The sequence below is a fragment of the Ischnura elegans genome, chromosome 3 (assembly GCF_921293095.1).
Source record: "Ischnura elegans chromosome 3, ioIscEleg1.1, whole genome shotgun sequence".
Classification (NCBI taxonomy): Eukaryota; Metazoa; Arthropoda; class Insecta; order Odonata; family Coenagrionidae; genus Ischnura; species Ischnura elegans.
In genome coordinates this window covers 1730153-2306868 of record NC_060248.1, presented here as the reverse complement: position 1 = coordinate 2306868, position 576716 = coordinate 1730153, and the positions used below count along the sequence as shown (strand labels likewise).

Below are 576716 nucleotides of genomic sequence, written 5' to 3'. Positions count from 1 at the left end.
ATGGAAATAATAATACTCCGAATTTGGATAAAGAAATGCGGAGGATTTTAGACCGTAAAGACATTGCAGACTCTCTGAAATGGCAATACTATAAGAGATTACTTAATTCGTATTTAGAAAACAATTCGAAATCTAAGGATAGCATTCCTCTCGCGGATCTTAAGACGGTTAGAACTCCAGAGGAAAGAATTAATACACCCAAGGCTGAAAAAATCAACGATTTAAAGAATAAAGGAAGAAACATATTGAAAAATTACACAGAAATTGAAGACCGATGGGAAAAGAGTCAAGAAAAAGGAAAGGAGAAGATGGAGGAGTTATTGAACGAGCTCGAGCAAAAACTCCGAGACGAAGACGTGGAAATAAAACAAGAATTAGACGAATCATTGCTAAAGGATCAAATGGACCTGGCGTACCTAGACTCATCACCGGCAAAACCGAGGCGAGGAAGTCGGAAACGAGTCAAAAAAGTACCATATTCACCGCCAACTCCGAGGAACAAAAAGAGGGCAGTATCACTAGACAACAAAGAAGGAAAGAAAATAACAATGTCCCCGAAAACTCCAAGGAAGACATCAGACGACGAAGGAGATCGTCGAAAACAGGAGAGAAAAAAAAAACACCTCCATCAAACCCCAAGAAAAAAAGGAAGAAAGGAATTACGGAGAGAGAGATTCCATGGTTGAGTCATCCTTAAGCAAAATCTTTTTCGACCCTTCCAATCCAGCTAGTTTTTCGACTAGAGATGCTCTATGGGCTGCATCGGGAAAAAAATTCTCAAAGGAAAACGTACAAAAATGGTTAGAGTCACAAGATAGCTATACACTTCACAAACCGATTAGAAAAAGATTTCGTAGAAATCATTACGAAGTGTCATACATCGATGAAACTTGGCAGTGTGATCTAAATGATATGAGATCTCTGAAAAAATATAATAATGGCTATCAATATCTTCTTACGGTGATAGACCTCTTTTCAAAATATGCATGGGCTAAACCCTTAAAAAATAAGAAACCTGAAAGTGTGATACATGCTTTTCGCTCGATTTTTAACAAACGAAAACCATTGAAAATTCAAAGTGATAAAGGTGGTGAATTTGTTAACATTAAATTCAAAAAATTTCTCGACGAGCGAGGAGTTAAATTCTTTTCCACAAATAATCCCGACATTAAGGCCTCCATTGTGGAAAGGTTTAACAGAACGTTGAAAAGTAAAATGTATAAATATTTTACAAAAAATAACACTTATAATTACGTGAGTGTGCTCCCGAAGCTACTCAAAGGATACAATGATCGAAAGCATTCCAGTATTGGAATTGCTCCTTCTCAAGTAAACGAATCGAGTGCATTTTCAACGGCTGTGTATCAGTCGAGAAGACGACTTAAGCAAGATGATGGCGGTAGGAAATTTGAGATTGGTGATCATGTTCGTATTAGCAAGGAAAAGTTACCATTCGCTAAAGGTTACACACCGAATTATTCTACAGAAATATTTAAAGTGAAATCCATTTCAAGGGATTTTCTCATACCCACATATAAATTGGAAGATTTAAATGGTGAAGAAATACGAGGTTCTTTTTACGGAAAAGAGTTAGTACGAAGTAGAATAACTGATAATACTGAATTCAAAATTGAAAGGGTTTTAAAACGGAGAGGAAAAGGTGCTAAGCTGGAATATTTCGTTAAATGGAAGGGTTACGACGACAGTTTCAACAGTTGGATATTAGCTTCCACTGTGAAAAGATTGCTTAACAATTAAGCTAATATGAATGATTTTTATATCACACTACTTAGCGACAGTTCGGCAAAATTTTACCCAGACAATTCGATCGCTCATTTTCGCACAAAACTTGCTCGGAGAATCACTCTCAGTGAAAGAGAAAAATGGGTTGTTGGGTTAGTGGAAATATCATTACCACGCGTTAGCGCACCAGTGAGCAATAAGGTGTCTATTCGAATGCTCAACAACGAGCATGAAATCACGTTAACGAAACCAAGATATACATTGTCTTCATTGTTCAGTGAACTTCGAGAATCCATACCTGAAGACAGGCTATTAGAATATGATATCGAAATAGCAAATTTGGATAAAGGTGATGGTATTTCTGAAGATGCGGTAATCCTTTCACCTAGTAAGGCATTGCCAACGTCTTTATCTGACTCGGTAGAGATCAAAAGGAAAGAACCACCAAAAATCAAGGAAGAGGAATACGTTGGAATCGTATTTGTTTATAACGATCTCGTGAAACCGCAATTTATAGGCGACACGATGAGTAGATGTTTAAGAGTCATTAACATTGGAAGGGGTAGACATCAAGTATTTCAACAACCGTATTATGTCCCTGTTGAACGGATGGAATTTGATAGTATTGAGATATTTCTGGGAGATAAAATGGGTCTATCATACCCTTTTGAATCGAGCATCGAACCTGCAAGATTGATTCTTCACTTTAAAAAAAAGGAATAATTTTCATAAAGTTCAGTTCCCATCAAGATGTCTACGGATGTAGATCGATACTTGAAATATTACATTTCAAGACAAAAAGGTGGTGAGATTGGTCCCATTTATCGAGCCAGTCAATATAGACAGAAAGGGAACGGATTAGGGAGTTTTTTTAGCGGGCTTTGGCGATACGTGAGACCTCTTTTCAGTAGCGGTTTGAAAGCAGTTGGGGAGGAGGCTGTGAAATCAGGAATTGGTGCCCTCACAGATATCGGTACAAAGCCTGGAAAGGAAATTTTAAAAACTCGTCTTAAAGAGGCGGGTAGTAATTTAAAAAGACGTGCCGAAGAAAAAGTCGAACGAATGGTGGGTGCTGGTCTACGCACGGCAAAGAGACCACGAAAAAAATCGGCTGTGAATGCAATTCCAATCGTTAAAAAGAAGAGAAAGGTTAAAAAGGTGAAGAGAATAAAACGAAATCCCATCTCAAAGAAGAAGAAAATTAGAAGACCAGTAAGGAGAAGGAAAGGACGTGGGAAAAAACAGCGAGGTGCTGGCATAAGGGATATATTTTCATTATAATACAAATCCAATGAAATATTATATTAGTCTTTCGGCTGGGACGGTGGAAGGTACATCAACGAAAATGACGCAGGTTATCCCCTCGTCTTTGGATATATTTTCTCGTCGTCCCATCCAAGCTAGTATTCTAGGCCACCGAATAGTTGCATACAAACCAGTGACTGCCCTAGATACCTACTCAGAATTAAAATTTTCCATCAAAGGAAACGGTGATAGATATATAGACTTGAACGATATATCCCTGAATATTAAGCTCAAAATCTTGAATGGAAACAAATCGTTCGTGAGTGGTCAAGAGCAACCAGGAATTGTAAATAACATACTCCATTCTCTTTTTGAAAATTGCAATGTGTATCTGAATGGGCGAAGAGTGACAACGTCGGAACATTACGCCTACCGTAGTTATTTGGAAAATCTGCTTAATTATGGTACGGACGCCGCACGTACGCACTTGCAGTGTATCGGTTGGGTACTTGATAATGGAGAAGATTTAGATAGTCTTGAAACAAATACAGGATTAAAAACTAGGAAAGAAATGTTTGAAAATAGCAACCTTATAGAACTGGAAGGGAAACTACATGCAGACGTACTCCATCAATCCAGGCTACTTCTAAACAACGTTGACGTAGACATTGAACTGTCTTTTGCAAAACCTACATTCTTTCTAATGGATAAACCAGACGGAGAAGGAGTTCTGAAAATTGAAGATGCCACACTTTACGCAACTCATTATGACCTTGATCATTCCGTTCTAGTTGCACATGCAAAAATACTCTCAGACGGAATGTCTAGTATTTTACCTTATAAACGTGTTGAAATGAAATCATTCACGATTCCTGCGAATAGCAGCATGTTTAACAATGATAACTTAATTTTAGGCCGGATCCCGAATTTACTTCTAGCCGTTATGATAGAGGATAATGCATTCCTCGGAAAAAGAAATAAAAATCCATTCAATTTTCGTCACTTTAGCCTGTATAACTGTTCTGTTTTTGTCGATGATCAAGAATATCCGTGTGGAGGAATTGAAACAGACTTCGATACAGTACAAAAAAAGTTTTGCACACGTGCTTATAGACAGCTTTTCTCCGCACTGGGATTACACCATGCCGATGGCGGGAACCAAATTACGTTACAAATGTTTCAACATGGATACTTTGTGCTAGCATGGAATCTCACTCGTGATGCTTCCGTGAGTGAAAATCACGTTTCACTATCTCGCATGGGGAATTTACGATTACATGGTAAATTTAAAAAACCCCTCGAGCACGCAGTGACAGTTCTTACTTATGCCGAGTACGATTCTGAAATTTTAATAAATAAAAACAGGGAAGTCACCTTAAATTGGACATAAGCAATTAGGCACTGCGGGCATTATGGATACAAATGGAATTATAAGAGCTCTCACGAGTAATCGAAATACGCGAGCATTTTTTCGAGGAGTTTTCGCATCCGATATTATTAAGAAAATCAACATCAAACCTGGATTATATATAATCAATTTTGATCCTTCTACACGTCCTGGAATTCATTGGGTTGCTATTCATGTGATAAATCTCAGACGCGCGGAATATTTCGACTCATACGCGCTGCCTCCTTTCGTACCCGATATACTAGTTTTTCTTCGTCGCTTTTCCTCGGTAAAGAAAAATAGTAAGCGGTTGCAAAATTTCAAATCTGATTTATGCGGGGAGTACTGCTGTTTGTATGCGTACTTCAAGTCAATAAATCGTACGCTGACCCAATTCACCCGGCTATTTCCCCACCCCGAGCTTAATGATTGTAAAGTGACCTCGATCTTTTCTCGCGTGTTTGGACGTGGACGGATAAATCGCAAATGTAATCCAAGGTCTCAATCTTGCTGCGCATTAGTAGAGACAAGTACTTGGAGAAATAGGTTGCGTAAATTGTGAAAACGATTAGTCATGATGCAGTCTTCCAGGAAAGAAGTCACGCTCTCCTCGAACGGAGTGAAACTCGTGGATGGTCTTACGCTACCTAAAGATATTACCAAGGAAAAGTCTTGCAAGCCATCTTCGAGAAAGCGGAAGATGAGTAGAGAAACGGAAAAGGGAAGTAAACAAAATAATATGAATAAGGGAGAGAAAAAGAAGATATCACCCGATGAATCAGTCTGTATCCAGGTACCTACCGGATTGGACGTGCCGTCAACGTCACTCGTGTTAACCCGAGAAAAGGGAAAGAATCCTAGAAAAAATTATTCGAGGAAGATAGAAAAAAAAACCAGTCGTTTACAACACATAAAATCCTCGATAAAATTACCCTCACCCTTGGAGGATTATAAAGTATTATACTGCCTTGGTGCTTCACTTGGTGGTAAAAAAAATCTTCGCATCGGTTGGGGGCTAAGCGGTGGACGAGCATTTGCGAGAATATCGGATGACTCTGATGTAATTGATCTATTTAACAACGACCTCTACCTTCTTAAACATAACAAACATCACATCACGGAATATTTAAATTCTGGTGCAGTCATTCCAGAATTCCCTAACGGAGTAGCCAATCCTATTTTCTCCGTCTCATTCCAGAAATATTTTGAAATTAATTACGCTGTGTTTTCCATTCAAGGAAAAGAAACAGTTGCATTAAATAAAGAGGAATGGCATGTTCTCGCAAATATGCTAGACAATGTGATACTCGCTGTGGATTTAGTGGATCAAAATCAGATGGATTTGGAACAATACTTCCTACCTTTCGAGCATGCAGCTCGGAGATTGGGTATAGAGGATATGAAGATTATATTCGGAGTGGAGCAAACAATCATTGCCACAACATATTTTCCCCTAGACCCGATGTATGTGGAAGGATGGGCAAAGCTATTATCGACTTCCAAGCATGTGTTCAAGGACAAGAAAAACTGTTTGTGATACGTGAATTGGCAATAAAAGATTTAGATTCCGGTCGAGGAAAGTCGTGGGTTTTTAAACTTCCACCAATTTTTGATAACAGTCGAGAAAATTATTGGCTTGTTAATCACTACCATGGAATTGACCATGGGTTGGGAAATGTACCATATTATTATTTAAATGATATTATCGAGAATGAAACAATGAAATATAATTTAATCTTTGCCAAAGGATTAGAAAAATCAGTTGCGATATCCACGCTCATTAATCGCCCCGTTATAGAGCTGGAAAGATTTATTAACGTGCCTAGCCTCAAAACGCTTCCAGAAGCAGAAGGGGTAATGTGTAGTCTCCGTGTTCATCAGACAAAAAAGTATGCGTGTGCAGTAAAAAATTGTGAAAAATTACAGAGATGGATTAACGAAAATATTGGTGTTAGAAAATTGGATAAACTGTTGCAGACCAATAAAACCTATGTATCGTCTGTATCACCCATGAATTGTAAAAGAAAATTAGTATTAGATGGTGATTGTTGTTAATTTATGTATAGTGTCACTGTTTGTAAACTTGCATGCATGAAATAAAAAACAAAAAAAATTATCTAACACCTCTATCTCTTTCATTTGACGAATTATTTCCTATCGGACCCAGAACCTCCATCGATTAAGGGGAGGGGGGACGATGATGGGGGGTGGAGGGGAAGCAACTTGGGGAAAGAAAATGACGGTCGAAAATCTTGTGATATTGGGAAAACAAACGAGAAGTGGAGGGGTAAATAATTGAATAGCGAAAATAGATAAAAGACAAAAGAGAAACAAGTTAAGATCAATAAAACAAGTGCCAGTCTATATATTAGGAAAATAAACGAAAGGAGAAATAGTAAATAACGTCAGAGAGAGCAAATGATAAGCGAAAATAGATGAATAACGATACGAATACGAAAGGGAAACAAATGACGATCAATAAAACAAGTGACGGTCGATTAAAAAGTCACGTGATAGCGTAATTAAAGATGGCGGAGCGTAATTAATTGTAGGGGGGAGGTAATTAAAAATGGCAGGTGCTGCAGGAATCTTTTTTTTACCCTACTTCCATCGACCTATGACGAGTTTAAGAGATCGCCTCGTCTGTGTAAAAGATCCAATTGGCCCTATGACTCCTGGAGTTTATAGAATCCCCTGTGAGTGTGGTAATGTCTACGTGGGTGAGACTTGACGAACAATTCTGCTGGTTTTTCCGGGTATTCTTCCGCGTTTATCCATTTGTAGGACGATATTTCGCCAACGTTCCAGTTGGCTTCCTCAGGTCCACTGAAGTGTTGATGCAGGACGCAGGACGCAGGACGATTGAGCTGCGTTTGTACGCATATGTCGCGATATTCAGCCGTAGCTGCTAATCGCGTGTAGGTCTTGATGTGAGTTCTTAACAGCTATTTTAAATAGGACGTATTGTGTTTAAGGTTTGGTTAGTTTTATAATTCGTGTTTGGGTGTTAAGTGTTCTTCATTGGTTGGGTACAGTGTTCTTCATTGTGTGTGAGTGGGGCCAGGCGGATGGGGTGTTTTGATCTGCGGTATTTGAAATGTGGGTTGGGTTCGTAGTTCCAGATGTCGTGTAGTAGTGTATTGTTGATGTTTGAGAGTGATTTATCAAATTTATCTTTAATGTTTGTGAGGTGTTGGTGTAGTGGGGGGATTTTTAGGTCCTTTTGAATTGCTTCGTTTCTCACGAACCATGGAGCGTCGATCATGTGGCGGATTATTTTATTTTGTTTTGTACACAGTTTCTTGAGGTTAGTGTAAGTTGTGTTAGCCCAGGCAGGGTATCCGTATGTCATTATTGGCCGAATCATTGACAGGTACAGCGTGCGTTTGGTGCTGAGATGAAGCTTGCTTCTGCGGTTTAGAAGGGGGTGGAGTGCCGCTGTCGCAGCTTGTGTCTTCTTTGCAGCGTAGTTGATGTGGGCATTCCAGGACAGTTTTTTGTCGAGTATTACTCCCAGGAACTTGACCTCTGTGGCATCTGGGATGATCTCATGTCCATAGTGCGAAGGCTTGGTGTTTCTATATTTTGATCTCCTGGCGAAAGTGATGGACGTGCATTTGCTGGCGTTGATAGAGCGTTTCCATGTATCCATCCAAGTTTTGACAGAATTGAGGTGTTCTTGGACGTTTCGTGTGGCTACATTAGGGTCGAAGGAGCGGGAGATTATTGCCGTATCGTCAGCGTAGAGGAAGGTTTCGGTTTTGGGATTACAGGGCAGGTCATTAATGAATAAATTGAATAGTATTGGTGAGATTACGGAGCCTTGCGGTACTCCGGAGGAAATCGGTTTGGAAGGTGAGGAGGCGGAGTTGACGGAAACATAGAAGGATCGGTTTGAAAGGAAGGAAATTAGGAGTTTTTGTATGTACGTGGAAATGGGAAGGTGTGAAATTTTGAGGAGTAGTCCAGCATGCCAGACTCTGTCAAAAGCTTTTTGTAGGTCCAAGAACACCCCATGAGATTGCTTGTTTATGTTGAAGCCGAAGTTTATGTATTCAGCTATTCTGGTGATTTGGTGTGTTGTTGCATGGTGTGCTCTGAAGCCGGCTTGCTCAGGTCGCAGAAGGTTTCCTTCGTCGATCTCCGCCGAAAGCCGGTTCAGGATACAGCGCTCCAGTATTTTCCCTAAGCAGTTAAGGAGACTGATAGGGCGGTAATTGTTGGGGTCGTTGAGAGGTTTTCCAGGTTTAGGCAGCAGAATAATTTTTGCAATGCGCCAAGGCTTGGGGAAGTGGGATAACAGGAAACAGGCGTTCAGCAAGTGGCGAAGATATGTTGATGAATTACTGTGGAGATTCTTGATGGCACGGTTGGAGATTGTGTCTGGACCTGCTGCGGAGCGTTGTTTGAGCTTGGAGAGTATGTCTAGTAGTTCTGCTGGGTTTATTATAGGGAATGGCGGTGTTGGGGTGTTCAGTAGGGATGTTACAGTTGCGGCTGCTTCTTCTTCCAGAGTTGAAGGAAGGTGGTTTTGAAACGTTGCAGATAAGTGGTCAGCGAAGAGGTTCGCTTTTGAGGCATCAGATACGGCGGTGACTCCTTGATGGATGAGGGGTTTGGACTGCGGGCGTTTCCCTTTTAGATTGCGTGCAAGTTGCCACACAGAGTTGTCCTTGTGTGACAAAGACTCTATCATGGAATCCCACTTTGTTGAGTTAAACTCACGGAGCAGGGAGGTGGCGCGGTTTTTGAGCGCTCTGTATAATTTGTGGTCTGCCGGGAGGTAGGTACGTTGCCAGAGTCTTCTGGCAGCGTTTCGTCTCTTGATGATATCCTGAATATGATATGGAAGGCATTCGCCTACCAGAGAGTCCAATTTAGGTGGTATGGAGGCTGCTTTGAGGGAGGTTTGGAGAAAGCAGGTGAAGTCGTCCACCAGCTTGTCTAGTTGCGAGGTTTTTTTCATGTTTCTCGGGTCCGGGAGAGAGATATTTGCCGTAATCTCCGTGAACTTGGACCAGTTAATCCGTGGGTTCGGCGGAGGTAGAGATTCATGGGTCAGAGGGATGGTGTACTGTAGCGGGCAGTGATCTGAAGCGGCGTTGTCGATGGTGCTCGGAGTGATGATGGTTGGGATGTTGGAAGAGATGACTATGTCCAGGATGTCCGGTAGCGTTGGGAATGGAGGAAAATGGGTGGGAGAATCAGGGACAGAGACTTGAATGGCTTGCGAGGTTGCCAATTTTTTTAATTGCTTCCCATGTGGATTTGTGGAACGGCAGCCCCAGTCTGTGTGCTTGCTGTTTAGGTCTCCACCGATGATGCAGGGTTTCTGAGCCAGTTTGAGGATTGTTTCGGTGTCAGCGGTTTCCCATTTGCAATGTGGCTTGCTGTAAGCCGACCACACCTCAAGAGGGCCCAACGAGGTGTGAATTGCTGCTCCCACCAGTTCAATGTTTGGTGAGGAGGGATCTCTAAGCTGTTCGAATTTGATCGATTTCTTGATCATCAAAAGGACTCCGCCGCCCGGAGTCTCACGGTCACGACGGATGCAGCGGTAGTTGGGAATGTAGAATGATTTATTAGGTTTGAGCCAGGTTTCTTGTAGTAATATTATTTCTGGATGATGTGCTTCGATAAGGTGTTGTAGTTCTAGCTTTTTATTACATATGGAGTCAGCATTCCATTGCATGATGGTTAGTTTGTGTCTCGCTTTAGAGGCCATTGATGATGAGGAGAGCGCCTGATATTAGCTCCTCCAGGAGTATATCCAATTTGGACTTACCCTCTGTGGGGGCTAGGACTTTTTTGATTAAACCCAGGAACCAAGGTTTGATGGCGGATTTCCAGTCAAAGGGCGCTGAGGTAGTTTGTGGGGGAATTGGTACGTTGCTGGCTGGGTTGGGAGGCATTGGTTGATTGGGCGGAATAACTAGTGGTTGGCTAGAGTTGGAGGGGGTTTGATGATTTGGTAAGTTTGTTGTAGGCTGAGGCGGGTTGGTGGTTGGTTGAGGTTTAAGAGGAGTTGCGGGTGTTCGGTTACGGTTCCATGGGTTGCTTGGTAGGGGGAATTCAGTAAGGTCGTTAACCTGTGGTGGAGCTGGTGTAGGGTTGAGAAGGCGCTGCCTTTTTTCCTTCATTGAGCGTTGTACTTCCTTGTAGGCAGGGCACCCTTTGTAGTTGGCCGGGTGGTTACCAGAGCAGTTTACGCACTTTGCCGGCGTGCCGTTCGGTTTGGAACATTTGGAATAGTGATGGTCTCCGGCGCATTTGTGGCATCGGGGTTTAAGTCCACATGTCCTGAATGTATGTCCGAAATTTTGGCAGGATGTGCACTGCGGCGGGCCAAGCGATGGTCTGTATTTTTCAACTTTCACGCCCAGATCGAAGAGGCGATTTAGATTTAAAAATTCTTCTCCAACTCCAGGATTCCGTAGCTTCACTTGGTAGATGGGGAGTGGCGTAGGTTTGACCGCTGGCAGTTCAATCGGTGGATTTGCTTCTTTCGCTAGCTGACGGATTGACTTTTCTTCATCATTCAGCTTGATGGTGCGCAGTTGAGATATGTGATCTGTGCTAAAGCCAGCGTCTTCCAGGGCCTCGGCAACTTCAGCAATTGTCGTGTCGTAAGGAATACCACGTACAACATAGTGGGTGTGCTTGTCGGTTTTCAGTTGGTATGTATAGTGGGCCCATGCTTTTTCTTTCAACAAGCGTGTGACCGCTCGAAAATCGGCAGTTTTTTGGCATTTGATTCTGATGTCTTTCTTGACGAGTGTACAGATCGGAGGAAAGTCGCACACAGCTTTGATCTGGCGCTGTTTCTGTGGCCAATTCGCCGTTTCCGTAAGGAAGATGGGCGGGATGCGGGTGTCAGGTTCTTGTTCGTTGTCTTCGGTCTCTTCCGTTTGCATTTCTGCTGTCGTGCTGTCTTCAGTCTCCGTTGGGGAGATCGCAGTAAACCGGTTGCGAACTACTGTCGTTGCGGTTTGTGGAGGGCTTGGCGGGCGGACTGCACGACGTTTGGTCGGGACGTTAATCCATTTTTGTGCCGGTGCAGGTTTGTCTGCCTCGGGGCTGGTGAGGCTGTACTCAAGAACGAACGCCGTGAGTTCGTCGCCTCTCTCTCGCATTAGCTCCTGCAATCTAGGATCGCAGGCAATTGGTGTGTGACGTTTCTGTTGGCTGTAATGCGTATTAGAAGTGCCTGGGCTTGGTTCCGTGTTAGGGGCAATAGCGGTATTAGTAGCAGTCATTTCGGACGAAATGCTATGCTCTGTGCAAGTTTTGGATTGGTCACGGGCCTGAAGAGGGCCGGTGGGAGTAACTGGTATCGTGTCATTTTTGATAGGAGCAGTGTTCGCAGCGTGTGCTGCCATTCGGGCTGTGTAGAGCGTTTGTGGCCGCAGTTCTACGTGGGTCAGGTCCTGAAGAGGGCCGATTTGGCCTTGAGGTAAGCCGGTTGGTGGCGTATTATTATCCATTTTGTCGACTAAGGGGGGGACATGGAGGACAGGGGGAGGCCTAAATCCCTGACGAGGGGACCCGGCCGTGTCCCCCAGGCGTGCAATGAGTTTTACCTCAATGCCTGGGGTAGCGGCCGAGACAACCTGGGATTTTGTCGCTTGGGCAAAGGCGCCACCCGGAGGTGATAACCACAGTGTCCGGGTTCGATCGGTAGGTACGAGCCCAGACAGCTGCGGCCCCCCGGGTGCCCTCTTGGCGACGGGTGGTCCCTATCTGTAGTGACAGCTCCTTGACGCAGCAGATGAGCGGCTTAGGTGGGTTGCCGTACGTAGCAATGGGCGGAGAGGACGGCCGGGCAACGCCGGTAGAAGTTCTCGGCGGCAGGAAATTTTTGGCAAAAAGGTCCTCTTAAGGGCCTCGGAGGCCAATTTCCTTGAGGGCGCTCGCCTTCCCTCGGTGTCCTGATGACTTTGCGTTGGTTTTTGGACTAAGACCAAAAGTCACCAAAAATGGTCCTTTTTAGGCGGCCTTTGCAGGCTGGTTTGGTGGCAGGAGGAGTACTCGACTCGACTCGACTGCTTTGGGGCTGGCCGGACAACACCAGGTGGCGTCCTCGACGGCCGGTATGTTGTCGCCGAAGTGTTGATGCAGAAATTTATTCATCTTATATACACCCCGTTTGCCGCCTTTTTTCTCGAGGTGTGCCCTGATTGGTCAGGATCTTTGAAGACCCTTTTCCACGCGCTGGCGAGATTGTAGCCGTCTTCACGGTTGAAGTTCTTTGTCGTTTTGGCGATTTCAATTGCCTCCCTGATTATTCTCGGGTAGTAGCGGCCTTCTTTGTTCAGAAGAGAGGCGTTGTCAAAATCAATATTGTGTGTCGGTCCACTCCATTGGTGTTCCGCCACCGCTGACTGGGTGAAATGTCTATTTTTTACTGCCCTTCTGTGCTCTTGGACTCGGCATTTCAGTGCTCGTGATGTTTGGCCGATGTAGGACTCACCGCAGCTGCATTTAATTTGATATACTCCTCCACAGATGTCATTAGGGTGGTGGTCTTTCGTGTTGACGAGGATATTCGACATCTTGGTGACGCATTTGAATCTGGTCATGATGTTGTGTTTCTGGAGAGCTCTCGCAATCTTTTCCGTGGTACCGGCGACGTAAGGTAGGATAGCGTGTGCCCTCGCCTTTTCTGTAGTAGGGCTCTCTTCATTGGTCCTTTTTGGGGCCATCCGCGACTGCTTACGTTCCATTTTGTGGAAAATCTTCAAGATGTTTTCTCGCCGGAAGCCGTTCATCTGGAAAGTTTCCATTAAATGCCGTTTTTCTTTTTCGATGGAGGCAGCGTCTGAGATGGAGCATGCTCGGTGGAATAATGTTTTAATTACTCCGAATTTCTGTTGTGGGTGGTGATGGGAGTCTGCATGGAGATATCGGTCCGTGTGGGTATTTTTACGAAAAACGGAGTGTCCCAAAGTCCCATCTCCTTTCTTCTCGACCAGTACGTCTAGAAAAGGTAGGCGATTGTCCGTTTCCATCTCCATAGTAAATGTTATGGCAGCATTTTGTACGTTCAGGTGGTGCAAGAACTTCTGGAGTTCATCTTTTCCGTGGGGCCATATCACAAATGTGTCATCCACATACCTCACAAAGAGTTTTGGCTTTTTGTTGAAGGACTGCAGGGCTTTCCGTTCAAAATCTTCCATGAAAAGATTGGCGATTACCGGGGAGAGTGGGGACCCCATTGCAGCACCATTTGTTTGCCTGTAGAATTTTCCGTTCCACGTGAAGTAGGAGTTTCTCAGGCAAAATTCCACCATCTTTGGGATGTCTTCTGGGAGGCCGTCACTTGTGAATGTCTTGATAATCTCTACGGCTTCACCAATTGGGATGTTTGTGAAGAGAGACACTACATCGAAACTCACTAAAATATCATCCTTGCTTATTTTGGCCTTTTTTATAATCTCAATGAAGTGAGCGGAGTTCTTTACATGCGTAGACGTCTGACCGGAGAACGGTACGAGTTGCTGGGCCAAGTATTTTGCAAGTTTATGAGAGGGAGAGTCTATTGCACTCACTATTGGTCGTAGAGGGACACCTTGCTTATGGATCTTGGGTAGACCGTATAATCTAGGTGGTTTGGGCGCCGACTCGATGATCCACTTTCTTTCTTCTGGAGGGATCGAAGACTGGTTGATAATGTGTTTGATTCCTTTTTGAGTCCTGGAGGTGGGATCCAATTTTTCTTCGGAGTAAGTATCATCGTTCAGGAGACCGTTGATTTTACTAATGTAGTCTTCTTTATTCATCACTACAGTTGCGTTCCCTTTATCCACCGGTGTGATAATAATGTCGTCGTTCGTCCGAAGTTCTCTCAAGGCTTTTTTCTCCTCTCGGTTGACGTTGTTTACAGGGGTTTTGGAATTGAGCAGTATACGGCTCACTTCACCTCGAAGTTCATCAGCCTCTTCCTTAGGTAGCTTCCGTACGGCGTATTCCACTTCTGTCACTAGTTCTTCCTTGGGTAAGCGGGCAGGAGCAACGGCGAAGTTAAGTCCCTTGGAAAGTACGCTGATAGCTGCGTCACTTAGATGAATATCAGTCAGGTTCACTACTGAACGGTCCTTTTTAGGGCCATGGGTTTCTAGCTCCGGGTGTTGACGGCTGTGAAGATGTTCAAACTTTTTTACCTGCTTCTCTTTTGTTGAGATGAAGGTTATGGAGGCAGAATTCCACGTAATTCTGTCTAATGTTTCCCAATCCGTGATGTTCAAGGATGCACTAAGAGCTAAGTGCAAATCATACAGCTCCTCCGTGCATTTTTGGATGGCCCATCTCGTGTGCTGCACCCTTTCCCTTAGCAGGGCTGTGCTGGCTCTCCGGAGAATCCTTTGAGCTTTCTTCGACTGAATGTGGTGTTTGACCTCGACAAAGGCAGGGGTGGTTTTGGAGTCTCTGCATCGCTCAAGAAAAGCCAAAGAAGATAAGAGCTTCCCCTTCTTCTTACGAAGTTTCTCGAACCTCCTGCTGTCCCTGGAAATTTCTTCCCCGTAGAAATTCCTAAAGTTTCCAAGTAGGCTTCCGCGGAGATTATGATGAATTCTGCTGGTTTTTCCGGGTATTCTTCCGCGTTTATCCATTTGTAGGAGGGTTTCTCCTATAAAACGGGTTTCACCGTGAGCAACAGCCATAGCAATTAGTTTTCACATAAAAAAACCAACAATATAATGAGAAACTCCACAAAATAAATTCGTCGATTTAATAACCCCAGCACTAGAAAGTTAGCTTACGAAATAGAACGCTCAATAGCCACGTCATGGAATACAGCACAACTTAGAATATAATCAACGGGACGAGTCAGGGGTGGGATGGGCATTATCATGTGCCATTTACAACAATTGAAGTGAGTCAACCGTGCGGAAACAGTTGCCTACGCAATTTAAGTATGGTTTCTAAGTGACTTAAGTGGAGGTGCCCTTAAAGGGACACCCACTCTACCACCTTAAATAGAGAGACAACTTAAGTGGTCACATAAGGTACTAGTGTAGACCCGGCACTAGTCCGTCAATGCATTGAGTGCCATTAAGCAGCATTCATTTGAACTTCATGCCCTTTTCCATCATATTATATGTTCTATAACGCACACCCTGGATATATATAACTACCAGCCGCCACTGCAATAGAGTGTCAGTAAAAGCGTGAAAGGGAAATCAACTTCATGGACCAAATAGTCTAGATTTTAATTTCTGTTCACATCCCTAATGAAGTTCGGATCACCCTTCCTTTGAAAAGTCGTTTAAATGCGCGGCGAGTGGCAGCTGAATAGAGAACACTCTATTTTGTGATATGCGTGCATCTTACATTAGAATTTGCCGAAGATTCCCCGTTAAAAGTAAATGGGCCGAGGTGCTTCCCATGAAAAGGCGCTCAAAAACCCCCGGCGAGACCCCCCGTCTCTCACCTCACCACAAGGAAGAGCTACCACCAACGCAGAGAAAGCTGAACTCTTCGCCTCCATGTTGGAAAAGCGCTTCACCAACGTCCTGCAATCACCCCACGAAGAACTTTGCGAGGAAACCTGGCTGAGCTTATACCACTGTCCAATCTCCGAACCAGAACTCATCACCACAGAAGAAATAGAAGCCACCATTCGAACTCTTAAGCCAAAATCTGCCCCCGGTCCCGACAATATCCCAAACAGGCTCCTAAAAAATCTACCTCACCCAACAATCCTTCTCCTGCACCGCCTCTTCAACTTCCTCCTGTCAATTTCTTACTTCCCCACATCCTGCAAAATGGCAAAGATCATCATGATCCCCAAACCCGGAAAACCTCCCACCCTTCCCTCCTCATACCGGCCCATCAGCCTCCTCAACACCATCTCCAAACTCTACGAGAAACTCGTCCACCATCGACTCTGCCAGATTCTCCTCGCCGAAAATATCATCCGTCCTGAGCAAACCGGTTTCCGCCGCAAAACCTCAACCGTCCACCAAATAGTCCGTCTAACTGAAGCCATCACCACCGGATTTAACCATCGCCTGATTTCCCACGCGGTGTTCCTGGATCTTGAAGCAGCATTCGACCGGGTCTGGACCCTGGGCCTCCTCCACAAACTTACATTACTGCACATCCCTTCCTATCTCCTGAAAACCATCCAATCCTTCATTTCCGACCGCTCCTTCTTTGTTACCGTAAACTCTGAAACCTCTTCCCTTTATCCGATCTCCTCTGGCGTCCCGCAAGGCGCCATCCTCTCCCCAGTGCTCTTCAACCTTTTTGTGAACGACTCCCCATCCTTACCCAATACCCAACTTTACCTCTACGCCGATGACACCACCATCCTCGCCCAGGGCTCCGACCCGGAAAGGACAGCCGACATAGCGCAAGAACATCTCGACCTGTACGAAGACTGGGCCTCTGAATGGAAACTCACCGTAAACGCCACCAAATGCTCCCACGTTGTCTTTTCCCGTCGCCCAAAAGCAGGAGAAGGCCATCGCCTCTACTACGGCAACAAACTCATCCCTAAAGAACAGTCAACTAAATACCTCGGCGTCCACATGGACCGAAGATTATCCTGGAATGACCATATCCGCACCTCCATCACCAAGGCCAAAGGAATCCACGCAGCTCTCCGACCACTCCTCAAATCCACATCACCGCTAAGCCTCAAGACCAAACTCCTCCTCTACAACTCATGCATCAAACCACTCCTATCCTACGCTTCCCCCGCCTGGCTGCATGCTGCAGCGACCCACCTCAAGCGTCTTCAATCAACAGAAAACACCATCATCAGAAGAATTGTTGGAGCGCCCTGGTTCGTCTCGAACAAGAATATCAGAAAAGACTTACAGATTACCCCTCTCCTTACCATCCTCAAGTCACACCTACCAAAATTCCAGAAATCCTTTCATGAAACCAACAACGAGCTACTGCAATCCCTCTGGGATTACACCCCCTCCGGGACAGAAAAACATAAAGTCCCAAAAACTGCCCTACTCCCCTCCCACATCCCTTCCCCCAATTAGCAAGTCGCAGATACGCCATTGAAGAAGAGAATTGAACGCCTGAAACAACCCTAATCAAGATGAAACCCTCAGTAGACAGCTAGAACAGCTGGGAACTGAAGAACGAAGAAAAGCCAAGAAAATACAGCGTAGCGTAGCGTAGCGGCTTCCCATGAATGGTGCCCAGTGCACTTGGTACGTCAATGGCAATGGGCGACTATGCTTCGGCTTGCGATCGTTTTCCTATTGAGCGTATTCATGAATATTTCTATCACCTCGTGCTTCTAATTGTGAGTCGACTTAACCGCATGCCGCGGTGAGGGCTGGTCTATTATCCCTCGCTTCACACTATATCTGTCAATGCTCTCGAAGGGAATAATTACTTTTGATTCCGCACGAAGCATTCATGAATAATCGCTAGCATTTAACACGTGCGGTTAACACGGCGCATCGCTCCCTCTTGACTGCTGGTCGTATTTGCTTTACTTCTTTCGGACAAAAGAGTTGTGAACTGCGGTCATATACCAACCCAACATGGATGAGGTCGAGTCTTTATGCCTTCGTCATGACGCAGTTCAGTGTTGAGGGAGGATAAAGTTTGGCATCGGTGCGAAGCCACTCAGAATATAGTTCAGTTGTTGGATAACTGTGTGATGAGTGCGTTGGATTTTAACTCTGAGTCGTGTCCCTTTTCCGTCTTGTGAAGTGATTATTGTAAATTTCAAATAACACGAAGGAAGCGATTGGAACCAAAACACGTAAATTGTTCGTCGCGCATTGTGAAGAAGTGCACTGGTCTATGTGGAGTAAATGAATCCTAATTGGGAATTTGCTGCATCAGCGCATGGCATAGTGTTAAGTGTATTCGATGATATGTGTGTGGAAGCATATTGTGGTGATTGTGTTACAGTGTGTGGCTTGTTGTGTTATCACGAGAGTTACAGAAGAGGAATACCCTTACAAAGGATAATGGATCTTAGGATTTGGCTTCATTCTCGAGGCAAGAGGTAAATTTCTTCAAATCCAAGGAAACAGGCAAGTAACGATAATTTTCTTCTTCTATTTATTACCTTTTAATTATTACTTTCATCTCCAATACCAAATTAATATTACGTATCCATTATAATCTTTTATACCTAAATCCAATCTCCAATGCCCAAGTATTATTGTGTATTCATTGTAATCTGTTATGCTCATTTACACAGCAATTATCCACCATTCCGCTTATTGTAATCAACTTACGTGACGTAATACCACATTAGTATTGACGCTAGAGATATGTTGGACCAAAGTGGTGACATCATCTGCCCTCTACCACTCCTTACTCTAAGCTTTCCGTCGGTCATATCTTCCGCAGTCTTTCTTTTATAAAACACACATTATACGCGGTCATCTCAACATGCATCCACACCAACACAATGTCTACAAGGCATTCAAAAAATAAAAAAGACTTTTCCTAGAATTATTATTAAGGAAGGTTTTCTACCTTTAAAAATGAGTTCGCATGGAATATTTTGTTCGTCACTCCGGCGTGGTCTGCTTCCCTATTTATCTAGCCATGAAATAAACATTCTAAAAGAGCGTATTTCGGTTCCCGTTGGCATAAAATTCTGTAATTATACTTATCATAGTCATTACTTTTAAAATTTCTCTTGAATTTAGCTGGTGGGAAGTGAGATTGATACACCTATCTACCTAATAAAAATATATTACTGAAATAGTAAGTCCTCTATAATCAATTTCTGAATTAATGCGAGGTTATTTCAGTGATTGTTCAGAATCATAATTAGTCTCGCGATTCAATTATTTTTGGAAAAGGCTTTAGCATCAAAGTACAGTGGAGCGTGGATTAATGCGAATTAATAGAATCCGAATCCATGAGTACAATTTACGTGCACAATCATAAATTGAAGTCTGATTCAAACACTACATGATGAATTCATATAAATTCATTCATTTTGATGAATATTATGAGCGTGAATTATAAGCAGTTCGAGTAAGGAGCATCGGTAGCCGTAACCATCCAAATAAGATTTTGTACTGTTGATTTCTAACACTCACATTAACGTTTCGTTTGTGTCGCCACCTTGGAAGTCTGCAATACATACATACTGCGTAACCACTTCATATTAAATGGCTGCAATAACCTTCTGTAATTTCATAAAGATAGAACTTCAATATTATATATTTTTTATGGTGAAGGTATATCTAACGACCTCTTTCGGTTCTATTCGTATATCCATAATAGTATTTGATAATGTGGTCTCGTCGCAATTAGGATAAGTGACGCTATTCCGCGCTTCGAACGAACATAATCAGCTGTAAAGAAACAGGGGTTTGGGGATTTGTAGTAGGAGGCAAGGTCATTATTTCCAAGTTTAGGTCATCAGTTAAGGTACCTGTTTTCAAGAAACGAGATCGGAGGTGGGGGCTCAAACGGTTCCTTATAAATGTGCTGAGAACTGAAGGTCGTGGAAGTAAGAAATCGGTCCGAATTTCGGTTGTCTATGCCGCATCGGTGGAGGACATGTGTATCAACTAATACAATTGAAATATCCATCTTTTTCTTCCGTAACAAACAAGAGCCGCGCAATTACCATAACAATAGGCCAACATTGAAACCCCAACCTAAATATTATTGTGGCAAATGGCGAGAGTTAGCGAGGGAAATAGTCACGAAGAGAATTTATTTAAACACAAATGCCCAAAAAGGAATCCTACACACACATGTTATTATAAAGTTAACCTCTTATCACGCCATCCTCACGTCCACTAACCAATTAAGCCGCCACGATTAATTTCACGATAATCATCAAACAATGTGAAATATTGCCAAAAATATCACTTTCGATCGATGCAGTGTGAATACGTGAGACATAATTGGCCTAAATAAAAACAAATTAAAAGTCATGGGGGTGGAAAGTGAGTCGCCCCTGTTTTTGAAGGATTTCGTCGTCAAGTTTGTGAGAATGAGCCGTCGTAGAAGTAGTTGGCACCCCTTTATAAATTACAATTTCATTTGATAGAACATGAAAATTAATTTTTTCGCTCACGTCATCTCGATCAGTCCCGTGACCTTCTGCTCCGCCGGCGTGCTCCCACGAGGTTTCCTCAAATTTTCTTCTCACTCCGTGACAGCACCCCGGCGAACAACAGGAACATCAATGCCCAGAAAACCGCTCAGTCCAACATCACTGTAAAATAACACCAAAGAAAACGACGCGAGTAAGATTTTTGGAAATTAATTTACCTGTTAAGGGGGCGCCCTAGCGTTTGAATTTCCCAATTTAACGGCTCACGAAGGCCTCTAGCCGCAGCGCCGGGATATGGAGACCGAAGCCGAAGCGCCTCGAGGGAGAGAAAGGGGGGGGGGAAAGGCAACTTCCCTCCCAACTTCACCCGGGACGACTCCGAGGAGAAATTTGATACTCAGGATAAACTTGATACGGGTCGTTGGAACAGGGTTCGCAGTCGGAGTTGATATGTGACACCTAAGTGGCTGCGAGCCAATTAAAAATATTAGAAGCCAATTTCTGGTTCCTCTCTCATGCGCTGAAAAAATAGGCCTGTGAATGCGAAGGTCCTTTTGAGGTAACACCTTTTCCGAAATTGTTGGCGATGATATCATCATTACGTAAACAGGCATGTCGTCAACATAACACCGCCGACCTCGGTGTCGGCTGGGTAATGTCCTCGCCTGCCAAACAAGAAATCGCGGGTTCGAGTCCCGCCTGGGTAGGATTCCCCGATCCAGGGCTTGGTTGTGTAAATAATTGTTAAACTTTTTGAATACTCAATACAAAATGGCTCGATTTGAGCTGTATTCGGTGGTTTTGGAATAAAACAAAATTGAAAAAATAAAATTTCAGCATTGAATTGTGGTTTATGATATTATTTTAACGGAATGTAGAGTCATTTTACGTAATGAAGACATCATCGCTCGCAGTTTTCGAAACGGAAGGGAAAAACGGGTAGCAAACGAAAAATGGAGAGGTTTCTCATTTGATATATACTTTCGCGAAATATGTTCAACTAACATAATTAATTATTAATAAAATGTAACAATATATGTCTGCTATCTTGCTTGAAAATCACACTTGGATGCGAAAAGCAATGTTTACATAAGTTAGAGCTAGAAATATTTTTTTATTAACACCGATGAAAAGAAGCAATAAAACAGAACATGGTGAAAAAAACTCCGTGGGAGAGCCGAAACCTGCATTTCAAGACAAAAGTAGTACCTACTTAATTAATAGTTGAACTTTGTGTCATCATTTTTTCTGATATAGCACTCATCAGAAATCACCTCGCAAACATTTTATATTTTGAAAATGCAATGGAAAACATGAAATTGTATATGAACCATTATAAATTAACAAAAGTATTTAAATCATAAGAAAACATCGAGAATAAGTTCACCAGCTCCACAACTAGTTTTTATTTGCATTCAAGGGAAAAGTTGACCCCGTAATCAGCACTGAATTTCGGCATTGATGCGCGAGGCTGTGTGGTTCAGAAGCCCTTGAAGGTCCACTTTAAATATTTTTTTCTTCCACTGATGTCCCGTCAGGGTATGAAGATTTTTTTCGTCTAGCCCTTTCATAACTAGGATAAAGCTGATACCCACGGATCTTGGCAGTCTTACGAATAATTTTGGATAGAAATTTTGTTAAATTGCCATCAATAATCAGCGAAATAGGCTTCTTCTGGCGTCAGTTCATTTTGAATTGTAGGTATTTTCCTCCATTTCTGTAATATCCGTTTCCCTCGGGTGGGGGTGGTCGTGATGGTCATTTCCGTGATTATCTTCGCTTCCGCATCATTCCCTTGCGAGCGCAATGTCACAGATGTGGCTAGCGATAGCTCAGCTGCTGTTGCTTTCTCAAACCAGTCACTTTTCTGCTCTTATTGTTAGACCTATCACTAGACCTCTTCAAGTCTTTCTTAGGTCTTTCTTTGCTGCTTTACCCAGAAAAACCAGGAATTAGATAGCAATAGTGACAAAATCGCCTAGGAGGAAAGTAAAGCCAATACGAATACGTTAAACAATAAAAGGTTACAAACTGTGCAAGGAGTTTCAAGGAGATTATTATGCATGTCAGGTGGGTATATCTTTCTCTAACCAACATCGACGCTTTATTTCAAACCTGTCGCTGGGTTCTCTTGCATTCGTCCCATTTCTGGAAATACGTATTGAAAAAGTATTTGTTCATGACATTCTGCATTACTTCCTTCGTCTTCACTTCCTGCTCCCAGTTAAACTTATTGAGAAGATATTGAACGGCAAATTTACGTTTTGAGGACAACGCATTTTCCACTTCCATTAACAATAACGTCATGTATTTCTTTTAGTGTTACTTTCATTCGCTCAATTTTTCTTATCCGAAATATCAACAATCTGAATCATCAAAGATGAAAATCGAAATTAGAATATAATACCCTGCATAATACATCACACGAAATCGGTGAGATATTTATCTTGGAAAACATAGGAACCTTTTTATCGTTGCGAGATATCCTCCAGTAGTGGTAGTTCGTCCTCAATGCTGAAATCTCACGGGAAAATATACCTTGGTTCCTCGCTCCCGTAGCACAAGCACTGAGATCCTTGGACACTTACTAGTAAAAGTTGACTAATTTACTCGGTAAAATCGTGAAAGGAATGTTTTTCAATCAATTGGGAAGAAGCATTTGTGGAAAACTCCGTGCGAGCCACCTCGTAGAAATCACCTGTATCGAAGATAAGCGATCCTCAAAATGGCAAAAACCCTTCATATAACGGGGCAATAAAGCAGTTAGCGGCATTTCTACAAACGGACAGCTACGCTTTTAGTAGAAAACTTTTTAAACGCTAGATAAAAATCGTTAGACTGAGGTTGGGTTTACGGTCACATTAGGGGTTACCGCGGTGGGCCCGCCGCCACTCTTGAGCCCTTTCCAATGTTTGAGCTGATGGGAGCTATGAAAGACCTAGGAGAATGAGGTTAGCAAAAGACGGGTGCATTGCGGTAAGATATGGATTCTCCAAGAATAAGAAACAATTTCCTTGCAGCCGCGCCCTTTCCGAGACAAGCTTCTGACTTGCCAACGCAATCGTCGAGTCCGTAACATATATCTCATGATAAAATCGTAATTTGTACATTAAAACATCAAAAAATAACACATATGGAATTTATAATGTATGCAAGAGTAGAAAACTGTAATGTCGTCTCATCTTTAGAGAAATATCCTCAACTATAACTAATGCTGAACAAATTTCCGCATCTAATCACAGGTTCCTCGCTGGCATCGGGTGGTTGGACACTCAGGCACATAACTTGATGGGAGAGGTGGGGTGGCTGGTTGATGCAAGATTTCTCTTTTGAGAATAAAAGTTGATAATTTTTTTGTTATGCGGTATAAAATCTTATGCGTAGCAATGTGAAAAAAAACATGTTTTTCTCTAACCATGTTATCAAGACGTGAAAAATAAAACATTTTTATCGTTTCACAAAAAATAATAGAAACTAGCAATAGAAAAGAAATTTACACTTCTACGGAATCTAAATGTTGAGGTTCCGTAATGAAAGATCGACTTATCTCAACATGAATTTATTTGTTGCTTCTTCGCAGCGCAGAACAAGACTAGACTCATACAGGGAATAATCACGATAAAAACCCAGTCAGCCAAAAAAACAAAAGAGCAATGAAAAACGAAAAACAAGTCAAATCAGTAATGGGGAACTTGCATGAATTTTTTTTATTTCACAGGCGGACAGAAAATTATTTTCTGAATACAATAAAGAAAACCGCATGTATATCTGAGTTTTCCTTCGCGAGATATTTAATGACAAATATAACGAATTTTAAAGCGCGGGAAAAACTCCCTCACCCCCCAAGCCACTGCCGACGAAGCCTCGATGACGTCAAAGGTGCCTAAACATCACGCGAAGCTATTGTTGTGATTGTAATATAGTGATGGGCAAAGTCGATCATTTTAGTGATTCAATCATTTTGACTCGAGTCACATAAATGATTCAATCAATTGATTCAATCATTATGATCGAAAAGACTCAAATGAATCAAGATCGAAAAGACTCAAAGGAATCAAGATCGAAAAGACTCAAAGGAGTCATGATTGAAAAGACTCAAAAGGAATCATGATCGAAAAGACTCAAAAGGAATCAAGATCGAAAAGACTCAATCAATGGATGTAATAAATCACTTTGAATAATCGAATAAATACTGCCTCATCTGCGAAGAGCATTGGTAACGCTGATTGCTATCCATATTATCATTTCATATACTATTTTAATTGTGAATTCCTAGATGAGTAAATTAGATTGAAAAAATGAAGGAAGCAGTGTCATGAAAATATTTGGGAAGGCGAAACTGCCACAGTTTCTTAACACTAATAAAATAATTTCTAACTATAGTTGATCAAAATATAACACAAAATACACCACACAATGCATGAATCTGATCTGCAGGATAATTTTATGAACGGCACAATAAAATATAACCAGCTTTAACTTCTACTTCTTGACGTTCTCCTACAGGAATCATCTTAATATTTTCCTTTTACGTGTATTGGTGTTATTAATACTGATAACTGCTGGAAAACATTTAAGAAAAAGATTACACAAGTATTCAGTTCTTCATAACATAGTATTTAAGTTTATCACAACTATTTCTGCCCTGACGAAAAGAGATTAAGCATCAGTCCATGAACTTACGTATGTTCATGCATCGGTCGTTCCAAATTTTGAATCAAACCGGAAACCGAGATGATTGATATGAAACCGGAAGTCGGAGTGATTGATGATTGATGATCGACTTGTTTAACGAAATGAATCATGAGACATTTGATTCACCTAGTGATTCAATCTTTTTGATCGAATCGTTCATGATCGACCCATCACTATTGTAATAGTTGCCAGCAGTTGTGAGAGCTTCGTTTGTTAGACGTGTTGATTATTTTATATTTAAAGATAAATATCCGACGATAGAGGCTTGGAAGCCCTCATATTTTGCATTATTTATAATATTAATAACTGAGTAAGGGCATAAAATATAAAACTGGAGCAGTTAAACCAAAAATTTTATAATACCTAAATAACATCGTTGTAGGAGTCTTAGCCACGGCCATTGGAAGGGGGATACGTTAATTGTAAGTTGATGTTATCGACGGCATATCATTCATTTAAGTATGTAATTAGAACGATTTTGATGTTTACTAATGTCCGCTTAGCTTTTATATACAATAACTTCATCCGTTTATTAGTAGGTACCGGAGAATTCGTCGTTTAGTACTGTCTGTGCTTGTATTATGGGGTGAATTCCAGTCAATGCAACTTTTGATCGCTGATTGGAGACATCTAGGAACAATTTTGGGCCAAAATAGTGTTATTTTCAACGTGACATCTCCCGTTAAGCAACTGCTAATAATCACAGTGCCAGTGGTTGTAATGCACAAAGTTTGACAAGGTTGAAAAATATCGGCCAAGAGTTATCAGTGTTCCATCGTGATTGGATAGGGTAGTTTCCTTCATCAAAGAAAACGAAAGGCATTGATTGCGATTCGTTACCCACCATTAGTGTATTCATAATACACAAATTATATGGTTTTTGAAATACCGGTTTAGACGAATGGCAAGGGTAAAATTTTATCCTCATTTGAAAAAGGCCAGATTGGCGCCCATGCGATTCCCCTCCACGTGACGTCACAGGGACCTAGTTTCTATACGAGAAGATAGGAGTTATACATCGTCTGAGGTTACCAATGCATGCATGAGGCACAGAGCTCAGGGAAACATGTCTTAATAATCACCTACTAAAACTGGCTAAGGTCGGAAAGTTTTCTTCGTTTGATAAGGTATTAATAAACCTTTTTTAAGCCAAGCGCTACCATTCAGCAAGGCACTCAGCTACCCGCTGGCAGCCTGCGACGTATCAGCGCTAAGCCTCGCCTCAAGGTCACCTCACCGGGCGGGAGGGGGAACCAGAAATACGACGTACGGAGATATTTCCCGGCATTCATACTTGAGCGTCGCGTTTTCGCGCGCTTGAAAATTTTCACTTTTCATTTAATCGCGAAAAATAGATATTGTCATTTAAAAATCTAAAAGCGTGAAATACGTACTCCAGGAGTAATAATCTTTCGATTAAGGCAATAAAAAAATAATAGGAAACCACCCTATTGTAAAAAGTGCTATTTAGCTATCGATAAATGTCTAACAGTAGTGTAAAAATTGTCAATGGCGTGCTAATCTCCGTTGTTCACTGTAGATATGACATTTCACGATCACGCTATTGAAATAAAAACTGTGAGTGAAGTTTGATATTCCATTATTTCAACGAATAGTAGTGAGAAAAGTCACCTATGTGATTGTGTGGGGTAATTTAAGGGTTTAAATCAGTGAATAAATAGTTGTTTTCATCATAACGAGTTCTGTTATTGTAAGTTGTACGTGATGAATAAAAGAATGTGACAGTGACATCTAGTTTTTGATAAGAGTATTTGCCTATTTCCTACTATATTTTTATGGTATATGCTAGTGTATATTGTTTATGGCTTTACCTATATTATTGAAATAGGTTATAGGTAGCCTGTGTGTGTTGGCAGCGGAACCGATTCGCGATCTCACATGTGGATTGTGTGCAGACTGTTTTGCTGTGAATTCGTACCGTAGGACGGATAGGACTACCTTCTCCGTTAATTCGGCGTTGCCAAATTCAACAGCACAGCTTACCCTAATGTCAACAGCATAGCTTACGATCGTTATCCTCCAGTATTACAAGTTTCCTTTACAACTCGATTTGCCGCCGACGTATAGCAATAATTTGTCTTAACAAATTCCATGAGGGTCGTAGCATCAATTTTTGTTGTCCTAAAAAAAGGCCGGTGTCCTAACACCCCATGCCACACGCCTTTTAGGCGGCTTGCGGGGTATTATGGAGATGTAGATGAATTTCAGGTGTACTATTCGAACGAGTGGCAACGTTATCATCCATTTTTCTGATAACTAAAACACACAAAGTGAAACGCTTGTACTTCGTCATTCCGATGCCGCATTATTAATATCCCAAGTAATAATCTAGGCACAATAGCAATAGGAAAACTTGCCCAAGAATAGCAGAACAAAATAAAGTGACGATGAGCAGCTAAATACTCCCTCAAAACAAATTTTACACCATGCGCTCAGCGTATTTCCCAACTCCCTACGGTTGTTTAGGCACCTATGACGTCACGCCTGGCCTCGGCAACGCTCGGGTGTCTTCGCGCAGTGGTCGGCTCAGAGAAATTTTTCTCGGTTTTAAATGCAATTTTTTTATTTCTTTTGATGTTGAATGGAGAAACTGAAGGTATTTTTGCGATCTAATGTATCCATTTGACTTATTCAAAATAGTTTTTAGAGCAATCTACGACCCATGCAAGTTCCTCATTGAAAACTTTTACATTTTCTACAACACTCCCCCAAAAAGTTTACATTGCTGTAATAACAAACAAAAGAAATACATCAAATATCAATAACATCTCTTTTGCTCAAAATGACTCTTACTTCATCAGTAAATTAAAAGAAAACCCTTACATTCCAAATAAATAATTCACATTCAACTTCAAATTAAAGTTCACACATGCCCAATAAAGAACGCAAATTTTCAAATGGTACTCTTGGAACAGGCTTAGTAAAAACATCTGCAACTTGATTTTTACTTGGAACATACTCAATTGATAATTGTCCTTTTTGGAGTTGTTCACGAACAAAATGATAACGTACATCAATGTGCTTAGACCTCTTGTGAATTTCAGGGTTTTTAGCAAGCTTAATAGAACTAATGTTATCACAGAACAACACCGGGGGACACTTTAATGGGGAAATTTCGTCAAAGAGTCTCTTCAACCAGACAGCATCTTTTGCGGCTTCACTAGCAGCAATGTACTCAGCCTCTGTGGTTGACAGCGACACACACTGTTGCCGCCTGCTGGCCCAGGTGATGGCACCACCACTATGCATAAACACAATGCCACTGACTGACCGCCGCGTAGTGGGGTCGCTGGCATAATCAGCATCACTGTAACCAACTAGTTCCCCACCATTCTCAGATGAACTGTAGAGAATCCCCTGTGACATTAAACCCTGCAAATACTTCAAAATCCATTTAACTAAACCCCAATGCCTTACCTCTGGGTTATCAAGGAATTGGGATGCATAGTTCACCGAGAATGCTATATCTGGCCTAGTAGCAACAGCCAGATACAACAGGCAGCCCACAGCCTCTCGATAAGGTGCACTTGTTTTCTCAGCATCCTTCCTTTCCTCTTCTTTCAAATACTGTTCAATTGGTGTAGAAACTGGATTTGCTTCAGCCATATTGAACCTCTGCAGCACCTCTTCCACATAAGAACTTTGGTTTATGAAGATTGAACCATCTGTTTTTTGAGTTATGTGTAAGTTCAAGAAGTATCCCACTGGTTCACTAGTGATTTTAAACTCCATTTCTAAACGTTGCATAAATTCAGTAATTTTATGTTTATTTGATGCTACCACAAGTCCATCATCAACGTAAATGACCACTATCAGTTTGTCATGGCAATTTGTCCCATAAAATAAGCAAGGATCTGCTTCACTCTCACACAGTCCAAAGTCCTTAAGAACTTCCTTAAAGCACTTATTCCAACACCGGGGGGATTGCTTTAGCCCATATAAACTTTTGTGAAGCTTGCAGACTCTGCCAGTGCCATCAGGGGCGGATCCAGGATTTTTTTCTGGGAGGGGCACAAGCAAGGCCGTATCCAGGATTTTGTTCTGGGTGGGGCACAAGGATACCTCGTAATACAAAACGAATGCAATGATAATGGGAGCGTATTAAAAATCTTGCATATTTTATAGGGTCTGGGGGGGGCACGTGCCCCCGTGCCCCCCCCCTGGATCCGCCTATGAGTGCCATCATCATACCCCTCTAGCTGCTTCATGAATATTTCTTCGTCAAGAACCCCATTGAGAAAAGCAGTTTTAACATCAAATTGTGCCAAATGCATGTGTTCCTTGGCAGCAATACTTAATACAGCTCGTATAGTATCGAGCCGGGCAACAGGGCTAAATGTTTCACTATAATCTACTCCTTCTCGCTGGCTAAACCCTCGCACTACAAGCCGAGCCCTGTATCTATTAATGTGACCATCACCTGCACGTTTTACTTTGTAAACCCATCGATTAGAGATGGATTTGCGATTACCTGGTAGCGTAGTGAGGGTCCAGGTCAAGTTTTCCTTTAAGGCAGCCATCTCTTCCTCCATAGCCTTCTCCCAGAGTAATCGCTGATCAGATTTCATTGCCTCCGAGTAGCTGCTTGGCTCATCAACCTCAGCTAACATTGACTCAATGAGGCGTTCAGGTGGTTTGATTTTCAAACGATCCCGTAGGTTTCTCTCACATTTATCAGTGGGTTCAGTAACGCAGTCCTCTTCTGGATCATTTGAAGGCTCCAGCTCATCATGCACGTCAGTTGGAAATAACGTCAGCAGCCCCCCACAAGTCTCAGGTTCAAATACGACGTCACAACTCCGAACTATCTTGTTTCCAGGTTTTATCCACACTCGAAATCCATCTATATTCTGAGAATACCCCACAAAAACCCCACGCTGGCTCTTTGGGTCCCATTTCTTCCGACGGACTGTTGGTATGTGAATGTAACAGTTGATACCAAAAACCCGAAGTTTGTCTAAATGAAACTCTTTCCTTGTAAAGATCTCATACGGTGTTTTTCCATCCACACTGCTTGGGCCTGTTCGGTTGAGAACATAAACAGCCGTATTAACTGCTTCTGCCCACAATGTTTTAGGCAAATTCTTTGCTAATTGCATAGTGCGAGCGAGTTCAACCACAGTCCTGTTACTACGCTCTGCACAACCATTTTGCTCTGGCGTATATGGATTGCAGACACAGAAATCCACACCCATTGACTTTAACAGTTTTTCTACCTCATGATTGACAAACTCTCGACCACCATCGCATTGAAATACACGCACAGGTCGTCTGCATTGATTCCTCACCATCTGCAACACTTCTGTAATCTTCTGTGCAGTTTCTGACTTCTCCTTCAGAAAGTAGACCATGCGAAACCTCGAGTAATCGCATGTAAAGCATAGAAAGTAACGTGCTCCACCCAGAGACTCACACTCCATCGGCCCACAGATGTCAGCGTGTATCAACTCCCCAGGTTCTTTGGCTCGCTGACTTCTTGAATGAAAGCTACTCCTGTGCTGCTTACCTTGAACGCAAGCGGCACAAAAACTTTCACCTTCAGTAGCTTCGATTCCCCGTTGTTTGAGAAACTTCAGGACATGTCTTTTATTTTGATGACCAAGACGCTCATGCCAAATTTGTAGTGTGTCTTTCGATGCTACATTCATCTCTTTGACACCCGTTACATCTAACTTCAGCACACGGATGTGGAGTCTGAATAATTGTCCATACCGGACGCCGCAAGCTTTCACTACACCGTCTTTAAGAAATTCACACTTAGTTTTCGACGACTTAAAAGACAAGCCTTTATCAAGGGCGGAAACAACAGAGAACAAATTTCTCCGGGCAGTGGGTACATATCGTACATTCTCCATGCGACATGGTAGCAATTTACCGTTAACACAGGATTCAAACTTGATTGTCCCTTTACCTAGTGCATCCATTGTGGATTTGTCGCCAATATGTATTTTCAATGGCGTTGAAAATTGTTCAAAAGAAGAGAAACATTCTTTCTGGTTAGATATATGATCGGTGGCACCGGTGTCTACAACCCACATATCACCAACAGTCTCTGCATTCAAAAATTCACTAATGAAAGCCTGATCAGCCTCATCATTACGGTCTGGCGCACTATATTTATTTTGTACCCTCTTCTGTTTCCAACTAGGACAATCCTTTTTCATGTGCCCTTGTCCACCACAACCATAGCACTTGATTTTCCTTCTATCTTTTACTTTCTCTCGTGAAGATTCCCCTTTCTTTCTACTTGAACCTGCGGCATAAGTGGAAAAATTGCTATTTCCCTGAATTTTAGATTTTACAGTCATCAGTGCTACTGCCTCTTCCTTTCTTTCAGCTCGTTTCAAACGACGTATTTCATCAGAAGTCAGCACTGCCACCAAATTTGCGAAGGTCTGATGATCTTCAGGTCTCGCCCACCATGCCTGTTTCAGACTCTCGTACTCGTCGGGCAATGTGTCCAGTAACTTAACCATCAACGATGACTCATCCGGCTTCACGTTTAACTGCTGCATTCGTAAGACTAACCCTTCAAACTTCGCGATATGAGTGACCATATCGTCGGCGAGGCTCATATTGAAGCCAAAAAATTCCGCTTGAACAGTGTGAGCAGCTTGTTTAGTCTGTTGTTCGAATACAGCATGCAATTTGCACCACATGTCTCTCGCCGAGTCACACGCGACGAGAAGAGCAGCCACTTTAGATTCAATAGACCTTACCAAGACTTGGCATGCCGCTCGATCCGCCTTGTCCCAAACTCTATACGCTGCATCATAGGAAGTGCGCTCATTAGAGGATGAATTGCTTCCCACAACCTCTGGTTTTGAGACCTCTCCAGTGCAGACCTCGTATGCATTTTCAATACCTCGTAGTACATTTTTCACCGAGAATTTCCAAATTGTCCAGTTCTCACTACCGCGTAACTTCTCGATTCCATGGAGCTCCATGCTTTACACTTAACAGCAAACAGTTCGTTCACAAGTGCAACCAAGCAAATGTCCAAACGAGAACGTGGCGCGAAAACGTTATTTAACTCGCGAAAAAACACGATTGAATGCAACGAAGACAATTTAATTAACCAAGGAACGCAAGGAACCACGTTCTGCTACCATGTTGAGGTTCCGTAATGAAAGATCGACTTATCTCAACATGAATTTATTTGTTGCTTCTTCGCAGCGCAGAACAAGACTAGACTCATACAGGGAATAATCACGATAAAAAACCCAGTCAGCCAAAAAAACAAAAGAGCAATGAAAAACGAAAAACAAGTCAAATCAGCAATTGAAAACTTTTACATTTTCTACAACACTAAACATATTCATTCTTCCTATGGCATCCTTAAAAATTACTCATTTTAAAACAAAACGCAACTGTAGACATATACTTCTGACAATTTTATCAAAAGATAAGAAAACATTATTGAGATCATTTTATGTTAATTTGACAGAAGTCTCTGTTTGTTGCACGTCTTCCTTTTCCAAGACTTCTATTCTTTTCGACGGCGTCGTTTCCCTTGCGGCTTGCTAGACACTTCCATCGCACCACAAAAAGAAATACGCAAAACGAAAGAACGACGATGCGACCTCAAAATCAAGCAGCTACGAAAACTTACGAACGACCGTCTGCCGGTGTTGCTGTTGAGGGGAGGGCCTGCGCGCCTCGGAAGGGAGGGCCAGGAGGGGAGGCAAAGAAGTGAAGGATGACTCGCGGAAGGAGGAAAGGTGTTTAGGATGACTCGAAACGACTGCGCGTTATCGAAAAACTGGCTGCAAGGTCTCACAATTTCCCAAATTGTAGCTTTGATTTACGACGTGTGGCATACGTCCAGCCTTTGCTTGTAGTTGAGGGATTGTATTATGCTTTAGCTGGTTGGATTTTCTTTACGTGATTTTGCGCCGTGGTGATAGTCATTGAAAAAAATCGAAATTCGTGAAATTAAGCGTCAAGTATCTCCTGTAGGAAACCTGGTAAAAGACCCGTCTTTGTCTCAAGGCACAGATTTAAGCTTTAAAATATTCTGAGTCGAGAAACCGCTATGTACCTATAATGAGCGAAGTACAAACTGGTTAATAGAAAGGGTCTGCATCGTCTTCCGCAACCGTGCTAGGGCGCCCCCTTAATCATCGTATGAGTCCGATGGTTTGAGTAAACGATAATTTTTATCGTCATCTACATCACATCCTGGGAATAGATTAATATATAATGATTCAATAAACAAATGACACCAAAACGTCAAAAACTGACCAATTTCAATTCAATTCTCCAGCGTATGCCCTATGTCCAGCAAAGAGTCGCGTCTTGTCATACATGTATCAATTGGGACGTCACGCCGATGCTGATGAAGTTCAGGACGTTGTCCGTTGGTGTATAACTGTTGCGCTAACAGCGCGGGAGTAATTTGAAATGACGCATGAGAACGACACTCATAGTCAGGTGACGGATAACATGACCGTTAAGCTGGGGTGGGGGTGGAAATGACATGGTACCGTTGAAACTTGGTTGAATTGAGCATTGAAAGAGTCGAAAAGTCAAAAGGGCCCATTCACTGAAACTGCAATGGAATAAAGTTATTTTGGAAAACTAAATTATTATAAATAAAGTTATATAAAATATAACATTTTAAAATTAATATAAATGAAATCACAATTGTACGTTTAACGCTGACACTCTATTTTTATTGTTTTTGCGAAAATACTTCGTAATTATTTATCGTGACGTCATAGACGTCCTTCAATCACGAGACTGTTCGGTGTCAGAGCTTCGATCCTCGTCATTTTGTTGGAGACCGGCGTCGAGATAAGAGGTAAGTGAACAAGCCAGTCCCGAATAGGTTATCGTTTTCCCATTTCACACCTTCGCAATTACCTTATATTTGAGTGTTTAAGATACCCATAAGTAAATTTGCTACGAGTAATGCCGATATTTATTCAATAGTCCTATACTTCAATAGGTTTTATTCCGCGAAGAATTATGTGTTGCCCTTTGCAAAGTGCCCCATGGTTTGAAGGTTGTGTTCTTGCGATATCTTCACCAGTGATATGTCTTCTTTTATTGTTGCTGCCAAAGATACGACGATAGTGAGGATATTTTGTTTTAGATTTCCAATCCGTCCCCGAATGTCACCGCTTATTCGCTTTCACTGGTCCGATTGCTTGTGTGATACGAGATGCGTCTAAATTCTTCCTAATCGATTGCGATGTCCTTTGCTCTAGTTTCGGTAATGCTGCATGCGTATCGGATGATCGTAAATTGTCCCGTGCAGCGAAACATTGGTTATGTTGTCATCCTATAGTCATATCGACGGATTCCCATTAATTTTACTTGAATTGAGTGCAAGTAAGCATAATAATTTCTATCCCAACGTTGGCTGAAAGCGTTTCTGATCGAGTGTTCACGTCTTTGCTGCTCTTGCCGCAAGAAAATTCTGAAAAAGAACTTGGAGGCCTCATCACCATTGTAATGTACTTTTTGTAAGACTGTGTCATTTGACCGCTGGTTGCGTTGTCTTGATGTTATCAGCCGGATGGTGTACACCTCCGGGATGCTTTCTTAATATTTCGCTTTGAGAGTTGAAATAGACGCCTCTCAATTGTGTAAACGCCAAGTGCTTGTAACTAATTGGACTTATCCCGATTATTCGGTAATTTCGTCTGAATTCAAACAACCGAGGCCTTCCACTTTTCCTCCTTATTTTTTCTCATCTCGGCCTTTGATTTACATGGCCTTAGAAATGAATAAGGAAAGATGGTTGATTAAATTAGAGGATTATATATCATTTTTCAGTACTGTCATTTCCTGTCAAAACTTTTCGCTCGCCGTAGCAGCCGAATGTTGCCTTGGTTACATTTTATAATTCAGCTCTGATCAATTTTCTACTCTTGCCTTCGTGCATGATGACAGCATTATGTTAATACGTGTCTTTTCTAATTATTTCCAGCCTATCGAGTCCGGTTGAAATAGTTGTGTGCCATTTTACGAGTGATATCTCTTGGAATTCTTCTGCATCGGAACGTGATCGTGCGGAATGAATGGTAAGCAAATTATGTCTTTCATTATTATACACCATTTGATTAAGTCATGTGCCAAAAATTTGCCATTGGTATGTTAATCTTTAACATTTACAGCAAATAGGACGTTTTTTAGAGAAGGGTTACATACTTAAGCGTACAAAGAAACAGTTTTATTTCCTCTGTGAATTATTAAAAAATCGAATTCTAGAGAAATGACAGATCATGGAACTTATGCATCAGGTTTTCCTTGATATATGTCGCGAGATGGAGGAAACAGATGTTTTCATTTTTATACCCCTAAACAGTTCACTTATTTTAAAATTTATCATTAGACCTCGAAGTGGCATCTAAAACCTTACACTGCATTTAAATATTCGTTAGGAATATTTGTGTTTCCTGAATAAGCTTGACGAGTGATCTTCAGTGTAAATGGCTTTGGCGAAAGTTTGAACTTACTCCTTCCACTGCTGTTATTTTTGGGTCAATAAATTGATTCCTTTGCAACATTAACCCTATATATCCCTCATTATTGATTCTCGTGCTGCTATTCGAAAGTATTTTAACGTTATAAAGTAATCTTCATAGCCTTGTCTCGTACAACTTTACTGGAAATCTATTCACTTTAAATAATCTATCCAGCTGTTTTTTTTTATTTTACCTGTGAAGACACCTATAAAAGTCATTTTATTTTTTTCCAACGTTATTCAAACGAAAATATTTGCTCAGGCAATTTATCAGCAGGTATTGTTTTTTCCACTCCAAGTTTCAAATAACTTTCGCAAGCATCTCAAAAACTCATGTTCTATTGTCTGCGCGCAAGAGCATTTGTTTGTTCCTCCGATTTCCCGAAACTTCACTTTTGATTATTGTATGGGTCTTGAACCCATGCCTTCAATGAAGCCATAGAATTCCAGATTTTGGTCGAAGTTTTAGCGTAGGTGTTTACATCTACAACTACATAATACCCTACGAGCCACCTCTAGGTGTTTTGGCAGGGGGGAATAATATAGTAAAAATATATTTAATAATTTAATAATAAAAACCAGTGCCCGTTCACATTTTTTAAAAAGAAAATTGTCCGTTAATAATCATCAGCGATTCGCAGATTGGTTTGACCCAGTTCTCCTTTCCGCTTACCTGTCTGAAAGCCTATTCATGTTAACGCATCTTTTTTCCTCTCTTGCACTGTTAATCACCTGTCTTATGTAACTCAGTCGAGGCCTTCCTTTGCCTTTCCTCCCACCTACTTGACCTTCGACGATTCTCTTCCTCAGGCCATAATTCCTGAGGTGTGGCAAATTAAGTTGTTCCGTCTTCTTCCTATGGTTTTTGAAAGAGTTCTATTTGTTTCCACTCTTCCTAAAATTTCCTCATTGCTTGTCGGAGAGAACCAATTTATTTTTGTCATCACCAATTTCCGAATCATTTATCTTTTGACTTCTCTGTCGCTTTCGTCGTCCACGCTTACATCTGATAAAGAAACATACTCCATATGTAGTACCTACGTGATATGTGATTTCCTTGCGATTAAGCTTGCAAAACAACTGCTTAGATTCTTCTCCATGCAGAATGTATCATTTCCTTGAGTTATCCCACTGACTATTTCTTGCTAGCTTCGTCCATTGCTGGTTACTCGGCTTCCGTGGTAGCACATGTGTTTCGCCTCGTGAAGCTTCTGTTTCACAATTTTATTGTTTTTCCGATCCGCCTCTCTTTTGAACTTTATCTTATATTCATTTTTGTCGATTTTCGGCCACGCGTTTCCTTCGTCATTTTTATCAGGGTCATTTTCTCTTCTATGACTGCTTTGTCGTCAACAATTAACAATATGCTAATTCTTCCCCTATAGATGTCTTCTCCTGAAGCCTTCTCTTTGAATTCTTTGGTGATTTTTCTCGATTTAACATTAAAAATTTCGAAAAATAAGTGCACAAATCGCCTTGTCCTTTCTCTATTCATGTTTATGCGCAGTTTGGTTCACATTTTATCTCGGCTACCTGGATTTTAAATGAAATGTGGGAAATTCTTCTATCTTTGTAAGAAATAAACACATCTTCGATAATTCTGATTGTAAGATTCACATCCACGATGTTAAAATCCCTCTCAAAATCAGCAAATGTAATAAACTTCGGTTTTTCTTTACATTCCCTTGTAAATGATCAGTCTATTTACCATTTTTGATCCTCGTGTACCCTTAGCGTCTCTGAATCCAAATTGAACTTCTTTGAAGGAATTATTATGCTCTTTGTTCTATTCTCCAGCAAATGATTTTCTCGGTATCTTTCACGCATGTTTCATCCATGTCATTCTTACAGTACTCACAACACTCTGCTTCCTTCCTCCTTGGAATAGGAATGATGATGTTCTACTCGATATCACGTGATATATATCTCCTATTTCGAACATTTCGCAGATGTTTTGTAGATCTGGATAAAAGTCTTAACTTTTTAAATTAGCTCCCCATGCACGTGGTCCATTCCTGAATTCTCATTCTCACTCAGGTCTTACAGCGTTGCATCCAATTCCGATCATAAGGTGTTTTCTCTGATTTCATTCTTTTCAACTGCACTTCCCTCTTCCATCACTTTTTCTTCCGTTGTAACATTCTTCCAGGTATTCTTTACATCTCTAAGATTTGTCTTCGTATGCAATCATCGTGCCAGTTACAGACTTGCATTTTGCCTGACAACTCTATAGGCAGCTTCCGCTCTTCCATTGGAGTGGTTATTTTTCATATGATTGCATTTGTTCTTAATCCATGTTTCTCTACTTATCCTCGGTTTTTGATGTGTCTCGCTCATTCTCCTTATGGAGTAGTACTTCTTTCCTTTCGCATTCACACTCTTGAATTTTCTTCTGTCTTCCGTGAGGTCTGAAGACCGTTTTACACGGTGCACGTTATTGCGCAGGTTAGCTCTGAAAACATGTTGAAATTGCGAGAATGCGAGCTTGGAATTAGAGCAGGGGCTATTTTGCCATCTCACGTCCACGCATTCTCGCATGTGTTCTAGCAATGCTTCGCTTTACAAGACGCAATTTTGATTGCGCCTTCGTGCATGCGTGAGATTGCGTAATGATGTGCCCGGTGTAAAACGGCCTTAAGACTTCATCTGAGATCCATTATTTTTTCTCGACAACTTTTCTTCTCCTCAGAACTTCGATATCCCTCTTCCTGTTGTTCACTTTTAAAGCATTCAAAAAGACGGGTTTTCCTCCTAGTTACACCATGTTCATTGTCGACTTGTGCCCTGGGGTCGCTTTTGCAAACCTTCGTCTATTTTTTAAACCTCTGATTCGTTTAAATTCTGAAATGAATGATGCATTGATTAATGAAATGGATGAAATATTGTTTGTCAACTAAATCTTGTTTTGGCATTTCCAACGAAAGTATTCTTCGAATTATATTCTTAATCAGTGCGTTGGCGACCATTTGAGTTCTCTGCAGAGTTCTAGGAGCATTTCGTCTTTCTTTTTCGATTTATTGATCCATATATTTTCTCGTTACTCTTCCTTCTTGGCCTTCTCCGACAATTTCAATCCCATGAAATAATTGGTCCTTCTTCCCTTCGTTCCTGTTTTATTTCTTCCGCGATATCCTCGTTTTACGTTTTCCACCACCTCATTTTCATTGTCTAGAGTTACGAAACTTTGTATCGATACGATATTTGCAAGTTTGGTCTTTTCCTTACAATTACGAGGGCCGTATTTTCTTCAATGCTTCCCTCCTAGCCACATCTTCATTTCAGCGTGAAGATGGAAGGAGATCTTAAAGCCTTAAAGAATTGAAGTGGTTCATGGCATTTAGAGTTAAATATTAACAAATCTTTAGCGATGAATTTTAGGAAAAAGAAAGACATTGCCAAAGTAACGTATGCCATTAATCGAGCAAAGTAATTGAATGGAGAATCGGTTGAGTATTTAGGAGTGACTCTTACCCAGGACTCTTCCTGAAGAAAGCGCATTAAGGACTTTTTCGGGCAGGCATATCGTAAATTAGGATTTATTTAACTAACTACTGGAAAATTAGATGAAAGAGTAAAAGAACGACGTTATTATTCTCTCGCGCGAGATGCCGTTTGGAGTAAGACGCTCGTGCATGGGACTGTTATGAAAAATGAATGATTTTGGGTTTAGATAGAAATCAGAGGCGAGCAGCGGAGTGTGTCAAAATATTATTGCAAATGAATTCATTTGGACTTGAGAATGGGAAAGTCTAACCGATTGAGAGGTAAAATTAAGATTATAACTTTTGCGGAAATTTCAAGTCGAATGTTTTTTACTCGACGTTCAAGATATTTCGAGAGAGCCTAATTATTATGGTAGAAACGATATCAATGATAAGATTAAGAAAATAGACTGCAGAACCGATAGATCTATGACGTCCCTTTTTCCCGGAACATTCGGGGACCACAATGCCTGCGATAATAGGGTTGTTCACCATATTTTTTTTATTTAAGAAATCGAAAGATCGTGCTTCAGAAGGAGCAATGACAATAATATTATTCTATTTTCTTCATTGTACATGTTTAGAGAAGGCTTTAAACAGTGACAAATTTTACTTTACGCCAAAAAGCCCTACTTCCATCTTGAATTGATGTGTGACGTCACAAGCCTGTAGATGCCCTACTGCAGTGTTGTTTAAGTGGCTCAGCAGGGTTATTCCACTTTTTTTTAAAGATCTCCAGCGTCTGCCGCCAGATCAGTGTTTAAAGAAAATCCAAATTTATCCTTTAATAAGAGTAATAATAAGCAAAATTACCCTTACTTGTACATATTTATTGCTCATCATATCACAAATAGCACTACAAGGCACACATTTCTCCTGCAGTCTTTTTGATACTTATAGATCATTATATTCCGAATCAACTGATTCAATGAAAAATTTGGCTCACAATAAATATAAAACACTATTATGTAACACTAATAAAACATGGCAATCGGTTTTCCATTCACTCTGCACATACTAAAAGAATTTGCACCCCTTGAAGTTCGAAAGGATTCTCCACACCTCACTCCCAATTCATCACTAACGACTCAGAATCAGTTTACGTTATTTCACATAGACATTGCGAAGACAATGAAATGAATAGGCTGAAAAAAATTATTAAACTAAGTAAACCAGTTATTGTAACATCAAAAAACTACGAATTTCACTTTCACTCTTACCGTAACCAAAACATGACCAAAAAAACAAACAACAGCGCAACGAAATTCGTGAAATGTAAACACTGGCGAATTCTCAAAATGAATAGGTCTCTGGACAAAATTTTAATATCCCTTCAAACACTAACTAAAAATCGTAAAATATAGTAAAATTGTCATAAAGGCCACTTTAACGCACTCATTTCACATATTTTCTTAAGAATTTAGAAAACAAATGACCGAAACAGTTCCAAAAACACACCCACTTCAAAACGTAATTCCATTGGCCAGCCGGAAAGTGACGTCAGCTCATGCAATCGTGTGGGAAATCCAGTGGCGTTGCGCATTGTCACCAAAGTTCTCGGTTTATTTAACGACTTTAACGTGAGGTTTTATTTCTTATATATCTTTCGGAGGTTTTATCGTAAAAAACAAACGCCACGGAACCTGGTTTCACCAAGGCTGACACCGGAAACTTGCATTAAATTACAACGGCAGCTATGTTTACTTACATAAGCAACAGAAATTACTACATGCATGCTCAAAGCCGGGGAGTGAATATGCATAGCTATGGAAATATAATATCACCGGCTCTTGTAAAATACATGTATCAGGTATACCTATACGTCATATGTATATTAAATGTGTTTATGAAATTTAACAATGAAATTCCATTTATTAGGGTCGGACGAGAAGATTACGCTGACGACGCCATTGGCACAATCTAAACATATGTTCAGATTGCCAATGGTTGCGTGCAAATTATGCACAATGAAAACGAATGTATCGTTCGAGCTCGTGTGTGCCCCGAGCACAACTTATTATGTGGAGGCACGAGTTTTTGAGGAGGACGGTGAGGTGGAAGTTTACAGCCTTTCTTGCAATGATTGCATAGCTATTTCTGAGATCAGTTCAAGTATTGTGTAAGTAGGGCTGGGAAAAATTGAAATGCACAATACCTTTGACTTGGGAGTTTGAAATCTAAAACAGTATTTGAAATACTTTTTGAAATTAAAAAAAAAAAAACATTTGTAAGCCGGCCGGTCGACGGCCGACAGAGGGCTTCGGTAATATTTTTACAACACCTTCCATAGGTATTTCGCTGGAATCCTCATTCCATGGATAGGTGAAACTTATTTCAGTTCCAAAAAATGTCCTCAAAAAGCAAACCACGGCATCACCTTAGTCATTAATCTCCAGAATTTTCCCTACATAGTGAGCAACTGACTTTTTGCTGCTGAATCTAGCCAGAATCCAATCTCCACTTTGAATGTTAGTCACCGAATTTGTTAAGCTTTTTCGACCCATGCTATCTTGTTTCAGGCATTAATACCATGTCGTCTACATCCTCCTCGTCAGAAGACATTATATCCAATGCCCTATCATAAGCAATCAACAAACTGAAGTAAGCTTTCTTTATCAGATAAACCTTCAAAATAAGACTTAATGAGAGGACTCTAATTCAAAGACCTAGTTTTTATAAACTTCGGTGTTTTGCAACATTTATTTAAGAAAGTTTAACGCAAGAACTGCCAGGCAGAAACTAAAAGTTGGGTAAGTGCGGCAGGGGGTCGAACTTACCCCAGGCAACGGGGTCGCACTTGCCCCGGAAGGTAGGAATGAATGATTACGACGGGGAAAGTGCGACCCCCCATCTAAACTAAATATAATGACCCGAGTTCCTAATTTAAAGTAAAGCAAGGAAAACCAATCCATGAAGAAGAGAAAACAAGATATAGTTCTTACCTAACACCTCCGATGCGTTGATTCAGAGGGAACTGCGGTATAGCCTCTCCTCACAACCAACTAAGACTACGAGATGAACGGACGGGTATATTTCCTAAGCATGTGGAACGAGAAATTAAGGGATAAGTATTACAAAGTCGTTGGCTCTGGTTTCATAACAATGTGTGGAATATGTTGCACGACCGCCACCTGCTTCGAGAACGGAAATACGATTTACCTGAAGGGGGGTCGCACTTACCCCGCAGTCGCACTTACCCCACCTCACCTTGTGGAAACTAAGAGATCTTAAAAAATATTTAACCTGTTTTTGCTCGTAAGGATAGTTACAAATAGTACACGAGAAAGGTATGTTTTAAAAATATATATTTTATTTTTTAAAGTAAAACTTCTCAAATGTTGCTCTATATGGTTGCATTAGTCTCCTTGAGGAATACAAATTTTTCAAAAAGTGTCGCACAGACATCCCCTCGAAGTGGATAAAGCCAGCAAGTGAATAAACTTTCCACTGGTGAAGATGAGGTTTAGGATTGTGTCAAATCTGATAAACAATGCGTTAATATTATAATTCATTTTTTTCATTCATTCACATTCGTCGGCACTTTCTCATTCGAACCAATCTTCGTTCTAAGTCTTGGGTGACCGTATGAAAATATTTATTTGGAGCATTTCTAGTCGTATTTCTGCACTTAGCCACAATGCAGTACTTGAAGCTATACGCTGCGACATATCGAGGAATAACTACGACACGAAAAATACGGCGCAATAACCACAATATCTCCACTGTAAACTTCAATAATGTGCACGGTCAAGGTGGTTAAGAACAACACTATTGCATGAGCTGACGTCATTCAAGATGGCGGCGGTGCGAATTACGTTTTTCCTTGATGGCTTGTGAGACGTATTTTAAATGCTCATAATAAAAAAATAGATGACTTTACAGCCATATTGTTATAACTTTTAGCTTAATAATTACACCTACTTTTCAGAAACGTCTTTACCTACATAGGTGTTCAGAGACCTATTGGCAATAGGTAATAAAATTAAATAGAACTTAGAAGCGAACAAACGAATGAAAATTAATATGCGTTCGATGTATCCCTAATGTACATCTAGCTCAAATATGAAACATATCACCTTCGCAATAGTTAGATACCTTAGATCGAAATGTATAGGGTTGTTTGAAACAGCATGGAAGAAATAAATAATTTCGTCGAAGATGTTACATTCACAACTCACTTCACTTGTAGCTTCACTCTTTCCTTCATCGTTTATATGCAATCATTCACTTAGGGGTATATTAAGGGCACAAATTATGTTCACTTGCACTAGAGGCACAATGAAAGTTCACTGCACGTAGTTTCCTAGCAAATACAGCTACACACAACTTTCAATTCCTGTCAACGCTACATACGTTGCCTGCCTAACTTGAAGATTGGATTTTATGTCGCCTTGATCCATCCGGAAGTTTCATGCACAACATAGGCCATTTCAAAATAAGGAATAACCTTGGTCAATGTCCAGTCGGCATGCAGAGTGCTCAGCTTGACACCGAGCGATCGAGGGTACAGGCCAGCCGTACAGGCTTGTTACGTCATCCCCTCTATTTCAAGATGGCGGACCGTTTTTGGCGGCGTTTAAAATTGTTCGAATTTTGATTGCTAATAATTCCATCATTACTTTTTCAACGCATCTGTCATTCATCCCAATCAAAATGAAATTACATCAGAAGTGATATCCATTCGTTTTTTGAGACCGTTCTGATATGCTTGAACAACCCTATTAAGCTCCTGGATAGCTTGACTCGGAACAGGTGAAAAAGGCATTGTTTACAACTCATTACAGCTGTAAATACTATCCGCACGAGTTATTTGGCATGTTATAACTTATTCATGAACTATTTACTGCGTAAACTTTTTTTTCATCTATTAATAGCTAGTAGATTATTTTCATGGTTGCATGTTAGCGTCCTTAGCACTCTAACATTGTAGTATCTGTTCTGGCCGTGTGTCGTTGTCTCGAGTGTTTGGATTGTGCCTGGCAACGAGCGCGTTTCTGATATAAGGATAGGATGAGTGCTGCATGGCTGGCGTGAAATCTGAAATACTTACTACTGTCTGTAAGAAATCTGTAATACAGAAGGTGTGGCATTGGTTTTAACATGCTGAATTTCGAAAACATTCAATGAGGGCAATTTTTCCGAAATTTGTTCAACTTTGAGGCCAAGTAATTTGTTTAAAAAATGTACCCATGAAAAACGGTTTGCGTAAAATAATTCACTAATGTATTGACAAATACTGCGCAAAGTTTCAAATCGATTTCGAGGTTTTGTCCAGCTTTGTTCGATTTCAGCCCACTGTGTGGCGTTGTAATTTGAGTGGATCGCCGTATCGCGCACACTTTCTTATGCGATGATTTCATACCCTACCATTCTTTCTTTTCTCAAACGCCGAGAGAACACGCAAATATTGCAAGGATTGTGCGGACATGATGGTTTATCCCGGTATCTGAGTTCACAAGTGGTGCCATCTTTTTGGCCATTCGAGTACTGCATACGTCCGTAATTTTCGTTTCTTTCTTTGTTGCGTTTAGTTTCTTTCTTGCACTAACAAAAAAAGGGTTGTTTCTTCTGTGTAGTGGATGAGAATGTCGACTTTGCGAAGGACGAGGACATTTTACCTCAGGGAAAATACTGATGCTAGATTTTCTTCTGTAAACACAGGTATTCATTGATAAGGGTGTATTCCACATGGCCTGATAATTTGAGAATGATACCTTAAGTCGGAAACAAATAATACGCCTAAAATTCGATAAAGAGAGTAGGCCGAGCGGGAGTGGTACATACGTAAAGTTTGTTTAATTGCATTTATTTACATTAGACAGCAAGATTTTTGCTACGAGGGGTGTTAAGGCCCCTTCAAATAAACTTTAACCTGAAGGAGAGATTCAAGGGCATGTTGCGAGTGTTTTGATGGTGGTCCATTTTTTTCCAGAAACTACTTAATTGCTCGCGAGAAATCGAATTCCTCTACCTATCCCAAGGGGACCGCATAGAGGAGGCCCAATGCCATCCAATAGAACAGAATGCTGATTTCTGCTTACGCCACTTCGGTCGCATTTCGATCGGCTTTCGAAAATGTCCGCGGCGCAGTGATAATTGCAATGCGGTCCACTTGTTTCCAATATTTTGCGACGTTATCTTTGAAATTGCAAGGAATTGCATTAAAGAGTAACGCATTTGACATATTCCATAATCATAAATACAAATTTTAGTGAACACCCCTAATAATACCTTATTTCCCCGTGAAACTCAGATCAATTTGTTCGTCAGCGATGCGAGTGGCGACTTTTGTAAACCCATTTAAATGCGCGGTGTGTGACGTCACATTTAAGAGGTCGACTGGAGGATCCTCTATTGTAATAAGTAAGTTTACGTGACCTATCCGTTCGGCGGAGTACCTCTCTTATTCCTTTCTACCCGACTTGACAATATAGAGCGGTTCTTGCATCATGTCCTCTATTTCACTCTTGATAGACTCCCATCCTCACGTTTTCAAGCTAGCTAAGGCTAGAACGTGGCCGCTGAATCAAAAGTGGCTTCCAACTAAATTCGTTCCAAAGCGAAGTTGCGCTGTTTGTTCCCGCGTGGTATTTCTTATCGGGTACCGCCCCTTTTCCTTTCAAATGCTTTGTTTCGTTTTATTTCGCACGATGCACTTACTTGCCCAGGGATATCCGTCCGACCGATTCCCTTCCTTCCACCACTTTCAGGCCTCGACATAATTATCAGCATTATCCCACGTGGCCTTCACCTGCTTACTATTTCCTAAAACAAAAGAAACCGATAATCTCACCTCCGAATGAATGGACTCTCAATTCGCTTGAGCACCTCGTTAGGACAACAACTTAACCTGAATATTTGTATTTAGCGGAACTGCGTTGTTGAGATCTTCAGAGGAGCATCTACAGGTTCATAATAACTTATAGCGGTGAATGTCGATTTTGAATATAAGCGATACATTCGGGTTTAATTTAGAGAAATTTTTCGATCATGATGGTAGAAAGACACTCAAAATTTGTGATTTTCTGCGCTTTGATAAAACTTACACGGTACAAAGGGCGAAGGTTATTTACGGGGGCTCCATCTAAAGTGACCACCTTTACAACTTCTTCCACCGTTGCTTCGTGTTAACCTTCTTTAAAGGAATGTCCCATGAGTGACACACCATTTGTTTGCCCTCTGCCTAATATCCACATTCGTGACCTTGTTGGCCTTCTATCATGCTTTGGTGATTGTACATATGTGAACTCATAGGCGGATCTAGGGGGGGGGGGCACGGGTTTACGTTCCCCTCCCCATCCCGCAGAGACCCTTGAAAAACATGCAAGATTTTTAATACGGTCCCATTATCATTGCGTTCGCTTTGTATTACGAGGTATCCCCCCCAGAGCAAAATCCCGGCCTTGCTTGTGCCCCCCCCCCTTAGAAAGAAACCCTGGATCCGATTGGAGTTCAAAATATGTTAAAGTGACGTAATTGAATTTGGAATGGCCATTACTTGAAAAAATCATAGATTTCTCCTATTAGTAGTCATATAGAAAGACAGGCGAAAATGCCTATCGAAAGTCCAGTAAATACATCCATGATTGGTACACGTTCTGGACTGCGATTGACAGAATATATCGCTTATCTTAATATGATCTTAAATCAAGTTAAGCCAAGGCTACTTGTTGCGAAAGGGACCTTATAAAATTTCCCACGCACCCGACCAGTTGCTTTTGTGATGAATTATTTCCCGGATACAATTCCACCCTTTCCTCCTCTTCATATGTCCCAAGTATTTCTGTCCCATCATGTGGCCCCAGATTTAGCAGTCATTCTCGACCTTATCCATTTGAAAGCTCTGTTTGTTATTTGTAGTATTTAGATCTCTTCCACCCCTTACATCTTGCTGTCTCATTTGTGTTCGTCCGACATACTTTTCGGGGACCTGAGTTTTACACATCTCCACAACGTCATATCCATCCCTCACCTCCTTCTCCTTCCTACGCTTTTAAATGTCTTTCATCAATTTTTTCCACTCACGCATCGCATCGCATCGCATATTTGGTGACTGTGTGAGCAGTCAATGTCACGATCTTCAGCTGAAGCTGGTAATCGGTGTTCGGCATGTTTTTTGTGTTCGGCGGTTATGTGTTTATGTGGTCATTTAGTGTTTATGTGGTCATTTAGTGTTTATTGTTTGGGTTGTGTAAGGGCTCTTCTAGGTCGATGGTACTTGAAGTGTGGGTTGTCTTGGTATGTCCAGATTGGTGTGAGTAGTTCATTTTGTGTTTGATGTAGGGAGTCTTCGAAGGCTGTGGCAATGTCGTGTAGGAAGTCAGGTATTGTTTTGATTTGTAAGTTGTTGTGAATGTAAGTGTTGCGGACGTACCATGGTGCGCCTGTGATTGTTCTCAGAGCCCGGTTCTGAAGGACTTCAAGCCTGTTTAGGTGGGTCTTGGCGATGGAGCCCCAGGCGGGGTATCCGTAGGTAATGATCGGCCTGATCATGGCTGTGTAGAGGATTTTCTTCGTTTCCAGAGCTATGTGGGGACTTTTGAGCAAAGGATATATGGCCGCAACCGCGCCTTTAGCCTTTGCAGTGGAGGCCGTGGTATTTGCTTGCCACGTCAGTTTTTCGTCCAGGGTTACCCCGAGGAATTTAACTGTGGAACTACGGTTGATTCGTGTTCTCCCGTAGTAAATTGGGGAAGAAAGCGATTTTTTCCTCTTCCTGGCGAACTGGATTACCTGGCTCTTCTTCGGGTTCAGTTGGAGCTTCCAAGATGTCATCCAGTCCTCGATGACGTCGAGGTGATCCTGGATGTGTTCTGCGGCCGTGTCTGGATCGAAGCACATCGAGAGGATTGCAAGGTCGTCGGCATAGAGGTATGTTTCGGTGTTGGGATGGGATGGCAGGTCATTTATATAGATGTTGAAGAGGGTGTGGGACAGTATGGATCCTTGCGGCACGCCGGAAGAGATAGGGTGCAGTACTGATTGGGAGTGGTTAACTATGGAGAAGAAGGTTCGGTCAGAGAGGTATGATTGAATTAATTTGGTCAGATAGGTAGAGATAGGTGAGGAGGAAAGTTTATGGATTAGTCCTTCGTGCCAGACACGGTCGAATGCCTTGGATTGATCGAGGTAGACGCCAACCACATACTTCTTTATGTTGAAGCTGTATAGAATGCTTTCCACCATTCTGGTGATCTGATGGGTTGTGGAGTGCGCCTTCTTGAAGCCCGTCTGTTCGTCCCGGATAACTTTGTTGTCCGTTAGCTCAGGAAGTAGCCGATTCAGGATAGTTTTTTCTAGTATTTTGCCAAAGGTTGATAGCAGACTGATCGGGCGGTAATTATCAGGATCATTCGGGGATTTTCCTGATTTCGGCAGATGAATGACTTTGGCTGATTTCCACGGCTGTGGGAAATATGATAATTTGTAGCAGGTGTTCAGCAAATGACGGAGGAACAGGCGAAAGTTGGGAGGAAGTTGCTTTGCCAGTTGGTTAGAGAACTTGTCGGGTCCGGGCGCTTTCTTCTTCGGTAACTTATGTATTATGAAGTCCAGTTCGGAGGGAGAGACCGGCGGGAATGGAGGAGTGGGGCAGAGTCTGAGAGAAGCTGATGAGGTATTGCATTCTTCCGCTGCATCGGAGTTGGTGGTGTCCTGGAAGGTTTCCGCCAGTTGTTGGGCAAACTGTTCGGCCTTCTGGGCGTCCGTGACTGCGAGCACGTTGCCAAATTGCACCGGTGGTGATGGTGTTTTCCGATTTTTCAGGGACCGTGCTAGCTGCCATACGGAGTTGTCTTTTACACTGAGATCTTTAATTCTGTCATCCCAGGTTTTCTGGCGGTGCGTCCGGATTGCAGAAGTCACACGATTTCTAAGTGCCTGGTAGAGATTTCGAGTGACTGGGTTATTTGTTCTGCGCCAACAGAGTAGAGCGTTATTTCTCCGTTTCATCAAATGGAGGATGGCAGGGGGGAGTGACAGATCAGCTGATGGTTTCGGCCTCGGGGTGAATGAGGCTTCATCTATACAAGCGTTGAGGCTTGAGGTCAGCAGCGATACGTGGTCTTCGATGTCGCTCGTACTCGTGCTGGATCGCGGATCGGGTAGGATGATTTTGGAAGCAGATACTACGAATTTATCCCAGTTTACCACGGGAGGAGTTATGATTGAGGGATGAGAGAGGGGTAGGGTGAGCAATATTGGGAGGTGATCTGAGGACATTTGAGGAAGAGTTGTGGGTAGTAGGAACGGAGATAAGTTGTGAGTAAGAAACAGATCGAGAATATCGGATGGGTGACTGGGGTTTGCGGTGATGTGGGTGGGGTTCGGTGGTGGTAGAACAGTAAAAGGGAAAGTGAGCTCCGCGTGGTGAAGGTCTCGGCCTCTGGGAGTTGTGGTTTTGCAACCCCATGCTACATGCTTGCAGTTGAAGTCACCTGCCACGACAGAGGTGGTTGAGAGTGAATGTTTTAAGGCGTCCAAGTCCTTCTTCTTAATCCTGTGGTCTTTTGGAGGCAGGTACGCACTCCAGACATGCAGTTCTCCAGTAGAAGTGGAGAATTTGGATCCAATTAGCTCCAGAGTTTCGGTAGCTGGGGTGTTGAGCGGGGTTTCTATGAGAGAGTTTTTGAATGCTATCAGTACTCCTCCGCCGTTTCCTTCCTTCCGTTCCTTGCGTCGTAAGGAGTAGTGTGGTATACTGAACGGGTCACTTGGTTTGAGCCAGGTTTCCTGTATTAGGATGATGTCCGGTTGGTTGGCCTGAATTAGGTGCAACAATTCGCCCTTTTTGGGCTTCAGGCTGCAGATATTCCATGATAGGATTTTGATATGGTTAAGGGCTCTAGTTTTATAGGCCATTAAGTAGAACCATGGCGCCGGCTATGACTTCCTCGATGAGGATGTCCATTCTGCTCTTCCCCTCTTGGGGATTGATTATTTTGCGGATTAGGCCGGAGAGCCAGGACTTTAGCTGACTTTTCCATGACTCGTTCGAGGTGGTCGGTGCCGGAGTTGGCTGGCTTTGTCGTGGTGGTTGCGTTGGGCCAGGTCGTGGCGGTCGTTGGTTACGGTGTGCATTACTTGCCGTCGGAGCGGGGTTCGGTGGAACTGATGGAGCTGGAGTGGGGGCCGGGGCTGCTGTAGGAGATGTGGCTGGATTGGAAGATGAAGTAGATGATTGAGCTGGCATAGACTGGGGTTCCGGAGACTGTTCTGCGGTGGCATTGGGGCGGGTGGTGGTGGAGCGTCTGGTCCAGGCGTTGGTCATGGGGGGCGGAGGAAAGTGAGTATCATCCAGTGGTGGAGCTTCGGTGGTTTCGCCTGGCGGTGAATTTTTGAGCCTTAACATAAGCGCAAGTTCTTTGTGCGTGGGGCAACCCCGGTACGTTGCAATGTGCGCTCCGGAGCAGTTAGCACATTTACCCGGCTCGTCCCTCGGTTTTGTACATTCAGTGCCGCGGTGGTTGCCGGCGCATTTGAAACACCGAACTTCGAGGTTGCAGGCTTTGTGGGAGTGGCCGAAAGCTTGGCAGCGTCGGCATTGGATTGGCCCCTGAGCTGGTCGATAGGGAATGACTTTGGCGCTTAGCCCTAACATATGGCTGATGTCGTTAAGTGCCTTTTTCTGATCAGGTCTGTCTAAGCGGATCTGGAACATAGGCAGCGGCCTGAGAGGAATTTGTGGGAGCTTGGCTAGCGGATCATTCTGTCGCATCTGGCTTCTTATTCTATTCTCGTCCGGAGATAGACGTGAAGAGTGCAGTTGGTGGATGTGATCCGTGTTCACTCCCTTTGACTGTAGCTCGTGTTTTATTAGCTCCGGTGGCGAGTCTACGGGAAGCCCTTTGATGATGAAATGCTGCTTCTTGTCCTCTTTCAGCTGATAGCTGTAGTGTGGTATATTATTCGCGGCTAGCGCCTTAGTCGTTGTGCGAAAATCGTCAATTTTTTGGCATTTTAACATTATATCTTTGCTACGGAGTGTAGCAACCGGCGGGAATTTGCATACGGCTTTGATCAAGCGCCATTTCGGGGGCCACTTTGTTGTGTCCGTTATGAAAATGGGCGGTATTTTCGACCGGCTCTCTGCGGCATCTTCTTCCTCGGGCAGCTCCTCCTCCATGTCGTCCGGCTCGTTGGTTGGCGCAATGGGAGCGAAGGGGTTGACGACAGTGGTAGTCAACGGTAATGGACATTGGTGGTTCGGAGGTGTCCTGGGACGATCGATCGGTGAGTTAGTCTTTCTCTTTTTATTTTGCACCGGAGTAAAGGCTCCAGGTATTGGGGGCAAGGCATTGGCGGCTGCCGCTTGTTTAAGGAAAAAGTCCCTAAGCTCTTCGGATCTTTCGCTGAGAAGGGCCAGAAAACGGGGGTCCTTATCAATGGGCTCGATTGGTCCTGATGCGTTTTCAGGTGACAAAGGAGAATCAGTGTCGAATGGCTCGAGAGAACTGTGGTCGTCGTCGTCCATGGTAGTCATGAATTAGTTGTCGTGTTAGCGTAAGTGTTGTGTGATCATGGAACCCTAGCGTGGGGACCCGGCGGGTCCCCCAAGACGTGCACTGAGGTTGCCCTCTGTCTTGGGGTTGCCGACCGAGAACGACCGGGTGTGTCACGGTCAGAGCGCCACCTGGGGATTGCACCCGCCTCCCCCCAGATGCCTCTGCCGAGTGAGTGTACCTAAGGTGTGTGTATATGTGAGTAAAAAGACCCCTGAGGGGGGTCAATGTTGTTTTCGAGCAAGTGGTGAAATTACGTGTAAATGTGGTGAAGGCCCTAAAGAGGGCCAATGAGGTTAAAGATTCTGTCTTTATACGGTACCTAAGCCACGGAGGGCTTGCTCCTTGAGGGCGCTGGACTTCCCTCGATGTCCGGCAGCCTTGCCGATGGTTTTTGCGAAGTCCAAGAAAACTTCGGAAAAGGTCCTCTTAGCGGCCTCTGAGGACTTAGTCCTTGAGGGCGCTCGACTTGTCTTGATGCCCGGATGCCCTGGCGTTGTTTTTGTAATTTCCAAAATTCTCTTGAAAAAGGTCCTTTTCAGGTCCTGTGAGGCCTTTGCAGGCCGATGGCTTCGCTCCTGTTGACGGCTGATGCCACGGGGGTTGGCCGGAGTACGCTGGCGTGCGTCCTCGACGGCCGATGGGTTGGCGCCGGGTGGCGTCGGAATCGCTCGCAGGCGACTACGTTGGTGACGCAGGGCGTCGAAGGCGTGACCGCTGGCTCAAGTGAACACCTGGTAGCTTCCCCAAGCTCTTAGAGTGGATAGCTGTGGAGTCATTCCAGAGCGAATCTTCCACTCACGGTTTATATTTTCACTAGATTGCGCGCCGAAGGCGCGTTTAAAGCCGTTCCGGTAAAGCGATGTTTACCCCTACCAGCCAGTTTACAATACAATAATTTTGGGCGCAGTTGTATATGTTGTCGGGGTAGTGTGTTGTTTGTGTTAGCAGAAACTTACATATTAAACATCAAAATACACTAAGCTACATACATCTTGCAATTTCTTTTACAGAAGAATGATGAGTACAAGGTAATTAAAACGGAGTTGGAAAGAACGTCCACATTTGTAATGGGCTCTTTTGATTTTTTTTTATTTTATTTTTTTTTTCCTCCTCTGTTGAATACGTTTTATTTTTACATTGTTTTTAATAGTTTTTATATATATATTTTTTTTATTGGCCCCTTTTTTTTTCTTTTTAGTTAATTTTTTTTTTTTTTCATATTGGTTTTGTTGCTTTGTTATTATTATTATTTATTTTATTTTTTTTTCTTTTTGTTCTTTTTTTATATATATATTTTTTTCTTTCTTTTTTACTGTGGACACACAAAACAATGCTAACCTAGCAATACTAATATCTAGAAGAAGGAAAGATATAGGATAGACTCATAGAAGAGTAGCTTGTTGAGGCAGTCTGTATGTTGTTGGGATTGTAGGATCGTAATTCCAGATGTCTGTAAGGAGAGTGTTGTTTGTTTCCCTGAGCCTGGACTTAAAGTTTTTTACTAGTTTGTTGATAAATTCTCCAATGGACGGAACACCGTGAGCGCAGCGAATATCTTTGGTCCTTGTGAGTCGGGAGAGGTTAAGTAGAAGGCGGAGGGATTTATTTTGGAAGGATTCCAGTTTATCTCTGATGGATTTATTGTTAGCGAAAATCTCGCAGCCGTAGAGTAATGAAGGACGGACTATTGCAGTATAAAGCCGGATTCTAGAAGAATGCGGTAGCGGGGAGGATGAGGAGCAAAGGGAATAAACCGCTTGCCGTGCCTTGATGGCTTTAGCAGTACTGTATTTTAAGTGGGGTAGGAAGGTGAGTTTGCTGTCCAGATAGACGCCGAGGAATTTGTGTGATCGGGCTCTTGGTATACGGATTTTGTTGATGTGTGGTTGTGTTTGTGGGCCGAATTTTTTTCTGCGTGAAAAGTGTATGTGTGTGCTTTTGGAGGCGTTGATGCGAATCTTCCAGAGATTCGTCCATTTATGGATTAGTCTAAGGTGAGTGTTGAGTTTGCCTATGTTTGTATCTCCCTTCCATGATGTAGCGGCAATTGCTGTATCATCGGCGTACATGTGGAGCGATGTTTTGCGTGTGGAGGGCATGTCGTTTACATAAATTGTAAAAAGGAACGGGCTGAGGATGGAGCCTTGAGGTACTCCAGCTTCCATGGGTCGCAGAGATGATAACGTTTTGGCTTCGGCGACTCGGAATTGACGGTTGTGCAGATAGGAATTGATGAAAAGAATATCTGAGGGAGGGAATTTCAGGAGGTGAAGTTTGTACAGGAGGCCTTTATGCCAAACTCTGTCAAGCGCTCTTGCAACGTCGAGGAAGACCGCGTCAGTTGTGTAGCGGCGGTTGAAACCGTGGCTGATTTTTTCCACTAGTCTGAGGATTTGGTGGGGCGCAGACATTTTGCGCCGAAAACCAAGCTGATCAGGTCGGATGAGGCTGTTTGCGGAAGAGAAAGATTCGAGGCGGGACAGAATAAGAATTTCGAGAATTTTTGAAAGATTAGAGAGTAAGGAAATGGGACGAGAGTTTCCGGGGATTTTTGGATCTTTGCCTGGCTTTGGGATGAGGATGACTTTGGCTTGTTTCCAAGCAGCGGGAATATATGGGGCAGAGTAACAGTGGTTAAAAAGATCAGTGATTGCAGAGAGAAAATTTGGGGAACGGCTGGCATATTTCAACTGGGAGTTGGAAATGTTATCCAGCCCGGGAGCTTTCTTGACAGGAAGAGTGTTAAGAATATTGCGGACTTGAGAGGGATTGGCGATGGTAGTGAAAGTGGAGGAGGGGGGAAGGTTATTGTAGAATGAGTTTATTTGGGGTTCTATTGGAGAAAGTGAGGAATCAAGGGATGTTGTTTGTTGAAGATGATCAGCTTGGATTTCGACCTTCTGGGCGGGATCGAATATCAAGGTTGAGTTGGAGGAGATTGGATGGAATAACTGTTTGTCCGTGCGTTTGAGAGCGCGGATGGTATTCCAGATTGGTTTCTTTTGGGGATCAGTCGGATTTTCTAGGGTAAGTGTTGAGATGTGGTTCTCCCAGAGTCTTATGCTATATTTTTTAATTTCTTTTTTCACAGAGTTTGCGAGGTTATTATAGATGGTTTTGTCGGAAGGGATCCTGAACTGCTGCCATACACGACGAGCGGTGTTACGGCGTTTGATGAGGTTGACTAAGTACTGTGGAAATCTGTCTGGCCTTTTGGCGCGGGGAACAAATGTACGGGAGGCGGAAGTTTTGGCCGAATGAAGTGCAGTGGTGATGGCTTCTGTTTGTTTTTCTATCAATTCCGGCGTGGGATTGGATATTGGGGGGAGAGTAGAGAGAGAGTTATTTAGAAACGTGACAAATTTGTCCCAGTCTGTGACAGTAAATTCGGAGGGCAGTAGCGTAGTATTCGTTAAGGGAATGGAAAATGAAAGAGGTAGATGATCGGAAGTGAAAGAATAGATTAGAGAGGGAGTGAATTGGATGGGAAGATTGGAGGAGAAGCCGAAATCGATTACATCGCTGGAACGGGGAGCATAGTGTGTGGGTTGGAGTGGAGAGAGAGGAAGGAGGTTTCTGTTTTTGACGTAAGAGTACAGGATTTTCCATTTTTGTCGATTCTATTGCTGTTCCAGTACGGATGTTTGGCATTCCAATCGCCGAAGTATATTCCGTTTGAAGCGGAGAACAGGTTATCAAGGTGGTCTTTGGTGATAAGTTTATTTGGCATGTGATATACTGTGTAAATGTTTAAGGGACCGGCTTGAGTGTGTACCGATACACCAAGAGCTTCGAACACTTCTGGAGTGGGGGAGTTCAGGAGGGAATGGGGAATGTTACTTCTGATTAGGATTGCAACTCCTCCGCCTCGGCGTGTGTTGCGGTCCAGTCTGTATATGTTAAAGTGTGGAGAGAAGAAAGAACGAGTCGGGTTTAGGTGTGTTTCCTGCAAGAGTATGATATCTATGTTGTTGTCTACGGCGTATTGAAGGAGTTCGTGTTTTCTAGTCAGTACGCCGTTGCAGTTCCAAGAGATGACCTGTAAAGAGTGTTTGGTGGTATGGTGTTGGTTCATGGCGAGGGCTGGAGGAGAAGCATTTGGGAGAGAATGTAGGTTTTTCTCTCCTCAATAGTTTGGAGAGAAGACAGGTGGGAATTGATGCTGTTGAACCATGAGAATAGGTCATTGGTTTCGGGTTGGTCGGTGGATGATAGTGAAGGGAATTCATTTGGATTGGTGACAGCAGCGAACGAGCGGGTTAGTGGAGCGGGTTGCGGAGCAGTTTCTAAGTTTTTGCGGCGGGCAGCCATGGCTGCTTTTGCCGCACGAAATTTTTCACAGCCGCGGTAGCTGGCGGTGTGATCACTGCCACAGAGAGCACAAGTAGCCGGAGTTTGTGTGTCTGTCTTTGGACATTCGTAGGAGAAGTGTCCTTGGGCGCATCGTACGCATTTGGGCGGCTGATTGCAGAAGTTTTTTGTATGGCCGAGGGCCTGGCATCGATGGCATTGCACAGGTTCAATTGCCTTTTTAAAATTATCAATGCTGATTTTCAGTCCGGCTACATATCTGGTTTGAATGAATTTGGCAGCGTCGATGGAGGAGTCTGTGATTACGTGGACTACTTGTGTAGGGTATTTCGGGACTGACGGCACTCCCCTGCCGCGCTGTGTGGCAGAGGGCCGGGTTGAATAGATGCGTTTGCAGGATATTATGGGGAAGCCTAGGTTCAAAAGATCTGATTTGATTTGCTCGTCCGCCACGGAGGTGAGGGTACCGCGCAGAGCGAATTCTCGGCGTCTGTTCTCTGGCAGGCAGTAGGTATTGTATGGAATGTTCATTTCTTTTAGAATCCTCTTGGCTTCATTAAAATCAGGGACAGAGCTGCATTTAATGACGGCAGCAGATTTTGAGGTAGCATGAGATATTGGTGGAGATTTACAGAATTTAAGCAATTTTGCGTGAAGGGCGGACCAATTAGTGGTATCAGAGATAATGATTGGAGGAATTTTGGCTTTGGTAGGAGGAGAGGGGATGTTTACAGATGGAGTAGAGGTTGACGGGATGGCAGCGGGAATGGAATTGGTTGAAGGTGCAGATGGAATAACAGTATTTTCATTAGGTTCGGTACTATTGAGTGCAGGCTGGATTATCTGATCAGTTTCCGTTTCGCAAGTCGTTGCCAGAATGGAATACTTATTGCTGACAGCAATGATAGGAGTAACTGAAGTGACTTTACGTCTGGTAGAGATATTTTCGTCCAGGCTCTTACATTGGGAGTGCGCATGACTGAACTGGCTGGCAGGAGTAGCACGGCTTTCTGTTTGCTCGAGAGCAGGAGACTGCTTGACGGCTTTTGATGGGCCTGAGGGGCCGGGTTGTGAGGCAGCAGGCTGAAGAGTAGATTTTACTTTTGTTTTATGCCGTGTAGTTCTGGGGCTAAACTTATTGGAGTTTTTCTCTGTTATAACCGGGCATGGCGCTGGCGTCTTGGAAGAGACGCGCTGTGGAGCGGCTTCTGGTCCCGCGGAGGATACTGCCAGGCGGAGTTCAGGAATGGTCCTCTTTAGGACCGCGGCCGCTTTCGATGACTTTTGCCCTAGTCTGGCTGTTAGGCGCGTGATTTCGGCGAGGATTGCCGCTGTATCATCGTCTTCCGGCGCCGCCGATTCCGTGGGGGAGTCGGCGACGTCGGTTTTGGCCGCCATTGCGGCCTCTTTGGCGGGGGAGGGCAGGGGAGGGGCCTAATTCCCTAACGAGGGGACCCGGCCGTTTCCCCCGGACTGTGCAATGAGCGATGCTAACGGCTCAGAAGGGTGTCCGGGGTAGCGGCCGAGAGCGACCGGGGATGGTTGCCGTGCAGAGGGGGCGACACCCGAGGGTGAGAACCGCAGTGGCCGAGCTCGAAATTAGGTACAAACTCGGCCAGCCGCGGCCCCCCGGTTGATCCCTTATGGCAACGGGAAGGGACTGAAGAGTTCTCCGATGATTTTGATTGAAGTGCGAAAATGGCCCTCTTTAGGTCCTACGGCCTTTCCTCTTGCCGCCTCCTACGGTGATGACGGACGCCGGCGATGGGAAGACGACGCGCAGATGGTGTCGGCCGATGACTGGAAGCCGCCGGGCGCGGTCTCGGCGGCCCGAGCGACTCGGCGCCGGTTGACGCGGCTCCCTCGACGTTGTCCCTCGCTGATGCTCCCTCGTTGGCGGCGTGCCGCGTCCAAGAGCCCAAGCCGTGACCAAGCAGAGGAGAATAATCAGTAAATAAGCAATGGAGCTACCCCAACAAGCTTTGAATAATCATTCAATGTCCACTCACGGTTTGTGTACTACCTTCATTTATCCCAAACCTTGGGGTAGCGAGCGAGTTCTTTCGATTGTAACATAACATTTTACTGTCATTCATTGTATTCTGACGAATATTTCTCGGGTTCCCAGCCAGGTTAATGCTTTTATATAAGTCGACGTTTCGGGAGACGACTTGTTTCCCATCCTCAAGGCTGCGTTACTTTATGGAAGTCCAATTTCACACTGAACTGGATCGACCGTTTACCGAGGACAACAATGCGGCTCAGGTGTCGTCCGATTGGCTGTAGGTCTTTTGAAATTCATCACGTTCAACCCTTGTGTTTGTCATACAGCTGATTACAGGTCTCCATGCATTGATAAGATGAAAGCCGGTGTCTCGATTGAAATTTTTGGGATTGAGGCGAATCTCTATTGCCGACTCTATTATTATTTGTAATTTTGAATGGTACACTGTAATACACTGTCCTTCCCTACCCAAAGCCAGATCCTGTAGTTGCCTGGTGTTCTTCACCCTCTTGTATTTCTGATATGCCGCTAGTATTTCTCACGTGGCCTTACTTGAATGACTTTTCTTTCATTTTCCCCCAATACATATCCAGTCTAAAAAAATAAGAGATATCTTCCTTTCTGTTCATTTCTGAAATGTATTAGAATGTTGTAAGTCTCCAGATCAACAGGGTCCGTCGAGGGGTCACCAGGGAACCAATTAATACGCCCACACAAGGTTCACAACTCTCGCTTTTATTCACCATCCAAGTACACTCTCCGCACCAGACTACTCCACCCGCTTCGAGCGCGCTACACCGCCGCTCGTCGTCACCACGTGACTCCTCCTGGCCATCCCCTATTCGTTCCTTCCCAGTCACCTCATGCATAGGCGACCAGGAGACAATGTTGCGTTCCACTGCTACTCTGTATGCGTTCGCAACTCCTCGGCGGCTAGGTAGAAAGGGGTGGAGCCGATACAGCGGCATGGACAATCAAGGAAAGGGGCAGGTGGTATGTGGGGTGGGAGGAAAGGTGCCGAGTCATTGGGCGTACTTACAATGTTATCATCACGATTCAACTATCCGAAGATAGTTTGACATTGCTCTTAATTCCGCTATCCTATCTGCTAACATGTCTGCGCATTTATTCTCTTATGCGTCCTTAATTAATTGTCCCTTGTAAACTCATTCGGGGCCGTCCTTTGCTTTTATCCTGTCCAATCGACCCTTAAAAATCTTCTCCATCAGGTCGTTATGATCTGCCATCTATAATTTGCCCCGTCTTCTGAGTGTTTTTGGCAGACTTTTCTCTTCTTCAAGTCTTCATAACACTTCATATTTACTCAACAGTTCAATATATTGTATCTTCGTCATTCTAACGGTGGACAACATTTCGAATGCTTCCACTTTTGACTTGAAATATGATTTATTCTACGTAAAATATGACAAGAGCCGTGCATCAAGAAAACATTAACCGGATGATTCTCCCGACATTAAGTTTTTTCCATTTACCAACATTTATTCTAGAAGGAGTATCGTAATGACAGCCAGTGGGCGATATTTTCGCGCTTTTTAAATTTTAATTTATTCTATTCTTTATCAAATTTCCCGAATTCTTTAGCCATGAACTTACTGCGTTAGATCTTCAGCAAGGAGGAACAAGGAATCATGATTGAACATCAAATCTGTCATTTTGTCATAATCTTACTCAACTTACTATTCATATTCAACATGTGATATCATTCTTGTGATACTATGTATCAGCGTTTTGTTTGAAAACTGTTAGTACAGTTTTCCCGTTCTCTAATTAATTATATTTTGCAATGGAATTATATATAATACGTGACATATGATAAATTACTTACGGTAGTACATTTCTTAAAAACCATAGAAATAACCTTATTTTCCCTGAAAAATAATTTACAAGTATTGTGAAAAACTTAAACTGTTCATGTTTTAGTACCACGCGTCAAAGGCTTAGAATATTGAAAAAGAGCGAGCCAAGAGATGAAAAAATATTGTATGGGAGGTTGAACACGGCCTTCATTTTCCTGACTTTTTCCATTATCTGATAAATTACAGAAATCGATTTTTTTAATAACAGTTAAGAAAACAAGTAAAAATTATTGATAACAAATTTATATTGAAGTTACTAGCAGGAAATGGCATTAAATTATTAAATTAAAATTTGGCATATGACTTTAATGTAGTGTTTAATTTTAATAGTCATTGAATTTTGAAATTAATGAATAAACTTTAAACTTGCAATATAATTTATATTTTTATATTTTTCAGGGTGAACGAAGAAAACTGTTTCTTGGGAGTGATAAGGTTGTGCAGTCGTATGAAACATCAGGAATTCTGAAACAATTAAAGAGATACAAGATATATCTAGCACTGAGGAAGGCCTTTTTGAGGCAGATGGATTTACTATCAAACAGGAGTTTGCAGTGATTTGCAGGGCGTTTCCCATCGAAGAAGGTTTTTTTTTTAAATTTAATCTAGTGTTTTTTGTAATTCAGCTAATATCTTGTGTTTTCCACCACAGATTTTATCCAAATAAAAGCTCTAGAGCATGGTATATACCGGTATGATGGTAACATAAGGTATCTCATTGATAAGTGTGTTGCGAGAGAGTTGACCTGGTAACATGACACTAGAGTTATGGTGATAATCGAAGTGGTATATACTCATGAATAATTGAGTATTGTCATGAGAGCTCTCGTGAACTAGTTCACAAAAAGACATTGGTAAATAGGGAATGAAAGCACATTCCTAAACAAACACATGGTAACAATACGGGAACAAAATATCCCAAAATACACAAAATATAATGCCGGCATAGGGAACACGAACATGCTGTAACGAAGGTATAATATTGAGGAAATTTTGATAAGGTGAAGGTATAATATTGAGGTGATTATGAACATTTGATTTTGCGATGCATTTTTTGGGGAACTTGATGAATTGTATTTATCGTCCATGTGCACTAACCAATTCCATTACAGGATGACATAAAGACAACGATGAGATCTCGAAGAAAGAAGCGATATGCGAATGCGAACCGTGCGTTTCATCCGATGCGAAGCATAACAGAGCGGAAATTGTCTTTTGATCGGACGAACGACAAAACGGTGCGTGTGATTCCTGTGTGCTCCAATTTTTGGAGGAGAAGAGAGAAAACTCCAGGACAAGAGGAAAAATGGAAGAAGAATGCGTGCGATTTAGCTTAGCTTTGGGCCCTTAGGGCCGTGATTATTTCGACGAGTAAGGCTAGGATTATTAGGGTTTCGTTAATTTTAGTTTTATTTTGTGTCGAACCGAGGTTTAGCATGCGCTATAAACCATTGCAGTGTACGGGGATGAAGCTGTGTCACTTGGATGGAAAAAAGGTAATTTCCTCCTTGTGTCACGGTGACTTCCCGTGCATTGCTTTGGGGCGTACGCGATTCCTCGGGGGAAGGGTGATTTATTTTCCTTGTATGTATTCTCTCCCTCTCTCCCCAGGATCTAGGTCATCAGAACTTCACGTGAAGAGGACCCCAGCTTCAAAACTAGGTTAGCTTTTGGGCCTTTAGGGCCGTGATCATTGCGTCGAGTAAGGCTAGGTTTTTTAGCTTGCGTTAATTTTAGTATAATTTTGTGTCGGACCGAGGTTTAGCATTCGCTGTAAACCATTTCAGTGTACGGGGATGAAACTGTGTCACTTGGATGGAAAAGTGGTTATTTCCTCCTTGTGTCACGGTGCATTGTGGTGGGGCGTACGCGATTCCTCGGGGGAAGGGTGATTTATTTTCCTTGTATGTATTAACCCGTTCTCTCACTAGACGCAAGTCATTCCCGTGGCCGAAGAAATGAAGGCGACTCACGGGAGAGAATTTCAACACCCGAAGAAGGAAATATCTACCCAGAAACTCTTTCCACTTAAAACGGTAAAATCGAAGTTTTAAAATTTATATCTTAAGTTATCCTTTTTGTTTTTAAATCCATCGATAATGCATCAATTTAATCGCATTGTTAGAGTGATTTAACTGTTTATCAATAAGTTACTTTAAATTTCCTCAACGTACTAACCTCACCCTTTGTATCCTAGCCAATCTAAATTAAATCTTTCTCTGTCTTCTTAACATAATTCCACTAAACTTATTCACCATCAAAATCACTGTTTATATTATGATTGTACATATATATTCTCATATCACGGCAACAAATTTAGATTTTATACTATGAGTTCAATGAGTTCGTTAATTTTTAATTCAATTTTTACTATGCATACGGTAGTGAGTTTAATTTCATATTCTGGCAATTAATATTTATTACTTATATTGTACGTCATTTTCACCACTTTAAGACATACTTATATTCTTTCATTCCGTTTTTACAAATCAGGTCATTTTCGTTTATTTAATCTTAAGATACCATTGCCTTATCTTACTCGTAGACGTCATAGTCACTGCATATAATCAGTAACTTTTCATTTCTTCATGTTTATGAATTTTTAAGCATGCTTTATTTTGTCGTGTCCATAAATTATATTTGTGATTTTTGAAAATATTTTCATAAAATAAATTCTTTCGCTGACATGTTCTTAAAGTCCTATTACAGAATAGAACTTCTTTTATTAGTACATTTTATGCATTTAGTTTAGTTTCAAGTTATTGCTGTAATTTAATTATTACTTCCGCACGGCAGAAGTACATTTTGTCTATCAGTTTTCTTAATATTTCTTGATAAACTGTGAGTTGAATAACATTTATTTTGAAGTATCAGTTCTTAGGAAAACATTATTGTATTGGTAAAATAGAGTTTTTGCAATAACATTTCAAGGGTACAGGTTTCCTCTATTGTTTTCAATTTAATTGATATGAAGACTACTTTGTCTATTGCGATCACACTAACTCTCTTGCCCCCAAAGCGATTCAAATGAGTATTCGTAAATCGGCGAGGAAAATCCCAATCCTGTACCACTTATTTCTCTTCTTTTAGTCGCAAGTCATCTCTGAGGATGTCGGCAGGAAGCTGATGGAGAAATGGCGCTAATCAAGACTTTTTCGGTGCACTGACCACGCCAAACGGTAAGAATATCATTTCATTACGTATTTTCTTGTTGGGTCGTTAATTATTTTAAATGTGTGTGCTAATTTTTAATAATGGAAGGATACTATTGTAATTACGAGAAATCCAGTTCTTATTTATTATTCGTTCTGTTAAATTGCGATTGTGCTGCCACCATGTGAACGAGAAGGGTTTTGGCAGTAGTGGATTATTATTTGGAGACCCTTGTCGCCATCGCTTGTTTATTCGGTTTCTAAGGATGCACGGCAGCGCTTGAGAATCGATGACATAAAAGTATTCGAAAAAAATACAAATTATTCTTTTAATCGCTACAAATCTTCTATAGTATCCGTTTAAACTTATCGTATTCTTTACTATTTTTAATTCAGTCGGTGTCGTTATTCAAAATACAGTTTGCCATAAGGTTCGTGGTAATATTCTCAGCTGAATATTTTTCCGGAAATCACGAGCTGTGAGATATAGTTAGATGAATATTACAAAATTCACTACATCGCCAAATCACTGCTCAATTTTTTCCTAAGTTTAAGGATCTCTAGCCATTAATATTGCTTGTCAATGTCGATCACTTTTTCCTGGATTTTTCAGTTCGTTGGCTCCGAAACTTTTGAAATATTTTCACATAAGCAGTGTCGCACGTGATTTTGTGGCTATTCTTACTTCGTATCGATTGAAAAATACATTGGATTTTATTCTAGAGAGAAGTACTTTTTCAGCTTTACGAAAGCGAATGGAATATAGCAGTTTAAGCTACTGAATCATTTGAATGTCATTTTATTTACTTTATTGACGTGAGATCCGTCTGTCGAAAATCACACTTTTTCTGATTGTTTCATCACAAATATCATTGTACCACATCAATCCGAAGATATGTTTGAGGCAGCTATACACTTCGCTCTCTCGTCTGTTAAACTTTTCTATTTGAAGTATAACATCTCCTTCCCGTCCACCTGTCCCTCATAATCATCAGTGCGCCTTGATGTGCCCATTATATACATCCGTCTTCTCCTTAAGGTTTTCAAAGGACTTCTCTCTTTTTTCCAACTTCTCTTGGTACTTCCTCATCATACTCGGTCAATCAATTTCATCTGCAATAGCACCACGTTTCGAATGCTTCCACTCTCGAATTATCAGTTGTCGCGTCGTGTATGCCGTGCTACTTTAAAGAAACTCCATATTATGTAGAACCTAATGAGGTGTTTCCTTACTCCTGTGTTTGTGTTCCCGGCTGCTTTCCTGCTTCTGCTCCTGCCCACGTCCATGCCTCGCTCCCATTGGCAAAATTGATCCAAAATCCGTTATCTTAAGCCGTAGCCTTCCGTTTTCACACTTGAATTTTCTTTAGTCGTACGTAATGTCTAAGATTTCATCCGAGATCGATAGCGCCTTCTTGTAAAATTCTCTTCTCCTCATATCATCGATCATGGCCTTTCCTTAATCCACTTTTATTAGTTGTACAGCTCTCCTCTATGGGATGGATTTTTAACGCTATCATCCATGTATCTGACTTTTAAATCTATACTTCCCTAAAATTTTCAAAAGTCGAAATCTAGTTTGTGAAATATCCACGCATATCTTCGCATGTTATCTTTAAAGAGTGCGTTGGTAACCCTTTTCTTGAGTTCTGTGCAGAATTTTTGGAGCATTTATTCTCTCTGATTTCGATTTATAGATCCATATTATCCCGTTACTCTTCCTTCAGTATCCGACAGTTCCAACCGCAAAAAGGAATAAGACTTAACCTTCGCACCAGTTTTATTTCTTCCCCGATATCCTCGTTTACAAATTCGACAACTTCAATTTCATAGTCGACGTTGGAATGCAAATCTGTACCGCTATGATATTTACCAGTTTAGTTCTTATTCTCACCTCTAGATATCCTCTCATAGTACTTCGGGAAGCTTTGCTCACGTATTCCGACACTCTTTTTCAGCATCATATGTAAGGTCAGCCATCGCCTCTGCGTGAAAAATGCTTTGCTTTGCATAGCAATAGTCTACTCCTTTAGGCTACCTTATCCTAGTCTTTCCTTTTTGTGTTATAATCGAAGTGGAACCAATAAATGAATAGTTTACAGCTTGTAACAAAACGAACGTAGTCAATTAACATGAATCAAAGTCCTTACATCGTCGAGGATGTATTCTGGCTGATAATTTGAAAGAGATCGCTAGTTTGGCGTGTACATACAATGAAAAAAGAAATACAATATTACAATAAATAATAAATAACACCATTCACTATCTTTTCCAATTCGCAATCGTCTTTGCGGCCTTTCGCGTTAAATTCCTAGAACTTCGGGGTTTTTTACGTTCTTGTTCACCTCTCGGTTTTCCCGTGAAAATGTAATATATTCCAGGTTTTTTACGACCATCGCCATTTTCCCGCCTAGAGCTCCATTGTTGCATTGCTATCTGTTTCTCTGTCTCTTTCAGTTCACTATTAGCCATCCAATTTTCAGTTTTGCTGGAGTTCTCCGTCCCGATGTCTTAGGTGCATATGATGTATCCATGTTATTCACATGGCAGGACCACATCAGTGGCTATCCTTCTACCTAACCCTTTCCGGCCTTTCTCGTATTATTGAATCAAAGTTGCGCTACTTTTCCTAACTCACCGGCGAATTTATTAGCATTACGGTTGCTTAGAATCGTAAGTTTACTATATAGTATATATGTATTCATATTCATGCATACTACTTTACAGAGGTATAGCGATTAGTTGGGTGGTATTTCCATCGTTAAGATGATTTTAAGCGTTTCATCCGTCCACGGTAACTTCTAACATCTTTCACCGATGAGGAAGTGCTTCATAGCACGATTTGCTGGCGATGAACTCAAGTTTTTCCATCGGCAAGACGCGTTATAGATTCGTAGTCAAATTAATCAAATGGAAATTATATATTTCCTCGAGTTCTTATAATTATGTGAATCGACATTTGCGCACGTCAATATTTTCAACTTTAATTAATAGACGCATTCCTTTTGGCATTTTAAATGTTATCTCAGAATGCACCATGCTTTGGTATTGGCAGAGGGCTTTGGTTCTAAAGCTCAGTCTCATGGTAAAATGCTCATTTAACGCTGAGTGTGTGTATTTCACCTCATTTGACCCTTATCATGCAAGTCCCATTACATAAAATTCGATATTTTGAAAGTAATTTCATCAATATATCTTGCCCTTTCGTTTGCTTTTTTTTCCTTCAGCAGAAGTAAAAGTAATTGTTTTTTTTTAATAAAAATACTTAAATAGGCCATACGTTTAGCAAGTTACGAAGCTAAGTAAGTTTTCTTCAATTTTGTATTCGTGCCCAATATCGTTCTCAATAGAATGTTACCATGTAAACAGGATCCCTATTTTTTATTATTATCAATTAATTTCCACTTGGTTATTTCGATAATTAGGCATTTTTACGTATAATACATAGACCTATGTATCTTATTGTTGAGTACATTGGATTTCGTTCTTACGATAGGGGGAGTACGGCAGCTTGCAATCATGGACCTTGAAGCAGCGGATGTAGGAAAAAAACGAACGTTGACAGCCTCTACATCGACTTAGTGCAGTGACAAAGAAGCTCAACAAAGTGAAAAAAGGAACTGAATGTTTAGCGTGAGTACTGAAGAGCTGAAGCTTGAAGAGTTGAAGACACAAGAGGAACTATTTGAAGACTCAAGAGATGAAGAATGGCGATCAACATTCTGAAGAGCTTGATTTTTTTGTGTTTGTAATTTTGTGTTTATTCCATTGTATGCACGCCATTTTGTATTAATTCCATGACTATGATTTTGTGTGAATGACAAAATGTGTTTGGTGTGAATGAGAGGGTGTAGTTTAGCGTGAATGAGTGGTATTATGCGAGTGAGTGTGAATGAGGTTATGATTAATTGTATGAATGAGGGTATTACTTTAGTATGAATGAGATGACGTCATTTAGTGCGAATGGGAGTATTGTATTTAGTGTGAATGAGGTTCTGATAATTTGTGTGAATGAGGGTATTACTTTAGTATGAATGACTGAATGTCATCTGGAGTGAATGGTGATATTTATTAGTTATTAATGATGATGGTTATGTTATAAAGTATGAATGAGAGTAATTATCTAGTGTGAATGAGGTTATGATATTTTGTGTGAATGAGATAATGTCATTTAGTGCGAATGTGGGCATTGTATTTAGTGTTAATGAGGTTATGATAAATTGTGTGAATGAGGGTAACTATTTATTGTGAATGAGGTTATGATAATTTGTATGAGTAAGGGTAATTATATACTTAGTGTGAATAAGGTCATGATATTTTGTGTGAATGAGGTTATTACTTTAGTGTGAATGAGATGACGTCATTTAGTGCGAATGTGAGTATTGTATTCAGTGTGAATGAGGTTCTGATAATTTGTGTGAATGAGGGTATTACTTTAGTATGAATGACTGAATGTCATCTAGAGTGAATGGTGATATTTATTTAGTGTTAATGAGGATGGTTATGTTATTCATTATGAATGAGGGTAATTATTTAATGAGAATGAGATTATGATATTTAGTGAGAATGTGAGTGTTTTATGTGTTGTTGTTGTGTGAATGTGGGCAATTATGAAGTGTGAGTGAGGTTATGATAAATTCTGTGATGAGCGTATTTTATCTTATGTTAGTGTTAGTGTGAATGATAGTGATTACGTTACAGTAAAATGGGGCACAATATTTGGTGTGAATGATATACTATGTTGTGTGAATGAGGGTACATTAACTTAGTATGAATGGGAGGATGTCAATTAGTGTGAATGATGTTAGCATATTTTATCTGAATGAGGGTTTTGTATTAAGTGTGAATGATGTTATGATATTTTTTGTGAATGAGAGAATGTTGTTTAGTGTGATTTGGATTATGACATTTTGTGTGATTGAGAGTATAGAATATAGTGTGAATGAGTAATTAATATTGTGTGAATGGGAGTTTGTATGCTTGTTTTTTATGGTATTTAGTGTAAAATATGAAATGTTACTTAACGTGAATGAGTGGACATAACATAAGGTAGATAATGGTGTATTATTTATTGAGAATGTGAATATTAATTCATTATGAATGAGAGTGATCACGTTACTTAGTATGAATGAAAATGTCATTTACTTCGACTGAAAGTATTTTGTCTGAATGAGGGTACGTTAAGTTTTATGAATGAGTGTGCTATTTTTGAGCGATTATTATTTGTTATTTAGCGTGAGTGAGGGCATGAAAAAATGTGGAATTTAGTGTGAATGAAAACTTTCGTACTCTGGTAGTGTAGTGTTGCGTAGATAGTAGTGTAGTGCATGTCCCCCTCAAATCCAACTGCGTCCTCAACGTGGAGAGTAACAGCGCACAGTCATGTGTCCACAAATTTTTGAAGGAAACTTATACCAAACTATTGACATTTTGTTCGGCTGTTTTCTTGCCTATTTTTTTGCACGGCATTAGCAAAGTTATTTGAGTTAATGCAAACCTCGTATAAATAACTTTTTCAAATACATAACTAGTTTCCATGCATGACTTTCCGCTGGCTAATGCAGTTGGTGACTTATGTGTGTGTACTATGTGTCATAATGTCAGCGAATTTGTTCGCATTTGTAATATTTGAATTGCCTCAGTTTGTTCAATCTCACAAAGGTTCCAATTTTAATCACGGAATTTGTAATTCTGGATGTAAAATCCGCATATGATAACTATTATAAAGATATCTGCAATAAATAGTACTTTTATTTCAGTATACACATTGTTTTTTCAATAAATTTGCATGATGAATCAATATTTAACTTAATGCTAACATGAGAAATTAAAGTTTAAAATTAGGTACCTAATTTCATTATGCACCCCGTGAGAAACATTGCATATTCATTTTTCTATTAAGTGTACAACTTGTCATTTTCAATAAAATTTAACCCTAGGCCTATAATTAACTGGAATAATTATGTGCTTCAGGTGCTACTGTGAGAAATGCATATATGCATATAAGTTAAAATTGTCACTGTATAAAATATGTATTATTATGTATCTACCGCTGCCAAAAGCTATGTACTACGTATTGTTTTCAAAATTCAGAGTTTGCCCTATATTAATCAGTAACAATGTAATGATATCCCCATTTTTATTTCAAATATCTTCTTTGTGCATATTTAGTGTGGTAGAAAAAAGTTTTAAATAACTTAAAGGTTTGTATTTTCGCTTTGTGAATGAATTTAATTTCACTATTAATAAATATTACGTAATTATTATATTTATTAATATACATCATTATACTATTGTAGTTATCTATTTCCAATTCAATTACTGATGCACCCCTATACAATTTTGATTAGCTGCTTGGACCATTTGCTACTGAGGGAAATAAAAATTAAAAATTACTTATTTTCGTAATAATACATCTTCTGGAAACAATGTCTTTTTCATTTTTTGAAGTGTAGATCGCGTTACATTCAATTTATTTCACTTTTACTGCATACTTAGTTTACATGCAACTATGGGAAATAGAAACGTGAAAATTTTTATTTTTCTGCTGCTGCAATAACCAATATTGATTCCATTTCAATTAAACACTGGTATTTTTTATTACCTTGGTATTTTCACTGAATAAAAGTATACATCCTTGCATAACTTCACAAAACCTACGTAAATAATATATTGCTCTAAAAATATTAATTTTTGACAGCCAATTGTTTTTTCATTTTTGCCTTTTGGACAAATTTCTTTTAACATAAGAATAGGTTTTTCAAATCCAGTAAAATTATATGGTACGCCCGTTTACAACTTTTATTAACTGCTACGTTCATGTACTACTGAGAGAAATGCGAATTGAAAATTATATGCTTAATTTTCTTATTTACACCATCTGGAAATATTTTCTTTTTATTTGTTGAAGAGTAGATCTTTTTATAGTAAATGTATTTAACTATTATTGTCTACATACTTTACAAGTAAATGAGAGAAATTAACTCTTGAACTTGCTTAATTTTATTTTTCAGCGTTTTCTGAAATCAATGTTGGTTTCGCTTCAATGTAACTTTGCCTTTGTATTTTCTATAGAATAAAATTATACCTCCATGTTTATTTTAAAACATCTATTGCACTTTAATCGTGAATTGCTGTGGAACATAAATTTTAATACGCCTATTTTTATTATGTGTACTAAGCAATGCATTGGCATTTTCTACTTGTATTTTAATATTTTGATTGGTAACATTTATTTTTTTATTAACATTGAATGGCATACCCTTGTTAAACTCTTAGTACTATCAGAGATGGAACTTGGTAAACTTACTCAAAATGAAAAGTAAGCCTTAATCATCCTGTCGATATACCCAATACTCATGCTCCGAAAACATTGTCTTCGGTCGGCATCACTCCCCAAACGAGTGCAAAGAAAATTTAAGTGCCGTTCAAATCATTAAATATAGTTTAATTATTTCAAATTAAAAAGAATATCCAATTTTGCGGAAAAACGACATTTTTATTCATTCCATATCCCGAATGTTATTTCCGAATTACCCACTTAAGAGAATTGAAGTTTGTGAATTTACGTTCTCTCAAAGTGCATTTCAATTATTTATGCTATCTCGTGGGTTCCTATGCTTCCAAAGTTTTATATAAAATATTAAAATTCCCAGGTGGATGCCAATGGCAAGATGGAAGCCGTGCGCTCATATCATTCATGGAAATCATTCAAGCGAATTAGAACATGCTTGAAATTTCATTCGAATGCAGGGAAATTCCGTTTTACACGGTTAATGATGGTCATTCGCAACATCATTCGAATGAAAATACATCTTGGAAAACGGAAAGGATAGTGCAAATGTAGGGTGTTTTATTATATTTACCATTTTCCAAACACAATAAGTGGTTAATCCAGTTAATCCTCTAAAAAAATTGGAATGTTCTAGCGAACTTAGGCACAGGACTTTGTAATACTTCTTTATGTAAAGCATGTGAATGTGAATTAGCAATTCAACTCCTGTTTAAGATTTAATGATACTCTTCCATTATGCGATACTATCTATTTTCGAGGAAATGACTCCAAATATTGCCATGATGTTTTCTTCTGAATTTGGACCATGTGTGGGTAAATTCTTATTTATCATTCCAAAATTGAAAAAAGTTATATCCTGCCTTTATCTCTCAACATGTAAATAAGTAATGAGATGAATTAACTATTTTTAGCATTTATTATCTGAGCATCAATTTAGCACATACATTTAGCACTTAATTTCCCTGCCAACTTATGAGCAATGAAGAAGAATGACTTGAGAGGAAGATTTAATTGGCAAAGGAATTTTTCAGTTTTAGACCTCATAAATAAAAGTTATTCAGGGTCATTATTACAGTAGAGGATCATTTAAGCCTTTTTCCGCAAGTAAGTGTCATTACATAAATAGTAGGTGTGGAATTAGCTTTTTCTGCACATGATAAGATGAGTCGTTCGTGACATGACCCAGATCATAGGCGGATCTAGGGGGGGGCACGGGCCACCTCCCCCCCCCCAGAACCTTACAAAATATGTAAGATTTTAATTAATTCCCACTATCATTGCGTTCGTTATATATTACGAGGTATCCTTGTAATAAGAAACCCAGAACAAAATCCTGGACACGGCCTTGCTTGTCCCCCCCCCCAGAAAGAAATCCTGGATCCGCCCCTGAGCCAGATGGTATGTCCCTACAAGTATGCAGCAAGTGCGACACTACAATTATGCAGACGGTAAGACACAAGAAGTTTGCAGTAGCTTTGACTCGACAACTTTGCAGCAAACTAGAAAAACCGTTACTAGGTTTCACTGAAGCTTGCGGGCTTGTCATGACAAACTTGCTGCAAACTTGCAACTTTGCCCTGACAAACGTGTGGTAAGTTTAGCATGCTATCTGGGTAAGTGATTAAAAATCCATTTCCCGAGAAATCATGAAGTTCAAAAACGCCTATTTACACCTCTCATTTCAGCATGAGAGCAATGGTTTAGTGACCAAAGCTGGTCCATTGCTTCGGATATCTACATGAAAGAAATTATTGTGGCTAAAATCGTCCGTATCCAAAATTAATTCGGACTCGTATTTCTTTTCAATTGCTGTATATTAAGTTATTTCAACGCAATCCTCGGGAACATATTACCTATTATACATAGAATATTGAGAATAGCATTGAAATACTAAATTGAAAAGAGACAGCTGATTTCTCGGAGGTTTTAAGGTGGCTAAAAAAACTTTATTTCAGCTTTGAGGAACTGTAAGAAGTTTTCCCTTGAACGGGGAAGAAGTGTGAGCCGTGACACATCGCACATGCAGCTTAAGTTGGGGGTCTTTAAGCGCGGCTGAACGACGCGAATAAGGTATAGAGCGTTCCACATTTAGTTGACAGAATGGGCTCTTATGGAGAATCGTTTCCCATGTTAATCTCCATAAGGCCGGGAGCGCGGTGTTGTCAATAACAGCACGAATATTAATGTTGCGCTATGCACTGATTAAAAATTGCATTCTTGTGTAGAAAGAGATGCTGCATTCATTGGTGCCAACAGTTTTTGGATAAAAATTATAACAAAAGCTATAAAAAATATTTTCTTAAATTTCCTTTAGAAACGTGTATTTATTTACTTAATCTTCTTCTCGCAATTGTTGCCTGACCGTTGTCTGTACTGAATTGAATCTTCTGCATAAAATTCTTCATACTCTTTTCTCTTTGATGGTCTTCACCTATTTTACAATAATTGAGTTAAAATGTTGTTATGCCGACGTAACACCCTTTAGGACAAAAAAACTTGATTTTTGCAAGGTAAAAAGTAGTCGCTTACTAACTTACGGAGCGTTTCTTCGTATCTGTCATACTAGGGTTCAAACATTCAAATTGAGGTAAATGGACCGTTCAAAGTCCTGATATGGTGTAAATATTCCAAATTTTAATAATCCGTATCTATTTCTCCCCATACTCCAACCATTTTTTACGAAAACGCCGCGGAATTGAGCTCTCGTATCATATGAGCAAATGATTCCGTTTACAGAGCCATTCTATTACTGAAGATTTCGCAACTAAGATAAGATTTTTCTCTGAAAATTTCCAGTTAACCATTCTCCCCAATCATGACTGTGTCTTACCAATCCATTTCATCAATACTTGAAAGTCACATGTTCACGCAGAGGAATGTAACGCAACAGTGCGTCGTTTTGGTGTCAGTCAGTGACGATTGACATACATTTTTTTCCGCTGACCAAAGTCGAGGGATGCGGGAGATAAATCGTTTCGTATCCAAATCAAGTCCATCCCAAGGATGAAAGTTCAGAATAAAAAAATTCCCCAGCTTTCACCGTTTTAGTTCCTGAGCGCCGTCACTGACTGACATTTTAACCTTTGGTATTGCTCAAGTTTCAAATTTTGGTGCGTGCGCTCGCTCCATTGGCCCCGACTGGTACACTAAATTCGTGGCATAATATGTTCTTCGAGTAATAATGTTATACACATTTTATTTTTCTCAGTAAATTATTTGTTTATACAGCGGAGTATTTTAATTTTTTGCCAATTGTTGACTTCGGCATGCCGCGTATCACCTTCATTGTCGTCGCATCACTTCGGTACGTTTGTTGTGAAAGCGGGACATAGGAGCAGAATGATTGTTGAGATCTGAAATCCTTAATTGTAACATGTGTCAGGATTTATTAAGCTGGCAAAGACGGGAGCAGAGAGACAGCGCGAGCATCGTGAGAGGAAAAAGCAAAGAGGTGAATGCGAGGAATTAAACAGGAAGAATAGAGAGCGGCAATGAAGTCGTGACAGATCATGGCAAGGGTGGTGTTGATATAGTTGGGGGCAAAGGCAGGAACATGACCTGGGAAGCTTTTAAGTCGGGTTCTCCTGTAATAAATGCAGTGTGAGTGTGTAATTAAAACAGCATGAAAATAAAATTTGCAGAGATCCCTGTACACGGAATTTCTGCCTCCAATGAAATGCTGGGCTAACAGTGGCACGGCATTTCACCCATACGGAACAAACTCTTTGTTCACCATGTGGAGTTAGTTGCAATAAATATACAATTGCCGTCAATTCCGGAGCAGTGACAATTTCCGTTAGTCAGTGACGCTCCTTTTTATGGCCAAAGAGAGGAAACCATTACTTACACAAAGTCACGATTTTGCATACGTTTGGGAAACACGTAGAACTATTTTACGTATTTCGTGGATTTTCTTTATCTTGCATAATTTCAGAGCAATGCGAAGAAATGTGACAACGTCACAAAACGATATAGGATATTAAAAGAATATATGAGGAAATTCAGGCATTATTTTTATAAAATTGTCACAACTAATTAGACAAAATAAACTTGCATTGGCTCTCGGAATTTTAAAGGATTTTTGAGTACTTAATCGTTAATTTTTATTACATTCACTAACAAAAAGGGTAAAATAGTGTTTTATCGAAATACAATTCCTCTGATTCTTTCGCTGGAAAAGTTAATGACGATGCACTTGAAATCAAAGCAAAGAATTCCTTTAAAACAATTCCCAAGTTGATGATTGAAAAATACAAATACATTTCAAAGTACCTATTTCCCGCATCACTTTCAATGCTTTTGGGAATCGTAAGAGCTATTTAGCACAATATATTAAACTAACTGACCCGGCGAACTTCGTACTACCTAACAATCAATGAACTTACAGTTCAGTTACACCATTTATAAACCAAGAGCGGCTAAGCTATTTTAATCATATTTGATTTATTACAATAAAAGAAGAATACAATTTCAACAAAACTACCTAAATGAGTATCAAAATTGCTTGTCAAAAAGACATTTTCTTTATTGAATCTACATAGGGTGAATCTGAGCACGTTTACGCGGATTATTTTCAATGAATTTCTAATGTTTTAATTGAAGAAATTTTGGGAATTGTGGTTTTATAAAGCAGTTAATGAAATAAAAATTACACGCATTTAGTTGTTAGCTATTTGTGTTATTAACCGTAAAAAATGTTTTTAGGCCTAAGTATGTTGCGTAAACTTGGCCCGTTCCCGAGGCAGGTTAACTCAACGATAGACCGACGCTTAACTTATGCACAAAATCGTGTAAGAAAAGCCCCTAGGAAGCAGCATTCGTATCAAATGACTATGTGCACCAGTTATTGTATCTCAGTTTGGAAAAAATGCACTGCGTAAACACACTGCATGCGTAAACGCACCATGGTGTGCCCTACACATTCGGGTTTAATATCTTGCGTCAAGCGCCTTCTGATAAACAACAGTTTTTGTTTTGTTATCAGGCGTAAGATAAAACGGATAAAGCTAAAGAAATATAGCGAAGAAAAGCTGTGACGCAGCGAGGTGGGTTTTTGGGGATAAAACTTCCCGAAGAGCTCAGAGAATTTTTTATAAAAAATTTTGTTACCAATATTAGGGGGACGATGAGTCACAAACAAAACAAATTTAACTATTCACACGGGCTCAAAACGCACAATTTGATCCATTTATCCTAAAAAATGCCTGAGGGAGGGCCCTCACACTTCTCTCTTACCTCGGCGGGTTTTCTGTACCCTACAGCCTAAAACTTAATTCCTAACTGCGCCCTTGAGGCGAAGGAAGAAATACAGCGGATGGTTTACCGACTCGTAAACATACCACATATACTTGACCAGGAAAAAATCATGGGTTTTCATTAACACATGAGTACAAACGTCATAAAAACTGAAAGACTGGCCTTGCGATTTGTAAATCGTTATCACGAATGCAACACGAATTGGAAATTGAATGCGCTTAAGCTCAAAAGGGCATATAATTGATGAGTTTTCCTTTGAGAAAAGTCGCGTGAATCATATTCATTTTCAATTTTTCTAATCACCAAACGCGTTCCACTGGATAGTTTTTGTTGGTTTAGGTTTCGAAAGATCATGAACAAAGAACCTACATTTAGCTGTAAACCGTGCCTTGTTAAGCCAGGTACATCCAAGGCCTTTAAATAATTATGAGCTCTCCTTCCGATGAGACGAATTTGAAAAAATTACGAGGAAGTTATATGAAACTGCTTGATTCCACGTCAGGAACACGGACATTACCGATTGTCAACAATTGCTCGGATATTTGTTTACAAACACTTGCGAAGTTCAGCTATTAAAATGGTAGAAACAAAACAAATAATTTAATTTGTACTTTTGACCGACTTATCAATTATTGCTGTGTTACTATCTCCTAAAAGCATATCCCTAAGAAAAAGATGAAATTCTTTAGCAAACGTTTCCTATTTTTAATGTTCTATATGTTATCCGGGACTGAGACGAGACCAAAGAACCTAATAGCATTAAAATCGGAGCAGCCGTTTTCGAGTTATAAGTGTTTTAACTAACACGATTTTTGACTTTCTATTGCATATATAGAGATACTGAATGTAACGTTATAAGTAGTAGTGGTGTAATTAAAACTTAGATTTAAAAAATCATTTTGTAATGTCCACTCGGAAATGAGATTTGCTCAGAAATAAGCCTAGTAATAGGGAAGTGCACTAGTGTTTCAAATGCACCAAACACATTTTTTAAATTAGAGTTCAGAATAACATAATGTCGTAAAACCACAGTTTAAATCCTAATAGTGAATACTTGATTCGAGATGACCGTCTGAAATATGGAAAATTTCAAAGGCCACTAAAACGGGTGTCCATGTTGAATATTGGCCGTGACGTCACAAGGCAGTAGCAGAAGGCAGCTTCTACACCGTTTAGTTCTACCACTATTAATGCATAGAAAAATTACAGAATTTGAGGGTATCCGTTTTTTGCTGTCATAAAATATCTTCAGAATATATATGTGGCTGCTTCTCTTTTGAGTAAACGACTTCATCATTGCGTAATATATTAATATTCATTTACGTGTCAACTTCAAGTTTGGAAAGAGTAGTACTAATAGCACATTGAATCTTTAATAAATGCGTGATGGCATTTATTTTTCGCTGGGTATATTTTGGCACAATGCCGTTTATCATGCCAAAACTTTTTTGTAAGAACCGAGTCAAACTAATAAACCTATTTCAGACGTTTGCTGCAAGACTTATTCGTTGCGTATGTATTCTCGCCGGCCGGAACGTTCGCCCTTCGCAACTAGAATCATGGGATGTTAGCCTTATTTCCGAGCTGGCTGGTTGTTGCAATGGTTCGCTGTCCAGGATGGGTTCAAGAAAAGATAATCTTGGTTGGGAGAAGGAAAATTCCAACGATTTATAAATGGTATACCAAACTTTGATGTATTTATGGTTACTGAATTTTTGAATAAGGAGGACAGCTTCAACGCTCCATAGAAATGCGAGACGTTAAGGCTAACAAGGGGAGACCGCGTACCTTGCTGCATCTTTTTCAATTAGGGCGTTAGTTAGGCTGTAATTAATTAATTTTCATGCGTTACTTTTTACAAGTTATATATATAAATCCTAAATATCCACAATTTCTATTTGGCTGGTTAGGGTAGTGGTAGCGTGCACGATTCGTAGGAAAGATCACACCCGAAGGACCGTGGTTCAAGACTACATCATGGCATTATTTTTTGTTGCCTTCATTGTGATCATACGGCATCAAGTTTATCAATAATTATAATTACAGCAATCATTGACATGAGACAATTTTTTTATCATCATTATGGCGTTTAGGTATTTTAGCATTGTCATTACAAACGCAGAGATACGATGACTACAAGGGTTGGTGTGCGCTAAAATGTTAATTTTTTCTTTGCTTATACTGACCAACTTCCACATTAAAAATGAAAACCACTCTTGCAAGAGCACATACCATTAAAGGCTCGCGGCAAGCAACAATATGCGTACAGGCATAATTAATAATAACACAAAGCGAATATAAAATGCCATATATCTCGAACACTTGTAATTCACATTACTCCAAAGGGAGTTTACTTACTCAGTACATACCTCAGTACCTTGTACTCAGTACCTACCAGTTTACCTCAGTAGCAGTGCTAAAAGAACCATTCTGAAATATAATTTCAACTAACAAATAGGATGAAATAAAAGTTGATAACCCTGGACCGGGCGCGCTGGCGTATAAAATACGTCAATCTTTGAAAACCAAGGATTTCGACATTGTACGTACATTCTGGGCTATAATGGTCTCGTGTATTCTTACAATGTACTTTGACTGCCTATATTGCGAGTTTTCAAAGTTCGAGGTATTGTAGCTAATTTTTTAGATCAGCAAGATGAACCCGTCACCAGTGGAGTACAAATTACGCCGCGCGACCTGCCGTGTACCTTTATATCTGTATCACCTATAAATGTACTAATTTCAACAAATAAAGATTAACTTTAACAAAAATCGTTTGTTATCATATATGCACATATCATGGGCAAAGTACGCATTTTTCCCGGTCATGTAAAAAAACAGTCGCGCCATAATTCTTTAACCAAACTACTTTCAGTTTATAAATTACGTAGGTCTACGCGGAAGATGCTATATTTTGACTCAACACACTTTCTGATGTGACTGAGGTACCTATTAAGTAAATTATTATAATATAAATATCAATTTGATCTTACAATACCTTCAAATGATCTTCAAAACAGAATATCATCGATAGGTAAGAGTCAGGAGCAGCCTTGAACCATTTATTCCGTATAGCTTGTGCTTAAGGCACGGGAATGAATATCTTCTCCAGGCTTTTGTTTCGACGTCGAGATGAAATTTGGCACAAAAAATCATTTATAATTATATTTTGAATTCATGTTTTCGGTACTAGACGACATTTTTAGGAAGCAAACTCCACCGATTCCCGGTAACTCTCGCCGCGCTAAAGAAGGCGACGGAATACAGCGATACTCCACTGGTGACTACTGCCTTGTGACGTCACATCTCAATCAAGATGGAGGCACTGTGTTTCAGCGCAACATGAAATTTTCCGACTTTCAAAACGTTTTAAAGTGCATACCCCAGATGCAGAAAATAAAAGTGACTATACTAATGTTTCTTTTTTAGGCTAAACTTTCAAATTCAGCAATAAAAAAAAATTAGTGCACTTCCCTATTATATTAATTACGGCAATTGAAGGTAAATAGAGCAATACCGTCACAAAAATGATACACATTAGGAATAACTTGTTGATGAGTCCATCCGTAGCCTTTCAGTGGAAAATATCATTCATAATTACGTTCGGGGAAACTAGGAATAAATAATACATACCTTATTACTTTTTGGTAGGTGTGAAATCCTTTCTTCTTATTGCATGCAGCCACTTTCTGTGTAGCTCAGGGTCTTTCGGAAAGCTGAACACTTGCACTTTTGGTCCACTCCGATAATTGCCCTTGCATCCAGGCACGACACAAGTATTAGGCATTTTATCGTAGAATATTGGTTTATAAGATGAATAAAATAATCCACAAACCAATATCGTCACTATAATTATGCAAAAACTCCACCAACACAACCAAACACACACGTTTTCTGCCTGTGGGCGTCTCAACAAACCAAACAAACTCGCAATGGCGTGGTAGCAACGATAGCACTTCCGTACGTGACGTCATCACAATTTGAGAGGCTAGTGAACAGGCCTTGTATTCTAGGTGGCTATGGCCCTACTCACTAGTTTTCAGCCACTTGGCCCAATCAGTTATGTGGGACTCTAAGGTGTCTACATACTTTTGAAAACGATAGTAAATACAGTCCCCATAATATCCACGCCTTGGCCATTTTGCATGCAGTACTATATCTGAGCAAGGCCATACATTTCTTACGCAGGTCGTCTGTCTCTACATCTACATAATACACTGCGAGCCACCACAGGAGTGGCAGGGGGTGATCGATCACCAGCATCCTATAGGATCCCCACATAAAACACCGTCATAAGAACATCATGCAATTTTAATAGCAATATATCTGTCCACATACATGCAAAGGAAAAACTAGCCTTTGCATGAATATGGACGTATGTTGTTTACTTTCCTTGTCGGTAAATCCTGTAGTAAATCCATGAGAGGTTAGAACAATGGAAAAATAAAAACATGCCAAGAGTCGACTTGGCGAGTGACGCCATTTAATTTATGCATCGGGAGACCGTTTATTATTACATTTATTATAGTGCAAGAAAAGATTTAAAGAATTACATTTTACATTTGTTTCGTTTCTACGTCTATTTCCTTAATTTTCTTCTTGAAATTACGTCCACCTCAGTACTACTGCAAAAAAAATATTTCTCACATTTTCCGAGTAAAAATTTTTCTCGTATACAATTTATTAAATTTAGCGTACATTTTTCTCTTCGCTCCATTACATATTGCCATCCTAACTAGCCCAACATGTTGGGAACGCTACACTTTTCATCGTTACAACTCATCACGAATCCGACCGCTATGCACTACATTGATATTTCCAATCACTCCAACTTCATAACGGTCCCAGCACAAGCGGCATTCCCCAACTGAGGCCTTGTATACTACCTAGTCAGGTAGTTTGTCTCTTTCGCCTTTCTATTACACTTATCGAGAATTCTCATTACAAATCCCAGTTTATAGTTGGCATTCCCGCATTCCTTGCGTACGAGTTAAGATCCCCACGAAAGATCCCAGTGAATGGTGTCCCTTATCTAACTAAAACATCCCCAAGGTGATGCTGTGGAGGGCATCAACACACAGGAGAAAGATGAAGTGAAATACCTGGGAGTAGCGTTAGCTTCGAATCTAAATACGGGGTAGCGCATTTAAGAAAGTTGAAGGAGCCAGGATTCGTCAAAAGAACTGTGGGAAGGAAGGTTTTCGGAATGAAAAGAGAGAGTCGGTATTTCGCACTCGCCCGGCCACTCCTTCGATTCAATGTAGCCGCGCTTGCGAGGACGTGGGATCCGACGCAGAAAAAGACAATCCGTGATTCACTTACTGTTATGCATTGCCTCCCGGCGATAATGCTTCTGATATGCGTGTACGAGAGTCATTTGTCTATTCAACAATTGTTTCTGAACATAAGTTGTTAATCTGGTGAAATACAAAACTTACATTGAAGCAAGGGCGTACCCAGGATAAAAACTGGGGGGGGGGCAAGCAGAGGCCATTCAAGTCGTAACACACAAAAGGTTATAAAAACCAAAATTACAAGAAAATCATAACAGCGATTTATTTGCTCGGAAAAAATATTTTTATTTTGATTATATCTATGTATAATACTAGTATCACTTTTCTTGGATTTCAAGAAAATTTGTCCAAAAATTTCGTTTTAAAATAATTTTGCTTTTGTTTCTAGGGGGATTTCAGGGGGGTTTCAGCTTCCCCCTGCAGCCCCCCGCTGGGAACGCCCATGCATTCAAGGGCCGGAATTTCAGGGAATGTAAGGAACACCATCAACTTATTTCTTAGGTGTAGCATCCTCGTCATCATATTTCAGGAATATTCCGACATCTTTCGCTCTGCCTCTTCCTTTTATCTCAATCCTGTCGCTATGGTACGCTTTTAAATGAACAATGAAACGTAATTTTTACATAAAATGTTTATCCCTACATTGGTTCCTGCCATCTTAGACTCCATTCAATACGTTTGTAGTCGATAGTAAGATTTACAATGGATTTACAAATCTTTTGCTGTTTGACGGAATAAATTTCGGGTCGTCTTGTGCGACCGTCGAAGAATATTCCTACCGTCGTCGCTGCTTCGTTTGGTGTACACGTTAACCAGGTGGAATTCTCTCCGCCACAGGACTGAAATATTGTCCGAATCACATTCCCATCCTGCAGCCAATTCGTTCAAGAACATCACGCCAAAGAGAAAGTATTTCACATGAACATGAGCAGAGATTCCATGTGCTCACAATTCCCTGATGAGAAAACGTAGTTCTCAGGTATATATTTGAAATGAAAAAAAAAACATTCTCCATCATTACATAGGGTATTCGACCACCGATACAAACTGTTTATAAATAATGCGTCGAAAACAAACGGAGCGAATGAAATGCTATAATTTGCGAAGTGACACCAAAATCGGATGTTTCATTTACACTCATTATCACTATGTGCTTACGCCGTGATTATCTGTCTGCCTAAATCGGTTCACGTGTGGTAAATGGAGCAACTAGGAATCAACAACGGACTGCTCTCTGTTTTGAGAGAACACCAAAAAGGGCTCAATGTAGTCGGCTCCTGAGCGGGCGACCCGGGATCGAAACTCTCTCATGACACTCTTTTTTCCACAATTTCTATCTTCCACAGATGCAATCGATACCTACACCATTCTCTTTACGATTTCCCAAAAAACATTTCAATTTTCAGCGTCATGACTTCTAATTGAAATAACAAATACTGGATAAATACAGAAGTATATGTACTGTACAGAAAAATGCTGGATGAGTACCAATGTGCGCGGAAGGAAAGCTGCCGAGTGGGCAGTAGTAATCAATCCTGAGTCGCAGTGGCAATAGTAGTACTCTTGAAATGCGAGTGATATACGGAATGGAGTTTCCGTTGACCTCGGGCAGTCTTGGCGGATTATAGGAATGAGGCATAGAGTTTACATTACTAAGGAGGCCCCACTAGGTGGCGGTAGCAGTCATAATTTGAACACGGGTCCCGCGCATTAATTCAAACTCCAACTTTTGCCACTTGTGGCGCGACCGACACTACCATCCCCTTCATTTGGCTTGTTGTCAGTGGCGGCTTATGAGTGATCGGCTGTTATCATCCTCTGTGAGCCGAGAATTTCACCGATTTTGGTGATTTTTTTTAGTATTTCTCCACCAGTAAGATATTTACGAAATATCATGGGTAAATCTCGGTGTTTTGTGCCCGGATGCAGCTCCGGCTACGATTGGGAGCTGAGGGAAAATAAGCGGTTGGGGATACAGGACCATAGCAAGAATTTTTATCATACAGACTGTCCCAAGGGTCGTGTGTCATTTTTGACCTGTAATTTTAGTAGCTTTGCATGGAGCAATATTCATGAAAATTGTCACACTTATGAGGAAAGGTCCTAAGTTTTGTTGAGTGTAAGCAAAATTTTACAATTTTGACCTTTTGACTTCACAAAGTGGGTCCAAACAAAAAATTTGAATTTGCCTTATGGGGTTTCAATGTTAAAAAAATCGATATATACTAAAGTGTGAATTTCATTGACCAATATGTCAATTCTTAGGTTTTCGGACACGAGAAACCCGAATATAACACTTTTATTTACGAATATTCAACCGTTGACCCAGTAAGGTCACCGTCAAGGTCATAAGGGTGGCAAAAGGAATAGCATACCAACAAAGGTGTCGATCCATGGGTTTTGTAGGTTGCCCAAGTCATTGGTATTGTCCAAATACCCGTATTATTCACTAATTGACCTCCGAGGGTCACCACGGGGGTCAAAGGTCATAGAGTTAAAAGTCGGGCAATCATAAAAACCAAGGGGTCAAACCATAGGTTTTGAAGGGTGTCAAAGTCGGTTAGGCTGTTCGTAGATCCATATTGTTGATTTTTTGACCTCCGAAGGTCACAATTGGGGTCAAAGGTCATAGAGTCAAACGTCGAGCCATCATGACAACTAAGGTGTCAAACCATAGGTTTTGAAGGGTGCCAAAGTCGGTTAGGCTGTTCGTACATCCGTATTGTTGATATTTTGACCTTCGAAGGTCATAATGGGGGTCAAGGGTCATAGAGTTAAATCGGCCCACCATGACAGCAAAAGAGTGTAACAATGTGTTTTAAAGGGTGCCCAAGTCAGTTTTGCTGTTTTTAAATCCATATTGTCGACTTTTTATTACCAGCGAGGGTCACAATGGGGTCAGAGGTCATAGAGGTATGTTTCGAAATAATAGGAAACAAACAACAAAACAACCTTCCGTTGGGGACATTAGTTTTCCATTATGACCTTCGGAGGTCAAAATATCAACGATACGGATCTACGAACAGCCTAACCGACTTTGGCACCCTTCAAAACCTATGGTTTGACCCCTTGGTTTTTATGATTGCCCGAATTTTAACTCTATGACCTTTGGCCCCCGTGGTGACCCTCGGAGGTCAATTAGTGAATAATACGGGTATTTGGACAATACCAATGACTTGGGCAACCTACAAAACCCATGGATCGACACCTTTGTTGGTATGCTATTCCTTTTGCCACCCTTATGACCTTGACAGTGACCTAACTGGGTCAACGGTTGAATATTCGTAAATAAAAGTGTTATATTCGGGTTTCTCGTGTCCGAAAACCTAAGAATTGACATATTGGTCAATGAAATTCACACTTTAGTATATCTCGATTTTTTTAACATTGAAACCCCATAAGGCAAATTCAAATTTTTTGTTTGGACCCACTTTGTGAAGTCAAAAGGTCAAAATTGTAAAATTTTGCTTACACTCAACAAAACTTAGGACCTTTCCTCATAAGTGTGACAATTTTCATGAATATTGCTCCATGCAAAGCTACTAAAATTACAGGTCAAAAATGACACACGACCCTTGGGACAGTCTGTATGATAAAAATTCTTGCTATGGTCCTAATACCGGATCTGACCCGTCCCCAAGTGTGCTTAGGTGGTCTGGTAATGATGTCAACGAGTGCTCTTCTTTATGAGCTGCGCAGGAATCATTCTTAATTCTCTAAAACATAGGTGCCGGAAGTTTAAAGACATGGTTGATATCTATGGGCCCTCAAACTTAAGTTCAGGCTAGGGAAAGTTAACAGCGTTTCCTTACCCACTTATTCTTCCCTTCTCTCAACGTGAATTAGCGTACCGATTTTGTGATTACGTACATTTTCACCACCAGGAAACTACATAAACTCACGGTGATAGTTATATTTTCGTGGGCAGTTGACACGAACTTTATTTTTTAGCAATGAACGATTGAGACATGGATTCAAATTCGCCGCAAAGCGTGCCTCTCGCGGCCATATTAGGGTGCCTTCACAGCTCCGCGTTGCGTCGACGCCACGAGAGCTCCCGCTCCGCCAGCAAATTTTGCCCTTCACAGCTCTGCGTTGCGAAACGTGGATTCAAATTTGCCGCGTAGAGTGCCTCTTGTGGGCGTGTATTGCTTGGGAACAACCGGGGCTCGCTACATCAGCGCCGCTATTTGATGCGATCGGTGGGAATCACAGGAACCAAGGGAGTGGAGAATCCTGTGTAGAGTATTTATGGAATGAGGCATAACAAGGTGATCTCCATCCCCAAATAAATGACAGTCGAAATTACACTCGAACAAATGAAGACGCACTGCTTCAAACGAGAGTAATTGAGGGGAGCTGTGGCACAATAATGACGACCGGCGAACGGAGGGAGAGGAGTCCAGATTGGAGCATTTGACCTTCAGGGGAGAGCGGCATTTGACCCTATCAATCCGAATCGCTCATTCAGAGTGAACGCGGCGGGGGCGGGGGGTGCAGGCGAGACAAGAAGATTTCGGGGGGGGGGGGGGGGTGCACGCACGGATTTATAATTCATGCCATGGAACACCACCTCCTTTCATTCCGATGATACTTGTGTGCACGGTGTGCGGAAAATTTAACACTTCTGTCCATTATATACATTAATGATCTCTGCTCCCCCATTAGCAATAAAATACGTTTATTTGATAACGACGGTGTCATCTATCTCGAAATTAGTGACCACTCTGACTATGAAATTCTATCATCGGACTTCAACAACGTACATTTGTGGAGCCAAGAGTGGGGACTCGAACTTAATCTGAGGAAATGCATGGCGTTACATTTCTTGCGGAATTCGTCCAACTCTAACCATGTTTATGCAGTGGATAGTATTAACATAAAGGCAACAGACGAAGTGAAGTACCTGGGAGTTACGATAACCTAGAACCTCTCGTGGGGAACACACATAGGAGGAATATTTGCGGCATGGCCCTGAAGAAATTAGGATTCGCCAAGCGTATTGTGGGAAGATTTTCGCGGGAAGAAGCGAATGAGAAAGTAAAAGAAAGTTGCTATTTCGCCCTCGTCCGACCGCACCTTGAATATGCAGCGAGCGTATGGGATCCGACGCAGAAAGACTTAATCCGCGAACCGAATAAAATACAAAGGAAGGCTGTGCATTTCGTCAAAAACCGCTACGGGCGTACAGACAGCGTTACCCAGATTAGGTTAAGCGAATTTGGCTGGGAGACTCGGAGGCTGCGCGCTAGTCTTAGATTGAGAATGGATATCTTCAAGAGCGACACGGAGAACATAATATTAGATCCGCACTACATTTCCAGGTCCGACAGAAGCGATAAATTACGAGAGATTTTTGCAGAACGGATAGATGATAGTCGTAATTTCCTTGGAGCACTTCCTTTTTATTTGTAAACGTCTGGTGTTCTAACACCTCCTGCTACACGCCTCTTAGGCGGCTGGTTTCATGAAGGTGGTTCTTTTCTACTGACACGAAAGACACGTGGTCAAATGGAGGCCTGGCTAAGTCTATTCTTTTAAAGGCATGAATGAAATAGCGTCAAAGGCAAAGAGGATGATTTTCTGGGTTTCAGGAGGTTTTCGCGGGCGGATGTACTTTCAAAATTTTTAGGACAAAGTTTGTGTCGCCACTTGTGCTTTTAGAGTAACTTTAGCTTCCCTCTACTTTAGCTGACATTGGCTACGCACCGCAAATATTTCGCTAGTGCGCGAAAATACATGCACTCAGAGGGAGAAATTACTCATTGCAATTGCTCACCGTCAATCCGCCGTCTCTCCACGTTGAACTTCGCTTTGTTTTATCTCCCTCATTTCACAGGTGAGTTTGAAATATATCCCCAAGCAAGACTACGCGATAGCTTCGAACATCGATGGCGACTGCCTGGCCCCGAAGCCTTCACATGTTGCTGTGGCATACTTATCCACCATCATTAATGTGCGATGCGTTACGTTTCGCCACGCAGTATTTGTGAAAAAATTGGCACATGATGGCACACAATAAATGATAACATGTCCACAAAAGACGTTAATCACTTTGTTTTCGGGAAAAGAGCCTTTGACCTCCGTATTAACCTTGGAGGTCAATTAGTGAGTAATACGGGTATTTGGACAATACAAATGACTTGGGAACCCTATAATACACATGGATCGACAAATTTGTTGGTATGCTATTCTTTTTGCCACCCTTATGACCTTGACGGTGACCTTATTGGGTCAACGGTTGAATTTTCGGAAATAAAAGTGTTATTTTATGGCATGAATTATAAATCCGTGCGTGCACCCCCCCCCCCCCCCCGAAATCTTCTTGTCTCGCCTGAAATCCCCCCCCCCCCGAAATCTTCTTGTCTCGCCTGAAATCCCCCCGCCCCCCGAAATCTTCGCCTCACTCTGAATGAGCGATTCGGATTGATAGGGTCAAATGCCGCTCTCCCCTGAAGGAACCCCCGGGCGGCCAGAAAAACATTTCGCACAACATATGTTAGATCACTTACAAAAAAAATTCAAACTTTAGAACTACTACTACTACCCATAAAGCTTCAATAACCTCACCGCGTCGCGGCTAATCCAACTCCCGACGCGCGGAGACGAACCCAGCCGCGCGATCGAAATATCGATGTAATTTCCGTCGACGCAAACTTGTTTCAAAGACAACTGCATAAGCACCTCAAGAAATCTTCAAAGAATGCTCTCATATAAGTTAGTTCGCGTGACTTTGCCGAAAACCCATTTGAAACTCTACCTAAATGTAAAACTTTGTCGAAAAACAGTGTCCGCCATTTTGTAACTGCACGGTAAGAATTTATCGATGGTATTATTTAAGATTACGGAAAATTAAAGAAAAAACCCTATGCCAACAAATTATGGGGTTTTTTATTCCGCAAGAATCCACCCATAACTTCACCATCTACTCACTTTGGAAGATTTTCAGAGAAAATTGAAGACGGGATATTTTATGGAAATTTGTTCACGTTTGAGTCTCTGTATCTCAGTGACGGGTGGGATCTATGTCAAATAAAGTACATATCCATAAATTTCAATCATGTTTGAGAATAAGTTCAACAGATTCAGGCTTCAATTGGTGGAAGTTAGACATATTTAAGTAAATGAAAGTCGTAGCACTTTTCCACAAGAATTTTTAATGCGTACAACGCGTTTCGGCTCACTGAGCCATCATCTGGTCCAGATGATGGCTCAGTGAGCCGAAACGCGTTGTACGCATTAAAAATTCTTGTGGAAAAGTGCTACGACTTTCATTTACTTAAACATGTTTGAGAATAACCGCAAAGCTTCATGCTTAGAACTTAAAAAAAGTCATTTTGTAATTTTGTCCGGCTTTTTCCGATTTCCGCCCACTGTGCGTCGGGGCACTTTATATGGTATTATGGGATACACGATTTATATGGTTTTCACACGTTTTTCTATTGAAGGTCCATGCTGCAATATACTTACTGCATTAAGCAAATGATGTAGGTGTGCAACGTAGATCACAATCTGCAATCAACTTATTTTAATTTAATCTTTCCAAAGCCCCCCAAACAATCGCCTTTATTTATTTCAACAACGCCTTGGCAACCCAATATATTCATAATCCGAAGTTTGACGTTAAAGCAGCAATTATATTCGCCAAATTTGTGTTTGAGTCCCTACATAGACAGTTTTTCTATCCACTTCCTCAGTCTGTCATCAGTGGATTCCAGGCCGTGATGTAACGCGCGCACGCTCCGTCACGTGTTTTCAAAAAGTCGATGAAGATTATTTTAATGACTCATATCTCAGATATAAAACATTAATCATCCGTGAAATGTTCGGCAAGTACATTTGAGGTAAGGATCTTATTATTCTAGTACTTTTAAAAAAGTTTGCATGTTCCCCATTGGTGTATATTAGAAGTTGAAATAATTTCTTGCGCATTTAAAAATGTACGAAAAATGTCCGAAAAAATGTACCGTGTAACCACCTACTCGTGGATCTTGTCCATGAGAATGTACAAGAATCTGTTCAGAAAACTATTCAGAAAAATGTACGGATTCTTGTACATTCTAATGTACCGTGTAACCAGGCCTTAACAAAAGTTTATTTTCAAGTGCACGTGCGTCGTCGACAATCTGAGCGGAAGCCGAAAAAATACATCAATACTAAAGGGGATGTACTAAAAAAACATATATAAGGATATAATCCTTACCATAGTGGTCACATTTGGCAATGATGTACATTCCGCTTGACCCATTATCCTGCAAGAAAAATTGAAACGAAAATCCTATAATTCAATATTTCCCTTATATATTTTTATTAAATTAGGTGAGGGACAGAAATCTTACTGGTAGATAAAGATAAGGCACAAAACAAGATAATACTTACAGAAAACCAATACCGTTGTTACAGTTGAAGTTATGATCGATAATATTGTGCATTTTATAGATCCCTTTTGCAGACCTGTTTCTATAGTTCCTGGAATAAGATTTTTAACGGTATGGTAAAAGGCAACGTACTATTCATACATATACAAATGTATAATATACAGCCTTGGATAGAAGAACAGGTTTTAGAATTGCTAATTTTAAGGATGTTAGAGAACATAAACTTTACAGGTCCGGTCCGGTACATGACGTCATCAATTTTAAAAGAAGGAATGCGTAAAGTGTGTAAACTAGTCGTTTCCCTTCTATTGGTATTCAATTTCTTATAGCCAATTGAAATGTAATAAATACAGTATAAACGTATATTTTCATGGACCAGCAAAGTGGCTGCAGTAAAATGTGTTTGTAACGAAATCCTAAATGGACCGCCAAAACACGTTCGTTAAACTGAAATTTCGTTATACGGGAAATACTTTATACGGGAAATTTCGTTAAACGGAACGGAAAATAATTTTGTTATACTGAATATGTATTTAAACTGTCGTTAGTTATATAGCAATTTCACTGTATAAGGAAATAAAAATGGGATGGCAATGGGAATCTGATAATTACAGTACAAAGCAATAGTTACAATCATGTACCCAATGGTAAAGTAGCTATCAGGACACATAATCCAACACGTACCGATTTTTTATTGGACGACGCAACGAGCTGGAGACATGACGTTACCAAATCTAAAAGACGGAATCTGATTGGCTCGCGGCCAGCGGCGTCAATGCATGGCCTAAGTGCGAAGGCCCCCCTACTAGAAAAAAAATATTGGCTATTCCACAAGGGTCAAGGCTTACTATGTGGTGAAATATTTTTCTGTTACTCGTTAAAACATTTAATATTACTATGAAATGCACAATGTAGACCTCTTCTTTCTTACTTCATTGGTAGACTTATACACTAATAAGGGTATTTTATCTCATTAGAACAATCGGTAATCTAATAATTAAACACAAATGAATAGTTTATATAATATGCCCACAAGTAAAGTGGCTATTTGGACACACAGGGGACCAAATCCAACACGCACATATTTTTCTCCCTAACTGGCAAAGACATGGGCAATCCCATAAGTGTCAAGGCTTACTAGGATTTGGTTAATTTCTTTTGCTAGAACTCGTTAAACACATTAAAATAAACTATAGAACGCGCAATGTAAGCCTTTTTCTTACTTCGCCAGTAGACTTCGCGAAGTTGTTTGAAACAAATTTTCCCAGCGAAAAATTATCTTCAATTACCACGCTTGCGTTCTTCGGCAAACTCGGCAGGAAATAAAATTTTACTAGTGTAAACTAGACGTTTCCCTGAATTTTTATTAGTAAAAAATTTTTAATAGCCAACGGAAATCTAATCAACACAATATGAAAATATAATTTCAAGGATATCCCCACCGGCAAAGGTAATAAAGTGAAATGTCTTTTTAACGAAATCCCACAGACCGCCGAAATACGTTCATGTAACTTATATTTCGTTGTACGAGAAATTTCGTTTTATGGTAAATTTCGTTATACGGAACGAGTAATAATTTCGTTATACAGAATATGTGCTATTTATTATAGCCAATGGAAATCTATTAAATAATGTACAAAAGTATATTTTCAAGGATTCCCCAAGATCAAAGTTACTAACAGGAAAAATAGTTTGTAGATTAAATGAGTTAAATAAAATTTTCATGAGAAGTGGAAATACGGGGTTATTATAATACAACCGTCCTTCCTTCACCTTACGAAGATCACGTATTACTTTACCAAGGACTAATCTTACGCTGTATAAACGTTGCTTCTTGTTTTTAGGCCCAAAAGTGTACAATTTATTATCTGATTCATGTTTGAAAGCAAAAAATAATAACGCAATTATGAAAACAATATAGTCTTGGTTGTTTAGAATGCAAAGTGTGGTGGATATTCTTCTATGATATAATACCATGTAATACATGTACGTACTTGCTTCAATTCAAATGTTGTGCTTAAAATGTTTATATGTCAGCATGACCTTATGTAAATGACGGTAGCAAAAAAACAGGTTGTCCTTAATGGCTACCTAAAGTTACTCCGTTTTCTGTAATTAATTCTATTCTGTACTTTGTATTTTCTGGAGTAATAAACAAGTTATTACTATTATTATTATATTAATATTATATTTAAAATAAGTCTCGCGAATGATCGGTCAACTCCGATGATAAATGGTAGTGGTTGCGGTAGAATTTTTCTCTCAACTTCGCACATTTGCAGAGCAAAAATGAGCCACTTCAAAATGTAATTCAGGAGAGAGGAGTTAACATGAGTCAAGAGAGTTGCTAACGTGAAATTGCGGCACTCTGACCTAACTAAAAGCTCTGAAACAGCGCCTCTCGATACTGCAAACATCCTTGGGGTTACGTGATGAGCCGGCTTTGTTTGCACCTAACTTGGTCGCCAGGAAGTTCGCCTCTGTCGCTAAGCGGTCAACAATGAGGAAGGGCAGGGAGATAGACGCGACAAGTCGGCCATTGACAGAAGCCACAGGGCCTAGAGCATATATCTTCAAATTCTTGGATATCTTATGTATATACTAGAAGTGAAGAAAATATCTTCAATGCCTTGGATATTTTAAAAGTCTACGGGATTTCTAGCATATTTCGTGTTAATGTTTATATGTCGAACTTGGTTATGACGTCATCAAAGGGACCAGAAGATTTTTAACGTTATATCCGAGTGACGTTAAAAAAAGCAGCCTTAAGTCTGAGTGAAAGGACAAAGTAAAAACGCAAATGTTCTGCTATATACAACACTGTTTATTGAAATCTACTCGTACATTGGAATACGTCCAGACACCAATTAAACAAAAGAGTTGCTTCCCGTCACCAGCTCAACGTCCAGCTTGTGACCTGTTTTTGCTTTTGATGTTTCTACACATGGTTTACACATGCGTACAACTTTGGCACATAATACAACCACACTACCACTTTTGCAACCTAAGAATCACAAAATTTTTGACGCTAAGTATACCCGAGCGTCGCAATATTTGTTGACGTTATAAACGGGTTTTCGTACAGCATAAAATGTTCAATTTTGGCTGGTCTGTATAAAATGTGACGTTAAACCCGAGTTGACATTACAGCCGATGCCGTTATAACAAAGTTCCACACAATCATCTGCGTTTCGTTTCGTCCCAGAGTTTTAGATAAGTTTCGACCCGAAGAATTTTTGACTATGATTTCGTTTCGAACCTAAGTTTAGCTCCCAACTTAGGTTTAAATACATTTCGCTCCGTTTCTACATTTAGCACCCTGGGACGAAACAAAAGAAATTCAAATGACTTCACTTTCATTTAGTTTCATTCGCCATCCCTGGTTTTAGTACGGGAACCTTTGTGTGGTTGATGGGATACCACCAGCCTCCTATGACACCCTATTCATGACTTAAGTGTTCATTTTTTGAAACCAGTTCCTACGTTCTCCGCTTACGTTTAGGAGTACAAGAGCCCAAGCTTAAAAGCCCTGAACCTATGATTCAGCCTTAATTTATATTGAGAGCATGTGCGTTGAAAACTTTCTTTGAAGATTAAGCGAGCTACTGAGGTTATTTGCAGCTGCGGTATCGTTCTTATGGTCTACTGAACTCAGAAATGGTTTTAATGTAGTAAAGATTGTTTATCTCCTTGGGAGGGATGCCGTGGTCGAGCTTTGTGCCGAATTAATCCGCATGCTATGGTTCGAAGGCGGAATGTTCTTTATTCCAACTGCCGTCGAACCCAGAGATACGGAATTATGGCAAAAACCAGTTCCTCCGATGAAATTACAAATGCGCAGAAGACAGATGGGCTTTTCGATGAAAATCTGTCCAATTAAAATGTAGGCTAGAAATATTTTGTCTTGATTAATCAACAGATTAAAGAATGTTTTACGAAATCAGTATTTAAAATATTATTCAGAGCCTTGTTAAAAGCATTCAAATTATACTTAAGATTCACAAGGTTTTGGATGTGAATTCTTTACACGTAGGATGTTGACCTGGCCATAATTCCGTCTCATTTATAATTTTGGAATAATATTCACAAAGTATTTCGACACTTAATTTTGTTTCGTCATATGTCCATCGCAATTTCATCACTTTTGGTGATCATGAACAGTTTGAAGGGTCGCATTTTTTTATTTTACAATTTATCGAATTACCCTATTTCATATTTTTCTACTTAATTATGTCACGAATGGATTTTCCCAGAGAATTGGCAGTCACACCCAAAACTAAATTTTTAAAAATTTCCTTTCTTTAACCATTACGGAAGTAAAAACGAAAATATATGGCAGAGCATATGGCATAGCACGGGAGACAAAAGCCGTAAATTGTCGTCAAAAATTTTTAAACGCGGGAGAATGACTTACTCTCCACCTTTTTTGACGGTCGCGGGTTCACCAAGTCTTACTTTTGGGACGCAAAAAGGCACTTACCCTTTGTATACCCTCGAAATCCGTGAGCAGGACCCTCGTCTTTTATTAGCCGTCGTTTGCGGTAGGGGACCGCGGTCATTTCATAGTTCATTCAGTCAGTTTTCGAAATTTATCTTTGTTCGTTTCTCAAAAAAATAAATTATGAAGTTATTTATTTGTCTTTTGATCAGCGTTTACAGTTGTTGAATGAATTTCTACGATCAATATTAACTTATTTCTTGATTTCGGTGTAAACATCAAAATGGACGTTGTTGCTGCATAAAATGCGTTAAAATGACGGTAGAGCTTCTTTAAAATTTGATTATTCTGACCGTAAAACGAAGAATTCAATTCAGAATCTGCAATTTACGTCCCAGCGACAATTATCCATAAGGCTAATTTATGTAAACAAAGCATGATTGACCTAGAATCAATGCCGTTGGTAAGGTTATAAACCCGGAAAGGAGGGAGACTAACTACCCTCGGAGTCGGAGATAATGCGGAGTCGCATTGCACCAATCAGACGACGCTCGGAAGGGTCGAAAAAAGCTGGTGCCGAGAGCGCGTGATTACCAGATTACCAGAGGACGGAAGAGTCTAATGAGGCTCATTACAGCAATCATGGAGTAAGGAGATAACGCCACCGCCTTGAAAGGTATAAATAACTTTGTGCGTGATAGTTCATTATCCGTTTTATGTGGATCTGTACACATGATTTGTGTTGAATTACAACATTTTCTGTACTTTTCATCATGACAATAACATTTTGGCTTCCAAAATTTGAGATTAACGTAATTTTATCAGCCAAAAACAAGCAGGCAATATATCACGGTCATAACGTCGTTTAAAGGGCCGCGAAATTATTGACGCCTGATCAGAATTGCAGTTTAAAGGGGTTATATATGTGATCTCTCCATTCTATTATGGTTTTCACTGCGTCCATTGTGTTTCAGTGACAACAGTTTCGCTGACATTGCAGTCAGCGTCTTAAGGTCGAAGGTGAAACTAGGAAATTTTTTTCCTCCTTTTATAGGCATAAAATTTTCCGCCTCATATAGGCGACGGCGACTGCTGCTCCGCTGCTGCTCTCTCATTGGTCGGTTGTCCATCTCTCATTGTTGGTGGTCGGTGAATCCTCTTCCATGCGATTTGGACTGTAGCTTTGATCCCTGTTGAAATTCTTACTGGCTATCAGAGTTGCAGTTTAAAAGGGTTATATATGTATTTAACTAATTGATCAAAGCAATTGAGTAGTGAATAGTTAAAATTTTTGGTGAAATGAATTTTTTTATGAGACTACTGGTATAAATAAAACTAAATTCAAGGGAAATAGTTTTTTTTGGGTAGCAGTCCCTTGTTGCTTGGAGCCGGCTTTTGTAGAAGTTATTTGTAATATAATAGTATTATTAATACTTAACAATAATAATAATATATCTAAATATAAATAATTCTTTAATTTACTTCAGTTTTCACTGAGTTGTTTTAGTGTTAAGAGCGCGGGTTCTCACCGAGGTAGCTCTTTACAGTTGAATTGCGTTGATGGAGTTGAATCGTGATATGACAGGTTGAAGTTATTACAGCCTTTTGCAAGTTTGTATTTAAATGAAGGTTGAGTATTTCGAAACTGTTTTGTATATGTTTTGGGATAATACCGGTTGCTGAGATGACAATTGGAGATGTATCCATATTCCATATTCTTTTTATTTCTATTGCCAATTCTTGTTATTTATTTATTTTTACGGCTATTGTCTCTTTGATGTTATGCGACAGTGGCATAGAAATATCAACTACGTTCTATATTTCTTGTCCATCAACATTATAACTAGTGATGGGTCGATTCCAGAATTTTATCGATTCCGATCCCGATTCCGATTCTGACATTTCGATTCCGATTCTACCGATACCGATTCCATCGATTCTGATGCCATAGGCTCCAAGAAAAATATCACTTAATTCCAGGCAGCAAGAAAACCACGTAAAAAAATATTACTCTGTGAAAGATTCAGTTGACAAAAGCATCTTTCATATCATCACTATGTAATTAAAATATAATAGCTAAATTTCAAAACGGAACATGCCTGAAAAGTGTTGTTACATGATAGGAATTGCTTCAGAATATTAGCATTCATGTTTAAATTTAGAGTAAAAGTATCTCCTTTAATATCTTTCTTTTATTGATAATATCTTATCATTATCAATAATGCCTCACAAATTTAGTCTCCTTTTACAGACTAAATTTTTGCTCAGAAAGCAAAGCATCTTCCCTCTGTCAGCATAAAGCCTGTTGCATTTTACTTCACATATTTTTCCTGCAGAACTAAATGTCTTTCACTGAACACAGGGGATGGCGGTATGGCAAGAAACCTCTTCGCTAATACTTTCAGCTTTGGATAGGAGATACAAGTCTTCCAGTATTTCCCAGGGAAGGAATTTGGTGGTGCATTCATCTCCGATAAATAAGCTTCCACTTCAGCTTCAACAGTGTTTGCTATGGTGACTTAGGGTACTTTTCCTAATGCATCACTGTATCTTGACCATATACCTGCCACACGTCAAAGGCTCCTTTTTATCTTGCTTTTTTTAAGTTCAAGAAAGAAACTAAACGCAACAAATGAATATCACATCGGACGGACGCAGTAATAAAAAAGGCTAAAAGAACCTTGTGGTGTCAAAACTCCCCCTTCCGCGCGACTCACCTCGGCGAAGGTGGAAAGGGAAAAAGGACGGTCGGTGCCTTTCACGAAAGGGAAAAAAGATCGGTCGTTGCCTTTCACGAAAACAGTTCATTTTTCTCTCTCTTAAGGCCTGGTAACACGGTGCATTAACCCGTACGGGTTAATGTCTAAATGTATGAACGCGAGAATGAACGGAAAAATTCACCCTGTAACCACCCCAAAATGTACAAATGCATGAACGCGTGAACGGAAAATAGAACCTGTTCTAATTCCGTTCATGCATTCGCACAAGTTGATAACAGAGCCACCTGGTGGGAAACGACACATTTAGTTGTCATCTGCAGGGCTATTCCACGGCCGTCTTGGCTATTCAGTAACTCTTTACGCGTATTTGTTCATTTGTACTGTATCGTAAGTGCTTGAATCCTACCACAAACACACCATTAGCATCTACACTAATATTCGCATAGATTATCCCTGTATGTATGCCGGACATACCAAGTTTATGTCTATGGTATCTAATTGGTCGTATTATGCCAGAACAAAACAATCGATGAGGTTGTCACAGAGTTTTCAATACGACATTTGTGAAATACAACGGCTATCATACGACTTATAGAACACATTTAAACATAATTAATATCATACGAATTAACGATAATTCTACCTTTTATACGTCCGAGGTGGGAATGCGCTGGCCCACCACAAAAATACGACTCACATTACGCAAGTTCATAAATCGACAAGACCTCTGAACCAACATCTTTTCCATCAACAGCAAATATCTTCTTAACTTTATAACCGTCCCGGACAAAGGTAGAACAAAGTATTAAAAATATCTACTCTCATATATCATCTACACTCAGTGAAACAGATGACAAAAAAATGTCTAGTAAACACGGCTTAAAAACAAGATGCGTCTACAAATTTTCAGCCTAAGTATTAAATTTTATAACGGTTTGAAGTAAATAGAGTACTATTGAGATATAACATTAAGCGAGCGTTAACGATAAATATTAAATATTAATAAATATTACTGGCACGAAATGAAACAACTTCGGCAACTACAATGAAAACCACTGTTTACACGGCAGCGCAAATATATTACCAGTATGTGAAATTTCCTGGTCCTACAGGAAACAACGAAAAGGGAATTATTTTCTGGTAGGTATCGTCTGCTTCCTACCTAATGAGACTGTTTTCACATTTAAATTTTGCGCACTGTAAAGGGAATAAACAGAAACTAAACGCCTCGCGTTACGAGAAAATGTGTGAAAACTTGTGCGAACGCATGTACCGTGTAACCGCTCATTCATGCTCCTCGTTCACGCAAACGTCCATGAATTCAGACATGCAAACAGACACGCATTCATACATTAACCCGTACGGGTTAATGCACCGTGTAACCAGGCCTTTAAGCATGCTGACTTAATCTCTTCACTTTACTTCAATACCCGAGCCATATTTCTTATGCGTGGGATGGTACCGAAAAATATCCAATCCTCAATATTTTCACTCTAGTAATGCGCTAAATGGTCCAGTCGATCTATACATAATCCTTTTTAACATTCTCAGTTTAGTGTTTCAAGTCAATGAAGACGATTATTCATGCTTTAAATGACGATTTTCAAGGCTAATGTTTTAAAAAACTTGAAAAATCGGCCTCAGTTACCGAGCCTCAGAGTTCCGCGGCGTGTAGCTCAGCCTTGACGCGCGATTGAAAAATCGCTCTCATTTCCTTCGTCGCAAACTTTTTTTCCAAGATTTCTAATTAGTACTCTTTACAAATCTCTACTTTATATTGTGATTCAAATTTTCCGAGTTATATTTTTCGTAAACGAAGGATAATGTCTACTTTATGTCAAATTTCACATGAAAAACGGGTCGGCCATTTTGTGTTGTAAAAGCAGACAGATGAGAGCCAAAATCCTCAAAAGTCATTGAAAGTATAGGCAAAGCACCAGGTCAAAGAAATATTGCGTTTTTTTATTCCATAAAACTCATATCAACGCAAAACCACCTGGATAAATTCAAAGATTTTTTTAGGAAAAACAATATCTCGCGTGGCATTGAAAAATTGGTCATGTTTGGGCCACTGTATCTCACTAAAGGGTCGTATTTATGTAAAATGGCATATAAATCTATATCTGGTAATGATTTATGAGTATTTACGCTAATTTTCATGTCTCTATTCTCAAAAAGGTCATTTTGGACTTTATTCCAGCTTTTTCCGATTTCGGACCAGTGTGCGCCGGGTAGGAAGACGATCGGCCGCCGCGGCTGGCGTAAAGGTATTCGGCACCCACATCGACAAATATAGTGTATTCGGCAAGCTGAAACTACCAGGCCAAGGCATTAGAATGACTTATCGGCTTTAATAACTGCATTATTACATGAGTTTCATGATAGCGCTTCCTGTCGGCAGATTGCTGGACCTACTAGCCTCGACAGCTCTGTAACCGTAACTACTCGACTCGACATTCGTAATGCTACTCGAAACGCTCGAGTCGAGTACCAACTACTCGAAACGCTCGAGTACCAACTACTCGACTCGATTCGGATTTTCGAGTACTCGCACATCCCAAGATATGTGTTTTGTTATTACGATTACGTGGCGCGAAAATTCGAATGACTGTTCGAAACGCGGTCGTATATAAATTTGTGGTTTGAAGTACTACTGGAATCGGAATCGATTTTTCACTTTGGCAAGTACTCGTTTTCGTTTCCGGTTCTTGGTCAAGAATCGAGGAATCGAAGAATCGAGGAATCGAACCGACCCATCACTAATTATAACCCTTAACCAGTGACGTGCAATTCTTGACTACACGTGCACTTGACGTGCGGTCTGGGAGACCGCCACAAAACAAAAATCCATAAAATGTTGCAAAGGCATTTTCATTGATAATTTTACTGTTTCTTTGACTTCTCAACTATTATTTAACTTATATATTAACCTCCTCAACTATTATTTTTATGCATTTCCAATACAAACCAACTTTTTCAGTAAAAATTGTTATTTTTAACAGGATCAGAAATTGATATAAAAAACACTTGAGTTGTTATTAATATCGTAATTTTTTAATTAATTACAAATTATCCACTTAATGAAGCTAAAAATTTTTCCTTAAAAACTAGTAATAGGGAACTTGCATATATTTCAGATATAATCAATAGCCGCAAAATTATATAAAAATATATGCTTGCATACCTCGGTGAAAGTTTTTTAAAATTATTTTATGACGTCGTTTGCGATATTTAATGCATCAAAGTTCACGAGAATTTTCAAATGCAAGTGAAAATCGAAAACGCCCGATGATTGGCTGGTAGAAAAATGACGTCATAGTTCAGTACGAAGAGGCACGGCCATAGTAGAGGTTGCATACTTGAATACATGCGACGGCGTGGTTATGATTCATTTATTGAAGTGCAGACGTATCGGAGTTGTTCATTGTGACTTCAGGGCTATTAATTGATCTATTTCTCCTCCATTGAAAGCGATAGATTGCGTAAAGATGAAGGAATATGATTATTCATAGGCTGATCCTAGCAAGCTTCCTGTCACTGATTCCATCATGATAACAGGGTATTTTAGTGAAACTGTAGACTTCGTCGGCGCCGAAAGTCGATGCCGAGAAATGGAAAGGTAGCTGATGTGCATCTGAAATGTTTTTTTAGTTCATAACAAAGTGAGACTTGCGTATAATATTGGCGAAAGCGTATACTCATGTGAAACGTGTATTCTTTTGGCAGTCCGGTAGAGAGTCTTATGGTGAACTTATTTCCACCTCGAAGCTGTCGATGATACTTTCAACTTAAAAATACCTTGCTTGGAGGGCGACAGGAAGCTCTGGGTAAGCCAGACTATCAATGTTTCAATTTAGTAGCGATAATATAAACGAACTTCCAACACAATCTTCCATCTTGTGACTCAAAAACCTCGAAGCCACTTCCTATTCTGCAGAAAGACGTCAATCGCACTTCGATCAGTATAATAAAGACAACGTCTTCAGGTGTTAATAAGTTACTTTTGTAATGAAAGCCTTCCTAAAGTAGCATTAAAATGTGAATATTTTCCAAACAGAGTCTTTAATACATTTTGGGAGCTTTGCTCACGATATATCTGAAACTAAGGCTAGCTCATCGTCATTGCGATCGGTTGTCACTTAAAAATTCCGTATCGGAAATCCTAGAGGGATGACCGACGATGACCGTGATCACCTGCACTCTCACTATCACTGGAACCAGTGGTGAAAATATCATCCCAATCCAATTTCTATTTGGCTTTAACTGGGGAAAGAGCAACATAGAACTGCACATTCTTTGGGCAACTTTGGGTTTGACTTTCCCTCAAACACCCCATTTCCCCTGTGGTGCACATCAGTCCTATCTTTATACGATGGCCTGACAACCTTTAAATGGATCCTTGTTTTATCCTGACAACCAACTAAATGGAAATTGCTGATCCACACGTCTTCCTCTATCTCCACAGTTTCCAAATCAAGGGCCGCGGAACATTCCTCTTGTGACTCAACTTTTTCTGGAAAGCAAGCAACGGCGTAGAATAAAATCAAAGAATGCTGCGATTCATTTTTTGTGTCCATTCTTTTTCCATCTTGGTAAACTATGGGAAAAGATAATGTTTAAATATTTTAATTAATTTATATCAAAATATAAGTTCTAGAAATACCCGAAAGCCATTTTATTAATCCGCACTAATGATTGTAAATTAATGTGGAAGATGAATGCTGTAGACGTAGTAGTTTTCCTTAGGTTGAGTTGCAAAGTTCATGAAGTTGACAAAACGGCTAATTTTTCGATGCGCGCGGAGTCATTTACTGCACTGGCCGTGTCTACATTTTTGAATTTTTTTGTAAAAAAATAAATCAGAATTTAAGATGAAATTTCCTTTAAAATGACGTTCATTATTATAGCCATGAGTGAAGCCAGGATATAAATTTGCAAAGTACAGCGGCACATCATTTTGACGCCGACAGTAGAAGAAAACGCTGTCTTCTTGGCTGGCACTCGAATGCATGAGGATCAACGTTGCTCTGTATTTTCATATCGAATTATTGAAAAATCTCAGTTTCAAGTTATTCAGTCGATGGAATATGGAAATATTATTTAAATTAAAGTTATCTTCGCTCACATAGCACACGGGTCTATCATTCCGTTTATTATACTCTTATTTTTCCGTAACGCTTATCCCGACAGACGGCATGCATCGAGTTTTTTCTTCTAATTTCCTCCGTGGGAATGCAGACGAAATTTTTTTCTGGGGTGTTATTGCACGGAGGAACAATGCAGCACTTGTAATTTTTCCTTATTTCACCCATGTTCTCCTTTAAACGCAACGTGGCTCTTCCAAACCTGCAGTTACTGGGCTGGGATCTTGGACTTCTACTGAACTATGACGTCACGGCCTAAGATTAGTGGGGGCGGTATTTTTTTAGCCCGCGAAACTCGGGAGACTTTTGGGAGTCATTTTCTAGTGTATAAACTGAATTTTAAGCGGAAAAAAGTGTATTGCGGTACTAAGTGTTTACTGTAGTATATCAGCATACTGTTTATAAAAAGTATGCAATTACCCTATTGCTATTAATCTTGAAAAGGCTTTTTTATTAATTAGTTTCCTGTTTCTTTGACTTCTCTACTATTATAAAACTTACAATTAATATTATGCATTCCTAATAGGAACCAACTTTTTCAAAAAAATTATCATTTGAAACAGGACGAAAAAACTGATATAAAAACACTAGAGTTGTTATTTTAATTATGATACTTTTTTAATTAAGCACTTAATTATCCACGTTATGCATTTAAAATGCTTCCTTAAATATTATTAATTATTAGTAATATTCTTGAAAAATCACCAAAATTGCTTCTAGCATTATTTTGAATCATTTCCACCAGCATCACGTTTATTGTTTAATCCAATTTAGAGGGGTTAGGTCTCACAGACCGCTGAGACTCAAATTCGGTTGCAAATTTCCGGAAATAAATAATAAGAACGTTAATATTTTAAGAGTGCCATGTCCTTATTGTACAAAATTATGATGCCCACTAGGATTATGGATATTTTGTTACATCAATTTTGAAAATATTCATAATTTTAGAAACGCAGCGGTCTGTCAGACCACACGTCACCGGTTACGGGTTAACTAAAGTTTTATCTGTTTGGCAAATCGTACTAAATTTTAAATGCGCTGTATTAAATCACTGTTTCGGGTTTGTATTCATAGTATGGGGTCTTGGTACCTATTAATTATTATGCAACGTTAACTCTTCGCCGAAATAAGCTCAGATCACATAGACGTAATTTTCTGAGCAGCATGTGGACTTTAGAAGAACTCTATCTCGGTGGAAACGAGATGGAAAGCATTGACTGACGATGATATTTTTCTCATTATAACATTCATTTTTCTGGAAATTATATAACATTCATGGAAACCAGCCTCTCATTTACCAATTTTCTCCGAATATTTTTCTCTCTCTTTCTGTTGCACCTAACTCGTCTGTATAGTATCACATTCACCGATTAACATCAAGCATCAGAGAATGCCTATTGCTGGCATTAATAGAATGATTAAGTGTCATCGCTTCGTCGAAAACTGTTCCCCGAAAATTCAGTCATATTCTCGCATTATTAGGGAATTGGCTCAAATGCTGTGGATAACTTCATGGTTAATTAGAATCAGGAGGTATGAAAAAAATCATTTTAGGCAGACTTGGTATTTCTCGAAGCTTGAAGACTAACTTAATATTACGTCAGGCACAATATTGGAATTGCTGAGTTAAGGCGCAATTTGCCTAAAAGAAACAAATGTAAAATAACATAATTAACTCTTATCACGGCTCTGTAGTACACCTTTGAGTTTATCACCATTATTAGTGTAGGCTAACGCATAAATGATATCTTATACCCCTATACACACCGTCATCCTGCCCCAGACCGATCCAGAAAGGTGCGATTAATCTACTTTTTCGGCTTTTAAGTATTATTATATGTAATGTACTTTAGCATGTGAATTCTATATGATTAGGGTTTTTTATTTTCTATATTATATATCCCTTTCCCTTGGGCTACAACCTTGTCGCGGTGGAAAGGCTTGCGCGTTCCTATGACCACTAGAGCTGCACTGGCGGGATTAATTACAAATTATTCCCGGTAGGGCCACCCATGCCAGATAGGTCGAAGGGTAGGAGCCAGAAGAAAGGTAGTCCACGTGATGGTGTCACGTGAAAAACACTGTTGGAATGGAAGTGGGAAACCCTACCAACTATCTCTTCCCTGAACACATGGAGTACAACCAAATGAGCCTCGGAATCTCATCGCCCGGGACCCGTCCGCAAAGGGCGGGTGTCGGGCACGGCAGCGAGGTCGGCAAGGTCCTCGGGGTCGTCAACATGCGAAATCCTTGCAGAGACTTATCATCATCAGCAGCTGCAGCAATGAAGAAAGAAGAAAAGAAGACCAAGAAGATGGAGAAGAAGAAGTCAGCTGTAAATGTAGGGACGTGGAATGTGAGGACAATGATGAGGGCGGGGAAATTAGAAAATATCAAAAGGGAAATGGATAGAGGGAGGATAGATATCTTAGGATTATGCGAGCTGAGGTGGAGGGATGGGGGGGACTATTGGAGTGATGGGTATAGGGTTATATATAGTGGAGGGGAAGAAAGCCAGCGAGGGGTAGCTTTAGTATTAAACGGGAAGATGGGTAAGCGTGTGGTAGGTATAGACCAGGTAAGCGATAGGATTCTGGTGGTAGAAATTGAGGCGCGGCCCACCAACCTTGTGGTGGTCCAAGTTTACATGCCCACTAGCAATCATAGGGAGGAAGAAGTAGACGAGGTGTATGAACAGCTCGAGGAAATAATTAGAGACACACCGGGTAAGAAAAATCTGGTAGTGATGGGGGACTGGAACGCCTCAGTCGGGGAAGGGAGGGATGGAAACGAAATAGGAGATTTTGGTCTAGGAATACGGAACGACAGGGGAGAGAAAGCAGCAGAATTTTGTAGGAGAAACAAATTATTCATCACAAACACGTGGTTCAATCATCATAAAGGGCGAAGGTACACGTGGAAAAGTCCAGGGGATGCGGGGAGATATCAAATAGACTACATTATGGTAAGACAGAGGTTTAGGAACAGTGTGAAAAACTCGCGCAGCTTCCCTGCAGCGGATGCGGATTCGGACCACAATCTAGTGCTCATGAAATGCAACGTAAGATTCAAAAGACTTATGAAAGTTAGGAAGGCGAAGAAATGGAACGTAGAAGCCCTGAAGGGCAGTATGAGGAGAGAATATCAGGAGCTAGTGGACATTAGTATACGGGAGATGGAAAGTACCAAGACGGTAGAGGAAAGATGGGATAATATAAAAACGGGAATAGTCAAAGCGGCGGAGAAGTCAATTGGTTACGTTGACAGTAGAAGGATAAAGAAGCCGTGGATAACGGAGGCAATGGTAAATGAGATGGAGGAGAGGAGGAAGTGGAAGAACGTGGACACAGAACAGGGCAAAAGAATGTATAGGGAATTGAATAATCGATTACGACGTGAAACTAAGAGGGCAAGGGAGGCTTGGTGGAAAAGACAGTGCGAGGAAATGGAAAAGTTCCAGAAGGATGGAGAAGTAGGCGCGTTGTACGCCAAAGTTAAGTCGCTATCGGGCGGCAAAAGAGGATAAGCCATGTCTAAAATTAAGGCTAAAGATGGGAGGATGCTAACCGAGCGAGAAGAGGTACTGGGTAGGTGGAAGGAATACGTGGAGGACCTGTATGACGGAACGAACAGACCAGAGAGATTGACTCTAGAGTGCAGTGGAGGAGGATAATCTTGGGCCGGAGATATTAGATTCAGAAATAGAGAGAGCACTCCGTGATATGAAGGCTAGGAAAGCAGTAGGCGTGGACAACATCCCGTGTGAGCTTCTGAAGAATCTAGGGAAGGAAGGTAAGAGAAGGTTTTTCGAACTAGTGCGCAAGATCTATGAGGAGGGATGTTGGCCGGAGGATTTCGTGAAGACGGTTTTAATTCCGCTTCCGAAAAAGAAGAAAGCTGTGGAATGCGGAGATTATAGGACTATCAGCCTAATATCCCATGCGGCGAAAGTAGTGCTGAGGATATTGAACAGACGAATGGAGGCGAGGGCAAACGAGTATTTGGGACAAGATCAGTTTGGTTTCAGAAAAGGGAAGTCAACTCGTGATGCAATAGCAATAATGAGGGCCCTCGTGGAGAGGAACCTAGAATATGAGCAGGACGTGTATGTGTGTTTCGTGGATTTTGAAAAAGCGTTTGATAGGGTGAACTGGGTAAAGTTAATGGATATTCTCAAGAGAATAGGTGTAGACTGGAGGGATAGACGACTGATTCGTAATCTGTATATGGCCCAGACTGCGCGAGTGAGGATAGCGGACGGAGAATCTGGGTGGGCAAGCATTGGCCGAGGTGTGAGGCAAGGCTGTCCTCTATCGCCACTGCTCTTTAACGTGTATGCTGAAGAGATGGTAAGGGAAGCGTGGAATGAGTTAGAAGCTGGGATAAAAGTGGGAGGAATGATGTTCAAATCAGTGCGATTCGCGGATGACCAGGCGTTGATCAGTCAGTCAGCAAGGGGGCTTCAGGCCCTAGTGGATGCGTTATACGAACGTTGCGAGGAGTTTGGGATGAGGATTAATCACAAGAAAACTAAGGTAATGCGGTTTTGTAAAGCATCACGAGCGAGGAATGTGAGACTCAACATAAAGGTGGGTGGTGAAAAACTTGAGCAGGTTGAGCAATTCAACTATTTAGGCAGTACGTTAGAGGAAAACGGATAGAGTAGTAAGGACATCAGGAAGAGAATAGCATTAGCGAAGGAGGCGTTCATGAGCAGGAAGGAGCTTCTGAGAGGATCGTTGTGTAAGAGTTTAAAGAAAAGGTTAGTGAAGAGTTTGATTTGGAGTGTAGCTCTCTACGGTGCGGAAACGTGGACTCTGAGGAAAGAAGACGAGAGAAGATTGGAGGCGTTCGAGATGTGGGTATGGAGAAGAATGGAGAGGGTGAAATGGACGGAGAGGAAAAGGAACGACGAAGTGCTGGATATGGTTGGCGAGGAGAGGCAGCTTTTAGATGAGATACGCAGGAGACAGAAGGTTTGGATGGAGTTAGTGCTTAGCGGTGAGGGGATGTTGAAAATGGTGTTGGAGGGTAGAATGTTGGGGAAACGAGGGAGGGGAAGGAAAAGAATAGGATTTTTAGATAGATTGAAAGAGAGTAGGCCTTACAGTGAATTAAAGAAGGGAGTGCTGGAAGGAAAGCGAGGCTCCCAGATCACCTCTTTAGTACTCCATGGAAACCTACCTTAATCGGTAGAATACTATAATAATAATAATATTATATATCAGCTAGTCCTTTTATTTCACTTTATTTTACCATTATTTAGCTTAATTATGCTCAATAATCCGCCACTGATATGTTGGCATAAATGCGAAAAGCTAGATATAGCGTGCCAAAACAACCAGCTACTATGAGCATAAAGAGTTCTTGGCATGAAGAAGTGAAAAAAACACTTCTGCTGAGCCTGTCAGATCCATTGCGCCCGACGGAAAGTTAAAGCTTAACAGTATGGTTATAAACAATAATTACGATTAACCTAAGTGTGATAGGCATTGTTTATGTAAATGTTTATTCTTATTCAATAGTATTATAAACTGATGAACAATCGTTGCTCTCAACAATTAAATCAAATATCCTCGTGGAATGCATAAATGCAAATGGCGCAAAAGATTTATTCGTGTTTTTGACCCTGTTTCACCAATTTTAAAAATCTGAAAAAAATTAGGAATATACTTTAAGATAGAGATAGGTAACAACATATATTTTTTCTGACATATATAACATAATTTTGGATGCACTTTAAGTGTATAATTTTTATTTCTCAAAATATCTGGGGGCACTTTTCACCATCTTAACTTGCTAGACCCTTTATACACTTGCAAGAACCTCTTCCGAAACTCCATAGGTTCGCGTAATACATATAGTTTTACTCATTGTTTATTTGATTACAACAATGAATCCTTTCACATTGTTTAAACGTTGCCCCACGGCAATGTATGCTTCAAACATGGAGATAATCGTATCAGTGGTTTATATTGAGTAAGAGGGACAGTTTGAATTAGTACAACAGTTTCGGCCGTTATTTGGTGAAACTTCTTTGATACTTTTTCACTAATAAAATTTTGACTATGTTTTTCCATAGAATTTCTTCGTAAATTTCAGAACTTTTTCTTCTATCATCTATTATATAGGTAGTAAGGCTTTTTTAAACTAGCCTTTATAGTCGCAAAGTTGTTAGAAAGCTAAAATTCAAAGATTTGTACGAATTTCTACCAAAAATATATATAGTTTCACACATTCTTTATTCGACTATAACAATGAACCATTTAAAATTATTTAAACGTCGCGTCGTCTTGAGGGAATGAACACGGATATCCCCATTAGCAAAGTGACTACAGTGAAATGTCTTTGTAACGAAATGCCACGGACCACCAAAGTACGATTATTTAACTTATATTTCGCTATACGGGAAATTCGTTTTATGGCAAATTTCGTTATACAGAACGAAAAATAATTTTGTTATACCAGGTATGTCGCTATTTATTATAGCCAATGGGAATCTAAAAAATAAAGTACAAAAGTATATTTTCAAGGATTCCCCAAGAGCAAAGTTACTTACAGGAAATAGATTTTGTAGATTAAAAGTATTCTCGCGAATGGTGGGTAAACTCAGACGATAATCACCGGATGCATGCTAGTCGTTGTGGTAGAATATTCCTCTGAACTTAGCGCATTTGCAGAGCAAAAAATAGCCACCTGTAAATATCATTCAGGGACATAAGTCAAAAAGTTGTCAACCTATAATAGCGCCACTCTGACCCCGCTAAAAGCTCTGAATCGGCGCCTCTTGATATTGCGAACTTCCTTGGGGTTACGTGACGAGTGGACCTAACCGGGCCGACAGGAAGTTTGCATCTGTCGCGGACACGAGGATTGCGCTGAGCAGTCTTCAAATAGGACGGTAGTTCCGGGAAGGGACGCCAGAGTTAGACCATCGACAGAAGCCACTACTGTGCACTCAGAGTTACCACATCCAATTTGCTGTTTTGAAGGTAAGTCCAACGTGAAGTTGTTCCCTATTATCCCGTTTAACGCCTAGCGGTATTAACCAAATGCTACCAGCTGCTAGGGCAGTGTTAAACATAATTTTTTTATTATTTATCATAATGTATTAGGGTTTTTGAGAGTTTTAAATTTTGGTATGTTAAAACTGTATTTAACGCATTTAGAGCCTTTTGAAATTTGAGAAAAAATGGAATTTTTTAGAGCAAGCATTTCATTTTCTTTACTTGAGCCCTATGTATTGCTAATGCAAAGGTTTTATTACGTAATTATGTTTTGTATCCTGTACATCTCGTATAAAGTATGATTATTGTTTGATATGAGCCTAATATTTGGGATGTTATGATGTAAAATATGTTGGTGGTACCATATGGTACCGTTAGGCGTAACTCTTAGTGGCATAAGGATTAATTTGGCACCTAATGACTCATTCCGAGTTTCATTGACATTTAGAGAAATGATCGCAGAAACACAAAAATCGCAGAAACTTTTTTAATTCAGGCGTTGACGGTTTACCATCCGATCTCTGATTTAGTGCATTTTATGAGCTGGAACAGTTCATTTCCACTGGCTATAATAAAAGTAAATACCATGTTCATTAGCTTTGTAGTTCCTCTGGCTATCGTACATTTTTGGATACGTGCCTTTGACCCATTATTCCCCAGACTTTATTCATTTGCCTTTTTACTTCGGTTGCTTCGAATTTTCCGATTTTTTTTGGCCTAATTAAGATGAAATTTTGGAAAAAAAATTTTTCATCGTACATTATATGATTGTTCAAATGCTGCGTATACGCAACGCTGGGAAAACTCAGGTAAATAAATACAAAAAAAGTAATTTATAAAAATAAGGTTATATCCTTTATTTTTTATCTTTAATTGTACACTCGACATCTTCGCCGGGAGTTAATCAGTATTCCTTTGGAGAAAATGCCCCATTCTGCCTTGACGGACATGCTGGGGTGTGCCATTTTTCATAGGATATCTCGTATGTGTGCATCGATTTTTATGCCTAACGCCATCAGTAATAAAAATACAGTTATATTAATGAAAATGTTGGTGAAAATGACAAAATTAGAACTATAAAAAAAGTCAGTAAATCGAAGAAAAAATTATTCTGAAGTGGAAACTTGTTCTGAGAATTAAAATGTAATAATGTTGCGTTAACACAACGCTGGGGATTAATGGGTAAGACATAATACATAACATGTAATACATGGATAAGGGTAAATGATATGTAGTATGAATCTATTGTTGTCAAAGTACATAACATTAATTCGATACCCGCATAAACAATGAAAACGCAGCCGTGGGCGTCTATCGAATGAATTACTGTATCGATTATAACTTCAATCATTTTAACTGAAAATGTTAGCTCAAATATTTATATGATTGGGTATCTTATTATTTATTTTTAATAAGAGGTTTAAAACCTTATCGCATTTGAATGAAACAATCAATAGCGAAAAGTCAAATCCAAGGAAAGGCGAATTGATTTTACCATTAGAAAAATCAATGTAGTGGACTATCGGTATACTTCCATTGTGACCTTAGTAGGGATCATTTCCTGGTTATTTATTTCATTTCCTTTAAACTAAATCGAATGAAAAGGAAATATATTCATCTTTTCCTTTGATTTACAGTGAAAATAGACATTGAAAAAGATATAAAGAAAATTAGGCATGGATACTTTTAAGGTAACCAAATTCTTATATTACCAGCCAAGATATACTCTGAAAATATCGAACTGCTAACTTCATACTGTTATTAGAAAGCGTTGCAAGTAAAGGTTTAGCATATATCCATTAGATATATTGCTGTCATAAAAGGTCAAATAGTTCATTTCACGCCTTACGTAAAACTTTCGATTCAAAATGCGTATGTACAACGAATTCACAGTTGTATCGATCATAACACCTAGTAAAACAAAGGAATTCGTTTTTTTTTACTTTTACCAAACAAAATACCTGAATTTTAACGGAGTAATATGTTCAAGGTCAAGCCTCATTTTTAAAAAATATTGGCGAATAATCGAATTCAAGGAAAGTCAATTTAATATTGCTCGCATTTAATAAATCAAGTCCAAAGAAACCAGACGTCACAGGCGTCACCAGACGTCACAGGCCTCTCATTTTCAAATGCGACCTTCATAATAAGAATTATATCCTCAAATACACGTTTTTCTGCCTCAAAAGGAGGGTATTTAGAAGCATTTGAGTTTTTTCCCTTGACTTTACATTGATATTAGATATTAATAAAAATAGAAACAATGGTTGGAATGGAGACTGAAAGATAAATAAACTCTTATATTACCAATTTGGTATCACGCTTTAAGTTTCAGATAGATACGGGTAATATTATGGGAGAAAAGGAAACTTATCGATTTATCGATATGTACTCATAAGGAAATGTTGCTCATCAAAATAATTTTTATGCATGTATAGTTCATTGATGTCTTAGCATACAATAACAATTTTTATTCCAGTGCCTAAAATAATAAGTCTGCAAAACGATCTATCATAAGCACTCGTTTATCAACTACAACTTTGGTTATAATCGTTAGATCAAACTTTTATCTTATTTCAAACAAATACTCTTATTTTCTCTTATTTCAGTATCATACTTTTTTCAAAAAAATATTTATTCTCAAATATGGCTTATCAAACGATATATGTATCGATATATCATGAATCGATGGAGAGGAATGGCCTTCATTGCAAAAGACATCTATCATTCCTATGGCTCGAAGTGTACTAACAACTAAGATCGTATTCTACACAAAAAATGGCGGCAATTAATTTTCAGTCGCTTAATTTATTTTGGTCAAAAATCTAAGAAATACGAAGAAGGCATGGGCAATTTTCAAAAAATATAATTTTTTGTAAAATAATCGCAAAGCCCACTACATCAAAAAATTGATTGAAAAATCTTTTTTCAAATCAAGGGCATTTCATGCTCAAACAACAAACTAAAATATTTTTAAACACCTGATGAATGCGAAAATGCTTTCGCCCCAAAAGGCAACCACGTTAATTTAAGTATATATATTTGGTGAATATCTAATCGACTTTTTCGAGTTTTCAGATTTTTCTTCCGATGAATGTTTTTATTTTCACGTACTCAAAGCCATTTACCCACACCTGCCCCCGTTTTGGCTGGAAATTTGTATCGATCTTTCTATCAATCAATTAGTCATTATGTGTAGCAACGCGGAAAATAGCCGAGTTTTTATTCAAAATTGTGTTATAACCTTAATATTGGCTGAAAAGGATTGAGATCCTTAACATTAGTAAGTGTAGGAAAGCTTATTGAACTTTTTAATGACAATTGCAAAGGATTTATATTGTCGGTTAACTTAGAAAGATATGACAAACTTCATAAGCAATCCTGAAGGTTGTCAAGGTTAATAGCAAGCCGAATATGAATAGTAAATACGCTGAATACGCACAAATGTGAGCATGATTAAGAAGGATTTCAAATTGTACGTAAACCACGTGGACAACATAAATAAAATGCAAAAATAATAACGTGTACTTAGGAGCATGTTAGTATGTACGCAACACACTTCGCTCAAACTTGATTTACCCGTCATAAGGTATCATATATAATTTTTTTACAGTCATACTTGAAATAGAATCCGAAAAAAATTCATTTGGCGGTAATGGGTTAAACTTAGCCCCTAAATGCAAGCCCATAATCCAATTTAGATTTCACCGAAGCATGGTCAACCGTTTTTCGGGCAGAAAAAGGATTTTTATTACGGATTGAATAAAATTTAGTCACAATTTACTTTTTTAAAGAGATCTTTCGCCTGCAAAGTGCTTGTTGAGTTACAGATGATAATCTAATACGTTTTTCCAAAATAGTTCACTTCTCCTGTTTTTTTTTATATGAGAGGGCAAATTTAACTTCAACGTTAATTGTTTCAGGTAATCATAATCGCAATCTCTTCTTTACGCAGTTTTTACGTCGTTTGAAGCCCCAAACTTCCCACCATCAACACTCCCTTTTCTTCCTTGTGATAAGAATTGAACTTCCTCTTTCCTGGATGGAATTACAACGTGATACTCGCACTTATAACGGGAGAAGGAGTAATAATACTGCGTATTCCGACCCTGTTGCTAAACGCTATTCTTAACGGGAGTAATCCATGCTTAAACTCCATCGGCAGACGTAATTCTCAAAATTTCTGTACGACCGGTGCAATTCAGTATTCTGAACAGCGAATCGCGCCCGGTAGGGTCGGAATAATATTAGACTGTTAGTCGCTCTGAATCCTAAAACTGTTCACTATCAGTCTCCAACAGTTTCATATTTGCATTATTCTCTTTTATAGAAAAAGCTTCTAAAATCGTTGCCATAAAAGTTGTAGTTTGTCTGGTAGCTGTCACCCTGGTAGCTTTCGTAGCGGCGAGGGTATTACCCTATCCAACCCTATCCCTACCCCGTCGGCATCGTCAGGCTTCTATCGTGGCGGTGGCGTCTCCATCCTTTTTCCGTCCTATTTCACTCACTTACTCAGCTGCGCGGGCGTTTCAGTTGAATTACTGTGTCCCGACTCCAGTCCCCCCTTGGATCATGACTCTCTGTCCACTATCAGTCCCCTAGCTTCCTTTTGATAAGAGTAGAACAACCTGTCATCCCTTATCGATCAACTCTGCATGTCCCAATGTGCTTGTTAAGCATGAATTTTTATTTACATGCTACATTTTGCCTTCACGTAAGCATAATGCAACATGCGATGCGTAAAAATTTCATTTTGCTGACAATGTTAAATGGTATTTTTTAATTGCGCAACACCGATATTTATATATTTAGTTGTATTTTTATAAATAACCTCATACAATAATGCAATATTTCTTGGAATATCCTGATCTTTATCAGAGCTAATGAGACCCTGCTAAAGATGTCTTGTATTCACACAGTCGCACTCACAAGCAGTAGGACGAACTTCACAACCGGGAGAAACTTTACAAGTGGCTCTGCCTTCTGTGTACACGTACAAGACGATATCGTACCACGTCTAAACGTAGCTCAAACATTAGGCATGGATTAGGCAAGGATTTATGTGGAATTACATTTTTTACAGATTTTATTGTACCTCCATAATTTTGAGAGCTTCGTAATTTTTCGAGTGAAAAATAATTATGCAATATAACATGGTTATGACGTCGTTTAAAGGCCCCATAAAGAAATGAAGCCATATCAGAATCACACGTTAAAAGTGTTATTTACGTATTTGACTAATCATAACACTCGAGTAGTAAACAGTTAAGTTGTTTCATGAAATATATTTTTAAAAGATTATTTGAATAATTGCATCTGAATTCAAGAGTAATAGTTTTGTTTGAGAGTAACAGTACCTTTTTGCTTGGAGCCATATTTTGTTGAAGTTATTTGCATCCAATTAAGAATTTTAATTTTTCCTGGTGAATTATATTGACGAATTCTTTTAGGGTCTGAACCAGGTTACCTCCGTCGTATAGACCGACGTCTTGGAAGACGACTTGCCTCCCAACTTCAAGGCTCTGTTACTCGGTGAAAGTCCAATTTCACACTTAGCAGCGGATGCAACCTTTTGGCGAGGACAGCAATACGGATCAGATGTCCGTATTAATGTATCCGCCCCATAGGCTACAGATTTTTTGAAATTCATCATGTTCTTCCCTTTTGTTTTTATACAGATGAGTACAGGTCTCTATGAATTGATAAATGAAGGCCGGTGCCGGTGAATTGCTTCGCTAATTTCTGTATCTCCCCATATAATGGCATGGTCTTTTTTGATAACAATAATAATGATGATGATAATAATAATAATTCATGTTATTATTATTTTTTCCTACTTTTTCGTCAGTTTTAACTGAGATGCTTTATTGTAAAGGGTCACCAAGGTAACTCTCTTTACAGTCCTTTTTCGTAGAGAAATTTTCTCGTAATATGGGAGGTTGAAATTATCACAGCCTTCTGCATTTTGATGAATGTATTTGGATAAATTTTCATTATTTTGAAACTATTTTGTATATATTTTGTAATGATACCGGTGGCCAAGATGGTTTTGGAGCAACATAAACCTGTTCCATATTCTATATTCTTTTTATTTTTATTTCCATTCTTGGTACTTATTTCCTCTTGAAAATATTGTCTTTCCGATATTATACGAAAGCGGTACAGAAATATCAGCTATGTAACATGATTCATTGCATTTCTCGTATATTCATTATAATTATTATTTATTTTTTTATCAGTATTCATTATATTTCAGGTCTCGAGAATGCCTGGAGCTCCCAAGCGCAGTGGCTTCCATGTAAGCATGGAACAGAGGTACTTTTGCATCGTTATAATCGTGATATCCATCACTGGTTGCTCTTCCGGAAAATCATCGCCTGATAGCGAAGATGGAGGAATGAACGGCTTTCATTGTAAAGAAGATCCCAGATGTCTCTGTTTCGAAGTGAGCGATTTGGGATTTTATGAAATTTTCTGCGAAGACAAAGTTTTATTAAGCCGATGGATAGTCACGAATACAACGGTACACTATATTATAAAATGCATGGCACAAACAGAGGTGGACCCTTATCATTACCTCTCCATGCTCATATTCTCCAACTTCTCATCGTATAAGTATGCGGTCGCAAATAACGCCCAATTGACAGTGTTTAATTGCTCAGCTCCGTCTAGTAATCAAACAGTCCTACTTGGAGATGAGAGTTATGGTTGCATCGGTGGCTGGAGGGACCTTCCACTGGAAAACTTAGCAATATACTGCGTGGATTCAAAAACTCTCCACTTTTCCATGCGTCGTTGGAGTGCCTTGGAAAAGCTGAAGGAACTCACTATAAACTGTCCAAAATTGCCGATGCTTGACGAAGATATTTTATCGAGGATACCAAAACGGCTCGAACGCCTTATAATCACAGACACGGGAATACAATATTTACAAGAAAGCTTTTTCTCGGACATGGAAAGGATGAAGACGTTAAATCTACGCCAAAATAAGCTCAGATCACTTACACGTAGTTTTCTGAGCAGCATGAGGAATTTAAAAGACCTCTATCTCTGCGAAAACGGGATAGAAAGCATTGACGATGATTTTTTTCTCGAAACGGAGAATTTGACCCGTCTCGATTTAGAAAGAAACTCACTCAAAACATTACCGACGAGTATATGCAGGCTAAAGAAACTTGAAATTCTGCATGCAGAGTATAATAGGATTAGTTTCATTCCGGAAGAATGTTTATACAGTCTCCAATCCCTGATCATTTTTACCCTATACGGTAATAAACTTGTAACCTTGGGACTCCCATCGGTTAGCATGACACCCACCCACTACAAAGAAAGGAGTTCTGCTAGAATGTCATCCTCCATCCTCGAACACTCTGGATACTTAACTAATGCATGGATCAGGTGGTCTTCCATTCAGCATCTTTATCTGGACAATAACTCCTTGTCGTCGCTGCCGGATGAAGCCTTCAACGGCATGGTTAACCTTGAATACTTGAACATTTCCAGCAACAGTATTGCGCACTTGCCTGATAACATATTTTCCCGGAACATGAATCTAACCACACTCCTGGCTTCGAACAATCTCCTCACCAAAATTCCGGCGACACTGTTGAGAAACAAAACCAGGCTAATCACACTGGACCTCTCCTACAATCTCATTGAGACCCTAGACTTGGATTTCTTCAGCGATTCATCTTCATTATGCTACGTACATATCAACAACAACAGGTACGTTATCTTGCAGTTTTTCGGGTTGCGTCGAGTAAAGTTATATCAGTTACTCGGAGCTGTCGAGGTCAGTATGTTAAAAAAAACGGGACAGTCGTGGGACTGGCCGACAGAAGTGAAAACTGAAATAATTATTATCCATTTATTTTTTATATAGGTTTAATATCATTAAAGAACTAATTTTTCCAGTAATACTCATTTTTCAACTAAAATTGAAATTATTTTTTTCAGCAAACTGTTTATTATTAATATATATTAAAAATACGATGTGTATGAATAGAAAGTAACATCATATAACAGCATATTATACTATAATATGCTTTCATTTCTTTTATTTAATATGCTTTAAACATATAATTGTTCACTATGCACAAAAAAGAAACTGCCTTAAATTGTACTGACCTGTATTTTTATAGCGTGTACAGTTGTACACTCTTCTGCACGTTCATGAACGAGCTCTTTATATTTAATGAACTTATACAATACACACTATCGATTTTTATTTTCAATTTTAATATTTTTTAAACAAAAAGACTTCAACAGTCTATATGTTAACAAGTTTATATATATTAATCTCTATTAACAGTCTACAAAATAATACGCACTGTATAGAAAAAGTACATATGTACAGTATAGAACTAGAAGCAGACAGATGCCAGTATTCCGTTTATAAAAGTATAGCGGTGACGCAAGCTAAACGTACATGCCCTGGACCGGGGAAACCTACCCCGGCGGGACTCGAACCCACGACCTCTTGTTTGGCACTTTACCCCCGAGAACTTTACCCCGCCGCCACCAAGACCAACGATACATTTTACTGGCCGCCGTTATGTATCTCTCGCTGTAGCGATCGCGGTGTCGGGTCGGTGATGCTCACGCAAATTCTATGCTTTTTCCCCACCCCGCAAAAGTGCTTAACGCCGCTAAAGAAGTTTTCACTTCAAAAATTTGCAAAAAAGGAAAAAAAATCATAAATTCAGGTAAAAATATAGCTTTTAAAGTCGAATCGTCATACTCATGTCTTGTTCCGGGGTTTACATCTCGCTGTCTTTGCAGCGGTCAGCCACAACAGGTATCCACGTGGTTGCCAATTACTTTTTCGTGTTCCGCGGTGGTCTTCAGGCCCGGCAGCGCATTCGGAGTAGTCCTAGAGGACCACTGAATGGCTCACACTTTTTATGCGATACTATTGTACCCCACACTACTTTCTATTTATTCAAACGCCGAGTGAATTGGTAAAATGTTTAAGATTTCTTACAGAAAGAATTAAATCTTATTTTAAGGTTTTCAGGGACAATGCCGATTTTTCCCGATTTTGACATAATTACCACCACCTCGTTCCTCATTACCATTTTACAAAGCAGGCTAAGGATTCAAAAAGGAAAATTAACCAGGGGATTCGTGAATGCATCGAGTAATTTTGAGAATACATTGTAGTATTGTAAATTGTAGAAATTAGCATACCTACTCGACTCGACACTCGCGAGTAGATATGAACTCGACTCTATACTCAATCCTAGATCAAAATCACTTCCCGAACTTTTAGAATAACCTAATACAGTGAAACGTTTTTATAACGAACGCCAGTGTAACGAAATATTCTGTATAACATAGTTATTTTCCGTCCCGTATAACGAAACTTCCCGTATAACGGAATTTCAGTTTAACGAAAGCATTTCGGCGGTTCGTAGGATTTCGTTACAAAGACATTTCACTGTAAGTGAAAATATATATTAATAAATAATTTTTACATTTCTTTACAGGTTCCGCCATTTGCCATACAAGATATTTCAACCATTCAAAACACAGAACAAGTCATGTGAAGAGTTTTTTCTCGACATGAGCGGAAATAGTCTGGAGGATGTACCAGAATTGTCGATTCCGGGGTTAACACACCTAAACCTATCCAATAATCGCCTGACTTTGATTAAACCGGATGTGTTTACGCAAGCACCACGTCTGCTGGAGGTCAATCTGTCCCACAACCTTATTCGTATCATAGAAAATCCATTAGAGCTTGGCAAATATAAAGTTCTCTTTAGCAAGTATTTGGACTATTTGCAAGTCCTCGACCTCTCATCAAACCGACTAAAGGTTTATCCAAGCATAACTCCCGTCCTGACAACCTTAAAACACCTCAACCTCAGCGGTAACTATATCACAGAGTTTGCGTTTGAACCTGAAATGCGAAAAACACTTTCATCTGATCTCGCATTGGAGACATTCGACGTGTCACGAAACCGTTTAAAGTCGGTCGAATTCTTCGGACATTGGCTCTGGGAGTCTGGGAAGACGAAACGCGTGGACCTCTCCCACAATCTCATCGACCTGCGGGAATGCATCGCGCAAACGCATAAAGAAAGGTTTGTGTGGGGCTGCTTGTCGCCCCTACATAAACTGACAGCATTGGAGGTGAGACATTTTGGAGTGCTTATTTTCAGCTGTTATTCACCCATTACCCTACATGTCTTGACCCATTATTCCCCAGACTGTATATAGGGCTTTTTACATCGGTTGTTTCGAATATTCAGATTTATTTTGACCTAATTAAGATAAGTGAAAAAAAAGTTCATCATATTATATGATTTTCAAAATGCTGCGTATACGCAACGCTGGGAAAACTTCGGTAAATAAATACAAAAAAAATAATTTTTAAAAATTAGCTTACATCTTTTATTTTTTTATCTTGATTTGTACACTCGACATCTTCGCCCGGAGTTAATCAGTATTCCTTTTGAGGAAATGCCCCATTCTGCCTTTTAACGGACATGCTAAGGGGTATGTCATTTTTCATAGGGTGTCTCGTATGTGAGCATCGATTTTTTTGTGCCAAACGCCATCAGTCAAAAAATACAATTATATGAATAAAAATGTTGATGGAAATGACAAAATCAGAACTAGAGATACTTAAAAAAGTCAGCAATTCGAAGAAAAAATTATTCTGAGGTAGACACTTTTTCTGAGAATTAGAATTCATTTTCATTCAACAATTCAATTATTTAATTATTAGTTGTGTGAGGACAAGATAAGAGGAATCAGAAAATAAAAATATATATTACATTGTAAAACTTAGTTTCTTTGTCAAGCGTGCATTTATTTTCATGACATAACGAAATTTTTTGCCTTGTGCCCATTTCGAAATATGCTTGAAAACGTATTCGGAATTTTTTTTCTGCTTTGCATTCATAATATCTCTCAATAAATTGTAGAAAAAATATATGTGCAAAAAAATAAAAATCTATGGGTAGGACACTTTGGTCTTAGAAGTCTGAAAGTGAGAAGGACCATGAATAGGTTAGATGGGGTTTGAAAAATCTTTGCAAAAGAGCAGGGTACGTAGGAAATAGGTTTAAACCTATGCTCACCTTGCTACGTAGGAAAGAACGATCATGAATTCAAAATTCTGTTAAAAAAAAAGGAAACAGACATTTTGAAAAATTCTTCCTACGTAGAGGAATAAAGGAGTGGAATGGCCTACACGAACATATTTTTAACATATTCCTTGTATACGCCAAAACGTTAACCCGTAACCGGTGACGTGTGGTCTGACAGACCGCTGCGTTTCTAAAATCATGAATATTTTCAAAATTGATGTTACAAAATATCCATAATCCTAGTGGGCATCATAATTTTGTACAATAAGGACATGGCACTCTTAAAATATTAACGTTCTTATTATTATTTCCGAAAATTTGCAACCGAATTTGAGTCTCAACGCTCTGTGAGACCTCACGTCAGTAAAACCAATAATCGTAATAACAGTGGAAACGATTCAAAATTTGTTTAAAAAAACTTCTAATGATTTTATAATAATTAATAATTTTTAAGGGAGCATTTTCAATATCATATAGAGATAATTAAGTACTCAATTAAAAAGTGCGATAATAATAACAACTCAAGTGTTTTTTGATAACTTTTTAGCATAAATTTTATAATAAAATTTCACTGAAAAATTTGGTTCGTATTGGGAATGCATAAAAGTAAATATAAGTTTCATAATAGTTGAGAACGTCAAACTAAGTGACGAAAATGACTTTGCTACGTTTTATTTGTTTTATTGCGGTCGCTCCTGGACCCCACCAACTGGATGCTTAATACTCAGACCCACGTCACTGATATAAAAAGAATTGCACGTCACTGGTTAAGTGTTAATCAAAGTGTCCAAAATCAGAGTGTCCATTACTTCTTGGTTGATAACTTGGAGAAGGTGTCATTGAGGGTTTGAAATTGGGTTCTTTGGGTAAATTTTCAATTGTTAGTTATACGATATTAGAATCAATGTGTTATTTTTAGCATGGGGCTCCTTTTGTTTCTTATATTCATGTAAGATAGGATGACTTGTTATTCATAATGTAAATTTATTTGGGTTTATAAATCCCAGTTTAGACAAATGTTAAGGGTCAATTTTGCTCCTCATTTGAAAAAGGCCAGATTGGCGCCCATGCGATGCAACTCCACGTGACGTCACAGGGACCTAGTACCTATACAAGTAGATAGGGGTTTTACATCGTCTGAGATTACCAATGCATGCATGAGGCACAGAGCTCAGGGAAACATCTCTTAATAATCACCTATTAAAATTGCCTTAAGTCGGAAAGTTTCCTTCGTTTGATAGGGCATTAATAATCCTTATTTAAGCCAAGCGCTACACTCTAGTAGGGTACTCTACGCCACCGCCATGCTCGACAGCAAATAGCCTGCATCGTAGCGGCGTTCATAGCTTCGCACCCAGCTGGCCTCACACAGTAGCTGTCAGACGTCACACGGGCTTCTCCCAGCGTTCATACTTAGCCGTTGCGTGTACTGAACATGTCTTCCGTCATCACCATCCGGTCATCATCATCATCACTGGTCAACAATTCCAAGATTGGTTCAACGCAATTCTCCACTTAATTCTAATATCAGCAAAAATATCCCAACCAACGAATTTCTTCTCTTTTACACTTTCTCTTTTTCACTTGTTCCATACATTTAATTGGAAGTCTTCCTTTTCCATTCTTGCCATCCACTTTTCCAAACGTCTTCATCAGACTATCATAACTCAAGATGTGGCCAATAAGGTTTTTCTGTCTTCTTTTTAAGGTTTTCGTGTGCCTTCTCTACTCTCCATCTCATCTTAGGACTTCCTTATCTCTAACTCGGTCGATCCATTTGATCCTCATCATTCTTTTGTTGCACCGCATTTCGAAAGCCTATATCCTTGCTTTCTTCGCTGCTGTCACTATCTATGCATCACTCTGCTACAATAGCGTACTCCAAATGTTGGTTTTTATAAAATTGTTTCTTTACTTTCACATTTAAGTTTCTCGTTGTTAGCAGATCTCTCTTTTGATGTCCCACTTTCTTTGCTTTGGATTTTCTGCTGATAATTTCTTTCTTACATCTCCAGTCGCTATAAGTGATCTTGCTTCCCAAATTTAACTATTCATACGCCACTCCACTACTGCATCCACTGATTGTTTAACTTAATAATATATATATCACATCATCATGTTAATAAAATACGCTTAGCTCTTTCTAACCCAGAGCTGTATCTGGGAGAAATCAAATTTCAAGATTTTTCATTTTGAAAACTTGAAAATTTTACACACAACGATAATTATCCTGGCAGCTATATATTTCTTCATTAAAATATACACTACAAAATAATATTTAGTTTAGATATCTCCTAAATAGATCGGAAATTTTAAACATTTTTGATGTTGCTTAGAAACAACATTGGGTTAGTAAGGGTTAATACCCCTAATCAAACCTTATTTCACCCGTGAAACTCATATCAAATTGTACGTCAGCGACGCGAGTGGCGACTTTTGTAAACACGATTCAATGGGCAGTGGGTGATAACACATTTAGAGGCCGACTTGAAGAAACTCATTTCTAATATTCCTGATGATATCTTTTAAATTTAATTTCAGGTCATCATACTATCCCACAATCAAATTGCCTACATACCCATGGAGTTCCAGCACTTCCTGCCAAACCTGCGCTACGTCGACCTAAGCCACAACAAAATAAAACGAGTGTGGCTCGGAGACCTCCTTTTCACCAGAGCCCGGGAAAACATGGACCTCGAATCGTTCATGTTAACGTACCTTGCAAACTATCATCTTTTGGCCTTCAATCATTTTCCAGGTTCGAAGAATCTGACCATAGACCTCAGACACAACTCCATCTCCTCCCTGCAACTCCCAAACGATAAGGTAACGTAACACGTTGCATTAACATTATAATTGTATTCTGCCATTTAAGGTAGTTTTCCAATGAGTACTTAAAAATCATTGTTAGAGCCTCCCTTTCCTTTGAGCACTTCTGAATTCCATTCTGAATATACAGTTTCATTTTATCTAAATATCCTAATGTTGGCCATTCTCTCTATCGTTTACCCAAACATTCTACTCTCTGAAACACTGTTTTCAACATCCCTTCCCTGCTAAGTACTCACTCCATACATACCTTCTGTCTCCTCCGTATCTCGTCTACACGCTGCCTCTCCTAACCCACCATGTGCAGTACTTGGTACTTCTTTGTTACGTTTTAGTGTCCATATCACTGTTATCAACATCCCCTCCTGGCTCAGTACTCGCTCCATCCTTACCTTCGGTATCCTCCGTATCTCATCTAGGAGCTGCTTCTCCTCACCCACCATATCCAGCACTTCGTCGTTCCTCCCAACATTCTACCCTCTACAACACTGTTTTCAACATCCCCTCCCAGCTCAGTACTCGCTCCATACACACCTTCTGTCTCCTCCGTATCTCATCTAAAAGCTGTCACTCCTTTTATTATTTTTTCATAAAATCCTTTTCTTATAATTGTTGCTTTATTTTTACGTATCACTGGTGATAACTGGGTTTACTATCACTACGACTGCAATACTACAAGCGGATTAATTTTTTTGTTCTATTTCCTCATGACAATGATGCACACAAATTTTTATGTAGGAAATGGACTTTCAGAGATGAAGAGGTAATTTTATCATCTTCTCTTTCTCAGATTGAAGTTGTAATCCCGGGGTGCGACACGGACAGCGAGTTTTCCCGCGTCAAATTACTTCTGGGACACAACCCTTTCGTGTGCGACTGCGAGGTCTTCAAGCTCCTGCGGTACGCCTCCTTGGAAATGAGGCCGTCGTCTGCGTTGGAGAGGCTCAATGGACACATGCTTGTGGTGCCAGCGGTCATCGACATACAGGACCTCCGTTGCTCGTAAGCATTTACATAGAAGCACTAAATTTATATAGAAGCAAGGGCAGAAGAATAAACGATGAAAATTGAGTCTGAGTTGGTGAAAATCGCCCATAAATTGAAGAAAATCGCTATTAACACGAAATTCGCGTATAGGGTGGTTTCCTATTATTTTTTAATGCCTAACTCGAAAGATAATTACTCCTGGAGTACGCATTTCATGCATTCAGATTTTTAAATGGATATCTATTTTTCGCGATTAAATGAAAATTGAAAATCTTCAAGCGCGCGAAAACGCGACGGCTAAATATGAATGCCGGGAAAACTCCGTGTGACGTCGTTCTGGTTCCCGCTGCCGCAAGTGTGGTGACCTTGGGGCGAGGCTCTGAGCACTGTTAATCTGGCTTTTTTTCAAATGAGGATAAAAATTGACCAATGCCATTCGTCTAAACCGGTATTTCTAAAACGAAATAATTTTTATATTATGAATACACTAATGGTGTGTAACGAATCGCATTAATGCCTATCGTTTTCTTTGATGAAGGAAACTACACTTTTCTCGTATGAGTTGGTGAAAATCACCGATGAATTGGATAAAATCGCTATGAACACGAAATTCGCGTATTCTCGGGAAAACCCAGGAATTCGCGGTAAAATCCGCGTAAACACATTTTCGACTTTTGCATGTCCCCATTTATAAGTACTAGGATATGATATAGTGAAATATAAGGCAAGTAAGCTACAACAATCACGTAAAACATGAAAAGGAAAAACGGATTATTTTGAGATAAGAATACCTGCTGCAATGATCAGTAACTTTGAATCGATTGGGTTACATTGCCTTAAATACCTGTGCATCAGCCTAGCTATGAGAACAGGAAACCTGAAGAAGGGTCCCTGTTATTTAAAAAAAAATACCACTGGGCATCCATGCCCCGACATTGAAGGAGTACAGCTCTTTTTTACTCATTGCAGGGGAAAGAGTTGAACTTGGTCACTTGTAAAGCTAGAGTGTCAGGACGCAGTAGAGGCATGAAAGTAGGATAATAACTCCCGGCGAAGATGTCGAGTGTGCAAATCAAGATAAAAAATGAAAGATGTAACCTAAGTTTTTAAAATTCCTTTTTTTGTATTTATTTACCGGAGTTTCGGCAGCGGTGCGTATACGCAGCATTTTGAAAATCATATAATATGATTAATATATTTTTTCCCAGAAACTTATCTTAATTAGGTCAAAATAAAGCGGAAAATGCGAAACAATCGAAGTTAAAAGCCCTGAATGGGGAATTATGGGTTAATTATGGAGAGAGGAAATAGATATTGGGTGTCCCATTTTAAGTTCCCACCCCGAATATCTCGAAATCTGAGCAAAATGAGAAAAAAAAAATGTTTCAGATAAAAGTTGTAGGGTTTACAGGGGGACATACGATGGTGATATTGAAAATGACCTTGAAGTCGATTTTCAAGGTCAAAGAAGGGGTAACTTCCATTTCTTAAATGGAAAGCCATATTTTTTTACTGCAGGATCGTTTTCTACGGAAAAAATACAAACTTCTTGTTGGAAACTTTTTATTGAAAAATGCGTTTGGTTAGGTCTTATTCTCACATCAAATGCTCAATTGCGTGTCCATGCACCTTTGCGTTAGAGGTCTTCAGCAGCTTTATAATTGTTGTCACACGCCCCGACGACTTTGATTATTTCAACGATCTCTTGAGGTGTGTAATCCCCCATTTCACAAGAAAATTGTTAAAAAGCTCACTGCGTGTGGATCTACTATCAGAACGCTGAACTTTAAGCATTAGTATAAAATCCTATCGAACCTCGATAGGGGCTCGTCATATTTCTGTACTAATTGTTTATTCAACCACAACAATGAATCATGGAACATTGTTTAAACGTAAACATTTAACTTCTACGGTCGAAAGAGTGAAAAAAACCACACGAAAAACAATAAAAACAGCGACTCGGTCGTCTCTTTCATCTCGTCACAGGCATAATATTTGATTGGTTATTTTCATTGTAATTTTTATAGACAGAGCAACATCTTCACATTACGAATAGATTTTTAAAATTAAATGTTCCCCATTCCTTTATTTTAAAAATGGCCGAAAGGTAGATTTCAATATCCGAGGTGTGGAGATGAAAATGAACATCGCAGTTACACATGAAATATGTGAAAAAAGTTCTAAACCTGTCATGTAAGGAATTGTTTATTCGGCCGCTGAAAAATGTTAACACTTTTTCCTGAAAATAATTACATAAAATAACTTGTAAATTACTTTAAGTAGGCCAAATACAGGTCTGAGATTGGTCTCTTAAGTTGGCCGGATGGGGTTTTTACGGTCACCACTCTCACTAAACAGTGTGGGCCTGGGTGAATTTCTTTAATTATTGCAACCTTACAAATCATTGGTGGGAAATTGTCTTCCTTCAATACACAAATATTGTTCTTCTTACTTTAGGTAAAAAGAACATTAAGCCAAACAAACCTAAAAGGCGAAAATCGTCATTTATACTGCATAGTCGCGAGGTGATTTCCGTCATTTTGGTTTATTTTAAAAAAGAGGAATTATAAAAATTTCCTTACATAAAAAGTTTAGAACTTTTTTCACATATTTCATATGTAACTGCGATATTCATTTTCATCTCCACACTTCGGATATTGAAATCTACCTTTCGGCCATTTTTAAAATAAAGGAATGGGGAACATTTAATTTTGAAAAAGCTATTCGTAAAGTGAAGATGTTGCTCTGTCTATAAAAATTACAATGAAAATAACCAATCAAATATTTTGCCCGTGATGGGATGAAAGAGACGACAGTGTCACTGTTTTCATTGTGGTTCGCGTGGTCTTTTTCTCTCTTTCGACCGTAGAAGCTAAATGTTTACGTTTAAACAATGTTCCACGATTCATTGTTGTAGTTGAATAAAAAATTAGTAAACAGAAATATGACGAGCCCCTATCGAGCTTCGATAGGATTTTATATTAATGCTTAGAGTTCAGCGTTCTACTTTTTTTGCGGCGATAGTAGTTCGAAACGACGAAGGTAACACCTGAACAAATATTTCACCAAAGAAAATTACGACCACGAGAACAACTAGACTATTATTTTACTACAAAAACTAATACCCGATACTAGGTTGTTGTGAAACTACTGTGTTTTTCTCTGTTCCGGGAGCGGCGCGATCCGTGAGGGTTCCTCCCGTAGCCCCCTGCTCATGAAATTGAACCCATTGAACCAGTGCGTTGGGGGCCAGATTTGCGCGAGGACCTCTCTCGGTCACCTCGCTCTCCCTTAAAAAATTCAAGAATTTACGAAGCATGAGGCCGTCAAATGTCGGGCACAACACATGATAATTCAGTTCGCTGCTCTGAAGAGGGTACATCTACATCTATACAATACCCTGCGAGCCACCACTAGGGTGTTTGGCAGGGGGTGATCAATCACCAGCATGCAGCATGCATTTGGACTCCCACATGCACACCACACCGTCCAAAATACGTCCTGTATAATAACAAACTATACTACTATATGCTGTTAGAAATAGAATATAGAATAGAATTTCAGAAACATGCATTAAGTTTTACATAGGTTAGTAGGCTACACTACAAGTCATGCAATCTATTTACGAGTTCTATTGCTGCCGTTATAATCTCTTATTGATCGTGGAAAAAATGACATTCGGAATCTGTCTGTTCTGCAATCTATCTCTCTTATTTTATTTATATGATCTGATCTTCCGTAGTACGTTGGCGTCCGCAAGATATGGTTAACTTCGTCAGAAAAGACACTGCTCTTGAATTTATCTAAAAGGTTTAGTCTATTTTTCAATCTACGGTCCGACAGAGATTCCCATCCGAGTTTAACTGAGAGGTCAGTTACACTAACAAGACTATCGTAACGACCTTTCACATACCTGGCAGCTCTTCTTTGCACGCGTTCTAACTCTGTTATTAAGCCTTTTTCATGAGGGTCCCAAACACTGGCAGCGTATTCCAAATGTGGTCTAACGAGGGAAAAGTAGCTAATTTCTCTCACTTTGTCGTCGCACTTTCCTAATATTCTTTTAACAAAACCCATTTTACGATTAGCTTGACCGGTTATTTCTCGAATATGTTTATTCCACGATAGATCATTATTGAGTCTAACCCCTAGATATTTCACGGATTCAACTGCCTTTAACTGGGTGCCCCGAATTATATAGTTACGCTGTAGGGAGTTATTCTTCTTCCAGAAATTCATTACGACGCATTTTTCCAAATTTAATTCTAACTGCCAAGCATCGCACCAAGCTTGGATAGCAGCAAGGTCATTCGTTAGTTCATATATATCTTTGCTGGAACGGATTTCTCTGTAAACTACAGCGTCGTCTGCAAATAATCGTAACTTACTCTGCACTACTTCGCCAATGTCGTTTATATAAAGAAGGAATAGGAGTGGGCCAATGACACTACCTTGAGGAACGCCAGAAGTGACTCTAACCTCATTGGAGACTGCACCGTCTAATACTACTCTTTGGACGCGGTCGCTCAAAAACGCTCTAATCCAGGAAATGACATCTTCGTCTAGACCATAAGATTTCAGTTTTATTATTAACTTTCCGTGGGGTACTTTATCAAATGCCTTTTTGAAATCAAGAAAAATCGCGTCTACTGGAATTTTGTCTTCCCCGGAGACTAAAATATCGTGGGCGAAAAGCGCTAACTGAGTTTCGCACGATCTGCTTTTCCTGAATCCATGTTGAGTTCCCATTAATAAGTTTTGCGCGTCTAGGTGTTTCATTACCGAGCTGACTACGATGTGTTCAAGGACTTTGCAAGAGATGGACGTTAAAGATATCGGCCTGTAATTAGATGGCTGTTCCTTGTCTCCACTTTTAAATATTGGCGTTACATTAGCGATTTTCCAGTCATTAGGTACTTCGTGTTGCTTGATGGATTTACTGAATATTAACTGCAAGTAATGGGCAATTTCTGAGGCTAGTTCTTTATATACGCGAGAAGGGATTTCGTCTGGACCGGGTGATTTATTTGGACTAAGCGATTTCAATATATTTTCTATTCCGAGCGTACTAATGTCAATAGCTGGCATCTTATGTATACAGTGATTGTCATCGGTCTCGGGTGAGTTTTCGGAAGGCTCCGTGAACACGCTCTTAAAGTAGGAATTTAATAAATTGGCTTTATCGTAACTGCTTGTCAACACATCTCCATTGTCGTTTCTCAGCGAACATACAGTAGATCGTTTACCTTGAACTTCCCTGACATATGACCAAAACGCTTTTGGGTTATCCTGTAACTGCTCTACTAGTGTTTTTCTTTTAAAATTCGTGAACGCATTCCTGAAGGCTTCCTTCGTGGCGGCTTTAGTCATCCTATATTTTTTAATTATTAGCTCGCGTTCATTAGCGGATAAATCCGTGCTGACTTTTTTCATTTTAGCATGACACGCTCTCTGTCGCCTCAATGATTTTCTCACTTCCGCGTCGTACCATCTCGGTTCGCTGCCTTCTTTTACTATTTTACTAGGGATGTAGCTATTTATTCCCGAAGTTACGAGCGAAAGAAAAGCTTTCCAAGTATTCTCTACATTTAACTTTAATACTGATTCTTGAAACTCGGGGAAAGCATTTTTCAGATGACTCTTAAACCCATCAAAATCAGCTCTTTTAAAAATGAAAACTTTACGCTCTTTTTTAAAGTTTACAGCGGTATTTAGAGAAAACTTTGCAGTTACTACCCTATGGTCACTTATTCCTTCGACAGTGCCAACGTTTATTACCTGATGTGGTATATTTGTCGCTAATAAATCAAGAATATTTTCTCCTCTGTTTGGTGCGGATGCTATTTGAAACAATGAATTAGATGTAAAAGTGTGTAATAAAGCCTCGCAGATCACTTTATCCCTCCCACCAGGAATGAAGCTATAAGTCTCCCAATCTATAGAAGGTACGTTGAAATCTCCACCCACAATCAAAATAATGCCTAAATCACAACCAGGATCCATGTGACACTACAAATAACAACATGAGCGAAGTTTATGAGAAAACTCTGGAGGAATGCATTTTTCAATAAAAAGTTTCCAACAAGAAGTTTGTATATATATCGTTGGTCTTTTTAGTTTTTATGATGTGTTTGTGCATTGAAATAAAGATCTAGTTTTTGTGCGTTGGTGATCGAAAATTTTTGAACGGTACTTAGGATTTTCATTACCTGAATGAATTTCTAATTAATGTTTTCGTGTTTACAGGAAGCCAGATTCGGTCAACGGGAAAGCGGTTGCGGAAGTGGACTCTTGGGCCTATCATTGGTTGCCAATGATTGGATTTTGTTGGAGTGAGACCAGAGTTAATTTAGTGTCGGGACACAAGGCAACCAGATCCACTGAAGCAGAAGCAATGGTTGAACCACCGGCATAGTTGAACCACCGGCGATTTCCGGCGACAAATTGTGCAATTCTATGAACATTTTTCACCAATAAAAGTTTGACTCTTTTTCCACAAAATTTCTTCGTAACTTTCCGAACTTTTTCCTCATTCACTATATATATTATAAGTTTTTAAGCTAGTCTTTATATGCGCAAATATGGTAGAATGCTGAAATTTAGTCATTGATATGAAATTCTGCCGAAACACCATAGGTTCGTGTAAAACATATAGTATTGTTCATTCGACTATACAATGAATCATTTCACATTGTTTAAACGTCGCCGCGTGGCAAGGAATATTGCCAACATGGAGTTATTCGTATTTTGTGGTTAATTTTAAGAAAGGGGAACAGTTTCGATTTTTATAACAGATGTTTACCTACTAATAACATAACATAAGGTTTTTGCTACATTTAAATTGATTGCTTTCCGTAGGTTCTAAAGCTCCGCAAAACTCTTTTGTCTGACAGGCGTTAGAGATAACTCCTACCACCTCTAATTAACTAGTTAGAAATCTGTTTTACGACAAGACAAAATGTCCAAAATACTAGTGACTAGGTTGATAAAATGATTGGACTTTAATTTCTTAATATTGGTGAGCCAAAGAAGGTCATTAAATGTTATAGAAAATATTTATCTAGGCATAATAACATAATAAAGCTATCGTGAGCAGTGAGAAAATTGAGTGAGAAAAATTGTAATGAAATGCAAGGCCGGAAAAGTAACCTTATTTTCTAAGCATTAACAGCGAGAGTGGTGTATTTAGGAACTGACTACATCATTCATTGCTGTTGTGTTCCCAGCGAAAACTACATTTAGCACTAGAACCACTGAACTTTCCAACCTAAACCAAAACCGCGGCATGGGACTTTTTTGTCCCATTGAGAAAATACGTTGATCCTGTCATGTTTAAGTATAATTGGAGTTTTTTTTGTGGTTTGTGTGAACAAAACACGTGTTTAGGTCATGTTTAATGTTTAAATGTGCTGCAAAGCGAAGCGTGTTGGTTGCAAGCTCAGACCTGCATACGTGCCGGGCAGAGGTGACGCGGCCGGCGCACAGTGGGGCCAAATGCTTAAAAGTTGGTCATAATTATTAAATATCATGCAATTTGCTTGATATTTGGAATATAACAGTTTTCGAGGTCGCTAATTCCGAATATGATATTGAAATATAAAGAAAATTTATATTTTGCCAAAAAATTGGAATTTTTGCTAAAATAAGACAGTAATTGTTCCTTATGTCCAGTAAAAAGGGGGAAATATTTTTAATTATATTTTATTACGAATATGAAACTGATGTTGAAAATTATATGAAATACATTTCAAAGCTTTAAGGCAATCGATTAATAATTTTATGAATTATTTTAAATAAATATCATTTTATGGCTATCTTTAATTTTCAAACATTCTAAACGAATTAATTTCGGGTATTGTAACATGTATCTTAATGTTTGTACACGTTATAAGCAAGTATGCAAACTTATGGCTTAAAAAGACATTCTGGAACATAATAAGGTAGTAAAGAAATTATAAAACATTATTGTATAACAGTCAATCTGCGTAAAATATGAACAGGCCCGCGACCACTCACTTAAAAAAATGCAAAAACTAAATATAATCTGTCTCTAATTCGTCCCATGAATAATTATCTAAACACAAACTGCATTATTGAATAAACCCACTTATTATTTTAAATAGTAAATGAAAACTAATAACTTAAATGTCTTTTTAAGAATATATAAAAAGTTAACAAACACATTTACACCACACATTATTATGTAGTAGGTTTTCTACGTTGAATATGATAAGAGCTGCGCACATAGGCTTGTAAACGTAAACACAAATTTCAATCAGACTTCGTTCCATCCAAAGAATCGTTTACCGATTCCGATGAAGATCCTGATTCTATCAGGTAGGATTCATAAAAATATTCATGGCTCCGGAACATAAAACTGTCGATGACTTGGACCGCATCAAAATCTGACTTTCATTAATCGAGTCGGGATGTAACATCAGTCTCACTACAGTTTTTTTCCTCGAGCACTTTCGGGTAAAATCTTCCCTGAATTTCCTCAACAATTTGTTGTACGCTTTCTGCGCTTCCTCTGACATTTTTCCGATTGGTAATAATGAATTTTGTATGGCATTCCTTTCGTGCAATAGTATTTAGGGTAAACATTGTTGACATGCAAAACCAGTGATATAATTCAACAATAGCCGTGCTTTTTAGATAGAATGCGCTTCGCAGATATCTATATTTTTATTCTATAGCCAGAAGACAGCTTCTAAAACAGTATTAAATCTCTGAAGAAGCTCCAAATTGGGGCCTGTTTTATTGGCGGAAATTTCAGAGTTCTCGAGCTGTGTTGTCGTCATTACTACTATCATACACCTGCTTTGGCCGGTTTAAACTAAGCTCTTTTTTAAGTCCTTCTCCTTCTTCGGCTCCTCCACTCATTTTTTAGCGTTTTTATTGCAGATCTGCCAGATTTTAACTTACATTCTGAAAGCCACTTGCAAAGCAACATTTGAAATTACGAATCCATGCATGCAACGTGGTTAAACTACATTTGGGATATCATTCTTTACTGGACGAGATATTATAGCATCAACATTGTATATACTTTGCCTTGAGTCTTTTTTCCGTCAATTTATTGCAAAAGAACTCATTTTGTTACGCTGATTATAAAGTAAGTGCTCCCTCTTCCATGCAGCGTGTCAACGAGCTGCGCGCTTCGGCGTCCATACGGTTGGAGGTTACTTACGTATTTCTTCATTAACTCACGAAGGGGCGGGTTGGGGCGGTTAATTTTTTTTGTTTTGATAGCCGAGAGTTGTGGCTACAACAATATAACTATATAAGAGCGCTGCAGAGCACTGCAATATAACTTAATGATGTTCGTATTTTTATTTTTGAATAAAATTTGTGCAATTTATTGGTTAATATTTATGTTAATAATAATTTCAATATTGTTTCAATGTTATGGTAAAGCAACATTTGTTATCTATGCACATTGCTGCGTTGATTCTATTTTTTAAATTTTAAATTTAGCCAATTGGGTAGCTGAGGAGGAGTCTAGAAGATGAGGGTATTTCGAAGCGAGAGGGAGGCTATGTATCCCAGCAGCGCACATGTCACTTTGAAAGTGATTTTTACGAAGAGGTGCACACTTACCTGCTTCACGAACTTATTTCTCAGCAGCTCAAATAAGTATCTTTCCAACCATGTATAAAGAAATCATAACCCCGAACTTTTATTTTTCTAATTATGGCCACCTTCTATGGATTTGGCCCCACTGTGCGGCGCTGCGTGAGTAGGCGGCAGTGCACAGATTATTCCCTTCTGCGCTTCTAACTGGCAGAATAACGGTATCTGTGCATCGATCCCCTTCGTAATAAACTGTTTTTATGATAAATACAAAATAAGTGTACAAAAAAACTGAAATTGTATGTTTTCACCATATGGGACAAAAAAGTCCCATCCCGCGATTCTAGGTAAATCGTCATTTTTCTCGTGAACCAAACATCGTACAATATTTTCGATAAAACCATTTGAAATATCATAAAAAATGGGCAAAATTCAGTAAATTTCAAAGGCATCAAACCACTAGTACGTGAATGGTAAACATTTGCAAAGGGCGAAGGGACAAAAAAAGTCCCGTCCGCGGTTCTAGTGTTAATTGAACGGCGAATCTGAAGAGGATGCCTAAGGCGGCTGAAAGAAACATTGTCAACGGTGTGTCGTGAACCATGGGATGTACTATGACCGATTAAGCTGTATACGTCGAAATAAATATGTTATAAAATCGGTTCGGTTTTTTTATTATAATCAGTCAGTCTAGTGCTACACAAATTCTGGTGGCTTGCTTGTTTTAGAAGCAGGAGAGTCCTACCACTATTAATTTGCTTGTAAGAAATCATTTTTCACGTCAAGAAAAATGCACAAAATAATAGTAATTAGATTTTAAAATTATTCCTGGAGTTTGGGTCAACGTAATGTGCATTCGAATCACGAGCCGCCACTGCGTCTGATTCAGAAAAAATGATCACTAGAGAGATCATTTTTCCAGTCGCGATTAAGGGATCGCTCAAGTGATCACTAAGACGAATGATCTTGTGATTCAGGCTTTAAGTTACCTAGAGAAGGCAGGGATGAATTTTAAAACGGACGCAGAGAAAAGGAGAAAATGATATGGGAATGTCTTGAATTTTGCAGGCCCGACACCAAAATGAATGTTTAGGTCAACATAATTACGTTGGGGTTTCCAAGTAGGCTTCCGCGGAGATTATAGATGATATCTGGTGATTTTTCCGGGTATTCTTCGGCGTTTATCCATTTTGTAGGACAATATTTCGCCAACGTCCCAGTTGGCTTCCTGAGGTCCACTAAAATGTCCTGAGGAAGCCAACTGGAACGGTTGCGAAATATTGTCCTACAAAATGGATAAACGACGAAGAATACCCGGAAAAATCACCAGATATCATAATTGCGTTGGCCTAAACTCCAGGAAATATTTTAACATGTATTAAAGGAGGTCAAGAAAAGAAGGAAAAAATAATGGTTACTAGGTTGATAACATGATTGGAATTTAATGTCTTAATTTTTATCAGCCAAAGAAGGTCATCAAATGTTCTGAAAAAATATTTATCTAGACATGATAACAGGATAGAATAGAGCGTAAAGATATCTTGAGTAGGTACCTAGTTATAAAATTGGATGAGATAAATTGTACTGAAATGGAATGCCGGAAAAGTAACGTTATATTCACTATTATCAGCGAGAGTGGTATATTAAGTAACTGGCTATATCATTCATAGATACTGGGTTCCCAGTGGAAAGTTCATTTTAGTGTTAGGACTGCAAAATTCGATGTATTCCCCCGTAATTTTCTCTCCGTCCGTTTTAAAATTCGTCTCTGTCTTCTTTAAAGCCTGAATCACACAATCCTTTATTCCGTCTCTCAATTGAGCGAAATGCTTTTCGCGACGATAAAGTGTTATATGTATCTCTATTGATCATATTTCCGAATCAGACGCAGTGGCGGCTCGTGAGTCAAATGCTAGGAGGGACACACTCCACCGGGAGACATAATTTTCGAATGTTTCGTGTATTTTAGTGAGTTTTTAAGGCAGTACGGAGACCATTATGACTCACTAATACACAAAGTAATCACTAACACTAAAACACTAACAATCACTATCCCCATTAACTCAACTACAACTAGGACTAGTTGCATTAAAACAATTTACACATAATAAGTCGACTGGTCACCAAAACAAGGTATTCTGCAACGCTGCAACCCCAAGTAGGGGCCAGTTTATAGGGCCGCCGGGCGGCGCGGCGGTGGCATCTCACTGGATACGTCGTTCTGCGCATGCCCGGGCGGCGTCCCAAGACTTTCACAAGGCACAAGCCAAAGATTATATACTCTAGGCACAAGCTTAGACGCGTCATGGCACCAGCAGCCCCCACCACTACCACTCTTCATATAAACTGCATGGTGATGGATCGGGACGTTCTGGCCAGCGCCCCGCTGCTACAAATGCGAACTTCTTGCGTAAATTTTGCGTGTTTTCCTACATTTTCGATGTACGCGATAGAAAAAACACTATGGTTAATTAGATGTATAATTATAATTGAATAGGTACTTATTTTTTTCCTTTTTCAAATCTTTGGGAGGGGCGGCGTCCGAGAGTCCTTATGGGCAAGCCACCACTGCTACGCACATGGTCCCTCCCACCGTCGCCTTTCGTATCACTTCCGATATCATAGCTCGTTGCCCGCATCACGAAAATATATAGCGTGTTCATGTGTACTTATAGCCCGGTCAAATTTTCCCCCAAAAATAGGGGTACCCTTAACATAAATTTCATACAAGCCATTCCATAAAAATGACATTTTGACTTTCTATAACGTGAGTTTTTGAAGCACAAAGTATTGAAACAAATTTGTTTTCAGATCGGCAAGAGGAACCCGACACCCATGGCGTGTAAATTACGCCGCGTGACAGCATGACCGCGTGGTGAAAAGGGCGCCCAGATATTTTGGAAAATAAAAAATACACACTATAAGTAAATCAAAAATTATGTGTTCCAGCAAAGTTTCAGGCCTAAACCATGCAAATTAACCCCCCAAAAAATTTGAAACACGATTTTTAGTTTTTCAAATCATATCTCCAGTTTTCATTTTTGTAAAATTTTCTCCTTGATTGTAAAATGTAAGTACATTTTACCATCCTGATTTTTTTCAAAATCTTTTGACCGAAAACTAAACTTCTACATAAATTTGAAAATTTCAAAATTAAATTAAACATTTTAGGAAACAAGAGACACTCCGAAAAAATATATGTTGTTACCCCTATATCCATCCCATACATTCTACATACATCCTAACCATACAATCTGCATTATTCAAGTCATTTGTCGAGCACGATATTCCCCGTGGCCAACAACGAGCTGCGAACTGTGCCGCACGTGTTAATTTCATGTATAATATGATGGTTTCCTATTATTTTTTTATTGCCTAAATCGAAAGATTATTGCTCATGGAGTACGTATTTCACGGTTTTTGATTTTCATATGACGATATCTATTTTTCGCGATCCAATGAAAAGTGAAAATTTTCAAGCGCGCCAAAACGCGACGGCTAAGTATGAATGCTGGGAACACTCCGTGTGACGTCGTTCTGGTTCCCGCTGTCGCCTTGTGAGGTGACATTGGAGCGAGGCTGTTATAATTGACCTTCTCATTGATTTGTTTTAAAATGTTAAATTTCAACTTTAAAACAGCATTTGCAGTGAAATTGTGTCACTTAGCAATGTGTAAAGGATATGACATAAATAATTTAAAACTAGAGGGCAAATGCCTATTATTCTACGGAACAAATTCATATAATCACATACATACTCATTTTATTTTGAGATAATTTCTATAATTTTGAACATATATGTCCCTTGCATATTAAAGGGTAAATAATGAGATATTATTACAAATATTTTAATAAGTACTCTAACTTCAATATATTTCGGATAAAAATTAGTTCCCAGTAAAGTATTCCTTGAAATTTTTACTATATTTATTGTTGGAACTAATTAAAAAGGGAAATACATCATTTGATTACGAACTAATCTTCAAATAATTTTTGTATTTCAACCAAAATCATATATTATATCAGACCTAAGCTGAAATTAAGTTATTATATAAAGATTTGTATTTAAATTATTTGATAAAAATATCAATACCCATTTGAAATAATGTTTTGCATTTGAAAATCATTTCCCGCGGAACCGCTCCATGGGTCTCACGCGAAGTAATGAGGCTTGACAATTGCCTCAAGCATGATTCACCCACCATAAGGGATGATTTATAAGAAGTAATGAGGCTTGACAATTGCCTCAAGCATGATTCACCCACCTCCCCTAAGGGATGATTTATAAGCTTTTCCGATCACATTTGAAAGAAAAATTTTTAAAAAATTGGCTGGGTGATTATGTGTTAAGCTTCGCCCCAATATGTAAGCCCGTAATCCAATTTGGAGTACACCGAAGCATGGTAAATCATTTATCGGACATAAAAAGGACATTTATTACGGATGAAATACAATTTAGTGACGATTTAATTTTTTTGACAGAAATTATGTCAGCAAATTGCTTATCGAATTACAAGTGATAATCTAACATGTTATTCCAAGATATTTCACTTCTTTTGCTATTTTGATGAGAGGCCAAATGTAAGCTAAACGTATTATTTTTTCAGGCAATTATAATCGCAATCTTTTGTTTTCGCAGATTTGAAGTCATCCGAAACCACGAACTGCCCACTATCACTCCCCGTTCTTCCTTTAGATAATAAATATAACTTCCTCTTTCCTCAAAAATTGTTCTTTTCTCTTTGACTTTACGGCCGCTATTCTGGATGGGATTACACCGTGTAATTCGCATACATATCGGGAGAAGGCGCAACAGTATTGCGTATTCCGAGCCTGTTGCAAAACGGTATTTTGTACGGGCGTAATCCATGCTTCAACTCCACCGGTAGACGTAATTCTCAAAATTTCTGTAGAGCCCATGCAATTCAGTATTCTAATCGGTGAATCGTGCCCGTACGGCCGGCATAATATTAGATCGTAAGTCGCTCTTAACCACAAACTGTTCACTATCACTCGCCTTTCCTCCTTTAGATAAGAATTTAACATCCTTTTTCCTCAAAACTCGCTTTTTCTCCTTGCATCAACTCGACATGTCCTAATGTACTTGTAAAATATGAATTTTTATTAACATGCAGCATTGTGTCTTTACTTGTCTACATGGTAGCATTTTCTTTAAAAAAATTACAGCATACGTTGAATAAAAACACATAATTTCATGATTTTTTTCATTGAATTTAAATATCACAACACTATTACTGAAAAATTATGTAACGCCAGGGGCGGCGACCAACGGATTCGGCTGAAGGAAGGAAGGGAACCAGGGGCAATGACAGTCAGACAAACGGTGGATAGCGTTTATTACGTTCACTCTTAATTACATCTCGCGCGCGACTGCCGCGTGCCAACAGTACCTCGCCACTCGGCGTCCCCCTCGTGACGTGGTCCGAAGCCCTCATTGGCTCCCGATGTCGTCAGTGGCTCGCGCGTCTAGGTACAAAGTACGCTGCTGACTCTAGGTAAGAAGGAGGTGCAAGAGGAAAGGGGGAAAGTGGGTGGGAGTGGGTGGAAAAAGGAATGCCTACGCAGGCAGAGGCAATGTCTCGTAGACGGGAATGGAAAGGTACAGGAGGAAAGAGAGGAACTCAAGTCAGCAGTATTACACCATCCCCCCCAAAATCTTAAAATTTACATACATGGAAATTTTAAACACAATGAAACCAACTTCTTAGGCACGACCAAGAAAGAAATAAAAAATAAAAATAACACCAAGCACAGAAATAAACGAGAATATCAGCACATGAAATTTCGCCCCCACCAGTTATCACTGTCCAAATATACCCACATAATAGGTAAAATCGAGCACTTATCTGCACATCGTGCATTATCCCAACCCATAATACACTCCAAAAGTCCATATTGACGGGCGTTTTCCCATTAATCAAAATAATTAGACGCCCACATCACACAAACATAATTGACAACAATTCTTATGCTCTGAAAAACTATGAAAGAAAAAAAAAAACAAAATACTCCATTGAAAAAAAAAGAAACACCAAAATATAATTTTGAATAAACAAACTGTTGTCATTGAACAGTGTAAAATGAACACAACGAAAATACAATTTAAAAAGAAGTTAGAGGAAGAGCGGCGCGCGCAGGTGCCGTTTCCCTTCTCGTGACCACACCCTTTTTAAACATAAACCACAAAATAAATGCCAACATTGCTAGTAACGAAATGGAGCCACAAAGAAGGCTCGAGAAATTGGTCCAACTCCACTTGTATTCTCGCGACGTTTCTACTTTTCTAACCAAACGGGACCAGTCCAACCGACTTTCCGAAATCTCAAGCGTTCTCTCTATTTCATCCTTCAACGACTCTAAATTGGGTTGCTCTTGCAAAGGAGGCGACTCATATCCGGTGCCGTGACGAACATCTATACTAAACGAAGGTCTAATCGTACGTGGCAAAGACTCGTTTAGGGTAATATTGCCATGCATTGTCGACAGCATTTTGAATTCCCTACTTAGAATATCACAATGACTCGCGTATTCCACTATTCCACTCCCATTAATTTCGAAGGTTACGGGCGGCACGGCGCCCGTGATATTTCTACAAAGGAGAGTCACTTGATACGGGCGAGGAAGGGAAAAGAGCCACCCATGACCTACCCTTTTCAGCAGTGGCCGCCGAAGTTTAAACGCGTCTTTGGGGCAGTTACTCGCATTCTGATACATAAACATGCTATACTCACAGCTTTCTGTCGTTCCGCGATACAAAACTAAGTCCGTAGAACATAAAATAATAGGCCCCAGCTTGCACTTTCGCAGCTCGTTCTCCCGCCACTCAATAAAATAACTTCTATCGGGCGAAATTAATAAGGAGTTTGCCACTCTCCACTCTAAATGCACTCCAAACTGTTCGTGATACACGGGGAATGTATGTAATGCGTAACTTTCAAATACGCTGTCCTTGTGTCCCAAAGGGATATCAATTATCACCCTCATTTTCCCATTGGTCACTACAGCGGCTGTCTTAGCCATTTCATAATACAAATACAACTTATCCTTTTAAACCGGAATGAGCATGTAGAGCGGCAAACGTAAATGATCGTGAACTCTTTTCAACATGTCGACTAGCATCGTCGGTGGAACTAAGACGCTACTTAGTTTACTATGAACACTGTTTTCTATGGCCAGTCGAAAGTTCACCAAGTCAATGCGGCCATTTACCAAAACATGCCCCACTTGTCTCAAATGCTCCTCCTCCCACCAGAACTCGTATGAGGACTTGCTGCGGGCTGATAGATCTTTCAAGTCTCTTTCTAACACCCTGCTGAAATTACTTAATTCCGACAATAACCCTCTTATGAATCTAGTATTATTAACCACCATGCCGCTTAAATTCTCAATTACTATAACTCTATTTTCAGCTTCAGCCTTTCCTTTTTCGGCTGATGCCTCCACATTCGAGATTCTCCGATTAATCGCTTCCAAATCCCCGGCATCCAAGGTCCCGAAAACCGTTTTTAAAATAGTTCCTCCCACATTTAAGAACCCTCGCTTCAATCTCTTGCTACCCATCATGCCCAGGAGGACCTCTAACTCTTCTTTAACACCCCGATATTCGCCTGACATTCTACTCATGGCGGTCACATAATTTTCACCCAATTTCCATACGGTCTCTCCCTTCACGCTTGCATTAAATTTCTCGAATTCCGCGGACAACCTATTATACTCATCTCTTATTTCCGAGAGCTCGTAGTTAAGAACAATTGACCAAGTGTGCTCGGAAATAACAACGTCTTGCAACCTCTCAAAAATCACATCATTCTTTAGTTCTGTTACTTTCACGGCCGATGCGCATAAAATAACACCCAACACCCACACGGAACACATTCTCGCTTCGGCGTATCCCCCCATCGGCACCACTCGCACTTATCACTTTTGGGGCGGAGGGGAGGGGTCACTGCACACTTCACTGGGGGATGACGGGGGAGGGCCAAGGGATCGGAGTGCGTAGGGGTGGTGGGGGGCGAGGGAGGGCTCTTCTCTCTCCTGGGTAGCTGCACTCGGGGGCGGGGGCAGCGGGAAAAGGGGAGGGGATTCTTCCTTCTCGTCCTCGCTGGATGGCGACAGGCCGTCTGCTCTCTCCGGCGATAATAGGTTACGCTGCGGGGGAATGTCTCGCGCCGCTTCTTCTTCCTCCGGGGGCTCCGCTGCTCTAGATCGCAAGCTGTAAGGCGATTGCGACGGTGCTTCGGCGATTGGTTCTGCGTCAGGCACCCACTCTTCATCGCATTGGCTGGGAGCTCCTCTTTTATTCCGCCGCTGCGGAAGGCGTATGTCTCGCACTGCTGCTTCATCATTTCCCCACTCATCCCCACCCTCGCAATTTGATGGCGTGTGGAATTCGGAAAATGCTTTGGTCGGGGAAACAACTTCTTTCGCGTCTTTAGCACACGGAATTTTCCTAGGTCTCCCACGGGGTCTATCCCTGCCTTCACGAGGGGAGGGGACTGATGCACTGGGGTGGGGTTTAAGACGATTTTTGTGGACAAGAATAACTCTGTTGGGGAGTCGGAGCTTTACACTTGTTGGGGGAATAACTTCAATTACCTCATAGGGACCCTTCCATAACTTTTTCAGTTTCTTAACTTGTCCCACCTTTGCCCCAAAATCTCTCAGATACGCCCACTGACCAACAGTATATTGTGTCTCTTTCACACCCTTATTATACTGCTTCTCCTGCCTATTACGTGCTCGTTTACTGTTTTTGCGACATATATTCCAGATTTCACTAAGTTTTTCTCCCAACTCGCGCACGTAGCCTTCACTTAAGCCCTCGACTTTCCCACCCACCTGCTCGAACGGTGACCTCATGGGATAGCCAAAAATCACCTGGTGCGGAGAAAAGCCTAAACTAGAGTGATTGCTTGAATTGTACGATGAGACAGCATAGCCCAGCCAAACATTCCAATCCGAGTGACGGCAATTCACATAATGACTCAAGATTTTGGCTATCGTTCTGTGCACACGCTCAAGGCGGCCATTCGCCTCTGGGTGCCACGACGATGTTCTCAGACGCTTTACTTTCAGCAAGGCGCACATCTCCGCAAATAGCCCTGACATAAAATTAGTCCCTTGATCGGACAACACTACGGCTGGAACGCCGAATTTAAGAATCCACCGCCGTACAAGAGCAGCGGCCACAGTTTCAGCAGTCTGATCGGGGATCGCCACCATCTCCAAATATCGGGAGAAGTGATCCATTATAGACAAAATATATTTATCCCCGTTTTCCGCCCTAGGAAAGGGTCCCACAATATCCACTGCTATGAAGTCAAATGGTCTATCCGTGGCCGGCAACTCTTGTAAGGTAGCCTTAGTCCTTCCGTACGGGCTCCTCTGCTGACATGAAACACAATTTTTTACAAAATTTTCACAGTCTTTCCGAAGCGTGGGCCACCAATAAATTTCTTTAACACGACTGATAGTAGGCTCAACCCCCATATGCCCCGCGAGAGGATGGTCGTGGCATTGACGCAGCGCCTCGGATCGCCAAGAATTAGGGACTACCACCCTCGCGCCCCCTTCCGTCACTTTTTTCAAAATTCCTCCTTCCTCTTTAAAACCCTTTTCCGAGCGCCATCTTACGCAATTCTCATCCTCCTCTTGCCATTTGGCGACCTCGATGTCGCAAGAGGCGTCAGCCCGTCTAACCTTTCTACTGAGGGCATCAGCATTCAAATGTTTTTTGCCTGGCTTATGCGTAACCTCGTATTCATACTCCCCAAGTTTCAACGCCCACCTTAAGAGACGACTACTAGGGTCCTTTAGACTAAAAAGCCACTTAAGTGCGGCATGATCAGTCACAATTTTAAATTTCTGCCCAATCAGTGCCCAACGGAACTGATTGACTCCCCAAACTACGGCCAAAAGCTCTTTCTCCGTGGTGGCGTATGAAACTTCTGGAGAACTCAACTGTCGCGACGCATAGGCACAAGGGTGTTCCTCTCCGTCCCTCTCCTGCGATAAAACAGCTCCGATCGCAAAATTGCTCGCGTCCGTAGATAAAATGAAGGGTTTTGAAAAATCAGGATAAACCAAAACAGGACTTTGAGTCAATGCGCACTTCAAATTTTGCATCGCCTCTTGGCAATCCGGGGACCACGTGAAGGCCGTCCCTTTCTTTAAGAGCCGTGTCAGGGGTCTCGCAATCTCAGCATAGCCATCCACAAATCGTCTGTAATAATTTGAAAGGCCCAGAAACGACTGCAATTCCTTTACATTTGCGGGAGCGGGGAAATTTTGCACAGCCTCAATTTTCTCCGGATCAGGATGCACACCTTCTCTAGAAATTATATGACCCAAATATTTCACTTCCGCGAGAGCAAAATTGCATTTTTCAAATTTTAGGGATAACTTGGCCTCTCTCAGTTTTTCAAAAACCCGCCGCAACCTCTCCGCATGTTCCTCGATCCCATTAGAAAAAACAATCACGTCATCTAAATACACCATACATTGTGTTGGTTTTAACCCACGCAACACGCCGTCCATCATTTTTTGAAAGGTTGCGGGGGCGTTTCGTAATCCAAAAGGCATACGCGTATATTCATAATGCCCGCTCTCCACTATGAAACCCGTTTTCGCTTGCGATTCCGGATGCATCGCTATTTGGTAGTACCCACTGGTGAGATCTAGCGTCGTAAAATAAGTGCATCCCCCAAGGTGATCAAGAGTGTCAGAAATGTTAGGGATGGGGTACACATCAGGAACAGTTACGGCATTTAATTTCCGGAAATCAACACAGAACCTGTATTTTGGCTTTCCATCACTTGATTTTTTTGGGACAATAACTATAGGGGAGGACCAAGGGCTTTCGCTTGGCTTAATTATACCCGCTCCCAATTGTTCTTTCACAAAATTCTCTATTAGCGGTTTTTGGTGGTGAGGGGTTCGATAAGGCCTTTGATAAATGGGTTTCGCGTCGCCCGTGGGAATGTGATGCTGAGTAATGTCTGTGGCGGGGGGAGTCTCGTTAGGGCAAAACAACCCCACATATTCCTCAAGCACCGGTTTCAGAGCTTTTATTTCCACGTCGCTCAGGTGACGTAACTTTTCCGCGATATTCGTCTTACTAAGAATGCCCTCCGCTCTCATACTCCTCACCGCCTTATTTTCATTTTTCATGCTCGCTCGCTCATTTTTGAAAAACTCACTTAACGTGGCCAACACTGTCCCCTTTTGAAGTGTCAATTCTTCCCCCCCGAAATTGGCTATCTGCAAGACTACTCCATTGTTTTCGTCTACTCTACATACCCCTCGGGCCACAGCACATCCCTCTACACCGTCACAGCATGGTTCCGTCAATACCTCTAATCCCTCTAAACGATTCTCACTCGAGAGGGGCACCCGCATTACCTTTTCACTGTGTGGGGGGATCTTTTCGTTACGAGTAAGTCTAACCACCACTCCCTCCACCCGAGCGTCGCCTTTTTCCTCTACTCGTTTCACTTCCCGCTCGAAACCCCTCGCACCATTAACTAACGGCCATTTTTGTCTTCCCACCTGCAGGACTCCCCTAGAAACATCAATAACTCCCCCATATCTTCTCAAAAAATCTAATCCTACAATGGCATCAAATCCCCCTAAACTGTCCACTATTTGCATTTTCACTTCGTAATCTATAGTATTAACTCTAAGAATAACAAATTTTTCCCCGTAATTCCACATTCTGTGTCCTGTCACCCCCAAAATTCTGATTGAAGAAGGTCTCACCCCCTTCCCCCCCGACAGGCTGCGTGTGATTAGGGAAATTTGGGAGCCTGTATCCACCAATACACGGCACTTCTTACCGTCTATGTACACTGTTGCCACCAAGTCCTCCTCCCCTCCGACGAAATTCACCTTCGGCAGAGTCATCCTCACCAGGGGTCGGATTCGGCGGCCTCGCCGACCCCCGCGCCGTTTAAATTCGGGTTTCCTCCCGGTCCTCGGCGGCTCCTGCAATCCCTCTGGAGATGGCCCTCCTGACCGCAGCTGTGGCAACGACGCCCTCGCCTGCACTCCCTCATGAAGTGCCCGGTCTGGCCGCAGTTGAAGCAGGCGCTCCCATTCGGCGTCCGGAACACCCTCCGCGCCGCAGGAGCTTCCCCTGGTCTCCTCTCAGCCTCTCTCACCCGGATGGCTGCTCGGATGGCCTCTTCGAAGGACCCGGGCGCCGCCAACCGACATTGACGCCCCAATTCGCCCGGGAGGCCGTTGAGGAAGGCGTCGAGGGCGCGCTGATCGGCTTCAAACCGAATAGCCGCCACGTACTCAGCGCTTCCGGATGCGTCGTAGGTGCGGTCGTTAACCTTCCGCACCCTGTCCGCGAAAGTCTCAACGTCCTCCCGCGAGTCTATCCGAATGAGCGACAACTGTTCTCGGAAAAAACGCGCGCTCCTTTTGCAGGTGTACCGCTCCTGCAGAACCCTTTTGAGCTCCGCGTACGTTCGTGCGCCGCGACACTCTTCCCTGCTCCTGAAGTATTCGGCGGCGTCGCCATCGAGGCGAAGCGCCAATATGTTGAGCCGCTCCGCGTCCGACCATTTGCTCAATTCAGCGGCCCTCTCGATTTTGTCCAGGAACGCGTTGACATCCTCTCTTGCCCGTCCCGTAAACGATCCAATGTTCGAAAGCAGGGAAAAACTTGGCCGCGCGGACTCACTAGTGCCTGCCTCGAATTTTTCAACTAGAAATTCCACCGCTTCGGCCACGTCTACTTCGCGCCCACCCAAACTCACGCGACCGGCCATTATGCCCGACTGTCAATCACCCGAAGATATTCGACTTCCTTAGCCAAAATCCCACTTCGTGACACCAGTTGTAACGCCAGGGGCGGCGACCAACGGATTCGGCTGAAGGAAGGAAGGGAACCAGGGGCAATGACAGTCAGACAAACGGTGGATAGCGTTTATTACGTTCACTCTTAATTACATCTCGCGCGCGACTGCCGCGTGCCAACAGTACCTCGCCACTCGGCGTCCCCCTCGTGACGTGGTCCGAAGCCCTCATTGGCTCCCGATGTCGTCAGTGGCTCGCGCGTCTAGGTACAAAGTACGCTGCTGACTCTAGGTAAGAAGGAGGTGCAAGAGGAAAGGGGGAAAGTGGGTGGGAGTGGGTGGAAAAAGGAATGCCTACGCAGGCAGAGGCAATGTCTCGTAGACGGGAATGGAAAGGTACAGGAGGAAAGAGAGGAACTCAAGTCAGCAGTATTACAATTATTTAATTTTTTTAAATAATTTATTTCCCTCTTTCCCGTAAACAGCTAACAAAGGCCTGCACAACGGGTGTTACAACATTAACAATAGAACATCACAAATATCGATGCCCAAGATAGAGACCACCTACCCAGGCGGGTTTCGAATCCGCGATCTGCAGATTGGCAGGTGAAGACATCACCCCACAGCCACCGAGGACGACAATTTCGTGATATTTCTTCATTTATGTGTTTCATGGAAAATCGAAACGTTTTATTTCTCCCGTGCAACTGTTAAATTACATAAATAAAACTTTTGTGGTGTCACGTTGATATTCGGTCAATAATTATGGCGTCATAAAAATTGATTCCAAATTCTTGTTTATAACGTCAACAAAATACGGCTCTAAGGAGCAAAATAATCTTCATAAGCATGCACTGCAGGAACAAGTGCCTTTGTACGCAGTCACGCGCACGGATGCAAAGTTAAATACACCAAAGGATGAAGTTCGCCATGAAAAAATATTTGACTTAGGATTCGAACCCGGATCTCCCGATTGCCGGTCAGGCGCGTTAACCAGATAACCAGGCGTGTTCGAAAATCTGTGTGAAACTGTCAACGGACTTGACGAATCATAGCATGTAGACATTAAATTGGGGAATATATTTTTTTCTTTGCTAATTTGTTTCTAAAATTAGTAAAAGGGCGTATAAAATCCACTTCCGCAACGGCCTTCCCGTTGACCGAGTCTGGCTTCCTGGATACACGAAAACATTAATTAGAAATTCATTCGGAAAATTAGAATGTAAATTGAACCTTTAAGATTGTACGTGATGGAAGGAATCTATATCCTACTCAGACCCACGTTTTTTTTATTTTTATCCTTTAAGTATCATTTACACAATGCGCGACCTCACACGGCAAATGTCACACACAATCTCCTTCAGACCTTCAAGTGGGAGATGTTTCCTCATCCGCCGTACAGCCCAGATCTTGCACCAAGTGACTTCCACTTGTTTCCGAAGATGAAGACCTGGCTTGCAACGCAGCGTTTTGATGACGACGATGATTTCCGCGCGGGCGTGACTGAGTGGCTCAACAATCAGGCGGCGGATTTCTATGAGGAAGGAATTTCGAAGCTCGTTCATCGCTACGATAAATGTCTCAACTTGTTTGGTGATTATGTTGAAAAATAGTATTTTAGTTGCTCTTTCAAATGTATATAATAAAAACATTTTCCTGTGCATAGTTTTTTCTTAATTCCAAAACGTAATCTACTTTCTGAACAACCCTCGTAGTTTGTGAAATATCCACGCATATCTTCGCATGTTATCTTTAAAGAGTGCGTTGGTAACCCTTTTCTTGAGTTCTGTGCAGAATTTTTGGAGCATTTATTCTCTCTGATTTCGATTTATAGATCCATATTATCCCGTTACTCTTCCTTCAGTATCCGACAGTTCCAACCGCAAAAAGGAATAAGACTTAACCTTCGCACCAGTTTTATTTCTTCCCCGATATCCTCGTTTACAAATTCGACAACTTCAATTTCATAGTCGACGTTGGAATGCAAATCTGTACCGCTATGATATTTACCAGTTTAGTTCTTATTCTCACCTCTAGATATCCTCTCATAGTACTTCGGGAAGCTTTGCTCACGTATTCCGACACTCTTTTTCAGCATCATATGTAAGGTCAGCCATCGCCTCTGCGTGAAAAATGCTTTGCTTTGCATAGCAATAGTCTACTCCTTTAGGCTACCTTATCCTAGTCTTTCCTTTTTGTGTTATAATCGAAGTGGAACCAATAAATGAATAGTTTACAGCTTGTAACAAAACGAACGTAGTCACCCAGACGGCACAGAACCCTCCGTATCTAATTCGTATGTACATAGTACCCATTGACTAAGGGGATACTATGCCGCTCCGTCGCTTTTCGTCAATGGATACATTCCATTCGCGGCCTGTCGACGAAGCGCGTACGCAGCATGTGAATGTCCGCTACTAAGCACGTACGATTGGATACAAAGCGCGCAGGAACACGGCACTCAGGCTAATCTCAATCGAATAGGTCGAAATTAGTTATATCGTAACTCGCACAATCGATAACTACCGACCGTAGCGAGAACCTTGATACGAATCATTATGAATTGTAAGTTCTCAATAGGTAAATAACACCATATCATGAATTCTAATTACCATGAAAGACTCACGACCGACAAAGTTTTGTCGGTTGTGAGTTTTTCATGGTAATTAGAATTCATGATATAGTATTATTTACCCATTGAGAACTTACAAAACTTACTCGGCCACTTAAATAACTCTACGAAAAATGAGATTCTCACGGCTAATTCACGCATCCCCAGCATCCAGAATTCTTAAGTGGCTCGTACTTACATGGAAACCTTGAGATGTTAATGAGAGTAAATTCTTATTAATTTTGACACTAAATAAGACATCACATAGCCCACGAGCATTAAAAAGCTTACCCTAAAGCCTGACGAAATAAAAGTTTTAAATAAAAATTGCCGATGAAACAGGATTTCTGACACATCTGCTATTAGTATGATCGAATTCATCAAAATGCAAGCAAAAATTAACGTATAGTTCAGTCTCAGCTACTAAAACTTACCCATATCAGGCGCTAAAGTATTTGAAAAATCATTTGGGATGAGTAAAAGTCTCTAGGTCACTGCAGTAAATGTATCAACCTATTAAAAATATGAAAGTCCTGCCAAATCACCAGCATAAACACTTGTAAAATAAAACATGTTATCTCTTAGATCACACCTCCGATTTTATACTTACTTTGCATGTAGTCACCACCGCAAGAAATTTTAAAGAGGCAGGAAAGAAAAAACCCACAGAAATACAATACATATATTATGTATTTTCTATTGTCAACCACAATAATATTTCCAATTTTCTCTTCTATCCCACATCTAATTTAGCGAAATAATTACTCTTATTCTCTTTCGAATAGAAAATTATTTAAAAGAGGACTGGTCGATACATACAAACTATCGTCAATACTTTCTCCGATGAACGTCCACTATCACTGCACCAACTTGCACAAATCAAATCCACATCCACAAATATGTCACTTCTGCCACAATGTCTGTCTTCTTGGCGACAGGTAACAGTGAAGCAATGGTACCTTCCTCCAATCTGGGTAACTTCAATTCAGCAAGAATTTTCTCCTCGTCTTCTCGTCCAAGGCCACAGATTATTTTCTGATATCACAAGGTGCGATGTGAATCTCACACACCTAAAATTAATAAATAATAAAATACCATGTAACTTATTAGGTCAAATCATTTCCAATTTTTGGTATTTCTGCATGAGAAATCAAATTACTATAGGCTCGTAAATATAGTAAATATTTGTATGCCTGATATTTTTATTGTTTTAAACTATAGCATAAGATAATTTGAAATGATGAAAGCCGACGTGTAATACACCATAGGGCAAGCTAAGAAGCAATATTCGATCCTATAAACTTGGCAGCTTATTCCTAGTTTCTCCTTTAACCACACGTTTACCGAATGAATTAATACAAAAAAGACAACTAAAATGCAAGAATTTTCAAAAGAATTGCTGCTACAATATTTTGAATCACCATTTTTAGTACTGAATAGTACTATAGTACTTCAGTACTGAATAGTTCGGGATGTTGATGCATCAACATCCCGAAGCCACTTCTAACTTAAAATTACATCCAAATAATTACAGCGAGAAAGAGTACATACCTCACAGTTTTTCGTGGGGGTGAAATGTTTTCTTCTTATCGCCCAAATGCACTTCTTCTTCAACTCAGGATCTTTTGGAAAGCTAAATAAACTTGAGCAATGTCCCGGAGATTCCATTACATCCCGACATTACACACACGGAAGGCATTTTTAACAAAAATATCTCACAAACACGTTTCTGAAGCCCAGAGAATGAAATTAAAGAATAAGGGAAACTTCACCATTACCAGACACTATTTTTCACAAACTTAACCACAAAAATCCCTGAAATGTGGTGAGACGTGACGTAAACCATGCCATCCGATGCCATCTCCAACGGCTTGTGAAGGCATGTGATCTTTCTAGGAGGATATGGCACGATGGCACCAGATGGCACCACCCGCGAAAGAAAATAGTCCCAGACCGAATACAGTTTTATCGATGAGATACAATTTTATCGATGCATATGAATTTGCCAGTCCTCTTGCATCTTTTTTCGTCATTAAAGGAAATAAAGAAACAAAACCTTCTAAGTAACTTCCTAAGCGCGATTTTTGTATCTTGATTGTCCACCCTCGTATTTGGGTACGAAAACTTCCTGTGCCGTCTGGGCAATTAACATGAATCAAAGTCCTTACATCGTCGAGGATGTATTCTGGCTGATAATTTGAAAGAGATCGCTAGTTTGGCGTGTACATACAATGAAAAAAGAAATACAATATTACAATAAATAATAAATAACACCATTCACTATCTTTTCCAATTCGCAATCGTCTTTGCGGCCTTTCGCGTTATATTCCTAGAACTTCGGGGTTTTTTACGTTCTTGTTCACCTCTCGGTTTTCCCGTGAAAATGTAATATATTCCAGGTTTTTTACGACCATCGCCATTTTCCCGCCTAGAGCTCCATTGTTGCATTGCTATCTGTTTCTCTGTCTCTTTCAGTTCACTATTAGCCATCCAATTTTCAGTTTTGCTGGAGTTCTCCGTCCCGATGTCTTAGGTGCATATGATGTATCCATGTTATTCACATGGCAGGACCACATCAGTGGCTATCCTTCTACCTAACCCTTTCCGGCCTTTCTCGTATTATTGAATCAAAGTTGCGCTACTTTTCCTAACTCACCGGCGAATTTATTAGCATTACGGTTGCTTAGAATCGTAAGTTTACTATACAGTATATATGTATTCATATTCAATTGTTACGCCGCCAGGCGGCGTGTCCCCCCCGGGAGATGCTGCCCCCTGAGGGAGTGACGGGGAACTAAGAGAGGTGGCTCAAGGGGCCAGAGGAAGAGTCGAGTCGAGAGAGTCTAGAGAGAAACTCTGGGAGTGTTGGAGCAGTCGGGGACTGCTCAAGTCTTATTTGTACAAGTGTGTGACAAATAAAGTGACATCGAAGTGAAGGAGAGAGTCTCATTCCAGAGAATACCCAAGGTCCTTTAACAGAGCAGCGGTGGGATATTTCTCCGAAAAGGCGAGTGATTTCAGTGCGGCGAGACCCCCAAGATCCCAGTGCGTGGGGCGGGCGTGTTTCCCGGTGAGAAATCCAGTGATGGGATTGTGACGGCGGGTTACACGCGTATTGTAACAAAAAGGGACGTGTGTGGAAGGCTGTGCTGTAAGCTAAGAAATGGCAAGTGGCGAGGCGGGAACTGTGAAGAGAGAGGTGGCGAGTGGCGGGCCCCTTTTTCATGTGACGCCACCATCAGCCATGTGCCCGTGGCGGGAAAGCGAGGGTAGTAGTGATGGGTCGATCATGAACGATTCGATCAAAAAGATTGAATCACCAGGTGAATCAAATGACTCATGATTCATTTCGTTAAACAAGTCGATCATCAATCATCAATCACTCCGACTTCCGGTTTCATATCAATCATCTCGGTTTCCGGTTTGATTCAAAATTTGGAACGACCGATGCTTAATCTCTTTTCGTCAGGGCAGAAATAGTTGTGATAAAATTAAATACTATGTTATAAAGAACTGAATACTTGTGTAATCTTTTTTTTTAATGTTTTCCAGCAGTTATCAGTATTAATAACACCAATACACGTAAAAGGAAAATATTAAGATGACTCCTGTAGGAGAACGTTAAGAAGTAGAAGTTAAAGCTGGTTATATTTTATTGTGCCGTTCATAAAATTATCCTGCAGATCAGATTCATGCATAGTGTGTGGTGTATTTTGTGTTATATTTTGATCAACTACAGTTAGAAATTATTTTATTAGTGTTAAGAAACTGTGGCAGTTTCGCCTTCCCAAATATTTTCATGACACTGCTTCCTTCATTTTTGCAATCTAATTTACTCATCTAGGAATTCACAATTAAAATAGTATATGAAATGATAATATGGATAGCAATCAGCGTTACCAATGCTCTTCGCAGATGAGGCAGTATTTATTAGATTATTCAAAGTGATTTATTACATCCATTGATTGAGTCTTTTCGATCTTGATTCCTTTTGAGTCTTTTCGATCATGATTCCTTTTGAGTCTTTTCAATCATGACTCCTTTGAGTCTTTTCGATCATAGTGATTGAATCTTGATTTGAGTCTTTTCGATCATAGTGATTGAATCTTGATTTGAGTCTTTTCGATCATAGTGATTGAATCAATTGATTGAATCACTTATGTGACTCGAGTCAAAATGATTGAATCACTAAAATGATCGACTTTGCCCATCACTAGAGGGTAGCGGCGTGGGTCACACGGACGGGGGTTGGGGTGAGGCTAGGACGCTAGGAGAGATGGATGAGGGTCGGCGCGAGACTAGAGCGCTAAGAGATATGACCGGGGGTCGGAGTGAGGCTATGCTAGGCGGAACGAGTGGGGTCTGGAACGAAGCGGCGATTGAAGTTGCGCGCGAACGTGAGCTATTGAGAAGGGAACGGGACATTTTGGACCGGGAAAGGAGGCTGTTGGAACGGGAAAGGGAAATGTTGGCGGGAAGAGCTGCGTTAGCGGGGAACGCTTCCATTGGGCAGCATGAGATGGCAGAGAGGCTACTACCAGAGTTCGATCCTTCCCTATCGATAGGATTTACGGCTGAGCAATGGATTAGGCGAGTTGAAAGTGTCGCACTCGCATACGCGTGGGAGGACTCGATGGTGTTAACGCAAGCTGTGCACAAGTTACGAGGCGCCGCAGCGACGTGGTTGAATAGCGTTGCGGAAGAAGTGTATTCGTGGGAAGAGTTCAAGAGGAAGCTGCGGTATAGTTTCCCCTCATCGGACGATCAAGCGGAGGTGCATATGAGACTCAGTCGAAAGAAGAAACAACGAAATGAAACCTACGAAACGTATGTTTACTCGATGAAGGCCTTAGCTAGTCGTGGAGATATTGAAAATGCATCCCTGATAAGATATATTTTGAATGGGATTGGAGATCGGGAGTTGGTGAAGTTGTTGGCCCTAAGTGATTTCCAGGATGTAGAGGGACTGTTGAGTAAAATCAAACGGTACGAATGTGTGGTAGAACGTACGCGAGTCGAAGAAAAGCCATTCATTCGGAGTTTAGATTCGACGTCGAGTGAGAAATCAGTAGATCGACCGTGGGAATCGAAAGGAGAGAGGAAGTCAGGGCAGATGAAATTTTTTAACTGTGCCGAGTTTGGTCATATGGCGAAAGATTGCCAAAAACCAGCTCACGTTAGACTTTGCTTCACCTGCAAGAAAAGTGGGCACGTATCAAGGGAGTGCCCTCAGGCAAATAAAAGAAATGGGCAGGCAGTTGAGAGGAGAGGAAACGTTAAGATTATTAGCTGGGCAAATGAGAAGGTGAAAGATGAATATCATAAATGGGTGGAGATTAATAATGACCGCATCCTTGGATTTGTCGACCTAGGAAGCGAGGTAGTGACAATGAGGAAAGATGTGGCAGAGAAAATTGGATTGAAGTACGAGAAAAGCTTGAAACGTTTGTCCGGATTCGGATGTGGGGGTTGTAGGGTCATTGGTTCAAATCAAATGGCATTAAAAGTGGACGGCGTGGACTTTAACGTTGAGGTGTTGATTGTCCCGGACTATTCGCAGGATGATGCCATAATTATCGGACGAAGTGCACTCGACCAGAGGGACATCCGAGTTGAGAAGGAATACGGAGAGCTGCGAATTATTAAACTTGATCTGGAAAATGGTGAAGAGCCGGAACCAAAGGTTCGGACAGTGAAAGAAAAGGGACTGATCAGGAAGGATGATATTAAAATCAGCGACAATTTAACAGAAAGAGAAAAAGACGCAGTATGTGATCTAGTGAACGAATTCAGAGAATGCTTTGCTATGACTAAGAGTGAACTGGGTACAGCAAAGGTGGAGAGTTTCGATATAGCGGTAAACGATGAGCAACCGGTAAATCTGCGTCCGTATCGTCTACCTTATGCACAACGAGCGGAGATGCAGAGGGAAGTCGACGAGTTGCTAAAGTTGGGCATTATAGAGGAATCAACGTCTGATTACGCGAGCCCAGCACTACTCGTTAAGAAAGCCAGCGGTGAGAACCGGCTCTGCATTGACTATAGGGAATTGAACCGGAAGACGAAGAAGGTCAAGTTTCCGAGTCGAGACCGCTGACCGCTTTCGTGACGACCCAGGGATTGTATCAGTTTAGAAAGGTCCCCTTCGGTCTCGTCAATGCGCCGGCCGCTTTTAATCAGATGATGAACAAAGTGACTAGGATGACAAAACCTGGAGACGTTCTCGTGTACATGGACGACGTCTTGATCCCGAGTAAGACCGTTGAGGAAGGGCTGGAGAAGCTAACCAGGTTCCTCAAGGTGCTGAAGGAAGTGGGTCTGACTTTGAAGCCCTCAAAGTGTGAGTTCTTCAAGGACAAAGTAGACTATTTAGGCTTCGAGATAAGTAACGAAGGAATAAAGCCGGGCGAGAGAAAAATCAAGGCAGTCCACGATTTTCGTAGGCCCGTGAATGTCCACGAAGTTAGGCAATTTGTGGGATTGACCAGCTTCTTTAGAAGATTTATACCAGGTTTCGCGATTCTTAGCAGACCCCTGACGCGACTGACAAAGAAAGATGTAGCCTTTGAGTGGGGCCAAGAGCAGCAGAGTGCATTCCAAGAATTAAAGAGGAAATTGGTGGAACGACCAACGTTGGCCTTATTCGACGCGCAGGCGGTGCACGAAGTACACACCGACGCCAGCAAGAGTGGCCTGGCTGGGATCCTGTTACAGAGTCGAGAAGGTGAAACTCTAAGGCCCATTGCGTATTATAGTAGACAGACAACAGAGGCAGAAAAGATGTACCATAGCTATGAACTTGAGGCATTGGCAGTAGTAGAAGCGATAGATAAGTTCCGGATGTATCTACTTAACCGAGAATTCAAAGTGGTAACTGATTGTAACGCCTTGAAAGCCACAATGATGAAGAAGGAAATGCTTTCTCGAATCGCAAGATGGTGGTTGCGACTACAAGAGTATGATTTCACCGTGGAGTACAGGCCAGGGAGAAGCATGAGCCATGTTGATGCCCTGAGCCGGAATCCCGTCGAAGAAGCCGAGATACCCGAGACTGCTGATCTAAAGATATTCACTTTGAGGATTGATGAAGCAGATTGGCTTCTGACGATGCAGCTCCAAGACCCAGAGATTAAGAGGATATATGGAATATTGAAGAAACCTGCATGTAGCAATGACGAACGTCAAGTACACACTGACTACATCATAAGGGACAACCGGGTTTGCCGAAAATCAGACGGAGGAGCCAAGTGGGTAGTTCCTAAAGATGCTATTTGGCGGATCATAAAAGGCAGCCATGACGATTTAGGGCACTACGCAGAGGAGAAAACTCTTGAACAGATCAAGAGGCATTTCTGGTTTCCGAAAATGAGGCGAAGAGTGAAGAAGTACATCGCGGCCTGCATTGAGTGTGCATACCACAAGAGAACTGGAGAAATGAAGGAGGGGACATTACACACAATTGAGAGGGTAGCCACCCCATTTCATACAGTTCATGTGGACCATCTGGGACCATTTCCACGAAGTAAGAGAGGCCATGAGTACGTACTAGCTTATCAGGATAACTTCACCAAGTTCATAGTGCTGAGAGCAGTAAGGAACACAAAAACGAAGCCAGTTTGTGAAGCGCTGAAGGATATCGTTAGCCTATTTGGGTGCCCCGAGCGTCTGATATCAGACAGAGGAACCGCCTTCACTGCAAAGGAGTTCGAAGAGTTTTGTGGCAAGAATCAGATCAAACACATAAAGAACGCGACAGCCACCCCAAGAGAAACGGGCAGGTTGAAAGGTCAAACAGTGTAATTACTAGGGCCATTTCCACGAAATACACATCAGAGGATGGAAGTGACTGGGACGTTGGATTGCGTGAGATTCAGTTTGCGATGAACTCAATGGTGAACAAGACGACGGGGAAGAGCGCCCACGAACTCTTGTTTGCGTACAGTCCGCGAAATACCTTAGGTAATCGGTTAGTATTGTCGTTGCAGGATAGTGACAGTAAGGAGGAAAAGGGATCCGTAGGACAAGTTAGGGCAGAAGCTTTAGCTAGAATAGCAGTGGTCCAAGGGAGGCAAAAGCAAAGGTATGACGCGTGCCATAAAATACCCCGAAAATATCGGCAAGGAGAAGAAGATGACGACCCCCCCTTGAATGCAGAAGAAGAAGATGACGACCCCCCCTTGAATGCAGAAGAAGAAGATGACGACCCCCCCTTAAATGCAGAAGAAGAAGATGACTCCCCCCCCTTTGACGCAGAAGAAGAAGATGACGGCAAGGTGGTCAACCCGAGCACCCTGACAGTCTGGCAGAGGACCGAGGGCGGTCCTGGGGTCAGGAAAGGCCGACTGTTACGCCGCCAGGCGGCGTGTCCCCCCCCCGGGAGATGCTGCCCCCTGAGGGAGTGACGGGGAACTAAGAGAGGTGGCTCAAGGGGCCAGAGGAAGAGTCGAGTCGAGAGAGTCTAGAGAGAAACTCTGGGAGTGTTGGAGCAGTCGGGGACTGCTCAAGTCTTATTTGTACAAGTGTGTGACAAATAAAGTGACATCGAAGTGAAGGAGAGAGTCTCATTCCAGAGAATACTCAAGGTCCTTTAACACATGCATACTACTTTACAGAGGTATAGCGATTAGTTGGGTGGTATTTCCATCGTTAAGATGATTTTAAGCGTTTCATCCGTCCACGGTAACTTCTAACATCTTTCATCGATGAGGAAGTGCTTCATAGCACGATTTGCTGGCGATGAACTCAAGTTTTTCCATCGGCAAGACGCGTTATAGATTCGTAGTCAAATTAATCAAATGGAAATTATATATTTCCTCGAGTTCTTATAATTATGTGAATCGACATTTGCGCACGTCAATATTTTCAACTTTAATTAATAGACGCATTCCTTTTGGCATTTTAAATGTTATCTCAGAATGCACCATGCTTTGGTATTGGCAGAGGGCTTTGGTTCTAAAGCTCAGTCTCATGGTAAAATGCTCATTTAACGCTGAGTGTGTGTATTTCACCTCATTTGACCCTTATCATGCAAGTCCCATTACATAAAATTCGATATTTTGAAAGTAATTTCATCAATATATCTTGCCCTTTCGTTTGCTTTTTTTTTCCTTCAGCAGAAGTAAAAGTAATTGTTTTTTTTTAATAAAAATACTTAAATAGGCCATACGTTTAGCAAGTTACGAAGCTAAGTAAGTTTTCTTCAATTTTGTATTCGTGCCCAATATCGTTCTCAATAGAATGTTACCATGTAAACAGGATCCCTATTTTTTATTATTATCAATTAATTTCCACTTGGTTATTTCGATAATTAGGCATTTTTACGTATAATACATAGACCTATGTATCTTATTGTTGAGTACATTGGATTTCGTTCTTACGATAGGGGGAGTACGGCAGCTTGCAATCATGGACCTTGAAGCAGCGGATGTAGGAAAAAAACGAACGTTGACAGCCTCTACATCGACTTAGTGCAGTGACAAAGAAGCTCAACAAAGTGAAAAAAGGAACTGAATGTTTAGCGTGAGTACTGAAGAGCTGAAGCTTGAAGAGTTGAAGACACAAGAGGAACTATTTGAAGACTCAAGAGATGAAGAATGGCGATCAACATTCTGAAGAGCTTGATTTTTTTGTGTTTGTAATTTTGTGTTTATTCCATTGTATGCACGCCATTTTGTATTAATTCCATGACTATGATTTTGTGTGAATGACAAAATGTGTTTGGTGTGAATGAGAGGGTGTAGTTTAGCGTGAATGAGTGGTATTATGCGAGTGAGTGTGAATGAGGTTATGATTAATTGTATGAATGAGGGTATTACTTTAGTATGAATGAGATGACGTCATTTAGTGCGAATGGGAGTATTGTATTTAGTGTGAATGAGGTTCTGATAATTTGTGTGAATGAGGGTATTACTTTAGTATGAATGACTGAATGTCATCTGGAGTGAATGGTGATATTTATTAGTTATTAATGATGATGGTTATGTTATAAAGTATGAATGAGAGTAATTATCTAGTGTGAATGAGGTTATGATATTTTGTGTGAATGAGATAATGTCATTTAGTGCGAATGTGGGCATTGTATTTAGTGTTAATGAGGTTATGATAAATTGTGTGAATGAGGGTAACTATTTATTGTGAATGAGGTTATGATAATTTGTATGAGTAAGGGTAATTATATACTTAGTGTGAATAAGGTCATGATATTTTGTGTGAATGAGGTTATTACTTTAGTGTGAATGAGATGACGTCATTTAGTGCGAATGTGAGTATTGTATTCAGTGTGAATGAGGTTCTGATAATTTGTGTGAATGAGGGTATTACTTTAGTATGAATGACTGAATGTCATCTAGAGTGAATGGTGATATTTATTTAGTGTTAATGAGGATGGTTATGTTATTCATTATGAATGAGGGTAATTATTTAATGAGAATGAGATTATGATATTTAGTGAGAATGTGAGTGTTTTATGTGTTGTTGTTGTGTGAATGTGGGCAATTATGAAGTGTGAGTGAGGTTATGATAAATTCTGTGATGAGCGTATTTTATCTTATGTTAGTGTTAGTGTGAATGATAGTGATTACGTTACAGTAAAATGGGGCACAATATTTGGTGTGAATGATATACTATGTTGTGTGAATGAGGGTACATTAACTTAGTATGAATGGGAGGATGTCAATTAGTGTGAATGATGTTAGCATATTTTATCTGAATGAGGGTTTTGTATTAAGTGTGAATGATGTTATGATATTTTTTGTGAATGAGAGAATGTTGTTTAGTGTGATTTGGATTATGACATTTTGTGTGATTGAGAGTATAGAATATAGTGTGAATGAGTAATTAATATTGTGTGAATGGGAGTTTGTATGCTTGTTTTTTATGGTATTTAGTGTAAAATATGAAATGTTACTTAACGTGAATGAGTGGACATAACATAAGGTAGATAATGGTGTATTATTTATTGAGAATGTGAATATTAATTCATTATGAATGAGAGTGATCACGTTACTTAGTATGAATGAAAATGTCATTTACTTCGACTGAAAGTATTTTGTCTGAATGAGGGTACGTTAAGTTTTATGAATGAGTGTGCTATTTTTGAGCGATTATTATTTGTTATTTAGCGTGAGTGAGGGCATGAAAAAATGTGGAATTTAGTGTGAATGAAAACTTTCGTACTCTGGTAGTGTAGTGTTGCGTAGATAGTAGTGTAGTGCATGTCCCCCTCAAATCCAACTGCGTCCTCAACGTGGAGAGTAACAGCGCACAGTCATGTGTCCACAAATTTTTGAAGGAAACTTATACCAAACTATTGACATTTTGTTCGGCTGTTTTCTTGCCTATTTTTTTGCACGGCATTAGCAAAGTTATTTGAGTTAATGCAAACCTCGTATAAATAACTTTTTCAAATACATAACTAGTTTCCATGCATGACTTTCCGCTGGCTAATGCAGTTGGTGACTTATGTGTGTGTACTATGTGTCATAATGTCAGCGAATTTGTTCGCATTTGTAATATTTGAATTGCCTCAGTTTGTTCAATCTCACAAAGGTTCCAATTTTAATCACGGAATTTGTAATTCTGGATGTAAAATCCGCATATGATAACTATTATAAAGATATCTGCAATAAATAGTACTTTTATTTCAGTATACACATTGTTTTTTCAATAAATTTGCATGATGAATCAATATTTAACTTAATGCTAACATGAGAAATTAAAGTTTAAAATTAGGTACCTAATTTCATTATGCACCCCGTAGAGAAACATTGCATATTCATTTTTCTATTAAGTGTACAACTTGTCATTTTCAATAAAATTTAACCCTAGGCCTATAATTAACTGGAATAATTATGTGCTTCAGGTGCTACTGTGAGAAATGCATATATGCATATAAGTTAAAATTGTCACTGTATAAAATATGTATTATTATGTATCTACCGCTGCCAAAAGCTATGTACTACGTATTGTTTTCAAAATTCAGAGTTTGCCCTATATTAATCAGTAACAATGTAATGATATCCCCATTTTTATTTCAAATATCTTCTTTGTGCATATTTAGTGTGGTAGAAAAAAGTTTTAAATAACTTAAAGGTTTGTATTTTCGCTTTGTGAATGAATTTAATTTCACTATTAATAAATATTACGTAATTATTATATTTATTAATATACATCATTATACTATTGTAGTTATCTATTTCCAATTCAATTACTGATGCACCCCTATACAATTTTGATTAGCTGCTTGGACCATTTGCTACTGAGGGAAATAAAAATTAAAAATTACTTATTTTCGTAATAATACATCTTCTGGAAACAATGTCTTTTTCATTTTTTGAAGTGTAGATCGCGTTACATTCAATTTATTTCACTTTTACTGCATACTTAGTTTACATGCAACTATGGGAAATAGAAACGTGAAAATTTTTATTTTTCTGCTGCTGCAATAACCAATATTGATTCCATTTCAATTAAACACTGGTATTTTTTATTACCTTGGTATTTTCACTGAATAAAAGTATACATCCTTGCATAACTTCACAAAACCTACGTAAATAATATATTGCTCTAAAAATATTAATTTTTGACAGCCAATTGTTTTTTCATTTTTGCCTTTTGGACAAATTTCTTTTAACATAAGAATAGGTTTTTCAAATCCAGTAAAATTATATGGTACGCCCGTTTACAACTTTTATTAACTGCTACGTTCATGTACTACTGAGAGAAATGCGAATTGAAAATTATATGCTTAATTTTCTTATTTACACCATCTGGAAATATTTTCTTTTTATTTGTTGAAGAGTAGATCTTTTTATAGTAAATGTATTTAACTATTATTGTCTACATACTTTACAAGTAAATGAGAGAAATTAACTCTTGAACTTGCTTAATTTTATTTTTCAGCGTTTTCTGAAATCAATGTTGGTTTCGCTTCAATGTAACTTTGCCTTTGTATTTTCTATAGAATAAAATTATACCTCCATGTTTATTTTAAAACATCTATTGCACTTTAATCGTGAATTGCTGTGGAACATAAATTTTAATACGCCTATTTTTATTATGTGTACTAAGCAATGCATTGGCATTTTCTACTTGTATTTTAATATTTTGATTGGTAACATTTATTTTTTTATTAACATTGAATGGCATACCCTTGTTAAACTCTTAGTACTATCAGAGATGGAACTTGGTAAACTTACTCAAAATGAAAAGTAAGCCTTAATCATCCTGTCGATATACCCAATACTCATGCTCCGAAAACATTGTCTTCGGTCGGCATCACTCCCCAAACGAGTGCAAAGAAAATTTAAGTGCCGTTCAAATCATTAAATATAGTTTAATTATTTCAAATTAAAAAGAATATCCAATTTTGGGGAAAAACGACATTTTTATTCATTCCATATCCCGAATGTTATTTCCGAATTACCCACTTAAGAGAATTGAAGTTTGTGAATTTACGTTCTCTCAAAGTGCATTTCAATTATTTATGCTATCTCGTGGGTTCCTATGCTTCCAAAGTTTTATATAAAATATTAAAATTCCCAGGTGGATGCCAATGGCAAGATGGAAGCCGTGCGCTCATATCATTCATGGAAATCATTCAAGCGAATTAGAACATGCTTGAAATTTCATTCGAATGCAGGGAAATTCCGTTTTACACGGTTAATGATGGTCATTCGCAACATCATTCGAATGAAAATACATCTTGGAAAACGGAAAGGATAGTGCAAATGTAGGGTGTTTTATTATATTTACCATTTTCCAAACACAATAAGTGGTTAATCCAGTTAATCCTCTAAAAAAATTGGAATGTTCTAGCGAACTTAGGCACAGGACTTTGTAATACTTCTTTATGTAAAGCATGTGAATGTGAATTAGCAATTCAACTCCTGTTTAAGATTTAATGATACTCTTCCATTATGCGATACTATCTATTTTCGGGGAAATGACTCCAAATATTGCCATGATGTTTTCTTCTGAATTTGGACCATGTGTGGGTAAATTCTTATTTATCATTCCAAAATTGAAAAAAGTTATATCCTGCCTTTATCTCTCAACATGTAAATAAGTAATGAGATGAATTAACTATTTTTAGCATTTATTATCTGAGCATCAATTTAGCACATACATTTAGCACTTAATTTCCCTGCCAACTTATGAGCAATGAAGAAGAATGACTTGAGAGGAAGATTTAATTGGCAAAGGAATTTTTCAGTTTTAGACCTCATAAATAAAAGTTATTCAGGGTCATTATTACAGTAGAGGATCATTTAAGCCTTTTTCCGCAAGTAAGTGTCATTACATAAATAGTAGGTGTGGAATTAGCTTTTTCTGCACATGATAAGATGAGTCGTTCGTGACATGACCCAGATCATAGGCGGATCTAGGGGGGGGCACGGGCCACCTCCCCCCCCCCAGAACCTTACAAAATATGTAAGATTTTAATTAATTCCCACTATCATTGCGTTCGTTATATATTACGAGGTATCCTTGTAATAAGAAACCCAGAACAAAATCCTGGACACGGCCTTGCTTGTCCCCCCCCCCAGAAAGAAATCCTGGATCCGCCCCTGAGCCAGATGGTATGTCCCTACAAGTATGCAGCAAGTGCGACACTACAATTATGCAGACGGTAAGACACAAGAAGTTTGCAGTAGCTTTGACTCGACAACTTTGCAGCAAACTAGAAAAACCGTTACTAGGTTTCACTGAAGCTTGCGGGCTTGTCATGACAAACTTGCTGCAAACTTTCAACTTTGCCCTGACAAACGTGTGGTAAGTTTAGCATGCTATCTGGGTAAGTGATTAAAAATCCATTTCCCGAGAAATCATGAAGTTCAAAAACGCCTATTTACACCTCTCATTTCAGCATGAGAGCAATGGTTTAGTGACCAAAGCTGGTCCATTGCTTCGGATATCTACATGAAAGAAATTATTGTGGCTAAAATCGTCCGTATCCAAAATTAATTCGGACTCGTATTTCTTTTCAATTGCTGTATATTAAGTTATTTCAACGCAATCCTCGGGAACATATTACCTATTATACATAGAATATTGAGAATAGCATTGAAATACTAAATTGAAAAGAGACAGCTGATTTCTCGGAGGTTTTAAGGTGGCTAAAAAAACTTTATTTCAGCTTTGAGGAACTGTAAGAAGTTTTCCCTTGAACGGGGAAGAAGTGTGAGCCGTGACACATCGCACATGCAGCTTAAGTTGGGGGTCTTTAAGCGCGGCTGAACGACGCGAATAAGGTATAGAGCGTTCCACATTTAGTTGACAGAATGGGCTCTTATGGAGAATCGTTTCCCATGTTAATCTCCATAAGGCCGGGAGCGCGGTGTTGTCAATAACAGCACGAATATTAATGTTGCGCTATGCACTGATTAAAAATTGCATTCTTGTGTAGAAAGAGATGCTGCATTCATTGGTGCCAACAGTTTTTGGATAAAAATTATAACAAAAGCTATAAAAAATATTTTCTTAAATTTCCTTTAGAAACGTGTATTTATTTACTTAATCTTCTTCTCGCAATTGTTGCCTGACCGTTGTCTGTACTGAATTGAATCTTCTGCATAAAATTCTTCATACTCTTTTCTCTTTGATGGTCTTCACCTATTTTACAATAATTGAGTTAAAATGTTGTTATGCCGACGTAACACCCTTTAGGACAAAAAAACTTGATTTTTGCAAGGTAAAAAGTAGTCGCTTACTAACTTACGGAGCGTTTCTTCGTATCTGTCATACTAGGGTTCAAACATTCAAATTGAGGTAAATGGACCGTTCAAAGTCCTGATATGGTGTAAATATTCCAAATTTTAATAATCCGTATCTATTTCTCCCCATACTCCAACCATTTTTTACGAAAACGCCGCGGAATTGAGCTCTCGTATCATATGAGCAAATGATTCCGTTTACAGAGCCATTCTATTACTGAAGATTTCGCAACTAAGATAAGATTTTTCTCTGAAAATTTCCAGTTAACCATTCTCCCCAATCATGACTGTGTCTTACCAATCCATTTCATCAATACTTGAAAGTCACATGTTCACGCAGAGGAATGTAACGCAACAGTGCGTCGTTTTGGTGTCAGTCAGTGACGATTGACATACATTTTTTTCCGCTGACCAAAGTCGAGGGATGCGGGAGATAAATCGTTTCGTATCCAAATCAAGTCCATCCCAAGGATGAAAGTTCAGAATAAAAAAATTCCCCAGCTTTCACCGTTTTAGTTCCTGAGCGCCGTCACTGACTGACATTTTAACCTTTGGTATTGCTCAAGTTTCAAATTTTGGTGCGTGCGCTCGCTCCATTGGCCCCGACTGGTACACTAAATTCGTGGCATAATATGTTCTTCGAGTAATAATGTTATACACATTTTATTTTTCTCAGTAAATTATTTGTTTATACAGCGGAGTATTTTAATTTTTTGCCAATTGTTGACTTCGGCATGCCGCGTATCACCTTCATTGTCGTCGCATCACTTCGGTACGTTTGTTGTGAAAGCGGGACATAGGAGCAGAATGATTGTTGAGATCTGAAATCCTTAATTGTAACATGTGTCAGGATTTATTAAGCTGGCAAAGACGGGAGCAGAGAGACAGCGCGAGCATCGTGAGAGGAAAAAGCAAAGAGGTGAATGCGAGGAATTAAACAGGAAGAATAGAGAGCGGCAATGAAGTCGTGACAGATCATGGCAAGGGTGGTGTTGATATAGTTGGGGGCAAAGGCAGGAACATGACCTGGGAAGCTTTTAAGTCGGGTTCTCCTGTAATAAATGCAGTGTGAGTGTGTAATTAAAACAGAATGAAAATAAAATTTGCAGAGATCCCTGTACACGGAATTTCTGCCTCCAATGAAATGCTGGGCTAACAGTGGCACGGCATTTCACCCATACGGAACAAACTCTTTGTTCACCATGTGGAGTTAGTTGCAATAAATATACAATTGCCGTCAATTCCGGAGCAGTGACAATTTCCGTTAGTCAGTGACGCTCCTTTTTATGGCCAAAGAGAGGAAACCATTACTTACACAAAGTCACGATTTTGCATACGTTTGGGAAACACGTAGAACTATTTTACGTATTTCGTGGATTTTCTTTATCTTGCATAATTTCAGAGCAATGCGAAGAAATGTGACAACGTCACAAAACGGAGTTTCATTTTTGTCAGTCAGTGACGACGACTTTGAAGTTAGAAATCTCCGGTTCTACTGGGGTCACAGGGTGGTACCAAAGCCAGTGTATGCTTTCACTAACTTGTTTTTGGTGGAATCCTCCAGAAAGTTCCTAAATTGATTTGTATTAAGTCAGAGGGGAAATAAATGAACAAAAAATGGGTGTAACGGTCAGTCAGTGACGCGTAGAAACGCTCTACGTTCTTTACGCCGTAGGACGCCAAATGCTGCGTATCAAATTGAAAGAAAACTACAAAGTTATTTTTAGTGAAAAAATCATTAACTTACATCAATTCTGAAGGAAGCTACAAGGTTTTGATCTTAAGAAAAAATATTACGGCGCCGCTGGGCCGGGCTTATTGCTTTTTCTTGCGCGCAGAGGGAAAATTCTCGGGCGGAAAAGGAGCTTTTTGTCAATGCGTACTATGAAATATATATCCATTCGTTTGATATCCTGAACAGAGAATGCTCATACGTCGTAACAGCAGTGTTTTTATTTCACCACATTAATACACGAAAGCAAGCATATTTTAACGGCTTGGAAATAAGACGCATATTTCGCCTTGAGTGTTTCGGCCCCGCCGCAGAAACCAAGAAATAGAGTATATCATAATCTGTGCGAAACACTACCCCAGGGGTGTCAAACACGCAGCCCGCGGCATCTGCACCAGAAGCGACGCTAGCCGAAGGGGCCGGGGGAAGAATTTACGGAGGCGTTCAGTTAGTCGTAGCATTTTTTGGAGTGAACAAGTGTTGTGTGGTCTGCTGAAATTGAGAGCTGTGAAGTGTGTTTTACACTTATCTCTGCTGTTACGCGCCCAATCGCCATGTCCGATACAAAGAAGAAAAGAAAAGGTGAGAAGCTCAGAAGCCGCGAAAGCCAGTTGGTGCTCGAAGTTAAGGAAATCTCTCGCCATTAGTGAGGCCCACCGAGAAGCCTCTAAGGCTACTGGGTACTCGGAGTCCACTGTTGACAGAGTGAGAAAGGAAAGCTCCCGTGGTCCAGTGGTAACTCCTTCAAAAACTAAAGAAATTAGACAGCCTTACAAAAATTCGAGAGCTGTGATTTTCGACGATTTGTGAGATCGGGAATTGGAAGGAAGGAGTTGCATTTCAACAAATAAATAAGCGCCTGAGAATTCAATAGCCAAGCGATATCCTCTGGACCTCGTGCCAAGTTTTAAGACCAGAAAAATACCCACAGTGCGGCTGCAGCATCAAATCATCCAATCCGTCCAACCTCTGATTCATTACACTATACTTTGCCCGCTACACCACTGGAACGATTGTGCCCTAAGGCAGTCTAATTGGCCAATATGTCGGCCGCGTCCACTGAAATCCTGACGAGAGTAAATCCCATTCGACTGTAGGCGTCAAAATGATGTGCCGCTGTACTTGGAAAATTTACATCTGGACTTCAGTGCATGCCATAATAATGATTCATGATGTATAAAAATATTGATATTTGTGAATGTTAATAACTTCTATTAATGCCACGTTGCCAAACGGAGTTGCGCCGGGCCAGTGCCGTTTACCAAGAAGCAAAATTTCGCTCGCAAAACGTGGCAAGGCAGCATTCGTTCGCTACGTCGTATTTTTTAAAGCCCATACATAATCTATACTACATAAAAATCATGTATTTTCGGATCATGGAAAAATTGCAAATAAAGTAAGAAGTGTTTCTATCAATTTTATTTCTTCTTACGAGGTAAACTGTAGGACTAGATAGTGCGGAAACATTTTCGTTTGTTTACAACAATATGCGTTTTAAAAATACTTTAAAACCATTTCATTAATCTCAATTAATGTTCGCAACTTATTGTGGAAGATGAATGTGGTAAACCTAGTAGTTTTCAATGGGTTGAGTTCCAAAGTTCATGAAGTTGACAAAACGGCTAATTTTATGGTGCGCGGAGTCACATAATGCACTCGCGTGTCTACAGTTTTAAATTTTTCATTAAACAAAAAATAAGTAAGAATAATAATTATGAATATATAGTAAATATTCCTTTAAAATGACGTATTATTCATTATTATGGCATGCAGTGAAGTCCAGATATAAATTTGCAAAGTACAGCGGAACATCGTTTTGACGCCGACAGTAGACAGCGGCGCCGACTCCATGGGGCCTGCGTGGCCCCGGGCCAAGGAGCTTAGAAGAACAAGCTCCTTGCCCCGGGCCCCTTCAAAAATTCCTTACACAGGGGCGAGGAAAAAAATGTGTCAGGCTTGTCGATTTTCCCAGAGTGTCCACTTATCGAGAGTTGAGTTTTCAGGGTTCTATGGTCGATCATATGACTCTTCAAAAACACTTTTCAAAACTTTAAAACTCACTGGAGGAAGAGTTCTCGGGTTTCCAGCCGGGTGCAAGGGTTTTTCTGCACCGACGTTTCGAAGGCTAAGTCTGCCATCGTCTTCAGGGTGAATCTTCATTACTATTCATTCACCCTGAATCTTCATTTCAGTTCATATCCAAAGTTCGCACACCTTTATAGCCACTCCAGTGGCCTCTTCATAGACCGTAGGCTACTTTCCTGCGTTCTCGGACCTAAAAATATTTCATCACTTCTCTAAAAGCTGATAACATCGATTTGTTTAACGCCGACGAGGCGCCAAATAAGAGACAAGTCGTCTCACTACGCATCCTTTATTACCTTTTACCATCTTCCGATTTATATTATCAAGCCCTCCTAGCAGCACACGCGGAATGGATTTTGCTGTATTGGAGGCGTGGGAGGGGGAGAAGTGAGCGGGGAGGGAACGGGATCGGCCTGCCGTTCTTGTATCCGCGACGCTGCGTGGGCGTTGGAATATTTTCTTCGCGGATGCGAACTCAAATTAGGCAGTTTTTGGCCAAACGGTGGCAGATATGTCAAAATGCACGAAATTTTCGTTCTAGAAGGACAGTAACTCGGCAAAACCTATGCGGAATGACCATAAAATATTACATTTTTAGAATTTTGACCCTCCCCCCTAAATCGCATTTGAGCGAGGGTCAGGGGTTCACCTAGAGGTCTCAAATTTTTCAGGCCTTATTTTTTATAGGTCCCACAACTTTTTTTCACTGGGCAAGATGGATTTGAAATAAATCGATTTTTCCGATCCGCCCTACTCACTAGTTTTCAGCCACTGGGCCCAATCAGGTAAGTGGGACTCTAAGGTGTCTACATACTTTTGAAAATGATAGTAAATACAGTCCCCATAATATCCACGCCTTGGCCATTTTGCATGCAGTACTATATCTGAGCAAGGCCATACATTTCTTACGCAGGTCGTCTGTCTCTACATCTACATAATACACTGCGAGCCACCACAGGAGTGGCAGGGGGTGATCGATCACCAGCATCCTATAGGATCCCCACATAAAACACCGTCATAAGAACATCATGCAATTTTAATAGCAATATATCTGTCCACATACATGCAAAGGAAAAACTAGCCTTTGCATGAATATGGACGTATGTTGTTTACTTGCCTTGTCGGTAAATCCTGTAGTAAATCCATGAGAGGTTAGAACAATGGAAAAATAAAAACATGCCAAGAGTCGACTTGGCGAGTGACGCCATTTAATTTATGCAAAAGACAATCCGTGAATCACTTACTGTTATGCATTGCCTCCCGGCGATAATGCTTCTGATATGCGTGTACGAGAGTCATTTGTCTATTCAACAATTGTTTCTGAACATAAGTTGTTAATCTGGTGAAATACAAAACTTACATTGAAGCAAGGGCGTACCCAGGATAAAAACTGGGGGGGGGGGCAAGCAGAGGCCATTCAAGTCGTAACACACAAAAGGTTATAAAAACCAAAATTACAAGAAAATCATAACAGCGATTTATTTGCTCGGAAAAAATATTTTTATTTTGATTATATCTATGTATAATATGTACTAGTATCACTTTTCTTGGATTTCAAGAAAATTTGTCCAAAAATTTCGTTTTAAAATAATTTTACTTTTGTTTCTAGGGGGATTTCAGGGGGGTTTCAGCTTCCCCCTGCAGCCCCCCGCTGGGAACGCCCATGCATTCAAGGGCCGGAATTGCAGGGAATGTAAGGAACACCATCAACTTATTTCTTAGGTGTAGCATCCTCGTCATCATATTCAGTGGCGCCGACTCCATGGGGCTTGAGGGGGCCCGAGCCCCCTCAAAGATTCGTTTGGGGGGGCGGAGCCCCCTCAATATTTCAAGAAAATAATTAAGTTACTTATATTTAGGGGATGAAATCGCATAGAATCATCGTTTTGTAACGCCCTCTATCCGTTGTCAATGAAAAAACATTCATTTGTTGATATTTTGGAGAAAGCCACATTTTTCACTGTTTCATCTTAATCGTCTTTTTCAATGCTGAATGCCATTTATTTGACCACTCTTAAAACACCTTAATTCGTAAGTATATTATACTTTGTGACATCATAAAAATATATTGGTAATTTTTATTTCCCATGTTGACGATAGTTACCTCTTAAAATAAATTCAACAATGTGTTTAAAAAAATAATTATAAGGTTAAGCAGGTTAACTGAATTAGGTGGTGTGAATCATGATAGTGTTTTGGTGCTGCGACACACTTTGAATTTATCCTCTTCCCGGGGAAAGACCTCCGATATGGGCCCCCCCAATATTTTTTTTTTGAAGTCGGCGCCTCTGATCATATTTCAGGAATATTCCGACGTATTTCGCTCTGCCTCTTCCTTTTATCTCAATCCTGTCGCTATGGTACGCTTTTAAATGAACAATGAAACGTAATTTTTACATAAAATGTTTATCCCTACATTGGTTCCTGCCATCTTAGACTCCATTCAATACGTTTGTAGTCGATAGTAAGATTTACAATGGATTTACAAATCTTTTGCTGTTTGACGGAATAAATTTCGGGTCGTCTTGTGCGACCGTCGAAGAATATTCCTACCGTCGTCGCTGCTTCGTTTGGTGTACACGTTAACCAGGTGGAATTCTCTCCGCCACAGGACTGAAATATTGTCCGAATCACATTCCCATCCTGCAGCCAATTCGTTCAAGAACATCACGCCAAAGAGAAAGTATTTCACATGAACATGAGCAGAGATTCCATGTGCTCACAATTCCCTGATGAGAAAACGTAGTTCTCAGGTATATATTTGAAATGAAAAAAAAAAACATTCTCCATCATTACATAGGGTATTCGACCACCGATACAAACTGTTTATAAATAATGCGTCGAAAACAAACGGAGCGAATGAAATGCTATAATTTGCGAAGTGACACCAAAATCGGATGTTTCATTTACACTCATTATCACTATGTGCTTACGCCGTGATTATCTGTCTGCCTAAATCGGTTCACGTGTGGTAAATGGAGCAACTAGGAATCAACAACGGACTGCTCTCTGTTTTGAGAGAACACCAAAAAGGGCTCAATGTAGTCGGCTCCTGAGCGGGCGACCCGGGATCGAAACTCTCTCATGACACTCTTTTTTCCACAATTTCTATCTTCCACAGATGCAATCGATACCTACACCATTCTCTTTACGATTTCCCAAAAAACATTTCAATTTTCAGCGTCATGACTTCTAATTGAAATAACAAATACTGGATAAATACAGAAGTATATGTACTGTACAGAAAAATGCTGGATGAGTACCAATGTGCGCGGAAGGAAAGCTGCCGAGTGGGCAGTAGTAATCAATCCTGAGTCGCAGTGGCAATAGTAGTACTCTTGAAATGCGAGTGATATACGGAATGGAGTTTCCGTTGACCTCGGGCAGTCTAGGCGGAATATACGAATGAGGCATAACAAGGTGATCTCCTCCATTCCATCCTTAGACCATATAAGCAAGCATACTTATGTGGTCTAAGGAATATAATGAGGACAAAAGAAGAGCGGCGTGCGCAGTGGCGTTGGGACGGGCAGTCGTCACACATTGGTCTCAATGAATGTCGTCAAACGAGTCGAATGGCGCAGTTGACGGCACGGAGTTGTTGGCGGTCAGTAAGGCAAGGTTCATTCCGACCCGGCGCGGCGGTGCGCCGTTTATGGCGTGAAATACACACCGTGCTACCTTGAGGCTACTTTCAGACGCAACGACTTTTCGCCGGCAGCCGTTCACGGAACGGTGCCGTGAAATTCAGGCCACTTTCAAACGAGACATCTCACGGCGATGTGCCGTGAACTGCGGTCCATGGAAATTTGTCGTGTCGGAAAGCGGCCAATGCAGTGAAAAAAATTACGGCTTAAATGTACGCCTCGAAAAACAATTTCGTGGGAGAAGCGTGAGCAGAAGAAAAATGGTCAAAATCGCGTCTGAGTAGGTGAAAATAGCCCATGAATTGGAGAAAATCGTAAATTCACCTGGTCGCGGGAAAACCCCGGAATTCGCGTTAAAATTCGAGTTATCGCATGTGCGACTTTTGCATGTCCCTACTTATTAGGGATTGGGAACAACAGCAATGTCGGTAACGTAACTTATGCTGATGATACCAGCTTTTTAATCACATTCCCCAACATTAACTTATTACTTCCTGAAGCCCAAGTTTTACTTGACTCAGTATTTGAGTGGAGCAGTAGGAACTCTCTCAAGCAAGTGCAGTGCAAATAGCAAAAAACTGAATTGTTTTTATTTAAACATAATTGCATGACGAAAATTCCAGATATAAGGCTGGATGGCAGCATAATAAAAACAACAGCATGCATTAAACTTTTAGGTGTACTGTCCAGTACAATGGAAAATGGGATGTCCGTGTCTCCAAACTTATTTCACCACTGCACCCCTCAATATTTTGTTTACGATATCTAAAATCCTCTTTGACCAGAAATATTTTACTTCTCAAGTAAAAATTTCTCCCTTGAAACAGAGCTGATTCTGGGTTGAAACTCCACAGAATGCGCTCAAACTGCCTTGAAACAACCTTGTCACTGCACTACACTGCCTTGTCCTCAACAAGAAAAAGAGCACTCAACTGAAACTCTGATGCCATTCTCCCTTGCAAGTCCATTGCATTTGAACTGCTTCTCCCTTGCTGCATGTGTGCTCCACTGATACTGAACTGGACAATAGCCTCAGACCAGGTCGAATTTATGGCTCCACTGCATCTCTCTTGCCGAAGTCTTTACTGCCCTGCCACAGAGCTGCTGCAGAATTTGGGTATCCCCTCTCCCTCATGAATTTGAACTGCTTCTCCCTTGCTGCGCGTATGCTACCCACCGTAAGTTTTGCCAACATACGGAATCCTTCTACCGGACATATACGCGACCCCTGTTTTCAGCGGCAATGTATTTTTTTAATTTAGCTTTTGGCAACACGTATATCTTTTCCCGCGCGTCAAGCTGTCGGTTGCCGTTATTTCTCTCAAGAATTGCTAGGAGCGAAAGACGAGTGGTGAGCGTGGGTTTTGGCATGCAAAGATTGATGGCATAAATATTTTCCCGGTACTTTTTTGCGTTTGTTAACGGCAAGAATTAGTCGAAATTAAGGTGAAGGGGAGAACGAGGTCGGTGGTGGTGACTGCAGTCATAATTGGAGGTAAGCGTTTTAACTTCTCTGATGGCATATGTTTATTCCTTCCATGTTTAGCCATGAGAACGTTGACATTGAATTCGTGTTTTAATCCAGGCACGTTTAAGGATTTCAAGCTCCTTTTTCGGGGGTCATGCAGCCAATAACGAATTCTTCTTTCAACGCGTTGGCGACTGCCGAGTGCAGTTCACTTTTCCTGCCTCTACCCCTGACGAGGAGGTAATACACCGACCGGTCATCAATGCCGCGGACCGCGGATGCCGCGCCGTCCGTTAGTCATCCTGTGGAGGACCGGACTCGGTGAGCTCGAGCGGGCTTTCGAAGAAATAAGGAATGCGGGTATGTTTCGTTATAGTGCAACGTATATTTACTGCTTATACTTATTAGTCACTGCTGAATGTTTTGGAATCTTACGTGGTTTTCGTTTGGAGTTCACACATAGCCTAAGTAACGAGTCATCGCTTCGTTTTTCATTTAACTATGATGCAAAGCGCATGCTTCCTCAGTGATAATTTAAGTTTTGCTTTCTATAATTTGAATGGTTCACATTAATGCACCATATAACTAATAAGCCAAGTAAAGGAGAGTTTTTCATGTGCAATTTTGCTAATTTGATTTTGAGTTAAGTCGTTTGTGACTCTCATTAGTCATGTTTCTTCTCTTTTTCAGGAGCATCTAACTTCCATGACTTCTTTCATTTGGAATATTTTTGTATGTGCTTTTGACAGTTATTAATTTATTGATGTATTTTCATGTTCTAATAAATAGGGAAATTGCATACTTTTTATAAACAGTATGCTGATATACTACAGTAAACACTTACTACCGCAATATACTTTTTTCCGCTTAAAATTCAGTTTATACGCTTGAAAATGACTCCCAAAAGTGTCCCGAGTTTCGCGCGCTAAAAAATACCGCCCCCACTAATCTTTGGCCGTGACGTCATAGTTCAGTAGGAGTCCAATATCCAAGCCCAGTAACTGCAGGTTTGGAAGAGCCACGTTGCGTTTAAAGGAGAACATGGGTGAAATAAGGAAAAATTACGAGTGGTGCATTGTTCCTCTGTGCAATAACACCCCAGAAAAATTTTCGTCTGCGTTCCCACGGAGGAAATTGGAAGAAAAGCCTCGATGCATGCCTGTCGGGATGAGCGTTACGGAAAAATATGAGTATAATAAACGGAATGATAAACCCGTGTGCAATGTGAGCGAAGATAACTTTAATATAAATAATATTTCCATATTTCATTGACTGCATAACTTGAAACTGAGATTTTTCGATCATTCGGCCGTCTTAGAATAAAAACTCAACTTCACAACAAAAATCGAGATAGGTGTTTCTCGATGGTTACGATGGACTCAAATTATTTACGGCACTTGTTCAATTTCAGTTACGGAAGGACATAGAAAATTCCATGATGTTTAAAATCAAGGGAGGAAATATGAAAATATAGAGCAACGTTTCTCTATATTTTAATATTTTGTACGTACGTTGATCCTCATGCATTCGAGTGCCAGCCAAGAAGACGGCGTTTTCTTCTACTGTCGGCGTCAAAATAATGTGCCGCTGTACTTAGCAAATTTATATCCTGGCTTCACTGTATGCTATAATGAACTATACGTCATTTTAAAGGAAATTTTATCCTAAATTCTGCTTTATTTTATTACAAAAAAATTGAAAACTGTAGACACGGCCAGTGCAATAAATGACTCCGCGCACCGAAAAATTAGCCGTTTTGTGAACTTCATGAACTTTGCAACTCAACCTAAGGAAAACTACTACGTCTACAGCATTCATCTTCCACATTAATTTACATAGTGCGGAATAATATAATGGCTTTTGGGTATATTTAGAACTTATATTTTGTTATAAATTAACGATATTATTTAAACTCTTGTCCCATAGTTTACCCCGAAAGATAAAGGAAGTTGTAGTTGGAAAAAGAATGGAATCCAGAGGTGGTCACAAAAAATGAATCGCAGCATTCTTTGATTTTATTTTACGCTGGCTTGCTTTTCAGAAAAAGTTGAGTCACAAGAGAAATGTTCCGCGGCCCTTGATTTGGAAACTGTGAAGACAGAGGAAGACGTGTGGATCAGCAATTTCCATTTAGTTGGTTGTCAGGATAAACCAAGGATCAATTTAAAGGTTGTCAGGCCATCGTAAAAAGATAGGACTGATGCACCACAGGGGAAATGGGGTGTTTGAGGGAAAGTCAAACCCAAAGTTGCCCAAAGAATGCGCAGTTCTATCATAGAGTAACTTACTTACCTATGTTGCTCTTTCCCTAGTTAAAACCAAATAAAAATTGGATTGGGATGATATTTTCACCACGGGTTCCAGTGATAGTGAGAGTGCAGGTGATCATGGTCATCGTCGAAGATCATCCCTCTAGGATTTCCGATTCGGAATTTTTAAGTGACAACCGATCGCAATGACGATGAGCTCGCCTTTAGAGTTTCAGATATATCGTGAGAAAAGCTCCCAAAATGTATTAGACTCTGTTTGGAAAACATTCACATTTTAATGCTAAATTAGGAAGGATTTACATTTTACAAAAGTAACTTATATAATATATTAACACCTAAAGACGTTGTGTTTATTACATTGATCGAAGAGCGATTGACCGATTCTTTCTGCAGAATAGGAAGTGGCTTCGGGGTTTTGAGTCACAAGATGGTAGATTGTGTTGGAAGTTCGTCTATATTATCGCTACTAAATTGAAACATTAATAGTCTGGCTTCTTCAGAGCTTCCTGTCGCCCTCCAGGCAAGGTATTTTTAAGTTGAAAGTATCATCGACTGCCAAAAGAATACACATTTCACATGAGTGTACGCTTTCGCCAATATTATACGCAAGTCTCACTTTGTTATGAACTATAAAACATTTCAGATGCACATCAGCTACCTTTCCATTTCTCGGCATCGACTTTCCGCGCAGACGAAGTCTACAGTTTCACTAAAAAATACCCTGTTATCATGGTGGAATCAGTAACAGGAAGCTTGCTAGGATCAGCCGAAGAATAACCATATTCCTTCATCTTTACGCAATCTATCGCTTTCAATGAAGAAAAAATAGATCACATAATATCCCTGAAGTCACAATGAACAACTGCGATACGTCTGCACTTCAATAAATGAATCATAACCACGCCGTCGCATGTATAAGTATGCAACCTCTACTATGGCCGTGCCGTAGTCTCTCCTCGTACTGAACTATGACGTCACTTTTCTACCAGCCAATCATCGGGCGTTTTCGCTTCTCACTTGCATTTGAAAATTCTCGTGAACTTTGATGCATTAAATATCGTAAACCACGTCATAAAATAATAAAAAAACTTTCACCGAGGTATGCAAACATATATTTTTATATAATTTTGGGGCTATTGATTATATCTGAAATATATGCAAGTTCCCTATTGTGTCTTGAAAAATGTTGTGGTCATTGCAGTTATGATAACTATTGTTGATCGCAATCACCTATCCACCCTTTATCTCTTATCATGCATGCAAAATTGTGGGAGAAATCTGTTATGTGATCATCCACTGTTGGCTGGGTTGCGCAAGTTGTTAATTTACTGTGTTTCATATTATTTGACAAGGAAATTTTAATGGATTGGGTAGGGGAAATGTATTCAGCCAAACAAGGGAGTTTCAGCCCGGCATACAAGGGAGTTTCAGCCTAGCTATCCAATGGAGTTTCAGTCTAGCTGGCCAAGGGAGTTTCAGTCTAGCTGGTAGCCAAGGGATTTTCAGTCTAGTTAGTGGCCAAGGGAGTTTCAGTGTAGCTAGCCAAGGGAGGTTCAGTTTAGTCGGCCAAGGGAGTTTCATTGGAGTAGCTGGAGTTCTTAATTGCACTGCTACTGCACTGCCATCCCTCTCCCAAACTCCACTGGTTTGTTTCAATTTCAATGCTGTTTCAGCATAGAAGCAAGGTACCTAGTGAGTTTCAAGGTAGTTTCAGCCCAGTTTCAAGGGAGAAATTTTTGCTTGAGTTACTATTTATTTTGGCCATTTCTATAGCAGAGATACCTGTTGCATCCTACTCAGGAGTAGCTCACCCACCCTATTGAATAAAGTCTTTCTCCTTCAGAAACGTGCCTTACATATCATTCTAAACCTGCCATATAGAGAATTATGTAGACCCCACTTCCTAGCTCATTAATTACATTACCCTGTGCCTATATCTTAAATCTGTTACTCTTCATCAAACAAAACCTCCGCCTAATTGAATCAAATGCAAATATCCATACTCATTTCACCCGCACTAGTAAACATATTCATCAGACCCATCATCTCTCATCACTAATATTATACAGTCCCTAAGCTATTGGAATTAAATTGTATAATAATTTACCAGTCTCCCTCAAGTTAGTAAAAGAACTAAATGTATTCAAGCATAATCTCAAGAACTATCCCCTATTGGAAAATTCTTACATAAAATTTCTTATAAGAAATTGGACGAATTTCTTATAAGAATTTTTCTACAAGAAAATTTCTTATCAGAAATTGAGCGTTTTTCTCATAAGAATTTTTGTTATAAGAAAATTTCTAATGAATATCAACTAGAAAATTTATTCATAATAAATTTTCTGATGGAATATCATATCATCATGCTTAAAACACTTGTGCAAACTTCTATAAAAAGCTACATAAGATTTACATCCCTACTGAGAGTACAAAGTTAGCATTATACCTAATTTAATCCAACTGTAGACGCCTAGATCTGGCATACAGCAAACCTAATGATTTTTCATGTACCAAGTGTAGATGTCTATCATTAGTGTGCATCAAGCAAGGACATTCAAGCTCTGTAAAGTTCACCTGACTAGCCAGAGAAGGCGAGATACCATAGAGGTCCTTCAAGTCATGGGTTCTGCATAGGGTTAACGCCCCCAAATGCTAGAGGAAACTAAAATCAATGAAACCAATGATAGCCTAGAATGACGGACTGATAACAGAATACAACTTTGGCAATCACTACCCAATGAAAGATAAAGGAATTGCAATATGGAATATGATTTAACCTGGAAAATTGAAGAAGCAAATGAAATAAAATTCAAGTTCGACTTGAAATCCTTCAAGAAATAATACGGGAAGGAAAAGGAAAAATTGATAAATCACATGCATATGAGCAATGTTTATTTAAGATACCAGAGAGAATGACCTCTACATGCAGCTTTGGATAGATAATGAAAGAAATAGACAAAGTAAAATGGAATTTGATGCCATTAGGAGAATAGGATACGTAGAATATCCATATTACCCGATATTATATCGATATTACCCGAAATTATCCGATTGATTAATTTTTCAGGCATGTCGTTTGAAGGAAATTAGTTTTCAATCATAGTTTTCTTATATAGTTTCTTTTATAGGAAATGAACCCTTGAAATTACTCAAACTTAGCCATTTAAACTAGTGTAGCTGATATGTACTGAAATTGGGTTGAAAAATGCAATTTCATTGTACAATCTGTGAAGGCACTGTAAAATTAAGACTTTTGCATGTGCCTTTAGGTCACCATTTTTAGGTGGCTTTTTTAAGGGTTCCTGAAAGGCACATTTAAGCTAGAGGATCAAGGCGACTTTCGTATGCCTTGTGGGTGCCTTTCAAAGGCAGTGCCTTGCCTTAAAAAAGCACCTTAAAGGTGCCATTTGGAGGCAGTGTCCTGCATGGGATGTACATGAATGTAGGCCGGCCCTTATTTTTCAGAATTGCGAAAAGTTATGTTTTCCTTGTCTCGAAATGATCCAAATGAGGCTTATATTCACATGTTAAAATTTGGTTACTTTAAAATAACGGCAACCCGTGCCCCAAGGGCCCTAAGTACTAAGGACCCTCAATTGAGTGTTTTGGGGTCGAGAAAGGGCTACTCCTACGTAAAACGTTTCCAGGCAGGTAAGCCAGACCTAAAAACATTTTTTTACGGTTAATAACACAAATAGCCAACAACTGAATGTGTATAATTTTTATTTCATCAATATTTTCTCATTTAATTTATAATAAATCAAATATGATTACAACGATACAGCCGCTCTTTATTTATAAATGGTGCAACCAAACTATACCTAAGTTCATTGAATGTTAGGCGGTACGAAGTTCGCCGGGTCAGCTAGTATCTATATAAATTAATGATGAAAAGTTTAAAATTCCACGAGACTGTCTATTTAAGGAAACATGATTTTAGGAATGCCAGTTTTGTAAGACTTATACCAAATGAGATCAATGCCTTATTTTGGTTATAAGCACGCGACTTATTTCATTAAACTGCTATCACAAAAACATAGTGAATGATTGACACATAAAAGCAATCCCTAGCAACCTAACAACCAAACAAGGTTTCCATGTGAACTGGATCCTGGAAAGTATGCATCCGCAGTATACATCGTGGTTATTCATGGCTCATATCGAATTTCCATCGGCAAAGTAGTCTCAGATCTACATGTAGACTCGAAATAGACATATTTTATAAGGCTACAATTTTTTGTTAGTTCTCAGGGATATATATACTAGCAAGTCGCATGAAAAGAAGCCTCCGCTTCTTGGAACAATTTATGTCAAATACCATATGCTGAAAATGCCAGAAAATTAGCTGAACATTACTTAACAAAGAGTTATAAATAATTTCCAAAAAAAATCTCACAAGAATTCCATAAATAATCATCAATTGCCAACATAAGTTATGACGTGACTTAAACGCCTGCCGCATAAAAACCTGAAAGGTGTGCGACCCAAGGCATCCTTCTTTTGTCTATCTGCTACTAATCTTGTTTAAATCTCCATGTTTTTTGTTTTTTTAATTTTTGTTTGTATCGTCTGATTTCCTAATGTTTGAAAAAATTATGTGTTTCATTTTGATGTATCTATCATCTCTGTGTTAATATCCTTTTGCTCTTTTTTCTGATTTATCCCATGTGCTTTATATCTGATAAAATTATACGTATCATTTTGATGTGCCCTTTATTTGCTTTTTACAAATTGTTGGACAAATAAAGGTATTATTATTATTATAATCATTATCCGAGGTTCTACTGTCCCAGAATTTTAGATACTGAACGTAATTTAACAAAATGATTATTTAAATTATTTCTACAAATAAAAAAATATTTGGGATAAATGAGCAGATATTGAAAATTTAAGCAACATTTATTATTATTTAATTAATCAAAATTATGGGTAACAATGAACTGTATCAGCTTAGTTTAAAATCAATAAACAAATCCAATTCAGCAGAATTAAAGCTATGTCAAAATATTCTATTCTCTTCTTTTTAATTAATCTACAGCTAAAGTCTTTTTTTACTTTCGTGAAAAAACATTGCCATAACCTTTTCTGTATCACGGTTATGCTCTCATATTCATTCTTAGCCCTGATGAAGGTGTTTCAATGCGTTGGCAAAAACTTGATAATGTTGCAGACTCCTCTGAGAAAGCTAAAAGGAAATTGTAAACTTCTTTGGAAACTCAAAAAATTTGGATAAGGAGGAGGAAGCCCTCACATCAGAAAGCCAGAGGGAAAGCCAGAAGAGAGGTTCCAATATTACAATCGAGTCATTTTTCCTGAGTTTTCCCACTTGGCCCAATTTGAATATGAATGTCTAGAAAATATCTGCTCAATTTAGTTTGTAGATATCGGAAAAGCAGACATTCAGATACCTACAAAAATGACCAGTGATATTAGCTGAAGACGTACAAGATATTTTTTAGATGTGTATTTTGTGCTACCTGGGGAGTGTCAACAGTGGCTGTTCAGAAGTTTCTGCCTGCTCATAGTTGCAATTTTCCATTGCCTTTGTCGTTGCCCTGGAAATTTTTTAAACGATACGAGCAAGCTGCAGAAGATATCCCATGGTTGAGAAGTGTGGCATTTGTCTTAGTGTGCATCAATGATGCTCTTAATGTGCATATGCTGCATACAGCTGCTTACAAATTGGAGGCACACTAGGGGAGAAAAGACAAAAAAGTATAGCCTCTAAAAAAAGGTGATATTTCAGCTGAATTTTACAAGCAAGTAGTTTTTGATCACTCTAGAATAAAGAGGTGGAGGAAACGGCAATGATGGTAACACAATGTAAACCTTCTCTTGAACCCCAGAGTAAATAAGAAATAGATAGAATGATATTCAAATATATTATCTGTCATTTCACATGGACATTACATCAAAGAAAACATGTATCAAAGGTACTGTTAGGGAACAGCACAAATGGCTATTTCTCAGAATGGTTGGAACAGATGTGGCGCTTTAAAACATGGACGTGTAATAATAAAATGAAAAATTTCCTTTCCTAGAGGACAACTTTCAAACCATGCAATTGAGATAGGTGACAAAAAGTATAGGCACTTAAGACTTTAACCACTCCTGAAGGACCGTCAGCAGTGAAATATTTCATGGGATGCTTTCTCAGACTGGATTGTGATAAGTAAGCAGAATAAAGTCAAGCAAAATAAGTAAACAAAATACTAAGGAGCCATTTTAAGTATGCTCATTTCTTATTGTGATGATGAAGAATATTACATGAACTAAAATGGAACTATTCACTAGAAGATTGCATAAGATTTTTCCATTAAATTAATAACAAATCATGCTGACACTGCCAATTCAGTATCATTATATGCCAAATTTTTACAAGCTTTTTGTTGTTATTCAGTCATTTGTCCTTCTGTGCTCCACACCACAATTGTTGTTTTTTGTGGGCATTCTCACTGGGCACCATTCGCCCCAGTTCCCTCCTCTTCCGTGACGGCTGCAGCTGAGTATCCCACAGGGACTGCAAGAGACAAAAGGAAGGAGGAATTATGGCATCGGCATGAGCAGCATTGCCCATCCACTTGAGAAAGCACTGCAGACGACACTACGCACTGTGGTGGGAATGAGAAGCACAGTTCTTCAAGGGCATCCACACCTGTAGAGTTGATTTGCACGATTTAGAGCCAAACGTCTGTGCTTACGCTTATATGCGAGGCTTCAATAGCCACATTTTTGTTGAAAAGCTTACAACAGTTGAGGAGCACTCCCAAGAGAGGAGCCAATATTGCTGATTAACTACAGTGACAAATCTACCGTAATCATAAATCATATCGTAGACGGCATAGTATCTAATTCCTATGCATATAGTATCCATTGACCATGGGGCATACTATGCCACTCTCCACTTATCGTCGATGGACACTATCCATGTACGGCCTGTCGATGAAGCGTTTACGGAGCAGGTCAATGTGCGTTACGAAGTGCATACGAAAGGATACTGAGCGTGCAGGAATACAGTAGCACCAGTAGCTATGCCATTATGCCAGCAAAGAACGTTGGGAATTAGAAGTTCTCTGAAAGAAACAAGGTCCAAAGTACTTTTATTTATTAAAAGTAAATTCTTATTTATTTTCACACTAAATTAGACATTACATAGCCCATGAGCATTGTGAAGCTTACCTGGAGCCTGAGGAAATAAGATTTTTTTCAATAAAATTTCCCAATTCAACAAGATTATTGACACATCTGCTATTATTATGATCAAATTCATCAAAATGCAAGCAAAAATGTACCTATAGTTCAGCCTCAGCTACAACCTCAGTATAGCCTCAACTTAAAACCTACCCGTACCAGGTGCTAAATTATTATAAAAATTATTTGGGATGAGTAAAAATATCTATGTCACTTCAGTAGATGTATCAACCTAATAAAAAATCTGTAGGTCCTGCCAAATCCCCAGCATAAACATTTGTACAAAAAACATGCTATCTCTTAAATCACAACTCAGATCTTACTTACTATGCATGATATCATCATCAATAGGAATTTTAGAGGTAGGAAAGAAAAAACACAGACATACAATAAATATATAATATACTTTAAAGAGTCAAAATAATACCAGCAATTTTCTCTTCTAACCCAAATCTAACTTGGCGAAACAAATATTCTTATTCTCTTTCTAACAAAAATTATTTTAAAGAGCTCTGATAGAAGACAAAATAACTATGATCAATAGTTTCCCCGATGAATATCCACTGTCACAACATCCACATCCACCATAGATCTAAAAGTCACTTCTACTGCTATGTCTTCTGGACGATAGTTTGGTAACTGAAGTCATGGTAGCCTCCACCAATCTGGGCACCTTAAATTCTACATGAATTGTCTTCCCTATCTTCTCGTCCAATGCCACTGATTATTTTCTGATATCACAAGGTGTGAAGTGAAGCTGACATCCCTAAAATTAATAAATAAGAAAGTAGTACCATGTAAATTACTTGGTCATTTCATTTCCAATTTTTGGCATTTCTGCATGAGAAATCAAATTACTAGGCTAAGAAATATAGGAGACAATTGTATACCTCAATTTATTTTTATTTAAACCATAGCATAAAATAATTTGAAATAATGGAAGCCAAGGTATAACACACCAAAGGGCAAACTAAGAAAGAATATTCCATTCTATAAACTTAGCTGCTTATTCCTAGTAACTTCTTTAACCACACGTTAACCGAACGAAAGAATACAAAAAAGACAACTAAAATGCTAGAATTTTCAAATGAATAGCTGCCAAAATTTTTTAAATCACCACTTTCAGTACCAGAGTCATTCATCAACATCTCGAAGCCACTTCTAACTAGAAATTACATCCAAATAATTACAGCAAGAAAGGTTACATACCTTACTTTTTATCGTAGGGGTGAAATTTTCTTTTTTTATCACCCAGATGCACTTCTTCTTCAACTCAGGATCTTTTGGAAAGCTAAAAACTTGAACTTTGGGTCCAGTCCCACAGTTTCCTTCACAACCCGGGCAATAGACAAACAAAGGCATTTAAAAAAAAAGTACTTCACAAAAACGTTTCTGAAGCCGAGTGAATGAAATTAAAGAATAAAGGAAACTTCACTATTCCCATAAACTCTAATTTTCACCAACTTATCCACAAAAATCCCTGAAATGTGGTGAGACGTAACGTAAACAATGCTATCTCGAACGGCAGTCACTTGCAATCGGGCCTTCTTTCTAGGTGGCTATGGCATCACCCATGAAAGAAGATAGTCCTAGACCGGATAAGAATCATGTGCAAAGGGTATATTAGTATCCAGATATGAACTGTATACCAGGGTGTCATATATTAATTCACGAGTTTTTAGCAAAGGCGTATGTGATAAAATCTTATCAATGCATATGAATTTGCCAGTCCCCTTATGTCATTTTAATATATTTCTTTTGTCATTAAAGGAAATAAAGAAACAAAACCTTTTCAGTAACTTCCTAAGCACAATTTGTTGTATGTTGATGGTCCGCCCTTGTATCCAGATACGTAAAATTCCTGTGCCGTCAGGGATATACCATCTCAATAGAGTGATCAATGCCAAGCATATACATGAAGGACTAAGTGACTGGATAGAGTAGTGAATGATCCATCCTGCTAGGACCACAATGAAATACACGCAAAGAGAGGAAAAATCTGTTTTCATTGCACTTGGGCATCATCCCCTGGAATCCCTTGTCAACTATCAAAAAGAAAATGAACACAGAGATTCAGAGGCGACTCAGAAAAGATTTCCATCATACATATTTGGGATTGAAAAAAATTTTCCTCTGAAGTATGTAGGTGTAAAAGGGTGTGCACAGAGTCGAGATGTCACACATAATGCAAAGGTGAGGAAAATCCTCCGGCAGACGTGAGTCTGTCATGCTAAAATGTAGAGAAATAGATTCAGGGGTCGAAAAGTACAGGGCGTTTAAAGCAGCTTCAACAGATGGAACTAGAGATGGGTTGGTTCCACAGCCCGGTTCTCGATACTGCCGGTTCTTGGCCTGTGGAACCGGTATCGAGAACCAATCGCAAAAAGTCAGTATTTTGGAACCAGCTCGGAACGGTGGCGAGGATTTGAATTAGGCGCCCAAAGCCGAAATGGTCTGCAGCGTATTCAAGGCCAAAAAGTGAAAAAAAAAGATAAAAAAACGCAAGTATTATTTACCGATCACATGGCGTCCACGTTTTTTTCCCCCTTTGAGAGTTGCTGTGCATTTGAGGGTTCGTCAGTTTGTCGCTCTCGCCAACATTGTAGCATTTCGGTAGCCACGGCCGCTTTTAAACGAGCTGACTTTTCGCCAACCACCGTCCACGGCACGGCACTGTTCTTTCAACTTACCATTGGTCTCTACTAATGTCTTCAAACGAGCCGAACCGCAACATTGACAGCACGGCACCCATTTCAATCCGGCCCGGCGATCCGCCGTCTACGGCGTGAAATACAGACGCTACATCGAGGCCGCTTACAGACGAAATAACTTTCCAGTGGCCGCCGTTCACGTTAAATTCAGGCGTTTTTCAGACAATAAGACTCTCTGCAATGCCATGTGCCATGCCGTGAACAACGGCCGGCAGAAAATCATTACATCTGATAGCGGTCTCACAATTAAATCATGTAATTATACAGTAATTCTTTGAAATGCAGGTAAGATGCGTTCCTTGAGACCTTGCTCGTAAGTTGATAAACCTACGCTAGGTATCAAAAAGTGCGGTTATCCTGCAGAATGCAATACTGCATTGCAATCTTGCGTTAACTCACGGCCGCTCCATTTATCCATGGTGTCACTGTACCAATGTGTTGACCAGTTTATTGTTGAGTCAGTGACGGCTGGTGGTAATTTATCTAGGGTGTGCATTAGAGCAGATATAGGTTGATTTAATTATATTACGTTAATACTAATCCACGAGCATCATATTTCGTTGTAATAGAATACATAGCAAGCAAAACATATCACTGGTACACTCTACCTTTAAAATTGCCTGAACAGAAATAATATTAGCATGTATGAAAATAATTATTCTCAACACACCTTTACAAGTGATGGTAGTTGAAATTCATTCTCTTTTCCTTACACCCTATGAGGAAGTAGTGTAGAAAACGGCCATACAGATGGCTCTGTAGACGGACTAGGATCCTGGGCGCAGGTAGTGTAGGTGGCGGCTACACCACTACACTACCTGCTAGTCAGTCACCAAAAATATGCGCGTGTGCACTCGCATGGTTTTGAGTCTGCTCCCATCGCCCCTTTGAACAGCAAATACCCCCCCCCCCCCCCCGCTTACCTCGTCCCACCAGAGCTCCCTCAAGCGATCGCACAGACCGAAAATGCGCCCGGCATGATGCCACGGGATCGCACACTTGTAGAGCGGTGAATTCGAAAAGGAGATAGCTGTAGCTTTCGGAGGCTCATGTTTCTTGCATATGCAGACAGTACTTTTATCCTTCTTGTTGCAAAGGAATAGTTTTCTTTTATAATTTATTCATCTTTGGGTGTGCACTTGCTAACATGCGTATACGCACGCGCCACCACTGTGTTGAGGTTATAAGAACTGTGACAGTGACGTATGCGAATATGTTGTCAATTTAAGTAACACCTTACGCTACATCGCAGAATACAGAATACATTTTGAACTGAATCACAAGTTACAACAAGTTAACGGATGTCCTAAGAAGCTGGGGGAGTTTCGCTATTGATCCTGATACTATGCTAACTTCATATGCATTATGTACACTGTGCTTCAAGCTTAATTTGCGCAGCCCTTCAAAATCAAAATTGACCACTATTGCTTTCAGTGAACGCCTGTTCAGTACTGCCTCTTCAGGACTTTATGAGAGAAGCCCACTTCGTAGGTGGAGCAAAATGTACAACTTCAGAAATCATGGGAAGTAGGAGACAAGAACCAGCACAAAACAAATGCCCATAAAAGAAAATTGGAAGGAATTTCATTTTGACGTTACTTCTTTGGAAATAAAACATCTGATATCTTAAAATAAACAGTAAACAAATGCAAACAAATAAAATATGGTTAAATGAAGTGGATTTTTCTCATTAAAAATAGCAAAAGTGCATATTGAATTGAAAAATACCTCAGTTTTAACAAGGTAACCGATGAATAAACAATTTTCTGAAGAGCATTGTTTGCATCGTCGACAATATCAATTTTTAAAATCATTCCATGGATTCATTTCTAGTGCATGAAACAGTATTGTTTGTGTGTATTGTAAGTAGATCTATATAGTTTTAGTAATATGAAAGCTATACCAGTTATACAAAAGCATAATGAATTACTCATCGATAAGAATGGAATGATATCATTATAACTTACGGAAGGTAATGTTGTGATTCTTAAAAATGATTTTTGCTACAACTGGCACTTCCAGTTATGAATTCCAATAGCATGAAAACTTCCATATCAGACCTTATTCTCAACTAATTGCATTGATATGCAGGGGTGCCGACTTAGAAAAAACATTGGGGGCCCAAACCAGGGATCTTACCCTGGGAAATTTTATGAGTATTGAGTTTTAAGTTTTTTAAGTATTTTAGAAGATTTTTAGATTTATATGATCAACATTAGAACCCTGGTAACTTTAATCTCGATATCTGGACACTCCGGGGAAAATTGGCAAGCCTGACTCATTTTTTCTCACAACCATAACAAATTTTTGAGGGGGCCCGGGCCCCCTCAGGCCCCATGGAGTCGGCACCACTGCTGATATACCATTAAATTGATTCATTAATGTTAAATAATGTTTCCCCAATATGGAATGAGTTTTTCATTATTTTCTGCTTTGTACTTCTACGAAATAGATGGTTCTAGGATGATAAAAATACCATCCCAGTCTATAGACAGGAGCAAAGAGTTCCTCTTATGTACTCTATGCAATGAAGAGACCAAACTTAGACTGAATAACAAACCCTGAGGCCATTGAGCCAACAGACCACCAATTTGGGTGCTATATATTAGGCAGCCACGAAACTTTTTCTATTCCTATTTTTTAAATAAGCAAAAAGGTGGAAAATGCTTAATTCAAAGAAGAATAGAAGTTACAGGCATCGAATAGCATCAGATATGAATGAATGGCCATGGATGGATGCAGTCACTTCTTTACAAGTGACAAATAAATGTAAGTCTGTTGAATGAAAGGGCATTTAAAACCAATGTGGCCAGCAACAAAAGTGGGATGAGAGGACGAAGAGAGCACGGCCGTCCTTATTCAATTAATTATGATGCATCGTAAGTTTATGTCAGTTTTTCAGTGATCCTTTCGTTATCCTCATTAATAATGCATAAAACTAAACAATACTTCTTGCCACAGAGAAATCACGGAAATATTAGGGAAAAAACACAAGGTCGTGTTTTTCCTCATGGTTGTGTTGGGTCGGCACCAACTAATCACCATGGCCAATCCGCCACAGTAAGTATTTGGAACAAATTTAAATATTTTACCAGCCACTCAGAATCAAGGGAATTGTTAGCATTGATAATCCTCGTAGGGGCGGAAATAATAACATCCGAGAAAATTATTCCCTGAGCAGTGCCGTAATTCCCAGGAGTGGGAGTGTAGACCCAGGTGCGTCCACTTCAAAAGCAATGCAAGTCTCGGAGCCCAACGCAGAGGGACCCAATGGAGCAGATGGGGGAATGCCATCTAGTGAACTTCCAATTTAAATAGAAAAAAGGCGATGGAAAGATGGCTATGGCCCTGAGAGACGAGATGGCCAGCCAGGCAGAGGCACAGAGAGACAATTTTAGACTACTAGTTAAGAGATTTAAAAAAATAAGGCCCTCAAGGCAGGAGCTCACGCTCAAAGAGCTGAACCATCAGAACCATCCAAATGCATGTTCCTCAGTAATGTGGCAATTAATGTGCACAAAGTTAAACTTTCTTTGGATCATGGTTAGAAGCCCATCGCTCCTCTCATCAAGCGAAAATGCATTACAAAATGCCTATCAATGTGTAAAGGAATGATTTCCTGAGCGAAATCTATGTCCACGTCCCAGGGGCAGAAAGGCGCAGCGGTACTTGCTCCCTTCTGCTCCATCTTCGGAAAGGCGCAAGAGGAGCACTGCGGTGGGAGCAGAAGTAACTCGTCCACTTTTTGTCTGCCAAGGTAAATGCAAAAGCCGATGAAATTGACTTGACCAAAATATCTCTGCTTTAAAATATTGGAGACAGGCAATTAACAAATGAATGAAGGAATGGCTGTACATATTTGATTCCCTCGTCCCATTGCCAGTTGTCGTCCCTCAGAAATTTCCCCCCTCACCACCAATTGGGTCTCCCACATAACCTACAACTTCATCCACATCTCGCCTGTCCTGAAGGGCTTCTGCATCCCTATCTGGATGATCGTCAAGCAGTGGCTCGTCAAAACCATCCAAATCATTAACATGTGCAATATCGTGCAAGATGCAGCATGAATGGATGGTCTATTACCAGCTCTACCGTGTCCCTTCCTTTGAGATGGTAGAGTTGCTGGAACCTCTGCTTCAACCATCCGAATGAATGTTATTTAGTTATTTGGCAACTACTGTGAATGAAATTAGAGTTTCCTTGGGCTCTTGTTGGGTGCCAATTATCCCTATATCGTGTAATCAAATATTGGGAGCACTGTCTCCCAGTAAATAACCCTGAACTGAAAGATACAAGGAACATCTTATTGGATTTTGAAATCATATTTCCAAGCAATCATCATGCAAAGAAAAAGTTTTGCAATATGATATCGGGAAAAGCCCATGCAGCAGGTAAGATTAGTATTGAAGCAAAGTTTCCACAAAAACAAACCTTGGCAAAAATAAGGAAACTCAGGATGGATGGAGCTATTCTTAAAAACTCTAGCGTCATGTACAGACCCAGGATAACTAAGAACAACATCAATGAATTTGCCCTTTTCATTAACTATGGCCTGGGACTGTACAGAAAAGTACTTCCTCCTGTTTACAGTCGATTCAGGATCTTCCACTGGCTTATCGATTCGGAAATTCACTCCATCTATTAAAGCTGTGTATTGAATGAAAATTTTAATACTGTTCTCATTGATGGAGCACATAAATGCATAAGGTACTTAATATTAAAACTCATTACCAATCATGTCAGAGAAGCCTTTTCTCTCTAAGAAATGACACTTGGAGGCATTTTTTCATCATTTGTTGTCACCTTAATTACATCAGGAGCCATACCCAAAATAAAACTATTAACTTGTTTTAATATCGAATTTAGGCTACTGAGGCTAACATTAAATCTGTCCGTAAAATCCCGGTAGCCAGCAGCCTCTTGACCAACATGGATGCCACAGTCTTCGGAAGTAATATAAATTATTGTTTCAAATATGTTATAAAATGAATCATAACTGCCAACATTACTTCGTAAGGATAGACAAGGAAGATGAGATATTCACAAAAAATAGAAAGGCTATATTCGTTCTACTACCAAGAATATGAATATCAGTAAATAAATAAACATGGATCAATCCGGCTAATTACAGCTGAGTATCGCAATATCTCATTACCTCTAACACGCACCCTCAATAGGGTAGTTTCCTTCATCAAAGGAAACAAAAGGCATTGATTGTGATTCGTTACCCACCATTAGTGTATTCATGATATAAAAATTATTTGGTTTAAGAAATCCCAGTGTAAACGAATGGCAATAGTCAATTTTAACCACGTTTGAAAAAGGTCAGATTGGCGCCCATGCGATGCCACTCCACTTGACGTCACAGGGGCCTAGTTTCTACACGAGTAGATAGGAGTTTTACATCATCTGAGAAAACCAATGCATGCATGAGGCACAGAGCTCAGGGAAACATCTCTTCATAATCACCTATTAAAACTGCCTATGGTTGGAAAGTTTCCTTCTTTTGATGAGGCATTAATAATCCTTATTAAAGCCAAGCACTAACTGCTAGCAAGGTACTCTGCTACCTGCTAGCAGCCTGCATCATATCAGTGCTCAAAGCCTCACTCCAAGGTCACCTCACACGGCGACAGTGGGAACCAGAATGACGTCACACGGGGTTTTCCTAGCATTCATACTTGGCCGTCGCATTTTTGCGCGCTAGAAAATTTTCAGTTTTCATTTAATTGCGAAAAATAGATATCGTCATTTAAAAATCTAAAAGCGTGAAATGCATACTCCAGGAGTATGCATTGCGCATCTTTCAATTTAGGCAATAAAAAAAATGATAGGAAACCACCATATTCAGGGAAGACATTGTTATCTTCATCATCTCTTGCTCCCTCCAGGATGTTTCTCAAAATCAATTCACATGCCATATTTGAAAGTCGAGCATTCGCTTCGCATGATATGAGCTTCTCTGCCCCCTCTGATGATGTCCTCTTGCTCCTTCAATCCGGTTCAAGAAAGTACAGTAGGGGCAGCGATTCGAACAAAGATCCTATATCACAGACAAAAACGCTTGACTCCTTCGTAATGACAAAAAATCTGATGGTCTGCATTCCTTTCATTTAAGTAATGGGATTAGGAAAACTAATGCCAATTCATAGATAGAGCAAAAGATAGGCACTTTTTAAAATAATGAAAAATAACTTTTATGTAGTTACCTATGAAAAGCGATTGACAGTTTGAAAAAAAAACATGATATGCACTTATTGTACAAGATACTTTTATTTTGTGGCATTTTTTTTAGTGTTCCCCCCCCCAAAAAATTTCTGGTACCCCAGAAATTCCTCGAACTTCCTCAGAACTTATCCGCAGAACTTCTCCTGCCAAGGACTTTTCGCGCTAAGGTTTTTTCGTGCAAAGGATTTTTCGCGCAAAACGGCCCTGTAGCAAAATGCCCTGTCTCGCAAAATCCTGTCTCTGCAAAATCCTGTCTCTGGAAAATCCTGCCTCTGGAAACCCTGCCTCTGGAAACTCAGGCTCTGGAATCAGCCTCTGAAACAGCCCCAAAACAACCCCGAACCAACCTACCTGCAATCCAAGACTTATATAGGACTACTGCGGAGGAATACTTAGTCCTTGGCAAGCAAGGGGAAATCGGTGCTAAGGCCTTAGTATTGCACTTTGGAGTGAGAAGTTTTACCATTGTCCTATCACAACTCTCTCTCCCTCCAACACCTCACCCCAGTATCTCCTTCCCCTCCATGTGTTCCAATGAACTATCCCTCTGATTCGACTGATGTCTCCAACCCAGAAGTTGAGGGGAAAATTCTGGCTAATATGCTGTTGTCTCAAAACCAGGGAATGCTGTTTTGCGGAGTGGCCGTTCTACAGGGGCAGTGACGCACCAGTGGCGCAGTAGTTGAATTCGCCTGGAGTACCCCCTCCGCCGCTTGGAAAAACCCCTCCCCTCAAATCCTGTCTCGCCTTGCATAGGCAACCTCTCTTCTGCTCGTGGCCTGGTCGTGGACGCATGTCTAGTGAGACATGGCAAATTTAGAGCAATTATTCTGCTGGTATTTAGCTGGTAATGTTTCCTTTGGGATCATGAATTACTATCATTGTTTTCTGTAACACTTCTGATTTTGAATACTCTACTTTGAATAGATATCGAACGATAATAACTCGTAAATTATTTTTTGAAATTATTTTCTTGTGAGCTGATTTTCTTGTTTGTGGAGTCTTTCCCTGATCCAGCATGTGACCGACGGTTGGAGTTTTTCCCTATGTCTGGGCTTACGTGAACAATCAACTAGATTTAACGACGTAACGCCACAATTTCATGATAATGTGACTGAGTTTCACCATTTCCTTGGTTTCACAAATATGTACACAATCACATCAAAACAGTCTGCCCACAATGCAAATGTGTGATTGCAAATCGGTTCTGCTACCAACACACACACATGCTACATCACATTTCAATAATTCAAGAAAAATCCACTAATGATATAGTGGCTCACACCAATAAAAATAAGGGAAAATAGGCTAATACTATCATTAAAAACTGGAAATTGCTATCATTCTAATATTCATCACATATAACTTATAATCATACTGATTTTAAGCCTTACATTAGCCAACGTAAGTGGGACAGGTGAATTCTCTCACTAATATTTGTTGAAATGGTTCATATACTTGAATTAACAAACTCCACATAAAACTTCTTGATACCTTGATCATGAAATAACGTCTTTACGGTGAATAACGGAGGCAAAAACGCAACTGACAATCTTTACATCACAGTCAGACATTTCTCGATAGCTTAATAGCACTGCTTGCAAACCAATTATAATGGGACACTCATAATTACAACTCTTTGCCAATATTTTTCAACCTTGCCAAACTTTGAGCATTACAACCACTGGCACTGTGATTATCAGCAGGAGATTATTGGGAGTTGTCACGTTGAAAATAACAATATTTTGGCACAAAAGATGTTCATAGAAATCTCCAAGCAGCAAGCAATAGTTGTCTTCACCTTACAATACAAGCAAACATAGTCCTGTACGACAAATTTTCCTGTACCGATGAAGAAATGGATGAAGTTATAGTACATGAAAGCATGGTGGACGTTAGAAAACATCAACATTTTTCTAATAAAATAAATGAATGAGGCATCGTCCATAACATCAACTTGACGATTTTTCAGCAAAAACCAAAAGCCAATATATCGGCACCTTGAGCGTCTAAAGGTTAAGCTTTGATGTGTGGGGAGAGTTGGCTTTGATTTGAGTGAGATTTCGAGGACTATCAATGCAGCAGAGGGACAAGGGCAGCAACAGCGGCCTTCAGTTGATGCACCCTCTCCACATGAATTTTTTTTCACATGAGTTTGCTCCTCAAAGTATGCCTTTTTCTGCTGTGGGTACACTTGTGCAGCCACAGGAGACTGTCTTCTCGAGAAATTAACATGGCTTCACTCCTAGGCATTTGCCATCCACCTTCATGCATCTGCCCAGTCTATATGTGCATCCACCTGCCACTGCAGATATTCAGCCGTGGTTCAAGCCCTGGTGCCAAGTCAATAGCATTGTTGGTACATGAGAAATTTTCCACAATGGGAATGTAAGGAAGATCGTTTAATTAGGTATAGGATAACTAAGGTCAGGGAGAGTAAAGCACCCTGTGGCACACAGGAGGAGATTGGAAAAGTTCCAAAGGCTGCGGAATTGAAGTGGACTTTAAAGTTTCCATCCAAAGTACAAGACTGTATAATCAGAGGTAGAGATGGACAACAGGAAATTTCAAGGGAATGCACAAACCCAGTTAAAAGCAGTTTCCAAGTCAAGGAAACCTGTAATGGGAAAATAAAACCCACTAAAGAGCATCGCAAGTCCTCACTTGGAGGTATATACCTCGAAATTCCATAAAATACGATGAAAATAGAAACAGTACTAATTTAACTGACTTGTTAGATGAATTAAGTTGGGATGTAACTGTGATTCTCCTAATTACAGTGGAACTTGGTTAATATGATCCTAATTAGCACAACGATTTCTCTCAGTCCTGGTACCATCCGAACAAAATACAGGTAAAACTATTTGGTTCGCATATTTTCAATAGTGGCGCTTTCCTGGGTCGTACGCTCAATTATTTGCCATGACACAACCTGCAAGTTGTTTCCTAGTATCTTCTGAAGGTGTTTAAACCTTCGAATTCATTAGCTATTTTATTACCATCAGCCATAGACCTTCTTACTTTCATCCCACACCTCTCCTTCTACGACAGAGTATGAGCCTTCTACTAAGAGTATGTGCGTCAGTATTGCGGGAGCAGACAATGCCTTGGATCGCCATGCGAAACTTAACGCAAAAATACTCGATCGTGATACAAGAAATAGAAAGCAGACTACATTGAACAAATTTTTAAAGAGAATTTAAACTGTAAAATACAAAAATGTGCTTGTAATAATCTTTAATTGCGTTATTAATCGTATTAATAACGATATATCAATCAATATGGTTTTATTCCAAGGATGAATGCATCACTGCAGTTGCTGTGATTTATGGTAAATAAAGTTTTGCCAATTTTTATGATGTTTTAAAACAACCAAATGATATACTCAGAGTCATCATCATATTCTCCAAGTAGGCAGTGAGAAGGAAGAAATTACTTAGCGTAACTTGTCCTCTAAATGCATATGTGACAAATCACGGGAGAATGACAACGTTTTTAAGTAATTGTCACAGGGAAATCTATTAAAACATAGGGATTTTCAATCACATGGTATTGTTTTGGCAGTTCAGTGCTAATTTTCTTGATTTTAAATGTGAAAAGAGTTCAGAAAGGCGTTACTACAAGAACTTCAGAAAGTAATTGTAATTATGATGAATTTTCCACGGATTGCAATTACCCCAATTTCTATAATTTACTTCCCTGGTTAGCATGTTCATTTTTTGTGGTCCCTTCACAAATGTACTATAGAAGTTCTTCTTTACAAGAAAGAAAAAAAATTGTTTCCACCTTTTGACTCAAACTCAAGTGAAAGAAGTCAACATAACCATACAATTCTTCATCTATCCACACAACTCCATAAGTGAACAAATGAAAATGCATATACTGAAAAGTGGCTGATAAAATTAATATCTTTTTTTAATCAAATACATAAGTGAGCGCTGCTTGACCTATGTAGCATACTATCAAAGAACACTGAGATGATGGCATATGCAGAAAAGTAAGGTAGGGAGATAATGCAATCGGCACTTTCCTAGAGAGCATACAAAGCATTGAAAATATAATGTCGGATATTTTTTGTGAATGTTTGGGCAAAATTGTGAGGTAAAATACAGCAAGATACACATGAGTGTTCTTCTTTTCGCATAGAAGTCCACTAGTAGCCACGTGGTGCTTTGTGATTCGCTTCACCTGTTCTGCACATGGGCCCAGGGCAATTGAGCGCTTGGCATTAATTCTGCTTGCATGCCAGGGAGTGTGTTTGGCCTTCAGGTCGCCATGGCAACTATGAATGGCTGGATTGTTAGACTAAAGGAGCCACTACATCTTTTTGAGTCATTGACTTTTTGGAAGATGTATAGAAAGATAAGATCAGCCCTCCCTATGACTGTGGGGAAGGAAAATTCTTCAGCCTACACCTCATCAGGACATAAGTCACAATCTTTACTTTGACTCCTGTCTGATTAGAATACTCTCCTGGATTCGCTCAACCTCATTGGACAACAATGTAAGTAAACCAGGACCAGCCACGGTGAACATGATGGAGTCTCCTGCAATGTGGGGGCGAAGGATAAGTGATCCTATGGCAGGCTAGTGGGCCTTCGGACTTGCTGCCTGCCAAGATCGTCATGCGTGGTGTAGAGCCACATCCTCCACGAGGTGCACCTGGTTTTTGCAGAACATGACGGATCTAGACCTGGCTGGTCCATAAACTGCTCCCTTCACTACGGTGGACCCCTGCACCACGGTGACCACGGCTGTGGGGCGCAGGGTTAGACGTCTCTAGCAGGGGTGACTCCGGAAACCAGGCGACCTCCGGTTTTATTTAGCCTTACTCATACAAGCGGGGCTCTTATGGGTGGACCTCTAATACCCTAGCTACTCGTGGGATTTAAATGGATACAAAATCAAAATCTAAAACTTCATCGGAGGCTGTCGCAAGGCAGTCTCTGCCTTTATCTGGGCAGGAGGAGGAGGTCCTGTTGATGAGCCCCTGTGGGGATCGAGATGGGAGTAACTCAACCGCCCTGACAACAGGGGGCCCTTCGGGGATCCCCATCAAAGCTGGCCCTACTTCCGACCCCTTGGGGGAGGAGGAGAGCTTATTATCAGACTCCTCGGAGTCGACACTTAAAGAGGCACCCCATACTCCCATGGCAGTGGAGTCCAACTCTGGTGCTTCCACTTTAGGGAGTGTGGCCTCTGATATGAGGAGGCTCTTCACCGAGAGCAAGAACACCGCTAAGAGGGATAAGAGGTTGCGGAAGAGGGAGAGGCAAAGGGCTGCTAAGGATGCCAGGGGATCTGCGTGCCACCCCTGCGAAAGGGTGTACTGCTGGGGACAATGTACCCAGCAGGGGCCCCGAGCGGGGTGCGGTTGGTGCGGAGACCCCAAAGGCTGCGGCAAAATGGAGCCGAACCCCTGGAGACACTCCATCCAGCGAGGTGCGGGAAAACAAGAGGGTCAAACCCTCATATGCCGAGGTCACCAAGGACCTCAAGAGGATGGCCATCGTTCCTCACAACTACCCGGTAGGGGTGGCGACGGAGGAATGGATTACAGTGATTGAGGGGCGGCTGGAAAAATTCTGTGACGCTGTCTCAGAGATCAGGAGCTCCCAATCTTTATGGGCACCAGGCTTATCAACGGAGCCATAGAGGTTGCTTGCTGCAACGACCATCGGCGTCGTGGCTGGTGACCGACACCAAACAGATGGGACCTGTACAAGGGACCATCTGTAAATGTGTTGAGGCGGACACCCTCATAAAGAGGAGGAGACTGATGGTCTGGGTCCCAGGACACAGCAAGCCAGAGGTCAAGCCTCTACAAGAGAGACTTAAACGTGTCAATCCTGGGCTTAACATCAGCCTTTGGAGGACGTACGACAGTTAGGTGTTAGCAAAGGGCACCCGATTCATTTTGGGTGTTGATGAGCCATCTGCTGACATTATATCTGGGCCCAACTTTCAAAAGCATATCGGCCTCAGCAAAGTTGAGGTTGCTTTCTTGGGAACTGCAGGGGGGGCGGATAAACCGAAACCCCCTGCTGAAGAAGCTGCCTCAACCAGCAAGGAGGGAGTGGAGACGTAGCCATGGCAGGCATCCCTATGCTCCAGGCCAATCTCCAGCACTCCAAGGCTGCCTCAGGGGTCCTGCAAAGGATCCTTTATGAAGGTAAGGTCAAGGCTGCTCTGATCCAAGAACCATGGGCTTCCCAAGGGAGTATCAGAGGCCTGAGTACAACATCTGGTAAAATGTTTCATTGTACCAATGTTGATAGACCAAGGACATGTGTCTTTGTTAATGGGTTGAGAGCCATGCTCTTACCTCAATTTACCTCCAGGGACCAGACGGCAGTCCTGCTGACTCTGGGGACTGGTGTCAGCATGAGGAGGATTGTGACCTGTTCCTCCTACCTACCGTATGACTCTCCGGAGCTGCCACCGACTGTGGAGTTGGAGAGGTTGGTAAGTTACTGCAGATCTAATGGTCTAGAATTACTAGTGGGGTGTGATGCTAACTCACATCATTTTGTGTGGGGGAGCAGTGACTCCAACGATAAAGGCAGAGCCCTAGTGGAGTACCTCATGTCAACAAACCTGCAGGTGCTCAACAGGGGCTCCTTACCCACATTCTCCAATAGTCTGAGGGAGGAGGTGTTAGATATTACCTTTTGCACCAATACACTGGTGAGCTCAGTGGGTGAATGGAGAGTGTCCAACAAGGTCTCATTGTCAGACCACAGACATATTCTCTTCACTCTTATGTTCGCCGCTGAAAAGCGAACCACATACCGGAATCCCAGGAGCACGAACTGGGTAATGTACCGAGACTATTTAAGGGATAGCTTGTAACAGACCATTCCCAATAAATTTAACAAAGTGGAGGAGATTGATGCTGCTGCGGAACATCTGCAGAAGTGCATCATCACCTCTTATGAAGTCAGCTGCCCGTTAAAAACCAGGAAAGAGAGTGGTAATCCACCCTGGTGGGGAGCAGAGTTAGAAAGTCTACGAAAGGAGACAAGAAAACCCTTTAATAAAGGAAAGAGAACCAGGTTACCGCAAGATTGGAAACCTTTAAGGACACCCAAAGAAGGTACAAATCAGCGATTAAAAGCTCTAAAAAGAAATCTTGGAGGCGCTTTTGCGAGAATGTGGAATCAGTTCCACAACTCTCAAGATTTCATAAAATCATTGCAAAAGACCCAGAAGCCGGAGTAGGGTCTCTTTTGCTTCCCTCGGGAGAATGTACGTCTTCTGACAAGGAAGCATTAAAACTTCTGTTGGAGACTCACTTTCCTGGCTCCAGAGAGTCGGAGGAGATGCAACAACGGAAGCCTCCCACCCGTCCGGCTTGGACGGACTGGAGCTTGGCCTCCACCATCGTAAAATATGACATAACAAGATGGGCTATAATGAGTTTTAGCCCTTACAAATCGGCCGGCGAAGATGGAATTTTCTCGGCACTTCTACAAGAGGGACAGGGGCTGGTATTACTCCCCATGGTAAGGATATTCCGCTCTTGCCTTGCATAGCGGAGAGCCACCAAAATTGTCTTTATCCCAAAACCAGGGAAGACGGACTACACTTTGGCCAGCTCATTTAGGGGCATTAGCTTAATGTCTTTCCTGCTGAAAACGCTGGAGAAGATAGTTGATAGATATATCAGAGATGGCCCCCTTAGGGACTATCCTCTGCATCCACATCAGCACTCCTACCAGAAGGGCAGGTCTGTGGAAACCGCACTCCACAACCTAGTCTGCAGGTTAGAGAACGTACTGGAACATGGTTTGTATGGGTTTGGAGCCTTTCTAGATATAGAAGGAGCCTTCAACAATACATCCTTAGAACAAATCTGCCTGGCAGCAGACAGGCATGGAATCCATAGACACATTGTGAGATGGATTAGATACATGCTTGAGCAGAGAACTGTTACCGCCAGCCTCGGAGGGAGCTTGCTGACGGTGACTGTGACAAGAGGGTGTCCACAGGGTGGGGTGTTGTCCCCATTACTATGGAATATGGTAGTTGATAGTTTACTGTCAAACCTCTACAACACCGGTGTATTCACACAAGGATATGCTGATGATATTGTGATCTTGGTTTCAGGCAGATTCCTAGACACAGTATGTTAGCTTTTGCAGAAAGCCCTGGTCAGAACAGCCCAGTGGTGTTCCGAAACAGGACTCTCTGTTAATCCAGAGAAGACCAATCTTGTTCTCTTCACTAAAAAGAGGAAGAGAGAGGGATTTACTTCCCCTTACCTCTTGGGAAAGAGACTAACACCGTCCTCATCGGTCAAATATCTTGGGAGTCACTCTAGATTCCAAGCTCAACTGGAGAGAGCACATGGATAGCAAACTCAAAAAAGCATGTGCCTCACTATGGACATGTAGAAGAGCCCTTGGCAAATCATGGGGCCTTCAACCCAGAGCCATTAGCTGGTTATATAATGTAGTGGTGAAACCCAGTTTCCTCCACTGCTCAATTGTATGGTGGAAGAAGACCAAACAAATTACTGTTAGGAACAAGCTTAACCACCTACAAAGAATGCCCTGTATGGGCATCACAGGAGCAATGAGGATGACTCCAACCTTGGTGATGGAAACTCTGCTGAACCTGGCCCCACTCTATGTGGAAGTGGAGGTCCATGCAAGAGCCACGTTATACAGATTGAGAAATTTAGGTATGTAGTATGACAGAGGAAGTTTCTCTGGACACAGACAACTGTGGACGGGACTGAGGGAGTCTGGCACCATTTTTGGGATGGGGTCGGATTCCATGATGGCTACGTTCAATTCTTCGCCGCCTCTTTTTAAAACCCACTTTCCAAACAGGGAATGTTGGGCAAAAGAAGAGGGAAAAACCCTTCACAGTGGAGCCCAGGTGTGGTTCACGGATGGCTCCATGAAAGAAGGGAAAGCAGGGGCAGGTGTTTACAGCCAATCCCCCCTAGGAGCATACATGTTCCCCTAGGAAGATATGCCAGTGTTTCAGGCAGAAATTTTTGCTATTCTAACCTGTGTGCACGCCATTGAGGAGAGAGGTCTCTACAAGAGACCAATCCATGTATGCACCGATAGTCAGGCTGCTCTAAAAGCACTGAACTCACCTTGGTGCAGGTCTAAACTATTGGCTGAATGCTACAATGCACTCAATATTTTGGGCAGCTGTTGCAAAATAGAACTTTTCTGGGTACCGGGACATTCAGGTATCACCGGAAACGAGAAGGTAGATGAACTGGCCAAGGCCGGCGCTGAACAGAACCCAATTGGCCCAGAACCAATTGTGCCAGTTGCCCCCTCAATGGGGATGGCTGCAATTAAAGTTTGGGGATCAACCCAACACTCAAAGATCAGGCGAGAAACACCGGGACTACGTCAGGCAAAAACTCTTATAGGAGATCTCTCTCCTAGACTCGAGAGAAGACTTCTTCTTATGAACAGAAGTCAAGTGCGGACGGTAGTAGGCCTCCTTATGGGACACTATCATGTAATGAGACATATGCACCTGCTGGGGGTAACAGACTCAGATAGGTGTAGATGGTGTGAGATGGGAGAGGAAACAACCACCCATCTAATATGCGAGTGCCCCGCAATCATGAGGACTCGATACAGACATTTGGGCTCACCTTTTATAGAGCCCAAGGAAGTAAGAGATCTTCCCATTGGGGACCTTTTGTCCTTCGTCAAGGATATTGGACTCTTTGGGTGATCCAATAACGATGGTTAGCACAATGGACCTACAGGTCCAAGTGCCCTGGGAGCTGATCCCCCACCGCATAAACTAGTCTATCTATCTATCTCCTGCAATGCGCAAATGAGTGGTTCACAAACTGCTTAACTGCACCGCAAGGGTGCATCACAATTCAGAGGCCACCATTTGACCCCAACACAATGAATCCAGCACAGCAGAGGGCAGCAACGCCACCATCCCCCAATGAAGAAGCCACTGCATGGCTGTATAAGCTGCACCACTTGCACGTGGCCATGGCATGCGGAGTCAGAATCAGCCTTCCCTCACCTGCTCGCTCACCCACCCGCTTCAATAGCGAGGCCTTATTCTGTGACCATGAGCACCACTGGCAGCCATTCAAGGCGTTACGATTCAGACATCCACATCCTCAGGACCCCCTCACATGCCTCCAACTGGAGAAGAAGCAGCCGCAAGCATGAAGGCGAACGGATAGCCACCAAAATTACCAGCCAAGGAGCTGGTGGCAAATACCTAAGTGACAGCTTCATCTTTATCCAAAGAGAGGAAGTGAACTAAGACACATGTCACCGCAAATTCTGATGGTGGAATTGAATAATCTGGAAGAGAAGCAGCGCCCTCCGGTCAACCTAATGCCCATCTACAATAAATCAGACTGAAAGTAGTTGACTGCTTTCATCAAGTCAGTCGTGAAGGGAGAATTCATTCTTGACACATACAGCTCCACTTCAAGTCAATACGTCCAAAGAAGACGCAGCAGTGGACACTCCACTCATAAAGGAGAAACTAGCAGCTGACCACTCTTTTCTCATCAGAGAATGACTTTGCCTCCACCTACAGCCATGAACTCTTTAAAGAAATTACCTCATGGACTCTTCCCACGAGAAATCACTAGATCACAAATCTCCAGCAGCTCGCAATTACAGCATTAGGATGGACTGCTGGGAAGTTGACGGACCAAAAGAAGTTTGGACCCATACATCCGTGACTTTCCCCATTCGACCATGACATCTGCTTCGACTGCAACTGCTTCAACCACTCCATCATGCACTACACCGTGAACCACGCTGTCGGAAGTGCACCACGGAGCCCAACAAGAAACAGAGCTGCATTTTCATCCGTGGAGGCCACCCGGCTATGAAGGATTTGAAGCGGCCACTCTCACACGAGAAACGCCAGGAGCAGCACCAGTCAGAAGGCAAGGGAGCGGGCTGACAGGAGCGCAGCCAACAGAAGCCATGGGTCAATAGTCTGTCCCAAAGGGAGGGTGGTCCACTTCAACACTTCCATTTACACTTGAAAAGCTAAAAGTTACCGCATAAGCACAAACGTGTAAGAGGCACACCCCTATTTTAGGCATCGGAGCTAAAGAAAAAAAAAAACTTTTTGGCATTTTTTTTATCCTATCGTGTGGGTGTCTGCCTGGACTTTCGACAGTCATCAAATTTTCCACTTTCAATACTAATAATTCACACGGCATTTTTCAGCTAAATTTACACAATATGTATGGTGCTCGGAGATGAGTAGGTAGATATTCACTTGTTGTCTTAACCTTATGATGCTTACTAGGGACGGTCGGATCGGATACCTCGGATCCAAATATCCACTGATAATGCCCTTCACCTTATACTTGGGATCCAAATTCGTTGAAGAAATAGAATCTGGATCTGAAATTTTAAATAAATGCTTTCGTGAATGCAACGTCCCATAATTCCCAACGTCCCACAATCAATTTAAAAATAACATCTCCCTCTGAGTCAATATATCTTCAAGTGCAAACAAAATCAAAATGAGCAAGGGAAACTACAATTTCACGAGAAGCAGGAGTGGTGCCACAAACTTTGTCATAAAACTTTTGAAAGTGACCGTACATCCTGTCTCGTATGCATATCCATTTTGGAACATTGGCAGCAAAGAAGGCAATATGTAATTTTGAGTTCATTATTTCTGGCTTTCTCAAAGAAGATTTTTAATTGGTCCTGCAGCCTCTTCTCCAGTATTGATTCTTCTGTGAACTAACTGCATTCCGCACACATTTGTAGTCATCATTATGGTCCATGAGAGAAGACCCAATGTGAGACACAATCTTCATAAATTAACTGCACTTCTTATAATGTTCTTTGCTACATTGATGTAAGTTGATGGTGGCACTCTCATTGAATTGCAGGAATTCACCGTATAAACATTAGAGTGGATCGCTTTGTATAAAATTCATTTCATCATGGCTCATGAAATACATTTACATTTCAACTACATACTAGCAACATTTCAAAAGCCCAAAGATCAGATTATGAGCACATACTATCTTTAAGACCACAATTCTTGCCAGAAGCATACAAAGACAAAGCTATAGTCCATCTGCATGGTTAACTTATATGTAGGTAGAGGTCCGTGAAAGTGGTTTTATTTTTTGCTGAAATTCATTTTAAAACCATGTGATTTCGGTGTTATAGAAAATCTTGGTGGTGTTATTATAATGCTACAATTTTACAATGCTACAATCCCACGTTTATAGGTGTTTTATTATTTTATGGTACACATTTCATGAATACTAACACTTTCATTAAGCATTTTACAAAACATTTAACACGTTCCATGCGGGTGGCATCATAAGATGTCACGAATGTCTTCCATGGGTGGCGGGTGACATCATAAGATGTCATCAGCTGTACATCGTTTCATTATTTTTTTTCGCGCCCGGTTTTGATCCAGAATTTCTTTTTTCAACGCAAGTTAGTAAATTAAAATTTCTTCTTTTCAATGGTATTATCCGTTTCTGAATTCTTTTACATCCTCCACCTCTTATCTTTGTTTTTTTTCACAATTTTTTCAATATTTTGGGTCATGCTCTTCGTCATCTCATGTTATTTTTTTCTTATTTCTTTGTTATCATTGCCTGAAATTTGTGTATTGATATAACGACGGGCAGGGAGGAACTCATAGGTGTTTCACCTGGTCAATATAAGCTTTATGGTGAGTTTTTTTCCTCGCTCCTCCGCTCCAATGCAGCACACAATTACCGATCCGGTGTTTATAAAACATTAGCAGCACATGATAATTTCAGCTTCCTCCGCAGGAGGTTTTACATTGTTTCTTATACCTCCCTCACCTTACCCCTTCCGTCCATTCGAATGAAGAGTCCATTTTACAAATTGTCTGGAAAATTCTCTGTTCTGGGGCTTACAGCCGGAGGTTGAAACATTTTTTCATTGCTACCCTCACTCCACACATGCTTCCTTCAAATGTTAGTCACAAATGGTGCTCTGTCCTACCACACGTCATTCTGATTCTGCACCTCAGCTCAAGAGTTCAGCTAACATACGTGCTGCCGTGAGATATTGTGTTTTCGACTGTAGGCGTTCGAAATGCACAGGAAGAAATATATCTCCCATTCAGAAGATACCACCACAACCGTGCTCAATTCTGGTAAGTGTTCAACACTCATTCTATCATGTTCAGTAGGATAGATATCTTAATAATGTATTTATATTCGTATAATAAGGAGCAGGAAATAGGAGAAAGAGAAAGTTGAAAGAAGATGAAAATGGCAAGAAAACTGAAGCAGAAACAGGACCATCTGTCTCCGGTGAGTTTCAATATCTGCGAGTGCAGTTTGGAAAATGTGGAAAAATGAGCAGCCTGCTATCACACGGATGCCATTTACTGGTTGTCCCGGATTGAAGGAATCCCCTGCTGGCAATCAACCACGCGATTATTTTGACCTCATAGCCAATGAGGCATTTTACGACCTCTTAGTTTCAGAAACCAACAGGCAGGCTGAGACCCTTCAATCGTCAAATGTATCGCCACATGCCAGAATAGCCGACTGGAAACATATGTCGAGAGACGAATTTCAAAAGTTCCTTGGTTTATTGTTCCACATGGGAACAATTCGGCTTTATAGAATCCAGGATTATTGGAAAAAGGATGATTTATTCAATTTAACATGCTTTTCACGGTACATGCCTCAGGATAGGTTTCTTGGTATTTTGCAAACGCTTCATTTCGCTGCAAATCCTACGGAAAATGAGCCTCTTCCAGAGAACAAATTGTTCAAAATCAGGCCATTGATTAGGTAATCATTTTCAAGATAGAATGCATGCCATTTATTCACCCGCTAAAGATTTATTGTTGGATGAATCAATGGTTTTATGGAGATGCCGTCTGATTTTTCGACAGAACATGAAAGGAAAACGTCATAAATATGGGATTAAAATTTATTTGTTTACGGAAAAATCCGGAATAGTAATTCGAATGCTGGTATACACTGGGTCTGCAGATAAGGAAGTAGGAGGGTAGGGGCACGTAAGAAATGTAGTACATAAACTACTTCAGGGCCGAGAGGGTTTTGGCCATTCTGTTTATTTAGATAATTACTACAGCAGTGTGCAATTTTCTAGAGAACTTCTGGGAAAGGAAATATATTGCACAGGCACATTGCGGGTAAACAGAGCAGGGAATCCCAAGGAAATTGTGTCCCAAAAAATTAAGAAGGGTGAAATAGTAAAGCAGTGGAGTCATGATGGCATCTGCGTCTTGAAATGGAGGGACAAACGGGACGTTTTGGTCATCACCTCCGAGTATGGGAGCCAGTTGCTTTAGGTCCCGAACGGAAAAGGAATAGTGAAATTAAAACCGGAGGCGATAGTTATGTATAACAAATTTATGAGAGGCATTGATCACGGCGACCAAATGCTATCATATTACCCCTGTGAGCATAAATCGGTCAAGTGGTATAAGAAATTAGGAATACACATCTTTCAGTTGATCATTATAAATAGTTACTCATTATATCAAAAATAAAGTGGACACAAAAAAACACTGTACGAGTTCCGCATAGAGCTAATACGATCCCTGGTAGGAGCACAAACAGGCCCTACCTCACGTCCATCCACACCGAAGCCCCCCGAATCTCATCTTCCCGCTTTCTTTCCTGGCGACGGGGGGAATAGACAGAAACAAAAGCGATGCCACGTTTGTCACACCTAAGGAGTCAGGAAGACCGTCACCACTCTCTGCCCAGATTGTCCGGATGAGCCCGGATTATGTCTTCGTCCCTGCTTCATTGAATATCTTGGGAAGATGCCAGAGAAATAATGAAACTGTATTTTTAAGTGTAATGAAAAACTTACTCTTTATTTTGTATGCTATTTTTTGATAAGTGCTATATTTATTTTTACAACAATGTATTTTACTTTAAACTAAAATAAAACATTAAAAATGTATAATAGTAATGGTTTACTTTCAAAAAGCATAGTATTGGTCATGCAGAGAAAGCTTACAGCAAATTGTTGGAATCAAAAAAATTGAAGAAAACTGTGTATTCTTCTTCATCGACTTATATTGCTTCCTAGCTTAGGCTTCATCGGAGTATTACTTTCAAAGGACCTAGCCAATCGGGTTCTCTACTGTGAATTGCCAAATGTGCGGGAAAAAAATGTAAGTTTGCTGTAGAGAACCCAATAGACCATTGCCCGACCCATTGCAGTGTTTCTAGTCATTTGTTTTGTTCTCGATATGCAGGAAGCTAAAAATACTTCACAAAATATTGCAGTTTAACTGTCAAAATTATATCAAGTACTTATTATTATTTAATGGTAGCAACTAAAATTGAAATGAACTTTAGAATAAGAAGGGGTTTGATGCAATTTGAAAAATAGAATTTGCGGTCATTGGTGTGTTGCCGGTTGCATACGTAAAGTGTTTCGCCATGGCGGATGACATCTTAAGATGTCACGAAAAAAAAGTTTAAAAATAAATATTTCCCATATGTTATCGGCAACTTTAGATATCAAGGTAATCATTATAAACCGAAATCTATTACAAATTTAAAAAAAAATTCCGTCACCCGGAACACCCAAGATTTTGTCGGGCGCATGGAATGTGTTAACAAAATTTGGATTATACAAAATTTCTGATAAAACTAAACGAAAGAAATGGTTTAACTTATATTGGTTCAAGGTATATGAATGGTTCAAGTATATAGTCTTGGTGAATACGATCGGCAAACTGCAAATTCCCACCACCTCATATGTGTATACTTCGAGAGCCATTCCAGAATTTTTGGATTGTCAAGTTTCACTACACTAAATAAAGCCTTTAAAAATGCTTCTGTAGTAGCAACAACAAGCTCTTTCTTTGACTGAGTGACTGTGTGTTCAAATGATAGCTGTCGTTTTGCGAGTCCCCTTTCTTTCGCACGTAGTTGTGTATCGTTACTGATGTGCTTTAACAAAGGGTCACATCTTTCAAATTAAAATCTTTTATCAAAACTTTGCACAGTAATACTCAGTCTTTCACATAAAATCCTTCTCAGCTGAATTCACTTGCCCTGGTATGAACAGTATCTCTTGCTTTTGGCATTTTAAAATTCCTATTCTTTGTTCGATATTTAAAGCTGGAACTACAATAAATAAACAGTCCAACCACAGAACACAACCTGTCACGATGGTGTTTTCAAACTGAGTGCTGGGTAGCTATGATATAACCATAGTACTGTATAACTTACAAATTAGCCAAAATGTTTCATGTCATGTGTCCCTTTCGATACCCCTCACCCAGGTGTTGAGGGAAGATGGGACAGCAGCTAGATACAGCAAAATCGCTTAGTTTTGATTACAGCTGTTGCCAATCGGACAGGAAAGACAGTGAAAGAAGCACACATAACTAAACATAATCTGATTCAAAGAAACTTGAAAAATTATTTCCCATTAATAGATCCTGAAACATCTAGAATGAGACGCTTTCTCACCTGAAGAATTAGATATCAGATTTGACCAATGTTGAAATGATTTTTTTTACATTGTAGCTCAGTGGAAGCCCAATATCTGAATGATCCGTCCGCTAATAAGGAGAACCCCTATCCCTTCTGTTCCTTCCTTCCCTTCCACCAACTGCTAGAGCTTCTTGCTTTCAAATAATCATATGTGTCTATGGATGTCTTTAAAAGAATCGAATCGTGCAGTTGACGGCACGGTGCCGTTGACGGCCGCTGTCGTCACCACGGCGCCCATTTCAATCCGGCCCAAAGGTGCACCATCTACGACATGAAATGTAGGCAGTGCAACATTGAGGCAGCTTTCTGACGAAACGACTTTTTGCCTGCCACCAATAAACGTCACGACGCCGTGAAATTCAGGCCGCTTTGAGACGAGACGACCCTCTGCCACACCGTGTGCCGTGCAATGAACGGCGGCCCAGTCCCAGCCAGTGGCCCTGTTTAAGTCAACAATATTGTTACATTAGACCCACACTCAAGGTTTTCCTGCAACAAGTTATCCAATAACGCTGTCTAATGCGTCGTGCTGAGTCACCGGAATTGCTGCTCGGCATTGACGCGTATCGTGCACGTGAGCTTGTATTTCCACTCTTCTGCGCCGCGTTAAATTTCTTTCCGCACATTTTTAATGCATAATATCTAATTCTTCAGGTGAGATAGCGCCTCATTCTAAATATTTCAGGATTGATGCATGGGAATCGAAGAGAGAGGCTGTGATAAATTTAACGGCAAATTCTGGTGGAGAAATCACTACATTGCGTGATATTATGCGGATGCGTTATGCGCAAGACTAAACGAGCCAATTGACCTTGGAATCGTAATGAGGAAGAGCAAATGAACGTCGACAGCGTTAAACAATGAAGGCTTTGGCTTTAATAGATTATGACTCATTAGATGTGATTTTTTCGATAATCCACCTAAAATCGCAAAAAACACAAAATTTCATTTTTATTTACTGATTTTGCGTTATTTTGTGTTATTTCAAGCTATTTTGCATTATTTCGTGACATCGCGTCTCGCTAAATTCACGGACATCTACTTGTAGGTTTAAAACAATCAACGAATTTTGGCATTATTTTTAGCAGCCCCTCAGAAATTTTCGATTGGAAATCTACCCCCTTGGACAATCTTACCTCTGCGGAAATCTGGCCCTGCGGACTTAGATGCAGGACTTAGCACAAATGTCTCTGACCTCTGTCTCCAAACCCTGTCTCTGACCCTGGCATGCCAGCAGTTCAATTATTAAATAGCAGTCCTGCAGATGAATGGAAGGGTTTTTGAGAGTGTTGTACGGACCGCAGCTTGGAATGAGAATTTGTCCACCATTCTCCAATCAAATCTCTCTCTCTCTCCCTCCAACAACCTATCCTTTGTATTTCCTTGTCATTATTCCTTGTCTAGTGTAAGGTTTGTCTTTCTGAATATTAGTTTGAGATAAAAAGGAATGAGTGCTCTACGGCCATATAACAGTTGAAGAATTAGTTAGTGATGCTTCTTTGAAATGCTCATAGCTACATTAGCCTTTGAAATGAATTGATGCATTTATTGTTCTATTGTTCCTTACTTTTGTTTGTCTTTTTTTTCCATCATTTTGTTCAACGACTGATGGAAAGACTTCTTCAGAGCACATACGTTAGAAAGCGGGATTTTGACATCATGACGCCAAAGCATTGCGCTATCAAAAGCAAATATTCCCTAATGACAATTTACAATAGCTCTCATGACCAAAAAAGTAACTGCACGTTTGTGAGTAGAGAACAGAGCCCAGAAAGACTTACGACTACAGCAGACTCCCGATTATGCGGCTGCAATTTATCCGTGTTGCGGCTTATCCGCGCACGAGTTTTACACTTCTTCGATATTTTCCGCAATCTTTATAAAAAAATTAATCACATGCAAAAGCACCCACAAAATGGATATTTGCATTTTAACGCTTTGAGTGCCACGCAACGATATATCGTCGTTCGCAGAATGCACCAGAAGTGCCAGCGACGATAAATCGTCGTCTACTATGAATCCCATTAAAACAACGTTTTTTCATTCAATTAATATTTTTAATTGTACATTATACCAGAATGGTTTCTTTTTTATAATGTTGGATTATAATTTGAATTGTTAATTGCAATGATCAACATATTTTTAAATTTGTATGACCATATGATGCGTGGAAATTTCCAAGCATCAATTTAGGTTCTTACAAAGCAGCTTCTTGGCATTGTACTTCATAAGATACTGCCACATTGTTTGGTCACCTAAAATCAATTAACTATCATCTAATACACCCTACTTTGTAGTTTCATCAGTTGTGTTATTTTTTGTGAGTTCGTATTTATTTTTAACTAATTCAAAAAATGTTCTCCCCTATAAAGCGGGTCGCATTCTTTTTCAGAGTGCAAACAATATACATATGTATATGATTCTTACAGGAAGACACGAGGTTTATATCTCTGCTCTGCTACTTCGAAAGAGATCATTTGTAGCTGTATGAGCCATTTCAATCATGTCTTTGATATTTAGCTCTGAAAGTTAGAAGAGAAGATACTATAAAGTAATTCATACCGTGCTATCACTCGCAGCATGTGTATTGGTCAGCTGGAGCGTTGAATTGACAATGTGACTCCGATTTCCAACCTCGTTTTCATAGCATCTAAGGCAGTAGTAATTGAAATATGATCACCGTGAGCATAAAAGAATACACTGTGTGCCGTATTTTGCTGTCTTCTACACAATGAAATTTCCCCACCTACATAAAGCTCACAGTTTTGTTCGCATAGCATCATTATGTGACGAGCGGGTTTGTAATCCCATTTTGCCTCTTCGAAATTGAAGTAGCCCATTGATTCAGTAAATGGCATCAATGTCGAGAAATGAATTTGCGCTTGATGTTGATGATCACAGATTAGTTGTAAACATAAATTCACTAATTTACAGTGACAACAATTCTGTGCTAAGTGGGGACAGTGCCCATTCTCGTCGAAAAAAGAGTGAAGAGGAACCGTTGTCAGACCCAGATGAAAGTGTGATCTTATTTGCTAAGAAGAGACCAGCAATAATTGATTATAGTGATGATAGTGACAGTTCTGATGAACTTGAAAGTGGAAGTGGAAGCAGTGATCATTCCCCTGAATGTGTAGAAGTTCAGGACAATTGTGATGTACCCCAGTCTCCAAATTTTGAATTCTTGGAAACTCCTGGGCCCAAACGTCTACCGCCTCCAAACTCTCCTCCAATTGGGTACTTCAACCTATTCTTTACTGTAACATTCTGAAAATTGGTTGTGAACGAGACTAACAGGTAAGCTGAACAGTTTTTGGCTTCGCATGATGGACTGTCACTAAATTCGAGAATGAAGAAATGGCGTCCAGTCACAGTGGAGGGAGGGAATGAGGGCTTCTATTGCGGTGTTTATAAAAATGGGATGGTATCACGAGAAGAACACCCATTTTTCCTACTGCTCCACTTATTCTTGCTCCATCCCTTGGTTAGGGAAGATGTTTTCCAGAAAAAGGTTTCAACTGATTTTGAAATTTTCCATTTGACAGACAATACAAAACTTTTTTCACCAACAGTAGTAAACAATTTACTGAATGCTGGAAACTATTTTATGAAAGGGAATCATGTTGTAATGGACAATTTTTTCACCAGCATAGATTTAGCTCGAGATTTGTTCAAAAAAAGTACATTTTTAACTGGTACGGTGAGACGTACATACATAATAGGAAAGGAATTACTCAACCACTCAAAGAAAAATTCAGCGTGGGGGGAGAAAAAGTGTGTCAGATGCAAAGAAGAGATGTCTTCTCCTCTTCGGATGCATCACTAAGGATTCCAGTTTTACTACTGTCAACTCACTCCATAGCCAAAAGCAATTACAGTGGAACCCCGTTAAAGCGAGTACGGGCTATAGCGACACTCCCGCTATAACGAGAGATAGCCGATGCACCGTCAATTGACCCTATAATAAGCGTGTTAAAAAATTCGTTTTTACGAGACCCTTTGGGTGTTGGCTCTCGTCATAGCGAGGGTTTCACCGCCGGAAGACTTTCATCAAGACTCCTTAACCTCTGTAAATGCTAGAGATCTGTTAGAAATGAAGTTAAAGGAGTGCTCAGTCTCAAATTTATTTGGTAAACTGTCGTTCGATAAATAAGTAGTTAATTTTGGTGAAAATATTGTGGCATTAGCATTCGCGAATGCTTAATCTTCTTTTGTTCCTCGGGCGGCAGAAAGCAGTCGGCAGCATACCCGCACGTCCGTGAGTTGCGTGAATAGAAAGCATTTGATGGCAGTCACCATGGCCAAAAAACACCAAACACGTCTAAGCGAGAAAATAAAAATAAAGGAGTAATATGAGAGTGTCGAAATTAATTTATCTTCCTATTCGCTCTGCAAAATTAAAAAAAAACAAAAGCGCCCAAGGAATGCAGACGATGAAGAGTTATAAGGAGCTTTGTTCGGGTGGTTTTGCCCATTCAAATCTGCGGGAACTTCTGAGAAAGGGGCTACGCCCAAGCCTGAAGCGGAGTATTTTAGGGATAGATTGCGAATCGAGAATTTTAAGATTGCGGAAGGTTGATTATACTAATGCGAAGCACCAAAGCGTTATCTCCCCTCACAATTGCTGGTGATGCCTGCGGTGTAAACCTGAAGTCGTGGAAGAAAGGACTCTGATCATAAGTATCTTTAGAAGTATTCCCCGCGTCATATAACATAGACGAAACGGAACTTTTTTTTTACATACAACTCCCCGACAAAACCCTTGCAGTATGAGGTATTTCTTGCAATGATGCCTCTAAAGGCCGTTTTACATGGTAGACGGAATTGTGCAGTCTGACGTACGTGTGAAGGCGCAACCAAAATTGCGTCGTGTAAAGCGGTGAATTTCCATGAACACATGCGAGAATGCGTGGATGCGAGACGGCAAAATAGCCCCTGTTCTAATTTCGTTCATGCATTCGCGCAATTCCACGCCATTTTAGAAATTAATGCAGCTCTAACCTGCGCAATTCCGTGTACCGTGTAAAACGGCCTTAAAGGTAGGTAGTGCGCCTTAGCGATGATATACGATGTACGAAGCAATGATACTCAGCGTGAATTGTCCGGATGGACGTATTTATTCTCCGTTGCGGATTTACAAGTGTGAACTATTCGCGTCACTGGTCGGAGTCGTACTGGCGCTCTCTTTTGTCACGTGGGTAGCCGAGAATCCCCTGGTGGCCGCTGGAAGAACTCACAGAACAACTAACTCTCGTTTGCAGTGCCGTGGTAAACTCGGTGTATCATTTCAAATACGTCGCGTGCGTAACACTCAAAAAGAAACTTTTTTTCAACAACGGCAATTTTAATCACGTCATTTTTCAAGCTTAGCAAATTTTTTACCGTAGATGATGAAGATATTACATTATCTGATAGAAAAAGTCTTCCAAGGTGGGAACGTTATACTACCTTCCACCGTTTTCGCCTGTAGAAACAAATGTAATGCGTTATTTCACTTCACTGCCGCTTAACGTACAGACACGATAAACATACACCAATGGAAACCTTTGAGGCATTAAATAACCGCGATACTGTTTTATCAGTTAATTTTTGAATTTTCAGTGGAATATACCAAAATAATAGAATGATCACATAAATGAACTAATTAAGTGCATAGAAAAATGACTTCGTCGGATGTGCATTGGCATAATGATTGACGAAAAAATGCTTTCCATGATTTTTATTCAGTGCGGCGCTTATAAATTGTTTGAATAGTTAGTCGTTGTTTGAGTAAGGAAATTTAGTGATGCAAAAAAACATCGCCTTTCGTCTGGATTTATGCTTACGTTTATCGAATAGATGTTTATCTGTCGCCGCACCACTCCTGTTCCTGTATATCTGTTCGCAACAGGTATATTGACTATTATTTGCTCCACCTCCGGTAAAGCGACAATTCGCTATAGCGAGTGTTTATTAGTGCACCGTGGGGTGTCGTTATATCGAGGTTGCACTGTACATTGTTCAAAAGGGTAAAAAATTACCAAAGGAAAGGCCACAAATCATTGAAGAGTACAATCGGTACATATATGGGTGGGATTGATACTTCGGATATGATGTTTATTTAGATGAGAGAGAAGATCATTGAAATACTGGAAGAGATTAGTTTTTAATGTAGTTTCTATAATGGTACTGAATGCCTATATTATCTATAATCAAACAATCCTGGTAAGAAAATTTCAAGATTGCAACAAGATTTTCTTGATCTCTCCTGAATTTTATGCAACTGACATTGCAAAAATAAAATAAAAAATGACTGAACATTTGTAATAATAATAATAATTTTATTGGTCCCAGGACTTTACATTGTAAAATATAGGACAAGTCATACACAAAAATAAATACATGCACAATCAAAATCAGAATCAGACACTTCTGTGGTAGGCAAATTCCTCTAGAAACTGAGTTGTGCTATAATAGCCTTTGTTGACTGGAAAGAGTTTAAGATTAGATTTGAAATTTGCCCTTGTAGAAGCTTTTTTTAAGGTTGGCGGCAGAGCATTATAAACCTTGATAGCCATGTGGAAGGGGCTCTTATTGTACATTGCAGTGGAGTGGCAGTACATACATCCCCACTATGGCGAGTGGAGTGTCCGTGCACTTGAGCATTGGTAGTGAGATCTTTTATATTATCTTTGACATACATACACAAGTGGTATATATACATAGAAGGTAACGTTAGGAGTTTTAATTCCTTAAAATAGGGTTTACAAGATCTTTGCTATATACCTTATACTTTTTCTTTGTATTGCGAAAACTCTACGAAATCCAGGCGACGATCCCCAGAAAATAATTCCATAGGACAAATGGGATTCAAAATAACCATAATAGACCATTTTTAGAACATTTAAATCAACAATATCTACAAGATTTCTCAGAACATATCCACTTTTAGCCAGGGTTGAGCATAGGGCATTGGTATGGGTCTCCCAATTTAGGGAATCATCAATAGCTAGACCTAGAAATTTGGTGCTATTTACCCTCTCTATGGGCTGACCATTTAACCCCTCAACGCCGTCATGCGTACCCAGTACGCGCCCTTTAAATTTCGTATGCCGCCGTCATGCGTACCCAGTACGCTTCCTGACCTACTGTATATAATATTTTTTCTCCACCAGATATTGCATGTTAAATTAAAACTAATTGCTCTATCATTTGAAGAAATGTTTTTCCTCTCCAATAAAATATTCATAACGGCTCTATGCCTTCAAGATGTTTTTAAAATGCTTCGATAAAATTCCGTTTTAAATCAGCGCGTTGACGACTGCGGTCCAAAACTCAACGCCTTCCTTCAGCTGTTCTATCATGAAAAAATCCGCCTATTCTGCTTGAGAAACGTCAAGAAGGGTCAGCTACTTTAGCTTGAGATATGGTATCTTCTAAGCTGAATGCCTTCTCTCCGTCTCCTCCTTGTTTGTCGTCACCTCGAGCCCCAAGTGTGTTTGGCCCGCCTCGTTAGTCCTTAGCGTCCTAGGCGAAGGGGCCATATGCTTCGCTCTGCATTTATTTTATTTTTTTTCTGGACAGTAATCAACAAAGATAAGATTCCATCCAAACAGTCAGCATATACCAGGGCCCCTTCAAGATATTTTCTCGTCTCTTGAGGGAGCTTCTAAACCACGAGCTTCAGTCCACTAGAGTCATTCATGCTGTGTGGTGTTCTTTCAGGCAGTGTGTTGAAATTCTCATCGGGTGTACTTCCTGTGAGTGGTATTTTTTTATAATTGGGCATCCTACGAAATGGGAATAGTATTGAAAGGCAAAATAGAGACTCGGGAGTCTGTTTGTGTGTTAGGTTATAGTAAATTCATTGCTGGGGTGAATTTCAAAGACCTGTTATTGCATTCGTAACTAATGAAAAGAAAACGCCATTACAAGTGGTGTATGAAGTTATTTAGGAGACTATTGAATGCGGCAGTCCTAAATTCATATGTTGATAATAGGAAAAATACGTATAAAAATTTGACTTATCATTTCGCGTGCCATTGGTCGATGTAATATTTTTGAAATATCCAACGTCATACGAACTGTTTGGACATGGCCGTCACTCATTACACAATTAAGTACCAAGACTCACAGAAATACATTTCCTAAAGACAATTCCTGCAGCTGGGAAGTAATCAAAGTCTCAAAGGAGGTGTGCAGTTTGTGCCTAATACGGGAAATGAAGAGACTGCGTGTACTGGTGTGAAAAATGTGCAGTGGGATAATGTTTGGATTGCTTCAAATCACGTGACACAAAGCGGATTTTCTAAGGTAAATCATTTACTTATTCACATATTGACGTTTGAAACATTAGCACGTGATTACCTAAATGAAATGATACGGTAATAATGGAACAAAGAGAAGTGGGCGGAGTGGTAAATTTTCAAGTAGGCGAAACGGGTAATCCTATCGAAAGTATCGAATCTGTTATGACATTTTCAACCGCAAATAACTAAATTACATCATGTAAGTGCATTTCTTTTAATGCATGGAATGTTAGAGATCTCATAGCTTATTCGAAACCAAATTAAAATCTTTCGAAATTGAAAATTTATTCATTAGTTCATAAAAGGAGATACATAAAACAATAAATATTTTTTCAAATCGCTCGAAAAATTATTATATAGAAGCGCATTATATTACGCAAGTTTACTAAAATTTTCAATGATACTGATCGTATATTATGAAAGATATAAATTATTGAATGATACTATGCCAAAAAGGCGAAGTCATTTAAATCTCATCCGGCCACTGAGATGGGATTTAATTAAATGCCCGCCGCGCTTGAGGGGTTAAGAATACCTCTAACTGAGGCACTTCCCTCTTTTTTTTAAATTGAATGTAATTAGTTTTCTTAACATTTACAGAAAGTTTATTAAGGTTGAACCACTTTTCTAGGAGTAGTAGTGAACTCTCCAGCTTCGTTTGCAGCAACTTAGGATCCCTGTGGCTCATTGCTAGAGATGTATCATCAGCATATAATACAATATCATTGTTTTTAATAAACCTCGGCAAATCATTGACGTATAGTAAGAATAAGAGGGGCCCCAAAATACTGCCCTGTGGTACCCCTACATTTATTATTTCTATGGGTGATAAGTAGTTTGTAACAATGTTGTTGATGCCTGTACCCTCAACCTCTACCATCTGTTGCCTATCCTCTAGATATGATTGCAACCATTTATGAGCGATTCCCCTGATCCCATAGTGCTCACATTTAATGAGAAGGATTTTGTGATCTACTGTGTCAAATGCACGAGAAAGGTCATTGAATATACCCACCGAGAATTCATTCCTGTCCCATGAGGTCATGATTTTTTTCAGAAAGCATGCAATGGCATCATTGGTGCTTCTCCCCTTTTGGAATCCAAACTGTTCCATGTTTAATAATTTGGATTGGACGACATAGTTCATAATCCTGTCTCTCATCAATAGCTCAAAAATTTTAGATATATTAGTCAGCAAGGATACTGGCCGGTAATTTCCTATGTTGTCCACATCACCTTTTTTGTGGATCAGTTTTATTTTAGCTATTTTTAAATAGTTTGGAAACTCACCCTTATTAAAGGACTCATTTATTATGAAAGCTAAGGGCTTAATTATAGCTTTAGAGCATTTTTTTAGGATGAAGGAAGGAATATCGTCTATCCCAACTGATGGTTTGTCTTTCAGGCTATTTATGCACTTCAATACCTCATTTTCTGTTACCGGAAAGAGGACCATAGAGGAGCACATGTGTTGACAGTGCCCCGTACTGAATCTGTCACTACTTATTATCGAGCTATGTAATTGTAGAGGTACAGTTGCGAGGTACTTATTGGCAAACACTGCCACTTGCATAGGATCGGCCAAGTTTATCCCTTCCCCATTTTTTATCGTTAAATTTCCACTCCTGTTTACCTTAGAGTTTGTTGCCTTTCTTACTATTTGCCATGATGTTTTGGCCAAATTTTCAGCTTGACTGATAAGTCTGCTGTAGTAAGCTTTCTTGGTTTGAACTATAAGGTCCTTGTATGCTTTTTTGTAACTCTGAAAGTAGTTACTATTGAGGTCGTAGCCCTTCTGCCCTTTTCTTAATTGACATAATTCCCTAAAATTAACGCTAGCAGCCCTTATTTCCTCTGGTACTCTCATGACACTTCATTGGCACTAATTTTCTGGGAAAGAATTCCTCAAAGATGAGTTTTACATTACTAATGAAATACATGTACATGTCCTGTATACACTTCAAGTTGAGTCATTTGTCCCAGGAAGTCTCACATAATTTATCACAGAATGAATTTACTCTATCTTTTGGGTAGAACCTTTTGTACCTCTTGCAGATTACTTCCTTTGCCTTAGGGATACATACCATTTGAGCATAATGGTCAGAAATTCCTAGATTTATAACCTTTGAGTGTTCATTTTCTGTCAGTTGCAAATTGGTAATAACAAGATCAATATTTTTTGATGAAGTGGCTGTTTCTCTGGTCAGTGAGTTTATCAGAGAATTTAACCCATAAAGACCCATAACTTCTCTGAGTTTGGTGGAATTGGCATTGTGGGAGGACATTTCAATATTAAAATCACCACAAATTAACACTTTCTTCTTCTTACCAACACTTAAGTGTAATAATTGCTCAAATCTTTCAAATAATTCGTCAATATCACCACCAGGAGGTCTGTATAAACTAGAGATGGGTCGAATTGCAGATTTCTCGAATTCGAATATCGAATTCGAATATTAAATCATTGCTCGAATATTCAAATACCTCGAATTTCGAATACCTCGAATACTAAATGATGAATGCTGGTATGTTTGACTCGGTTGCCTATGCAGCAGGCAACACAAGATTTTGGGGAGTAATTTTGATTTCCTTTAAATGATTTGAACAGGAATTTAGCTGATTAATGAATATTTTAATTTTATGGAAACAATTGGGCACATAATTAATTCAAATAACATCGCTTTACCCCCCACTCCTGCTGCCAAGTGTTAGCTGACAATCTGAGGCAAATTGCAAAATACAAGCTCTTTTCCACCGGATTTTCTTCCATTATTTTCAGTCCATCTTTGGGAGTTCTCACAAGATAAGAAGATGAATTGGAATTGCTATCAGGGAGAAACCAAATATTCTGAGAAAATATCCCTTTGTCTGGGACTGTAACAATAAAGATTTATAGCACCACTCATAAATTGTAACTTGATATATGTTTTCGGAAAAAAAATACCACATCAACTTCCGAGAAGCTCTGCTGCTCATATCGCCGTATTTTGACATTTATTTCTTTGCGTAAAATGCTTAAATAAACTCAGAAATACGTCGTGTTTGGTCTTATTCTTTTTGAAATTACGCGCACATTACTAATATTTCAATTCAATAAAGGTGTAACATCAATTGACGAAAGTTATTCTTAGACACCGTTTGTGCTAATAGATGACTCATGCAGCGGTTGACCTCCGCAGAAATGGGGAACTTCGAAGCTGGTAGAAAAAAAAGGTCAGTGGGGGAGAAAAGGGAGGGCCCGAAACACGTTTCTATTGTTCTCGTGTAACTTGGTATTTTTTCGAAGCTAAGGTCTTCGTAATATGATCCCTGCGCGAGCTGTGACCTTTTTTTTCGAAGAAGAGGAAAGCCTCAGAGGGGGGGCTAGTGCTGAATGGAGAGGGATACCGGATCTTGGGAAATGTGCTAATGTAAGTATCCCACGGTACTCACACAGTTGTTGACCTCCATAAATGGGGAACTTCGAAGCAGTTAGCCAGAAAAAGGTCAGTGGGTGAGAAACGGGGGGAGGGCGTGAAACACGTTTTTATTGTTCTCGTAACTCGATATTTTTTCGAAGCAGGGGTCTTCGTAATGCGATCCCTGCGCGAGCTGGGACCTTTTGTTTGATTTCGGAAAAGAGGAAAGCGTTAAGGCCTGTTTACACGATACATTAACCCGTAAGAGTTAATGTAAGTTTGTGTGAATGATTTTTGTGGACCGGAACGGAACATGTACGAATGCATGAACCAAATTAGAACAGGTTCTATTTTCTGTGCATGCATTCGCACAAGTTGGGTGGTTACACGGTGCATTTTGGGCGTTCATACATTTAGACATTAACCCGTACGTGTTAATGTACCGTGTAAACAGGGCTTAAGAGTGGGTGAGGCAAGTGCTGAATGGAGCGGGATAGCGGATCGTGGGAAATGCCCTAAGGTTGCTATCCCACGGCACTGAGGTTCTCCTGGTGGGGGGAATCGGGGATTTACGGATTTTTTCACCCGACCATTTTCGGTTCCCCTCGTCGAACTCTTTTCACCGCTAAAATCCACGAATTTGATGTAATTCGTCAACTTGCGTAAAACGGCGCTGCGAGCACTAAATGGCTACAGTTCTCTACATTTTTCCGAGTCAACTACCAACGACGTGCGTGCGACAGTGTATGACGCATAATTCAAAGTATTCGAGGTATTCGAGGCGGTACTTTTCGCATAACTATTCGAAACCTCGAATATCGAATACTTTCTAATATTCGAGGTATTCGAGTATTCGCGGATACTATTCGCACATCTCTAGTATAAACACATAATCAACACATTTCCTATACTTGGGTCGATAGTTATTTCGACTGCTGCAATTTCTATGCAGCTCTCTTTAAAGATTACTTTTTTAAAAGCCGAGGCCTTATAACTATATTTACTTTTCACAAAAATGCACACCCCCCCATTTTTGTATTCTGTTCGGCAGAAAAAGTCAGCCAGAGAGTACCCATCAAACACAAAAGATTGCATTTCGTCGTTGTTACACCAGTGTTCACTTACACAAAGAACCGCGATGTCTTGACCACACAAAAGCGCGTTCAGAATCGGCACTTTGTTGCGGATGCACTGCGTGTTTTGGTGTAATATGGTGCAGATAGCCGCACCGTTACCTTTTGTATGATGTCCTAGTCATGCTTGACTTACTGCGTCGCACGTAGATTGCTTAACCGTGCTCTCCTTCGGTAACGTAGCACTCCGACCTTGGGCGACGCCAGCGATGTCTTGTCCGTTACTGATGCTTTTATTGGCCCTTTTCAGCAGCGATGGGTTAAACCTGGACACTGATACTTCGCTCGGCGAGGTTTCCTTTTTCTTCAACGCGTCGAGGATCGAGAAATCTGCTCCTACCTTGAAGGACGCGGAATTTACAGACGCGAATAATTGTTCGCAAGTAAACTCCTTTCCTTGGAACTTTTTCGCTAAATGATTCTTTATTTCTTCCGGCTTAGTATGGGGTTCAGCCCTACTCACAAATAACCACACACGCCTCGGAACACCAGAGAAGTCACTTGAGTCCGTGTCGCTCCCAACGACCCAAGGTTTTTGTCGAGCATTTTTACTTGCCACTCTGTTCACTTTTTGCCTTCTTTTTTCTTTTCTTCTGTTGATTACCTCCGTGAAGGGGCTCTCGTCGTTACAGGTTTCGCTAGTGTCTTGATTTAGTTCCACTGCCTCGTTGCTAACTAAAGACACCGAGTTAATATCCCTCGGAGCTGAAAGTAAACTATCCTTCGTCACATTTTTGGGGACGGAGTTTGATCGAACGAAGTCCGGCTTGTCGCTTTCCTTCTCGTCCGGTTTCTCAATGGAAGGCCCTACTTCGATCGGAGAAACTTCCGAGCGGCTAACGGCGTCCGCGAATGTTACTCTTTTCACCTCTTCAACGATTTCCTTTCCGTTGGTCAACTTCTTGAGTTCCTTTTTTAGTAACTCGATGTCGGCAGCCATGTTGCTAATGGAGTGTTTCGATATGCGGCACATAATACATTTCCAGTACACGTCACGATTCTCAAGTAAGGCCTTTATCGATATGTCATTGAGCCCTGTGCACTTAATGTGAAAAATTCGAGTGCAAACGTCGCAAAATACGAGTTTTTCGTTTACTTTCAATGATATTTCGCAGGAGCTACAATGACATGAGTCTTTAACGTCCGCCATATTGTTTTCTTTCCAATTCTATGCATAATTTTCTTTGCGATTATGAGACAATTTTCCATAAAAACAATGAAATTTCATATTTATTCTTGTTTTGTTCATGTAGAAAGGATTTTACATCTCGATTTTTGGGTCTAAAGTGAAAAATTAAATTATTCAATCTTGTAAAATTAGGATTATACTTCAACAATAGGTCTCTGAACACCTATTTAGGTAAAGACGTTTCTGAAAAGTAGGTGTAATTATTAAGCTAAAAGTTATAACAATATGGCTGTAAAGTCATCTATTTTTTTATTATGAGCATTTTAAATACGTCTTACAAGCCATCAAGGAAAAACGTAATTCGCACCGCCGCCATCTTGAATGACGTCTGCTCATGCAATAGTGTTGTTCTTAACCACCTTGACGGTGCACATTATTGAAGTTTACAGCGGAGATATTGTGGTTATTACGCCGTATTTTTCGTGCCGTAGTTATTCCTCGATATGTCGCAGCGTATAGCTTCAAGTACTGCATTGTGCCTAATTGTAAGTGCAGAAATACGACTAGATATGCTCCAAATAAATATTTTCATACGGTCGCCCAAGACTTAGAACGAGGATTGGTTCGGATGAGTAAGTGCCGACGAATGTGAATGAATGAAAAAAATTAATTCTAATATTAACGCATTGTTTATCAGATTTGACACAATCCTATACCTACTCATCTTCACCAGTGGAAAGTTTTTTCACTTGCTGGCTTAATCCACTTCGAGGGGATCTCTGTCCGACACTTTTTGAAAAAATTCTATTCCTCAAGGAGACTAATGCAACCATATAGAGCAACATTTGAGAAGTTTTACTTTAAGAATTAAAATATATATTTTTAAAACATACCTTTCTCGTGTACTATTTGTAACTATCCTTACGAGCAAAAACAGGTTAAATATTTTTTAAGATACCTATCTTAGTTTCCATAAGGTGAGGTGGGGTCAGTGCGACTGCGGGGTAAGTGCGACTCCCCTACAGGAAAATCGTATTTCCGTTCTCGAAGCAGGTGGCGGTCGTGCAACATATTCCACACATTGTTATGAAACCAGAGCCAACGACTTTGTAATACTTATCCCTTAATTTCTCGTTCCACATGCTTAGGAAATATACCTGTCCGTTCATCTTGTAGTCTTAGTTGGTTGTGAGGAGAGTCTATACTGCAGTTCCCTCTGAATCAACGCATCGTAGGTGTTAGGTAAGAAATATATTTTGTTTTCTCTTCTTCATGGATTGGTTTTCCTTGCTTCACTTTAAATTTAGGAACTCGGGTCATTATATTTAGTTTAGATCGCACTCGGTCTCTCGATCAGACTCGGTCGCACTTTCCCCGTCGTAACCATCCGTTCCTTCCTTCCGGGGCAAGTGCGACCCTGTTGTGCCTGGGGTAAGTGCGACCCCCTGTCTACGAGGCTACGAGCTGTGCTACGAGGTTGAAGTATGGATTGAATTTTTAGTTTCTGACTAACAGTTCTTGCGTTAAACTTTTAGTTTCTGTCTGGAAGTTTTTGCATTAAACTTTCTTAAATGTTGCAAAACACCGAAGTTTATATAAAAATAGGTCTTTTTTAATTAGAGTCCTCTCATCAACTTTTATTTTGAAGGTTTATCTGATAAAGATAGCTTACTTCAGTTTGTTGATTGATTATGATAGGACATTGGATATCATGTCTTCTGACGAGTAGGATGTAGACGACATGGCATTAATGCCTGAAACAAGATAGCATGAGTCGAAAAAGCTTAACAAATTCGGTGACTAACATTCAAAGTGGAGATTGGATTCTGGCTAGATTCAGCAGCAAAAAGTCAGTTGCTCACTATGTAGGGAAAATTCTGGAGATTAATGAATAAGGTGATGCCAAGGTTTGCTTTTTGAGGACATTTTTTGGAACTGAAATAAGTTTCACCTGTCCATGGAATGAGGATTCCAGCGAAATACCTATGGAAGGTGTTGTAAAAATATTACCGAAGCCCTCTGTCGGCCGCCGACCAGCCGGCTTACAAATTTTATTTTTTATTTCAAAAAGTATTTCAAATACTGTCTTAGATTTCAAACTCCCAAGTCACAGGTTTTGTGCATTTCAATTTTGCCCGGCCCTACCTACACAATACTTGAACTGCTCTCAGAACTAGCTATATGCAATCATTACAAGAAAGGCTGTTAACTTCCACCTCACCGTCCTCAAAAACTCGTTCCTCCACGTAATGGGTTGTGCTCCGGGCACACACGAGCTCGAACTATACATTCGTTTTCATTGTGCATAATTTGCACGCAACCGATGGCAATCTGAAAATATGTTTAGATTGTGCCAATGGCGTCGTCAGCGTAATCTTCCCGTCCGACCCTAATGAATGGAATTTCATTGTTAAATTTGATAATCACATTTAATATGTATTTTACAAGAGCCAGTGATATTATATTTTCATAGGTATGCATATTCACTCCCCGGCTTTCAGCCTGCATGTAGCAATTTCTGTTGCTTATGTAAGTAAACATTGCTGCCATTGTAATTTTCGGCAAGTTTCCGGTGTCAGCCTTGGTGAAACCAGGTTCCGGGGCGTTTGTTTTTTACGATAAAACCTCCGAAAGATATATAAGAAATAAAATCTCACGTTAAAGTCGTTAAATAAACCGAGAAATTTGGTGACAATGCGCAACGCCACTGGATTTCCCACACGATTGCATGAGCTGACGTCACTTTCCGGCTGGCCAATGGAATTACGTTTTGAAGTGGGTGTGTTTTTGGAGCTGTTTCGGTCATTTGTTTTCTAAATTCTTAAGAAAATATGTGAAATGAGTGCGTTAAAGTGGCCTTTATGACAATTTTACTATATTTTACGATTTTTAGTTAGTATTTGAAGGGATATTAAAATTTTGTCCAGAGACCTATTGCATTTCACAAATAAAAAACGGGCAATATTTTTTTATTTTAATTTTTAAAAAAGAATTCACTACCAAATACTAAAAGAATTATGCACAAATAGCCATAAATAAGCAAATTATTAAGTTTTGAATAAAGGCCAAAGACAAAATTAGCAACATACCCATGTCACTTCTAGGAGTAGCACTCACCAAAAAGGCGGTGGCACTCACTCAAAGGGCTAATGCAAGGCTAGGCTGGCCTTATTAGTTCCATTAGAATCCTCTTCGTAAAAGGAAACTATTTCATTTACTTTTAGATGAGGAATGTTTCAAGTTTACTTGGACCACTCTAGAATGCAGACGACGATTAGCAGTGGGAAAAAAAACTTTTGATTAATTTTAGAAGAGGCTGATGAAAATTAAGAGAAGTGTTGTCTACAATCTATAATTGTAATTTCATATCGCAAATGCATAATTATTTCCATGTCCTTGCATTTGGTAGAATAAGGCCCAAAGGAACCAGAGATTTCGTTGCACTCGGAAACATTTACGCAATGACTAGTCAAGGTCAGACTAGAGAGGAAGGGAATAGTAGAAGTGAAGAAGGCAGCGAGGGAAGTGGAAGTAGAGATAGCATGAGTCATAGTCAGGCACTTGCCAGCGTAGACAATAAGTCCTGGTTTCCCAAAACCACTGCTGCTGCACCCATTACCTTCACGGAAGCTCCGTGTTCATTTTACTATCTAAATATAACGGTGTGTGATCGCATTCAGTGATCACAGAATCCCTTCCAGCAGCAGTTGCATGCTGGGCAACTTGCGCGATACAGGACATGCCGCTGGTACCTGACAGTGTAGTTTCCAATGCCACGCAGCGGTTTTGAAGCATTCGTGCAAACCAATTTTTTAAATCTAAGATCTCGCAGACACGGGTGTGCAGTTTTCGGCATTAGGAATACGAGTACATATAATCACATCATAACCCCTTAAAAAGATCCAGATGTGAATGATTCCAGAAAGTTACAGCTAAAATAACAGACTATGTGCACAGTTAATAATTAATTGTTTGATTTACATGAGTTATGAAAATTACATGAAATTGAAGAGAAAATTTATATTACTTTTGTTTTTCGAATATTAGTGCCGCCCCTCCCCATCATTAGCCCAGATACACAATCGTAAAGGAGCATGTTGTAGGTACATATTTGAAAAATGGGGAGATGTCAATGTCTCGGATAAATTCCAGAAATTTGCACTTGTAGCAGCATTTTGCATAACATTTATGCAACATCCCTCACTTAGACCTCTCTGGATCCAAAAATTGCGGATGGCCAGCAAAAAAAACTGACCAGAAGTGAGACATATATACACAAGATGACGAGGGCGGCTAAGTTAAAAAAGGCCATAGGAGTAAATGGAAAAAAAATTGGGAGTAAACCCTCGGTTTAAACATCTACTGTAGTAGATTTGGAAACCAGGATTCAGAATAAAGAACAAAAATGGCATTTGGACCTTTTTTCTTAAGGTATTTGGAAATTTTATGGAATACTACTACAACCAAAAAGTAATTTTTTCCAGAAAACAAATGTAAAAACTAAAATAATGAATTGAGTTAAATTTTAAGTGATGTATTTCAGCTTTCATGTGAAACTATAACCAGCTTTCTCGAATGAATAAAAATGAAATTACGTAAGGAGAAAAGCAAGAGTAGTGAGCTATTGTTGCCCAGAGTACAACTAGCAGTGCCGACAACATGACAATTCCATTCAATAGCCACGGTTTGCTTTGACAACATGAAAGAAAACTGGGTAGAAAATGAAAATTGAATTTTATCAGTGCATAGTTACGTGATGCATGATTCATCACAGGGGTGCAATTAATCACCGTGAGCCACATGATGATGACAATTATACCTTGATCACCGTGGTCTTTCTTGAGTTTGAGCTCATAGACGGCGAGGTGTGAGACAGCAGACACTGCAGCTACGGCAGCAAACACACGAAACGCAACCGCACCACCAGCATACTTGTAGAGCACACCACCAAGCAAACTGCCCACCGCGTAACCTAAAAAGAAAAAAAGATAGCTATTCATGATATGCTAAACAATATAACCGGGATAAGAGCTTGTCACACATACTACAGCTAGTGGTTTTCATTCAAGTCAGTTAAGCAAATCGTAATTACTAGTTTATAATACAGTGGAACTTGGTTTGTATGTTCCTCCTTAGCACTTTAATTCCTCCTTGATACAACGATTTCTCTCAGTCCTGGTGCCATCCGAACAAAATACAGGTAAAACTATTTGGTTCGCATATTTTCAATAGTGGCGCTTTCCTGGGTCGTACGCTCAATTATTTGCCATGACACAACCTGCAAGTTGTTTCCTAGTATCTTCTGAAGGTGTTTAAACCTTCGAATTCATTAGCTATTTTATTACCATCAGCCATAGACCTTCTTACTTTCATCCCACACCTCTCCTTCTACGACAGAGTATGAGCCTTCTACTAAGAGTATGTGCGTCAGTATTGCGGGAGCAGACAATGCCTTGGATCGCCATGCGAAACTTAACGCAAAAATACTCGATCGTGATACAAGAAATAGAAAGCAGACTACATTGAACAAATTTTTAAAGAGAATTTAAACTGTAAAATACAAAAATGTGCTTGTAATAATCTTTAATTGCGTTATTAATCGTATTAATAACGATATATCAATCAATATGGTTTCATTCCAAGGATGAATGCATCACTGCAGTTGCTGTGATTTATGGTAAATAAAGTTTTGCCAATTTTTATGATGTTTTAAAACAACCAAATGATATACTCAGAGTCATCATCATATTCTCCAAGTAGGCAGTGAGAAGGAAGAAATTACTTAGCGTAACTTGTCCTAACTTGTTGTAACTGTCCTGTTGATTTTCTATGTGGAAAGAGTTCAGGAAGGCGGTACTACGAGAACTTCCAAAAGTATGTACATAGTAATTGTAAATACGACGACTTTTCCACAGAGTGCAATGACCCCGATTGCTACACCATCTACTTGTCTGGCTAGCACGTTCATTTTCTGTGGTCCCGTCAGAAACGTACTAAACAAGCTCTACTGTATGATCATGTCTGCAAATTTGCATGATTTTTACGGGATTGATTCAGCGTCATTCCATGTCAGTTCACCCAGGCATGGCACCCACCGACTCAGATTTTGATGAAATTTTTGTCACTAGCTACTATCACCTATCTAATGACCAATGTAAAATATTTCCTCTCTCACTCTCATAGTTTGCAAGATATGAGGAGTCGAAGTTTGAAATGTTTGCTCAGAAGTGGTGCTCGTGGGAGTCAAATTCCAGAGTGCAGGGCACAGGGTAAAAATTCATAACTCAGAAACCTCATAATATGTTTGAATGAAATTTTGACCCCTTGTCTATCCAAGTACATAGCTTCCATAGTAATGTCTTTTATTCCCCTTGCATTGTTATGTTAGCCAAAATGATGTCAACAGTTGTTAATTAACCAATTTTTTTAGCTCAAAAACATTACTTCATATTTTCAGAATTATCACCAAAAGGCAGAGTAGTTAAATCATTCAATTTTTTTAAATTGAAGGTTAATATGTGCTCCAATATACTGTGAAATGAAAATGGTGGTGTTTAGACTGCCACTATGAGTATTTCAGGTTTTACTTTTTTTTCTCTCTCCGTGAGAGGGATTTTGGACACGTACTGTAATGTAATAAGTACAAGTGTATCCATACCTTCATGAGGATATATTTGAAATAATGATCAGTTAACCTAAGACCAAACTTGTAGTCTAGTGAATGTGGCTCTTGTTCATATAATTTTTTTAAGAACAATACTTGGCTTGTGGCAGCTGAGGGGAAAAGAGTCCAGAAATTTGAGTGTGCATCCAAGAAGAGAATATATAATGCCTTTCACACAGCGCAATGGTGGGAGAGCAGAAGGCCGGTTAGAAAATATGTACATTGTGAGAAATAAGCACCCGTGAGAGACGCACACATATTTTGAGCTTTGGAGGTAAAGAAAAAAAATTTCAGCATATTTTTTTGTCCTATCATGCGGCATTGCAGACATACACCTGGACTTTCGACAGTTATCAAAATTTCCACTTTCAATAATAATAAGTCACGCAGCACTTTTCAGCTAAATTTACACATTGTGTATGGTGGTTGGAGATGAGTAGGTATGTCTTATTCATTTGAAGTCATAACCTTATGATGCTCACTAAGGATGGTCGGATCAGATACCTCAGACCTAAATATCCACGGATAACGCTCTTCACCTTATACTTTGGATCCAAATTTGTTGAAGAAATTGAATTTGAATCCGAAATTTTAAACCAATGCTTTTGAGAATGCAACATCCCATTAGAGGGAGTAGAAAGAGTTCCGATCCTCTCTTCGCATAAGCCGTTGCTATACGATGCTTGTCCTACTCAGAAACAATTTTGTTTAATAGCTCTCATAGGATTAATGCAACAGACTTTCAGCCATGGAAAATTTGATCTTCAGTCCACCATCAGCTCATGCCACTAAGATTTTTTTTTTGCCTTTCCAAGACCACACAGACCATATATCATAATCTTCTACACTGTCTGTGTGCACTGTCCTCCATAATTTTTAAAGTTTATACCAAAAAAGCCATCAATAAAATCAAGGAGAAGGCTTTGGGTGTGGATATCCATTGAGAATGAATTAGTATGTCGCGATATACTGACGACGTAACAGTATCAGCCAAGATAGGATTGAAATCACTTCATGCATCTGCAAATTGTGTAAAATTATCAAGAGTAAACTTACCAAAAAGATGTATAATTTAAGCATTGTAGCATTTTATGCAGGACATGGACAATAAAGAAACATTGAATCCATTGCATACTGATTTGAAATCACTGAAGAGTTAAATTGCACCTAAGCATGTGAGTAAGCGCCTATCAGTGCCACCCACCACACCCAAACCATCAAGATACAAATATGTTTGAGAAACTGTGAAACTATGATGAGTAATTGAAGTGGGTGAATAATCATTTTTGACTTACTTTAAACTAGAGATGCGCGAATAGTATCCATGAATACTCGAATACCACAAATGCTAGAAAGTATTCGATATTCGACATATCAAATAATTATGCTAAATCTTGAATACCTCGAATACTTTAACTTTCGTGCCATACACTGCCACATGCATGTCGTTGGCACTGGACTCAGAAGCAACGTAGAGGACTCTACTCATTTAGTGCATGCAGCGCCGTTTTAGTCAAGTTGATGAACTATATCAAATTCGTGGATAAGAAAGGTGAATAGATATCGTTCGACATGGGGAACCGAAAATGATCGGGGGCAAAAATCCCCGTTCTCCCCCTGGAAATCCCTCAAAAACATTAAAATGGCGGGAAAAAAATCGACTTTTGGGGAACCCTCCGTCAGGCATTCAGCTACTGCTCCCAAAGCGTTCCACACATCGGAAAGATCATCACGAATTCGATGACTGTAAGGATGCGGGCTTCCCCTGACGTCAGTCTTGTTTCTTTCTGCCGAACGACGGCTCTGCAATGACGCGTCAAAGTTGAAAAAGAATCAAAACTTTCATTAAAATAATAGTAAAAAACGGCATAAGGCGGCCCCTGGCTGAATGCATACCATCAATACACCAACATTCCATAAATTATTTTCACCACTTCTCATTCTATGTTATCCAGCATGAACCCATAAGATGGAACTCCCTTTTTCAAATGATGAGGTGTCTTCCGGAACAGAAGCAAGCCATAACATTAGCTGCCTCTAACCTGAGTTTTAATGTAGACATAACTCCACCACAGTGCGATGCTATCAAGCAATCGATTGATGTTCTGGATGTTTTTGAAGGAGCAACATTTCTTGCTAGTGGAAGTATAGTCACAGTTTATTAAGTTATGCCCCTTGTGAATAGCATTCTTAATTTCCTAGAAACTAAGAAGCTTTTGCACAGTCATTTAAAAGGTTTCGTTAATGATTTCCTGTTTTCTTGTAAAAGTTGTTATGAAGTTATGGAAAAAGAACAATTTTCACTTTTGCCACAATTATTGATGCAAGATTCAAATAAAGTTGAATTGATAAAAAATTAATTGGCTTTGGAGATAACAAGTCTGTCTACACAAAGTTACCCAACAAAAACAGATAGATACCTTAGGAAAAGTGAAATCGAAAATAGCTGATGTAAAGCAACAACAATCAATGTGGGGAATTTATTCAAATTGAAAAAGTTGATTTTTAACCTGTATTTGATATATACCTTTTTGTTTATACATTCATCAAGTGAAATAGAAGAAAAAATGTATGTTTAATATGCTTTGTGCAATTCGAGTATTCGAGGCATTAAAAATTTGAGGTATTCGAATGTGCGAGCAATGATTTAATATTTGAATTCGATATTCAAGTTTGAGAAATCTGCTATTTGACCCATGTCTACTATTAACCCTTTCGTGCCGAATGCCACACCCGTGCGGCGAGGATTTTCTTCCATAAACAACGAATGTCACACCTGTGCGGCGTGAATTTTCCCAACCTAAGCAACGAATGCCACGCCTGTGCGGCACAGGTCGAAAAAAGTGACCGTGGTGGACACAATAGACCCATGGACGCGGTCGCCCCTCGTGATCCACCTTAGCGCGAGCCCAGTCCCTCCTTCGGCCGCTCAGGTCGACCCTTTCTTATCCTCTCCACGCGGTCCACTACTGTTATTTGCAGTGTGTTTTCCAAAACTATATTTGTTGCTTACTTTTGATCTCCATTGCTATAAATGAATTCATCTTTTTTTGCTGACTACATGGAAATTTCAAACAAAATTCTAACGTTAATATCAATGGAGTTATAGAACAACTAGTAATTATACTAAATCCGTCTATATCAACGTTAAAACTTTGTTTAAAATTTCTGCACGCTCAGAAAAAAAAACAAAATTCATTTTGAATGTAAAAAATCGATGCGAACAACAAATATTTGCATATATTTTACATTAATATTTTAGCCAGTTGACCGCGGACTCGTGCTAGGAAGGGGCTTTTAATCCTTCTAGGGTCTGGGACAGAGGCCGAGGAAAGGGATTGGCGCCCCACTGAGTTGGGTCCAAAAGTGGTTAGGGAGGGAACCACTGCCTTCAGTCGACGCGAAAAACCTTCATGCAGGGGAGTAAAGAAAATTTTCAATATACATACTCGTATTGAGGAAGAATTTCCCTCAACGAAGGTCCGGCGCGAAAGGGTTAACATACTTGACACTTCATCAATATGAACTCTAAAAACAAAATGAATTGCAAAAATAAATTATAAACTCATAACAATTGTTAAAAATTTAATGTATGGCGACCTTCCATTCCTGCAACTGAAATACAACTGTAGGATTTGATGTAATCTGTTGCTCCAGAAAAGAAATTTGACATCCTCTGATGGGCAACATACTATTTTGTAGTATTTTCAGATACTAATGATGCAAAGTTATAGTAAAAGATCGAACACAGAGCAAAAAATTCAAAGTATTGCATTTGGGTGCTTTTTGGAACAGTCATGCACTAATGGGTTAAATTTTCTATGATTTTGTCAAAAAAGTGAGTGAGAAATTAGTTTTAAAGCTCCCTTCTTGGAAGTGGGTTCACGAACTTAATTTGAACTTCTTACAGTTTCGAGCAATTAATTGCTGTTCACATTTTCCCCTCTTCACAATAATTTACCAAGCTAAAAATGCAATGTCTTTAAGTCAGTTGCACTCCATTCATAGGAGACATACCCAGACCATCATCGACGCCAGCAACCAAGCCTTGGACAGTGGCTGATGCTCCTGGCGGAGACACGCTGGCCGCATAGCCCACGATCGCAGAGTAGGAGAGTGCGTAAGAGGGGCCCTGCAAAACACAATGCATCAAACACACACACCGGCCAACAACACAAAACACACTGGTGCTGTGGACAAAAATACATAAGTGCCAAGTGCCTTTGCTGGGAACCCTTCTTCGCCCAGCCCCTGCACATTTCCCCATTGGTGATTGCCATAGACAATCAAATACCTGTTTCATAGATTGCTTTCCTTCGTGCGTCAATTGGGATTTGGATTTGCTATCTTCAGACTTACTGACTTGAGCCCATTAGTAGCTGAAATAAATTATACAAGGAATCAAAGCAGGGAACTCACTGTGACTAACTTGCTTTATCACCGTCTGTTTGTCTGCCCCCTCGATTTGCAATTTGCCTTGGATATGTCATAGTCAAGTGCCCTTCGGCCTGTTCTGCCATGCGCATTCTCCAATGTCACCATGATGATGATTGATGAATGCGCTGCCATGAGGTATGCTCTTGCACCAACGCCCTACCATGGGACAGTCATGTCAGACAGCCACGGTTAGAGCCACATTCTGCTGACTTTTTACATTCACAAAACTGTTGTATCAATCATACCTCTTTTCAGTTAATAAAATGTCCATTTGTTTCATGGTGGCTCCATCCGGAGACCTCCATGTTTCTTTTATGAATGCCTTTACGTGGGAACTTGGTAATTGCAATGTAAAGATTCCTTGAAGAAGCAAAATTTTGTAATCTCCCTCCATTGTCATTTGAATCCTCCTGCTACTCCACTCTTCCGAGCATTTTCTTTCCCTACATGAGCATTTGTATCTCCTAGAAGAACTTAGGACTCACAAGTAGTTAACTTCAAAAATAATTGGTTGGGGAAAAAGAAATCCATTATTTTGTCAGTTGATGGCTGTAATGATCGATATCTTTTAAAGTATCGATGAAACGATTTCAAATTTACGCTCATTGTCATGGTGGCATGACCACAAGCATAAATCTAATACTTTGGTACTAATTTTTGGTACTAATGTGAACTAACGGTATATTGACTTATTGGGTTATAGGAATTATTATTCGACATTGATATTTAGGAATAACTTTATTGAAAGACAAAAAGTCACTAATTATACAAATATGAAATCTATGTGGCATTTTTTAGTGTTCCCCCCCAAAATTTCTGGTACCCCCCCAGAAATTCCTCCGAATTCCTCCGAACTTCTCCGCAGAACTTCTCCCGCTAAGGACTTTTCGCGATAAGGTTTTTCACGCAAAGGATTTTCGCGCAAAGGCCCTTCGACAAAAGGCTTGGAGACTCTGTCTCGGAAACTCCTGTCTCCGGAAACTCCTGTCTCCGGAAAATCCTGCCTCCAGAAAACCCTGCATCCAGAAACCCAGCACCCAGAAACCCAGCCCCGAACCCAGCTTACCTGCAGTGCAAGACTTATATAGGACTACTGCGGAGGAATACTTACTCATTGGCAAGCAAGGGGAAATGGGTGATGAGTCCCTAGTATGCAGTTTGGAGTGAGAAGTATTACCATAGTCCTATCACAACTCTCTCTCCCTCCAACACCTCACCCCAGTATCTCCCTCCCCTCCATGTGTTCCAATGAATATCCCTCTGATTCGACTGATGTCTCCAACCCAGAAGATTGAGGGGAAATTTCTGGCCTGAACGCTGTTCCCCCCCTCCTACCCTGGATGGGATTACCTGACGCTTGGTGGAGCTGAGAGTCAACAGGGGCGATTTTTGGAGCACATTCCCAGCTGATTGATCATCTCCACTCCTTGGAATAATCCCTCCCCTACACACTTCCTCGTCGTGGAATACCCAGGTCTCTTCTGCTCAGGTTCTCGTGGTGGATGGACGGCGTGACTGACATGGCCGATTTTAGAAAAATTATATTGCTGGTATTTAGTTTGGTAATGTTTCCTATGGATCATTAGTTATCATCGTTGTTTTCTGTAATAATTCTGATTTTGAATACTCTACTTCAAATAGATATTGAACGAAAATAACTCGTAAATATTTTTGGCAATTTTTTTCTTGTGTGCTGATTTCTTGCTTGTCGAGTTTCTCCCTGAACCAGCTTGTGACCAACGGTTTAGTCCAGGAAATGAAGCTCATAAAAGTGAAAAACCTTGCAATTTTTTCAAACTGAATCGATTTGCACCAAAATTTGGGATTAGACTAATTATACCCCCTACTTCAAAATCTATATTATGCCGAAGGGCGCTTTTCATTTTTTAGGGGAGAAAACTACCCCTAAAAGCTGAAACTTAAAAAATTATTTTTTAAAGCTAAATACGAGTAAAATTTAGTTTAAATTATTTGTATAATTATATTTTATGTTTGGAAAATAATTTTAAGGTATTTCAACCCATAATAATCAACCCTTATTGGGGGTTAATGTAAAAAAAATTATTTACCCTAAAAATGAAAATTATTTATCACTTTGTATCTTCTTATACACTTTCTTACTCCTTTTATTATGTATTCACTTTTTTTCTCTGATGATTTTAATCACAGCACAGAAAATATATAACAATAGGATAAACAGAACAAACTTCGTCATGGTAACATAAACAAATAAATGTACATTTATGTAGACATTACATGAAACACATACAAACGGAGATTGTATGGCTTCCAGTCTTCCCACCATATGCATGCTCACAGGTCACTGTGAGCGAGACCACACATACATATGTGTATGTATATATACATCTTATGGGTATGTGTGTTTATTTTGTAGCAAATTTGACTGTATCGTTAGCATCTATCGTAAAGTACACAAAGTATATGCTGATTATGAGGAATATTTATGCTCTGAATTGTGGATTTCGAATTTTTCGAAAATAAATTTGATTGGTATTTCAAACATAGCTCCTTTATTTTTTATGATAGAAAGTTCATTTAAATTGTATTTTGTAGGGTTTTTACTGACTACAAGGTCATGTGAATTAAATTTTTTTCGAGTCATTAATTTTGAAAGGGGAGGGATTTAAGGGTTTAAATAAGGTGGAGCTCCCTTGGAAATAGAGGTTTTAATTATCAATATCTCACCAAATATTTATTGTATAGAAAATTAGAACACACCAAAATATTTAAAAATAAAGAAGCTACAATTTATTATTCCTGCATTTTTTTCATATCTCCAGTTTCTTTAGAGTTATTTTGAAAAAAAGAGCATTTTCCACGAAATTGTAGAAAATGACTTTTTACTTTTTCCTCCAATTTTTTCAAAATTTAGAGTTGTAAATTAAAAAAACTTCTAGGACAAATTAAAAATACTTAAATAAAGAGAATTACTGAAGGGCATTGATCAATATTGTCTAGTGTGGTAATAAGGAGTTGTTTTCACTGATTTTTTCGTACAAAAAAGTAGGGACTGATCTTATTTTTAATCATAACTCGCTCAAATTTCATGAAAAAAAATATTTTTTCTCATTATAAGAATGTTTTTTAAAAACACTTTTAAACAGATGACATAATTTATCCTCGAAAAACACATTTTTCCCGCTATTTGGTATTGAATCTTTCAAATTTAGCGTATGACAAAATATAGATAACCATCAACAAGTTGTAGCTCGGTCCGAATCGGTCATAAAGGAAATATAAAATAAGATTTTTATTTAATTTTTTACAAGCTACAGTTTTTTAATTCACAATTTCCTAATAAAATTAATACTTTTCAAGTACGTTATTTGCCTATAAGCGATTTATATCGTTGATTTTTTCGTCAAAAAACTGTTACTTTCAATCGCAAATAACTCGAAAAATATTAATTTTACGCAAAAAATGGAAAGAACATTTTATTCTTAGAATTTATTTTTGTATCGATTCCTGTGGTCAAAATATAATTAAAATTTTCCACCCCCTAGATGGGGTGGAAACCACCCCCATGGTAAATGCGCCCGTCGGCATGATATAGATTTTGATTCTTGATATATTCCCTACTTATTGTGAAAATTTCAAGAAAATCGATTCAGTTTGAAAAAATTGCAAGCCAAAATGCTTCATTTCCTGGACTAGTTGGAGTTTTCCCTATGTCTGGGCTTACGTGAACAATCTCCCAGATTTAACGACATAACGCCACATCTATATAAGGAAATAACCACTTGGTGACAAAGATAAATAATTACAAAACTAAATCCTACATTCATGAGAATGACATATGTACTCTTTGAAAGAGAAATGACCAAAATAAATAAAAGCTTTCTATTAAGAGGAATCACCAAATTGATTTCTTTTAACACAGAAACAATATTAGACTTGGAACTAATTTTCTTCTGTTGAGCACTTTGGCCCGTCGAGTTTCCTTCTTGCTCCAGTAATACATATGTAGTTACAAATTATCATTGCCAGGCACATTACTTTGGCACAAGCAGTCGCACACATGTTCCTCCTTCATTATTTACTTGCTTATTTGTCCACTCATAGCCAACGTTATGGTCCACTTTTTGTAAATCGCAGCTGAGGATATAATACAGCCAACTGTCAAGATGAGAATTATCTTTCGTATAATTATTTTAGAGAAAATAATTATCCGATGAAAATTAGTATTCTTCTACATGTATTTAAGATCAGGTAATTTTTAATTACTATATTTCTGTTAATGACCTCAGCCTTTCATCAATAGCATGTATATATTGTGAAACAATTTGCGAAAAGAAATCAAAATTAATTTGAAAAATATCACTACAGTTTTGCTGTGGATTTGTTGAACTTTATTTTTCTACTTTAACCTATTACATGCCCAGAAGATTTTTTTCAAAATATTTTACTTTTTTTGCTTAAATTATGATTAGACATCATATCTGATGCGGGAAAAAATGTTTTAAAAAATCTCTAACATTTGCATAGTATTTAGTCCTATACATATCTTAAAATACATCTGGGCACTTTTTTGCTTTATAGGTAATTCATTACTCATGCCTTCATCAGTAGTTTTTAATCCTTGAATTTGAATTTTTATGCATCAAATAATATAATGTTGAGTATTATTATAGTACTATTACGTGAAGAATTTACATTTCCATTTTGAAATTTTACAGCAGTCTGACCCAGTATCCCAGTTTTCTATACCGTAGTCATCCCAGTACAACTGATACATCCAAGTCTCATCTAAAAACCACCATTTTTATTCCTGATTGTAGTCCGGTAATTTGCCAGGAATTGATCGCACAGGTCCACTCTGTCCATGTGAGGATTGTATTCTGTGATCGCCACTGGCATTGGAACATATTTTTTCTTTTCGAAAACAGAATAACAAACAGGAGTTTTCATCAATTTTTATGTATGCTCTTAGTAATCATGGTATCTATGTATTTTTCATTGTTAGAAACTATTCGATTTAACTAGAGCAGTCCCCCTTTTGATTTTTCAAAAGCAGCTTTTTTCTGTAAGGCTATACACACTATAATTGATTCTATTTCCATGAAATGTTCCAGCTCCACACAAGCTCCTTCCAGTCAACATTCTAAGCAGCTTTTCTGATGTGAATAAGTTGTCAACAAATATGTTTGTACCTGGTGGTAATTTACACTCATCCACGAGTCCTAAAACTTCATCTCCTCCATGACCAATATCTGTTCTCTCAAGATTGGGTACAGCATGATAAAGGTTGACTTGATTTGGAAACACCATAATTTTAACCCAAATCTTACTCGTTTCCCTCTAATACATTGCTTGCAGCCATATCTACCATAGTAGGGGTTGATTGATTCATCCACCAAACAGTATTCTCCAGCGCTTACAATTTTGAAAGTCTTGTTCAAAATCTAAAACATAGGTTGAACTTTACATAGCCTATCCTTGCCATCATTCTTCCCATTATAATAATTATCTGCCAGACGTAGAAACCTTAAAATTTCTTCAAACCTGTCCCTTTGCATTGCCTGAGAAACTATTTCGATTATGCAGTCTGGAGATGACCTCCGATAAAGCCATCGACTAGGCAGACGGTGCAGATAATCTGAGAGTAGCAATATTCCAAAAACTTAATAAATCTCTAAGATTCGTATGTACAAAGAATGTACTAACATTTTTAAAAATTGTTCAGAAAACTTGTCTTGAATTTTTGTGCTGACGGCGTTGATGGTAGAGCTATTTCAGATATGTCCCACATAGCACAAAATATCTTCTAGATATCTAGAAAATATCTTCAATGTCTTGGTTAATTTAAATAATATATCCTACTTTATCATGCCTATAAAATATTCTTGTGTTGCACAGTGAGGACCTGGGAGTTCGGACCTCCCCAACTTCCCTCGAAATATTATGACACATTTGCTTTGCTTCATAATAAAAACATTAATTATTAAATTTGGGGGGGGGTCCACGATTCCGGACCCCCCCTGAAAAATAAAAATACATTAACTTTGCTTCATAAAAGAAAAAAAATTAAAAATCATTAATTTTTATATTTCGTTGAGGGGGAGGGGTCCGGACCCCCTTCCACCCCCTCTCCCCCCGAAATCCGAAATGTAAAAACACATTCACTTTGCCTCTTAAAAGGGAAAGTTGAAAAAAATCATCAACTTTTATATTTTTGGGGGGTCCAGTGGGTCCGGACCCCCCCCCCAAATATGAAAACACATTTCTTGCCTTATAAAAGAAAATAAATTTGAAAAATCATCAATTTTTATATTTCGCAGTGAGGGGGTCCGGATTAATTATTCATCAGGTTGGTTTTAACCTCAGCATTTTATAACAATAAAAATCTTAGATCTATATAATATATGTATAGTAGCAATAAGATCCCAAAATACTGATTGCCAAAAAGTTGAATAGTTTGAACAAAATAATGGATCAGAGAAAAAAGTTAATTATTTTGGCACCTGTAATAAATCACTTGTATACCTGCTCTTCACACCCCCTCCTTTCATATAGGTACAGGTTTTCAGATTTACAATATATAATAGGCACATGTACTTCAACATAATTAAGGGAATAATTAATTAAGCTCCACTATGTCACGTATTCAGACATTATACTATCGTGCATTCCATCGCATACATAAGTGTATTCCATGAATATGAGTATTCAGATTCCCAATTTGTAATGTGCAGGTACACATACACCGTGAGGGACTTTTGAAGCAGTTATACATCACATATACAGGAATAAAAATTGTGGGAATATGCCGCTATCAGCATGCAAAACATATGAAAATGTTCCCGCGCTCAAGGGTTAAACTAATTTTAACACTTTTATAATTGAAAATATGTATTTCACTTTTCAAAGGAATCTTTTGCAAGTTCATGATTTTTCAATAATTTGTTTTCTTTTATGAAGCGAAGTAATTGGGTTTTTAATTCTGGGGGGGGGGGGAACCGGACCCCCCAGACCCACCCACTCACTATTCCACTGATTGAGGCTCTGTAATACCCAAAGTAAAACGATCATAATTATAAACTGTGTTGAAATTCTTGCCTACTTGGGGGGGGGGGGGGGCCACGTGCCCCCTTGCCCCCCATAAATCCTCCTATGCTGGCTGGGATCATTAGCGAATCATTTACCCCGAATTTTCCCAATGGATCCAATTTGAATATGAATGTCTAGAAAATATCTCCTCAAAGATATCTTGTAGATACCTTGAAAGAGGACATTTAGATATCTACAAAATATCTAGAAGATATTACAAGATATTTTCTAGACATTAGCTGAAGACATTCCAGATATTTTCTGGCCATCTAGAAGATAATTTTGTGCTATGTGGGGTTTCACCTCTGCTCACACAGTACACATATCCACTGTCCATTGGTTTATTAGTTCTTCGTTTGTTTGAATCTCAATGACTACCTCCCTGTTGCTTAGTTGCAGTGGCGTGTAGTGTGTGTCTGCCTTACATATTATTTCAAAAAGTTTGTTTTTGACTCCTTTGCTGTAGAAGGCCGACAATTTGCTCATTGTGAAGCTGCAGTGGCGTCTAGTGTGTGGTGCCTTTCCATCGGATTGCAGCCAATTGGATTTTCCTTAGGGCTGCTTTCCATGCATTGCTTAAGGAATATCCGGCGTTATTAGATATTCACTCCAAATTTAGGATATCGGTTGCGAGGAAAAAGAAATAAACCACGCCATTCTCCAATCGTTTCCGGTTGCATATCCAAGAAACAAAAACGAAACTTTATTCGTCACAAAAGGAAACAAAACATAATCATAACCCGTACACAAAAATGACACTGCATTAGCATGAATCCAAAAGCAATTGAGATCGCATATCCAACAGGCATCACGGTTGAGGGTGTTACTTGCAAGCCAGATACCAATGTATTCCTTTGTCAGTCTTTCCCACCTTGCAGCATAGAATCTTCACTTGGTCCCACTTCACTGTACGGTCGGATGCGATGGCGTGTTCTGTCACTGTGAATTTGTCCAGTTGGCAGAGCCTGAGGTGCCTCCCATGTCCCTTGATTCTGGTAGTGTTGGTTCTCCCAACGTACATTTCGCAAGGAATTTGGTGGACTCCTGGAACCACAGGGATCCTTGGCTTTTACAAGTTGCTCTCTGAGTTTGGAGCATTACCAGAACACCCTCAGCCTTGACGCCGGGTATTCCCTATGCAATGCATGGAAATAAGGATAATCCGACTGGCTGCCTCCCCGCCAATCACGTGAGACCTTCCTCCTGGTACAAATCTGGCCTAAGCCCGAGTAGCCTTCTTTGACTATATTCGCCGGGAAGGCATCAGATCTTACTTTTGATGACTATTTTGTCATCATTGGTTCAAAGAAGGCTATTATTCTTGCGGTGATTTTACATTGTCCTCAAGTACCCCTAGTAAGTATGAGTGAGATATCAAGTTAAAAGCGTTTCTATGATGTATATAACTCATACTTAAGTTTCGTTGTATTTTAAGGGCCTGTTGAGTAATTATAGAATCCATTACAAGTTGGTCTTTACATCCCTTTGAAAGTTTATACGCTGCAGGCTCTTCTGTCATTACCCTCCAATTTTCCATTTGTGAGATTGAATTTTATTGGCGATTATTGAAGTAAGTAGGCGGTGAATTCTTCTTGGGTTTCCATCTGGGTGAGCTCCATCTCCATCACTGCCGACGTTTCGATAGAATCCTTTTCTATCGTCATCAGGGCCGATGATGCCAGTAGGAAAATGCCAGGTTTATATATCCTCGGTCATGCATGCGCTCAACTCGGCTCCCCTCCGGCCAAAATACTTTTATCGCTACGTGGACGATACCTTTGTCATCTGGCCACATGGGGTTGACACCCTGAAGCCGTTTTTGGACCACATGAACAGCCGACATCCAAGCATCCAATTCACCATGGAATCGGAGAAAGAAGGAAGATTGCCATTCCTTGACATATTGGTGCAAAGGAAAGAAGATGGGAGTCTGAGCCATAAGGTTTATAGAAAGTCGACTCACACCGACTTATACTTAAACGCAAGAAGTCACCACCATCCAGCACAACGATCAGCGGTTCTTTCATCTTTATTACATAGAGCCAAAGTCATTTCCGACCAACAAAGCCTTCCTGCAGAACTCGGACATCTGAAGAAGACATTCCGTGGAAATGGTTATAGCTCGAGAGAAATCTCCATGGCCCTGAAAAGGGCCGTTGAAGGAAAAAGGAAGACACATGAAGAAGAGCCGAAACCGGTGGCCAACGCATACCTGCCGTACGTCTCTACGGTATCCGGCAAGATTTCGCGCATTCTTCATAAACACAACATACGGACAGTGCATCTGCCTCACAAAAAACTAAGACAAGTCTTAGTCCGTGCCAAAGACCCTGCAGGACTGAAATTGCCTGGTGTTTACAGCATACCATGCGAGTGTGGTGAGGAGTATATCGGTGAAACGGGAAGAACGATCGAGACCCGAATCAAAGAGCATAAGCGTCATCTCCGGCTGTGCCAACCATCGAAATCGGCGGTTGCGGAGCACGCCATCAATCTTGACCACGCGATTCGCTGGGAAAACACCAAAATGCTCTGCCACTCCAGCGGCTACTGGGATCGCCTCACCAAGGAGGCAATTGAAATACGACTCTCCAAGAAAAACTTCAACAGAGACGAGGGTTTCAACTTAAGTAAGGCATGGAACCCGATTTTGAAAGTGGCGGGAAAAGCTCCGCCAATCAGAACGGCCCAACATAACGACCGAGGATATATAAACCTGGCATTTTCCTACTGGCATCATCGGCCCTGATGACGATAGAAAAGGATTCTATCGAAACGTCGGCAGCGATGGAGATGGAGCTCACCCGGATGGAAACCCGAGAAGAATTCACCGCCATCATACGCCGGGAAAAAGTGAAATCTTACATATTGAAGTAAGTAGCTTGTAAATAGTTGGCAGGCAGGTTATTGATTGGTAATTTGCAGGACCAGCAGAGCAATTGCTTTTGGGGAGAAGAAAAGTGCATCCTGCAACCAAAAAATCCGGAGTACCAATCAGTAGCTGAAATATAGGGCAGAATATTCTTGCTATGGTGGTATGCAAGGCAGTGAATTTTTTAATCCAGAAGTTGTGAAGTTTGTGCGGGCCAGGTGATTTCCAGTTGGGTGTTTTACTAGTAGCCTCCTAAACGTTGTCTTTTGTTATTGTGACTCGTGGAATAGCTTTTACATCCGTGAGTCTATTTTGCCCTTCACAGAGTGTCTTGTTGTTGTTGTTGTCATGTGATTTAGGTTTTTTCCCATAAATTAGACCAGCAAGCTGTGCAATGGAGGGATATTCGATTTGTGATTTACTCTTTGGCTTCATTAAATTTCTGAAGAATTGCTTTTCATTCTTATGGAAGAGGTTGTTTTGGTGCTTCCATGCTGTTCCTTTTTTGTATCTTCTGAGCCTTTTTGAGAAAACGACCAATTGCTGCGAGTACTTACCAAGTACCTCGGCAATTTTCTGAGCTGAGAGATCTTCTTCACAGGCAGGACACATTATCTGCTGGACTTTCTTTTACAGTTTCTTGGTATTTCTTCCTCTTCTATATTCCAAGTCAGCACAAAGGTAATTCAGATGGAAAATATTTGGGTTGGGTTGGGGCAAATGTACCCATGTCACCATTACGCTTTCTTTACCCATTGCGTGCAGAATTGCAAACAGTAAAGTATAAAAAATAGTGTACATATTTCTCCTAATATAGTCCCCTCTGAATATAGTCCCCCCCCCTAATTTTTAGGCTTCAGTTTCAGGAAAAGTAAAAAAAATGCATTTTAATATTGTCCCCCCACTTTACTTTAACCTTAGGCATTTTTTGAAAAAAGGGGGGACTATATTCAGACATACATGATATATAGTGAGGCATTTACTTAATTTTATGTGCTTAAGGAAACTTTAACCCATTAAAGCCCAGACGTATCTTTAGATACATCATACTTTAAAAATTCCTAAATACTCTTTAGTTTTGTTGTTTTTGCAATTTATTTACGTAATATGACAGAAAAAAGTCTTCCAATGATATGCCAGTGATTTAGATTATTTAAGCCTATATTTGCAGTTGTTATGCTTAATTTCACATGGCTGGTCATGAACTACTCAGAAATCGCTACGCTATGGTCATGTGAAAATTCATTTTTCACATGACCATAATTCAACCATTGAGTTATCTGAATCCAGTTTTTACTAGTTTTATTTTAAATGTATAAGAAATATTATCTGTTAAAGAAATTTATTTTTCTTTTAAGCTCATGACAAAACTAATCAGCAAAGTTTTCACATATCTAAAGATACGTCTGGGCACTTGTGGCACTAAAAATTCAAGTTTTGACTTATAGGTATGTTTCATTCTATTTATTGATTAAATAAATAAATAAATAATTATTTTATAAACCTTATTATGTGATAGCTTGAAGACAATTTTATATTTCTGCCATTTCATGAAGTACATGAATAAAACAGCAAAAACAGGTATTTTCTCAGAATTGTGGTGTATCCTCAGTTGAATTGTGATAAAGTACCTTCATTGGAAGCATAAAATGAATCAGTATTGAATTTCTGGAAGCGCAAATGCTCGCATTTTATATAATTGCCTATCCTGGCACAGTAGCGGATACAGAAAAAATTCAAGGAGGGTGCAAGAGATATCTTGAGCTACCTTTACCTGTACCGAAACGAAAAATAATCAAGTCTCATGCAAAGTTAAGGAAAGTTTTATTTAAAATGATTATACACATATATACAAGGCAATGCCATCTCATGATATGAAGGAGTTACAATTGTAGTTCTGCAATGTTAGGCAATGCGGGCGGCTACGAAAGAGGGGGCACACACCCCCTTTGCCCCCCTGTCATGTGTATCTGCAGCCACTGCCCTGGCATCACTTGTATTCTGTATCGCCGACGGTGGAATGGATTGATTACTTTGTTTCTCGTTAAACTTTCCGCTGACAATGAAATCCAGTTTGCAAGCCGGAAATCAGCGTAGGAAATATGTAACTCTAGTAAACATTGGTAAAGAAACTATATATGTACCATGCTATGTCACCCAAAACTTTGTATGTACTTTGTATTCGTGTTCGAGTCTCCGAAGGATATACCTGACATAAGGAGGAATCGGCGGTTTAAAAACTTCTCAACCGTCTCTTTAGTAAATGATGTTTTGTTATTCATTTACCTATTCAAGATGGCGTCCGATAGACAGGACTATTTTTCCTGCTCCGAAATAATATCCAAACGTCAAGTATATATTAAGTGTGACTTTGGTTGTAACGCTGTACTTCATGCTACTTGCGTTGGAATTACAAAAACAACCGTTAATTCAGTTCTTAACAACGCAAATCTTCTTTACCGATGTAAAAAATGTGTAGCGCCGCCCACTCCGCCATGTGACTCGATGGAAAAAATTCAATCGTGACAAGAAGAGATTTATGGCTTAATTCAATTATGACTTGCAATCTAAGTTGCTTAATTGTACAAAACTGATCGAATCCCAAAATAGTGAGATAAATTCATTAAAGCAGGAACTGAGCACCATGTGTATCAGTGATGCTCGTGATAGCGTTAGTGATGCTCGTGTTATTGCTGCAACGCCAGCCCAAGTTCGTGGCGATTGTACCTCAGGAACATGCAACGTACGTGAAAGTGTCCCTACTGTTTCCAGTGCTACCAAGCCTCCTTTCCCAATGATTCGGGTGGATTATAATTCCGCTCCCGCTGAATTAAGTGATAAAAATAGTTTGACAACGTTGAAATCATCGAAAAAAGTGTCTTTTGCTAATATTGCTGCTCGGCCTGATAAGAGCACCAAGGAGGTTGTTCATCGAGTGAAAGTCCCCGATAACGTAGTGAATTACTCCCTGCAAGATGATGCTGATGGCTTCATCTTTCAAAAATCATCGAAACGCAGGAGAAAATTCCGCACGATCATCGGAACAAACTCGAACTGTGCCATTGCAGGGGTTCCCCGGAAAACACATTGGCATGTCTGGAGATTCAGCCCTGACTTCACGGTAATTTCATTAAAGAAGTTTAACACAGACAGGATATTCATGCCCGATTGTGATTTAGAAACTGAGAAACTTGATGTAAAGAATGGCGAATACGCCTCTTTCCGGGTATCTGTGAGTGCTGACGTTGGTAAATCTTTTCTGAGTCCAGATTTTTGGCCTAATTATGTGTCGATCAAGAGTTTTTTTTCTTTTCGGAAAGATCGTGTGAACCTCCCTCACCGATAGTTCAATCAGATCTGATCGTTCTACACCTTAACGTGCAATGTTTGCGAAATAAACTTATAGAACTTGAAGTACTGACCAATGAACTTAAACCGGATGTTATTTGCTTGAATGAACACTGGCTGAAGTCTGATGAATTAAAATCAATGCGTCTCTCAGGGTATCGATTTGTTACTGCCTACTGTAGGTCTAAGTTAAAAAATGGTGGAGTTATGATTTATGCTCATGAATCCATTGATATTTATCCTGTAAATGCCCCCATTTTGAACGAAGACCAAATCTTTGAGAGTTGTGTGACCGGCGTCACTAAGAATAACAAATGTTATGTACATATGTAATTGCTTCTATTTATAGATCTCCTCAAAGTGTCTTTAACGATTTTATTGTCAAATTTAATGTTTTCCTTGAGATGCTGCATAAAGCACCGGAGCCTTCCAATATCATTATGGCCTGTGATTTCAACTGTGACTTGCTTCAAGATTCAAGGGATCGAACTGACTTTCTCTACTGCTTCAGTATTCAAATAACTAACTTCAAACCAACAAGAATAACTCAATCATCACAAACACTTATAGATAATATCCTCACAAATATTGATCTCAATGCCATAAAAACTGTTGTGGTAGAAACTGACACCTCTGATCATTTTCCCATTATCATTACAGTATCAATCAAAACTCATTCTACACACAAGTTGATCAATAAAAGAAATTTCAGTGATCACAATGTCACATATTTTCAATACATTTTTCAAGCTCAGGATTGGTCTGATGTATATCGTGCTAGTTCCTTTGAAAAGAGCTTTCATGCCTTTTACACTACTTTCCAGTATCACTTTGATGTGGCTTTTCCGCTAGAAACCAAGAAAATCCAGAATTACTGTAAACGCAAATCCTGGGTCACCAATGATATTCAATTTTACTCCAAAGTCCTTAAAAACCTTGCAATTGAATCAAAAGCATCTGGTAATGAGGATTGTAAGGCACATTACAGGGAAATGAAAATATGGTATAGGAAATTAATTGTAACTGCAAAAAGGACGTTTAATGACAATACATTATTTAATGCAAGCAACAAAACAAAAACTGCCTGGAAAATTACAAATGCTGCCAAAGGAAATCTTAAAAATCAATCTTTACCGAAAATGAAGGACACTACAACAGGCTCTCAAATAAATTACACTGCCCTTGCTGATCTTTTCAATCAACATTTTTCCAAAACTCCTAGCTTAACCTCATCCAATAACCCTTTCAGACCGTCATTCACCACTACTATGTCATTCTTTACCAGTCCCTGCACAGAATCTGATCTCAAGTCAATCATTATCAGACTAAGCCGCAAAGAAAGTACTGGGCCAGATGAAATAACTGGGAAAGTGATATTATCCTGTTTTGATATCATAAAGTTACCTCTAATACACTTAGTGAATGAATCACTGAAACTGGGCATTTTCCCAACACCACTAAAAAGGTCAAGAATAATTCCTCTCTACAAAAATAATGGCAGCACTGATGACCTCAATAACTACAGGCCGATTTCACTACAGAATACATTTTCCAAAATTTTTGAGAGAGTCATGTACACTCAATTAATATCCTACATGGACAAATTTAACCTCTTCTCTAAAGACCAATATGATTTCTTCAAGGGAAGTCCACCACTTCTGAAATTTATCGAGCAATCGACAATGTACTACTCTCCATTGATAACAAACGTGAAACTTTGGGGCTTTTCTTTGACTTCTCCAAGGCATTTGACCTAGTGAATCATACGCTTCTCTTGTGCAAACTAGATTGTATGGGCATCAGAGGCACACCTCTCAACTGGATTGCATCGTACCTTCACAATCAATCTCAGACAGTGAATCTTTTGATCGATGGCACTAAACATACCTCTAGTATTTGTTCATCCTCAATGGGTGTCCCACAAGGGTCTATTCTTAGACCTTTTCTATTCTTGAAATACATTAACGATTTACCTACAACTTTATCATGCACAGATAATATTACACCAATCCTATACGTGGATGACACAAATGTGATCATCTCCTCCTCTTCACGTAGCTACCTGATTGATAAAGCTAGGCAAGTTACAGAAATACTTGGTAAGTGGGCCAATGAAAACCATTTAATTGTAAACGCTGAAAAAAGCAAATTGATTGATTTCTCCACAACGAAACATCTCTCATCAAGCCTACTCATAAAGAGTAATCACAAATCAATTGAGCAAGTGTCTTCTCTCCAGTTTCTGGGTGTATGTTTGAGTTCAAATCTTTCTTGGACCCAACATACTGATCTCTTGAGTCATAAACTAAGTTCCACATGTTACTTACAGAGACAACTCAGTAGTTCAGTAAGAAGGGATACACTCCTTACTCTGTACTATGGGGAGTTTTATTCCCATATCTTACACAGTATAATTTTTTGGGGCTCCTCTCATATCAACTCATTACGCATTTTCAGACTTCAAAAAAAGGCTGTTAGAATCATAGCCCAGAAACCAGCCAGATACTCATGCAGACCCTCATTCAAGGAGCTAGGCCTTCTGCCACTGCCTTGCATTTATATAATGATTACTGTGTTGTACATCAAATCTAATATCATAAGCTTTCCCCTTAATAGTGACCATCACTCCCATCACACGAGATGCAAGCATGACATACATCACACTACTACAAGGACAAACTTAAACAAACTTGGCCCGAGGGAAATGGGGGTACGACTATACAATAAACTCCCTGCTGATGTAAAAAATATTTAAAAATTTAATGCTTTTAAAATACAATTAAAAAGGTTCCTTCTTTCAGGTTCATATTACTCTTTGGAGGAATACTTGCATGAGTAAAGGGCTCGATGGAATGTAATACAATGTGATTTTTTTTTTCCTTCTTTGTTATGAGTGATTATTATATGTGATATATATGTACACTGATTTTATGCTTTGTGAAGTAACTTATGTTTTTGATGGACGTGCCTTATACCTTGACAAATGTACCTTGGTCTTTTGGGCAAATAAAACATATTATTATTAATATGTTACTTTTGTTGCACACCCCTTGCGATATAAGTCAAGAAAACAGCATAGGGGCTCCCATTTACCAGTGAGAAGAGAAGACATACCTTAGTGATCCTCCCTCAAAACAAATTTTACAGCATGTGCTCAGCGTATTTCCCAACTCCCTACTGTTGTTTAGGCACCTATGACGTCACGCCTGGCCTCGGCAACGCTCGGGTGTCTTCGTGCAGCGGTTGGCTCAGAGAAATTTTTCTCGATTTCAAAGTCAATTTTTTTATTTCTTTGGATGATGAATGGAGAAACTACAGGAAAATTTGCGAGCTAATGTATCCATTTTTACCTGTTCAAAATACTTTTTATAGCAATTGACGACCCATGCAATTTACCCATTGCAGTAATAAAGAATTAGCCATGCCAGGGTTTAACAACATGCTATGTGGGTCGTATAAGTCTTAAGAAAAAGCTATAAAAACATGTTTTCATTATAGTTTCCTTTTAGCTCTATAAATGTTTGTTAACATTTTTCCATACAATGCAACCTTTCCAAAATGTAGAATTTTACTTTTGAGATTAGAAAAAGTCACTGAAGGCCAAAACTGGTGAATATAGTGGCTTTTGTAACAATTGAAACTTTAATTCTGTAATATTACAACTGAAATGGTGTGAAACCATGCATTGTCTTGTTGAAGGAAAAACATTTACTGTTTCAAATAAGGACACTCTTCTTGTTTTCTCCTGTGCATTCTCCTGTCCAATAACCATGCATAACACTCTCCTGTTATCGTTTTCACCTCACGCAAGAAATCACTGTAGATAATTTGGCATACACCCCAAAATATTGTAGCCATGACCAGACCAATCCATTTCACCATCTTTGACTGCTTTGTAGCCCATTCATCCTCAAAATTGCATTTCTAACCTGTTCTTTTGTCACTGTAGCATAGTGTTGAATCCATATCCATATACGTATATCATAAAATTTGCATCCGCGTCTATTGCAAAAGTGAACCACAAGGGCTGACATCAAGGGTTTTAATTAGAGATGTGCGAATAGTATCCGTGAATACTCAAATACCTCGAATACTAGAAAGTATTCGATATTCGAGGTCTCGAATAGTTGTACGAAAAGTACCGCCTCGAATACCTCGAATACCTTGAATTTCGCATCGTACACTGTCGCATGCACGTCGTTGGTAGCTGACTCGGGAAAATGTACAGAACTCTAGTCTTTTAGTGCATGCAGCCGTTATAGGCAAGTTGACGAACTACATCAAATTCGCGGGTCAGAGCGGTGAAAAGAGTTCAACGTGGGGAACCTAAATTGATACGGGTGAAAAAATCCGAAAATCCCCGGATTCCCCCCACCAGGAGAACCTCAGTGCCGTGGGATAGTAACATCGGCGCATTTCCCACGATCTGCTATCCCCCTCCATTCAGCATTCGCCACTCTGACGCTTTCATCTTCTCCAAAATGAAAAAAAAAGGTGCTAGAAATCAAACAAAAGGTCCTAGAAATCAAACTAAAGGTCCTAGAAATCAAACAAAAGGTCCTAGAAATCAAACAAAAGGTCCTAGAAATTAAACAAAAGGTCCTAGAAATCAAACAAAAGGTCCTCACTCGGGCAGGGGTCGTAGTACGAAGACCTTAGCTTCGAAAAAAATATCAAGTTACACGAGAACAATAAAGACGTGTCTCACGCCCCCCTTTTCTATCCCTCTGACCTTTTTCTGCCTACCTGCTTCGAAGTTCCACATTTCTGGAGCTCAACTGCTGCATGAGTACCGTGGGATAGTGACATTAGCGCATTTCCCAAGATCCACTATCCCCCTCTTCTCCGAAATAAAAAAGGTCCCAGCTCGTGCAGGGATCATATTACGAAGACCTTAGCTTCGAAAAAATTATCAAGTTACACGAGAACAAAAGAAATGTGATCCGCCCCCCCCCCTTTTCTCACCCACTGACCTTTTTCAGCCTACCTGCTTCTAAGTTTCCAGTTTCTGGAGGTCAACTGCTGCATGAATCACCTATTAGCCCAAAAGGTGTCTAACTATGACTTTCGGCAATTGATATTACACCTTTGTTGGATTGAAATATTAGTAATGTGCGCATAATTTAAAAAAGAACAAGACCAAACGCGACGCATTTCTGACTTTATCTAAGCATTTTACGCGAGGAAATAAATGTCAAAATACGACGGAGACTTAGCATTCTGGCGAAACTCGATATGAGCAGCAGAGCTTCTCGGACGTTGATGTGGTATTTTTTTCTGAAAACATATATCAAGTTACAATTTATGAGTGGTGCTATAAATCTTTATTGTTACAGTCCCAGTATTTTCTCAGGATATTTGGTTTCTCCCTGATAGCAATTCCAATTCATCTTCTTATCTCGTGAGAACTCCCAAAGATGGACTGAAAATAATTGAAGAAAATTTGGTGGAGATGAGCTTGTATTTTACAAAATGCCTCAGATTGTCAGCTAGCACTTGGCAGCAGAAGTGGGGGTAAAGCGATGTTAGTTGAATTAATTATATGCCCAATTGTTTCCATAAAATTAAAATATTCCATTAATCAGCTAAATTCCTGTTCGAATCCTTTAAAGGAAATCAAAATTACTCCCCAAAATCTTGTGTTGCCTGCTGCATAGGCAACCGAGTCAAACATTCCAGCATTCATCATTTAGTATTCGAGGTATTTGAATATTTGAGCAATGATTTAATATTCGAATTCGATATTCGAGTTCGAGAAATCTGCTATTCGACCCATATCTAGTTTTAATACATCATCTCCCAGTTTTGGTTCACATGACGTTTAGGGGCTATGATGGTGCCAACTGAGGTTGTCATGATCTTGGTGTGAATCAGGTATAAGCAGCACCAGACAGATCCCATCCCCAGCCAGTTGGTATTCGTGATTGAGAGAGAAGTACTGTACCTGCATGAGTGCCTCAATGGGCAGCAGGTGCCACGGCGATGAGGCAGCCGAGACAAGAGCGCAGCGCAGGGCATAGGCGGCAAGGGCAAGGGAGAGTCCACGCGCATGTGTGTGGCGCCCTTGGCTGCCCAGCCGAGCCAAAATGGCGCCCGAAAGGTAGAAGAAGGCCGTCTCACCGAGGAGTGTCTCTGCAGCCAACACCAACCCCTCAATCAGCTTGACTGAGTGCGACGACGACACCTCGGCCCTCTCCTCCAGAAACCTGCCAACACCACGAGAATGCACATCAGACAGACATCATTAGTCTCTCCTTTGGAATGCAATCAAAGCATGACAAAAAAATGAATGTTTCCCCAAAATCAATCAGCAAATACTTGATATCACTAAGCAACTGGCGGTTCGTAGAACATTGCCACCAGTAACGTGCCTGAATCCAGTTGTGCTGCAAGCAAATCAATCAATCTGGCATCGTCAATACAGCTCTTGAAATAATTTGAGCAATGAACGGAGGTTTGATAAAGTTTTTGGATAAAATGAGCAGCACCAGTTCTGCTTCTCAACAAAATTGAGTTTCCCTAGTTGCTACAGCTGTCATTGGTTTTGTGCCAAAAAGCCGTTTGTTTGTAAAATTGATGCTCTTAATGGGGGCTTCAGCTGTCGCATTGCAAAGGGGGAGACAAAAGAATGGAGAGGCAGCTGTTGCAGTTCCGATGACAATGATGAGAGGCATGATGTGGTGGAAGTTCTTGATACCTATGTAAATTTAGACATTGCAACATTTCCACTGAGATGTGAAGTCCAGATGAATGCTCGTATTGGGGCTACATATATGGTTTGCTGAGTGGTCACTCTTTGCCTTTCTTGTTCGGATTCCGAATGCAAGAGTGCCAAGACAGTAGTCCAAATCTGTGGGACTGATCAAAAATAAGGCCAACAAAATTTGAGACCTGTAGGTGAACCCTTGCTCAAATGACATTTAGGGTGGTGAGGGTCAAAAATTGAAAAAATTAGTATTCTAAGGCCATTCCCTTGAGATTTTGCTGAGTTAAAGACAAAAATTTCATGCATTTTGACGTGTCTGCCACCTTTAAGCTGCAAAATGCCAAATTTGATTGTGTGTCCACAACGAAAATATTCCAACGCCCACGCAGCGCAGCAGATAGGAGAGCGCCAGGCTGCTCGCATCCCGTCCCCACCGCAATCTTCCCCTCCCATGCATCACGCGCCATCATTCATTCATCCTGCATGTGCTGCTCTGCTAGAAAAGCACTCATCTTTGATAGGATAAATTGGCAGATGGTAGAAGGTAAAAAAGTATGCGTAGTGAGGAGACTTTTCCCCTTTTTGGAACCTCATCAGCGTCAAACAAATCGATGTTGCCAACTTTTACCGAAGTGATGAAATGTTTTTGTGTTATTCACGATGTTATCAGATCCAAGAACGCAGGCAAGGAGCCTGCGGTCTACAAAGTGGCCATTCGAGTGGCTAGAAAGGTGTGCGAACTTTGGAGATGTGCTTCTCTTTCGATAACGTCTGAGAGAGCAGTCACTGAATAGATTTTGGAAGGAGGCCCCTCACATCCCCTCCCCTCTCAACCCTACCCCCTCCCACGCCCCAAATGCACCAAAATAATAATAATATTTATTTGCCTGGAGATCTTGGTACATACATGCTCCATGATATACGGCATGTCAATGTTTAGTTACAAAAAAAGACATTTAAGGAAATAATAATAACCATTACCCATACAGAACATATTTACATAGTTGAATATTCGTTAATAGAATAAAATAAATGTATCAAAAAGAACTCCTTCACCTTAAATTTAACACTAGACATTTTTTCCAAGCTCTTAATGTTTCTAGGAAGCTTGTTGTATAGTAGTAGTCCCATGTTAAGGGGAGAAAGGCTGGTTTTACTGATTCTGATGAACTTTACATGTAAATTGTTAGAGTTCCAGGTGTAGTGGTCGTGAATACTATCGTTGGTAGCATACAAACCAAGATTTTTTTTTCTTTTTTTTTTCAAGATGGCGCCCGAGTTGGCTAATTGTGAAGTTTGCTCCGAAAAAATTGTTGATATTCAACCAAAAATCAAGTGTGACTTCGGTTGCGAGTTGTTTTTTCACGCCAGCTGTGTTGGCCTAACAAAAAGCTTGATAACTGCTATTGCTAACAACACGCAGTTACATTTTCAGTGCAACAAGTGTTTGTTCGCAACATGTGACTCGATGAAAAACATGGAAAAAAAGCAAGAAAAAATAATGCAGATTGTTACAGATCTCCAAGCGAAATTATCAAACTGCATAGACATAATGTTGAAGCAGTATGAAGAAATCGTTGCCTTAAAGTCGGCGAGTAAGAATTCGCACGTGAGTGATAATATACAAAATCAAGCGTACTCTAAAGTGTGCGTAATACCTCAATCAGGTGGTTCAGAAGTTATAAAAAAGGAAACAAAGATGGTTCGTTTCGATTACGGGTCTTCTTCAACACTTCTTAAGGACACCTACCGTCAAAATCCCTCGACGAAGAAATCACTTGCGCCCGACGTACAAGGTGAAGAGTTAAAACAAGCGTCAGGCAATGAAGTGGAGTTGGCGAATGCTAGCCCTAGTAATAAAAATGGAATCAGGTTGGGAACCAAGAATGAAGATTTCACGCTCGTCACATACAAGAGAAAGCCGAGACCGAAACCAATCATTGGAACTGCAAGCACCGACAACACCATATCCGGCATCCCAAGGAAAACACATCTCCATGTGTGGCGTTTTAAAGTAGGTAACACAGTGGAAGCTGTAAGGAAATTTATTATCGATAAACTTCCAGATAAAGAGGTGGAGGTAGAAAAGCTGCAGGTAAGAGGGGACTCTTATGCCTCATTTCGCGTGTCTGCCGATTACAGGCTCAAAAATGAACTTGAAAATCCTGAATTTTGGCCAGAAAACGTACTAGTAAACAGGTTTTTTTTTCGGAAAGTTCGGAAAAATCCCCCATCTACCTAAATGACGAATGGTACAATACTCCAGTTTTGAATGATAATATTTCCAATCAAAAAACAGTGAAAATAGCCAATGGTATAAGTGTTGCCCACATTAATATTCAGTGCATGAGGAACAAAACTACCCAATTAGAAGTGTACCTCCATAATACCGAACCAGACTTCTTGTGTGTATCTGAACACTGGATGAGTGCTGAAGAACTAAGTGTATTTTGTATTTGTAACTATAACTTGGTTTAGCCGCTCAACATACAAAAATGGGGGTGTAGCCATATTTGCACACAACAGGCTACGAAATGAAATTAGTGCTTTTAATGTCTCCAAATTCGTGGAAGAAAAAAACTTTGAGTGTGCAGTGTGTTTTCTCACAACAGCCATTGGGACTTTGGTACTAATATCACTATATCGTTCGCCTGTGGGTGATTTCCATGTTTTTATAAACAGCCTTGACAAACTTTTGGAACTACTTTATGTTAACCAAAGAATTCTAGTGATAACTGGTGATTTAAATTGTGACTATTTAGTGGATTCACCACAGCGGACAGAATTACTGAACATTGTGAAATCATATGGCTTATTATGTTTAATTGAGGAACCAACTCACGTGACAAAGACTTCTAAGTCATTAATTGATTATATGATAACAAACTATAATCATAGTAAGAGTGTATCCACTGTTGTTGACCTTGGTTTATCCGACCATCACATGATCATGTCGACGTTTGATTTGAAACTTCAGAGTGTCAGACCTAGTAAAATTACCACCAAGGTGTTCTCAAAGGAGAACATAAATTTTCTAAAAAGCGTTCTAATGTTGGAAACTTGGGAAAATGTTTATATATCTCACTCATTTGAGAATAGTTTTGAGATCTTTTACGACAAATTGCTCCATCATATAGAGTGTTGCATTCCAACCGTCACCATCAACATTAAAAATAGGAAAAACAAATGTAAAAAACCATGGCTCACTGAGGAAATAATTAATTTGTCACGCATTGTAAAAGAAAAAGCACATAGATACAAAAATTCCCAGAATAATGAATTGTTCTTAGATTTTCAAAAGACAAAGAAGAAGTATACTGCTTTACTAAAATATTCAAAAAAATCTTTTAATGACAAACGCATAACTGAAGCACAAAATAAGACAAAGGAAACATGGAAAATTATCAATGCACAGCTCGGTAAAAAACGTAACCCATGCATACCAAAATTTTTCAATGACGATGGTTCTTTAATAACTGATCCAAATATAGTATGCAATCGAATCAATGAAGCCTTTTGTAATTTAACTAAATCCCAGCTCATAAACAATAATAACAACCATTGTTTAGTAGATTACACCAGTGAAGTGCATTCCCTTTACCTTTATCCATGTGATGAAAAAGAAAAGGTTAATGTGCTTAGATAAATTATCTAACTCTTCAGTTCCTGGAGTTGATAATATACCTGGTCGACTAGTAGCGGATTTAAAAAACTTATTGTGCAACCATTACTATTTTTAGTCAATGAATCGCTGAGGCTAGGGATCTTTCCAGAACCCCTAAAACTGAGCAAAGTAATACCCGTGTACAAAAACAAAGGTAATAAGGATGATATAACCAACTATAGGCCTATCTCACTTTTAACACAGCTTTCTAAAGTTTTTGAACGTATATATTACAACAGATTACTTTCTTTTGTGGAAAAATACAAAATTCTTTCTAACTCTCAGTGGGGATACCGGATAGGACGTTCTACAGAGGATGCCCTCATCACTGCCTGGAATTTTATTTCAAATTCTTTGGATAATGGCAAACAGGTCTTGGCATTATTTTTTGATTTCTCTTGTGCCTTTGATATGGTTAATCACTCCATACTCATAAACAAGTGTCACCAAAATGGAATCAGAGGAGTCGCACTGGAGTGGCTAAAATCATACCTTAGCAATAGAATGCAATGTGTTGAAATGAGACTTAGTGACACACTATGTAAATCAAACCAAAACAAGATAACGACAGGTGTCCCTCAAGGTAGCATCTTGGGTCCTCTACTCTTCCTGATATTCATTAACGACTTGCCCTTGATTGTTAATAGCATCCATGTCAAACCAGTCCTCTTTGCAGATGACACAAACTTCCTAATTTCAGCTAATGACATCAATGAAGTACATCACTATGGTCAGCATATATTAGATTTAGTCTGGAATTGGTGTCTTTCCAACAAATTAAAATTAAACAGTGCAAAAACTCAGTCTATGCTGTTTAACCCGAATCATTCCAAAGATCTTGGAACATTGACACTGAACAACCATACACTGAGTCTAACTAAAACTTGTAAATTCTTAGGGTTACAAATTGAAAATACTGGGAACTGGTCCTTCCATGTAAAAGACTTGTATTCGAAATTGTCCCGAGTACTGTATAGTGTGAGGTTCCTAAAAGCATCCTTACCTCACAAGGCGATGATGTCAGTTTACCATTGCAACTTTATAAGTAGAGTGACTTATGGTATTGTATTCTGGGGATCAACTGTAACGCTATTAGATACAATTTTCAAGATGCAAAAAAAGATTATAAGATGTATAATGAGTAAGCCTTATACTTATTCTTGTAAAGCCTTATTCAAAGAACTGAATTTGTTAACAGTGCCTTGTATATATATATATATATATACTACTTCATTCATTCACACGACGCCTTAAGCGCAAATATGCATATAAATTCACAGGTAAGGAAAGAAAGGGAAAGGAACATGGAATAGAAAAAGGACAAGGACAACGGTGCTGTGGTAGATGGAAAAAGCCAGAAATCAGAGGGTAAAAATGCGGCCTGACTGGGACTCGAACCCAGAACCTCCTGGTTGCCGGCCAGGTGCTCTACCAGTTGCGCTACCAGGACGCTTAGATTTACCATGATTTCGGCGGGGGTTTATATACAGTAAACTCCCTTTGCTATGGCCCACAAGAGTAACCAATAGATGGCACTGGGGCAGCTCACCACTCACCAGCAGAAGGAATGGACGAGGACACAAGGATGAAAGGAAAGATACACACTCACACGATAGCAGGAAAGAGACAGGAACATGCGTTTCGGGGCACGCTGAGCCCAAGTGAAATAAGCCAATATGGCCGATACACTACTTCATTCATTCACACGACGCCTTAAGCGCAAATATGCATATAAATTCACAGGTAAGGAAAGAAAGGGAAAGGAACATGGAATAGAAAAAGGACAAGGACAACGGTGCTGTGGTAGATGGAAAAAGCCAGAAATCAGAGGGTAAAAATGCGGCCTGACTGGGACTCGAACCCAGAACCTCCTGGTTGCCGGCCAGGTGCTCTACCAGTTGCGCTACCAGGACGCTTAGATTTACCATGATTTCGGCGGGGGTTTATATACAGTAAACTCCCTTTGCTATGGCCCACAAGAGTATCCTTGTCCTTTTTCTATTCCATGTTCCTTTCCCTTTCTTTCCTTACCTGTGAATTTATATGTATATATATATATATATATATATATATATATATAAATAACGGACAAAATAAACACTAATAAAAAACATAGGAACACATAGAAAAGGACAATGAACAACCACAGACACTCCTGCAAAACCCCACCCTTTCATGAACCCGTCCCCATTCACACCGCCTCACACAATAGTTCCTTCGACAAATGTTTTTCCCTAACCATCATTGAAATTCTGCCAGAAAACGCAACCATCATCGAGGTGAGAACGAGGGAAATGGCACATATTTGGGTTGAAAAGGCGTTTGAAACGCCCGGGCTAAACATTGCCCACTAATAGTCAAAGCAAACCCTACCCCCCCTTCCCCCCCTCTCCCCTTCCCCTTCTTCCACCCCCACTACTCCACCAAGGAGAGCTTCTGGAGGATCCGCCGGCAGCAGTTCACCTTCAGCACTGACGATAGCGGGTCAACCCGCTGAAACGTTTGCAAGCTTCTTTGTGAGTGTCCTTTTCCAAGGTTGTTTTTACAAATTTTCGATGGGACGCAGCCCATCTTTCTCAAGTGAGAAGAGGAGGGAAAGTGAGGAAAGGGCATAAGGAAGGGTGCAAGGCAGAGGGCAAAGATGGAGGGAGGAAAAACGGTGGACGGGGATTGGTTGTTCTTTCTAATGGGCGCGGTTGATTCCTGGACCAGAAAACGCACGGAAAGCCCATATGCATGCCTGTTCCAAGTCCTTCAGCTCTAGGGGGGTGGTAGACGGGGGGAGGGAGGCTAATATTCCCACTTTTTAGCATTGGTCAAACAGAGCTTTGTGGGAGGAAGCATGAACGGCGACTGGAAGGGAAGCAGAAACAGAAGAAACGCTATTGCATGAAGAGCGATGCCCGTTCATTCGGATGCAAAGGGGAGTGGTGGATAAGCCGATATAAAAAGCGGGGCATTTCTGGCACAACAGTATATACACAATGTTTTTTGTTGTGCAAGAAATGTCTGACACAGAGGGGAGAGGGAAGGCAAGGAATTGATCGGGAAGGGGTTCGGTGATGAGGATGTGACAAGTTTTGCATCTTGCACGGTTGCAGGGCGAGGGCTGTGGTTTAATATAGATACTTTGTTTGGGCAGTGGTTTGGTTGTTTTTAAGATGCTGGCCAGATTTGGTGGTCTTTTAAAAACGAGTGAAGGGCATCGCGGGAAAAATCTGGAAGTGGTCGTGTTATCTGAGAGGATGGGGAAAAGGTCTTTTAGGGTCCTACGCAGTACGTCCACGCCCGGAAAAAAGGTCGTACAGAGAGAAAGAAACTGCGACGAATTGTCCCCGCCTAGTTTTTTCGGGACATATGATTTTTTTCGGATTTTATTCCGGAGAAGGGATTCCGGGTAACCCCTTCTCCTGAGAGCATGGTGTAAATTTGAAAGGAATCTATTAAGGGAGTCTGGATTATTACATATTCTGTGACCACGGATGGAAAGAGAAAAAGGGAGGGAGCGTTTTGTATGTGTCGGATGACAGCTATTGTAGTGTAGATATTGCTGTTTGTTTGTGTTTTTAATGTGTACAGACGTGTGAAATTTATTTTTTGTGAGAAAGATGTCCACATCAAGGAATGTGACATGAGTGGAGGAGGAATATGAAGTAAAATTTACAGATGAAAATGAATTGAGGCAGGAGATGAAAGTGATTAGGGATTCCATGCCATGTGGCCACAAAAGAAAGATATCATCTATATATCGGACCCAAAGGGTGGGTGTGAGTGGGTATTGGGAGAGAAAAGACTGTTCTAGACGGCCAAGAAAAAGGTTGGCATAGGACGGACTGAACCGGCTCCCCATAGCGCACCCCTTAGACTGTGTGTAGTGATTGTTATTGAACGAGAATGAATTGTGTTTCAGTATTATCTCGGAGAGGTCGACGAGAAACTTTGTGCTCGGAATCTGTGGAGTGGAGCGCTACTCAAGGAAGTGTTCGAGAGCGGATAGGCCTTCTGTGTGCGGTATGGAGGTGTAAAGAGATGTGACGTCGATGGTCGCCATTATGACGTCTTTGTCCCCAGGAAGGGTGGTTGAGTGAAGGCGTTGGAGGAAGTGATACGTGTCTTTAATGTATGAGGGAAGAGAGTGCACTATGGGTTGGAGGTAATGGTCAACAAAAGCGGAAATTCGTTCTGTGGGAGATTGAATGGAAGAAACTATCGGACGGCCGGGATTATTAGCTTTGTGTATTTTAGGTAGTATGTAAAAATGAGGGCTTCGGGGGTTGGAAGGTGATAGTAGTGCGATGTCTTGGGTTGTTAGTCCTTCATGTGGTCCGTTTTCCTCGAGGAAAGAAAGAATCTTTTCTCGGTATTGGGGATTGGGATCAGCAGGGATGGGTTGGTACGCTGAAGCGTCGGACAATTGCCTAAGCGCCTCGTTGTTGTAGTCAGCTGCATTCATCACGACCACCGTAGACCCTTTGTCTGACGGAGTGATGACGATGTCCGGGTTACGGATGAGGGAATTTAATGCCAACTTTTCTGTTCGCGAAAGATTGTCCCTAGGTTTAATTGATTTAATGAAAGATTTGTCCGAAAATTTAGAGAGGAGGAGATTACTGAAAATTTCAATAGGATGATTGGAGGGAAGAGGTTTGGGTTCGTGCGAAGAAGGAGGCTTAAATCTCGTCAGTGCACTATGGACGGTAGAAGAATGTTGGGTGGGGTTAGGATGGGTCTCCCAGAAGAACTTCCACTTAAGTTTACGGCAGAACTGGAGTGTATCTTTCAGAATGTGAATGGGGTTTACTTTCGGCGTGGGGCAGAAAGAAAGCCCTTTGTGGAGGAGAGAGAGCTGGTCAGGGGAAAGGGGGGTGGAAGAAAGGTTGACTACACTCTCTTCCTGGGGTTCCTCCGTGGTGGCAGAGGCTGGCTCATCGGTAGGCCCTGGGCGTGAATCGCACATATGGACTCGCTTGTGGACCTTGGCGTGGGGTGGCGGTGGGGGAGGAATGTTGTAAATCACTGATAGGTCGGGTTTGAAGCTGTGAAGAGGAGGAGGCGGGGGCGGAGGGTTCACCAGATGTACGGGTAAAGAGATGCCTAGGCGGAAGAAGGATAGGATAAGCGAGGAAAGCTTCTTATGAGACCTTTGGCGTCGGATAGAAAGAGAACGTTGTGAGGCAATCAAAACTCGATTAACCGAAGCCAGAAGGTTCGGCATGTATTGACTAATAACTTTGATAAGGGATGCAATATGTGAATAATATTTGGTGACCAGGTCGTTGTACTTAGTGAGAACTGACTGGCAGAACTGAAAAGAAATTTGGTAAGTGAAAGAGTGAAAAGATGGACGTAGGTCAGGTGGCAGGCCAGTCAGAGGAAGTTTTATAATGAGACCATTTGGTATGATTCCCAAGGATAAACACATCGAGAGGAACTCTGCGTGGCACGTGAATTGTGCTAGCTTGCTTGAAGATTTCTTTATAGACTTCAGGATGGAATCAATCGCGTCCACCGTAGGCATTTTGGTAAGTGAGTGTGTTACGGAGGAGTACTTAAGGTAGGGAGTAGGTGAATAATAAAAAAGGAAAAAATGATAGGAAGGAAAGGAACGATAGGAAGATGAGAAAGATGGGAGCGGCTCACCGTTCTGGAACTGATGTAGTAAGTGGATCCGGCACAGGAGAGCAGCTCGAAGAAAAGATCACACGAATGGGTTGCAGATTGCAACAATATACACACGTTTGAAAAAAACTCACACGAGCAATTTAAATAATGTAAAACTTCTTCTTGCCCTGGGGTGGGCACACAAAAAAACTTAGAAATTGACAGAAAAACGAAAAATAAAATAAAAGAGAGGAACTTACGGGGAAAGGTTGTTTTTACAAATTTTCGATGGGACGCAGCCCATCTTTCTCAAGTGAGAAGAGGAGGGAAAGTGAGGAAAGGGCATAAGGAAGGGTGCAAGGCAGAGGGCAAAGATGGAGGGAGGAAAAACGGTGGACGGGGATTGGTTGTTCTTTCTAATGGGCGCGGTTGATTCCTGGACCAGAAAACGCACGGAAAGCCCATCACCGTTTTTCCTCCCTCCATCTTTGCCCTCTGCCCTGCACCCTTCCTTATGCCCTTTCCTCACTTTCCCTCCTCTTCTCACTTGAGAAAGATGGGCTGCGTCCCATCGAAAATTTGTAAAAACAACCTTTCCCCGTAAGTTCCTCACTTTTATTTTATTTTTCGTTTTTCTGTCAATTTCTAAGTTTTTTTGTGTGCCCACCCTAGGGCAAGAAGAAGTTCCTTTACATTATTTATAATGCTCGTGTGAGTTTATTTCAAACGTGTGTATATATATATATATATATATGAATGTTTAAAAACACAGTCACTAAAAATAGACACAAAATAAAAAAAGGAAACACTCACACGAAAAATAAAACTGAGAGACTTTCGCGGTTGTAGCCGCTTCATCAGTCAAGGAGAGAATGAGGGGGGAAGGAGTGTTTTGGAAAAAGGAGTGTGTTGGCAAAAGGGGAAAAGGTGATGGGAAGAGGGGAGGGGTGTATTGGGGCGGGGCTAACTTAACAAGATACATTCAGACCAGGGTGTATATTGGCTTGTAGACGCCAGATGCATGCCAATTCGAGGGTGTGGAGATTGAGGGGCGAGTCAGTGGGTGGCAGGGAGGCAATGATAGAAACTTTGAAACATAGATTAAACATGGAATCATGCGATAAACAATGTGTGGGGACCGGGAGAGATGCATGTGGGGATGACGGACAGCAGGAGGCGCGGTGATTATTTATTCTAAGGTTGAGGGGGGTGGTGCATTGGCCTATATAAAAAGCGGGGCAGAAGTTGCATTGAAGGAGGTATATGATGTTGGTGGAGGTACAGGTGGTGGAAGGAGATATCGGGAGGAATTTAAGTTTGGAGAGGAAAGAGGCTGGGGGTGGAGAGAGAATTTTGCAGGTTTTACATCTAGGACGGTTGCACGGCGAGGGTGGGGTAGTGGGGACTGAATTCAATTTTTGAAGGGGGCGGGTGGCTTTGAAGATGGTGCTGAGGTTAGGTGGTCTCTTATACGTGATCCGTGGAAGAGAGGGGAAAATTTGTGAGGTGGATTTGTGGTTGGAGAGAATGGGGTACAAGTCCTTCAGGATGTCCTGTAAGGCATGAGCACCGGGGAAGTAAGTGGTGAGAAGAGATGGAAAGCAATTCTATTCGGCACGGGGTTTATTGGACCTGAAGGGTTTTTTTCTAATTTTGTTGATTAACAGTTTATCGGGATACCCGCGGCGTAGAAGAGAAGTGTGTAGATTGGAAAGGAACTTCTCGAGGTCTTCGGGGTTGTTGCAGATTTTGTGACCACGGACGGAGAGAGAAAAAGGGATTGAACGTTTGGTATGTGGTGGGTGGCAACTGTCATAGTGGAGGTATTGCTGTCTGTTGGTGGCTTTGATGTGGACAGATGTCTTGAATTTGTTATTTTCGGAAAGAAGAATGTCCACATCTAGGAAAGTGATGTTGGTGTTAGAGATGGAAGAAGTGAAAGAAACTGAGGCAGAAGAGTTAAGTGAAGAGACAAAGGTGTTCAGGGAATTGATGTCATGCGGCCAGAGAATAAATATGTCGTCAATGTATCTGAGCCAAAGGAGAGGTTTTAGAGGGTAATTTGATAGGAAATTTTCTTCAAACAGGCCGAGGAAGAGATTTGCATAGGAAGGGCTAAACCTACTTCCCATAGCACAGCCGGAGATTTGGAGATAGTGGTTGTTATTAAAAGAAAAGGCATTGTGGGTGAGAATGAAATGGGAAAGATCAAGAAGAAATTCAGTGCTAGGGTTTTGAGGAGGTTTGAGTTGGTATATATTATATATATACCAACTATGTTTACTGATAAAAGAGAATATTAATGATTTACCAATTAATAATGATATACATGAGCACCTAACTAGGTCTCATCGCCACATCCATGTTACCCTCCATAAAAAACGTATAACAGCAAAAAGTCCCATTGCAATGGGATCAAAAATATTTAATTTCCTTCCCAAAAGTATTACTTTGAATAATTCTAATAGGGAATTTAAATCTTCTTTAAAGAAATTTTTAATTAATAAGTGCTAATACAGTGTAAATGAATTTTTAAATGACAAATGAACTCTGACCATTTTTACATTTTTAAGTGTTATGTTGATTACTTTGACGTGTCTTATATCTATGTTGTATTCATAAGATCCTTGGACAAATAAAAAATTTATTATTATTATTTAATATTGCATTTAGCACAGATGATTGCATTCAACATGTAAACACACGGAATTGGGAGAATGGAGAGTTTCTTGAAAAGAGGGCGACATGGAGCTCTAAGGGGTGCACTACACATCAGTCTCACTGTCTTCTTTTGCATTTTAAAAACAACATGAGCACAGGGAAAAGGGCCCCAAAAAAGGATGCTATAAATAACGTGGGAATAGAATTCACCATAATAGATTGAGATTAGCACTTCATTGTTAACTGTTGACCTAATCAAGCGAACCAAAAAGCACACTGCACAGAGTTTTTTTTACGTAGACTGGAAACATGGCTGTCCCAACATAGACTGCTATCGAGGGTAACCCCCAGGAAGGAGGCTTTGTTGCTCCGGGGAATCATTGCACCGTCAAGAGACACTGAAATGTCTGGTGAAGGCTTATTTTTGTTTGCAAAATGGATTAGATTTGTTATTAAGAAGAAGAAAATTGTATTTGCTCCATTCTTGTAAGAGGCTGACAATACTACTGGCCCGTGACACCAGGCTATCAATTGAAGAGGCTGACACCAAGACATTTGTGTCATCAGCATACAATATGGGAAGTGTATTTGGCACGGAATGCAGCAGCTTTGGGAGGTCATTTATGTATATTAGGAAGAGCACTGGACCCAGAACTGATCCCTGAGGAACCCCACAGGAAATTATTCTTTATTATTTTTCTTATATTATTATATTTTATTATCCTTCTGTATTTACATAAACACTCTGTTGTCTAAGCAAAAACGAACAAACTTTGTATTAATCCACCAATTTATTTACACGGTACGACTAGTTTCGACACAGCAGCGTCATCCTCAGTTACCTGCGCCTATACCAATCGTAAGCTCCTTGGGTTTCACCTAGACCCAAAACTTGATTGGAGTTCACACATGCTACAGGTTTCAATGAAACTCTCAAGAGCCACTCTCTTGATCAGGAAATTAAAAATGTGCATCTCTGACACTTGCCTCCTACCAGTTTATTATGCTTTTTTTCATTCCCACCTACTTTATGGTATCAGACCATGGGGACATGCCTGTGAAGCTAACAAAATACTCATTATACAGAAAAAAATTGTGAGAGTAATGTATAATGAAAATCAGTTGCCTTATGTACATTATAAACCCTTATTCGTGAAGCTGAAAATAATGACTGTCTTCCAATTTGTATATTTTCTATTGCTTACTGCATGTAAAAAAGAATTTAAAAGTGTATGAAACTAGGGCTGATGTCCACAATTATAATACTAGAAATAAAAATAACATAGAGGTAACTAGATGCAGACTGGCCAAAACTCAAAGGGCAACTCTTGACCTTTTTTAATATGCTGCCCAAATCTGCTCACCATACAACCTTTAACAAGTTTCATGGGGTGATGGAAAAGTGGCTACTGGACAGGCCATTGGATGATATGTACATATTAAGGGAATACTTTGAACTTGATTTTTCCACCTTGTGTTTTTGACTTCATCAATTTTTTTAAATATTATTTTTAATGTTACTTAAATGTTACTATCAGAATGTAAACTATATATGTTTCAACTTTAATTTTCTGATTGTACAATGTAAAAATGACGACATCATCACATGTAAATGTGCTCAGGATGAATAAAGACTTTATTATTATTATTACCGGGTTTTCGTCAGAGACCCATGACTTTCTGCCCACAGATAGAGACGAATTTTTGATTCTAACAGGCAGTACAGGAAAACAATAATCAAGATAGGTCACAAAGGTTAAATAAAAACAATTAAAACCATCTTCAAAGGGGCTCATGGAGTAAATGTTGGACCGGTCATGTGACATGAGTAAATTACAGAAAGTATTCATATCTCATCAGAAAAATTTCTTTTTTACTGCAATATCATCTTGTGCAAATTCAGATGTTTTTCGCTGTTAGTCTAATTAAAATGTGATGCTTCAGCATTGACTGTGGAGCAACAGTCGCAAAAGAATTACTAATTTGAGATGAATGCTGAGATGAATGAGCTGCCCCACCCACCCACCATTGGCAAGGCATTGCCCCTATCACGTTAAAGTACTTTCAAAAAAGTAATCAAATGCTGATGTTGTAATAGTAATTTGTTGGAAATAAAATTGAACTCCTCTTAATGAACGATTTCTAGTAGCATACGAGTGTTTCCGACTTTAAAAAGAAAAAAACTTCCTATTTATTCTTCTTCCCTACCTTCACGAAAACTTTACCATATCATGGTTGTGCCATTCTTGAAGCAATAAGCAAATAGGTCCCCTCATTTCAGCCCCTATTATGCCATCCCAATTTTTATGTCGCAATGCTACGGCAACAATTAGTGCATTTGGCAAATAGGCCAGTGCCAGCGACGTTGGAATTGTGCTTGGAGCAAACTGATTATGTCTCATTTCTGGGCGGTATCAAATTCCTTTGAATTTGGTGTATTTACAATTTCTTGGCAAAGAAATCTATAATCGCAGCTTTCATAACTCTTGCTGATCCTGCTGTCAAGGTAAACCCCAAAGGGTCGGACCCTGGTTCTTCAACTAACACCACACGTTCCTCTCAAACCTTTGATTGATAAGTCCTCCAGCCCGTTTTCATCAGTGTAAGTGTACACTAGGATGGATCGGAAAAATCGATTTTTTTTCTAATCAATTATCTGGCCCAGTGAAAAAAAGTTGTGGGACTGATCAAAAATGAGGCCTGAAAAATTTGAGACCTCGAAAAATTTTAATAACATTGATTTTTCTGATCTGCCCTAGGTACTGTACATCATTACCCACAAAAATTTGTTACCACTCAAATATCCATCATTTTCTACTGAAATTTATGCATAAATGACTACGTACCTATTTATGCATTTGTAAGACACTATTATTTTTGGCAAATGTGAGCTTTCAATGTATACTCGCCAAAAGACATCCCTCATCGTTTTTAAGGATAATCATCAGGGATGAGTGGGCCACACATTGTCTCTCCAAATTCCCCGACTGCTTAGGATTCCCAGAAATTCAATGCCTCCTTGAATTGAGCTCCTCCTTACGGGTAGGCTACCCCCAAAAAAATTGGGAGCCAAGATATGCAATATGGTCATTAGGGTGGTCCTCATTTTTAAAGTTTTCAAATTTCTTTTCTCCCCCCAGTTTTGTTCCAGTTGGTGAGAAAGTAAACCATGAAAATTATTTTTGCACTCATATACCGGGAAAATGTGCAGAATCACACTTCAACTTTTGAAATTTTGGTATTTTTAGGGTTATTTGGACATAACTGAAGATGATGTTACTCTCGGACTATTCTATCACTTTTTTGCCTTCTACAATGATTTGCTAGACATTTGCAGAATATGTCCTAAAATTTCTTTCTTTCCGCCCTTTGGTTTCCGAGATGTCGCACCGAGAGTGAGTGAGCGCTGTGCACCACCCCAGTCAGGCACTTTGGTTGGTGGCACTCTGCGGGTTGCATATGGACTCCCAATTTTTGTTGCTCATTCTCACTCGTCGTAAAAGCATAAAATTCTTTAGATAAACTTTAAACTTCGTCAATATAATCTTGAATGCTAAGTGGATTATAGAAGGAGCCCGTGATGGTGAGAAAGAAGTGGCGACACCTGTAATGAGGGTATACGAGTGAGAAAAGGCCAACTTCTAGGAATTACAGGCTGATGTCGAGCAGAGGAGACTATACCATTTTTCTGAACTGATGGCGGCTGACCTTGAGCGTGCTCGCAACCCACCCACTCTTCTAGCCAATCACAGAAGAGCGACAGGAGAAAGTGTGCGAGAGCCCGCAGTCTCTCTCCGACCTCCGTTCAGTGCACATGGCTCTCCAGCTGGCAGTGTTGCCAAGCCGAATCTTTGGAGATCGCCGAGCGCTCTTTCTGCTGCCCCCGAAAGTACCGTTACTCCCAAGGCTGGCCACGCAGGTCGGCAGGATGGAGGGGAGCGTAGGGGAAAAGGGAAGGGGAACGGAGAGGTGGAAGGGGCAGCGCTTCTCATTGGCTAGTTTCTATTTTCCACCTGGCCGCCTTCAGTTCGGAAAAATGGTATAGTCGAGATGAACAGTTTTGCTTACCAACCGCAAGAAAAATTCACAGATAAGTACCTAATTCGATGTAAGTGATGTAACGATCACTTTGTCACATTCTTGGAGTCGATCTTATATAGTGTAGAATTCAGAGGATGAGGGCAGGTAAACAAGTAATGGCACAAAACACCAATGCTGTGCAGAAAATATGGTGCAGTTGCCGCCTTCAGTGGTGGCAGGGTCGCCTGCCTAACAGGAGGCCGCGGGTTCGAGCCCCACCTGGGTAAGTTACCCCTGGCAAGGGCATGATTGTTTGTTTGTGTATGTTAAACTGTTAACATCTTAATAACCCCGATAGAAAAGACTGTAAAGAGCTGTTTTCAGTGGTATGGAAGTAAATAAATAAATCAGCAGAAGTAATTCTTTTGACCATAGTTTACCAAAATAATAAGCAAGCTGGAGTAATGCATTGCCACAGTAATGTCAACATACAATTTTTTTAATTTTATGCATTCATTTTCTCATGGAAATGATTTTTGATCGTATTATGAAATAATTTAGTAAATATTTTCTCCCGTCAATGACTAGTGAAAGTGACCATCCAGCCCTGTAACAGTGCACTTTGAGCCATAGTACACTTCCAGTCAGTTAAATCTTTAGAGGCAAAATGTTGTAAAATGTATTTCCAGGCCTGCCATTTTTCAAAATTTTGCAGTCAACCCCCTCCCCCTTCTTCCCCCCCCCTACCCCCATAAATAAAATGTGCAAAAGTAGTTGAGTTACTGCAAATTTGGCTTTCAAAAGGCAAAATGTGAGGTAATGCATCGCACAGCCAGACATTTCATGCAGCTTACAGGTGGCATAAACTCAAAATTTATTGATCATTCTCACCCATCATTATGCCATAATATTTTTTAAATACGCTGCATGTTTTTTAAGCTGTGTCAATATAATCTAGAATGCATTCTTAATTGGTTACTACCTAAATGGGCGTAGATGCAGTGATTTATTCTCCATAGTTGTCTCGAAATTCTGGCTGAATTTGTTCAAATTCTTCAACTTTGGGATTTGAGAGGCCGTGTGTGGTTATCCGATTTCAAAAAGATTTTGAATCTGAGACCCTGATACATACGTATACGCTGGCAACGTTCCCACACAGGGAAAATTTGATCCTAAAAAAAGTCAATACTCGGCCCACCTTAGTGTTTATAAAGCAGAGCTAAGGTTGTGCAACCCATTGGGTCCAAACACACACTAGATAAAATCAATGTCTTTGAGGGTTGTACAAAAGTATTTGCTCATATTTTCCTACTTCAACGATTTGAAAAACAAATTAGCTCTTAACTTAAGGCCTATTTTACACCCTTTTGGAATGTTACAATCCAGAGAGGGGCTAGGGGGTACTTTAGCCCCCCCACTTTGGTATCCAATTCACACTAGTTAGAATTGTAATCTTCTCGCCCCCCTCCTTGTCCTTGCCCTGAATCGGCCACGGGATTCAGGTTGATTGGGACGTATCTGGACAGGCACTCACTCACTGCCCCAATTTGGCAATCTCTCTCGTACGTAGGCAAAAAAAATGTTGAAATGATAGAAAGAAGACTAAAGAATGTTTATAATGACGAGGCACCAAGGTTTCCTTAGAGGCAGGCCATTGGAGCTCTGATGTATTCGATGCTTGGCACTAGACCAGACTTGGCTTACAGTGTCGGATTCCTTTCGAGGACACTTGAAAATCCAACTCAAGCAGATGTGGCAAGAGTCAAGAGGGTGTTCAGATCCATAGCAGGGACATTGGATCTGGGGATAGTCTATCCAAGCAATGTAGAGGATGAGGGTTTTCTGGATGTCTACAGTGATGCAGATTTCGGAGGATGCATTTCAACGGGTCGTTCAACCTCTGGAGTCATCGTTAGGTAGGCAGGAGGGGCCATTTCATGGCTGATCCAATGACAAGCTGTTGCAGCAACTTCAACAATGGATGCAGAGATCATCGCAGCAAATGAAGGAGCCAAAGAGGCAATTTGGCTTAGCAGACTGTTTAGAGGAATAATACAACTTAAAAAAGTACCAGTCATTCAAGTTGACAACTCAGCAGCGGTGAGACTGGCTAAAAACCCAGAGTTTCATCGCAGGACAAAACATATTTTGATTAAGCACTTTTTCATCAGAGAGAAAGTGACAAAAGGCAAGCTTGAAGTTCAACAGATCTCCACAGAACATCAAGTGGCTGATATCATGATGAAGCCGTTGCCAAAGAAGATCTTGTCTGTGAAAACAGGACTAATGTGAAGTAGAAAGGAGAATGAGCAATTACTTTGTACTTTTGTTCAGTGAGACAGTAATTGTATGCTTTTCAGTACTTCTTCATGTCGTTAAATCCAACTTTAATTAGCAAGGGAAAGTGTTAAAGTTATAATGTTAAAATCAAGTTGAATTCCCAAGTTTATAGTTTGATTCAGAGATGGCACTGCGACGCCACCTCCGTAGTTACAAACGTTACTAAGAGTACCAACAAAAAGAGAGAACCTATAAAAAAGGAAAAGACTAGCATCTGCAGCTAAAACAGAGTTATTGCAATGTTTCTTTAATAAATAAATGTGCTCGTGGGTATTAATTTCTATACATATTTGATATTAAACAAACCTTTATAAAATTCACCTTTAACAACAAAGTATTTTATTTCAATATGCCGACTTGATTTAATTCTTCCTGCTTTCATTAATTTTATTGTACTTTGATTGTCAATGTATGCTGTACTTTTGACTATTTTCCCTGTAAGTTCCCTTAAAAGCTCTACTAATTACTTCAATTCTTTAGCGCATTCACGCGCAGTGATAAGTTTGGCCTCGGTTGTGGATTGAGCAACTACAGCTTGTTGCCCTGAACACCAAGAGATTGGACTATTATCACACATATTATGAAACCTGATGTACTCCTTTGTAGTATATCTTTTCTTGTATCTGTTTCCCTGATTATTGTGTCTCCACCATAGTCAGAATCACAATACACAACTGACTTAAAATTTTCATCATAGTTCTTTTCCCTACCATAAAATATACTAGCACCAGCTGTTCCTTTCAAATACCTAAGACTTCTCTTAATACATATTAACATAGTCCTACTTCTGCAGGTTTTCCATTGATCTGCTATCAAAGTTTACTGCAAAGCTGACATCTGGTCGTGTCTTACAGGATAAGTGTGAAAGACTTCCAACAGCTTCTCGGTAGTGGAATTTCATTTCTTTTTCAGGATATTCAGCATATTCATCGTTTGTTATCAGGTATAATAGGTGTCTTTGTTGGTTTTGAGTTTTCCATGCCATATCTCTTCAATACCAGGTGTGCATAGTTTTTCTGGGATTAACTGATTCCTTCTTCTGTTTTTTATGTTCATGACAATGCATGATTTTGGTTCTGACTCTATGGTTATTTCAAACTTTTCTTAGTTTATCTCTTAGACCATATATATAAGCTACTAGACCCACCATTGGGCCGGAAGGCTGTGGCCAACATTGCGAGGAGGGGAAGGTGGAAGTGAGGGAGCGTGACGTCTCCATTGGGAACTTGCAGACAATACACCGTAAACGCCCTCAAGATATATAGATAGATTGGGCATCTATCAGTTAGATCTGGAAGACCCTGAGCCAAGGCTTGAGGCTGCCCATTTGTCAGTGGTTGGTGACAGCCATGAGCTATGGCACCGGCGACTTGGGCACCTAAATAGACACAGTATGAACCTTCTTGCAGGGGGATTGGCTACCGGTGTAAATTTTAGGAGTGACTGTGGAAAACCTCGTACGTCTTGCTTGGAGGGTAAGCAGTCAAGGCTTCCTTTCTCCAAGAGGGGTGCAAAGAGAGCCTCTGAAAGACTAGGCCTCATCCTTTCGGACGTATGTGGCCATTTCAAGTGACTTCTCATGTTGGAGCGAAATACTTCCTGACTTTTATTGATGACAATACGAGAAAGATCTTTGGGTACTTCATAAAGTCTAAGGATGAAGTGTTTGTGTGCTTTAAGAGATTTAAATCTCTGGTAGAGAACGAGACAGGATTAAAAATTTAGGCCATCAAGACTGACAACGGTACGGAGTATATGAGCAATAAATTCCAGAATTTTTTGTTGGATTGTGGAATCCGGCACCAGAGGACGGTGCCATACACTCCTGAGCAAAATGGTGGGTCGGAAAGGGCCAACAGGACTCTGGTGGAGATGGCACGCTCCATGCTCAGTGATGCCGGACTGAGCAGGCGTTGCTGGGCTAAAGCGATTAACACCGCCAGCCATTTACCCGAGGAATAGGTCTCCATTGAAAGCCGTGTTTGTGATTACACCTGAGGAAAAGTGGAGTGGGAGCAAAGTGGACTTGTCCCATTTAAAAATATTAGGATGCACAGCCTATGCCCATGTTCCAAAAGAGTGCCATAGGAACCCCATAAGCTCATATTTGTAGGATAGTGTGAGGATACCAAGGGATAGGGGTTGATTGATCCCGTGGAATGTGGTGAGATCAAGAGATGTGGTTTTCCTTGAGGATGAGTTCCTGTCCACCCAAATGAAAATTCGTGAGGCTGATCTACTTGAGGAGTCTCAATCCCATGAGACCCTACCGAGTATGTAGCATGCTTGGTCCATCATCTGAGCCTTCAGCTGAGCAGCCCATGGAAGTGAATGCTGTTGGAGTCACAACCAAGGGAGGTACCTGTGCCGACCAGTGAGGAGCAGTATGTGGAGCTAGAATGTGAGCAGCCCATGCAGCCAACCGACGTTCAACCTGAGGAGCCGAGGATAGAGTCATCTTTGGTGGAAGAGGAGGAGGAACTGCTGGACCCTGAGGCATCCTTGTCCCCTGATCCTGCTGATGATGAACCAAGGTATCCTAGGAGGGAACCTCATCCTAAAGAATATCCTGATTGCATCATGTATCAGGCTATTGTGGAGGAAGGTAAGGAATTGACGGTTGATGAGGCACTGAATGGAGCAGATTCTGTTCAGTGGAAGGCAGCTATGGACTCTGAATACGAGTCTCTTCAGCGAAATGGTGCTTGTGGATTTGCCAAAAGGCAAGAAGGCAGTCGTATGTAAATGGGTGTTCAAGGTAAAAAGAGATGCTGATGGGCTTGATGACCGCTATAAAGCACGTCTTGTTGCTAAGGGCTTCACCCAGAGACGTGGCATTGACTACGAGGAAACTTTTTCCCCTGTAGTGAGATATTCCACATTAAGATTCTTAATTGCCCTTGCAGTGGAAATGAACTTGGACACTAATCACTTGGATGTGTCCACAGCCTTCCTTAACGGTGATCTTGTGGAGAAAGTGTACATGAACCAGCCTGAGGGCTTTGTTGTTAAAGGGAAGGAAAACAAAGTGTGCTTGCTGAAACGAGCAATTTATGGTTTAAAACAATCATCAAGAGCATGGTACGAAAGGATAAATCTTGTCTTGTCTGAAATGGGGTTTGAAAGATTGGAAAGTGAACCTTGTGTGTATTGTAAAAAGGGCAAATCTATTCTTGTGATCGCTTTGTATGTAGATGACATTTTCATTTTCAGCAATAACTTAAAAGAGAGAGATATGCTAAAATTGAAGCTCATGTCCAAATTTGAGATGAAAGATCTAGGCAAGGCAAAGAGTGTGTTGGGCATAAGAGTACATAGGCAAGAAGGTAAAATTATGTTGGACCAGAAGAGATACATAGAAGATGTCTTGAGAAAATTCAATATGTCTGAGTGTAAATCTGTCTGTACACCTATGGAAGTAAGTCATGAGTTGTTCAAAGGTTCTGAGCAACAGTCTGATGAAGTGACCAAATTGCCATATCAACAATTGATTGGGTGTTTGATGCATTAAGCTGTGTGTACTAGGCCAGATATTTTGCATGCTGTTGGAATCCTAAGTAGATACAATACTTGTTTTGGGTTGGAGCACTGGAAAAGTGCCAAGCGTGTGCTATGATATTTAAAGGGTACATTGAACCATGCCTTAGTGTTCAAGAAAACAGGTGAAAGTGTTGTTGGTTTTGTGGATGCGGATTCAGCTGGTGATAAGAGCGACCGAAAATCCTGCACAGGGTTTGCCTTTAAATTGGCAGGTGTTGCTGTTTCATGGGAGAGCCGAAAACAAAGGACTGTTGCCCTGTCAAGCACAGAGGTAGAATACATGGCTCTCTCCGAAGCAGCAAAAGAGTGTATGCTCCTTCACAGCCCGTATAAAATTATTTTGGGGGAAGAGAAAACAGTTGTGCTGTTCAATGACAACCAGTCGGTCCAAAACTTGTGTATGAATCAGATGCTTCATAGTAGAACAAAACACATTGACATTCGTCATCACTTTGTGAGAGAAGCTGTCAAATCAAATGTTGTTAGACTGAATGATGTACTTAAATACCCAGGATATGACAGCGGACATCTTAACAAAGCCATTGACCAAACCGAAACAAGAAAAATTAGTTCAGAAACTGGGGCTTATGGAAATATAAGGGGTGCTGTTAAATTGTATAGTTAATCTATATTTCTGTTGTTTTCTGCTGGTTAATTAAATGTATATTTTGTTTCTTTTTGTCTTATGCATGTGGCGCACTCTGCTATGTATTCATGCGCACTAACTGTACTGTGTATGTCTTCTGTGATGCGATGGTGCAATTAAAGTCATGTGCGCAAGTATCTGCAAATATCTTATTTCTACGATGAAAGCCTTGCCCGAATCATCCATATTTCAACAATGACAAAAATCTAAAAAATTAAATTGTCATAAATTGTTTTAAAAAATTAATTGAAAACTTTGTAAGTACATACTTACATACATAACTACACGAAAGTATTTAGTAAGTTAGTTAATAAATAAAATAAAATTTATTATTATAAGGCAAATTTATTTTTTAAATTATTATAAACCAATCCTCTATTTATTTTTAAATTATAAATGTATTACTAAGTATAATTTATTCCCAGAATTTTCCGTAGCGTACGTAAGTCATAGGTGTCACTTGCAAGGCCGGCGCTAGACCTTTTTCCATCACCACATAATATAAATAACATGAGTGCTGTCTGCTAAATTAAAAAAATATGCATTTATAAAAGAACCAAATTACTTTCCCAAATCATCTGAATATCCGATTTGTTGACATCACTTGTTTAAAAAGCCCTAGTACGCAGATCAATTTGCATAGCATAAGAGACCATTAAAAAACTTAACATACGAAGGCCACGTTACTTCGTGGACCACTGACAAACTCTTTACATCCTGACCCTTCTCCTCTCTAAAACCCCACTCTGTTTCCAATTTTTGTGCAAGATTACTTGACAATATTCCTAATGATGCTAGATCATTAACGAGATAAGAAAAAAATCTGTGGAAGTGTGCAAAGGGTTCTCTCTTCATTTTACAGCCACAAAATTTTTCGTCGCTGCCGCCACTACCACACAATTCCGCGGTTCATTAAGTAAAAACCAATCCAAACATGGTTATTGAATGCTTCTTGTAATTTACACAATAAATATAAGTACTTCGACTGAAAAATCTCGAAGAAAATGGTCAAAATATCGCAGTGATTCAGTGAATTCCCATTCGTAGCCATGCACTACAACAATGTGGTTCCCAAGCATGACGTCAAGCCACCTTGAAACGGAGGGAGCAGAGGGGAGATGTTGGCCACACGGCGAGGCATGGGTAAGGGTGGAGCAAGGCGTGTCTACTTGCTTATATGGTCTAAGGTTTATCTAACAATTTCTTAATCTTTTCTTTCTCTTGTCCAATAATTATTCCATCATCGACATGTATCACGAGAAACATATCGCCAGCTAGTCACTTGAACATTCACTGCTCTGTCTCAAGCTGAACCACATTCTTTGAGGGTTGCTGCGAACTTCTTGTTCCATTGAAAAGGTGCTTGTGGCAGTCCATAAAGAGACTTGCGTACGAGACAGATTTTTCCTGGCTGACCAAAATCTTCTGGTACTCTCATATAGATTGGTTCTTCTAATTCACCATTGAGGAATGCTGTTTTCACATCTTATAGTGTTCGAACTTCCAGTTTCTCTTGGCTGCTTTGGCAAACGACAATCTCAAAGAGGTTGTATCAACCACTAGACTAAAAATATGATTGTAATCTATATTTTTCTTTTCTTGAGAACATCCTCTTGCAACTAATCTGGCTTCAAATTTTCCATTATCTTTTATTACTTTAAAAACCCATCGGCTGGTGAGAACTTCTCTTTTCCTTCATATTCATTTACATATGTATGTCCAAGTTTTATTCTTCACCAACTTACTTACTTAATCTTTTATGGCTTTCATCCATTCCTGTTTCTCTTCACAACTCACAGCCTCATTATAGGTCAGTAATGCTTCATCTTCACTAGTATCAAAATCCAACATCAAATCTTTATATTTTGCAGGTAGTGTTTTCTCACTAATTGGTCTCCCGTTCCCCTCAATTTCTTCTTCTCTTCTGTTGTCTTGGTTTAAATGAATTTCTTTATCTTGATTTTCTTGTTCTTTATTTATTTCATCATTTTCTTCATATAACTCTATATTCATTTCTTCTTATAATTTGTTTGCAGAGATAGGAAAGTTGTTAGTAAAAATTACATCTCTATTAACAAAAACTTTTCTTTCATGTTCATTCCTCAATAGGTATCCATTTGAAGCATAACCTACAAAAATAGCTTCTTCACTCCTACTTTTCAATTTCTTCAGTGGTTTCACTATTTGTGAAAAAACTTTCCGGCCAAAAATTTGTAAATTTCTCAAGTCAGGTTTCTTTTAATGGCAGTTTTCAGCATTTGAGGGTTTGAGGCATTCCTCTGGTTGGACTTCTGTTCGTCAGATAGGCTGCTGTTTGTACTGCTACACCCCACAGGTATTTTTTGCATTTAGCATCAAAAATGAGTGCTCTGGCTTTATTCATCAACATAAGATTTAATCATTCACTTTTTCCATTCAATTGAGGAGTATGCGGAATGGTGAAGTCTAAAATGATTCCTTTTTCTTGACACCATGTTGTGAGAAGCTCATTTTGAAATTCACCACCATCGTCGCACCTAATCTTACTGGCTTTTCTTTAGATTGAAATGGCTCTCTCCCTCACTTATAAATCTTTTAATGCATTGAAAAACTCCTGAAGCTGATTTTGTTTCCAGGAGATATACCTTGCAAAAGTGTGTATAATTATCCAGCAGTGTGACGAAGTAGTTCTGGTTGCCATGGGTTGGAGGATCAATTGCCCCACACAGGTCGGAGTGTATAATTTCCAGGGGACGACTATAGCTCTCTCTCTCTCTCTCTCTCTCTCGCTGTTCCAAAAAGGCAGTCTCACTTGTTTGGCCCTAATACTGCAATCAACTGTATTAATTAAATTCATCAGCCTTGTAAGATATGTTCTCCATTGCACAGCTCGGGAATCTTCATCGGCTGGCTGTGACCAAGGTGGTCTCATTTCCTTTGCCATTTTACTATTCCTGTTGCCTTCCTTTCAGCAATTAAAGCATTCTTACCAAATTTCTCCATGTTTACAACATAAAGTCCACTTTCTGTTGTATTTCCTTCCATGATAACCATGTCCTATGGTACTTCTAATTTGGTGTTCAGGATGTACACTTTTTCATCATCAAAATACACTGTCCTGTTACTTTTTGTCACAGTGTCCACTGACATGAGGTTTCATGTCAAATCATGCCCAAAGTATACTTCATTTAAAGTACAGTTGTCCAGTTTGACTGACCCCAAGCCTTGTGTTGACATAAAATGTCCTTCCTTTGCTATATTTACAGTGTCTGCGTATTTTTTCATGTCTCATATAACATCTCTTTCTTTGATCATCATTTTATTACAATCACTATCTACGACCATCTCTAAGTTTTTGCTAGGCTCCGGTTTATTTCATAATTGACTGTTAAGAGCAAAGAAAGAAATCTTACTCGATCTGTTCTGTTTTTTGTTCCTTTCTTCATGTTTATCTTTAAAGAAGCAGTCTGTCAGTCAGCAGAATTCTTCTGATTTATGATTTAATTTCTTGCAATACGCACAATCTTTAGCTTTGAGGAAACAATCTTTTTCCGCATGGTTTGCTTTCTTGCAAATTACACACAGTTTCCTTTCACATGCATCTTAATATGCCCTCTTTCCCCACAAGCGAAACATTTCACATCGCTATCATCTTGCGTTCTAGTTTCTGCTTTAAATGATACAGGTATTTCCTCTTTTAACTCTTTAAACTTACATTTGTCCTCTTCCAGCGACAAACGCGATATGAGATTTTCAATAGAAGGGAACACTCAAAATTAAAAATTGGTTTTTGTTACTTAAAACAAAAAAGATATGAATGAAAAACACACACGCCAAATTTTAGAGCTCAAATTTGATTTTTAACCGAGATAAGTAGCTTTGAAAGTCCGCTAGGAGCTTCGGCCACGCCCATGGTGCGAAACGTATTTCTATTGGCTGACGCAGCGTGACGTGTGAACCTCATGAATGTCACGAGAGTAATGCTTGAAGAAGCCGTAAACGCAAAAACGTTCGTAGACATAATGGCCAAGAGTTTATCGTCATGGCGAAACACAATGTTAATTTTGTTCCAGCAGATACCAGAAGCGTATTGACATTGTTATCAGGGATTCTGGACAATTTTTTGTCACAAAAAGAATCATTTCATTGAAATGAAACTTCTTAAGATGAAATGTTAACTATCGTTACTAATACTGTTATCGTTACTTGTAATTATCGTGGATGTTTTAATTTGTGGACTTACCATCATAAAATCCTTTACTTTTTACTGGTTTTTAGTTTCCGGATGTAAATAGTGAAATAAATGAACAAATGTGGGATAGCTGTAGCTGTTTCCTTGCCCAGAAGGAAGGAAATTCGGGTTTCTCTCCGTTTCTTTTAGGATTAGCATTCAAATTTCGTTGGAACAGCATTTTTTTAAAGCAGAGGTCTCGCTTTGGTCCACCTATGTTCGTGATAAATGTTCAAATCAGTTTCGTACTATGAAAAATAGTAAATTGCCATAAAAATGAAAGGGTAACTCAGAGATGTGGATTTTTACATGAAAATATCCGGTAAACTAACTTATATTTACATGAGAGTTACACGTTTAGTCACTTTCAAAAGTTTTAGGACAAAGTTTGTAGCACCACTTCTGCTTCTCAAGGAAATTTATATTAAGTATATAGAAAGTATCCTATACTCCTCTCGTAGCTATCTGCTGCACTCCGCTGACATTCCGCTTGTGATTATATACATGCACCCAAAGGGAAAAATTATTTTGTACTGCAAATTTATCATTCCGCTTCTATTTATGTGGGGTGTAATGATTATTTCGTGAGCATTTACTGCATACTTGCACCGGTTTTTACCTTTAGTGGTTAAAGTAATTATTATATAATTTTTTACATGGAACGGGTTGCCGCTGCGGTGGCCTAGTGAGCAACGTTTTGAGCTCGGGTAGTGAAGAATAAGGGGTCGGGACTGTCTCTCATATTTTTTTCAGCTTCTTTTCCTACTTATTAACAGGTATTTTATAATCGTAATTTTGCTGTATTTGATATTATGCTTTTATAATTGCCGATGCGAATTTTTAAAATTAAGAGAAAAAAGGTGGATAAAATCCTGGCGTTAGCATTAACGTACAGTTTGAAGTCTGGCGAAAGGAGTCACACATTATAATTTATAATTTGTCAATTATTCTTTTTCGATTAATGATAGTTCAAACTATTTGCTAGTATTCATTCAGTAAGTATTTGCCTCCAGTTTGACCGTTTTGTTGTAAGATTTGCAAAGTTATCCGTGTTTATTATTTACCATTTGTTCTTCTATTTATAGACCTGGTGGGACCAGAAGTCAAATGTGCTTATTTCTGCTTATAGTGAGTAATTCGATATTGTAGTGTTCCTGGAGTACAAATTTGAGATTATCAGGTATTAGTTTGTACTATTTGACATATCACCAGGTTAGCATCGAAGACCCTTTCCGTTGCAGTGGTTGGCTTTTAATGCCCAAGATAGAAACAAAGAGTGAACACCAGGGCTAATATGCAGTAAATTGCACACGAAATAATCATTATATCCAATATAAATTGAAGCAGAATGACATATTTGCTATTAAAAAGTAAAATTTCCTGTTGAGTGCGTATATACGAAATTTTTGCGATGTGTGGACAAAGACAACAAAAGAAGTAATGGAAACTAAATCTCTTGAGAAGCAGAAGAGATTTACATTAAAATAGCCGTCACACATGCAATAACAGCCTATTTCTGAAGGAATATGCAGTCTCCGTGCAGCGTCGCACCACCGCCTTCCCCGGTCTGGGTCGTTTGGCACCACAAAAAATACTTTTCTGGCATTTAGTAAGAGGTAATTTCACATCTCAGCACACAACAATATACATTAGGTTCCTCCCACTCATTTTAAATTCTCCGTTCTATCTAGTACAGTGCAACCTCGATATAACGACACCCTACGGAGCACTAATAAACACTCGCTATAGCGAATTGTCGCTTTACCGGAGGTGGAGCGAATAATAGTCAATATACCTGTTGCGAACAGATATACAGGAACAGGAGTGGTGCGGCGACAGATAAACATCTATCCGATAAACGTAAGCATAAATCCAGACGAAAGGTGATGTTTTTTTGCATCACTAAATTTCCTTACTCAAACAACGACTAACTATTCAAACAATTTATAAGCGCCGCACTGAATAAAAATCATGGAAAGCATTGTTTCGTCAATCATTATGCCAATGCACATCCGACGAAGTCATTTTTCTATGCACTTAATTAGTTCATTTACGTGATCATTCTATTATTTTGGTATATTCCACTGAAAATTCAAAAATTAACTGATAAAACAGTATCGCGGTTATTTAATGCCTCAAAGGTTTCCATTGGTGTATGTTTATCGTTTCTGTACGTTAAGCGGCAGTGAAGTGAAATAACGCATTACATTTGTTTCTACAGGCGAAAACGGTGGAAGGTAGTATAACGTTCCCACCTTGGAAGACTTTTTCTATCAGATAATGTAATATCTTCATCATCTACGGTAAAGAATTTGCTAAGCTTGAAAAATGACGTGATTAAAATTGCCGTTGTTGAAAAAAAGTTTCTTTTTGAGTGTTACGCACGCGACGTATTTGAAATGATACACCGAGTTTACCACGGCACTGCAAACGGGAGTTAGTTGTTCTGTGAGTTCTTCCAGCGGCCACCAGGGGATTCTCGGCTACCCACGTGACAAAAGAGAGCGCCAGTACGACTCCGACCAGTGACGCGAATAGTTCACCCTTGTAAATCCGCAACGGAGAATAAATACGTCCATCCGGACAATTCACGCTGAGTATCATTGCTTCGTACATCCTACATCATCGCTAAGGCGCACTACCTACCTTTAGAGGCATCATTGCAAGAAATACCTCATACTGCAAGGGTTTTGTCGGGGAGTTGTATGTAAAAAAAAGTTCCGTTTCGTCTATGTTATATGATATATACTTCTAAAGATACTTATGATCGGAGTCCTTTCTTCCACGACTTCAGGTTTACACCGCAGGCATCACCAGCAATTGTGAGGGGAGATAACGCTTTGGTGCTTCGCATTAGTATAATCAACCTTCCGCACTCTTAAATTCTCGATTCGCAATCTATCCCTAAAATACTCCGCTTCAGGCTTGGGCGTAGCCTCTTTCTCAGAAGTTCCCGCAGATTTGAATGGGCAAAACCACCCGAACAAAGCTCCTTATAACTCTTCATCGTCTGCATTCCTTGGGCGCTTTTGTTTTTTTTTTTTAATTTTGCGGAGCGAATAGGAAGTTAAATTAATTTCGACACTCTCATATTACTCCTTTATTTTTATTTTCTCGCTTAGACGTGTTTGGTGTTTTTTTGCCATGGTGACTGCCATCAAATGCTTTCTATTCACGCAACTCACGGACGTGCGGGTATGCTGCCGACTGCTTTCTGCCGCCCGAGGAACAAAAGAAGATTAAGCATTCGCGAATGCTAATGCCACAATATTTTCACCAAAATTAACTACTTATTTATCGAACGACAGTTTACCAAATAAATTTGAGACTGAGCACTCCATTAACTTCATTTCTAACAGATCTCTAGCATTTACAGAGGTTAAGGAGTCTTGATGAAAGTCTTCCGGCGGTGAAACCCTCGCTATGACGAGAGCCAACACCCAAAGGCTCTCGTAAAAACGAATTTTTTAACACGCTTATCATAGGGTCAATTGACGGTGCATCGGCTATCTCTCGTTATAGCGGGAGTGTTGCTATAGCCCGTACTCGCTTTAACGAGGTTCCACTGTATTTAATTATACTCAAAATAACGCCTACGATAATGCACTCCTTATGCAAGCAATGCAGGTATCATGAGGTTCACACGTCATCAACATGGCGTCGCCCGAGAAATACGTTTTTGGTTCGGAATTCAAGTTGAAACTTCAAACTGCTCTAGGGGCGAAATTATTCTGCGCTGAATGGTAAAATTTGGTGAGAGCCTTTATTACACCCATTGCTTTATAAATCGGACAAAATATTTGATAGTGTAATCCCTTCTATTGTTTTGTCTGCTTTTGTCGACGAATCCCACACGCTAATAAAATGTTTGAACTTATTGGGCAAAATAGTCATAATTTTGGAAATTAGCATTGGTTCAGTAATTTCTTAATTTAAAACTTTAAGCACAAAAACAAAATTTTGAAGTTGACTAATATTAGCATGAATGTCTTAACTACAGTTCAACCTTGATAAAACGAGACCCCACGGTGATCAAACAAATACTCGCTATAGCGAATTGTCGCTTTACCGGAGGTGGAACAAATAATAGCCAATATACCTACTGCGAACAGTTTAACAGGAGCAGGAGTGGTGCGGCGACAAAGAAATTTCCATCCGATAAACATAAGCATAAATCCAGACGAAAGGTGATGTTTTTTTGCATCACTAAATTTCCTTACTCAAACAACAACTTACTATTGAAACAATTTATAAGCGCCGTACTGAATAAAAATCATGTAAGGCGCTGCTTTCTCAATCATTATGCCAATGCACAACTGACGAAGCCATTTTTCTTTGTACTTAATAAGTGCATTTACGTGTTCATTATATTATTTTGGTATTTTCTACTGAAAATTCAAAAAGTAGGTGTCTGATAAAACTGCATCACTGTTATGTAATGCCTCAAATGCTTCCCAAATGTTTATTGTTCCTGTACGTTACGCGGCAGTTAAGTGAAATAACATATGGCATTTGTTTCTGCAGACAAAAACGGTGGAAGGTTGTATAACGATCCTTCCTCGGAAGACTTTTTCTATGTATGTAATGTCTTCATTATATACGGTAAAAAGTTTACAAAGCATGCAAAATGATGTGATTAAAATTGTCTTTGTTAGAAAACAATTTCTTTTTGAGTGTTACGCTCGCAACGTACAGTAAAGCCTCTTTACATCGTAATGGAGGGGACCAAAATTTGGGCAATTTGATGCATGGAGGTTCACTATAGAGAGGTTTTAGTTATACACACCATTTTTTCATATCCTTTGGAAATGAAAGGCACTACTATCTTTTAAACCATTATATTTATGTGTTTAAATAAATATGCATGCATTAGTTAACATATACATATTTATTATTTAATGATAACACAAAGCAAGCGCTATCGCATGATTTATACCATGATTCAAGAGAAAACGATGTGATTTCTCTTAATTCAACAGTCACTTAAAATGATTAGGATAGTTGGATATCTTTTTTCTTATTTACTGCAAGGTATGCTCTCATCTGGAACATAATGGCCATAACTTATGGTTAACGTGAAAATTACAGCAGTTTAAAGGTGTAAAAGAAGAAAATAAGCGTGACACATTTATTGCAGAAAATGTCATTCCATGTGCATAATCGTGGCTGCATTAATGGTCATTTGTTGTCTCGGTACAATTTGCGGAGGTAGTTCGGCAGTCTTGGGGGGTGTCTCCTGTTGGAGATATAGTAACAGCTGATGTTTATAAACAGTTTGCTGTCACCATTGTTGTTATAGTTTACGTGCCTTTCTTAAGTAAAGAGAAATACTGAAAAGAATAAGCTGCATTCTTTCTCATTCTTTCTGCGCAAAATCCAACTGGTTATGGGCCCAGAGGTTACGCAAGGATAAGAAGAACGCAGTAATAGAAAGTAAAATCGTGAAAGAAGAAAAAGAAACGGAATCCGGACAATTTAATTTTTCACGATATCATCGGATGCTCATAGCGAAAGAATAACCGTCCAGAAGCTGAATGATAATAATTATCAAGCATGGAAATTCAAGATGAGAATGGTGCTAATAAGAGAAGGTACGTGGAAAGTAGTTGATGAAGATAAACCAGAAAAATCCGAGGCGGGATGGAAAGTAAAGGATGAGAAAGCACAAAGTACCATATCCCTTAGTGTCGAGGATGGTCAGATAATACACATTTGCAAGTGTAAAAGTGCCAGAGAAATGTGGTTAGAATTGCAAAAAGTGCATGAAAGGGCCAATTTAAGCAATAAATTGTATCTACTTCGAAAACTTTATCAATCAAAACTTAAAAAGGGTCAATCAATGCAAGAATATATAAAGTCAACATTAGAACTAATCGAACGTTTGCGGAGCATCGGAGAAGAAATTAAAGATTTTAATATAGCTGCTCTGTTGCTTAGTGGTTTGACAGATGAATATAGCACCCTTGTAACAGCCTTTGATACGCGTCCAGATGACGAACTCACATTAGAATACGTAAAAGGAAAACTGATTGATGAATTCACACGTAAGAATGAGTCCATAATATGCGATGAATCACGCAACCTGCAATCGGAGTCAGCTTTGAAAACACGAAAACCACATGAATCCAGATCAGAAAGAAGTAATTATAAAGAGACTCGCGAGTGTTTCGTTTGCAAGAAACGGGGACATTTAAAGAAGGATTGCAGAATATGGAAAGCAAAAATGAAAGAGTTCAAAAAGGAAAAAGACAGTCACGAGGCGCGAGGTGCTACAGATGCCAGCCTGAATGCATCGTTTGCTACTGCGTTTTGTTCATGGTACGTAGATTCGGGTGCTACGAGCCACATGACAAATGATATTGACTTCTTCACAAGAATTCGTCGAAATAAAGAAGGAAAGGTAATCGTGGCCAATGGGGAATTCATTGCTATTGAAGGGACAGGTGAAGGATACCTCAATTGCAAGATATCTCCGACAGAAATAAATAGGATACTATTGAAGGATGTTCTGTATGTACCTGATTTGCGAGGCAGCCTACTTTCGGTAAAGAAATTAGCTAAAGAAGGTTATGTGGTGACTTTCAAGGAGAATGACTGCATAATTGATAAGAAAAGCACAATGCAAGCTGTGGGAAAGATTGATGGTGATCTTTATAAATTATCATGTCAAGAAATAATAATAATAATAATGAAACAATCGGATTTATGAGGGCCATTCAAGATCGCATAATATTGACGAGGAACTACAGAAAGTTCATATTAAAAGAAAACATAAACAGCGATGAGTGCAGAAGATGCAAGAACCAATCTGAGACAATAGAGCATATTATGGGAAGTTGCACGGCTCTAGCAGCAAATGAATATACCAGTAGACATGACAATGTAGCTAAAATCATGCACCAAGAACTGGCAAGAAAAAATAGAATCCTGGACACCGATGAACCATACTACAAATACCATCCACCTGATGTTATGGAAAACAATGAGTGCAAACTATACTGGAATGCAGAAATAAAAACTGACCGAGCAATTAAAAACAATAGACCGGACATAGTTACATATAATAGACAAAATAAAACGGCACACTACCCTCATAGACGTGACAATTCCCTTAAACCATAATGTACAGAAAGCACAATCCACCAAAATTAACAAATATGCAGAACTTGCAGCAGAGATCAAAGCCTTGTGGAAGATGCAGTCAGTAGATATATGCCCAATAGTGATTACAACAACAGGAATCACACCATGCGAAGTTCTACACCAGCTAAAAAAGCTAAACTTGGAGAAAACTCTACCAAAAATACAAAAGTCAGTCATCCTGGACACCTGTCATATTGTCCGACGGTTCCTTTCAATAGAATAATTACGGAAGTAATAACAAAACACAGCTGAACTTGACTTGGTCCGTTCACTGTGAAAAATCCTTGTAAGATAGCAAGAGGGAAAAATGAAAATAATAATAATAATAATAATAATAATAATAATCTGAACTTGACTTGGTCCGTTCACTGTGAAAAATCCTTGTAAGATAGCAAGAGGGAAAAATGAAAATAATAATAATAATAATAACAGCGATCAGTGCAGAAGATGCAAGAACCAATCTGAGACAATAGAGCATATTATGGGAAGTTGCACAGCTCTAGCAGCAAATGAATATACCAGTAGACATGACAATGTAGCTAAAATCATGCACCAAGAACTGGCAAGAGAAAATAGAATCCTGGACACCAATGAACCATACTACAAATACCATCCACCTGATGTTTTGGAAAACAATGAGTGCAAACTATACTGGAATGCAGAAATAAAAACTGACCGAGCAATTAAAAGCAATAGACCGGACATAGTTATAATAGACAAAATAAAACGGCACACTACCCTCATAGACGTGACAATTCCCTTAAACCATAATGTACAGAAAGCACAATCCACCAAAATTAACAAATATGCAGAACTTGCAGCAGAGATCAAAGCCTTGTGGAAGATGCAGTCAGTAGATATATGCCCAATAGTGATAACAACAACAGGAATCACACCGTGCGAAGTTCTACACCAGCTAAAAAAGCTAAAATTGGAGAAAACTCTACCAAAAATACAAAAGTCAGTCATCCTGGACACCTGTCATATTGTCCGACGGTTCCTTTCAATAGAATAATTACGGAAGTTATAACAAAACACAGCTGAACTTGACTTGGTCCGTTCACTGTGAAAAATCCTTGTAAGATAGCAAGAGGGAAAAATGAAAATAATAATAATAATAATAATAATAAGGAGGAGTTAAATTATATGTTGAAATTAACGGAGAGCTTTAGTAATGACATATGTATGAAGTTTGGAATAGATAAATGCAGAAAATTAGAAATTAATAAAGGGAGATACGTTAAAGGGCAAGATATTCTTTTAGATAGCGGAAAAATCGAAAACATGGAAGAACATGAAAAATATAAATATCCTGTAAAGAGCAATTGATAATCGACAGTGTAATTATGAACACTGCGAAAAAGGCCAAGAGAAATCTATTGATAGCATACATAGACTACCAAAAGGCATACGATTCGGTTCCACATTATTGGCTAAAAGAAATCTTAAAAATTTACAAAATAGATATTTCAATTGTGGAGTTTCTAAACGCAGTAATGAGCAAGTGGCAAACTCAGTTGGTATTGAATACCTCTCAAGGTCAAATTCAAAGTAGTATTATCCGAATAAAAAAAGGAATATTTCAAGGGGATTCACTGAGCCCATTATGGTTCTGCCTAGCTGTCAACCCATTATCAAATATATTAAATTCAACAAAATATGGATTCAAATTAAAAATTGATAGAAATCAGACACATATGATTAATCATCTGTTCTACATGGATGATCTAAAGCTATATGCCCACAATCAGAAGGAGTTAAATTATATGTTGAAATTAACGGAGAGCTTTAGTAATGACATATGTATGAAGTTTGGAATAGATAAATGCAGAAAATTAGAAATTAATAAAGGGAGATACGTTAAAGGGCAAGATATTCTTTTAGATAGCGGAAAAATCGAAAACATGGAAGAACATGAAAAATATAAATATCTTGGCATACTGCAGAACACTCAAATCCCACAGAAAGAAATTAAGGAAAAAGTCACAAGAGAATATAAAAATAGGCTTCAACTTATACTTAAAACGCAGTTAAATAGCAGGAATACAACAAAAGCCATAAATACATTTGCTGTTCCAACTTTAACGTATACATTTGGTGTAATTCATTGGACTAATACGGATTTAGAAGACCTAGATAGATTGACAAGGAAAGCATTAACAAATTACAAATCACATCATCCAAATGCTGCTGTCGAAAGGTTATACATTAAAAGAAAAAATGGTGGTAGAGGTTTAATACGCATTAAGAGCCTACATTACAGAATTATAGATAAATTTCGAAATTACTTTTTCCAGAAAGGCGAGACGACTAACCTCTATAAGTCAGTCGTAAAAAATGATGATAAAGCAACACCACTCCAGCTTAATGTCAGAGACAATTCAATAGATGAAGAAAAAATAGAGGAGCTAGAAGACACATGGAGAAGCAAGCAAGTACATGGCATACATCACAAATTTCTTCATCAGGAATGCGTAGACACCTCACTATCAAATGCCTGGTTACAAAGAGGTGAGCTATATAAGGAAACGGAGGGGACAATGGTAGCCATTCAGGACAGAGTAATTGGTACGAAGAATTATAGGAAATATATAATCAAAGACGGAAGCGTATTAAATGACTTATGTCGCAAATGTAATGCAAAGAGTGAGACGATAGAACACATAATTAGCGAATGTACGAATCTAGTAGGTAATGAATACACCAAAAGACACAATAATGTATGCAAAATTATTTATTTAGAAATAGCGTATGTTACCGGATTAAAAGTGGATCATGAACCATATTACCTTTTCACCCCTGTTACAGTGCTAGAAAATGAAAATTACAAATTATACTGGGACAACACAATTTACACAGACAAACCTGTCCAGCATAACAGACCGGACATAATCTGGATTAAAAAAAAAGAAAAGCAGACCTTTATAATTGAAATAGCAGTTCCGGCTGACCACAACCTTAAGAAGAAATACGAGGAAAAGAAACAAAAATATCAAGACCTCGCAAGGCAAATAAAAACTATCTGGAAACAGGACGTGGTCACCATCATCCCCATAGTAATATCATCAACAGGAATAATACATTCATCACTCAATTTTGGAATTGAAAAATTAAAAATTAAAAGAAACACAATATATAACATTCAAAAATCTGTAGTACTGGATACATGTAGAACAGTTAGATTGTTTTTAAATGAATTGTAACTTGAGGCAGCGTCTTGGCAAGGCCCGACGCTGGCAGACCTCCAAGTAAATCTTGTGGAATAAAGAATAATAATAATAATATTTATTATACGGACAAATGTCCTTTTACAAAAAATTACCATAGAAATTGTTACATTGAAATAAAATACAAATGAAAGTAAAGTTACACATTTTGGCGAACAAATTTTTTGAATGCATTTTGGGATAAATGAAAAATATCTGATGAGTTACAATGTTTGTTAAAATCCCTCATTATCTGATAAACTGGTAGGTGAAACATGTAATTGGTTCTCAAATGCGGAATATGAAAAAGGAAGTGACATCTGGAGTGAACTGATGGAACCCTTAGGTTAATTAATGATAAAAGATAAGAACACTTAATGTGATTATTAAGCAATGAGTGTAAAAATATTAGTCCTATTTGTTTTCTACGTGCAGAAAGGGTGTGGATATTGAGTACTTTCAAAATATTGTCATATTCACCACTTTCCCTTACCATTCCGGCCTTAAAGGCCACAAATCTAAGAAATTTCTTTTGAACCTTCTCTAGGCCTAACTCATATTTATGATAGAATGGAAACCAAATCATAGAGCAATATTCCAGAATCGGTCTAACTAGGGTGATGTATAGGAGTCTAATACAAGCCATATTATTAAAGTCTCTGGAATTGCGAAAAATGAAGCCGAGAGTTTTGTAAGCTTTTGTAATTGTAACTTCAATGTGGCTGTTAAAAGTTAAATCAGAGTCAAATATTACTCCCAGGTCAAGTTTCTAGTTCACTCTAACAAGGTCTTGTCCAGACATAGAGTAATCGACAAGAACCGGAATCTTAGATTTACAAAAGGTTAGTACATTACATTTACTAATATTTAAATGCAAGGCATTCATTTTACACCATTCGGAAATATTTGTCAGACATCTTTGAAGTACAAGAGCATCTGCATAAGAGTCTATAGTGTGAAACAACTTTATGTCATCAGCATACATAAGATAATTAACAGGTTTAATTACAGTTCCAATATCATTAATAAAAATTAGAAATAGAATTGGTCCTAAATGTGACCCCTGGGGGACACCAGATACAGCTTTGAAGGAAAAAGAAGTGACGCCATTGATTTTTACCGTTAGTTTTCTGTTTGCCAAGTAACTGCTAAACCAGGATAGTAAGTTTCCACTTATGCCATAAGCATTTAGCTTTGCTAGGAGTATTGTGTGGCATACCTTGTCAAAAGCTTTGGTAAAATCACAATAAATAGTGTCTACTTGATGGTGTTCATACGCTGAGGCAGTGACAAAGTGCTGAAAAGTTAGTAGGTTGGTGACGGTAGATAAACCACTCCTAAAACCATGTTGCTCTTCGACAAGAATATTTTCGGTAAGTGGGGTGAGTCTATTTGTCACTAAACTTTCAAGTACCTTTGCAAAAACAGATTGGATAACAATAGGTCTGTAGTTATTCACTTCATTTTTATTGCCACTCTTGTGCACAGGAATTATGTAAGAGGTTTTCAGGAAATCAGGAAAAATGCCATTCTGTAAGGATTTGTTGAAAATTATGTAAAGGGGGAACACTAAGGCTTCACAACAGTTTTTGATAAGCAGTGGAGGTAAGTTGTCAGGACCAGAACTCTTTTATACATCTAGTTTTCTCAATATGTATAGAATTTCATCGACAGTGACATTCACAGTTGAAATATTAATATTATGACTAAAATTAAACTCGGGAGGGGAATTACTCTCGATAGGTGAGTAGACCTCAGAAAAGTACTTTGCGAATAGATTTGCGATATCACCATGATTATCACACTTAATGCTATTGTAGGACATTGTTGATGGGATGTTTTTTGTATTTCGGCGATTATTTACATGCGACCAGAAATGTTTAGTATTCACTAATATATTATCCTGCACAGTGTTTAAATAGGAAACATAACTGGATTTTGAAAGAATTTTACATTTTTTACGAATATCTGAGAACTTTTGGTAATCTACAAGGTTCCCAGAGGCTTTATAAATTCTGTGAAGGATTTTCTTTTGATAGATTAATTGCTTTAGGGTCGGTGTAAACCATTTGGGATAACTACTGTTACAACATAATATGACAGGAGTAAATAATTCTATAGCTTGATACATTATTGAATAAAAGGAGTTCACTGCCTCATTACAATCTGATTTACATAATACCATAGGCCAGTTTACTTCATTGAGGTAGTTATTTAAGCCAAGGAAGTCACAGTTTTTATAGTCAAGAATAAGCTCATTTTTTTTTTTTTTTACTATGTCTACTTTCTTTGGTACAATCATCACAAGTTCAATGGGCGGATGATGAGAGTCACATCTTGTTAAAGGGTCATCAACCATAACACATGAAACATTAGCCAAATTAGAAAATACAAGGTCAAGTAATCTGTCGTATTTATTTTTTATAGTATTAATTTGTGTTAGACCCAGGAAAGAATAGTTGTCAACAATAATTTTTAATTTTGGTGGAAATTCACAATTAATGGGAACTACCTCGTTTTCAAATGGAATATTACAATCTATAAAAGGTAAATTGTAGTCTCCCAATATTTAAATTTCATCAAATTCTTTAGTTAGAATGTTTTCCACAACAATGCAATGACTATCATAAAATTCAGCTGGAGAATTAGGTGGAAAATATACAGATCCAAATAAAAATTTTAAACCAGCAGAAGAAATACTGACAAACACATGTTCTACATTATAATCTGACAAAATTAGTTCATGACAATTAAGCGAAGATTTTACTGCAATTAAAATGCCGCCACCACGTCTTTTACTTGAATGTGTGGAGTCGCGATCTCTTCTAAATACGTTATAGTTTGGCCAATTGAGTTCAGATGTTAACACGTCACTCGTTAACCAGGTTTCGGTTAGCACTAAAACATCATAATTGGAAATACTTACGGCTAAGCTGAGTTCCGTAAGTTTTGTTTTGATACCCCTGACATTTTGGTAATAAATTGAGAGATGAGAGTTAAGCCGGGAATTATTTTGAACATTAATCTCACCTCTCACAGAACCCTGTTTTTTGGCACGATCTTAGGCATACCCTTGATATATTTAATCGTGAGATCTTGTTCGCCAGCTTCCGATCTAGTTCTCAGCTCACTTCTCAGGGTTTGGAGGTAGTTTCTTTCCAATAGAGTCCGATCTCGGGAGCAGGATAATGGACGGATGAAATCATTTCCAGCGGATTTGAGGGAGTTGAAATTCTTGAAGAATTCAAGGACTTCCTCCTCATACGATAGCGTGATCTTAAGTGGTCTCATTTTGTTTGACACATTTCTTCCGAGACGAGTGCTACGGAAATCAAGGTTTGACGAGATATTCGGCAGCACAGTATTTATCAGTCGTTTTGTGATTTCCGAATCATGGGTCGCATTATCTCCAACCATTTTCTCCGGGACACCATAAACAATTATGTTTTTGCACCTTCGGTTTCGTTCATTTACCTCATGAATTACGGAATTCATTGCGTCACAGTCCAATGTATTGGATGATGCAGCCGAGCCATTCTTCATTGATTCGATTTCTTTTTTTAGTTCCAGTATAATTTGTTTCAACTCACTGATTACTTGTCCATAGGAGCTGCAGTCACAGTTACCATGAAACACTTCATTGTTTACTTGTTTCGGATTGCACTGACTACAGAACCACTCGATATCGGGCTCAGCAACAATCATTTTGAAAATATTGTCCTTTAGATTGGAACACTTTTTGTGATAGGCATTATCACATTTGCTACACACTATGTGCGAATTTTTTAAATCAATGTGCTTCACACAAGCCGGACATTTCACCTTGTCGGCCATCTTGAATGGCTAATTCTGCGAAGTTTGGGAATCACCGGAATTGTATTCATCTATGGCATAGGCGGCTTGGACATAGAGACCCAGTTGCAGTGAAACGATTAATTGATGATAAACTTGCTATAGGAATAGAAATTGATAACTGCAATAAATTCTTGAGGTGTTGGGACTGTGTAAAAGGAAAATTATCGAAGAAATCATTTCCCAAAACAAGCAGTTATAAAGCTCAAAGACCCCTAGAACTCATTCACTCAGATATTTGTGGTCCAATGAGTACAGAAACTCCAGGGAAGAAACTTTATTTTCTCACATTCATTGATGATTACTCTCGTTACACAACTGTATATCTGCTACGCTCAAAGGAAGAAGTGTCAATCAAAGTGGAAGAATATGTTGCAGCAGTTTCTACTAAATTCGGAAGAAAACCGAAAATTCTGCGAACGGACAATGGCGGTGAATATATAGGGAAGAAAACTCAGGATATTTTAAAGAAAGAAGGAATTGAGTTTCAGACCACAGTGCCATACAGCCCTGAGCAGAATGGAATAGCAGAAAGAAAGAATCGTTCTCTTGTTGAATCAGCTAGATGCATGCTGCTAGATGCGAATTTGCCAAAACAGTATTGGGGAGAAGCTATCATGACTGCATGCTATTTGCAAAATCGCTTGCCCAGTAAAGCCATTGATAAAACCCCATATGAGCTGTGGACTGCTGAAAAACCTGATCTTCAGCATATACGAGTATTTGGAAGCAAAGCTTATGCTTATCTTCCCAAAGAAAAACGGAGCAAGTGGGATTCACGTGCTCAAAAAGGAATTATGGTAGGATATAATGAAACGTCCAAAGGTTACAGGATCCTACAACCCAATACGAATAGAATTATCATCAGCAGAACTGTAGTATTTGATGAAAATGTTACAGATAAAGAGGAATTAATCAAGGATATCGACCTAGAATCATCTGAGCGTTATACATACCAGGATGATAGGTTGATGAGAGAAAGAGAAATACCAATCACCAAGATAGATGATAACACCAAACTGGAAATGGACAGAACAGATCAGCCAGTTCGAAAATCATCAAGAGAATGCAAGGGGGTGCCACCAAAATGGTTATCATACACTGTTAAAATTAACCCGAAGCCTGATCCAGAGTCTTTAGAAGAGGTAATGGAATTGCCTGCAAATGAAAGAGAGGAGTGGATGAAAGCCGCTGATGAAGAAATAAAATCTCTCGAAGAAAATAAAACATGGATTTTAACTAAACTGCCTGAAGGAAAACATGCCATTGGATGCAAATGGGTGTTCAAAACAAAATATGATTCAAATGGAGATATTTGTCGACGAAAAGGAAGGCTTGTTGCAAAAGGTTACTCTCAAAAATATGGAGAAGACTACGATTCAACCTTTGCACCAGTTGTAAGACAAAGCACCTTTAGAGTCCTTATGAGCATAGCAGCAGTACGAAGGCTGTTTGTCCGACATTTTGATGTGAAAACAGCATTTCTTAATGGTGACATCGAAGAAGAATTATACATGAAACAACCACCGGGCTACACAAAAACCACTGAAGATAAGCTAGTTTGCAAGCTTCAAAAATCAATATATGGACTGAAGCAGTCAGCAAGAGCTTGGAATGTCAAAATAAATGATGTTTTGCTTGAAAAAGGATTTCAGCGCAGCCAAGCAGATCCATGTCTTTATACGAAGAATGAAAATGAGAAAAGGATGTATATTCTGATTTATGTAGATGACCTGATTATAATTCATGATAATGAAGATAAAATTAAGGAACTAAGACAAATGTTGAATCATCACTTTGAAGTAAAAGATTTGGGAGATGCAACTGACTATTTAGGAATACAAATCAAGAGAAAAGAGGATGGAAGTTTTCAGTTAAATCAGAAATCCAAAATATGTAGATGGAATATTGAAAAAGTTCGGGATGGAAGATGCAAAAGGTGTATCTATACCGATGGATCCTGAATACCCCAAATTGAAAGGAGAGAATGATGCCTTGCCAAATAATGGCAAATATAGGGAAGCAGTGGGGGCACTTCTGTATATTTCAACAACTACTAGACCAGATATTTCTGGAGCAATGAGTATTCTCTGCAGACGGGTTAGTAATCCCAGACAGCGAGATTGGGAAGCTTTAAAGAAACTAATGCGTTATCTCAAGCAAACCAGTGATATGGCATTGAATATTTATGCCTGTGAAGATCTTAAATTGACTGGATATGTAGATGCCGACTGGGGTGGAGATATACAAGATAGGAAATCTACAAGTGCATATATTTTTAAGTTGGGAAACAGTGCAATTTCCTGGTCCAGCAGGAAGCAGTCTTCTGTCGCTCTGTCTACAACAGAGGCTGAGTATGTTTCTGCAGCATCTGCCAGTCAGGAAGGTGTTTGTTTGGCTACGACAATTACTGCATGATCTGGGGGAGGTGCAGAATGAACCAATAATAATCTATGAAGACAACCAGGAATGCATAAAAATAGCTTCAAATGAAAAATTTAGTGCCAGAACGAAGCACATCGATGTACGGCACCATTTTATAAGAGATTTAATGAAAATTAATGTTATTCAGCTTGTTTATTGCAGGAGTGAGGACATGATTGCTGATGCACTGACGAAGCCACTTCCAAAAATAAAATTTGAAGAATTAAGGAATGGAATGGGCCTGACAACATAAGCTGTTAAGTGGGGGTGTTGGAGATATAGTAACAGCTGATGTTTATAAACAGTTTGTTGTCACCATTGTTGTTATAGTTTACGTGCCTTTCTTAAGTAAAGAGAAATACTGAAAAGAATAAGCTGCATTCTTTCTCATTCTTTCTGCGCAAAATCCAACTTCTCCTTGGTATGATAAGTGGAGGTTTTATGAGATAAAGAGGTTCACTACGTAGAGGTTTGCCTATAAATTTACATGTAGGGGTGGTATGAAGTATGGAGGTTTATGATCTAAAGAGGTTCACAATATAGAGGTTTTACTGTATTTGAAATAATACACTGAGTTTACCACGGCACTGCAAAAAAAAAACGATTTGAATTAAAATTGTTAATATAAAAAGATATTAACGTGGTATTATTTCACGAAAAAATATAATGCAGATATTATGCTGATGTCACTCAAGTAAAACAAAAGCAAGAAACTGCGACAAATATAACTCACATAAATAGGTAATATTTGAGGCAAAGAAACGGAAAGGCATAGGCATCTCATAGATACTAATGCCAAAAAAACTTACGAGTATGAATTTATTGCCTTAACATTCTCAATAATGACTGATAAACACAAAAAAGGAATGCAGATTTTTTTTTAAATTAAATAAACTAAAAACACAACATCAGCTCTTCACATATGTGGCCCTGTGGCGGCGCCGAATGCATACAGCATGGTGCCAAACGAGAGTCAGTTGTTCCGTGAGTTATTCCAGCAGCCACCAGGGGATGCTAGGCCACCCGGGTGACGGAAGAGAGCACCGGTACGACGCCGACCACTGACGCAAATAGTTCACCCTTGAGAATAGTACATTGTGATTGTGACTATTACTTGTAACCTAAGGCACACTACCTACCTCTAGAAGCATCATTGCAAGAAATATCTCGTACAGTAAGGGTTTTGTTGGGGATTAGGTTGTAAAAGAGTTCCGTTTTGTCTATGTTATAACACGCGGGGAATACCTCTTAAGATACTTAGGATCGGAGTTCTTTCTTCCATGACTTCAGGTTTACACCACAGGCATCACCAGCAATTATGACCGGAGGTAACGCTTCGGTGCTTTGAATCAGTATAACCAACCTTCCAAACTCTTGAAGTTCTCGATTCGCAATCTATCCCTGAAATACTCTGCTTTAGGCTTAGGCATATCCCCTTTCCCAGGAGTTCCCACAGTTTGAAGTGGGAAAAACCACCCAAACAAAGCTCCTTTCTACTCTTCATGGTTTGCATTCCTTGGGTGCTTTTGTTTTTTTTTATTGTGAAGAGCGAATAGGGAGATAAATTAACTACACAACTCTCATATTACTCTATTAATTTCTTGCTTTGGCGTTTTTTGGCCACGGTGTCTACCATCAAATGCTTTCTAATCACGCAACTCACGGACGCACGGGTATGCTGATGATTGCTTTCTGCCGTCTGAAGAACAAAAGAAGATCAAGCATTCGGGAATGTTAATGCCACAATATTTTCACCAAAATGAACTACTTATTTATTGAACGACAGTTTACTACATGAATTTGAGACTGAGCACTCCATGTTAATTTCATTTCTAACAGATCGCAAGAAATTAGAGAGATTAGGAACTCTTGGTGAAGGTTTTCCGGAGATGGAAACTCTCGCTATGACAAGTGCCAACACCAAAAAGGCCTCGTAAAAACGAGTTTTTTTACATGCTTATTATAGGGTCAATTAACCCGCGATGGCACGCGTGGGCGGGGATTCCCCGCCCGTTGGAAAAAAAATTTCCTATTCGGCACACTGCGGCCCCCTCTGTTCGACACTTAGTCTAATCTACTATTTCTGAGCCCTTTTCAAGTTACAGTCCGTAAATATGAAAAAGAATCTTTGTATTACATTTTACTCCATTACGGTCGAATCCCCACCCGCGCGTGCCTTCGCGTTACAATGTCTGCTTGCGGAGTTTTTTAGACTCGCCTCGATCAATCTCTCAGTTTACATTGCTGTTTCGCTACATTTGTTTGCCCATTACAATGTCGCAAGAAAGGATGACTTAGGTATGGGTGAGTATACCTCTCTTGGTTAGACCTTTGGGTATATATTTCTCTCCGATTCAGCCTGAAAAGAACTCGAGAGGGAAGCCTACGCTAGTTCCATTTGGTGATCACTACCTTGTGTCCAACGCCCTGTACCAGTGAAGCTCGCCAAGGTAATTACAACTGTAAGTAATTGTAAATTTACATTCGCAGAGCTGGTGAATGTCACAATTGTAGTGTCATATCTATTGCTATGTGTTCATAAATATGCCATAAATACCTCTCTTTTTCAATAAGGAATCAAAATGCCGGGCATACGACTCCCGACCATGAGTGAGCGTGATAGACATTATATACTGGAAATTCTTGACAGTGCGAGTGAAGAGGAATTTGCAGATTTGAGTGAGAGTGACGAAGAGGAATGCGACAGCCCCATTTACCAGTCGGACCACGAGTCATTTTCTGGAAAAGTGAGGATGAGCAACCGTCCGCGACAAGGGATTCTTCCTTCATGGGAAAAAACGGTGTACCGGAGTGGTCTGCTGTGAAGTCATCAAAAAGATGCAGAGTTGAGCGATGCAATTTGCTGGAACGTCTACCTGGACCTGTGGGTAACGCAGGAAATGTATCGGATATTTTGAGTTCTTGGCAAATTTTTTTCCAGATAAAATAATATCAGATATTGTATCCTTCACAAAGATAAAAATTCGAAGTGTGCAGGGTAGATTTCTGCGTCCAAGGGATGCCAAGGAAACGGACCTAATGGAACTGAAGGCCCTTTTGGGATTGTTGTATTTAGCTGGGGTGCAAAAGTCCAACCATAAAAATATTTTTGATCAGTGGAGAGCTGATGGAACAGGAACGGAATATTTTAGACTTGTAATAAGTGTAAATAGATTCAAATTTTTGCTGAGAATGTTGAGATTTGATAACATTGACGAAAGAAATGAATTGAAGAAAAAAGACAAGTTTTCCCCAATTAGGGACATATTCGAAACTTTTGTCAGTAATTGCCGGAATAATTACAGTATGAGTGAAGCAGTTACAGTAGATGAGATGCTTCCACAATTCCGGGGTAGATGCAGTTTCCGTGTTTACATGCCGAACAAGCCGTCTAAGTATGGGATAAAAATATTTGCCTGTTGTGATGTGAAAACATTTTACACTGGTAATATGGAAGTGTACGTTGGAAAACAAAACCACGGGCCAGATAAAATTGATTACAAGCCAGACTCAGATGTAAAAAGACTGGTTCAGTATATTTATAACACTGGAAGAAATATCATCCTTGATAACTGGTTCATGCCCTACCCGTTAGCATTTCATCTTCTAAAAAATGGTCTAACAACAGTAGGAACAATAAGAAAAAATAAGGCAGAGATTCCACCCATGTTTATCATTAAATCGAAAGATGTTGAAAAGAAATCGAAAGAAATGAATAGTTGGAAAGAGTATTTTTGGTTTTCAAAAAGAAATGACGCTAGTGTCATACAAACCTAAACCTAACAAAGTTGTATTGCTCTCGTCAATAATGCATCGAATTGACATTGTGGATCCTCAAACAAATAAACCTGAAATTGTAATGTATTACAAATCCACAAAAGGTGGTGTAGACGTATCAGACTGTTTACAGTCGAATTACAGTGTCTCTCGCATATCATGCCGATGGCCGCTAACAATATTTTTTACCTTGTTGAACACTGGCGCGATCAATGGCATTGTTATTTACAAAGCAAACTCAGGGAAATCGGTCAGTATGAGGGAGTATTTGAATACTCTTGTTCAACATTTGACTAGAGATTACATGCTGAAAAGGAAGAAACAGCAAAATATCAAATTATCTGTGCGACTCCGGTTATGGGAAATATTGGGTTTACCTGAGAGAGGCGATAACATGAGATGCCATGCTGATGGCCGATGTGCTTACTGCCCATCTAAAAAAAATAGAAAAACAAAGACAGCATGCAATACGTGTAAAAACCTCATTTGCCGGGAGCACTGTGTTTTCAACTGCATATCATGTTCCCAAAATGCTGACGGAGTTGATGACTGATTGCGAGTTTTAACTAGCAATGTTTTTCTTGTAATCAGAAAATTTTCTTTTATGTTCTCTATGTTGCTATCTTAAAATGCATATGATTCTTATGTTAAATAGTTTTTCAACAGAACCTGTCAAATAAATGGTTTATATAGTGTTTATTAGTGTTTATTTAGCCGTATACAACCAGTCGGTCTTTTCCCCGCCCCGCGTGCTACCGCGTCACAATAAAAGCGTGTGCTACCGCGGGTTAACAGTGCCTTGGCTGCCTCTCGTACTGGCGGGGGTCTTGCAATAGCCCGTACTCACTTTAACGAGGTTCCACAGTATTATCATATTTATTATTATGAAATTGTTGTAACAATAAGCACATCTCCTGGTCGGTATTCTTTTTATAGAAATAAGAAGTGTATCATTAATATCTTTTGCGGTTTCACACATCAAATGGTGCATCTTCACCGTCTGGTCCACCATTCTTAATATCGCAAGTTGAGCTACAGAGTCTGTCATGCTCCACTTCACTACCTTCTCCTCGTTGTCTCCGTAAGACGCACGTACCCAGGTTCCATCCACAACATCCATCAGCTGTTTTGCTCGAAATAATATTTTTATTTCAAAGTGCCACATTGGAAAAGTATTGTTGTCTTTTAACTTGTGGACACAGGCAATATCTTCACTCTCGATCTTCGTTTGCCATAATGTATAGATGCACAGGTGAACTTTTTTTTACGAGTACTTCACTCTTATTTATATCTTCATTCAGTTTTCAGTTTTTTTTTTACTTCTCTAGTGCCTCTGGGCTTGTAACAATATGTTCAATTCTTGGTTATTTAATTAACACTTTCAATGCTGACCATGTAAAAGTCAAAATCATACCCTCGTGAGGCTTCCGTTTTTTAATAAAAAAGCGCTTGCAATGATGCCAAAAGAGCTGGGAAAATAATGAAAAAAATTTCTTGGCTCTAATTTGTTAGCTATACAATTTTTAATTCATGATGTGATATCACGTCATCTGCACAGCGGGATAGACACGAGATGATAAGGCCGGCTTTTGCCCTGTGCCACCATTGAATAATGTCTATATTTTCTTCTCAAGTGTCATTGATGGGTTTCTTTATCTTTTTCTTGTTTTCAGCTCCAATACCTTTCCTCCCATGCAACCAACCGTAAACATCAGATGTTTAACAACAATGGGTTTCACATACCATTACACCCATGCCTCATATAGTGCAAGGGATGCATTCCTTGTGGTCTTTGCACTATATGAATTTGCGTTATACGAGAGCATTTTAACATTGGGAAGATAGGGATGCATTCCTGGTAGCATAGGTTTTAGGTATCGAATATCCTCTAAACCATATATATTCCCATAATTAGTCTTAGAAAAACTTTTTATATAAATTTTTACAGTTTAAAATATCGTTAAAGATAGTAGGCACGCATTTGAAGACTTTTACTCACGTAAAAAAAAACTTTGTCCGTGCTTTTGAAATTCCCTCCTGTCGTGCAGGTGGGCTAACATCTGCTATATCAGGGGTTCATAATGCTTTGCCGGCAGTTGACGATTTTTAAAACCAATCTAAAAACAACTATTGTGTCACCCAGGACCTTTTGTCGCTAATCAAAATGACAGGCAAATGCTCCTTGAATGCCATTTCGTAGCTAGCTGAGTTTATGAATGATAAATCATTTTAATTTGAAGTCCTCCGAGGCATTAGCAGCTACGTGAAAGTCTTTAAAAGCCTTGAAACCTGACCCAGGTTTTCCTTCCCTGAAAAGAATGAACGAGAATGCATTCTTTTCCAAAAGAATACCGTCTCGTCAACACTAAAAACTAGTTGAGGGGGAAAGGAGCCACTTTCAATCACAGCTTGGAGTTCATCAGAAAATGTTGTGGTGACTGCACTATCAACACTTGCAGATTCACCTGATATCGCCGCACTGAAAATACCTGCTAGCCGTTTAAATTCTGGAACCATCCAGAGCTTTCACTAAATGTCTCGGAGCGATTACCACGATTTTGTATTTTTGTATAGATTCACAATGAACTTTCCGTATGTGTTGACCGCTTGGTTGAAGATGGTGCGGCTGAGGTCACTGATGTTTTAACTTCGTCTTTATTCAGAATGAGGCATTGTGAGTTTTAACTTCAGCGCAATATCGCTTTGACACTCTCCATTTTCAAATCAATTGACGACCTCTTTCAATTTCTCTCCTAGGTTTATGGTTTTTCTTGATAACTTCTTGACTTTTCTACCCGCATTCCTATTTTTTGCCATTTTCTCTTGGTTTTTACTCTGTATGGCTCTCTCTATATCACCTTCCACTGCTGAACTGAATTCCTGAGATGCAGAGGGCCTACGACTGCTGGGAGGGAATGAAGCCATTGTGTTTGAGACTCTATAGCGGACCCTTTTATGTGTTGATGCTATTCATACACAACTCAGCCACCGCTCCATTTCTCCCCCGTGAATACCGATGACCTTGACGGCTTTAGCGTAGACCCTCTACCTGGAAGTCAATCACCCGATAACCTATGATGGCAAAACTTATGTCTCAAACTGTATTGTTTAAAAAAAAACTCATTTCCACTAGCTCCACACTTAATTGATGATCTAAATTAACTATTGTCATGCTGTTAAAGAGACAAGATAAATTACTTTGGTAGGCCGGCTATATGGACCCAATGAAAAGTGATGCTTTAGGCCATTGCACAGCAATGGATTCCAATTAATATATGAGCAAAAAATAAGCTTTGAGGCAAGCAATACCATTAATATGCGTAAAATGATAGCAATTTCATGTGTACTTAGCGCAAGTTCACGTTTTATCATGAGAACGTTCAAGTTTTTTGATTAGGCTACACTGCGTTCCGATATTTCCCCGAGGAACGAATTTGTGCTATATAGAAATTGCGCTATACGAGGCATGGGTGTAGGTATTCCCTTTGCTGCAGCTGCCTGAGATGGGCGGCACTCTGCTTTCAAGATTATTTTATGATTAGGGTGTCCCCTGGGGTGCACCACTGCAGCCGGATGTGCTGGTGTGGTTGGAGGGGGGACGGAGAAGAAGCGAGGGGTGGGAGTAGCATTTAGTCGGTCCGCTAGCAAGAACTTGGAGGATAGCTTTCTTTGGATTGCCAGCGGCACGTCAAAAAGTTCGGGGTGGAATGAGGAAAGACTTCGCTGATACGTGTCCTTTTCGGGTCATTGGGGTAGAGCTGAAGTAAAAATGGATGTGGAAGCAGAGAAGAATCAACCCACAACTTACTCATAACTCTCTTCTGAATTCAAGCCAATAACATATTTTTGCAATATGATGTGCTCAAGTTAAAAATGAATATATTAAAACTGTAAATATTAATATTTGCAAGTAAACATCTTACAAGAAAAAGAGAAAAGGATCTTTCAAAGAATATTCTGCGAAAATCTGAAAATTATGCAAATTTTCATCGCAATAATAATATTTTTCATTTGGTGCTAAATTGTAACATTTCCAGTAAATTATTAAATAATATTTATTGGAAATATGTCTTTTACCAATGCTATAACAATAGATTTAATCTATATTACAATTTACAATGCATAAAATAAAAATCTATAGTACAAAAAATATATACATAATAACATTTATGTCTGCTTGTGAAACGGAGAGAGGCACTTCGGGACAGAGGGGAGGAGAACCCTCAGGGCAAATGAATGAATGAGGTCTCTTTCCTACACCCGAGAGTGTAACAATGCTTGCAACGTCGATATTTCTTTCTGCCACCTTTCACTTGGATCAGTTCAAGGAAATGGGATTAAGATTTGGAGGGTAAAAGTGGCCTGGGGTAGGGAATGTGGTACGGAAGAATAAGGGATCACTGATAGACGGAATTTATAATGGGAAATTTTTGTCGGAGGGTCAACGGTAAAGAAAAAAGCTGTTCACCAGAATATGGTGAAAGATATGGATGCCTGACTTTTTATACCATTTTAGGGGTTTCCTTTCAATCAGATAATATGACATCATTTGATCAAAATGGTCTATTCCGCCCATTGACTCGTTGTACTTCACAACGGCCTCAGGTTTAGGAACAACCATATCTCCTCCTTGGATCGGCACGTCGACCATGTCCACACCCTCCAAGTTCGGAGTTGCCGGCCCCCGTGTACACTAGAAATCTTAGAACAAACCCAGAAGGCTCCGTCAGCATGTACATCTTGATTCCGTACTTATTCTTCTTGGATTTCATATAAATACAAATGGCAACCTACCCCTCCAAAGAAGCAAAGACTCGTCAATGCAAAGCTATTGGGAAGGAATAATTAGGGAATCAATGGTGGAGTGAAATGAATCTAAAAGGGGATGGATTTTGCAAAGGATACCATCAGGCACTGGATCATCTGGGCCGGAGTTTGGTAAAAAATGAAGGGCATGAAGGCAAGAAACTCTTCATAGGTCAATTGTTTCCAATTACTAATCCTTGCTTTCAGAGATTCATTTGTCTGCATATGATGATTAGCAAATCCGTTTGTCTGATCAATGATGCTATCAAGCAATTGATTGATTGTTCTGGATGTTTTTGAAGGAGCAACATTTCTTGCAAGTAGAAGTGCAGTCACAGTTTATTAAGTTATCCCCCTTGTGAATAGCATTATGAATTTCCTAGAAACTTAGAAGCTTTTGCACAGTCATTTACAAGGTTTCCTCAATGATTTGCTGGTTTCCATCAAAAGTTGGTATAAATTTCTGGAAAAAGAACAATTACATATTCACTTTTGCCAAAATTCTTGATGTACGTTTCAAAATAAGTGATTTCCAAGATTCAAATAAAGTTGAGATGATAAAAAATCAGTTGGCTTTAGAGATGACTAGTCTGTCTAAACAAAATCACCCAACAAAAACAGATACCTTAGGAAAGGCCCATCTGAAAATAGCCAATGTAGAGCAACAACAATCAATGTGGGGAATATGTTCTGAATACAAAAGCTGATTTTGTAAATGTATTTGATACGTTCCTTTTCACTTATACAATCAAGTGAAATAGAAGAATAGCATTTACTACGCTTCGTGCAATTCTAGTATTTGAGGTACTCCAAATTTGAGATATTCGAATATTCAATCCAGTCTAATATATTCATTTGGAGATATAAGTCTGTATAAACCAAGTCACCCAATGAAAACATATATCTTAGGAAAAGGTATCTTAAGAATGCCCATCTCGATACGAGACGAGCACGTGGGTGGAGAAGAGAATGATTTTGAAGCAGATTTGGACGGAGGAGGAGAAGGCAGCCTGTTGGGAATAGGAGACGGGAGGGGAGATTTTCCAGCACCAGGAAAAGGTGGTCAACCTCACGCACTTCACCAGCAGCTCTTTCCACTACATCAGCAACAGAAGGCGAATTAACCAAATAGCATGAGCCACCAGGAGAATCTGTTTCTCAACGACAACGGACCAAAGGCCTGATAAGTGCTGTCCCAAATCCCGATTCAAATCCCTAACAGAAGAGACACTTTAATGAGAGGTCCCCATCAGTGCTACTTACGTATTTCAAATATACCCCCAGTGTTCAAGAAGCCACCCCAAGGAGCGAAAAGCCGTCACTCCCCTTGCATCGAGCTTATATTTCCTTGTTTCCTTCCCATTCTCTTTGTCCCTCATTTGTGGGCTTGCGAGTGTGTGTATGATTTTTTTGCATAGTATTGTAAGGATAGGGAGAGTATTTCATTTTTCTTGTAATTTATTATAATTCATATCGTCAAAATTCATGCACTGTTTTACTAACAAATATTCATTCAATGAAGATTTAAGAGTGCATTTAAACCATGTATAAAATTCAATTGTGACTATACAACTATATGAAAGTAAATCTTTCTCTATTTTTGTGCTTGAAATTTTTTGTTTTATAATGCCATTATGATAAGCTTTGTTTAATTATTTATGCTGACATGAGAAGTGTAAATCATATGTTTTTTCAGTGTCTTTTATACAACTTGAGGTCAAATTAAATCTGTGTCAAACGAAAATTTCATGTCAGAATTTCTCTTTTTTTCAAACGCACCAGTCATCGGAAGGTCCCAAAATTCCCCTTTCACCCATTTTCCTTCTGTTCTCCCTTTTTACATCCTTCCATCCAGGTGCTTTGGGATATATCCCGTGCGTCCCACGCCTCACCCAAATTGCCCTCAAACCCACCCACTTCTCCCCTTGAACGTGCGACCTCACCCCACCCCACCTCTCAGCGCCATTATACCTTATTTCTCCGAATATAGTGCCCCCCCTTATTTTGAGACTTCAGTTTCAAGAAATAATTTTAAAAATGCGTTTGAATATAGCCCCCCCCCCTTTACTTTAACCACGGACATTTTTGGAAAAAAAGGGGGAACTATATTCAGACATATACGGCAATTATCGGCCAAGAAGGAAAAGGGGGCGAGAGAGAGGAGGTTATATTCCCATTTATTTATACATTCATCAAGTGAAATAGAAGAAAAAACATTAGTTTTAAAAGCTTGGTGAGCAATTCTATTATGTATTTGAGGTAATATTCAAATATTTGAGCAATGATTTAATATTCGCATTCGATATTTGAGTTCGAGAAATCTGCCATTCGACCCATCCCTCATCATACCACATTTCCCTGCTATGGCAGCACAGCAACAAATAGCTCAATCTTCTGCAAGTCATTCAGGGGAAGCTGTTTTAAAGTTCTCACTTGTTTCCTCGGAAGGGCCATGGTCCAAAGACGAATAAAAATAAAACTAATAAAAATGAAACTGGACTTCATTGAACCTACACGGAAAACACTCACTGGTTTGAAGTCAACCCACCCTGGGGAGTACGGAACCATTCGTACGAGGTGAAGTTCAGCACTGATGCTATCGCATACGGCTTATGAAGAGCCAACTGGAGAAGGTGAAGCATGATCATATGACTGTGAATTTTTTTGTCCTAAAGAGAAAGCAATTGCCTTTCCCACTCATTACACTTGTACGCAGTTAGCTTACCCACTCATTTCCAAGTAGAGTAGCACCAGATAGGCAGATAAATTCAAATTGCTAGCAGGGAGAAACAAAATATCCTGAGAAGATATCCCTTTGTCAGTAACTCTGACAAGTGAGACTTATAGCATAACTCATAAATTGTAACTTGATACCCTATTTTCGTAAAAAAAATTCCACATCAACTGCAGAGAGCCTCACCTGCCAGGATATAAAGTGTCGCCAGAAAGTGAAGTCTCCATCATATTTTTCTATTTCCTCACTGAAAATGAGTAAATAATGACAGAAATGTGCCATGTTTGGTCTTATTCTTTTTTGAGTTATGTGCCCATTACTGATATTTCAGTATAATAAGGGTATAATACCAATTGCTGATAGTCATTGTTAGACACCTTTTGGGCTAATAGGTCTTGGACTCATGCTGCAGTTGACCTCCAGAAATGGGGAACTTTGAAGGCGGTAAGATGAAAAAGGTCAGCGGGCAAGAAAGGGGGAGGCGTGAAAAAAGGTTTCTTTTGTTCTCGTGTACCTAGATGTTTTCTTTTGAAGCTAAGGTCTTCCTAATCAATCCATGCACGAGCTGGAATCTTTTGTTTGATTTTGGAGAAAAGAAAGCTTAGAGAGGGGAGGCTAGCGCTGACTGGAGGGGGATAGCAGATCTTGGGAAATGTGCTTATGTTACTATCCCACGGCATAGAGCTTCTCCCTAAGGTAGTTTCATCTCGTGGGGAAGATTCAAACTATGTGCCTGATGTTATTAGCCATAAACGACACATTGCACGTATTTAGTCTCATTTTCGTCAAATGATGGATGTGGGAAAATCATACGTCGGGCTCAGGACCGCTACTATTCGACAATAGTATTCGAGCTATGATTAACTATTCGAATTCGATATTCGAGTTCGAGAAATCTGGTATTCAACCCATCGCTAGGTTCTAATGCTTCTTCATTTTGATGATGTTATTTTTAATTACGGTTCTTAATGATGTTATTGATGCAAATTATTTCATTAAATTTGAAGTAAAAACTTGATTTTAAAATGTATTTGGTATACATATAACTATTTATTTATATATTCAACAAGTGAAATAGATGAATGACATTTAATATGCTTTGTGAAATTCTAGTATTTGAGGTATTCAAAAATTGAGATATTCGAGTATTCGAGCTATGATTTCCTACTTACTATTCGAATCCTACTTACTTACTATTCGAATTTGATATTCGAGCTTTGCTATTCGACCCATCTCCAATAAAGACGAATCCAAATCAGCTGGTGAACGAAAGAAATGAATGAGAAGCATGACAGACACACTCACCAGAAGAGGTAGTAGACGACGAACCCATCAAGGGCGCCACACACGGCTGCAAAGACGAGGAAGACAGCCACGTTGGGCCGGCTGACCAGCGAGCCTACGTCACGCAGGATGCGCTCCGATCGTGGCAGTGGTGGCATCTATGAGTGAGAATCAAACAACTCTTTGCTCAAAAAGGAAATGATTCTGCTGTCAACATTTTTGTTTTTGTTGTCCAATTGTTGCTAAAGACATTTCGCCAAGTTGCTCCCACCACTTACAAACAGTTCAAAAGTGCTGTTGCCACAGTATTTGAGCACCATTATAACTTTAATAAATAAACTTATGAAAAATCATTACTGATTTCCATTGATGTCCTTGGCATAGGGGTACCATGAGACTGGTAGGTGGGGGGGACAAATCACAGGCAGCCCAATCATACCTTTTCACTCCCAATGTAGGAATCTATCTTTAAAAAATTACCAAGCGTAATGATTCCTTCAAGTTTTAAATAGAACTTTATTCAGCTGTACCTGCATATGTAGCTAGCAGTGCTTACAATTCCATGTCTACAGAGAGCATTGAGAGCAGCTATTTCCTCAGCCATGATTTTTGGCACAAATGAATTTACAAAACGGTTCTATTTAAGGACATACATGAGTAATTGTTGATTCATTTATAGTAAAGGGTCCCATTATTTGAGGTGCTGTTTTTGCAAAATCAGGGACTTAAGCAGTGCCTTTTCCATGTATAGCAAAATTGTTAATGAGACAATAAATTTTGCTGATATTCAGGGAACATTTCCTCTCATTTCATGTTAATTTCATCACAATTGACTGATTAATTACCATGAAAGAGCACTTGAAACATCTCATTTCTTTTGGTCATGGCACCCTCTGATCATACAATGACAGTGTCCCACGTACTGTGGCTCCACCACTCCATGATAGATTTCTCTCATTAGATTACATAAACCCTTTCTCTGTCATGAGCGCTGTCACCCATCAGCGTGTTCGCACGGCATACGCAATTGCAGCTGCTGCTTTTCTTCCTCCCCGCCATGCTCTTCCTTCTTAACACTTTCACCGCATGTGACAGGTACGTTTCCAAAGAGTGAGCAGCAGCTAAAGGGTTAAAGTTTCCAGGAATTTGTCACAACCCTCTCTAACCCAAGCTGATAAGAATCCAAATTCAATTGGGAAGAATTGAAATTCTGAGTTTTTAAAGAAGGAGCGAGCTTCTTCTGTTACAAGGGGAAATAAAGCTTTGTGTACTCACCAAGATTAAAGTGTAGAATTAGGAGGAGGGGGATTGTGGAACATCAGACCACATGACAAATTGGAAAGATTTACATATTCATAAACCTTCGTCCCATAACTGGTCAATTTGTTTTGGGTGATGGCTATGCTCTAGAAGTCAGAGATATATGCACATTAAAATTAGAGATCTCCAGCGAATGTGGTGGTATTGATACTGATTTCTCAGATGTACTGTACATATCTGACTTGAAGGATAATTTACTCTCACAAGGAATGTAAGACAAGAAAAGAATGAAGTTCTCATGCTACCAAGGTGTAAATGAGATACCTGATAACAGAAAAATATTTCCTGAAAGCATTTCTTATCAGCAATTTACATAACTACAGTGGGAGGAGTCAATATTGAAGATGTCAAGGTTATTTAAGAGGCTAAGAAAGTATCTTAAGTATCCACTATCACGTGGCATGATAGACAATGGCATCTGAAGGAAGATGAAATGAAGAAAATTCCTTTGGATAAAAAATGTGGAATTGATCGCTTTGATTGTGATACTTTTAATGCACGAAAAATGAAGAGGCAAAAATTTCCATACATAGGTGGAGAAGACACAAGCAAGGTCCTGGATGGAATTCATTCGGATCGTACCACCCTTTCCATCAAATGCTAAAGGGAAGGATTTTCAGATCAACCGTCGATTTTAATAAATCCTTTGTCCTATGTCCTTGAGATCACAACGGCCATGCAGTGATGGCCGGAAGCACATGAGAACAACTGATGATAAAGTAAGGGATGGTTAAGTATCAAAGACAGCTGTGATTTCTTCATATAAAAGGAAATAATTCCCCAAGGGACCAAAGAATAGTTGGTAACAGCAGGGATTTTGTATCGTCCAAACACTTACAAGTGGGGAAATTTACAATGGCAATCGTAGGAATATACAAAGGACCAGCAACTCCCCTCACAACTGGCACCTTTTCATTACATATGTAACTGTCATATGCAAGTTTGACTGAATTTTTAAATTTGACAGTGCATCATTGCATTGTTATAAAATGAGAAGAAAACAAAATTTGGAATGAAAGATCAGCATCATCAAAAGGCAGCGATCCTACGATTGGTTTTGAAACAGCGCTCACTCTCTTCCACTGGCCATTTCATTGTGACACATTTCTTCTCCTTGACATCCATCATCCATATCCTGCCCTATACTAGTACATATAAGTTATTCAGGGCCATCCCTTGCCCTTCTTCCCCTCCACCTGTCCTTCGACAATTGTTTTCATCAGGTCATCATCCCTCTTAATGTAGCCAACTAAGATGATTCATCTTCCGCTTAAGGTTTTTAGAAGAATTCTCTTTTCTCCGACACCTCTCATCATCATTCTTCTGTTTCGCCACATTTCGATTGCTTCCACTCTCGACTCCTTTGCTGCTGTCAACGTCCAAGCAGAATGAGCAATGCATCAGAGAAAAATAGATTTCAAAGTTTCAAAAATATTTACAATGTTAGCAGATAGGCAATAATGAGATGAGCCATCACGGAAACTGTACATATGGTTTACGTATCTTCTGCTGCATATCAAGTTTTTCCTTCAACTCATAGGGTATCCTAAGTGGCAAAATATGTAGCACAAATCAGAGAAATAATTCATTACTTTATTACTAATATTACATTCATCTTCCATTTCAACCCTAATTATTTTTTGAATGTTCTCCTTTGAAATTGGAGGGTACAATCTTTCACAGGAATGACAAGAAATCATCCAGACTAAGGTGGAAAACCTTGCTCTTCCGTGAGAATACGTTTCGCTCACCTTCAACAGCCACACCTGCCTTCAAAATAAAGTGTCCACTGCACCTGCACTAGGTATTTCCCAGAGACCATTCAAAACCCAATCAATTTTTCCTTTGAAAACACAGAGAGCAGTCCCACAAGGGTGGTGGATGGGAAGGGAAGAGTGCCATGATGATCGCTCCCTGGTGATGAGGTATTTGATCCTGCACATGTCCACCACGGAGCAACATGGAGTCCTGCGCAATTGTAAACACAAAAAAATCTCCTCTGCTCCTCACCCACTCCGTGAGAGCTCCTTGGGCGCCACAATCTCCGACCCCCCTCCTCGAAGCCATCCAACGCAGCAAAGTCAAACCAAACAAGCATCCCTTGTTGACTCTTGCCGAGAGAGGATGTGTCGTGTCTCTCTGTGCCCCCTTCTAACCAACTAAATACAACAGCATAAATGTTATTATGTACTACCTGACAGTGATGACAATCTTGAATCCCTTGAGGAGTTCACTGTTGATAGACATGGCATTTGTTTAAGGGAATGGACAGGAGTTGATTGCACCCAAATTCAATCATTTGTGATGGAAGGTGGGCATATTGGGGCAATTTCAAGGCTGACCTGGGGGGGTGTGCTTGAATCATACATAACCAAGGACTCACCCGGAAAATTTCGATACGGAATGTGATTTGGTGTGCTTGAAATGCTTGAGATGAGATTTTGCTCAGGATCTGCTGATTCCGTGCCGGAATGAAAGTCGAGTGGTCGTAGTTAGGTGAGATTATAGTTCCGTGTTGAAATCTTGAACAATATGGCGGATGTTATGGTTTATTTGCGGTTTATGAGAGAATTAGAATAGGAAGAAGGTTTTGGAAGAAGGAGATACTTCAGGGAAACAGAGGATTCGTTCAATGTGAGCGGCGGCGAATTCAAGAGCCTTTTTTGTCTCTCAAAGGTATTGACAAGAGATTTGATTGAATATCTCACAGATGTCATTCCGGAGGAATATCCTCATCGCTTCCCGTAGAAACCAAGGCGAGTAACATTTTTTGCTGCAATTCTATCAGGGTAATGTGCCTATGAGTAAATTTTATTAACAAATTAAGTCCCTTCATCTTGAATTCTTTGAGTTTCCTAAATTTTAAAAGCATATTCGTTGCCATAACTTCAGGTTATGATATAATTTCAGATTTTTGCCCTACATACGCAGCTGCGCGTATGATGTACATCCAGAAACATTATGTTAATTTTCGAAGACCATATAAATTAACATATAAATGCTCGAATGTACCACTGTACGCGTTGAAGAACCCGGCACGAATATTGAATGTCTGTGTGCTGTATATGTTGTGGTCAACTGTGTTTCCTGTTGCTGCTGAACAAAATCAAAGGATTCACTTGAAGGTACATTTAGTAATTTTTGGTCGCTGAAAGTTACTTGGAAGAGTTCTTGTTATTTATGTTTACCTTCAAAGTTAACAAATGTGGACTGAATCAAAATAACGTATCTACAATGGACAGAAGCCTAATATTCACTGAAAGTTGTGACAAAAAATGCCTTTTTTGGGTTCAAGGAGTCTAGATTAATTAATAAAATGCTATTGCATACTGTATTTCAAGTGGTTCAAATAAAAAAAATCTTATATAATCTAGAGATTTCATTTAATTTAACCTTCCCCAGTAGAAATCCTAATTTATTTTTACTCTTTTTAACCCTGCTAGTATGACTATACTAATTTTAAAGAATATGAATAGGGGATAATTACACAGGTTAATATTTATGATTATTAAGAGAATGCAATTTGAATGGAGGTACACAAATTAGTTATTAAACGATTTTAATTTCTCCGGGTGAATACCATTGATGAACTCTTTCATGTAGACGATTCTTTGATGAATTGATCTTGGGTTCTCAGCCAGGTGAAATTGAACTTTCAAAGAGTAACACGATCTGGAAGATGGGAGACAAGTCGTCTCTCGAAACGTCGGCTTATACGACAGCATTAACCTGGCTGAGAACCCAACAAGAATTCATCAATTTAGTTATTGGTTATAGGAGAGGTATTCATATGAAATATTTCAATGATAGAACTCAATTATTATAGTAACCCCTCAAGCGTGACTTTAAATGCCCGTGGTCGTTCTCTCAGCGTGTGCAACACAGCGTTTGTGTCGTCCGATTGCCATGCCTCAAGCGTGCGCGACACACCCTATGCGTCTGAATGTTTCATTAGGTATTCCAATCTCTGAAGCTTCCATGTATGTACTTTTAGTGAGTATATATGTGAGACACATCTGCCTGATATCGTTCTGTGCCCCTGTGTGGTCTGTGTTTGCGTTCTTGTATTTTTTAGAATATTTTTTTCTAGCTGATGTCAGGAAAGAAACGCTTCCTCTAGGGTCAGCGCCTGGTGGATGCTAATGAAAGATATCCTTCCACTCAAGCTCTGGTTATGTGCTTTCTTAGCGATTGTGTGTGACACGTGGGGATGCTGAATGCTTTCGTCTCTAGTTCATTATCATCTGCTTCTCTGCCTCAACGTTTCCTTTCTCTTTCATTGAGGCAATGATAGTGAAGGCATGGTCCTTCCAGGCATTGTCACTCAACGCCTCACGGAGCCTCAAAGACCGGCCAGCATCCCCGCATCTTGGTATCTTATTTACGACGTTTGAGGCTAAGGGTTGGGGTGTTTTCATCCCTACGCTTGCTTTGGTGATTTTTTTTTTTAATTTTTTTCGGCCTTGAATCCACTCCATATCTGTACCCCTCTTTAATTGACCATGGCTTCTAGCTCGCGTGAGTTGTGCGATGAGCAAGTGCTTGACGCTTTGGAAGAAGAGAGCGCAGGATGCTCAGATACTACTTCGGAAATTTCAATTGGATACTCTCTGGATTCCAGTTCCGAAGAGAGCGAAGGACCTTCTCATTTTTCTGTGAATCGTCAAGAAAATAATTGGCAAGAGATCGACAGTGCTGACCCTCCTCAACCTTTTGCGTGTGAATTAGTGGGAAAACAAATATTTCCCGTTCCGCATATAGATGATCCCTTGGCATATTTTGAGTTATTTTTTGATGATGAAATAATTTCAATTATAGTGACTGAGAAAAACCGCTATGCAGCACAGTTTCTTGCTCATGAGAAAGAGAAAATTACGAAGCAAAAAAAAATCACACTTCCAAAAGTGGGTCCCCACAACTCTGGGGGAAATAAGGGTGTATTTAGGTATACTGATGTTGATGGGAATTATTCAGAAACCAAGCCTCAGAATGTATTTTAGCAGAAAGCATTTATTAGAGACTCCATTTTTTCCCAATGTAATGAGTGAGCAAAGATTTTCATTGCTCACCAAATTTCTCCATTTTGTAGATAAGACGATAAGAAGATAGACCGATGAGGAATTTGTAAAAAAGGATCCAAAACTGTATAAAATTTTACCAATTAGTGAATATTTGAAAAATAAGTTCCAAAAAGAGTATATACCCGGTAAGGAAATCAGTGTAGATGAGTCTTTGTTGTTGTGGAAAGGTAGACTGTCGTGGAAACAGTATATTCCCATGAAAGCTTCCCGGTTTGGGATAAAATTGTTTGAACTTTGTGACTCCGCAGTGTATTTATGGAATTTTATTATTTACTGTGGCTCAGGGACGAAATTGGGCTGTGAAATCACAAAGGACACAGATCTTTTTTCAACTAAAGTTGTTCTAAGTTTGTGTGAGAAACTATTAGACTCTGGTAGATGTGTTTGTATGGACAATTTTTACAGTAGTCCTGATCTTTTCCATAGGTTAGTTCAGAGGACAACAGATGCTGTTGGAACCGTGAAAATCACGCGTAAAGGTATGCCAGTAAACCTCAAAAAGAAACTAAAGAAAGGAGAAGTTGTTAGTGCAAAGTGTGGGAAATTGGTTGCTTTGAAGTGGAAGGATAAACGCGATGTTGCATTGCTGCCTACAAAGCATTCAGACCAAATGCAACCCGTAAGTCGAAAGGGCAGGCTAGAATGTGTGAACAAACCTATATGTGTAACAGAATATAATAAATATATGGGCGGTGTAGATTTAAAAGATCAACTTTTAGAATCGTTCCTGCTGGAAAGAAAAAGGACAAAAGTGTGGTACAAGAAATTATTCAATCACTTAGTTAATACGGCTGTGTTGAACGCGTACATTTTATACCGTAAGGCTGGTAATAACAAAGATCACCTATCATTCAGAATGAGCTTAGTGAACAAAATAATTGCTAAGTATCATGGACAGAATTTAGAATAGCGCAAAGGACGGCCCTCGGATATCGATACGGAATGTACGCGATTGACCGGGCAGCATTTTGTTCAACAAAACCCGAAAACTGAGACATTAAAGGTTGGAAGAAGAAAGTGTGTTGTGTGCACAAAAAACGGAAAGAGAAAAGAGACAAGATATAGATGCAAAAACTGCCCAGGAACACCCTCACTCTGCTTAGAACCCTGTTTTGAGCAGTATCACACACAGGTCAACTATTAACCATTGGATAAGAGGAGCAGGAAAAAGTTAATGGGTCTGAAAATTGTAAGTACGTATTAATAATTATAAAATTTAAACAATTGTTTATGTAATATATTTTTTGGATTTTTTTTGCATAGTGATAAGATTCAAAAAAATATTTTACTTCATGTCTGCACAAAATCTGAAGTGCCTCTAAATTAAAGCACCCTGGGTGGTTTAAATGCCTACGATTAAAGCACCGTATAGGGACGGAATAGCGAGGATGCATATGCTGTGTCGCACACGCTTGAGGGGTTAAACACAAATAATCAAATACAAAGTTTGACAACTAAAAATTAATTTTGTCGATCTTGGCCTCAATATTTACTAGTTTTAAATCCTCCCTTTCCAAGCTAAGTAATTTTGCATTAAATTTTTTTGTTTCCTCTAATTGCTTCGCTTCGGGTAGAATACTTTTTTTCCTCTAGTAACAGTGGCTTCTCTGAAATTCTTTTAATTACTCTACACTGGTGTTGGTATCTGAAATAAAATATTTTGTAAACAATATAATATTTATTAAAAGGGCAATGAGGGTTTTTAAGTTCATAATGTTAATCTTTAGAGTATTTAAATAATTAAATTATATAGTATAATATGATTTTACACTATTAATAGCAATGTCAGAATAGTATTAAAGTAATAACATTGTGTATAGCGAATTATTATACAAAGGACAACTTTAAAAAAACCTCACCTCATCAAAAACAATCACCGACTCATTAACATTGAAATAGCCGTGTATTGCATTTGCACTTATTATATCAGTCACCTGCCTCTGGAAATATTGAGCTACTAGAATCCCACTCGCAGTGTAGATTATGTATATCTTTTGACAGGGCGGCTGCTTTACCCTTGGAAGCATATTTATATATATCTTGCCAAAACTGTAAAGAGATATATCAATCATGATACCGATACATTGTTCCATTCACAACTATTAAAATTATGGCCAAACAAAAATATGCGTAACGCTTCATTAACCGAATCTATTTTATTATTTATGCAGCGAACAAGTTATAGCACTTACAAAATTGTGAGAAACCGTGTCGATGATTCGTGGCTGAAAATGATAAGTATATACGTTGCGATACATACATTCATTCAATTTTCATTCTTTCCTTTCTCCACTCCTTCCATAACCTCATACATTTTTTAAGTTTCAGCTGGTTTCAGCGTCACCTCCTGCCAATGCATTGCTCCATCTTTGGCAGTAAAATTATTTTTTAGTTTTCCATTGTTTATGCTTTCATTTTCTGAAAAGTAAACACTGACTCCTTGCAACCTAAACCTAACTCCTTGCAACGCTTGTATGACGCATCCACTAGAGCCTGTAGTCCCCTCGCTCACTGGCTAATCAGCGCCTGATCATCAGCGAACCTTACCGATTTGAACATCATTCCACCCACTTCCACTCCAGCTTCCAACTCTTCCCACGCTTCCCTTACCATCTCTTCAGTGTACACGTTAAAGAGCAGCGGCGATAAAGGACAGCCTAGCCTCAAACCTCGGCTAATGCTTGCCCACCCAGATTCTCCGTCCGCTACCCTCACTTGCGCAGTTTGGGGCATATACAGATTACAAATCAGCCACCTATCCCACCAACCTACAACCATTCTCTTGAGAAGATCCATTAAGTCTGAGGTTTCAGGCGAGATGGAGTGGAAACGTGACATAATGAAAATGAAAAAGCAGGAGCAATTTCCACGATTTTACATTTATTAATACTACCGGTTTCGCTTTTCAGCATCATCAGGTACAAAAATATCAAGTGCGCTACGCTTAAATAGGAAGGTAGGATTGCCCGCTGCCCCCCCCCCCCCTCATCCTCCTCGACGGCCGACACCATGAGGCATCCAGGCATAGGTGACCGGACTGAGTGACTGGAGCGTTGGAACCCAGCGGAGAGGGTACCAGGGGCCTTCCCACCATCCCCTTGGAGGAAGACATTAAGGACAATTAGTGTATTTGTTATACTCCTCTCTAACCCCATCCTCAGTTTTCCCAAGCCCCGTGACTGTACACCCTCCCTCCATCCCCTTCCCCCGCCTTACCGCCCACCACACCCTCCTACCTTTCCTATTTAAGCACAGCGCACTTGATATTTTTGTACCTGATGATGCTGAAAAGCGAAACCGGTAGTATGTATTAATAAATGTAAAATTGTGGAAATTGCTCCTGCTTTTTCATTTTCAAGATCCATTAACTTTAACCAATTCACTCTATCAAATTCTTTGCCAACCAAATAGAATTGGTAAACCTATTGATTCATTAAAATTGGTAATCTAGCCTCCCTAGTTCACCAGCACCTAAAATGGCAAAGGTTGGAGTCCTAATCACAGCCATCTCGACAGATGAAGATCGAAAGTAAACCAAATAACTGCCCTCGTGCTGGGTTCTTGTTTTGAGACTGAGTGGATATGTACCAACAAATGAGAGGGCATTTGTAGTGTCAATAGGGTCTGTGAACATAGACCGTCTATTGGGAGAATATCATGCCTCTACGCATGAATAGAATAAGCAGCCCCATAGTTGCCATACCCACTTTTAGATGGTACTGGCAGACTAACAAGTCAACTACACCGAAGACAACGGCAAGGGCAAGGGCAGGCTCGTAGTCCGTGTGCCACCACTGCATGGCAGATCCAGAGAGCAAACCAGACAGTCCAAAGCCGACAGTTCCCCACACCCGCTGCTCACCGTATGACATCTCACAGCCATCGCCTGAAACATGGAGGGATGACAATCAACCAACCCACTTCCCTCCAAAGGGTACGCAGCAAGGACTCTCCAGAGGCAAGAGCACCAGGGGCTCCCACTCCGATGGGAGGCAGACAAGAGGTGTGGGGGCATGAATAATAGTTCGCTTGATAATTCTGTAAAGAGGAGAGTTCCAACGCTATCGTCAGAAGTCTTCACCACGTAAACAGATAGAATATTACGGCACAGCCATGTTTTCCATTTTAACAGGTGTTTTTTTATGATTTCGTGATTTCGACATAAAAAAGAAAAACTGTGAACACTTTTCCTAACCACCCATGCACATAATGTTGCAATAGATATGATCCCTCGCAGACTATATCCAAACTTCAACTTGATGAGATTTCCGACATGATTTATCTGTCTGGAGAACACCACCGACAGATAATCCTGCAGACAAGCTACCACATATACCACCTGAAATTAAATAGATGCACAATCAGGATTTACCAATTTTGCACCCTCCGTCAAAGGTTGTCGTCCAACATTAACGTAGTTTACAAGCTCAAATGGTGAGTACTCAGTGAACTAAAACATGGCTAAATCTTAATACATACATAAACACCAATTATCAATACCTAATTCATACAAACGATCGCACCATTCACCTCACCGCCAATGATGGTGTTGCAACCATGGGCCTTTTAATTCACGAATCACAGACACGATCCTCTGCATGATCATGATACCCCATTTCAAAAGTATAAATCCCCAATTTTGAAGGGCTGTAACGAAGTAACAGCTGTTATGATTACATATAACATAATTTGCATCAAAATATTCTGGATTATTGGCAATAAAAATGTGGAATTCATTTTTTGAAGGTATGTTTATATTCTGAGAAAAGATTAACAGTGGAACTTGGTAAATTCCTCCTTAGGACGGTAATTTCTTCTTGGTAAGCAGGTTATAAATGGTGGCACTTTCCTGGGTAGCAAATCCAATTACTTACGATAAAGCAACCTGCAAGTTATTTTCCAGTATTTTCTTAAGGTATGTAAACCACCAAATTCACAAGCTAGTTCATTATTATCAGCAATTAACCTTCCAACATTAATCTAAATGCATTTCTCAATTTTCGTGACATGGTGAATAGGTAATAATATGCGGCCATTTACAAGGAGTGTCTGACTATGCCTCACTGCAGCCAATGAGAAGCCCAAATTATTCACCAAACCGAGCTCCTCACCGAGGGCATATGGTTTGTGAATGTTGTTGGTATTGCCTGTGCTATGATTGCAAGGGTAATTTAATAACGGAGAAAGATTTGAGGTTTTCCCAGCATATGATGATGTTGCAGTTGTTTCGGGTTTCCCAACAGGTGAAGTTCTCCATCTCTGCCGACATTTCAATGGCCCAAACAGCGTCAAGCCCTAATGACGACGGACGATGACACGGCCATCGAAGCGTCGGCAGAGATGGAGAACTTCACCCGGTGGGAAACCCAAAACAACTTCCATGTAATTTAATAACATTTGAAATGGAAGGAAAACATGTGGTGAAGCAGATTACAATAGCAGAAAAGAAAAATTCTTGAAGAAGTCGATTAAAATCCACTCGTTAAGTGAGCGGAATTAACACAAAGTTTAAAATTCCTCCATTAATTTTAAGTAGGATTGTACATAACCATGAAAAAGTTCAAAGTCAATTTAACAAAAACAAAAGTGTATTCATGATGAGAGATTCCAAAACTGGAAGATGTTCTCCATGAGCAAACAAGCAGGAGGTTCACACTTGCCATTCAATGTATCATCAAAGAAAAGGCATTGCACTTAGCTATGAGAATGGGCATTGAAAATTTCCATGCTTCAAATGGTTGGATCAATGGTTTCAGGGAGAGACGTGCACTAGTTTACCAGGGTGAGGCAGCCAGTATTAAGCTTGATATAATTGAGATTTGCTAAAAAAGAAGCTTGCCAAAGTTGCTTGAAATTTATGAGCCCTGGTGACATTTACAGAGCAGATGAGAGTGGTTTATTTTCCAACTTATTGCCAGAACGAACATATCCTTTTAAAGGCTACAAATGCCATTGTGGAAAATTAAAAAAAGAGAAGCTGACAGCTCTGTAGTGCTGCAGCAAGCAAGCTGATGGAACTGACAAGCTGATGCCACTTGTGACAAGAAAATCCAAACACCAGAAGTGTTTCAAGAATGCTTGACCTTTCCAAGTCAATATGTAGCTAACCCTTCAGTGTGGAAGACCTCATTTATTTTTGAAAACTTTTTGCGCGGGTTTGATGCCAAACTGGGGAAAAAAACTTAAAAATTACTTTCTGTCAAATAATGTGCTCCTCATTCCATTGATACAAGTTACCTAAGGAACATTGTGGTCAATTTCTTTCCAGCAAATGCAATGAATCACCTTGATCATCCAGTCTTTCAAGCAAAAATATAGAAGATTCTTGAAGCAGCTAGGTGGAAGATGAATGTTAAGCATGCCAGGTGAAATATGGATGAGATTCCAAAACCTAATAAAACATCACCAGTAGCTTTAAAGCTGCTGGATTTAGCCAATCATACAATAGAAGAAGCAGAACTGGCTCCTTTTCCCCTCCAAGAGTGGCATCAGATTGCTGGAGAGTTGAATTTCTGGGTACTGCTCGTGCGATGATAATATTAATCAGACCATGTGGATTGATGAAATTCACAAGCTGGCATTGGAGGAAAATGAAGATGGAAATGATGATGATGAGCACTGAACTGAGTCTATTCCATTTCTCACTTTAGCTAAAGCAGTCGAGGCAATGGAGTATGCACACCATTACTTGAAAAGTATTTGTGCAAGTAGTTTTGGTTTCAGAGCTGTCGATGTCAGTCAGTGCAGAATTATAGAGACAGGAAGGGCTATCATCAAACTTGTGCACCATAAACTATTTTATTGCCTCGGCCTGGGAGTTTTGTCTGGCTTTAAACATAGCACTCGACTACTGCAACACTTGGCTTGGGCACCAAATCTGTTCTTGTCAGTCATGGTGGAGGCCAACCCTCTTCCAAACTGGCAAGGTGATCAGAGTGGATCGCTAAATCACTTATACTTTCTCAGGCAATTATTTTATACCCCACCTTACTTTCTTTACTCAAATGCTGAGAGAATACATAAAAAATGATGTACAAAGTCAGTAGAGTAGCACGGCTCTGTAGCTGCTGTCAGTGTCAAAATGATGTGATGCTGTACTTAGCAAATTTATACCTGGACTTCAGTGCAAACCATAATAATGAATAATATGTCATTTTAAAGTAAATTTTATTTTCAATTCTGATTTATTTTTTGTTTCATAAAAATTTCAAAATGTCGACACGACAGGGCAATAAATGACTCCGAGCACCGTAAAATTAGCAGTTTTGTCAACTTCCTGAACTTTGCAACTCAACCTAGGGAAAACTACTACGTCTATAACATTCATCTTCCACAATAAGCTGGAAACATCAACAACTCGGCATATTATTAGATGGCATATTTCGTTGTTGAATGAAGAAAATATTTAAACACTATCTAGTCCTCTAGTTTACCCCAAAAGAAAAAAGAAAATTGATATTAACACATTTTAATTTATTTGCAATTTTTCTGTGATCCATAATCTATAAAAATATTGATATTTTTGAATGTTAATTCTACTTCTATTGATGCCATGTTGCCAAATGTGGCAGTGGCGTGGTGGGCCAGTGCCAGTTACCAGGAAGCAAAGTTTCGAGTGCAAGACGTGGCAACGCAGCACTTGTTTGCTCCGGTGTATTTTTTTAATACCCAATTATATAATAATCTACATGACTGTAAGCGCGGCTTCATTAAGTTTATTCACACTTCAACCGCGAGTGTCCCTTTTTTGGGACCCAGCACCATAAACAGTTGTCTCACTGCTTACGATTTTTCCATAGGGTCCTAAAACTTTCTGACTTTTATTTATTTTTCATAACCATAATACTGAGTAAAATATATAACCCCTGCTCCATCCTTCATTGAAAAAAAACGTGACTATACTTAAACCTCGGAGGTCCCTTTTTGGGTCCCGGCATTTCTGAGCGCACTTCGGGCAGTGATTCTCCGTCTACTTCCCCTCCGCGCACTTGCAAGTGTCCCCCTCTCCTCCGCCCGCATTGCGTTCCCCTTCTTTGTCCCTGCGCAAACAATCTGACACATTGTGAGCAACAGGTCAAATGCATTTAAGGTTGCTCGTGCGTGACGTGTGAATGCTGTCATAATCGCAACGCCTGCCCTCATTAGCTGCTAGAAAGTGAATGATGGCACGTCGGAAAAGTGTACATCCCGATGAAATTTTGGCGCTCCATGTCGATATTGAAGATGGAGATTCTGAGGGTGAAGATATTTCTGAGGTGATTTCACCAGATAGCGATAATGAAAAGGAAATCGACTCAAGCAATCTGGCAAGTCGTCCAGCGACGACGATCCAAGCCCTGCACCAGCAGTTCAGCAAGGTAACAGAAGTTCATAATAAATAAATTGATAGCTTTCTATTAGTTTCAATGGGGAGAAAAATCCGTAGAATCATAAATGCAATTGCTCACAAATTTTAAAATTATACATATGTATGTGTACTGGTATTTTGTGCGTACTGAACAGTCATTTTTGTTTCAGGAAAAACTTACGAAGGCCGCAGAATGTGCGCCAGAGAAAGGATACTGAGCCATATAGTCAAGCTGCGACGTCGTCCACCTTATACAAAACTGTCTCAACACCTCGCTATTCCTCAGGAAAGTCAGGTCATTCTGCAAAAAGGCCAAGTCTATCGCGTTCTGTGAGTACCAATGATACGTTAACTGATGAAGACGATGTCGGTGTGACTCCTGGGTCAGGAGATGGTTATGCACCTCACCAACGTACAACAAAAGACAGAAATGGAAAAAGTTATCTGAAAACATTCGCTGTTGATTCCTATTCGTTATTGAGGCACCAGATGATACTAAATGGAAAGTAGCCTCCCCTAAGTCTGGTAACAGGTGCTTTGGCACGGTCACCAAAACATACTCAAAGAAAAACCAGAGCACAAATGCAAACCTACCACAAATGCAAAATGTTACATTGTAGATGGGCTGTTTTCAAGTGCTTGGCGCTTGATTATTGACGATTGTATGCTAAAGAGGATTCAAAAATGCACGGTCGCAGAAGCACATCGAGTTCATGGCAACAATGACTGGACATTGTCACTACAAGAGTTAGATGCTTTTCTCGGAATTTTGTAGGTGCGCGGTGCCACCGAGTCAAAAGAGGCATGGAGGTCGACTTACTTTGGTCCGATTGCTTTAGGGAAATCATGAGGTTTTTGAGGTGTCATGAAAAATCAACTCCCTCTCAAAGATTGAAGGATAATAATTTTGCCCTAATGTCTGAGATTTGGGATAGATTCATATCAAACTGTCAGAGCAACTACATACCAGATTCTAACATAGTGGTCAATGAACAGTTGTTTCCATCAAAATCTAGAAGTCGGTTTACACAGTTCATGGCATCAAAACTGGACAAATATGGCCAAAAATTTTGGATGGCTGTTGATAACGACACCAAGTATTTGATAAACTCATTTCCTTATCTTGGAAAAGATGATGAGTGACTTGAGGGTGACCGACTCGGCGACTATGTGGTGAAAAAGCTTGTGGCACCTTACATAAAGAAGGGTAGAAATGTTACCAGTGATAACTTTTTATTTCTTTACATTTAGCAGGATACCTTAAGTCGAAAGGTACTAGCTTGGTCGGGACAGTAAACAAAAATCGAAGAAAAGTGCCTGTATGTGTGAAAAAGGCCCGCGAAAAACATTTCTATAGTAAGATCTTCCTAACAGTGGTATAACACTCACTGTTTATCAAGGAAAGCCAAATAAGAATGTTGTTATAATGAGTAGTATGCACTTGGACGTGCAAATAGGTAACAACATCAAAGCAAAGCCTGAGACTGTGACATTTTACAATAAAACGAAGTCAGGAGTTGATATTGTCGATAAAATGGCCTGAAAATATTATATCAAAAGTGCTTCCCACAAGTGGACTTTCCACACTTTCTGTAATATTTAAGACTTAGCAGGAATCAACAGTTGTATTCTGAACAGAAAGGTTACTAATGCTAAAATTTTCGGCCGCAACTTTCTTCTAGCCTTGGATAGAACATCTTGTCCAGTAATGTCTGAAAATATCCACAGAGAAGAATGACGCCTCGGTAGCTTAACTGGCTAAAGCACTCGACCGGAAATCGGGGCATCCGGGTTCGAATCCCGGTCAAGGCGAATGATTTTTTTCTCTGTGGATCTTTCGCACGATTGGGAGAAGAACTTAAAAAACCTCTCACATAAGTGATTTGTGTCCACGATGCCAAGTCAAAATGTCTTGTTGTGGTAAAGGAAACAAAAAAGGAGGTAAACTTCTTATGATTGCGTATCTTGCAGAAAACTTGAGTGTAAAAAGTGTGCAGGCGAAGAATGATCGTAGGCTTTCCCGGCGTATAGAATTGTGGAAGGAAGGTTACACGGGATTTCCACCGGGTCAGGTTCTCCAACTCCATCTCGGCTGAAGTTTCGATGGGCGAATTGTCCATCGTCTTATCTACCGATTTGATCGATACATTTTTCTTCCTCATAGGAAAATCTACTAGGATTGGTAGCATATTAATTGCGTAAGCTTGGTTTCGCTGCTAGTAGGGCCCGCCTGCCTTGTGACGGTGCGGGACTCCTCGTCCCTTCCCTTCCTTCCCTATCCCTTCCCAGGAGGCGTCGTCGGGCTCCTAACCGCGGCGGCGCCTCCTTCCCTTCTCCTTCCTGTCCTCCCCCTTCTGGGTGCAGGAGTGAAAAGCTCGCGCTTATAGACCCTGCCCCAGGAGTGTAACCCCGCGAGCCTGCCCAAGGGTTTCGTTCCCACTGTCCATCGTCTTCAGTGCATGTCGAGTCTTGAAGATCATCTTCCTTATATATGGATGACAGCGGTATCAACCGGGGCAGGTGTTGTGTGATTGGTCGAGAGCTTCCTGCCTTTTTCCTCGTTCCTCACGAATGCTCCTCAGCACTGGTTTCCATGAGGCGCTCAGAGTGTAGCCAGTGTCACAGTTCATGGTGGTGTTGAGACGAATTTCAATGGCCTCCCTTGCCAGTCTTTCCCAGAATTTTTCTATGAGACAAAGGACCTTGGTTTTCTCCCAACAGTTGGCGTGGTCGGATGAAATGCTGTGTTCAGCCACGGCTGATTTTTCAGGCTGCCAGAGTCTGAAATGTCTTTGGTGTTTTTCAATCTTGTTTCCATGGTCCTCCCTCTCTCTCCCACGTACACCAGGCCGCATGTGCATGGTATCTGGTAGATACCCAGAGTCTGAAGTCCACACGGGTCCTTGGCCGTGATGAGTTCGCCTCGAAGTTTAGGCGGCGGGCGAAAATAGGCTTCAATTCCATGCCTCTTGAGAATTCTGGCGATTTTTCCTGAGATGGTGGATATGAATGGAAATTGTTTTTCGTGTATTTCCTTGATAAATGTCAAAGTTTACCAAATGGCTATTATGAAGTATTTAGGCACCACACTTTGTAGCCAAATCTTATTGGCTTACCCCGGATGAACTGCTTGCAGCCATGTCTTCCAATATAGGAGATCATTGACTCGTCAAAACTCAAGCACTGTTTTTCTCTGAAGAATCTGCCAAATCTTTCTTTTGCCAAGTCCATAAAAGGGCGCATTTTCCACATCTTGTCTAATTTATCGATTGCGGTGTTATCACAGCAATGAATAAATCTATTTATTTGTAGAAATCTGTCACGTCTCATTGGGTTATACACGAGTTCATTTCTCGTGTCTTGTGTTGCCTTCCAATAGTGCCTTTTACTGGGAACTGTATTATAACCACTTAGAAAAAGAATTGCCACAAACACTTTCAGTTCCTCAGGTGTTATATTTGGGTTATTGCAGTTGCAGAATTCCACATACTTATTCGATTCTTGCACAAAGTGAGCAATTACTTCTTCATCAAAGAACAGTTCAAAAATTGTGGTAGGAGACGCTTCGCAAAACATGGAGCAATCAGGATTAGTGAAAATTCTATCATGCACTGTCATGTCTCCATCACCCCACACGGCTTCTTGCTTCCCATTTTCAGGTGCCCAGCCACACTGCACTCTTGAACATCCTCACATATTTCTTGAGACATACCACTTTCCTGTCCACCTTTACGAACGACAACTTTGGCATTCACGCGCAACTGGCGTCCACTCAAGTTATCCACCTTTCCACCACTATCTTCATCGGCTGAATCTTCATCCAATAGCTCGGTTACTACTGATGGCTCCATGCATATTTTGTCGAAGTCGATGTTATCGTCCTCCAGAATTTGCATTGTCTCTTGAAGAGCCAGATCAAATAGAAATAGACGTTGCATTTATTTTACCTTTACGTAAAAACTTATCACTTTGATAAATATACTAAATCAGTTATTTCATTTCTCACAACTGGAAAAAAATACTTACACCAGACGAAGGTCCATCCTTGTGGCCGTCGCACAAGACACTGAGTGTAAGCACAGCTGGTCGGGGATGCTCAACGCATCCATCTAGGAGAGAAGCGTCAAAGAAACATTTTGCTTCTAAGAATTGAAAGAGAGAGACATGATAAAAATCTTCACCAAATAACCAAAAACCTCGGGAGTGCAATAATGCTGTGGGCTGTGTAATTGTTCACGAAAATTCTTGATGCTGGCAGATCATTACCTATCTCCCAGGATGAGCCACTACTGATTCTCTCGTTGCAGTAGAATGTGTTACTTAGTATGCAGTACATATTTCGGTTTTGAAAGGGGTGCTGGTCACGTGGTCGTCTATTGCTGTCTTTGAATGTTACCCTTGGGCATGCACCCACTCCGACCCCCCTCCTAATGGAGTAAGCAGACACTTTTCCTTTATAAACATTTTTTTGGTTTACAACCATACCTCCAACCTCCTGAACATTGTGAGGTAGTGTGTCGGTAGTCCACAAAGGGCACAAAATTCTGATAGAATGGGGACAACTAAGAGCTTTAGGCATTTGCGTGATGTCGTTGCATGAAAATATTAACCTATGGACACATTTTATATGCAAGAAAACATTAAAGTAAGGGTAATGTTATAATATAAATCATAAAAAATAAAGCATTGCAAAATAAAATACCAGGAGAAAACAATAACTCCAGAAATATTCATATTTACGCTTTCCACCAAAACACGGTAGTGCGAGCGCCTAATGGTACCATATGGTGCCACCAAAATTCTTTGCATCATAACTTCCTAGTTATTATGCCCACATCAAAAAACCATGCTATTGTAAGGATGTCGCTTGCCGTCTTGTGTCAGCTCGGTTTTGCTCTCGGGATAACAGAAGAATTAGACGCAGAGTCACGTTCAAGTGGTGGGTCGAGTATCTGAAACTCCTAACACGTTGCAACCTCTCGCGTGGGATCCATCCTCGCGCATGTCTCTAAAACCCTATGCCGATTAACACCTTGCAACCTCTTGCGTGAGAATTGGTCTCCGCATATTTCTCTAACACTCTATGCTGTTTAACCCGTAGCAGTACCTTGGCGTGTGAGGGTGCAGGAAACGCATAATCATGCGGCCATTTCCGGCCAATAGGAAGATGCTAAGAGGGTCACAAGACAGTTGCGACACGGGAAGCATCCTCTAGGAGGGAAAAAGAAAGGAGAGTCTTGTGCTATATGTCGGAGGGGGAGAATGTACCTGTGTGCTCAGTGAATTAAAGGTGTGGAACCAGACGGCTGACTTGTCATCTCACTCTGCCTTCTACGAACCTGGCCCTTCCTATATACTTTTAATGTTTTTTAATTGTTGTTCACCATGATTCATTGTTTTTAGGGTTTAAATTATAATTCTGAGGATATACAAAATTATTAAAATAATTCAAAAACCTATTATTAAATTTCATTTGAGGCTTGGAAAATTAAGTGGTCGAATAAGTGACCAGCGACCTATAAAGACTAGTATAGAACTATGGGTAAAGGTTTGGCACTAAGTGGTCACTGGTCGAAATATCGACCACCTCATTTTCTTGCTAAAAAAATTTTTTTTGAGTAAACAAAGTAGCAAACCTCATAACATTCGGCATTATTATTGTGAATAACCCAAAAAAAAGATTTTTTTAAACAAAAAATAGTTCTGCCCTATAAAGGGTTAATTTATGTCTTCGGCTTATAAATGAACTTGGCCAATTTTGGAAGACATTTGCATGGAGCTACATCAAACAGCCTTTTAACATCTTCCTTACATTTTTTCAAGTTTCCATGGACAACAGATGAAGTTTTCTTCTTAGTGCTCTTCATAATTTTTTTACATTTCGTGTGGTATCTCAAAACTGCCATGAGGATGCCTCGATTAAACATTACAGGTCCAGATGCGTCGTTCCACACTAACATGGGCTATCTCCTGAACTGATGGATCAAATTCTCTTCTTTCTTGCGTCTTTTTCATCTGTACCCACTTGTAATACACCGTAATATATCTTCATTTGTGGGAAGATATCTCCCAAACAACTGTTGAGGAGCGCCAAAGAGATGACTCTCAACTGAAGAGCATGTCAATACATTCATTGTTTTTTTTAGTTGCTTCTCCATTTAAAAAATCACTTTGGCACGCAATCCTTGCCTCACCAAACCTTGCGAAAGGCCATCTGCATGTACAAGACAATTCACCAATAGCGTAGAGGGAATATATATATATATATATATATCATAAAAACCCTAGGATGGGCAGTATCAGAACACACAATAAAGAATAGAAACTCACTAGATAACTAAATTTTCGGTGGTATTACCACCTTCCTCGGAGTCTTTTACCGAGGAAGGTGGTAATACCACAGAAAATTTAGTTATCTAGTGAGTTTCTATTCTTTATTGTGTGTTCCAGATACTGCCCATCCTAGGGTTTTTATGATATTTACCTCGCCGAGGAACATTTCGAAGTGTGTATATATATATATATATATATATATATATATATATATATATATATATATATATATATATATATATAATATATATATATATATATATATATATATACTACTTCATTCATTCACACGACGCCTTAAGCGCAAATATGCACATAAATTCACAGGTAAGGAAAGAAAGGGATAGGAACATGGAATAGAAAAAGGACAAGGACAACGGTGCTGTGGTAGATGGAAAAAGCCAGAAATCAGAGGGTAAAAATGCGGCCTGACTGGGACTCGAACCCAGAACCTCCTGGTTGCCGGCCAGGTGCTCTACCAGTTGCGCTACCAGGACGCTTAGATTTACCATGATTTCGGCGGGGGTTTATATACAGTAAACTCCCTTTGCTTTGGCCCACAAGAGTAACCAATAGATGGCACTGGGGCAGCTCACCACTCACCAGCAGAAGGAATGGACGAGGACACAAGGATGAAAGGAAAGATTCACACTCACACGATAGCAGGAAAGAGACAGGAACATGCGTTTCGGGGCACGCAGAGCCCAAGTGAAATAAGCCAATATGGCCGATACACTACTTCATTCATTCACACGACGCCTTAAGCGCAAATATGCACATAAATTCACAGGTAAGGAAAGAAAGGGATAGGAACATGGAATAGAAAAAGGACAAGGACAACGGTGCTGTGGTAGATGGAAAAAGCCAGAAATCAGAGGGTAAAAATGCGGCCTGACTGGGACTCGAACCCAGAACCTCCTGGTTGCCGGCCAGGTGCTCTACCAGTTGCGCTACCAGGACGCTTAGATTTACCATGATTTCGGCGGGGGTTTATATACAGTAAACTCCCTTTGCTTTGGCATTCCTTCTATTGGTTACTCTTGTGGGCCAAAGCAAAGGGAGTTTACTGTATATAAACCCCCGCCGAAATCATGGTAAATCTAAGCGTCCTGGTAGCGCAACTGGTAGAGCACCTGGCCGGCAACCAGGAGGTTCTGGGTTCGAGTCCCAGTCAGGCCGCATTTTTACCCTCTGATTTCTGGCTTTTTCCATCTACCACAGCACCGTTGTCCTTGTCCTTTTTCTATTCCATGTTCCTATCCCTTTCTTTCCTTACCTGTGAATTTATGTGCATATTTGCGCTTAAGGCGTCGTGTGAATGAATGAAGTAGTGTATCGGCCATATTGGCTTATTTCACTTGGGCTCTGCGTGCCCCGAAACGCATGTTCCTGTCTCTTTCCTGCTATCGTGTGAGTGTGAATCTTTCCTTTCATCCTTGTGTCCTCGTCCATTCCTTCTGCTGGTGAGTGGTGAGCTGCCCCAGTGCCATCTATTGGTTACTCTTGTGGGCCAAAGCAAAGGGAGTTTACTGTATATAAACCCCCGCCGAAATCATGGTAAATCTAAGCGTCCTGGTAGCGCAACTGGTAGAGCACCTGGCCGGCAACCAGGAGGTTCTGGGTTCGAGTCCCAGTCAGGCCGCATTTTTACCCTCTGATTTCTGGCTTTTTCCATCTACCACAGCACCGTTGTCCTTGTCCTTTTTCTATTCCATGTTCCTATCCCTTTCTTTCCTTACCTGTGAATTTATGTGTATATATATATATATATATATATATAAAAGGGTGAAGATCTGCAAAATTTGGAACACAGAGTCATTTTCGTAGGCGATGTAGTCTGAGCAGTGCATTGACGTTAGTTCATAGGCGGGCCATAGTGAGGTGAGGAGATCCTTACTTTAGGATGGGAGAGGGGATAGTGTTGTTCTATATAAACGGAGGGTCATATTAATGCCCATGCTAGTACACCTAATTAAAATATATGCCATTAATTAAGAAATTTTCAAAGTTTTTTTCATTTCTTTGCATTTTAATACCGGTGATTGAGTAAAAAAAGTGAGTATTTTATCTATGGTGCTTACCTCGACAATTTCAGACATGACTGGTGCAGAATTGGCTGAAAAACTATTTAAATCACAACATATATTGCCACAATAGCGTAAAAAGAGGGTGCATGTTGCGGGTTGCCTACACTCAACATAAATAGTCCTGGCGCCACCGTACGATGTCAACCTACAGGAACAAATTTTTTCCTCTGTTCATTTGGTACCTCGGGCCACATTTTGACACATGTCGAACTTTGAATTTCGAAAAAAGTTTTTTGATGACCCCCTAATGCAGCAGTTTACCTCCAGCAGATAGGCTGAAAAAGTTCAGTGGGCAAGAATGGGATAGGCATGAAACATGTTTCTATTGCTCTTGTGTAACTTGATATTTTCTTTCAAAGCTAAGGTCTTCGTAATACGATCCCTGCACGAGCTGGGACCTTTAGTTTGATTTTGGAGAAAAGCAAAGCATCAGATGGGGGAGGCAATTGCTGAATGGAGGGGAATAGCTGATCTTGGGAAATGTGCTTACGCTACTGTCCCATGGCACTCAGCTTCTCCCAATGGTGGTTCAATCTCCTGAGGAAGACTCAAACTATGTGTCTGTCATTATTTGCCACAAATAACATATTTTAAACACTTCATCTCATTTTCGTCAAACGATGGATGCAGGAAAATTATACAATGGGACTGTGATCTTCAAACGATCAATGCAGGAAAACTATACTTCGGGGAACGATAGACGCGGGAAAAATTACACCGTCTTTATGGAACTTTATTTGGGACCAGGAAAGGCGAACGTTGAATGCGGAAAATGATCAATGCGGGAACGATAGATCGGGGCTCCACTGTAGACTCTTGTTAGTACAAACAACGTTATTACGAAGTTCTCATTATTACGAAGCAATTAGTTGGTCCCGATGAAAAGGCCTATTCAATCTATAGTAAAAGAAACGTTATTATGAAATTATGAACCTTAGTCCTGGTCCCGGCGGTTACAAAATGAACTTTATAACAAAGTTCTGCGAAAAAGCAATGGCATTTAGGTGGATATACTTTTCGCTACGTTATCATCATTGATCTATGTTTAAGTTCTCTCCTTTTACTGTGTCTGAGAGTGTTGATTTTGATTCTTTCTTCATTAGGAGATACTTTAATATGCACTCAACATCATATAATAAGCTGCATTGCTTTGGAATTGAGGTGACCCACTCATTAATGCTCGCTCATTGGATGTACAGTTAGTCCTCTTCCCACCCTCACTGGATTTACGAACTTTCAGAGATACGAACATTCGAAAAATTCAAGTGCACCCAAAATTTTAAAATTTGGCGCCTTTGGAGTTTGCTGATGCAACACAACGTGGCGTGTAGGAACTCACACTTTGGGCAGTATCTGAACAAAGTATCATTTAATCCGGTGTGAAGTCACGAACTGTTCAGTGCTTCGCCCATTCTTTCTTCCCGTGGACAGCGATCTTTTCGGCTTCTGCTACGTTGCAAGCTAGATCAGTTCCTCACAATCATGAATGAAGTATTTTTTTTCGATGATTCCTGAAAGAAATATTCATACGAACTTCGTAATTACAAACCTCCGGTTTTTCGGTCCTGTGAAATTCTCAATAACGAGAGTCTACTTTGATGATGATGATGATGTATGATATTTCAAATTCAATAAATTCTTATTCATATTCTTTTTAAGAACATGTTGGGTGAGCATTAAAGTTTTGAGGTCATTTGGAACACCTGCAATATGTCTTTGGTTAATAGCTGAGAAGCCCCATCTGATGGCATTAGCTTTTTCTGTCATGTCCACTTCGCATAAATTCAGGGGATCTGGGTTCAGATCCCAACTAAGGAAAATCATTTTTCCTCTTCGGAATTTTCACACTTCACGTCCACTTGCAGTGGCTGTTTAAAGGTACAATGCATTCTGTAAGAATAATGAGAATTTCCTTGATATGTGAAAAGCATGTTACAGGAGATGATCGGCAATATGGCGTCCGGTTCACTTACACCTTGGTGTGGCTCTTGCAAATTGAACGTAGAATTGAAGGGAGAAATCATTGTGCAGACCTGCGATGTTTGCTCCCACCATTTTCACGCTAAATGCTCTCATTTGAATGATCCTTCAGTAAAAGCTATAAGTGAGTGCCGTGGTTTTTCCTGCCGATACCCATCTTTCAAGCTAACCAATATGGCTAATATTACTATAGTACTTAAATTAAAATGTGTTTATGAGTATATATTTCATTTTTTGTATTGAGTTAATATTTTCTGTATTTGTAAATGACAAATCCTATACCTACACATGTTTGTACGGTCTTTGGAGAATAAATTCTACTCTATTCTATTCATAGATCTTCAGTGATTGCACAAAAATTTCTTACTTGACAATAGCATTTCTTGGCAGTACTTAATACTAATAGGATTTTAAATTATTGAATTTTATTCCTTCGAAAAGAATATAATCCTTCATATAATCAAAAAAGGGAAATTTGATTATATTACTTGATGGACATGATGATGTCTCATTGGGATGTTGTTAACTGTTGAAATACCAAAAAAATTCCCCATATAGTAAAACCTCAACTTAACAAACCCCCATACTGCAAAATTTTAAGGAAACCTTCGAATTTTGAAATCATCCACCTGGTCCCAGACCCTGCCAACAGAAAATGAATAATAAAAAAAAAATACAAAAAAACCTCCCGTAACAAACCTCCCCAAATACAAAAACTCCCGAAAACGAAGTCTTCACTTGGGCCCAAAACAGGAGTGTGTCCCTCTATACCATATTATTGAGAAAAACATTGTACATACTTTGCATTTACAGTAATTGTTTCCATCAAAATTTATGTAATAAGCAGGAAGTAGTACCGCATCTTAACCGTTCTCTTTGAAGGGGTTCATGTGAGGAACGTAGAGAGAGGAGGACAAGGAGGGAACTTTGGCTTGGTGAAGGCCGTCATCTGATGGCTCCCACCACAAGAAAGAAAGTGTCAAACGGGAAGACCCTCTCCTCTCTTTTGATCTCCTCAGAGAAGGAGCTCCTCTCGGCAATTTCGCTCTCCTCTCTGAACCATCGAGTCGGTTTACAAGTCAAACGGGTTTGAGAGAAAATCTGCAAAGCAGCTCTTTTTGAATTAAATTTTGATACAGAGTAATGTTCCATCGAGCATCCCTTATGCAAAACCAGCTTTCCTTTCTTCAGTCCTTACACCACTATGTACAATAGTATGAATTAAATTACATTATTTAAATTTATTCACCATTGCCAGTTGAATGAAAGCTTCTGTGTGAGAGTGAGAAAAAGTGAGAGTCTGCACATAAAATCATAGTCATCCATCATCCCCATTCCACTTAAATTTTCATTGACCCCACTGACTAAATTTTCATTCATGGTACTTACCCGATGGCATAGCTCAGCAATGACAAGTAATGTATTATAATTTATCATTCCTTTTATGTCCAACACCAAATAGTATTTAAGGTATAGAGGAATCAATGATGATATGCATTAGAAAATGTGACTAGAGTCTTCCACTTTTTTATGCCCTTGCAATCGATGAAGTGGGGACGACTCTTCTGCCTAGGGTGTCTTCTCTCTGTGCAAGGACAATGCAAGTCATACCCTGTTCTCGTCATTTTTCATTAGGAGCAGAGAAAACTAGGAATGCCCGTATTCCTAGTCAGTCGAGTTCTCGAGCTGATATCTGGGGTAACGGCAACACATGCTGATTCTGACAACAGGATTCAGTACAAGCTGAAACCCTTGGAGATATTGATTAAGATGTAAAGTTACAGTATTTACTTTACACACATAAGTTATAGTTGTCACACCCCTTTATGCAACTGCGGTGAACCAAAAGTAGTGGGAAATAAGGAAAAAGAAAGTGGTCACTATTAGGAAACTTGGAAATCATTTTTGAACCTCCTTTCACTTCTAGAATGGTCCCCATCCTTCTTGTTTTCGTAGATTCAACCTTAAATGCACATTACTGATCTTTGCTGAGCAGGCTCCAGCTCATTTGTGAAACCGCTCATTCCACGAAAAAACTGGTTGGGCTACAACAAAGTACATAGTGGAATAGCCTAATGACAAATTGAGTGGCCGAGAAAGGTAGCACAGTGGCGGTACATGTCAAAAGCACAACTCACCCAGAATGTCAAAAGTGATGGCATCGCTCACACTGTTGGCCACATTGTAGAAGATAGTACCTAGAGCCAAGAGACCCACAAAGCACCACCATGATGCGCTGCTGTACAGGGACTCAGAGGGGTTGGAAGTGGTGGTGCCGTTGTTAGCCAATGAGGTGCTGTTGCTGGCCAATGAGATACTGTTGTTGGCCAATGAGGTGATGTTGTCGGCCGAGGAGGTCATATTGTTTGCCGTGGTGCAGTTGGTGCAGGGCACCCAGTAGAGGCACCCAAAGGCCACGTTCTGCCCCGCGAGCACCATGAGGAATAGGCGGCTGCGGTGCGCTGTGAAGTGGTCGGCAAGCAGTCCGAAGAGCGGCTTGGCAAGCAGGAAGAGTGGGGGGAGTAGGGCTGTTACGGAGCCCATGGCCACCTCAGAGGCACCCAATGCCCGGCCCATCACCTGCAGATACGGCAACACAGCGCCTGATGCTTGAATGAGGAGAAAGGAAAAGTTGATGGCACCAAACAAAGGTCAAAGGTGATGCGATGCAAGAGAGTGACTACAATGCATACAAGAGGTAAACAAAGGCTTGCAATATTTAGAGAAACATTTTTTATAGGACATTACTCTGACTTTTGGGCTTCCTGGTCAGCGAAGATGACTTTCAGGATGCGGACATATGGTGCATGTAGTTCATGAGGCCTAATAAGATTCAAATGCCAGTCATAGATCAAGATTTTGTCCAAACTACAAACAATAAAATGGGTGTAAAGGGGAGTTCTACAAATCCTAAAAGCAGCTTTTGCAGACTATGTACTTTGATGTAACCTATTCTGAGTTTACCACCAACTAAATGGTGCAAAGTATTCACAGGTTGCTGGAGAAAAAATGCATGAGTAAGGTAGATCAAACCATTCTCTCCATAAAATCTTACTTAATCACAATTGTTAAAAATAATAATTTCTGAGGTGATTTAAAAAAGAAGTCAATTTTCTACTCATATTTGTGTAATGTAGACTGCAAAACTTAAAAAATTATTTTGCTATTCTAAAATGGACAACCTTCTTCATTACAATAAAACAAACCTTTAAGCGGTAAGTTGCATAAAAACCTTTCTAAGGCTTTCAGCTCACTGTCAGAGCACGTTTTTTTTTTGTCAAATTTCAATGTGAATATTCTTGTTGATTTGCACTGCCCCTCGCTCACACTGCAGTGGGATGCCTTCCCTCTTATGTTAAAGCCTTCCTGTACGACCAGCAGCTGGCTGAGGCAACACCATCACCGTTAAAAGGCCTAAGTGCTTGATAGTAATATCGCGCACTAGAAGGCCATTGAAAGCTTGCTCACACTATGGACCACTTGTCGCACTCGAGCTCTTAAATGTGTTATTGAAGCAAATTGTTGTGCCCCAACGTAACATGGGCAAAACCCACTTTTGAAACTCGCGCCCCCAGTGACGTAGTTTCCCCCACCCCAGTGCAGAACTTTCCCCATCCCAGCACCAAACCTTCCCCTCACCCCACGCGCCTAGCGGAGCACCCTCATTGGCCAGAGGGCAGCCAAGGCATGCGGAGGAGGGAAGCTTAGGGTAATGAAGCCGAGAGTGAGATTCTCTTTTGGTCATTCTGTTGGCTTTGACGTTGCGTCCTCTGTCCCGGAGATCGCTAGTGGAACGGCACCACTCTCGCACCCGCCGTTACCGTGATGAGTGCGCACGCTGTCCCCAGGGGTCCCCTCCCCAGACACCGCTGCATCCGGAAGCCCTGCCTGCTGGAGTTCATCGCCTGCGGAAGCAGACTATCAGAGCTGGGGCGGAGCACGTGGCCACTGACGCCGCCATACCACCTGCGGCTGGCTCTTGGACATCCCCGCTCAGTTGTTTTAAAACTTCCCCTCTATGTGTTTCCCTTAATACCACCATGATTACCCGATCTCGCGTGCCAGGATGCTCGCTCGCTCCCAACTTCGGATGTGGCTGGAGCCGTGACAAATTGAAAGAATAAGTCCTTAAGAGTAAAAATATGTAGTGTATTAATAACGTCTACGATCATTAGAAGGAATTTTGGTCTGAAAAACATGGGCCTACAACATTTTCTAAAGCTCGAGAAGATGGTATTTCGATGCAGTGAGTCTGCACCTAAAAAAAAAAAAATAGCAACATAACCAGTGATATGTAAGGGTTGCACATTTTGAGGGCCTTGTATTATGATAGAAATGAGTGTGTATTTCATCAAATTCACCATTGACTGACTTCATTATGTCTCGTATTTCTTTGAAATGAAAGTACTAGAGACATTTCACTATAACTAACATATTCCCATGTTCAACACACTTGTAAAAAAATACAGGGTGTTTAGGCTCATTGCTTTCAATAGGTTGAGTATTAATAATCTTGCAATGCCATTACAACAAAAAATTGTTAAAATTTATTTTAAATGATCTTATTTTTAGAGCTCCGTTGGCGACTCTTCCAGCCACCAGCTGTCACAAAGGGAGCAGGTAGGGAGCCCAGGAAATGGTCAGATGAGAATGGTGCGTATGTGATGCTCCGAGAGAAGCTAGTCCCGATTGTGATCATTAGGCTAACCTAATATACATGCTGGTGGCCAGTCCAACTTTCTGGCTCTCCAGAGACCTGAAATATATATATTTCCCCTCCGACCTCTCTTATGCTTCTGACTCAATGCCAACAGCAGTTCAACTACATCACAAAAACCGTTAGAAACTGAAATCGCAGAGAACACCATTACATGTATGGCCTACCCAATCCAATTTTTAATTAACGAATTTTATGTCTACATCTGCTTATTCAGAGAACAAGAAATTTTTGATGAGACACATTGTTGAAAGGCAACAACGTCAATTAGAGATTTGAAAACACACATGATCCGCACAACATGATGTGATTTTATTATATATTTAACCTGATTTTCAGTAATATGTACAAAGGTTATTATATAAAAACTTAAAGAGGATCCATTTGATGCACAAAAAATTTGAATCTTATAGTGCAATGCCTGTTTGGAGTCTATTACAGACTAAGGTTGAATGACATGCATAAAAGCTATTTGAAAATAAATAGACTTTAATTTTCCGGGCCTTTTGTCTCTACATGTCAGAATTTCTTTATAAAACACATTTTGATGGTGATTTGCTAGGTACAAAATAACACTAACTTCTTCCCTAATGTGCATATAATTGAAAGCATATAACTATATTGTCCTCAAAAAATCCTCTCATTAATATCACTCGCAGTTCAAGTCTACCACATTTATCATACAAGGGTAAGCAAAAAATGAACCCAACAAAAAAAATCATAAAAATTGGTGTTGAGCACATTGAAAATTATGCATGAAATTGTAAGGTGCCTGATTATTAAAAACTGTTTATTACAATCATCTTATAAGGAATCGTTCATCCATACTAAATAAAAAACCATGTCTAAACTCTAGCGTATCTTATGAGAACTATATGAAGTTACAACACCTCCCCAGACTTACCATGCAAGATCAAAATTTACAATAAGAGAAAGCACAGTAATGCCAAAAAATAACCTTGAATTGGAAAGAGAATGAACTTTGAATGAAGTCTTCCAGGAAATTCTACCAGTGAGTTGATCAGGCATTGCTGGCATGTCACTGACAAACGTACATCACCATTGTCCTAAGCATGTTGAGCCATTCAAGTTCCTGGTGGAATTACCCAGACAAACTGCATGCCAGGAAAGAGTGTGTAAAATGAACTAAGTACATAAATATCAAGGCATGTGAATGGCTTCTTCAGTGGTATCAAGGAGACACCAATGAATGCTCTTTCCAGTGTGACTTTTTCCAGGGAGAATTTTTGACCTGCTCACATATACATACTCATTCTGGAGGTTCAGTGATGCCTAATTGGCCGTTTTCAATGGTGCTCCGATTGGCTCGACCATTGGTGATGGTTTTGCAACACTCCCCTACCACACAACACAACACGACCAATCAATTTTCAATTGACCCACTGGTTTCGAAGTTAGCAGAGGTTTGTGTTTTTTACAACAACTCCATACATTTTAGTGGTATAAACAATTTGTTTTCAGCAAACTGCCAATAATAGATGTGGCTTCTTTATACCAAAATTTCAAGTTAAAGGAACGAAAACTACAGGAATGTCAAGTGCTCAAAGTTCAGCAACTTGATTTTACATGCAAAAAAACGGGTACTTTTTTGAGAAAAAATGAAGTACAGGAAAAAGTATTGAGCCGAAGATTTTTTAAAGAACATGATACAACGTAGAAATAAATTCTCTTTCATATGACTCTTGTTGCATTGAAATTAATTGCTTTGTGTAGACGCTAGAGCTCCTCAAACTCAGGTATATTGCTTTTTTTTGCAGACAGTAAATTCTTTTATTTAATTATTGTAAAAAACAGTCCTAGCCTTTCATGCCTTTTATTTATCAAAATTATGCCCTCATATCTGGTCTCCATAGCCCTGATGATGGTGTATAATACGCAGGCAAAAATTTGCATTTATAATTCTTCAAGATTTAAACTGCAAGACACTGAATCAACGTTCATTGATAATGTTGCAGACTCCTTTGAGAGAGCTAAAAGGAAATTGTCCGCTGCTTTGGAAACTTTGAATTTGGAATTGGAGGAGGATGTCCCTTTTAGAAGGGAGCGGAAGCCAGAGAGGTTGCAATTAGTCAGGGAGAATCCCCAGAAGACACATCCTACCCTCACCTCCTGCACTGCTGGCTAACTGCCAGTTGCAAGATAGGCTCTTGTTATACCAAAACGAGTCATTTATCCAAATTTTCCCAGGGGGTCCGATTTGAATATGAACGTTTAGAAAATATCTGCTCCAGAATTCTTCCAGATATAGGAAAATCAAATATACAGATATCTACATGTCTAGGGATGTCTACAAGGTATTACAAGATGTTTTATAGATAATAGAAAAAGACATGTTAACATATTTCATAGACATTTTGTAGATATTTTGTGCTATGTGGGACCTAGTGGTCCAAAATATTTCAGTGTGTGGTATGGATCATACCTGCTGAAACTTTCGAGATGTTTTTGTGTCTCCCTTGTACCTGTTACAATGTCTATTCCATCCCCTTAATGTTAAGATAATTATTGTGAGCTGTTAGTGAGAGCTTGCAGTGCAGTATTTGAAACAAAGAAAAGAAAAAATAGAGTAGGAAGGGGTAGAGTAGAGGGTGTTTTTATACTGTGTTTTGTGGCAAAAAGAATATGGAACACACAATGACCATAAAATAGAAGACAATGTTCAAACAGTGTTTCGTTGATGAGTTTTGAGATAAAAAGAACATGAACACTAGGCCGGCCCTTATTTTTCATAATTGCGAAAAGTTATGTTTTCCTGGTCTCAAAATGATCCAAATGGTGTTCATATTCACGTGTTAAAATTTGGTTACTTTAAAATAACGGCAACCCGTGCCCCAAGGGCCCTAAGTACTAAGGACCCTCAATTGAGTTTTTTGGGGCCAAAAAAGCACTAATTCTATGTAAAACGCAAAAGTAAAGCCCTTTAGGGCCGATTTTATGTTTGTTTTGACCTATCTCTAAGCGTTTAGGAGATATCGTCCGTCGTAATGCAATCCCCCCCTTAGGGCGCCACCCCGCACCGCGGCACCGCTGAAGTATGTCCCGCACCACTTACTATAGACTTCCCCTCAACCCCCTCCCCTCCCTCGGCAAATACTTTGCTCCTGATATCAAGACCTAACCTCTGAAGAAATGTGCTTACCTTAGAAAGAATTTAATTGCCATAACAATACTTCCAATCCAAGAGATCAATTTATTTTCATTCTGTCCATGAATTTCACATTAACCAAAATAAAATAGATTTTTATTGTATTTCTAATTTTTCACTGACATCCTATATTTGCCAATGAAAGTGCCTTTCCGCACGTAAGGGTTGTATTGCGATGAAAAGTCACACTTACTGTTAGTAATAAATTTTGAAAGCTCTCCTCCTTCAACGTGACTGCCTAAAAATCTTGAATTAGTTTCACTCCTCTCGCTGCACAATCATTTCCCACGTGATGACCCCGAATAATTTGCAAATCGTTCTTGTATGTTCATCCCCTTCTCGCATGTTCACATCAAAGAATGCAATGCATATTTACAATATATTAAATAGCTTTCTCGAATTAGTGGTGACAAAATTTGGTATAGATACCTTAGTCATGTCTTTACCTTTATATAATGCCTTCTTCGGTGGATCATATTTTCCTACACAAGACCACATACGGCGTCTCACGTTTTTTTTCACACCTAGAAATGGATCCGTCAAAGTATGACAGGCCTACCAACTCCTCACTCATATACCGCAAGTGGTTTGAAAACCTCTTTTGCGCTGCTTTCGCTATGTCTAGGTTAACAATTTCGTAATTAACTAGTGTTTGTAGGAACTGTGGGTCACTGATGGGAGCTAATGCAACAAAAGGAGCGGAGAACCACATCTTTTCATTTCTTCTTGAATATATTGAAATCTATTCAACCATTAACTGCATTTCGTTCTCCTCTTTATTTGCGCAAGAGCTTTATTTCTTCAGCCCAAGCACATTTATCCGAGAGATTAACTGCACGTTCCTCCTCGCGCGTCAAAAATGCAATGGTACCGCTCCTTGCAATGCCAAGCAAATCATCAAGTTTTGTTACGAAAGATTCTCTTCTCTTCATCTCAACTGTAGTTCGCGCTCTCTTTATGTCGTTGCGCGTTCATCCATTCTTTGCGTCATTTTTCTAACTTTTCAATCGCCTTATTTTCCGTAACATAAGGAATTCTAGTTTTATACTATGGATGAAACGCATTTCTCACGGTTTTTCTCGCACTAAGTCTTGCAAATTTCGAACCCATTAGGTGATAGAGAAAACACATAGTACTTCTCTCACTGTCGGTAAATTTGAGCCGAGTATTTCTTCACTTTCTTTTCCAACCAGTTCAATGCCTGGATTTAGTCTTGATTACATGCCTTTCCTTGTTGGTCTATTCTTAAAATGAACGTCACGTTCATGATAAAGTATTTATTTCACCACTTTTCTCCTTACATCCTAAAAAACTTAGCACTTCCTATCCTTTGCACACTGTACACAAGAACTATCTCTATCTGTCCACAGTGATCTACATCCGTGAACTGACTGCCTCGTTTCTTCTTCCTTGAATATTTCTATCTACTGTTGGAGCCCTGGAAGCCCTGCTCATTCCCTTCATTCCTTTATTATTCATAGACACATTTCTTTCACATGCTTTTAATATTTTGTACATAAAAAGCACTTTGGAACAAAGCCTGCTGGAATGGTTCGCGGCCGTTTGGCGGCAAAAAATCAAGGTTTAAGGGGTCGGTACCCAGTACATAGGACGGCATTGAAGGGTTAAAATTGACATTATAGGCTTTAGCAACATTAATCATGACACAAGAGGAACAACCTATTCAATACTGTACCACTGGCATGTAAATCTTGTCATTAGGAGCAAAGCCTTTGCCGAGGGAGGGGAGGGGGTTGAGGGGAAGTCTATAGTAAGTGGTGCGGGACATACTTCAGCGGTGCCGCGGTGCGGGGTGGCGCCCTAAGGGGGGGATTGCATTACGACGGACGATATCTCCTAAACGCGTAGAGATAGGTCAAAACAAACATAAAGCGGCCCTAAAGGCCTTTACTTTTACGTTTTACATAGAATTAGTGCTTTTTTGGCTCCAAAAACTCAATTGAGGGTCCTTAGTACTTGGGGCCCTTGGGGCACGGGTTGCCGTTATTTTAAAGTAACCAAATTTTAACACGTGAACATGAACACCATTTGGATCATTTTGAGACCAGGAAAACATAACTTTTCGCAATTCTGAAAAATAAGGGCCGGCCTAATGAACACTATAGAAAAATAAAACTTTTAAAAGCATAGTGTTCATTTGGAGTTCCGATATTGAGTTAAATTTAGTGACAAAAATAACATAAAAATGTAACGTACATAGAGCAAATGACGGGAAATATTAAGAAAAATTTGAAGGTATAAAGAAAACATGCTTTTCTGTTATCTTCTTTATTTATATAAATTAATACTATGATTAGTTGGGATCAAATTTACATATCCCCAGTACTGCATGTATAGTTCCAAAAACACTGTCTCCAAATTGACTAAAAAGCAAACCATTTATACCACGCACTCCATGATGCACTCAGGCCACTCAACCAATTTTTGGGGGGGTCCCATGCCCACCTTCTTAGATTTTGATCATTTTTTCCCTATTGTTAGTCTCTACCTTAGTCGAGAAAAATCCAAAATATTAAATACCCATTGCAAGTATTTTTCAAGATATGACTGTTTGAATTCAATGAGGCACCCACAAAAATTCTGCCCACCAGTCAAATCATTCAAAACTACCATATTTGCGCTCCTGTAAAACCTATAACAAAGGTGCCAAGCTTGTGAATGTTTTAGAGTCTATAAACATGCTGCTACATTTTTCAAAAATGTTATCAATATGATTTTCACTTGAAAACTTTTTTTATTAACTTATTTAAAACTTATTCGATTTTACTCCAAAGTCCTTAAAAACCTTGCAATTGAATCAAAAGCATCTGGTAATGAGGATTGTAAGGCACATTACAGGGAAATGAAAATATGGTATAGGAAATTAATTGTAACTGCAAAAAGGACGTTTAATGACAATACATTATTTAATGCAAGCAACAAAACAAAAACTGTCTGGAAAATTACAAATGCTGCCAAAGGAAATCATAAAAATCACTCTTTACCGAAAATGAAGGACACTACAACAGGCTCTCAAATAAATTACACTGCCCTTGCTGATCTTTTCAATCAACATTTTTCCAAAACTCCTAGCTTAACCTCATCCAATAACCCTTTCAGACCGTCATTCACCACTACTATGTCATTCTTTACCAGTCCCTGCACAGAATCTGATCTCAAGTCAATCATTATCAGACTAAGCCGCAAAGAAAGTACTGGGCCAGATGAAATAACTGGGAAAGTGATATTATCCTGTTTTGATATCATAAAGTTACCTCTAATACACTTAGTGAATGAATCACTGAAACTGGGCATTTTCCCAACACCACTAAAAAGGTCAAGAATAATTCCTCTCTACAAAAATAATGGCAGCACTGATGACCTCAATAACTACAGGCCGATTTCACTACAGAATACATTTTCCAAAATTTTTGAGAGAGTCATGTACACTCAATTAATATCCTACATGGACAAATTTAACCTCTTCTCTAAAGACCAATATGATTTCTTCAAGGGAAGTCCACCACTTCTGAAATTTATCGAGCAATCGACAATGTATTACTCTCCATTGATAACAAACGTGAAACTTTGGGGCTTTTCTTTGACTTCTCCAAGGCATTTGACCTAGTGAATCATACGCTTCTCTTGTGCAAACTAGATTGTATGGGCATCAGAGGCACACCTCTCAACTGGATTGCATCGTACCTTCACAATCAATCTCAGACAGTGAATCTTTTGATCGATGGCACTAAACATACCTCTAGTATTTGTTCATCCTCAATGGGTGTCCCACAAGGGTCTATTCTTAGACCTTTTCTATTCTTGAAATACATTAACGATTTACCTACAACTTTATCATGCACAGATAATATTACACCAATCCTATACGCGGATGACACAAATGTGATCATCTCCTCCTCTTCACGTAGCTACCTGATTGATAAAGCTAGGCAAGTTACAGAAATACTTGGTAAGTGGGCCAATGAAAACCATTTAATTGTAAACGCTGAAAAAAGCAAATTGATTGATTTCTCCACAACGAAACATCTCTCATCAAGCCTACTCATAAAGAGTAATCACAAATCAATTGAGCAAGTGTCTTCTCTCCAGTTTCTGGGTGTATGTTTGAGTTCAAATCTTTCTTGGACCCAACATACTGATCTCTTGAGTCATAAACTAAGTTCCACATGTTACTTACAGAGACAACTCAGTAGTTCAGTAAGAAGGGATACACTCCTTACTCTGTACTATGGGGAGTTTTATTCCCATATCTTACACAGTATAATTTTTTGGGGCTCCTCTCATATCAACTCATTACGCATTTTCAGACTTCAAAAAAAGGCTGTTAGAATCATAGCCCAGAAACCAGCCAGATACTCATGCAGACCCTCATTCAAGGAGCTAGGCCTTCTGCCACTGCCTTGCATTTATATAATGATTACTGTGTTGTACATCAAATCTAATATCATAAGCTTTCCCCTTAATAGTGACCATCACTCCCATCACACGAGATGCAAGCATGACATACATCACACTACTACAAGGACAAACTTAAACAAACTTGGCCCGAGGGAAATGGGGGTACGACTATACAATAAACTCCCTGCTGATGTAAAAAATATTTAAAAATTTAATGCTTTTAAAATACAATTAAAAAGGTTCCTTCTTTCAGGTTCATATTACTCTTTGGAGGAATACTTGCATGAGTAAAGGGCTCGATGGAATGTAATACAATGTGATTTTTTTTTCCTTCTTTGTTATGAGTGATTATTATATGTGATATATATGTACACTGATTTTATGCTTTGTGAAGTAACTTATGTTTTTGATGGACGTGCCTTATACCTTGACAAATGTACCTTGGTCTTTTGGGCAAATAAAACATATTATTATTATTATATTTCCATAAACGTCCAAAAATTGCACTTTTGACGAAAATCGACAAAGAAGTGGCATTTTCAAACACTTGTAACAATCACATATGTCACATGAAAGCCATAACAATCTCTGTAAACATGGTTAAGACCACCAACTCTAAAATAGAGTGATTTTTGGGCAATTTTGAATTTATTTTTTGATAAATCTTATGAAAATGATCATTGCGCTAATGTTTTTTGTTGAAAAATGCCACTTTTTCAACTTATAATAACAAGAAAGGGACATCAATAAGGTGACTGAGTTTTTTAAAATAACTTGCACTATCCTCCCTCTTTCAGGAAAATTAAAGCTGAATGTGTAATATTTCTAAACCTGCCGCGTGAACGGCGGTGAAATATGCAAGAATTGCCATGAGAAAAAATTCCCCTGGACCGGGAATCGAACCACGGACCATTGGCTTTCCGGGCCACTGCGCAGACCACTACGCTATCCAGGTTCTTTAATTCTCATGGCAATTATACCGAGGCTCATGGTACTAGGTGTTAGGCCCTCGCGGTCCATCAAGGATGGCAACGCGAGGGAGAAAGGACTTCCAAGAAGCCACAACCGGTTGAGAGCCTCATACCTGCGCTAAAGCCGCGAAAAGCGGTATGTGTAATATTTCTAAACCTGCCGCGTGAACGGCGGTGAAATATACAAGAATTGCCATGAGAAAAAATTCCCCTGGACCGGGAATCGAACCACGGACCTTTGGCTTTCCGGGCCACTGCGCACTGGCCTAACACCTAGTACCATGAGCCTCGGTATAATTGCCATGAGAATTAAAGAACCTGGATAGCGTAGTGGTCTGCGCAGTGGCCCGGAAAGCCAAAGGTCCGTGGTTCGATTCCCAGTCCAGGGGAATTTTTTCTCATGGCAATTCTTGTATATTAAAGCTGAAGTTGCTCCCGTGATTGATAGTGCTCCTATGATTTATTTTAGTGATGGTTGTGAAATAGCTGGCTACAGTACTTGTGTTTCAGGGTTTCCCCCAAAAGGTGAGTTGAATTTGAGTTTTGAGGTTCCTTTAAACCCCTATCATTCTTTAAATTTAGTGGTCAATCTATTTGTAATTTCCAAAGAGTATAAAATGGCAACATTCCTGATTCCTGATTGATCCACCGTGCCACAGTCATCTCAGATGAAAACAGCCTACCTTCTGAGTTGAAGCATTTGAGAAGAACCTTCCGACTTAACGGATACGGTGACAGGGTGTTCTCGATGGCCCTAAAAAGGACCATTGGTACACGACACCGCATGACGAAGGAGACGGCTGATCCACCTATTGCCAGGGCTTGTCTTCCCTGTATCTCTTCAGTTTCTGGGAAGATCTCGAGAATACTGAAGAGACACAACATCCAAACCATCCACAAGCCACCTTCTTAAGTACGGGACATTCTTGTGGAAGCCAAGGACCCGAGAGGCCTCAAGACATCTGGAGTCTACAGGGTGCCCTGCGGCTGTGGTAAGGTCTATGTGGGTGAGACGGCCCGGACGATTGAAACACGTCTAAAAGAGCACCATCGCCATCTCAGACTAGGACAACCCGAAAAGTCTGCCATCGCAGAGCATAGCATCAGCTGCGATAACCCTATCCGGTTCGAAGAAGACGGCGGTCATCGCACGGGCTTATGGTTATTGGGACCGACTTGTTAAGGAAGCCATCGAGATCCGGCTAGAGCCCAACAATTTCAATCGCGATAGTGGTTTCAACCTAAGCAGCTCGTGGAAACCTGTGTTGAAGACCATTCGCTTAACCAGAGATGGCAAGAACCAATCGGAGCGCACGATGACCCATACGCGGCGACGCCGACCAATCACAAGGCACCTGACCTGGCCGTCCCTATAAATGAAGCTCGAATTTTTGTCTCGACACTCAGTTGCCCTGAGGATGATGCCCCTGATGGACATAGAAACGTCGGCGGAGAAGGATTTTATTACCCGGTGGAAAGCCCGAGAACTTTTCATCCAACACCTACGCCGGGAAAACACCCGATTATAAAATTGTACTTTGTTTTTCCACACATATTAATTATTTACACGCAACCGGTGACAGGGGGGGGTTGGGAGGGAGGTCCCTACCTCTTGATTACTCACCCCCCCCCACTACTCTGGTTTATATATAAGACGATCTTTCTTTGTACTCCTCGCCAGATGATGACACAGTGCGTCGAGACCGTGGTCGCGTGTAAATAAATATGTATATGAGGAAAAACAAAGTACAATTTTCATTCATCACGAGCAACTTCCATAAAGTAACGCCTGAAACCATCAACTTAAATACATGAAGTGTATGGAAAGGTATACATAAGTGTGGGAAAAACAATTGGAAATAAGGCAACGATATATTTTGCGAAAAAACCTGCTGCAGGAAATACAAATGAAAGGGAGAGTGCAAAATCTTTGAAAACCTATGGATAAATTAAAAATGTAACTATAGCAAAAATAATAGGATAATAAGAATGCATGTAAATACACAAAGTTAAAAAAAATAGAGATAAACATGACAGAGTACAAAATAAACAAATAAAATGTGTGAAGGGAAATAAATGAGCAAAAACGCACATCAAAATAAATTAAATGGATAAAACACGCAACAATATTTTTAACACTATGAAATATTCAAATGAAAACATAAAGTTATATCAAAATTAATATGTAAGGCTGGAGCGTGAAAAATGTAAAAAAATAAATAAGTGCATGATTAAAAAATTAGTGAAGCGCATGGAAGAGATATCTCGATGTGAAAGAACTCAATTATCAAGATCTTGACGAGTGTCTATGAGTCTATGTCTATGAGTCTATGTCTATGAGTCTATGTCTATGAGAATGTCTATGAGTGATACTGATACTCGAGCCAAAAGGAATAAAACTAGTTACATATTACACATACATTTAAAAAAAGTTTAAAGTGTTGTAGATCTTTAATCTGTGTGAATCTTAAGGGTTGGCCACCATGTAACTTGGTGTGGAAACTTAGAAGGTTGGCCACGAGGTGATATATCTGTGGATCACTGTGGATTGAAGTTTTAGTTTTGTATTGCAATAAGTTTTTACATGACAATAAAAAGATCAAAACATGGCGCAGTCTTATGGAATTGATTAACTGTGACCTACGACTCTTCTGACGTGTGGAACTAATAGTAACAGGTTCGTGTACTTCAAGTGGTTTAGATACTGCCGAAACTGCAGAGATGGCAGGTATTCACCTTGTTAAACTGCCCGATAGTGTCGATTTAGAGAGCCCTACCGCCTATAAAGATTGGCTTATATTTGTGGGGGATTTTGAAAATTATCTTATCGCCACGGGACAAGATGAATCGGCGGACAAAGTGAAAATAGCTCTCCTTAAAAATATGTTGGGATCGCAGGGTTGAGCTCTATTTGAAACTTTTGATTTATCTAATGAAGATAAGCTAGCTTAGGTCAAAGTTAAGGAAGCTTACGAAAAGTTTGTAAATCCAAATCAAAACCCAATTTACGAACAATTCGTGTTTCATCAACGGTTCCAACAGGAAGGAGAGACATTGGACCACTTTCTGACAGATTGTCGGCGACTTATAAAGAATTGTGGTTATGATAGTCCAGCCCCTCAGGAAGAAAATATGATGATCTTCGGCGTGATTCAAGGCATCCGGGACAAGGGCATTCAAGAGTCTTTGCTGCGAATGGAGGACAGAACCCTCGCCAAAGTAGCGGCCTACTATCGGTCAGTTGAGATTAGCCGCCATCAGGTTCAACAAATTAACGGAGCCAATGAATCTACTCAACCTAGAATCCAAGAACTAAGCAGTGCCGGTGTGGATCATGTCAAAAGGAAAAGCAAGCCTAAGTTTTCAGGTAATGGTGGTATTTCACGTAATGAGGCGAGTTCAAGTTCCGTAAAAGAAGAATTTAATTGCCGTAGGTGTCAACCTTCGCACAAACCTAGAGCGTGCCCTGCCTATGGAAAAAACTGTTCAAAATGTGGAATTTCCGGCCATTTCGCTGTTTCGTGCAGGGTACGCAAAGTCAGAGAGGTGAAAACATTTCAATCTGAGGCATCATCGGATGAATCTATAATTTGTGACTCTGTTAAAGTTCACTCAGTAAATCTCAATCCACCAGAAAAAGAATGGAGACAGTTAATTTTAATCGAAAACCTTCATGTAAGTGTTAAACTGGATCCAAGCTCGGAGATAAACATAATGGGGAACATGCATGGAATTTGTTCATCATCCTAGTTAGTCTCATTGAATAGAAAATTTTCTCACGAGTCCAAATATATAAGCCAAAACTCTCCTGGTACTCCACAAACGTCAATAAATGCTAATTAAAAATGCTCGAATATCGCTTGAAGTCACGTGACCTGAAACGCCTTCTGACGTCATCGCACGGTACACCATTCACTTCCCTAAAGGAATAGAGTGTTAGAGGCTTGAATGCAAGATATTTAAAGAAAAAATTGCAATTATTATCGCAAAATTTGCTTTTGAGCCCTCGTAGATTGATTTTCTATCCACTTCCTCAGTCTGTCATCAGTGGATACCGTTCCGTGACGTCACGCTCCGATGACGTCTTGTTTTCAAGCAGCTGATGAAGATGAATTTTTAAAGGCTCATAACTCAGCTAAAAAGCATTATTCATACGCGAAATTTTCGACGAGTACATTTGAGGTAGAGGCCTTCTTATTCCAGTACTTTAAAAAAATTGTGCCCATTGTGTCCATTACAACTGTATAAAAAAGTGAATCACCTAAGTAAAGTTGAGCCCACTAACATTAAAATTGAAGTCTGGGGAGGTACTGTTATACCTGCAGTGGGAGTTGTAAATCTTAGTTGTGCAGTTAGAAATGAATGTAAAAATGTTCAGTTTGTTATTATAGATTCTAAGAGTACTCCACTGTTGGGAATACAATCATGTGTTGATTTCAATCTGGTAAAACGTGTTCATGATATTTCCAGTAGTAAGAGAGATGCTTTTGTGTTACATTATAAGGAAAATTTCAGTGGGATAGGCTGTTTACCACAAAAATGTAAAATTGTCATTAGAAGTAATGCAAGCCCTGTTTGTAAACCCCCAAGGAGAGTTCCTAGTTCAATTAAGCCTCAGTTGAAATCAGAGCTGGATAGGCTGGAAAAGAAGGGTATTATAAAAAAGGTAGATACCCTTGATGCCAATTCTTGGGTTAGTAACTTGGTTGTCGAAAAACCTTCAGGTAAACTAAGATTGTGTCTGGACCCCACTGAATTAAACAAAGTGATTCTCAGGGATTATCATGAAATTCCCTCAATTGAGCAGTTGTCTGAAAAATTAAGTAATAAGCACATATATTCAGTGTTTGATCTAAAAGAAGGGTTTCATCAGCTACGGCTTGACAATGATTCGTCGTCCAAGTGTTCTTTCTCTACCCCATTTGGTTGCTATAAATATTTATGCATGCCATATGGGTTGTCCAATGCCCCAGAGATGTTTCAAAAAGTAATTGAGCAAAATTTTGGAGATATTACGGGTGTAGTTTTGTTTTTTGATGATATTCTATGTACCGGAAGCTCCCAAGCTGAGCATGATGAGTGTGTAAAACAACTGATGGAGAGGGCAAAAGTAGTTGGGGCCAAGTTCAATAGAGACAAACTCCAGTACAAAGTATCTCAGGTGAAGTATGTTGGGCAAATATTTTCTAATGAAGGTAAGAAACCAGACCCGGATCGTATTCATGCCTTGGTAAACTTGCCCGCACCAGGTGATCGCAAAGAACTACAGAGAGTTATAGGAATGTTTAATTATGTTCGGACATACATACCAAATATGTCCAACATTTGTGCTCCTCTCCATGATTTACTTAAAACTGATGTTGCATGGCAATGGCTTCCGAGCCATGAAATAGCATTTACTCGGCTTAAAAATCTAGTATCCAATGCCCCTGTACTGGCTAACTTTGATCCCAGTGCTAAATTAGTTATACAATGTGATGCTTCACAAAGTGGGCTAGGGTGTACGTTGTTTCAGGAAGGTCCTAAAGGTCTTCAACCAGTGCACATAGCTTCAAGATCACTCACCAGTAGTGAGTGCAATTATTCACAAATAGAAAAAGAGCTTTTAGCAGTCTATTTTGCAGCTTCCAAATTTCATTACTATATTTATGGCAAACCAGTCCTGGTTCAGAGTGATCATAAACCCCTAATCAATGTTATGACTAAACCAGTGCATCAAATTGGTGCTGTTCGTTTGCAGCGACTAAGGTTGAAATTATTGAAGTATCAGTTAAATGTTACTTATTTACAAGGTAAATGCATTTTGCCGACCATTTGTCACGCTCTTATGTTACAGACCATGTCACTGATGACCCACAAATGCTAGAGGTAGTCCATTCCATTAGCAAGCATCTGCCTATGTCAAAAGTGCGTCTGTCTCAGTTTCAATTGGAAACTAGCAAAGATATGGTCTTGAGTCAAATAAGTCAATTTTGTAAGTCAGCCTGGCCAGTTAATAAAAAGTTATCTGATGAGTGTAAACCATATTATAAGCTTAAAAATGATCTTTGTTTTGAAGAGGGTTTAATTTTTCTAGGGGAAAAAGTAGTAGTTCCAGGTGCTTTGAGATCTTATGTCCTTAAGTTGCTACATGAGGGTCATTGTGGAGAAACTAAAACTAAGGCTAGAGGTATAGGGTTATTTTATTGGCCAGGCATGTCATCTAGCATCATAGATTACATAAAATCATGTGGAATTTGTGAGAAGTTTCGCCCAGCCAATTTTAAGCAACCATTACAACCCCACTCTATGGCAAATCTTCCATATGAAAAAGTGGGTGCAGAAATATTTGACTATGCTGGTAAATGTTATCTTGTCCTCATAGACAAGTATTCAAAGTGGGTTGATATTTGCAAACTTAAGTCCAAAACAGCACCAGCTGTCATAGATGCTATGCAGACTGTGTTCAGTACTCATGGGTTTCCTCGAGTTCTCCTGGCAGACAACATGCCATTTGGGTCCTGGGAGTGTAGGCAGTATTATAAAAATAATGAAATAGAGCTGCGAACAAGCAGTCCTCACTATCCACGCTCTAATGGGCTAGCAGAAATGGGGGTGAAGCTTAGTAAAATGATTCTAAAAAAGAGTCATGAAGAAAAATCCGATTACAGAAATCTTTTGCCTGAATATCGAAACACTCCTCTGCCTGGACTAGACTGGTCCCCATCTCAGTTGCTGGTTAATCGTTTATTACGCACAAAGATGCCGGTTACGTACAACATGCTTAAGCCCAAAGTCATCAGACCACAGGATGTGGTAAAAGTGTTACAATCAAAGTCGAACCAAATGAAATCCAACTATGATAAAACCTCCAGACGGAAGGAAGTTACTTTTCAGATGGGTGAAAAGGTACTCATTAAAACAAGCAAGTGTGACAATTGGGAGCATGGTGTCATTGTAAATAGACATACAAGTCCTCGTTCGTATTTGGTGAGAAATTCAGTGGGAAATGTAGTGAGGCGTAATGTCATACATTTAAAAAAAAGAATGGTAGCATGTCCCCCATCTTATGCAACATTACTACCAGATGTGAATGCACCAATCTGTAGAGTCAGAGAATCAAAATGTTGTACAAAGATCTGATATATATCCGGTACATCCACCTATGTCTACCGCTGGGAGTGGTCATGTGAATCAACCAGGTGTACCCAACCCTATTGTACATCCTGCTGGCCTACCTATAACTACTACAAGGAGTGGCCGTATGGTTAAACCTCCAAGGCGTCTTGATTTGTAAACTTTCAATTTTTATGTTCTTTTTACTCCTAAAAGGGGAGGTGTTGTAGATCTTTAATCTGTGTGAATCTTCAGGGTTGGCCACCATTTAACTTGGTGTGGAAACTTAGAAGGTTGGCCACGAGGTGATATATCTGGATCACTGTGGATTGAAGTTTTAGTTTTGTATTGCAATAAGTTTTTACATGACAATAAAAAGATCAAAACACAAAGCACAAAAAAAATTGTTAGAAATATGTACGCATGTACAGTGAAGAATTATACTCATTAACTTAACCCGGTAACGCCTGAATTAAAAAGTTTCTGCGATTTTTGTGGTAATAATATATTTTAATACCAATGAAATTCTGAGTCATTCAGTGCAAATTTTATTCTTTTAGCACTAATAGTTACTGAGATACAGCCTGGTACCATATGGTACCGCTAGGCGTTTAAGGGGTCAAAAAATCGAAATTTGAAAAACATTTCGGAAATCACATTTTTAAGCCAAAAACGTTAAATATTTATTATTTACCGCAAAATACATTCATTTTCATCCAAAATTACGCTCAAATATCAATAATATTCAATTAATTATGAAATATTAGTGATTATGAAATAGAAGTTATGCATAATTGGCGTAGAAAACAAGAATAAGATGATTTTAGCGTTTCACTCAGTCGTTGCGGCACATGGGAATGAACAAAGCAGTCACTGCATTGCATTTCACGCATTCTGTTTTTATTCTACTGGTTCAGTTTTCACTAGCACACCATCCCCGGTTGGGCTTGGATTTTACTAGGTGGTTGTGTCCGTCGAACCTATTTCGTCAGGGGCACTGGAAAGAAGATAGGCCGCTGTCAGTTGAAAGCGATCTTTGAAACATGAAGCAATTACAAATTTATTTCTTTAGCCAATCACCCCATTTCAATCGCACATCTGGTAAATTGAGCACGTCCTTGATATTTTATGGGACCCTTGTATCCAGCAGTGATTATACTACTGCCCATCGGAATCAAGCTGAATTATACTTTTTCAGGATTTCCGCATCAGCATCGATGTGTTGGGCGTCATTGCATCAAGAATCCAAGTAAAAATGAGCCACGACCATTTTTTCGCCCTCACACTATCTTTCCCAATTTCTTTTTCGTAGGCTTTCACTTTCCTTAGTTTTACGAAGTTGAATCTGAGCTATTGATGCACCACACTTACTAGCCAAACCTAATTGGCCTCCCCCGCATGAATTGCTAACAGCCATGTTTTCCAAAATAGAACATAATCGACTCATTGAAACTCAAGGACTGCTTTTCTCTGAAATATTTGGCGAATCTTTCGTTTGCCATGCCCATAAAAGGGCGCATTTCCCACATCTTATCTGATATACCCAGAGCGGTGTAATCACAGGAACGAATAAACCTACGAATTTGTAGAAATCTGTCACGTTTCATTGTGTAATAAACAAGATTATTTCTGGCATTTAGTGCTGCCTCACAATGGTGCCTTTTACTGGGAGTCGTTTTAGGACAACTTATAAGAAGAATTGCAACAAATATTTTCAGTACCTCATGTGTCATAATAGTTGCAGAATTGTACACACCTATTCGACTCTAACACTTAATGCGTAAGGACATTTTCGTCAAAGAACAGTTCAAATATTCTGATTGGGGATGCTTCGTGAAACAGTGAGTTGGTAATCAGGATTACGAGAAATACTTTCGTGCTTTACGATCTCTTCATCATCAAAAACGCGTCCTTCCTCCCTATTTTTATACCTTTTGGGTGCTTTACGGCTCGGTCCAGTTTCACTACACTTTTGAAAATTCTCAGACATTTCTTGAGATAAACTCAGCTGACCCTCCACCTTTTCGAACGACAACTTCAAATTCGCGCGAAATCGGCGTCCACTCGTTATTCAATTTTCCTCAGTCAGAAGGAAGGTATTCATCCTCTCTTTGCAGCAGCACATGCTACATTATAAGCAGTATGTGTAAGTTATTTCGGTTTTACTAGCACATGAAAGTGTGCAAAGTATCTGAGTGTGATTTAGATACGTAAGACAAAATAATTTAAATGATTAGACTGCTTCTTGTCGAAGTGATGCCTGTCGCGTGGTCGTCTCTTGCCACCAGACGTCATTGAATTTCCCTCTTAGCAAGCCCCCTTATTCACAATCATAGCCCCTTCCTAATTTAGTACACGGATACTCTTCCTATTCATCTTTCTAAAAAGGGTTCAGGTATGCAATCATACCTCCCACCTCGTGAGCCCTTCTGAGGGTACGAGATTCTGAAAAAATGCGTACAATTTAGGGCCTTATGTGTCCTTATAATAAAAAAATTAACTTATGTACACATGTTATATGCGTAATAACATTTACATAACGAAAAATGTATAATATAAATGATAAAAAATAAATAATTCTAAAATAAAGAACTATTAGAAAACGAAAACAACAGAAATATTCATATTCACGCTTTCCGCCAAAACACGGTAGTGCAAGCGCCTAGCGGTACCATATGGTACCACCAAAATTGTTTGCATCATAACATCCCAAATATTAGGCTCACATGCAAACACCATACCTAATATGAAATGTACATGTTATGACAATAATAATTACATTAAAACATCTTGGTATTGTGAGTGCTTAAGACGCAAGTAAAGTAAATCGAAATGCTTGCACTAAAAATTCCGTTTTTTTCGGATAGCTGAAAATTCTCTATTTTCAAACGGCTCTAAAAATATTAATTTCAGCTTTGAAAAAGCAAACTTTTCGGGGAAATGTAAATAAAAACATTATTATTATGTTTAAGCTCTCAAAAACCCAAATAAATTACGATAAGTGACAAAAAAGTTACGTTTAGCATTGTGCTACCGGCTGGTACCATATGGTACCGCTAGGCGTTAACGGGTTAATGGACAGCTCAGCCACTTGATGCAGCTCTTTTTGTATTTATAATACAATCAATTGGTTTTTAACGTGCGAAATGGATATTGCCATTAAGAAGAGAGCGACCAGTGGGTCATGACTGACAACAGGGTGGTGATTGCCTCCTCAGCTGTCTTTGTCTACGCCGTCGTGATTGCCATCCACTTTCCACAATCATGACTAGGGACATGCAAAAGTCGCAAATGCGATAACGCGAATTTTAACGCGAATTCCGGGGTTTTCCCGCGAAATACGCGATTTCCGGGGTTTTCCCGCGAATACGCGAATTTCGCGTTAATTGCGATTTTCTCCAATTCATGGGCGGCTTTCACTAACTCAGACGCGATTTTCACCACTTTTTTCTCCTGCTAATGCTCCTACCACGAAATTGTTTTTCGAAGCGTACATTTAAGCCGTAATTTTTTTACTGCATTCGCCGCTTTCCGACGCGACGAATTTCCATGGACCGCCGTTCACGGCACAGCGCCGTGAGATGTCTCGTTTGAAAGTGGCATGAATTTCACGGAACCGCGCCGTGAACTGCGGCCGGCGAAAAGTCGTCGCGAAAGTAGCCTCAAGGTAGCACGGTGTGTATTTCACTCTATAAACGGCGCACCGCCGGGCCGGATTGAACCTTGCCTTGCTGACTGCCAACAACGCCGTGCAGTCAACTGCGCTATTCGACTCCCTTGAAGACATGCATTGACACCAATGGTTATTTGAAAGCACAGTGCCATGCCGTTGACGACGGCCGGAGCAAAGCAAAAGTCTGAAAGCGGCAAAAAGTGGCTGTGCGCCGTCTATTCCGTGAAATACACACGGAGCTACATTGTGGCAGCTTTAAGTGGAAACGACTTATCGCCGGCTGCCGTTCCCGGCACAGCGCCGTAAAATTCAGGCCATTTTCCGACAAGACGACTCTCTGGATTTCACGGCGCTATGGCGAGAACGGCGGCCGGCGGAAATTAGTCGCGTAGGTGAGCGGCCAATGCCGTGAAAAAATTACGGCTTAAATATACGCCTCGAAAAACAATTTCATTCAGAGCATAAGGAAGAAAATGGTGAAAATCGCGTCTGAGTTGGTGAAAATCGCCCATGAATTTATTCAATTTTCCATCCACAAAGAAACACACTCGAGGAAAAAAGGCGACTTGTTGGTCCTGAGGATGTCTAAACCGCATTCACGATGTCTACAAAGTAGACAAAACGCCATGGGAATCTGATGGTTGACTTTAAAAAATTACTGGAGGGTTCAAACTATCCAAATGCTCACATTCTATAAAGATTTAACCCTTTCGTTGCTAATGACGAAAATATCCAGCAGGACTTTTCTTGACCCAGGAGACGAAAGGCGAAAATTTTTGTCTGAGATTTTCCTACACAGGCCTAATGCCGAAAATACAATTCCTTGCTCTCCTCCTTGTATGACATTCGCAGGTTCGCAAAGTCTTAGTTTCGGGACCCAACACCGGCCAACACCATGGACTGGCAAAATCTGTAACTGCCAAAATCCGAAAGCATGAACCCAGACCCTCGTCTCTTATTACCCCTCTTTGTGGCAAGGGACCGCAGTCATACAATTGTTCATTCAGTTAATTTGCGAAATAAATATATGGTTCCTTCTCAAAAAATATAAACTAAGAATTGAATTCTTCGTCTTTTGGCAGTGTTTACAACTTTTAAACGAAATTCTACCATAAATATTAACTTATATCTCGATTTCAGTATAAAGTCAACATGGAAATTGTTAATGCATTAAATTCATTAATGCTGACGGAAAAGCTTCATTCAAAATTTCAAAATTCTCAGAATAAATCGAGGAATTCAATGGAAGTCTGCAATTTCCGTTAAAGCAACAATCATCCATATAGCTATTTCACATAAACAAAGCATGAGTTGACAGCAAACCAATGCCGCTGGTAGGGTTATAAACAGCGAAAGGAGGGAGACCAACTACCCTCAGCGTCCAAGATAATGCGAAATGCCCACTAGGAAGGATCAGAAAAGGTTGGTGTTGAGAGTGTTAGATTTTCTGCAAAACATTTCTTAACAGATGTCCAACATAAATGCTCCATACAGAGGGGACCAAAGAGTCTCATGGAGCACAGTCCTGCATTCATGTTAAGGAGAGAGCTCCAACATTTTGAAAGAGTTAAGGAAGTTAAAAATGAGCCTCGAGAATATTCATAAGAGTATTTTTTTTAGATAAAACCACTAATTACATCTGCAGAACATGAAAACCTCTAAATAGCTGCTGTAAAGTCAATACCTATGCAGATGGCTGAAAAGGCATCAACCAAACTTAGTTCTCTTATGGAGGAAGACCTAAGCAAAAAAATAGGTATTTGAAAAGATCTGTTTTTGATCCCCAAGAAGTTCCATCTACAGACATGAACCCTGACTTAAAAAGAAAAAAATCATGGCCTGGAATCAATGGAGTCAGACAAGTTGATGTTGGGGTTGGGAGAACTACAGAAATTACTACAAAACCAAAATTCCCGGGGTTCAGTGGATGTAATTAAAGCAATCCAGGAGCTCAAATGTCTGAGATATCGTTTACATCTAAGTGCCTGTAAGCAATTTGGATCCCTTCTGCAAACATGGACTGAGAAAGATTTCTTTTCTGCTATAGCACTATGTTAACAGATAAGAGAACTAATGTAAAAGATGACAACTTGATCACAATAGCAATATTTCATTTGAAATTACAAAAATTCAAAAGTAATTTCTCTATCTGTAAGCTATATATATGTATACGCGAAGGAAAAATATGTAAAATAGGTGAATTCAGTCAATATTCCATGTATGTTATTGCTTAAATTATTCCCGGTCAATAATATCCTAAATTTAGGGCAATGGATGGGCCACTGGAAGGATGGCTCTTAATCGACATCAATTATTTTTCCGTTAAAATAACACCGATTTCAGGGCAAAATAACATCGCTTTTGTAGAAAAATAACACCACTTTTGGCTATAAAATAACCCCACCTTTTGCATGTCCCTAATCATGACCCATTCATTCATGACCTGCCGATCATGACAGATCGAGTCACTCAAATGAATGATGACCGTGATTGGGATCACAAGAATGACCGAGGAGAAGCCCATCAGGTGTCATTAAATGCACAAGAATTTCACCATCCTCAACTGTTTGAAAACAACACAGCCAATGTACCATATTCTTTCATAGCAGCAGCGACATAATTTCCCGGTGTAAGATGAAAATACACGGAAGTTGAGACATTTAGATATTTGGAGTTCAAGTCTGCTTTTGAGTTTGAGCACTTTCAATGTGTTTGTTACTTTCATTGGACTCCCACGTTTCATGTTGCTATGCTTTAGCTCTCAAAACAGAGTAGACATCATTTAGACCATTAGTCTTTGACATTGAAGTTTAGAGTTCTGGTGTGTTGACTACTGATTTTATGAATTTAGACATCCCTGGAGGTTGTGAAACTTTTTATTTTGAATTTTCGTGTTTCATGCAATGAAGGGTATAGATATCTGCTTTACTGGAAAATTTTGGAATACAAATGTCACAAGACCACATACACTCAAGAACAAAGACTGTGCTACATAAATGATATTCGATTGGAATTGAAAGACAACTTATTGTAGAGTAGTGGGTTTCGTAGTATATCTCCTCCACAGGCACTATCTCACCAGATTTTTAGGTTTGTCTCCTACAAAAGTGAGTGTATTTGGTTAAATACACATTCTTACATTGACGCTGTAATCCATTTGGGGCACATTCTAGACCACACAGAAAAAGATTAAGGGAAATTAGAGTGCAGACAGCAAGAAAAATTTTAATGCACAGCGGAAAATCTGTGAAACCTGCTGGTCAAAAGTTATGCCCAGGATGTGTAACTTTGGTTTCAAGTTTAGAGTTTGACATTCAGGTTGTAGATGCTCACCACAGTGTATCAAGCATGAAGATATGTACATTGAAGCATGTTAATACAAGTTTTGAAAGTCTTAGCAGTTCCCCTACCAAAATTAGCAAAGTGAGTAAGACTAACAGATTAAGTTATGGCAGGAACAAAATTCACTTCTGGAAGAAAAAGTAAGCACATGCTTGGATGTACCAGGGAATGGTTTTCATAATTAAGACAGAGGGTCTCAAGAAAACATGTAAAGAATCAAACTAGGAAAAGTATTTGTCCATTCTTATGCAGGTGCCCACAAGATGGACTATATCAAAAACAGCGGAAGTATGCAATGTAACTGAGTACCAAGTGAAGATCTGAGGAAAAGGAAAGGTTTAAGCACTTCCAGATGTGACCCAGAAAAAAGGGAAAACAGCTAGCTGATAATATCCAAAAAGATGTAATTAAATCTATTGAAAGTGATGAGTTTAGCAGCATTTGTCCTGGAAAGAATGGCACTGCGAGTGTTGCTATTGAAGGCCAGATAGTGTATGGTCAAAACTGATTACTTTCATGTAACCTTTCAGAGTTGTACGGTATTTTTAAGCAGCAAATCCCCCAATGGGTAACTTGCGTGATTTTTTTTTATTTTACTGGCAGAAAGAAAATAATTTTCTAAATTCAACAAAGAAAACCGCATGTTAATCAGAGTTTTCCTTCGCGAGATATTGAATGCTAAAAATAGCATAATTTAATGCGCACCAAAAAATACCGCCACAGCTGAAGAAATCACAACAAAGCCCCCATGACGTCAAAGGTGCCTAAACAATAAATATCGCCTGCAGGGCCACTATAAATGCCCACCAACACTGGGGGTGATTCCAGTGTTTCTACAAAACCCAAAAGTTATTTTCAATTGAGTAAGTAATCATTTAATGGTATACAATTGAAATTCCACGCCAGTAATGTGTGATTTGCTGGAAAAATTGTTTAAAATCCCGAAATTTCATCTTTCATCAGCTCCAGGTATCGGCCCAACTCCCTAGCAAGACAAAAAGTCTGTGAAATGAGTTCGAGGTGTAGATATTGCTTAGCACCTGGCTGTGAAAATACCTCGATAAAGGTGCCAAATAAATTATTCATTAAGTTGCCAAAAAACACAAGGAGGAGAAGCCTGTGGTTAAGAGCCATTCGCAGAAATCCTGAAGATATTTTGAAGAAAACAGTAGGATTCATCTGTGAGGATCATTTCAAGGCAAATATTGAAATACATGCAAATTATGTGATTAGCCTTACAAACAGGGAAATATTGATAGAAATACTTCGATTTCCATTGATATAGTTAAAATACCTTTTTAACATGTGAGTTGGATTTTTTTAAGCCGGCAAGTTCAGTCTTAAAGTGGTAAAGACTTAAAATTTCCTTGCGCGATATTTGTTTTCAAACGAATGGATTATTTTTGGAAAGGATATAAGCGTCGCTTTCAGTTCTGTATAGCACATATTTATGAATCGTATTAACCTAACTAATGAAGTAAATTCATTATCGTGACCCTTATTAAGAGTGTTCGTGTTGTGTTTTGAACATCTGTTGAAGCTGTAATGAAGCTCTAAAAAAGACTTTGCACTGTCTAAAACTCCGTTGAACGCCTTTGTTTTTAGGGCAGGGGCTTGTGACCCTGATGAAGCCATCCTGAAATCTATATTCATCTCTCTTGATATACTGTCCTGAACTAGTTTACTCTCAAAATGTATTGCAACTTCCTTGATCTTGTTTGAAATTTACTTGTTCACCGTTCATGAGAGTTGGAAAATGATGATAACTATTTTTCTTGGATGAGATAATTACCATGCTGTAGCGCATTCACTACTGTGACTGGTTTTAATGGTTCATGCATATACATCGTCAGCATTGAAGATCATGTGCTGGCATCTGAGAGGAGCTTCTTCAATATCTAAATACGAATGAGTAGTATTTTATAAGAATGATTAATTTTAGCAAGTTTTATTTTTATGCTTGAGGACCTGAGGGCAACCAAACGCCCAAAACCCCCAGTCTGGGCAGTTGAGCACACTGGGCAGTCACAAGAGCAGTTTGCCCAGGTAAATAGTTTGACTTGTGCCAGCCCTGTACCCTAGGTACTTTCAAAAGAACCCTCCAATATTATCAAAAAGTGAGTAAACTAATTATTATTTCGACGAAAACATAAAACAAGATTAAAATGGAATAAACAAAGTGATAGATGGAAAATACATCTAAGCATAGAGCATCCCAATAAACTGGGAAACTTATAGCATTAATGTATAATTAAACCGTTTCCCTTCCTTACAGAGTTGCTTTTACGTTGTGAATTTCTACCGACGTATAGCAATCACTACTCATCAAAAACTCCATCAGGGTCAAGGCATCAATTTCGGGTATGTTATCTGAACGAGTGGCAACGTAATCAACAATTTCTCTGATACGATGTAAAAAGCTTGTATTTTAACATCCCGACGGTGTATTTCTAAAATTTCAAATAATATTGTGGCAAATAACAATAGGAATACTTACCTAAGAATAACTGAACAGGAAAAAACGACAATGAGTGACAAAATCCCTCCTCAAAACATTGTTTATGGCATGTGTCCATTGTATTTCCCGATTACCGACAGATGTTTAGGCATCTTTGATGTCACACCTCGCCTCAGCAGAGCTCGGGTGTCTTTGTGCAGTGGTCGGTCGGCTCAGGTAAATTTTGTTTGGTTTTTAAAGTCAACTTTTTGTATTTTTTTAACTATAGATAGAGAAACATTAGGTGTTTTTGCGAGCCAATATATCCGTTTTACCTGTTCAAAATAGTTTTTAGTACAATTGAAGACCCATACAAGTTCCTCATTAAAAAAAGGTTTGTCAAGTACATATCAAATGGTGTGTGAAAGTTGGAGCTAGAGGTACCCATTCATTATGTGTTTGCATGGAGCACCAGAATGTTACGCTTATGCTATATGTGCTTCCTTCAGTTAAAATGGAATACAAAGATGCTATGAAGTGCCTTATAGTTTGTGACATAGATGACAATCGGGTGTATGGTGCTCAGGTGTGAGCAGTGCTCCGATAAAAAGCAGCTGCGTGAATTTAGCTAAGGAGTTATCAGGTGATTTAACTCTTACTTATTCCCAGTGGACACAAACAGATCATACAATAATTGAGAATATACAAGAAAACGTACATGATTACATAGACCGGCTTGCCAATACGGTGGAAGGCCTTAATATTAATCATTTTAGGGCTGTATCTCAGGCCTAATTTTTAAGAATTGAATATCGATGAGGTCATAATTTTACTTGACTTTGCCAACCATTAGGCAACATTTCATCCCATTGTTATCTATCATAAAGTTGATGAAAATGTGTCCTCCATGAGCTTTTGCATCATCAGTGACTGCTTGGATCACAGTTGCAGTATACATATGCGTTTATTATAATGAACTTAAGTTCATTAAGGAGATTTTTCCTGGCTTTACCAAATGTAAATATTTTAGTGACACACCTGCATGCCAGCATAAAAATTTCAAAAATATAATAAAATATGCTCATATTTATCAGACTTTGATTTGTCAGCAGAATGGCATTTTTTTTGCCACAAGCCATGGAAAAAGTGTGATGGAATCGGGAGAACTGTAAAACGTTAACCTACAAGAGCCTGTTTACAACGACCCAGAGGACAAAATATTTTATCTGTGTGTGATTTATTTGAGAGGGCTGATAAACATGTTGAAGGCATAAAAACATCATATGTTTCCAGTGATGATGTAAAGATTTGGAAACCAAAACTGAACATGCGGTTTAAAAACTCTAAAACAATTAAGGGACAAGATCTCATCATTAAAACATTTCAATAATTGAAAATGAGTTACAAATCAGTGGACTGTTTCCGCCAAAGTTCAGAGAGTCGAAAAAAGTTGATTTACAATATAAAGGTTAAATCATTCACCAAGAACATTATTAAAAACCCTGAAACTTATATCACTGCGATGTATGAAAACAGATGGTATATTGGCTGTGCTGTGGAAATAGTTGAGGATGCTTACCATTAGGCTTAGAGGTCAAAGGTATGTACTTAATCTTAAAATATTCAACCATTTTGATATCTAATTGCATTTATCTAGTAAATCCATATATTTGCTAAAATGTTGCCATTTTATACTCTTTGGAAATTACAAATAGATTGGCCACTAAATTTAAAGAATGATAGGGGTTTAAAGGAACCTCAAAACTCAAATTCAACTCACCTTTTGGGGGAAACCCTGAAACACAAGTACTGTAGCCAGCTATTTCACAACCATCACTAAAATAAATCATAGGAGCACTATCAATCACGGGAGCAACTTCAGCTTTAATTTTCCTGAAAGAGGGAGGATAGTGCAAGTTATTTTGAAAAACTCAGTCACCTTATTGATGTCCCTTTCTTGTTATTATAAGTTGAAAAAGTGGCATTTTTCAACAAAAAACATTAGCGCAATGATCATTTTCATAAGATTTATCAAAAAATAAATTCAAAATTGCCCAAAAATCACTCTATTTTAGAGTTGGTGGTCTTAACCATGTTTACAGAGATTGTTATGGCTTTCATGTGACATATGTGATTGTTACAAGTGTTTGAAAATGCCACTTCTTTGTCGATTTTCGTCAAAAGTGCAATTTTTGTACATTAATGGAAAAAAAGTTTTCAAGAGAAAATCATTTTGATAACATTTTTGAAAAATATAGCAGCATGTTTATAGACTCTAAAACATTCACTAGCTTGGCACCTTTGGTATAGGTTTTACAGGAGCGCAAATATTGTAGTTTTGAATGATTGGACTGGTGGGCAGAATTTTTGTGCGTGCCTCATTGAATTCAAACACTCATATCTTGAAAAATACTTGCAATGGGTATTTAATATTTTGGATTTTTCTCGACTAAGGTAGAGACTAACAACAGGGAAAAAATGATCAAAATCTTAGGTGGTGGGCGTGGGATTCCCTCAAAAAAGTTGGTTGAGTTGCTATGGAATGACCCCACCGTAATCAGTAGTATTTACATAGAGGGTTTCAGCAAATACATGTACCAACATTGAAAATCTAGCATGTCGTACCTGCCATGAAAAAGAAGTAATGTAACTTAACAGGAAGAAGCTTGCGGTTAACCTTCATTTCCTCTTCGCTCTTCCTGGATTTACTTTGTTATGATCAGTTTCTTCGCCTACGAAATTGTCCACCAACTGTGGTATTGGACTGCAGATAAATTCGGCGTGCAAGGTGCACCTTTTCAACACTGCAATATAAAATTCACTTCTCTCACGGTGCAAACTTCCTACCTTCTTCCCTCAAAACTCAGTCATAAAAACCTCGCACACACACTGATAGGGAACACAATTGGAATTTTTATTTACTTTGATGTACAACCACCAGCAAAATCCACCATGCATCAAATCTTCCACATCGATATGAAAAGATTTGCCTGTGATGCAATACGCACCTTCCACCCGACATTCATATCACCTTTTGCAAATAGCCTTGTCTTTTGAGATTACCAAAGGCAGAGTGGAATTTATATCACTGCGACACTATACGACACAGATATTCGTTGTTGCCTGTCGGAAAGCGATAAGTTGCACAAGCTAATGAAGCATTTAGCTACAATGACATGGCCCTTTTAATATTAAGTGGTTAACAGATTCATCTTCACCATGCCGAATCACACCTTATGAAGGCGATCCACCCAAGAAAAGATAAATACATGCGCCATCCACGCATCCTCACCTAAACCAACGAGAGATACCGCCCGATCACTACTTATTATAATACCCTCCCGCGATCATACCCTCTATCCGCTGCGCCCCCAATTTAAATGGCAGGACTCATTCTCAAACGGCAATAGTATTGGAATGGAAGAATTCTCGAGCAGTACAATACATTACAATACAGATGGAAAAATGAACAGGATAGAGTACATTTACCACTATTTTATTTCCAACATTCACCAGAAAAGATTTAGTCCTCATATGCCCCTAATCCAACGCCAACCAACTTGGCCCACCAAAGGTCATTCCACGGGGCTAAAATACAGTCATATACAGTGTTCATAAGAACATTATCCAGCCCATGAACATGTACGTTCGTGATCCAGCCAGTCAATGTGAAGTTGTATAGGTTGCGAAGACATCTATGCAAAGTTGCGGTGTCCGTACCGGTCGTAAAATACAGGACCTCTATGCAAAGTTTATTTTCGTGTCCATAATATATATATTTATTAATTAAAATGCTCATGTAGACGATAAATAAGTTTAAACGATAGGACCTGTGTGTCAGCGCTTGGCGATGCTTTTTTGTCAAAGGCCCTGTGATTGGTTGGTTTCATCCAATTAAATGAAAATTAAGAACATGTCCTATCCATCGCTATCAATCGCTATCCATTATACAAATCGGTGATTTGTGCAAACGATAGGACCAGAAACCAGTTGGATGAAATTTTGACCGTGGGACAGGGTGCGCGTCAGTTGCATCAAATTTTGATGCAAATTTGACCGTGGGACATCGGCTTAAAATAACCTGAAAAAAAATTTCCATCCGGTTTTAATACTTTACTCACTCAAAATAACCGGTTAACCTAATACCAGTTTTTTTCTCATAACCGGCCATCCATACTATGCCCCATGGTGGTATAGGATTACCAGCAAATTACCGATTACTTTCTATCACCTTGACCACCTTGACCCAGAGTCCTCTATATTGCCATATAATAACTAGAGAGTAGTGTTGAGAGAGCAATCTAGAGGACTCTGCCTTGACCTAGCTCAACAGCGTTCTAAACAGTTCTAAAAATTCCCTTCAAATACTACCAGCGCCACTGTTACAAAACAAAAACAAATGAATAACGTGGGAGGATTTGGGGTCAGCCAGCCAAGGAGTACACAATACACTGCTGCACATTATCACATTACCACATTGCCTACCGTAGTGAAGGAGTTGATTTCGGATAACCGTAACAATTATCGGGAGTTGGCTTATAACAAAGTGAAGATCAATGAGAACGCCAGGAAGCTAGAAATAGGTGCCAGAAGACTCCTGTGTAAAAATAGAGTATGAATCAGAGTTATTGGTAGTTTTGAAGGTCTGAGCGAAAAGTGAGTTCCTGCGACATGTACATTCGTACATAATTTCGATTGGATCTGTAGCGTATTACGTTGTCTTACAATACGGATTGTCTATGCTTCAGGATTCTTGAAATTGGGCAATACCTTATTCTTGTAGTTTGCATACATCTATTACTTTAGTGTCGTTTTGTTTTAAATAAGCCCGTTGAAATGTGAGAAGAGACAGCGAATGAGAATCCTTGAGTGCATGCTGATGTGCGTGTATTTTCATGTGTGGTCTAACTCAGACCTTTGGTGTTATTTTCGAATAATAATTAAATGAGCATTAATCAGAATTCAATGTTCCTAAATGGTAATGCTGTTCTTGTATTTTTAAAGAATGATGAGTGGATACTACATTCATAAGAGTTAAAGAAAGGCTTGTACTTAATTCCAAATAACCCTTTTTTCAGCCAGCCAAAGGTTATTGATGAGAATTTTCCGTAACTGGTGATGTAGTTGCCCTGGAGCTTTTAAGCCCATGGAGGGTTGTGAGCGAGAGGAACCTCAAGTGAAAGTTGGGATCTGCTGGCAACTTAGTGATGGTCGTTACCTTAGCGGTAGAGATGGAAATTTTATTGAACAAGTGTTAGAAGATATCCAAAGTTTCAAGGATAAATCTGTACCGGACAGGTGTGTACTGAGAAATTGTACCGTAGTACTCTTGGTCTCTTAACAACCGTCGTAATATTAAGATTGTCTTGTTCTCACCCCGTACGAATGTGATGCCTCTGGAAGTGTGTGGCTGGATGGCATTTCGCTGTGAGGGGGCAGAAGAGGGATTCCTTTTGTTGTTTACGTTTGTGTCTATCTTTTAGCGTTCTCGTATTCCCCCCATTCAAGAATTTCCATCGCTTTTTGATCCATAACCTGGTCGATGAGAGCTTCGAAGGGTTGACGACATTTTCCATTGGCCAGTCTGTGGACAGGCGTACGGTGGTGTGCCACAAGAGAGACCTCCCTTCGGGTGATCTCGCGCAAAGGTGAGCTGTCATACCAATCTTCCGAGCTCCCTTTACTTGCCGTGCTCCTTTAATAGTCGCTCTCCCATCGTAGGGTCGCTGGGCACCGCGCTGAGGACGCTGCGGCCACCGGGAGGAAGAAAGGTAAGTAGCCTATTTGCTCAGGGAATGCAAGTCAAAGATTGCTAAGTTAAGTATTTGGAAATCTTCCGCAAGTTTTAATCAACGTTTTCGCCGTTTGTGTGTGCTGCAGTGTGAAGAGATAGCGAATTCCATAGCGTCCTCGGTGGCGGCGGGATAAGGTCCTTGCCTGCCACATAAGAGGTCGCGGGTTCGAGTCCCACCTGGGTAGGTTCCCTCTATCAAGCGCGTGGATTTTCGTGTATGATTGATAGTGATGTTAATAAACCTCATGTAAAAGGTCAATGGTACTGCTTTAGGTGGTACAGGAAAAAATAAAAATAAATGCCTCACAAGGGTTTGCAATCAAAGGTGTTGAGAGCAGTGGGATTACTATGATGTTTTGGAACATTGCCAAATTTTTAAATATAGTCATAAAATTCCAATTAGTATTGCCCCTAACTGATTGTGAACACCACACGAAGGTGGTATTCACTGAATCCCTGCCAGTCATTTCTTGATATTAAGTGACATGTTATTTAATGTTGGGCTTGTTGTCTAATCAACAGCCAGGATGTTGCCGGATGTGGCCATCTACCGCCCTCCCGCCTTACGAGGAACAACCCAAGGAGATACTACCAACGGACTCTCACCCACAGAGAGGAATCCCAAACAAAGGTATGAATCGAGTTGATTGTCTGGGGCAACACTTCCTTGGTCTTTGTTGACAGATATCAGCACGAAAGTAAGCGAGTGTCCTCTGCCATTGCTATTATAATTATTGCATTAAGGGTCAATCCATTGGGAAGTTGCATGGGTCGTCGATTGCTATGAAAAATATTTTGAACAGGTAAAATGTATGTATTTATTTGTGAAAGTACCTTAAATTTTTCTATTCATCATAAAAAAAATTCCTTTAAAAATCGACCAAAATTTCTCTTATCTGACCACTGTGTGAAGACACCCAGCCCTGTCGAGGCCAGGCATGACGCCATATGTGCCTAAACTGCCTTTGGGAGTCGCAAAATACACTGGGCGCATGCAGTAAGCTTTGTAATGAGGGAGAATTTAGCTGCTCATCTTCGCTTGTTTTTGTGCTGTTATTTTTGGGTAAGTTTTCCTATCGCTATTGTGCCCAGATTACTTGGGATATTAATAATGCAACATCGGGATGTTGAAATACTAGCTTTCTACCTTGAGTATATATTTCAGTTTTCAGAAAAAAGGCTGTGCCACTCGTTTGGATAGTTTACCTGAAATTGATGCCATGACACTCGTGGATTTTGCTATGCCAAATTGTAGCCTCTATTGTCAGCAGAAAACCCCAGCATAAAAAAATCTTGGTTATTGGAGGATAATGATCAGTTTAATTATGTGTTAAATGCCTCAATTTTCCCGGTTTATATATACCAACACGTCTCTAGATGTATTGATGATGGTATGTTTCTAATGAATTCAATTGATTCGGCTTTAACTTTGTGAAAATCCATGTTGAAATGAAAATGTACAACCATGGTAATTTTTCACAGGAAAATTTATTCGTGCGACGCATTTCGACGCTGAGGCATCATTATCAAGTACACTCTTTGTAATATCTACAATCCAATATATACCCAATTCTGGCAGGGGTGGAGGGCATTAAGGACATGTCCCAAACTCAAATTTCTTTTTATCTCTAACTCCTCCAGGACGTCCATCTTCCTCCCCTTCTTGACTCTGTGTAAAACGTCCGGTTCGAAGTCACTATGATGTCCCTCTTCCCACAGGTGTTTTGCAAAGTGGGATTGCTGTAGATTCCCCATGCGTAAACACCTTTTGTGTTCTCCAGTTCTGGTCCGGAACGCCCTACCCGTCTGCCCCATGTACACTGCGTCACAATCATTACACTCCGGGATTGAATTGGAGCCCAAGTGTCTAGCATTACTGGAGAAAGGTCTCAATTATATACCAAAGCTCCCTATCGGCTCAAGAGAAATGGAAAATTTGATTATTGATTGTGATGTTGCTCTATCCAACAACACCTGTGAAAAAGCAATAACAGCTAAGAAATTTAACTCGGTGATTAAACATTACAAGAAAGAAAGTGACGAAGCACGTATTCTTTCCTCCATTAAATCAGTGCGAAAAGTGATGAATGACAACAATCTTATAGTGGAGAAAGCAGACAAAGGAAACGCGGTAGTGATAATGAAGAAATCCGATTATTTAGAGAAATGCCATAATTTCATAAGAGACAATCACATAGTTAGACTTCCCAACGACCCAACCCCTAAATTTCAAAGATCGGTGAAGGCAGTACTCAGAGCTGCACCCAACGTAGTGAAGGCTAATGAAACTTATAAAATGGTAATGATAAACCTGTGTGCACCCAGATTTTTCGGACTCCCAAAAATCCACAAATGTGACATTCCAATCAGACCGGTGGTCTCCAGTTCGGCAGCCCCAACAAGGAAGTTAGCGGCCAGTCTCAACAAGCAGTTCTGGGATCTATCCGACTTTAGACCGAAATATGGAGTAAAAAACTCAAGAGACTTTTGTGAAAAACTTTCCAAAAAAGGGCTCCCCAAAGGCAAGTGTATTTTAGTGTCATTTGATGTATCCAATCTTTTTACTAATGTACCCGCATTAGAAGCGGTGGAAGTGGCTAAGAGAGTGTTAGAAAAGAGTGGTGCAACGGAACCCTTTCTGAGTGAATTTGTTAAATTAGTCACCATCTGTGTGGAACACAACTATTTTATTTTCAACGAGGAGTATTACCATCAGAAAGGTTTAGCTATGGGCTCCCCCTTATCACCCCTCCTCGCGGACCTTTTCATGGATAACTTCGAAGAAGAACTATTTACCAGTGACGCAGTAAATACAAAAAATATTCACTGCTGGTACAGGTACGTGGATGACATTTTTGCAGTATGGACGGGCTCAATCCAACAGCTGGACATCTTTTTAAACTCGCTGAACTCCCAATCCAACAATATAAAATTCATGTATGAGATTGAAAACGAAGGGAAACTAAATTTTCTTGACTTAACTATATCAAGGACGAGTGAGAAGTTTGATTTCGCCACTTTCCGGAAAAACTCCGCTATAGATCATGTCATACCAGCCACCTCCCGTCACCACTTCTCACAAAAACTATCCACTTTCCACTACTTAACCCATTTCTGCCCAAGCGCAGAATTAATTGTTTTTTTTTAAACTTTTTTCAAGCAAATGTTGTCATTTCGTTGTAATCTATATGAATATGATGTTTTTTTGTTCATAAGTCAAGTAATTTAGTAGAAAAAAAATGTTGCGTTTTCGCAACGTTGGGCGTTAGTGGGGTTGCCTAGGCCAACATTAATAATAATAATAATAATAATTTATTTTGTCTGGAGACCTTACAGCAAAAGATATAAGACACGTCATAAAAGGAAAAAAATGCATATATATACATATAATAGATTATAAATAATTGTATGTTCACAGGATATTAATGCTTAATAGGAGGAATGAAATAGGTATTCGTTAACAGAATAATAATTCTTCTCATGAAGAAAAGATTTTAACTTCCTTTTGAATGACTCCATTGACTGAATTGATTTCAAATGCGCAGGAAGTTTATTATAAATTCTGAGGCCCAGCTCGCGAGGGCCCAGCTTTGATCTGTTAGTCCTAATGGAATGGTAATGAAGGTTATTACAATTCCTGGTTTCATATTTGTGAACATCACAATTGAGCATAAACAAATCAAGATTATAACGTACAAAAATTAAAATTGATAATAAATATACACACGGGAGTGGAAGAATGTTAAGTGCTTTAAAAATAGGCTTGGAGGGAGCATCAAAAGGTTTTTTTGCAATGATTCTAATTGCACGTTTTTGTAATGTGAACACCATGGCACTTGGAGCATGAGGGGATGAGCCCCGAAAAATTATATTGTATGACATTCGAGAATAAAAGATACCGTAATACAATGTAAGAAGAATATTTAAATCAACAGAGTTCCTAAGGTGTCTTAATAGATAGCAGATTGAACTTAGTTTGTTGGCTAAGAAGTCAATATTCATCTCATAGGACATATTACCACATAAGTATGCACCAAGGAATTTTGTGTGGGACACATTCTCAATAGACTTTTTATCCAATCTAATTAGGATGCTCTCGAGAACATTGCTATTACCACAAAATTGAACAGTGTGTGTCTTTTGTGTGTTTAAAATCAATTTGTTAGCTGTACACCAGCTTAAAATACTATCATTTGCATTTTTAGAGCTCATAATAATATCATTTTGAGTTGGAGAAGAAAGTAAAATATTGGTATCATCAGCATATAATATGACTTTAGAACCTGGAATATTACTGAGGGAATGAGCTAAATCATTTATGTAGATTAAAAATAAGATTGGGCCTAAGATTGAACCCTGAGGAACTCCTACGGTGGTAGAAGTACTTTTGGAAGAGTATATACTGCCATTTACAGACAGTGAGACAGCCTGTGTCCGATTGCTGAGGTATGACTGAAGCCATTTATTGGCAATGCCTCTCACTCCAAAATAATTAAGTTTACGAAGTAGGCGAGAGTGATCCACAAAATCGAATGCCTTGGAGAAATCATAAAAGATTCCTACAGTTTTTTGATTGTTGTCAAGTGATGACAAAATAAAGTCAGTGGCATGGAATAGAGCAGATGTAGTAGAGCGATTTTTACGGAAGCCGTGTTGATTTGAGGAGATTAAGGCATATTTATCCAGGAAAGACATTAATTGGTTGTAGAATACTTTTTCAAATACTTTAGATAAGACATTTTGTTTAGCAATTGGCCTATAGTTATCCAAATTATTGGGGCAGCCTTTATTTTTATATAAAGGGTTAATAATGGAATGCTTGAGAGAAGATGGGAAAATCCCTTGAGTAAGGGATTCATTAATCAGAAATAGAAGAGGTTCCTTTATGCATCTATAAGAGAGATATAATATTCTCCCTGGGATGTGATCAGGGCCCGAAAAGTTTTTGTTAGCTAGGGTTGAAATTATAGCTTGTAAATCCGATTCCGTACAAGGATGAATAAAAATTGAAAAAGCACTAGACTCTGGACTACGGAGCAAGTTTGCAGAAGAGGCAAGAGAAGTGGGTAACGGTGGTGTAATTGTAAAAAGGTTACTGAATTCATTTGCTAAATTTGTGATATCAATGTGTGCATTATCACTGGATTGAGCTATTCTAGGGAGAATGTGCTGATGCAACTTTCCCGTTGACTCTCGAATAATATCCCAAGATGTTTTGGACTTATTACTAGATGAAATTACCCTCTCATTGTTATAGGATTTTTTGGAAAGTTCCAATAACCTCCGATAATTCTTTTTTTTGGCCCTGTATTCATCATGAAGGAGAGGACAATTTGAGCATTTAACTCTGGCAGAAAGATTTTTGAGCATGACAGAAAAGTGGCGAATTTGGTCAGTAACCCAAGGTTTTTTATGCGATAAAGCAGCTCTTCTCATAGGACGGAGGGGGAAGGCAACATCGAATGAGTGTTGAAGACAGTCATGAAAGTATTGAAAACTTGCTTCAAATGAATGGCTATTATATATAAGAGACCAGTCAGAGGATTCCAATAGGGATATAAATGTGTCAATGTTTTCTTGCGAATAAACTCTGGTGAGATGTGAATGTTGACAATGTGTACGTGGGTCTACGTTTAAATAATACGGGAAAGTGATCAGATATGGTGGAGTTGAGAACTTTAGTATTTACATTATTTGAGTTTATATTAGAAACAATATTATCCAACAGTGATTGTGAATTTGGTGTAATTCTGGTGGGTGTAGCTGTAATCGTAGGCATTAAATTATAGGATTTAAGCAATCTCAAGAAATCTTTAGATGAATTATCATCAACTAGTAAATTGCAATTAAAATCACCGGTTAGAATGATGTGGACGTTGTTACCAACATTATAAAGTTCATCTAATAAATAGCCAAGTTTATCTAGAAACACTGTGAAGTTACCAAGTGGAGATCTGTACACACTTAATATATACAGCTTCTTATGATTATTTAAAGCTAAACAAGTAACACAGCACTCAAAAGTTCGCTCTTCATTTAGTTGCAGACTAGAAAATTGGTTTGACACAATTGTTAGATTAGTTTTGACGAATATGATGACGCCGCCGTTTTTATGATGAGTACGGGCATACGCATCTGCAACGATATACCCATGAAGTGAGATAGTAGGAAGTTCTTGTAAGGTCAGCCAATGTTCACAAAGACACAGCACATCAGGATGAAAGGTATCTAATAAGGCTTCAAGTTCGAGAAGTTTGTTTCGTAGGCACTGTATATTTAAATGCAGCACGGAAAGTGATCGTTCTGTCATGAGAGGTAGCGATGTTCCTAGTCAAGAGGTTGTCTCAGCAGTAGATTCAGAAGTACCAGTAGATGCAGAAGATTCATCGGTGGAGTTGAGCTCAAGGAAGAAATTTCGTTTGAAACGAAATTTGTTGACCACGGCATCAACAGGCCAATATTGCAAATCAAGAATTTTTTCAAGATCAGTGGAATCTACTCCTATTTTAAAAGAGCCAAAAGAGCTTTTTCCCGACACTGTATCAACATAATCACAATCGATACCAATATTATTGATGACGTGCTGTTTAACCTCGTCGGTTGTCGTATCCTTACAGATTCGACCCACGTAAACGGCAACTGTCCTTTTGGCCGGGCGAAGAGAAAACGATCTCACGGGGACTTTCTGTTCTCCTTCTTTCTTCGTCAACACTGTCCTTCTATTTACAGAAACGTTAGAATTCAGGGATTTGGGCTTGGAAGATGAAGGGGTGGCTGAGTTGTTATTAGGTTTTGCACTTAGGTCATTAGCTGAATGCTGATTTCGACGATTAACTGTAGCCTTGTGCGAAGATTCAACGGAATTCACCGTTTTGTCACCACTCAGATGGTTTTTTGAAGACACTGCAGGAGATATGAGTTTAGCGGAGCTAAAGTCACTTTTCAATTTCTGAACCTCTTCCTTGAGAAATTTGATGTCAGCAGTCATTTGCGGTAGATGGATAGCGTTCGCTCGGCAAATAACACATTTCCAGAACATACAGTTCGAATCGTTTAAAGCTTTCAAACAATATTCATTCAAACCAGAGCACTTTTTGTGATATACACCAGGGCAGAGACCACAAAAAACAGGTTTTTCCTTCGATTCGACAAAATTATCGCAGAGCACACAAATAAGGTTTTTTAGCTGAGACGCCATCTTGAATGAATCCAAACCCAAGGGTCAAGAACAAAACGCTTATAATATATTAAGATCACAAATGAATGAATGATATTGAAAATAAAATAAATATACATATAATACTCATTTGTTTATAAATTACAATCGCATCACATTTTGTCATGGAATATTCTGAAACACGTTGAGTGCAAAGGGACATTACATTTCACACATATGAATACAGTTTGCGATTTGCAATGCCTACATCTTCTTCTGCTCTTTTTCTCCAAGCGTTTGATTAAATGTCCCACTTTGTCCTTTCTAACACAGTCTGGAAGGCCCCCTTTAGGTGGGCGACCCAGTCCTTGATTATTCGTCACGTCAGGATCTTGCACTTCTTCTTGATTTCTGTTGCCCACTTGGTTTGGTATGGTTTCTTCCATAACTCCCGATTGAAGCAACGATAAAACTATGCAACTCTTGAAGTCCAGTTGTGAAGCTCTATCACTGGTGGCCAATTGGAAAAAACTTCCAGGCATTGACATCCGCCATATCTAGAGAATTTATAAATAATGGCCACCACCATTTCTTTCCCCTCGTTCGTATTCTGTAGTTCGCTACACCATTGTCATGGAGATCAACTCTTCCCATACCCTGGTTATACTCGCGAATTAAATTTGGTTGAGGGATGAAAACGGCCTTCCTTGCCGTACGATTCCATCATTTGGCTTGGTTCAATGGAACCAAAAATCCACAGTTAGAAGCGACTGTAACCACAGCGTTATCAAACCAACGAACCACAAATATTTGGTTTTTTCGGTCAAAGGCTGAGAAGTAATACCTTTTTTTTCCTTTTTTTGGAAATTTCTTTAGAAGCGGGCAAAGGGCATTTAGCAATTCTACTTTCTCGAACAGTTCCTGTACCAAAATATCCCCTCTCACCTAATATGCACAAGAGGCTGTGGCTTGTAAAGAAATTGTCAAAAAACAACTTATGCTCTCCAGGAAACTGAACGACTGAGAGTAAATCAAGTACAACTTTTTCTCCCAACCCTAGATCTGCAAGAAATGTCCAATTGCAACACTGCAATTGCAACCCTAGATCTTCTCCATTGTTTATATTGGTTTTGTATTTGTCACCAGACCCAGCACATGGTTTGAAGTGGAATACGTAACCTTGAGCTGATGCTAGGCACCAAACCTTGAAACCAAATCTAACGGGTTTCCCCTTTATATACATTTTACTGGAATGCCGTCCAAAGTAAGGTACCATCTGTTCATCAATGGAAAGTTCATATGAAAATATTCCAAATTTGGCAAATCTCTCATTAAGTTTATTGAAAAATGGCCTAAGCTTAGCAAATTTATCGTTTACCCCGAGATGACTATTGTCCGCAAAGTGCAACCACCTTTTTATTTCCTCAAATCTGTTTCTAGACATAACATTTCTAACCAACAGGCATTCATAATCTGGACGTTTCATCCAGTAAGAACGCATGTTAGGTCGTGTATTATATCCTGTCAGAAATAAAATTCCAAAGAACTTTATGATTTCCGATCTTGATTAGGTAAAACTATGTTCGTTCTTTGATCTCGCGTATGTGATTGAAAAGTCTAATATCATATCCAACAAATCTGTATCCAAAAACAATTGAAATGTTTCAAATGGCGTGATATTACTGAAAGAGTTTTTCAAACGCTCTTGTAAGATGTGCCCGGTGTTTTGAGTTTTCGTCTGATAGATGGGAGAAGAATTTTTTACCCATTTTATTTCCTCCGTGTTTTTTCTGCGCTTTTTCCCTTTGTTCGTGTTCAGTAGAGGCTGAGTTGGTTCTTCCATTCCGGGGATGGTTTTTGAAGTATGAATTTCCAGCTTACCTACGATGTCTCTCGGTGTTGTCTGGTCAGTGTCGTTCAAAAGCATGACATCGTCGTTGATGTCTTCCTCGTCGGACTAAGGATCAGCCTCTGGAGGTAGGACCACAACGTCAGTTGGAGATTCATCGTTCGCCTCGTCAGTTTCGTCAGTTGCCTCAATTTCCTCTAAAACTGACACGATTTCTTCCACAGTAGTGAATGTCTTAGAAAAACTCATCTGTAGAAAAGTAACAGGAATCAGAGTATGTCAACCGAAAGGCTGGTCTGTGACAAGTGAATATTTCAAATATACTTTAAATAACGCAAATGCTAAAATACGAAAAACAATCATAATAATCCAAGAAAATCAACTTATGTACGTACCTTGAACACACTCGGAAAGTAATTATGTTCACAGGAAGTATCGGTATGCAACCCGGGAATAAGATAAGGGAAAATGCAAGGATAAAACACGAGGATAACCAATGCCAAATAACTGGAAAATGGTAACACATATGCAGGCAAACTCTTGAGAGAGACTAATAGCCAAGTGCGGCAGAAAGAAACAGACGGTGTTTTGCTCGAAGTTCCTCACGCAGATAAGCGTGTAGAACAATGTAGCAGTCCTTCTGCCCAACATTTCAAAAACGCAACATTATTTTCAACTCTGAAAATTGATACTTTGTAACTAATTTTATCATCGGAAATTATTCTCGTGATCATTTACAAAGATTAAACTGTTATTATCAAAGCAGTGAATAGAAACAATGTTGGATAGGGCTTAGAATTTTTTTTTATTTTCGTCTCAAAAAAAGTGCTCGGAGTAGCCATATTTGAAAAATCATAACAAAAAATAAAAAAATCTTAGAACCACAAATGACCAATTATTACGTAAAGTAAGTGTAAAACTACATGCAAAAAATATTGAGCTGCCTAAAAAATTTAAGATTCTAACTGTTCTCCATCAAAATTAATGTTGCTTTTTCGCAACGTTGGGCAGAAATGGGTTAATGAACCGGCTACTGGACATCCCCCTTTCTATAAACAATTTCGAAAAAGAACTGAATACTATTAAATTTTTAGCAAAAAGGAATGGCTATTCAGACGATTTGGTGGAAAAACTGCTCAAGAAAAAACAATATATAAGAACCAACAGCATGTTATACCATAACAAAGAAGAAAACAGTGAGTTTAAATGGTGTAAACTACCGTATTACGGGTGGCTGACTGAAAAACTATCCAGTGTCTTCCCCAAAGAATTTAGACCAGCGTTTTACAACCACGCTAACTTAAGAAATCTCCTCAACAGGACAAAAGATAAAGTGAAAAAATGGGAATGCAACGGGATATACAAACTCAAGTGTAATGATTGTGACGCAGTGTACGTGGGGCAGACGGGTAGGGCGTTCTGGACCAGAACTGAAGAACACAAAAGGTGTTTATGCACGGGGAATCTACAGCAATCCCACTTTGCAAAACACCTGTGGGAAAAGGGACATCATAGTGACTTCAAACCGGACGTTTTACACAGAGTCAAGAAGGGGAGGAAGATGGACATCCTGGAGGAGTTAGAGATAAAAAGAAATTTGAGTTTGGGACATGTCCTTAATGACATCGTCTTCCTAAGAAATTCACCTCTCATTACCACTGCACTTAACCTTAACAATATACCCCTTTCCAAACCGACCCTTTCCCCCGGCCCAGGAACCCTACCTGCCTCTCCTAGTGTGGGCTTAGTCACGCTTCCCAACCATTCCCTCACCAACCCTCCCACTCCTCCCCAATTTTCCCCCCTGTATAACCCTCTCCCTCCACCCCTGCCAGAATTGGGTATATATTGGATTGTAGATATTACAAAGAGTGTACTTGATAATGATGCCTCAGCGTCGAAACGCGTTGTACGAATAAATTTTCCTGTGAAAAATTACCAAGGTTGTACATTTTCATTTCGGTATGTTTCTATTTCAACAGGGTCACTAGCCCCTGCTTTAGGAACAAGTGACTTCAGCACATTAATGATGGTCTTTTTTGGTGAGCTTCCTCACAGCACACTTTGGTGACCGCTGGCACAGTGCGACTGAGTAGTGTTTCTGGGCTGTGGGTCCCTTTGACCCGCCAAACATGCGATGAGCCTCACAGACTAACACGCACAATGTATGTGGGAGTCGTGTGCACATGTAGTCTGACTTTCACCGCTCACAACTCCAAAAAGTGTAGTGTGCGCAGAGGGAGTTGTGAGAGCCGGTTGTCTGACTTCCCCTCACCCAACTTGAGCGCACAGTGTGTGTGGAGAGAATCGTGTTCGTAGGGGAGGAGTCACCAAATAACACTCTCTCCCCTCACAGCTCAATCTGCCGAGTCGCACATCTGAACTGACTCACTTATTCACACCCAGATTCTTTGAATGAGAGTGTAGTAACTTCACAAATTCCACGCCAAAATTTTTTAAATGGGCTGTTCCCTTTCATATTCTTCATTACGTCCTTGCCACAAAAGAAACGGTGATTTTTGAAACTAAAAGCTGATTTACTTGCGTGCATGCTCTGGTAGGAGGAGGACTTACTTTCAATATACTGGCTTTATCCGCTTCATGTGGTCTTTTCACTGAAGCAATAGTACTTCTCCGAGTGTAGTTTTTTCAACATTGCATATGTACTACCACTGATTTTTGGTGTTTTAGGAAGTGAGTGAATTCATCACCTCTTTCAGCACTTGAGTCAATCAACGTCTTCATGTCACGATCACCACTAACAGTTTCACTTGCAGGCAAAGGTTTTTTTTACAGATGAAGCAAAGTCCCGACATTAGCTAAGAACTGAATACAACACATACTTCAACGAATAGTTCTAGCAATAGCAACATTTTTTCTCTGCGAGTGAATATTTTAGACTAAACCCTTTGTCCTGATTGTTGGCAGATGGACAGGTGAGAGCTAGTAACCAAATTGCATACGTGCCCAATAATTTTAAGAGAGCGCAACAATGTAGTCATGCATATAACGGAGAATATGGCTCCAGCTAAGTTTCAAATGGCTTTTTCTCAGAAATGGTAAATCCTAGGGAAAAACGTCTATTGACAATTTTGTAGATAATAACCTGATCTACAATTTCGGTCTGAGCAATTTTTATCGTAAAACTAACCGTTTGACAAAAAAAATTTTTTACAAAAAACACAGAAATTCCCCCAACTCCTGATGACATCATCCGTTAATTTGTTGTAACTTGTGAGTCTGTTCAAAAATATTCTGTATTCCGCGATGTTGTTCATTGGCAATTTATTTGCATGCATAACTGTCATAGTTCTTATAACCTCAACAATAAACTGCTCAACACGCCAGTGCAGCGACACCGTGGATAAAATGAGTGGCCATAAGATGAAGATGTTGCATTCTGCAGGATAACACTCTTTTCGATGCCTTGCATAGGTTTATCAACTTACAAATAAGCTCTCGGAACACATCTTGCTCGTAGGTCGAAGAATTACTGTATATGTAGACCATTCAATCATAAGACCACTTTCAGACAAAACTATTTTCTGCCAGCCGTTTTTCACAGCACACGGCGTTGCAGAGAGTCGTCTCATCTGAAAGCTGCCCGAATTTCATGTGAAAGGTGGCCGGCTAAAAGTCATATGGTCTGAAAGTGGCCTCAATGTAGCATTGCCTGTATTTCACGCTTAGAAGGCGCATCCCCGGGCCGGATGGAAATGGGTGCTGTGCCGTCAATGGTGCGATTCTACTTGTTTGTTGTACATTGTGAGACCTATGGTAAGTTGAAAGAACAGCACTGTGCAGTGGACTGCGGCAGGCGAAAAGTCAACTCGTTTGAAAGCGGCTGCAGCTACAGAGAGGTTATGATGTTGGCAAGAGCGACAAAAACTGACGGACCCTTAAATGCGCATGTTAGTGAGCTATTCTAAAAAAAATAAAATAAAAAAAAACGTGGGTACTATGCGATCGGAAAGTAATGCATGCATTTTTTAATGTTTTGTTTTATTTTTTGGTCTTGACTACACTGCAGACAATTTCGCCTTTGAGCGCTAAATTCAAATGCTTGCCACCATTCCAAGCCGGTTCCAAAGTACCGACTTCATGCGTTCAGTTCTTGATACCGGTTCCACAGGCCAAGAACTGGGTACCAGAACCGAACCATCTCAAGTTCTTATTCAACTCGGAAAAACATTTTATTTGTGAATCGCATTTTCTTTATAACAATTTATGGTCTTAAAAGTTACTATTGACAAATTTTTCCCAAGTTTTTACGGAAAGATTTCGACTAATAGTCTTTAATGTAGGAAAATTAAAAAAATGAATTCCCGAAGTTCTTTTCATGCTGAACACACTGGTTATTTCAAAATTATTCTGATATCATTTAAAGTACCTTGAAAATTAACTTATTAAAATGACTGTATTCAAACCATATTTATGTATTATCAAAATTGGCCCAGCCACCCTTTTAAAAATGGCTGCCAGAAAATAAGTATGGTTTGTAAATTTTTACAAATAGTGTTTTGTGAGTGTCTACTGGCTCATGATAAAAAAATCAGGAAAATTATAAATGTTGAGCAACATTAAGTGGGAAATGGATTGACCCTATATCTAGCAGTTGACAGTGTGCATTCACATGGCACATAAACATCACCAATCTCCTTTCAGTCGTTCCAACATTTGTGAATGAAGCAGAAGGCCTTCTAGCATGTTCTCTAAAGTCTTGCTTTGAAGGGAGACACTTCTCAAGGCATTCTGTTAAATAAAAATTATTCTTCCTCTCCCACTTGTAATTATTCCTAATGTATTTTCTACACAATGAATTTAAGGCTTTCAGAATTTCTGAAAAATAGTAAAAAAAAATCTTTAAGCATAAATTTTTTTAATGCAATGCATCTAAATTTTTTGGCCAAAAACAGAGAGAGATTAACGGAATATAGCGTTGTAGACAGAAGAAATAATTCCTCATTCCACGCTATTTAATTAAATCACAAACGGATTATCGAGTTATTATCTAGGGTACCACCTCACAAGGGAGATTGATGTGGTAGCATCGAACCCGGTTATGTATATTATATCAATATTGTGGAATTAGCATTATTTCTCCCATCATTCAATGATGCAGCTAACCTTCTGTTGTAGAAGATAAAGCAGCGCAGCTGTTTGCGTAAAAGCATCGTTAGGCTACTTAGCTCTCAGTGTGGCGTTGCGGCCTCCCTCTCCCTGTTGATGCTACCCTGAGTCCCCAAGGAAGGGGCCATAGCGGCAGCTGCTGCTACGGACCTCTACGGAGTGCCACCTCTGGACCTCTTGGAATGGCAGTTATGATGTCAGATCCACCCTAATTGATCACACCCCCTGTGAAAAGCAGTTTTTTGCACTGCTGGAATTTCGGCAACTTTGAGAATTTTTATTCCAGAAAGAAGCGTTACCTAGTCCTCGGGTTTTTTGCGCTGTGCAAAATTCATCTTCCTCCATCTCCTCTATTTTTTTTTTTCAAAAAATGTGCTAGTTCTCCATTCAGTATGTGTTATATAATATTTCAGGCAGACGCGACGTCGTCCCGACATGGCGGTGTACGTTCCGAGGGCATTGCGAGGCACCATGGCTGGGAGCACTGGAGCTGAGCAGTCGGAAGCCGGTGGAGGCAGCAGTGTTGTGCCGTGTGCTGAGGGTCAGTTGGCGGCGGGTGGCAGCACTGTCGTGCAGTTGGGCTCGGGTGGTGGGAGCAGTGTTTTGCAGCCTGCAGGTGCAGGTGGGGGCGAGGGCAGCAATGTTGAGGGAGCAGGTGTTGTGCTGGATGAGGTGGTGGCTGCCGTTGGGAGAGTGAGCGTGGTGGAGAGGCCGCGGCTGGACTATGGTGCGTGGCGCTCGGATGGTGCAGTGCCACTCTCGGAGCTGTCGCACGTGGTGGAGGTGTTTGGCTTCCCAGCTGAGTTCAAGACTCACGACCTCGTCTCTATCCTGTCCGCGTATGGTGGCGGAGGGGGATTTGAGATAAAGTGGGTGGATGACACGCACGCCCTGGCTGTGTTCAGCAGTGCCTTTGTGGGTGAGTCGTCTCTGTTGGGCACGTTTTTCATTTGTTTAACTGCTATCTCTTCTACTTTAGAGTCTCTTTAAGGAGAAGATGCATCAAAGAAGGAGCAATGTTATTCTTGAACAGTGTTTAAGTTGATTTATTGTAGGGAAGGGTGGGTTTCAGTTTTTGCTGTTCCGGTTTGGTTCTTGGCATCAGCTCTCGGTTTTGGTTCTCCATTCTGGTTCTTAATTTAACCCTTAAAATAGCTTAATTTTCAATGGCTAACGGTATTTTTTGCCGGAACATTAAGAATGGGTAAGTTGCGAATCATTCATGATGAGTGTCGATGCACATCGAGTCATTTTGAATTGAGCTTGAGTTTGAGATGATGGAGTTTTGAATGTAACTTTGATTATGATTTGCTAGTGAAGAAGTTACGTTACATAGAATCCAAGGCTATCAGTGGTAGCGTAAAAATCGTCACATCTTTGAAAATTTAGAAGAGGTTGCAATCAACAATAGTGAAAGTATTCCCAAAAGGCATATTCCTTAGGAAGTAATAATATAGAAAATTACATTAATAAGTGCATCCAGGAATATTTCCTATCTAAATCACAGATATGTAGCTTGAAAAGAACATACCCACTTTCCGAGTATGAAACATGACATCAACTTAGTTGCAGTTATGTATCAAAGCAAAACTAGTATTGTGAAGCTGAGCATATGTTTTAAGACAAAATTCATAGCTTAAAGAGGGTGTAAGCGACATCAAAGTTTTCATATTAACAAGGAACATTAACGGAGTGTAACGCCCACTTTTGCTTCAAACTTTGCACATTTGTAGATTATTGCAAAAAAATTAAATGTGTAAAATTTCCCGTGCCCTCGTGACCTGTGAGTCGAGATATCAGCGATCAAAGATGCCCGATTCGTCAATTTGCCGCCTGTCAGGGGGAAGGCATGCCGGCAATTGGCCCACTCCTCGCCGGGGCCTCGACCCAGCCGCCCGGTGAGCGGCCAGCAATGCAATGCGAGCTATATTTCGTCTACGGCGGAGTCTCACGCCCCGGCGAATCGCTCTTTTGTTTTCTGTTACTCTTTCTGTATTTCCGATTTTACCTGATCCTTATGGAGCATCGGATTGATGGGAAAATTGCTCTGCATTTAGTTATAATATATAGTATCACTTTGAAACGCGGAAACTTCGGAATGATAATATAACCCGGAGTAATTCGCGATAAGAATTTATGCTTCATCTTTCTGCCCATAATGCGCAAAGGAAACGAGATAGGGGGCATGTTTCTTTCAAACTTTTAAGGGGAAACCCAAAATAAGCAACACATGGAATACGTCAACAGCCTAGGCCTCTCGGAGACGAGATGGGAAAAACCCCATCCGTATGAATGGACGGGGTTTTTCTTATCCTTGCCCTTTGGTGGGAGGTCGGCAAATCTATTGTATGGGGAATGGACAACCAAAACTCACCTAATTGACTGATACGTTCAGACTAATGACTCTGCATTCCGGTGCACCGAGCTCCCCAGGGAATATCCTCGGGACGGTCAAGGCCCAAGAGAGTTCCAATGGCCGTACCGTGAGAGGATTATAGATTTACGAATTTTTTAGACTGTTCAGTTCAGTTCAAACATGTTTATTTCCGTACTGTTAATTTTCACAAAGATATATACATAAGTAAGGACCCCGTTTAGAATTACTCCTCTTCAGGGCTTGTCATTTGGTTTTGGTATATACATTTTAGTTCAGCATGTAGCAGATATGTTTGCAAGAAATTCAAAGTGCTGGAACTCTTTTCCTCCGGGATGGCTATTGGTCCGGCATTCGCCCGTGACGTGAGGGAAACCGGCAAAACCCCACGTAGACCGCCGTGTATTGATGATGTGTTGGAGTTTGATGGTTGTTCTCGCCGTGAAGTGATTCGATGTTCTCTCGGTGTACTTGAAATGCTGGTGTGGCCGGGCTGCTTTTGCGGTTCTTTGCAGGAGTGCTGAAATGTCTTATAAGTCTCGAAGGGCCAAGATGGCCGCTTGCGGGAGGACACGGGCATCTCACGCTCCATTAAAGTTTGCTTTCTTTGTGGTTTTTGTACCATTCCCAGTGAATCTTACCCTCCGTGTTTGTGCAATTTCACCATGTCCGCCCCCCACATCATTTGTGCACCCGGTTCCCTCGGAAGTGTTCAGTGAACGAAGATTTCTTTTTTCCTCGTTTGCATCGTGCGGTCTATCCCTCACCAGCCTCCATTGCCCCACAGCTCAACCGCCGAGGTCCCGGCGACACCCTCGATCCCCAACCGACAGACCGTGCCCTCGTCTTGAAGCCGTTATCTTGCTGCTTTTCCTTCTCTCCGGTGACGTACAACTAAACCCAGGCCCTTCCTCTGTGCATTTTTATTACCAAAATGTGAGAAGCATTAAGAACAAATTATCAACCTGTGACTCCCATGCCCATGAGCTTTCCAGACTTGATATAATCGCGCTCACGGAAACTTGGCTGAACCCTAGTGTTCGCGACGGAGAATTAACATTCTCAGCCACTCATGGCATACATCGCAAAGATAGGCTCTCCAGAGGGGGTGGAGTGCTTGTTGCTATCAATAATAAATTTCCCTCTAAACGCCGCTTGGACCTAGAGACTGAGTGTGAAATTGTGTGGACTGAAGTCTCTCTACCCTCTAACAAACATTCGAAACCTATAAAAACTTATGTGGGCTGTTTCTATCGGCCTCCTGCCAGTGATCTTTCCGTTTTAGAAAAATGCCTGGACTCTGTGATGAGTGTCATTACTCTTGGCCCCATTATCCTTTTTGGTGACTTTAATCTCTCAATCCATTGGGAGTCTCCAACGAGTGGGTCTCCCGTGGACGCCCATGATGAGTACTTTCTCCAAAATTTCATCAACGCCCTTCATCTTTCCCAGTTCTGCAATGAATGGACACGAAACGCGGCAACGTTGGACTTCCTTCTTTCCACCACTCCCCCCGAGGCAATAACCCCCAGCAGAAACATCTTCGACTCAGACCATGAGTCCCTTCACGTCATTTACAACTTTTCCAGCCCCAAGAAACACCGCGGGGTTCCACCCCGCCCTCTGAAGCCTTTCCTTGCATGGTCGAAGGTTTGCTGGGAGGTCGTAAACCGCTCCCTCGACCTCATACCCTGGTCACTGCTCTCCTCCCTTACCCCCGAAGATGGAGTGGACTTCCTGTACGCCGTCATTGAAAGTGCCGTTAAGGATTTTGTGCCTATTGTTCAACCTAAATCTAAGAAATTTCCCTCCTGGTTTAAAGCTGACACCCTGCATGCTCTCAGAAACAAAAATCAAGCGTGGTACCTCTACAAGACGACTCCGAACGAACATACTCGTCGCTCTTACACAGAGCTTCGTCGATTTTGTAAAGCTCTCATCCGTCGTGACCACAAGGAATATGCGCATAGTGTCTGCTCATCTATCACCACCACCCCTAAAAAGTTCTGGTCTTTTGTGAATCGCCGCCGCAATCATTCTCGAATTCCGGACTATGTTTGTTCTGAAAACAGTAACGCCGAGGGCCCTAATAGACCAAACTTGTTTGCTAAATTCTTTTCAGATCGTCTAATGCCTGCATCCAATGCCCCTTCTTTCCCTGACCACTCCCTCACAGCTTGCTGTACGCACTGTCTCTCCCGCATTGAGACCGATACACAGGAAGTCTTTCACTTTCTCTCCAAAATACCCCTCCATCGTTCACCTGGCCCTGATGGCCTCAGTCCTATCTTTATACGTAACTGCGCCTCCTCCCTCGCGATTCCTTTGAGTCTTGTGTTAAATCGCTGCTTCACGCTTGGTGTCTTTCTGCATCAGTGGAAAATGGCGAACATTATACCAATCCATAAAACTGGTCCTAAATGTGAAGTCGCTAATTACCGCCCGATTTCCTTACTTCCTATCCTATCCTCTGTCGCTGAGAGGATTATACTCAACAGATTACATTACTTTACATCCCCTAACCTCTTGAAAAATCAGCAAGGTTTCCTTCCTAATCGTTCCTGTCTTACTAACTTATCTGTATTCCATCACCATGCCGTAAACTCTATAGCAAAAAATTCTCAACTCGACGCCATATTCCTTGATTTCTCCAGAGCCTTCGATTCACTTGACCATACCCTCCTCTTTCACAAACTTAATCAACGATTCAACGTGCATGGAACCTTTCTCAATCTCGTCCAATCCTTCCTTACTAATAGATTCCAAAGAATTATATTTTCTGGCACCTCGTCCGACTGGTCCCCGGTAACATCAGGTGTTCCCCAAGGTAGTGTCCTGGGGCCATATTTATTTAGCCTTTTCATTGATGACCTAGCCACACTTTTGCCTCCATCCCAGACACATACTCTTTTTTACGCGGACGACTGTAAGCTGTTTAAACAAATCCAAACTCCCTCGGACTGCAAAGTCCTTCAAGATTCTTTAAACCTGACTGCAAAATGGTGCAATACTTGAAACCTAAATAGACCTCTGGACACCTATCAAGGCAAAGACCTTTCTGAAAAGTACGTGTAAATATTAATCTAAGTGGCGTAACACTTTGGCCGTATAATCTTGCATTTTTTTATTTCGAGCATTTTAAATAGCTGTCACTTGCCATGCAAGAAGAACGTAATTCGCACCACTGCCATCTTGAATGACGTCAGCTCATGCAATAGTGTTGTTCGCGTCCGTGCGCATTACTGTAGAGGAGGTAAAGAATTAGAGATTTTGTGGATATTACGCCGTTTCTGTTGTCGTACGTATTTCGTCGATTTGTCGAAGCGCAGCTATAAGTACTGCATTGTGCCTATGTGCAGTAATACTAGTGGAAATGGCTGAAATAAGTATTTTCACATGGTCCCCCAAGACGGTGAACGACAAACTGTTCGGATGAAAAAGTGCCGACGAATTTCAGTCTCTTGATTTATTGGTACTTACTACGAAAACTCTAATATAATTAACTGAAGTAATTCTTTCTTGAAACTAGGGAAGGATGAGAAAATTAGAGTAACTCGAATATATGCTTACAAAACCAAATGAATAAGTACCGTAGAACCCTACAGCTCATTGATAGGTAACAAATGTAATAATAATAAGCGGATAGTTTTATCTCCTATATTGTTGCTGTAGGTAAAGAATGTAAGGAACAGCAACAGAAAAAGGGGAATTTTTTAATCCCATTAAGTTACTTAAAAGTGAAATTTTGAGCAAGCGGGCTACTTCGAAGAAGTTCCATATTATATTTTCCACACTTCGCAGGAAATACTAATTATTATGTCTATTAAAACGGAGATTTCACCACTTAAAAATTTCATCAGGTTGTTCTACACGAATAAATAACGGGAAAATTTGTTTTCCTTAAAATGCCAAATAAAAAAAGATATAATACCACTTAGAGTAAAGTCTTACGTACCCAAACTGGCTATGCAATCCTTACACGAAAGAGTCACAACTTCGCTTTCGCCGCTCTCCTCCAAAAGACGGGCTTCAACAACATAGGCCTTCGAGCGAACCTACGAATGCGATCACGGACGATGCATTCATTTTTATCACGCTTAACTTGCACGTAACCTATAGCATCATCGCCGTATTTTTCTCGTCCGACTCTATGTGAAAAAAGGATTTAGAAACGTTAACATCAACTAATACCCTAAGAAAATCAATTTCCAATCGTGGCGATATACTCACCTAGCCATCTTCACTCCCCGGGCCTCAGAATTTATGTAGTTACTATTTCTACTTATGAATGTAAACATTGAGGCAGTTGAAATTTTAGGCTAGTTTCTCGAGTCTCCCTTATCGAAACCAGGATCCATGATGCCCACAGAAGCAACATAATATCCCTAGTAACTTTTTCACTCTTCGGAAAAGCATGTCACGGCGATATTATGTACACTTCGCAAAGTGAAACGCTAACGAAGTGCCGATCCATGCTGAAGATCTTGCAAATCCGCCGAACCCCCATGAATTTCATGGGACCGCCGCATGGTTGCATGAGCTGACGTCATATTTCCGTCAGCCAATGGAAATACGTATTGAGGTGGGAGTGTCTGCTGATGAGAAAAGCTTCCTTTTCTTGCGATTAAAAAACATTCCATGGAAAATTATTACATATAATAAACGTTTTACGTATATATTTATCCTTATTGATTTTTTAGAACATATTTGAAGGCAAATTAAAATTTTGTCCAGAGGTCTATTTAAATTTCAGTAAATGTAACACCCTTTCAATTTCTCTTAAAAAATCCCCTATTATTTTTCAATATTCAATTAACTCCGAGCCTATTCAACGCGTTTCGGCTGTGAAGGATTTAGGCGTCATTACTGACACCAAACTTAACTTCTCGGAACACATTCATTCAATCAAGAGCAAAGCCATGTCACTTTTAGGTCTCCTCTACCGCTACACAGAAATAGCCGATCCCGCAGCTTTAAAATCATATTTCTTGGCATTTATCCTTCCAGTCACCGGATATTGCTCTCCCATATGGTCCATCGCAGCCCCCTCTAACCTCACCTCTCTTGACAGTATAACAAGCTTCTTCGCCAGAATCGCAAGACGCAGAGTTCCCCACTTGCGTGACATGTCCACCAGCTCACTCTTATCTTCCCTATTAATGACTGATCTCTCCCAACAAAGGATTAAAACAGACTTAAAACTTATTCATAACATTCTAAATTCACACATTGATTGTCCTGAATTGCTTTCATCCATTAATTTCAGAGTGCCTTGCCGACCCACTCGTACACATTCCTTGCTCCATACGCCTATCCCTAGACTATCCCTCGTTAAGCGATCCCTCCAACACCGCCTTTGCTCCTTGCTCAATTCATTACCAGACAATATTGACCCGTTTTTTCTGCCCTTAAACTCATTTATCAAACTCGCCATGTCCCATTCCTCAGCAAGTAAATAAACCTCCCTCTACACCTCCCTTTCCTCGTGCCTTCTATTTTGTTCTTTACTATGCCATTGCTCCTTGTTCAAATTTTTTACGTTAAAATTTTATGTTACTGCGTCACTGTAAATTGGCAGAAATGCTGTATGTGAGCAACTACTTAAATAAATAAATAAATAAGTTGTTAGTAAAGGTTTATATGTACAAAGGGTTATAGCACAGACAATATTAGAAACACTTGTCACCAAAAAGCCGTAGTCCACGGAGTATAACATTTTAAATTTACATTGTAGTTATTGAATATTTCCATCGTCAGTAAGATATTTATAAATATTAGGAAAATATTAACTAAAACTAATATTTACACTCCCGTCTTCATTGAGTTTTATATTACATTATTATACATTTTGTCGAAGTTACGGATGAGCAATTTCAGGAGAGGAAGGAAGGATATATGTGCCTGATGGGCTTAAAGATTGATATCATAATGAAAGATTTTATCAGAATTCAACAATAATTGATAAGCTTTATCTATTTCAGATTGAGTAGAATGGATTTTAAATCATTATTAATGGTGATAAATTGCTTAATAAGTTAGTAAAAGATTATTAATCAATGTTTACAAAAATTTAGGATGCGCAAACAATTTAGTTAGTCTCAAAATGAAAAGTAGCTTATATTTAAATTATTTTACTTAAAGTCAATTTTGCGAATCAAATAAAATCATGCAGTGCCAGAAGGGCTTGAAAGAAGAAATGGATTTTTAAATTTGATGTTGTCATGCCAGAAGGGCTAATGGAAAAGACAACAGTTAAATGCAAATTGCGACTCATTCACGGTTTCCAGTCAGTAGCATTGGGTGTTTGCGCACATTGGATGCCATGGAAGAAAACAAGATTGAACTTGCTTTCGGTCAATAGATGTAACCAATCATTCAGATATTGTGGGGTGAAAGATATATCAAGTGGACTGTATAAAGGGAAAAAAAGACAATTCCCACTTTTAGTTCAGTTTAGCAAGTTAAACTAATAATGAACAATTAAGATGAAATAAAGCGTGATAAAGAAGCCTGATAATACTGGTCAGGAGAATCAGAGCAGCGGTGAGAATGCATTGAAAACCGGCGAGTAGCATGCAGGGGTAGGTGAGCAGCGTGCAGTGTCCAGGGCAAAACTCTCAGCCACGCAAGGAGAGGAGGGAGAAAAGCAAAAAGACTGCCTCTCGGGTCACCTACTCGTCAACTGCTCTGGTTTTGTGATGAGTCTCCGCGAAGGAAGATGCCGGGAGACTACTAGCGCCTTCTTCGGGAACACGGGGAAGCCTACAGCTGACGATAAGAACTGAACAGTGAAAAATATGAGAAATAATAGGCAACAGATATGAACTTTAAACTTTTATGAATGCTAAGTAGAATGAAACTTCATTTTTTTCTTGAAGGTATCCAACCTTGGCTAAAAGAGTCAAAAACATGCCTCACTTTGACATGCCTTAAAACAAAAAGCATAAAAATACTACCTTTTTTAATTTTTTTGATTGATAGCAGCACATTTAAACTACCCACTGAGAAATTTAAAGAAAATAAAAGGTGGCATTTTTTAGTATTAAATTGTTAAATAACAATCATTTTTATTGTTTAAACAAGTTCTATTTGTTTATTATTCCTTAAAATGAAATGCAAGTTATGTCAGAATGTGCATAAATGAATTTTCTTCAAAATGAAACAATAATCACTGCTTTATGGGCCATAGTTCCTTAGTAATCAGCATTTAAGTGTTTTTTTCATTTTTGACTCTGCAACATTCAGAGGATGGTAACTTTATAACGGTTCAGTTCTGAGCTGAGATGAAGTGATCATTATTCTTCATAAGGATACTGCTTTCATACATATAACTTTCAGAAAAATCTGTGATTGTCACGGTCTGACACTCCTCTGCCTGATTTGACATGAATTCCCCCTTCAGCAAGTATCGATGAAGCCGAGGATCAGGTGGGCATGTTGCTGAAGATTAAAGCAGCATTGTTCACGCTTTGCATATTGCCTCAATTATAGGAAAAATATATTTATTAGAAAGGAACATTTCAAATAATAGACTATTTTTGGCCTTTGTGATCCATCTCACAAGCAATCTCTGCAGCGGCAAAAGTGGTTGTTTTAGGCATAACATGCAAATCGCTCTCATGAATACGTGTACTGGAAATGGTGTTTGATGGATAAGAAATTTTACATAAGACAGAAATCCATAGGGCCATTCCACCGTTACGTACGGGACATTTGTACTAATTTTTACAGCTTTAAAATATTATTTTTGCTCCTAATATTTTTTGTGTTTCATTGAAACTGCTATAAATTGTTAGGTGTAGACCTAAGCTATTTTTCAAGCTACAGTTTTGGCTTTAGCACTTTGTTGTAACCGTTGCAAGAGAAAATAAGTGCCTGTTACGTACGGGACAAGCTGGGTCAACCACTTGTTTGGCTCATGTTATGCAAAATGATATTTCAGCTCAATTAGAATTTTCATAATGCTGTGCTATTTTTTTTCATATACCTTAAAAAGGATGCTTCAAGTAAATATGTTTAACATTATTAACAAATATTTTTCAACTAAGTTACAATTTTTTTACCTTTTGTTACGTACGGGACAAGGGTGTTACATACGGGACATTGTACACTTCAGGTTAAAAGTTATTGAAAACAGGCAGAGTTAACATGGTCAAAAACACATTTATCAGAAAAGGTTGTTAAGCCAATTACAATATAAGAAGATCATATGTTTATAAGCATTATTTTCTTGATCAATTAACTTGTATTTGCTTAGCTTAATTATAATACAATTAAGGTATAAAAAAATTATACAGCTACTTTAATCTTGTTACCATGGTATTATTAAAAAAAACAAGGAGAAAGATACCAGAGTTCATATTTTAAGATCTTTAAGGTTAAATTTTCCATAGTCTTTTTTTGTTCAACAGTATAGGAGGAGAAATAGCTTTAATCACCTCCGTCTCTCTATTGTATGCAATACAATCGGGCAGCATTGGCCATTTATAATGTTCTGGGGACTGGTGGGTACCATCAGGGGTACAGCTAGGAATTAAGGCTAGAGGAGGTTTTAGGGGCAACTAATAGTGGGGATCTGGGGGGAGATGGAATACCTGCCAGGGCAAGCAGGAGGTACAGGGACCCTCCCCCAGAAATATTTTAAGATAAATGGTTCAAAATGGGGAGTTTTACAGCTTTCTGAGGGATATTTTATTAATCCTTACACTTTTTTATAAGTAATATTAATCCAATTAACTAATTTAGATTTGGGGGGTGTTTATCCCCCAAACACCTCCCCACCCCTCGCTGCTCCACTGGGTACCATGACTGTAACTTACAGTTGCTTCTCTGAGACAATTTCTGTGATTTTGCCTCAAAATAAATTGCCATTATATTGCATTAGAACCCACTGACCTCTGAATTATGTCTTCACTTCAACAAACAGGTCTAAATTCAAGTTGATATCTTTAAAATGTTTCTGTCCTGAAAAACTTTCATTCGTATTGCATATCACGTGAAAGCTAAGGATATCTGGTGCTGCTTGAACATTGTCTCAAGGTTTTACTTTGATGATGGTATCATTTATATAATCTCCAGCATAATATGCCTTGAACAAACTACTGAAGATTCTGATGCAAAATCCTTGGCAGATTGAATAGAGCATCATTTTCATCCTCACTACTCTTAACATTCAATCAGTTCTCTAAAATTGCATTCAGGAGAACTGATGTGAGCTTGATTTTTTAGCTTAAGTTTGCCTGCTATTCACTGTCATATTTTCCCTTTCATACTTTTTCTTTGTCGGTAATATTTTCTCTCCGCTTTTTTCTTAATTAATTTATCCTCTTACTTTTTTTAAGAACCCATCATGATCACTTGCATTTAGTTTACTACGCATTTTCTTTACTCTAGCAGCAGCAGTTGCCTAAGGTTTTCCCACCACCATTTAAATTCTGAAAAAGCATTAAATTTCTTATCTTCAAAGTTTCAGGCATTACTCAGTGGTGCTTATGTAAACTTATTTAAATAAAAATACTTCATGTAGTCCACATTGATTATTTTCTGACCTTGATTCCCTCGTAGTAATCAGTCACAAAATAACATATGCCATAATCACTCACACACTGAAACATGTATTACGTGTTGGCTAAAGGCGACTGTAAATTCTAGTATCACCAAACATCTAATCCAGAACAACTATCCCAGTGATTTCACATCTGAGACCTACCACACACTGAGACAAAAGAAATTAAGTCCCCACTTTTTGTCATGAACTGGAGATTATTGAGGTGACAAAATCAAATGAAACGCAGGAATTAAACAGTCATGTTTTACCATTTCATTCACCTTACTTTTTCTAACCTTCTCTACCTGCCCTCTATGCACCTAAAATTTTACTTGTTCTTTTGTTTACTACAATGCATACTTTCAACCAGGACACAATTTTAAATTTAAATTACCGTAGGCCTAGACTTTTCTGGCCTAAATGTAAATAACACTTCATTTTATGTTTCAGAATTAAATATTATCAAAATTTAGTAATGATATGACATAGTGAATTCATTTTTATGTATATTGCATATTATGTTGTGTAGTGTCCCGTACGTAACGTTACGTACGGGACAGAAAGAAATTGAACATTAGGGTATGTTTAAATTTAATTATTTTTTCACAACATCATAATCATTTAGTTTGACACAAAACCTGTTTAGAAAATTGTATTTTGAGTAGCTGTTTGTCAAGAAACTTGGTGAAAAAATAAATTTATCTATTTTATGTTACGTACGGGACAAAGAAACAATCTATTTTTAAACACTGTATTTTACCATTATATTATCGCAAAATTAATATAATTTTGTGATAGAAACTCTTATACTGTACTATATTTTGATATTATAATTACCAAGACAAATAATAGTATCATTTAGTCAAGCATTGATATGGTAACACAACCTATGAAAATGGCAATTTTTGAACAGCTGATGAAGAGACGACTTTGAACCTAGGTTACCTACATATTTAAACATATTTGACTAAAATTCTTAGTAAATACTCATAATATAACCTTATGAGAAGACAATCATGACATAATAAGTTAAATATAAAAAAATATTTTTATTTCCAAAAGTTACCTATTTTCATGGAATGGCCCCATAATAGCAGACTAAGGGCCGTATTAATAGTCGACCTCCAGGGGTCCCCTAGCTCTTGGTATCCCCTTACAGTCCCCCACGCACAAATCTGGTATTAATAGTTGTCCCCTAGGCTGTAGGGGCCCCCTTGCACTCCCCTACGCTGGGGGCGGAGTGAGCCTCACCTTGCGACGTGTGCATGAAGCGGAGAAAACAGGTACTACTGAAATTGTAAGCAGAAATCTTTAGTTGCTTTCGTATTTTATTGACTTCATGTTGCTGCTTGTTCAAATACATTCGTTGCTGTTGTGCTCTCGTTAAAAAGTTACTCATTTATGCCTTTATTCACCTCCATATTAATTCATACCATACCATTCATTCACCCTGTCACATTGCTCATTCGCCCATTCAAAAATCGTTTCGTTTTCACGCATTTTCATTAATTTCACCATTTCCCTTTCATCTCAACCTTTTCCTGTGTATCACTTCGCTGAATATACATTCATATTTTCCCATTTACCCGTGATTTGGTTTATCTTCTGACGCCACCGCATAAACATCAGGCAATCAGAAGCACTCTCCATATCAGCCTGGCTTGAGGACACCTACAGGACAGTTGGTAAAACGTCGCCATCAAAATGACAGCGCGGACGGAACCAGGAAATCTATCCAACCACGTACTAGTTGTATTATTCGATCTTGGGAATGCAATTACTTAAACCTTTAAAACACTAAGGCCACATTATCTGGTTTTTATTCCGCAACATTACCTCCTCAGTCTCAGTTTTCAGTGTTTGCTCCACAACAAATTTGTATCTTGGAGCTTTTGGTCACCAGTGCGAATTAGTTACCTTGACCTACCACTATTCAACTTTGTAGTCTATTATGTTTTTTGGCTGTTGCTAGATACAAAAACTTGTTCCAAATCCATTTCCCTTAATAACAGGCACCAATTTCCTTATGTGCAGCCATTATCTCATGCTTTCATGATAGGAATTAACAAGTTGAAGGAATAAATTAACATGCAAATTTAAAAAAATGTAAATATATTTTATAAAAATAAAAATTACAAATTAGGGGTCACGTTTCCCCAAAACTATTTCAGTTGTGCTTCCGCCAGCTTTCTAGCAGCCACAAATAGGCAAATAAATATGCGCCCGTCAGCACGTAAAAACTCATACCGTAATACATTTCACACATTACTCCAACCCACATTACTGGATTCTCTCAGAATGAATGCACATTTCACTTTCTTTACTTCAAATATTCTGTTGTTAAATAGGTACGCTGCAATCTCATAATGAAATCGACAGAAAATGCTGAATCCGGTAAGGCGAGGATGTACTTCAACATTGTATTACCAACTACGTAAAATCAGTTAACTGCAGATAAATACCTGAAAGAGACATCCTAAACTTATCTTTACTTGCATAGCCTTTTTATTTACCTTTTCAGTTATTTTGCATCCATTCTAAAAACATCGTGGTGACAGTTGAACTCACTCCGTTCAGCCAGCCACGCCTTCTTCTTCGCCTCGCATTGAACGCTGTCCGTTCTCTTGTTTTCAATGGAACATTTATATTTTTGAATCAAATCGCACAATATTTTCTTCTCCGTAGCTGAAAATGAAGCATTTCGCGCCGACATCTCAAGTTCTTTGTACAAAAACACCTATAAAAATAAAGTAAATAAACACCTCTGTTGTCGTTACGGCCCATAGTTACCACGTTCGGAGTTCCCTTACTAGGGGACGACTATTAATACCGATGTTGAAGATTCCCCTTGGAGTCCATTGGGAAGGGTGCCCCTAGGGGACCCTTAGGGGAACGACTATTAATACGGCCCTAAATGCCGAGTGGAGTGCACAATTTTCTAGCAAGGTGGCGTGTTCCTTTAGGATATTTGAAAGTGAAATTAGTCGAATTAACAATATGACCTAAGTGTTTTGATGAAGTACTAGTACTCTTCTAATTAGCTAAAATCTTGTTTGAATTCTTAAACGAATATCATAATAGCAAGATGGCGGCAAGGCAATGCAGATAATGCTTTACTTTGTTGAGACGAGTTACAGAAATGCTGCTCAAGCAACTTTTGGATTATTGCGCTTTATACTGGTTCTGGTATTTTTTTACCCACCCTTCCGAATCGGGCCTATGACTCTCCGTCAATGTGACTCGTCGCTCCCGGGATTTGGCCTGCCTCCACCACGGCAACCATTTTTCGTCCCTTCCGGTGTTCTCCCTTTGTCCCTTCAAGTCCCTCCCAAAAATTTAGTGCTTAAGTTCTAATTGTGTGTTATATAATTATTGAAGTGTTGGTTTCTTAGCATCCTTTCCCGACTTAAAAAGTGTGTAACAAAGTTAAGTGTTTATTACCAAAATGTTCGTTGTTTGATAAACGACCTTGGGGCAATGGACTCGTTTCTGGATGAACTACGAAATCACCAAGTCATATCCCTCATGGAGACGTGGCTTTGCAACAGTGTTTCTGATGGCGAATTATCTATATCCACTTTTCATCAAATTTTCACATGTGATCGAGTCGGTAAGCATGGCGGTGGTGTCCTTCTTGGTGTTGACTATTGTTTCTTGGCACTACATCGCCTTTATTTGGAGTTAGGCCCCGTGATAATATGGGTCCCAGTAACTCCTCCTTTTTATACAACGTCTTCTGTAGGGAGAAGACTATTAATTGGTACATTTTATCGACCACCTTTTGGTGACATGACAACTTTGGAAAGGTGTTTCAACTCTGTGTCACTAGCCCATAGTGTGGGTGAAGTTATTCTCTTCTAGGTGACTTTAATTTAGGCATTGATTGGTCCTACCCTGTGAATGTTAAGTGTTTATCTGGCCTTGAGGAGTTTTTTGTTGATCATTTCATTAATGGCCTGGGCCTCAAGCAATGCGATATAGGTAATTTCCTACGAGGGGGTTGGCAGCCCTGGGTCTTGTCTTATCCTCGCTTGAGTTGAAAGTTTACCCTGCTGGCGGCTATTTCTGCTCCGACCACGGGTCCCTAGAAATTTCGCTTGAACCCTGCGGGTGGCCACCCCCTACACCAAGATCTACTCCGCCCCCTTCTCCACGTCCTCCCATCCCCATCTGGAAAAGAAGGGATTGGGCTCATGTCAATGACACCCTCGACTGCCTCCCATGGTGCCTCTTGGAAGAAGGCTCTGTGGACGAATCCCTTGATATGTTTTGTGACTGGTTGGCAGGTGTCCTGAAGGACTGCATTCCGCATCGGAAACCCCGTTCTAGAAAGTTCACACTTTGCATGACCAGTGAGACAGTTCTTGTTTTAAAAAATAGGCTAAGTGCTTGGCGCCTGTACAAACATTTTCCGAACCTTTACACATAAAAACTTTCAAGAACCTTCGGCATCATGCCAATTATCTGACAAAGTTAAACTTTACCAACTATATAGCCTCAATTTCCTCCGAATGTGTTTCCAACCCAAAATGGTTCTGGTCTATGATCAAGTCGAGGCGTAACTATGCTTCCACGCCTATGGAAATGTCTTTTGGTGATGAGACTGCTGTTGGTCCTGGGCGTGCTGACCTTTTTTCCAAGTTCTGTTCATCCACCTACACCTCTAACCAACTTTTGGATACCTCTGTTCTTGATATTAAATGTTCCCACTCTCTCTCCTCACTTTCCACTTTTCCCGATGAATGTCTTAAATTTTTGACATCCCTTAAAACTAACCATGCAACTGGTTCAGATCAGCTGGCCGCGATGTTCCTAAAAAATGCAGCCCCTTCCTTGGCTTTACCCCTATCCATCATTTTTAACAGATGTTTTCCAACGGCATACTTTCCGTCAATGAGGAAAATTGGCAGCATTTTCCTACTCTTCAAATCCGGGAAGTATCTTCTGTAGAACCATACCATCCTATCTCAATTTTGCCAATTCCATCGACTGGTTGTGAGCGCATCATTCATCAACCTCTGTTGTCTTTCTCTCTTCCCTGAATATCTGACGAACAGCATGGTTTCCTTCCCGGATCATCCACAGTAACAAATCTGTCCAATTTTCACAAACATTGAATTGACGTTTTCAAGACTACATCACAACTGGATGTATGCTACATTGATTTTGCCAAAGCTTTTGACAAAATTAACCATCAATACTGCTCTTCAAATTGAAGAATCGGTATAATGTCCATGGCAATTTTCTTTCTATCTTATCATCTGGATTCAGAACCAACAACAACACACTATTGTAAATGGGTCGCGTTCTTTGATGGCACCGGTTACATCTGGAGTTCCACAAGGGAGTGTCCTCTGGCCTTTACTGTTTGCTTTATACATAGATGATCTGGTTAACATGATCTCCTCCACCAATTGTAAAATATTATTATACGCAGATGACTGCAAAATTTTTAAACAGATTGATTCCCTGAGAGATTGCCTTGCTCTGCAGAAGGCTCTTGATGCCATAGCTCTACCATCTACCATTCACCCTACGCAAGTCTATTCTGAGTATAAATTACCGATTACCTTGACATCATATTCCTTCAGTCACCTGTCAGAAGGATTTAGGGGTTATTTTTGACTCTAAGCTGCTCTTCCGTGAGCGCATTAAATACATTTCCACCCATACTATGTCTTTGGTGGGTACGATGTATCGTCACAGTGAGGTGTTGGATTTAATTGCTCGCCATCTTCCTTTCCTGTGTCTTTCTGGTCCTAGAGTACTGCAGCCAAATCTGGTCTACCTCCTTCTTTAAAGCTCCTAGAACGCCCTTTGAATTTTTTCCTTTCTATTGTCCGCTACCGCCACTTGCCTTTTCGTAACTTCTCCCTCAATAAGATAAGATCCTCTCTTGGCATTGCTACTTCAGCTGATCACCGTATCCTCAATGACCAGAGACTCTTCTTAAATATCAATAATGGCAAATACAGATCATCTGACCTTTCTTTTTTCCGCTTCGTGTTCCTTCGCGCACGACAAGGTCGAGTGACCTATTTCATTGTTTCACCCCCGCCTGTCTGTCTCTAAATGTTCTTTTCTATTCAGACTTCCTTCTTCTATTAACTCCTATGCCAAATGCGTTCCAAATTTTGATCCTTTTTTTCATCCCTTATCCGTCTTGCACCATCTCTGTCGTAATTTTCCCCTATTCCTAACACCACCTGATGAAATTTACCATTCTTTGCTATTTATTTGTAAATACTGTTGAATATTTTTTGTTCATTATTGGTTACGTTGCTTAGTATTATTAAATTGTTTCTCCTGTTATTGTAGCCCTCTGTAATTGGCCTCGTGCTGCTTTTGGACTGGATTAAATAAATTAGGGATGAGTCGATTCCAAATGTCGATTCTCGATTCCACCGATTCTCAGGCACGGAATCGAGAATCGATCATCTAAAGTCTATTCCGATTCCATCGATTCCAGAAAGATAAATATTTTGAGCATAGACTATGAGCTTGGGGCATAAAGGCCACCACACACACGCCTAAGCGCCATGCCGCGGTGTCAGCCTTGCCCGCGCTGGGGATATGCCCGGCACACGGGTGCTGCGACGAACATACTGTAGTGGCATGGGAAACATGGAAATGTTGGTAAGAGCGACAAACCCTGAAATGGCACCACGTGTTCACGAGCAAAACTCCCTGAGGAGAAAAAAAATTGGAAAACATGGGATCAGGAAGCATTGCATGCATTTTTCATTCTTTTATTAACCGCTGGTCACGGCAAATCAAATTATTGTGATTGTGAACCATCATCGGAGAATTCATCTGGACCGCTAACTTTAGCGTATAATAGATAGAAATATATATTTTTTATTTTCTACGCAACGCTACGCTGATTTTTTGCGGCTTTTGTTTGGTCTCAAGTTGACTTTTGAACATACTTCAAATTTGTATTAGCAGAGCAGAGAAATAGTGCGCTAATCTGTGAAACTGTATAATCAATTGTTAGCCGCATAATTGAGATGTGACTGATATGTTTGACAATGGTAATCAATGTAATCACCAAAATGTTGAGCTCTCGTGTCATGAGCATTTGTCGAGGGCCAACGTAGCGTAACGTGTCTATCTTTCTCATGCAGCTGCAGATGTTTTGAGCCTGCGCCACCCAATGGTGAAGACGTGTGCACTGGAGGACGCAAGCGCTGCATCCAAAGCAAAGGCAAGAAAGCTGTGTGAGTCGCTCAAGGTCCCCTACCGCCCACGCCCCGAGACGTGCCCTGCATTGGCACAAAGGCTGATAACGGGAGCCCTGGGCGTGCATCACCGCCAGAGCAAGGCAGAGCGGGAGCAGGAGCGCAGGATGCTTCGTGAGGCGCGTGGTGAGTAGCTGTGGTGTGGTGCTCTGCTCGAATGAAGCTTCCCTTGCATTGGAGAGTCATTGTGGTGAAACCCTCCAGTCTTATGTATGCAGCGTGAATTCCTGAATTGCTGCAAGATTTCCCCTCACAATTGATGGCCAGGCCTTTCTGTTTCTGAGTGCCTGCAGCAAGGTCCTCCCTTGCATGTGGCAGTTAGACCTTTGTTTGTATTTGAGGTATTTGAGTGGGGATTTCCCCTTGCATGGCCATGAGGATGCCATTTGTCTGCTTTGAGTTGTCGTCGTTGAGACTGAGTGATTCTCATTCAGTGAAGGGTGGTGAGAGCAGACATCAATCAAAAGTAAATCATTTTCACTCATGAAAAAATGAGTATCCCATTTCTAAAAGTACCACGAAGGCAGTTGATTGCTGTACCTGTTTGTGCCAATATACATATGGGCTTCTGTGGAACCACATACATATTTGCTTTATTTTTTGATGGTTAAAAATTTATTGTTATCAAAATTGAATTCAAAATCCACCCACATCCGTACAGTCTTTCATAGTCACTTCAGTTGACCATAAAAGTAACTACTTCCATTCTCTACAACAAAAGCATTGAGAATCTTCTCCCAACAAAATGTTTATGTTACTAATGTAGGTTTCATTCATATGATTGGCATCAACTGAAGTTGAAGTACCAACATATGATCAAGCACTCTTATGATGATAGAAATGACTTGGTGTGGGTTGATTGGGGTAAATGACCTGCTTTTGTTGCCCACACGAGTAAGAAGGTTAACTATTAGATCAAGGATTGATAGGCCATAATTTTTTTCTGTATATCAGAAAAAGCAGGCATACAATGAACCACAGCTACAAAAAACACGTGAGGTGGAATCCTTTCATCATATCCAGTGGCTTTGGGTTTGAAAATTTTAAGGCAAAACACAATAGGCACATAGTATGAATCTTCCCAAGATATTGAACAACAATCGGGGGAATCTCAGTGCTGTAAGATGTTAACCTCGTAGATTTCACAAAACCACCCACAACCCTCCATCAGCCCATGTATCTAAGGTTTTTTTCTTTCCGAGACCGCACAGACCATAAATCATTATTTTGAGGGAAAATAATAAGTTGCATAAATGCTTGGTGAGTCTCCAACTGAGCCTGAAGATATCTCGATAGCATTCAGCAAATGTATGATGCGCACGAAGTTCAAAAAAGAATGAGACCTAATGCTATGCATATCTGACAGCATTTAAGTTTTCTAAGCCCTAATTGATTGACACAAAGGTTTACAGTTACAACAAGGCTACTGATATTCAACATAGCCCAAACAGCACAATTTCAGAAGAAGCAAGCGTTGCAACAAGAGGGTATTCAAGCAAGATGAGGACTCAGGAGGTACAAGCGTGACGGCCGGCGTGATGCTGACGAGTAAGACACGCCAACAGGAACAGTGTAAAAATGCATCACTAAGGGAGAAACTCCCCTGCCTGCTCCCACTTGTTTTTGACCTAGGATTACAGATGACTGACTCACGCTGAAAACCAAGGCCACACTCGGTTCCACTTTGGACATGTGATGTGAAGTAAGAAATTTGTATAAGAGACACACCCCCATTTTTGGCTGCAATTTCTGGGGAAAAAGGTGTGCCTCTTACATGCGCTTATACGGTAGTTCCTAATGAATTTCTTGCATTTGTCAACACTTGGATTCTCAGCAGTTAAGAGCAGTTACGAATCCCCTCTTCCCTTGGTGTATGCTCTTGACTAGAGTAAATAACAAGCACTCTTGATTATACTAAGTCATCTGGATTTATAAATGATGAAATTTATTGAAATACAATTGACGTCACGGTATCTAATCATTATTACAACATTCTCCAATTATTTGTCTATGGATGACAATGTTGCAGATTATCTGTGCACAAGTTTCACTTTCCTCTGATGTTTTCCGCTATCTTTAAAAAAATAAAATTGGATGCCAAAACACCATGATCATTGCATTTCAGTGCTAGGCTAAACTGGGCATATTATTTCCATTAGAATTACCTCTGTAAAATGCAATTATTTTAGTCACTAGCTGGCAAGGAATGTTTCAAGTTTACTTGGAGGGCTGCTCCAGCTTTGCGGAAGATAACGAGCGTCAGGAAAAAAACTCTTGATGAATTTTAGAAAATTGTTCAATGGTTAAATGCTGTCGTTAATTAGGAAGAATGTTATTTGCTATCTTCAAGTGTTTTTTCTCATGATGCAAATGCACATTTATTGCCTTGCCATGCAATGCAGCCCAAGGGACCTGGGTTTCATCACTATCATGTGGCGTGTGGCCTACACAGTCAAGTTCAAACAGGTGAGGGGGGAGGGAATACATATTAGTAGTGAAGGCAGCAGTGGGGGAAGTGGAAGTAGAGATGAAGAAGTAGTGATGCATGAGCCACAGCCAGATGCTTGCCTGCTTACACAGTTTGCTGGAGTATGTGGAGCCGTAGAATTGAGAGTACAATCATGTTATCACCGCTAAAAACATTGCGGTCGGGTGAAGGAAGCTCTCAATGAGTGTGGAAAGCACTCTAAAATAACCATGTGCATAGATATTCCTGCGTAGGTTTCCGCGGCGATGATCATGGTGCGTATGGGTTTCCGGGTGCTCCAGCCGCGTTCATCGGTTTTGGGTGATGACGGTTTCCAAGGATGAAGGAACACGCCCGAGCCATGAGGCAGAAGCAGTTCAACTTGACGGCCAAACGATAAGACATGGAAGAGGGTACTGGCCAATCAGCGCCCAGGGGCCACGCTATATAACTCAGCGGAAAATTAAGCTTCTCCACTTCGACCTGAAGACGGGAGCAGGATGGCTCTCGAAACCGTCGTCACCCAAAACCGACGAACGCGGCTGGAGCGCCCGGAAACCCATGTGCATAGATAATAACTAGAGGCAAAGATTATCGATGAATAAAAACTGTGAATTTCGTCATAAAAATCTATCAATTTTGGTTTAAAATTTTGTCATAAAATTCCAATTTCGTCATATAAATACAGTTTCGTCATATAAAATTCAGTCGTCACAAATATTCTTTTTTATCCCAAAAACTATAATTTCACCAAAAAAATGCTTATTAGCATATTAAATATATTTTTAACCCTCATATGGATTATCTGCGCCTTAGCGGCGCTCGTGGTTTTAAAAGTGGTGTAAAAATTTTCCTTTCCGGTGGATCATTTTGAAATTTTCAGTAGTCTATTTTTTTCTGCTTTCTTCGTCTACATACAAAATTTTGTTTGAATAGTGTCAATAGTTTATATTTTATTGGCCTCTAACGGAAAAAGTTACGTCGTTGGATTTAGGGCCGTATCCAGAAACCGTACTTCAGCTTGTAGCGTCGCGCTCCGCTGAATGCTGTATCCAGAAACCTCACTACTCCAAAACGCTCCAAATGGGTGGGGGCTGTGTTGCCACATTTATTTTGGGCTGGATTGATGACGTAGACGAATTTAGCGACATTTTGAGTCCCTAATATGCGGGCTTTGGGAGGAACTAAGGGCGACAATTGAATAACGAATATCGCAACGCGACTTTGTTTGCAAGCAAAAAGGAAGGGTCCATTATCTTGACCCACGTAAGGTCATCCCACGCCCTGGGAAATAGCGACAGTGAATATGTAAAGAAGGAATGGTTTGTATTATTGTTATTTAAGCGAATTTGTTAATGAAACGAGGTGGAATAGTTAAAGTAACGTTAATGATTTAATTTAAAAATATGAAAATAATGTATTTTTGATATAATGGGTGAAAATAAGACTTTATCATATTAGTGTAGACAAAGCTTTATTGGGTTATTCATAAATACATAAAAGCGACAATGCTTTGAAAACAAGCGTACAAGTAGAGGTAAGCAATCAATAAATATGTAACGTACCATTGCAACCCGTTTACAGCAAATGTATGTTAACAATAACACTGTAATTACTAGGGCGCTATTCCAAAAACAGACCCCTTGGGAAACGAGAAATCAGGTAAACTTTGACATTGGATGTTACATAGCATAAACACAAGGCACGAATAAAATTATTCCTTAATGAAATGGGAAATATTATAATTTGTGAAGGGGATCATTAAAAACATCGTAGTATAACGATAAAGAAACAGAAGACATTAAATAAACTGGAGCGCTATCGGAATGACGCCTCGTCGAAAAAAGTGATTGCAGGCCATATGTCACTGGGTCATTCATTTGAACACCTATACGAATAATCTAAAACAACGAACTTCATAAGAAAGAAGAAATAACAAAATTTATTAAACATAGGATCCCCATAACCATTCAGCTCACATAGAAAAACCAAATTTTTTTAAAAAATAGGGCGCTATTACATTTCGACACCGAAGAAATCCTCAGTAGGGGTTAACATTTACACTGACACATTCAAAAAGGTAAAAAGCGAATTTTATTCAAAACGCAAACCTAATTGTGATATGCAATGACGAAATAAAGACACAGCCGGAGCAGTTTCTTAAATTGGAATTAACGAAGTAGGAAAATAAATAATAATAATTGACCTACCAACAAATCGAAGTAAAGTTTCAATGGGTAATTTTTTTTAAATTGCAGGGAATTTTTTTGTCCGAACTCCTCTAAAATACGATTAAAAAACATCGAAGATTACAAAGCGTCCATAGACCAAATCGTTTAATAAAAAATACAGTAACCTGGAGTCAACAAATACTAGGGCGCCCACCAGGGGCGGATCCAGGATTTTTTCCTGGGAGGGGCACAAGGATACCTCGCAATACAAAACGAATGCAATGATAATGGGACCGTATTAAAAATCTTGCATATTTTTGAGGGTCTGGGGGGGCACGTGCCCCCGTGCCCCCCCCCCTGGATCCGCCTATGGCGCCCACACGAAATCACGCCCATGAAAAAGGATTGAACAGGCTTGGAAGTCATTTTTTTCTAACGACTGTGACGTACCTAGAGCTGAGATAAAGCATACATAACAGAAAAGACATACGAGACCAAATGGAAAAAATGAAAAATAATCATATAACATCACTTAGCCTCTTTAAAAACTAAACTTGGGCTTGCACAACCCACAGTCTCCGCACCAAATCAAATTCAGGAACAGTAAAAATTTTTATGTCTGATTAATTTGCAGCTGCGATGAAAGGAAAAAGTATAGACACTTTAATAAAATCAAAATAATAGGACTTGAGGGTTTGAAATAACTTTCACACATAAAAGACGGAGAAATAAAATAATTTGCCAGAAAAATATTCGAGAAATGGGTTTAAATTCGTCATTTTAAAAAACCGTTAAAGCGAATTTCAGATGAAAAGTCACCAATATTACGTGTGAACACATCTAAGATTATGGGAATCCCATAACCCAAATCGTTTTAATAGAAATGGAGAAACCACGAGTAGAAAAATAATAGGGAAGCCACACCAAATCATCCATATGGAAGGGAAGTGACATGAATGAGAAAATATTTTTTTCCGACGACTGTGCCCGGCGTAAAGCCGTGAGAACACCCTAATCATAGTCAAACATTTTCAACCAAGACATGAAAATGAACTCTCCATTCAAATTTCGTCTTTGAAATCAAGGCCTGGGATAGCCCAAAATACAGCCTGCGACAAAAATAATACATGAAAAAGTAATAAGTTTTTAAATTCTTTATTTTCGGTAGCAATTTGAAGAAGTTTACAGAGTCGCAAAAGAAATAAAAACACGGCAATAACACCGTTTTAAAAATTAACTGCAAAATATAAAAAATAGAGGAAAATAATAGACCCAAAAAAATGGAAGTAAACATTTAAAACTCTAATTTTCAAAACTCTCCTTCAGAATTACGGATCGAAACTCATCTACATTTCGAGGCAACAAATCAAAGATTACGCTACACCCATAGCCCATACAGATTTACATTACATAGAGATACCACGAGACGACAAATACTTGCTCGCCCACACCGAATCAAGCGCATGGAAAATAGGTGATGCGAATGGGAATATATTTTTTCCGAAGACTGTGCCCGGCCTACAGCTGTGATGACACCCCAGTCGTAGGAAAATATGTTCAAACAAGGGATTGAAATAAAAAACGACAGCGTAAGTACTTCTCCCCTTTGAAATCTAGGTCTTGGATGGCCCAACCCACAGCACTCGACGCCATCAACAAAATCTGGAAAAGTGAAACATTTTTAAAATTTTTATTACCGGTAAAAGTGAAAAGAAATTTACCACAATCCCAAAGGAAACGAAAGCATGACGAAGCCTCCGTTTACAAATGCATTTGAAAAATTTACGACACTAGAGGAAAATACTTGACCCACAAAAAACTGGAAGGAAAAATGTAAATGTGACATTTTAAAAAGACTCCATCAGAATTTCGGATCAAAACTCATCTACACTACGAGGCAACACATCAAAGATTACGTAACACACATAGCCCATACAGATTTACGTTACATATAGATACCACGAGTCGACAAATACGAGGTCGCCCACCCCGAATCACCCGCACGGAAGGTAAGAGGTAATGGTAAAATATTTTTTTCCGAAGATGGAGCCCGGCCTAAAGCTGTGATGTCAGCCTAATCGTAGAAAAACATGGTCAACGAAGGGAGTAAAATAAAACACAACTACGTAATTACTTTTCCCCTTTGAAATCTAGGCCTGGATGGCCCAACCCACAGCCCTGGACGCCGTCAAAAAAATCTGTAAAAGTTAAACATTTTTAAAATTTTTATTTTCGGTAAAAATGAAAAGAAATTTACCACAATCCCAGAGGAAACGAAAGCACGATGATACCACAGTTTTAAAATTCAACTGAAAATTTTATGACACTAGAGGAAAATACTTGACCCACAAAAAACTGGAAGTAAAAATGTAAATGTGACATTTTAAAACGATTCCATCAGAATTTCGGATTGAAACTCGTCTACATTACGAGGTAACACATCACAGATTACGTAACACACATAGCCCATACAGATTTACATTACATAGAGATACCACGAGTCGACAAATACCTACTCGCCCACCCAAATCAAGTGCATGGAAGGTTGGTGCTACGAATGGGGAAATATTTTTTTCCGAAGACTGTGCCCGGCCTACAGCTGTGATGTCACCCTAATCGTAGAAAAACATTTTCAACTAAGGGATGAAAATGAAAAACGACAAAGTAATTACTTTTTCCCTTGGAAATTACGTATTGGATGGCCTAACCCACTGCCTACGACACCATTAACAAAATCTGAAAAAAGGGAAACATTTTTAAAATCTTTATTTGCGATAAAAATGAAAAGAAATTTACCACAATCATAGATGAAACGACAGCACTACGATACTACCGTTTGAAAATTCAACTGAAAAATTTACGACACTAGTGGAAAATACTTGACCCACAAAAAAAAGGAAGTAAATATTTAAATCTGATATTTTAAAAAGACTCCATCAGAATTTCGGTTCGAAACTCATCTACATTACGAGGTGACACATCAAAGATTACGTAACACACAAAGCCCATACAGATTTACATTACAAAGAGATACCACGAGTCCACAAATACTTGCTCGCCTACCCCAAATCAAGCGCATGGAAAAATTGGTGATGCGATTGGGAATATATTTTTTCCCGAAGACTGTGCCCGGCCTTCCGCTGTGATAACACCCCAATCGTAGAAAAAAATGTTCAAACAAGGGATTAAAATGAAAAACGACTACGTAATTACTTTTCCCCTTTGAAATCTAGGCCCGGGGTAGCTCACACCACAGCCTGCGGCACCAACTAAAAATCTAAAAAAAAATTTTAATTCTTTATTTTCGGTGAAAATAAAAAGAAGTTTACCATAATTATTATTATTAAATGTATAGAAGAAGTAAAAACACGACGATATCACCGTTTTAACATTTAACCGAAACATTTACGGCACTGCAGGAAAATATAGAACTAAGCCAAAAAAAATCGAAGTTAATTTTAAATGTGACATTTTCTGAGTTTTCCATGAGAAATTCAGATCAAAACTTATATACATTGCGAGGTAAGACACCAAAGATTACGTAACACCCGTAGCCCATACCAATTTACATTGCACAGGGATACCACGAGCCGACAAATACTAGGTCACCCATCCCGAATCATGCCCGTGGAAGATATGTGATATTAACGGAAAAATATTTTTTCCCGAAGACTGTGCCAGGTCTTCTCCTTAGATAAGAGCTTAATCACAGAAGAACATATTCCACCAAGGGACGAAAATTTAAAAACCTCATCCATTAACTTTTCCTCTTCGAAATCAAGGCATGGGATGACACAACACACAGCCTGCGATGCCAACAAGAAAATCTGAGAAAGTAAAAAAATTTTAAATTCTTCATTTCGGGTAAAAATTAAAAGAAATTTATCACAATCATAGCAGAAATAAATCACGACCATATAACCGTTTAAAAATTTAAAGGAATCATAAAACGGCACTACAGAAAAATAATTGACCCACCAAAAAATCTAAGTTAATTTTACATTTGACATTGTCTAAGTACTCCATAAGAAACTCAGTAAGAAACTTATATATATTATGAGGTAATACATAAAAGATTACGTAACGACTATAGCCCATACCAATTTACATTGCATAGGGATACCACGAGTCGACAAATACTAGGTCGCCCACCCCGAATCACCCGCGTGGAATCGAAAAGACATGAATTGGAAAATTATTTTTTTCCGACAACTGTGACTACAGCTGTGATACCACATGGATCACATAAAAACGTGTTGAACGACGCGGTAAAAATCAGAAAAACTCATATAACAATTTTAATCTTTAAGAAATAGGCTTGGGCTGGCATAACCCACAGTCTCCGCCACCAATTCAAAATAGGGAAAGGTAAAAATTTTATATCTTCCTTATTTTCTGAAGATTTTTAAGGAAACTTTCCACACAACTAGATGGCAGAACGACACGTCACCGATGTTAGAAATTGGATTTAACCAATGGAGGATACTGAAGGAAAATATTTTACTGACAAAAAAAATCGAAGTAATGTTTTTAACGCGTTATTTAAAAAAATTGGAATCGAATTTCAAAGCGTATTACAAGATAAAACATCAAAGATTGCGGGAGAACGCCATCCCAAACTTTTACTATGTATAAAGTAACTGCGAATCAATAAATATTACTAGGGCGCCTGCACGAAATCGTCCCGGCGCGGCGGATGAGAAATGGCACGTACTGGATTATATTTTTCCCGTCGACTCTTTTTGTGCCGATTGCTGATATTATTCCAGGATGTTTTAAATAGTAAAAGTATGTTATAACATAACGTAATAGTATATCAGAATCATTTCAATACTTTTCCGCTTTGATAAATAGCCACTGATTCGCAGTGGCGGATCCAGGATAGGGACAAGGGAATGGGGCTAAGTGGGGTCAAAAATACCAGCAGTATATTGGGGGTCGGAAATAATTACCATGCTATCTAACGTAAATTGGATTCCCAAGGAGGTTAACGTTTGCTATAGCCCCAGTAGCTCCCCAAAGATCCGCCACTGCTGGTTGGCCAACCTTAAAATTAATTTTATCGTTATTTTCGGAGAATAAGAAAAGAATTTTTCCACACACTTATATTTAAAATGACACATGGTAAGAAATGTTTGCAATTTTATCTACTCTTTGTTTGAAAAATAAGAAAAGACACACGAAATAATCGAAATATAATTTTCACTGGGTCATTCACAAATAATATAAAAGCAAATTTCGAATAATCCTTTTGTCAAGATATAAAATCAAAATTGATGTAACAGGCCATCCCGAGACCCATAAATAATATTCAGAGCACATGCAAGTCGCGAAGTACTACAACCCATTTCATTGATTTTTCTTCCTGAAATTATGCTTGAATCTATCTTGAAATATCTTGATATCTATGCCCACCTCATTTGCCCAGCTAGAAAATCACGATTAGGAAAAGTAAAAATTTTATAATTTTGTTATTTTCTGGAAAGTAATAAATGAAATTATTCATGATCTTAGATGCAACAATGACGCAACGCGTGAAAAATTTCATTTGGAATTTAAGACAATTATGACAATATTTAAGACAAATGTATGGAAAATATTTAACCTTCAAAATTTTAAATGATATTTTCACCGGGTAATCACGCAACAATTGAAGAAAATTTTAAATGAAATTCAGATGGATTGATATAAAAAGAAATAATAAAATGAAAGAAAGATAACTTCCTTAAAACAGCAATCGATGTATATTCAAGGTACTCCCGGGTCACCAAATACTAGTGCGCCAACCGGTAATCGGCCCTATGGAAAGAGAAATCATACGCATCGGAACTTATTTTGTCCCAACGAATTTGACGCGCCTAAAATTGTTATTAAATATACATCAGCGTATAATCATCTTATCTCTAGCGTTAAAAAAACGCAAGACCCATTTCATTGCTTCTCCGCTTAAAAAACCGTTGGGCCACTCCATCCCAATTTCATAACAGGTACTTCAGACTCAGGAAAATTAATTATAATTTAATCATGTCGTTATTTCTGGGAAATAAAATATGCAATTTTTCATAAACTTAGATAGAAGCGAGGCACAGTAAAAAAATTTTAAAACGGGATTTCAACAAAATACGACGCTAAAACAAAATAATTAGCCTGGAAAAAAATGAAAATATATCTTTCACTATGTCATTCATAAAAAATAAAGATAATTTCCATTGTAAATGCACCTCAATCTAAATATTACACATGAATAGAATGATCAACAACTTTGCTATTTTCACATAGTAATTTATTGAGGCCGACCATGGTTTCGTTACACAGTAACATTATCAAGGTGAAAAATGCAAGTAAATTGACAGTATATATAGCAGAAGGTTGGGTAGGGAAATCTTGTATTATAGGAAAATCTTGTAATGTATTTCCACACCCAACCCTCTGCTATACATACTATCAATTTACCTGCATGTTTCACCTTGTTATGTTACTCTGTTACGAAACCATGGTCGGTGTCAATAAACTGCTACGTGGAAATAGCAAAGTTGTAGATCCTTCTATTCCTGCGATTATGTATTTCCACCAAGTTACGCCCGCTACTATTAATAATATTACACATCATTATTTGTGAAGCAGAACATCCCCAAACCAATAAACAATATGCAGAATCTTCCGGAAATCGGCCTAGTGGAAGACTGGCATCGAAAAATGTTTTTACGGCGACTTTAACGCGCTAAAAACTGTTATTGCTCTTAGATCATCGTAAAAACATGTAATCGCGTACGTTAAAAATTCACAAGACTCATTGCAATACTTTTAAACTAGCCTTGGGCCTGCCCACCCCAATTTTCGGGCCAGATAGATATGGGAATTCGTTTTTCCCCGAACCATATAGGACTTTAATAAACGCTAGTCCGAACTTCGTTTGAGCACTTCATTTTTTTAGCTGTAAACGGCTGGTGTCCTAACACCCTCTGCCACACGCCTTTTAGGCGGCTGCGGGGTATTATGTAGATGTAGATGAATTTCAAATCAAGGATTTCACACTCAGTACAATTGAAAATTTTATGACTCCGTGTTAACGGAAAATATTTACGAAAATTTTATGAACGTATATACAACTGGGCTGCGGTGAAACAAACATTTGACGAAAAGGCACGAAACGATCCGATTCATTTCGGACCAGGCCGGCATGAAGCTTTTCACTTTTGAAAGTTAAGGATCCCATACACTTTATTTTCCGCGTCGCATAGTCTCATGCCGTGTGGCACGAAATTATCCGAAAAAGTGGTTAAAGAGCCTGACCGTGCGTGCGCACCGCGCGGGGGTTAGGAAAGGGACCGCCGAGGACACAAAAGACCAGCTTATTGGATGTCCCTCGAGCCCATGCCCTTCATAGAACTGAATGACCCTTTTCTATCCCCTCCGCGCGGTCTTCCACTGCTATTTGTGGTCTTTTTTCCGAAAATATATTCGTAGCTTATATCTGAAGTTAGTCATGAATTCTTCGTTTTTCGCTTATCGCTTGGAAATTTCAATCGGAGTTCTAGCGTTAACATCAGTGGAGTTCATTTCAGTTCCAAATTAGCCAATATGGAATAAAAATATGTAGTCTAAATCCGTCAATATGATCGTAAGAACTTCGCTTAAAACTTCTTAACGCTCAGAAAAACACAAGGAATTCATTTTATATATTATTAATCCATGGGAACAACAAATATTTGATTATATATAACACGGCTAAATTTCACGGCCCAGACCTAAATTACAAAGGGAAAAAGTAATTACGTGATCGCTTTTTATTTTAATCCCTTGATTGACCATGTTTTTCTATGATTAAGGTGTTATCACAGCTATAGCCCGGGCTCGATCTTCGGAAAAAAATATTTTACCATTCATACCACTTACCTTCCATGCGGGTGATTCGGGGTGGGCGACCTTGTCTTTGTCGACTCGTGGTATCTCTATGTAATATAAATCTGTATGGGCTTTGTGTGTTACGTAATCTTTGATGTGTCACCTCGTAATGTAGATGAGTTTCGAACCAAAATTCTGATGGAGTCTTTTTAAAATGTCAGATTTAAATATTTACTTCCTTTTTTTTTGTGGGTCAAGTATTTTCCTCTAGTGTCGTAAATTTTTCAGTTGAATTTCAAAACGGTGGTATCGTCGTGCTTTCGTTCCATCTATGACTGTGGTAAATTTCTTTTCATATTTCCCAAAAATAAAAATTTTTTAAATGTTTAACTTTTCCGGATTTTGTTGATGGTGTCGTAGGCAGTGGGTTAGGCAATCCAATACCTAGATTTCAAAGGAGAAAAGTACTTACTGTGTCGTTTTTCATTTTCATTCCTTGGTTGAACATGTTTTTCTACGATTAGGGTGACATCACAGCTTTAGGCCGGGCTCGATAGTCGGAAAAAAATATTTTACCATTCATACCACTTACCTTCCATGCGGGTGATTCGGGGTGGGCGACCTTGTATTTGTCGACTCGTGGTACCTCTATGTAACGTAAATCTTTATGGGCTATGTGTGTTACATAATCTTTGATGTGTTACCTCCTAATGTAGATGAGTTTCGATCCGAAATTCTGAAGGAGTCTTTTTAAAATGTCACATTTACATTTTTACTTTCAGTTTTTTGTGGGTCCAGTATTTTCCTCTAGTGTCGTAAAATTTTCAGTTGAATTTTAAAACGGTGGTATCGTCGTGCTTTCGTTTCATCTATGATTGTGGTAAATTTCTTTTCATATTTACCGAAAATAAAAATTTAAAAATGTTTAACTTTTCCAGATTTTTTTGTTGGTGTCCGGATAGCGCCTTAGTTTATGAACATGCGTAGTATAGCGCCTTAGTTTTTGAACATGCGTAGTTTATGCTGTATATATTGTCGGAGTTGGGAATGATATGTTACCATATGTTTGATTCTTTGTGTTTCATTTACAATTCCCTGTTGTAGATATGTCGCATAGGTGAAATAATAAATGTCCAGGTTACATATACACTGCAATCTCTTATTGCGACTTGCCCACCCCCGATAGCGCCTAAGTATTTCATGTTATGAGGTTAATTAAAGGATAAATTAAGGTCCCTTTTAATGTTTTTTTCAGTGATACTGAAGTTTATCGTTAATTCTAAGGTGGATTCAGTCGGTTTTTCGCTGTAATTTTTCGTAAAAGTCAGTGTCAAAAGTTGCCTTTACTAGCGCTCTCCACGGGACGCATCAGGATAGCGCCCTAGTATTTAACGTACCCTTTTTTTTACATATTTATCCTTTATGCTGGTTGAAATGTTAAGTTACATCAATTTTGTTTACTTCTCTATACTTTTAAGGTAATTTTTTTGCTATATTTTGTTTTATGACTTATTAAATGACCGAGTGGAACATTGCCTGTACTTATATTTTAGAGTGTTTTTCCTGCCAATATGTGATAAGAAAGAATAACTTTCTTGCTGAAAATATTAAAATTAACCGATTTTAAGGAGTAATTATAAGTTTAATTAAAAAAGCCGTCTTTATACCAGAAATATAAAGCATTATGTGTTAGCATAATTTTGTCGCTATTTCACGGGGCGTGGGTTGACCTTTCATGGGTCAAAATAATGCGCGTAAAAAGGAAACGGGTTGGAAGTTGACTCTCGGCGTAGGAGAAGAATTTGATTTTAAAACTAATTATTGATAGGAAAGTTGTATTGGAGTGCAAGAAAACCGATGCTGTGAGTCTTTCTTTAAAGGTTATGGCATGGAAGAAGGTGGAGGTTGAATTTAATCGGCACGATGGCGTAACGAAGGTAAGCACATTAGTATGCCATGATTTGTAAAATGTCAGCAGAAACTCTTTTGTCTTGTTCTTAAAATCTGAATGGAAATTATTGATAAAATTTCTCTTTTTTAGTGGTGTTCATGGAAATATGGTGTCTTAGGAGATGCGGTATCTCACACGGAATTTATTCTCCGTTCCATGGGATTTTCCTGGTCCTTCAAGTTTCTTCTGTGAATGTGGTTCCGTTCATTGTGTGAAAAGAGTTCCTCTAAATCGGCAAAGTTATAATTGAGAACCTGCTGGTACATGCTGATGAATCTGGGTGCTCAGAAATCCCCCGACGTGTACCAAGTGTCTCGACAATGTCGATCGCCGATGATTGCCGGCTGGCCTCGGCTCTGCCGCCGGGGAAAGCCGGCCGATGCCCCAGGCCCCGCACGCCGAAAATGTACCAAGCTGGGTGGAAAAGAGTAACCTTATCAAGTTTTGTTCAGGATGCCCAAGTTTCGGTGCTGACTTAATTGATCATTTTTTAAATAAAATGTTTTCATCTGTTACAATTATTGTTGACAATGTGAAATGGAAGGAAAGTGAGCATTTTTTTAAATAGTGCCGTCATTAATGTTGTACGGGTCGTTGCTGCCGATGTTTCGCTCTAATTACTTACTTCTTGTGTTCGCAATGTGTGTGTAATTTGATTTGTGAATTTAAAGTTAGTGTTTTCGCTCCCGATTTTATTCGTGTGAACATTTCCTGGACAATTTTATTTGCAATTAGTGTTAATTAGATTTGTGAAGTAACAGTACGTGTCATGTTGATGTTAATTTTCTTCGTGAGTACTTTTCTTGGACAAGTGTTCTTGTAAAGTGTGATAATTTTATTTGTTGAATTGGAAGTGAGTTTTACGACTTTAATTAATAAAAGTTTGTGAACTCAGTAATTCTTGTGATGGTATTTATTGCTGAATAATCCTTGGTGTCACTAGCGCAATTCGTCATTGTGGTTGACAAATATACTCGTACAACTGTCGATCGTATTGGTGTAGTTGGATATATTAGACATTGCGGTATTGTAATAGGTACATGTATAGTATTTTAATGACCAAAGGTATGCGTGACATTCATTATGAGATGAATATCATGTGCTATTGAAAGCGGACCAAGAAAGCAACATGCCATTTCCATCGACCCTTCCCTTAAACTTTAACTCATCCTTTTTGTGACGGCATAAATCATTATCGGTAAGTTTTCACGTAATTGATCATGGTTTTCAATGGCTCGGAACTGACATTACTTAAACTAGCAGTAACTGAGTGTGGATGTAGCTGACTGGAAGACGGCCTTGTTGCTTTGAGTATTTTACGCAAATTTTGGATGTCAGAGGCGCAAAGCTGGTAATTGCAACTTTATTTGGGCACTTATATATGTGTTACTATTAATGGTTTTCAAGGAAAGCCACGGTCTATACCAAAGTTAATAGCTATTAGAGTGGCAAAGCCGAAGAGGTTTCAGTATAGTTGCGTTGACAGTAGTTATTTTTCGTAAAAAAGTATTTAACAAGCATCAAGGCAAGACCTTACTATGTCCGTAAGTTGTTTTTCTTTAATTATAAATGGTTTTCAAGGCATGACAGGGCCCGTTTAGAAGTTAATTGCAATTAAAACGGTGAAACCTAAGAGGTTTCATCACGGTGTTGTTGACAGTATTTATTGGTAGTTGAATTAGGTAATATATTTACTCATTAGAACAAAAGCTGGTTATTGAAGCATTCTTACTATATTTTTAAGTAATAATAAATAACTATCATGAGCTTATAGCCCTTTAAATATCAATAATTATTAATAATAAATGCGAGACGATAAGCAGACGAAACCCGGCGGCCATATTACTCGTAGCGAGTAGTGTGCATAGATCTTTCATATAGGTAGATGGCGCATGACGTCACGCAAGCGTGGTCAACATAAGCGTGGTCGTGTACCACGTGACTCGGGTCAGCATCGTGGTGAATACGCGTGGTGCCTTCGGTTGCGATGAGAGATTCCTGAAAGGAATTTGTGTTTCTTTTCACTGCAAAGTTTGTCCCTGTTAAAATTAAAGCCGTGTTAGCCATGGATATATTTATTACTGACTAAAGATACGTGTAATGCAATGCATGCGCTATTTAATAAGAAAATAAAAGCATTTGTCTGTAAAAAAAAGCATGATACTCGAGTTTGAGGAGCTCTAGCGTCTAAACGAAGCAATCGATTTCAATGCAACAAAAAGCATACGAAAGAGAATTTAGTTCTACGTTATATCATGTACTTTAAAAATTCTTCGGCTAAGTAGTATTTCCTGTACTTAATTTTTTCTCAAAAAAGTACCCGTTTTTTGCGCGTAAAATCAAGTTGCCCAACTTTGAGCGCTTGGCATTCCCGTAGTTTTCGTTCCTATAACTTGCAATTTTGATATAAAGAAGCAACATCTATTACTAGCAGTTTGCCGAAAACAAATTGTTTATACCACAAAAATTAACGGAGTTGTTGTAAACAACGCAAACCTCTGCTAACTTCGAAACCAGTGAGTCAATTGGAAATTGATTGGTACTGTTGTCTTCCGTAGAATGTTAGTAATGTATATACGTAGATAATACACGTTAAATGTCAGCAGTATATTCAATATCTTTTTATATTTATTTTTGTTTTTAGCTCTTGTTGTCGTCTTCTCCCTGCCTGACGAGGATGCCCCTAAACAAAGCACCAGAAAAGAGAAAGTCTATCGAAGTCATACGCGCGTACGCGCATAGAAACGTCTAGATAAATAATAAGTGATATCGACGTTATTATTGATATTTAATATACATTTCATATGTGCTTGCATTACTAACATTCTACGGAAGACAACAGTACCAACCAATTTTCAATTGACTCACTGATTTCGAAGTTAGCAGAGGTTTGCGTTGTTTACAACAACTCCGTTAATTTTTGAGGTATAAACAATTTGTTTTCGGCAAACTGCTAGTAATAGATGTGGCTTCTTTATATAAAAATTTCAAGTTGTAGGAACGAAAACTACGGGAATGCCAAGCGCTCAAAGTTGGGCAACTTGATTTTACGCGCAAAAAACGGGTACTTTTTTGAGAAAAAATTAAGTACAGGAAATACTACTTAGCCAAAGAATTTTTAAAGTGCATGATATAACTAAATTCTCTTTCGTATGCTTTTTGTTGCATTGAAATCGATTGCTTCGTTTAGACGCTAGAGCTCTTCAAACTCGAGTATCTTGCTTTTTTTACAGACAGTAGGGTAGCTCAGGCATCCGGCAAGTTACGGAACAAGTATATTTTCCTTGTATTGACGATGGAAGTATTCACAGCTATTACTTCCCTATTTCTACATTTAAGGTACCATATTCTGGAGCAAGATTTTGAATAAAATCAAACAAATAACTTAGTTCGTGAAATAATATTCGAACACCTAATTAATCAATCAAGATTGAGAGCAAGTAAGATTTATTTTCAATCTATTTCCAACTCACTCGGCTACCTGAACAAAATGTATGGCTTGTTTTCCATTGTCGGCAAAACATCTTTATTATCTGCGATGTTTTCATCACACCTCCAGCGGACGTATATTGCTAAAGGTTTCTTTAATAAACAAAGATTTATTACTAGCACATGTTGAAGGATATTTAATCATTTTATGCGAACTGAATTACGTACGAGAGATGTTCACGTATAAAATTTCTTAAAATCAATGCTGGCTGCAACACTGTGACTATTGTGGGTACTTTTGTTAATTAACATTCTGAGGAATCTTAAATTATATTTTCATCAATTTGCCCCATGCAACGAGAGATAATTACCAGATAGGAGGAATAATCAGCTGGTTAAAGCTCCTAATGTTCTTCTCTGGCTTTGAAAGTCATGCAACATTGGAAGTGTCTTTCCTTTAACGATGACGTTCTATTAATGGCGTATTATTGAAAAAAAGATAGTACATATCATTTGTGAAAGATTACTTATTAATGTACTGGATTGGTGGTTGAAATTCATAGCCTATGGTTGTGTATACATTTTTCTCAAACCATGTAATCTACCTTTGTGTTATCGCTAACTTTATTTACGAAAAAAACGGAGCCTTTGGATGCAGGTGTTCCTCTGTAAAGGACACAAACGAAACCAAACATGTGTTCCTGAAGGCTGCTTCAGTTGCGCATAATTGGGGAAACTAATTCAGTTTTACTATAGGTCTTCCTAAAACTGAATTAAAATGAACTCTATTTTGCTATAAGGTTCACATATAATGCAGCAAAACGTAAATAAAAATAAATATCAAAATAGACACGTACTTCTTTAGCGCAGTAAGTAAAAGTAACATGTCTTTTACCCGAGCGGGAACGATATTCACAACAGAGAATTCAAACGCCGCCATTAATTTTGACCCGAACCACGTGACTCCGAGAACGAAAGGGGGGGCGGTATGTTGGCTACGCGCTCCGGCCGTAAGGGGCTAGGGGAAAGCGCCATCTACTGTATAAAAGATCTATGGTAGTGTGCCATGGACCTCACTAGACTTTTGCAGCGGTGCCCGTAGCGGTGCTCGGCCGCTACAGCGGCTACGTCATCATCTGATGACGTATCTAGCAGTAGTGAGGTTTCTGGATACGGGCCTTACGGCGCCGCTGCGGCGCTCAGTATTTCTCGTCGCTACGTCGGGGACAGCGCTCTCAATGTTAATGTCAAAGCAATTATGTTTCGTATGGAATGCTATAATCTATTTATAATATAATTATTTAATTTTCTAAACTTTATAAACAAAATGAAATTGTTAAACTAAAGGAAAATATTACTATACCAATTTTGCTTTCTATTTTCGCTGAGAATCATAATGTTTGCCTCGATATAATGTTCATCGACAAAACTTCGTCTTTTTGCAAGAATTATTCATAGAAACTCATAGCTAAGCTAACTTGTTTTTTCCATGGCATCAGTCTTAGTTTTGCTTGGGCACCTCCGCTCTGCGTCCACGTACCTGCCGTGGTGATAGTCACCTTTGAGTAAATCCCAGTGTTACTCTGTTTAGAATTACACCAAGCAGCAATTCCAAGAAAATTTGAACATAATGCATTGTCGGAATTCGTAGAATAATGCTTCCTCACCGTCGTGTGAATATTTCTCGTTGAATGAGCAACTGTAACTTGACAGGAGATTCAGAGGTTTCACCAACTACCGTGAAGAACACATTGCACGGTTACTGTTCTTTGTCTTGTACCTCTCATTCGAAAATATTTCTTTGCGGCTACGATAGTCAATGCAAAATTGCTGACGTTTATTTAATTACCGATGACGTGACAGTTTACCATTGGGGTGAAATCAAGATAACTACCCAACTAATTGTGTGATAGAAAATAATTTCTTTTTCCTGACCATTAGTTCAGTATTTACATGGTAAAAATCGTTTCATGATGAATAGGACAATAGACAATTTACCGTGAAGTGAAAATTTGTAAATATATTCCTCGTTTCTTTGTGTACTCAAATGCACAGATATTTTATTCATTGGGATTTTACTAACGTGAAGGGGCGAGTTAGGAGGAGAAAGGAGAAGGAATGCCAGGTAGGTTGTTTTGAGGTGAAGGGGTGGTAGTGTGTCGACTGCCAAGGATCAGGGAATACCCAGATCGTTAGGCCAGGTAAGAGTAGAAAATTCTTATTGCGAAAAAGGTTGGGAGTGCAAGGAGACAATTAGATACAATAGCCTGCTTTTTCTTTATCTCTCCATCACTGCATGAGGGACAGGGAACAAAAGCCTTGTCAAAATGCCTCGCGGTGGCCCTCTCTTCATTCCAAGAAGGTCCAGCTCGGGTGGGTCATTAGGGCGGAGAGAAGTTCAATCAACTTTTGTGGGAAGGGGGAAGAAGGTGGTGAATGACGAATAAGGAAGCTTAGTGGGAAGGTATGGATAGTCTCAATGTTTGGGTCAGTGAAACGCTATGGAAAGAAAAGGTGAGGGAAGTCCTCCCAGCTTGAAGGTATTTTTGTCACCCTAGAACATTCCTCCTTCAGTCCCTCGCGTAGAGCTGGACGAAAGAAAATAGGCGCCGGTTCCTTCTTCCTTACCACCTATTACCCATAATTCTAAGAAGTTATTTTCTTGGATTTCCCACCAATTCAGGAGTAAAACCTCATCTGGTACACTCCCACGCATCACATTTACTCGTCCATATCTAAGGAAACGTCCTCAGTGAAGGAATGGGGCTCCGCGGTCGGAAAAAAATACCGGCTCTTCTAGCTCAACCTCCGAAGCGGTGTTGGGTTGTTGGACACGTCGCTTATTATCCCATATTCGTTATATTTCAAAACCTATAGGACTTTATTTTTTTAATTGCAGGTTATGAGCTCCCAGAATATTCGTAAGATTTGCCTTGATTGCCAGAATCCTGTAAAAATCACGAAAGTAAAAAAAATCACTCCTCTCTTTTCACTTCACCTACAGCTGTGTCATTATTAACCTTTAAAAACTTATCCTTCCGTATACACTGCAAAAATTAAACATATGGGTGGATGCAGTGAAGAAAAATTATGTTATATGGGCATAAACGAATTTTATTCGCTACTCATTTTTGGTATTTAGATACATAAAAATATAAACAATATAAACATTAAAAAGCGGAGTTATGACAGCACTTCATATCAGAAAAAATATTTTAAACAACCATTACACACGAAATTAAAACTTTCATTCGAAAATAACAGACAAAGGGAGCAGAAATAGAAAGCATTACGGCAAAAAATGGAAAAGAATGCAGCGTTCAAGATTTTTTGTTATAACTTCCACAAGAATGGGTTAAATCTAGCAAAACACGGTGAGAAATAAAGATAATAGATGTATTTACCATTATCAATCAGAAAACTTGTCAATTCAGGCTAACTTTGAAAGATAATAACAAAAAATGACGCGGCGCCGCCGCGGCGCCGAAAATCCAACGACGTAACTAAATTTGTAAAACCATAAGAGGGTTAATTATAAAAACCTTGATAAAGAAGGGTCAAAGCAAATTCTAAAGGAATGAGTTAAGTATTTGTTAGATACACATGCCATAAACACTCTTTGCTATATATGTATTGCAACCTCATAACGCGAGAATGGAGAAATGCGGGAGAATGAACAGATGGGGAATATTTTTGATTGGTCTAAATTTCACTGTCTCACTGGTCTGCATGAGGTAAAAAACTTATAGTTTTCACTTAATACATTGATAACAAAAGTCTTTAAGGTCTTAAACAATAAATATAATATCAACACTTGCAAAAATGTATTTATCTACAAATAGGTTGCTTCTAGCAATAACATTTTTTTGGAATATGCCACCTGAAATTATTCACACTCTTGAATTTAAAATTGGCTGAATCCTTCTTATACTGGAATTGAGATCCATTGGTTAAACTTGACTTTAATTCTACATTTTTTGGAAGTTTGGTGGTTCTTTTATTTATATTTCCAGACATGGAAAAACTTCTTTCTGCACCTACATTTGCCACAGGTATCCACAGGGTTTTCACACAATTTTCTACAAAATGGGGTAAATCATTTTAAAGGTCAAGAATTAGTGGAAGTACTGAAAATTCTTTTCCTTCTTCCTGAACTGATCTAACAGAATCCTTCAAAGCAGAATATCCAAGAAGTTCTTGAGTTTCTGTTAATGATAATATGAGGACATTAGCAATAATTGTGTTTAAGTCCTTCACATCAGTTGTCAATATACACCTTCTGTTGAATAATCTTCCCATGGCTGAAACAATGTTCATCCCTGGGTCACTCTATACAAGGAATGACAACTTGATGCAAATTCGCCCCTTTCCGCTTCAGCTCCTCACACATGGATAGTTAACCAGATTTTTTGATACTATTAAGAGAAGATTCATTTTCTTTTCCAAACTGTTCATTGCTGACTAGGGTGAAGGAATTCTCTCGGTAGCAGTCTGGTTCTCCCCATTGGTTCTCAGTTCTCGATACTCGGTTCCAAGGATGAACTCTAACTATCTGGATTAATGGCAAAGGGTCTAGCCGGTTAAGATGGTGAAAAGTGCCCTCCGAGATATCGAAAAATACAAAATATGGGCTTAAAGGACATTAAAAATAATGTGTTTTCCCAAATTTTTAGGCCTCAACAATTGAAATTAACTCCAAAAAAAAGAAGTACGATATTTAGTTTTTTAGCCATATCTCCCGTTTTTATGTATATAAAAACGTTTTCTTTTTTTTTTAATGCTTATTTTACTACGTTCTACTATTCTAATTTTTTTCAAAACTTTTTTATGGAAAACTAAAATGTTACGTAAGTTTGAAAATTTCAAAGTTAAATTAAATATTCTCGCGCAAATTAGGAATTAAGCTCAAACGCTGGGTAAAACCTCACGGTTAATTAGAGCCTGCAGGAATGAAAAAAATAATTTTCGGGAGATGTAGTAAAGCTTGAAGAAATTAACAGTATGATTATAAGCATTAATTAAGGATTATTCTTAGTGCGATAGGCGTTGTTTTTGTTAATATTCATTCTCGATTAATAATATTACAAAATGATCAGTATTCGTTGCACTCAACAAATAAATCAAATATCCTTGTGGAATACTCAGGTGAAAATGGCGTGAAGCAGTTTTTCGTGTTTTTGACTGTGTTCCACCAATTTTAAAAATCTGAAAAAAATTAAGAATATACTACAATGTAGGGGCAGCAACATATATTTTTTTCGGCGTGACTATTGTCTCCTAAAGTTTTTAATTTAACTTTGAAATTTTCTAACTTCCGTAATATTTTAGTTTTCCATAAAAAGTTTTGAAAAAAATTAGAATAGTAGAACGTAGTAAAATAAACATTTTAAAAAAAGAAAACGTTTTTATATACATAAAAACGGGAGATATGGCTAAAAAACTAAATATCGTACTTCATTTTTTTGGAGTTAATTTCAATTGTTGAGGCCTAAAAATTTGGGAAAACACATTATTTTTAATGTCCTTTAAGCACATATCTTTTATTTTTCGATATCTCAGGGGGCACTTTTCACCATCTTAAATGGCTAGACCCTTTAATTGAACAACCACAAGAAGTGAATGAAAATAATTTCACCAAAGATGTTAATTAGCAGGAAAGCTCTGTAAAAAAACTTAAAATCATCTCCATAATTTTATTTGCCAAGTAAAAAAGTTAAATAATACGTTGTTAAGAATGCATGATCAACCAAGGTGTCTCATTACATCAGGCAACCACTGGATCTTTCTCCAGGTTTTTTGTTGTAAATTGCAAGTCTGATCAACATACATTTTGTGACATAGCTAGCTCAAATTGTTACTTTAATTGACAATTTATTTTTGCATGTTTCACTGTCACAGTTCTTATAACTTCAACAATAAACTGCTCAACACGCCTGTACAGCGACAACATGCATAAACTGAGCAGCCATGAATTAATGCAAAAGTGTAATACGGTGTTGCATTCTGCAGGATAACCACCCTTTTCGATGCATTTCATAGGTTTATCAACTTACATCAGACTCTCGAAACCAGTACCAAATAGGTTCTTGAAAAGCATCTTTCTCGTATGTCGAAGAATTACTGTATATATACATGAATCAATCTTAAGACCACTTTCAGACGAAACGATTTTCCATGGGCGTTGTTCATGGCACGGCAGACGGCATTGCAGAGAGTCATCTTGTCTGAAAGCCGCCTGAATTTCATGTGAACGGCGGCCAGCGAAAAGTCGTTTCGTCCGTAAGCGGCCTCAATGTAGCATAGTCTATATTTTTATATATTTCATAGTATATATTTCACGCTGTAGACATGAGGTTGCAGTACATAGACAGTAGGAGCATTGCCGGGCCGGATTGAAATGGGCACCGTGCCATCAACAATGCGATTAGACTTGTTTGAAGACATCCATAGAGACCTATATTAAGTTGAAAGAACGTCACCGTGCGGTGGCCGGCGGCAGGCAAAAAGTCAGCTTGTTTGAAAGCAGCCTATGTGGCCGCGGCTACAGAATGTTACAATCTTGGTGAAAGTGACAAATTGACGACTCCTTAAATGTGCCTGCTTGGGAGCAACTCTCAAAAGAAAAAAAAAACATGGTTGCCATGCAATCGGAAAGTAATATATGTGTTTTTTAATCTTTTTTTCACTCTTTGGCCTTGAATACGGTGCGAGCCATTTTGGCTTTGGGCACCAAATTCAAATCCTCACCACAGTTCCAAGCCGGTTGCAAAGCACCGATTTTATGCGATCGGTTCTTGATACCGGTTTTTAAATTGACCTTGAAGTGACGGGGTATTTTTTACCAGCAATGGTGGAAAATATCAGTCCAAATTCGCAGAAAAAGTGGTTAAATGCGAAATTTTGTGGAACCTAGTGAATTTCGCATAACCTTGGAAATTTCGCATTATATTTCGCGTTTTGCAAAAATTCGGTGCCCCTAGTTATTGGGCACATTGACTACCACGTATAGGGTCACCCATCCAGCCTTCAAGGTCATCGGGGAGCGGAGGCCCAGTTGCATATGAATATTTGCAGTTGCATATGCCCAGCATATTTCCAGTAATTTGTGTTTGTAGTGGAGGAAATCAAGTATGTCTTTGAACCGTATTTCTGCGATGAAAAATAACAATTTTATCAACTTGGCCATTTTAGCAAAGTTAACAAAATCGTTATTTCTCATCGCAGAAACATGGTTCAGAGACGTACTTGAATGCCTGATTGGCAGGAGTGCGATGCAAACAATCATTTTTTGATGATGGATTGATAGATTTTTAAAATGCAGTCACAGGGGTCACTTTTGGGGAGGGAGGCCCCGCTCGGAGGGTCGAAGAGAGGGGCTAGCGAGGGTGAACTCTTTGAGGAAAGGGTCCCGGATTAGGGACCCTTTGAAGTGCTTCGGCGAAAAGTAGTCAAGTAGTCTTCAAAGTACATTCACAGCAGTCTGCCTTGCGAACGTACCGGGTACGTTCACAGCAGTGCAAAGGGTTAAGTAGGAGTGTACGAAATACCCCACGCGACCTTCCTGACATGGTAAACTACGAAGTATTATCGATGTGATGTTTATGAATAGACACGTAAATAGGGGCATTATGTCAGTCGTGATATTTTTACTGAACTCCTACTTCCCCTAAATTCCCACCGTGAGGTTTTAGGCAAACCCTTTCTATCCAAAATTTCACTATCATTTACGATTTCACACTTTTGATGGACCACACTCTGAAGCGCTGATTTTTTTAGCTACTTGCGCTGCTGTAACTAGTTTTGTTGACAAATATTTTGCCGTAGTTTGTATAAACGAATGCCATTTGCTCCTGGGGACCGATCTGGGGTTCGTAATTTCAAAACATTTTGTATAATCGAATAGCTCCATGTATTTAGCATTGGCTTTTCGCCGGGACTGCAGTATCACTTCGTATAATTGAAATCTTCGTAGAATCCTGCTTCGTATGATCGATAGTTTACTGTACTTCACTTAGCCTTCTACTTTGGGCCATGTGAAACTATTCGATGGACCATGTGTATGCATAAACGAGACATTAATGTCATTCTCTTCCAAACACACTGCAGTGATTTTAGAAATCCACCATGTTTTTTGGAAACACGCAATGAAGTCACTCATCTCGAGTCCTGTATGTCTTTACATATGTCCGAAGTGTCACAGCCTGTTTGCATGCATGGTTTGAGGAGCGAGCAATAGTTGTCACAGGTGCTCCTTTCACCCAATCATTTTTTGTCTAAATAGGGTGGTTTCCTATTATTTTTTTATTGCCTAAATTGAAAGAGTATTACTCCTGGAGTACATATTTCATGCTTTTAGATTTTGATTAGTCCCTGGGAAATCAATGAAAACATTGTGATTTTCGTTCACATGGTATTTGCCAGTTTAGCGTTAATTTTCTTGATTGTAATTGTGAAAAGAGTTAAGGAAGGTGATCCTACAAGAACTTCAGACAGCATTTGTAGTTATGACGACTTTTTCACAGATTGCAATGACCCCTATTTCTAGTACTACAGTGGAACCTCGATCTGTCGTTTTTCAGGGGGATGGATGAAAAAAACGATGAATGCGGGAAAACGATCAATGCGGGAAAACGATCAATGCGGGATTGTTTGTCCGGGTTGCCTATGTCCCAGGATACACTGGATTTTTGCGAATTATGACATTCATTAATGGATTCAAACGAGATTTCAGTTGATTACAGAAATATTATTACTTTATCGAAACAGTTAGGTCATATTGTTGATTCGACTTATCTCTCTTTCTAAAATCCTAAAGGAACAAAGCCGCCTTGCTAAAAAATGTTTGCACTCCACTCGGAATTTTCACGGCTATTATGAATTTCTGTCTGATGTAAAAATTCTTATCTATCAAATGCCATTTCAAGTACACGTATTTACGAGAGAAATGTGCGTGTTATGTCTCAAACAACTGATTTCGCCGTCGCAGTGATTGGTTATGAAATGGATCAAGAAGTCCAAAAATAGTTTGTTATTTGAAATGTTCCTTTCTAGTAATTAAATTTTTAATATGATTGAGGCAGTGAGGCGTTAATCGTCAGCGGCACGCCCACCTGATCCTCGGCTTCATCCCACCTCTTGTTTTCACCAGGGATCTCGCTCTACCCCCACCCCTGCCGTCATGTGCTACCGGACATACCGAGACGTTCTTCAATATTCACGTATTTCTAGCCCGGATTCTTTTCTCTATCATCAATTATTTTCAGTCCATCTTTTAAAGTTCTCACTTGTGTCTTCCGAAGGGCCACGGTCCGAAGACGAATAAGAATAAAACTAATAAAAATGAAACCGGACTCCATTGAACCCACACGGAAAAAACTCGCTAGTTTTAAGTCAACCCACCCCGGAAAGTACGGAACCACTCGTGCGAGGTGAAGTTCGGCACTAATTTGGGTCGCTATCGCATACGGCATAGGCAGAGCTTACTGCAGAGGGTGAAGCATGACCATATGACTGCGCAATGAAATTTTTTATCCTATAGAGAAGGATACTTACCCACTCATTTCTAACAATAAGTAGCGTATCTCTAGATGAGCAGATGAATTCAGATTGCTAGTAGAGAGAAACAAAATATCCTGAGAAGACATCGCTTCATTAGCAACTCAGACAAGTGAGACTTGTAGCATTACTCGTAAATTGTAACCAGACGAAAAAAAATCGCATCAACTGCAGTGAAGCTCACTATCAGCTACGAGGATATCGTTATTCGCCAGAAATAACCATCGTATTATTCCAAATATTTCCTTGCTTAAAATGCTTAAATAACGTTAGAAATACGTCGTGTTTGGTATCAATCTTTACTAAATTACGTGCACATCACTAATATCTCAATATAATAAAAGTATAATACCAATTGCCGAAATTCATTTTTAGATACCTTTTGGGCTAATAGGTGATTCATGCGGCAGTTGACCTCCACCTTTGAATCGAGTCGGCTAAAAAAAAGTCAGCTGTGGAGAGAGGGGGTTGCGTGAAAAAGGTTTCTTTTGTTCTCGAGTAACATGATATTTTCTTTCGAAGCTAAGGTCGTCGTAATACGATCCCTGCTCGAGCTGGGACCTTTTTTTTATTTCGGAGAAGAAAGCTTCAACCGGGGGGGAGGCGATCGCCTCGAGTGCTGAATGGAGGGGTATACCGGATCTTGGGAAATGCACTAATGTAACTATCCCACGGCACTCTGCTTCTCCCTATCGCATTTCAATCTCCTGGGGAAGATTCAAACTATGTCTGTCATTATTAGCCATAAATAACACATTGTAAACACCAGTAAACACTTCGTCTCATTTACGTCAAACGATAGATGCGGGAAAATTATATGACGGGACCGCGATCTTCAAACGATAGATGCGGGAAAAAATTACATTGTCTTAATGGAACATAATTTGGGACCAGGAGCGGCGAACGATGAATGTGGGAACGATAAATCGGGGTTCCACTGTATTTACTTCCCTTAATTACTTAATACGTTTCTCTGGATAGCACGTTCATTTTTTCAAAGAGATGAGGGTGGTGATTGCTCCAAGACATTTGGTGGAAGCCGTGGTTGGTTTTAGAATTTTGAATTTCGAGCTGGTGTTTTAGTGCTACGATTTCAGGTGAATTTGCAAGCGGTGATAGCACAGTCGCTGCAACATTTTCTGATGAACTCCAATGTGTGATTGAGAGTGGATCCTTTCCCCCTCAACTAGTTTTTAATGTCGATGAGACGGCATTGTTTTGGAAGAGAATGCAATGCTGTTCATTCATTTTCAGGGAAGGAAAACCTGAGCTAGGTTTCAAGGCATTTAAAGACCGTTTCACGCTGCTGCTTATGATGCTAATGCCTCAGGGGACTTCAAATTAAAGCCAGTTATGATTTATCATTCACTAACTCCTCGAGCAATGAAACGGTATTCAAAGTAGCACTTGTCTGTTATTTGGATGAGCAACAAAAGAGCCTGGGTGACACAAAAGAATTGTTTTTAGACTGGTTTGAAAATTTGTCAACTCAATGCATTACGAACCCTGAGATGGCATGCTTTCTTCCTGGATGTTAGGCCATCCCCTCGGAACGTTGGGAATTTCAAAAGTGCGTACCAATTTATTTTAATGAGAAAAACCATCTTTTAATGCGTGCCTGCAATATTTTGAGATATTTTAAACTATAAATGATTTTATAAATAAGGTTCTTCAAGGCTATGAATAGGAATATATATGGTTAATAGGAAATTCAATACCCAACACCTATGCTACTGGGAACGCATCCCTTTCTTCCTAATGTTAAAACACTCTCATATAATGCAAGTTCGTATAGTGCTAAGACCCCAAGGAATACATCCCTTGTGCTAAGTTAGGCATGTGTGTAATTAAAGCAATGCAGGAGCTCAAGTTGTCTGAGACATCATTTGCATCTCACCTTGAAGGAATTTGGACCTCCTCAGCAAACGTAGACTGAGAAAGTTTTTCTTTCCTACTACAGCACTGTGGTAACAGATAAGAGAACAAATCTAAAAGAAGAGATTTGGTCACAATAGCAATATTTCATTTGAAATTATTGGCACTTAAAAGTAATTTCTTTCTCTCTATATATATGAATGTGCGAAGGATAAAAAGATGAATTCAGTCAATACTTCATTTACGTACATTAATGCTTAAATTATCCCCGGTCAATAATGTCCTAAATTTAGAGCAATGGGTGGGCCACTGGAAGTATTGCTTTCAATCAACATCTCTTATTTTGCCTTTAAATAACACCGATCTCAGGGCAAAATAACATCGCTTTTGTAAAAATATATCACCACTTTTGGCCACAAAATAACCCCGCCTTTTGCATGCCCATAGTTATCATAGAATATATGTTATACATGGTATTAAGTCATATACAATCTCCATGTTTTCAGAATTACTGAATAATTCCGGAGTGTAAGCTAATCATACATTATTCTATTTTATATAGTTAATGAACAGCCAAAACGGGATAAGTATGGTGAAATGACCCCCTGCGAGAGATATTTCAAAGGTTGCCCAGTAAAAGTGACGATGAAATGGCCGCTATGGTCTTTTGAGGAGTGTGTGGGGCATTGCAAGAGCCTTCTCCTCATTCCCCAGACACTGTCGCATCACAACACAACCAGACACACCATACATTCTTGCCAAGGTGTTCGCTTCCCCATTCTGACTGATACACTGTGCGTTGCTGACGTGGCGGCTCTCCTCCCTCTGTGGCCCCCCCTGAGCGGTGCCAAACTCCCGACCCTCATCACCCCTTTACAACTGCACTGTTTTTGTCTCTTCTTACAAGCAAAGACCATCGCACTGTTTACAGGAACAAATGTCTCACTAAACCTTGTCCCCTCGATGACATCCGATAGCAGTGATGACGACGATTCTCCAGTGGAAACAATTTCCTTGGTAAGCTATCCATTTTAAACGATATGGTCTGAATAAATACTGAGCAGTAGAATAGTGCAGGCGAAGAGGGCTTTCTAGAAAAAGAAGAATCTTCTTACAGCTGAAAATACCAACTTAGAAGTAAGGAAACAATTCATCAGATGCTACATATTGTGCGGGTCCCAACTCCCGGATGAGCTTTTGCCCAACCCCCCCCCCCCCCCGTCACTGTTCGCTCCGAGGATATTTGGACGAGTGAGTTTAGCCAGCGTACACACGTAATTATTTTCCTCGGTCGGAGGAGTCACATCCTTTGTCCACCACTCCTTTCCTCCGATCCAGATGTAGGGAACTTGGATTTCAAGCAACCAGCGCCGTTGATGAAGTCCGAGCAGAGGTTGGCGGGAGACTTCTTCAATTTAGGGATAGAAAAGCTGGAGCACTGTCTTTAAAACTGTGTCGAAAAAAATGGAGACTATGTTGAAAAATAGGCAAAAGTGTAAGCTTTTCAACGATGTGAAAATTAATATCAATAAAAAAAGTATTGTATTTGTAAAAAATATGGGAACCTTACTTTTGGTACAACCCTCGTAGTATGTTGGTGATTTTCAATGATGGTGGAGGAATAAATTTGTCATTATGGTCATAATTACAAAGGGTCCAGTAAAAGTTGGAAGTAGTGTGATGTAACTATGAGGGAAATGAAGAAATTTTTAGGGTTTATTCTTCTTATGGGTGAGGTGCGTAAAGACCAAATACTAATATGATTGCTGGATATTGCACCATCTTATGGAGACTAATATTTTTTCAAAAGCAAAAACAGGTTCCGGCAAATATGGTAGGCATGGCAATTGTCAAATAATGAAAACCACCAGGAAAATGATAGGATACATTTACAAGGTTTCTCCTGTTTTGAACCATCTGCTAAAAAAAATTTGCCACTGTCTACAAACCCAGGAAGGAACTCTTGCTGAACAAGGGTATACCTTGGCAACTATCATTTTTGACCTACAACCCTGGCAAGTTGACAATATATGGCCTATTAATGCCTATGGTACAAGGAGCAGCAACTGGATATACTAGTGGCAATTTGCAGATTTATACTGGAGAGGGACATAAGCTTATAGATACAATTTTATGAATTAGATACCATTATTCAATATGACTATGAGTTATTTATTTTTTTGCCGTAGTCAGGGGTGGCATCCATATTAACCATTGAAGATTCGCAGCCTGAGCCATCAAAAATGAAAGAAAAAATTATGATGTGGCATAAATGTTTACAATTTACTGAAGTGTTGTTGGTATTGTTAAATTTGTCTGTTGACTTTTTTGTGTGAGGAATAAAATTTATAATCACGCATGGGTTGAACCAAAAATTTCTACCAGAATCACATTTTTTGTTTTCGTCGTTACCAAGATAACTGATTAACCTGCAGGTGTAGTTTTAACCTTAAATGAGAGTCAATTTTTGTGGATGAGATAAATTAAAGTTTTAGGACTAGTACTATGGTCAATATTTTGCGTAAAACCTGGCTAAATAAAAGAAATTAAATTGGAAAAAAGTGGCCCATTTTTGAAGGGGTATTTCATGTGCAGAGCTGATTTGGGTGCCACTTTTTGCAGAATATATAAGTATTGGATATTTTTATTAAATAATTTCCTCAAATAATGCATAGTTATGGAAAAAACGAATATCCAAAAAATGTGAAATTTTCACGCCCCTCTTGGGTTGCACCTGAGGTCTTTCAGATAATTTGCTAATCTGGATGTAATCTAATGTAAGCACTGGTCTGAACAACACTTCAAAGAACAATTCAAACTACATGAATTTATGCATTAGTGTTAGATTCGAGTGTCCTGCATGCTCCTGACGTGTACACCACTTTGTGCTGGATGAGAGACGAGAGGTTAAAACTGCGTCAATGCATGTCATTCCAGTTCTGTTGGTAGTGTTGGCATGGATTCTCTCAAGGCAAGTGAACTTCGATCTCTATTAATTTGTGTACACCAACTGTGGAGAGATTTTCAAGAAGGCTTTGTTTTCAATGATGTTGCATTTGCAGAAAATGCTAGGCTATTGATGGAATTAAGGTTATTCCGAGCGTATCAGGCGTACCACCTATGAGGGCTAGTGTGCTTATTTTCAAATTTTAGGCTTGCTTGAAAATATGATTAATGGATTGTGATTTTTAAAATTCTCTGTGAGTAACAAGCATAATGCGCCACCAGAAGAAGGTTTTATACTTTTATACTTTGCAATTTTTTTTTGTGTGGCTGTTTTTTTCAGTGCTAAAGCTGGTGCACACGTTGAGAGGTGTGAATTGATTGCTTTGCATTTGTCTGTTGCAGAGAAGAGGCGGAGCGCTGCACGGGAGCGTGATGCAGTGTGGGAAGGCAACATTGGCTCTCTGCGATGATGCTTGCTCTCTGTGTTGCTTCCTGCCTCTGAGTGATGCCGTCATTTTGATTGCGACGTGCAGTTGTAGTGGCACAATGGTGCATGAGCAGACAGGCATTCTGAAGTGGGTTTGGTCTCACAATGGTTGTGTGTGTGCAAAGAGCCGACATTCCCAGCAGATATTGCTGGATTTTGTGTGGTGAGGTGAGTCAACCATATTGTGGAAATGCTGTAAACCAACTCTAGAATACATTCACCACTGACCTGGAATGGCCACCATTCCGAGATGAAATTTATGACTTAGGCTGACAATATGTCGTGGCTGGTACTAAGAACCTAGTTAACCATAAGTCCCGACTACTGGTTGATTGCTTAAGGACGATACACGTCAATAGGTAAATATCCTCTTTCTAATTTTTATATACATATTTAAATAAATGACAACACTGATTCGCAAAAATGATTTCACTGATGAATTTTTTCAGTGTGCTTTTTAAAACAAACTCCATTTGTTCCATAAGATGAGGCCAGATTTTTGTAATTTTAAAACAAACTTGTTAAAAGTATTCATCGTATTATTTATGTCAAGTAGAAGGCTTCCATTGAAATGCAACATGCTGTGAAAGGAAGACTTTCCTGTTAATCCATGGGGTTGCTGTTCAGCCGTCATTTCTGAGAGAAAGAAGAAAGATTTCTTGAGGCAATTTCCCGCAGAAAATGATGCAGGACTTGTCCTTTGCTATTCTTCTTGTGTCCAAAGGGTATAAATTTCCATGTTTGTGATAAGTGTCAGTGAGGATGAAGTCTGGAACTGTATGTTAGAGTGTACTATACCTATGCATGAATAGGTTTATCTCTGGCAATCCTTTGCTTTGATGACAGCCATCATGGGGAACCTCTTGTTATCTAACAAACATAGGAAATTTCACATGTGTGTGCACCTAGGGAGGTAACATTTTTTCTTGATTTAAGTGCTTAAATATTACATCCTTAGAGCAAATAAATTGATTTCACTTGAGAAAACATTATCTTTTTATTTAACAAAATGGTTTATTTCAATCTGAAATGTTAAGAAGCTATTGGTTAAACACAAAGTTTTAGTGCATTCCAGTGGCCAGAGTGATGTAATGAGCGTTATGCAGCATTCTCCTGATGGGGTCTCCAGTTACCAAGGTGATGAGGTACAACAATGGAAAGTTGACACAGAGTTGAGGAACTGAAGATGAATGAATTCACCACAACATTTGGGTTACATTCGATAAAGGATAGTCATAATCACAGCATAGAAATGAGAGCTTTAAGGGTTGGCCACCGCCACTGACGAAAACGTATTCGGCACTCACATCGACTGTTATAGTGAAATACTCGCGGTGCTCCGCCCACTCGTGAAGGGGGCACCCCTTATGCCCTTTCTATGCCCCTTAGAAACCACAGATCCAGCTTTGCCGTCTAATTTTGTAGGTGTTTGAAGAATTTCAATACGAGTAATGTGACTGCCAATTGCTAGTGCGGAAGGGAGGGAAGTGAACCTTTGGCTGTGCCACGACTGCCCATGCTGGTACACTCCTCGGAACGGTTTCGCCAGCCTCTGTCCACTAAGTCCCCGAGGAAAAGGTAGCTCCTGCCGCAGCCAGCTTTGCTGAAACACTCCTCGGAAGCTACGTTCCCAAAATTATCGGGGGGAGGAAATGAATTGTATCGATTTACAATTATAATGATGCCATCAAATTTCTTGTTAATTATTAAAGGCACATAGGTATCTTAAATTAACAATTTTATAAGGCTGTCAGTGTCTCATAAATAGTTGTCCGCAATGCTGTGTGCCCCTTTTTGTGTTCATTTAATAACGATATGTATTTTCAATGTAAAGTAAATGGAAATAATGCTGTAATCCTTTCACAAATGATTTCATTCATATTTTCATAGTGGTTGCTAAGGCAGCAGAATGCATTGCTAAAGGCTGGTTAGCCAATTCCAATGCACTTAACCCGCGGTAGCATGCGCTTTTATTGTCACGCGGTAGCACGCGGGGCGGGGAAAAGACCGACTGGTTGTATACGGCTAAATAAACACTAATAAGCACTATATAAACCATTTATTTGACAGGTTCTGTTGCAAAACTATTTAACATGAGAATCATATGCATTTTAAGATAGCAACATAGAGAACATAAAAGAAAATTTTCTGATTACAAGAAAAACATTGCTAGTTACAACTCGCAATCAGTCATCAACTCCGTCAGCATTTTGGGAACATGATATGCAGTTGAAAACACAGTGCTCCCGGCAAATGAGGTTTTTACACATATTGCATGCTGTCTTTTTTTTCTATTTTTTTTAGATGGGCAGTAAGCACATCGGCCATCAGCATGGCATCTCATGTTATCGCCTCTCTCAGGTAAACCCAAAATTTCCCATAACCGGAGTCGCACAGATAATTTGATATTTTGCTGTTTCTCCCTTTTCAGCATGTAATCTCTAGTCAAATGTTTACCAAGAGTATTCAAATACTCCCTCCTACTGACCAATTTCCCTAAGTTTGCTTTTTAAATAACAATGCCATTGATCGCGCCAATGTTCAACAAGGTAAAAATATTGTTAGCGGCCATCGGCATGATATGCGAGAGACACTGTAATTGGACTGTAAACGGTCTGATACGTCTACACCACCTTTTGTGATGTTTTAATACATTACAATTTCAGGTTTATTTGTTTGAGGATCCACAATGTCATCTCGAAGCATTGTTGACAAGAGCAATACAACTTTGTTAGGTTTAGGTTTGTATGACACTAGCGTCATTTCTTTTTGAAAACCAAAAATACTATTTCCAACTATTTTATCTTTCGACTTAGCGATAAACATGGGTGGAATCTCTGCCTTATTTTTTCTTATCGTTCCTACTGTTGTTAGACCATTTTTTAGAAGATGAAGTGCTAACAGGTAGGACATGAACCAGTTATCAAGGGTGACATTTCTCCCAGTGTTATAAATATACTGAACCAGTCTTTTTACAACTGAGTCTGGCTTGTAATCAATTTTATCTGGCCCGTGGTTTTGTTTTCCAACGTACACTTCCATATTACCAGTGTAAAATGTTTTCACATCACAACAGGCAAATATTTTTATCCCATACTTAGACGGCTTGTTCGGCATGTAAACACGGAAACTGCATCTACCCCGGAATTGTGGAAGCATCTCATCTACTGTAACTGCTTCACTCATACTGTAATTATTCCGGCAATTACTGACAAAAGTTTCGAATATGTCCCTAATTGGGGAAAACTTGTCTTTTTTCTTCAATTCATTTCTTTCGTCAATGTTATCAAATCTCAACATTCTCAGCAAAAATTTGAATCTATTTACACTCATTACAAGTCTAAAATATTCTGTTCCTGTTCCATCAGCTCTCCACAGATCAAAAATATTTTTATGGTTGGACTTTTGCACCCCAGCTAAATACAACAATCCCAAAAGGGCCTTCAGTTCCATTAGGTCTGTTTCCTCGGCATACCTTTGACACAGAAATCTACCCTGCACTCTTCGAATTTTTATGTTCGTGAAGGATACAATATCTGATATTATTTTATCTGGAAAAAAAATTTGCCAAGAACCCAAAATATCCGATACATTTCCTGCGTTATCCACATGTCTAGGTAGACGTTTCAGCAAATTGCATCGCTCAACTCTGCATCTTTTTGATGACTTAATAGCAGACCACTCCGGTACACCGTTTTTTCCCACAAAGGAAGAATCTCTTGTCGCGGGCGGTTGCTCATCCTCACTTTCCTCAGAAAATGACTCGTGGTCCGACTGGTAAATGGTGCTGTGGCATTCCTCTTCGTCTCTCTCACTCAAAACTGCAAATTCCTCTTCACTCGCACTGTCAAGCATTTCCAGTATATAATGTCTATCACGCTCACTCATGGTCGGGAGTCGTGTGCCCGGCGTTTTGATTCCTTATTGAAAAAGAGAGGTATTTATGGCATATTTATGAAGACATAGCAATAGATATGACACTACAATTGTGACATTCACCGGCTCTGCGAAAGTAAATTTACAATTACTTACAGTTGTAATTACTTTGGCAAGGGTCACTGGCACTAGGTAGCGACCACCAAATGGAACTAGCGTAGGCTTCCCTCACGAGTTCTTTTCAGACTGAATCGGAGAGAAATATATACCCAAAGGTCGAACCAAGAGAGGTGTACTCACCCATACCTAAGTCATCCTCTCCTGCGACATTGTAATGGGCAAATAAATGTAGCGAAACAGCAATGTAAACTGAGAGATTGATCGAGTCGAGTCTCAAAAACTCCGCAAGCAGACATTGTGACGCGAAGGCACGCGCCGGCGGGGATTTGACCGTAATGGAGTAAAATGTAATACAAAGATTCTTATTCATATTTACGGACTGTAACTTGAAAAGGGCTCAGAAATAGTAGATTAGATTAAGTGTCGCACAGAGGGGGCCAGAGTGTGCCGAATAGGAAATTTTTTTTCCAACAGGCGGGGAATCCCCACCCACGCATGCCATCGCGGGTTAAAGGAAACTAATTCATTATTTTCATGTATATATCGGGGTCCATTTTTAATTTCAACAATGTTTGCCAGCATTACAATAATTCACATCACTTACCTGTATTTCTGTACATATTGTATTGCATGGATTGCTTTTGAACTGTTTTAAATTTCCTTTGATATAGCTAGCGTTACAAAATTCCTCTACAAAATGCATCATTTAAAGACATAAAATCCAATACAATAAAACCTCTGAGTAGTGAACCTCTTTACATTGTAAACCTCCGCATGGAATGACATTTTCAGCGATAAATTTTTCACGCTTATTTTTTTCTTATACACCGTTAATATATGTACTGTAATTTTCACGTTAACCATTAGTTAGGGCCATTTTGTCCCACATGAGAGCATACCTAATAGTGAATAAGAAAAAGGGCATCAAACTATCGTAATCATATTAAGTGACAGTAAATGAAGACAGAACACATCGTTTTCTGTCGAATCATGGTGAAAATCGCGTCATAGCACTCGCTTTCTGTTAGTTATGGCTTTATTTTCCTGTAAGTTATTAAAAGTTATTATCAAACTGTTGAAATCTAAGATATTTATTGTGTGTCTGTACAGATCTCCAAATGGTAATTTTAATACCTTTATTGATTACCTAACAATACTACTAGAGGAACTTAAAAAATTGGAGTTCTATCATTATATGTGGAGATCTCAATGCTAACTTCCTGCAAGAGCATTGTGGAAAAGTTTTACAAATTAAATCAGTTTTGGATTCATTCCAGGTTAAGGCCTTATTAAGCGAACCTACCAGAGTTACAAAAACAAGTGTTACCATTATTGATCAAATAATGACTAACCTAAGTAAAGATAAATGTAGTGCTTCAATTTTCAACACCGGCTTTTCTGATCATAAAGGTGTTTTAGTTAGTGCAAGTTTAAATGATACTTTAAACCACAGCTCATACTATGTGTATAGAAGGTACTTTCATACAAAGCAAATGCAGCTGCTGGCTTTTGATCTGGAAAATGAAACATGGGGGGATGTTTATGCAGCGAACACATTTGACGAAAAAATTTATGCTTTTATGAGCAAACTCAAATTTTATTTTGATACTAACTTCCCTGTCATGAAATGTAAAATTTCAAACTCACAAAAAGTTAAGAATACTTGGCTGACAAACGATATCATAAACATGAGTCGTTAAAAAAGGGAACTATTTGAGCTTGCCGAATCATCTGACAATAATATACTCAAAACTGATTATAAAATCTTTAATAAATTTTTTAAAGAAACTGTTAGGAAAGCCAAATCTGCATCCAATGATCAGTTTATTGCCAGCTCTAAGAATACCTCTAAAGCAGCTTGGCAAGTCATAAAAAGGGAAACATGCAGTAAAACTACTGTTTCAAACTTAGAACTCACTTTAATGGGCAATGTTCTAACGAGTCCTAATGAAATTGCAGAGGCTTTTAACATCTATTTTGTGGAAACTCCAGGAGAAATAATTTCAGCAATTAAAAAAAAGAATTACTCTAGCAGAGCTGATGTCACCCAAAGAGTTTCACACTCAATTTTCTTGTACCCTGTAATAATAATAATAAATTTATTGGTGCCAAAAGATGTGCAAAAACATATATAGGACCCGTCAAAAAAGATAAACACTTACAAAAGAGATTCTGAATGAACAATACATAAAAGAATGTTACACAGTTACAACAAAACAATTAAGAATTGAGGAATTCCTCAATAGAATAAAAGGTATTGTTTAAAAGGTACATCTTTAATTTAGAGGAGAAATTTCCTTTCACCTTTTCATCTTTTAATGAGGCAGGTAGGTTATTATAAATCCTGCAACTCATGGTGACAGGACCAGTATTAAAAATACAAAGGTTATGTTGTCTCACAGCATAATTGTCTCTGCTTCTCGTGTTATGATTATGAATATCAAGATTCTTTAGAAGTGTCAAGTGAGAATGGTGATTTCTTATAAGCATCACAGCACAATAAATATAAATACAAGTTAGGGGAAGGATTTGTAACTTTTTAAAAAGATTGCGACAGCTGTCTCGTTTCCTAGCTTTGCAGATGATTCTAACTGCCCATTTCTGTAATTTAAAAATACGAACAGCCTTAGGGGATAGACCCCAGGCTAAAATACCATATCTTAGCCTGCTATAGATATGAGCAAAATAAATAGTGATAGCTGTTCGTGAGTCGGTTAATTGCATCATGCGTCTAATGAGATACATAGCATCCAGATGCAATAGAGGATGAAATATGATTAATATGAGAGTCCCAGGACAGATTTTCATTAATGATGAGCCCAAGAAATTTGGTGTCATTGACACGTTGAAGACTGACGTCTTCAAATTTTAAATAAAGGCTGTAATCAATTATTTTTTGAGCAGGGTGGAAAAAGACATATGCACACTTGGCTTTATTTAAGTTTACTTTGTTGGAGAGGCACCACTTTTCCATGTCGAACACAGCATTTTGAGCAGTGACTACAGGATTATCATCATTTTTGATTAGATGATTTGTATCATCAGCATACATAAAAATATTTCCATTCAATGATGAAGGAAGATCATTTATGTACAGTAAAACTTCGATTTTACGCACTTTGATTTTACATCAAGTCTCGTTTTTACGCAGCGACACTCAAGTCCGGCCGGAAAGCATAGGGAATTCCAATGGTGAAACTTCGATTTTACATCTTTTCTTGATTTTACGCAGTTTTTTCGATTTTGCGCAGCATAACCCCAGCCCCAAAGAGGCCGCTAATCTTGATTTTACGCAGTTGTCTTTCGACTTGTTTTGAAAATCCCAACTGGAGCAATATGAAGTTAGGTTATTTATTCGTCTAAATGAGTTACAAAAATGAATACAAGAACGATTGAAATGACGTGGCGCTATTGATCGTGAAACTAAAAACATCGCGAATCTAATTATTGCTTCCCCCTACGACCTCTCAGTAATATTTCAGGCTCCTTTACGAACGCGAATATCGCTCTTAGTTAAAATTTGCCGTAGAAGGATATCGAAACCTAAAATATACGGCAATCGCCGTGTATGCGTGATTAAGACAAATGATCGCCGGAGATATTAACATTATATCACCTTTCGTTTATTATTCGACTTATTGATCGACGCTTTTTATAACATGAATATTGTAATTACAGTAGATGGTCGTTAATCCGGAATTATGAACAACGGAATATCTATCCCTAACGGAATATCTATCCCTAACGGAAGGTTTTCTAGAATTTTGCGAACGCTATGTTTTCCTTCGCCCCAGCGAAATTAGCCATTAAAAATCCTCCCGTGCCAACATTTTGGCTTCCAAGGTGATCCAAAAAAGATAGTCGTACTTCTAGTATGGACGTAAGTCGATGGTGATTCAACACGATGGTAAAAGCATATGTTGTCTCATTCCGCGGGCTAACCCCACATCTGCGGGACGATTGGAGGCGAGGGAAAGTTGATTGCGCGGCACGCTTATTAGAGCTGATTAAACTTGTATCTCATTGTCAGTGGGTTTAAATGAAACATGGTTGGAACTTCAATAGCTATTAGCTAGGTGGCAAGCGTTTATTTTTAACGGAACGGGAGTTAATGCCCTCGGAGAATAACTATCGCGTCGTCAATCGTCATGCGTGAGTGTTAATGCGTGTGAATCAAGACGTGAGTCCCTTTAAACTCAGGAATGGCTTAGTACCATTAAATCTAAATACAAATAGTGTCCGGTGTCGTTATCAGACATGGGGAAGCAAAATATTACGTTAAGATGAGTCACACGGCTTGTGAGCCGAAGGTCCCGGCGCTGAATTCGCGGAAGAATGCCGACAGAGAAGCTATACCTGGTAGATTCTATCTACTTATGCTAAATTTTCATGGGAAAATGGTTTTTTAATACGTAAAAATTATAAAGAAGGAAGATTGTTCCGGACTATTAATAATTTTTGACGGTAGTTGCGCGGTTATTTAAATAGCACACTTTAAAAAAGTGATCTAAACACTGGAAAAATCTGATTTTCCGAATATCCCGGGTCCTATGTGCTCCGTATTATCTTTGGTATGCTATTTGGAAGGAGGATACTGATAGCTGGGGTCATTAGTGCCATGAAGTAAGGGCTGGGAGGATAGGAACCCTATATTGGCATTAGCCAGGTTGTAATGATAGGCCTTAAAGGGCTTAACGTCCCATATGCTGGGCAGAATGGTGCACTGGAAGTGTCCTCCACATTACTCTCAAGTAGGGATAGGGCCATCTCTGATAACAATTTCTCCATGTTTCCGGTGCAACCACGTAGGTTTGTTGGCGATGACAACAGTTTCGCTGGCACTGCTGCCAGCGTCTTCAGGTCAAAGATGAAGATGCCATCTGCGATAAGTTTCTGCTACTGCCAGGACTTGAACCCTGGCCCACAGGGTGTAAAGCCTTTGTGATGTATTAGCAAAATTTTGCTTCCTGTTAATGGGGTTAATTTGGATGACTATCCTCAGATATCTCATTTCTTCAATCTCCAATCTTTGTTTGTCTGCAGGTGGTTAAACGGATTTCCTGAAAACTGCTTTTAATGGGAATATTTTCGAAAATTAGCTTCTCTGTATCACCATTGCAACATTTCTCCCGGGTAACAGAAGTAATCTTAGCGCCAGAAATGCTAGCAATTCTACCATGTTATTCAACCATGGGAAACATTGTTCAGGAATGCAACGTTTTTCTCAAGGTAACACGTCATCTGTGGTGTTGCTTGTGAGTAAATAAGATTATTAGGCTTCATTTTCTTGCCCCCAAATGAGTAATTGAATCCAGGAAACATATATCTGATACGACTGAAAAGGATTTCATGCTCTTTTACCGTAAAGGCACACATATGAGACTTTTTCTGGATCCGGTTCTGGTTCAAATCAGAACTATACAAAAGTGTATGACTAAGGGTTCTAAAAATAATGAGCAAGAGTTATCCTGAAAACTATACTTCTCCTCAATACCAACTCTTGATTTTACACAGTGCCCATATTTCGGTCCCTCCAACTGCGTAAAATCAAAGTTTTACTGTATAGTAAAAAAAGGAGGGGCCCAAGGATGGAGCCTTGAGGAACACCCCCTGCCACCTTGCGATATGATGAAGTATGTTTGGACATCTTGTCATGTGTAACAGTTACTAATTGAGTCCTATTTGAAAGAAAAGATCTAATGAGGTTGTTCGGGATGCCCCTTATTTCATAGAAGTGAATTTTCTTAAGAAGAATCTCAAAGTCAACAGAGTCAAAAGCTTTAGTGAGATCATAAAAAATCCCAATGGTATGTAAATGATGATCGGGACCATCAATGACAGCATCAATAAATTTGTAAATGGCAAATTCAGCAGAGGCGCCACCTATGAAACCAAATTGGCTTTTTGATAGAACATTGTTCTTGATTAAGAAAGACATAATCCTCCTTGAAATGATACTTTCAAGTATTTTTGAAAAGACTGATAGTTTAGAGATAGGTCGATAGTTATCCATAACATGAGGATCACCCTTTTTGAGTAAGGGAACCACAGTAGCCATCTTTAGTTTATCAGGAAAGATGCCAGAGGAAAGAGAGGCATTGACCAGATGCGTGATAGGAGTGAGAAGTAAGTTCATGCAATTTCCTTTAAGAAGGGAGCATGGAATCTCATCCCATCCAGCTGAGTGTTTTAAATTAATTTTTTTAATTACAGATTCAATTTCCTTTTATTTTTCTGGTGCTGTTGATCACACTGGAGCAGTGCTTTTTAAAGTCAATATACTGACGTTTTAATTCACTATCATTTGTAGCTTTATAACTAACCCATAGAGATTTGAGAACTTGTGCATTATGGATAATATCAGGAGTAATCCAAGTTTTACTAGGAGACCTACTTGATTTAGAATTTTCTAATGGAAAACAGCTGTTAAAGAGTGTGAGAAAGATTTCAAGAAAGTTATTGAATTTGTCATTTACTGAGACTGAACAATAAACAGTATCCCAGGTTGTCAATTGTAGAGCATTACAAAATTCACTGATATTTTCAGGAGTGAAAAACCTTTTTTTAGCTTTAGTCCTCTTAGAGGGAGAATATTCGGAAAAAATTTCCATTATTGTAATTATAGCATGGTGGTCTGAAAGATGTGATTCAACTGCTGTGCCCAACTCACACTTCACTCATGATGAAATTATTGGCATAGGTCATACCTTAAAAAATAAGTATTCCTCAGGAGTTGATGATATACCGGACAAAATAATAAAATTTGCCATACCTTTAATGAGCAAACCTTTAATATATCTTGGTAACCTATCTTTAACTGATGGAATTTTTCCAAACTGCCTCAAACTAAGTAAAGTCATACCACTTCATAAAAAAGGAAAAGTAAATGATGTAGAAAACTTTAGGCCAATAAGTTTGCTACCAGGAATCTCAAAAATATTTGAAAGGATAATGTTTAACCGTGTAATGAAATACTTGGAAATAAACTCTATACTTTCCAAGCATCAACATGGTTTCAGAAGAGGTAGTTCAACAACTAAAGCCCTTCATGAATTCCTCACCAAAACACTTATTGCAATTGATACAAATAATTTGCCAATAGGGGTATTCTTCGATCTCACGAAGGCTTTTGATATTGTCAACCATGGAGTCCTTCTGAAAAAACTAAATAAATTTGGGATTTTGGGCATAGCTAACAAATGGTTTCATTCGTATCTACAGGAAAGATTTCAGCTGGTTGAAATTTCTCATTTTGACTCGTCGACAAACCTAAAGCTAAATTTTCAGTCTGCCAAAAGAGCAATGAAATCTGGCGTCCCCCAGGGCTCGATACTCGGGCCCCTACTTTTTTTGTTGTATATAAACGACTTACCAAGTTGTGTCCCAGAAGCTGAAACTTTTATTTGCAGACGACACTAGTGTATTAATTCAAGGGACTACTCCAGAGTCATTGCAATACAAAATAAATTCTACCATGAAATCTTTTCAAAATTGGTTACATGATAATCTGTTGGCCATAAATGTCCAAAAATCTGTGTGCCTAAATTTTAGCAAAGAACAGTGTACATCAGTACATCTTAACGATGTTGACCTCTTATTTGCAGACAATGTAAAATTCCTTGGTGTTGTATTCGAGCCATCCTTAAAATGGTCCTCACACATCAATTCAATAATACCCAAGCTAAGTAAATCTCTGTATCAGCTTAGATATCTTCACCTTAGCTTAAGCTTTAAAATTCTGAAGATGCTATATTTTTCTAACTTCCAATCCATACTGGCATATGGCCTCATTTTATGGGGCAGTTCGTGCCACAGTGCAAAAATTTTTAAATTGCAAAAGCAGGCCATAAGGACTCTCTTCAACCTATCTTATAGACAGTCCTGTAGACCTTATTTTAGTAGGGCCAGTATAATGCCCCTACCCTCATTGTATATTTTTGAACTCATTCTGTTTGTTAAAAATAACAAGAGTTTACATGAGTTAAACTGAAACATTCACCAGCATCATACCAGGTCAAACCTAGATACCCACATCAAAACTAGATCTACCACACTAAATACTGAGGGTCCATACCACAAAGGAGCCAAACTCCACAATTCATTCCCTCAAAATATTAAGAAAATCAGCAATTTGTATAAATTCAAAATTGAGCTCAAAAAATTTTTAATAAAAAACCTTTGTATTCTATTGATGAATTTTATGCTCTATGTAAGGAAAAACTTAAATGAGTAAGGGTAACTATATTATTTATATGTATTATGCCTTAACCACTGATTTAAATGTCCTGATGTATCTTTAATTGTCATTTGTGTACATACTGTGTTCTATTGCCATCATTTGTTTGTGTTTTTATGCTTTATGTAATGTATTCCACTTGACGAAACTATGCAATTGTATTGCCTTCAGTGACTAAATTATTATTATTATAAAAGAGGTGACCATTGCAGCCTATAATCCCTTGCCGGCGGAAATATTTCAACTGACTTCACTCCCATCCATGGAGAGAGAATTACTCGACCGCATAGCTACTTCTGCTTCTAAAATGAAAATATTTCATGAATTTACCGCGACTCGAAATAAATAGTTTTGCAATTATTTTATTCCCATATTTCCCTGTGTAGCACTTTCTTACTACCGCCTTGGTAATTTTTTCGGTGCTTTCGTGAACGATTGCGGTTTACAATTTATTGCACTTAGCAACAGTCATATATATGTCTTGCCTGCGTATTTATGCCGCGAAATCTGACTCTACCATCGGGAGTCCGGGTATCGGAATTGGTTCTAGCAATACTGAACCAACATCACTCCATGCGCTACAATGTTAGGTGAAGGAGACAGCTAATAAGCTGTTACGCGGTAGGGCAATGAAATTTTTTACCGTCCCCGCTACATTCTGAAGTAGTTCGCCCAGCATTCTCACTGGGAAATCAAGTCGTTTCGCAGAACTAGCGTTTCTATGTACCCTCGGCAGAGTTTTTCTTCGGCACTCTACGTGCATTGTATTTTGGAGAGAGGGAATTCGGCGAAATTGTGGGATCTGGGTTCGAATTCTGGTCGAGGCAAATGATTTTTCCTCTGTGGATTTTTTGCACAATTGCGCATTGTGAGTGACTCCCGTTAAAGTTATCACCATGGCTAGTCCCGGTATACTTTAACCTCTTCCCTACGTAGGGCGTGATTTCACGGCCTGAATTTTCTGATGCTAAAGACGGAAGGCAGGCTTTTCACGGCTGGAATTTTTCGAAGCAAAAGGCCAAAGGCAGTTTTTTCACGGTTTTGCGGTCAAGCATGGCAAGTGGGTCCCAACTGCCATTAGGGTCCCTCAGTGTGAGAGGTTCGACCCTTTCCTATTGTCCGCGTGGGGATTATCTCGGCCCATTCCAGCTCTCAGTGTCCCACTCAAGGAAGGTGCTCATGATCACTTATTTGTTTATAAGGTAGAATAGCTAAAAACGTAAATGTTGCATTTTTTGAAAATCAATGCGAGTAATTACATTCTGTATGTTCTGCTGAGTGGTTCCAAATTTTAAATGGAATTCTAGCGTTCATATTAACGGAGTATCATCACTTAGAACAATTTTTGGAGATGCTAAGGTTAGATGTTTAATTGTTATTTTTATAACTTACTATCAAGTTTATAGGAGCGATATTGTAATGATTTACATCTAAAAGTATACCTTATTCTGTTAGCAACATTCTAAGTGTAAATTTGCGGTGAAATTTGATAGAATATCCGATTTAACTTCTATGAAAAAAAGCCCTCGTAATGTAATAAAATTTGATTCCCTCAGTTCTTTGTCGTGAGCCAAAATTACAGCGGCTATTTTTAATAACCTCTTACCAACCTTTGAATACAAAGGTATTATAAACGAATTTCGCTATAAATACTTATTAATGCATATCCTAAAAATTCGTAAATTTAATGTACCAATAGGGAATGTTTTACGTAGACACATGTTGTGAGAAGCATTTCATACCATTGCAGGAATAAGAACTGCTCTACCCAGGTAATTACTCTCATATTGTAAGTACTTTCATTGGTGTAAGTATTCTCATACTGATATATGTACGTGGAAGATGATAACCTCACTCTTCTCGGAAAAGCTCATTTGGCCAGGATATAGTGCCGTTTTGCTGAAAACCCTAAAAATAACCGTAGAACTTCGTTTAAAAGTTCTACAGGCATTGCAAAATAAAAGGAATACATTGATCAACTGACATTTAATGCAACAGTAAAAATTAAAAATGCACTGGCAACAATAAACTGACCGCAAAAGTACGCCGGGATGGGCTGCCTTCGGGGAAAAGGGTCGAGGATTACCTATATTTGCCCAGTTGCCGAGGGACCCCGCTAGGAAAGGTCATTAAGAGGAGGAAGCGACTACCTGGTCAGTCACAAGCAGAAAAAAAAACTCCGTACGGGGCGAAAAAGAAAATCTCAAACCCTACGTAGAGCCAAAAGCAACTTCCCACGAAGGAGCTCGGCGCGAAAAGGTTAAACTATGGCAAGTAATTTGGTAATTCTTGGAAAAGGCACTGTCAACCTTCCATTGAAGCAAGGTCTTTTTGAGGGAAGATTCTCTATGCAACTTCAACAGCTCATCACATCTCATCTAATCCCATCGGCCAGCATGTTTTGAAAGTAAACAGTGATTAGCTTCTCTTTACTGGTAATGTTTACATCAAGTTCCTTCAGGCATACGACAGAAAGAATTACAATTACTGCGATTTAAAAACACAGTAGCTTGAAGAAAAAGACTTCCAACATTTATCTTCTTTAAAGAAACTCGGCATTGTTCTCAAGTTTGCTCATACATATACTTTATATTTCTGCCATGTCCCATCCTTGGTTTACTGATTGCTTGAGCCGAACCCCACCAGACTGCCAGCCCCCCACTTGCCATAATAAGCAATAATTAATTAAATGCACTTGTTCCAACCATTTTATTGCAATCATCAATCTTACAACAGGAGGGAGGGTTCACCACTTTGCTCCCTTGCGCTTCTTCTTCTGTTGCTGACCTTTGCGCTGTTGTTGCCTCGGCCCAGGCTCACCAGGGCTGCCGTGACGCATGCTGGGTGAAGCTCCTCCCGTTGTCTGCATCTTGGTGATGTCACTGCGCAAGGAAACAGCACAAGACAATTTGAAAATGTGTACCGTTGATACCACACACCCTCCATCCACTACAGAGAGGGAAGGCAGCTGTCCACAACAACACAAGCCTCCTATAGATTCCCCACAAATCCCCTAACAACAAATCCATGGCTAAGTTCTAACAACATGTATCTGAAAATAGCAACTTTTCAGGAGAGCAAAAGTATGATTATTTTTTTTACTTGTACACTGAAATTAAAAGCTAAAAGTTCATAAAACTGAGAAAGAAGCATTCATTTGAATGCAAAGAGTTGATTCATAATTGTTGATTCTATTTATTTTGTTTTTTAAATGTTATTACACTTTGCTTAAGGAGGAACCATCATTTCAAACATGCCCGAAAACCTCCCCTTATTTTGACATATGTTGTTACTCATTATTTTTTCTATCGAATAGTGAAAAAATATTACTATGTCACCGGCCATTTAAGAAAGATTTAGGGATTTGAAAATGACGGATTTCCACCTTGAAATACATTGTCTTTATGGGAGAATGATGACCTTCCCTTGTAAAACATTTTTTATCTCAAATTTGGCCCGAAATATATCGTTGAAAAATTAGCACAGCATAGAATAGACATCGATGCTTAATATATGTATTTTTTTAGAAGGGGTTACCGATATGTTAGCGCCAGTATTTAAGTTTAAAGAATATACTTCCGGTTTTCTGCAGAGCGAGCAGCCATTATGCGGCGGAGGTAGTGGCAACGTTGCAAATATACGGAGGTTAAATATGAAGAGCGATATAGCACTTGTCGACCGCTGCATAATTCCAGTGAATTGGATTTTTCGGAGTCATTTTTATACGCATTCATTAAACGAATATTCAGTTCATCTCGAAACGTGCTATACACCGAATTATGAAATTTATCAGTGCTGGTTGTTCAAGTAATTCCTATATGCGACTACATTTTAATAAACATGCGAATAATCATGACCGGAATTCAATACATCTCTTGAAATTGTCGGCGTATCGCTTCAAAAGCGAAAATGATAGAATATAATGAGACTTGCGATAGTTTATCTGTTCTTCTGAATACTACTTCAAATTTTTTTACGTTTATTTCGAAAAATATGCATCGTTTTCAATTTGTAGAAAATACTTATTTAAATAGAAGTTCTAAGCGTTAAGTAGAAAATCTAGCGCATTATGTATTTAATCATCAGTTTAATTGATATTAAATGTCTAGAATAAGGTGTACAGGTAAATGAATGTACCACGAGACAAGCATATTGCCGTTGGGTACCGACTATGTAGTATTTGGAAATACAACTTCGCGAACGTACTAATTAATCGAATATTCACCCATGTAATTCTTCGAAAGTATAAAATAAAATAGAAAAAAGTACTTCCTTTTTCACTGACCAAACAATTTACTTTGATACGTTTTCCAAAGGTCCAATTAGCATAATTTGAAAAAACAACAGTAAATACATTTACCTATTCATGAAGTCATTGCAGGAGGATAAAAATTAGGATGTATTCCTGAACAATCGATGGCAGCTGACATAAGTCCGTTGAAGTTGCAATGCCAGCCTTCCAAATTTACTGAAACTTCGGCACTAGGAACAAGTATTATTTAATTATCCTGATACGAATGATTCGAATTACATTTGGGTTATAACTGACACATCAGTTTCTAATTTTCACTAATCAACTCCTTATTAATAGTATGGATGAGGCTATTGAATTGAAAATCTACAAAGAAATAAACATTAAAGAGCTTTGTGTCAGTCATTCGACAGGGACTTTAATCTTCATAAATCAAGACATATTGATTATTTAAACAATGATGGACACTTTATGTTGGGAAATATTGCAAAAATTTCTTAAGAAATTAAAAATGCACGTAAACGATTCGGTATTCTTAAACAGATGCACTCGTTGAAATCGCTTCGATGGAATTGATGGATTCACTTTCGGCCACATTTCGTTTCCTCAAATAATCCAAGCTCTTACCTTTACCTTCAGACACAAATTTTCCTTTAAATCGGCATAATGACGCTATCACTTCAGCCCAAAGGTATATTTAATAACTTAAGGCTAAGTAAAAGGGATAATAAAACGAGTAATATTGTCACAATGCAACATAACTTTACGAGGTAACGTAAATAAACAAAGGTGATCAACCGCTGTGAAACTACGATATGTTGGCAGCGTTGTCAAGTTGGTGGTCAGCAATTATAAATAAACCATTTTTCCAAATTAGGTTGAAATTAACAGAGCAAAAGATCTCATTAGTTAAGTTCATTTTATTCATCACAAATGATGTAGTTATAAACCTTTACTGTATTTCCAGAGAAATTCTTCCGATACCTAAGAGTCAATATAACAACCATTCTTCATATCTCTAGAATATTCCATTTTAAGTAAAATTCATGCATTGTAGAGCTATTTTGATTGATTTAGCATTACTTTTAATTTTTATGAATGACTAATTTAGCGGTTTTAACTCGTTGTTATCGAGTTTATCTAACTAATGAAAGCAGTATTTCGAAGCGCAGGTTCCTCCTTAAGATACCTGTCTCAAACCAGCCGAATTTGATATACGTGTTGTTAGAACTTAGTAGAGATGGGTCGAATAGCAGATTTCTCGAATTCGAATATTAAATCATTGCTCGAATATTTGAATACCTCGAATACTAAATGATGAATGCTGGAATGTTTGACTCGGTTGCCTATGCAGCAGGCAACACATGATTTTGGGGAGTAATTTTGATTTCCTTTAAATGATTCGAACAGGAATTTAGCTGATTAATGAATATTTTAATTTTATGGAAACAATTGGGCACATAATTAATTCAAATAACATCGCTTTACCCCCCACTCCTGCTGCCAAGTGCTAGCTGACAATCTGAGGCATTTTGCAAAATACAAGCTCTTTTCCCCCGGATTTTCTTCAATTATTTTGTTAGTTATTATTATTAGTCCATCTTTGGGAGTTCTCACGAGATAAGAAGATGAATTGGAATTGCTATCAGGGAGAAACCAAATATTCTGAGAAAATATCCCTTTGTCTGGGACTGTAACAAATAAAGATTTATAGCACCACTCATAAATTGTGACTTGATATATGTTTTCGGGAAAAAATACGGCATCAACTCCCGAGAAGCTCTGCTGCTCATATCGAGTTTCGCCAGAATGCTAAGTCTCCGTCGTATTTTGACTTTTATTTCTTTGCGTAAAATGCTTAAATAAACTCAGAAATACGTCGTGTTTGGTCTTACTCTTTTTGAAATTACGCGCACATTACTAATATTTCAATTAAATAAAGGTGTGACATCAATTGACGAAAGTAATTCTTAGACACCTTTTGTGCTAATAGATGACTCATGCAGCGGTTGACCTCCATAGAAATGGGGAACTTCGAAGCTGTTAGGGAAAAAAAAGGTCAGTGGGGGAGAAAAGGGAGGGCCCGAAACACGTTTCTATTGTTCTCGTGTAACTTGGTATTTTTTCGAAGCTAAGGTTTTCCTAATATGATCCCTGAGCGAGCTGTGACCTTTTTTTTTTATTTCGAAGAAGAGGAAAGCCTCAGAGGGGGGGCTAGTGCTGAATGGAGAGGGACACCGGATCTTGGGAAATGTGCTAATGTAAGGGTATCCTATGGTACTCACACAGCAGTTGACATCCAGAAATGGGGAACTTCGAAGCAGGTAGTCAGAAAAAGGTCAGTGGGTGAGAAAAGGGGGGAGGGCGTGAAACACGTTTTTATTGCTCTCGTAACTCGATATTTTTTTCGAAGCAGGGGTCTTCGTAATGCGATCCCTGCGGGAGCTGGGACCTTTTGTTTGACTTCGGAGAAGAGGAAAGCGTCAGAGTGGTTGGGGCGAGTGCTGAATGGAGGGGGATAGCGGATCATGGGAAATGCCCTAAGGTTGCTATCCCACGGCATTGAGGTTCTCCTGGTGGGGGGAATAGGGGATTTTTGGATTTTTTCACCCAACCATTTTCGGTTCCCCTCGACGAACTCCTTTCACCGCTAAAATCCACGAATTTGATGTAATTCGTCAACTTGAGTAAAACGGCGCTGCGAGCACTAAATTACTACATAGTTCTCTACATTTTTCCGAGTCAACTACCAACGACGTGTGTGCGACTGTGTATGACGCGAAATTCAAAGTCTTCGAGGTATTCGAGGCGGTACTTTTCGCGTAACTATTCGAAACCTCGAATATCGAATACTTTCTAGTATTCGCGGATACTATTCGCACATCTCTAGAACTTAGCCATCGAAATTGAATTCTCCCTATGGGAAAAGAGAGGTTATGTGAAACATGACCAATCGCCTGAAGTGCAACAGTTCTAGGTAACTGAACCCCTTTTCTTGGGAGGAAAGGTCCAAACTGAACAGCATTTTGCAAAAGAAAAGTGGTATGTTTTTATATGACAACAGAATCGGTCGTACCCAATCAAAAATAAATACCTATGTATCAGCACTGAAATTGGTCAATATGGACCACTGTTTCCATAGAAACAGTCCGGAACTGGTAGACAGGCACAATATGATGGTTCTTCTTTGTTCACAATACAGATGAAGAACCTAATGTCCATATATGTGCACTTAAGGCCTAGAACTACATTGAAGTTCCACTGTTTTCCTCACTGAGAACTTCATCTGCCACCGGATCTCACTTGACCAATTTCAGATCTAATCATTTTCATTGGGGGCTGGTATGGAATTTTTGATAAGGCCTCTTTTGCATGTTTTCCAGCCCAAACGGGTAAACTGATGGTTCAATAATGGCTCCTTGACAGCTCTGCACTACACTTTCGTATGATAAGTGAATGTGCCCACGAAGAGCATTTTTGTGAGGTCCCTGAAATCACCAGTTGCTTGGCATACTTTCCCATTGAAATACAGAAAATATACCTCCACTATCTTAGATATTTCTATGTGGGTTTAGAGCAGTATTTTGATTGGACACATATAATTGATAGTAGTGTAGGAGTGCCCGCTTGCTTTTCCCACAATGGTTCGGTTTCGCTCTCGGGGTGACACTAGATCTGGATGCAGCGTCACGTTTAGGTGTGAATATCCTACACCGCAAACAGCTTACGACCTCTTGCTGTGGGTCTTCGTGGAAAGTTGCACTCGTGAAGTGAAATGCTGCTACATTTCCGGCCAAAAGGGAGACTTGGAGAGGATCACAAGATGACACGTAGGTGGCTTGGAGGGTGAAGGGAGTCTTCTGAGGGAAAGAATGGGTGCTTCCCAATCTGCTCTTTTAAACTGTTTAGCCCAGAGCGTGTTCCAATCGCAGCTGTGACGTATAAACAGATGGAAACTCATCCAGCACCATTGTTCGTCTGCAGACAAAACTTGTGATGCAGGAAAATATATTGCTGATGGAAAATGAATTCCACCATCTCAAAGATAAATATGATGATCATTTGAGAATAATAAACAATAATTTGGTCTACATGTCTCAGAAGAGTTAAATTAACCTCGTAATTTGGGAAATATAATATTTTCTTCGTCAAACATATATGACTGATATAACATGAACTAAGGAGGATAGCTTGAGTAATTGTCCTTATCCAAAAAATTAGGAATGGAAAATGTAACCTAAACTAAAATGTTAGTGAAACCTCTATACAATGAACCCCTATACAACGAAATTTTAAAGAAAACCCCTCTATTTCGAAGTCAATGGCCTGGTCCCGGTTCCTTCCAATGGATAATGCATGCAAAAAAACCTTGCCTAACGAACCTCTCTAACTACGAAAACTCCGTACAACGAAGTCCACACTTGGGCCCAAAACAGGAAAAGTGCCCCTCTAGAACGAATTATTGAGAATAAACGCAGTATTTTACAATTTATAATTTTTCCTTAGATATTTACGTAATAAGCAGGAAGTAGAACTGCAGCGGAGGGTGCCGTTGACGTGTCTTCTAAGGCAATGAAGATAGTATCGACGGCAACATCGGAAAAGGCTTAAGCTCAAACGGGCCCTCGGATTCACATGCATATTTTCTAAACGCGTGAGAGTGTAACACGGCCCCCATAAGTCATACTATGTAGAACTGGCTCGCCACCATCTGCTTGTCTCGTATCAACTCACTCTGCGACCCCTGTTCCGAAAGTACATATCAAATGTCTCTTCGGAGTTGTTGCGAGCGAAGTTGGGAGGGGAGTTGCCTTTTTCTCCCCCTCTCCCCCAGTTAGCTGGAGGATGAGAGTGGGTCGGATGACTAATGGACCGAGAGGGGCGGGGGCGTAACAGTGGCAGCCGGCCAGCTGTAACCCAGTACCGAAAGATAACCTGAGAAGATTTCTACGTAATGTGATCTTGCTGATCTTGCTCGGTGAAGGCCTTAGTCAACTAAGATAACTACTGATTACTCATCCACTCCTCTATCACCCTTCTCAGCTAACGGAGAGCGAAGCATTGGCTTTATTTGTACCTACTTTTTCTTACGGTGGGAACCGTCGGAGTTGACAATGTATGTTTACTATGGCGAAGTATTCAAAACTTCATTGGTTGGTGTTCAACCAATGAGCGCAAATTTTTGTCTACTCCGTCCACATCCCAGAGGAAAATCTGGAGAATCCCCTCCACCAAATATATATATAACAGTCTTTTCCTTGATGGATGTAGTCTGTTAACCTGCAAGTGGTGCGTTTGCTCGAGATCATACATATATTTGCTCGATTGCTTGAGGATACCATCTTCATTGTGTTTATGGAATGCCCATAATTCGATGGGGATATGGTCCAACTGGAAGAATTTCGACGCTATTTTGGTTTCCACGCCGATCGCCAAGAAATTTAATACTTGTGACACGGATTGGGCGAATACGTTGCGGAAGACAGGTAACACTGAAAGCATTTTATTTGATGATTCTCTACCAATTTTTCTATTACGTCATGAAATTATTTTGCCATTTAAAATCACTGATGTTTTGAAGTATTGCATCTCGTAAAGTAATTCATCTGTTGCAATTGTATAATAATCAAAGGCAATTTATTTCACAATTTTGAATAATATTATCAGTGATCCTTCAAGATATAGCATTTTAACTACATTTTTGATAACAAAATATTGGTACTCAAAAACTGCAGCTCCGCTTTCATGGCTAATTATTACGTTCTAGCGCTTAATCCTATTCCCTTCCGTAAATTCCCATCACCTGTGGCAATAAACCTCTTCCGTACCTTCACCCTACCCTTTCTCCTAGTGACATGGTATGACGAATGGCCTGAGGTGCCTTGCCTATCACATCATTCCTTTCCTCTTCCCGTCCCCCCTTCCAACCCGCCACGCCCCTTCAGCACACCCGTTCCCCACTCGACCAGTCACTAACTCCCACCAACCAAATTTTCATGCATGGTACCTGATGGCTTCGCTCAGCAATGTCAAGTAACGAAAAATAATTTATCTTTTACGTTACTTGACATTATTTACGTTTTGCTCAAAACCAAATATTTTTTTATTTATCAATATTTTTATATATGATATAAAAAATGTGGCTAGTCTTCAACTTATTTTATCTTCATCGCAATGGATTCAGTAGTAACAAAGATGCGACTCTTCAGACTCGAATATCTTTCCTGTGTGCGAGGACAATTGAAGTCTGGAACTCATTCCCTGTTCGCTTTACTGATTATTAGGAGACGAGAATATATAGGAATAGTCTGTCCTAGTCTGCTTTAGTCATTACCTGTGGAAGCGGCTGCACGAGTTGATTGTGACAACAGGACTTGCTTCTACAGTACGAACTGGAAAATATTTTGAGATTATTCTTTCTTAATTTTTCTATAAATTAAGTATTTTTCTGTTATTTTTATTCCTTCCTTATTTTTATAATTATTCCTTTACAGTAAAATGGCCAATACCACCAAAAAACGCCGACAACTCTACATTGAAACGAAGTTGCAAATTTTGGAATCGGTCGACACTGGAGAGAAAAAAACAGCAATTGCGGAGAGATTTAACATTCCGGCATCTACACTTTCCACAATTATTGCCAACAGGCACAAGATGGGAAATGGTATTGAGAAATTTGGTCCGGAAAGGAAGAGGTCTCGGTCATGCAAAAATGACAAATTAGACAGGAAAGTATTTGAGTGGTTTACGGAAGTGAGAAGTGCCAATATCCCGTTATCTGGGTCCATCCTACAGGACTGGGCGAAAACAATAGCCCTAAAATTAGGGATAGATGATTTCCACGCCTCTAATGGATGGCTCTCAAGATTTAAGCGTCGGTGGTCGACTCTCAGGGTATGTGGGGAGGAAGCAGCAGTCGACGTGGCCGTGGTGGAGGAGTGGAAGAAAAATTTGCCTTCCTTGGTGGCTGGGTATGATCCCAAAGACATTTTTAAGTCTGGCTTCTACTATAATCTCCTTCTGGACTCCACGTTAGCTAGCAAGGGAGAAATTTGCCATGGGGGCAAACGAAGTAAAGAAAGATTGACCGTTCTTTTCTGCACTAACAGTGACGGGTCAGAAAAGTTGAAGCCTTTCGTGATTGGTAAGTTTGTTAGTCCGAGGTGCTTCAAGCATGTTAAAAAATTGCCATGCTGTTATGGGAATAACAAAAGTGCGTGGATGACAGCAATTTTATTTAGAGAGTGGCTCGCATCACTTGACGCAGTCATGGGGGTAAAAATAGAAAAATTCTTCTTTTCCTTGACGGCTGCACTGCTCACAAAACATCAGATATGAAGCTGAGAAACGTGAAAGTCGTACATTTTCCCCCTAATTGCACGAGCAAAGTGCAACCACTCGATCAGGGGATTATTTCCCTCTTGAAGAGGGCATATAGAAGGCAGCTGGTTGAATATCTTCTACCTAGAATAGGAAACACGGAAGACATCAAGCCACTGAAGTGGAATATCCTGCAAGCCATTCAGCGTCTCTGTGTTGCATGGGATGGAGTAGAGAAGAGCGCAATCACGTATTGCTTCAGGAGGGCAGGCTTTCCCGGAGAGATGGACGTCCAAGACGACCCACAGCCGGAGGAGAGGGAGGAATGGGGCGAAGTCGCACAATTGTTAAACATTGAAGGGGTATCTTTCGAAGACTTTGCAAACATTGATGATGATCTCGCTGTTTTTGGCAAGAATGAGGATCCTGAAATAATCACAGAGAGACAGGATGTGAGCCATGAAGAGAGAGAAGAGTCCAGCAATTGCGTAGTGCGCCCCAGTTGGAAGGAAGTGGTGGACGCAGTAGATGTTTTGGAGTGAGTTTTTATTACTTCAGAAGATGGAATAAAAAATTTGAAAATTCTGCGGCAGGTTGAGCAAGCAGCCAGTAAAGAAATGAGAAAAAGGATGAGACAGACAACTTTGCAAAACTATTTTAAATAGAATAATTTTGGACTAAAAAACTTAAAAACAGATACCGTCTCTTAGTTATTAAAAATATTATTTAAACCCATTTTTTTTTCGAAATTTGTTTAAACTACCTGAAATGTACTCATTTGCAAAGAACATGGAATGTTTCAGCTGAGGTAAGTCTCAAGAGAGCTGACTGTATATACAGCGAGGACAGTAGACGATGCTGTATTTATATTTGTGAGGAGGTAAGTGAAGGAGAGATAAATCGAAAGGCAGATTACTAATACATGAATTTTGTCCTCCTTCTGGGTGTGTGTCAAATAAGTTGGGTTACTTGAAGAGTGGCAGACCACAGGGTCACGCACTGTCGGAGACGCATGAGATTTCGGTTAGGGGAAGGGGAATCACTGAGGAGAGGAATGGGCGAGGGAGGGCTCCCCGAAGAAATGTGGAAGGGGAGGAAGATAACAGCAGCATTGTAGAGAAACAGTCGACTAAGTGCGTAGTTCTTCTTCCTTTCAGATGGGAAATGTTATTGAATAATAGACATTTTGGCATGAAATGTTTGGGAGTGGTTAGTTGTAAATCCACTCCTTTCCTCCTCATTTCAGTGCGTGCGTGGGGTTAGACTTCTTGCTGCGTCCAACTGCAAACATCTCCACTCCAAATTGTTAGCATGAAATATTACCAGTGCAACTAGAGTTTTCAGATTATCGATCTTCGCCTGGTTAGGGCAGAAGTCCTTCAAGTGTCATAAAAGACGCGAAAAGGAGTGGGATCAGGTTCTTTCCCTCGTTTTTATTCTCTGCTAACGTAACGTAACTGATTGCTAACGTAAGTCGTATTGAATTGGTTAGATAGTGCTTTAGTGACTAATTATTCCAGTTTAACAGTTTTGGCCTGCAAATGGCACATATGAGAGATACGTTCGGTAAAGGACTGAAAAACCACAAGCCTCGCTTAAAATTGACTAACAATAAGTATGAAGAGGTGAACTGGATGAATTCCTAGCGATTCCAACAGTCCTTATACTCGGGGAATACTTTGTTGTTGTTTTTTGTCTATCAGTGGGTAAAGTACCGTATAAGCGCGTGTAAGAGGCGCACCTTTTTTCCCAGATATTGCAGCCGAAAATGGGGGTGCGCCTCTTACACAAACTTCTTATCTTCCCCCCCTCTCCTTCACCGGTTGCAAGTTCAAGGGGAACTGAGTGGCCTTGGTTTTCAGCGTGAGTCAGTCATCTGAAACCCTGGGTCAAAATCAAGCGGCAGGCAGGGGAGTTTCTCCCTTAGTGACATATTTTAAAATGCTCCTGTTTGAATTTCTTGCAAGCATTGCGCCGTCACGTCGGTACCCCAGAGGGGAACATTGAAAAGATCGCGCGGGGTGATTCGCTCCGGAGCGCGCGCTAAATTTATTGCCACGAGTGGGCATCCCGCGGCATTTATACTGCATATAGTAATATTGGTGTCAAAACCTGCGGTTGAAAAAATTCGAACGAGTGTGCTCATTGTTGGACTTAATGGTGGATAGAAGAAATCGGAAATGCTTATAAGTGAAGAGCGCTGAAGGAGAGGTCGAGGGGAAGGAGCGCGCTCCCTCCCCTCCGTATTTAAAGCTACGAGCGAAGGAGCAAGGGAAGAACACGTCCGATCTTGCATGTGACGTCGTTGCCTTTAAAGCGAAGGGGCGAAGGCGCAGCAATGTGATATACGCAGTTTGCGTTGCCCGAGTTTCCAGTCCGTCTCGTCTTGTTTGAATGCTCTTATGCTACGCTTGTTTCTTCCGAAATTGTGCTGTTTGGACTATATTGAATATTAGTAGCCTTATTTTAGCTATAAATCTTTGTGTCAATCAATTAGAGCTCAAAAAACTTAAATGCTGTAAGGTATACGTCGCGTTAGGCCTAATTCTTTTTAGAACCTCGTGCGTGTCATACAATTGCTGAAAGATATCGAGATATCTTCGAGCTCAGAAGGTGACTCACGTAGCATTTGACCTCCAGAAACTCGGGGAATTGAACCTGGTAGACCGAAAAAGGTCAGTTGGTGGAATGGGGTAGGGATGAAACACGTTTCCATTGTTCCCCTGTAATTTGATATTTTCCTGTGGAGTCTCGGAAAGGAAAAATACGGCAGAGGCATTAGCTGATGGAGAGCCGAGTGTAGTTCCGTTAGGCCCCTTGCACACACACCGATTTTGGACGGCCAGTAAAATATTGGCCGATATTTTACCGGCGAAGCGATGCTTGCTCACACGCCGGATTTTTACCAGTCAAACGATACGTTGCTAAGTTTTTGAGCCGGCGTCGGCGATCCACAGTGACAATAGCCGGCAGCTAACCGGCATTTTGCCGGTGCCGGCGTGTGGTCGGTATGTGTGCAAGCTCCAATGCTCTCCCATTGTTCACTATTGGAATGTGGACGGCCGATATTTTACCGGCCGTCCAAAATCGGTGCGTGTGCAAGGGGCCTTAAATCTACGACGTGGTTATTATCCTACGGCGCTGAGATTGCCCCGATTGTTGTTCAATCTCTTGGGAAAGTTCATGCCATTTGCCTGTCGTGTTTTGCCTTAAAATTTTCCACGGCTGCAATTCTATTGCAATACTGCTGCGAGAGCTTTTAAACAAAATTGTTCATGAGTAGGACAAGCAACGTAGAGCGATGGCGTATGCAAAAAGAGGATCAGAACTCTTTCTACTCCCTCTTATGCCGCCGCAGTTATCAAAATTTCCTCTTTCAAATAGTATTGAAAGAGGAAATTTCGATAACTGTCGAAATTCCAGGCATACGTCTGCAACACCGCACGATAGGATAAAAAAAATGTCGCAAAATATTTTTTCTTTATGGCTTCGATCCTCAAAATAGGGGTGCGCCTTTTACACGTGTGCGTCTCTTACACAAGCTTATACGGTAATTGCGTAAGCTTGGTTTCGCTGAGTGTAGCCCGCGGCAGCCTACTGATGACAGTTCTCGGTTCTTGGTTCTCGTGGTAAAGTTGAAACCGTATGGAGATTTTTAGTCTCTCCTAAACACTGGATGAAAGGCGACAAAGCGTGGATTCAAATATTACCTGGCTTACTCGAGGATAGTACTGCGTTTTGGCACCGAGGAATGGGTGTACCAGCAGAATACCGATCGTGTCCAGCTTCTATTAAGTCATACCTGAGAGGAGTATCAGTCATACTGAATGCATTATCATCTGAGATTGCCATTGTTACTTCGATTGCCGACTTCCACGATTTTACTCGTGGTAACTAACACGCTCCACCTAACTTCCATCGTCGTTTATAGATATTAGTACATACCGGTCACGAACATAGATATTTACCGGAATTTCAATAGGATGCCAACAATGCACTTTATTTCGTAAGTCTTTGGGCATATTGCTCTTTCAGGCAAATTTGCTGCACAAAACTGCCATTTGATATCGACTTCAATTATTGCACTCATTACTTACGAAGAATAATGCCGACTAGATACTCATGAAAATTATGGATCACTCTTTAAGACGTGATCCTTTGACATTAATTTTGGCGCTCCTTAAATTTCAGGCCATAGTTAAAGTAAGCGATGAGACGTAGAGAAGAATGGATGATGAAAATAGTACAGTAAACTCTTGATTTTACGAAGCAGGATTTTACGAAGTTTTCGATTATACGAAGTGATATTGCGGTCCCGGTGAAAAGCCTATGCTAAATACATGGCGCTATTCGATTATACGAAATATTTTGAATTTACGAACCTCGGCTCGGTCCCTAGGAGCAAATGGCATTCGTTTATACGAACTACGGCGAAAAATTTGTCAACAAAACTAGTTACGCCGGCGTAAGTAGCTAAAAAATCAGCGCTTCCAACTGTGGTCCATCAAAAGTGCGATATCGTAAATGATAATGCAACTTTGGAGAGAAGTGGGTCGCCAAAAACCTCACTGTGGGAATTTAGGGGGAGTAGGAGTTCAGTTAAAATATCGCGCCTGACATTATGCCCCTATTTACGTGCCTGTTCATAAACATAGCATCGACAATAATTCGTAGTTTAACATGTCAGGAAGGTCGCGCGGAGTATTCCGTACACCCCTAAATAACCCTTTGCACTGCTGTGAACGTACTTCGAAGACTACTTGACTACTTTTCGCTGAAGCACTTCGAAGGGTCCCTAATCCGGGACCCTTTCCTCGACGAGCTCACCCTCGCTGGCCCCTAAAACTGGGCTATTTTTTAATGCATTACCTGACTCAACCCTGGATTTCAAAGGGCAAAGGTGCCATGGGGGGAAAAAGAGTAAAGTACGTGTTACTGTGGGGCTGTGCATCAACCAAACGGGCACGGACAAAATAAGCCCGTTGTCATTGGGAAATTTGAAAGGCCACGGTGCTTAAAACATGTAAAATTGGAAGCCCTCCCCGTTTTTTACCATGAAATTAAAAATAGCTGGATGCCCCGAGGAATTTTCCAGCAAACAGTTATACGACTACAAAGAAAAATTGCTGGAGAGAACAGCAAAATTGTTTTAATAATGGATAATGCCACCGTCCATAACTACGTGGAAGATCTAAAATTGGCTAATGTTCGAGTCCTCTTTTTACCCCCGAACTCGACTAGCAAGTCCCAGCCCTTGGATCAAGGCATTATCCAGGATTTTAAAGTCCTGTACCGGAAGAAGCTTGAGCGGTATTACTTGCGATGGATCGGTATGTATACATTCATCTATTTTGCTCATGTGCGTTTGGATATCGATTTAGATATTTTTGTTCATGATTATCATTCTTTCAAATCTATTTGCTACTTTTATAAATGGGAACAGAAATTAATAACATCCCGAAATGGACGTTGACACGTGCAATCCGCGCCATAATATCTTTTCGTGTATATATTGGCCTTTGTGAATGAACAACTTAAATATCTTAAGTATTGGGCTCTATTTACCGCCAATTTATATTTCAGGCTTCTCGTAATGAAGACGCACTTCCAAGTCTAACCATGAACTTTCTTCTCACGCGCTTCCCCGTTCTCCCATGCTGGGATTCTGTCTTACCAAAGCCTTTGTCCCTTCCCTCCTGCCGCCTTTGGCTGATCTTGCTAACACCCACCTTCCTTACGCATCCCAAACCCCTCCTTCCCCAGCATGTCCCATTCACTCCCTCCCTAAGGTGACTGAGCTTGTGTGCGTCGCAAAAAAATACGGCCCCCAAAAGTAGACTGAGGCAGAGCTGAAGGCCATTTCCCCACCCTTCTTTGTCCTGCCCCCCTCACCAGTCCTTGTGCTGACCACACTTCTTCCCTCAGGCAATCCCCATCCCACTCTTATTCACCCCACCCACTGGGAACGTTCCCCGATTGTGGAGAAGGGCATGGTTCATCTTTACCTGCAACGGGGGGAAGTTATTAACCGGAGAGAGGCGGAAGAAGTATCTTCCACTATCGGGAAAATGGTGCCGCGCTTATAATTGTCTCTCTTCTTCTCAGCTGACTTTTCATTTGAAATTATTTTCTTTGCTCTTTCCACACTATATTTATTTACGATTATGGCGCGACTATTTTTTAGTGCTAAAACTAAGAAAATCTTCTCTCTATGTCAATGATCCTTTGCATAACTTTCAATACGGCGGAGAAAGGAACACGAAAACTAAATGAGGTGACGGTACAGGTTTTTGCGTGTCATTTTTTGGGAATTCACGCTAGTGAACCAATACTTAACCACGTTGAGAAATGATAAAACGTCTCTTGTAGGAAAACAATCAATGTGGATAATAACGTTTCTATCTATATTTCTCCGATACAGTAAGATGTTTCTCCTGTCGTTTTCCGGTTGGAACCTTGCTCCTGTCGGCATAAAAGGAGAGAAACATACTATATGAACAGGTCACCTCACACCCGGTATGAAGAATACAGTCCTGATGAAGAATTAAGTCTTTTATGGCAACGTCTGCGAAGATGATGGAACACAGCAGTCGGACGGAGAACTCAAACAGAATTTACTTCAAATATTCGCCAGAAGATAATCACATCCTACGTTATTTATGATCGTAATTGAATCTCAGTGAAAATAGATCACATTCTGCTGAAAATACGAAGTAACTCGAAATATTAACTTACGAAGGTTATTTTGGAAACGGGCAAAGACCCTTGTTTTTCTTTTTTTTTCTTGTCACTGAGCGATAGAGGGCGACGTAAATGGCGGTTAGGCTGGCTGCCGCTAAAATTCCGTGGGTGTCAGAAACAAATATCTATCTTTTGCATACTTAATAGTAGCTATTGGCTCCTAACCACAAATTTATTACTTTAAATTCTTATAATAAACATTGCAATTCATTATTTGATTACGTTTTCTAAACTGGTCGGGAATTTCTTTAGCGATCGTTGATGTTGAAGTATGAACAAGAAATGGGAATTTTATGGTGGTATAATTATTTAACGATTTTTCACATCATAAATCGATAGCAAAAAGCCTTTTCTATGAATTATACCAAGAATAACCACCGAAAACAGTTAAATAAGACAACTAAAGACAAAAAACGGCGGAAGAAACAAAAGCGAACATTTTTTTTGTGACTTATGAAAAAGGTTTGAATTTACGAAACTCGATTTTACGAAGTGCCAATTTTCCGGTCCCACTGACTTCGTAAAATCAAGAGTTTACTGTAATTTCAATAAGAAATACGCAGATTGAAAATCACGCGGTGATAGCCACGGTATTAGAAGGTAAAAAATAAAAATTGTTTATCATCACTCTAGGGAAGGTTTTAATGGCGAATGAAGCAAGATTGAAAAATTTACTCGACTTGCATCGTAAAGCACACAGAACATGTTGTGCCCCTCGAAGACGCAACCCGCTCGTTACCCCTATACAACGAAACCCTCTACAGCGAAGTCATGATTTTCCCGGTCCCCTCAAATTCGTTGTACGGAGGTTTTACTGTATTGCTTAGATTATAAGCAGATTTATTTCATTAGCTTACATGGATAGTTGTGCTTATTATATACAAAATTTCTTTTAACGTTCATGTGGTGTTAATTGCATTCAGTACTGGAAAATTACTATGGAATCAGAAGATTTATTACACGAGGTTAAATTTTTTTATGAATTTACCAGCGTTAGATAAATGTAAGTTGTACATGTATCTAAATCCAGAAATGCAAAATGAAGTATAACTGCTGGCACCTTAGCGGTACAGGAGAGGTAATTACTGTAAAACCTCTTATGTGGTGAACCTCATTACATCATAAACCTCCCTACTTCATACCACCCCCACGGTCCCATCAGATTTACATGTAAATTTATAGGCAAACCTCTTTGTAGTGAACCTCTATATCTCGTAAAACCTCCACTTATCACACCAAGGAGACAACCCCGAGATGGCCTAACTACCTCCGCAAAATCGTACCGAGACAACTAGAGAAAATTAATGCAGCCACAATTATGTACATGGCATGACATTTTCAGCGATTAATGTTTCACTCTTATTTTTTTTCTTATACACCTTTAATATGCTGTAACTTTCACGTTAATCATTACTTGTGGCCATTTTGTTCCATATGAGAGCATACCTAACAGTAAATAAGAAAAAAGGTATCCACTATCCAACTATCCTCATCATTTTAAGTGACAGTTGAATTAAGAGAGGTCACATCGTTTTCTCTTGATCATGGTATAAATCATGCGATAGCGCTTTCTTTCTGTAATTATTAAATAATAAATATATGTTCAGTAATGCATGCATGTTTGGTTAAACACATAAATATGTTGGTTTAAAAGACAGCAGTGACTTTCATTTCCGAAGGATATGAAAATATGCTGCTTATCACTGAAACCTCTCTATAGTGAACCTCCATACATCATATTGCCCAAAAGGTCTAGCAGGTCGAGATGGTGAAAAGTGCCCCAAGTTGTTTAGAAAAATAAAAAATATACACCTAAAGTGCATAAAAAATTATGTATTTCTCCAAAGTTTCAGGCCTTAACAATGGATAATAACTCAAAAAAAAAATTGAAACATGATTCTTAGTTTTTTAACCATATCTTCAGTTTTTATTTTTGTAAAATCGTTTTCTTGATTTTAAATTGTAAATACATTTATTTTCACCATTCTGATTTTTCTCAAAATATTTTCACCGAAAGCTAAACTTTTATGTAAGTTTGAAATTTTCAAAATTAAATTTAAAAATAGACACACAAGGGAACAATAGACACGCCAAAAAAGTATATGTTGTTACCCCTGCTCAAAAGCATATTCCAACTTTTTTTTTCAGAATTTTAAAATTGGTGGAACAAGGTCTAAAACATGAGTAACTGCTTTGCGCCATTTGCATCTACAGTGGAACCTCGATCTGTCATTTTTCAGGGGGATGGATGAAAAAAACGATGAATGCGGGAAAACGATAAATGCGGGAATGTTGTCCGGGTTGCCTATGTCCCAGGATCCGCTGGATTTTTGCGAATTATGACATTCATTAATGGATTCAAACGAGATTTCAGTTGATTACAGGAATATTATTACTTTATCGAAACACTTAGGTCATATATTTGATTCGACTTATCTCTCTTTCTAAAATCCTAAAAGAACAAGCCGCCTTGCTAAAAAATGTTTGCACTCCACTCGGAATTTTCACGGCTATTATGCATTTCTTTCTGATGTAAAAATTCTTATCCATTAAATGCCATTTCAAGTACGCGTATTTACGAGAGAAATGTGTGTGTTATGCCTCAAACAACTGATTTCGCCGTCGCAGTTATTGGTTATGAAATGGATCAAGAAGGCCAAAAATAGTTTATTATTTGAAATGTTCCTTTCTAGCAATTAAATTTTTAATATGATTGAGGCAATGTGGCGTTAATCGTCAGCGGCACGCCCACCTGATCCTCGGCTTCATCCCACCTCTTGTTTTCACCAGGGATCTCGCTCTACCCCCACCCCTGCCGTCATGTCCTACCGGACATACCGAAGCGTTCTGCAATATTCACGCATTCTAGCCCGGATTCTTTTCTTCATCATCAATTATTTTCAGTCCATCTTTTAAAGTTCTCACTTGTGTCTTCGGAAGGGCCATGGTCCGAAGACGAATAAGAATAAAACTAATAAAAATGAAAACGGACTCCATTGAACCCACACGGAAAACACTCGCTAGTTTTAAGTCAACCCACCCCGGAAAGTACGGAACCACTCGTAGGAGAAGTTCAGCACTAATGCTATCGCGTACGGCGTAGGCATAGCTTACTGCAGAGGGTGAAGCATGACCATATGACTGCGCAATGAAATTTTTTATCCTATAGAGAAGGCAACTTACCCACTCATTTCTAACAATAAGTAGCGTAGCTCTAGATGAGCAGATGAATTCAGATTGCTAGTCGAGAGAAACAAAATATCCTGAGAAGACATCGCTTCGTTAGCAACTCAGACAAGTGAAACTTGTACCATAAATCGTAAATTGTAACCAGACGCCCTGTTTTCGAAAAAAAAAAATCGCATCAACTGCCGTGAAGCTCACTATCAGCTGCGAGGATATCGTTATTCGCCAGAAATCACCATCGTATTATTCCAACTATTTCCTTGCTTAAAATGCTTAAATAACGTTAGAAATATGTCGTGTTTGGTATCAATCTTTACTGAATTACGTGCACATCACTAATATATCAATATAATAAAAGTATAATACCAATTGCCGAAATTCATTTTTAGATACCTTTTGGGCTAATTGGTGATTCATCCAGCAGTTGACCTCCGTCTTTGAAGGGAGTCGGCTAAAAAAAAGTCAGCGGTCGAGACAGGGGGAGGTGTGAAAAAGGTTTCTTTTGTTCTCAAGTAACTTTATATTTTCTTTCGAAGCTAAGGTCGTGGTAATAAGATCCCTGCTCGAGCTGGGACCTTTTTTTTATTTAGGAGAAGAAGAAAGCTTCAACAGAGGAGGCGAGTGCTGAATGGAGGGGGATACCGGATCTTGGGAAATGCGATAATGTGACTATCCCACGGCACTCAGCTTCTCCCTATCATATTTCAATCTCCTGGGGAAGATTCAAACTTTGTGTCTGTCGTTATTAGCCATAAACAACACGTTGTAAACACTTCGTCATATTTTTGTCAAACGATGAATGCGGGAAAATTATACGGCGGGACCGCGATCTTCGAACGATCAATGCGGGAAAACGATACTTCAGGGAACGATAGATGCGGGAAAAAATTACATTGTCTTTATGGAACTTAATTTGGGACCAGGAGCGGCGAACGATGAATGCGGGAAAACGATGAATGCAGGAACGACAAATCGGGGTTCCACTGTATTTATTCCTGGAGGATATTTGGTTTGATTGTTGAGAGCAACTATTGTTGATCGGTTTCTAATATTATTGATTAAGAATAAAAATTAACATAAACAATGCATATCACACGTAGATTAATCGTAATTATTGTTTTTAAACATTCTGTTAAGCTTTAATTTCCTAATTTCTGTGCAAATATGACAGAAGTCATGATAATTGGTAAATTGTCTTTTCGAATATGCATAAAGGCTGTCACCCTGGACAAATCATTGCGCAGGTTAGTATTGAAAACATTTGTTGAAATTGCAAGAATCCATGCCTGCAAGTAGAGGAGGGCCTATTTTCCCCTCTATAGCGGCAGTGCATTCTTCCGTGCGTTCGCCGCCTTACTCAAAGCAATTTTAACTCTGATTCTGTACATACGTAAGATTTCGCAATGATGTGACCAGAGGAAAACGGCCAAAGTCACACCAGTACACCATTTACGGCACAAGATATCATTGAACAAGACCACGTCACTAATCTCCTTAGATAAATTCCTTCATGAACTAAGCTGTGTTAAGCAACTTTTTGTGTGCGATTATTTCCTTGCAGCGAATGCCGGGCCTTACACATTTTTATCCATATTCTTTCTCCTTGTAGACATAACTGTCCATTAGAACAAATATATTGGCTTTAATGTAATACTCTACCAATGAAGTTATAAACGTTATATTTGTAAAACCAAGAAATAGAACGGATATGTAATTTAAAAATGAATTCATATGTTGTTGTAGCTACGCTTTATCGCAAAATGATTTTTTATATTACATTTAAAAAATAATTTTAAATAATATCTCCATTATATAATACCATTCATTGAAAAGAGCAATTTTTTATCGAAAAAACACTCTTGTTATATTGTTAAAATAAAAGTTTCGTTATACCATTGTTAACAGCACAATCTCTAACCCTGTCAGTTATTTACTAAAGAATATCATATCTCTCCATGTTCCTCAACTTGAAAATGGAATCTTCTATAACTCAACTTTGTATAGCATAAGGAAGCTGCCTGGTTCCTTTGGAACATAATAACTGTGCATTTCTCAAGCTCAAATGCTGCCATTGCTCCTTCCGAATGTGGTGACTCTGGTTCCTTTTCCATCTCAGCGAATACCAGGTGTCAACGGACGAGATCCTTCGACTGCCCCACTTATTTCCATTGAATTAGACTAACTCTTACAATGTACACGCATGTAGACTTTTATAAGCAGCGTAACATTCATGGAAACTAGCCCCTCATTTAGCAATTTATCCTAATAATTTTCTCTCTCATTGCTGCAAGGGACTCGTCTGTATTGTTTCAAATTCACCGATTGAGAAATTGGACATCAGACAAAAGCCTATTGCTGGCATTAACAATGAGGAAGTGACATCGCTTCGTCAAAAACTGGTCCCCTAATATTCAGTCATATTCTCGCACTATTAGGAAGTTGGCTCAAATGTAGACGATAAATACATATTGTGCGAAAAATCCACAGAGAAAAAATCATTCGCCTTGACCGGGATTCGAACCCGGATCCCTCGATTTCCAGCCGAGTGCTTTAGCCAGTTAAGCTACCGAGGTGTCATTCTTCCCTGTGGAAATTTGTGGACTATACCGGACATGGTGGTATAATTAATAAATTTGATAAATACATAGTTAATAAGAGTCAGGAGATATGTAAAAAATCATTTTCGGCAGACTTGGTATTTCTCGAAGCTTGAGGGCTAACTTAACCTTCCGTCAGGCACAATATTGGAATTGCTGAGTTCAGGCACAATGATGTAAAATAACATAATTGTACAATGTATATTCCCCTTATACACACCATCATCATTTCCCAAACCGATACAGCAAGGTGCAATTTAATCTTCTCTTTAGGCATAAGTGTTATTATATGTAATTTACATTATCATGTGAATTCTATGATTAGGGTTTTTTTATTTTGATATATTATATATCCAATAATGCTATTATTTTGCTTAATTATGGTAAATAATTTGCCATTGATCTGTTGGCATGAGTGCGAAAACCAAAAGGCTGCATATAGTGAGTAAAAGCAAACAATACTATGAGTAAAAAGGGTCTATGACAACTATTGGCAAGAAGAGCGCTGAGCCTATCGGATCCATTGCTCCCGACAGAAGGTTAAAGCTTAACAGAATGTTTAAAAACAATAATTACGATTAATCTAAGTGTGATATGCATTGTTTATGTTAATTTTTATTCTTAATCAATAATATTAGAAACTGATCAACAATAGTTGCTCTCAACAATCAAACCAAATATCCTCCTGGAATACATAGGTGCAAATGGCACGAAGCAGTTATTCATGTTTTAGACCCTGTTCCACCAATTTTAAAAATCTGGAAAAAATTAGGAATATACTTTAAGATAGGGGTAAGAATATATATTTTTTCGGCGTGTCTATTGTTTCCTAATTTAATTTTGAAAATCTCAAACTTACATAAAAGTTTAGCTTTCGGTGAAAATATTTTGAGAAAAATCAGAATGGTAGAAAATAAATGTATTTACATTTTAAAATCAAGAAAATGATTTTACAAAAATAAAAACTGGAGATATGGTTAAAAAAACTAAGAATCATGTTTCAATTTTTTTTGGGGTTATCATCCATTGTTAAGGCCTGAAACTTTGGGGAAACACATAATTTTGTACGCATTTAAGGGTGTATTTTTTATTTTTCAAAACATCTGGGGGCACTTTTCACCATCTTAACCGGCTAGACCCTTTTGGTCCCCTCCATTACGATGTAAAGATGTTTTACTATACCTACAATCATACCCAATAGAAAAATTCAAGCATGCCCGAAATTTCAAATTTGGCACTTAGGGAGTAGGCCAATGAGAGTGTCGGCACAGTCGGCATGGAGTGAGTATCCCACACTAGTACATATGCCTAATTGGGTGATGTATTCTTTCTTTGTCATGATCATATTATGACATCTTGCAAAATTTCATCCAAGATAGACAATTTCCACCTCATGCACCCAGGCCAAGGCTGATTGATGCTGCTAAAAACCAAGCTGAGTGGCCAGTAGAAGATGGAATGGATGGCCAGCATTAGAAAAGAGGCCATTCTAATCTACTCACTACTGATCGCTGCCACCTGATGCAGCTCCCTGCGTGCCTTTGCCCACATCCTTGGCCCTGCGGTCCTTCTTCTTGCGGAAACCAGTGCGCTCGTGGCGCGGGAGCCATCGTTCGGGGTCTGGCGTCGACTCGGGGTCATAGTTCTTGGGCAGCTTGCCTTTGCGCCTCCTACGAGGTCTCTTTGATGCCTTCACCAGCAGCTCCTCACCAGCTGTCCTGCACACACAAGACAACAACAATATCAATGAGTCCATGCAGCTGAAAGAAAGCACATAGGACAAACATCAGCCATAAAAAGCGCCATGGGGCTGTCCTACTGGGCATAGTCCAACCATCTATGGCTTACATATCTCCTACTCCCCTCTACTCACCCCGTTTTTGAAACCTCTCCGAGAGCACATGACGTCCTCTACGCTCATTCTTTAACCAACCTTGTTTATCTTTTTTTCCCAGAATTTGAGGGTAGTACCAGTTATTTAATGAGTCTTGTTTACTTTCTGTCAACTATGTAACTGGGTCGAGAGAAACTTGGGGGAGAAATCTACCAAGCTAATCAGGAGGGATCTGCCTGGGACCCAAATCCCCAAAACGAAATCATTTCCAATGTTTTCTGTGACCAATGCTTACTTTTTCCACAAAGTGCTACATAGAACATGAGAGGAAGAAGACTATTGTGCTCTGTGCAGACATTTGTACTTTACATATCTGGTGAAAATATTTCATGTGTGTGCGTGTGTGTGTGTGCAGTCAATGCAACTCGCTGCTAAGCTTGAAGCCGCCAAGTGCACTGCGGAGAGTGCATAGGCCTCCAGATGATGTCGGCTGCAAAATAAGACAGTTTACACAGCAATCAAGGAGTCTTGGACAAAAGCGACAGCAATCTGAAGGGGTATTGGTCCATCCTGTACATGCATTCATTTGTTTGTGTTGCTCACATTGGTGATGTTGTTTCCCATACGTGTCACTCTTAAGTTCTTTCTTTTGTTTTGTTTATTGGATTGTTGTCATGTTTTGAGTCCTGTGAGATGTAATAAAAGAAAGGATAGCATAACAGATTATGAGACTTATACACTAGGAAGAATAAATAAATGAAGAAAAATCGTCTGAAAAAAAAGTCAGAAAAGCTAAGTTGAAACGAGCGATGTCCAAGCAGATAAATCTAAATGGCAGAGGACAAGGCTATGAGAAAGTACGTAAAGCTAGTCAACACCACAGGCTTTTCATCGTCGCTGACCACGAAAGCTATACTACATCAAAAGGGATGCAGGGAAGTCGTCTCCCCGACGATGATCATGAGACAGACGCATTATCATTAGAAGAGGTGAAAAAAAGTGATAGAACAGTGTCCCTCATATTTTTGACTTTGAATTCGACTTCGACCATAGGTTTTGTCAGCATTGCAAATGTCACTCAGTTTATGTGGAACAAATACACCAAAGCTGGACCTGTCAATCAAAGATTAATGCTTCAGGAACTCATTTTCATGAATGAAAAAAGAGGATGAAGATATGGAAGAATACTTAGCAAAACTTTTTAATCTAAACAGGAGATTGAAGTCACACAAGGCAAACTTTGAAAATGAGATACTAGCAAGAGTTAACATCGGTGGTCTCCTAAATATAGAAATAGAAAATCGGTGGTCTCCTAAATAGAAAAATATGAAGTACTCATCACCACAATAGACCAAGGAGCAGAAATAGATTTGCTGGACAAACTCCGGTTTTTAAAGTTTACATTATTTATATTTTTATGTATCTGAATACTAAAAATGAGGACCGAATAAAATTCGTTTACGCCCATATGACATAATTTTGTTTCGCTGCGTCCACCAATATGTTATATCTTTGCAGTGTGTATAGAAGGATAAGTTACGTTAATAATCGAACAGCTGTAGGTAAAGTGAGATGAGATGAGTGTTACTTTCGTGATTTTCACAGGATTCTCGCGATGAAGACAAATCTTATGAATATTCTGGAAGCTTATATCCTGGAATTAAAAAAATCAAGTCTTATGGGTTTTGAAATATAAATAATATGGGATAATAAGCGACGTGTCAAAGAACCCAATGCCGTTTTGGAGGTGGAGCTAGAAGAGCCGATATTTTTTTCCTACCGCAGAGCCCTATTCCCTCACAGAGGATGTTTCCTTAGAGATGGACGGGTAAATGTGATGCATGGGAGTGCACTAGATGAGGTTTTACACCTCAATTGGTGGGAAATAAAAAAAAAATAACTTCTTAGAAGTGTGGGTTATAAGGTGGTAGGGAACAAGGAACAGGCGCCTATTTTCTTTTGTCCAGCTCTGCGTGAGGGACTGATGGAAGAATTTTCTGGGGTGACAAAAATACCCTCTCGCTGGGAGGACTTCCCTCACCTTTTCTTTCCGTAGCGTTTCACTGACCCAAACATTGAGACTATCCATACCTTCCCACTAAGCTTCCTTATTTGTAGAGGTCCGTGAAAGTGGTTTTATTTATTGCTAAAATTCGTTTTAAAACCATGTGATTTCGGTGTTATAGAAAATCTTGGCGGTGTTATTTTAATGCAACAATTTTCCCATGTTTATGGGCGTTTTATTATTTTATGCTACATGTTTCATGTATACTTATACTTTTATTAAGCATTTTACATAACTTTTAACACAATTTTAACTGTACAAAATTTCTGACAAAATTAAATGAAAGAAATGGTTCAACTTATACGCGCGGACTGCGTGCGGCTCAAAACATCGATTTTTATTTTGCTTGATGCTAATGGTCGTAGTTAATTTTTTTGGCTGAACTTCTAAAACTTTTTATTTAATTCAACGTAAATATCTCGAGGTAACTCGGTGATCCTTTTTTTATAATCCTACAAGAACGCAAAATTTCGACGAAAAACAGGGTCCGCCATTTTGTATCGTATCCGCCACAAATAATACAACTGAGTCATGACAGTTGCCAAGAATTAACAATAATAAACCACATAATAATATTGTAAATTTTTGTTTCTATTGAATAACTACATAAGGTGTGGCATTAGTTTTAACATGCTGAATTTTGATAAAAATTCAATGAGGGCAATTTTTGCTAAATTTGTTCCACTTTGAGGCCAAGTAATTTGTTTAAAAAAAATTCCAATGAAAAACGGCTTGCGTCAAAAATTGCACTAATGTATTGACACCATTTTTGCAAAGTTTCAATTTCCGCACTCAAAAAAATCGATTTTGAGGTTTTGTCCAGCATTTTTCGATTTCAGCCCACTGTGCGGCGGTACGCCGCCCAAGGCGTGAAATACAGTCAGTGCTACATTGCGGCCGCTTTCTGACGAGACAACTTTTCGCCGCCCGCCGTTTACGTCATGACGCCCTGAAATTCAGGCCGCTTTCAGACGAGACGACTCTCTGCCACGCTGTGGGCCGTGCCGTGAACCGGTCCCAGCCAGCGGCCGTGTTTAAGTCAACGAAATTGTTACATTAGACCCACACTCAAGGTTTTCCTGTAACATGTTATCCAATAACGCTGTCTAATGCGTCGCGGTGAGTCACCGGAATTACTGCTCAGCATTGACGCGTAACGGGTGCGTGAGCTTGTATTTCCGCTCTTCCGCAGCCGTGTTAAATTTCTTTCCGCACATTTTTAATTCACAATATTTAATTCTTCAGGTGAGAAAGCGCCTCATTCTAAGCATTTCAGGATTGATACATGGGAATCAAAGAGAGAGGCTGTGATAAATTGAACGGAAAATTCTGGCGGAGAAATCACTACAGTGCGCGATATTACGCGGATGCGTTATGTGCGAGACTAAACGAGCCAATTGACCTTGGAATCGTAATGAGATATAGCAAATGAACGTCGGCAGCGTTAAACAATGGATTATGACTCATTACATGTGATTTTTTCGCTAATCCACCTTAAATCGCAAATAACGCGAAATTTCGTTTTAATTGACAGATTTCGCGTTATTTCTTGTTATTTCGCGATATCGCGTATCGCAAAATTCACGGACCTCTACTTATTTGTCATTCACCGCCTTCTTCCCCCCTCCCACAAAACTTGATTGAACTTCTCTCCACCCTAATGACCCACCCGAGATGGACCTTCTTGGAATGAAGGAAGGGCCACCGCGAGGCGTTTTGACAAGGATTTTGTTCCCTGTCCCTCATGCAGCGATGGAAGGATAAAGAAAAAGAAGGCTTTTGTATCTAATTGCCTCCTTGCACTCCCAACCTTTTTCGCGATAACGGTTTTCTATGCTAACCTGGCCTAACGATCTGGGTATTCCTTGATCCTTGGCAGTCGACACACTACCACCCCTTCACCTCAAAACAACTTACCTGGCATTCCTTCTCCTTTCTCCTCCTCACTCACCCCTTCCCGTTAGTAAAACCCCCAATGAATAAAATATTTGTGCATTTGAGTACACAAAGTAACGAGAAATATATTTACAAATTTTCATTTCATGGCAAATTGTCTATTCTCCCATTCATCATGAAAAGATTTTTACCATGTAAATACTGAACTAATTGTCAGAAAAAATAAATTATTTTCTATCACACAATTAGTTGGGTAGTTATCTTGATTTCACCCCAATGGTAAACTGTCACGTCATCGGTGATTATATAAATGCCAGAAATTTTGCATAGACTATCGTAGCCACAAAGGAATATTTTCAAATGAGAGGTGCAAGACATATAACATTAACCTGTGATGTGTTCTTCACGGTAGTCGGTGAAACCTCTGAATCTCCTGGCAAGTTACAGTTGCTCATTCAACGAGAAATATTCACACGACGGTGAGGAAGCATTTTTCTAGGAATTCGGATAATGCATTGTGTTAAAATTTTCTTAGAATTGCTGCTTGGTGTAATTCTACACATAATAACCCTGGGATTTGCCCAAAGGTAACATCAACACGGCAGGTATGTGGACGTGGAACAGAGAAGGTGCCCAAGCAAAACTAAGTTGTAAGCCATGGAAAAAACAACCTTGGCTAGCCATGAGTTTCTATGAATAATTCTAGCAAAAAATTGAAGTTTTGTCAATGAACATTATAACGAGGCAAACATAATGACTATAAGCTAAAAGGGAAAGCAAAATAGGCATTGTAATATTTTCCTTCTGTTGAACAATTTCATTTGGTTTATAAGGTTTGAAAAATTAAATATTAGGATTATAAATAGATTATAGCATTTCATACGAAACGTAATTGATTTGACATTAACATCGAGAGTGCAGTCCCCGACACAGCAACGAGGAAATACTAAGTGCCGCAGCGGCGCCGTAAATCCAACGACATAACTTTTTTCATTAGAGGCCATTAAAATGTAAACTATCAACACTATGCGAACAAAATTTTATACGTAGATGAAGAAAGAAGAAAAAATACACTACTGAAAATTTCAAAATGATCCATTGGAATGGAAAATTTTTACACCACTTTTAAAAGCACGAGCACTGCTAAGGCGCAGCAAATCCACATGAGGGTTAAATATAATACATTCATTTAAGTGTTTTACGAAGTCATTTATTTTAAAATTTACTCTTATTATATCACTTTTTAAAAAATTTCATGTATTTCTACATAAAAATCAAGTAAAACATTTCACAATAAATATAGTGAAAAAAATTACTCACCATAAAAACAGACGATGGTGTTGATATTAATATAAACTCCCAATTTGAAACACAGTAAAATATATAAACTAAAAGTCTATTTTGGTGTGGCACACTTTGAAACAAGGGGCAACGCGAAGACCCACATTGCAGTCGGGACAAAAATAGCGACTCTCCCTCCTCACCATTTTTCCACGTGCATCTCGCTTTCGGGAGCACACTTCCTAGTTAGGTTTGCCTTATTTTCCGTGGGTGGTTTATATGTCTGGGAAATGCCTCTCGGTAATTCAGTGGGGATGGGCTTTTGCAGGTGGCCCACCTGCCTTAGGGGAGGGAACACTTGGGAAGTATACTTCAATCATTTTATCTATTAGGTCCAGCATGTATTTCTAATGTGTTTTATCACCACCTGCTTTTCGATATAAAACATATGAATTCCATAAGCAAATTTCCATCAAATGAAAAAATAATTTCTAATAATATTTTTTTCCCTCTTTTTCTTGGGATTGGATAGTCAGCCAAATGCTGATCCACCCTGTCAACATCCCCATTGTCTCATTGTAGTCGATGACTACCTTTGGTTTCATAACCACTACCCCCCTTTTCTGCACCTCTCTCATTTCCCTGTTGTGAACCGTAGAGAGTAACATCACTTCCTTCTTGTCCTCCCAGCGAAGAACCAAAATTTTTCCTTCACGGAAGGCTGCCACATCACCTTTCTTCATTTTTATCTTCTTCAGCCCCTCTGGCATCCCCTCTCGTGTTCCGTTCCATAAGTATCACAGGAATGAGAAATTAGTTCCTCGGCCAGTTGTGGAGAGGTATAAAAATTGTCCGTTGTGACACAATACCCTTTTTCAAATAGTGGTTTCATCAGTGACAATACCACTTGGGAGGACATTGGCTTACTTTCAAAGTCTTTGTCAAGAGTGGTGCCTTTCCCGGTATAAATAATTGTTGACCAGACGTACCCAGTGCTAGACTCACAGAGGACAAAAGTTTTTAAGCCGAATCTAGCTCTTTTTTTGGGGAATATATTGACACCCAACCCAATCGTCCTTTATACAGCAAGTTCAAAATTTGATAAATTGCCCAAATTTTATTGAGCTTTGGGTTGCGATGAGTTTGAGCATCGTACTCATCATTGTTGCAAAAACTGACCAATTTTTGCAAATCACCGGTAAGACATCGTCTCACCAAAAAAAAGAGGTATTCAATATTCTCCTTGTTGACCAAAAATCTTCCTGCTCAGGTTTTCGCACAATACTTTGTAACATTATCAGTGCAAAAAACACACGCATTTCAGCAGCAATCACAGCTCGCCATTGGTCTCTTGAACTGGAAGGATTTTTCCGTAAATATTGTTCAGCATACCGATTTGTTTCAACGGTAATAAATTTAATTATTTGATCATCAAAAAACAGTTCGAAAAATTGCTGCACTCTGCGATTTCGATCAACCTCAAAATTTACTGATGAATTACCTTCAAAGTTGAACCTGCAGGCAGTGCAGGAGAGGGAGTGCCTGATCTATTCACTCCCCTATTAGGCGTCAGCTCTTCATCCTCTGTCTCCTCGGGATTGGCATTCATAGGAAAAGCTGCATTCTGAACCAGAGATTTCAATGTCCCCTAAATTGTCCGTAGGAATGTCACTTCCACAGTCACTTCGCGTATCACTTTCCACGTCACTATACATTGCGGAAGGATGCTTGGGGAAAACGTCAAAATAACGCGACAAAAAGTAATTTGCAGAGGAATAAAAATGTTAGATGTGTACCCTCCAAAAGACTCTGTAGAACTGATGCTAGAATTTTTTGGGATGGGGGTGTAAGTAACCCAAAACAGAAGGAAGAAGTGGTAAAAGGAGCGAGGCAAAGAAAGCAAAACATGAAAGGCATTGGGAAGGGAAAAATGGTGAGAAAGAGTGGTTTGGGGGCGGCTGTAAAAAGGGAGATCGGAGGGGAGGAGGATGAGGAGAAGGGTGTAAAAGGAAAAGTGGGGAGGGGAGAAAACAATGGATGAAGAGAAGGGGTGGATAAACAAGGGGGTTGGAAGATAGAAAGTATGCCTTGGCCGGAAGGGAGAAATTGCTGAATAGCCCAAGGCTCCATCTCAAATCTATGCACGGTCACAATTATTGACCAACTTACAGAAATGAAATAATAATCAGTTGTATTTGTAGCTAAATAATAAACTGAAAACTAAAAAAACAAAGATATAATTGGTCATTATAAAGAAAAAAGACAATAAAACATCACTGAGCAAGTTGATTTTCGGTGCAAAGATTTTTACAACATATTGCTGAAAAAGGACATTATCAGAAAGTTCCCGACTACTGTTATGTAGTTTACAGAAATGGCTTTTGAACACATGACCTTTGGAATAGCAGCTTGGAACATAATTCATTTACAAGGTCCCATCGACTACACTGAAGAGTAAGCAATGATAGTTTTGATTGGTAGTGTTTATAAAATGTTTCAAATCAATTTATTCACTGAATACCTATATTACAACATCCTTTCTGATAGCAAGATTCGAACGCGCGACCTTCAGAATAGCAAGACGGCACTTGTCTGCTGGCTCCCTTTGGCTGTTCCAACGATTGATAAAAACACTGCGAAAAGTCATCGTAGTTATTTATAAAACGCATTAAATATGTTTCTTTGTTCATTTATCACATCTCAATATAACATAGGTTTAGAAACATAAATATTACGAGAAATTATAGATTTTTTCCCCTCTTTTGGACCGCGAATATACGTAGAAGTTTGCAGTATATCATGCATCGTGAAGACACATATGCACTCTCGCGGCAAAACTACGTACTTCTAATAATGGCACGAGATATCTCGTCCAGATCACGGAAGAAGAAGAGAACTTGACATAGGACGAGTTAACTCGGCCACGTCAGTTTTTGCGCGTCTTCTTGGGACGAGATATCTAGTCCGCATCAGGGAAGAGGTTTGGTAGAGCATACTCCATTAAGGACTTGGAATTGGTGAAGAATATTCATCTCATGAGGATTGCAAGGGACTATGATGGAGCTGTACAGTAGACTCTCGTTAATACGAACAACGTTATTACGAAGTTCTCGCGATTACGAAGCAAATTGTTGGTCCCGATGAAAAGACCTATCCAATCTATAGTAACAGAAACGTTATTACGAAATCACAAACCTTAGTACTGGTCCCAACGGTTACAAAAAGAACTTTATAATGAAGTTCCACGAATAAGTAATGGCATTTAGGAGGATATACGCTACGCTACGTAATAATCATTGTGCTACATTTAAGTTATTCTAGTGCACTGTGCCCATGAGCATAAATTATGATTCTTTCTTCAGTAGGAGTTACTACAGTATGCACGCAACATCGTATAATAAGCTTCATTCCAGTCGAATCATAGTGACCCACTCATTTCCGCAAAATTGGACGTACATTGAGTTGTCTTCTTACGAACATTCGATTTACCAACTTTCAGAGATACGAACATTTGAAAAATTCAAGCGTGCCTGAAATTTCAAATTTGGCGCCTTTTGAGTTGGTCGATGTGATGCAGTGTGGCGTAGAGGAACTTGCACTTTGGGCATAATGTGAATGAATTATCATTTAATCCATTGTGAAGTCATGAACTGTTCAGCATTTCGACTGTTCTTCCTTCCCGTGGATAGCAACTTTTTGGTTCCAGCTGCATCGCACGTGCAGCTAGATTAGTTCGTCACAATAGTGAGTTACCGCACAATTGTAATGCAGTGTTGCATTCTGCAGGATAAACGCACGTTTCAGTGCGTTGCATAGGTTTACCAACTTTCCAACAAGGTCTCAAGGAACACATTTTTCTCGTATGCCAAGGACATTAGGGTGTTGCTTATTTTTAATTTTTTTCTCAGATTTTTTATTTCTACCTCTTAAAATATGCTATGGGGTGCAGAATGGATATCCTACAAATTTCAGCCCAATTGTTTAACATTTGGAGGCCGCTCAAAGAGCAATAACATTAAATTTTCCTAATTTTTTGAAATAACATCATTTTTAGGGGTAACGCAAAATTTTATAGCCCTTTTGGGCCAAAATTCGCTCTATTCGCTCATCAGTTTTCCAGGAATACAATACTTTTACACAATACAGCCGCACCTCACACCCCTGACGGCAAGACAGTTAATAATAGACAAGACATTCACGGCCAGCTGACAGGTCTTGCACCCCTTGTGCTTTACCTGATAAGAGTCAGGTAAAGTGCGAGGTCTACAAGAGAAGAAGGTCATCAACTTGAAATTTATGTTGATGCAGACTGATCAAATGAGAGCACTGACAGAATTGCATTGTATTGCAAAGAGGTCCAAACTCATAGAAATCAAACATAGACATCACGTTTAGGAACTGATGAAAAATAATGTCATAATCCTACTTTAAGTTTAGAACTCTAAGTTGAACAAATATTAGAGGCAAATCCTAGGGCTTAAGTGAACTACAACATTGATCATTAACTTGTATTTTTTTAAACTCATATTTTCAGGGCTTCCTATTAAGATATGAGGCATAGGTTTTATCTCAGTCCATTCCCTGGACAATATCAATTCCGTCACATGGCTAATAATCCAAGGAATGTACAGGGAATCTAATGACAGGCTAGGCTTTTCAGGCCATTACATACAAAGTCTGATCTCCACTCCAAGATCCAAAGCTTTTGTGGTTGTTAACTCTTGTTGTGGTTGTATACTCTGACCATGATTATCTGTACTTCCAGTCCTCATTTCCTGGTATTAACATGGATGGCCTCCACTGAGGAGCACAACTTGGAGATCATTTTGCAAGGCACAGGAAAACATGGGAAGATTGGTAATTGGTAATTGGCACCCTCTTCTTCCCATGGAATTCAAAGTCCCTCGAGCCAATGGGAGGCAGTTGCTCAACTATGCTCCCCCTCCCTCCCTCCCTCTTAGGGTCCACACGTACTTACATGGGTTTTGGAGACGGAACCGAGTCCTTCCCTCCCCCGACTGTCTTCTTGATCACCTTGGATCCCATGGTCCAGTTGGATGTCTCAAGGACATCAACGTCAATGGCATCGTCCATGACGGCAGGCAACTGTCGACTCAGTGACTGAGCCTTTTTTGGGTCAAACTGCATCAGATAAAGGGACCAAAATATTACACAAACTGAATGACAGATAAGGAAACTAGCTGCCTTCACTTGGGAAATATAAAATGGAAAAGGCTTTCTTGTTTTTCTTTCTCGTGCATTCTCTCACTATCCAGCAGCCGACGAGATAAACTACACACACAACAGGATTCACAAAGCATTTGGCTGTGGGTGAAAATTAATTTCTCTCTCCGACCCATCACGGAGGATGCGAACCAAAGGATATGACTCAAAATCAGAGTGGGTTCATCTTTGGAGGAATTAAGTTCTTATTTAAACAATACGTATTAAGAAACATAAACTCAATCTAAAATTTACTTTAAACAAGCAATCATGACTTCACATTTGGATGAATGTTGTGAAACCCCTCCACAACACACTTCAAGAGAATGGAAAAACTTTATTAGCAACAAGGAATGTTAGTTGTAGAAAGGTTTATGAGGCAAAACACAGGGAAAAACATTATTGGGATAGATGAATGGTCCACATGATAGATGAATAGATGGATAGATGTGTGAATTCATGCTTTCACTCAGCAGATCAATCCAGTGCTCATTACACACACGGTGGCACAGTTTTAAAGCCAGTATGGGCTATTGCAAGACTCCCACCATTACGAGAGATAGCAGATTGACCCTACGATTAGCAAGTAAAGAAATCTGCCCTTTTATGAGGCCCTTTTGGTGCTAGCACTCGCCATACACACAATGAGAGTTTACACCAAGAGCCCCTATCTCTGTAATTACTGGTGATCTGAAGGAAATGAAGTTAAAATTGAGTTCTCATTATGGTGAAAATATAGTGGCATTAACATATACAAATACTCAATCTTTATTTGCTCCTCGGGCAGTAGAAAGCAGTTGACAGCAAAGCCACACATCCGTAAGAGAGGGTGAAGCATTGCATGAAGAGAGAAAATTTGAAAGGGAGACACCATGACAACAAAATGCAAAACACTTTGTCCAATTAGTTGCTTCAGGCGTGACGTTATGGAATCTATTACACACATAAATATTTAATGCACAATGTATTTGATTTAAAGTTTTCCTCAAGCTAAAATCTAATTTCTCATTTGACAATTGCACTCCCAATGACATATTAATTCCCTGACACATCCCCAGTCTCATATGAGCCATCTTTAGATGCACAGCTTTGCAAGAGATGCTCAAATTAGGTACCTATCATTTACATCTGCAAGAGCTATGATCAATTTTGTAAACAGTGGGAATAACAGAGCTGAGGGTGGTAAATTATCAAATCTTGGCATCAACATAATACAGTAAAACCCCTTATTTACACTTTTCTAGGGACCCAAGAAAAAAAGTGTAAATTGCGGGAAAATGCAAATAGCGGGAAATAGAGAATTTTCACTTTTATTCATATACTGGCTTTGGAAATGTTAATTTTTTAATTGTTCACTAAGCATTATTCCATAACATTGTTTCCCTCAGAAGCGCAGTGTTTTGCTAGCAGCAAAAATTGACAAATAATCCTGTTTTGTCTGCATTGAAAACATCTTTTGGGCTGTAACCCTTCCAGAACTCTAATATATTCAGATTCTTTCCACTGAGTTGCTGTCTCTTTGTTAACATCTTTGCTTTCACCACTCACCATTGTATATACAAGACTGTACCTATTTTTGAATCTATCCAACCAACCATTATAGATGCCAAAAATAAAATACGGGAAATACTTTTTCTCAAGGGCCTTTGGGCCTGTTTACACGATACATTAGCAGTACGAGTTAATTTCTGCTTGCATGAATGATTTTTGTGGACCGAAACGGGACATGTACGAATGTAGGCAGGGGCAGATCCAGGATTTTTTTCTGGGAAGGGCACAGAGGGCCTGACAGGCAAAAGACCTTGTTTAATTGAGATTAAATGCAAGATATAACAATGACTTTAAACAATTCTCTTTATTTTTATATCAAAGTAATTCTTATTGAATTAAATGATTAAGCCTCCTTTAGTAATACACAAAGTAAAGCAAACTTACTGATGACCATCAGGCGGATCCAGGATTTCTTTCTGGTGGGCACAAGCAATGCCATATCCAGGATTTTGACCTAGAGGGGGGGGGGGGGGGGGGGGGGGCACAATGATACCACGTCATACAAAAGGAATGCAATGATGACCGGACGGTATTGAAAATGTTGCATATTTTTTAAGTGTCTGGGGGGACACGTGCCCCCCCTCCCCCATAGAGCCTCCTATGATAACCGTATTCAAATTTTGTCTATTTTTTTAAGCATCTGGGGGGGGGGGCACGTCCCCTGCCCCTAAATCCGACTACAAATGCATGAACCAAATTTGAACAGGTTCTATTTTCTGTTCATGCATACGCACAAGTTGGGTGAATACACGGTGCATTTTCGTGTTCATAATTTAGACATTAACTTGTACGGGTTAATGTACTATGTAAACAGGCCTTTAGATGACACCGTTTGCAGGGACATTTGATGATCTTGCACCTAAAAACTACTCTTTTAGAATTTGTTCTATTTCTTCTTACCTGGAATTCTTCACACGTATTCTCTTTTTTTATAAATGGCCGCACTGGTTTGCATATTTTACAATGGCATCGCGATTTTCACCATGGTATTGAATGTTGAGACTGGGAATCCGATCGGATTGCCAGTCCCAACATTCGAGTTGCTTCGCCAGCGTTTGAATCGATGCGGGTTCCGGCGTGGGAATCGACTAACTCTAAAATTTTCATTTTCTCGTCAATTAAAAATGTCCGTTTTTCACCTCGAATTCCCATTTTCAAGCCGGATAAATTCTATTTCCTGTACGAATTGAGGGTAACTTGGCAACACACGAGTGTCTGAACTACTCCTCGGCGATCAAGTGCGTAGTACAAACTGTCTTGCGACTTCATAATTTTTTAAATTTACAATAGTTTGCGATACACTGCTATTTGAATGGGATAATTCAAGTTTAAATAAGTTTTTTTTAAGTAGTTAATTAACCCATAATTGCTACGCAACTGTTGAATGAAGTCAGCGCAAATGATCCCAGTTGTCGGTCAAGTTTTATAGTTACGGCATTTATCACGTTTCATCACGTCTGGTTTCCTTTCAAACTCTCGTATCAAATTATCGACTACATGATTATTGTCAACATTCCTTCAGGAGTTCTTGCATTATAATTATTACATAGCTCGATTGCTCAAAACACCTACTTTCATATCATGAATCTTTTCGCCGCTGACAGAAAACGAGATGACGTACTTCAACTTTCCGACGCTAGTGGCGTTGTGTCCCGCCAAATTCAAATTCTTCCCGAAAATAGTTCTCATTACGTCTCTCTCTCTTGTATTTTTAAATAAAAATGCGCGAAAGGAAGCCAAAAGACAGTTTTTATGGGCTGATATGCACGATTAATTGTTTTAGTACGCAAATATTTTTTTTAGTCGGCACATCGTGGCACACATGGCGGGAAAACGAAAAAAACACGGCGTAAATACAGGGTTCTATTTACATTGGAGAGATAGGAAATATGACGGGACCCAGATAAAAACTTGCAATTTGCGGGAAAACGTAAATTCCGATAACGCAAATACGGGGTTCCACTGTATGTATGGCCACAGCTTTATTAGTAGGTAACTGACAATGATGTAAGGAAGTGTATTTGATCTCTATCAATTGAAATTTATACCAACTGAAGGGTATGTTTTTGAGGAGTAATGCTCCTTGGCTAACAGTGAATATGTATTTCCTGCCAAGACGCTGTCTCTCCCTACTCCGAATAGTGCCCATGAAGTCCGACAGAGACAACACAGCTGGGAAATGCAGCCACACACTACAATGGCATGGGCAACAAATGAAAACACTCTTTGGTCATCATTCACGTCAATCATAAGACATTGAACACACTTGCCCATGTGATAGATACATTATGCTGCGAGCATCAACCAAGCTCCACGATGGCCCACATTTCTTTAGCAAATGCACAACAAAACTGAGAGCAGCTCACAGCCCATTACAGATTTGTGACTGAGACGGATGGGTGATTGAAAGGGAAGTGTTGAGGAAATGAGTGCACCCATTCCATACCTGTGAGAAAGCAATCACCAGCTGCGCCATCGTCTTGGTGTCTTTTGGGTCGAGGCGCAACAGCTCCTCCAAGCTGCGAGCAGCCACAGCTGCATCCCCACCACGCAAGTGAAAGTCTGCCGCATGCCGCCAAAGCATGCGCAAGTCTCCTCCCTCGGCCTGCAAAGTGACAACCCATCATTTTGATGTGGCTCCCTCTTGCACACATTCAAAGCTACAATGCAATCCACACGCATAGAAACAGCATCATTTCATTCTCCATTTGAATTTTTCCTAAGATTTGAAGTTGGTGCAACAGGTACACTTTCTGAGGAGTTTTGATATGGAATTGTGGGCAAGGTACAATTCTAGCCACTAATACATTAACACTGAAAATAAATTTTTGAAAACTAACGCCACATAGGGTAATTCCTTCCATGTCTGAGCCACCAGAGAGCAAGGATCATACATCTCAAAAGTGAGCCCAAATAAATTTGGGTTAATGGAAGCAGAAATCAACAAACTTCTCACAATCATACTTATACAGTACAACGAAAAAATTGTGTAATAATATTTAAGAACCTTAACATCATTCTAGAAAAAAAGTATTCAGATAAGAATTAACAATTTCAAAAATGACACATTAAGGACAGAAATATAAATAAACATGTCAATTGATCCTCAGGCATGAAAGATGAAACTAGGTAATAAAACAATAAGAAACCTTGGTGGCCATGCGTGCTTTCCTGGAGCGCGAATTGACGAAAGTGTGAAGAGTTCTCGGGATCACAAAACAATTTTTTTCTCTTTGCCGTTCATTTGCCAGAGTCTATTTCACACTCTTCACTTTTAACTAATCTATCTCCACCTTCACTCTTCTCTCTGTAACCCTCTCATCATTGATTGCCATCTCACCCCTTCCGAAGCACATCTCTGTGCTTGGCACCCGCTTGGCTTGTGCTTGGCAACTTTATCACTTTGAAATAAAAAGATTTATATTTCAGTGAACATAAAAACATTTCGTAAATATAGACCGGTTTAACCTCATCTATTAAAAAAAAACGCATATGGATATATAATAAAATAGCTTTGTAATGTTTTTTTTTCCTAGAAGATACATTTTATTAAAATAACCCTCCGCATTTCTCGCTGTCAGTGCCCCAGGAAGAAGGATAGCACCAACTAAGAGGGTTAATGGATAGAGGGTGTGGGAGGAGTGGCCTCATTTCCCACTTTGGATGGATGTTTGAGGGCCAGCAGAGGGTGAGTGAGGGTGGAAGTGAGAGTGGGAGTGCACGAGGAGAAAGGAAGGATTGGCGAGGGCACAATAGTAAATGGTACCACCTGGGGCGGGGCAATGACGATTTGGGCATAGGACAATCAATTCCCGGAAATTAAAGAGAGTGATATCATCTTTAATTATGTCCGAAAAACACCTAAAAATACCCAAATTTCAAAAGTTTTGGTGCGATGCAGCACGTTTTCTCTGTATACGATTGCCAAAATAATTTTCATGATTTATTTTCTCACCAAATGGAACATAACTGGGGGACGTCCCAAAAGATATTGGAGAACTTCAAAAATAAGGACCACCCTAGTGAGGCACACATCGGGCTCTATACCTATATTATGGATTATTGGTTTCCTGTGGTTTTCCATTCCATCCTGACTGTGGCGAGAAGAATTTTCCAGAAATTGACTGATGGGAGTCATCTAATTACCGCTGCTCCCTGCCCCCTCATCCACCTCCTCTCTGAGAACCACTTCTTAAACCCCTCCACTCACGAAAACTAACCCTTCCCCTCCCACACCCCTACCACCACTACGCATCTCCTGGCTTTTCAACCACTGTGACATCTACTACATAGGACATCACTTGCTCTCTAACAATACCATTTTGCCAAATTTAAGGGTTGCCCATGTCTCTCTTTAGACTTGTACTTTCCATCATTTTTAACTTGAAATCAATTGATTAATCACACGTGAAACTGCCTGTCGGCAAATTCATGCAAAGACAAACAGCATGACAAAATCCCTTTGACAAACCCTCCAATTAACAAATTAAAGAAATTTGAGTCCCTTGAACTCCATTAATTAAGAGGTTCTGCACACAACTACAGAGGCAACAAATACAGTGTACGTACTCCTGTTTATCCGAGCTAAAGAATGGGAGAGCCGGCACCAATAATCGGAAAACACGGATAATCAAAACTTTACTTTTATATCCTGCAATTTTCAGAATTTATCTAAATCAAACAATCAATTATTACCTACCCACATTGCCTATAACTTTAGATTGCTCTCTAGAATCGATAAGAGCTTTCTCTCTCAAACCACGATCTTTTTAGCGGTGATAACGTGATTGTAGTCGTATTCCTATTGCCACAAGTAATATGCACCTAGTTTCTGAAAACCACGCACTCGTGGCTGTGAGGTCACCGATTCAGAAAAGTGGTTTGCACAAATCCACTTCAAAACCGCCGCGCAACTTCAGAAACTGCACTGACAGGCAACAGGCACCTGAGTAGTTGCGCCTCACACAAGTTGCCCGGAATACAACTGCTGCTGAACGCAGATCATTAATCACCTAGCCCGATCCCGCACCGCAATGCTAGGAAAAAAAGAGGAACATGGAACTTCCGTGAAGGCAACGGGCGTGCAATCACGCCATCGCACAGCAGTAATAGGAATAATAGGAGAGCAGGACTTTTGGCAAATTGTCTACAGAGGCGAGTGCCCAATTATGGCTCATGCTATCTCTACTTCCACTTCCCTCGCTGCCTTCTTCACTCCTACTATTCCTTTCCTCTCCTGTTTGGCCTTGACTGGTAACGGCGTAAACATGCCCGAATGCAACAAAATCTCCGGTTCCCTTGGGCCGTATTCAACCACATGCACCACAGCAATAATTGTGAATTTGCAATGTGAAATATACAACAAAAAATCGTAGTTAACATTTCTCTGATATTACGAATGATTATAACCATTGAAGACTCTTCTAAAATTAATCAAGAGTTTTTTCGCCGCCGCTGATCGTTGTCATCAATGCAATCTAGAGCAGACATCCACGCAAACTTGAAACATTCCTTGTCAAAAAGTAAATAAAATAATTCCACTTAAAGAAGGAGATTCTAGTGGAAATAATCAGTCCAGTGAAGCATTTTTATTTTTCTCAATGCAAAAATCTCGGTGCTTTTGCATCTGATTTTGTTTTATAAAGATTGCAGAAAACTTCAAAGGACCCTGAAATCGTGCACAGATAATCTGCAACCTGGATAAACTGCAGCCGGATAATCGGGAGGCCGCTGTATTAAGATACCCAGGCTCCATTTCATGTCTCGCCACAACAGACATACCAGAAGCTCGCGCACAAGATGAAGGGGGCCACATACCTTGTTCTTGCGGTACCACTCGACGGCTTGCTTCAACACATTTGAGGCGCCACTCCTGTCTCCAGAGGCCAAGCAGAGGGCAACCAAGGCACTCACGACACCTGGACGGAACGTTGTTTCTCCCCCCAGCCCAAGCAGCACAGAGCAAGCCTCCGACACATTCCCCTGCCAGAGGATAAACATCAGACACAATCATATATCACTTAAAATGACTATCAGACTCCTGATCGAATGATTTTGCCTTGCTTCAACATTTGATTGCTGCAGAAAAAAATCTTTGCCATTGACTAAATTGTCTTGCCATGGAAACTCGACATTGCAGAAGTGTAAAACTATCGAAAGTTCAGCTCCATTAGTGAAAAATTGGAGGCATTAGCTGAGGTTTCATAAAAATATGCAAATCATAATTGGCAGTATTAAATATCTGCATGGACGTTTGATAACTAACCATAATCAATGGCAAGCAGTTGTATTATCATTTAAGACACCATTTATCCGCTATTAAAGGTGTGGTTGGCTATGAATTCCACCTGATTTTTCTTGCTGATAACATTGTTAGGCACGCAGTCCATAGAATTTTTCTAGAAAATCATCTTTCATCAAACTGAAAGCAGAACTATGAACACTTGTGGGGATGAAATAAAGCCAGCAAATACAGAAATTAATTCAATAAATCTAGCAAATTAATTAACCAAGTAAGTACCAGCCCTGACGGTGGTAAGGATACAACAGTCTGTTTCTTTTACATGATTTTCAAAATAAATAATTAACCCTAACTCCACAGATGACATAATTACATACCTGAACTTTCTCATAGATGAAGAAAGTACAAGAAGTGAAAACCAACATTTGAGAGAAATGTTGTGGCGAGGAAGAGAAACATCTCTTCTCTAGCTAGGTACTTCTGAACTTGATAACATCAAATTCCTTCAAAAGGTGCTTTAATTTTCAATAGGTGTGAAAAATTTTGAAAATATTTCAAATACCCTATTTACTAGAGTGGGTCATTTGATTTCATGTCCCTTGTTCCACGGGCAGAACTGTGAGAAATTATGGAAGGATCATTGGAGGAGGGCACTCACATGTAGAGAAGGGCATCTCAAAAAAAAAAGAAGCATTTTAAACATTCGTGATACTTTCATTAGAGATGGACAGATCCAGGATTTTTTCAGATTCAGATGATTGGATCATTGATTTTGCGAGCTGGATCTAGGATATTTTCGGATCCAAATGCATTTTCAAATTTCAGCTATTAAGCAAAGTAGTTATTCAAGACTCCTGGGTACATGCAATCAAAGGAATGCTATTTAGATTTCCATACACATTTTAATATTTTAGCTAGAGATGTGCGAATAGTATCCGCGAATACTCGAATACCTCGAATATTAGAAAGTATTCGATATTCTAGGTTTCGAATAGTTATGCGAAAAGTACCGCCTCGAATACCTCGAATACTTTGAATTTCGCGTCATACACTGTCGCACGTACGTCGTTGGTAGTTGACTCGGAAAAATGTAGAGATCTGTAGTCATTTAGTGCTCGCAGCACCGTTTTACTCAAGTTGACGGATTACATCAAATTCGTGGATTTTAGCGGTGAAAAGAGTTCGACGAGGGGAACCAAAAATGGTCGGGTGAAAAAATCCGAAAATCCCCGATTCCCCCCACTAGGAGAACCTCAGTGCCGTGGGATAGCAACCTTAGGGCATTTCCCACGATCTGCTATCCCCCTCCATTCAGCACTTGCCTCAACCACTCTGACGCTTTCCTCTTCTCCGAAATCAAACAAAAGGTCCCAGCTCGCGCAGGGATCGCATTACGAAGACCCCTGCTCCGAAAAAAATATCGAGTTACGAGAACAATAAAAACGTGTTTCACGCCCTCCCCCCTTTTCTCACCCACTGACCTTTTTCTGGCTACCTACTTCGAAGTTCCCCATTTCTGGAGGTCAACTGCTGTGTGAGTACCGCGGGATACTTACATTAGCGCATTTCCCAAGATCCGGTATCCCTCTCCATTCAGCACTAGCCCCCCTCTGAGGCTTTCCTCTTCTTCGAAAAAAAAAGGTCACAGCTCGCGCAGGGATCATATTACGAAGACCTTGGCTTCGAAAAAAATACCAAGTTACACGAGAACAATAGAAACATGTTTCGGGCCCTCCCTTTTCTCCCCCACTGACCTTTTTTTCCTACCAGCTTCGAAGTTCCCCATTTCTGTGGAGGTCAACCGCTGCATGAGTCATCTATTAGCACAAAAGGTGTCTAAGAATGACTTTCGTCAATTGATGTTACACCTTTATTGAATTGAAATATTAGTAATGTGCGCGTAATTTCAAAAAGATTAAGACCAAACACGACGTATTTCTGAGTTTATTTAAGCATTTTACGCAAAGAAATAAATGTCAAAATACGACGGAGACTTAGCATTCTGGCGAAACTCGATATGAGCAGCAGAGCTTCTCGGAAGTTGATGAGGTATTTTTTTCCGAAAACATATATCAAGTTACAATTTATGAGTGGTGCTCTAAATCTTTATTGTTACAGTCACAGACGAAGGGATATTTTCTCAGAATATTTGTTTTCTCCCTGATAGCAATTCCAATTCATCTTCTTATCTCGTGAGAACTCCGAAAGATGGACTGAAAATAATTGAAGAAAATCCAGTGGAAAAGAGCTTGTATTTTGCGAAATGTCTCAGATTGTCAGCTAGCACTTGGCAGCAGGAGTGGGGGCAAAGCGATGTTAGTTGAATTAATTATATGCCCAATTGTTTCCATAAAATTAAAATACTCATTAATCAGCTAAATTCCTGTTCGAATCATTTAAAGGAAATCAAAATTACTCCCCAAAATCTTGTGTTGCCTGCAGCATAGGCAACCGAGTCAAATAATCCAGCATTCATCATTTAGTATTCGAGGTATTCGAATATTCGAGCAATGATTTAATATTCGAATTCGATATTCGAATTCGAGAAATCTGCTATTCGACCCATCTCTAATTTTAGCTGATTAAAAATAATTTTTATAAGCTTTCAAGCAATTTGACAGTATTTAAATTTTCCTCACGCTTGTTTACCCCGAATTTCGTCACTTTCTCACCGTATGCTGATTGTATGCTCACTGTATGCTTGAGTTTTGCCTGTAAATGATTCAATTGCGGTGAGGTGGATTTTGCACTTCCTTGCGATAGTTTCAGGCCGCAGTGCAGTGGGGCTGCCAGGAATTGCATTCGGGAGAGTCCACAACCAGAGGGGAACATATTTGTAAAACAGGGCACTAAGTGGAGAGTTTTAAAACAGTTTTAACGATTTTTCAATATTTTGTTTCTTTTATGAAGCAAAGTAATTGTGTTTTCATATTTCGTGGTGGGTGGGCGGGGGGATAGGGGGGGGGGGGGGCTGTACCAAGACTACAAATGAAGGAGTCAAGAACAAACAAGTAAGACCTTGGTATTATGTGACGTCGTTGCTTTCAAAGAGAAGCCGGACAAGCTACGTGATATATGCAGCTAGCGAAGAATCTGAGCTTTTATTGCAGCTAGCGTTTCCATTCCGTCTCCACTTGTTTGAGGGTGCTAATGATACACTTGCATCTTAAAAAATTTTGCTGTTTGGACATTGTTGCACATTAGTATAGTCTAATTGTAATTAGAAAACTTAGTGGCAATCAATTAGAGCTGAAAAATAAACAGCCCAGTCACAGAAAAGTCACTCACTTAGCATGTCCTTTAGAAACGAAGAATAGGGTAGTTTCCTTCATCAAAGTAAACCAAAGGCATTGATGGCGATTCGTTACCCACCATTAGTGTATTCATAATATACAAATTATTTGGTTTCATAATTCCCAGTTTAGACGAATGACAATGGTCAATGTTAACTGCATTTGAAAAAGGCCAGATTGGCACAGATACACAAATTATTTGGTTTTTGAAATACCGGTTTAGACGAATGGCAAGGGTCAAATTTTAACCTCATTTGAAAAAGGCCAGATTGGCGCCCATGCGATTCCACTCCATGTGACGTCACAGGGACCTAGTTTCTATATGAGTAGATAGGAGTTTTATATCGTCTGAGATTACCAATGCATGCATGAGGCACAGAGTTCAGGGAAACATCTCTTAATAATCACCTATTAATATTGCCTAAGGTTGGAAAGTTTCCTTCGTTTGATAAGGTATCAATAATCCTTATATAAGCCAAGCACTACCTACCAGCAGGTAACTCTGTTACCTGCTAGCAGCCTGCATCGCAGCAGCGCAAACATACTCGCCCCAAGGTCACCTCAAAGGGCGGAAGCGGGAACCAGAATGACGTCACAAGGGCTTTTCCCAGCATTTGTACTTAGCCGTCGCGTTTTCATGCGATTGAAATTTTTCACTTTTCATTTTATCGCTAAAAATAGATATCGTCATTTAAAATCTAAAAGCGTTAAATGCATACTCCAGGAGTAATAATCTTTCAATTTAGGCAATAAAAAAATAACAGGAAACCACCCTTTTGACGCAGGTAGGCCAAAAAAGGTCAGTTGGTGAGACGGGATAGAGATGAAATATGGTTCAATTGTTCTCATGTAACTTGATATTTTCTTTGAAATCTGCGACGTAGTTACTTTTAACGTGGTTATTACCCTAAGACGCTGAGATTTCCCCCGATGATTGTTTGATCTCTAGGGAAGAGTCGCGCTATGTGCCAGTCGTTCTTCGCCTTTTTCATTTTCCACGGCTGAAATTCTGCTACGTTACCCCTGCGAGAGCTTTCAAACAAAATGGTTCATGAATAGGACAAGTGTCATAGAGCGACGGCGCATTCGCAGAGAGAGAATCTGAACTCCTTCCACTTTTATGGGACGCTGCATTCCCTGAAGCTATTATTTAAAATTTCGGATCCAGATCCGATGTCCTCCGTGACTTTGGATCCGATGTCTCCGATGAAAGGCAATATCAGCGCATATTTGGATCTGAAGTATCCAATCCGACCATCCCTAGATTATATTCTACTGTTTATTGTGGTTAACTTACAATAGTGACTGAATTCTTAGCCAATAGCCTGAAGAAAGAAAGAAGGCTTAAGAAAGGTCTCCTACATTTCCCTAATTCTCAATTAAAGTGTAAAGGATGAGAGGCTGATTTTTTTAAATAAAGACTTGGGGTATACCCTTTGACCCAGCATTTGGGAATAATTTTTGGCCCATGTGATCCATCTCACTAAAAATCACTGTGCAGGCAAAAACATAGCATTAGGCATAAGATACACATTGCTCTCATAAATGTGCATACTTGAAATGGCGTTACATAAATAAGAATTTTTACATCAGACATCGTATCAGTGTAAATGACAAGACACAGTGTAAAAATTATTTTAGGAAGGTGGCGTGTTCCTCTAGGATATTTGGAAGAGATATTGGTGGAATCAAAAATATGCCCAAAGTGTTTTCATAAAATTCAAATATTCCTGTAAACAGGTAAATTCCTGTATTAATTCTTTAAAGAATATCACAATTACTCGCCAAAATCTTCCGCTCCCTCCTGCATGGACAACCAAATTCTGCATTTTGTGATACATCCAGGCAACCTAGTCAGACATTCCCGCAATCATCTTTTTATCGTCCATCCCCTTGAAAAATGATAGATCGAGGTTCCACTGTAACTCGCACATCAATTTATCAATTGAAATTGCCATCACTGTAAAAGTTGACCTTTCTGATAATTATTCTACCCTGAAAATTTCATTAATCTAGCATGAATGGTTACTTGGAAAATCAAGATCGTGTGTTCCACAAAAAATGGCGACATAGATTTTTCACGAGCAGGACATTTTTCAGAATATAATTATGAAATAACCAAGAGGGTTAGTGGAAAAAGAGGGTAGACCGTGAGGGTATAAAGTACCCTCTAACTTTTTCATAGAGATTCCAAACACAGTTAACTCTCCATTATACGAAGTCAGCAGGAACAGAAAATTGGCACTTCACCATATCGCATTTTGCAATTTCAAACCTTTTTAATAAGACCTATCACTGATGGAAGAATCGCTACACTACATAAGTGTAGTGTAGCGTCAACCTCAACCAAAGCACATTGGTGAGGCCCCTACCAAGGGGAACCGTCACCACTTGGCTTACTCACCCCATCATCAACATATCTGCAATAGACAAATGATTTTTGCCACAAGAAGCTCGAGAAGGCGATGAATTTATAAGAGGGAAAAATACGGTTACTTATCTATATCATTCAAACTCTATAGCACTAGGTAATAAAAGAGAAAAGGTGAAAGAGCCCATTTCAAATGTCTGTAGAATTCAAAAACTAGAAATCTCAAAAGCATCCCTCCTTATCCCTTGGCATAACCTCAAATATTTTTTCCATTCATATTTTGATTTTCCAGAGTATTTGTTCCCAATAACTTTTGCCAGAAATAGAACTTGATTACTGGAGCTTGGTCATCACAAAGCTGTCACAATCACTCACACAATTATTTATAGTGACCAGAATTTATCCAAAGGCTGAAAGCAAGCCAGAGCATTAAAGTAAAACGTCCTTTGCATTGTAAGAAGCTACGAACGGAGAAACATAGGAATGGTGAGCAGCACTGGACCAAGAAGTATGATGGATCCACTGCATTCAACTGCTTCACACATTCCTAAAAACATGTAGCCTGAGCATTATTCACCGTGCGGCATGGCATTAACCAGCCCATCTCGCTGGTGTCAGAGAAAAGCAAGGAGGGAAGGTGGGCGGACCTGAGCGAGCAGGAGCTGAGCCGTGGCCAGCTGCAGGGCAAGGCGTGCGCCCTCGTCCTTCGCCTTGGTGCTCCTCAGCAGCGCCACCCCTGCACCTGCCTTGCCCTCGCGAGCCAGCGCTGAAGCCTCCACCAGCACTGCGTCCGTCGCTAGCTCGGGGTGCTCCTGAGCCAGTTTCCCACACAGCTGCTTGCACTGGTCAGTCTGCATGGAAAGAAACAATGCAACTCATCTTACAAATAGAACAACGCATCTCTCCTCTGAATGGAAACACTACTACACTACTAGCACACCATCATGTACACATTAGTACACACAGCAGACTCTCATCGATACATTACACAATTATATTACAAAATTATTAATGCTTTGAACAAAGAGGTACGTTCATACATGTAGTTAATGCAATACATTAAGTAAATGATAAATTTTTCGATGTTAACATGTTGCAGAATGGCCACAGAGACTTCCATGTTTCCACATATTATGGCAAAATTTACTTTTTTCTAAGTATACTGGGACTAGCCACGGTGATAACTTTACTGGAGTCACCCACAATGCACAAATTGTGCGAAAGATCCACAAGGATAAAAATCATTTGCCTTGACCAGGATTCAAACCTGGATCCCCAAGTGGCCAGTCCTGGTATACTTAAATTCCTCAAGAGCGACCGCCCCTATGTGCTCAAAGTTTGGGCTTTTTTTTGGGTTTTCCGGCTGCGGCGCCGTGCGCACGATTTGGGCTGCTCATGGCATCATATGCTCAGCAGTCCAGCAACACCTTGTCCGGTGTAGTCCAGTGTAATCTCCACGGAGGACAATGACACCTCGCAATGAGGCTAAACTGGCAAAAGCACTTGGCCTGAGGAAGGAGGGGGATGCAATGGGTTCGAATCCTCGTCAACGCAAATGTGGAATTTTTGCAAAACTTACTCTGCTTATTTTAATATTAGTTCTGTATGTTCGCATTTGCCTCTGGTGTATTTGAGAATGTGCTTTCATTGATTTAGATTAGTTTTATACCATTCAAATTCAAACTTTTAAAGTATTTTTTTAATGAACGTGATTCACTCTTAGAGATAACTTCAGAGTAGGAATAAAATTTTACTAACAAGGGGAGACCACGCACCGTCCTCCACCTTTTTCAATGCTGTATTTTTTTATGTCATTCAGAATGGCGAGCACATTTCAGAAGTGGTGGTGGTTCCATTGTATGGGCCTTAGTTTGGCTGTAATCAATCAATTTCCGAGCAGTACTTTTAACAAGCCTTATATAATTCCAAAATAGTACACTTCCTCACAGGTGGGTCAGTTGGGGTAGTGGTTAGTGTCGTCATCTCTCACCCAGGGGGCCAGGGTTCAAGCCTTTGTTGCGCCAGTATATTTGCAGTCTTCATTTCCATCATACGGCATCATGTATTTTATTAATTTTAATTGCAGCAAGTATAAGCATGAGAGAAATGATATTACTTTCACGTGATATGCAATAATAATGAAAGTTTTTCGGGACAGAAACAAGTTAAAGATACAGTAAACTCTTGATTTTACGAAGTCAGTGGGACCGGAAAATTGGCACTTCGTAAAATCGAGTTTCGTAAATTCAAACCTTTTTCATAAGTCACGAAAAAAATGTTCGCTTTTGTTTCTTCCGCCGTTTTTTGTCTTTAGTGGTCTTATTTAAACGTTTTCGGTGGTTATTCTCGGTATAATTCATAGAAAAGGCTTTTTGCTACCGATTAATGATGTGAAAAATCGTTAAATAATTATACCACCATAAAATTCCCATTTCTTGTTCATACTTCAACATCAGCGATCGCTAAAGAAATTCCCGACCAGTTTAGAAAACGTAATCAAATAATGAATTGCAATGTTTATTATAAGAATTTACAGTAATAAATTTGTGGTTAGGAGCCAATAGCTACTATTAAGTATGCAAAAGATAGATATTTGTTTCTGACACCCACGGAATTTTAGCGGCAGCCGGCCTAACCGCCATTTATGTCGCCCTCTATCGCTCAGTGACGAGAAAAAAAGAAAAACAAGGGTCTTAGCCCGTTTCCAAAATAACCTTCGTAAGTTAATATTTCGAGTTACTTCGTATTTTCAGCAGAATGTGCTCTATTTTCACTGAGATTCAATTACGATCATAAATAACGTAGGATGTGATTATCTTCTGGCGAATATTTGAAGTATATTCTGTTTGAGTTCTCCGTCCGACTACTGTGTTCCATCATCTTCGCAGACGTTGCCATAAAAGACTTAATTCTTCATCAGGACTGTATTCTTCATACCGGGTATGAGGTGATCTGTTCATATAGTATGTTTCTCTCCTTTTATGCCGACAGGAGCAAGGTTCCAACCGGAAAACGACAGGAGAAACATCTTACAGTATCGGAGAAATATAGATAGAAACGTTATTATCCACATTGATTGTTTTCCTACAAGAGACGTTTTATCATTTCTCAACGTGGTTAAGTATTGGTTCACTAGCGTGAATTCCCAAAAAATGACACGCAAAAACCTGTACCGTCACCTCATTTAGTTTTCGTGTTCCTTTCTCCGCCGTATTGAAAGTTATGTAAAGGATCATTGACATAGAGAAAAGATTTTCTTAGTTTTAGCACTAAAAAATAGTCGCGCCATAATCGTAAATAAATATAGTGTGGAAAGAGCAAAGAAAATAATTTCAATTGAAAAGTCAGCTGAGAAGAAGAGAGACAATTATAAGCGCGGCACCATTTTCCCGATAGTGGAAGATACTTCTTCCGCCTCTCTCCGGTGAATAACTTCCCCCCGTTGCAGGTAAAGATGAACCATGCCCTTCTCCACAATCGGGGAAAGTTCCCAGTGGGTGGGGTGAATAAGAGTGGGATGGGAATTGCCTGAGGGAAGAAGTGTGGTCATCACAAGGACTGGTGAAGGGGGCAGGACAAAGAAGGGTGGGGAAATGGCCTTCAGCTCTGCCTCAGTCTACTTTTGGGGGCCGTATTTTTTTGCGACGCACACAAGCTCAGTCACCTTAGGGAGGGAGTGAATGGGAAATGCTGGGGAAGGAGGGGTTTGGGATGCGTAAGGTGGGTGTCAGCAAGATCAGCCAAAGGCGGCAGGAGGGAAGGGACAAAGGCTTTTGAAAGACAGAACCCCAGCATGGGAGAACGGGGAAGCGCGTGAGAAGAAAGTTCATGGTTAGACTTGGAAGTGCGTCTTCATTACGAGAAGCCTGAAGTATAAATTGGCGGTAAATAGAGCCTAATACTTTAGATATTTAAGTTGTTCATTCACAAAGGCCAATATATACACGAAAAGATATTATGGCGCGGATTGCATGTATCAACGTCCATTTCGGGATGTTATTAATTTCTGTTCCCATTTATAAAAGTAGCAAATAGATTTGAAAGAATGATAATTATGAATAAAAATATCTAAATCGATATCCAAACGCACATGAGCAAAATAGATTAATGTATACATACCGATCCATCGCAAGTAATACTGCTCAAGCTTCTTCCGGTACAGGACTTTAAAATCTTGGATAATGCCTTGGTCCAAGGGCTGGGACTTGCTAGTCGAGTTCGGGGGTAAAAAGAGGACTCGAACAGTAGCCAATTTTAGATCTTCCACGTATTTATGAACGGTGGCATTATCCATTATTAAAACAATTTTGCTGTTCTCTCCAGCAATTTTTCTCTGTAGGCGTATAACCGTTTGCTGGAAAATTTCTCGGGTCATCCAGCTGTTTTTATTTGCATGGTAAAAAACGGGGAGGGCTTCCAATTTTACATGTTTTAAGCACCGTGGCCTTTCAAATTTCCCAATGACAACGGGCTTATTTTGTCCGTGCCCGTTTGGTTGACGCACAGCCCCACAGTAACACGCACTTTACTCTTTTTCCCCCCATGGCACCTTTTCCCTTTGAAACCCAGGGTTGCGTCAGGTAATGCATTAAAAAATAGTTTCAGGGGCCAGCGAGGGTGAGCTCGTCGAGGAAAGGGTCCCGGATTAGGGACCCTTCGAAGTTCAAGTTCTCTCCAAAGTTGCATTATCATTTACGATTTCGCACTTTTGATGGACCACAGTTGGAAGCGCTGATTTTTTAGCTACTTACGCCGGCGTAACTAGTTTTGTTGACAAATTTTTCGCCGTAGTTCGTATAAACGAATGCCATTTGTTCCTAGGGACCGAGCCGAGGTTCGTAAATTCAAAAAATTTCGTATAATCGAAACTTCGTATAATCGAATAGCGCCATGTATTTAGCATAGGCTTTTCACCGGGACCGCAATATCACTTCGTATAATCGAAAACTTCGTAAAATCCTGCTTCGTAAAATCAAGAGTTTACTGTATCAACTTGAATTTAGACCTATTGGTAGAAGTGAAGACAGAATTTATAGGTCAGTAGGTTCTAGTGCAATATAATGGTAATATGTATGTATATTTTTAGGCGAAATCACAGAAATTGTCTGAGAGAAGCAATTGTAAGTTACAGTCATGGCACAGCCATTGGCACAGCGAGGGGGAGATCAAAGCCCTCCCACAAGTCAGATAAATTTTTTAGTTTAATCCATTTTGATTAATTAGATTAAATTTACTTACACTTTGAACTACTACATATTTCTCTACAGGCTATGCAATAACAAAATCAATAGCCCATTCCTTATACATCTTTTATCCTTCGATACTACCCTCAATTTCATGAGGAAAACCAAACATTTCCATTTAAAATTTTGCTGTAGATATTTCACATTCAATGCACCCATTATCAATCAGACTTCTGGACACACATAACTTAGTGGAACCATCAGTAGATATTCATTTTCACTCTGCTTTTATCTAAAAGAAAGAAAGAAAGAAAGAAAGAGAAAAAAGTCTGGCAAAATTGATGTCTTTTTATTATGCAGATTTCATCTCTTTTAGCTAGATAAACTGAATGCATTTCTTATCCATGTTCTTGACCATTTTTTGGTATTGATATATTTTACATTTCTTAACATGATTTTAATCATATGTTATATTTTAACTTTTAATATTGATCACATGTTATCCTTTGCTAACCTTTACTTTTTTAACACATTAAATAATGCTTATTAATGTTTATGTGCTTCTTATATATACTTAATTATGTAACACTATGTCCATATGCTTATTTATGTAACACCTTTTTTGTACATTCGGTTACCACCCATAAGAATAAAAAAGAATAAATAAATATTATATTCTTTACAATTAATTATATTAATTATTATAATAAAAAAACGTAAGGACTGATAAAATATCCCTCAGAAAGCAGCAAAACTCACCATTTTGAACCATTTACCTTAAAATTTCAATAAATATGTTATAAACAGCGTCGCTCAATGAGTCGCGTCACGGCTGTCTTCCATCTAGAGTAGTCGTCTATCCGTAGGTCTCCACTCTAAGGAGAGTAAAAAAAAGAAAGAGCAACAAGTGGTACATATCACTGATTATATGGACCTTTCGTGATAATCTTAACATCTCCAGTGATCATCTGCCTTAATCAAAAGTAGTTACGCATACACAGCGGTCGTCATATCTTTTAGGTTTCGATATCCTCCTACAGCAAATTTGAACTAAGAGCGATATTCGTGTTCTTAAAGGAGCCTAAAATATTAATGAGAGGCCACAGGGGGAAGCAATACTTAGATTCGCGATGTTTTCAGTTTCACGCTCAACAGTGCAACATCATTTCAATCGTTCCTGTATTCATTTTTGCAACTCTATCTATCTGATTTCTTCTATCATAATTTTCTTAACAACCTTTTCTGATAAATGTGTTAGAGGTTGCACCGTCATTGATCAGTGCTGCACCGATTGGTTTAGAGTAGGGATGGGTCGAATAGTAGATTTCTCGAATTTGAATATCGAATTCGAATATCAAATCATTGCTCGATATTCGAATACCTCGAATTTCGAACAGCTCGAATACTAAACTATGAATGTGAGAATGTTTGACTAGGTCGCCTATGCAGCAGGAAATCCAAGATTTTGGCGAGTAATTGTGATTGCCTTTAAAGGATTCAAACAGGAATTTAGCTGATTAATGGAATATTTTAATTTTATGTAAGCAATAGGGTAGTTTCCTTCATTAAAGAAAACGAAAGGCATTGATTGTGATTCGTTACCTACCATTGGTGTATTCATAATATAAAAATTATTTGGTTCTAGAAATACCGGTCTAGACCAATGGCAATGGCCAATTTTATCCTCATTTGAAAAAGGTCAGATTGGCGCCAATGCGATTCCACTCCACGTGACGTCACAGGGACCTAGTTTCTACACGAGAGGATAGGAGTTTTACATCGTCTGAGGTTACTAATGCATGCATGAGGCACAGAGCTCAGGGAAACATATCTTAGTAATCACTTATTAAAACTGGCTAAGGTCGGAAAGTTTTCTTCGTTTGATAAGGTAAGGTTTGGTAAGGTATCAGCGCTCTGAGCCTCGCCCAAGGTCACCTCACAAGGCGGGAGGGGGAACCAGAAATGCGTCACACGGACTTTTCCCCATCATTCCCACTAACGCGTCGCGTTTCCGTGCACTTGAAAATTTTCACTTTTAATTTAATCGCGTAAAATAGATATTGTCCAATAAAAATCTAAAAGTGTTAAATACGTACTCCAGGAGTTCGATATAAGCATATTTCGATTATAAACATATTTCGATTTAAGCAATAAAAAATAATAGGAAAGCACCCAATTTGAGCATTACGCCAAAATGCTAAGCCCCCGTCGTATTTCTTCGTCTTTCCGGCATTTATTTTCCTGCGTAAAATGCTTAAATTAAGTCATAAATATGTCGTGTTTGGTCTTATTCTTTCTTAAATTACACGCATATTACTAATATTTCAAACCAATAAAAGTGTAATAATAATTGCCGAAAGTCACTGTTAGACACCTTTCGGGCTAGTAGATGACTCATGCAGCAGTTGACCTCCAGAAAGGGGGAAATTCGAAGCAGGTTGGTAGAAAAAGGTCAGCGGGTGAGAAAAGGGGGTGGGTGCGAGACACGTTTTTATTTTTCTCGCGTACTTTGATATTTTTTTCGAAGCTAAGGTCTTCGTAATACGATCCCTGTGCGAGGTCGGATCTGTTGTTTGATATCGGAGAAGAGGAAATCGTCAGAGTGGGTGAGGCGAATGCTGATAGCAGATCGTGGGAAATGCGCCAATGTCACTATCCCAAGGCACTGAGTTCCTCCCTGTGGTAGTTTCATCTCCTGGGGAAGATTCAAAATAAGTGCCTGTCGTTATTAGCCACAAAGGACACATGGTAAACCACACATAATATGGTGCCAAAATGGTTTAGTTCGAAAAGGAGTTAGGGATCGCACGAAAGACAGCGTAAATTAAGGAATTTTTTAGCGTATATTACAATACCTTTGCTGCAGTATAAAAGGAAAAGTCTTTTGTTATTTCATGTACGTACTTATTCAATGCACAAACTGAATAATGAATAATCTGTGATGTAAAAAATAACAATAAATTGAAGGATAATAAAAATTATAGCCGCTCCTGAATGAGACAAAATTTCTACTCCTTCCATATTATGCAATATTTTTTGGCTCTAGCTAGTATTACATGAAAGGCGATGTTGTATAAGACATCATCAATCTTTAATTTTTCAAAATTTTCCCGTACTTGATTTATTGTAAATTAAAGATCTCTTTTCAAGCTGACATTTTCAAAGCTAATTTCCTTAATGTTCTCTTTCCTCCACCTTGTAGTAGGCAAGGATTCCAATTTCCTTGAGTAATAAGAGGCATTATCTACCACTATAATTGATCCATCGGGTAAGTTTGCAAGAAGTGAATGCTCAAACCATCTCTCCTAACACTCGCCAGCCAGATCATCCATTGAGTTCTTTTTGTACAGAAACACATGCGATGCTCCTTTTATGAACCCTTTTTCCGTCCCGGCATGTATAATTGCGAATCGTCCTCCTCAGGAAGTGGGGGCCTTAAGCCCAGTACTTGGTCCAGCAAGAAAAGCTTGACGCGGAGTTTCTATTTGTTTGACTCGCCAAGTCATGTTCACTGTTTGTCCAACATTGATCCAAGTTTCATCTGTGAATACAATCGTCCTGTGTTCGCGGCGATATTTTTTTAGCTGCCTTAAATAATTCTGCCGCCAACGAATAATATCATCCCTTTCGATAAGGATGCTTCTTTTCTGGGGGTAAAAAGAGGACTCGAACAGTAGCCAATTTTAGATCTTCCACGTATTTATGAACGGTGGCATTATCCATTATTAAAACAATTTTGCTGTTCTCTCCAGCAATTTTTCTCTGTAGGCGTATAACCGTTTGCTGGAAAATTTCTCGGGTCATCCAGCTGTTTTTATTTGCATGGTAAAAAACGGGGAGGGCTTCCAATTTTACATGTTTTAAGCACCGTGGCCTTTCAAATTTCCCAATGACAACGGGCTTATTTTGTCCGTGCCCGTTTGGTTGATGCACAGCCCCACAGTAACACGCACTTTACTCTTTTTCCCCCCATGGCACCTTTTCCCTTTGAAACCCAGGGTTGCGTCAGGTAATGCATTAAAAAATAGCCCAGTTTCAGGGGCCAGCGAGGGTGAGCTCGTCGAGGAAAGGGTCCCGGATTAGGGACCCTTCGAAGTGCTTCGGCGAAAAGTAGTCAAGTAGTCTTCGAAGTACGTTCACAGCAGTGCAAAGGGTTAATTAGGGGTGTACGAAATACTCCGCGCGACCTTCCTGACATGTTAAACTACGAATTATTGTCGATGCTATGTTTACGAACAGGCACGTAAATAGGGGCATAATGTCAGCCGCGTTATTTTAACTGAACTCCTACTCCCCCTAAATTCCCACAGTGAGGTTTTTGGCGACCCATTTCTCTCCAAAGTTGCATTATCATTTACGATTTCGCACTTTTGATGGACCACAGTTGAAAGCGCTGATTTTTTAGCTACTTACGCCGGCGTAACTAGTTTTATTGACAAATTTTTCGCCGTAGTTCGTATAAACGAATGCCATTTGCTCCTAGGGACCGAGCCGAGGTTCGTAAATTCAAAAAATTTCGTATAATCGAAACTTTGTATAATCGAATAGCGCCATGTATTTAGCATAGGCTTTTCGCCGGGACCGCAATATCACTTCGTATAATCGAAAACTTCGTAAAATCCTGCTTCGTAAAATCAAGAGTTTACTTATTATAGCAAATACACAAATCGGCATAACTTGAATAGTATATCCGTTGGACCAATGAAATTCGGCAAATGTGTACATCTTGGTATTTCTCACAATGCCCAATGAAAATATGTTTTGTATATAGACTCAAGTTCGATATATGTCGAATCTACTTTTTGTTAAAATATATCGAAATGCTATAACATGTAGTATTTTACATCCAAGGGCATAGTTGACCAAGAATTATGTAATAGATGACCATAGACTGGAAATAAAATCAATATCGTTGCAGATTTTACAGTACAGTTGTCAGTATAATCGAAAGATCGATTCGATAATTATAGCAAATACGAAAATTGGCATAACTTGATTACTTTATAATTTGGACCAAAGAAATTTTGTGAATGGGTACATCTTGGTATTCCTCACAATGCCCAATAGAAATATGTTAAATATGCAGCTGGGTATTGGTATTAATTGGTCTCAGGTCTTTTATTTTTTTAAATCTGTTATAAATTGCTTATGTTTATTGGGTTAAAACCCTTACGATCAGAGTGTGAGTAGCTACAATCATAGAGAAAGGTCTAAATTACAAAAAAATCGGCCTTATTAAATAACTTCACCGGTCATTATTAATTAATTTCTCCCCATTACGTAAATATTAAAATCAAAACAATCTCTCGACGCTTGTACCATCGTGGTTACTAAGACGACCTTAAGTATTGTTGACGGCGAAAAATCGTACTCTCCGTACATTTCATCCATTTAAACGATATTATGAGTTTTTTTTCCTTTTTAAGCAACTCATGGGCACATAACTCGGAAACACGTGACACAACAATGCTCCCAACCCCCTAATTACCCGCTTGATGAGTTCAAGCGACTATCGACTTGTTATAACTAAATGCAGAGCAATTTTCCCATCAATCCGATGCTCCATAAGGATCAGGTAAAATCGGAAATACAGAAAGAGTAACAGAAAACAAAAGAGCGATTCGCCGGGGCGTGAGACTCCGCCGTAGACGAAATATAGCTCGCATTGCATCGCTGGCCGCTCACCGGGCGGCTGGGTCGAGGCCCCGGCGAGGAGTGGGCCAATTGCCGGCATGCCTTCCCCCTGACGGGCGGCAAATTGACGAATCGGGCATCTTTGATCGCTGATATCTCGACTCACAGGTCACGAGGGCACGGGAAATTTTACACATTTAATTTTTTTGCAATAATCTACAAATGTGCAAAGTTTGAAGCAAAAGTGGGCGTTACACTCCGTTAATGTTCCTTGTTAGTTTCCGCGATGGGACCTAAACACCCAAGGCTAAGTGTCTTATTTCCCAGCCGCTTGCTTCCTTTCGTGTATCAATGTATTCAGATAAAAACACTGCTGTTACGACGTATGAGTATTCTCTGTATAGGATATCAAACGAATGGATATATATTTCATAGTACGCATCGACAAAAAGCTCCTTTTACGCCCGAGAATTTTCCCTCTGCGAGCAAGAAAAAGCAAGAAGCCCGGCCAAGCGGCACCGTAATATTTTTTCTTAATATCAAAACCTTGTAACTTGCTTCAGAATTGATGTAAGTTAACGATTTTTTCACCAAAAATAACTTTGCAGTTTTCTTCCCATTTGATATGCAGCATATAGGGACCTACAACGTAAGAAACATAAGTTAGTAAGCGACTACTTTTTACCTTGCAGAAATCAAAATTTTCTTGTCCTAAAGGGTGTTACGTCGGCATAACAACATTTTAACTCAATCATTGTACAATTGCTGGAGACCTTAAAAGAGAAAATAGTGTGAAGAATATTTTGCAGAAGATTCAATTCAATACAGACAACGGTCAGGCAGAAATTGCGAGAAGAAGATTAAGTAAAAAAAACACATGTTTCTCACGGAAATTTGACGAAATGTTTTTTACAGCTTTTGTTATAATTTTTATCGTAAAACTATTGGCATCAATGAATGCAGCATCTTTTTCTACATTAGAATGCAATTTTTAATCAGTGCATAACGCAACATTAATTTTCGTGCTGTTACTGACAACACTGCGCTCCCGGCCTTATGGAGATAAACATGGGAAACGATTCTCCATAAGAGCCCATACTGTCAACTAAATGTGGAACGCTCTATAGCGAGAACTATCTATTTTTGGTTAATCATAGGCCTTTTGAAGATTGTCTGCCAATCAGTACGTCTAATGCAATTATTGCTATACGCCTATTTCACTAAAACCAGCTTACCCTGTAGGTAATGTTTACACAGCAGTCCCTCATCCTTGAGAGATATCTGTCGTAATGCTGAGCACATACTGTGGAAGGAACTTCTAGGCCTCACTATAATTGATTTATTTTACACGTAAAACTTAGGCTGTTTAGCAGTACAAATACTGTCAGTCACCACTATCACAATATGCCGTACTTGCTACACTGGGCTTCCGCTGTGATCTTCAAACGGTGGGCCACAACATGCACGTGTGGAAGTGGGTGGATGGATGGATGGGAGGGAGGCACACACACCTGATTTGTGTAGAATGCCAACAGGCAGTTGTTGAGCGCAATGCACGCTTGCTGCCTTGACGTCAGCCGATGCTCCAGTCCCTCTGCCGTTGCGGCTCGCATCCGCTTCTTGGAGTCGAAGACATTGCCATCACGGTTGAATGCCACCAGGTTGTTGGAGGCCACAGCCAACAGACTCGGGTCAAGGCCACTAGGTGGTGCAATGCTTTCCCCCTCTCCCTCCCCACTGCGTGGTTTGCGTGTGCTCTGCAGTACCGAGTTGTACAGGGCCTGCGCCTCTTTGCCACGCCCCTGCGCCTGCAGACAGTAAGCCCTCTGAATCCTAGAATTGAGAGAGGAAAGGAGCTCATGAGGATGACTCATTGCCCTGCCTGCTGCTGTGATTTCACAAGAGAGAGTGTAGCAATCAAAAAGCAATGCAGACAAAGAAATCCATGTACACGTCCAATCCATTCCCCAATTTAGCCCCACTGCCCTCCCATCCCCCCCCCCTTGTGGTGACCACCTCCAAACAACACGACGCTCTCTCAGTGAGCGCGCACTGCCCCTTGCCCCCCCCCCCACCCAAATCCCCGCATGCTCAAGAGATCCCTAGGAGGACCACCAAATTTTACCTCCGTGTCACTCGAGGTCCAAAGAGAGATGATGACAATTGCCCCTCAGAAGTGGACTATAATTTGTGCCCCCGCAAGTAGTGGAAGAAGAAGAAGATGGTGTGCTTTACGCTTGTAATAGTGTTGTTAGCACGTTAGCTGGGAGCCATCACAGCATACTTGTGGCATTATGACTTAAGTTGGGCATTATGTGAAGGGGGTTTCCAGTTGGGGTAGGACGTGAAAGTGGTTCACTGCGACCGTTTATTTTGTCTTGTGAAAAACAAAGTACTAATATGTTAATTTTGAAATGGTTTTTTTTGTGTATTCCAGTTATACTTTAATTGCAGAAGCAATTGTGGTGAACATTTGAGGGAGTAATTTTGTGAATTTTGGATAAAGGTATATGTGGGATTTATTTTACGAATTTTCTTAATATTTTGCTTTGGTATTGTGTGGGTTCCATGAGTTGATTGACTATTCTATACTGTTATTTAAGTCAAAAAGTTTTTCTTCTTGGAGGGGAGTGATGTAATGACTGCTCCCCACCTCTAGCCAACTTTCGTTTGCTGCTTGCTGTAACTGACTCACGAACCCACGGTAGGAGTGAGCCCTCACCTCAAGGGGTGGGTGTGGGAAGGTGCTGTTGTTCTGTCGCAAGGCAGATGCATGGATGGAAGGCATGTGGAAGAAGAGTCAGTCAGTTTTGCAGCAATGTCATAGAGCATACGTCTTTGTCTCGTCAATTCATCACCCCGTTCCCTTGATGCATCTTTGACGAACCTCCCGATAGTCGATTGATTTACATAGTGTAAATTTAGCTGAAAAATGCCACGTAAATTTTTAGTATTGAAAGCGGCAATTTTGATAACTATTGAAAGTCCAGGCACATGTCTGCAACACTGCATGATAGGATAAAAAAAATGCTGCAAAATCTTTTTTTCTTTACCTCCTATGCTCAAAATATAGGTGCGTCTCTTACACACGATTATTTGGTAAATCCCTTTTTTTTATGAAATCACTCATTTTGGGAGAAAAAACCCCTGATTTTTCTTTGATGCAAACACTAGCTAGTTTATTTTAGCAACGATCACTAAAAAAGTAAAACATAACTCTGCAAATTCTGCATACTTTCCTGAGGACTCAATGATGACTTAGTATGACAGGATAAGGAAGATATCTTCTCCTTAGATGCCGAAATTGTTTTTAGCATTGACTATGAAATCTCATTCAGGGCTACACATTTTTCTAGTGTTAGCACACAACATTCCGGCCAACCCCCTCAAAAATAACCAGAGAGGTAGTACGTAGTAGTGAACATTGCACTGAGTGAGTGCTTGGGTGGCCCCTTTTCCTTTGCGCGCTATGCGGCGTACTTTGCTTCATCCACTTAATCCTGATCCCACTCAACTTGGCAATTTCTGCTTTGGAAAAGGATACATTCCGCTCCACATCATTATTTACTTTAATTCCTTTCTCAATAGAAAGAGTTTTCTGCGACCTTTTCACTTTAGAAGGTTCCACATTTCTTGCTTATCTTTCCTTAAATAAACCCTTACTGGGGCAAGGTGGATCCAATCTTTCAGGTTATGGCATCATGTTAGAACAAAATATACCTCCACTGTGCAATGCTACGACTTTGTTCACGCAAAAAAATAGAATAAGAAAAATATTTTCTTAACATTTATAAAAATATTTCTCCATAGTTTATGAATAATTTAAACTTTTCCTATGGTTATTTAAGTATACCGGGACTAGCCCCAGTGATGACTTTGACAGAGTCACCTGCAATACACAAATTGTGCAAAAAATCCACAGGGGAAAAATCATTCGCCTTGACCGGATCCCTCGATTTCCGGCCGAGTGCTTTAGCCAGTTAAGCTACTGAGGCGTCATTCTCCCCTGTGGAAATATGTGGACCATACCAGACAAGGTGGTAGGGACTGCCGAGCATATTATGCTACTAGCAGTCCAGGCCGTGTGCATGGCGCCACAGCCGGAGAGCAAAGCCCGAACTTTGAACACGAAGAGGTGTTCCTTCTAGACTAAACAATAAAGGATGAAGGGCAATATCCACTGATATTTGGATCCAAGATATCTGATCCGACCATCCCTAATAATAATAATAATAATAATAATTGTACACACATTCTTACTGCTTCGTGTCATACCTGGTTTCCGATAACCACTCATCCGTGGCTGCAGGACCACAGATTCAGAAAAGTGGTTTGCATGAATGCTTCAAAACCGCTGGGTGGCGTCAGAAATTACACTGTCACGCACCACACCATGTAGTCGAGTCTCGCACAAGTTGTCTGGGATGCAACTGCTGCAGGATGCAGATCCGTGATCACTGAGTGTGATGCTAGGAAAACAGGAGCACGGAACTCTCGTGAAGGCAATGGGTGTGCAATTACACCATCGCGCAGCAGCGGTTATTAGAAGCCAGGACTTATGGAAAATTGTCTATGCAGCAAATTGCCCTGCTATGACTTAAGCTATCTCTACTTCCACTTCCCTCACTGCCTTCACTTCTACCTTTCCCTTCCTCTCCAGTCTGACCTTCACTTGATGCGGAATAAACATGCCTGAGAGCAACGAAATCTCTGGTTCCTTTGGGCCATATTCAACCGCATGCAAAGCCGCCAATATAATTGTGAATTTGCAATATGATGCATGCAATTAAAGATTACGATTGGTTAAACATTGAAGAATCTTTAAAAATTAATCAAGAGTTTTTTACCACCACTGATCATCGCTACCACTGCTACAGCAGACATCCAACAAGACTTGAAACATTCCTTATCAGCAAGTAAATAAAATAATTCCATTTCACGAAGAGAATTCTAATAGAATATTTAGTCCAGTGTAGCCTACCATTAAAATGCAAATATCCTGGTGCTTTTGTGTAATTTTTTGTTGTTTAAAGATCACGGAAAACATTGAGAAAGGAGGATTTGGGAGTGCTCCTATGGATGGGTCCACTCCACACTCCATCAACCAAAACCATGCCATTCATTGGGAAAATGTGAAGATCATCTCTCGAGAGAAGAAATACTGGGAAAGGATTATGAAGGAGGCCATAAAGATCCGGCTGACAGAAAACATTATCAATAGAGATGGCGGTTACTCCCTCAGTCACGTATAGAAAACCCGTACAGAATGCATAGAATCCGATTGGCTAATACCAAGGACCAACATCATTGGCCAATATCAGAGGGAACCTGAGGTCCCGACACCACTATATGTAAGACAAATACTTTCTGAGAAACGACATTCAGCCCTGAGGATGGAGGACGACTCGTACCCCGAAATGTCGGCAGCCATGTTTTGGAGATCACCTGGTGGGGCACCCAAACAGCCTTCACTACCAACATGGATAGTGACTTCCAGGTGAACATGAAGCAGGCAATGCATGCAGCGGAATATTATACCACAGAAATCCACTTTGTCAACAAAAATTAAGATGTGCTTTACATGTCTGAGTTTTGACTGGAGGAAGATTTGGAGTATAATGGACCAGAAATGGACTGCCCTCAATGAGTGCAGTGTAGCATCAGACACCCAAGAAAAATACATCTTGTGAGGTGGTAATAGAATAGTAGGAAATGACATTTTGAGAGAAAGTAGAAACATGCATCTTTCTGCATTTCATGCTTATTTTGCAAAAGAATACATAATGTAAAAAATGTTTTAAAAAATTTGTAATTGCTTTAAATTTACTGTAAATTGCTTAAATTTCACTGTAAATACCATATAAATTCATAGAGGGAAATGAAACAGATAGGAAAACACAACACAGAATGTACGAAGAAACAGTGCTGTGGCCGATGAAAAGAGCCAGATATCAGAGGGTAGAAATGTGGCATGAACCCAGAACTTTCCAATTATCCACTGGACGCTCCACCAGTACTGCTGTGATTCACGCTTAGATTCACATTCATGATTTTGGAAGGGGTTTATGGAACTGAAAACCCTCTCTCTTGGGCCCACCAGAGAGTGACCCCTTAACCCCTCAAGCGCGGCAGGCATTTAATTAAATCCCATCTCAGCGGCCGGATGAGATTTAAAAATCTTCGCCTTTTTGGTATACTATCATTCAATAATTTATATCTTTCATAATATACAATCAGTATCGTTGATAATTTTTGTAAACTTGCGTATTATAATGCGCTACTATATTATAATTTTTCGAGCGATTGGAAAAAATATTTGTCGTTTTATGTATCTCTTTTTATGAACTAATGAATAAATTTTCAATTTTGAAAGATTTTTATTTGGTTTCGAATATGCTACGAGATCTCTAACATTCCATCCATTTAAAAAATACAACTACATGATGTAATTTAGTTATTTGGGGTTGAAAATTTCATAACAGATTGGATACTTTCAATAGGATTACCCGTTTCGCCTCCTTGAAAATTTACCACTCCGCCCACTTCTCTGACTTTGTTCCATTATTACCGTATCATTTCATATAGGTAATCACATGCTAATGTTTCAAACATTAATATCCAAATATTCAAACGATTTACCTTAGAAAATCTGCTCTGACATGATTTGAAGCAATCCAAACATAATCCCACTGCACATTTTTCACAACAGTACACGCAAACTCTTCATTTCCCATGTTACGCACAAACTGCACACCTCCTTTGAGACTTTTATTTCTTCCCAGCTGCAGGAATTGTCTTTAGGAAATCAACTTTGTGAGTCTTGGTACTAAATTGTGTAATGAGTGACGGCCAAGTCCAAACAGTTCGTATGACGTTGGATATTTCAAAAATATTATCTCGCCCAATGGCACGCGAAATGATAAGTCAAATTTTTATACGTGTTTTTCCTGTGAACAACATATGAATTTAGGACTGCCTCATTCAATAGTCTCCTAAATAGCTTCATATATCACTTGTAATGGCGTTTTCTTTCCATTACGTACGAATGCAATAACAGGTCCTTGAAATTCACCCCACCAATGATTTTACTATAGCCTAATACACAAACAGACTTCCGAGTCTCTTTTTTGCCTTTCAATACTATTCACATTTCGTAGGATCCCCAATTATAAAAAAATACCACACACAGGAAGTACACTCGATGAGAATTTCAGCATCCTGCCTGAATGAACACCACACAGCATGAATGACTCTGGTGGACTGGGTGGACTGAAGCTCGTGGTTCAGAAGCTCCCTCAAGAGACGAGAAAATATCTCGAAGGGGCCCTGGTATACGCTGACTGTTTAGATGGAATCTTATCTTCGTTGATTACTGTCCAGAAAAAAAGTAAAAAAATAAATGCAGAGCGAAGCACATGGCCCCTTCGCTTAGGACGCTTAGGACTAATGAGGCGGACCAAACACATTTGGGGCTCGAGGTGACGACAAACAAGGAGAAGACGGAGAGATGGCATTGAGCTTAGAAGATACCATATCTCAAGCTAAAGTAGCTGACCCTTCTAGACGTCTCTCGAGCAGAATAGGCGGAAGTTTTCATGATAGAACAGCTGAAAGAAGGCGATGAGTTTTTGGACCGAAGTCGTCAACGCGCTGGTTTAAAACGGAATTTTATCGAAGCATTTTTAAAAAATCTTGAAGGCATAAAACCGCTATGAATATTTTATTGGAAAGGAAAAACATTTCTTCAAAAGATAGAGCAATTAGTTTTAATTTAACATACAATATCTGGTGGAGAAAAAATATTATAAACAGTAGGTCAGGAAGCGTACTGTGTACGCATGACGGCGGCATACGAAATTTAAAGGGCGCGTACTGGGTACGCATGACGGCGTTGAGGGGTTAATGGCACTCGAGCAGCCCACAACAGGATGTAGATAGACACTCATTTCCGAACGTGATTCTCCTACTATTATGTATGGGAAGCAATTGGGGCAGGGAAAAATTAATACCGAGGTTTTCATGAAAGTTTGCCGCATGGGGTTCTTTACACTGGGGTTTTACTGCAATGACAGATTGTACTTTAGGAATGAGGAAATTACTAAATTTTCACAGTCCCAGTTGAAGAGAAAGAACGAAAGAGACCTGATGATGGCCAGTTCCTCGTCGACATCCTCCTCCGACGCTCCATCCTCCTCGAGTGTCTCACGGCACAGCCGCTCTGCCTCACGCAGCTTTCCCTCCGTCTCCAACCACTTGCACTCCCCCAAAAGTCGGCAAGCACCATTGTACGCCAGCTCATAAGTGTGGTCCCTTGGTGGTGGCACATCATGCAAAACTTTCTGCAAATGAAAAAGAGAGACTCTAGAATGTGAGAAGTGGAACCACTGAGCCAGGGACACCATTCAGAGAGCGAGTAGGGGACATAAAATTAAACTCAGAATCTCAGGGCAGTTCAGAGCTGTCAAACTTAATACATAAATATTCACTTCAACAGCCACCACCACAAGCTTAGGGTAACGCCAAAGTATGTGAATGTCAAAATAAGGTCATTGCTGGCATCTAGTCTCACTGTCAAGAAAGCTGAGAGGAACTTGGCACAGGTAAGCCAGAAGAATCTCCCCCTCTTCCACTACTTATTGCTCCCTCATTAAGAAATCACCAGTTCTGTGCATTCTGTGGAATGGTCATTCCAGAATGACTAAGCTAGGGCATGAAAGGGGGAAATTGCTTCCAAAACACTGGTGGTAAGCCACAAGAAGGTCACAAAACTTTGTCAACTCCAGATACATCAGCTCAGAGACAACAATAACTCCAGGTTTAAATTCTATTCTCAAATATAGAACCTATCGCAATACAATTTTTCTGACCAGCAGCATCAGCTGCTTAGTGAAGGATTAAAGTTAGGGATGGTCGGATCGGATACATCGAATCCAAATATCCACGGACACATCAGATCCAAAGTCGTGGAAGACATCAATTCTGGAACCGAAATTTGGAGTTAAAGCTTCAGTGAATGCAAAGCTCCATTAGAGTGGAAAAGAGTTCCAATCTCTCTTTGCATGTGCCAATACATACAATGCAATGCTTATCCTACTCATGAACATTTGTTGTTTAAAAGCTCTCAGCTTACTTAAAATCTATCCAAGGAGATCTGCAGATTTATAAAAAATGCATGGCACATGAATGACAAATGTTTATTTTCTTTGAAATGGGATTGCCTACTACAGCATAATCCCGATCATATGTGCTAATGATGGGAAGAGGCAGCACGAATAACAGGAAAACACTAATAATCCAAACTGTTACTTAAATTTCATGTAATTTTCACCATTCATGTAAATCAAACAATTTATTATTATTTATGCAGATTGTCTGTTATTTTAGGTTGCTCTCCAAAATCATTTACAGCAATCTTTTAAGTGGTGATAATGTGATTGTACTGCCATTCCTACCGCTCCGTGCAATGCCTCGTTTCCAAAAACTGCACACCCATGTCTGCGAGATCACGGATTCAGAAAATTGGTTAGCATGAATGCTTCAAAATCGCTGCGCGACGTCTGAAACTACACTGTCAGGCACCATGCTGTGTCATTGTGTGTCGTGCAAGTTGACTGGTATGCAACTGCTGCGGGACATGGATCTGTGATCACTGAACGTGATTGTGCACCGCAATGCTTGGAAAACAGGAACAGGGTACTCCCGTGAAGGCAACTGGCATGCAATCACCCCATCGTCCAGCACTGGTTATGGGAAAACAGGGCTTAAGGCAACTTGTCTACGCAGGCAAGTGCCTTGCTATGACTCATGCTACCTCTACTTCCACTTCCCCCGCTTCCTTCACTTCTACTATTCCCTTCCTCTTCAGTCTGACCTTGACTAGTCACGGTGTAAACATGCCTGAATGCTACGAAATCTCCAGTTCCTTTGGGCCGTATTCAACCGAATGCAAGCGCGCACACTCCTCGCAGTAACGGAGGGCACGATAGTGGATCCGTTCCACATGGGACCTCTGCGGCATCCAGCTGGGGCAAGGGACGCAACGTCAAAGCCAACAAGGGCAGAATGATCGATGAGAATCTCGCTTGGCATCCATGGCTCCCTCCTCTGCACCGATTCCTAGGGTTTCGGGCACTACCTTTTTTTGCCGCATTCTGGCCGCCCACCGGCCAATGAGGGCACTCTGCTAGGAACATGGTGTGAGGGGAAGGTTCGTCACGGGGGTACGTGTTTCAAAGTGGGTTTTGCCCATGTTACGTTGGGGCACAACAAGGTTTTGAGTGGGAAAATGGAGCAAGCAGGGAGTGAGGGAAGTGAACAAGTGTCTGATTTTTCGCCAGGATTAGTGAGCACTTAGGTTACCAGTCTTCCAATCACAGGCTTCATGTGAATGTGTCCTCATGGCACACGGACCAATAATTGCGTTTCGAATACATGCGCGTGCATATAAGTGCGTGGAAGGTGGGTGCGTATGACTGACATTGGAACATTATCGACCCATTAATTTTTCTTTTGAACCGTCAATCGTAGTTCTACAATCAAGTTTGAGAGATTTTTACGGTCTTATGACGAAATTCACAGCTTTTTCCAGATTTTTTCACAGCAGACAAAATTCATAGCTAATTCACGGTTTTAAGGTTTTCACGGTTGAGTTGGTTGGGAAATGTACTAAGTTGTCTCAGTAAGTAACATGTGGAACTTAGTTTATGGCTCAAAAGATCAGTGTGTAGGGTCTAATAAAGGTTTGAACTCAAACATACACCCAGAAACTGACGAAAAGACACTTGCTCCATTGATTTATGATTGCTCTCAGTAAGTAGGCTTGATGAGAGATTTTTAGTGGTGGAGAAATGAATCAATTTGCTTTTTTCAGCATTTATAATTAAATGGTTTTCATTGGCCCACTCACCAAGCCACAACACGGATAAATGAAGGATAAGTGATCCTAGGGCAGGGTAGCGGGCCTTCAGGCCTGCTACCTGACAAGACCGTCATGCGTGGTGAAGAGCCACATCCTCCATGAGGTACCCCTGGTTTTTACAGAACATGATGGATCCAGACCTGGCTGGTCGATAAACTGCTCCCTTCACTACGGTGGACCCCTGCACCACGGTGACCACGGCTGTGGGGCGCAGGGTTAGACATCTCTAGCAGGGGTGACTCCGGAAACCAGGTGACCTCTGGTTTTATTAAGCCCATTTCACTCATGCAAGCGGGGCTCTGTGTGGGTGGACCTTTCAATTCCCTAGCTACTCGTGGGACCAACTATGAATTGAGTTAAACCAAAAACTTCAACAGAGGCTGCCGAAAGGCAGTCTCTGCATTTATCTGGGCAGGAGGAGGAGGCCCTGTTGATGAGCCCCTGTGGGGATCAAGATGGGAGAAATTCAACCACCCTGACAACGGGGGGCCATTCGGGGATCCCCACCAAAGCTGGCCCTACTTCCGACCCCTTGGGGGAGGAGGAGGGCCAATATCAGACTCCTCGGAGTCGACACTTAAAGAGGCACCCCATACTCCCATGGCAGTGGAGTCCGACTCTGGTGCTTCCACTTTAGGGAGTGTGGCCTCTGATATGAGGAGGCTCTTCACCGAGAGCAAGAACACCGCTAAGAGGGATAAGAGGCTGCGGAAGAGGGAGAGGCAAAGGGCTGCTAAGGATGCCAGGGGATCTGCGTGCCACCCCCTGCGAAAGGGTGCACTATTGGGGACAATGTACCCAGCAGGGGCCCCAAGCGGGGTGCGGTTGGTGCGGAGACCCCAAAGGCTGCGGCAAAATGGAGCCGAACCCCTGGAGACACTCCATCCAGCGAGGTGCGGGAAAACAAGAGGGTCAAACCCTCATATGCCGAGGTCACCAAGGACCTCAAGAGGATGGCCATCGTTCCTCACAACTACCCGGTAGGGGTGGCGACGGAGGAATGGATTACAGTGATTGAGGGGCGGCTGGAAAAATTCTGTGATGCTGTCTCAGAGATCAGGAGCTCCCAATCTTTATGGGCACCAGGCTTATCAACGGAGCCATAGAGGTTGCTTGCTGCAACGACCATCGGCATCGTGGCTGGTGACCGACACCAAACAGATGGGACCTGTACAAGGGACCATCTGTAAATGTGTTGAGGCAGTCACCCTCATAAAGAGGAGAAGACTGAGCTGGGTCCCAGGACACAGCAAGCCAGAGGTCTAGCCTCTTCAAGATAGGCTTAAACGAGTTAGCCCTGGGCTTAACATCAGCATATGGAGGACATACGACAGGCAGGTGTTAGCAAAGGGCACCTGATTTATTTTGCGTGTCGATGAGCCATCTGCCCACATCATATTTGGGCCCAACTTCCAGAGACACATCGGCCTCAGAAAGGTTGAGGTTGCTTTTATGGGGACTGCAGGGGGGACGGATGAACCGAAACCCCCTGATGATGATGCTGCATCAACCAGCAAGGAGGGAGTGGAGACTTAGCCATGGCAGGCATCCCCATGCACCAGGCCAACCTCCAGCATTCCAAGGCCGCCTCAGGGGTCCTGCAAAGGATCCTTTATGAAGGTAAGGTCAACGTTGCTCTGATCCATGAACCATGGGCTTTACAAGGGAGGATCAGAGGCTTGAGTACAGCATTTGGTAAAGTGTTCCGCTGTATCAATGTTGACAGATCTAGGACATGTGTCTTTGTTAAAGGGTTGAGACCTCAATTTACCTCCAGGGACCAGACGGCAGTCCTGCTGACTCTAGGGACTAGTGCCAACATGAGGAGGATTGTGACATGTTCCTCCTATCTGCCATACGACTCTCCAGAGCTGCCACTGTCTGTGGAGCTGGAGAGGTTGGTAAGTTACTGCAGATCTAATGGTCTAGAATTACTAGTGGGGTGTGATGCTAACTCACATCACTTTGTGTGGGGGAGCAGTGACTCCAATGATAAAGGCAGAGCCCTAGTAGAGTATCTCATGTCAACAAACCTGCAGGTACTCAACAGGGGCTCCTTACCCACATTCTCCAATAGTCTGAGGGAGGAGGTGTTAGATATTACCTTTTGCACCAATACACTGGTGAGCTCAGTGGGTGAATGGAGAGTGTCCAACGAGGTCTCATTGTCAGACCACAGACATATTCTCTTCACTCTTTTGTACGCCACTGAAAGGCGAACCACATATATAGCATATAGCAAAATACGATAGGCACATATTATGAATCTTCCCAAGAGATTGAACAACCATTGGGGGAAGCTTGGCGCTGTAGAATAATAACCACATGTTATTATTCTACAGCGCCAAGTAAGTGAAAGTAAGAATGTCGCAGATTTCACAAAACCACAAACCCCTCCCCCCCTCACTTGGCCCATGTCACCGACTTCTTTTTGTACTCTCCCAGACCAAACAGACCATAAATCGTAGCTGTGAAGGAAAATATCAAGTTACATGAGAAGAATGGAAATGTTACTCCCCCGTCTCACTGACAGATCTTTTTCAGTCCACCTGCTTCATATTCACCCCATTCCTTGAGGCATTTGGTACATAGGCCACCTATTGGACCCAGTCAAACATTAAGTACAGTAAAACTTCTTAACATCGTAATGGAGGGGACCAAAATTTGGGCAATTTGATGCATGGAGGTTCACTGTAGAGAGGTTTTTTTGTTAGGCACCATTTTTTCATATCCTTCGGAAATGAAAGGCACTACTGTCTTTTAAACCATTATCCTCATGTATTTAAACATAGATGCCTGCATTACTGAACACATATTTACAATTTAATGATTACATAAAGGGAAAAGTAACTTGTTCAAGAGGCCTTTTAGCAAGTTATAAAAAATCCAGCCTCATCAGCATAAAAAGATCCCATTGTTTGTACCCGATTAAAATGTTTGATAAAATTTGTTTCCACTCTTCTACCACTAATCACTGACATCTTCTCCACACATCTTTAAAGTTGCAAGATTCCACTGGTTTTTAAACTTTTGCAACCTACTATTGGAAGCCTGAAAATTATTAATTCCCATTTTCAATCCACTTTCCCCAGCCTTCTGCTGTAAAATCGGTCCAGATATTGGTATGTTTCTGGCTCTGCCTTCCATCAACCAATCAAAAATACCCTTGACTAGATCCTCGTATTTCACTGCCTGAGTTTTTCTATTCGAGCAGCCTCAATATAGTTTTTTTTTCTGTCTTTCCTCGGTTCTTTAGAATAGACTTCAGGGTGGATGGTGGTATTCCAAAGGTCACTTTTCTTCTGCCTGCCCTGTCGATGGCTTGGAAAATTGCTAATTTTGTGGTAATTCAAGTAGCTGCCTTCTTTTATTTGCCAAATCCATCATCGGCTTATCATTAACTAAGCAATTGTCATATGTTTTCATATTTTATGGTGAATGGTTGAAAATACTCCTTATAATATCCTTTAGAAAATTGATTTATTTGTTTTATAACATAGGACTAGTTAAATTTTAAAAAATTAATTTACACATGACCTCTGCAAAAATTAGACGATAAAGTGAGCGTGCCTTCGAAAGTTTCGTCAAATTCCCTCCCTCCAAACTACAATGCAGGCAGAGATCCAAAGAAAAACTGTAGAGGGCACACAGAAACACTGGGTCTGCAAAACGACGCGATTTTCCAGTAAGAATGCTGGGTAAACTGCGACGGAATGCATCGGCAATGGTAAAAAATTTCATTGCCCTTCCGTGTATCAGCTACTTCATTGTCTCCCACACCTAACATTGCTGCACGTGGAGAGATATTCGGTATTGCTATAAATTGACATCCCGGACTCCCAACGGAAGAGTCAGATTTCGCTCCATGAATACACAGGCTGTCACTAAGCGCAATAAATTGTAAACCTTGGTAAGGTTCCTTTACGCAAGCATCGAAAATAGTACCAAGGCTAAGCGAAACACACAGGGAAACATGGGAACGAAATATGTAATAGCAAAAGTGTAGCAAAAGTCTGTTTCATTTCAAGTCGCTGTAAATTCATGAAATACTTTCATTTCAGAAGCGGACGTAGCAATGAGGTCGAGTAATTCTGTCTTCATGGATGGGAGCGAAGTTAGTTAAAATATTTCTGCTGGCAAGGGATTATCGGCTGCGTTAGTCACCATTTTTATTATCTGCACATAGTATGTGAGAACTTATTGGAAAATGAAGCCATAAATAACAGGAAGTGAGCACTATTGTAACCACAGTTCAAGAGAAAGTGATGCATGATACAATCACTTAAAATGATTAGGATAGTTGGATAAATTTTTCTACTGTTAGGTATGCTATCATATGGAACAAAATGGCTGTAACTGATGGTTAATGTGAAAATTACAGTGTATTAGAGGTGTATAAGAAAAAAATAAGTGTGAAACATTTATCGCTGAAAATGTCATTCCATGTATGTAATTGCAGCTGCATTAATGGTCTCTAGTTGTCTCGGTATGATTTGAGGAGATAGTTAGGCCGTCTCGGGGTTGTCTCCTTGGTATGATAAGTGGGGGTTTTATGAGATACAGTACTCTCGTTAATACCAACAATGTTATTACGAAGCATATAAAAAATAATAATAAAAAAAAAGGAACACAGCTGGATATTAGAGAACAGTTGGAAATTTTAAAAATTGTAAAGAGGAAAGAACCCATTGCTAATGACCACCTTTTCCCTTTCCACTCCCCCCTCCTAGACATTCCACTATTACACCCCAAAAAATCCTTGTGACGCCAACCCACGCTCTTCTTTGTAACTACCTCTGGTTTTTCTCCCTATCCCTTCCCTCCTTCACCTTCCCCGTCACTTACCTCTCCCCTTCCCCTCCAATCACCCGACCACCAGTGGTGGCTCGTGAGTCAAATGCTGGGGGGCGCACTCCACCGGGGGGTCGTAATTTTTTAAATATTTCGTGTATTTAATTAAGTTTTTACGGCAATCTAGAAATAAAATTTTGTGATGCCATATGTTCCGTTTTTTCAACAAAAATACTTAGTTTTCTAAATAAAGCTTGATTAATAAATACTAAATGCAGTAGACTCTCGGTCATACGGATCGGCTTAGTCCGGACTCTCGATTATACTGATCAATGATCTTGAAGAATAAAAATATATTTGCTGCGATATTTTGCAAATACAAACGAAAATACGTAATTTTAGGTTTTAGCGCCTACATTTTTCGTGCGGATATGCGTGCAATACACTTATGTTGTTCGTTTTGCAATCATAATGCGTTATTTGTCAAATCTATACAACATTTGCAATGATTTAGGTATAGAGCGTTCCACATTTAGTTGACAGTATGGGCTCTTATGGAGAATCGTTTCCCATGTTAATCTCCATAAGGCCGGGAGCGCGGTGTTGTCAATAACAGCACGAAAATTAATGTTGCGTTATGCACTGATTAAAAATTGCATTCTTGTGTAGAAAGAGATGCTGCATTCATTGGTGCCAATAGTTTTTGGATAAAAATTATAACAAAAGCTATAAAAAATATTTCCTTAAATTTCCGTTAGAAACGTGTATTTTTTTACTTTATCTTCTTCTCGCAATTGTTCCCTGACCGTTGTTTGTATTGAATTGAATCTTCTACACAAAATTCTTCATACTTTTTTCTCTTTGATGGTCTTCATCTATTTTACAATTATTGAGTTAAAATGTTGTTATGCCAACGTAACACCCTTTAGGACAAGAAAATTTTGATTTTTGCAAGGTAAAAAGTAGTCGCCTACTAACTTACGTTTTATGCGTCGTAGGTCCCCATATGCCGCGTATCAAATTGAAAGAAAACTACAAAGTTATTTTTAGTGAAAAAATCATTAACTTACATCAGCTCTGAAGGGAGCTACGAGGTTTTGATCTTAAGAAAAAATATTACGGCGCCGCTGGGCCGAGCTTCTTGCTTTTTCTTGCGCGCAGGGGGAAAATTCTCTTGCGGAAAAGGAGCTTTTTGTCAATGCATACTATGAAATATATATCTTTTCGTTTTATAACCTGAACGGAGAATGCTCATGCGTCGTAACAGCAGTGTTTTTATTTCAATACATTGACACACGAAAGCAAGCAAATTTTAACGGCTTGGAAATAAGACGCAAATTTCGCCTTGGGTGTTTCGGCCCCGACGCAGAAACCGAGAAAGAGATTATCTCATTGTCTGTGCGAAACACTACCCCTTCCAGTGCGTGCCTTTTACAAAAGGGGGCTTGGGTTTTTCCTCAAGTTTCGTTCATAGGGTATCATAAAACATCTGCAGACACCAGAAGCGACCCTAGCGGTAGGGGCCGGGGCAAGAATTTACGGAGGCGTTCAGTTTGTCATTGCATTTTTTGAAGTGAACAAGTGTTGTGTGGTCTGCTGAATTTGAGAGCTGTGAAGTGTGTTCTACACATATCTCTCCTGTAACGCGCCCAATCACCATGTCTGATACAAAGAAGAGAAGAAAAGGTGAGAAGCTCAGAAGCCGCGAAAGACAGTTGGTGCTCAACGTCTTCTCGTACTTCAGGAAATCTCTCAGTATTAGTGAGGCCTGCCGAGAAACTTCGAAGGCTACTGGGTGCTCGGAGTCCACTGTTTATAGAGTGAGAAAGGAAACCTCCCGTGGTCCATTGGTAACTCCTTCAAAAACTAAAGAAATTAGACAGCCTTACAAAAATTCGAGAGCAGTGATTTTCGATGATTTTGTAAGATCGGGAATTAGAAGGAAGGTACATGAGTTCTTCGTGAAAAATATTCCTCCGACTTTAAAATCCATTTTAAACTCAGTAAATATGGATAGTGACCTCCCAGATTACAAAAGGACTACACTTTATCGTCTTCTTTTGGACATAGGCTTCGTGTACGAACGAAGGGGGAAAACAAGCATTCTTATTGAAAGGGATGATATTATTCGTTGGCGGCACAATTATTTAAGGCAGCTAAACAAATATCGCTGCGAACACAGGACGATTGTATTCACAGATGAAACTTGGATCAATGTTGGACAAACAGTGAACATGACTTGGCGAGACAAACAAATAGAAACTCCGCGTCAAGCTTTTCTTGCTGGACTAAGTACTGGGCTTAAGGCCCCCACTTCCCGAGGAGGACGATTCGCAATTATACATGCAGGGACGGAAAATGGGTTCATAAAAGGGGCATCGCATGTGTTTCTGTGCAAAAAGAACTCGATGGATGAGCATGACGAAGTGGATGGTGAGTGTTACGAGAGATGGTTTGAGCACTCACTTCTTGCAAACTTACCCGAAGGATCAATTATAGTGGTAGATAATGCCTCGTATCACTCAAGGAAATTGGAATCTTTGCCTACTACAAGCTGGAGGAAAGAGAACATTAAGGAGTGGTTGGCTGGTAAAGAAATTAGCTTTGATGATGACAGCTTGAAAAGAGATCTTTTATTTACAGTAAACCAAGTACGGGAAAAATTTGAAAAATTTAAGATTGATGAATTAGCAAAGGAATACGGCTGTACAGTTCTAAGATTACCACCATATCATTGCGAATTAAATCCAATTGAAATGGTTTGGGCTCAAGTGAAACATTACGTTGGCATGAAGAATACAACTTTCAAGAAGACTGAAGTGGAAAAACTGATAGCAGAAAGCTTTGATACTATTACTTCGGAGAACTGGAAAAACTATGTTGAGCACGTCAAGAAAGTGGAAGAAGACATGTGGCATGCAGACAATTTGCAGGATGATATAGAGGAGTTGATTGTTCGTCTGACATCGTCTTCATCATCTCAGTCGACATCGTCTTCAACGGAGGAGCCAGGGCCACAGCCGAGCACATCCCGCTACATGGAGGGAGTGGAAAGTCTGTCGGACTCCTAAACGAGAAGGTATGGAGGGACTATTAGCATTTATTACATTTTTTGTGTTTCTGCTGATTACGACGCTCGTGTACTATTAATCCTCAGGCAAATAGTAGTTATTGAGATTTGAAAGATTATTGCTATTCATAATTTATCTGCGTCACAAATTGCATCATATTGCCGGCCAGACGATAGCCAATAAATTGAAGAAGAGAACTAAGCTTAAAAAACATGAGCATTAGCCCTAATAGGTACGTGTGTAGGCAATGCGTTGAAATACTTGTATTAAATGTTGCCAGTAATTTTCTTTACTTACCTCGTCTTAAAATTTTGCTGGGTGAAAATAATTCTTGTGGTAGTGAATTATTTTGACTGTGAATTATTACTGACATAATTACGCATAGAGTATTATCGTTTTGTTTTCATCGAGGTTATTGCGTTTTATCTCCTTGCATGAGTCGATAATGTCTGGATCCACACTGACATGAGAGAAAATTTCAAATAGATTATGGATGGTTTTTCAAGTTGGACCTTCCATGGTTAATCTTTGGAGTAAAGGAAAAGAGTGGTAATAAGAATCGGCTACTACTTATCCCTGACGGTCGATTCGATTAATCCTTGAGTTTTTATTTAAGTTCTCCGAAAATTAAGGCACGAATGCATGCTTAGAAGCAAGGTATCAATAAGGTCATCTTTCTTAGCGCACACGTCTTACAGCTTACGCCAGTGGAAATAGATGTTTCGCTTACAGTAAATTTTCATGATAACATTTAAAAGGCAATTATCCGTCTGATATAACCATCTTTGTCTTATACAACATCGCCTTTCATGTAATACTAGCCAGAGCCAAAAATATTGCATAATATGCAAGTAATAGAAATTTTGTCGCATCCAGAAGTGGCGATAAATTTTATTATCCTTAACTATATGGTTGTCTTTTACATTAGAGATTATTCATTATTCAGTTTGTGCATTGAATAAGTACATACATAAAATAACAAGACTTTTCCTTTTATATTGCATCAAAGGTATTGTAATTTACGCTAAAAAAATTCCTTTATATACGCCGTCTTTCGTGCGATCCCTAACTCCTTTTTGAACTAAACCATTTTGGCGCTCTATTATGTGTGGTTGCATACGCTGTCAGGATGCCTGCCGGCGGAGTGGAAGCTTGGCAACACTGTTATCCATAAGGCCCGTACTGTCAACTAAATGTGGAACGCTCTATAGCAATGACACTTGTAACACCTGAGGAGGGAGGGGAGTGTCACTGACTTTCACTAGGTAACAAACACTACTAGAATACGCGCGCTTTGCTATTGCAGATGTAGTAAACTTTGAATGCGGTGTACACGTTGCTTCTTGAATACAGTATGATTTAAAATCAATAATTAAACATTTCTCACACATTTTTAACAAAATCTGAAATACTCACATGCCTTTAGTTATATTGCAGAAGTCCATCCTTCTTTCCTTTTGTCCAGCAAAGTGATCAATTACACGTTCGGTGAAATCAGCGCCGGACAACAATTTCTTTCCGATTGAACACATGGCAAGGGCACTAGGCTATAAATAAACAAGGGACTTAAACAAGGGACGACACAAAATGGGCCGACGAAAAATACGACCAAAAGGAACAAGGTGCCTGGACACAGAATTGGGACAATATTTCCCTATATTTCCCTAAAACAAAAACGAGCACTGTTGATTAATTCAAAATTGTCTTCTTGAATGAACACAGCACTAAGAAACTTCTTAATCGGCAATTACGCACAGTTAACTCCTCGAAAATGATGTCTGAACTCATTTCACTCCGTTCTTTTCGAGTCTTGCCGTTACTATAAGGAAGACTCAAGGGAGATAGAAGTCGTGGTCCACTAATGCTGATTCAGCTGAGGGACGAATTTAAGGTCAGCAAAGGCATTCAAGCAAACAATAGACGTCACGGACCATCTCCTTGAGTCTAAGATTCATATGTGGTAAACACACGAGACGCCAACGGGTCTCATTTAGAATAACCGTGTCTTCGAAATCATTGCCATGATATAATAGAAAATAAGTTCTAGATCGTAAAAGAAGACGACTCGACTGAGCCACAGATGGGAGCTGTAAGGATTCCCGCACTGATATGAACTCCTCGAGGCCACTTAAATCAGACCCAAGTGGGCATTTTCCGTCAGACAGCTACCGCTCTGCCGCTGAGGAATTAGGTGAACATGAACTAATACAACAAGGACGGCTAGAAAAATGATGAACCTACACACAAAAGGTGCATTGTACGCGGCACTTCATGACATTAATTGAATGACTCTATTTAAAGTCGCGCTTAACGATTTAAATCATATTTAATCCTTCACCCTATCACGCACGCAACTATTTCTTAAATTATAAATCAGTGGGGAATGTTAACTGATTTTTCCTAATACTGCAGGTCTTTTGATAAATTTATCTGAAAAATAGGTTCCGCATTTCTAACCATCGGGAAGATACGAATACATTGTTAAAGCCTAAATATTATAATATTAGTTTCCCCAAGGTTCTTGAAATTCGTAATCATAACAGAACTGCGGCAAATACTCGAGAATAGTTTTTCTACGTCAATACGGCCTTTAACTGGTTGGATTTTATGTGTTCCGGAATTCAAACACCAAAAAACGCAAGCATAAGGAGATAATTTATATTCTGTAGCAATACCTACCAGTAATTAAAAATTAAAATCGTATAACTACACCCAGTACAGTGACCATTCTGATTCCGTACGTCCCTTTTCTGTGGCAGCACCAAGTAGACGCCAGATTATACGCCCGCCGGCCTGCGCAGCGATGTCAACTGACACGTCGCTCTGCGCATTCTCGGACGACGTCCCAAGACTTCCATAAGACACAACGTTAGACGCGTCATAGCACCAGCGGCCCCCACCACTACCACTCTCCATATAACTGCATGGGGATGGATTGGGACGTTCTGGCCAGCGCCCCACCGCTACAAATACGAACTTCTCGCGCTATTTCTTTTCGTTTTTTTCTAACACTTTCGATGTATGCGACTGAAAAAACACTTTGATTAATTAGATGGATATATATTTTTTTTACTTTTTCTAATATTTGGGAGGGGCGGCGTCCGAGAGGCCTTATGGGCAAGCCGCCGCTGCCGACCACAGAGTATATATACCGGCAAATTCTTATGTGTGTCACTAGTCTTGAAAATGGTACAATGTAACCGAAACTAGTCGGCAATAAAGTGTTTTTTTGTGTAGAAAAGCTAAGTAATTTTCTTTCCAACCATAAAACGAAGCAAATCATTGGTCCCGACAAAAAGGCCCATCCAAGCTATAGTAAAAGAAACGTTATTACGAAATTTTTTGTTTTTACTAACTTTCGAACCTCAGTCCCAGTCCTGGCGGTTACAAAATGAACTTTATTACGAAGTTCCACAAATAAGCAATGGCATTTAAGTGGATATTCACTACACTTAGGGCCGATTTCACCAACGCCGATCAACGCTTGATCTTGGATCAACCGTACAATTAATCGCCAATCACACTGATTTGAGTTTCACCAATGACAATCAGCGCTAATCGGGGATCAACATCCTTGATCAAGTTGATCATGGATTTTCTTTGATGAAACCATGATCAACCAAGATGGCCGCCATATTGTCATCATCTGACGAGGAGTTGGACATAATTATTGAGTATTTCAACTTACGTGCACACCACAGGTCTCCGGAAGTAAACGCGTACAATAAATACGAAGAATAAGGAGTTTAAATGAAATTTAGATTATCCAAATCTGCTGTTTATTTCTTCCTAGAGCGTATTCGTAACAGGATGGACAAAAGAAACAGAAGGAATCATCCATATCACCCTTGAAACAACTTTTAATAGCTCCGAGATTCTACGTAACGGAAAGCCTTCAGTTAAACTGAGTGGCTTCAACACACAGCATTTAAATTTAGCAGGTTGTCAACATGAGAGAAACAAATATCGTAGCGCTAAGATTGACGTTGTTTTTGAAGACACCGGTATGTTGTTGGAAGATATTCCTACTGTTGGTCTTGTTTCGTTGATGATTTTGTATTTAAATCATATGTTTTATTATAACTGCTATGTGTGCAGTAATAGTATTATGTAATACATATAAAGTAAACTTGCATGGAATTAAATAGTAGTTCAATCGGTCAGTAGGTGCAAAGGTTTGTAACGTTAAATTTCAAGTTGTTTGTAAGCAGGCTATTATCTTGAGGAAAGAAATTTACTATATTAGCCAGTATTTATATTATTGCTGCTTTGTTAGAGTAAATAGTATGTAGAATTATATTGTGGGTATGATAATAGTCATGCCAAGTTTCCATGTAAGTAAATATGTTAACCTCGATTTCAAGATTAGCATTTTGTTACCTCAGCTTACATAAGGAGTTCACTTTCACATTTTTGTCTCCAGTATGTAAATCAAGTGTAATGGCCATACAAATCAAAACCATTGAAAAAGTACCTTCAAAATTATGTATCGTTTTGCTTGATCAATGTTGGGATTGTTTTTCGGTGATGATTTTAATTGGTAACTTTACTGAGTAAACTTAGTATAACCTTTAGTGATTATTTTGTTAGTGGCAAAGATGAAAATAGTACATGATTTTTATATCACGAAGGCAGGGTTCCCACTCTAACTACATTATAAAATTCACGGTTTTTTCTAGGTTTTCACGGTCTAAATGTCATAAAATTCACAGTTTGTAGATAAGGCATTTTAGGCAGAAATATTGATCACGAAACAATCATCGTCCGCACGTTAACTAAAAATGTAGCAAACGCAACAGATGCCATGAATGCAAACGCAGCAATGAAAGCGCTATCTCTCTTATGACGTCGCCTATCGTTGGCAAAATTCATGTCCGGCTGAAAGGGTGCGAGTGGGAAAATGGAGAGAGCAGGGAAGTGAAGAAGTGCCTGATTTTTTTGCCAGGGTTAATGTCTTCCAACCGCAGGCTTAAGGTCAATGTGCTGTCATGGCACACATGGGCCAATTGATACATAGTTGCGCTTTCGAATCCACGCGTGCAGGTAAATGCGTGCAGACAGTATCTGCATGTGACTCGGTCTTGAAACATGATCAAAATATCCTCTTTTCTTTTAATCCGTCTATCGTAGTTCTACAATCAAGTTTGAGAGATTTCTAAGGTTTTATGACGAAATTCACGGCTATTTCCAGGTTTTTTCACGGAAGATGAAATTCACGGCTTATTCACGGTTTTAAGGTTTTCACGGTTGAGTGGGAACCCTGAAAGGTAACCCAAGATAATGGTATCATGGTATGTTTATGCTATATTGTGGTACTACAATTTACTAATTAATCGTCAAGAGATAAGAAGTAATGAATAATGTAGTCTTATTCATTGTACTCGGTCGGGTGTTAATCATATTCAGTCAGGTGATGTACTTAGATAACATTGCTGCAGTGGATTTGGAGCAAACTGGTAATACAGTAGACTCTCGTTAATGCGAACAACGTTATTACGAAGTTCTCGTTTTTACGAAGCAAATCGTTGGTCCCGACGAATAGGCCTATCCAAGCTATAGGAAAAGAAACGGTATTACGAAATTTTCGCTTTTACGAAATTACGAACCTCAGTCCCAGTCCTGGCGGTTACAAAATGAACTTTATTACGAAGTTCCGCGCATTAGCTATGGTATTTAGATGGATATTCACTACGCTAAGTTATAATTATCTCACCACGCATAAGTTGTCCACGTGTACTGTGACCAATAGCGTCATTTTATGGTTATTTCTTCACCATTCGCGCAAGTCATATAATAAGCTTCATTCCTAGGGAATCATTACAACACGTAAATTTGATGTACAGTTAGTTCTCTTCCTACGCACATTCGATTTACGAACTTTCAGAGATGACACCATTCAAAATTTCAAATTTCGAATTTGGCGACTTTTGATTTGGCCGTTGATACGCCGTGCGGCGTAGAGGAAATCGTACTCTGGGCATAATCTGAACAAAGTATCATTCATTCCGGTGTGAAGTTAGGAACTTTTCAGCGTTTCGCCCGTTGTTCCTTGCCGTGGAGAGCGATTTTCTTCGGCTCCGGCTGCGTTGCACGCCCACCTAGATCAATTCGACACAATCGTGTGTTAGCGCACGATTGTTGTGAAGTGTTGCATTCTGCAGGATAACCGTACTCCTCGATGCCTTGCATACAGTACGACCTGCCCGCTGACGGCACAATAGGAGGTGCGGATAACCCTTCGCCAGTACGGTTTGCAGCCAATCGCTGTCCCCCAAACGCACCTCACACCATCGCCTTGGCATACAACGTTGTCAAACGCATGAAGAGCAGCGAGATAAGCCTGATCCACTAAAACATGCCCTTTCTTCGAATCCCCAAAACAAGTGATTCTTCCACTGGGTCCTTAACGCTCGTCGTCTTTTCCGTCTCCTTTCTTCACGGAGGCCTTTATTGGCGTTTCTCTTTCTCACCTGGCTATGCTGCCCCGACCTAGACTATTCTGCCTGTCACCGGACAACTTTCGGCGGCCGGACCGTAGCTTTATCAACTTAGGAAAAAGGTCTTGGAACACATTTAGTTCGTAAATCGGACTTACTGTTCTCGGGAGGATATCAACCCTCGATTACGTCATGTCGCATGCCGAAACTGAAACGAATTTTCCCATGTATATATATTTCCGCGTAATTTATTCGCATTTATCACATGCGGTTTTTTTCGACGATTCCTGAAGGAAACATTCATACGAACTTCGTTATTACGAACCTCCGGATTTTCGGTCCCATGAACTTCGTAATAACGAGAGTCAACTGTAGTGTTTTTTTTATTGTATCCTAAACATGATTAATGTATAATAGTGTACTTTACAATATCTTACTTCATAAAGGTGATGTAGGTGAGGGGGTCACATAACCCACAATGCTACATAAGAGTTAAATAAATGGATAATCATAAACCAGTGAAAGAATCCTATTAATTTTCTTAACTATCTATTGAATACTCGGCATTGTAATAAATAAATGAAGGATTAAAATCTTGGCAATCGACAATTTCAATGCATATATTACACTTGCATCTGTGGTATTACATAAGATATTAGCAATGTAAATTATAGAGGCAATTTTTTTACCATAATCTTCAATGAAGTATAATATGTATCAACGACATTAAATTGTTTTTGGGCACGATGAGTTTGTCGCTCCTAATATAAGGAAGTGATAAATTAATTTCCGGTACATGATTGTGAGGTAAGATCGTGGGCGCAGATGCATGAATTGTGTTACAGTAAACTCTCGATTATACGAAGCAGGATTTTACGAAGTTTTCGATTATACAAAGTCATAGTGCGGTCCCGGCGAAAAGCCTATGGTAAATACATGGTGCTATTCGATTATACGAAATGTTTTGAATTTACGAACCCCGGATTGGTCCCCAGGAGCGAAAGGCATTCATTTATACGAACTATGGCGAAATATTTTTCAACAAAACTAGTTACACCGGCGTATGTACCTAAAAAAAAAATCAGCGCTTCCAACTGTGGTTCGTCAAAAGTGTGACATCGTAAATGATAGCGCAACTTTGGAGAGAAAGGGTTCGCCTAAAACCCCACGGTGGGAATTTAGGGGAAGTAGGAGTTAAGTAAAATATCGCGACTGACATAATGCCCCTATTTACGTACCTATTCGTAAACATTGCATCGACAATACTTCGTAGTTTAACATGTCAGGAAGGTCGCGCGGGGTATTTCGTACACTCCTAATTAACCCTTTGCACTGCTGTGAACATACCTGGTACATTTGCAAGGCAGGCTGCTGTGAACGTACTTCGAAGACTACTTGACTACTTTTCGCCGAAGCACTTCGAAGGGTCCCTAATCCGGGACCCTTTCCTCGACGAGCTCACCCTCGCTGGCCCCTCTCTTCGACCCTCCGAGCCTTTCTCCCCAAAAGTGATCGCTCTGACTGCATTTTGAAAATCTATCAATCAATGCCATCATCAAAAATAATTGTTTGCATCGCACTCCTGCCAATCAGGCATTCAAGTACGTCTCTGAACCGTGTTTCTGCGATGAGAAATAACGATTTTGTTAACTTTGCTAAAATGGCCAAGTTAAGAAAATTGTCATTTTTCATTGCAGGAACACGGTTCAAAGACGTACTATATTTCCTCCACTACAATCGCAAATTGCTGGAAATCGGCCGGATTCCCTTTGATAGCGCATCATGAGGATGTTCTCGAGGTTGGTAATTGATACCACTAGCCTACTAGTAATTCTACTGCTATAATATCATGGCTATAGTTGATTCGTTACGTTATACCTCCAGGAAGCTGCAGCGGATAAAATCGCGGAGGAGATTATAGGCCTGAAAGATGATTTTGAAAAATTATTGGAAAAAGCAGGAAGAGCACAGCGCGCAACATCAAACGATTATATTGCCCTTGACGATGATCTCCGGGCTTGCGACAATGGGACGCTGGTACATACGTCGGAAGAAGCAGTGGCCGGGACTAGTCAGAATAGCAGTGACGATGAAGATGAAAGTGAGGAAGTAATTTCACCAAATAAAAAAGAAGTACACGCTGCCCTCCAAACATTAAAATATTTTGATCTGGCTAACGATTTAGATACCCAATTTAATTTCCATTTATGCAAGTGAGAAACCATGGTGGAAGCGGCGATGGAGAAGGGCAAAAAGAAATTTTTTTTTTTATTTTTGCCCTTCTTCTGCAGATTTTTTTAGCAGCATCTTTTCGTGTATACAATAGCCTTCCTAAGTAAACAACTTAAATATCTTAAGTATTGGGCTCTATTAACCACAAACTTATTTTTCAGGCTACTCGTAATGAAGACGCACTTCTAACTCTAACCATGAACTTTCTTCTCGCGCGTCTCCCCGTTTTCCCATGCCGAGAGATCTTTCTTTCCGAAGTCTTAGTTGACTTCCTCCCGCGGCCTTCCGCTGATCTTGCTGACACCCACCTTACGCATCCCAAACCTCTCCTTCCCCAGCATTGCCCATTCACTCCCCCCCTAAGGTTACGGAGATTGAGTGCGTCGTAGAAAAATACGCCCCCCAAACGTAAACTGAGGCAGAGCTGAAGGCCCTTTCCCCACCCTTCTTTCTCCTGCCCCCTTCACCCCACCATATGCTGACCGCTTCCTTCCTCAGGCAATCCCCATCCCACTCTTATTCACCCCACCTACTGGGAACGTTCCCCGATTGTGGAGAAGGGCATGGTTCATCTTTACCTGCAACGGGGGTAAGTTATTAACCGGAGAGAGGCTGAAGAAGTATCTTCCACTGTTGGGGAAATGGTGCCGCGCTTATAATTGTCTCTCTTCTTCTCTGCTGACGTTTCAATTGAAATTATTTTCTTTGCTCTTTCCTCACTATATTTATTTACGATTATTGCGAGACTATTTTTTAGTGCTAAAGCTAAGAAAATCTTTTCTCTACGTCAATGACTCTTTGCATAACTTTCAATAGGGCGGAGAAAGGGACACGAAAACTAAATGAGGTGAATGTACAGGTTTTTGCGTGTCATTTTTGGGAATTCACGCAAGTGAACCAATACGTCACACACGTTGAGAAATGATGAAACATCGAGGTCGAGATATCTTGTAGGAAAACAATCAATGGGATAATAACGTTTCTCTCTTCATTTCTCCGATAATGGAAGATGTTTCTCCTGTCGTTTTCCGTGTGAAACCCCGCTCCTGTCGGCATAAAAGAAGAGAGAAATACTATATGAACATAGCACTTCACACCCGGTATGAAGAATATGGTCCTGATGAAGAATAAAGTCTTTCGTAGCAATGTCTGCTAAGATGACGGAGCACAGTATCCGGACGGAGAACTCAAACAGAATTTACTTCAAATATTCGCCAGAAGATAATCATATCCTGCGTCGTTTATAATCGTAACTGAATCTCAATGAAAATAACTAATGGAGAAGATAGCACATTCGACTGAAGATTCAAGGAGTAACTCGAAATATTAATTTACAAAGGTTATTTTGGAAACGGGTGGAGGCCCTCGTTTTTCTTTTTTTTCTCGTCACTGAGCGATAGAGGGCGGCATAAATGGCGGTTAGGCCGGCTGCCGCTAAAATTCCGTGGGTGCTGGAAACAAATATATATCTTACGTGAACTTAATAGTTGTTATTCGCTCCTAACCACAAATTTATAACATTAAATTCTTATAATAAACTTTGCAATTCATTATTTGAATACGTTTTCTAAACTGGTCGGGAATTTCTTAAGCGATCGTTGATGTTGAAGTATGAACGAGAAATGGGAATTTTATGGTGGTATAATTATTTAATGATCTATCACAGCATAAATCGATAACAAAAAGCCTTTTCTATGAATAACCACCGAGAACATTTAAATAAGACCACTAAAGACAAAAAAGGGGGGAAGAAACAAAAGCAAACATTTTTTCGTGACTTATGAAAAAGGTTTGAAATTACGAAACTCGATTTTACGAAGTGCCAATTTTCCGGTCCCACTGACTTCGTAAAATCAAGAGTTTACTGTAATATAAAACAGTGTTGTCTCATTATAGTATGTGATGGTTCACAACATTTTAGATATGGGAAGTATAAAGTTTAACATTCTACATTGTTCACACATTAATTATAGCTTGATATATGCTGCAGCTTTGTTAGTATTTAGTATATGATTAGATTATTATGTTGTCACTATTGTTATCATTTCATCATAACCGTCCCAGGTATAAATGTTAGGAAATTAAGTAAGGATTCTCTTTTAAAAACAAAGCATGAGAATGGAGCAATGTCTTTCTTCATCTGGTCTATAATCTACACATGTTAGAATTATAAAATACAATAGAATAAAATAAAAAGAAAAAAATTGCTGTTGGAGTTTTTTGATGCTAGGACCGTTGTAATGCTAGTATGAGCTGATTAGAGTTAGGCCTGGAAATAATTTTGTGCACCAAAAAGTGTAGCTCATCATGTAGCTAGTTGCTGGACGGTTATCAAAATGAATACTACAGATTATTGTAATAGAAGGGATTACACTACCAAATATTTTGTTTGATTTATAATGCAACGGGTGTAAGAAAGGCTCTCACCAAATTTTACCGTTGAGCGCTGAATAATTTCGCCCCTAGAGCAGTTTGAAGTTTCAACTTGAATTCCACGCCAAAAACGCATTTCTTGGGCGATGCCATGTTGATGACTTGTGAACCTCATGATACCTGCATTGCTTGCATAAGGAGTGCATTATCGTAGGCGTTATTTTGAGTATAATTAAATACTAGATAAAACGGAGAATTTAAAATGAGTGGGAGGAACCTAATGTATATTGTTGTGTGCTGAGATGTGAAATTACCTCTTACTAAAAGCCAGAAAAGTATTTTTTGTGGTGCCAAACGACCCAGACCGGGGAAGGCGGTGGTACGACGCTGCACGGAGACTGCATATTCCTTCAGAAATTGGCTGTTATCAATTTGTGAGGGCCATTTGAACGTAAGTCACTTCTGCTTCTCAAAGGGATTTAGCTTCCATTACTCCTTTTGTTGTCTACGGCCACACATCGCAAACATTTCGTATGTGCTGGAATATATATGCACTCAAGGGGAAATTTTCCTTTTTAATTGCAAATACCGTATTCCTCCGATTATAGTCCCCCTCTGAATATAATTCCCCCCCCCCTAATTTTGAGGCTTGAGTTTCGGGAAAAAATTTAAAAAATGGGTTTGAATATAGTCCCCCCCTTAACTTTTATCGCGGGTATTTTTGGAAAAAAGGGGGGACTATATTCAGACATATACGGTATATCGTTCTTCCTCAATGTATGTTGGATACAATGATTAATTCGCGTGCATTTACTGCATATTTGCCCCAATTTTCACTCTTAGTTTCTATCTTGCACATAAAAGCCAGCCACAGCCACGGAAAGGGTCTCCGGCACTAACCTAAAGAAAGGTCAAATGGTACAAAGTTAAGGATGATAATCTCGAATTTGTACTCCAGGAAAACTATGATATCGTATTACTTACAAAAAGCAGAAATAAGCACAATTGACCCCAGGAGGTACCGCCAGGTTGATAAATAGAAGCACAAGTAGTAAATAATAAACACGGATAACTTAGCAAGTCTTACAAAAAACAGAGAAACCGTTGGCAAGTGCATACTGAATGAATACTAGCAAATAGTTTGAACTACGATTAATCGAAAGAGAATAAGTGTCAAATAATACAATGTAATGTGTGTCGCCTTTCACCAGACTTCAGCCTGTACGTTAACACTGACACCAGGATTTTATCCACCATTTTTTTCTTAATTTTAAAAATCTGCATTAGCATTAACGAAAACATTTTGTAACAATAGCAATGACAGTGAAATTACGATTATAAAGAAACCTGTTAATAAGTAAGAAAACGAGCTGAAAAAAAATTATGAGAGATAGTACTGACCCCTCATTCTTCACTATCCCAGTTCGAAGCCCACCAGGCCACCGCCATCACATGATAAAAGTCATGTAATAAGTGCTTTAACAACTGAGGGTGAAAACCGGTGCTAGTATGCAGTAAATGCACACGAAATAATCATTACACCCTCCATAAATGGAAGCAGAATCATAAATTTGCTGCTACAAAATTATTTATTGCTTTGAGTGCATATATGTACATATATGCCCTCACACGTGGAATGTTTGCCGAACGGAGGAAAAAACTATGTAAGGCTTAAAGGATACTAAATTTCCTTAAGTGGTGCCACAAACTTGGTCATAAAACTTTTGAAAGTGACTGTACGTGTAACACTGGTGTAAATATAAGTGATCTTACAGATATTTTTATAAAAATATCCCCTCTGAGTTACTCCTTCATTTTGATGACATTTGTTTACCTTTTTTTATGGCACTAAACTGACTAAAAAAATACCAGGAACGTATAACCAAACCTATGCCTCTACTTAAAAAAAAAGCTGCACTAACGAAATTTGAATGCCAATCATTAAAGAAATGGAGAGACCCCCGAATTTCCTCCCTTCATAGGGCAAGAAAACAGCTAGGAGGGGAAAGACATTGCCTGTGATGATTTGTTCTTTTATTTTATAATTTACATCCGGAAGCCAAGAAGCAGTAATAAGAAAAGGATTTTAAGAGGGTATGTCCACAAATTAAAGCACCCACAATTATTGCCGTAATTTCTGTCTCACTCAAAACTGTAAGTATTTCATCTTAAAAAAAGTTTCATTTCAATGAAATGATTCGTTTTGAGACAAAAAATTGTTCACAGTCTCTGTTAATTAGGTCAGTTCATTTCGGGAATCAGCCAGAACAAAATTTACGTTTCCCTTTGCAATGATATTCATTAAAGGATTCAAACAAGATTTTAGCGAATTACAGGAATACTAGTACTTTATCAAGACACTTGCTGATTCTATTGCTGATTTGTCTAATATCTCTGTCAATTATCCCAAAAAACACGCCATCTTGCTAAAAAATGTTTCTCTACTCGGCATTTATGCTATTATGGATTTCTGTCTGATGTAAAAATTCTTAACCATCAAACACCATTTCCAGTACACGTATTCACGAGAGCAATGTGCATGTTGTGCCTAAAACAACCGCTTTTGCCGGCGCAGAGATTGCTTGTGAGATGGATGACGAAGGCCAAAAATTGTTGAAAGATGTTATTTAAACATAAACAGTTTTCATATAAATGTTCTACATGGAAACATATTTTGGATACAGTAAATAAATACCAGGTACATTGTTGTCCTGTTTAACTAAAAGAAATAAGGTGTGTTAATTATTCTCTCGAGTAATATAACTTTAAATAACTAAGAATTCAACAGGTTATGGGCCCAGAGGCACAAAAAGAAGTAAAAAAAAGACATATTGTAAAAAAAAAAACAGTGAATGAAGATATAAAAAAAGGTAAAACACTCTTTAAAAAAATATATATACCTGTGCATACGTAATTATGGCAATGAAGATCGAGAGTGAGGACATCGCCTGTGTCCAGAAATTAAAAGACAACAATACTTTTCCGATGTGGCACTTCGAAATGAAAATATTATTTCGCGCAAAACAACTAATGGATGTCGTCGATGGAACCTGGGTACGTGCATCTTGCGGAGACGATGAGAGGAAGCTAGTGAAGTGGACCATGACAGACGCTGCAGCACAGCATGCGATTCTAAGAACAGTGGACCAGACGGTGAAGTTACACCTTTTGACGTGTGAAACCGCAAAAGATATGTATGATACACTTCTTCGTATTTATAAGAAGAATACTGACCAAGAGATGTGCTTGTTGTTGCAACAATTTTATAACTATAAATATGATAGTACTAAGGACATTCATACTAATATTAGTCAACTTCAAAATGTTGTTTTCAAACTTAAAGTTTTAAGTGAGGAAATTTCTGAACCAATGCTAATTTCCAAAATTATGACTATTTTGCCTGATAAGTTCAAACATTTTAGTAGCGCATGGGATTCGTCATCACAAACAGATAAAACAATTGACAATCTAATATCGCGTTTGTCGCTGGAAGAGGACAAATTTAAGTTAAAAGAGGAAATACCTGTATCATTTAGAGCAGAAACTAAAAGACAGTATAATAGCGATGTTAAATGTTTTGTATGCGGGCAAAGAGGGCATATTAAGACGCAATGTAAAAAGAAACCGTGCGTAATTTGCAAGAAAACAAACCATGCCGAAAAAGATTGTTTCCTCAGAGCTAAAGCTTGTACGTATTGCAAGAAATTAAATCATAAATCAGAAGACTGTTTCTTTAAAGATAAAAATGAAGAAAGAAATAAAAAGCAGAACAGATCGAGTAAGATTTCTTTCCTTGCACTAAACAGTCAATTAATAAATAAACCAGAGCCTAGCAAAAATTTTGAGATGGTGGTTGATAGTGGTTGCAATAAAATGATGATCAAAGAAAAAGATGTTATATCAGATATGAAAGAATATACCGATACTGTAAAAATAGCGAAGAAAGGACATTTTATGTCAATACAGGGTTTAGGATCAGTCGAACTGGACAATTGTACTTTAAATGAAGTTTACTTTGTGCCTGATTTGACACGAAATCTCATGTCAGTGAACACTGTGACAAAAAGTAACCGGACAGTGTATTTTGATGATAAAAAAGTTTACATCCTAAACACCAAATTAGAAATACCGAAGGACAAGGTTATCATAGAAGGGAATAAAACGGAAAGTGGACTTTATGTTGTAAACATGAAGAAATCTGGTAAGAATGCTTTAATTGCTGAAGAGAAGGCAACAGGAATAGACGAATGGCATAGGAAATTAGGCCACCTCAGTCACAGCCAGCTGATGAAGATTCCCGAGCTGTGCAATGGAGTATTTTACAAGGCTGATAAATTTAATGCCGTTGATTGCAGTATTTGTGCAAGAGCTAAACAAGTGAGACTGCCTTTTAGAAAAGTGAGAGATAGAGCTAGTCGTCCCCTGGAAATTATACACTCAGACCTGTGTGGGGCAATAGATCCTCCAACCTATGACAACAAGAACTACTTCATTACATTGCTGGATGATTATACACACTTTTGCAAGGTATATCTCCTAGAAACAAAATCAGCTTCAGAAGTTTTTCAATGCATTAAAAGATTTATAAATGAGGGAGAGACCCATTTCAATCTAAAAGCCAGTAAGATAAGGTGCGACAATGGTGGGGAATTTAAAAATGAGCTTCTCACAACATGGTGTCAAGAAAAAGGAATCATTTTAGACTTCACCATTCCGCATACTCCTCAGTTGAATGGAAAAAGTGAACGATTAAATCTAACGCTAATGAATAAAGCCAGAGCACTTATTTTTGATGCTAACTGTGAAAAATACCTGTGGGGTGAAGCAGTACAAACAGCAGCCTATCTGACGAACAGAAGTCCAACCAGAGGAATGCCTCAAACCCCTGCTGAAAACTGGTATAAGAAGAAACCTGACTTGAGAAATTTACAAATTTTTGGCCAGAAAGTTTTTTCAAAAATAGTGAAACCACTGAAGAAATTGGATAGTAGGAGTGAAGAAGCTATTTTTGTAGGATATGCTTCAAATGGATACCGATTGTGGAACAAACTTGAAAGAAAAGTTTTTGTTAGTAGAGATGTAATTTTTACAAACGATTTTCCTATCTCTGCAAACAAACTAGATAAAGAAATTAATATAGAGTTATATGAAGAAAATGAAGATCAAGAAAATGATGAAATAAATGAAAACCAAGAACAAGAAATTCAAAATGATGAAATAAATGAAGACCAAGAACCAGAAAATCAAAATCAAGAAATTCCTCCACACCAAGACAACAGAAGAGAAGAAGAAATTGATGGGAACAGGAGACCAATTAGAGAGAAAAGACTACCTGCAAAGTATGAAGATTTTATATTGGATTTTGATACCAGTGAAGATGAAGCACTACTGACCTATAATGAGGCTGTCAGTTGTGAAGATAAACAGGAATGGATGAAAGCAATAAAAGATGAAGTAGACTCATTGATGAATAATAAAACCTGGACGTATGTAGATGAAAATGAAGCACGAGGAAAAGAGATTCTCACTAGCCGATGGGTTTTTAAAGTAAAAGATAATGGAAAATTTAAAGCCAGAGTAGTTGCAAGAGGGTGTTCTCAAGACAAGAAAAATATAGACTACAAACATATTTTTAGTCCAGTGGTTGACACAACCTCTTTGAGATTGTTGTTTGCCATAGCAGCCAAGAGAAACTGGGAAATTCAAACACTAGATGTGAAAACAGCATTTCTCAACGGTGAATTAGAAGAACCAATTTATATGAGAGTACCAGAAGGTTTTGATCAGCCAGGAAAAATATGCCTCCTCCACAAGTCACTTTACGGACTGAGACAAGCACCTTGTCAATGGAACAAGAAGTTCACTACAACCCTGAAAGAACTTAACATGATTCAGCTTAAGACAGACCCGTGCATATTCAAATCACAAGCTGGAGATATGTTTCTTGCGATACATGTTGATGATGGAATAATTATTGGAAAAGAGAAAGAAAAGATTAAGAAATTGTTAGATAAACTAAGGAAATTTTTTGAAGTAACAATTGATTCAGAACCAAAATCTTATATTGGGATAAACATAAGAAAAACAGCAGAAGGAATTATGATATCACAGAAAAACTATGCACAGTTGGTATTGAAAAGATATGGAATGGAAAATTCGAAACCGACAAAGACACCAATAGTAGCTGACAACAAAGTGGATGAGTATCCTGAAAAAGAAATTAAATTCAACTATCGAGAAGCTGTTGGAAGTCTTTTATACCTATCTTGTAAGACGCGTCCAGATCTCAGTTTTGCAGTGAACTATGAAAGTAGATCCATGGAAAATCCACAGAAGCAGGACTATGTCAATATTAAAAGAACTTTAAGGTATTTGAAAGGAACAGCTCATGCAGGTATATTTTATGGTAGGGAAAAGAACGATGAGGAAAATTTTGAGTTAGTTGCATATTGCGATTCCGACTATGGTGGAGACACAAGAGTAAGGGAAACAGATACTAAAAAAGATATACGCCGTAGGAGTACATCAGGTTTTATTATAATGTGTAGCAATAGTCCATTCTCATGGTGTTCACGACGACAATCTGTAGTCGCTCAATCTACAACCGAGGCCGAACTTATCGCTGCATGTGAATGCTCTAAAGAACTGAAGTATTTAGTAGAGTTATTGAAAGAACTAACAGGAAAAATAGTCAAAAGTACGATACACATTGATAACCAAAGTACTATAAAACTAATTAAAGCTGGAAGAATAAAAACAAGCCGGCATATTGAAATAAAATACTTTTTTGTGAAAGATGAATTTTATAAAGGCTTATTTAATATCAAATATGTACCAACTGAGTATAATGCCAGTGATATTTTAACGAAACCATTGCTTTCTACTAATTTTGAAAAATGTGCTAGAGAATTATTATTTTATGACTGATTTCTTATTCCAATGTAAATATAATTGTATTAACTAAACTTAAAAAAACTGTTCTACGTTTACGGGGGAGTGTTGAAAGATGTTATTTAAACATAAACAGTTTTCATATAAATGTTCTACATGGAAACATATTTTGGATACAGTAAATAAATACCAGGTACATTGTTGTCCTGTTTAACTAAAAGAAATAAGGTGTGTTAATTATACTCTCGAGTAATATAACTTTAAATAACTAAGAATTCAACAAAAATAGCCTATTACTTGAATTGTTCCTGTCTAATGAATATATTTTTAATATAATTGAGGTAGTGTGTAAAGCGTGAACATTGTTGTGTTAATCGTCAGTGGCACGCCCACCTGGATCTTCGCCTTCATATCTCTACTTGTTTTCAACAGGTAGCTTGCTCTACCCCCACCCCTACCATCATGTGCTAGTGGACAACCCAAGACGTTCTGCAATATTCACACGCTTCTAGCCCAGATTCTTTTCTTCATGTTCAATTATTTTCAGTCCATCTCTTAAAGTTCTCAATAGTTTCTTCGGAGGGACCATGGTAAGAAGACGAATAAAATTAAACTAGTAAAAATGAAACCTGACTTTATTAAACTCACGCGGAAAACACTCGGTGGTTTAAAGTCAAGCCACTCTGGAAAGTAGGGAACCAATAGTATGAGGCGAAGTTCGGAACTGATACTATCACGTATGGCATATGCAGAGCATACTGCAGAGGGTGAAGCATGACCATATGACTGCGTCATGAAATATTTTGTCGTAAAGATACCCATTCTTTTCTAATTAGCGTATCGCCAGAAGGGCAAATGAATTTGAATTGCTAGCAGGGAGAAACCAAATATCCTGAGAAAATATCTTTGTATCTCTGTCTTTCCTCACTGCCATTGGAAACAACTTCACTTTTACAAATTTTGGAAATCCTCTTGTCACACCTACAGCAAAATTTTTCTCCAGGCTTCACCAGGATACCCGCTGCTCTCATAGACTTTTTTTTTAGAGGTATGGTCATCACAGGACCATTATGTATGGCAAAGGGGTACAGCATTTAAGCTGATAACATTCGCATTTAAGTAGCAAAGAAGACGATGAGAGCATACAAGTCAATATAATCTGAGGTTTCAGGAGAGATGGAGTGGAAACGTGACATAATGAAGAAGGAGAATTTCCACAATTTTAAATTTATTGGTATTACCGGTTTCGCTTTACAGCATCATCAGTTACCTGATAGGTAGCTGATGCATGATCCAATATTTTTTAATCATGAGTATTAGCTTATATCTCCTCCAAATTGTGTAATTTCTAGGTGCCTTGAAAAAGCGCCATTTTTTTCCCGTGAACATGAACGAGTATTTTTTTTTACTAAAAGGAACGCCGGACTCACGATTTTTTTTCATCAGGATCTTTGCTCATACATTAGTGATTACTTTAAACTAAACCAGGAGTCTGTACTCGCATGGCCTTTCCCTGTGGATGCTGATAATGAAAAATAGTGCAAGGGAGATTTTTTTGTAAACTTTATTTTTTTGCAGCTGAATTACTTCATGCAGTGAATATCTAATGATAATGGTGGGATCATTATGGACCACTTAGCATTAGAAAAAAAATCATGGCTTTTCATCTCACAGGAATGGAGTTATGGATGAAAATAAAAATCACCACGTGTTGCACGTTGCGGCACTTTAGGGGTCACGCCCGAATTTCAATTGCTCATATTTCATTAACAAATGACAATTGGAGGCTAAAATTGCACACAATTTCTAATCATACCAAAATGTATGACCATGGTAAGTTTCATGAAAATCCGAGACGGTGGGTGTCATGGCCTGGTTGATTTGAAATGGAATGACCCGAAAGCCATTGTTAGACACCTTTTGGTCTAATAGATGACTCATGCAGCAGTTGACCTCCAGAAATGGGGGACTTATAAGCAGGTAGGCAGAAAAAGGTCAGTGAGAGAGAAAGAGGGAAGGTTGAAACATGATGGATGCGGGAATAATTTTTTGTCGGGACCTTGATCTTCAAACGATCAATGCGGGAAAACGATACTTCAGGGAACAATAGATGCGGGGAAAAAATGACATTGTCTATAAGTAACTTTTTTTGGGACCAGAAACAGCGAACGATGAATACAGGAAAACAGTAAATGTGGGAACGATAGTTCGGGGTTCCAATGAATAACATTTATTTTGAAAGCAGCAGTGTAATGACTTCTTTTCTCTGCCATCGTAATACTCTGAAAGGCACGGAATCACAACAGAATCAATCTCTCAACACAGAGGCAAATCATGTTGCTTTCTTACCCTTGCTCAGAGAAAAATGCAACGACTTTGTAGCAGTTTATTTGTGACGGCATTGAGGCTTTAAAGTTAAAATTTAGGTAAATTGTAACCAATCACACAAACATTTTGCGAGTTGATCAAGCTTTAACTTGAATGGAGCCGAACCCAGTGTAAAGCAGGTAACCTGGCGGACACGTCAGAAGTGCACCCAGCGACTGATCGACACGTACCAAATCTTTGCCAGCTGCCTAAAAATGGAAAATGTTTTTTCTTTACTTAAACGCAAAATTAAATAAGCTAAATTACTGTTCAGCTATTTTTGACGTTGATTTTTTGTTGTATAGCTATCAAGTGGCAAACTCAGGTATCCATAATTTTTAGCAATTTAAGTAAATTATGCAACCCGATTGACATCGAGAATTTTGCATCCGTTTGTAAGACAAACCCTCTTTTCTGCAGGAGTTAGGAGGGGGAAAAACCTCATCTTAGATTCGTGCAAATACGGTATGTGCACACATAAATAGTAATTTAATTTTTGATTTAGGTAAATTATGAACATTACAAGAAATTAAAGTGAAATTTTGTATTACACATGATTAGGGACATGCAAAAGGTGGGGTAATTTTATAGCCAAAAGTGATCATATATTTTTACAAAAGCGATGATTTTCCCCTGAAATCGGTGTTATTTCAATGGCAAAATATTTTATGTTGATTAACAACCATGCTTACAGTGGCCCACCCATTGCTCTAAATTTAGGATATTATTGACCGCGGATAATTTAAGCAATAATATGAACACATGGAGTATTGACTGAATTCACCTATTTTATATATTTTATCCTTAGCTTATCCATATATCAAGTTTACACAGAGAAATTACTTTTAAATGCCTGTAATTTCAAATGAAATATTAAAATTGTGACCAAATTGTCTTCCTTTATACTTGTTCTCTTATCTGTACACACAGTGCTATAGCAGGAAAGAAATCTTTCTGAGTCTATGTGTGCTGAGGGGATCCAAATTGCTGAAAGGCGCTTAGATGCAAACGATGTCTCAGACATTTGAGCTCCTGGATTGCTTTTATTATATCCACTGAACCCAGGGAATTTTGCTTTTGTAGTAATTTCTGTCATTCTCCCAACTCCAACATCAACTTCTCTGTCTCCATTGATTCGAGGCCATGAATTTTTTGTCTTTAATTCAGGGTTCACATCTGTAGTGGGAACTTCTTGGGGATCAAAAATGCAGATCTTTCCAATACCTATTTTTCTGCTTAGGTCTTCTGCCATAAGAGAACAGAGTTTGGTTGATGCCTTTTAACCACCTGCATAGGCACTGACTTTACTGCAGCTGCTTCAGAGGTTGTCATGTTTTGCAAATGTAATAAGTGGTTTTATCAAAAAAAAAAAGGTACCCTAATGAATACATATTCTCGAGGCTCATTTATAACTTCCTTAACTCTTTCAAGACAGTGGAGTTCTCTCCTTTGCATGAATTGAAGGCTGAGCTCCATTCGGTTCCCTCTGTATGGAGGATTTATGTTGGGCATTTGTTAAGAAGGGTCTTGCGGATAATCACACACTCTCTCTCAACACCACGCGTTGCGGGGCATGCAGAGCAGATAGAAACATAAATGCAAGACGATGACACACTGTGGCGTGGTGATGGAATGAAGGCCGAAAACACATGGAAAAAAGTTCACCTGAACCGGGAATCGAACCACGGACCTTCTGCTTTCCGGGCAGATGCTCAGACCACCGAGCTATCCAGGCTAATCTATCGTTATTAACTTGAACTATATATATATATATATATATATATATACACTTCGAAAGGTTCCTCGGCGAGGTAAATATCATAAAAAACCCTAGGGTGGGCAGTATCAGAACACACAATAAAGAATAGAAACTCACACTCACAAAATAACTAAATTTTCGGTGGCATTACCACCTTCCTCGGAGTTAGGTAAAAGAGTCTTTTACCTAACTCCGAGGAAGGTGGTAATGCCACCGAAAATTTAGTTATTTTGTGAGTGTGAGTTTCTATTCTTTATTGTGTGTTCTGATACTGCCCACCCTAGGGTTTTTTATGATATATATAATATATATAGTTCATATATGTTACTTATGTACTATATATATATATATAGTACATAAGTAACATATATATATATATATATGTTACTTATGAAAGACACCACAGGTGATATGAATATAAATAAATGCCATGATAGGCCACAAAAACACAGACACAAATAAAAGAGGACTCACACGTTAGTTTCTTTCAAATTTTCGACCTCTTAGGGTCTTCGTCGGGAGGGAGGCAAGAAGAGACTGAGGACGAGGACAGAGGATGCCTAAAGGCTGAGGAGATTAGGATAAGATAGGGGAAGGGAGAGGATGGGGAATGGGGGATAGGAGAAGGCTATGGAGATCAGTGGGCCCTGTTAAGGCCAGGCGGGTTGATAGCTTGGTGTAGCCAAATGGAAGACAATTCAAGCATTTTTAATTGTAGCGGTGAGGCGGAGGGTGAGAGAGAGGCAAGTATTCCTATGTGAAAGCAGTCATCAAATTCTAAATTATGAGAAAAGGCGTGGGTAGGGACAGGAAGCGAAGCAGATTGGGAAGTGGATTTGCAAGAAGCTCGATGGTTGTTAATCCGTAGGTTGAGTGAGGTGGTGGTTAAACCAATGTAGAAGGCGGGGCAGGAATTACATAAAAGGATATAAATTACGTTACTGGTTGTACAGGTGGGGGATGGAGTGGAAGGAAGCGGAAAAGTGAGAAATTTGTTAGGAAGTGGCTGGGTAATGAGGATAGCACACGTTTTGCACCGGGGTCGTTGGCAAGGGATAGGTAAAGAGCTAGTACGGGTGGTGAACCTTGAGAGTGGTTTAGTCGTTTTGAGAATGGAAGATAGATTTGGCGGCCGACGGAAGGATAAGGATGGACAGCTAGAGAAGATTTTTCCAGTAGTGACATTGTTAGAAAGAATCGGAAAAAGGCTTTTGATGATTCTGTTCAAAGCCTGCACGCCCGGGAAGTATGTGGTGGAAAGGGAGAGATGTGTGGTTTGTTTCTTGGTATGAATTTTGGGTTTGTAAGTATTGTGTAGGATTTTCTTACGCAGAAGGTTCTCAGGATATCCTCTACGAAGAAGGGAGTGGTGAAGATTATTAAGAAAAATGTCCAAGGATTCGGGATTATTGCAAATATATATATATATATAAATTCAGAGTTAAGGAAAGAAAGGGAAAGGAACATGGAATAGAAAAAGGACGAGGACAACGGTGCTGTGGTAGGTGGAAAAAAGCCAGAAATCAGAGGGTAAAAATGCGGCCTGACTGGGACTCGAACCCGACGAGGAGGTTCTGGGTTCGAGTCCCAGTCAGGCCGCATTTTTACCCTCTGATTTCTGGCTTTTTTCCACCTACCACAGCACCGTTGTCCTCGTCCATTTTCTATTCCATGTTCCTATCCCTTTCTTTCCTTACCTCTGAATTTATATGTATGTTTGCGCTTAAGGCGCCGTGTGAATGAATGAAGTAGTGTATCGGCCATATTGGCTTATTTCACTTGGGCTCTGCGTGCCCCGAAACGCGTGTTCCTGTCTCTTTCCTACTATCGTGTGAGTGTGTTCCTTTCCTTTCATCCTTGTGTCCTCGTCCATTCCTTCCCTTGGTGAGTGGTGAGCTGCCCCAGTGCCATCTATTGGTTACTCTCGTGGGCCACAGCAAAGGGAGTTTTCTGTGTATAAACCCCCGCCGAAATCATGGTAAATCTAAGCGTCCTGGTAGCGCAACTGGTAGAGCACCTGGCCGGCAACCAGGAGGTTCTGGGTTCGAGTCCCAGTCAGGCCGCATTTTTACCCTCTGATTTCTGGCTTTTTTCCACCTACCATAGCACCGTTGTCCTCGTCCATTTTCTATTCCATGTTCCTATCCCTTTCTTTCCTTACCTCTGAATTTATATGTATATATATATATATATATATATATATATATATACAGTAAAACCCCTTATTTACACTTTTCTAGGGACCCAAGAAAAAAAGTGTAAATTGCGGGAAAATGCAAATAGTGGGAAATAGATAATTTTCACTTTTATTCATATGCTGGCTTTGGAAATGTTAATTTTTTAATTGTTCACTAAGCAATATTCCACAACACTGTTTCCCTCTGAAGCACAGTGTTTTTGCTGGCAGAAAAAATTAAAAGATAGTCCTGTTTTGTCCGCACTGAAAACATCTTTTGGGCTGTAACCTTCCAGAACTCTAATATATTCAGATTCCTTCCACTGAGTTGCTGTCTCTATGTTAACATATTTGCTTTCACCACTCACCATCTTATATACAAGACTGTACCTATTTTTTAATCTATCCAACCAACCATTATAGATGCCGTGGAATCTTCGATTCCCAATCTTGTGGGGAAATACTTTTTCTCAAGGGCCTTTGGGCCTGTTTACACGATACATTAACACGAACGAGTTAATTTCTGCTTGCATGAATGATTTTTGTGGACCGGAACGGGACATGTACGAATGTAGGCAGGTGCAGATCCAGGATTTTTTTCTGGGAGGGGCACAGAGGGCCTGACAGGCAAAAGATCTTGTCTTAATTGAGATTAAAAACAAAATATAACAATGACTTTACAAAATTCTCTTTATTTTTATATCAAAGTCATTCTTATTTATTTAATTATTGAGCCTCCTTGAATAATACACAAAACAAAGCGAACATAATGATGTCCATCAGGGGCGGATCCAGGATTTCTTTCTGGGGGGCACAACCAATGCCGTATCCAGGATTTTGTGCTGGAGAGGGGGGGGGGAACAATGATACCACGTTATACAAAACGAACGCAATGATAACCGGACCGTATTAAAAATCTTGCCTATTTTTAAGCATCTGGGGGGCACGTCCCCAGCCCCTAAATCCGACTATGAATGCATGAACCAAATTTGAACAGGTTCTATTTTCTGTTCGTGCATACGCACAAGTTGGGTGAATACAGAGTGCATTTTCGTGTTCATAATTTAGACATTAACTTGTACGGGCTAATGTACTATGTAAACAGGCCTTTAGATGACACCATTTCCTGGGACATTTGATGATCTTGTACCTAAAAACTACTCTTTTAGAATTCGTTCTATTTATTCTTACCTGGAATTCTTCTCATATATGTATTCTCTTTTTCTATAAATGTCCGCACTGGTTTGCCTATTTTACAATGGCATCGCGATTTTTCACCACGGTATTGAATGTTGAGACTGGGAATCCGATCGGATTGCCAGTCCCAACATTTGAATTGCTTCGCCAGCGTTTGAATCGATGCGGGTTCCGGTGTGGGAATCAACTATCTCTAAAATTTTCATTTTCTCGTCAATTAAAAATGTCCGTTTTTCACCTCGAATTTCCATTTTCAAGCCGGATCAATTCTATTTCCCGTACGAATTGAGGGTAACTCGGCAACACACGAGTATCTGAACCACTCCTCGGCGATCAAGTGCGTAGTACAAACTGTCATGGGACTTCATAATTTTTGAAGGTTACAATAGTTTGCGATACACTGCTATTTGAATGGGATAATTCATGTTTAAATAATTTTTCTTAAGTATTTAATTAACCCATAATTGCTACGCAACTGTTGAATGAAGTCAGCGCAAATAATTCCAGTTGTCGGTCAAGTTTTATAGTTCCGGCATTTATCACGTTTCATCACGTCTGGTTTCCTTTCAAACTCTCGTATCAAATTATCGACTACGTGATTATTGTCAACATTCCTTCAGGAGTTCTTGCATTATAATTGATACATAGCTCGATTGCTCAAAACACCTACTTTCATATCGTGAATCTTTTCGCCGCTGACAGAAAACGAGATGACGTAGTTCAACTTTCCGACGTTAGTGGCGTTCTGTCCCACCACACCCGCCACATTCAAATTCTTCCCGAAAATAGTTCTCATTACGTCTCTCTCTCTTGGATTTTTAAATAAAAATGCGCAAAAGGAAGCCAAAAGAAAGTTTTTAAGGGCTGATATGCGCGATTAATTGTTTTACTACGCAAAAAATTTTTTTTAGTCGGCACGTCGTGATGCACATGGCGGGAAAACGAAAAAAACACGGCGTAAATACCGGGTTCTATTTACATTGGAGGGATATGAAATATGACGGGACCCAGAAAAAAACTTGCAATTCGCGGGAAAACGTAAATTCCGATAACGCAAATACGGGGTTTTACAGTATATATATATATGTGTGTGTGTGTGTAGTTTTATGTACTATTCAGCAAACACAAAACAACAAACGCAAATGTGATAACACGAATTTTAACGTGAATTCCGGGGTTTTTCATATACACCCATGTCTCGTATAGCGCAATTTCGATATAGCGCAAATTCGTTCCTCGGGGAAACATTGCAACGCAGTGTAGCCTAATCAAAAATCTTAAACGCTCTCGTGATAAAACGTGAACTTGCGCTAAGCACACACGAAATTTCTATCATTTTACGCATATTCATATTATTGCTTGCCTCAAATCTTCTTTTTTGTTTATATATTATTCGAAATCCATTGCTGTACAATGGCCAAAAGTATTACTCGTCATTGGGTCAAGATAGCCGGCCTACCGAAGTAATTTATCTCGTCTCCTTAACAGAATAATAATGAATAATTTAGATCGTTAATTAAGCGTGGGGCTAGTAGAAATGAGTTTTTTTAAGCAATACGGTTTGAGACGTATTTTTGCCGTCATAGGTAATTGGGCGATTGACTTCCAGGTAGAGGGTCTACGCTTAAGCCTTCAAGGTCATCGGTATTCACGGGGGAGAAATGGAGCGGTGGCCGAGTGGCGCATGAATAGCATCAACACATAAAAGGTTCCGCTATAGAGTCTCAAACACAATGGCTTCGTTCCCTCCCCGCAGTCGTATGCCTTCTACGTCTCAGGAATACAGTTCAGCAGTGGAAGGTGATATAGATAGAGCCATACAGAGTAAAAACCAATAGAATATGACAAAAAAATAGGAATGCGTGTAGAAAATCAAGAATTTATCAAGAAAAACTATAAACCTAGAAGAGGAATTGAAAGAGGTCAATTGCTTTGAAAATGGAGAACGTCAAAGCGATATTGCTCGGACGTTTAAACGCACGATGCCTTATTCTGAATAAAGACGAAGTTAAAACATCAGTGACCTCAGCCGCACCAACTTCAGCCAAGCGGTCTACACATACGGAAAGTTCATAGTGAATCAGTACAAAAAGACGAGAGTGGTAATCGCTCCGAAACATTTAGTGAAAGCTCCAGTTGGTTCCAGAATTTAAACGGCAAGCAGGTATTTTCAGTGCGGCGATATCAGGTGAATCTGCAAGTGTTGATAGCGCAGTCACCGCAACATTTTCTGATGAACTCCAAGCTGTGATTGAAAGTGGCTCCTTTCCCCCTCAACCAGTTTTTAGTGTTGACGAGACGATATTGTTTTGGAAAAGAATGCAATCTCGTTCATTCATTTTCAGGGAAGGAAAACCTGGATCAGGTTTCAAGGCATTTAAAGACTGTTTCACGTAGCTGCCTTAATGACTCAGAGGACTTCAAATTAAAATGATTTATCATTCTTTAACTCTGCTAGCTATGAAATGGCATTCAAAGTAGCATTTTCCTGTCATTTCGATGAGCGACAAAAGGGCCTGGGTGACATAATAGTTGTTTTTAGACAAGTTTGAAAAATTGTCAACTGCCGGGAACGCATTACGATCCCCTGAGATAGCAGATGTTAGCCCACCCGCACGACAGGAGGGAATTTAAAAAGCACGTAAGAATTTTTTTTAACGTGAATAAAAGTCTTCAAATGCGTGCATACTATCTTTAAAGATGTTTTAAACTATAAACATTTATATAAATAATGTTTTCTAAGGCTATTTATGGGAATATATATGTTTTAGAGGAAATTCAATACCCAAGACCTATGCTACCAGGAACGCATCCCCATCTTCCCAATGTTAAAACGCTCTCGTATAATGCAAATTCGTATAGCGCAAAGACCCCAAGGAACGCATCCCTTGCGCTATACGAGACATGGGTGTATATATATATATCATATACAAGAAGTAAGAGACTCACAGAATTGCTGAATGACAAGTTAGCAACCACAGCAGCCAGATTAGTCTCCCTTTCATCCTCATACTCATCGCTGCTGTTCTTGATTATGTCACGGTACACATCCAAGCACTCTTCATACCTGAGAAGGGAAGTGAGCAGAAGACAACATTAATTAGTGCCACACATTTGCTACAATTCTAGAGAGGGAAAATCAACTGTCTTGACCGTGTTTTCTCGAGTGGCATATTTGCCCCAGCAGGAGACTCCACATGAAGGTACGCTGGCAAGGTTCCATGGTTATTACATAAAATAATTATTTAAGTATATTCTTCTATTCAATAATATTAAAATTACAAATAGAACTTTAAATGTGCCACTAAAATGGCTATCTTACAGATGTAACAACAAAAGCATACAACAAATACAGGTAATATGTCACAGTAAGGATATAATTTTATTGCCTAAATCGAAAGATTATTAATGCTGTAGTATGTACCGTATAAGCTTGTGTATGAGGCGCACACGTGTAAGAGGTGCACCCCTATTTTGAGCATCGGAGCTATAAAGAAAAAATTTTGCGGCATTTTTTTATACTATCGCACGGTGTTGCAGACGTACGCCTGGAATTTCGACAGCTATCGAATTTTTCTCTTCCAATATTAATTGAAAGAGGAAATTTTGATAATTGCGGCGGTAACAGCGGTATAAGAGGGAGTAGAAAGAGTTCCGATTCTCTCTTCGCATACGCCGTTGCTCTACGATGCTTGTCCTATTCACGAGCAATTTTGTTTAAATGCTCTCGCAGGAGTATTGCAATATAATTGCAGCCGTGAAAAATTTTGAGGCAATACACGACAGACACATAGCACGAACCTTCCCAAGAGCTTGGACAACAATCGGGGCAATCTCAGCGCCGAAGGATAATAACCACGCCGTAGATTTAATGGAGCCACATTCGGCCCTCCATCAGCCAATGCCTCTGCCGTTTTTTTTTCCTTTCTGAGACACCACAGGAAAATAGGAAATCATCAAGTTACAGGGGAAGAATGGAAACGTGTTTCATCCCTACCCCGTCTCACAAACTGACCTTAATCGATCTCCCAGTTTATGGAGGCCAAATGCTAAGTGAGTCATCTACTGAACCCGAAGATATCTCGATAGCTTTCAATAATTGTATGACACGCACGAGGTTCAAAAAAAGAAAGAGATCTAACGCGATGCATATCTGACAGAATTTAAGTTTTTTTAAGCTCTAATTGTTTGACACAAAGATTTATAGTTACAACAAGGCTACTAATATTCAAAATAGTCCAAACAGGACACTTTCGGAAGAAACAAGCGTAGCATCAGCGCATTCAAACAAGACGAGACGGACTGGAAACTTTAGGCAACGCTAACTGCGTATATCACATTGCTGCGCCTTCGCCCCTTCGCTGTGAAGGCAACTACGTCACATGCAAGATCGGACGTGTTCTTCCCGTGCTCCTTCGCTCATAGCCTCGTAGCTTGAGATACGGAGGGGAGGGAGTGCGCTCCTTCCCCTCCGTATTTCGTTGCTTGCTTCGAAGACGGTGGGATCGCGCTCTTTCCCCTGGACCTCTCCTTCCGCGCTCTTCACTTATAAGCATTTCTGATTTCTTCCATCCACAATTTAGTCCAAAAATGAACACGCTCGTCGAAGTTTTGAAAGCGCAGGTTTTGACTCCAATATAATTTTCAGTTGCAAAAATCCTCATATTAGCGTCCGAAGATGATTTTTGGAAAATCAGGTCCTCAGCGTAATGGAAATTACTCGGCAAGACAGATATTGACTATTAAGTAGATATGTCCTTCAAAAATACGCGTTTCTCTACGTTTGATAACCGATTACTATATGCAGTATAAATGCCGCGGGATGCCCACTCGCGGCAGTAAATTTAGCGCGCGCTCCGGAGCGAATCACCCCGCGCGATCTTTTCTATGTTCACCTCTGGGGTACCAACGTGACGGCGCGATGCTTGCAAGAAATTCAAACAGGAGCATTTTAAAAATACGTCACTAAGGGAGAAACTCCCCTGCCTGCCGCTTGATTTTGACCCAGGGTTTCAGATGACTGACTCACGCTGAAAATCAAGGCCACTCAGTTCCCCTTGGACTTGCGACCGGGGAAGGGGAGGGTGGGGGGAGATTAGAAGTTTGTGTAAGAGGCGCACCCCCATTTTCGGCTGCAATGTCTGGGAAAAAAGGTGCGCCTCTTACACGCGCTTATACGGTATTTCATGCTTATAGATTTTTAAATACAGGTAATATGTCACAGTAAGGATAATTTTTTATTGCCTAAATCGAAAGATTATTAATGCTATAGTATGTATTTCATGCTTATAGATTTTTAAATGACGATATCTATTTTTCGCAATTAAATGAAAAGTGAAAATTTTCAAGCACACGAAAATGCGACGGCTAAGTATGAATGCTGGGAAAAGTCGGTGTGACGTCATTCCGGTTTCTGCTGTTGGCTTGTGAGGTGACCTTGGGGCGAGGCTTTGAGCGCTGATACAATGCAGGCTGCTAGCAGGTAGCAGAGTACCCTGCCAGCAGGTAGTGCTTGGCTTAAATAAGGATTATTATTACCCTATCAAACGAAGGAAACTTTCCGAACTTAGGTAATTTTAATGGGTGATTATTAAGAGATGTTTCTCCGAACTCTGTGCCTCATGCATGCATTGGTAATCTCAGAAGATGTGTAACTCCTATCTACTCATATAGAAACTAAGTCCCTGTTATGTCACGTGGAGTGGCATTGCATGGGTGCCAATCTGGCCTTTTTCAAATGAAGATAAAATTGACCATTGCCATTCGTCTAAACCATTGTTTCTAAAACCAAATAATTTTTATATTATGAATCCACCCACTAGTGGTGGGTAACGAATCGCAATCAATGCCTTTCGTTTTCTTTGATGAAGGAAACTACTCAATAATTAAGTGGTGGAAAGAGCGAGAAATAAAAGGAATGTGGAGGGCAGACCAAGAGGTGAAGTAGAGGAAACAGGAGAGCAATAGTCAGTAGATTTCCTGCGCCCAGAGGAAGAAAGTCACCCCACGACATCCGCATTTCAATATTCTCTCAGCCCACCATGGACGGAGATGCAGCGACCCCGACGGGAGCCAGCCAAGTAGGTCATCTCCATCCGTGACCCAGAGAGCCGATAAGTAAAGCTGTCATCCCACATTACGTCTCTTGCCCCCCTAAGTTGAGAAGATTCACGAAGAGATTCCCATTTCCCCCTTTCAAGAAAAGAAGACCATTGCCCCTAAAGAATTGTCCGTTGCAGTTTTTTTTAAAATTTAATTCATTTTTGCCCTCCAGCTTACTCTGTGAATGTGTGTGTATAATTTTAGCATTTAGGACAAAGTGTTTAGGATTAGTATTGGCATTTTCAGTTCACTTGTTTTGTTTTCCACGCCAGACATTAATAAGAACAGAAGATTTTGTTTAAATTTTTAAAAATTGTTTTATAATCGTCTTTTGTTATAGGGTAGATCTGTGTAATTTTGTTTCTTTTCTTTCACTGGCCAGTAGTGTTCTTTCAAGTAAAGTTAAACACTCAATTTCATGTTTTTCGGTGTATATTTCCTTGTTGTCTTTTGCATTAAATTAGAGATGGGTCGAATAGCAGATTTCTCGAATTCGAATATCGAATTCAAATATTAAATCATTGCTCGAATATTCGAATACCTTGAATACTAAATGATGAACGCTGGATTATTTGACTCGGTTGCCTATGCAGCAGGCAACACAAGATTTTGGGGAGTAATTTTGATTTCCTTTAAATGATTCGAACAGGAATTTAGCTGATTAATGAATATTTTAATTTTATGGAAACAATTGGGCATATAATTAATTCAACTAACATCGCTTTGCCCCCACTCCTGCTGCCAAGTGCTAGCTGACAATCTGAGGCATTTTGCAAAATACAAGCTCTTTTCCACTGGATTTTCTTCAATTATTTTCAGTCCATCTTTCGGAGTTCTCACGAGATAAGAAGATGAATTGGAATTGCTATCAGGGAGAAACCAAATATTCTGAGAAAATATCCCTTCGTCTGTGACTGTAACAATAAAGATTTAGAGCACCACTCATAAATTGTAACTTGATATATGTTTTCGGAAAAAAATACCTCATCAACTTCAGAGAAGCTCTGCTGCTCATATCGAGTTTCGCCAGAATGCTAAGTCTCCGTCGTATTTTGACATTTATTTCTTTGCATAAAATGCTTAAATAAACTCAGAAATACGTCGTGTTAAATCTTATTCTTTTTGAAATTACGCGCACATTACTAATATTTCAATTCAATAAAGGTGTAACATCAATTGACGAAAGTCATTCTTAGACACCTTTTGTGCTAATAGATGACTCATGCAGCGGTTGACCTCCACAGAAAAGGGGAACTTCGAAGCTGGTAGGAAAAAAAAGGTCAGTGGGGGCGAAAAGGGAGGGCCCGAAAGACGTTTCTATTGTCCTCGTGTAACTTGGTATTTTTTTCGAAGCCAAGGTCTTCGTAATATGATCCCTGCGCGAGCTGTGACCTTTTTTTTTTTAGTTCGAAAGCCTCAGAGGGGGGCTAGTGCTGAATGGAGAGGGATACCGGATCTTGGGAAATGCGCTAATGTAAGTATCCCGCGGAACTCACACGTCAGTTGACCTCCACAAATGGGGAACTTTGAAACAGGTAGCCAGAGAAAGGTCAGTGGGTGAGAAAAGGGGGGAGGGCGTGAAACACGTTTTTATTGTTCTCGTAACTCGATATTTTTTTCGGAGCAGGGGTCTTCATAATGCGATCCCTGCGCGAGCTGGGACCTTTTGTTTGATTTCGGAGAAGAGGAAAGCTTCAGAGTGGTTGAGGCAAGTGCTGAATGGAGGGGGATAGCGGATCGTGGGAAATGCCCTAAGGTTGCTATCCCACGGCACTGAGGTTCTCCTGGTGGGGGGAATAGGGGATTTTCGGATTTTTTCACCCGACCATTTTCGGTTCCCCTCGTCGAACTCTTTTCACCGCTAAAATCCACGAATTTGATGTAATTCGTCAACTTGCGTAAAACGGCGCTGCGAGCACTAAATGACTACAGATCTCTACATTTTTCCGAGTCAACTACTAACGACGTATGTGCGACAGTGTATGACGGGAAATTCAAAGTATTCGAGGTATTCGAGGCGTTACTTTTCGCATAACTATTCGAAACCTTGAATATCGAATACTATCTAATATTCGAGGTATTCGAGTATTCGCGGATACTATTTGCACATCTCTACATTAAATATTTTGTTGAATTCGTAAATGTTGTAGCCAGCCTTCATTATTTCATGCACGCCAGATTTTGCAATCAGTAAAAGGGAGGGTCCCACCCCACCCACTTGCCCCTTTCTCCCCAACCCCTCATTCCCTCCCTTTCCCACCACCTGCCCCAATCAGATGAAACCCCCCCCCCCCCCCCCAAACGAACCCTCCTCCAGTCCCACACACCGCAAGGGTTACATAATAGGCGCCCAATGTCCCAAGGAAAAGAGTGTGTGCAAGAAAATGACGTAGAGTGAGCAGAAGGCAGGATTTGAGGTTGTGGACGGGATCCTTTTCAAAATCGCCGCATGGGAAGAGTGATAGCTGTCCCAGAGAGTGTGAGGAATGACATTTTGAGACAGTGCCACGATTACACTCTCGCAGGACACCTGGGGGTCAGACCTACAAAAGCCATCATAGTGGTGCACTATTGGTGGCCACACTTGGGAAGAGATTGCAAGGCATATGTGAAAAATGTGTGTCGTGTAATCGGAGAAGTCCGTACGGGAAGTGAAAGGCTCCATTACAAGACCTCCCGCCCACTGATAGACCCTTTGATTTAATAGCCTTTGATGTAGTTGGCCCGTTGCCCCAGACCAAGAAGGGAAACAAGTTCATTCTGTCAATATTAGATCATTTTTCTATGTATCTGGTGATGGTCCCTTTGCCAAATCAAATGGCAGAGGCCATTTCTGTTGCCCTAGCTAAGGAGTGGATCTTAAGATTTGGCGTCTGTGAAAAAATTCTGACCGATCAAGGGAGTAACTTCATTTCGGACTTATTTAGAGGTGTATGTAAGTTGTTAAGGGTGACCAAATTGCCTACCTCCCCAATTCACAAGAATTTCACCATCCTCAACTATTTGAACAACACAGCCAATGTACCATCTGCTGTCATAAACAGCTGCAACATAATTTCCAGGAGTACGATGACAATATATGGGAAGTTGAGACATTCTGTCTGCTTATGAGTTTGCACTTTGTAAGTCTGTTTATTACTTGTATTGGTCTCCAAAGCTTCAGAGGCTGCAACGTTTCTCTCCTATAAAAACTCAGTCACCTAACTGGTGTCCCTTTTTTGTAATTAGAAGGTGAAAAAAGGCATTTTTCAACAAAAAAAGTATTGGAATTATCATTTTCATTAGATTTACCCACAAATAAATTCAGAATTGCCCCGAATCTCACTCTGGTGGTATTTACCATGTTTACAGGGATTTTTATGGCTTTCGTGTGATTTATATGTTTTTTACACACGTCTGAAAATGTCATTTTTTTGGTCAAAATTTGTCAAAAGTCCAAAATTTGAACTTGTATGGAAAAAGAAGTTTTCAAGTGAAAATCATTTTGATAACATTTTTGAAAACTATAGCAGCATGTGTATAGCCTCTAAAAGTTTTACTAGCTTTGCTCATTTGGTTTAGGTTTTACAGGGGCACAAATGTGGATGTTTTGAATAATTGCACCGGTGCGCAGAATTTTTGTGTGTGCCTCATTGAATTCAAACACTCATATCTTGAAAAATACTTGCAGTAAGTCTTTAACATTTTGGATTTTTCTTGACTAAGGTTGAAACTAACATTAACAGGGAAAAAATGATCAAAATCTAAGATGGTGGGCATGGCAAAAATTGGTTGAGTTGACATGGAATGAGCCAGCATGGACATCTTTTAAATTAGTTGTTACCGGTTTCCTAGGAAACAAAAGAGATCTTAAGTACAAGACACTCGTCGCAGACATGCTCGACAACTTTAAGAAGCTGGGCTGTAACATGAGAATTAAAGTTTATTTTCTCCACTCTCACATCTTGGCTACTTCCCTGCAAACCATGGTAATGTAAGTGAAGAGCAGGGCGAAAGGTTCCACCAAGACGTCAAAGAAATGGAAAGAGGATATCAAGGAAGATGGAACGTCAACATGATAGCGAACTACTGCTGGGTGATAAAAAGAGAGGATCCTCAACGAATCCACAGCTGGACAAGCAGTAAAAAAAAAGTTTGGAAAAAAGTGAAAGAGTGACTTAAGAGCTTAAAGAGAAATGGAAGTGTACTAGGAATATAGTTAATAATATGATTTATAAATAAAATAAAATTTTAAAGCATTGGAAAAAATGTGAAAAATTTCTTATATTTTGTTTTTATACCTAAACATACTCCCTACGTTGTGAGAAAACCTGACGTGATAGATAAAAATGGATTGGATTTTTGAAATCAGCGCTGAAAAGTACAGAAAAATCAGTTATCAAATTTCAAACAACTTTCAAAAAATATTTTTTTGCAGGCTTGTGATAGGTGCACCTTGTTATGAATATAAATATTAATTGGATGTGGGCCAGAAAATCAATATGTATAATTCATGTGCGAGGGCCTGAAGAAACAAATGTATATTTCATGTATGGGTATTAAGATTTCCAATTTGTAATACGCACGTATACAGTGGAACCCCGATTTGTCGTTCCCGCATTCATCGTTTTCCCACATTCATCGCTCGCCGCTCCTGGTCCCAAGTAAAGTTCCATAAAGACAATGTAATTTTTTCCCGCATCTATCGTTCCCCGAAGTATCGTTTTCCCGCATTATCATTATCACATTATCGCATTTCCCAAGAACAGGTATCCCCCTCCATTCAGCACTCGCCTCCTCTGTTGAAGCTTTCTTCTTCTCCTAAATAAAAAAAGGTCCCAGCTCGAGCAGGGATCTTATTACCACGACCTTAGCTTCGAAAGAAAATATCAAGTTACTTGAGAACAAAAGAAACCTTTTTCACGCCTCCCCCTGTTTCGACCGCTGACTTTTTTTAGCCGACTCGCTTCAAAGGTGGAGGTCAACTGCTGCATGACTCACCAATTAGCCCAAAAGGTATCTAAAAATGAATTTCGGCAATTGGTATTATACTTTTATTATATTGATACATTAGTGATGTGCACGTAATTCAGTAAAGATTGATACCAAACACGACGTATTTCTAACGTTATTTAAGCATTTTAAGCAAGGAAATAGTTGGAATAATACGATGGTGATTTCTGGCGAATAACGATATCCTCGCAGCTGATAGTGAGCTTCACGGCAGTTGATGCGATTTTTTTTTCGAAAACAGGGCGTCTGGTTACAATTTATGATTTATGCTACAAGTTTCACTTGTCTGAGTTGCTAACGAAGCGATGTCTTCTCGGGATATTTTGTTTCTCTCGACTAGCAATCTGAATTCATCTGCTCGTCTAGAGCTACGCTACTTATTGTTAGAAATGAGTGGGTAAATTGCCTTCTCTATAGGATAAAAAATTTCATTGCGCAGTCATATGGTCATGCTTCACCCTCTGCAGTAAGCTATGCCTACGCCGTACGCGATAGCATTAGTGCCGAACTTCACCTCGTACGAGTGGTTCCGTACTTTCCGGGGTGGGTTGACTTAAAACTAGCGAGTGTTTTCCGTGTGGGTTCAATGGAGTCCGTTTTCATTTTTATTAGTTTTATTCTTATTCGTCTTCGGACCATGGCCCTTCCGAAGACACAAGTGAGAACTTTAAAAGATGGACTGAAAATAATTGATGATGAAGAAAAGAATCCGGGCTAGAATGCGTGAATATTGCAGAACGCCTCGGTATGTCCGGTAGCACATGACGGCAGGGATGGGGGTAGAGCGAGATCCCTGGTGAAAACAAGAAGTGGGATGAAGCCGAGGATCAGGTGGGCGTGCCGCTGACGATTAACGCCACATTGCCTCAATCATATTAAAAATTTAATTGCTAGAAAGGAACATTTCAAATAATAAACTATTTTTGGCCTTCTTGATCCATTTCATAACAAATCTCTGCGACGGCGAAATCAGTTGTTTGAGACATAACACGCACATTTCTCTCGTAAATACGTGTACTTGAAATGGCATTTGATGGATAAGAATTTTTACATCAGACAGAAATGCATAATAGCCATGAAAATTCCGAGTGGAGTGCAAACATTTTTTAGCAAGGCGGCTTGTTCTTTTAGGATTTTAGAAAGAGAGATAAGTCGAATCAAATATATGACCTAAGTGTTTCGATAAAGTAATAATATTCCTGTAATCAGCTGAAATCTCGTTTGAATCCATTAATGAATGTCATAATTCATTCAGTCATGTTTAATTCATTCAAGATGGCGTCTCAGCTAAAAAACCTTATTTGTGTGCTCTGTGATAATTTTGTTGAATCAAAGGAAAAACCTGTTTTTTGTGGTCTCTGCCCTGGTGTATATCACAAAAAGTGCTCTGGTTTGAATGAATATTGTTTGAAAGCTTTAAACGATTCGAACTGTATGTTCTGGAAATGTGTTATTTGCCGAGCGAACGCTATCCATCTACCGCAAATGACTGCTGACATCAAATTTCTCAAAGAAGAGGTTCAGAAATTGAAAAGTGACTTTAGCTCCGCTAAACTCATATCTCCTGCAGTGTCTTCAAAAAACCATCTGAGTGGTGACAAAACGGTGAATTCCGTTGAATCTTCGCACAAGGCTACAGTTAATCGTCGAAATCAGCATTCAGCTAATGACCTAAGTGCAAAACCTAATAACAACTCAGCCACCCCTTCATCTTCCAAGCCCAAATCCCTGAATTCTAACGTTTCTGTAAATAGAAGGACAGTGTTGACGAAGAAAGAAGGAGAACAGAAAGTCCCCGTGAGATCGTTTTCTCTTCGCCCGGCCAAAAGGACAGTTGCCGTTTACGTGGGTCGAATCTGTAAGGATACGACAACCGACGAGGTTAAACAGCACGTCATCAATAATATTGGTATCGATTGTGATTATGTTGATACAGTGTCGGGAAAAAGCTCTTTTGGCTCTTTTAAAATAGGAGTAGATTCCACTGATCTTGAAAAAATTCTTGATTTGCAATATTGGCCTGTTGATGCCGTGGTCAACAAATTTCGTTTCAAACGAAATTTCTTCCTTGAGCTCAACTCCACCGATGAATCTTCTGCATCTACTGGTACTTCTGAATCTACTGCTGAGACAACCTCTTGACTAGGAACATCGCTACCTCTCATGACAGAACGATCACTTTCCGTGCTGCATTTAAATATACAGTGCCTACGAAACAAACTTCTCGAACTTGAAGCCTTATTAGATACCTTTCATCCTGATGTGCTGTGTCTTTGTGAACATTGGCTGACCTTACAAGAACTTCCTACTATCTCACTTCATGGGTATATCGTTGCAGATGCGTATGCCCGTACTCATCATAAAAACGGCGGCGTCATCATATTCGTCAAAACTAATCTAACAATTGTGTCAAACCAATTTTCTAGTCTGCAACTAAATGAAGAGCGAACTTTTGAGTGCTGTGTTACTTGTTTAGCTTTAAATAATCATAAGAAGCTGTATATATTAAGTGTGTACAGATCTCCACTTGGTAACTTCACAGTGTTTCTAGATAAACTTGGCTATTTATTAGATGAACTTTATAATGTTGGTAACAACGTCCACATCATTCTAACCGGTGATTTTAATTGCAATTTACTAGTTGATGATAATTCATCTAAAGATTTCTTGAGATTGCTTAAATCCTATAATTTAATGCCTACGATTACAGCTACACCCACCAGAATTACACCAAATTCACAATCACTGTTGGATAATATTGTTTCTAATATAAACTTAAATAATGTAAATACTAAAGTTCTCAACTCCACCATATCTGATCACTTTCCCGTATTATTTAAACGTAGACCCACGTACACATTGTCAACATTCACATCTCACCAGAGTTTATTCGCAAGAAAACATTGACACATTTATATCCCTATTGGAATCCTCTGACTGGTCTCTTATATATAATAGCCATTCATTTGAAGCAAGTTTTCAATACTTTCATGACTGTCTTCAACACTCATTCGATGTTGCCTTCCCCCTCCGTCCTATGAGAAGAGCTGCTTTATCGCATAAAAAACCTTGGGTTACCGACCAAATTCGCCACTTTTCTGTCATGCTCAAAAATCTTTCTGCCAGAGTTAAATGCTCAAATTGTCCTCTCCTTCATGATGAATACAGGGCCAAAAAAAAGAATTATCGGAGGTTATTGGAACTTTCCAAAAAATCCTATAACAATGAGAGGGTAATTTCATCTAGTAATAAGTCCAAAACATCTTGGGATATTATTCGAGAGTCAACGGGAAAGTTGCATCAGCACATTCTCCCTAGAATAGCTCAATCCAGTGATAATGCACACATTGATATCACAAATTTAGCAAATGAATTCAGTAACCTTTTTACAATTACACCACCGTTACCCACTTCTCTTGCCTCTTCTGCAAACTTGCTCCGTAGTCCAGAGTCTAGTGCTTTTTCAATTTTTATTCATCCTTGTACGGAATCGGATTTACAAGCTATAATTTCAACCCTAGCTAACAAAAACTTTTCGGGCCCTGATCACATCCCAGGGAGAATATTATATCTCTCTTATAGATGCATAAAGGAACCTCTTCTATTTCTGATTAATGAATCCCTTACTCAAGGGATTTTCCCATCTTCTCTCAAGCATTCCATTATTAACCCTTTATATAAAAATAAAGGCTGCCCCAATAATTTGGATAACTATAGGCCAATTGCTAAACAAAATGTCTTATCTAAAGTATTTGAAAAAGTATTCTACAACCAATTAATGTCTTTCCTGGATAAATATGCCTTAATCTCCTCAAATCAACACGGCTTCCGTAAAAATCGCTCTACTACATCTGCTCTATTCCATGCCACTGACTTTATTTTGTCATCACTTGACAACAATCAAAAAACTGTAGGAATCTTTTATGATTTCTCCAAGGCATTCGATTTTGTGGATCACTCTCGCCTACTTCGTAAACTTAATTATTTTGGAGTGAGAGGCATTGCCAATAAATGGCTTCAGTCATACCTCAGCAATCGGACACAGGCTGTCTCACTGTCTGTAAATGGCAGTATATACTCTTCCAAAAGTACTTCTACCACCGTAGGAGTTCCTCAGGGTTCAATCTTAGGCCCAATCTTATTTTTAATCTACATAAATGATTTAGCTCATTCCCTCAGTAATATTCCAGGTTCTAAAGTCATATTATATGCTGATGATACCAATATTTTACTTTCTTCTCCAACTCAAAATGATATTATTATGAGCTCTAAAAATGCAAATGATAGTATTTTAAGCTGGTGTACAGCTAACAAATTGATTTTAAACACACAAAAGACACACACTGTTCAATTTTGTGGTAATAGCAATGTTCTCGAGAGCATCCTAATTACATTGGATAAAAAGTCTATTGAGAATGTGTCCCACACAAAATTCCTTGGTGCATACTTATGTGGTAATATGTCCTATGAGATGAATATTGACTTCTTAGCCAACAAACTAAGTTCAATCTGCTATCTATTAAGACACCTTAGGAACTCTGTTGATTTAAATATTCTTCTTACATTGTATTACAGTATCTTTTATTCTCGAATGTCATACAATATAATTTTTCGGGGCTCATCCCCTCATGCTCCAAGTGCCATGGTGTTCACATTACAAAAACGTGCAATTAGAATCATTGCAAAAAAACCTTTTGATGCTCCCTCCAAGCCTATTTTTAAAGCACTTAACATTCTTCCACTCCCGTGTGTATATTTATTATCAATTTTAATTTTTGTACGTTATAATCTTGATTTGTTTATGCTCAATTGTGATGTTCACAAATATGAAACCAGGAATTGTAATAACCTTCATTATCATTCCATTAGGACTAACAGATCAAAGCTGGGCCCTCGCGAGCTGGGCCTCAGAATTTATAATAAACTTCCTGCGCATTTGAAATCAATTCAGTCAATGGAGTCATTCAAAAGGAAGTTAAAATCTTTTCTTCATGAGAAGAATTATTATTCTGTTAACGAATACCTATTTCATTCCTCCTATTAAGCATTAATATCCTATGAACATACAATTATTTATAATCTATTATATGTATATATATGCATTTTTTTCCTTTTATGACGTGTCTTATATCTTTTGCTGTAAGGTCTCCAGACAAAATAAATTATTATTATTATTAATTCGCAAAAAATCAAGCGGATCCTGGGACATAGGCAACCCGGACAACATTCCCGCATTTATCGTTTTCCCGCATTCATCGTTTTTTTCATCCATCCCCCTGAAAAACGACAGATCGAGGTTCCACTGTACATACTGAGGGACATATGAAGCACTTCTACATGAAATATAGAGACGAATTTAAGTATCCCGGGACTAGCCATGGTGATAACTTTACGGGAGTCACCCGCAATGCACAAATTGTGCGAAAAATGCACAGAGAGAAAATCATTCGCCTTGACCGGGATACGAACCCGGATCCCTCGATTTCCGGCCGAGTGCTTTAGCCAGTTAAGCTACCGAAGCGTCATTCTTCGCTGTGGAAATTTGTGGGCTATACCGGACATGGTGGTATGGACTGCCGAGCATATTATGCGACGAGCAGTCCAAATCGTGCGCATGGCGCCACAGCCGGAGAGTAAAGCCCGAACTTGGAACACATAGAGGTGTTCTCTCTTGACGAATTTAAGTATACCAGGACTGGCCACGGTGATAACTTTACGGGAGTCACCCGCAATGCACAAATTTTGCGAAAAATCCACAGAGAAAGAATCATTCGCCTTGACCGGGATATCATCCGACGTAATACGATCATATTCCATATTATACATACGTATTTGGACATGAATTTTATGTGTATTACAAACACGTGGTTCAATCATCATAAAGGGCGAAGGTACACATGGAAAAGTCCAGGGGATGCGGGGAGATATCAAATAGACTACATTATGGTAAGACAGAGGTTTAGAAATAGTGTGAAAAACTCGCGCAGCTTCCCTGCAGCGGATGCGGATTCGGACCACAATCTAGTGCTCATGAAATGCAACGTAAGATTCAAAAGACTTATGAAAGTTAGGAAGGCAAAGAAATGGAACGTAGAAGCCCTGAAGGGGAGTATGAGGAGAGAATATCAGGAGCTAGTGGACATTAGTATACGGGAGATTGAAAGTACCAAGACAGTAGAGGAAAGATGGGATAATATAAAAACGGGAATAGTCAAAGCGGCGGAGAAGTCAATTGGTTACGTTGACAGGAAAGGATAAAGAAGCCGTGGATAACGGAGGCGATGGTAAATGAAATGGAGGAGAGGAGGAAATGGAAGAACGTGGACACAGAACAGGGCAAAAGAATGTATAGGGAACTGAATAATCGATTACGACGTGAAACTGAGAAGGCAAGGGAGGCTTGGTGGAAAAGACAGTGTGAGGAAATGTAAAAGTTCCAAAAGGATGGAGAAGTAGGCACGTTGTACAACAAAGTTAAGTAACTATTGGGCAGCAAAAAGAGGACAAGCCATGTCTAAAATTAAGGCTAAAGATGGGAGGATGCTAACCGAGCGAGAAGAGGTACAGGGTAGATGGAAGGAATACGTGGAGGACCAGTATGACGGAATGAACAGACCAGAGAGATTGAGTTTAGAGGAGGAAAGTGCAGTGGAGGTGGATAATCTTGGGCCGGAGATATTAGATTCGGAAATAGAGAGAGCACTTTGTGATTGGAAGGCTAGGAAAGCAGTAGGCATGGACAATATACCGTGTGAAGCTTCTGAAGAATCTAGGGAAGGAAGGTAAGAAAAGGTTTTTCGAACTAATGCGCAGGATCTATGAGGAGGGATGTTGGCCGCAGGATTTCGTGAAGACGGTTTTAATTCCGCTTCCGAAAAAGAAGAAAGCTGTGGAATGCGGAGATTATAGGACTATCAGCCTAATATCCCATACGGCGAAAGTGGTGCTGAGGATATTGAACAGAGGAATGGAGGCGAGGGCAAACGAGTATTTGGGCGAAGATCAGTTTGGTTTCAGAAGACGGAAGTCAACTCGTGATGCAATAGCAATAATGAGGTCCCTCGTTGAGAGGAACCTAGAATATGACCAGGACGTATATGCGTGTTTCGTGGATTTTGTTAAGTTAATGGATATTCTCAGGAGAATAGGTAAAAATTGGAGGGATAGACGACTGATTCGTGATCTGTATATGGCCCAGACTGCGCAAGTGAGGGTAGCAGACAGAGAATCTGGGTGGTCAAGCATTGGCCAAGGTGTGAGGCAAGGCTGTCGTCTATCGCCACTGCTCTTTAACGTGTATGCTGAAGAGATGGTAAGGGAAGCGTGGGATAAAAGTGGGAGGAATGATGTTCAAATCAGTGAGATTCGCGGATGATCAGGCGTTGATAAGCCAGTCAGCGAGGGGGCTTCAGGCTCTAGTGGATGCATTATACGAGCGTTGTGAGGAGTATGGGGTGAGGATTAATTACACGAAAACTAACGTTATGCGGTTTTGTAAAGCATCACAAGCGAGGAATGTGAGACTCAAGATAAAGGTGGGTGGTGAAAAACTTGAGCAGGTTGAACAATTCAACTATTTAGGCATTACGTTAGAGGAAAACGGATACAGTAGTACATCATCGGGAAGACAGCAGGAAGAGAAAGCAGCAGCATACAGTACAGACATCAGGAAGAGAATTGCATTAGCGAAGGAGGCGTTCATGAACAGGAAGGAGCTTCTGAGAGGATCGTTGTGTAAGAGTTTAAAGAAAAGGCTGGTGAAGAGTTTGATTTGGAGTGTAGCTCTCTACGGTGCGGAAACGTGGACACTGAGGAAAGAAGACGAGAGAAGATTGGAGGCATTCGAGATGTGGGTATGGAGAAGAATGGAGAGGGTGAAATGGACGGAGAGGAAAAGGAACGACGAAGTGCTGGACATGGTGGGTGAGGAGAAGCAGCTTTTAGATGAGATACGGAGGAGACAGAATGTATGGATGGAGTTAGTGCTTAGCTGGGAGGGGATGTTGAAAATGGTGTTGGAGGGTAGAAAGTTAGGGAAACAAGGGAAGGGAAGGAAAAGAATAGAATTTTTAGATAGATTGAAAGAGAGTAGGCCTTACAGTGAATTAAAGAAGGCAGTGCTGGAAGGAAAGGGGGGTTCCCATATCACTTCTTGAATACTCCATGGAAACCTACCTTAATCGGTAGAATACTATAATAATAATAATTCATATGTAATACAGACGCAATGCAAATACTGTGTTGTCTGGGTATGGTCACAGGGTACATACTAATTGTAACAGCATGTATCCCACTTATTTTCATAATACAAATAAGAAATTTATGTTCCTATATGACGGCCCTATCAAACAGAATAACCATACCTTTCAAGTCGGTAAAGAATTTGAGACTTCAGTTCCTTCAATTTAAGGGTCAAAGCAGCAACGTTGTTAATGGTTTTCAGAGCTTCTTGCGGCTGATTCAATCGGTATTGGCAGTATGCTTTCTCAAAAACTAGTCCCCTGAAAACATACATAAAAAAAAAAACATAAAACATACTATGTTGTTGATCTTAATTTTAATAATTGTATTTGTCGTGGCAACACTTAAGTTGTTTACTTAAACTGTGTTATTCTTGCTGAATAAAACCTTGATTAGGTTTTACTGAAACTGATATTTTACTACAGAGAAGTTCTTTTAATTTCATAACCATGACAGTGACCATAACCACATATGCATTAGTAAATACTAACGAGGAAAGCTTAGTATTTTTTGATATGAAGTTTAAACCATCTTGGAACTTGGAGAGATGGATTAAACTGACTATCTTGCAATGGAAGGCTTTCACTTCATCGGGGTTGTCGTGGAGGACTGAAAATAATAAGAAAAATTAATAATCCAGCCATTTGTGTAACCATACAACTAAAACAGGTTGCTCCATTCCTTAACAGAAATGAAATAATTACTTTTATTAGCTGTTTTAATGGCTCTCTCGTACTCCCCGTTATGGCCCAAGCGGTTAAGCTCACCGTAAAGAAATGTAATTTTACTTTCTTTTGCTGAAGCCATTTTACTGTGGGAAATTACTTGTCCTTAGCTTTCGCGATTTATCACTCCCTAGTTCTGCATTTGTTGAATAAAATACTGCCACTCTAGCCTTGGACCATGCAGAAAAACTTCACTATCGCATATGGTACCTCTCGCTCTCAAATCTCCGTATTCATCTGTCCAGTACCAACCACCACTGCTCGAACTCCATTGAGCTCGTGGCGACCCGTGGATAAACACCATACAACTAACAATAACGAGGATGCACCTATTCACCGATACCCATCCATAAATTCTCCACTCTCGTAGTTCCATTGATTCCGTCGGTTGCCGTAAATAGTGGCGCTCCAGTCGCTAGCTACCATCCTAATACAGGAGGCGTTTACTCCACTTGGCCACCGCATCTGACATAGTTAAGCCCGTATGACACTTGCCAATTTATTGGCCAATATATCGGCGCGCAATATTGGTTAAAATATTGGGCTTTAGGCATCGTATGACACGTACCAATATTGGCCATTATAGTGTTCTAATACCCCACTAGAGAACGCCACATAACACAAAATGACAAAAGAGCATCTCAAGACGCAGATTGATTGCCAATGAGCTACAGAATGGGAGGTGGCATAATAATTGTAAATTTAATAACTATTTCGAGGGGCTGCAAAGATATTTTCGAATTGCTCGAAATTTCATTCGGGTGAGTTCCTTGAATGATGAGAGATAGGAAATATTGTGATCTCATAGGTGAGCCAAGATAACGTAGCGGCTCGTTTTGGCTGGAATATGTTCATCGAATAAACAGAGATTGTGTCATCAATTGGGACTTTCACCCGAAACTTTAGCGCTCAAATCATGAAAAATAGTTTAATAATTGTAATTTAAACAAAATATAGACGCAATCGAGGAGAATCACGACGTTTTTATTCATTAAATATCCGAAATGTTATTTCCGAATTACACACTTTAGACAGTTGATGTTTGTGAATTTATGTTCTCTCAAAGTACATATTAATTATTTGAGCTATTCCATGGATTGCTATGCTTCTAAAGTTTTTATATATGATATTAAAATTCCGAGGTGAAATGTTTTGCAAAGAGCTTCTAGATTTAGCCACTAGGAGTCGACAAGACTGAGTTCTGCAGGGCTATTCAGTAACTGTTTACGCGGTCGCGAAGACGAAAGATTTCGTGACGGGATCGCGAAAATCACATTGTTGCTATTCTGTAAGCCATTTCGAACATTCCGCCGCGTAAGTTTCGTGCTTCAGTTTACGCGACGAGAGTTGTCAACGAAAACTCAGTTTCCGCCGCGTAAACAGCAGACCGCGGTAGACGACGGGGCCACATGCTGTTAATATATCTCATGTATTTGCTTTGCCACGTAAACAGCGGTGTTCATTGTAGTTGTGGACGCAATTTCATTTCGTGCAAGTAATATTTTTGCATATTCAACTGTTAATTTCCTGTATTTTAAATTATTCTTGTCTTGTATATGCTTCTCATATTCTCTTTTCGGAATACATACCTATTGGAGTTGGAGGTGTTGTTATCTGTCATTGAGGAAATGTTTAATATTTTTCATATTTATCGTTATCGCCCGCTTAATTGCATATCTCAATATTACTCTATTTATTTTCAACCGTTTATCAAAGTGAATACTTAAGTTGAAAATGTGTCGTCGCATCTTGTTTTTAAGCCGTGTTTACAAGAAATTTTCCCGTCGTCTTTTTCACTATGAGTGTAGATGATGTATGAGCGTAGATGTTTTAAATGCTTTGTTCTACTTTTCCCCGGGACGGTTACAAAGTTAGGAAGATATTTGCTGGTTAAGAGGAAACGTATGTGTTCCATTCATGAATTTGCTGCTGCGAGTCACCTTTGTGGTGTTAGTCAGTGCTTTCCCACTTCGGAATGCAGTGTTACTCTATGAATACTAGTGTATATGCAAAAGGAGTATGTAGCGGGATTCAAGAACTTAGGATAAAGTACAAATGCTACTTTTAATATCCACTAAGAAGGTAAACAACTCGTAGTATGATCATAAGATTATTTTGTTTCTTCTGGTTTGAAAGGGCTCATGTTCAACATCAATGCTAAAATAACATGAATGAATGCTGCGCTCTACAGTCTGTATATACAGTTGTATAAGATATTTTTGGATGATGAAGTTGGAGGGACATAACTAGCAGAAAGACAGCTCCTCTGCTGATCAATATTTTTACTCAGGCTGGCGATGTATAAATATTCTCAATTATTTCCATATAGTGGATGTATATTTTTTTTCTCTACGTTGTGATGGCTATTGTTTTAACTAATCAAATACAAGATATTGACACTGAAAGGATATAACTGATAGGTGAATCGATTTTGTGTGTTTATATTAGGTCCTTTTCGCAAATGAAATGTGCAGCTGCTGTGGCTGGAGGTTACCATGTCTAAACTGTGGATAGGTAGATGCTTGTATGACAGATAGACGTTTGTAGGCATGTTATTTATGTACAACATAGCATAGTGGGTACAACTTAAATTATTTTACCAAGTAGTCGTTATTGAGTATACTACTGTTTTCAGTGTCATCTGTCTTGCGACAAAAGATGACTGTAAGTATTTCTTGACATAAGAGATTTGTTTTGTTCAAAATGGTTAGTATATACTTTGGGGACATATGTCGTTTTTGTGATATCTATCATACAGGATGTTTCCTTTCGATTATGCCTATGAGTCCATGGCATGACTATGATTATTATGGAAGAGAGAGCGAGAGTATTTATTCAATGGCCATTATTGTGATGGTCCCTATTAAAGAATTGAGGCAAGTCAATCATCTTATTTGTATTGATTGTGGATAGTGGTGAGAGGATATTGTCTGAGAGTCAGATACCCATTTGTGCCTGCTGCAGTATCATGATGGAATGCAGTATATAAAGGAATTGACTCCCACATTCTAGCCACTCAGAACCCTAGATAAGGGTTCTGGCTTTTAAGGCTTTTATGTGAAATGACTCATAGTAAACCTATGAAATAAGACAGCCAATTACTTCATAATGTGCTACAGATAGATATATTCTTCCATATAACATTTTGAGACCATTTATTGTTTCTGAGATAACAATTTTAATGTTCTCATAAGGTGAGGTGAGGCTAACCTATCTTCATTTGAATGTGTAATGTTAATTTATTCAATGATGGAATCTGATTGAAAATTAATGGTGTGAGAGCCCTAGAAATACTTAGGAGGAGGAGAGAGATGAAAGAGACAGTCTTGTGTGAGGGAACTAATGAAATTATATGACCCTTTTGTATTAACATAAGAGGTATTTCAGGGAAAATATTGGATAAAGATTTAGCTTGGAGACTGATAAATATTTTATGTCCCCCACATGATTCCAGCTCAAAGAGCTCTTGTAGTACCAATGCATTTGAAGGTATAGTACTAAACCACATCAACCACTATCCCTATAATAAGTTAGTGAAAATTGTGCATGGAATACCTACCTAAATCTAGATATTTTGTGCGCTGCATTTTTATGGGCATGGCAGCTAATGGTAGTGACAATAATTTGGGACTTAGCCATCCCTCTGTCAGCAGAGAAGTTGAGTGGGATACAGAAGCATAGGATGCTCCTCCCATATTGACCAAAGATATATAATTCCCATAAAAAAAAAAACTGAGTAGAGTAATATAAAATTAAGCGTGAATTGCAGCTGATGTCGATGCCCATGAATTTTTGTAACAAGTTGTGATGAGCCCATTACTGTTTACATAGCATTTTCCAACAAATTTATACTATTGGAGAATAATCAAACCAACATTATAATTTATTTTAATAATTTGTCATGGATTAGACC

General features: G+C 39.6%; 5 protein-coding genes and 1 long non-coding RNA gene across 15 annotated transcripts; 4 read left to right on the top strand and 2 right to left on the bottom strand.

Annotated features, from left to right (window-relative positions):
• The first annotated feature begins 61446 nt into the window (after positions 1-61446).
• On the top strand, positions 61447-68668 carry LOC124154935. Its single transcript, XR_006864049.1, has 3 exons — positions 61447-61791; positions 62846-62934; positions 66404-68668. It is a non-coding gene; the product is annotated as an uncharacterized LOC124154935 (long non-coding RNA).
• A 46794-nt stretch (positions 68669-115462) lies between these two features.
• On the top strand, positions 115463-129768 carry LOC124156648 (leucine-rich repeat protein SHOC-2-like). The gene is made up of 5 exons (XM_046531307.1): positions 115463-116163; positions 117927-118575; positions 122079-122363; positions 123157-123368; positions 129600-129768. The coding sequence occupies exons 1-5, from the start codon at positions 115463-115465 to the stop codon at positions 129766-129768; spliced, it is 2016 nt and encodes a 671-aa protein (XP_046387263.1).
• Positions 129769-152637: 22869 nt separating this feature from the next.
• Positions 152638-154458, top strand: LOC124156647. Its single transcript, XM_046531306.1, has one exon. The coding sequence runs from the start codon at positions 152638-152640 to the stop codon at positions 154456-154458; it is 1821 nt and encodes a 606-aa protein (XP_046387262.1).
• Positions 154459-181139: 26681 nt separating this feature from the next.
• On the bottom strand, positions 181140-367645 carry LOC124155324 (major facilitator superfamily domain-containing protein 6-B). 5 transcript variants are annotated; one of them, XM_046529046.1, is made up of 9 exons: positions 366440-367645; positions 365595-365707; positions 336133-336603; positions 318955-319133; positions 308868-309004; positions 252177-252438; positions 232525-232639; positions 226663-226815; positions 181140-181796 (listed from the first exon to the last, which is right to left on the bottom strand). In XM_046529046.1, the coding sequence occupies exons 2-9, from the start codon at positions 365662-365664 to the stop codon at positions 181729-181731; spliced, it is 1455 nt and encodes a 484-aa protein (XP_046385002.1). In that variant the 5' UTR covers positions 365665-365707; positions 366440-367645; the 3' UTR covers positions 181140-181728. The 5 variants fall into 5 exon arrangements, with proteins under 5 accessions (XP_046385002.1, XP_046385005.1, XP_046385003.1 ...); XM_046529049.1 differs by having other exon boundaries at positions 365595-365650; XM_046529047.1 differs by having other exon boundaries at positions 367328-367645.
• A 487-nt stretch (positions 367646-368132) lies between these two features.
• LOC124155323 (R3H and coiled-coil domain-containing protein 1) lies at positions 368133-436618 on the top strand. 6 transcript variants are annotated; one of them, XM_046529043.1, is made up of 9 exons: positions 368134-368470; positions 368563-368792; positions 368893-369112; positions 369298-369462; positions 369536-369585; positions 370131-370239; positions 384157-384662; positions 402792-403031; positions 435547-436618. In XM_046529043.1, the coding sequence occupies exons 3-9, from the start codon at positions 368961-368963 to the stop codon at positions 435612-435614; spliced, it is 1290 nt and encodes a 429-aa protein (XP_046384999.1). In that variant the 5' UTR covers positions 368134-368470; positions 368563-368792; positions 368893-368960; the 3' UTR covers positions 435615-436618. The 6 variants fall into 6 exon arrangements, with proteins under 6 accessions (XP_046385001.1, XP_046384999.1, XP_046385000.1 ...); XM_046529045.1 differs by lacking the exon at positions 435547-436618 and adding an exon at positions 417269-417433 and having other exon boundaries at positions 368133-368792; XM_046529044.1 differs by lacking the exon at positions 368563-368792 and having other exon boundaries at positions 368897-369112.
• Positions 436619-450557: 13939 nt separating this feature from the next.
• Positions 450558-573095, bottom strand: LOC124155322 (signal recognition particle subunit SRP72). The gene is made up of 12 exons (XM_046529038.1): positions 572783-573095; positions 572570-572687; positions 572201-572338; positions 555693-555810; positions 516674-516870; positions 510043-510364; positions 498362-498565; positions 491627-491791; positions 488256-488414; positions 484014-484177; positions 473462-473677; positions 450558-450745 (listed from the first exon to the last, which is right to left on the bottom strand). The coding sequence occupies exons 1-12, from the start codon at positions 572883-572885 to the stop codon at positions 450610-450612; spliced, it is 2040 nt and encodes a 679-aa protein (XP_046384994.1). The 5' UTR covers positions 572886-573095; the 3' UTR covers positions 450558-450609.
• Between the last annotated feature and the right edge of the window lie 3621 nt (positions 573096-576716).

Excerpts from the sequence above, each read along its gene's own strand:
- LOC124156648 (XM_046531307.1), top strand. The coding sequence starts at position 115,463 with ATGAGGAATTTAAAAGACCTCTATCTCTGCGAAAACGGGATAGAAAGC. Across the intron at positions 118,576-122,078 it reads ATAAACTGACAGCATTGGAG|GTCATCATACTATCCCACAA; the intron begins GTGAGACATTTT and ends ATTTAATTTCAG. Across the intron at positions 122,364-123,156 it reads TGCAACTCCCAAACGATAAG|ATTGAAGTTGTAATCCCGGG; the intron begins GTAACGTAACAC and ends TCTCTTTCTCAG.
- LOC124156647 (XM_046531306.1), top strand. The coding sequence starts at position 152,638 with ATGGATGAGGGTCGGCGCGAGACTAGAGCGCTAAGAGATATGACCGGG.
- LOC124155324 (XM_046529046.1), bottom strand. The coding sequence starts at position 365,664 with ATGATTTATTTTAGTGATGGTTGTGAAATAGCTGGCTACAGTACTTGT. Across the intron at positions 336,604-365,594 it reads TTCAGGGTTTCCCCCAAAAG|CATCAGGCGCTGTGTTGCCG; the intron begins GTGAGTTGAATT and ends TCCTCATTCAAG. Across the intron at positions 319,134-336,132 it reads CATCACTTTTGACATTCTGG|GCGATGGCTGTGAGATGTCA; the intron begins GTGAGTTGTGCT and ends TCCATGTTTCAG.
- LOC124155323 (XM_046529044.1), top strand. The coding sequence starts at position 368,961 with ATGGAGGGTTGTGAGCGAGAGGAACCTCAAGTGAAAGTTGGGATCTGC. Across the intron at positions 369,463-369,535 it reads TCGGGTGATCTCGCGCAAAG|GGTCGCTGGGCACCGCGCTG; the intron begins GTGAGCTGTCAT and ends CTCCCATCGTAG. Across the intron at positions 370,240-384,156 it reads GAGAGGAATCCCAAACAAAG|GCAGACGCGACGTCGTCCCG; the intron begins GTATGAATCGAG and ends ATAATATTTCAG.
- LOC124155322 (XM_046529038.1), bottom strand. The coding sequence starts at position 572,885 with ATGGCTTCAGCAAAAGAAAGTAAAATTACATTTCTTTACGGTGAGCTT. Across the intron at positions 510,365-516,673 it reads GAGGAACTGGCCATCATCAG|GATTCAGAGGGCTTACTGTC; the intron begins GTCTCTTTCGTT and ends TCTCAATTCTAG. Across the intron at positions 491,792-498,361 it reads CTCAGCTCCTGCTCGCTCAG|GGGAATGTGTCGGAGGCTTG; the intron begins GTCCGCCCACCT and ends ATCCTCTGGCAG.